This window comes from Cotesia typhae, unplaced genomic scaffold (assembly GCF_013202065.1).
Source record: "Cotesia typhae breed Kobodo isofemale line unplaced genomic scaffold, CoteBio_Ctyphae scaffold_121, whole genome shotgun sequence".
NCBI lineage: Eukaryota > Metazoa > Arthropoda > Insecta > Hymenoptera > Braconidae > Cotesia > Cotesia typhae.
Window position 1 is genome coordinate 4,476,971 of NW_027423773.1, and position 576,716 is coordinate 5,053,686.

The window sequence follows — 576,716 nt, forward strand, 5'->3', positions numbered from 1 at the left end:
AAAATACTTGTTAATAATTAAAAAAGTTTAGTTATCTTCAATAGAAGAACAAATTGTTTTCAAATTAATGAATTTATCAACAATTGATAAATTCTTTTACCAGTCTAGCAGATTATAGATTGTAGATGGTGAAGCTTGGTAGAATATTGTATAAGTTAAAGTTGGAAAATTTTGAGAATGCTCATGAGACTTGACAGAAAAAAGAATGATTGCAAAATTACAGTTCAAAGTACAATATATGGAAACATGGGTGCTTTTAAAAAAATTAACAAGAAACTGAAGAAATTTGAATTTAAAAAATTGAAAGATTACAAAATCCATAAGAGGTATACAAAAAACAAATTTGACGATTGAGGAGAAAAATTATTGAATCAAGAAAATCATTTCAAACAATATGATCATTTTGAATCAAATAGAAAAATTATTAAATTAAGTAAAAGTTACTCGAATCAAGAACAACTTTTCAAAATGACATTCTTATTTCAATAGTTTTTCTCTTAAATCAAATTCATGAATGTTGAAATTTTCTCTTCATCCTCTTCATTTTATTTTCGAGATTACGCCGTGAATTTCTTAAATTAATTTTTTCTAAATATCTTGCAACAAAATTTAAATTTTTATTGAGCCAAATAATTTTTTTTTTTTTTTTGAGTGCAAGTTTAAGTTCCCAAAACTTAATACCCAAGTAATATTAAGTTTTTTTATTTTAGAGTTAGGTACTTGCTACTGAAATTGGCGCCCAAAAGTGGTCTAAACCAGCCTGCATCGCTTTCATGACTAAATAACTAATTTGTACTATCAATCGTTACTTTTAGTTCTCCGTCCTAATGCCTGACAAGGGTGTCTCAATTATTGTACCAACTAAAAATTCTGCAAATTCTCGAATTACTTTTTGAGTAAAATTTCTAATCGAAAATTTTTCTTGAATCAACTAGTTTAATTGTAGAATAGTACTCACGTATCTAGTCAAAAATATAATCACCACCCCTTAATTATGCATAATTAAAAAACCAATTGACAGATTTAATCGTGAAATTTCCCACACATGTCCCTCGATTAATAACAAATTCTAATTATTCAAACGAAATAAAAGCTTCGGTGAAATTTAATATGTTAAAAAATGAATTGTGATGTAAATAAGAGCGAATAAGTTAGGTGTGAGGTCTATGGGCATGCAATATGATTGTTATTGTTATCATTATTATTTATCATCAACTGAAGCATGTAAATCAAGTGGTAAATTGTAAAAGAATATGTAGCAATGTGCGTAATCAAATATGCGTAACAGAGCCGTGTGAAATGTTTTTCCCCTTTGACTGACTCGGATATACTCAATCCCCATGACCATTTCTTTCACTCCCTTAAAATAATTGTTTAAGCTCAGCCAATCGCCCACGACCTCTTCCTGCTTTTTGATTCTAATTTACATCTATCATTTTCCCACCATAGACAAATATAAACAAACATATCTTGACTAATTTTCTTGAGTTTATTGAATTTTTCTCAAAGCCGACCAACTGTCGTGTTAATTTAATTTAAAGAAAATTTATCATCATTATTTATTAAATTTAGGTAGTTTTTAATCAGAGATAAAAAATAACGAGACCGGGTTAAAATGAGTTTATTAATTATTCATACGTAACTTTATCATATCGGAATATAAATTATTCTTCCAACGGCTTTCGGAGCAGGGTCGCCATCAATTTAGTACTTTTAAATAAAGGTTTCACTAATTTAACGTGAATATATGAGTGTGTGTGTGTGTGTGTGTGTGTGTGTGTGTGTGTAAATAAAATAGTTATGCACCCCAAGCCAGCCTGCAACAATTCTAATGCCCTCGGAAGTAAATTTACTGTATAGTGTAGTACTATACACCGGTTTAACTTATATTACATTAATACAGGCCTGATACCGATGCACTTGCTGTCGTTTCAAAACCGAATAAGAAGCACCTGTTACCATTGAACTGCCGATGGGTAAACGCGCTTAAATGCTTTTTATTTTTAGTTTTATTTATATTGTCTGGTGTATTTAAACTCCTTTTAACCATCACATTGACATTTTTTATTTTAGTTGTGGTTAATTGACTGCGATGAATTTAAATAACGCGTCAATGACCGAATTTTTAGTTTAATTTTACTATAAGAAAAATTGTTTTTTTTTTTTTTTTTTTTTTTTTATGATTATTGATTTTTTAGAATAATCTAAATTATTAATAATTTGTTGAACATAATTGTTTTTTGAAAAATTTGTGATAAAGTAATAAATAATAATAATAATAATAATAGTTTAGAATTATTAAAATTTTTACGTGATCATCACTATTATTATTACATAATTAATTGTCACTAAATTACAAATTGTCTGGCAACTAATTAATTCTTAATTAGCAAACGTCAAGTGTTAAGTTTAAAGTTGGGAAGCAATGAAACGAAAAAGAAAAAAAAAAGGTTTGATCTTGTTAAGAAGTACCTGGTTGATCATTACAGGTCACATGTAATGGGTTTTTATTAATAACATAAGTAAAGGTATGTGTAGACTACTGGTTATGGGGCGTCAGGTGCCCAGAACCGTTGACGCGGCCGTTACAGAGGTTGATGTGTAGCGTAGGGAGAGACTTTAGTAGAAGATCGCGTGAGAGAGAGGAAGACTGCGATATAGATAGAGGTAAAGGTTTCAGGGAACCCTTGGTAGCTTGGTACGTGCTCGCGCCCGCAATAATAATGTATGCCATTAATAAGAATGTGGTCGGAGTCAAGAGGTTCGTGCTCTTCTGCTCTTGCTATCTCTTTTCCTCCTGTCCATTGTTCCCCAGTGATCTCTGTCTTGTTTGGTGGTGTAGTGTAGCCACTTCATAAGGAATATCCTTGGTTGTGGAATTACTTAAAGGGCCATGTGCCAAGGGTGAAGGGCGTTTAACCGTTGGTTACATATAATACTAACTTTTGGGGTGAATAAGAGCACAGCTGATTCTAACATGTGTTTACTAATGCAAGCTACTTTAGTTTTTTAGTTTGAGGGAACTGTTGGCTGTCTTCTGTCCAGTCTTAAGACTCATTTCAATATCATACTCTTTTTTTTAAAGGAATTTTTAATTTTAAACTGATCGAAGAATTTATTTACTCTTGATAACTTCATTTTATTTAAAAATAATTTCTTCATTCATTAAACATAACTGCACTGATATAGAAATCAATTTAATTTAAGAGACCAAAAATTTTTGGTCTAACAACATTACTTTGAAGATTTTGGTTATCATGGATCAAATAAAAAAATTCTTAAATCAAGAAATATTTACTTGAATTAAAAATACTTTTTTAGATCAAGAATTTTTTTACTTGATTCAAGTTTATTAAACTCTTCAAAATAATGTTACAGGGTTAAAAAATTTTTTCTCAAATTAGCTTGACTTTTAACATCCCGCTAAAAAAAATTGAAAATTTTCAAAAAAATAGGAAAGTTATTGGTATTCCAATAACCCCGTTTTCATCAGATCTTAACGTTTTAAAGTTTTAGGAAGCTATTCTGACTGATTTCACGATGACGCTAGTGTGTGAATCTTTTGTGCCTTTTAAACGGCTTGACTGATCGGAACGTGGCTGATGGCAATCTAAAGGATTTCACTCAATTTAGATTTTTTCAAAATTTGAATCGATTCGACCTGATAGATTTTGAGAAATTTCAAAAAAAACCAAAAAAAAAATTTGTCGAAATCATGTTTTTCAAAATAACTTTTGAGGTGCTAAACCAATTGTCTCCATAACCTACTTGACCCTGAAAAATGACCTCGAATGCTGTTTGGCAGATCAGAACCGGTTCATCCGTTAGTAAGATATCGTAGTCAACAGATTTCAAAAAAATTGTTTTTTCCAACTTTTTAAGGAGATCCACGTGGAGGAGTCAAATTTTTACAAATTTCTGAAAATTTATAAACTCAATTTACGGAGCCTAATAATTAATAAAAAAATTAAAAAACAGTAGGTTTCCGGGATATTTAATAAAGTCATTAGATTTGTAAATTGTAATTTTTACATGACTGATAAAAAATTTATGTTGACTCAAGAGATATTTTTTTGATCTAAGAATTTATTTTGAAAGACAAATGATTATTTTGCTTTAAGAATTTCTTGTCTTGATTTAGATTTTCTTGGCTTAAGAGCTATATTATCTTCAATCGATACATTTAGTTTTTTAACCAAAATAACATTATCGTTTAAAAAACTTAAAATAATTCATCAAAGTATATTTCAAAAACTAAATAGTCTTTAATTGTTATACCGAAAAAAAATTATTTCTTGGAAATAAGTAAATTAATGACTCAAAAAAAAGCCATTCTTAACACAAGTCGGTAACATCTTGAATCAATGTTATCGCCTATTTTGAACCAAGAGACAAAAATTCTTGAAAGAAATATATTTATATTTAGTTTCAAGAGTTCAAATTTTGAAAAAAAAAGTTTCTTGAATCAAGATTGTTTTTCTATCAGTGTAGATAAATGGAGATTTCACCAGTCGTTTATTTGGTTAAGCATTTAATGCAATTAGAAGTTAAAAACAAAAATTTTATTTTCATTGAATTTGATTGAAAAAATAATAAGCTTTTGAGTAAAACAACAAAAAAGTATAGGTTTCCGAGCATATTACGGAGATATTTTATATTTTTTATGAAAAATCACAAGGAACTTCCGTTGCTTAAAGTCTTGTATTTGACTTAGCAACATCGCTTGAGCAGTTACCTCGCGCATAAGTAACCGCAAATTTTGAAATGCTTAGTCATTTTAATTAGATAGTAAACATAAATAAATTTTAAGACTAGAGAACTCTTGCGGTGTTGTCAAGTTTATACCAGTAATTCTGAGTGCTATATTTTTTATTAGTCAATTAAATGTTATTAATTATTTAATGAGTAAATTTTTTGGAAATTTTCTCAAAAATGTTATTAATTGATTTAAAAATTAATTTTAGGATGCATAACAAAAGTATTTCTAGATAATATTTTTTTATTGACATTCTTCATACTAGAAGAGTACTTGGATCTTCTTAATAATAACTTCAGGATTTTTTAACTGATCGATTTTTCACCTTGTATACAATTAATTGCCAGAGCTCAAAAACTCCGTCAGATGCCGTATCAAAAATTAAAATCTATCAAGGTGTTCAAAAGTTATAGCTTTTCAAAATTGAAGTGATGGTTTTACCAGTAATTTTCAGATTTTTTTATAAGTAACTTCAACATTTCTTTTTGGATCGTTTAGTAAATAAGACAAAATCTTTTTTTGTTCAAAAAACTACTTCGATTGCTGTAAACCGCATCGGAGTCGGGGGATTCGTTTGAGAGAATTTTAATTGTTAAAAATTCCGAAAAAGTGTTTTTTCTGATAAAACTTAAGATTTGTATTTTAAAACGTTTAGGAGGTAATGAATAATCTTTTTGTGCTTGAAAAACTGCATCGGATGCTGCCAAGTCCCATCGAAAACGATTGATTCGATCGGAAGATATCGCAGTAAAAAATTCTCAAAAAAGCATATTTTTAACAACCACTAGATTTTTGTGCTTGAAGAAATAGCGAAGTTGTGTTTTTTAACACGAAGAGCTGAAAAATTTGGAATAGATAATTTTTCGAGTGTTTTGGACTCGTACTACATAGCGGAAAGTTCCAGGGGTGGCCTGTAAGGTTAACCGTTTTCTAGATTTTTTTTATCAGTGTAAATATTTTTTTGGCATAAATTAATAATTTTAGGAAGAAAAAGTCAATTGACTTTCAAGGAAGAAAGACAATTGTTACGTTAATGAATTTTGTAAAATCAATACAGTCGGGTCTCGGTATGAGTTTTATTAGTGTCTCTCTCATATTAACGCGAGTCTGATTTGTAAAAAAGAAAACAAATAGGACTCATTACGATACTCAACTGCATGCATTTTTAATCATAAAATGTGAAGATCATTTATAAACAAATAATGCAATAATTTTTAATATTAAAGATACGACGCATTAATTACATTCACCGCTAAAAAAAATCTGTAACTTCATAAAAACTATTTGTTCATCATTAATTTCATTTTTTATGTTTATAGATTGAGATATTAAATTTGTTTTGATTAGATGTGATTTTAATTAAATGATGAAAAAGAGAAATTGAATTTTAAGTTAGGTGGACTTTAAATTTATGATTTGGTAGAAAAAAATAGATGAAAGGTGATATTTGTGAGCAGTCATCCAGCAGGTGTGGGAAAATCATTTTCTTCAGTTTGATGGAACGGAAAACACCTTTAAACCGCTAGTTTTTTTTCATAGCAATCAATTTTTTTTACTAATTAAAAGTTAGTTTCCTCAAAATTAAATTTCTAATATGTTTGTCTATGTTTTGTTCATGATAAAAGTATTAAGTTATAGTTAGTAAATCATTTAGTTATTTTACAATAAAATTTACTTGAATATTAAAAAAACTATCTAAAAAAAGTGGTTGTCGCTTGAAAATTCACCAATTAGTTAATTTTTCTCGAGCTCAAAATTTTGAGAGTTGTTTTATGAAACAACCCTTTTTAGAATATTTTGAAACTGTGATATTTTTTGGACACATCATTAGATTTTAACCTTCTTAACGGCATTCGATACTGTTTTTCAAGTACAAAAAATGTACTTGCGATTTCAAATGTGTGTGTGTGTGTGTGTGTGTGTGTGTGTGTGTGTGTGTGTGTGTGTGTGTGTGTGTGTGTGTGTGTGTGTGTGTGTGTGTGTGTGTGTGTGTGTGTGTGTGTGTGTGTGTGTGTGTGTGTGTGAACTTTTCATAACTTTTGAATAGCCTGACCGATTTCATCGCGATTGGTGCCATTCGAAAGGGCTTGACTGAACTTAGATTTTGAATAAAATTTGGACCGGTAAATTTTGAGAAATTTCAAAAGAACTACAAAAAACATTTTTTTTTGTATGTGGTTTTTTTGGAATACCTTTTGAACGGCTCTACCGATCGATCCCAAAAACTAATCGTCTCTTAACATAAGGAAACCACGTTGATCACCGCCGATCCGGTCAAAATCGGTTGATTCGTTCGTGAGTTATCGTAGACGAAAGAAAACCGAAAAAAGGTTTTTTTCAGAACTACTTCGAAATTCCTAGTCCGATCAAATTAAACTTTAAGATTCTTTATGAGGCCTAAATAATTGCGTCGAATGCCGCCAACCGTGTAGAAATCAGTTTTTTCATTCAAAAGTTATTGCGGTTTGAAAATTTGAAAAATAGTGTTTTATCAAATTTCTATCAGACTTTTGAGCTCGAAGAGCTCAAAAACGTCATAAGTGCAATTTCAAGCGTTTCGGTATGGAATTGGCGGGAATTTGCAAGGATGGCCTTCAGGGTCAACCGTTTTCCTAATTTTTTTTTTTAATAATTTTAAAACTATTTGACCGATTTCGTTGAAATTTTATCAGGGTCTAAAGGTATGAAAATTGAATCGGTTATCACAAACTAGATTCAAATCTGAAGATTAATTCACCAAGAGTTATCGCCAAGAATGTATAGATAAAAAAATTTTCTAATTATTTTTCTTGATTCAGTGACTTTTCTGAATATTTTCAAAACGACTTGAACAATGGACTTTGAAATTTGATTAAATTCAACTCTTGATAGACTCAATTGGTTGATTCGTTCTAAAAACATTATACGATAAAAAAAAAGTTACACGCTAACATAGGTATGTTTTTCTGAAAATAATTGAAATTACTTCCTGGGGCCTCAAAAATCCGAAATTTGACAAAAAATTCTTTCTAAAACCGGACTCAAACCAATAATTTCCCAATTTTTTTTTAATTTTAAGCTTTTCGAAGTGAAAAGTTTGAAAATACTGTTCTAATGATGACTATTGACAATCTAATTGTTAAAATAACTTTTTAAGATTTTGAATGAAATAATTTACATATTATTGACTATTGTAAAAAAATTTTAATTAAATTTAATTTAAAAAAAATGTAACCTTGGCGGTAAAATGAAATTCGTAAATTAAAAAAATGAGTGCCGAAATAGATTAGATTTAAAAATGTATATATAATTCTATCAGCAACAGTTTTCGTTCTGTCTCGGTGGTTAATGAGAAATAAATACGAAATTACACAGCACTAAGTAGCGTGTAGTGTCGGCGAGTTTTGCTTAATTTCAAAAGTTACCACAACTCACGGTCGCTTGAAAAATTATCTATTTCTCTTTAAAAAAAAAAAAAAAAAAAAAAAAATAAATAAAAACGGTATTATTTTAAAACTCCGGCTAGGACAATTAATAATAAAGAATGATAATTTTTTAAATATTGAAATTAACAATCCAAAAGGGGAATAGAAGAAAAAGAAGAAGACAACCGAAAGTGTAACAGGCGCAAAAGAGACAGAGAAGTAACTGCGGATGTCGGTGTGGAGATGGAAGAGAATATATTCTTGTAAGAAGAAGGTGCAGTTCAGGTAAAAATGATGTGAGTGTGACGTAAAGGTGGCGGTATATTACAGTGTACTATAGTACGTATATGCATAAGACTACTGACTCCTATACAGAAGAATAGAAGGAGAAGAAGAAGTAAGTAATCCAAGTAAGGCCAGGTAAGCGGACAGAACCGCGGGTGATTACGTCGCTTGTCGGCGCGGAACTGTCTCCTCCTACCCACGGTGCTCATGGAATCCGATTGGTTACCTCAGAATCCCTCAACACATATTAACTTTATCTGTGTGTGTTACTTCTTCCGTTTATATTATTTTATACTAACACCTTATATCGCATATCTGTGAGTACATATGTGAGATGAGCAAAAACTCATCGCGACTTTATTCAGCCAATCTGAAATTACTTCCCTTTGTTCTTCTTATTTTATGTCGACTTACTTATTCTCTTTTATTGTGATTTTTTGGAATTTGAAAAGAATTTTTTTTAGGTGAGGGTAAAAATTTAAATATTGAAATTTTGGAATGAAATTTTTGAAATTAATGTGTCAAAATTAAAAAATTTTTTTTAAAGAATTTTCATAATTTTTTAATTGAATAAAATTGAAATTTTGAAAAGATTTGAAAAATTGAAAAGAAAATTGATGTTTTAATATTTTTTTAAAAATTATTTTTGATAGGAGTGAAAAATTAAAAAATTGAAATTTGTTGATATAAATTTAGTAATTGATGTCCAATGTTAAAATTAATTGTTTGATATTTTTAAAATTTATTCCAAATAATTATCACAATTTTTAAAAAAAAATTATTCTTGCTTGGGGTTGAAAAATTGAAATTTTCAAAGAAAAAAAATTTGATGCATACTTAACCCCAAAATTAATTTTTAAAAAATTGATTATTGACTTAAAATAAACTATGAATAGAATTAATGTTTTTTTTTTTTTTTTTTTAATTTATTGATTGCAAATTTCAATTCTGATTGAGTAAAAAATTTTTAGTTAATTCACAATATTAAAATTCATGAATAAAAAAAATTCCAAAATGATAATAAATACCAAAATTAATTATTAAACATTTTACATAAAATGTACTCCGATCGAATAATTTTTTTAATTTTATTACTATAAAAATAATTTTAAGTACTTGTATGCAATCCAAAAAAAATCTAATAATTCCGATGTATAGAGTCGACAGCTACCGTGGATCATTTCCAATAAACATTATTACGATATATTGAACAATTATGCGGTTAAAGTCATGTATACTTTCAACGCAGAGTCAATTCAACCTATCAGTGAGTTATCGAGCCGGATTACGCGTTAGTATCGCAAATGATACAGATTCCCGATCGAGAGTAACCGCAAATCATTCTCCCTTTCATCTCAACTCTTTCACACCCTTATGCATGTAAATAATATAGACGCGATCGATGTATAATATAATATAACATTGCAAGTTAAATTATTTTTTATTTTCAGTTCTGTAGTTTGTAAGGCTACAGGAGCTTTCATCAGAAGCTGTGGTTTTTATAATATAACGCATTATTGTGTGAGAAATTTTTAGGCTTATATTTATAAAAATTTTTTTGGTTTATAACTTAATTTTTTTCATACTAAGAAAACAAATTTTTAAAGTTTTTAATGAAAAATTCTGTTTTAATAGAAGATTTTAAATAAAATTTGGAAAATCCAAAAATGCACGCCTCATAATCTCATTTTCCATAATAAAATTGACTAAAATACAAAAATACTAATTTTAAATCTTTCGCGCCATTGTCCACGCAGAAAAGAAAAAAGGTACTGCGCATATATTGTAAACCTTATTTACATCGATATAGATATACAAACGATTAGAGGATTTTTAGTTTATTGCTAATTATAAATCAACTACATTGAATTAGACCATGATCTTTGAAAGAAATTAATTTCAAATCATACTCAAGCGTATAAAAAATAAATAGACTTGATCAGTTAAGTTTTTGGGCAGTTATCGTGACCACGCCAGTTTCCATACATACATTGGACAGCCGGACGTCTACGGAATAATTTTTTTAAACATTTTTTTTTATTTATTTAAAAAGCAAAATGTCTTTTAAAAATGTCATAAGTGTTGAAACTGGTGTTTTTTCATGACATTTATGTGTAAATATTGTTCTACAAGTGCGATAGAAAATAAATATAAACAATTTTAGTTCAAGGAATCGCTTGATTTTTGTAAGGCGAGTGTAGAGCACAACCTCATCCGCTTCGCTTAGGAGGCGTGCAAAATCAGTCTTTTATTATTATCATTATTGACATTAAAAATTTATCTCCAGGTACTCATCAGTGATATTATAACAATCAAATATAAAATAAAATTGGAAAATGTTTTTATTAAAATTTTTTTTTCTATTTCGCGGTCTTGCGAATTTTTCGTGATTTTTCGCGGCTTGATATTTTCAAAACAATACAGACATAAGGGTATTTATTTCAAAGACAATTTTGTGTGCTTTAAGCTCATACGATTCGCATTTTATCATTATTATTATTATCGGTATTATTAAATATAATAATAATAATAATAATAAATGATTAATGAAAAAAAATTAATGAACTCAAACGTTTTTAAGAAATACATAACTAAAAGTAATCGAAATATCCTCGAGCGTTAATAACTAAGACGTCGCGGTTTCTCACCGATCTGAAATCGATAATTCGCGGCAGTAATAACGTTTCTTGGTCTTTTATTTTTATTTTATTATTTGTTAGTTTGTGACTTGTGAGATGACTCGGATCGTGGGAGAGTCGTACCTCAGGCACTCTCGTCACTAAACTACTCGCTCTATTATTACAAATCTCCGATACTCAATAATCATTACAATGTACCGCAAAAAATGACTTATTCATCAACGCTCATTCTAGGAATTTCATAAATTTATGCAACTTAACTCGTAAAAAATTCTTCATTTCAGTTATAATTATTCCAGTAAATAAAATAGTTTTGCTAATAGTACTTGTTTATATTTTTTTATTTAATGCGAGATGGATTATATGTATATATGTATAATATAATAATAAGATGATTGAGATTGTTTTAAATTATAATATAAATTATAAAATAAAATAAAGAGAAAGTCCACGTGCCCGTGATTGTATATAGAGATCAGGGAGTTTGGTTAATCAGAGCTGAACTATCAACTGCATCAAGTGTATTCGCTGCCGCTGTTTAGCTACTTTGAATTTGTTCTCTTAATAAAACCCGGTCTTTATTTTATTTAACGTTTTATTTAATATCTTGAAAATTAATTAATTTTGTTTCATTTAACAATTAAAATTATTTTGTAAATGAAATAAAACTTTTTAATCTAAGACCTCATAACTTTTTTTCATGGAATAAACTTTTGAAATTCACTTTTCTACAAAAATAATTTTTTTTTATTCAATTTAAAAAAAACTTTAACCGTGGTCAAATTTATAAAAAATTTATTAAAAAAATTAATGGTCTTAATAGTGAATAAAAATTCAAGTGAATAATAATTGACACTAACCAAAAATGATCACTTCAGAACCAACTTATCTTGTTTGTCAATCTAATAAAGTGCAGTGTTATCATCCCGTCCGTGAATCTTAAATCGACGTACAAAGGACAAGATAAAAGATCCACTGCATGATTTCATTACAATAAATAAAAATAAAACTTTATTGTATTGTATTTTAACACCCGTCAAATTTATATTCCCTTACATATATTAATGTGATTAATTGATTGAAAAGTAAAGTCACTGAAAAATTTTTATTTGCACGACTTACAATGCAAAACATGGAAGAGTGCTTTGTTAAAAAATTTTTTTTTTCGTGTATTAGAAGCGAGAAAATTATTTAATAAAATAATAAGTTTGATCGTGAAGAGTCAAAAAAATATTCGTAGTTTGAAGAGACGATAATTTCACAAAAAAATTAATTTTTTGTGAAATGATTTATTTTTTTTTTAATAGACTTTTTGTATTCCTAAAAGATTTGGAATTTACAGAAAATTAAACTTTTCTAATATTAATTTTTTAATAAAAATTCAATAAACATTATAAAGTCTTGCACTTTGAGATTTTCCGAACTTTTTATAAAACATAAAATAAAATTTAACATAATCACAAAATAATATAGAAAAAAAAAAACACATAACGTAAGGTATTATGTACAGCAAAAAAATGTCGTGATCGTCAGGTCAGAATAATAAAAATGATAGGGCTCGACTATCACTAATATACAAGTTTGCGTCAGGAGAAATGCGCGTATGTAAGAAGTAACAGGATGTTAAAATAATACACATTTGTGTCTTCTATGATTACAGTCCCAGTATAGACATATTTATATTTTTTTATTTTATATTTTATAGCATGCGTAATATACTTGTCCATATAAATGTATATGTATATGTATATGTATATGTATATGCCGGAAGACGTCTCAAAGATACAAATTTTTTTATTGAATTAAATACTTCTTTGTGCATCAATAAATTATTTTTTAAATTCGCGGTTTGATTAATAACTTTTAGAATAATAATAGTAATGAAAATAATGAATAAATATTTTAATGCAAAGTAGAGAGATTAATGAAAAAAATTGCAAAATGATTGACGGGGAGTAATAAAAAAAAAATGCGTACTTGATACGAAAAAGGAAAGGATGCAGTACGCAGGAAAGGGGTAAAAATCGGTGAACGCCAGGAATCATGGCTGGATGCTCTCCCTTGGTGTATACCTGTATTTTTAACGTGCTACACATATTTATACACTCAAGTACAAGGACCCATATATATCCATGTATAGTATTATGTTTTATATTTAATTGTATTGTGTTGGGTTGAAGCGGTGGTAATCCTTTGGAGTATTTACTAGGGGGCGGTCAAACACGCCAACGACCTGTTGCTCGTGACATTTAAATCTTTTGACATTATCAATCTGTACGGGGTTATTGTCACGCTTTATCATTACTGTCATCTATTATTTAATTTCCGAGATTTTTTATTTATTCTAATTAACTCTTTGTTGATTTTTGTTTAATTTTTTTAACTTTTTAAAATTTAGAATTGAAGATTTGATTTTTAGAAAATTTAATTGGTTTGATTTTTATGGATTGAAGTAAATTTCATTCATTTTCAGAATTAAAAAAAAAAAAACTTCACGAGAATCATTGTGGATCCAAGAATAAAATTATTCTGAAGAGAATCCGTTATCTTGATTCAACAATTTTTCGACTTCGAACTTATTTTCATTTAAAATCAATAGATTTCAGAGCAATTTGATCTAAAGAATGTAAAGTTAGAGGACAATTTTTATCAGAAGAGTTCTTGTTCTTGTCGGTAGGTGGTTACAATCTCTCACTACCTGAAAAATCTAACCAGAGTATATATGAAGATCAAATTTTTTTCAACTAATAAAAAACGTTATTAAAAACTTGAAAAATTCATAAATGCACGACTCATAATATTCATTTAATTATATAATAATAATGAAATGAAAAAAATTCAACAAAGCTGTATTATAATGATAATACGTAGGTGCCCCTATTGGGATCCATAAAATAAAAATACATAAGAGTTTGAACTAACAAGGATGTAATCATAAAAGCTCAAAAAAAACAATTTGTGTGTTATTTTGAGCTCTCTGAGATCAAAGAAATAGCTTTTCTATGCTTTTGAGCTCTTCGAACTCAAAAGTCTGATAGAAATTTGATAAAACGCTGTTTTTCAAATTTTTAAACCGCAATAACTTTTAAATGAATCAACCGATTTTCAGGCGGTTGGCGGCATTTAAGGCAGTTTTTTCAGTCTCATAACAAACCTTTGAGTTTGAATTGATGAAACTAGGAATTTCAGAGTATTCCCGAAAAAAAAAAAAAAAAAAACAATTTTTTCGGTTTTCTTTTGTTCACGATATCTCTCGTACGAATCGATCGATTTCGACCAATCCAACGGCAATCGAAGTAGTTTTTTTTATGTTAAAAGCTGATTAGTTTTTGGAATTGATCGATATAGCCGTTTAAAAGTTATTCCAAAAAATGTCGGAGTTATGTTAAAAAAAACACTTGTTTCCAAATATTTCGTCGACGATATCTCTCGAACCAAGCAATCGATTTTCACGTTCTTGGCGGCGATCGACGCCGTTTTTTAAGCTCTAACGATTATTCTATTTTATCAAAAACGATCCGGAAAGAAATTTCGAAGTTATGTTTCTGAAGTTGATCAATAAAGCCGTTTAAAAGTTATTTCAAAAAAACCACTTTCAAAGAAAAAATTTTTTCTTGTTTTTTTTTTTAGATTTCTCAAAATTTCCCCAATTCTATCGGTCCGAATCGATTCAAATTCACAGGAAATCTAAATTTGAGGCAGCTCTTTAGAACGCCGTTTAGAAGATTCTGATCGGTTTGGTCGTTTAAAAGTTATAAGCGAGTCACATAGTCTAGTATAGTCTAGTATAATCACATAGTCACACAATCACACTTTCAAAGATTCGTTTGTTTTAATTAATTGATACTTTTCATTAAACTTGTAAGTGTTTGGTTTAACCACTAGGTAGCTACACCCTCTCACTCTCTGACAAACCTTACCAGGGTCTATATGAAGACCAATGTTACTTCTAGCAATAAAATACATTATTAAATAATTATTTAGATTGAATTTTTTTATTTGCACGAAAAAAGAGTAAAATTACCTCAAGTACACGGAGAAACAAATATTGTTAAAATAACTATCCAACGTATCCTCAAATGACTTTTCCTTAAAACAACAATCCAGATTTCTGATTTGAGGATTCATTTGTTTCCCGTAAGCATACAAAGAATAGCTCTTGTAAATACATGTAGTTTCGTTAAAACAGGCAACTGTTTCTTTAACGTAAGGATCTGTATAGTTGAGTCAACTAAATATTATGCCTAAAATAATGATACGGATCGTCATTTTGACTATCCGCTGTATAGCAGAATTGGCTATACAGAATATCTTTAAGAAAATTAAGTATACGGCGTATAGTCAGAATAACGATAAGTATCCTCATTCTTACGATATTTTTTTCTCTGTGTAATGTAACATGGCACTTGATATAAAAAGTTGGAAAAATTTACAGTTCCAGATTTTTACAAACTTTGTAAGAATTACATTGTAAAATATATGTATTAAATTTAAAGCTGTGAAAATTAGCATTCAAAATTTGGATTTAAGAAATGTTATTTCGAACTGCAACTTTTCTACTTTTAAATTTGAAGCGACACTTATTACTATTTATAATGTAATTTTTCCCTTATTCTTTTTTTTGTGTGGCACAATAAAACTTAATTAATTTAATATTACACAGAAAAAAAAAATTTCTTGAACCCAGAAAATTGTAAGGAAGACCGAAGTTATTTTGGAGCAAGAAGAAATTTTCTTAGCTTAAAAAAATTTAACTTCGTTCAAGAAATGTTAACTTCATTCAAGAAATTTTCAATCTTCCTTAAGATTTTCTTGATATAAGAAAATTTACGCTTGACTCAAGACTTTCTTTCTTTCTGTGTAGGCTAGATAAATATAAATTTTATGTACATTGGCTTAGAAATTGTTACACTGAAAAAATAAAACCAAAATTTGAGATCAATATTGTCGGTCTAAGGTCGAAATCATTATCAAGAAAATCATGTTTTTATTAAAATAAATTCTACTCAGTTGAAAAATTTTTCTACTTTACCCTGTGGATAAATAATTTAATAAAAATGATTTCAATGGTTCATGATTTCTTTTTTTGAATGAACTTAATTTTTTATGAGTGTATTAGTTTAATTTTACTAAATTTTTTCACAAGCATACAATGTCACACAAGTATGAACATCCAAAACTAAAAATAATGTTGATTATTAAAAAATTTTCTCCTATACTTTCTCTAATTATCGAAACCTACAAATAGAAAAATCCGTTTAACAAAACGAGATATTAAATTAATACAATAAATTACACCGAATTATCGAGTATAAATGATTCCATTCTACCGTGAAATATTGTTTTATAACATCCCTTCTTTAAAAACTCAGCGATACTATAAATTTTTTTCATAATATCCACACATACGTCTTTATTTGAAAAAAATATATATAAAAAGGGTATTGCGTTAGCGGACTTTAGTCTATTGTTATTTACGACACAATGAAGAGCATTATTATAATTTTACCAGTAACTATTTTTTTTCATTTTATTTCGTTATCTGGATGTAACAATTTTACTGACCAGACTGACAGAGTCAAAAGCGGTAATTACAGTCATTATTTTACATTTATTTTTTTTTTTTATTTTTATACCGGTAATAATTTTTATTCAAAATTTGAATTCTAGCCAACGATATTTTAATAAGAAACATTTTGCTGAAGATGTCGAACGGGGAATTGGAAAAAAGTGACGAGAATCTCATTGAATTGATAAAAAGAGGAATCAACGAGGAGGCAAATTTTGTCAAAAATACTAAAAGTAATCCGAGAGCTTCCTCTCAAGCTGGGGCTCTAAAAGCTCAAAGTTTGGTCGCTGAGGTCACTGCAGCCTACACCCGGGCAATTTTCAAATCCAAGTCGCCCGAAGAAGCGCACGGGGTGCTTAAAAGATTTCAAAATACTATTTTAATGATTGTCGAGTTTACAAAACAGGGAAAATTTTCGCTGCAGTGATTAGTTTCGAATTTGTATTGTTGAATGTAAAAGTCCAATAAAAAATGTTTTTGTTTAAAGTGAAATTGATTTTTAAAAAATTTATTCAGATTTTTAAAATTGATATTAAAAAAATTAATACATTAAAAAGTTTGGAAAATCTGAAGGTGCACGACTTTGCGTGATAAGAACAAAATTTATCGTATGTATTTTGTAGATAAGAACGAAGAAAACAGCAGGTTAGTTTTTAATTAATTACAATTAAACAACACCAAGTTCAATTGCCATTTTAAATACTAAATTTTGAAAGGAACATGATGAGTCTATAAGAAAAAAAAATATAAAAATTACAGGGACAATGGATTATTTGTAATATTCCAAAATTACGTACAATTTTCTTTTGCGAAGACGGGGAAATTTTTTTAATTTAATTTTAATGATTTTGCTCGTTTTTATTACGCTAAATAAACTAACAAAAATTGAAAAATTATTATTGATCGAAATTCTATTTTTGATATTTTTAAAACTATAGTCACCATAGTGACAAAAAAAGCAAAACTAAATAAATTAGTGAAACAAATTAGCAAGGTAAATAATTCTTGTTGACAATAATGTAAAGGTGGAGACAATTGTTTATGGTAATGACTAGCGGCGAGGACTCTGGACGAGGACTTTGGATGAGGATGAGGATGAGGACGAAGGAGGATGACGAGGACAATACACAGGGCCATAATCTGTGTTCTGGGTACGAGGATCTTGTGGTAACTCGGGACTCCGCCGACGACTAGTCGGTACCCGGTTGGTAGAGTGACCGCCGGAACTGCGCCTATGCTCTCGGCGGAAGTGCCGCTGCCACATGTAGTAATATAAATTATAATGCCCTTACGCTTTTTTTATTCTTTCTCTTCATTTTATTTTGTTTATAACTATATAGACTCTTTTATTTTAGCTACTTTTATTCCAAAAATTTGCATTTCTGTGAGTGTGGAGAGCATTGTTGTCAAAACTACCAAATTCTATTATTATTATTACTATTATTATTATTATCATTATTATTATGATTGTTACATATATATTTACTTGAATGTGTATGGATATAAGTATGGTGGGATGAAACAATACCACATTGTTTCGCACGCAAAGCGACAACTTGAGATACTGCAATCAACTTTATTTAAGTTTCAGGCTAAATCGATAAACTATTGCTGATAAATATCATAACCGCGTGATTTTGAGATAAATTAAGAAAAAAAAAAAACTTACAAAATGGACAAAGAAAATACTTTAAAAAAAAAAAAAAAAAAAGAAAAAAAAGAAAAACTTGATTCGAGAAAAATATTCTCCTAAAAATTTTACTCAAACAGTATTTCAAGAATCTACACAATTTTCAGTTGGTCCAATAATTGGGACACTTTTGTCAGGCATTAGGACGGGAAACTAAAAATAACTATTAGGGTAGAAAATGAGTTATTTTTTTTTTTTTTTGAAAGTGACGCAAGTGGGATTAGATCCAGTTTTACGTGTCAATTTCGGGAGCAAGCATCAAGTTCTGATTCAAAAGAGTTTCAAGTTACTGGTCGATGTTATGGTTAAGCTTTGGTTTAAGAAAAATACTGTCGAGAAAATTTGATTTTTGCGTAGAGATATTTAGGAAAAATCAATTCAAAAAATGTACGTACGGAATCAAGAAAAAAAACCCAAGAGAATAAACTGAAAATTTTTGAAATTTAAAAGTTTTTACAGAGAAATTGAAAAATTTGAAATTTGAATTTTGACCAAAATATAGGAGATAAAAAAAATTATTTAAAAATTTGATAATTTTTTGTAGGGAATTTAATTGACTAGAAAAAAGAAGCCTATAACAATTCTCTTGTATTTTTAATGTTTTACTCACAACACTCGATTTTAATTGTTCAAAAATGATTCTTACAAACAGCCGCTCGGCTTCAAATTGTTCTTTCTTTTTTTTATGTATACTAATTCAGACTTTTTTGGTATTTTGAATGAAGAAATAATATTTTTGGATTAGATGTTGTATTTTATTGTATCTTACTTTTGATGATGAATTTTATTTCTTGAATCCGCAATATTTCTCTCAATAAAAAAGTCTAATTCTTCTAAAAATTTTTCTGCTTGAAAAGATTTTCATATTTTAACATCTTAACACTAAAAAATTTCATCTACAAAATTAGAAAGGTAAAAGATATTTTAATCAAGTCAATTTTTAAAACATGAATCAAAATATTCATCTACTAACTAATAGGGTGTTTGATCTACTATTAGTTAGGTCGCAATTCTCTACTCGTGCTCCAATATTTATTATCTATACACACAAAAAACAAATTTCTTGCGCCAAGAAAATTTTAATAAAAACAAAAGTTATTTTGGAGCAAGAAGAAATTTTCTTAGCTCAAAAAATTTATCTTGTCTCAAGAGATTTTGACTTCATTCAAGAAATTTTCAATCTTCCTTGATATTTTCTTGAGCCAAGAAAATTTACACTCCAGTCAAGAATTTTTTTTTCAGTGTAAGGTGATCAACTAGTTATCAGAGGTAGCTAATCTCATTGGGGTGTCTACGAAAAAAATTAAATGTGAGGCCAAAAAAGTAATTCTGAAGTGAAATTTCTGGTGAAAATGAGTGATTACAGTAATTTATTGTTTTTTCTTCTTGTTCTCCATCGCATATGATTATTAATAATTAATTTAATTTATGTTAATTAATAATTGATTGTTTATCGTTGGTTGTATTTTTCTAGTCTTTGCATAACACTTTACACAATTCATATAAAATTCCCAAGGAGCGGTGTAAATAAAATAAAATTAATTAAACATTAAAAAAATTAAATTTAAGCAAAAAATTAAAAATTATCAGTCTCGATTATTGCGAGATAAAAATATTGGATAACCGGTATGTTTAATTAAAATTAAAATAAAAATAATTCGTAATATTGTTCGCCTCGGAATAAATATAAATAAAAATGATTCTAGGCACGAGCCGACATGATACATACATACATTTATGTATATATATGTATATATAGTTATAGGTAAACGAATATGCCAAGTCTCTGACCCGAAGATCCTCTTGCTCGCGCTAAGGAGTCTTCCGGGGGAGCGTTCAGCATGCATAAGGAGCGTTATATTCTTAAAGTTGTACGTATATGTACGATGGACTATAACTATACATAAGAAGTGGATAAGAAAGTATAAAAAGTGAAGAGGGGGAGAGGAGGAGAGGTTGGTAGCTAGAAAGGTGAGCGGGGGTGTATATGGAGCCACGCGCTACCTATCCCGTGCCTCCATATCACAGCCTAGCCGCTATGGCATGTAATGTTACAACCACTCGTCGTCACACTCTGCTTCTCGGCGCACACGATAATTGCGCTCATTACAGTTATTTTTAACAAAATATAAAAATATACTTTACTTATACTTATGAAGAAAAAATATAATCACCATCGGAATAACAACTAACAGCTAACAACTTATTCCTGCTAGATGATATCGCATTTTGCGCGCGGGCTCACTCACGAAACCTTCTTATTGGGGTTGAAAAAATATTTCATTATTAGTTGTCTGTATAAACTGGAAGTCTTCTTAATTGCGATTAAACAATTTATTATAACACTGATAGAAGAATTTATTAAGTTTTTATAAATTTATTTATTTTTTGATCAAATTTTTTCATATTAAAGAACAATTTAACAATAGTTAATAAAGATTATTTGTATGAAAAAATTCTTTCATCAGTTTATACAATCAACCTGCAATCACACCATGTGATTGCCGAGAATTACCTATTATGAGTAAAAGAACTTTGGCTTGATGATTTTTCGATATTTTTAATTGTCATCATAGGATCAATTACCAATAATTTTACAGACAAATGTCATGAACATGAATTTATGAAACCAAAAAACTATTTAAAACTAGTCCAAAAACTTTACATAAAAATTTTACAACACTGTAAATCCGTGTTTTAAAAGTGACTACAAATGGGAATTTAACATAGGAAATTGAAACACGTGGAAGTGTTTTAAAAGTGACTACAATGCTTCAAGATAGGAACGAAACACTTTATGTGTGTTTTTTTAAAACACGGATTTACAGTGTATCACCAAACAAAAATACGAAATCGTGAAAAGACATAAATTCACCTCAAGACCTCTCGGATGATACCAAATTAAATTACAAAAACCCTTTTTAAATAAAAATATCCCAGTCAAAGAATTTTGCTCATCCTCTTAATTATTTCAATGTTCAATTGACTATTACCGATAAAAATATAAAACCGTGATAAGACATAAATTACAAGAAAGAAACAATTCGAAAAAAAGTCAACAAGTATTTCATTCAAGACTTCAAGTTTTTGATGGCAAAAAATTATTTTTCTTGTAATTATAAAAATAGTTTTTGCCATCAAAGACTTGAAGTCTTGAAAAAAATACTTGTTGATAGTTTTTTCTGTGTGAAAAAATCTTGATTTTCTAAAAAAAAAATTACGACAAAAAATATGTGATTTCTTCAGCTGATAAAGAAAAATGTTGAAAATTTATAACCATTTAAATTCTTGTAACAAAAGTGCTCTTTTTTCCTAAAAGTAATTTTTTAATTCATCGTAATAAATTAATTATCTCAGAAAAGCATACTCAACCTTTGAAAGTCACAAATTAAGGTTAACTTTTCCAATGATACCGAATTCAACCAAAGAAACCCATTTTATTATCTAAATACTGCGGAGACAAGATTTTTTCTATACTCTTCATAATTTAGATTATTTTTTTTTTTTTTTTTTTTTTTTTTCATTTAATCCGACAGTTTCATTAGATACATTGTATGATTTAATTGTTTTTGTTTTTACGAAAAGAAAAGGCATCTGTCCGAGATGATGATTTAGTAGAGATATTACATGATAATAAAATGTACAGTGGCATTACATGCCTTTGTAGAGGAACATATTTCACGAAAAGTCGCCTCCGTTGAAGGTTTAGCTTGTCGAGATCGAGTTATCGTCGTAACAAACCAACAAACTCGCGGTTTTTTGTTAAAGGGTTAAAGGACCACGTACTAACGTGACTGGGATTTTTAGTTTTAACTTAACAAGATTTTGTCTGATACGTGTTGCATTTTTTCATTTTGAAAGGACATTTTAAAAAGAAACGTCTATCAAAATTATTTTAACAAAAATTTTGAATGAAATTCATTAATATGGAAAGAATTAGCAAAATTTTTTCATTATAATCATAAATTGTTTTTCCTACATATAAAGAGAAAAAGGTTTATTTCAGCAAGAAACATCCAGAATCTATAAGTTTGGTCTTACATAATCGGGTCGTAATTTGGTCAGACTAAATAATCTCTTTCTCATAGTTTTTTCTCTATCAATTAAAACATATTATAAACGGGGAGTTGAGAAAATAATAGAATTAAAAACGGTTTGGAAAAGAAGTCTCAAAAATAATTAAGAAAAAAAATTTTTTATCATCTTAATTATAAAGAAAACTTAAAAGTTTAGGAAAATCTCTTGGAAATTATTGTAAAGCATGAAGAAAGATATAATGATAATGAATTTTACAAATAGAACAAATGTTTGTTGAAACTTATCTGATCTGATAAAACTTTATTCTAGCGAAAAAATTCAACTATTGTGCGCCATCTTTCGGAGCTTATGACTACTACACTGAATTTAAAATGGTTAGGCTGCCCTATTTCAAAACACAGCAACTTGAGTTTCATGGATTTTCTCAAAATTACTTTCTAAAAAAAAAGTTTATAGTTTGAATTAATAAAAATTAAAAAAAATATTGTTTGCTTTAATTACTAAAAAATGCATCAATACCAAAAAAAACTTCACAAAATATTTTTATTAAAAATATATCAAAAAATAAATGAATAATGTGACAAACTATATAAAATATGCGTTGAAAATATTTTTATTCGTTTATTTATTTCAACATAATGAGGCCCAATAGCTGTTACTATTACAATTACTAGACAATTCCAATTTGTAAGGAATATAATCAAAAATATATAATAATTTACATTGTACCATACAATAATGAGTTCTAGAAATCGTCTGAGACTTGAAAAAATAGATAGATCGAAAGTTCTACAGGCGCGCTAATTTCTATCTACAAATTAATTTCAAATTTGGATTGTTCTCAAAACTAATTTTTTATTGTGTCAAAATATGAATTTCAATCTTAAATTTATTTTGAAGCAGAATTTTTTTGCACGGTCCCTTCATTTTCAACCGGTCCCTTCTAAACTTTATAATCGATAAATACCAAGCTCAAGTACGAAGATGAGCTTAATCGGTCAAGCAGTTAAAAAATTACAGGGTTTTTAAATTTTCAAAATCGTAAAAATTCATATTTTTGCGAATAAATTTTTAATGAAATAACCTATCGAATTTTTGTAATTGTATTTTAAAGCTCATTAAATGAGCTTTATTTGTCATATTTTATTCTCCTAGACTGAAAATAATCTATTCGTCTGAAGATGTTCAATGAAATTTTACTATTGCATTTGTTTTAACTTTGGGACAAGGTATTCCATCTATGTGATTAAAGTATTTGTACTATTAGTGTTGTGATTTTGTTTAATTAGCAAATCTACTTCCATTTCGGCTGCCGAATAGCACTTTTTATCTTAAGTATGAAATATTTTTTATTTATTTCACTTATAACATTTGTTAACTGTTAATATGTGTAGATTAATTTTTGATAATCATTTGTTTAGGCTCTTCAATAAAAAGTGAGTATAAAAATTTAACTTTGAGACTTTTTATAATCCTATAACTTCAATAGATAATTCCATTAGATCAGAACGATTAATTATTTTTGAATAAAAAAAAATACCAGAAATAAAATGAATAATTAAACAATGGTTGGAAAGAGTTACAGAATATTTTATCCGTGAAAATAATTAGTATGTCGTATTTTTGTTATTAAAGACTATTGCGTTATTTTTGAATGAATGTTAATGATCTTCACATATATCTATTATAAAGACATATTTACTCCAAAAAAATTAATTAACTGTTAATAAATGTTTGTTAACTGTAAATGAATGAACTTGCTTAAAAAAAAAAAATATTTATTTATATTCAATAAGTAAACAAATTATTTCCAACCAAATGAATTGATAAAAAATTTATAAATTCTTCTATCAGTGCCCATCTTACCAATCAAATACCTCAATCTTTATCAACTCAAAACAGTAAAACTATAATTATTTCCCCACCACAGTAATCTCAATAAAAAAATCTTTTCCACTTAAAATCTTAAAAATTCCTGGAGCAATTATTTCCTCAGCAATTACCTTTCTAAAAAGTGTTTTTACCTATCCGTCAAAATCTAACTCTGCCGGCATAAGAGACTTCCGGTGGTACAGAGTGTGGACAATGACCACTTGGTGCTCTCCTCTCTCTTCTCTCCTTTCTCCCCTTGCCGACGCAAATAAACATGAACATAAACATAAACATAATATACATATACATAAATGCACATATATATAAGCACCTCTAATATCTGGCAGCGATCTAGTTTGCGGAAGTGGTTTTATATTTACTTGCAGCCATAATACACCAGCCATCATTACCTCCACATACCCGAGCATCATAAATAAATAAATAAATAAATAAATAAATAAATAAATACATACATAAATAACTCCATAGACAATCGGGTAAAAATTCAAAGAGAAAAAGTAAAAATAAGGTTGTGCATGTAATGAGAAGCAGTAGAACAAAGACAAGTGTTAAATGTAAAACAATATAATATAATATAAAATAAAATTAAAAATTTGAGTATGTAAAGAACTAACTCTTTTTACTTGTAAGTATTTGTATGTGTTGTAAGAATAAAAATTAAGCGAGCTCGTGCGCTTGATGTTATATTCTCGACTCGAGGAGGATATGATGGCTCGTGGCGTTATGCTCCGCGAGTTGTTATGCTCCTCGAGCACCACCGGACCTTACCATCCTTACAATCCAAGACAAGAGGTTCCTTCACTTTAAGAATCAAGACTTAAGTCGCCACGTTTCTCATTATTAACACATCGCCGCTCGCCACCATGGATCCTAACACCTACATAATACAACTAAACACTGCTCCTATTAAATGTAATATTTATATATATATATATATATATATATATATATATTATATGTATGGACAATAATGATCCCCTGCCGCTGATTTTCAAAGATCGAGCCAAATAAAATAAACAGACGACTGACCGCCGAGCATTTATGGATCGGATTGAGGTTTTTCGGAGCTAGTTTCACGCAGGATTTTTTTATTTGTGAAAGATGGAGGCTGGGTACATGATTGAGCTGTGATTGCCGACTTACACCTGCTTCAAATATAATTTAACTCTTCAGTTGATCCAGGTGATGCTTTTTTGTTCAAAAGGCATTCAACCTTGTAAATTGGTATATTTTTATGGATTTTGGATCCTTTTTTATGAGATCAGAGATTTCGAAATTTTTCAACACCTGGGATTAACATAAACATTTTATTAGCGAAATTTATGGAGAGAAGAGAATAGTTGTTTTTTTTTTTTAGTAAGTAAATAATTTCATTGCAATTTTCAAAATATGTTATTGAATGATTTATTTAATTGCTATTGTTGACTTTTGTGCTGGTATCACTTTGAATGATCGATATTGAACGGTTATTACAAAGCTAATTTATTTAGAGCAATAAATTTCTAAACATTTAGCACACTTTTGAATTAAAAATTAGATTTTGAGTTAGATTTTGAGTTAGATTTTTAGATTAACCAGGTGTTAAGAAAGTTAAAAAAATTAAAAGACAGCTTTTTATAAGGAAATTGTAAATTTTACTTTGAATTTGAGAGTGTTTGGATATACTGCTTCTTAGAAAAGTTTAATTCTCTACATCATGGCTTATTTATTTGTAGAATAGAATTTTATGTTATGTAAGACTAAGTAGCAGTCTTGGCTTTGATTTTCATAGATTAAAGTAAAATTTACTATTTAGTTGATCAAAATGTAGAATAGAAATTTTTACCACAAAAACAATCGTGAATGTATTCAAAAAAATTTTAATTCCTAAATGTTGGAAGTAATTTCCAAACTTAAAAATAATATAATTATGAAAAAATTAAGAGTTAAACTATTTTCGAAAGGTCATAAGAATTAAGATTTGAAGCTGCAATATTTAGAGTTTTAATTAATTAATAAAAAGTACAACAGAACAACAACTTCTAGCCTGATAAAATGAAAACCAATTTTGCTAGATGCCCCACTTTCTCCAATAAAAAATTTCTCTTGAATTTCACTAAAACTTCATACTGAAGTACAAATCAGATAAGAAGCCAACAAAAAAAAAACGACTTTGAATTCAAGAAAAAATTTTTTGACCTTTTCAAAAAAATTGAACTGAAGAATCAAGAGTACTAGAGCCCATTAAAAATAGAAGGGAAGCTTAATACAAAATACAAGAGAGTGCGTAAATTAGAAAGAGAAAGACCGGTTGCAGGGCGGCGATGGCACCTGACCGGAAAGCATCGTCACAGTCCACGAATTCAGTCCTCATTCCCCCTCCGCCCCCTCGGTCTTATATTCTTATCTCCATATATTCTTCGCTCGGCATTATATTTGTACTATATTACTATACATAACACATAACACATTACACTCTTTACCTATGCTTTTACCCTTCCTACTCTATCCTCTCCTACTCTTCCTCTTTCACCGTCTCCGGTTCTTTAATTGGGGATGATTTAATACAAGCGATTACTTAAATTATTTCAAACTTGAATATGAATAAAAATTACTCGATCCAACCTACATTATTTTTCATATTTTTAACAATCTAACGGTTTTTGAGTGTTAAAATTTATAATTTTTGTATATGTATATAGAAATAAATTTAATAACAGGATGTTACAGCACATGTTTGTATGGTAGTGATTGTGGCGACTTGGTTTCATAAATGAAAGTGTCTTCATTCATAATGTTATTTCCATACAATTGAAGCTATTGATTTATATCTTATAACTATTAAATTTTATGTATAATACCGCGTTACCATTTAATATCAGATATATATCATATTTATTGTTATTTTTACCAATAAGCTGGGGCTAAAATGCTTTTTATTGTTTCGGAAATAAATCTAATTGAGAAAATCACTCGTGAAGTTTTGAAATCAAAATTCAGAGTCTGTCTAATGATAAAGAAATTTTTTATTGTATAAAAAAAATTATTATTATAACTCTGATGGAACAATTTATTAACTATTAAAAAATTGACATTTATTCACGTATGAACTGAGTAAATGAGATTTTCTGTACTCGTGTGTGAGGACACAAACTTAGCTCGTTGCGTCAACCTTATAGTTGCCTTAAACTTCATCACTCTATCGCCTTTCAACATAGTTACATGTATTGTCAACAGATGACGTTAAATTTTCTGTACTGAAGTTTTTTGTTCAATTCTAAAGAAATCTTCAGAATATTATTATAAAAACACGGTGAGAAATTGCCATTATTTTTTATTCTGCATGGATTTTAGATTTTACAATGGTGCATATTACTAGTGAACCTTATTGACTCAGAATAAAATTTTACAATGGCCCATAATAATTTCCGAAACAAATGAAATCAGACTTAGCAAATGGTAGAAATTGAAATGTACCATAGGAAAAATAAAATATGCAATAATTTAAATTTCTGAATGTACTATAGAAAAAAAAAATAAAAAAACGCCTGTAAAAAATTAAAAATTTTGGAGTAAAAAATGTTTTTAGCAATCAAAAAAAATATCAAACCAAATAAGATTTTTTTTTGTTTGCAATAATTTTTAAAATATAGTTTTTTTATTTGTTTTCTAAAAATGTGATTTTTACTTGTATACAACCTTAGTGTGTTTTTACAAGGAGAGGGTGGGGATTATTTTTACTTCCACTTTTGTCTCTCATCTATTCTTACTATGTTTTTATACATTAGTAACTACCACATTTATTTCCTTCTTTTCCCTCACCCTCTCGGTGAGGTAGATTTCTACCCCACCTTAATGCGTTCGAGGTAGCGGCTGTGGCCGACTTACAGGTACTGTACGCATTTGCCTGTGCCTGCCCATTTAAGCTTTAGCACACCCTGATAGCCAGCGCTTTCTCAGTAAGTGTTGACTTCCAGCAGTTACGGTTAATTTATACATCAAGTTGGCGGTAATTCTTCTCTCAACAACAGTTGTAAGCAAATTGACGGAAATCTACGGCCGCAACTTGAATACAAGTTAATAATCAAATTTGTAGTTAAATTTCCTTTCAACTTTACTACAATTTGAAGGAAATACTTGTAGAGCAAGTTTTGACGTCTATTTGCAGAGTAGGTTATAGGTAACTAATAGGTAATCGCTCGCTTTGCCAACTCTTTCCGTCAAGTTTGCTTTAAATTGCGGACGTAGATTGACAGTAAGTTATAGGTAAGGTGGCTATCAGGGCAGTGACCAAGGAAAGCCACAGAAAACCTAATCAGTACAGTTCGGCTACTAGAGCGACCCTCAGCGGTTGTTATTGGAATCAATTTTCTAACAACCGCTGGGGCTCGAACCCGCGCCTATCGGCACGATATCTGTACAGACTAACGCATTAGTCCGCACGGCTATCGCGGCCGACTTATTTGTTTTCTATTTTTTTTCATTTTTAACAATGAACATAGGATTTATTTTGACAATTAATTTTATTATAAATAAATGGAAATTATTATAAATAATTATAAACACAATACATTACTTTTAAATATTATTACAGTTTTAATATAATTAAATTACGGCTCATATAAAGTTAACGTCTAATACAAATCTATTTCCAATTTTTTTTTGAATTAACAATAACATGCAACTAAGTACGTAGCACTTTTTTTTTTTTATAATAAAAATAATAAATTCAATACAAAGAAAAAAATTTTTACTAATAAGATGATACTTTGAGTACAATAAGAATTATTTTATGTTTTATACCCAAGTTTTAGGTATATAAATTATTGATGTGTTGATGGATTTTTGAACTAATAAGTATTTATTTGAAACTTAATGTTTATTGCAATTTTCACACACTGTTAACCACTACTGATAGCGTCTGTACGCTTATGTTCACAAAATAAAGCAGCACGAAAAAATGTAAGACCGTGCGTCGCGACTGACGCGCATACATTTACTATGGGACATATGAAAATTTCATAGTCACAATTTTAAATTTAAACTGAGTATACGTGACTAAATGTAAGACTATTTTATAAATTTTTGTTGTCGACTGAGCAACAGAAATTTTACTATGGAACTATAATAAAAAGTTTTAAGTACACTAACAGTTTTTGTTCTGTCAGTTTACGAAAATTTTTTATATATGTTTATGTAATAGTTGCATGTTCAAATTTACTATGGTCCCTAGTAAATATTGATTGGTACAATATGATATTCTTAAATTTTTATGGTAATATTTTGAATTGAGTCATTAAGGTTCAGTCTTCTTATGTATGCATAGTAAATTTCTACAGAAATTTCTCACCGTGAATGAATGTTAAATTTACAGATGTATGACAACGTTTGAAGATCTTTTAATAGTAAAGACAATAGTATTAATAAGATTTCCTTAGAAAACATCTTAGATGTTGCGGAAGTACTCATGTTAAAATTTACATAAAAATTTTACTACAATATGTTTTATTTTGCTAAGTTATACCGAACAATAGCATCAGCTCAAAAGTTTATGTATATGATAGAACCGGCTTTATCAACACGATTACCGCCACAATTCTTGACAGATCTCGATGCAATTCAATACATTTATTCCATGAATAAAGATCTCAGTCAAGTTCGAAAATGGGCTAAATCGGTTCATTAATTCCAAAGTTTTTATGAAAATCAAAATTTAAAGAGATTTTTCTGAATAACTTAACCCTTCAGTACCCACGCGACGAGATTTTTACTCATGCTCGGTTTCAATCTCAATTATTTATTTCAAAAATCAATCTCAATTTAATATTAAATTTAAATGGAAAGGGAACTTGAAAATTTTTTTATCTTTCTGTAAATTTATATTCTTAAAATTTATGCAATAAAAACGTATCAAATTTGTTTAAGAATAACGAAAAAAAAATGATTTTTGGACATGAGATTTTTTCTGATTGCAAGAGTATTAGAAGTGTTTAAAAATCGAGCTGTTCGTATGTTAATTAAATGTAAGATTTTTTCTCATGGCGAGAGTAAAGAAGGTGAGCCGAATAACGTGGGTACTGAAAGGTTAAAAACTATAATTGATAACTAAATTCTGGCAACTGAATTTTAAAGCTCATGTAATTATATTTAATTTACTTTATTATACTTTCTTTTTTAATTATTTTTTTTTTTTTTTCATTTTTATTTACAGCTTGTAAAATTAACAAAAATATGAAAAATAATTATTTTTACGTCATTATCCTTGAATAACTACTGCATAATTCATTTTTTGAAAATTTCGTAGAGTGCATGTTATAGCTTATTGAATCAAGTAAAATTTACTTAAATCAAGAAAAATTTATCAGTTCAAGAATTTTTCTCTTGATTCAAATTAATTTCTTCTTTGTTATCAATTAAAAAAAATTAAAGTCAAAATGATTTAAAAATTTTCCTTAGCTCTTTTAAATTTCCTGAAACAGTTAAATTAATTAAATAAAATTGAATAACGAAGGTAATTACTGAGAGTCTAATATATCTGCAGGTAATATTTATAAAATTAACTTTATAATTAAAGTTATAAATAAAAATGTATCTTATAAGCGTCTTTAGAGGCAGGTAATGATGAAAAAGGCATTAAATTCAAAGTAGCACTAGAGAAGAGTACATCGGACTTGTTATATTGTATTATTATATTATTCTGGTTCTAAATAAGGCGCAAGTGGACTCGCAGATACATAAAGATGGCACGCGCGGCTTATTCTATCGCTTCCGGGCATCACCGTGCTCGCAACCCGCTACTAATTGCTCTTTAATGCACTCGCGCAAGTGCGTTACTTCAAGTCCACAAACTTTATCATTTTTTTGCTACTTCTTTCCACAACTCTTAGTAATTATTAACTATAAGTGTAATTTTAATTTTATTCCATTCCAATTCTACTCTATAACTCTGATTATTCCAATACTCGACGCATAAATAATTATAATTCATTCTACAGAAAACGTAGATGGTAAATGTATGTACATTTTTATTTCAGAGCGTTATAGAATGAAACAAAAAATAATAATAACTTGTAAAGCCCTTATCATATTGAGTACATGGAATACAATAAAGGAAACGGAAGATTAAATTGAGTTGGACAAGGGCGAGGTGTTCTGATGATGGGCGCGTCTGAGATTTCCTGTCGAGTTAAAGGCATCCTTTTATGCTTTTTTCTTTTTTAACTGTCTTTTTTATAAATAATTATGTATTACAATATGTATAATAGACCGTTGAGTAATAATTATTTCAATACAAAATTTTTAATTTCTAGTTATTGGTTTCAATTATAATTCTTTTTTTATTGCTTGCTAAAATTTTTTATGAAAATTTTCAAAATTATAACAAAATGAAACTCCGCTTATTTTTAGCCATAAACAATTAAAGTAATAAGACAGTCTATGATTTTTCTTTTATTGTTTACTTATAGAGCAGATTTTTGAAATTCAAAAAGATTAAAAAAAAAAAAAATGATTCATTTGTAATTTTGGGCTTAACGTACAAAATTTGAAAAATTGAAATATTGACAATGCTTATTTTCAAATTGTTTCATTTTTAAAGCATAGAATGAAAAAAAAATATTAAAAAACTGTCGCATCACCTCTAACTCGTTGATCGACTGTCAAGAACTACAAATACCTGACATGGAAAGATGAAATTCTTGAATAAAAAAAAAAAAAAAACAATAAAATGATTGTTCATTAAATGTAATAGTTATGCCAAAATTACATCTTTTTTTTTCAATTTTCAAAGTCAAAACATAAATTGAAAAATCATAAAAATTGGACAAATAAAATAACATCAATTTAAGATAATTATGTATACACGGAAAAAAGAAAATAGGAGAAATTACATAACAAAATAAATAGTAAGGTGTCGCTTCAAATTTAAAACTAGAAAAATTGTATAGTTCAAAAAAAAGTATAGTGTGGTTTCATGAAACGACGATGCAAGTGAAACTTTTTTTGGATTGTTGACATTCAACTAAGAATTTTCAGAAAATTAATCGATTTAAGGTATTAAAATTCTAACTTGATAACTGGTAAATGAAGGGACCTTAATGAAATGTAGAACATGTTTCTCAGACGATTACCTCAAATGAGTTTAAAGATGAGTTAAGCCGGTCAATAAGTTTAGAAATAACAATCATTTGGAATTTTTCTAAAGATAGTGAAAATTACATTTTCTGTCTTTTTATTTCTAAAAAACATTAATTGAAACAAGATAGCTTTTTTAAAAAATTAATTGTGATATCTCACTGATAATTTAAGGATTTATTGTTTGATGCAATTTTTGTAACTATTAATTATATCGAAATCTTCCTTATCATTCAATTATTCTATTAATAACTTTATTTACACGACGAGTCTCGCAGTTTATAAATGTAACTCATATTTCAGAGTAAAGAAAATAAGCCTTGATTAACCAAAAGGATTAAAAAGTATTCAAAGTATTGGACTTTCAATATTTCAAATCTTTTCAAATATTACCTCTTATGAACGTTGAGTACATGAAAAGTTTTTTTTTTTTTTTTTTTTTTTAAGAGTAAACAACGTCTTACATTTAATTTTTTCAATGTATCTAGTGAAAATCGCATCGACGACCGACAGAACCTCTCTCTCTTACTCGTCCTTGTTCGTAAGAGTTCTGTACGAGAGTCAAACAAAGAGAGAGAGAGAGAGAGAGAGATTAAATATACAGAGGGTTCACGTAGAAAGATTTCACGAGAGAAGTAAAATATAGAGCTGTAATGCGACATGCGATAGATGGACGAAAAAATTTGAGGCGATTGATAAAAAGACTTTAATAACATTTTTAAAATTCAAACTTTTTTTAATGCTAATTTTCACAGCTTTAAATATATGATTTAAATTTTTTAATTTAGTTCTTACAAAATTTATAAAAATCACAATTTGAAACTGTAATTTTTCCAGTTTTTTATATAAGCGCCACGTCAAATTGGATGATGTAATTTTTTCCTTGTCCGTGTTTTTTAAAAGAAAATTTTAATTATTTTTCACAACTGAAATATTAGTTCAATAAAATTTACAAAATTCAAAATTTTTCGAAAAAGAAAAAAAATTTTCTGACAACCAAAACTTGTTAACTGAATGGCCGATTTCACTCATTTTCAAACTTGATCTCAGCATTGATTCATAAAAAAACTCACATAATTTCATTTAGGTCGGTTTAGAACTATGGGCGCAATTATGCAAACATGACGCTTTAAAATTCATATATAAGTAAACTTTTAAGCCAATGTTATTTTTCGACAAAACTCAACAAAATAAAACATATTAAATAAAATTATTTTAAAATTGCGACATATGACCGACTACAATAGCTAGATGTCTAAAGAAATCTATCTAATGAAATGAAACAAACCAAAATTTGTCAACGACTCAATTTTTCTATTTATGTCAAAAAATAGGTGAAACTTAGTTTCATCATTGTTAGTAAAAAATTTTTCTTAAATTTGAAAAATTAATGATAACAATAAAATGTAACAAAAAATACATTTTACTGAGTATACGAAGTAGAAAATAAAGTTTTCGCGGCAAGAGCAGAGAGGAACTGAAAAAAATACTTTGGTCATAAAATAAAGCCTTTATGTTGCGGCAATACTTGCCGAGGGAGTACTTATTTTATAGTGTGATCGATTTGTGATTTTATAACTTCAGTTGTCTGTATTACGCTTGTTTTACATCGAGTTGGTACTCTGGTTCAAACGAGCCGCGGAAGGAAATAACAACTAGACTTTACATATTGGAGCGAGCTCTTCAGGTCATTCTTTAATCTTTTGTTTGGGATTATTCACGCGTACTATGAACTGGATCGATCGTAAATATCGAGGATATTGGAAATTGTTGAATGTATATATTTATATTTAAATATTGCTAGGTTTTATTATTCCAGTAAGCTTTCAAATTTATATTTTACGGCTACCAACAAATTTTTAACTTAAATTACCAATACTTGATTTAAAATGTTTTTTTTTTTTATTTTAAAATAATTTTAAAATAAATATTAATTTTTTTTTATCAAAAACATAAATTAAAACTCTTTTGTTATAATTTTTACAAACAATCGAGTTTTAAACATAAAAACACAATTTCTATCACTTATGATTAGTTATTAAAAAATTAATTTACAGTTAATATAAAAACGTAATAAATGAAGCGTACAGAGTCATTGGAGCAAGTAGATCCCATCACGGTCATTCTACATCCTATTTAGAACCATTAAATGAGACAATGTCCTGACGGCGTTTTAGCAGACTCAACAGAATCCTGATCGGTGGTCTTAACATCCTCAGCGGCAAGTGCCAATATTTCCTCACATACTCGTTTGTAAACCCACGCATCGCCTTTCAATCTTTTCCTACGTATGCCGACAACCGGTTTATCATTAGTTGAGAATCCATCCAGCAGACAAACCTCTAATTCAAACGAGCAGATTTTCCTTTGATTGCCAAATTCTTTTTGACCTTGCTTTATATTCTCATTGTCATAAACCTCAGTTTCTCCTTGCAGAATAAAGCTACCATACAGATAATTTTTTTTGTTAACTATCACTTATTTAGATCTACTATACCTATTACAACATCTATTTATTTTTTTTTGTCAATTGGAAATTGTAAATTACCCTTTTTGTCGACAGAAAATTCCTTTACGTTGTAATGCACGTCGTAATTGTGATAATACATCTTTTGGACAATTACTTGATGTTGATGATACATTACAAAGGCCCTTTAAATAATTAATTATAAATTTTAAATGTATTATTTAAAATTTTCATATTCTATTTCTTGCTTATAACTTATCGTAAAAATTATATTAAAGAGTTGTACGCACGTAGAATTTATAGAATCGATCGGTCGGTAATTTTGACACAATTTTCTCAATTAAATTTTTGTAAGAATTTAAAATTCAAATTTTCATCAATAAAAACGTCAAAAATAGATATTTTTATAATTTCTTAAGTTAATCGCGAAATACTATCTTAAATATAATCTTAAGTGGGAAGTAACAAATAAGACTTCATTGTAAGACAAAAATAAGACAACTTTTAGGTAATAATAAGATATCTCATCAACACAAGATTGAGAATTTTTTTTTTAATTTTTAAAAATAAATCCACTATCGAGCGTGCAAGTCATCAAAATAATATCAAAATAATATCAAAATAAAATATTTTAAAAACAATATGTCGTTATTTAAACTGATTTAAAATATGAAGATATCAGTTTCAGTTTAAATTTTGATTTAATAATGATGATAAACTTCCTAAACATGTGACATAATTGGAGACTAAGATTTTGAGAATTTAATAATTTCGTATTAACCCTTCAGTACCCACGTTATAAGAATTTTACTCATACTCAGTTTCTATCTTAATTATTTTTTTAAATTCAAATGGAAAGACCACTTGAAATTTTTTTTACCTTCCGAAAATTTTATACTCTTTTTAACTGTTTATTAAAAAATTCCTTATTTTCGTTATAAATAAGTAAATAAAAAAAAAGAGCTATTCGGCTCCCTACGGCGTAGATCGGCTCTTTTCGGTAAGCACCCCGCCAACATATTTGCTTAAATCGTATGTTATTCAAATGTAAGATTTTTTTCTCATGGCGAAAGCAAAGAAGGTGAACCGAATAACGTGGATACTGAAGGGTTAATTTTTTGACAAAAATAGAATCTACATTTTAGTTTTTGATTTTATGATTTCTGATAGCTTTTATCATTCAATAATCATAAATTAATATTTTATATGATCAGATTTTATTTGAATTTCTGAATTTCAATTAAAAATATTTTATATTAAAGGACTTCACAGAGATCGTCTACAGAAATTAGCGAAAGGATTAATTAGGAAATCAAAATTATAATTAAAGTTCAAAGTCACTACTTATATCAATTTTCATCTTAATGACAAAAAAAAAACTTCAGAAAAAAATATTAAAAAATTTTTTTTTTCGGTTTTCTAAGTGCGTATAAACCCTCAAATCACCAATTATTGATATTCGTTTCAAAGTCAATCAATAAACTATAAAAAAAAAAAAAAAACTTACTTTTCCACTAAGAACAATAGGTTGATCCGGAGAATTATCATTATTAACGCACTTAAGTTTCCTTTTTGGCGTCAAAACATCTCTAATACGATTTAGTCCACGCTCTAAACCTATTATTACTTTCCTAGCACTACCTGGTGTTGCATTTGTACCTGTACCCTGTGTACTATCAAATATTTATTATAAAAACATAAATCAGCATTATCATCTATATAATATTCTAATAAAAGTCTAAGCATGTGTTGCTAACAACTTACAGTTTATTTTTATCTTTCGGTGTAACGGGGATTGTGTCGTTAAACTTATCCATTTGAATTCTCTTAACTGGTACTAATAAAAATAATTAAATTAATTTATTTATTTATTTATTATACCCGAGTAATCGGATAATTTTTACCGAAAATTTACCACCAAAATAAACACTCTAACAAACTAAGTAAAATTATTGTGATTTTTAAGTTAAACAAGCAAACTTATGGGCAATTAGAACTAAAACCGTAACGAAAGTAACTGTAACTTTAACTACTTTAAGTATAATACCAATAACTCACCAGTCGGAGATATACTGTCGTCTTCCTCATTAGTATCATGAACTCTTTTACGAGCTCCCGAAGCTGGAGACTCTGCTGATGGCTTCTTTATGTCCGGTATTGGCGACAGTCCTCTCGTGGTTTCTGATTTGTCGGTACTTTTTACTGTCAATGGTCTTCGCGGTGAATTGTCCAATTGAGTTATTAGAGTTTTAACTTCGTTTTCGTATCTCATATTTTTACAGTTCTGTAATAAAAAAATATTCACATTTATTCATTATAATCACTAGTAGAAGAATTTCTCTAAAGTGTTAAGAAATTAATTTATTTGAAGAAAGTTTGTTCTTTTGTTAAATATAAATAAACATTTTGTTAAAAAATTACATTTATTAATATATAACAACGATTCAAATTAATAGTTTTTTTTTGTTTTTGGAGTGAATTAGTATTTTTAACAGATAGATGTGAATATCATTCATAAACAAAGAATGCAATAATTTTTTATAATAAAGATACGACAGACTAATTATTTTCACCGCTAAAAAAATTTTGTAACTTTTTATAACCATTGTTTAATTTTATTTTTGATATTTTTTATAAAAAAATAATTACTGATTCAGATCTAATAAAATTATTTATTGAAATTATGGAATTGTATAGAGTCTCAAAGTTAAATTTTTCTATTCAAAAATCTAAACAAATGTTTATTAACAATTAATAAATGGTGTTTAATAAACGATTTGTTAACCGATAAAAAATATCTATTAAAACCTTAAAGCTTAAAAAATTATTTAATGACAGTTAAAAATGCTTATTCCACATCAAAAAATGCATCTATCTAAGAAGAATTCATAAAAAATTTTTTTAATTATAATTTAATATACCAAAAAAAAAAAAAAAAAAAACATACCTCGGATAAAAGAGAACAGTAAGCACCAGGATATATCCTTAGCGGCAATCGTTTACTCTTACGATCCAGCAACAACAAATACGTCGCTGTTTTGTAATCATTCCGGGTACTATTTAGTAACGACTCCCATATATTTTGAACTGAGTCGTAACATATTTCTGATAATATCCCCAATATTTCGTTATCTTTTTCCAACTGGAAAAAAATTTTTATTTTAGAATTAAGTAGATGAAAAGTATTGCTAATAAATAGTAACAAATAATAAGCAGTATGATTTACTATATTTTTCTTTGTAGGAATGAAAGGTGAAGAATTACTGCCATTTATAACCCACGAGTGATTGCAGAGTTCTTCAATAGTAATACGTTTTTTTGGATCAGTCTGTAACATTGCACGTATCAAACGTTTACTACTACCAGAGAGCCAGCTTGGTTCGTCGAAATTTCCACTCTGAAATTTGTTAATCAACAAATTATAATATATCTTCAATAACCAAATTAGCAACAAGAGTTATGATAAATAAGTACCAAAATTTTTTTATATAAATTGTCAATATTATTGTCATCAAAGGGAAGAAATCCGCATAATAATGCGTACAATAACACTCCCATACTCCAGATATCTACTTCAGACCCTAGAAAAATTTAATTAGTTAAATAATTAACAGAAAAACAAAAAATTAAATTGTCTTAAAATGATAATGATGGATAATTTTATATGAAATTTATTGATAAATACCTAAATATTTTTTTCCTAATATTAATTCGGGTGCAGCATAGGTCGGAGAACCACACGAAGTTAATAAATGAGTTTGCATTCCGCCTTTAGGTTTAGCACACAACCCAAAATCAATTAATTTCAAATTTTGCTCCTTGTCTAGCAGTACATTTTCCTAGTTAAAGTAAATAATCAGAATTTAAGTATCGTATATATTCTTAAAAATATAAAATGAATTAACTAATTTTAAAAATACCTACAGGTTTTAAATCTCTGTGAGCAAAACCCAGACTGTGTAAATAAGCAACTGCTGACACAATTTGCCGAAAAAATTTCCTTGATTCATGTTCAGTCAATCTATTTTTTTCAACTGTTAACAAAAACAAATAAATCTTAGTAATTATTAATAATGATAATAAAATTCAATTTTTTTAACCAAGTTGAGGGGAAAATTTTTTTAAATTTCCTTTCTTTGAAAATTGTGAATCTTAAATTTTTCAAAGTTTTCATTATTATTGTTAGTATTAAATCTGGAAGATAGTAATATAAATAATATTTAAATTAGAATTTCGTTACAATATTGTGTGAAAATTAAAAAAATTTTCTTTTTTTTTTTTAAAATGCTGTATCTGAATTTTTTTTTTAATCATTACTATTATGATACTGAAATTAGCAAACATTTTATGATTTAAAAAATAAACTTCTACTTGAAAAAAATAGTTTTTACAAATTCTATTTATAGTTGTTAAAAATTATTTTACATATAATATATTCTAAATTTTTTTGACAATAATTTTTGTATATATAAAAAATCCTAAATACAGTCAGATGTCTGTTAATTTTAGCATCATTTTTATTTAATTTGGAAATTAGGAATAGAAACAACCACAACAACTATGATAATAATAATAATAATAATAATAATAATAATAATAATAATAGTAATAATAATAATAATAATAATAATAATAATTTTAAAACAATATATGATCTTACCAATATGATCAAACAATTCACCACCAGAACAATATTCCATAATCATGAAATAGTGAGTACTCGTTTCAATTGTTTGATACAATCTGCATATATGTTGGTGTAATAAAGTTTTTAATGCATCGATTTCTAATTTCACTCTTGGCAGATCTTCCTAAAATGACAATAAACAATTAATTATTCAAACGTTATCAAAAATAATTTTCAATTGAAAAAAATTAAGAAAAATAAAATAAATTAATAATAAAAAAAAAACCTACTCCTAGGGCTGCTTTTTCCATTATTTTAACGGCTACTTTTTCACCGGTCGCTAAATGAGTGCCTAATTTAACTTTCGCAAATCCTCCGCAACCGATTGTTTTGTCAAGTTCATAAAGACCCTTCAATGCTGTGTATCGCACCATTTTCGTGTTGTTTTCTAACGTACTAAATGTATAAAGTTATACCGGTATAACATTAATTATAATGATTTATTATTTGTACAGTGTTTTGGTTAAGACTACAATTAAGCGGTTAGCTTGAGTAGTCAACAAGACAACAAACTTTAGTTTACTTGAGAGAAATTTAACATCTTTCTCTTTAGTATACGCTGGTGACCAGGTGCCGGCCAGCCGGGTGACGCGAGCGAGAAAGAACGTTTATTTCAAATAGCGTAACGGAATTACACAAAATAGTTTCGGAGCGCGCATGTGCAGTTTTCTCAAAATGGCGGTAACGATGCCAGCGCTTGAAGCGCGCAAATTTGAATCTGTTTTGTATTCAATTTTTAAAAATTGAAACTCTAGATAAAAATTTGATTTTTTCATGTAATACAATTTATGATACTAAAATTAATATATACCCAATAATTTATAATACTGAAGTTAGCGGTCAGCTGTCAATTTTAAAAATTTCTTTAACAAATTAATTACAATAAAAAAAAATGCTTCTAAAAATTTTCAGTTGTAATTTTTATTAATAATTTGCATTAAAATTCCAAAAAAATTTTTGATATCTGTCAACTTCAGTGTTATAATAATTTTTAGAATTTTCTCAACAAATAAGTTGTAGCTAGAAAAATTTATTTAAAAAATTCCATTTTTAGAAGCTTTAAAAAGTTTTAAATACAATTTTATTTTAAATCATTTTCCGGACCTAATTAATTTTTTAAGAAAAATCAAAAAATTGTCATGTCGGCTGATTTTACTGTCATATTATAATTTATTTATTTTTTTTCTTTTTATTAATTTATACACTTGCTATAGAAATTCGTTTGTTTTTCAACAAAACATTTTTTTAATTTTACATCAGCATTTACCCTCATTTGTGTTCGTAAGAATTTTTGTAAATGTTTGTAATTTTTTATTTGAAAAGATAAATGCTGTTAATATTATCAAAATACCTCTAAGTAGATGTTTAAAATGTAAAATAATTTTTAGTTTTCTATATTGATATCTCGTTAATCGTAATCAAAATTCTATTCAACTTTTTAACTATTCAAAAATGTATAAGTAGTCAATCAACAATACAATTCTTTTGCCATTTATTTATTTAAATAAAATTACCAAAGAAACGATTTTTAATAAAAAGATATTATTTTCTTAACAAACAAAATATCGAAAGAATATTAAAAACTTAAAAGATGAACTGAGAAACTGTGCGTTTTATGATGACACTGAAGTTGACAGATATAAAAAATTTTTTAAGATATTTACAGCAATTAAATTATTATAAGAAAAATTAAATTAAAAAGTTTCACATGTAAAAATTAATAAAAATTACAAGTGAAAATTTTTAGAAGCATTTTTTTATTGTAATTGATTTATTAAAAAAATTTTTTAAATTAACAGCTGACTGCTAACTTTAGTATTATATTTTATGAGATTAATTTGACGTCTATTAGCGTAATGATTTTGTCATAGACATAGATTATTGAAGATATATATTTGGTTTATTTTCAGGATATGTTATTAAAAAATAAAAATACTTTTAAAGTAAACTTTTACAATTATCTATCATTTAAATTTGATTTTATATTTAATAAAATATGATTGAATAAAAAAATGGTGATTCAAATAAACAATAAACAAATAAATGAATTTTTATTTTTATTTTTTATAGTTGTCAATCGAAAATACCGAATTGATAATTTGCAAAAGTTATCATTTTGTAATCCAACAAATATATGTTAAATACGATCAACTGAGAATGTATTAGTATACTAAAACCTTCGTCCGAAGTACGCTGCATTTTTTGATAAAAATTTTATTTATATTGATTCAGTAGTTTTTTTAATTAAGCATTCAAAATAAAGTTTTCACTTGTTAGTATAGATTAAAAAAAAAAAAAAAAAAAATGAAAATTTCAAAACAAGTACCCTGATAGCCAGCGCTTTCTCAGTAAGTGTTGACTCCCAGCAGTTACGGTTAAGTTATACATCAAGTTGGCGGTAATTCTTCACTCAACAACAGTTGTAAGCAAATTGACAGAAATCTACGGCCGCAACTTGAATACAAGTTAACAATCAAACTTGTAGTTAAATTTCCTTTCAACTTTACTACAATTTGAAGGAAATACTTGTAGAGCAAGTTTTGACGTCTATTTGCAGAGTAAGTTATAGGTAACTAATAGGTAATCGCTCGCTTTGCCAACTCTTTCCGTCAAGTTTGCTTCAAATTGCGGACGTAGATTGACAGTAAGTTATAGGTAAGGTGGCTATCAGGGTAAATGATCCGTACTTTATTAACCTGTAGGAATTAAACCTCAACACCAATCGGTAAAAAAATCCAACTCTTTCTTACCTATCTAACCTCGACTGTCATTACTCATATTTTGCATTTACAAATTTGTTTGGTCAATGATTTAATCTCATTATTGTTATTATTCTCATTAAAATATATTTATAGACCAAACTACACTTTCATAAACAGCATATCCATTAAGCAGTTTATTTATTAGCTTGAATAAATAACCTAAAATGGTGAGTACAAATAAATAAATGAATATTTTTTACAAGCATAAAAGAAACTAATGACTGAAATTTTACAGGCTCAGGAAGTTGAAGAAACTATGAAGAGGATTCAGTCCCACAAAGGTGTCGTGGGTACAATTGTCGTCAATTCTGAAGGTAAATTTACTTTCCTATATTTTACTGTTACTTGTAAGTACAGTCAAAACTAATTTATTAATTTACTAACTAGGTATACCAATAAAATCAACGCTTGACAACACGACAACGGTTCAATATGCGGGATTGATCAGCCAGTTATCGGACAAAGCGCGTTCTGTGGTGCGTGATCTAGATCCGACAAACGATCTCACATTTTTGCGTATCCGCAGCAAGAAGCACGAAGTCATGGTAGCGCCTGATAAGGAGTTTATTCTGATTGTCGTGCAAAATCCGGTCGACTGATTCTCTAAGTTTATGCTACTATTTACTATATGATGAACATTTTTTAATAATTTTTAATAATTTAATGCTTCTAATCTTTTACTTTATATTTTTCGGGTGACACGAATTTTTTAAGGATATTCCTCAACCCGAATTTATTACTAAATTATTTGCACGGAACAAAGTTTATCTAAATTGCAATGTTATTTTTCTTTAATATTAGTTAATTATTGTTGTGATTATGTACAATTCAATAATTTATTAATATATAATTAAGTCAAATTTAATTATATCAATAAAAATATTTCTATAAATCTGTAACACTTATGGATTAAAAAACACTAATATTGATAAAAAATTATGATAACTTATTTTTACGGTTTACAAAATTTCAACACATGAAATGATATATTTATATTTAAATCATCACTTATTTTTCATAAATTTTACAAAAATAGAAGAATTGAAAAAAAAAAAAAATTTTTTAATTGCTTTCACGCGTGGACTACCAAAAAATTTTAAGAATTTCTAGAAAAATATTTTAGTTTTAATTTTCGCAAATAATTCAAATTTTTGTTTGCATATAAACAAAAAAATTGTTTATCGTTATAATTCATGAAATTATGAATTCAAAAAAAATTTTAGTTTAAAAAACTAAAAATTTATAAATTTTAACAAATTTGAAATAACTCTATAATAATGAGGGTAGTTTTTATTATCTAATGGAATTTTTGGAATGAAAAAATGAAGCAATTGTTTAGTTTCACGGTTCACAAAATTTCAACCCACAAAAATAATATTTAAAACTTTTTTTATCAAGTTTATCAACAGTAGAATAGTTAAAAAAAATTTTTTTCAGATTAATTGATTTTTTATTAAAAAAAAAAGTGAAACTGAACAATGACTAAAATACTTAGACAATTTTTTATTTTATTTAAAGTTTGTACTTTATTATACTTTCATCAAAGTATGTAAAAAATTATTTCACAATAAATTTAATATGTTAGTAACATCTGAAATTTGTTTGCTGTTCTGAAATTCAAAGTACTGTCATGGACTTTAACTTGTATTAAAAATTTGAGTAAGAACTGGTAATAAATATTCATTACTTTACTTAAAAAAGTATAAAAATATTTAACTATCATATTATATCAGTACCATAAATATAAATGCATGAGTGTGTATAAACTGATGGCTGTATTAATAATAATCATTATTGATTATAAAAATATAAGTATATTTAAATATTGACTGAGTCTGTGTAAGATACTTGTGAGTTTTTAGACAACGTCGGATGGAAAAATTTGTAATAAACTATCATACAAAGAATTCCAAGAATAAATGGCACAATGCACAAGCAAATAACGAGTATGTAGTACCGTAAAAATAGGACAGTATTGTAATCAGCAATTGCCCAGACAATACAAGCTGCCGCGTTTTCGATTCCGCAGATGCTGTAGTAAAAAATGTGCCTGTAGAAAGTTGATCCCTCGGCTGGCTTTAGATACGTGAATACGTAAACAACGCCGAGAATCGCTGAAAACAGGTAATATCCTATGCGCTCGTAGATTGTCAATGGAGCGTTAGGACCTTTGCTCTGGTCATGGCAGAATTGTATCACTCCAGTTGGTCTGCTTAAAATCCAGAGAGTCATAATGAACCAGTGGATGAAGCAAAATATTGTTGTGTATACTGCAAATATTGCTGCCGCTGCACTTATTGATATTATTCTCGATACTAGAATTTTATAATTAATAATTAGTCGTTATCAATATAATCAACAATAATTGTAATTTTTATGATATCAAAACCAACAAACTTCTGACAATTTTTTCTTATTTTTATAAAAATTCAATTATTGCGAAATAATGTAGTAAAAAAACTCTACTTGTAGAAAGTAAAAAAAAAAAAAAACTATCAATGCGAATTTTTAAAAATCTTTTTTTTATCATGATTAATTTGCTATAATAATCTCAAAAATTGTCATAAGTCTGTTGATTTTTATCATTTTTTTTTTTTTTTTTAAATTAATGATACCGAAATCAGCAGACGTAAGGATATTTTGTCATTACTTAAATTAGAACTGAAAAACAATTTTCAAAAAATTGCACTCATAGTCATTCAAATTTTCTAAATGTAAAATTTTTCTACAATAGTTTTTCATTAAAAAAAAAAAAAAAAAAAAAAATCTAAGAATTCAGGTGTCTGATAATTTCAGTTTTATTAAATTAATACTTACCAGTGATAAAAAAATGCCAGAAGAATTGAATGACATTTCCAATACAATTTATATTTTCTTTATCGCCTTGTGCTAAGCGAATTATTCTGTGGTAACTAGACATTGCCCAGCCCATGCTACCGAGAGAGCTCAAAATACTGATTAATTGGTGAAAGACTGAAAAAAATTCAATGACCATCAATTAATATAAAAAATAAAAAATTGAATTTGAAAGTACTTACACATTGAATCAACAGTAACAATTCCATCATAAGTATAAATAATAAGCGTCAACTGTAAAACCAGATGAGGAGCAGCTTCTAAAAAGCACTCAAACACTCTCAGCAAAGATATATCCTGTTCTTCTTTCAACATTTTTATATAATACTTTCTTTGTCCGTAATTATTATTGTCTTTCCGGCACTGATATGACTGGCAAGCATATTTCAGACAGTCTAGGTACCGGAGAACTGGAGCTAGTTGAAATACTAGAATAAATGGACAGCATAATTTTAGTTTGAGGATCCGTCTTGCTAGAGTTTGCTTTTTTATCCCCTCAGCTTTCATCTAAAAATTCAATTATAGTATCAATAACTAATCAATGAGTCTTTTAATTTTTAAATAATTGTAAAATCAAGTACAGTACCTCTGAATCTTGTTCATACATCCTGATACTGACGATGATATTAATAAAAGAGGGAATAAACAAAAATGCTGTAGTGATGAAAAAGTACATGAGTTGTCCTTTGAGGTAATATCTTAATGATAAATTCAAGTCCGTTACCAGGTCCACCAGGTGGGTAATTATTGAGAAAAATATCCAGAAGATGTCAAGACGAGTAACCAGAGCCTTGCTTTCTGGTAGATCTGCAACGTCAGTGCTGAAATTAGGGATAGGAAAAACCCCGTCCAGCTCACTGTTGTCATTTGGATCTGGTTCTTGAGACTTTCTGCTTCTGAAAATTATTTAAGTATTTATTTTTTTTAAAAGAAACAATTGGATTTTATAACATTAAAGTTAGCTGTCACTTGACAATTTTATAATTTTCTTTAACAAAAAAATTTGTTCTAAAAATAATTAAAAAAAAATTGCATTTTTAATTTGTTTAAATTTCTACAAGTCCATTTTTTAATAATTTTTTTTTTACTATAATTTATTTGTTAAAGAAAATTAAAACAATTGTGAAATGACAGCTAAATTTAATGTCATTTGACTTTTGATGATACTGAAATTAATAAAATTTTGTATTAACTAAATTAGAGCTAAAAAAATATTTTAAAAAATTGCACTTATAGTTTATTAAAACTTCTACATGTGGAATTTTTTTTTCATTTTTTTAATAAGAAAAATTACAAAAATTATCAGATATCTGCGAATTTTATATTTTGACTTTTAGTATTTTAGCAAAAAAAACTTACATTTTTCTCATGTTTGACTCTTTATTCAGATGATTCAATTCCATTTATATTTTAGGTAGTTTTATCAACTACTTTTATGGAAAGTTTGTATTTTTAGGTAAATATATTTCTTCTTTAACAAAAAAATCATAAATTGCACATTGTTGATGATTAATGATTATGAATAAACAAAAAATAAAATGAGAGGTAAACTAAAAAGGTAAACAATTGAAACAATTGTAACTGTACTTGGTTATATACACATGTTATGAGACATGACATTTGTGTGCAGTTACATAGAAAGAATTTATTTTTGAATTGGAAACCGGAGTTTATATAATAATAAATACATGTCAAATGTCAAGATAAAAATCATAACCTCTAGTTACTAGTGATTTTTAATTAATTTTTTAATTATATATGAAATAATTTATAAAAAAAAAGGTAATTGTATTAATAAATTTTTTATTCTTATGATCAATTTTCGTTTTTTTACAAATTTTTAATTTTACATTTTTTAGATAACGAAAACTGATTTTCCAATTTATTAGTTATAAGAAATTAAATTTTATAATTTGAAAATTTATTTTAGTTTCTAAAAATAAATAAAAATTTATTTTCAAAGCTAATTAATTAAAAGAAACCTTCAAAAATTTGTTTTTACTTTTGTACATTTCAAAAACCGAATTTCCAATTTATAAATTTAAAAAATTAAATTTTGTCTGAATTTTTTAAAGTTATCATTAAAATTTATTTTAATTTTCAAACAACTAATAAAAATTATTTTGTAGCGTCAATTCAGAAAAAAAACCCAAAAAATGATTGGAACAACAAATCTGACAGATTTACAAAAATTGGAGGAAGAAGCAAAAGCAACAGCAACTAAGCACGTGATGAATATGCTCCAGCGTCCAGGTCAGCTAGAAAAAGTCGAGCAGTACAAGCGCAGAATCACCAGAAAGAAATCCTCAGTAGAAACAATGCTGAAAACAGCGATGCAGAGCCAGTTGGACGGTGTAAGAGTGGGCTTCGACCAACTGCAGACTTCCTTGTCAACGATCGCATCCATCAAAGAAGAAGTAGACCTGATAGGTCAATCTTTCGGTTCAGCACTAGAGTTGAACACGAAGCTCCAACCAGTTCAGGAAGAAAACATGCGACACTCTCAGTACGTGACAGCAAAGGAGAATCTGAAGCACATCTTCACGGTGCCAGAGTCTGTGGAGAAGACCAAGATGTGGATCAACGAAGGCAAGCTGCTCCATGCTCACCAGAGTCTGATGGACCTGGAGAATTCGAGGGACGACTTGTTGTACGAGTTACACAAGCTGCCGAATCAGTCTCTGCCGGACAAAGTGATGCTCAAGGCCTACTTTGAGGATGTCGAGACCTTGTCACAGTTGATGGAGAAGCAGATCAAGCTGGTGCTGAGTCGTACACTGAATACTGTGCGGAAAGAACCGACAGTTATCGTCACCGCGCTTCGGATAATCGAGCGGGAGGAGAAAGCTGATCAATTCGCGGTCCAGAGGTTCCGACAGTCCGGGTTTATGCCTCCAGGAAGGCTCAAGAAGTGGAAGGAAATGGCGATGCAGACTCTCGAAAAGTCTGTAGCTAATCGCATAGAGGGTACCCAGGTTGATGAACGCGCAGATAATAAAATGTGGCTTGTTCGATATCTGGAATTGACTCGCCAGTTGATCCAGGAGGATTTGAGAGTTGTAAAAACACTTTGCGGGCCTTGTTTTCCGCCGTACTATGACATTGTTAATAAATTTGTTAGGATGTACCATGGGTGTCTTTCTCAGCACTTGAAAGATATTATTGCCAATGGACTAGAGGGCAATGAGTATGTCTCTCTCCTCGGGTGGATCATGAACACTTATCCGGGCGCTGATTTGATGTTGCACCCGGAATTAAATATAAATATTTCAGAGATCGGTGATCTGCTGAGCAAAGAGATTCTTGATGAACTTCAACAGAAGTATCTAAGGAACATGTGTCAGAATTATGAAGAGTGGATGAAGAAGACTCTGGAGACTGAGAAAGCTGACTGGTGGAGTGGCAAAGCGCCAGAGTCTTCTTCCCAGGACACTTATTATCACACAGCGGCTCCGGTTATTATTTTTCAAATGATAGATCAAAATTTACAGGTAAATTTTGAGAGTAATTTAGGGGTTTTACGCACTTGGGAGAAAAAATGGATTTTTGAATAATTTTTTCTGAAGAGACTTCTTTAGTGAGTAAGATGAAAATTGATATATTTTTAATAGTGGCTTTTAACTTTGATTATAAGCTTTTTTTTACAAATAATGATTTTTCTAGCTTTTCAAAATCTTTAAAAATTATCAAAATAAAAACTGAAGTAGTACAGATTCTGTTTTTGTCAAAAAATCAATACAAAATGATAAAATCTTGGTTAAATATTAAAGATACGAAAAAATCATGAGAGAATTTTTTTGTAAGAAATTTAATTGTCTACCAAAAAAATTTTTATTAATTTCCATCTACTTCTTATCATTTTGCCGGAATTTTAATTTTAAATTGGATTTTAAGCGTCTCCGATTAGATCACGTGTTTAGAAAGTTTGAAATTTAAGTTCTGGTTTAAATACTTAAGATACGGAAAAATAATATGAGACCTTTATCGTATGAAATTTTATTTTCTAGAAATATGGGTTTTATTAGTTTTTCCGTATTTTTCATCTTTCCGTCAGAATTTGAACTGAAACTGATTTTCAGTTTATAAGTATAAATTTGAAAATATTTGTCTGATTGCCATTAAATTTATTATGCACATACTTAAATGCATGTAAATTAAAAAAAAATTTATTTCCAAAATTCTAAGTGCGTATAAATTCCTTCATATACTGATTACTGACTAGGTTATATTCAAATAAATAATTAAATTTTTCTACAGGTTACCAAAACAATAAGCAACGAACTGACAGCGAAGGCATTGGTGGTCTGTATCGAACAAGTCAATAAATACGGTCTGATGTATCGACAAGCTATAATGGAATTTAAGGCGAAACATTTCGATGACCGGAGCCAAGTGCCGTATTTTACCCATCACATGATCACGGTAGTGAACAATTGTCTTCAATATGTCGAGCTGGCGCAGCAGATGAAGCAGCTTTATTGGGTGACCAACGCTACCAGTGACGCAGCAGTAAAGTTTGAAAATTTATTAGCAAATTACCAGCAGCTGCGTAACGAAGCGGTAGCTATCCTGCTAGAAGAGTCTCTTCTGGATCTCGAGACCCAGTTCCAGGATTTGCTGACCCCAAAGTGGCTCAATTCTTCTATCGCGGTAGAAACTATCTGCGTCACTCTCGAGGATTACTTCCAGGACTACGGACACTTGAGGGTAAAAAATTTTGAGTACGTGATAAATGAAGCTCAGAATTTAATTGCGAAAAGGTATATCGCAGCGATGCTATCTAGGAAAATCTCTTTGAAAAATTACGACGAGTGCCTGACATGTACTTCTAAGATAATGAGCGAAGCGGACAAGCTAAAGAATTTCTTCGTACGCATTGCGCCCAAGGTCGGTAACTTTGACTCCCCTTTTGAGATTATTAAAAGACTTGCGGAGGTTCTTAGGTGCGAGGATGCCGAAATTTTGACACTGGATCTCCATTCACTGGTGGAAAAGTATCCGGATATGACTGACGATCATTTGGTCAGATTACTGAGTCTCAGGGGAGATATTCCTCGGAGTGAAGCCAAAGAAAAGGTCGCTTATATTCTGGAGGCACAGAAAAATAGGACATCTTCACAAAGTATAAGCAACAGTATTTTTAAACAAATAGTACTCCAGGATAGTTTTCTGAGCTGGAAACCTTAAAGTGTTTGTTTAGTTTTTTTTTTTTTTTTTTTGTTAATAAAATGCAATTAATTATTTTAATTACCAATTAAGGCCTTTCTGAAAAAATGTATTAATAATTGTTGTATATATTATATATGAAAATTAATCTTGATTATTTAATTAATCAATTAATTTATTTTTCAATACGTATTAATTTATAACACTAAAATTGAAACATCGGAGAAATTCTGACAGTTTTTTTAATAAATAAAATATTTTCAAAAAAAATTTTCTTTAAATTTCACTTGAAGAAATAAAAAAAAAATTTTTTTAATTATAAATTACATTTTTTTAAAGAGTAATTTGTTTGAAAAAAAAAAAAAAAAAAATTGTCAAATTTTTCTTAATTTTAGTCTAATAAAAACATAAGATACAGAAATCGAGACATCTGATAATTTTTATAATTTTGGTAGCAAATAAATTATGACACGAAAAATTTTTTCAAAAAACTCCATAGTAGCACTAAAAACCAGTTTATTTTTAAAAAAATATGATCAAAAGTTGCCAGGTGTCTGGTAATTTCATATCATAAAAATATAACGAATATAAATTAAGGTAAGAGCCCCAGTATCTGCTCACTTATGGTATATTTTTTATTTTTCTGGTACATTTATTATCAAATCTTACAATTTTTAATAATTAAAAATTGAATAATTTTTAAACGGCCACTGTTATCTTGAACCATTCGCACAGGTGCCGTATCGAGTAATGTTTACCCACAGCGAAGACGCCTATTTCTAATTTGATGTTTAACGATTATTTTGTGTCTCAAATTTATAAACTTGTAGTTTTTAATATTTAAAATATCAATTTTATGTCATTAATGAATTATCAAATGGTGATCTAGTACTAATAGCATTTTTGTACACATATTCTAAAAAAATCAATATTATTGGTTGATTTCATTAATTCATTGAAAAATTTAATTATTTTATATCAAATAACCTTGAAAAATATTACCAAAAAAAAAGAGTTTTAATCGATAAGAATTTTTTAAATAATGGATTTTGTTATACCTCAACAAATAGTGAGCAGGAACTGGGACTTTTACCTTAGTTAAAAAGAGAATTCAAATCAAATTTCGCGCGCTAAAATTATGTCACTGCGCAGCACTGTTGCACATGTTATGTCGCAATAACTATAATGCTTTGGGTTGCATCTGGCAGGTGACACTACCTGTCAGATGAACCAGAATTTAAATATGTTAATTAGTTGCATTTACAATAAGAGACAATAATTTATGCCTGCTCGTGTTGCTTTGGTATCGATGAAAGTTTGGATTTATGAAAATTTGTCCAAATAAATATGAAAGTTTGTAAAATTGCTGATGAATATAAATGAATAAAAGCACAGAAAAATTTACGTATAATTGTATATAAATAAAAATGATTCTATGCAAACTAGATCATCTGTTCAATTTTACAGTTGTTCAAATGACCAACTGAACAAATAAAATTCCCTATTTTTAAAAATACGTACAACTAATAATATGTTTATTTGATTTTAATTCCAAAAGTATAAATGGAAAAATGAACATAACTATAAATGAAAATTTATAAATTTACTAGTTAATAAAAAATATCATTTGAATAAATAATTAATAATACAAGTGGATAAAAAAATAAATGAAACATTCACTTAATGAACTTATGTATTTAAAAAGATAGATCCTTATGTAAAAAAACTATTATAATAATTTGAACAAATGAAATTGCGGATAAATAATGGTAATGAATAAATGTAGAAATGATTTTATGAATAAATGACATTATGATCATTAGTATTTTTGAGGTTGTGTATAAATAAACATTTGTAAATATGATGATCGGTACAAATGAAAGTTGTCCGAATGGATATTTGAATAAATGAAATTCTATCAAAATAAATCAATAAAAATGAACATCTGCATTAAAGTTAATCAGTAAAAATGAATATTTGTCCAGAAGTTAAACTGTCAAAATGAATATCGGTTAAAAAAAAGATTTCCACGAAATGTCTTATAATTTTATAAGCATGTTGCAATCTATTAAGAACGAACTTTATAACATTTCACCCTCAAAGGGCTGTATGTGGATGTTAAAAATTAAGAAAACTTAAAACTTTTAATGTATAATTTTTATAGGTTTAAAACGGATTTTATGAATATAAATTTTACTCACTGAGAACAGTGCAAGGGCGTTAAATATTTAAAAAAATTAGGAAACCGGTTGACCCTAAAAGCCATCCCTGCAACTTCCCGCTAATTCCATACCCAAGCGCTTAAAATTGCATTTATGATGTTTTTCAGCTCTCCGAGCTCAAAAGTCTGATAGACGTTTAATAAAACACCATTTTTTGAATTTTCAAACTGCAATAACTTTTGAATGAATGAAGCGATTGTTACGCGGTTGGCGGCATTAGACGCACTTTTTAAAGCTTTTCCAAAGAATCTTCAACTCTAAATCGATCGAGCCAGAAATTTTGAAGTAATTTCGAAAAAACACTTTATTCGGTTTTCTTTCGACAACGATAACTCACGAACGGATGAATCGATTGTGACCGGGCTTGCGGTGATCGACTTAGTTTTTTTTATCTTAATACACACACACACACACAATGCAATTTTAAGCGCTTGGGTATGGAATTAGCGGGAAGTTGCAGGGATGGCTTTTAGGGTCAACCGGTTTCCTAATTTTTTTAAATATTTAACGCCCTTGCACTGTTCTCAGTGAGTAAAATTTATACTCATAAAATCCGTTTTAAACCTATAAAAATTATACATTAAAAGTTTTAAGTTTTCTTAATTTTTAACATCCACATACAGCCCTTTGAGGGTGAAATGTTATAAAGTTCGTTCTTAATAGATTGCAACATGCTTATAAAATTATAAGACATTTCGTGGAAATCTTTTTTTTAACCGATATTCATTTTGACAGTTTAACTTCTGGACAAATATTCATTTTTACTGATTAACTTTAATGCAGATGTTCATTTTTATTGATTTATTTTGATAGAATTTCATTTATTCAAATATCCATTCGGACAACTTTCATTTGTACCGATCATCATATTTACAAATGTTTATTTATACACAACCTCAAAAATACTAATGATCATAATGTCATTTATTCATAAAATCATTTCTACATTTATTCATTACCATTATTTATCCGCAATTTCATTTGTTCAAATTATTATAATAGTTTTTTTACATAAGGATCTATCTTTTAAATACATAAGTTCATTAAGTGAATGTTTCATTTTTTTTTTATCCACTTGTATTATTAATTATTTATTCAAATGATATTTTTTATTAACTAGTAAATTTATAAATTTTCATTTATAGTTATGTTCATTTTTCCATTTATACTTTTGGAATTAAAATCAAATAAACATATTATTAGTTGTACGTATTTTTAAAAATAGGGAATTTTATTTGTTCAGTTGGTCATTTGAACAACTGTAAAATTGAACAGATGATCTAGTTTGCATAGAATCATTTTTATTTATATACAATTATACGTAAATTTTTTTGTGCTTTTATTCATTTATATTCATCAGCAATTTTACAAACTTTCATATTTATTTGGACAAATTTTCATAAATCCAAACTTTCATCGATACCAAAGCAACACGAGCAGGCATAAATTATTGTCTCTTATTGTATAATTTAAATTTATATTTATATTTTAAATAGATTTAGAATTTCTAGTGGATTTAATATTTGATTTAATTGTTGAGTTTGGTCGTCGAGTGCACACGTGTCTTCGAAAGAGAAACTTTAATGTCAAGAAAATAATACAAAGGAATATTGTATTAGATTCTGAAAAACCATAAAATCTTTGAGTAAACACAGAACATGTCCTTGCCACATGACAACTTCAAGTCCTTAAAAGAAAAGCCATAAAAGACACGTGTGGAAACTCAACGGTCTCTTGTTCTCTAAAAAACAAGGCACTACAACCGAATTTAACAACAAATAATAAAATAATAATTTATTTATTCACTTTATTTTAAGTAACTAAATAACATAGATAAATGAATATTTAGATGCTACAACATGTGTATATATGTACATATGTATGGATTTAATGTCACAGTGGTTTTAGACAAATTTAATTACATATTGGAATAATTGAAAAGTAAATGGTATTAAATTGAATTTAGGAATGATTAGCAAATATTAAAGTAAATTCTGCATCTGATATAATTTATTGAGCAGATAATACTTTAAACGCCTTTTAAAACTATAACACGTTAATTGATTCTAATGAATATATGTTAATTAAATAATAAATAATAGATGAGGATAATCATTGTTAACAACGATCTGATATTATGTTATTATTACTGTCTGTACCTCGACCAGGTTTTCTGCGGTTTCCCTAGGTCGTTGTGCTGAATTAAAAGCCAGGTAAATACAGGTACATGAATATGTAAGCCGGCCGCAGCCGCAAATAATAAATGTTATATAGAAATAAGTTTATATAAATACATGTAAGATAGTATATTACGCACTATGTATAAGGGTAGTTCTAGCAATAGTATAAGTGTATACCTGTAACCATAGTGGGGGAACGTGAAGCTGAGCAGTCAGAGTTAAGACTTTGTGACTTCACTTCTTCCCAATAGCTGTAACTATTCACTCTATCTCTCCAATTTCTAAATCAACATCAACATTAAGTTCAATTGAACCCTTATCATTTTAAACTCATACCTTGCCACTCAATCTCAATCAGTCAATTTTAAGTATATTTCAAATTAAATTATAAAATAAAATCCCGCGTGACAATAAAGAACCCACTTGTCCACGCGGTGTCATCATCAGCAAATCTAGTAACCTCGCAGGACATAACACACAGCGTCGCAGCAATTGTGTGTTGGTCATCCATATTGTAACGTACTTTCCTTCCATCGGCATCATGGGACGTTACTCGAGCAATGCTCCGTAAAAACTTGCAAATTTTTAAAACAAAAGAACATAAATATCGATAAGAATACACTGCATATGTATGTTTTTTTGTATAAAAAGTCAAAAACCAAGTAGTTTTTTTAAATATTTATTGATTAATTACGGTAAATTGAGATAAGAACATGGCGTGCACGAGACGGTTAGCGTTTTCAGTAAGAAAATTTCTTAATAGTCAAATAAAACGCAACTTAACCTCAAATGTTGCTGTTGCTGAACAAATAGAGGAAACTAATAAAGGTAGCAATTAATTTAAATTTTTTGATTGAATTAGTGTCATTTATGAATAATTGGTTGAATTGCTTTCAGGAAAAATAGTGGTGGAGAAAACTGGCCCAATCACCTTTTTTGGTATAAACAATCAGAAAAAAAAGAATTGTTTGGACCGAGCAGCAGCAGAAGAACTGTCAGACGCTTTGGTCTCATTCGAGCAAGATGATGACTCGCAAGTGGGTATAATCCATGGTATAGGCGGTAATTTTTGCTCGGGGTTCGATTTAGAAGAGATTTCAAAATGCGAGAGTGAAACTGATAATCTACCGCATTTTGGGGCACTGGTAATTATTTTTATTAACTTTCAGTTTTTTTTTTTTTTTGTTATAATGATATAAAGAATTGACATGATCCAGAAATTAGTAAAAAATTTATTACTTTTTTATCTTGTTCGATAAATGAATTTGTTTCAAAAAAATTGTATAAATATTTTTTTTTTTTTTTAAGTTCTATCCATTGAATTTTATTTTATAAATTTTTTATTCTAATTTATTTGTGAAAAAAAATCACATAATCATCAAATGCCTTTTAATTGTATTGCCACAAATCAGCAGCCGTCCCAGAATTTTTTTGTAAATAAGTTGTTGTAAAAAAAACTTACAAATGTTTTGCATTTAAAAATTGTGAACTTAGATTTTTGGTAATGATAAAATTTTTTGTTACTTTTTACGAATTAAAAAAAATTTTTTATAATAAGTAAATTATTATACAAAAACTTAAAAATATTTTAGATGTCGTAATGATAAACTATGATTAAATTTTTTTTTTCATAATAATTTATAAATACTTATCAGACTTAAAAAAAAAAATCGGCTAATTTCAATATCTTTATTTATTATTCATTATTAAATAATATTTACTATCTAATTACAGAGTAGCAGGAGCGAGCTGTCAAAAAAGCCGCTGATTGCCGCAATAAATGGATACGCAGTAGGCGTAGGCTTAGAGCTTGCTCTTATGTGCGATTTAAGGATCGTCGAGGAACAGTCGCGGATGGGTTTCCTGAACCGGCGCTTTGGAATACCAATAATGTGCGGAGGAACTATAAGATTGCCAGCAATGATCGGATATTCACGAGCCATGGACATGATCCTCAGCGGTAGAGAAATCACCGGACAAGAAGCCTTCCAGTGGGGAATCGCGAATCGTCTTGTTGCCTGCGGCGCTGGTGAGTTCTTATCATAAAAATTTAAATTATTCAAATTGAAATAAAAATTATAATGCTCTCTGTCAATAATATGCAATGACAACCGATATCAGGACTGGGACAAAGTGTATCTATGGCTCAGACGATAATAAAATATCCGCAGCGCGCATTACTCGCCGATCGTACGTCATTACATTTCGCATCGCTAGGCGCCAAATCTATAGAGGAGGCTCTTGAGTTCGAAAAGGACAACTCCACGGATATTCTACTTGAAGACGGCATTCACGGGGCCAAAAAATTTGTTGATGGTCTAGGGAGACATGGCAAGGCTAGTAATATCACCAGGTTGGACAGGACTAGTTTTAGGGAATTAAGCGATGATCTTTTGTAAGAGGTCATTGTTGTGTACTATTTATCTCTTGGTATTTATAATAAAATAACTTTATGCAATTAGGAGATTTTTTACTTCACAAATTTCTTATAAATTTGAAGTTTTAAATTTTAATTTAATCATTTTAGTGAAATTTAGTTGCTCACGATTAAATCAAAGTTCCTTTTTTATGAAATTAAAATTTTTATTATATCTAATTAAAAATAAAAAATTGATGGTGTGTATAGGTACACGTGAGTCGCCTGATTGTGAGGATAAATAATAATAATTATAATATAGTGAGTATATCGTAACATCATTGATTCGTATGTAGAAAATTCCGTGACTGACATACGTCTCTATTTGCTCATCAATTCATCTAGATTTTTATTACAATACTCTTACTCTCGTTACAAGATACAAAATATATAAAACCCCAGTGTGGGATGTATGACTTATCTGGAATTATGTAATAAGACAGACACTTAAATCTGTCATTTTAATATTTATAAATTATATATATTTTAAATTAACTGTTAAGACGGTATTTTTCTCAAAAAAAATCTTACTACTTAAATCTTTAGATAGAGTATCTGAATAAAAAATTTTTTTTAAATAAAATAAAATAATAATTTCCCGAGGCAGTATAAAGTTGCGTTAAATATATCGTTAAATATAAAGTAACATCTTTCATATTATAGATTATAGATACAGTATAAACTTAATTGGCGAAAGTAATACAAGCTACCACCACACTGGTAATATACGCGATTAAAGCCACCAGTTAGCTTATATATTTGTGACGAAATGAGTGCAGGTGGCGAAGCATTGTTGCGCAATATCATATAAATATATATATATATATATATATATATATATATATATATATATATATATATATATATATATATATATCCTTCTCGAATACGTAGCACTGTCTCTAGACCATTGTATGAAACCCTCTATACTCTTTACTTAATTTTCTACCTTCTCTTATTCTATTGACGGTGAATGGAGCTGATAAAAAATAATAAATAAATTTATCCTTGCAACTCTCGCAACAGATTTATAATTTTATAAGTCTTATTAGATTAGACCAGAGGATAAATGTATTTTTTAACAAATTATTTCGGTATCATGTATCGTGTTACAATATAGAAATCAAAAACTAATCTGTATTCAATTACCGGTTTTATTTAGTGGGACTGGTGGTTCATGGTTCCCGCACTTTGTAATTGCAGAAAATTCATCAATATGCGGGTTTTAATCTACGCTAATTGCTATTCTCTCGTGTTTTTTTTTTTTTTTTTTTTTTTTTTTTTTTTTTTTAAGCAACATTAACATTTACTTTGAATATTTTTATATTTATATAAAATTCATTACAATGGTAAATACTTATTATGTACTTATAATGAATAATGCAGAAGATGAAAAAAAAATCTTTATAATCCTGTTTCGTCAGATCTCGGATCGGAAAGTGTATAATATAATATAATATGATATATAATTTAATAATATATTGTAGATATAGATATGAATGTGAATAATCTACGTGGTTGTAATCGCAGAATACATGGCATTTAAGGAATAAAACGCGACGCAGTCACGCAGACTGCACTGAGCCTTTCACGAATTGCCGAAGGCCCAATACAACGGCCATTGTTACTCGGGCACGGCCGTCTTTATTGAAGAAAAGTCAAGTGGCACTTTTGTATTTTATTTTATTTTTTTTATACATATATCGTCCATGGGAAAATTGCTCAAACAATTACCAATGTAACGTTGTATTACATTATAACATACTTCTCACAAAAAAATAATAAGTTAGGAAAAAATTCTTTATAGCAATCAGTCATAAACATTCCAATTAAAGTTTTTTGTACTTTTATAGAGGTTGAAATTAATTTTTTAATTAGAGCTTTATTTGTACACATAAAAAATTGTCAAGTTTTGAACAGATTTTAGGATATTTGATAAAGTTAAATCAGATAATAGGTGTTTGATGAGAAAAAAAACTAAGTTATAATGACGGTAATAGCATCTATCCATCGGGATAATTAATAAAATAGCAAATGAAGCAATAAAAATAATAATAGTATTTGGAATATAATAAAAAATTCCTTTCTCAATACAATAAAGATGGAAAGTAAAGTGCTAGCAGTACACCGATCTATCATTGAAATATATTTCGTAAGAAGGGAAACAAGAGTGTTCACCTCATCGTGAATTCATTGCGATATGACTCGTCCGTTCTCTTATCCATATATATATTTTATATATGTATATATAAATAAATTTTTACTCGTCCGTTGGCGAGAGACGTGTTACACGTCCGACAGATAATCCGACGTGACTTTCGCTGGTAAAAGCCTCTCACGATGAATCTTCTTGCTACTAGAGGTCATTTTAAAAGTAAAGAAAAAAGAAAAAATATAATCCAAATGTTTTTAAACAAATTCAAGAAGAAGAATTTTCTTTTTTTTAGCCAAAATTGTTCAAAACGTTTTCTTTCTTAGAAAATTGTGAATTTAAATTTTTCAAAAATTGTTGTTACAATTATTTATTCACTTATTATTATTTCTTTTAATATTTGAATTATAAAAATTTTTTTTAAATTAAATGAATCTTGAATTAATTGAAGAAAAACAATGAACATAATACAAGAAAAAAAGTTGATGAACAAAATAAAAAATAAATTCGACTCATCAGTCACACAGACATTACCTTTAAGAATAACGTCTTTACATGGTATAAAATACCAGGTCAGTATTTTTAAATTGAGTTCAAGGACCTGTTTGCATGCACAAAAAAAAAAATTAATTAATTTATCATTTTTAATCACCAATTTTTTTCGAAAAATTAATTACCATGATAGAAACCACTAGAGATGTTAATCTTAGGGTTGCTGTTTAAAAATTTGTGTGTAGTTGATTTTTTTTTAATGCCCGTTTTTAAAAAAAAAAGTGTGGGAGGAAATAATTAGCAGTATTGACAGATAAAATATCGACGGATAGGAGGCTAGGTGAGGAGAAAGGACTCGCGGAGAGGTGCGACGAAGACGTATACAGGAGGTAGTAGAACTAAGCGCGATATTCAGGCCAAAGCAAGGCCGTGTGTACGGCCGGTGAGTAAAAGTGCAGTAAATAAAATGTAGGTTGTTACATGGCTTCAGGCGAGCCTCCGTATGCTATTCGTGTGCACTCTACATACTTCTTTTACATACATATATAAATACATACATGTACTACATATATAAATATAAATACATGTACTACATAAGAATGCGAGTAGTGGTATTCATCCACAGATTCGGTAGAATCTGGCGCCAAGTTCCGTTCAAAAATTCCGTTGTAAACGGAGCGCCAGACTACCGACTGTGTTTACTGTAAGCATCACGTTTTTTAGAGGTTGCAAATTTATTTTTAATTCTACGGTCCTTTTTTTCCTTAAATTAGTATTATAACGGTAGTTCATACCTTATTTTCCTGATATTAATTGATTATATGCAATTATACCAATTAATCTGCTTAATATTATTAAATTTAATCAGCACAAACTATAGCAACGCAAACATTTCGATCCTGACTTTTTTTCAATGGGCAAAGTGATCTGCCACAGACTAAATAATTCGAGAATGCATAGTAATCCTTCGATAGATGGGAAACTACAGTTAAAAAAAAATATTTCGCAGCTTGGATCTACACTCGCCAGGGTGCACTGGTTCTTTCTACATATATTGTAGCTTCAAGTAAACTCCAATCTTGAAGGAACTCACACACATATGTTCTAATGAACTACGGTGATTCGCTTACAATTACCTTCTTATTTAATTGCTTTGATTTACTTTAAACTTTTAGCGAGAAAGTATTAATAAATTCAAATTGAATGTGCCTAAAGGTACGGCAAATGAACGATACGGCTCCGGATGTGTACGGAGCAATATAAATTCCCGGGAAATTCAAATTTTACTCGAAAAACTTCGCATGTATACGGAGCCGTATAATAATAATAATAGTAACGATAATACTGAAAATAATAATAATGGTAATACTAAATTAATGACAAAAATAATAGGAATAAAAATATTTATCTCTATTCTTATCATGATTGTTATTAAATCATTAATCATTGAATTATTAAATTCAAATTTACAATTTTCTTAATTATAAAAAATTTCAAAGTTACTTAATTTTCTTTTAAAATTTATCTGAAATGGAAAGCTTCTAATTGATAATTTAGTTCATCAATATAAACTATTCTTCATTTCATACTTATATTTTTTCGTGAAATAAGTTTATATTTTATTTTGAATGATAAGTATTCTTCTTATCACAGAAATAAAAAATGAAAAATAAAAAATTATCTTTTTATTACAAAAATATAAAAATTAAAAAGATAAATTCATCTTTTCATTTTTCAATAGCAAAAGTGCTAGGGAGAAATTTTTTTATGAAAAAATGATTTATTTTTATAAATCAGAATTATTTCGATTCAGACAACGTTGAATATAACTGTTTAAATTAAATTTTTTATTCAAAAATCTCTGCATAGAAACACTTCTTAACTAAAAATCTAATTTCCAATGTTTCATATTTTTAGACTACACTTAAAAATCAGTGTGATATTTTTAGTCGCTTTCAGATGTCACTACCTACGTTGTCATCCACAGATTCGGTAGAATCTGGCGCCAAGTTCCGTTCAAAAATTCCGTTGTAAACGGAGCGCCAGACTACCGACTGTGTTTACTGTAAGCAGAATGGTATTTCGAGGTTGCAAAATTTTATTTAATTATATGGTACTCCTTTTTCCAAAATGATATATCATAAAAGTAAATCATACTCTATTTTACTGATATTAATTAATTATAATCAATTATAACATTTAATTCACTTAAAATTATTAAATTTTATCAGCACAAACTATAGTAAGCCCAGAAATTTCGATCCTGACTTTTTTTTCATGGAGAAAAGTCACCGCCACAGACTAGATAAAATAAAAATGTGTAGTAATCTTACTATAGATACGCAACTACACTGAAAAAAGTTAATTCACAGCTTGCATCTACAACCACCAGAGTGCACTGGAATTATTTCTACATAAACTGTAGATTCAACGGGATAGCTCACTGAAGTTAGAACCCCAAATTTTTTTCTTTTAAATTTGATTTTTTTTTCTATCACGTTTTCAGCTTTTGGTTTGTTCTTTATTATTCACGATCAATATTTGATCGTTCTCCATTTATTTATTTTAAAAAGAATTTATTAATAATGTACCTTTAAGTTAGCCCCCCTGTCGCATTTTTTAATATTTTGGTAGCAATTTAGGTCATCAAGCCTGTATTTTTGATTGTTCATGTATATTTAACATTTGTTCCTACTTCATATTTTTTATTTATTGTTTAATTAACATTTTTAATTAGCTGTATGTATGCATTCTAAATATTTGCACTGCGCATGCGTCAACTTTACGTATATAGACTTTTAGCGCTGTCTTTTGAAAATTATAGTGACAAGCACATCTCATGTGTAAAAAATTAAAAAATTTACGGGTGTAATTTTTTAGGAATTACTATTTAATTAATTCAAATAATTAAAAAAAAAAAATTGTTAGACGTCAGCCAATATCAATGTCATTAAGTAAATAAATAAATAACTAATAAATATTCATTTCATTCTAAATTTTTTAAAAATATCGAGAGAATTGTTAATCAATGCATGTACATTTTTTTATTTTCATCAATTCTATTTTCATGAATACTACGAACTATTAAAAAAAAAAAAAAAAAAAAAAAAACGAAATCCATAACAATTAACAAAAATTTCAATACTTTATTAAAATAAAACTTATTATAAAATTATTAAAAACTACACGTTGCCCTTTTGTCCTGTGACCTCTATAATTGAAATTACAAGAAAAATACACTTACTCTAATCACTGTGCTGGTCAATATAATTTTCAAAAGTCCGCGCTGAAAGTTTAAACGTAAAGTTGACGCATGCGCAGTGCAAATATTTAGAATACAAATATTCAGCTTATTAAAAATGTTAATTAAACAAGAAATAAACAATTTGAAGTTGGAACAAAGGTTTTTTGTACATGAACAATCATAATCAGAGGTTATTCCCATTGGATAGTGTACACATTCTACGACTTTGTAGTCGTTGCCGATAGGTTGCAGTGTTATCCAATCAAGTGGATTTCAAATAATTGTAATTTTTAGGCCATAGGTATTACAATTATGCGTATGATGCATTCTCCCCTTTATTAACAATAATGTCATTGTAACAATAACAATGATAATCATAAAAATGAAATTTATTATATCGGTAATGATAAATTGATGTTAAAAGTATCATTATCATTGTTTATCATTACCAAAATAATTATTGTTATTGTTAAATTAATGTGTAGTAGAGCATTAAATCTAGATTAACAACTTTTTTAATTCAAAAAAATGTTAAACTTTAACTATATATACATAAAAAATTTAAAATCCCCATTGATAAGCTAGTTAATTGATTGAAACCGAAGAGTTTACACGGGTCAGTCACGTTAAGTTTTTTAATGCTACTAGCTACTATGAGAGAAACAGAATTTTAATTTTTTTGTTAGGATTTGATTTTCAAAATTAACGAACAAATAACCTTTTATATGATAATAGCTTTACCTGCATTAATTAATTTATTTACATATTTCTAATTTTGCGCGGGAAAAGTTCAATTTTAAAATTAAGAATGTATTAAGAGGCGAGCAAAAAATTACACTTAACAAAAAGATATGAAATCCGAACAAAAACAGTTTCACTGTTAAAAATTGCGCCAAGTCCACGTTCATAAAACTCTCAATAACATCTGCACTTTGCAAAAAAATAAGACTCGTTACAATAATTTTCATTCTATACAAAAAAAAGTTAAATACAAAAAAATACCAAGAAACCGTCATAATGTTGAAAAAATTGAAAAAAATTTGTTGAAAATTTAAAAATTAAGAAAAAATTTTTTTATCGTACTTGGCGCGCGTCATTGAGTACCCCAAATTTTTTCGGACGAATTTCAACCGAGAAAAAACGATTTCGCTTGAATTTATGTAATGTAAATATGTATAATATATATATATATATATATATATATATATATATATATATATATATATATATATATATATATATATATATTATATCTTATCAGCTCTAATTATATAATATATGATTTCATACATTGTTATGTTTATAGATTCACATCACTGAAGTATACTCAACGAATTAAAAACACTGCTTACTAGATTAATATCAGTTTCAGTGAAAAAATCCGTTTCGAAAATTTTTTTCAGATTTTTAGTGAAAATAACTGTCAATATGATAGTCTGGTGAAGATATCTAAAATAACACAAAATTTTTTAATTCAATTTTTTTCAGTTTCGTCATTAAGCTTTCATGAAGAAACTTGATCATGCTTCGTTTAATTGTAATTAACACATTTTGATTGGCAATCACACCGCATTTTCTCAATTTAGTCGGCCATACGTTTTATTTTTTAGTCAACTCAATTTTCGCAGTGATTCCACTACAGAGTCAACGTATGCAGGCGTATTCACTTGTAAGCAAATTGCATAACCGAACAGGAGAGGGCGTTTTATTAAAATCATAAACGATGTGCGGAGAATTTAAAAATTTCAAATACGTATGCCATGTTGATTTTACCTAACTTTTGTTAAACGTATCATAAAATAATATTTCATTCATTACATTTATGCATTTTATAGGTTGACTTACTTATAAATGTTGAAACATTAAAAGGATGTTCATGTATCCTGAAAAAATTTGGGGTACTCAATGACGCGCACCAAGTACGATAAAAAATTTTTTTCTTAATTTTTAAATTTTCAACAAATTTTTTTCAATTTTTTCAACATTATGACGGTTTCTTGGTATTTTTTTGTATTTAACTTTTTTTTGTATAGAATGAAAATTATTGTAACGAGTCTTATTTTTTTTGCAAAGTGCAGATGTTATTGAGATGAGTTTTATGAACGTGGACTTGGCGCAATTTTTAACAGTGAAACTGTTTTTGTTCGGATTCAGATATAATACTGAACATACTACTTATATCCCATTAGGTACGTCCTACACTTTTCATTCAAATTCACGAGTGACTACTTCTACATTCTTTATTCAAAATATGAATTTTAGTAATTGGGTACTCAAGTTTAAAGTGCTTAAGAGTACAATAATAAGTATATTTCTATTTATCGTCATAAAATAGTGTGGGTATTCTTTTTCAACCGTGACTGCGTTGGAAAATTATATTATAGTAAAGATATTCTTTGAAAATAATGATCACCACAAGATCTAAAGTTTTGGATCGGAAATTTCGAGGAGTCTGGCGCCCAGATGGGTCAGTATGTAAAAATTGAAAGAAATTTGAAATTTATATTCGGAGAAGTTAATCAATTTTATATTTTTTTTTTCATGTACAATAATAAAAAATATTCACATAAACCGCATCAATAAATTACTAAGTAATTTATTCAAATCGTGGAAACTACAAAAATTATTCAAAATCATTTCCCGGCGTGAAATTTTTCTTAAGTCAACGGTTTTCTTTTGCTGAAACTCTGCATCCTTTTTTGCTTAGGAACTATTTTTATGATTTTTGGAAATGTAAGTCGCAAAAACTATGAAAGTTCTGCAATAACTTTCCTCAGTGTCATATTTTCCACTTCCTTTTTATGTTTTGATAAAATTCTAAATAAATTTCCAGCTGCAAAAGCGAAAAAATGTTTTCTTGAATTTCGTTCACTAAAAAATTTTTAGAACTTTAGGTACTCATTTTTTTTTTTTTTGTATACACGGAAAAAAAAATATCGCTCTTAGAGCAATACTGTATTACCTATATTAGTTATCCCCACTTAGCGATCTGTTTGATTTCTACTAGAGCCATCTACTATATCGCTCTGACAACAATACATTAGATGGCTGAAATAGCAATACGGGATCGCTGGGAAAGTCATACGGCATTGCTGAAAGGACTAAACGCTTTTCTGTAGTCTCGGATTTCGCACGCAGTCTTGTGTGAAGATTAGAGTGTGTCATTTTAAGGCGACTTTTTTTTTCAACGAAAAAACAGGCTGAAAACTTGCAGGAAGGTGAGAAAAGAAACCTGTTCAAAGCGGAGCTCTTAATATTAATATTTAGAGGTGCCTGTATCTAATTTTTCATTTCTCATTTAAATAACATGGAAAAAAAGTTTTTTTTTTTTTATTTTTCTAGCTTGGCATTCGCACCTCATAAATAAGTTTATATCATATTCATGTAGAGGATTCAATGCTCTACGAAAAAAGGTCTCTTACACTTTTAACATAGAGATAGCCACTCTAAGACATTCAAACGTAAACTTCGAAATGTATCAAATTTTGACTTTTTAGTCATTAAACTGATACAAATGCATGTATTACTATCTTCAAAATTATTTTTATATGTAAAACTGATTCTGATGCACTAATATTTTCATAAAGCTAAAAGAAAAAATACTCACGTATTAAATTTTTTCTTCTTTATTTCATCTACAATAAGAAAATTATAATCCGATTTAAATAAATTTAATTTTTGAAAGTTTTGAGAAAATAATCAGAATTGTCACGGCTGTAGTGCATTGGTGGTGCGGCCCTTAAAAAGCCGTGCAGCGGTGGTGCGGCGGAATTCTGTTTTTACTCGGGTAATAATATACAACTTCTGTCACACACGGAAAAAACGAGATATAACTAGTTTTCATGTTGGACGGATCCTAGTTCCATCTACAGTAAAAAAAATTTACAAATGGCTACTACTTCTATGTAGATTGTAGTAGGTCCAATTTTCGTAGATTTCAGTTCAATCCAACATGGGACTCAGAGCCATCTGAGATTTATTTGCCTCAGATGGTTGTCAATACCGCGCGCATGCTCGTCAGTCCCATCGTACATAGAAGTGACTTCCATTTGGAATTTAAGTACAATCTATCTGCAGATAGTACCTATTTCTACATTATGATTTAAGTTGTTTCCATCCAACGTTGGGGTCGCTACTATAAAATATCCAAAGTGTTATCATGCCTATATACTAGAAATCCGTAACTAACTACAACTTCTTTCACAATAGACCAATGACATACAAACGAATGCAAAAGTAAAATTTTATTAAATCTGTCTAAGAAAGTAGGTAATTTTTGGCCTAGACTGATGGTGAGGTATGCAAATTAAAGTTTATTTAATAAGCTTTCAGATGCAATTTACAGAAATTCGATAAAATATCGCGTTCAATTGTTATTACACGGAAATACGGTAAAAGTGAAAATTTTTGCGATTTTTGTAAATTTTTGAATTACGTTTTATTGAGATCCGTATAGAATTGCGCGCGAAATCCAAGACTACAGCGAAGCGTTTAGCCCTCTTAGCAATTCCTTATGGCTTTCCCAGCAATCCCGTATAGCTATTTTAGCCATCTAATGCATTGTTGTCAGAGCGATCTAGTAGATGGCTCTAGTAATAATCAAACATATGGCTTAGTAGGGATAGCTACTATAGCAATACAGTATTGCTCTGAGTGCAATATTTTTATTCCGTGTAAAGGGCGCCGTTGGAAAATTTAATATAGCTCTCCTAGCCATCTGAAGTATTGCTACCGGAGTCACACAGTATTGCTACCCCTGATTCAGAAAGATGATTTGAAATGATTACCTCCATGTTAATTGTATACCTATATATATTGTATATCTATCCCAGGTAGAAAATGATCAATGGAATTAGCTTATGTTAAGCTAATTTTATCAGTTTTAGCCTAAAACTAACTAACAAACTATGGTTAGTACAAGGTTAGTTGGTAACGCTTTGGATCGCTAACATAAAGCTTGCAATTTTAGCTTGCATAAATCGTGACAATTTAGCTTACTATAAGATTGAAAATATAACTTATTCTTAGCTAGAATAAATTTGGTAATTTAAGTTTAAAAACACGTTTGTAGAGAAAAATTTATTATTATTAATTTTTTTTCTGAACACCATATCAAATATTTAGCATTACATGTATAGTGTTATATATATTTTAAAAATAGAAAACAGTGAACGTTATATTATTTTTAAGTTTATGCTCATATTTTAATTTGTTTATTAGCTTGAAGTTTTAAGCTTTTCGCTTTTTTAGAATCCACAATCTTAGTATTTTTATTATTGCCCGTTGTATCAGGTCCATTATCAGAATCATCCTGTCGCTCATCATCCTTTTTGGATTTTGTCCGATTTCCTTCCCAATATTGAGATTGGGTAAAAGCAGTTCCAACAGCTGAGACGACTTTTGATTCCGATTTTCCAAGGCTGGCACTTAAAGTGTCTAAAAGTAAAATAAATATTTTTTATTACTACTTAATAATAGACATGAGATATTTATCAGATTATTGTAGCAAGTTTATTCGTACCCACCAACAATACACTTATAAATATTAGGAACATTTAATGAAAAAACAATTTTATCTGCCATTTTTCTGGTGGCAGTAAAGTTTAATGCCAGATCACGACTGATTAATTTTTTCATCACAACATTGACATTTTTTTGCAGTGTGTCATCCGCATCAATCAATAGAGTCATTGGAGATCACTGAAAAAACAAGAACATATATTTATCACGAAAAAACAAAATTCTATTGATGATACATAAATATTTGAAATAAGTAATAAACATTACGAAATTTGTTTTTAAATCAGGTTTAGTTGTAAATTTTTCCTCCACACTATATAGTGTTTCCAGGTCCGAAAGTGGAAAATCAACTTCAAATGTTTTAGACTAAGTACTTTTGATAGCTACAGCTCCTTCACATTTCTGTTCCAGCAATCTTTCCATCTTTGACAATATTTTCGACTGGTTTTTTTGCTCCATCTTGAGAGATGTAAGCTCTTTCATTATATCCAAAAACTCTAAATTAAAAGAAATTAAAATTATTAAGAATAATAGAAACAAAACAGCACATATTTGATTATATTATCATAGAATGAAAATAAAATTTATGGTCTTGACTAAGGAAAACTCCTCGATCAGCATCACTTTTTTCTTTTACTATATTATTATGGAATGTATTAATTATGGAATGTACAGAAGTTTTCTCTGGATCAGCAGCATCTATAAAAAAATAAACATTAAGTATTTGCAAGGAATCTATGAAATATATTCATGATGTGAGAAAAGTTATCATCAAACCTGGAAACACAAGTACTCCATTTGCATCGACAAATGCATCCATAGCAAAATCCAATGGTAACTGTTCACAAGTTAAATTCGATGCATCACTTAAAAACAGTGATCTAGGAACAGGAAGTGTTTGACCGACTGTCGAACGACTTTCATAATTATCAGCATAAATATTTTTCTGGTTAAAATCCAACTGATCAAGCGAAGTACCTTTGACTTTACCCCCAGATTTTAATAAAACATTTTTTTCTTTACTTTTTAGTGCTGAAGATTCATAATTTTTCTTTCCATATGTGTCCTTTTTTTTTCTAGTCGATGATTTATTCACTTCTTTCCCTACGTTGTTGAGAGAGTTTTTGCTTAATATATTTTGACTTTGTACTTTGTTCTGAACAAGTTGATGATGAATCAGATGATTTAGATTCCGTAGAACTAATGGCTTTTTTCTTTGATTTTTGTGTACAGTCTTAGTCTTTTTTTGTTTATTAGATTCATCACTTTCTGATGAACCAAAAATAGTAGCTTTTGTTTGTGCAAAACTTTTATTGAGCTGTTCAATTCTTAAAGCTCGCTCAAGATTATTAGTTTTTTTGAAGTGAATCAGCTTCTGTATCGGTCGAGAACGCATTTTCTTTTGTTTTCAATTTCTCTAATTTTGATAATGCGTCTTTGTGATCAACTGAAAAAAGTATATTTTTATAAAAACAAATGTATAAGTAAGTAGATATAATTGTCAAAAATCTTATTCATGGTTGATGATTTTTAATTATCTAATTATTAGAAAAATTTAAAATAAAAGTACATAAATAATGAGTGAAAATTGATTATTATTAGTTATTAGTTTTGAATTAACAGTCAATGAAAATGATACCAAAATGAGCAAATATCTGACAATTTTAAAAATTAAAAAAAAAGTAATAGTTGTAAAAATACTTATAAAGTTCATTTGTAAAAAAATATCTGGACAAAAATTTTTCAAGCACATACTATTGTATATTTCAAAATCATTAATAAATAAACACATGTTACTATGATAAAAATAATTGAATGAAGATGATATTAGTATAAAATTCGAATATTTTATGTATAAATCAGTACAATAGAATTATTGAAGAAATTAATTAATTTTACTAACCTGCACAGCCTCGAATCTTCACATTAAATGTTTCCCATGACTCATCTGCTGCAGTTTTTTCTTTAATTAATTTATTAAAATTTATATATGGCTCTGGAGGAAATAGGCAGGTAAACTTTTTATTTTTATCATTGTAAGTCACCCACGATGATGGCACGGCGTCGATAAATTTTTGTGACTTTTTTCCCCGAGTAATAAATTCAATTAATAAATATTCATACGGGTCATCACTTTCTTTATTTTTCATAGATCCAGCCATATCGATTAATAAATTTATAATCGATTAATAAATAAAAATAATAATTAATGTTAACATCAATGTCAGTGAAATATATCTAACCTAAATCTTGATGTCGGTTATATTGGTTACAAATACTGTCTTAAATAGTAATACCGATAGTTAATATCAATATATCAGTGGGATCCGGAAAAAGTACGCAATATTTTTTTTTTATTTATACAAAATATTTCTGGAATGATAGAAAAGCAATTACGTAGAAGAAAGAGACGAAAGTACAACTTGCTGTAGAGTAATGACTGTACTGTACTGAGTTTTTGAGCCAGCAGATGGCGTTGTCGTTAAAATTGAGCGGGAGTATATAAAATAGAATAAAATTTAAAAACTTTATTATTTTATTATTCTACATCACACATTTATAGATAAAATTATATTATATTTTTATTTTATGTACATTTTTCAATATAAATATTCTTAGTTGAACTGTAATAACAAATCTGAATACAAAGATTTTTCAACGTGAGATATATTAAGGGGTTATACGCAGTTAGAATTTTCAAAAAATCGTTTTTTTTTTTTTTGCATTTTCGGAATGTACATATATTAGTCAGATATACTAAAGACTTGAAGGTCACGTGCAGTTATATTATAACTTAAAAAAAGTGTTTCGTCAGTCTAAATTGTACTGCTAAGTGGTAAAGTCGTGCGTTCAGTTTAAACTTACTAGTGAATTTTATTTAAACATTAAAAAAATGCCTCGTAAATGTTCGAGATCTCGCAGAAGTACCGAAAATGTCCAATTATCTAGAAGAAAAAAGAGAACACAGACTTTTAATCCAAAGACTACTGAAACGGATGAAAGTAGTTTTAGTGCGTCTGCGAAAAAATTTAAAATGCAGAAAGAGATTTTAGTTTCACGTGATCCTTCGATTGAATATAGAATTCTAAACTTCATTACAGTATTTGCTGCGATAAGTGAATATGTGCAATGTAAGTCTTGTAAGGGAAACATAAAATTTGAAACTGCTTCTACCCGTGGACTTGGTTTTAAAATCGTTGTACTGTGTGATAACTGTGAGAATCGTGTGATAAACTCCAGCACTTTTGTCAAGCATTCTTACGAAATAAACAGAAGATTTATATTTGTGATGAGAATTCTGGGACTAGGATTAAAAGGCGCAGCTAAATTTTGTGGCTTGATGGATATGCCTGCTTTTTTAACACAAAACACTTATGACTTGATTATTGAGAACATTCATTCTTGTGTGAAAATAGCAACTGAAAAACTGTTTGAAAAAGCCTGTACTGAGGAAAAAGAAGCGACTGCGGGAAACCAAGGTGACCAAAATGACCAAGGTGACCAAAGTGATGGAGAACTAACAGTTTCGGGTGACGGAACCTGGAAGAAGCGAGGTTATTCTTCTTTATATGGAGTGACATCATTGATTGGATATTACACTGGAAAAATCATTGATATAGTAGTGAAAAGTTCTTACTGTAAGCAGTGTGAGGTTTGGAAACCTAAAAAAGGTACTGAAGAGTATACTGAGTGGCACGATGAACATGAAAAAACTTGTGCTGCGAATCACAATGGCTCTTCAGGTAAAATGGAAGTCGATTCTGTTATTGAAATGTTCAAGCGTTCAATCGAAAAATTCCAAGTTCGTTATAAAAACTATATAGGTGATGGCGATTCAAAAACATATTCTGGGTTACTGAAAGCTGCTCCTTATAATGACTATGAAATTGTTGAAAAAGAATGTATTGGGCATGTTCAAAAGAGGATGGGCTCACGACTCCGCGACCTAGTAAAAAACAAGACTGAATCAATAGAAAAAGACGGAAAAACAATTAATAAAAAAGTACTTTCTGGGAAAGGTAAGCTCACAGCTAAGCTAATAGATAAGCTGACAGTTTATTACGGTTTGGCAATAAGAAGAAATTGTGATTCTGTGAACAGTATGTATAATGCAATTTGGGGAACTTATTATCACTATTGTTCGACCGATGAGAATCCTCAACACGAAATGTGCCCAGGTGGAGAAGGTTCATGGTGTACTTGGCAGCAAGCGCTAGCAACAGATACATTATCTTCTTACACCCATGATTATCCAGCTTTACCAGCTGATGTTGCCAAAGCTATATATCCAATTTATGAAAACCTTAGCAACGAAAATTTATTGGAAAGGTGTGTAGGTGGATTCACACAAAATAACAATGAAAGTTACAATCAGTTAATCTGGAAAATAAGTCCGAAAATTGTTCCATGTGGCTCTAAAGTTGTTGAAATAGCGGCTTACATTGCAGCTGCAACATATAATGAAGGTACAACATCATTGTTACACATGATGAGTGCATTAGGGCTTTCATTAGGCACCTCAGCTCATAATTATGCTGAGAAAGAGGACGCAGAGCGTGTGATGATCTCCAACGCGAGAGCGCTAGGGAGCACGCGCGAAGAAAGAATGGCTCGACGACAACACCAGCTGGACTTACTGGAAGCTAGGGATCCTGCACAAGGTCCCTCTTATGGCCCTGGAATCGATGATACCATGTAAGTTTATAAAAAAACAAATTTACCTCTGTGTAAACTACTTCTGAAACTTTAAACGCGTTTATCTCAAAACTGTCATTTCAGAGTCGGTGAGCAAGATTTCTCAGAGATGGCTCAACTAATCGGGCTGAAATTTTGACACAATCTTTTTAGATACATTCTTCAGGTATTGAACGAAGGAATAAGATGTACAAAATTTTTTACTATTTTTTTTGGACAATTAAAGCGAAAATTTTCATCGAAAACTAAAAATTTTTTTCAAATAGCCGCCATTTTGTTAAAAATGAAAATTTTGTTTATTCCTTCGTTCAATACCTGCATTTATCTATCCTTTAAAAGAATTCACCTTTTTTTTTTATTTCAGATAATCCAAACCGACAAAATCGTGCTCACCGCCGAGCGCCTTTTTTTGGAGGTCGTTCAGGACATCATCTGCAGAGGCGGTGCACATCAATATTTTGACACGAGTAATACAAATTTATATTCTTCAAAGTGTGCTCTTTCTGAATTACTATTACTTGTACTTAGAAAATAAAAGCTGTGTCCACAAAAAAATCGTAAAAAAACCTTATTTTTGAGCCTCGCAACTGCGTATAACCCCTTAATGCAATAAAGACAGCGCAAAGTGGTGCAATGAACTATTTTTTGAAAAATTTACAGCAATTTTCATTACTTTCGACTTAACTCTTTCAATAGAAATAGTAATTGATGGTGATGATGGCTTATTACACAACTCATACATATTCAAGTGTTTTGATTGAATAGGTTCTTTATAAATTGAATCCTTAACGTTCCATAGAAGACCTTTTACTTTTATCAAATCTCCATCACGAAAAATTGTTTTTATTTGAATAACTTGATCATTTTTCAATAATACAAAATTATTTGGTGAATCGTTCGAAAGAAAAAATTCTTTATAACGTAAGTTCAAAATTTCCTGTTCATTTTCTTTTAAAATAATTAAATCCACTTTTAGTAGAGGTGGTTTTTGAACCATAGATTTTTCGTGAGTTCTACGACACAATTGAGCTACTGAATGAGAAGGTGATCGGAGGGGCCTTCGAATTTTTCCAAGCAAATTTTCAAATGAAAATGCATTTAATTCACTCAAACTACAATTCATAGTTACCACATCATCAGCTAAATGTATCAAATGATGCATGTTAACTGTTGCCCAAGTGCTTCCATATATATCTTGAGCGTCCAAAAAAAACTTTTCCAACATTTGTCGTGCAATTTGAGAAAATCTTGTTGCAGTTTCACTTGACCATAGTAATCGAGATGCAGCATGTAACAAAATAAAATTATTATATATCGAATCACTTACAATTTTTTTTAGTACAATAGGTCCAATATATAATAAGAAAAGTTTATGTTCAGTTGCTTTCCATTTTGACACATCACCTAAGTCTCTTAGCTGCCTTTGAAACTCATAAGGTGTTTGACATTTTATCATCTGAATCCGACGAGTTATTTCTGATAAATACGTTTTACTCAATTTTGTTTTTGATCTTTTTTTGGTAGTCTTATTACTTGCACACCAATAATCCATCAATTTTGAATTTGCTCCAAGAAATCCTAGATGCATAAAATCAAGGACAAATATTGATATCATATTTGTCTTTGGTTCAATAAGTGTCAATGGAGATGCTTTATTATGGTGATCAGGATCATCGAAATCACGAAACATTTGATCTGTTCTCAAAATATCATTAGTTGATGTAAAAGTCATAGTCCTATCAACTCGGCTCCCAATACAGTTACATCGTTCACAAGCGTTAGAGCTTGTGTGTCCTTTGATACATTTAAGAAAAGCTCTAGCAGGTGTATCACAGATGAAACATTTGATAATAACAGAATACTTTGTATCTCCAAAAAAAATCCCATTTATCAGTAAATGGTTGATTTCAACAATAAAATTCTTTGTAAATTGTTCTACATACAACGGTTTAGAATGGCCACAATATAAAGCAACTACAAATGGCTCATAGTTAACCAAATTTGAGTGAATCTTACAGAGTATTGGCCATATTTCAGAAGAACTAGATTTTGACAGAGATAGGCCATCACAATTAAACTGTAATTCTATAATATGCTCATTATGAGCCCGGACATTCACGCATTTCAGTAAACCTGATTCAATACCGATGTATGCAAATGTTCCATAAGTACCATCAACATCTTTCATGTTGATGACATTATATTTTGCTCCTCCAGTATTTAAAAAAGTTTTTGAACAAGCAGGTAAGTTAGGAAGCAACCTAGCTCGAAGAATTTTTAAGAGAGAGTCAAGATGAACTTGGGCAATTCTATGATGTACTGCCCATTCTCGTAACTGCTGTATTTCAAGGTCCAATCTACTTATTTCCTCTTCATTATTTGATAGATGATCATCCGAGGATGGTTGTCTCTGACCAACTTGCTCATCAGAACTACTTTCATTAGAAGTAACTAATTCTGGATTATTATTATTATCATTCTGCTCATATATTTCTCCTTGACTAGTATCATTTGAATCAGTATGAGAGTCTGAATTTATACTTGCAGCATTATTATCAATCACGTTTACATCTGATGAACTTGAGGAATCATTTTGATACTCCACTGGATGATGACTATTCTCTTGTTGATGATACTGATTTTTAATTTTTTTATTGCTCGAAATTTTTGTACTCTTAGTCTTGTTAAAGCTAATTTCCTTTTATGATTGTCATTCATCGTTTTAACAGTTATTTATGAAGTAATTAATTTTACGCTTGTGATGTAATGACGTTCTAAAAATTACAATTTTTTTATTATGAGTATTAAGAATTTGTGATTCAATAAAATGAAAAAACTTACAAAATAAATTAAATTTAAACTTACTTACTTAGTAAATATTTTTCTTTATATGGTGCAAATAAAATTAAACTTAATTATCATTTATAAACAATAACACTAACTCCAAATTAACCTTAAACTTCAGTTCTCAATGTACGCTTGGAGCAACGTTAGCAGATAAAGTAGTTTTAAGCTTAAAAATGGATTCTAATGTACACTTGGAGTAACGTCAGCAGATGAGGTAGTTTTAAGCTTAGAATCCATGTTTAGAACGAATCTCATCTTACGCGTGGAAAAATAGCTAACAGCAAGGTATTTTTAAAGGTTAGTTACACTCCTAAGACTTGTCATAGAATTCATTCTAATAACAATCTAGAATGAAGCTTACAAAAGAAGACTTGGATTTTAAGCTAAAATAAAGTTATTTTGAAGTTTCAAACTTATCCGACTAAGACAATTTCTACCTGGGTATATAGTATTTAAATTCGATGGTTTTAAATCATTTCAAATCATTTTAAATCATTTCAAATTAGATTTCTTAATCAGGGGCTGTAGGAATACGAGTAATTATCTAGGAGATGACTCCAATAGCAATTTTTTTTTTCTGTATACACGGAAAAAAAATCACGTAAAAATTACAATAGTATCATCGTAATCCAGGACTAGACTCTCAATATCTTGATTTATACAATTTTATAAGTTAAAAATTACTATTTGCTTATGAATTTTTACGATGCGAACATCATAATTCTAACAAATATTGTAAGTAATACATAATATAAAAATTCTTACGATACTGCCGTCTATAGAATACAATTTGAATTATTGAAAATTACGATGTTATTTAGTAAATTTTTTTTTTTCGTGAGAGCAAGTGAATAAGGACACATACTACATGTTTCAATAAAAGCAAGACCCTCAGTTAGCGTAAGGGCATAAACTTTGGACTTGTGACGGAGAAGAGACCGGGTTTGATTTCTCGGTGATTCAGAATTATTTTTTCGGTGACCGAAACTTCTTTTTAATTTGAGTGATACAAAAAATATTATTATAGTAGCATCGTAATTTTTCTTGTAGAGTATAAGACTATGCGTAAGCTTGAACAGTACGATTCTTTGAAAAAAATTTACGATGTTACAACGTATAAATTATGATGTTTGAGTTTTGGTCCGGCATTACAATGTCCTATACTACAAATTACGATGTTTTCATCGTAATTTTCCGTGTACGTTTAGTAGACTGTTTTTTCGTAAAATGACGAAAGAATGGTTTTGAACTTTTGCAACATCTTGTTCTTTTTACATCTCTTCGTTTCGGATAAATTTTAATAGTTCCATTTCATTTCATTTTTAACTAAATGTATATATAGTTACAGAACTTTTTAATTTGCTTGTAAACAAAGTTTCCACAAAAAAATAAGGATCAAGTTGTTGTCGTACCCGAAAAAAGTGTAAATAAAATAGTCGTCCCATCGGCTTTCGTAATGACCCAAGTTATAAGCTCTTAAAAAAAGACGATTCTTTTCCCGGTTGCATCTGCTTGTGACGCTTGGAACCTTGATAAACCAGTCTACCATGCAGCTAATGCTTGGAACACGGTTGCGACCTGGGCTATGACCAAGGCTTTGACAAGACATAAGATATAGGATGCTATAGGATGTTCCGTAGTTAAGCGTCAGTGTAAGTGTAAATGTATACACCCAGCAATCGCTGAAAGAAAAAAAGAACAGTGTAATAAAAAAATAAATAAATAAAAACTACGGAAAGCTGTTTCCAGTCAACGGATCCCGGATTTTGACCGTATCTTTTATAATAAAAGGAAGGATCACGCAAAGTTGAATACTTTAAATGTTATAGTATTTTTTTATCCATTCTTTTTTAAAGGAGCCATTTTATTGATCAATATAATTGAATTTTTTTTTATCTCATTAATCAAAATCACTAATAGAAGGATTTGATTATATTTAATAAGTTTTATTAGTTTTTAATGATTGATTTTGAAACATTTAATGATTTGATAAATATTTATAAACAGCTCATAAATCATTTATTGAATACAATTTATCATCCGTTAATAAATATTTGTGAACTGTTGATAAATATTCAGTGATTATTAATCAACATTTTTTTAGGCCTTTGAATAAAAAGAGAGTTTAAAAATTGACTTTAAGACATATTATAATCCCATAACTTCAATAAATAATTCCATCAAATCAAAATCATCAATTATTTCTGAATTAAAAAATATCGAGTTCAAAAGTCTAGTTTGTATTCATCAAAACATTTTTTTGTAAATATTCAAACTGCAATAACTTTAGAAAAAATAAATCGATTTTGAAATGCTTGGCGGCATTTAGTATAGTTAAGAGATCTTAACTAACAAAAAATCCGATTTGATAAAAAATTTTAAAATTATAGTAAAAACCACGTTTTTTGTAGTTTTTCAAAATCAATTATCTCACGAACGAATCAATTGATTTAGACGAGCTTGGTGGCTTTTGACGCACTTTTTCAAGCATTTATAGTTAACTTACAACACCAAAAATGATCACTTTTTTCCAAATTTTTCGTCAACGATATCTCTTGAACAAATCGAGTGATGTTAATGCGGCTTGCGATCATTAATGTTGTTTTTTGAGGCTGAGAACTGCACAGTAAAAAATTTTGCGTCATTGTGTTGAAAAATTTTGTGTTAAATATTAAACACTTTTTTGTGTTAATTTAACACTTTTTCGTGTTAATTTAACACACTAAATATTAAATTTACCCATAAAAATGTTGAATATTTAACACAAAATTTTTTAACGCAATGACGCAAAATTTTTTACTGTGCGATTGGATTTTGGAATAGATTCATCCACTAATTTAAAAGTTATCCCAAAATACTATTTTCTTGGAAATTTTCTTGAGATTACTCAAAATCTACCGAGCCCATTTGATTCAAACTCATATGAAATCTGATGACAATAAAACTCTTTCGAATACCGCGAATCTCATTTTGATCAGTCAAGTCGTTCAAAAGTTATGAGAAGTTAACATCCATACACACATGGAAGGGACATCCTTGTAGGAATAGTCAGAATAGCTTTCTAGAATCTCAAAACGTGTAAATCTGATGAGAACTTGACTTTCGAAAATCGTAGTGAAACCAATAATCCGATTTTTTGAAAATCATTGACTTGCATGACGGGAAATTAAAAAAAATATCAAAAATAAAATTAATGAGAATTCATGGGTTATAGTTTATAGTTATATTATATATAAGTTACAGAATTTATTTTTATGATGAAAATAATTAGTGTATATTATATCTTTTTTATAAAAGATTATGGCATCAAATTTAATTGAATAATCTTTTCATTTTACCATTCATAAGACCTATTCACTCTAAACAAAACAATTCATTAACTCATAACGAATGTTTGCTAACTGTTAATAAAGATTTCTAAACTGTTAATAAATGTATTTAAAAAAAAAAAAAATTTATCGATAATTGAAAAATATTTGATTACATATCATAAAGTAAAAGGTTCTTTTCAAACAAATGAATTTAATATTTAATAATAAATTCTTTTGTTAATGTGCTGTGATTAATCACTGATTAAATTTGGCTTTATAATATATTAATCGATTATTTAGTAATAAATAATCAGAATTAACTGATGAAATAAAATATTTTAAAGTCTCAAACACACTACGGTAATCATGTTCGTGTTCAGATTCACTATAAGTCTCGTAACAACTGTTTAAGCTGGTGCAACTATTCATATATACCTTATTAAATTTATGGATAACGTAAAAGTCTATTATAAATCTTAAAAACTCGATTTTTGATAGTCATAATTTATTTGAAAAATGTGAATATTTTTTTAGATATTTCAAGTAAAATTGTTAAGTAAATAAAATAGACAGGAGATTTATAGTAATGAAAAGATCGGTTACCGCTTGCTCGGGTTTCTCTTAACCTCTTGCCTCGACGAAAAAATTTTAAACTGTTATTAAAGTATTATCTTATTTATTTATTGTATAAATAAGATAAATCTCCAAAGAATGCTAAAGGGTACCGACGGATCATTTATTTAAATAATTGATCTTTGATCTTCCCTCGACATTTATTGTCTTTTTTTATGTCCAGTAGCTTCTAAATTCTTATTTCTTTCTTTCAATTAAATTAACATTATAAATTTGTAAAGAGTGTGAAAATATTTTGTCGTGAAAGCTGCGGTTACGAAACGAAATCAGCAGATTTTGATGTTTGATTATTTTATTTTTCAAGAGTTCCTCTGACGTCTTTACCATGACATTGATGACAATTTTTATAGTTTTAGTAATATCAAAAAAAATTTATTACTATTCAAATTTTTATGATAATTAAATAACAAATTTTCGAGAAACTAAAAAGAAATTCTTCAAACTCTAACTCAAAAAAAATTTTTGTTCCCAAATTTGTTCAACAAAAATAGAATTTCACTTATTATTATTATTTATTTTATTTTTAACTTATGATTAAATTATTGTCTTCAAAATTACGAAATTAAAAAAAAAAAAAAGACAATTTTCATCGTAATAAATATAAAATAAAATTTCTTCTTCTATAATATAGTTATCGATAAAAATTTATGTAATGACGTAATGGTAAATGTGTGTCGTAATAATTTAGAGTAGAATTTATTTTAAATGGAGAAAACGACATATTTTCGAATACTGCTGATACTTCATCACGTGCGCGTGTTCTTAGATCTAGTAATATGCTGTCTTCATTGATTTATTTTATTTATATAGATTAATTTTAACTAATTTGGAATTTCGTTTGAAGTTAAGTCGGAGGCAAATGCAACTCGCAAATCTCTCTTAGATCGGTAATCGGTAGGGTGATGTCGAAGCTCTCGAGATTAATTAAGTGAAAGTTAATTAAAGTGCAAGTTAGAAAATTCCAATTGATTATTTTCTTTGAAAATTGTCACAAAATTTATTAAATTTAATTTAATAATCAACATACTAAAACATTAAATTAACGAATAAAAATATCGAGATTTCAATGACTTAATTAATAAAATTTATTATTTAAAATGATGTAACGCGATTATTAAGATTGGGTATGCCGTGTAACAAGCAAAAGTGAATTTATTATTTTTATATTTTTAGCTGAATATATATACAACTCTTCTATAACTTTTACTTACCTACTTCCTCGGTGCATTCCATAGGCAATTGACCGCGGAGAACGCGCTGGCGTAATCTTTTAGTCTTGAATCTTAAATTTTACTCGCGAATATTATTATTATACATTATACGACTGTCTACCAGTTAAGTGAACATGCTTTTTACTTTTTGCAATCTTATGACTAGTGTTGTCATTTTACTCATTTATATCTAAATTTTTAAATTAAAAATCTGAAATGTGGTTGACCGTGTCGGCCATCCCTGAACCTTGTCACTATTTTCAAGCTTAAAGCACTAAATAACTTATCAACAGGGCCTGGAAGTTGGGGCCAATAATTAAACTTAAAAATAGAGCAAATTTAAATTAATAATTACAAGCGAAATGACGATCGCGAGCAAGTTCAAGCGCTTAAATACTATACTATATTTTAAGCATAAAATGTCAAAATAAAAATGAGGTTGGCATCAAAACACGTGGGCTTGAACAATACAATCTGACATCAACGACAAAACTATAGAATAAAAATCACAAGTACAGGATAATGTGAAATATTTACAAATGTTTCATGAAATTTCAGATAATTTTTAGGAAAAGTCTCCGTGTACAGATTTAGGCTAGACGAAAGAGAAGCAAAGTTTTAGAAGCGGATTTTAATACTTGTGTGGTAAACAACAGTAGATAAAAAAAAAAATAGTTGACTTAATATAATTCCGGTCAAATACTTGAAATTTATAAAAAATATAATTTTTATATTTTTACACTTTTTTCTATTAGGTTTAACTTTTTGCTGGTAGATATAGAAAAACATATTCTCTACAAAATAATCTCGAAATATTTTTGGCTCAGACAAGCTCAAAAAATGTTACATAATAATTTCGGTTAAAAACTTGAAAATTACTAAAAAATTAGGTTTTACATTTTAATTTTTTCCTGCTGATCGATTTAAGCTCAAGTCTTCGGTGGTAATTATAGAGCAAAATGTTCTCTACAAAAAAAGTATTAGATGATTTTTTGTCTAGTCAAGCCCAAAAAAATTTACAAAATGATCTCAATCAAGAAAACTAAGACAAAAAAATAAGAGAAAACAAATAAAGAAACTAAGACAAAAAAATAAGACAAAGAAATAATACAAAAAAATAAGACAAACAATATGACAAAAAAAAAATAAGACAAAGAAATGACAAAAAAATAAGACAAGAAAAAATTAGACAGAAAAAATAAGACAAAAAAAATAAGACAGACTTTTGCTAAAAATTATCTGAAATTTCATGAAACATTTGTAAATATTTCGCATTATCCTGTACTTGTGATTTTTATTCTATAGTTTTGTCGTTGATGTCAGTTTGTATTGTTCAAGCCCACGTGTTTTGATGCCAACCTCATTTGCTCTATTTTTAAGTTTAATTGTTGGCCCCAACTTCCAGGCCCTGCTTATCAATTAGTTGATTTTTTTCCTCGAGCTCAAAGATTCAAAAATTGTTTTAGATCATTTTTGAACTACGATATCTCTTAAACGCGTTGTTTGATATTAGTCTTCTTGACGGCAATCGACGCAGTTTTTTAAGCATAAAAAGTTTATACGCAGTTTTAGGTCAATTGGATAATAAGTTCGAAAGTTATCTAAAAAAGAAACGTAAAAAAATTTTTTTTCAATTTTTTTATTCTAATCCTTTTATTATTATTATTATCATTATTTGTAAATTACTCGACCGATTGATGTTAAAATTTATTAGTACTTAAAGGTTGAAAAACTCAATTGGATACTGCAAACCGAGTTCAAATTGAATAATTAGTTCAAGAGCTTGAGCCATTATTTTTTTTTTATAATTTCGAAACTACTCGACTGATTCATTTTAAATTCTATTAGGTTTTCAAGGTTGGAAAACAAAATCAATCATCGCTAGCAAGGTTCAATTCGGGTAATTAAATCGAGAGTTATAATAAAAAATGGATGGATTAAGAAAGTTTTCAAATTATTGTTTTTGATTCAGTGATTTTTTCGAAGATTTCCAAAACGGCTCGATCAATTGACTTCGAAATTTAATCAAATTCAAGTCTTAATGGACACTTTCTAACAACGTATCGCGCGTCTCAATCGGTTAATTCGTTTTAAAGATATTGTACGCAAAAAAACGGCTGTTTTTCTAAAAATAGTCCCAATTACTTCTTGGAGCCTCGAATGTCGAGGTCTGATAAAAACTTTTTTCTAAAACTGGACATAAACCGATAAGTTTCCAAATTTTGATAGCGGAAAGTCAAAAATCGAACAAAAAGGCCAACAACAAAACCAAAAATTTTCCATTAAAACTTAATTAAATGAAGATTTAATTAACAACCCAAGTAATATTTTTCTTACTCCATTTATTTATGATACATTGGAATACAATTGGGCTCGAAGCATAAAAAAAACTAACCTTAGCCCATTCCTTAGGTACATTTACATATACATTACAATATATCATATTATATTTATTAATAATTATAACTTTACATACAAATGTCAATATTTAATGATAAAATAATCTGTCCATCGATAAATTCCATCTGTCGATCTCTTATTTCTTTAATCAGCTCCCTCTCCAACGGCTAACACAATTCAAATAAAATATACATATATTTATTAAAAACATTAAAAACGTTAAATGTACAAACGATTTATGTTTCAACATCATAATTATAATGATTATTATTATTATAATTATAATTATGCTTCTATTTATTATTAATCATTAATCATGTAATTTAAATTAATGATATCGGTATATATATTTAGCATATATCTGCATACGCAAATATGCGTGCGTCGTTGTCAATATGACTACTTCCCCTGCAATACCATTGTCAATATTATTATTATTATTATTATTATTATTATTATTATTATTATTATTATTATTACTATTATTTTGCTATTAAATGCTCAGGGGGGTTATCCCCGGAGTCCGATTCTCCGAGGGCCCAGCCTGAGCTCCATCCGTTACTGCTGGACCACTCTGCACAACAAGGCGGTTAGTGATCACAGCAGGCCAAAGTCATTTCCCTTAAGAGACGGAGAGAACCAAGTAAAACAGCCTTCTGCATCCTAACTGCCAAGAACTCAGCTTTTGATGAGCAAGCTGGAACTTTGGCAAGTGAGGATACAAAAGACTGTTTCATCCCTCCTAGGACGCCAACAATCAGGACGACAAGCTTGACACGGTAACCTGGGTAAAGTTTGCCAATTTCAAACAGGAGATCCTGATATATTTGTCTTTTGTGCTCTTCTTTGGCTGAGATGTTGTATTCAGCCGGGGCCGAGAACTCAATGACATAAATGTCACGAGTGGCCTTGTCGAAGAGCACAATATCAGGTTTGTTGTGATCTATCCGCCGGGTTGTTGCAAATGGCATGTTCCAATATATTTTGCAACTGTCATTCTCAACAACCTGGGGAATATCTCCTGGCAAATAAGGCAGCACTGGTGTCACGTCAATACCGTAGCAATGACGAAGATAGTAGTACAGAACTCTCAGGGCAGCATTGTGACGCTGGATATATGCACCTCTCGCCAGCACTGGACATGCCGACAAAAGGTGCATAAGCGTCTCCGGATGTTGTCTACACCTCCTACAGGACGTGTCCGGAAGCTGCACCTGGAGCACCTTGCTACGGTACTCAAGAGTGTTAATGACACCATCTTGGCAGGTAATTATGAACCCTTCAGTCTCGGACATCAGGCCCGCTGACTTTAAGAAGGAAAACGTCAGCTGGATGGACAAGCCATGATCACGCACGTGTTTAAAGAACACGCTGTGCATGGACTTGTCCATCAGTTCGCCAAGGAGTAGTTTTTCCTCGGCGTTCCTGATGACGCTCTTAAATTCCTCCTTTTGGAGTTCCATAAGAGCGTTTATTTCTCCAAGACCAAGGGTTCTTGCCGCATATATTGCTGCCTTATACAAGAATGACCCCTTATGCGCATTTTCATGTTTATGTACAATTTGCATAAGAAAGTCATCCTCGTCTGCAGTGAAATTGACAACATCGTGTGTTAAACCCAGGACCAAACGGTCGTGAAGCCGCTCCAAACTCTGCAAACCTCTCCCACCGATGGACCGGGAGAGGTATAATCTGGCGACTGATGAATTGGGGTGCATGCTCCGATTCATATTAATGATCTTACGGGTTTTGATGTCGAGATCTCGTAAATCCTTCCGGGCCCATTTCAGGACACCGAAAGAGTATAGTAAGACTGGGACAGCGAGCATGTTAGTAGCTGAGACTTTGTTTTTGCCGGAAAGTTCGGAGGACCAAATTTTCTGGAGTCTCCTAACATACTCGCTCTGGAGAGTTGTTCGGACTTCAGAGACCGCATGCATGCGGTGCTCTTCCATTCCTAGATATCTATACAACTCCCCGGCGTCTAATTGTCTTAAGACACTCCCATCTACTAACTCGACATCATCACCAGTATCAGAGCACTTACCCCTCGCCAGATGTACGACCGCACACTTGTCCAACTCAAAAGGCATTCCGACATCTCGTGTGTACTCTGCTATGATGTTGAGGGCTGCTTATTATTATTATTATTATTATTATTATTATTATTATTATTATTATTATTATTATTATTATTATTACGTATATATGTATTATATTCATAATAATTTTTTAAAATAATCGTGAGTCTTTTAGTGCAATTAAAATTTCTAAAAATATTCATTAATTACCAATATCAGTTCAAAGTTACTAGTTGAAACTACTACATGCTTAAGTATACTCCGAGAGCCTCACGTGTTTCTTAATTTATTGATTTATTAATTAATAATAACTATTCATTTGATTAATTCATTAAATTTATTATAAAATCTTCAGCAGATCACATTGTCAACGGACGGGAGCCCGAGATTAAAAATATAACACCCTCGGTCCGAAGCGCTCGAGGTGTGCGCAATAGAAAACGCGAGGTTCTCCGATTTTCTCTTATATTCGCTCCCATTTTTAGATTATTTTTGGACATGCAAGAGAAATTCACAACTACGCTTACTATTTTCACTAAACTATAATATTTTAGTTTATTAGTCTTTCGATTAAAGTAGTTTTAAATATTTAAGAAACGCACAGACGTGTTGATGTTAAATTATAATCCATGAAACAATATACTTTAGTCCTTAAGTGAAGTTTAAATTCGGTAATCATTAATATAGGTTAATTTTTCGGCTCTTCATATTACATGCATCGAATTTTTTCGATATTCTTACAAACTACACAACGTTCATGAGTTATTCCTGAGATATATATATATATATATATATATATATATATATATATATATATATATATATATATATATATATATCTATATTTATATATGTCGTTTGAAAACATTTTACTTTATTAACGTTCTAAGAATTTAATTCTCAAAAATTTACTCTCATGAAAAAAAAATTTTAATTTAAAATTTATTAATAATATGTGAAATATGAAGAAGAAATGTACTTTCAATCGGTAACATTTCGTCAATTTTTGTACATAATTTAAATATGTTAAAAATACGTAAGAAATACATAAGAGTGGTGCAAAAAAAAAGAAACAGCTTTATTTTTTTAATTTTCCATGAAAAATTGTAAGTTTTAAAAATTTATTCCAATGATCAGTAGGAATGAATTTTTTAAGGATCTGTCAAGATTTTTATAATTTTATTTCAAAAATTGAATTTTTTTGCTATTAATATTTTTTATCGTTAGTTTATTATTTTGTAACAATGTAGTATATTCTTAAAATTAAAAGTCGAAACTTTTATTTATAGAAATCCCTGAAGGTTTCTAAAATTTTCTTCAGATGATGGGTAAATATTTGAAAATTAACAACGTATTTATACCGTTTAGTGTGTCAAATTGATAGAAACTTAAAATTTTTTCTCTCAACTTGTCAATATTAATATCAACGAACGTTAAATTTCAAGTGCTCTACTTTGAGAGTTTCGAAAATTTTGAGCGATCTGGTTTTTGTCGAGGGCTTTTAAAACATTAGAAATATTCTTATAGTCGGCTGGAAGAAAAAAAAAATAATCGGCTTTTTTGCACCACCTTAAAATACATATATGTGAAAATTTTTTCAAACTAAAGAATCAAAAATATCTATAACAATATACCAAAATTAATTTATAGCTCAAATTAAATTTTTTTATCATTTCAAACTCGAATCGCTAATAAAATTAAAATATATACAAAATTTGGCAAATGTTAGCTATTGAAAATAAATTTTTGTACATATCATTTACAGTTTTCTATGTTATTAACATAGTTTCAATATTAATTTTTCTCCATGAGATAATTCAAACCAATTAATTGAAAATTATATCGAAGGCGTCAACGAATAATTAGTGCGGGGGGAAAAACTTTTAAAGTTAGTTAGCGTTTGCGTTAGTATTTATACATATAAGTACAAGACAAGAAAAGATGTTTGCTGCTCAGTGGCTGGTAACTCGAAAAACCAGTTTCATTTTTATAAACTTGTCCTTTTTTATTATTTTCAAATTAAGATTTACTTTCGCGAGACTTTTAAGTGTCAACGTAATACAATTGAGAGTTTTCAAAGAAGGCAGTGGTTATTAAATTTTAAATAATTTTTTTAAAATACTTTTAAACAATTCGCTGCTATCCCATATCAAAACAAGACAAAATTTTAAGTTCTGTTATTTTTTTTTTCGTCATTGTTAAATTTTTAATAACTAACTAAAAAATTTTCTATCAATATAGAAAAAATAAAAAAAAATTCTGTTACCACGTTGATAGTATTTTTTAATATTTAATAAGTTTTATTAACTATTAATAAATGATTTTTTACATTAAATAGTTTAATAAGTTTTTTTAACATTTGATAAATCATTTATTAACTGTTAATAATTATTTAATATATGAAAAAAATTAACATTTAATAAATTCTTCTATCACTGTGCTGTTTTTTTAAATGGGGTGGCCATTTGTATACCAATTTTTCAAAAAATCTCATTCATTTTTAAATGCTAAAATTTGACCCTCGTCCAATATAAAAACTTCCAAAAATGCTTTAATAATTTAAAAATAAAAAATACAGTAACACAAAAGAATATTATTTAGCTGAGGGTCAATATAGATATACTAATGAAAGATTGTTACATTAAATGTATATAAGTGTATAGTTAACGGGGTCATACGTCAACACATCGAACCGATTGAGAGATCGCAGTCTATTACTATATTATTTTTGTAATATAATCTATACAAACCTTAATCATTTCTCTCATATGTAGTACATCTGATATTTTTATTTAGACTTATTTTTATTATTATTATCATTATTATTGTTAGTTTCAATTTCAATAAATTATTTGTTGTTATTATTATTGTTATTGTTAACAGTAATACATTTAGCAAGCGCGGCCTAGAGGACTAGTTACACTTAATGTAAAATCTTCAGTAAACATTTATAAAATAATCTTTAAACTTCGTAAAAAAATTATGTGTAGAAAAAAATTTGACGGAAGCGTTGCAGTAGGCGAGGATTTTTACAGTCAAGTTTTTTTTTTGTTAATTTTTAATTTAATATTTAAAAATAACAAATTTATCTGCAACAAATCGCAAGTAGGCATTTTAAACTTAAAGTTACAGGGTTAAGGTTTCAAGTATGTAATTATAATTATATGAATTAATTAAAAAAATCAAGTATTATTTATTAATTAATTAATTTACAATGAATATATATATTTATATAAAATGCCTACTGTGTGAAATAAAGTGAGCTAATTTCCTCTAATTTAATTTAATCGATTTAATTAAAAATACATTTTACATATGCACACATTTTTTTTCTTCGCACAACCATATATAGTAAATTATTTTTTTTTGTTTTGTTGATTTTTTTTAATTTTTTTTTTTTTTTGCAAATCTTACAAGTTTGTAGATATTATCTAAAAATGAAATGTGATCACAGCCACACATTAATAATTAATATTTAATTCATATTATGTGTATCAATATTAATAATAATAATAACTATTATTATTTTATTTATTAAGATAATAATTATTTAATTATATACGCATACATTTTTTTATTTCATTTTATTCTTATTTATTATATATTTTTATTTATACTTTTTACTATTACTGCAATAATATTTTTACAAAGCATTTCCTCGCCCATTAATAACTCTTGGATAAAATCTTCTAATTTTTAATTATATAATAAAACCATTTGCGGAATGACCTGACCCGTTAACAATTTTAACTATATTTTTGGTCATTATAAACAATTATAATGATAGAAATATTTTATAATTTAATTTTAGATTGATATAAAGTAATATACCTTTTACAAATGGTAATACAAATAAAATTAAACTTTATAAATTATTTTATTTTTATTTAAGGGGTTACGCACTTAGAATTAATAAAATTGATTTTTTTTATTTTTCAAATTGTCATCTGTTGGAAAAGAGGCTTTTTTCTTGAAACAAAATTTCCAACAATAAAAATCTTATCATTTTTCCGTATCTTCAGTATTTGAACCAGAACTTAGATTTAAAACTTTCTAAACATCTAATCTAATCGGAATCGCTTGAAATCCAATTTGAAATTGAAATTTCGGTTAACTCATAAGAGATAGACCAAAATTTATAAAGACTTTTTAGGCAGAAAATGAAACTTCTGACAAAAAAAAAATATCTTATGATTTTTTCGTATCTTTAATATTAAGCCAGGTTTTGAAGATTTGATAATTTCATCTTGATTTTTTTGACAAAATCAGAATCCACACTTTTCTAGTTTTTTAAAATTCGAAAATCGCTTTTTTTAGTGTTCTTAGTCCGTATAACCCCTTAATTTTTCTTTTTAGTTTTTGATGTCGGATCAGAAGTACAAGAGAGAAGCAAGAATTTGAAAATGCTTTCTATTAAAAAAATAAACAAAGATTCATTAAATTGTAAATAAAAGTTTAAAATTTTCTAGCTTGCCTCTTGTCCTAATTTAACAATTAAACAATTGATTATGAAGACCACAAACAAATTAAATTACAAACTAAAGTTTAAATTTAGTTGTCGGGCACTGAATCCTCACTTGCACATTCAATATATTTATACAATACACAAATAACACCCACTAGAATTTATAATAACAAATTGCACCCGATTAATCATAACAAAAATCCATTTGCAGAATCAGTCACATTCTAGTAATATTTATTAATATTAATAATATTTAATTTGATAATAATGATAATAGTGATAGTAGTAGTAATAATATTAATAATGATATAGTTATAATTATAACAATAATATTAATAATAATAGTAATAATAATAATGAAAATTAAAGCGCATAAAAATTCAGTTTAAAACTAACAATCAATGAATAATTATAATTATTTCTCTTCATCGTAATTATCATCATCATCATCGTAATTATTATATATGTTGTAGTCTTTGAAACAAATAACTTATAAATAATTTACCTTTCTTCGTGCCTGCAAATTATCCCTAATAGATAAGTTATTTCTTTTCTATTTTATTTTTATTTCATTCTGGAAATATTTTATTTATAGATCACGGAAATTACATCATATTACCCTAAATTTCGGGCCTTCAGTCATTGTGTGTCAATTTCTCACTTCTAAAATAACATCCAAGATCTTGTCTTTCATATTTATTTCATTATTCATTACAATCATCAACTTTTATATTTGAAATCGTTCTAACATTTTTTTTATACTAAAATCAAGCATCCGAAATTTTTTCTTTTCATTAAACGAAAAAGTGAATAAAAAAATTTAATCCACAAATTTTTTTAATTTTTACATCAGAATGGTGCAAAAAAATCGACTTTTTTTTTCGAGCCGACTATAAGAATATGTTAGTTTTTAATGTTTTAAAAGCTCTTGTTATGTAAAACTTTTTTTTATAACTTTTATCTTTTCTATATAATATTAAAGACCGTCATAATTTTTCGTTGTCCGTAGACCAGATAAGAAAATAACTAGAGTTCATGTCCCTTACTTAGATGCTCAGTCTGAGACCTCAATGCATTTAAGATTATAAAACCGGAACAAACAAATAAATGGAGTTTAAACATTAGGAAAAATATCCAGAGAGTTCAAAGGTATTTCTTAAATACATTGTGGTACTCGAACTCAGACTGGGAAATTTTATCATTATATTCTCATTACTGTCCAAATATTAGGCATAGAAGATAAAATAGTATGAGTCAAAAAAAAAAAATAATTTTATGATAATAAACAAAGTTTCTTAAACAATCTTTTACAATAAATTTAATTAGATAATGTCTTGAGAATAATAAATAATTCAAGGTAAAAATAATAAATAAAAATTTCAAATTGAACAATTAGTAAATGTTAAAAATCAAAAGTAAATAAATTAAAAGTTACAAATTAATTATTAAAAAGAATTGACTAATTGTTTATTAAAATTTTTATCGATCACAAAAAAAAAATCATCCAATTATTGATAAAATCGTTCGAAAAAATTGTTTAAATATTAAATTAATTTGAGAAATGTTAATATTTAAAAATTTTCATATGTTAAACAACAAGTAACATTAAGATCTCTGTGTGCATTTGTGTGTGTATAGATGCGCCTATACATTAACATAAGTGTACCAGCAAGTGTATCGTTGTACAATGTGTAGGAGGTAAAAGCATACAAGTATAATAGATAACTTGTGATCTATACTTGTACATCAATATACGGGGAAACCGCCACCGCAGCATTTTTCCGACACATCCGAAGAGAGGGTAAGAGTCCCCGAGCCTCCGGTGATAATTGGTTATTCAATTCTCCCTCCAATTGACAACGGAGGGCCCGTAAAAATCTCGGACCCGGGAAACTGCTGGGTGTTCGTTCTCTTCGTGCTTTGACCTATCTAGTGTTAACATCATTATCATATAGTTTAAATCTCAATAGACTACGAATAATTCTGTTTCTTTAAATACAACCAATTGTAAAATAAAGTAAAGTTGTGAAGTGAATTAAATTAACAAAAAGTAAAAGAACAAGATTCACCAATTGTACCAGGTAAAATTTAAAATTATTAATTTGTAAACTTTAACATTTTGAAATCGCATTGTATGAAAGGAAATATTAGATTTCGCCTTTTTGTATTATTTGTAATGAATTTGTAATTTAACCAATTTTTAGTTTAAATAATATACTTATTGAATTTATCTAACGAACTATTTATTCAATCAAACCTATCATTCTCAATAAATTAATAAAACTCGGAAGTTCCCGGTCTATTAGCCTAACACGCTAGGACCAAATACTGAAACTTTTAATTATTTCAAATGTAAAATTAATTAATTATCATAAATTAAATAATTTTTACATAACACTCTCGATAAAAATCAGATCGATAAAAAATTTTTTAGGGCTCGCTCAAAATTTTTTACTGTGTTCTTAATTTCTAAATATTCATGCGCCATCTGAAGAAAGTTATAAAAATCTTCAGCGATTTCTATAAATGGAAATTTCGAATTTTAATTTTGATAATGTACTTTATTGTTAACCTATATAATAATAAACTGACGATAAAAAATATTGAAAAAATTAAAAAAAAATTCTATTTTTGACATGAACTTTTGAAAACTCTTGATCGATCCAAAAAAATATTTTCCTACTGATCTTTGGGACGAATTTTTAAAAACTAACATATTTATACACGATTATTTTAGCACATTTTAAACTTACATCTTTCAAACGAACTAATTATTACAGCAGAAAAATCAGTTTCCAAACTTGCTTCGCTTTAAAAATTCTCACTTAAGATTCAAAAATCGTTCACAATAATTGAAATAACAAATTATTTCTTCCCTCTTAATTAAAAAAATTCGAGACAATTTGCAGACCAATAAATGATAAAAACAATAATAACAACAACAATAATAGCAATAATAGCAATAATAATAATAATAATAATAATAATAATAATAATAATAATAATAATAATAATAATAATAATAATAATAATAATAATAATAATAATAATAATAATAATAATAGTAATAATAATAATAATAATAATAATAATAATAATAATAATAATAATAATAATAATAATAATAATAATAATAATAATAATAATAATAATAATAATAATAATAATAATAATAATAATAATAATAATAATAATAATAATAATAATAATAATAATAATAATTCTCCCGCGAATAAAAATAATCAATACTACCAAACTTCAACCATTGTTAAAACTATTTCATTCATCACAACAACCATCATCATCATTATTATTATTATTATTATCATTATAACCATAAAAATTAAAATTAACTTGAGTAGAATCACATCACGAAGAACAAGCCATCCACGAATTACAAGTACACGTGTAACAAGCGGTCGGTATCACGGGGTAGTAGAACCCAGTGTTGGTGTAAACATAAGCAGGCTGTCCATTAGCAGCAGCTGCAACAGCGACTGCGGACTGCTGACTATTCAGTCGCTGCTGCTCCTGATAAAGGACTTGGAAGGCCAGGTTCTCGATCAGCGCCAAGGTCTGTCTTCTCTCATGACCCATAAGACAAACAGTTGACTCTTCAACGACACTCTGCAGAAGCATCAGGTACTGATACTTAAGAGCCTCTTCTTCGGGACCAACAAAATGGTTCCACAAGTAGTTCTCCAACTTGGCCTGCTGTTGATTGATGTCTGGAAAATCAATGAAAAATCTCGAGCACATGTATCTCTCCAAAGTCTTGATATAATCAGGTTGCGCCGGTTTATACATCTTCACCAGAAGATTACAGTACTTCAGCAGGCCTCCACCTCTGATTTCCTCCGGGTGCCTCGTGGAGATCAACTTTTTGTGTAAGTGATACAGCGCCTCCTGGAAGTCTCCATAAACAGACTCTCCAACAACCGTAGGGTAGAAATTTTCCCCAATCGGGAGTTTACTGCACTCGTAGAACAGCAGCAGGGAGTCCAGGACAATCTGAAAGGAGTCAACTGAGAATTCGAACTGTCTCTTCATGGTGTCCACGAATTTAAGCTCGACATTGCGGTGCCCGCGGGAATTTCCCAGGGAAATTAGAGACCACCTGTCTCCATCATTGACTTTCACCATTTTACTGACATACGCTTCCTTCAAGCTGCAAGTAGTGATTCTCTTGCGACTGACGCCCTCAGGAAGGAGATCGAACAGTGAGCCAAGGACTGCAGCCTTCACTCGGTCAAAGTTTCTAGGCGAGGTCAGCTCCACTGCAAATATCAGGTCCAGGTCGTTGTAAGGCTGGGACTCGGTGGCCAGGACATGAGAAGCTGCTCCACCATTTAGTCTGATGTCTCTGACTCGCATTCCAGCCCCTCCATTGCTTGGATCTTCTTCGAGCTTCGACCTGACGACTGTCACTAGGTCCCGTAATTTAACCTCCATTGTTGGAAAGTTTCCTCTCCCGTGGATGCTCACCACTTCGTTCATCACATCATTTAATCGGCGGACTTGCTCAAAAGACAACACAGCCAGTCTCTGCTGAGGGTCGTTTGGACAGTCGCTGTCTTTGTGGAGCTTGCTGCTGTTGTTAACACCACCGCCACCTCCATTTCCACCCCCGTCGATTATTGAGTTTATTAGGGAGGACTTGTAACTCCTGTTGAGGGTGTTTTTGGTTGTTGTATTGTGGTTTTGATTGTTGGCGGAGGTGCTGTTGTTGCTGGTGATGGTGGTGCTGTTGTTGTTCTGGTCGTTGGTGGTCTTGGTGTCTTGGTTATTGCTTAATTTGGAAGTGCTTTTGGCTACCACTTGACACAACGACTCCATTCTATTTACTCGGCGCTGGCGGGCTTCGTCGATGTCCAGGGAGCCACACTGGAACAAAATAAATTTATAGTTAGTTTTGCGGTAATAAAATATAAATGATTTTTTTTTTTTTTTTTTTTTAGTTGAGGCAAAATAAGATAAAATTTTTATAAAGTCAATTTTTTGAATTAGAAATGGACGATTAAATTTAATCGACGATTAAATTTAAATGGACGAAAATTAAATTTTCGATTTTGGGGTTATTGGAAATTTATTAAAAAATAAAAATTTTTAGCAAAATGACAAGTGCAGAGTTTTCAATTCTGTCAAAAATAAAACAATTAGAAAGAAATTGTATGAAAAAAAAAATCATTTTTGTTATTCGAAATGAAAAAAATTATGAATAGGGTCCAGACTTTCTCCAAGATTTTTAACAGAAATAGCTGAAGTGTAGAGTTTTAAAGTTTATCAACAATAGAACAATTAAAAGTAAGGTGAAGTTAGCCGAGTGGTCAAAGGCGCTTATAGAGCACTCAAACTAACTCACAAGCCAGGCGTGGGTTCGAATCTCACGCTGGTCTTGGAAACCAGGTTGGTTGAGATTTGACCTTTGTCGCGTAGGTTAAAATTTTCGCAACTCAAAAGACCCCAATGTGCTACTCCCAACATTTGAAGTTGGCAATATGATCACAAAAATTAAATAAGTAAATAATGACAATTAAAAATAAAACTATATTGAAAAAAGTATCTCTTTTAAAAAAAAATTATTAACAATTGAATCAATTTTTTTTTTTCGAAATTATTTGAAAAAGGTTAAATTATGAAAATTTTGAGCAGAGATGGCTAGAGCAAAAATTTTGATGTTGATAAAAAACTGAACAAAAATAAAACTATGAAAAAAGTTAATTTTTAGCTAAAAAAAAATGAACGATCGAAAATGGACTCAAATTTATTTTCGATTGTTTAAAAGACATTCAATAAAAAGTTCAAGCATGCACATAAATTCATATACATAAATATGTTTATAATTCATCAATATATAATTCATATCTCAATTTTTTGATATTTTATTGCTAAAAATAACAGTCTTGCTTTTAAAAAAATTTTTTGATTCTAATATTGTTCTTTAATATGTTCAAAGGACAAAAATTTATTTTAGTTCGAAAACATATGGTAATGAAAATTTTGAGCAAATATCTGTCAACTAAAAAGTTTTAAATTTCATAAATTAAGTTTACTCCAAAGAATTTGAATTTTTAAATTCAAATTCTTAAATTCATCGAATAAATATTTAATAGAGAACTTTCTTATTGTCAATTTTTCAAAGTGTTAGAGCCAAAAATAACAACGGCGACTCTGAACAATTACTAAAATTCCTAGAATAAATCATTTTCGAAACAATATCAACTATAAATAGCAAAAATATTCAAGTCTTAAAAAAAGTTTTTCACAAATCATAAAATCGAAAGTTTCAAGAATTTATCGATGATAAAACCGTTTGATCATTAATAACTTAAAAAAAAATTATATTTGTTTCAAAAGACACATATAATCATAAAAATTTTCATCAAAAATAAGAACTGTGCGATTTTTAAATTTACAAATTGACTTTAAGCCAAAAAAATTATAATTTTCACCAATTACCAAAATTTTAAAAATTGATAATAACTCTAACTATATTAATAAACTTATAGATATTAATTCATTAAAATGTCTTATCTAAATCTATCATCCCCAAAAACAACTTATCCGTTAAAATATGTCTTAGAAATACATAAATGAATATTCAAAAATAATTGTTTTTCCCGATATCCCATAAAATTTTTGTTTAGATAAAAGTATTTTCCAAGCTAATAATCTACTTATCAACAATAAACTCCAAACAGCTGTACAAATATTTTTTTCTAAAAATTAACACCCATATCAGTGTAAATATTTTTCACTTAAAAACTTTTTAATGACACATATTTCCCAAAAAAATATCACAACTTTCTAATAAAATTATTAAAATAAAATATTCGAATAAACCGAACACTTGAAAAAATTGTAACATATGTTACAGAAATATGAAAAAATTGATTACAAAAAAGAACATTTTTTTATATTAATAAAAAATTTGAAACTTCAGAACACAATGCAATATTCTACTGATAATTGATATTACCGATAAAATTAAAAAAAATATGTACCCTGGTCGACGAATAAAAAGTTGCGTAATAAAAAAAAAACTTGAGCCAGCAACAATAAATTACAGCGAATAAACAGTTATTAACTTATTGAATAATACAAATAGATATGTTATATAAAATAAACGGTCTGAGGTTGTTTGATAAACGAGATCCGTATAGATCAAGTGTTAAATCTGAACTGAAGTGAGTACAAGAGTGAAAGGCTCACTCGATACGAATCGAGCTTACGGACAGACATATATCTTTACTCCTTCTGTCTGTTACTACTTATACTTCCACTCTACAGTGTGGTAACGTGCCCTACTCATATTCTTGCGAATATAAAAATAAATATTGATAAAAACTTGAAATTTTTTTCAATTCTGTACAAATGAAAAAAAAGTTGTTAATAAAAACTTCAATGGCATAGAAGGATTTTTTGATATTTGATAAAGTGTTAATAAATCATTTTCTAACATTAACTGATTGAATAATTATTTGTTAATAATTAATGAATAATTTATTAATAATTAAGAAACATTTGTTAATAGTTAACACATCGTTTATTAAATATAGTTTGTTAATTATTGATTAATTGTTAATAAATATTTCTTTAGACCCTTGGATAAAATAAAAATGAGTGTAAAAGTTCAACTTTGATACTTTTTATAATTCGACAACTTTAATAGATAATTTCATCAGATCAGAATTATTAATTATATTTGTATAAAAGATTATAAAAAATAAAATTAATAATGAAACAATAGTTCTGATAATAGAATTTTTTACCGGTGAAAATAATTAGTGTATCGTATATATAATATAAAACGTAATTGCATTGTTCGTTTATGAATGATTTTTTCCATAGTCCCGTAAACAAAAGATATTTACTCCAAAAAAATTAACTAACTATAAATAAATAAATAACTATTGATAAATATTCGTTAACTTGAAATAAATATTTATTAATCGTCAAGAAAAAATATTCCATTCAATAAACGAACAAATTGTTTCTAATTTATTGAATTCATTAACAGTAATAAACTCTTCGATCGGTGTCGAAATATAATTTTTGTAAGTTACAAGAATTTTGCAAGAGGAGCCCGTATGGGGTTAAATTTGCGCGATAGCGGTGAATGACGTCATAGACTAGACGGGGTCAGAGAGGGATGCGTGGGCGCCAGCTGAATGAATTGCCATGAAAGTGGGGAAGGGGAAGGGTTTGCTCGAGAGTTTCTGTGTAAAAGAGCTGATACGAACGCTGGGGGTTGGAACAGTCTGCGAAAATACTGAGAGAGAGGTACGTGTAGAGAGAGTGAATATAAGCGGGGGCGTAACCCACCGTGCTTCCATTACATGCATGGTAACTATATAAAGTATAGACAATAAAAAAAAATAAAATAACTTTTCTACGTAACTAAAACTCGAAGAGTGAAATCAAGATCGTTGATCCTGTCCTCTGGTTGTGACGTACTTTCTGTGTCTTTTATTATTTTTTTTTATAGATGTATGTATTTAATATCGGAAACTAATCTAGTATAATCGATTGAGCTTTGACGTCAGTTGGCACTTGCGATAACGCTATCTCCCTTTTACGTGTGGTATACATAATGTGTGATGGGAAATTATAAAATTGGGAGCTTAGTTCCGATACGATCGTCTGCAACCGGTAATTTTCGTTATTTATTTCGGCGGATGCGGCGAATTTTCGACCCAATTATTTGCATGCTCAATGTCGGCCTAATTACGCGCATTCTTCATTATATTTATCTTTTTTCAAAATTTGGTTGGTTGTAATTTTTGGTTCGATCGAATCCCGAGAATGCGAAGAATGATAATCCAAGAATTTAATGTAAATGGTTTATTTTTTGGATTTTACATTCTTCGGATTTATAATATTTTTGAAATTTTAATTGATTTTAAGTCGTGAATTGGAGATTGTTTCAGTTCAATGAACTTTGAAATTTAATAGTTGATTTTTGAAAATTTTTTTGTCGAAAAATTGACTTGAACAAAAACTTTTTTTTTATTCCATTTGCTAAATTTTGTTCTGCAATAGTGTGTTAAGTACATAAGATTTTCATAGTACTCAACACATTGATTCATATCAGAATTCATTTGATCTAAAAAATTACAGTTTGACATTGAAATATGACAGAAGAAAAAGTAAATGCCTATAATTACGATTAAAGTTTGAATTTTCTTTATAGAAAAATATTTATAATTGTTTGCTAAAAGTATAATTTTAGTGGCAGTTAAATTCTCAGAATAAAATCCGGTTGATTTTTTAGACAAACTGTTCTCGGTACAACATAAACGATTTAATGCTTCTTGTTAAACTTTGTTCGTATATATTTATTAAAATTACATGCCCCGATTGTTGACATTCTTGGTGTGAATATTATTACTGCAATTACATTGGCTTTAATTAGCATAAAAATAATAATAATAAATAATAATAAAAATAAAACGGCTATAAAATTACTGAAAAATTTAATAGCTAAATAAATCGACAATTTAACAAATTCCAGGACTTTAATTGCGCTTAAGATAATTACTGACGGATATAAAAGTATCTCACGTACTCGATGTGGAATTTACTACCTGTAAAATTTACATTCCTTTTTTACTGCATGGAATTATTCGTCAAATTGAGACATTTATTTAGTCGTAAATGCGTTGATCAATTTAGTTTTTAAAATTTCTCAACAACTTTGTAAATAAATAAATAAAAATAAATAAATAAATGGAGTAAAGAATTAACGAGTGTTTAAATAATGAATAGGTGATGTAAATCCATCCAGCGACCTATATTCTGCAAGATTAATAAGAGCAAGATGGCGTTTGAATAGTTGTGCATATTAGAGTTTGCGTTATGAAGTGCTTATAGACCTATACAATATTGTCTGTTACTGTGTTGTTCAGTGTTTAATATTATTAGTGTAGAGCAGAGCGTAGATCTATCGGTCATGCAAAGAGAAGTAGAAAGAGAAATAGCACGTGGGTCTATATAGTACTATATACTATATACTAATGTATTTACACTTATAACTATAGTAGTATTCGGATTTATAGTTCTAGTAGTAGTAGTAGTAGTAGTAGTAGTAGTAGTAGTAGTAGTAGTAGTAGTAGTAGTAGTATTAGTAGTAGTAGTAGTAATAGTAGTAGTAGAAATAGTAGTATTAGTAGTAGTAGTCGTAATATTAGTGGGTACCTTATCATGTATCGCACTTTATGAACCATAGTTCAATAAATAATCTATGTAACATCGTCGTAGTTAAATATTAGCCACTGTTATTCACTGAGAATTATAGACAGCTTAACAACTACTAGAACAAATCGAATTAGGTTTACCCTATATTTATAGTTATACAAATAAATGCTGCTGTTGCTACTGCTTTTAACTTATCTACTTGTTCAAGAATTTTCTAGAATCATGGATAAATATTTGATTTTTTGAACATAGATCTTATTTGTTTATTACAATGATGATAGTGATAATAATAATAATAATATTCTTTTTGTTTTGAAGTAATTCGAAAGAAACAAAGAAATGGTTGCTCGAAAATTTTTTTTTCAATTAATTTTCAAGATTTTTTTTTTAGTATTAATCTGCGAAATTGTAACGATAGTTTCTAAAACTAATTTTTTTCATTTTTTATGCTATTGATTCTAAAAATAATAACAATTAAAATTTTTCTAAACAATTTTGACTAATCCAAAAAATTAAGATCATTTTTGTTTATGAAAAAATTTTGTTCTAGAATTCTATTGAAAATATTGAAAAAACTAACTCAAAATTATTTTTCTGAAATTTGCTTATCATAATTTGGATTTTATTATTATTATTGTTTTTCCAAAATTTTGTTAAATAACGTTGGAACTTTAAAATCAACCAAAAAAATTTTTTAAATAAAAATTTTATAACTTGGAAATTCTCTGAATCTTGATTATATAAATTATGATAAATAAAAAAAAAGGAAAAAATTTATAATTTCAACATGCTATTGAACTATTATTAAAAAAATGATAAAATATTATTTTAAAATAACAACCTGTTTATAAACTACTTTCTCCTCGCTGATATAAAGGACTAAGAAAAGTATAGAGGAAATAATGATACACGCAGTGGCACGTTATCCTGTTATATGAATTATTAAAAAATATTAACTAGTCGACTAAAAATAAAAATGTACCAAGAATTTTTTTCTATCAATAAAAATAATTTACATGAGAGATTAAATGTGTATTGAAACCTTATTAATTTTTTAAGTGCAAATGCACTGACCTATTCGTGAAATCAGGAGATAAAATATTTTTTTAACAATATCAAAGTAATAATAATCAAAATAAAGATGAAGACAAATATTAATATTCATATTAATAAGTAAAATATTAAATAAGTGTATTTTATTATCGTTGACCTTTCAAATAACAGTTAATCTAGAATACAAAGGTCTCGTGTTATACAATAATAAACGTCTTACAAACTTTCGACTTTTTAAACTTTCTTATAACAAAACAAAGTTATTATTTTTAGTTAATTAAATACCAAACTTTTCGAGGCAACTCTGCGTGGAAGATTATTTAATTAACTGTTTTGGGAAAATAATTAAATATTAAATTCGATCCGAGCTCCGAGAATTTTTTTTTTTTTATTTATTCAAATTAAGGTATTAAATAACAAAATAGCATTAACAATTCAAACAAGAGGCGCGCGCACGATAATTAATCACCAGGATTTAACTCAGGCACTTAAGACATTCTTGTATTATTAAATTCATATATAGCTGCGAATATGAAGCGTATGGCGAATTGTGTTGAGCACGTGGGAACATGAATGTATATTTGTATACGTGGATGCTATGTATGCACGAACAATTGCGTCATACATTGATGCTGATTGAATCACTCAAGATGCACCTGTTCTCTTCCCACATCATTTTTCAGCGCGAATAATAACAAAAAACAAGTAAATAAATAAATTACATTACTCATACTCGTACCAACTTGTAAACACGTTTATTCAATATATTTCTTTGACGCTGCATCAACTTAGCGATTTATTTATTCTGAATTTATTTGGTTTAATTTTATTATTTATAATTTTCATCAAAAAAATTTTTATTTATCAATTACTCTCAAATTAAAGTTTTAATTTTTTTTAAGTTGGCAACGCGAAATTTTTTGCACTTTATTTAGACGCGGGATTTTCAAAATCTTTATCATTGAAATTTTATTCGATAAGACAGTAAAAAAAAGTGCTTAATTTTGAAAAAAAATATTCTTTATGAAATTTAATTTGAAAATAAAATCAAGAATTTGCCAAATTTTAGTTGATAAAATTATTGTCAGAAACAACGTTGGTTCTATACTTTGGTTAGCTTTTTCTAGTAGTGAGAAGACGTAGCCATTTAGCGGAAAAACCAAGAATCAACGTTTAATAAAATGTACCTAACTAATTTAATGTTATTTAGATTACATCTTGATGAAATCTGATGACTTTGCATGAAAACTAGTTGAATTTTAAAAGTGAAAGAGTTTCAAGACAAGAAATCTTCGATTTAAAATTTAAGGATCTCTTAAAAAAAATTTTCTTCTTGGACATACAATATTTCTTTCAAATAAACAAGTTATTGCTTAAATGAAAAAAAAAAAATATCTGACACTTTTTATGAAGTTGTTTATTTAAATTTAACGGCAAAAATATTTTTATAAATAATTTGAATACTGATGATTTAAATTTCCGTTTAACGTCGAGTCAACAAGAGTTGGCCTGAGTTAACAAAAGCAATATTTATAATTTATGTCAATTAGCGTGATGTAAGCGTTCTGCGCTTGGTAATAAATTATAGCAATAAACGTCAAAATAATAAATAAAAGTCGCGAAAATTTGTCTGAGTTTGGTGTTTTCTATTAGAAAAAGTATTTACGTCAGTGAATAACAAGCAAAGAGAGATTGCGAGTAAATGAAGCAGATTGAGGGTTGAAGCTCGAGGGTTGAGGGCGTCTGAATAATGATAAAAATCACGGAATGACAGGGCAATGGCAGTGGGCTGTGATTATTACAGTCTCGAAATACAATCCAGAGTAATGTAAGTGTACACGGAGGGAAAATTAAAGGGATTTTTACTATTTTGCTATCATAGTTTTTATTAAATAAAATAGTAACGATGGACTATACTTCTCATTTAAAAATTTTTATGATCTACTGCCGTAAATTTTATTCGAGAAATAATTCTAGCAAGAGCCTTAAAAAGTATAATTCTCTAAGAGCTAATGATACAATAGTCTAGTCGAGAAGTGAGTTTTCTGCGAAAAATCGTTAGACCACTCTTAAAAATATGGCGATTGGTACATTGGATTCAGAATTCAATTCTGAGAAATGGGAATTTTTTAATTTATCCGCTATTAAAAATTTCATTTGTTATAAACAAAAAACGAAATGGAAAAAAGGTAGTCTCCATTTTGTTGCTGTAACTTCAAAAATATAAAAGATATCTGAAATATGAAAAAAGATCTTTTATATTTTTGAAGTCGGCACTTCTCGACTAGACTAACAGTCGGTTTTTTTAAAAGAAATTTTAGGGAGAGAGAAGGGTACACGAAAAGAACAAGATGACACTGAATATCATCCCAAGTTATGCTGAATAAACAAAAATTTCAGATAATAGCTAGTATAATCCAGATTACAATGAGTATAATCCAGATATCACGCAGTATAATCGAAATTGTACTAGCTACTATCTGAATTTTTTTTTTTTTCATTACAGATATCACTGAGTATAATCTGGGATGATGTCCAGTGTCATCTGGGTTGTTTCCGAGTAGGAGGTTGGAACCATTAGCAACTTTGCGTTAACCGAAAAGTGAATTCGGAATTTTTGATCGGGAATCGAACTCAGAACTATTAGTTGGTAGCCAGAGACTTTTTCCCTACGCTATTCGAGGTAAAGTACTATGAATTCTTTCAGCACTTACATAAACTCGGAATCTAGCGCTGTGCACGGCCAACACTAACATTAATTTTAAAAATGAATACAGGAATAATAAAATTTTACTTCTCATTTTTTATTCTCTTGCTATTTACAATAGTAATATCGTATTTTTTCTAATCGAATTAAATACAATAATCTTTTGATAAAATTACAATAGTAAATTATAGAGAATCTTTTCTAAACAGTAAATTTTCGTCTAAAACATATGTAAGTTGCCACCAATCCAATAATAGTCCTGCATTACGATAGTTATATTTTCATAGAATTTTTTTACCGTTAGGGTAGCTAAAAATAGCTAGTAAAAATGAATAAATGAAATAATAAAAAAGCATAAGTGTGTATCGAGATCTTTAGCCTTTATTTCATTTAGATTTTATAGTCGATAGGGTATAATAACGAAGAAGGGGGAAACCATCTAAAGACATTAGATAGATAGATAGATCTACAGGAAATACTACGGCCTTGTTAAGGTGAACACTTATAGGCTTCGTGACGACGTAAATCAAATCTATATTGTTAAATCTACGTCTTGGCTTTTTTTTTTTTTTTTTTTTTTAATATTATTAATGAGATAGGTTAGTTTTATGACAATGATTTGCTTTTGTGAAAATATATCATTTCTATGAAATTTTCATGATAATAATAATAATAATAATAATAATAAGCAAATGTAAATTGCATACGTCTATAGGACTTTAAATTCCCTTTAAAATGAATACCTATCTGATTGTCTTTAAAATATCAAGCCGCGGAAAAGCGCGAAATATCGAAAAAATGAAAAAAACTTGATTATAGTGATTTAAATAAAAACTTTTTTTTTATTTTATGGTTATGATATCAATAAGAAGTACTTTTTGATCTGTTTTGAATAATAATAATAGTACTTATAATATTGAAATAAGAATTTTGTAAAACCAATTTGATAATCAAATAATTATCATTAAAATAAATTGAAAAATTCTGGCTTTGTTATCATTATCGATAAAAATATACTTCTGATCAGATTTTCAACGAAAGACAAAACATTAACGATCACTATGAGTCTATAAGTTATGTAAATATTTTAATAAATTATTTTAATTTCCATACATCAACTCTGTTAATTCAGCAGTGATTCATAAATTATAAATTATTTTACTTGTATAATCACTATTAAATGTATCGACAATTTACAATGTCAACTTGAATTTATTTCTTTTTAAATTAATCGAAATCGAAAAATTTTTGTTAATAAAAAATATCCGATCATGAAAATTCCGACGCTCCAGACCTATTATTAGACTTTACTAGGAAATATATAAAAAGGAGTGCAGAGTCACGATGACTAGAAAAAAGTTCTACATCAATTCTATACTACTTCCTTTTACTTTCAAAATTTTCTGTTCTGTATCAATTTATTACTAAAGTAGATAAAAGTCTGTTATCATGAATGGTTAGTTTGGAATTAACAAAATGTTAATTGATAATGAAAATGAAATGTTCCACAGTAGATGCCAGAAATCGATGATAAATAGTAAATAATCCCTTAATAATAGATTAAAAAGTGAATAGATATTTATGAGCAGAGCATTAGCCGTTGTATGACCTCTTTAAACACGCACGTTATATTTCACAAGTGCGTCATCATATTATATCGTTTGTATCTTCACTTCTATTCTATGAAACCCAATTTGATCGGACATGAATGAACAATGCGGTCACTACGCGTTACTCGATCTGTTTGACCTTAATTATTTGTTATCATTATCATTATTCATTATTATATTATGTACAACTATGTGTACTGGCAAATTATTTCACTCAATAATGAACTTGTCATTATCAGTGAGTACTCGGTTCCAACAACCTGACAACAACCGACAAGTTCATTAAATTGTTTATGCTGTAATACGAAATAAAATTTAAATTGAGAAATTATGTGCTGTTTATAAGCGAGCTTTATCTCTGAGAAAAATAAATAGGTTAATCAATATTATACATGTACATATGTATTATTTGTATGCTTCACTTTATTTAACTCTCATTCTATTATCTTACTTCGAGTAAACATATTTGCTATATTTGTTATTATTAATAGAGCAACAACTTGTTCTCTTTTTTATTTTTTTTTGGCTGTAAAATCCTAAAGAAGAGATATATTGAAAAATTGATAGAAACTTTTTTCGTAGAGAATCGAATTTTCAAACAAAACGTCTCTTAGAATTTTTGAAGTTATACTTCTTTAGGCGCGTTATGAAAAAATGATGAGAGTGAAATTTTAAGATGCGCGCGCACCTGTGACACAAAATTAACAGTATGAAGCCGTCTGCTTAACCGCTCATTAAGTCTCGAAAAAAAAAGCTACCAACAAAATAGGAATTGAACCTCGATATTAGTCGCGCATGTTGGTACGCTCGTCACCTCTGATCACTGTTTTCATATTTATAATATTTATCAACATGTCTCTAGTTTATACATTCACAACACGTGTTTGAGTTTCATACAAGTGCGAATTATATATGTGCTAATAAATTATATTCAGTAGTGATTTAAATTGAATATTTTGATTGATATTACTTACTATTTGTGAATATTAGTGAAAAAATTGTGCATATATACTTTTTCAAGTGCTCCAATATAATTGAGGTTAACTATCCGTATGTATTATTTATTGATATAAATTAAAATACTTTTATTTAATATAATTAACACTAAATATTATTAAATTATTAATGTTAAATACTTATTATTGGTTATTTAATATTCACAAAATAAAGAAATAAATTTAATAAAACATTTAATAAAAAGTTTGTGATAAATATTAAAATTGAACATCAAATTATAATATTAATTTTTAATATTTGCTATTAAATTGAATAAATAATAAATATTTATAAAAATAACTAAATAAATTTAATGAAAACTTTTTGATAAAAATGAAAAGTGAATATTAAATTAAGAAATCAATAAAAATATTTAAAAATGACCAACCTTAAATTCGATTTTTGAATTTATTATTAAATTTATTTTTAAAATATTAAATAATCAATAATAAACATTTAAAATTAAGAATCTTATAATATTTAGTACAAATTTTGTCTTATATATTTATTATTCTCTAAATTTTGTTTTTAATAATTATATATATCTATATATAATTATATATATATATATATATATATATATATATATATATATATATATATATATATATATATATATATATATATATATATATATATATTAAATATATTATTATATAAATATATTAATTTTCAATTTTTAATATTAATTATTGATATCTAAGATCAATCTAAGATTCTTTTAGTTTAAATTTGATGACTATTAATGGTACTATTCAATTTCTGTTCTAGTTTTCAAGATGGGTAAAACAAATGCGGAACACTGTAAAAACTATTACAATCGAAAAAAAGCTGCCAAAGAAGCTGAAAAAATTCGACAAGGCTTTTCCGTAGAAAAACCAATAAAAAAAACAGGAGCAGAACGTACTCGTGCTTATAGGCTGCGAAAAATAATGCTTTCACAAGCAAACGAATCATCCGTGACTGACATTTCATCTATCCCGTCAACTTCAAATTCACGAATAAGGACTTTTGAACCATCATTTCAGTTAGCTACCACCAGTGTTAGTACAAATCGTCCAGATGTCTCAACGGTGTCCAGTACTGGTAATGCTGATCATGATGGTGATAATTTACATGATTCATTTTTATCTACTTTAACACACGACAATCGCAACTCTATAATTGTACAAGCTGAGGTGCATATGGCTAATTCTCCTGTGCTGTATAATCACAGTACAGCAGAAAACTTTTTGAAGTTATACTTCTTTAGGCGCGTTATGAAAAATTGATGAGAGTGAAATTTTACGATGCGCGCGCACACCGTGACACAAAATTAACAGAAATGAAGTTGCCCACTAAATCGCTCATTAAGTTGAGGAAAAAATGCTACCAAGAAAACAGAAATAGAACCTCTAAGTGGCGCATGTTGGCACGCACGCCGCTTGTGTTCACTGTATATATTTATATTTATATTATTTATCCACATGCTTTGAGTTTCTACATTTAAAACACGTGTTATAATCAGAAGTGATTTGAATTAAATATTTAAATCAATACTAATTAATATTAGAAAATATTTGTGAAAAAACTGTGCTCATCAACCTTCCTAAGTGCTCTAATACAATTTAGATTAACTATATTTGTATGTATTATTTAGTAATATAAATGACAAAATTATTATTTAATATAATTCATACTAAATATTATTAAATTATTAACGTTAAATATTTATTATTAATTATTTAATATTTAAAAAAAAAAAAGAAATAAATTTAATAAAACATTAAGTGAAAAATTTGTGATAAAAAATTTAAATTGAACATCAAATTTAAATATTAATTTCTAATATTTATTATTAAATTGAGTGAATAATATAATAAAATAATTAATAATTAATAATAATAAACATAATTTAAAAACAACATTCGAATAATAATAGAATTTATGTTACACTTAATGTAAGAGAATAATAATAAATAGTTATTTATTTAATTTTTCAAATGTAAACTGAACTTTATTGACTATAATAACTCCTTTTCCAGTCTTGGATTATTTTATTGTAATTAATTATTTGCATACAATCAAAAACTATTTTTTTTTTAAATGTTAAAAGTATTAAAAAACTATTAAAATTATTATGCCAAAGAAGTATAACTTCTTACACGTGTACATAAGTACATGCACCCTTTTTTTTATATTTTTCATATTTAGTCTAGAATTTTGATTTTAAACTTCTCTAAACACATATTATAATCGAATAGTTTTAAGGTGGAATTTTCGATTAATTTTTTGAGGAAAGGACCGGAAACATAAAAAAATTGATAAGAAACTTTTTTTTTGAGGATTAAATTTCCCTCAAGAAAGGTCTTGTAGAATTTTTCCATATTTTTCATATTAGGCCCAGAATTTTTATTTTAAATCTATTCCAACACGTAGTTTAATCAAATAATTTTGGAGCCGAATTTTGAATTGATTATCGAAAGTAAAGATAAGAGATATAATAAGAAAATTGTAAGGACTTGTAAGGTAGAAAATTTAATATCCGTCAAAAAAATTTCCTATAATTTTCGATGAATAATCTAAATTTGAATTTTAAGTAAAGAAGAAGTAAATAACTTAAATTAAAATAAATTTCATGAGGGAAAAACAAAGAAAAAGATTGTAATTTGATTAAAACTGGCGCCTGTAGACGGTCTGAGACTGTTGAAATTAAATAATAGCAGCTCAATGAACCGCGAAGTTAAATTGTACGCGCAAGATAATCTGATATACAAGAATATATAATATGTTAGACTGTTGCATAGATTTACGTAACGGCGATACGAGAAACGTGCGTATCTCAAACATTATAAATAAGTGAATATATATATATATATATATATATATATATATATGTATATTTTGAAATTAAAAATGTCCAAGTACAAATAAGGTGATGACATTTACAAAGAATTTATTTTTATGAATAAAGATTTATCGTGTTAGAAATTAAAATTTTTAATTTCGTTATAATTTTATTCAGTAGAAAGGAACTTTCAATTTTTCAATTTTTGTTAAATCATAAAGTATTTTTATTAGATACATAATTTTCTATTAATGTCAGGTAATTAATAAAAAAAATTTCTTCATAGACAACAATTAATAAGATTTTATCTTGTCATAAATTATTGAGTCTTTTTATGACAAAAAAAAATTAATACAGGTTTTTTTACGGTACCAGCTGATAAATTTTTTTAATAGTCGTGATAAAGAATATAGTTAAATTCGCTTACAAAATTTAATGATAAAAAATTATAAAATGATCATTAACAACAGACTTTTAAAATACTATCTAAGAAGACAATAACAATAAGAATTATTTTTAAAAATGAAGTAGTTTGTTTTTTAAACAATTAATTTTTATTACGCAAAATTCTTTAAAATAGATAATTAATTGGTTAAAAAAAAGTCTTTATCATTGACATTAAGTGGCTACCATATTTAGAGCACAAGTTAAGATTAATTACATTTCTTCCATAGACGGTTAGCAAACATCGAGCCTAACAAAATGCTTTATTTGTCAACCAAAAAATAATTCATTAACATATTACATATTACTAAAGACCTGCACTGTCTTTTGATTTTGTTTTAATTTATTTTATTTTACTTTATTTAACCTTGCGTCTCTTAAGTAAATGTACTATTTTAAATAGTTCAACTAAAAAATATACTTATCATAAAAACCACATTTGATTATTTTATCACTGCGTCCGGTTGACGTGTTCTATTTACATTTTTTACAGTATTCAATGCAACCATTTATCTATTTTTAGTAGCAAGAAATTTTTAAGTACTTTTATTTTTTTATTGATTCGCATTTTTTCAATGTGGAATATTATTAATAATTGTAGTTTTGAAAATTATGAAAAAAATTTTTTTTTCTAGCTTTTCTTATACAAATAAAAAATTGAAAAATAAAAGTCTATCTATTAATAGAAAATTGATTAAAACAACAAAAGAAAGGAATAATATCTTAGATAAATTAAAATATATTTAAGAAAGAGTATCTAAGTACACATCCAAGTATAAAACACATGTGTAATGATAATGAAGGACACAGTGTAGAGAACAGTGGACATCTTGGAGGCCACTTTCGGTATATTAATTTAAACAATATACTAAATGCATCGAGAAGGTAGGTAGCACAGCTTACATATCGTTGCTCTTTTAATGCCAAGGGAAACTTGCACACTCTATTGTTATTTGCAATTATAAAAAATTCATGGTGTTTATAATATATACTTCACTAAATGTACGTATGTATTAGAGTCACATGTGATGTGCTGGTGAGTGGTATTGGTCGGCTTAAACTTAGTTTAACTCTACTATTGGGAGACGTCTATATAAATACCTACAAATATACAAATATATAAATATATACATAGTAATAGTACGAGGACGCATTCCGGGATGAACGGGAAAATGCGGTCACACGTTCGAAGGTAACGTAAAGTTAATCAACATTAGCTTTATATTTATTCGATAAGTATAGTAACTTTGATTTCTTCAGCCTCGATCCTCAATTTTTGTAACAAGGTCACCCTGTTCTCTTCTGTTGATTAATTACTTATTAATTATTCGTATTAAATTACCCCATATTCAGTTTGCCGCTCAAATATTTAAGGCCAATTCATTCAAATCGGTCAATAGATTTTGTTATTCAATACCCGCCGAGACACTAGAAAGTGAAAGTACACTGATGGAACAATTTATTGAATTTATTAACTGTTGCTAAATTCATGTACTTGGAAACTATTTATTCATTTATCAAATAGAACTTAATATTTGTTCATCCATTAATAAATGTTATTTTTTTTTTTTATAATTTTTTTGGATTAAATATGTCTAATTTACGGCAATATATTTTTTAACAAATAAAGCAATTACTTTTTATGATGAAGATACGATACAATAATTATTTTCGCCGTTAAAAAAATGTTGTTACTTTTTATGACCATTATTATATTATTAATTTTATTTTTTAATTTGATAATTAATTATTCTAATCTAATGGAATTGTTTATGAATGTTATGGAGTTAAAAAAAGTCTCAAAGTTTAAATTTTATTCAACGGTCTAATCAAATGTTTATTAACAATTGATATATATTTATTAACGAATAATAAATTTTGTTTAAATAAATGATTTGTTAAACAGTAATTTATACTTCTTAATTACAGACAATTATTTATCAACTGTTAGTAATTCGCATTTTATAAATGATCATTTAACAGTTGATAAATATTTATTAATTCATTTAATGTCAAATAAATCGTTTATTTATAGTTTATAAAGTTTAATAAAAATTCACACATTCTCCTATCAGTGTGAATAATAGACGACTTTGTAGTATTAGATTTGAACCTGGACCTCTAAAAATTTTTTATCGAAATTAAATACCCAAAGTATAGAATTCTGATTAATAGAATTGTAACCACCTGGCGGAGAGGTTTTGAACTAATCTTTATGATTAATTTAATTTACTTTTTATTTTAAATGATTAAATATATCTTCAATAAACTGATAGAAGTATTTATTAATCGTCAATAAATTAATATAACTGGAAACAGTTTATTCCTTTATTAAAAGTAATTAAATATTGGTTCACTGTTAATAAATATTTTTGATTATTAATAAATATTATTTAATTAATGATTTATTAACAATTCTTTGTATCAGTGAGCTCTCCGAGACTGCTAGAAAGTAAAAGTATTGAATTATTTTCACAATTCTTGGGCGAGAGTTTAGTCAAGTTGAATTGAGTGTAAAGCCTCAATATAACTCAAAGTTTAGATTTTCGAGTTGCGATATAAATAAAACTGTGTCGGATAAGGAGAAATTTATTTTTACTCAAAGTATTTACATTTCTTCTCGGATTGTTCGCCGCGGTCTTATTATAATTCAATAATAAAATTTAACAGGCTTTGACTTTCATTGTCAATAACAAAAATTTTAATCGTTAAATACCACTTATAATAAATAATTAATGTATTTTTAATCATCATTATAATCTATAAAGCGACGCTTCATTAATCGCTATCAATTAAATTTTTTAATTTAAAAAAAAAACGAAACAATAACTTGTCTGATTTATTATTTGTTTTTTTTTAACTCCCCGCTTATAAAATTGAAAATTTTCGAAAATCGGGAAGTTATTTTATTTTTATTTTCACTAAGTAATTATTTTCATATTAAGATAAATGAAAATCAAAAAAATAATTTATTATACTTATAAAAATTTCCACAATTGTTCAAACAAATATCGGCAATGATAAGTGGTTTAAAAGTTTTATGAAATTGAAAAATATAGCTCACAAACTAGCTTGATAAGGTTAATGTCCTGCCAGCGAAAGAGTTTGCCGGCGCGCAAAATCAAGCATCGATCAATAAATTTTCAGTATTCTCTTGCCTGTCGTCATCCCACATCTTGTCCTCTCAAGAGAGGTCGCTTTCCGTGTGTTTGTATTGTAACCCTGTTGTATGCTTGTAGGCTGCTAGTACTTACATACACACTTGCATTTATATGTAGGTATGTATAGGTGTAGTGAGAAACGCAGGCCAATAACCGGGTGTGGACGCGTGCTCACTCGAGGATTCCCGGAGTTTCTCGATCATTCTAGCTGTTTTGACATTCGCGAATTCTCCCGATAATTTTGTTTAAATAGTTTAGCAGGCTGATAGAATGATTTTGTTTAATTTGTTCAATAGAAAGAAATTTTGGACCAAGAACATTTTTTAAATTAATTTCTTCTTGAGTCGAGATGAAAAATAATTAAAGAAATTTTTTTACTTGGATGAAGTTGTTTTTTTTTTTTTTTTTAAGTAAAAATCTTTTTTCAAGAATTTATTATTATTATATTTATTATTTATTATTATTATATTTTATTATAATGATGAAAAAATTTAGTTAATTTGAACTCCAAAGAAATATTTTTGTGCTCAAATTGGTTTAGAAAAATTTTGATTTTATAATAATAATGATAATTATAGCAATTTTTAGAAAATTTAATTTTAAACAATTTCAATCCCTAAAAATATTTCTGTTCTTTAATTAGTTAAGCAAAATTTATTTTCATTGTTATTATAAAAATTTTAAATGGTCAAATAATGAAAATAGAAATAATAATGTTTAAAATTATTATTATTATTATCGTAATTATTATTAGTATTATTGGTTGTTTATTTAAACTTGCGTATCTATCCAAGTGTCAAGTAATCAGAGTCGTGATAAAAATATTACGTTACTGGTTACATTGCTCGGTAATTTATTGTCGAGATAAAAATCGTTAGACACGCTATCACTGCTCGGACTCAAAGGATTGGATTTTTATTGCAAACAAACATTGCTTCCGTCCCAATATATAATAGTCCTGTCAATTCATTATCTATAATTATTTTCTATTTATATCTATCAACTTATCAAATCACTTATAATAATAATATTAATTAAATAAATAATTTCCCTGACTTATAACAATAATAAGCAAAAAAATCTCAACAGATAAATCAATTAACATTTTTTATTTTTTGGGTCAACGAACTAATATAAACTGCTCTTTGATCGCAAAATATCTCGCCGATTCCAAGATTAGCATACGCGAATCATGTCTGATCAACAGGTTCTTTGATTCGAAAAAAAAAATTTTTTTTTAACAACAATATGCTTCAGGGATTAAAATAAAGATAAAGATTACATAAAATTCCGGGAATTCCCCACAAGAGTAATTCATCGGATTTAAGCTTAAAAAACGTGCCGTGAATAACAATAGCATATGGTGATCGGTGACAGTTATTGCAATTTATTACCTGACATAACAATAAATATCTATCAAATACTTACATCCAGTCGATGCGTTTCTTTATCTCGCTAATTAATTTATATTCGTGTAATTGTAAGTAAAATTACAATGTATTCAATTTACTGATAATTTTATTAACACAAGATTGTAAAATCCAACACTTTCACGCTCGTAAAATGCTGAGTGTAATACTAAAACTAACTAAAACCACAAATATTTATTGAAAATACACGTAACTTGCACTGAGATCTCTTGGAAACTTCGAGAAGTTCTAGACCGGTGTCGGCGCAAACTAAATAAAATAATTAAAAATAAACAAGGAAATAAATTTTTTTGATAATTCAGGGACCGACTGGGTAGTAGTAAATTGACACCGTGGATAATAATTAGTCCTTAATGTTTAGTTTAGAGGCTCGTTTATTTATAACTATTTTTTTATATATATTATCCAGAATATTTGGCGCACTCAAATTACGCGGCAATTCACCGCGACGAATCAATTGACACTGACAGGAAAACCGGCGCGGCTGCGCGTACCAACCGGTCTCGCCCCTCCATTTTAACCCACTAAAGACTCCCACTACTTTAAACTCTTAAATTCGTGTGTGTGTGTGTGTGTGTGTGTGTGTGTGTGTGTGTGTGTGTGTGTGTGTGTGTGTGTGTGAGTTTGTATTTGCCGAGTTAATGCAAATGTATATTGTTATTATATAGTTGATACAGATACAGAAAGAGAAAGAGAGCTTAAAGTTCTTATATGTACCGTGTAAAAAATATTTTTAAATAAAATATATATGTTAAAATGTAAAAAATATATTAATATATACATATTTATACATATTTTTAATATTTTATTTTTGGCCGATTTTGTTATATATTTTGAATGTAATTTAATTTCTAAGAATACATCTTAGAATGTATGAAAAATAAATATATAAAAATATGTTGAATACGTATTTAAATTTTATACCAAAAACATAGGTATGATAGTGTATCTTGAACTTCCCGCTATAAAAATCAATGACTTAAAAAAAAAAAAACCGGAAGTTATCGGTTTTATCCCAGTTTTCGAAAATCGAGTTATCATCAGATCACGTTTTCAGATCCTAGGAAAATATTCAGACTATTCCTACGAGGATGTCCTTTCGCATACGTGTGTATTTGAAAACTCCTTATAAATTTTTAACGGATTGACCGATTGAAACGCGGTTGACGGCATTCGCAATAATTCTTACGCTATTAGAATTCATATAAATTTGAATCACTTCAACTTTACAAATATTTAGAAATCTCAAAAACAAAATTAAAAAAAAATGTTTTTTTTTTTCGATAATTTTTAAGCTAATGTATGGATCGATTTCAAAATTCAATTAGCTCTTAAATTCGAAAAACAACATAAATTGCTCCTAACTGCTATAAAATAGACTTATTCGTTCAAGAGAAATCGTCGAAAATGTTAGAAAAAAAGACTTTTTTCTAAATAACTTCAAAATTTCGTAACACGTTTTTAATGTTATTAATTAACTATTAGTGCTCAAAAAACTGAGTTGAATGCCGCTAAGTTCGTCAAAATCGGTTAATGCACAGAAAAAAAAAATTTCTTGAACCAAGAAAATTATAAGGAAGACCGAAGTTATTTTGGAGCAAGAAGAAATTTTCTTGGCTTAAAAAAATTTAACTTTGTTCAAGAAATTTTAACTTTATTCAAGAAATTTTCAATCTTCTTTAAAATTTTCTTGATTTAAGAAAATTTACGCTTGACTCAAAACTTTCTTTCTTTCTGTGTGGGTTCGTGAGATGTATAATTAAAAAAAAAAACGTGGTTTTTTTCTATTTGAGCTCTGAGCTCAAAAAACTCCTATGCGAGCTTCGAGCTATTAGTCACTTGAAACTATATTATCATTGATGCATAACACACGTAATATATATGATATTCTGTAACACTATAATGGTACAGAATATATGACCCAGTCCACACAGTACAGCACTATGCTGTCAACGCGTCTAAATCATTCTTATTATTTAACGTTTGTTGTAATATCTATTGGCACTGTCCTACCGCAAGCAATTACAGCTCGAAGAAATATTACTTGTAATCTGTCTTCAATGAAAAGTTATCTCTTTTTATTAGTTTATGGTATTATCCGATGGATTATTTATTTTTATGTAACTTCGTTTTATGCAATAGTTTGTTTTTCCGAGATAACTTTTTTACTATATTAATGAAAAATCTTTTTTAATCTTTAACTGTTATGTTTCACGGAATGAAATTCTTAAATCCATAAAAATTATTTTTTTAAACAATAATATATTTTATCTTAAAGGTCATAAAAAATTAAATTCTTAAAAAATTTTTAAATATACCAACTTTTAGATCAAACAATTTTGATAAATGATACAAAAATAACAGAGTAAAGATTTTCGAAATTTTTTTTGCCTAGAACTGAGATACATCGTACTAAAAAATGGTGGATTTTTTAAAACAGATTACATAAACAATTTTTGATAGAAAAAAATTTTATATTGACATTAGAAATCTTGAATTTGAAAATAATTGAAAAACTTATTTTTATTAATTTCCATGACTATTATCTAAAATTTGACCTGGAATAAAATAAATTTAAAAATTTTTTCTTGATTTTATGCCAAAAAACAGACTATGGAACTAAACAATTACCGAATTTTGTTTTCAAAATTCTCTTGTAAAATACATTTTTACTTTTTTATTTCAATGCTACTCCAGAACAAAATTCTACAAAATATCAAATCTTAAACATGTTTTAATCCTTTAAAATCAACAAAATAAAGTTAAAACCGAGCGATCAGCTGTAAATCAATCGCTATATTGATTTTTTACCAAACTACCCCCACTTCATTAATGTGCGTCAGTAAAGTAAAATTGCCCCAAATATCATAGTAGAAATTTTTTTAATAAAGTTTTATTTGTCAATAAAAATTTTCATAAATTTTATGTCTTATCCTCATCAATGGTAATTCAAAATTATAGAAAATGAAAATTCTATTGTTGCTGTTATTCTTCAAATAAATTATTACATTGGCAAGCAAACGTCAAACATGATGAAATTTATTATTATGACAAGATCATTACAAATCAATTTATGATCTTTGAACAAAAAATCAAAACAAAAAAACATACCAAAATATTTTTAATTTAAATTCTCAATATTTAGCGTAAATTTTAAAAAGTAATAATATACTGTCAAATTTGTTAGTAAATATATCATAACCACAATCCAATATAATGTAATACAAATGAAAAGGAAATAGAATTGAATAACCGAGTAAGTATTTGTCCATTTATCAAAAACAAGCTGAAGGTACGAATGATAAATATTGACCGCGACTATTTTTCACAGACCCAAAAACAGTTGACATTATCATACTGCGAAAAATATATTGCCAATTTCTTTTTCCTTGTACTTACTATTGGCACAGACTAGACTAGTCATATAATGTATGTCGTATAAAATGTATGACAGCTAGTAGTAGTAAAAATATCAAGGAGACATCTGTTGCTGGAATGAATTTTCTTATTCCACTCTATGAGCGTTTTTTTGTTGACAAATTTTTGAAGATGCGAATGAAGACATGTAATGCAAGATATTTTTTTTTATAGTTATTTTTATATCGAGAGAAATGAGCTCAATTTATAGCATTTTATTTGGATTATTTTTGCAGTGTGGAGAAAAAGGCACTTATACACAGAGAACACTTGCGTTTTCTTCCGGGATAATTAAATAAGTATGAGTGTTTGATTAAAACATTGTATCTAATCGGATTTATGTGAATGCTTGTCGATAGACATTAACATTTATATCGATTATATATTATATTTACGTTGGTCGTGGTGTAATAACGTTCATCAGTGAATCTCACCCCGAAAAAATAGCATTAGAAGTAACATACCGAGATCGGTATCTTTACTTTCACGTCGACTATTGATCGATCAATTTATACAGGATGATCCACCCGGACGTTCAGGAATTTTATTACGTTACATTATTTTATTAATGGGCATTGCAATACCAATAATCGTAATAATCATAATCATAATAATCTTAGAAATGGTAAGTATCGAGTGAAAACACTAAATGTTGACATTAAGAGCATATTTTGGAATTAACATATTTTCCTTTTGGCATTTATGGGAAACATCAGTATTTATCTTTTTTGAAAATTGCTTACATTTAAATTTTAATTTGAAATTAGTAGTCATATCATTAAAAATTATGGTTGTTTTTACTGATAAATTAGTATCGATGGAAAAGCAGTTAAGGTAGTTGGTGCATGATAGGCATATCAACAGAAAATTATGAAATTTTTTTTATCGAAAAAAAAATATGTCATTAATTTACGATCAAAATTTTAAATCGACTAGTGATTCACCGCACTGTTTTTAAGTAATTAATTTTCGAAATTGCATAATATTCATGCAAAGGTATATAGAAATGGTGAAGTCAGTATGACATTATTTGCATCACTCGAGTGGTACGAAAGATTTCATACCATCTTTGTCATCTCTCTATACCACTTCTACGTGCAAATTATGCAATTTCGAAAATTAATTACCCTCAAACGGTGCGGTGAATTGATCTGAAATTTTGGTACACTGAGAAAACAGTTCATTTAAATAAATTGAGGCTCGTTAACTGTAAATAAATCTTATTTAAATATTACGAGAAAATATTTATTTGATACCAATAAATTGATTCATTTGAGACAAAGTTATAGTATATTTGAATGCAATCCGGATTTGTTCATAGTTAACAATCATGTACTTCAACCAAATCAGATTTGTTAACTATAAATAAATGGTATGTTTGAAAATATTCAAAGCAATGGTTTTTAGATTAAGGTTAAGAAAGTAGTAAAAGTAGACATATCGAACATTTGGGGTAAAATGGACACGTCTTTTGAAATTATTAATTATACTGAAATTAATAATGACAATAAAGTTAGCCGACATTTAACAATTTTTAGAATTTTTTCTATTGAAAAAATTATTGCAAAAAAATTTTTTTTTTAATTTAATTTGTAAAAAATTCGAAAAACTGTAAGTGCAATTAAAAAAAAAATTTAATTTAATTAGGCACCAGGCGTAATTTACTTGAAGATTGATTTGTTAATAGTTAAAAAATCATTTATTTAAATGAAATAAATAAGTCGGTTCAATTAACTAAACCAAAACGAAGTATTATTTGATTAAAAATAATATATATTCAAATGAAAGAATTTGGTTAACATTAAATATATATTTTTGATTTATTTCAAATAAATCTGCGCATTTGAGTCAAACAAACTGTTTTCTCAGTGTAGGGAATTATTAATATATTTATCTTTCGATAAAAAAAAATTAGGAGAACGGTTGACCCTGAAGGCCATCCTTGTAACTTCCTGCCAATTCCATACCTACGCTTGAAATTGCACTTATGACGTTTTTGAGCTCTTCGAGTTTTTGAGCTCTTCATTCAAAAACTCTGTCAAACATTATTTTGCTGAGCGCAAAAAAAAACGACTATTTTTTTTTTCAAGCCAGCTATGTTGGTTTCTAATGTTTTTAATGCCTACAACCAAAATCAGTGCTTAGAATGTTTTTTTTTCAACGTGTCAATGTTAATATCAACGAACTTCCAATTTTTTTTCTATCAAGTTAAAACGCTAAACAATATAAATAAACCACCAAAGAAATAAATGAAAGTTTGACACAACAATAATTACTACTAACCGGTGAGGTTAGCCGAGTGGTCTAAGGCGTATGGCCTATAGAGCACTCGGACTGGCTCACCGGCTAGGCGAGGGTTCGAATCCCAAGCTAGTCTTGAAAATCATCTTTGTTGATATTCGACCCTTGTCGCGTAGATTAAGATTTTCACAACCCAAAAAGACCCCAACGTACCACTCCTAACAGTTAAAGTCGGTGATATGACTATAGCAATTAAAACCGATTCTAAATAATAATTAATTTAAAAAAAATAAAAAATAAATGAATAAAATTAAAAAAATAATTAATTACTACTGTGTTATTAATTTCAAAATATTTATCCGCCATGTAAAGATAGTTTTAAAAATCTCAGCTATTTCTATAAATCAAAATTCCGACTTTTAATTTTTATAATGTAAATCATTTTTAATCTACAAACCAGACGATAGAAAATATTGAAAGCAAAAAAATTCAATTTTGGACAAAAATTTGTAGTGAATCTTCAAAAATTTTTTATCCAGCTAATCTCATGGCACAACTTTTGCAACATGATAAGTATCGATATTTTTCTCGAAAACTCAAAAAATAAAAATTTTCGTTTTTGTGCTCCTATACTATAAACGAATGGGACAAAAAATTGTCAATTACTGTAAGGTTATTGATAAATTCAAATTTTTTTTTAGGCATCTTTCATATTTTTCATTGTTAAAAAATTTAATTGGATCAAAGAGAAAAAATTTTGAACCTCGGATATTATTTTTGAGGTTTTGGATTGTATTAAGAATTTTACTACTAAATTTATAATATTTTTCCTTCAAAATAAATGTAAAGTTTAAGATTATTTCTTCACAGCCAAGTTAATTGTTATTAATTACTTAAATTCACATTGAAAGAAATTTTAAGAGTAAATAATTGCCTTTTATACTTGTTGATGAACTAAAAAACCTTGAGAAAAGTTTCAAAAAATAATTGAAATTAGCAATATTACAAAAATTACAGGTTTGATATAAAACTTTCCCTTTGTTCACTGTATAATGTTTATTCAAAGAAACCGATTAAAATCCCAATGGTTATTGCTGAAAATGAGACGTCTTATTGACACAACCGACAGAATCAGGTCATGAAACTTTTTTGAATTTAAATGTAAATGTAATATTATACATCGGATCGTATCCAATCGCATTAAAGTTTATATATTTTATAACTTAGCTTACGGGCAATCTTTGGAGTTCGGATAAAAAAGTATGTAAAAAAAAAATATAAAAAATTTTTATTAAAAATATATGAAAACAACAAGTGATAGCTATTGGGAATAAGAAGAGAACGGACATTAAATATACTACGACGTATATAAAGTGAAGGTGGTGATGACGTAAGTTGTAAATTTTTTCAGTTGCATTGCTACAATTGCTCTTTCTACACTTTCATATCCGCCAGGATTATCTGTTTAGATACATACGTATGCAAAACGATATAGTAAACAATAAAACAGCGAAGAAAATGAAAGAAGAGTTCGCATTTATTTCATTAACATTATGTTCATCAATTATTAATATTTAATTATATCTTTATCCATTCGATTTATCATTACGTTATTATTATCTTTATTCGAGAGTTTAAAATTTTAAATAATAATAATAGTAATAATAATAAAATCCAATTTTGGTCAAACAAATTTTAAAAAATTATTTTTGAGGTAAAAATTTTCTTAATATTTTTTAACAAAATTATAAATCTCAATTTTGTCGAAAACACAGAAAAAATAATAAATAAAAAAAATTACAAATAAATTACATTTATTCAATATTCTTAAAAATAAGAAATCTAAATGTTAAAAAAATCATTAATAATTTTTTTTTTTAATTTTTCAGTCTGTCACCGTTTTCGCGAAAAGCAATTTTGAAAAAATATTTAAAAATAATTTTAAACTGAAATTTCATTGTTTCTTTCAAAATTATTTTAAAACACAAAAATAATTATTATTCTATAGATAATGTCGCAACAAACAACTATAATAACAACAACGGTACACTGATAGAAGGATTTATTAACTATTAATAATTTAATTTATTTGAAGACAATTATTTAATTTATTAATAGTTAATAATTATTTATTTGCAATTATGAATTTGTTTTGCTTGCAATGTCATATGATATGAAGATTTTTTATAAACAAAAATCATCTTTATAAGTTATTTGCATTAATCATCAGATTATAATAATGTTTATTGTAAAGTACGTAATTCTATCACAGTTCGTAATTATCTTTCATATTTTTGAATATTAAAAACGTTAATTTATCAAGTGAATTGAATTATTACCATGTATTTCAGCTATAAGGTTATAAAAAGTGTCAAAAGAAAATTGCTATTTTTGCTTTTTATTTTACCTATATATTTTTTTACAGTTAACAAATATTCATTAACCATTAATACATATTTATTGACAGTTAATAAATTGTACTTAATAAATTACTTATTAACTGTTAATAAATATTTTTTAAATCCTACGATGTTAAGAAATCATTTATTAACAGTTAACAAAGCTTATTAAATATAAACAAATCCCTCTATCAGTGTATGAAGTAAGAGAAAAAAAAAGTACCAAACAAACAGATCTACGACGCATGCGTAGCTGTCAGTTACTGGGCAGCCACGGCCGTCAAGGACGTTCATTCGTACCTCACTGAGGCGTGTCGACATTTATTGCTACCAATGATACATACAACATTATTTTATCCGGCCTCAAACGTCCTTGTAATTAACTATATTTATTAATATGGCATAATTATTTTCATACATTCTTTTTTCACAATTAGATGTTTATTATCAAATATTCTCTTCATACATACAAAACATACATATATATGTATTGTGTTTAAATTTTTAACTTTTTGTTAAGACAATCGAAGATTTTGAAAAATCGGAAAATGATTGTCACTGTGTGTGTATCATGTATGTAAACCTTTTATAATTTTATTATCTCATAACCTCAAAAAATTACGTCGATCGCCGCTTATCCGGTCAAAATCGGTTAATTCGTTCGAAAGACATCGTGAACGAAAGAAAACCGAAAAAAGTGTTTTTTTCGAAATTACTCCGAAATTTTTAGTTCGATCAATCTAAACTTAGAGATTTTTTTACGAGGCTCAAAAACTGCGTCGAGTGCTGCTAATCGCGTGAAAATCAGTTCATTCATTCACAAGTTATTGCGGTATGAAAATTCAAAAAATAGTGTTTTATCAAACTTCTATCAGACTTTTGAGCTCAAAGAGCTCATAAGCATAGAAAAGCTATCTGTCTGAGCTCGAAGAGCTTAAAACAACACATAAATTGTGTTTTTGAACTTGAAGGGCCCAAAAACGTCATAAGTGCAATTTTAAGCGCCCAGGTACGGAATTAGAGGGAAGTTGCAGGGACGGCCTTTAGGGTAAACCGTTTTCCTCATTTGTTTTACTGATAATGACCGTTGACTTCATATCTGGTTCATATTTTTAATCGATTATTTACTGATTATTTTTTCATAACTGTAATCAATTGTTTTATTAGATTTATTTGCCGACTTTTAAAAACCATTTTTATACTGTGATACTGAAATTAGCAGACATTAATCAAGCCCAAAAGGTTACTTTTGCATACTCAGAAAGAGTATGCAAAAATTTTACAGAACTTTTTAAAAATTGAGACTGACTTACAGATTTACTTGATGAGTTGATATAATCTAATAAACACTAAAATATAATAATAACTTGCCACAATGATTAGATGAATGTAATACACAGAATATTCATGGTACCTTATGCACTTATAATTTGAGACAGAAGTATGAAATTTGTAAAAATTCGTATGCTTCTAGAAAAAAAAAAAAATGAAACCGGAAAGTAATGTTTAATCAAGATGACCTGACACAAGAAAGGTTGAAAGTTTAAATAAATTTAACACCTGGTCAAAAAGTAGTCTAAAATATCCTTCAACTGGATGGAGGCTACGATTTTGGATTTTTTACACGGAAATATCACGGAGTCAGAAATTTAATCCGTCGATCGCCAGGATGACAAGTTTGTGGTAATCTGACCAAAGCTTATGATTTTGGAGGGGTTTTTATATCTGGACACCCTTGTAGTTCTAAGAATCGGACTAGTATGTATTAGTAAACATTGACGTAATTGACCTTTCGAGCCTTCTATCGGCTTCGAAGAAGGAAAAATAGAGGCAAGTGTAGTTTTATGATTACCCAGAATTATTAATGTAATTTTATTAGATGGGTGGCGTTGTTCATAACATCTTTAACGATTGCTTTCTATAGTCCTATCATACACGGAAAAAAAAAAAAAATTCGGGCTGCCACATGATTTTCATATGACAGCAACATGATTTTCATGTATCTGGCAATAATAGTTAAAATGAAAATAAAAATTAGGAAAACGGTTGACCCTGAAGGCCATCCCTGCAACTTCCCACCAATTCCATCCCTAAACGTTTGAAATTGCACATATGAAATTTATGAGCTTCTTCGAGCTCAAAGATACATTATCTATGTTATTTTGAGCTCTCCGAACTCAAAGAAATAGCTTCTGTATGCTTTTGAGCTTGATTAATTAAGATATGACCTTGTATCTTGAGAATTATTGACATTTTTAAAGATAAAAGCTCATTCCGATATTACACCCATCGAGACCTTTCATTTGAGTACCCACATTAATTTTGATTTACTTTTCATATATACATATTAGGGTGTGCCAAAATGTAACTTCCGTGAAGAACCGTTTAAAATTGGAATTTTAAGTTCCGCTTTTAAGAGGGGATGTGTTTAGGCATTTCCTGAGATATTTTGAGGTAAGACGATAAATTTGATTTTCATAGAATTTTTTAACAGAAGCTTAGTTTAGGCATTTCCGCTGAAAATTCAAAATTTGGTTGGAAGTACCAAATTGAATCTCCTGTTAAAAATTCTGTGAAAATCAAATAAATCCTCTTACCCCGAAATATTTCAGGAAATGCCTAAACACAGTTGCTGTCAAAAGCGGAATTCAAAATTCCAATTTTAAAAGGTTCTTCACGGAAATTACATTTTGGTACACCCTAATACATATATATAGTATACATAAATAGTGTGTGCTTACAAGAAGGTAAGAGTGTACCAAAGAAAAATGTTAAAAAACGATTATTACACGGAAAAAAGTAAACTATAAAATTCACTCGGATTCCGGTTACTTTTTACAGTTTCAAACTGTACAGTGGACATCGGGGTGGCAAAAATATAAATATTACAAATCTAAATGTAGAAAGTATAAAAGCCACAATTTATAATTTAATATCCAAAATAAGTGATTAGTAGCGGTCACTATAGTAAATAACGACTCTTTCATCTTTAAAAATTACAGTTTCAAAGAGTAAAAATTGCCATTTCAATGTGTAGTCTATACTATCGTACCGAGTAAATTGTGATTATGACTATAGTAAATAATGTTACGTCGAAAACGCAACTAAAATTTAATTATTTTTATCCTAGCCGTTAGGCTAATAGATAAGGATCTGAAGCTTTATGGGAAGGGGTTGATGTTTATTAGGGTGGTCCTTATGTTGGATTTTTTAAAATTTTTTTTCACGATAGTTCAAAATCGGTTCAAAATCTATAAAAAAAAAATCATGCCAAGTTATAGCTCTTAATTTTAATATTAACCCGCGCCCCCCGACGGTCAAAGTTTTAAAGGAAAATAACATGGGAAAAGTTATATTTTTACTTTGGAATTTTTTACGTCATAAACTAACCAACAAATCACATCAAAAAATATTTTTTCTAATGCAAAATTTAACGGTCTACAAAAAAGGTCTCTTATCATTTTGTGATAATTCTAACGGTTTTGAAGTTATTCGAGGTCTAAATTGAAACTATAATCTTTTTCATAGTTTTTTCTGGTCATTTAATAATTCAACAATCATAGACGGGTTATTATTCATATTAGATTACTTTTTTTTACTTATGCATATAATTTTGAACTATAATTTACGTGAAAAGTATTAATCAATTAAAGAAGTGTATTATTAATATTTTAATGAATCGAAAATGTACAAACATTACCATTTTTATTTTTAAGTACAGATACTTTCATGAAGTTTTTACATTAGTTTTTTTAAGTGCGTCAGGAAACATTTGACGATGATCTTTAACCAATTGTAACACGTATTGCATTTGTTTTTCATCCTTAGTATAACGATTACAAAAATCTTGCACTAGTTTAACTCCTCTTTCAGCACAGTCATTCACAACCGATAGTTTTTAGCGAATCGTAATGCAGTTTTATAGTGTTCATTATGAGCCCATTCAGAAGGATGAATCTTTAAAAATTCTGTTTGTAACTCGAATCTATTGAAAAAATTGATCGATTCTGCAGTTACGAAAAAGTCAATATCATTATATAATAATTCAGTTATGCTCTTAGTTTGAAAGCGTTTAACACTACATTTTTCACTAGTATAATCCAAGTCTTCTTCCGGAATATCATCAATCACAATTGTTTCTTCTTCTTTACGCAGCTTAGCGACAATTTTTAATTTTGTTTCTTGTGAAACTTCCTCATCAAAAATAGCCATGATTGCTAATTCTGGTGATAAATACCACAAGTGATTCATAAATCTACTAATTGCCACAGTAGCAAGATTACTGTTGATTGTCTTAAAGTTGTTGAGTTCTTTTATAAACTGTAGATCATGGTACGGAGCTTTGACACTATTTGACGACGAAAACCAAGCTTTAACATAAACCATTGTCACAAAAACACATATTTGCCGTAGTTTATTATCTTCACCTTTTTTCAATGACAATTGCTCCCGAAGCATGTACATTTTCAATATATAAATAGCTTTTGCCATCCATCGTGCATGGTGACAAGCTCCTGGCTTACGAAAACTAAATTTTTCGGGGATGACACCGATAAAAACTAAAGTAAGCTCTAATAACTCTTTGTAATCATCACGAGGCAGTTGTGATGCAAGAGTTTCAGTCGCAAAAGTTCTAATAGATTCAATTTTTTCATTTGTCAAGATATCATTTTTCGGATCATCTAAACCTGTTTTGTAACTGAGTTTATTTAAATCTCCCCATTGCTTTTGGAATCGGATAAAAAGTGGAACATTAGGACCAACAGTATTTGGAAAAACAGCTTCGAAGACATATCTTAGGACTATTTCAAATATATGATGCCTACATGGAAGATACAACAAATCTCTTTCTAACAATTTTTCCAGTAATGCAGCAGCACCATTACGAAGGCCTAAATTTGAAGGAGTAGTGTCACAGCATATTGCTTTTACAGATATGTCGAATCCCCAGTCACATAATGTCTTATGAACTACAGAAGCTTGTGCCATTCCAGTTCCATCTTCACTCGTTGGTACACCTAACATAATTTCTTTACTTTCTGAAGTAATTATTACAGGCAATCGATGAACAGTTTCTGCATTTAACAAATTAGGTAATAATTTTCCATCCCAATGTACAACAATAGATGATAACTTTAAGTCTTGGAAATGTTTTTTTATTTCTATTGATTTTGACTCTCGCATAGTAAGCCGACATCGGCGAATAGATGATCGATTGACAATAATGGAATTAATATCCACTTCTAGTAATTTTAAATCGATAAGCGACTGACAAATAGCTGTAGTTATAAACACAGCATCTCTGTCGCTTACTTTACAACGGTCAAAAGTAGCTACAACTCTTTCGTTGAGAATATTGTGAGTTCCTCTTATACACTACTGGAAAAAATTAAGGGATCAAAAAAAAATTCCAAATTTTTCGGTAGTTTTCAACAGGCCGTAACTTTGAGAGAAATGGTCGTACAGGAAATAAAAAAAAAGGAAATTGTAGCTCCAAGTGTCTAGTTTTTGGATTAGAACTTCAAAATTTTGTAGCCTCCGCGGTTTCTGAGTAATCGTAGAAAAACCAGCAACAAAAAATTCTCAAAATTTTTTTAGTTGTTTTTTTTTGGTCTACGGGCGTGGAAAAAATTTTTTTAGCTTAACCACCATAAGGATCGGATACTTTGTTCATTTAGCTTTAATTTCTTTTTTAAACACCCTGATACGTCCACTCCTCGCTGAGATATCGGTCTTCAAATGGAAAAGGATCTTTTTGTCTTTGATTATCGATATCTCAGCAATCAATGATCGCACAGAAAGTTAAAGGTGGGTTTCAAGAACTTGAATGAATTCCCCTTAACGACTGTCCATTGTTTTTTCGAAAAAAAATTTTTTCTTTCCGTCACATGAATTTGAAAATGCAACAAAAAAAGGGCTTTTAGTGGTTTTTTGGAAAATCAAGCGCTGGATCGAAAATATTGAGGAAACCACTAATGTTAAGTGTGCCTTTTACAGTTCAATATATCCACAAAAACCCTACAAAGAATCAAATTAATCCAGCCAGCCGTTTTTTTGTTTCACTTGATCGAATTTTTGAAAAAATTAAAGGATCACGTTTTTTTCTCTGAAAAGCTCATAATTATTAAAAATGAGAAAAAAAATGGTTTTTTCGAGCTTTTTCTACATTTTCGTTCCAAAAAGTGCTTAAATTGAAAAAAAAAAAAAAATTCAAAAAAAAAAAATTTTCAAAAAAAAATTTTTTTCGAAAAAAAAATTAAAAAAAAAAAATTTTTTTTGGAAAATTTTTTTTTTTAACAAGTTAAGGAAACTCAAAAAACCATCGCCCAATGATTTTTATCACCTTTCCACCGCTGCATTCCTTGATTCTACTGATCTCCTTTTAATTAAATTAATAAAAAAGTTAATACCCCCAATCGAATTTCGATTTTTTCATACGCTTTTCGGAGTTTTTTTTTCTTTTCAGTTTGTGAATCCTTAGCAAATCGCTTCATTCAACAGTTTTTTCAAAACTAATCCCTCTGCGCTAAAAAAATTTTTTTAATTTTTTGGTCAAAATTGAAAATTTCTGACTTTTGATTCTTAATCATGGTTAGACGACATTTATCGGAGGTGGAAGTCGCTCGGTTAGTGACTCTTATCGACGAAGGTTACACTCAACATGCAGTTGCTATCCGGATGGGTGTAAGTCAATCTGTCGTATCTCGAGCTTATACCAGATACCAAGAGACGAATCAATATCATCGTCGCCCCGGACAAGGTCGCCATCGAGTCACTAATGCTCGCGATGATCGAACAATTGTTAGAGAAGTTCGACGACAACCTTTCGTCAATGCGAATATTGTCGCTCGAAACTTCCCCAATCGCAGACAACAGCAACAACAACAGCAACAGCGACGACGGCATCAAGTGCGAAACATTTGCTCTCGAACAATCATCAACCGTCTTCGTGAAACTGGGTTACACGCACGACATCCTAATCGTGTACCCCTGTTGACAGCACGACATCGTCGAGCTCGTTTAGCGTATGCTTACGATCATCGAAATTGGAACTTGAGGGAATGGACAAATGTTTTATTCACTGATGAGTCTCGTTTTAATCTATGGCAACGATCGACGTCCTCTCGTTTGGCGCCGTCGTGGAGAACGTTTTCGCCAGAACTTTGTCCGTCCAGTCGTTGCCTACGGCGGTGGATCAGTTATGGTGTGGGGCGGCGTTTCACGAAATTGGAGAATACCTTTGGTAATTGTACGCGAAAATTTGACAGCTAGACGTTACATCGACCAAATTTTAAGGCCCATTGTTCTGCGCAGACGACAACATCTGAGGTCGTTCATATTGATGCAAGATAATGCACGTCCACACACAGCCAACATTACCCGGCGCTTCTTTGAGCGGCATGACATCACATTGTTGCGACACCCAGCAATGAGTCCAGATCTCAACCCCATAGAGCACGTTTGGGACATAATGGGCCGTCGGTTGCGCAGAGAGTATCCAAATTTGCAGAACTTAGCTGCTTTGGAGCGCGCGCTTCAGCACATTTGGAATACCATTCCGCAGCCTCAAATTACCGTCTGCATAAACATGGCTGAACGTTTGAGAGCCGTTATTGAAAACAGGGGTGGTAATACCCGGTATTGAACCAACAAAAACCTTCAGAGAATGAGTTTGGAGTCATTAAATACGGTGGAACTGACGAGCCACCGGGTCTCAATTCTCCTGAAATACCTTACACACACACACACGCGTAAATCCGACCGCGCGACCTCCACGTGGTACGCTTTGGATAACGCTAATGCCGGCGGTAATTGTTTTCTTAAACTTTTCAAGAGAAAAAATTTCAAAAAAAAATTTTTTTTTTAATTTTTTTTTTTTTTTCAATTTAAGCACTTTTTGGAACGAAAATGTAGAAAAAGCTCGAAAAAACCATTTTTTTTCTCATTTTTAATAATTATGAGCTTTTCAGAGAAAAAAACGTGATCCTTTAATTTTTTCAAAAATTCGATCAAGTGAAACAAAAAAACGGCTGGCTGGATTAATTTGATTCTTTGTAGGGTTTTTGTGGATATATTGAACTGTAAAAGGCACACTTAACATTAGTGGTTTCCTCAATATTTTCGATCCAGCGCTTGATTTTCCAAAAACCACTAAAAGCCCTTTTTTTGTTGCATTTTCAAATTCATGTGACGGAAAGAAAAAAATTTTTTTCGAAAAAACAATGGACAGTCGTTAAGGGGAATTCATTCAAGTTCTTGAAACCCACCTTTAACTTTCTGTGCGATCATTGATTGCTGAGATATCGATAATCAAAGACAAAAAGATCCTTTTCCATTTGAAGACCGATATCTCAGCGAGGAGTGGACGTATCAGGGTGTTTAAAAAAAGAAATTAAAGCTAAATGAACAAAGTATCCGATCCTTATGGTGGTTAAGCTAAAAAAATTTTTTCCACGCCCGTAGACCAAAAAAAAACAACTAAAAAAATTTTGAGAATTTTTTGTTGCTGGTTTTTCTACGATTACTCAGAAACCGCGGAGGCTACAAAATTTTGAAGTTCTAATCCAAAAACTAGACACTTGGAGCTACAATTTCCTTTTTTTTTATTTCCTGTACGACCATTTCTCTCAAAGTTACGGCCTGTTGAAAACTACCGAAAAATTTGGAATTTTTTTTTGATCCCTTAATTTTTTCCAGTAGTGTATTTCTTGATTTCAATTGGCCGGCAGTAGTTGGAATGTATACTTCTCCACTAGAGACTGATTGAGCACTTCCTTGGCTTGATAAGAGTTCAACGTTTTTGTCTACAAAAAAGGATAATGATAAGACAAAAAATATCTTCACTATAAAATAATAAAATATCAATGAGTAAGTTGATTATTATAATTTACCAAATAATGATTTTTCTTTTTCACTTTCCAATTTTCGTTTTTCGAAATCCAATTGTTTCTCTAATTTTTTAACACCAATTTCATCGTCATCGTATTTCATCTTAATATTTGCAATAAAACCAATTCGTTCATCTGATCTCTGATTATTCAAGAATTCTTTGGAATTTTCATCAACCATTTCAAATACATTTGACGGTGCGATGTCAAATAATTTTTTTAATGAACAGGAAAATTCATTTTGTTTTTTCACAGCAACTTCACTCCGATTTCTATGTTTAAGAAGTATGCGCCACTCATCATACAGTTTTTTCAACTTATCTCGACATCTTTGCATATCTTGAACGGGAATTCAAGCTTTCTTCCAAAACACAATAATTTCTTCAATCACTGCAGCAACACTATCTGTGATAGTATTATTTAAAATACGTGTATAAAAAAATAACACTTTCAAAACTTGCAATTTCGATGGTAATTTGTTACCTACGATTTGAACGTCAACATCACCAATCAAAAAAATGTTTTGACGTAACCGTGATAACTCGATATTTAACTGATTACTTAAATATCGGATAAATGAACTCAAAAAATTTATTTATATATCAAAAAGGCATCAGTACTAGTAATTGAACGATTTTGATCAAGCTGAGAAATAAATGTAGGTTATGAGTAATCTGAGAATTAATTTTAGTGTTAGAGATTGAAGTAAAATCTTATAGATGGCGGCATGATCGGTTTCTAAAATGTTTTTAACCAGAAATCAAAATTTGAAATTGGAGTTTGTTGATATTTGTATCAATAACAATAAAAATCGAGACAATAGGTCCCGAATTTCTTTTGTATCCAAAAAAAGTTAAAAATCTTTAAAATGTTCGACAGTTTAGGCTAAAAAAATGAATTGGTGTTACTATTATTCCAAAGTTACAGCTACTTTGAAAATTTTCTAAACAAAAAAATCCAATGAGATTATAAAGAATAACCGGTTCATGATTTATGAACTATTAAATGACCAAAAAAACTATGAAAAAGATTATAGTTTCAATTTAGACCTCGAATAACTTCAAAACCGTTAGAATTATCAAAAAATGATAAGAGACCTTTTTTGTAGACCGTTAAATTTTGCATTAGAAAAAATATTTTTTGATGTGATTTGTTGGTTAGTTTATGACGTAAAAAATTCCAAAGTAAAAATATAACTTTTCCCATGTTATTTTCCTTTAAAACTTTGACCGTCGGGGGGCGCGGGTTAATATTAAAATTAAGAGCTATAACTTGGCATGATTTTTTTTTTTTTTTATAGATTTTGAACCGATTTTGAACTATCGTGAAAAAAAATTTCAAAAAACCCAACATAAGGACCACCCTAATGTTTATAATATAAGAAAATGAATTCAATTTAATAAATATATTATAAAATTATCATACAAAGATTTGAATTATTAAAACAAACATAAAAATCTCAATTAAGAACTTACTTAAATGAACACTTATGTAAAGAAACTTACCGTTTCTTTACATAATTGAAATTTACTTTACTAACAATTGTTTTTTTTTTTAATCTGACGCGTGGTTTCATTGAAACTTATAAAAACTTTTTCGATGTTAACACTAGGACGTCAGGACAATGAGAGATATTTTTGTTGAAAAATCGTAAAGGTGTCGAATTTTAGGGCGTTACTTATTTTTACTAGATGGGAGAAATAATGTCCAATTATTTTTCTATTTCCTTGAGCCCTTGCCCTCTCTCTTAGATTTTTCTATAATGTTGCATGAGTCGCCTCTACTCGGGTCAGAGTACAATATCGCTTCTCCTTTACTCTTATGATCTATTATACATCTATGTGTTTGTGTATACGTAAGCGCATTTATGCATAGACAAAGACATACATGTGTACTATTTTACATTAAATTATTTACTGTGACCAAATTTTTATATTAAATTAGTTAGATAAAAATTAATTTGTGCATAGATTACAAATTATCATTAGTTTCTTAGATCTAAATTTTTCTTTTTATTTAAGTCGTTATTTTATTCGAAAATAAAAGAAAACATTTATTTATTTTTTTTTGTTTAAACTTAAATTATAGTTATTAAATTTTGTTCCTTAAATTTTATCAACATTTATTTTTTTTTTCTGTTGATACTAGAATTATCATGACATTCCTTTTTATTTTTTTCTTTTATCATTATTTACTTTTATTTTATTTAAACTATTGTTTATATATACATTTATTTTGTTATCGAAAACTTCTATTTCGGATCTCGACAAAGTTTAAAATTCCATTAGGGTATTTGTTCAGGCTCAAATCCCTTAGTATGATCAGGCCCAACTAAAACTAAATTTTTCAAATAAGTTTCTTTTGAAAATACTATTGATAAATTTGAAGATAACAAAATTTTAAAAATAAAATAAATGTATGTAATTAGTTGTAAGAACATAAAATTATTTATGAATAATTAAATTCTATTTGTTATAAAATAAAAATGTCGGACGTTGAGTCCGACATAACAATAACAACAGTGGTTTTATAAATTTTACAGTTTCAAACGGTAAAAATTGCCATTTTAATATGTATTTTATAATATCACGCCAAGTAATTTTTAAAAGTAATAATAGTAAATAACAACCCTGACTGCTTAAATTTTATAGTTTTAAATATTATTTTCGGATATAATTTATTAAATTTGCTATCGGGATTAACAAAAAAATTAACAATAAAAAAAAATATAAATAAAAAAATTTTTTTATTTTGTCTTTTTTTTTTTTTTTTTTTTTTTTTTAATTAATATTTTTTACGCTTGCCTTAAAAATAAATTCAGAAAAATATTGCCCTAACCGAGTTTCGAATAGTAACCTTAACGCACGCGAGACTATCACCTAACCGCAAAGCTATAAGAACGTTGGAGGGTCATTTTTGTCAGAAGTTTTATTAACCACGTATTTCTGGCTATTTTGGTAGTGTTGAAATCGGTGCTGTCCAACACGTGTTAAAAAAGTCATGCGCATTGGCAAAAAAAATACAGTCGAGTCGCGTTATGAGCCCTCCTTGTGTCTCTCTCTTATTAACGCGAGTCTGGTTCAAAAACAAAGAAAACAAGTCGGACTCATAACGCGATTCGACTGTAGTACATGCTAATGCTCTGCAAGAGCACTAACGTTACAAATAAGGAGAAGGGGAAGGTCCTACACTCTGGGAGAATTTAACGTTTGAAACAGTAAAAATTCTACTTTTAAAATGTATATTTTACCCGTCGAAGCACATCAATAATTACAGTTCCATCTTTAGCGTTGCGTTTAAAATTTACCATTTTACTTTGTAAATATTGACGTTGCTTATATAAAAATTTACTAACTGTAGTTTATATTTTTAAATATCATACCATCATTTTTTACATACGGAATTATAAATATCAAAGTCAAAGTTCTTAATTATTATACTTTAACATTTTCGACTTTCACATAGCGATTATTACTGTTTGAAATAGTATTTTTTAGCGTGTAAACAATAAATTGTAGCATTTAAATAATAAATATTACATAGTGACTAGTAAAATCACGATTTTACTGATTGAAATGGTAATTTTTATCAGTTGATCATTACTTATTACAACTCGACTATCATTTATTACAGTTTACTTTTTTCTGTGTATAAATGTAAAATGGTAATAGTTTTGTAAAACACTAAATATGGTAAGACAATTAAAATTATATTCTTTTTTTAGTATATATAAATATATGAAAGCTCTTCAAATAAGCTTTATTGTAAATACCATACCATGTGTATAGTCTTAAATATATGTCCTATTCTGCTATGCCAATTATGAAATTTGCTGTTGCACTTTTTTTTTCTTTTTCTTCATTGTACACCAGATTGGTAAAGCAGTAAGTAAATAAATAATGAATTAGGGTGAAATAAGGTTTTAACCGCCGGTTCACTAGAAATCCATGATTTTTTTTTAGTAGATTTCATAGATTGCTGACTATTATCAGTTTATCAATCAAGCTATATTTTGAAAATTAAGATTTTTTATTATTAACACTTTCCCCCGCGATCCTTATGGGGGGTGGTTCATTGTAAAATCCGCTCTTAGACCATTTCTATATCACATTTAGAAGACTACTACTAAATTTGAAGTCTACATATAATAGTTATAGCTTGGAAACTAAAAATTTTTATTTTTAACATCCACTCCCGCAAATCCCTGTGAGGTGAGCTATCGTAATATTCGTTCATCTATTATTTCTACATCTCTTATAGAAGACTAGCTGTTACCCGCCCGCTTCGCTGGGCATTTTATAGAATTGTATTTTTAGATCTAAATTTGAAATTTAATTAAAGTATTTTGACTTTCATAAATTCCAAATTTCTTCGAATTAGCATATACTTTTTATCCATGTAATTATTTCAGCTAATATTCGTTGTAGGAGCTTTAGTTTAAAACGGGAATTTTTCATTGTTAACGCCCCCGCAACCCCCCTTGTGGGTGGAATTTTGTAAAATCCGTTCTTAGATGATCTCTACTCGGCGAAAGGAATATTCCTGCCAAATTTCAAGTCTTTAGGTCTTATAGTTCCTGAGATATCGTGATGAGTGACTATATCTATAGAATCTCTCATATATATATTTAGATTCCTACCAAATTCGGAGTCTATAGGAGCTGCAGTTTAAAAACGGGAATTTTTCATTGTTAACGCCCCCGATATTCTCTTTGGGGGAAGAATTTTTTAAAATCCGTTCTTAGCTGACCTCTACGTAGCAAAAGTAATATTCCTACCAAATTTAAAATTTCTAGATCTGATGGTTCTCGAGATATCATGTTAAGTGACTATATCAATGGGAATCTCCTTTAATAATATAGATTATTTTAAAACAAATAAATACTTTATAGAAAAAAATAAAAATAATAATATTATAAAATAAAAAATGAAAAAATGATTTTCAGAGGATAAACGATTACACCAATAAACCATTAATTATAAAATAATTGTTTACATAGATAATTAATAATTCACACTCGACTAGTTCTCATAATCACTTTGTCAAAGACAGTGTTTTGTGGTCGGGTTCGGGTATATAGTATCATATGTATCAACATTAATATGAGCAGGGATTAAGAAAGGTTGAATAGAGGTACGAGTAATTGCATATTACATTACATTGTAAGTCAGCATACCGTTTTACGTTCTCTTCTTTGTTTGAATTTGTATTTATCCATCCACACATGCATGTATAGTGTGTATGTACTCGTACTCGTACTTCATGTTACACAACACACAGTATAGATAAACATTTATAAAGAAGGTAATATAGTAATATAGTAATATAGTAATATAGATATAAATACATATATATACAATAGTTCGGAATCCTAACAAAGAGTGCCTTAGGTTCTAGTATAGACTCTGTACCGATAACTCTTGAAAACCCGCTTACCACCGATTGCAACCGGGTACCGATACATTGTACGTTACATTACATGTAATGTAATAATATATAATATATAATGTTGTGTTGAGCTAAGAGTGTAATCGGTATATGAGCCTTTTACTTCAGTTCGGCCTCTACTCAGAAAACTCGAGGCAAGGGGCATATATGTATATCAAGGCCATCAACTTATCGATCAAAGTTGCAAACGTGCGAAAGGTAATTTCGATCAAGTGTTCCTTTCTTTTTCTCAAACTATTTTTTATCTTATTTACTTATTACTTATTAATATGTTGACTTCTTTTTTCATTACAAAACAGAGAGAATTCTCTTAACCGATTATAATTATTATATTCTTAAACACAATGTAGAATGGTAATTATTGATATGTGAGATGGTAAAACGGATTATTAAACGTAAGCCACTTGATTGAGTAATTTCTCTGATTCTAAATACCGATTTCGTCTATAAAAACATACTAATTATTGCTATTTTATATTCAGAAGAACACTATAAGCGTGCGACATTACAACTCTACATTAATGAGTTTTTTTGAAATGTCTCATTAGAAAAATTACTAGACCAATCTACGTAAAATTTGTATCAAAAAATGCAGCAGATTTCGCATTATGGTTTTAATATATGATACATCCTCAATTGGTAATCTTTAACCTTCATTTTTTAGGTTACAACATAATACCTTTCATAAATTATAAATTCGGTATTTTCGATTTTCATTTAAATAAAATCAAAATAGAAATTTAAGGATTTATTTATAATGTACTTGAATCAAAATTTATTTATTCAATAATATTTCAGTTAGTATCAAATCAAATTCAAAATTTATATTGAATATCGAGTTGAAATGAAGCAACCAAATCAACTCACTTTTCATAAAAAATGTCTGTTATTTAATAACATGTCCCGAAAATAAACTAAATATTTATCTGAAATTATCTAAATATTTACTTATGTACAAAGAGACTTTTTTTTTAAATAAAATCATTAAACCAATCGATCTAACTAATCTCATAAATCCCAGTTAACCTTTTGAGTTTAAAATATTCTTTCAATATTTTGAAAATTAAGAAACTACCGACTTTTCATTGCAAATTTTATTTTTGGTAATTTTACTTATGTAAATAAAACGTAATAATTTTATTGTTGATTGACTAATTAGATATCTCTAAAGTTGAATTAAATTTTGATTACGATGATAAAGATGTCAATATACAAAACTAAAGATCATTTGTTGTTTATATAGATTAACTTGTAAGGCATTTCGATAATATGAAAAGAGAGCTAAAAATAATTATAAGCTCATCAATTTGGAGTATAATGGACGACTTTTTTTATATTTGAAGCAAAGCAAATTATAAATTTTTATAGACGCAATTACAGCTTAATAATAAAAAGTGAAAAAAAAAAAAAAAATAATAAAGTCTATTATTATATAACGGCAAACTGAATTGAAGAAAAATTTTTAGTAAATAATCACAATAAAAACTCAACAGCATTTGAATCAGTCTTTTTTAAAATCTCATCATAAACAATTTATTTCACTAGAAAGTCGAACGCGCTTCGCGCGCTTCTTTCAGAATGTTTATTGTCGACAATTCAATTGATCAATATTTTTACAAATTTAATTCATTAATATTTAACCGTTACCATAGTTACTATTTCCATAGTAACAGTTGGCCTATAGGCCAATTACTATAGTAATCGTTGCTATCCCGACCAAAAATTCAAGTTCGGCGGTGGTTCGTTCCAAATTAGGCATGCCGAGTTCCAAGCTCGCTACGAATCAGGAAGCCGAAGTTGGGCCACGTCCCGGAAGTAACGCAGTCGCGAGTTTGGGCCTAACTTGCCTTCCGACTTAGGCGTTGGTTTGGATAATAATAACAAATTTGTTATTAAAATATTAATTAGAATGCAATTTTTGACTTCTATGCTGTTTTGACTTTGAATAACCGATATATTGTAATTATAAACGTTTATTAGATATTAAGCAGTTCATTTATTTATAGCAGAGAACTTCTTATCATTCAGTCAGAATTTCAATTTAAAATTCGATTGTGAGTGTATTAGATTATACCACGTATTACTAGAGATTAAAATTAAATCTCCACAATGGATATCAGAGATCCATAAAAATCATAAGAAACTTTTTTTTTCAGGAAATTTAATTTTCTACGAAAAATTTTTTCCCGCTTTTTCATTTTGACTAAGCAATATGATGTAATTAACAATATATAATGGTTACTATACAGCTAATTCATTTATAGTAATAAAATCTACGTAGTTGACTATGTTGCTTAGATAAAATTATGCTTGTCAAGGTGAGTTTATAATTCAACAATTTGACGAACTTAATTATAATATTTTTTTTTTAATTTATTGCTTATTTATATAACATAATATCCACGCATTAAAAATGTGCAATAGTAACATTAATAAATAACAAGTAACATATTATTTATTAAAAGTTTGGGTTTGAGTTTAAATATTATTGGTTCAATTGTCCCCGAGCGGGGGTCAACTGAACCATTCGATGCGTTTGCGTAAATTAATAATTTTTTAGAATTCACGTTATTTATTGATTAATTTCCCTATACTCATTCTTATGATTACCTGGAGTCGGTTTGTGGTAGGATGATGAGTTCTAAAATTATTAATGATTGAAGTCAGTTTTTTAACAATTTATTTAATATGGTGCAAAACAAATAAAAATTTCATTAAGAAAAAATGTTATAGTTAAAAATTATTTAGTCCACTAGAATTGGTGATTCATGAATTTTTTTTAAACTTAACTTTCGATAAAAATGATATTTAAGGTATTTTACAAATAATAAATGACTGTAAACTTCTCAGTGTTGTAAGCTGTTTCTTTGGTGCGAACTTGACTCGCTGAATTGTTTAAACTAATCAACGGATAAACAAATGTTTCAGACGACATTTAGAAACGTTTAAGCAATGAAATTCTAGAAAAAAAGCCAAAAATAATATATATTTGACAATATTTGAATAATCATTCCTACAAAATTTTGATAGAAACTGTTGTTTGAAAATAAGAATTTTTCATTATTAACGCTCCCTAAATCCCTTTTGGGGTTAAAACTTGATAAAATCCATTCTTATAATATTTATACTATCCATTTTAAACATTAGGGTGGTTAAATATTGATTTAAATAGCAGTCGCATATTTTTTGTAAAAAGAGAAAAAAAAAATTTTTCAACCCAAAATTATAGTAAAAATTGTGCTTAAATGCTCCTTAAATATTTGCTATACATGCAATAATTCAATTGATTTTACTATCTGTTGTCTCATAGTTATCTATTCACACCTATTAGCCACCGAGTGAGGCCATTTAATCCAATTAATTAATAGATTATCTGATAATTAGACGATTTATCTTATTAATGAGCCTAATTCAATTGACTACTGATGAGTTTTAATGAGTCTTTGTTCGCGAGCATATGTTAAGTGCTCATTAACAGGTTTTGTCGCGAGATAAGATTTCAAAAAAAGTTTCTGTTGTTTTTGTTTCTAAGAAAAATTTTTTTTTCTAAATAATAATAATGATGGGATTTCTCGGATTAACGACTATGTAAGAGGTAATTGGTGGTGTTATTTATATATTCGATAATTCGATGTAACTTAAGTGTTGAAACAATAATGGGCGATTTAATTGGTAGCAATTGGAGCCTGTGTTAAGAATCCGTCAATATTTCAGTCACTACTTAACCCGTAAATTAAATCATTGTTTATAGACCACTTATTTTTATTTATTACTAAAACTAAATGTTTAGAATTTTTTTTAAAAACATATTCCAACGCTACGGTTGAGCTGATGAAATACTGAATTTTCACAAAATCTATTTTAAAAAAAGAATTTCAAGAATCTTAATATTTTTTTCAAAATATTCTTTTGACTTTCTTTTTTTTGTAATATTTTTGATAAACTTTATTAAAAAAAATCTGGAAATCGGTTGACTGCGCAGGCCAACCTTAGAACTTTCCGCTAAGTTTGAATTTGAAGCATCTTATAATGTGTTTTTCGATTAATATTTGAGCTTGTCAATCTCAAAGCAATGTTTTTCACATTTTGAGTTCTTCAAGCTCAAAGTGTATTCATTAAAAAACTATAACTTTTAAATGCGTCGTTCAATTTTCTTTTTAAAAAAAATGTTCGACGCAGTTTTTAAAGTTCAAATAGACAACATATGGGTTTCTATTGATTGATTAAGAATTCGCGAAGATATCTTAAAAAAATACCGAAAAACAAAATTTTGTGAACTTTCAAATAACTATAACTTTTGAATGCGTTGTTCGATTTTCATTTTTAAAAATGCGTTCGACGCAGTTTTTTAATCATAAAAAATGTATACATGGTTTTATTATGATTTTTCGGCACGCTTTAAAGTTATTTGAAAAAAACATACAAATTAAATTTTTTTTTGATCTTTTTTTTTTTATTTTTTCGGAATGGCTTAATAGATTAACTCTCCAATCTAATTAGATCTAAGTTTCGATAAACCCTTTCGAATTTCGTGTCATAGAATTCAATCGGTTCATTCATTTTCATGAAACTGTACGACAAAAATTTATTTACACACACACACGCGCGCGGCCGGACACCTCGGCGGAAATAGTCAAAATAGCTTCCTGGGAACACAAAACATGGAACTCCGATAAAAGTTCAACTTTCGAAAGTCCGACCGAAATCAATAACTTCCCTTTAGTGAAAAAGTTTCAATTTTTTTAGTAGGAAGTTAAAAATATACACTCATCGGATTTGTTCATTTTTAATAAGCTTAATTGATTGTCAATAAAAATTTAACAATTATTAACAAACATTTAATAATTGTTAATAAACATTAACTTAAAGCCTTGAATAAAAAGAGTTTAAACATTAAACTTTTAGGACTTCTCACAATCCTATAATTTCAATAGATAAGTCCATTAGATCGAGCAATTCCAATGATTTTTAGATCTTAACGTCCACAAGACATGCTTATTTGAGAAAAATTAATTAACTTTTAATAAATATTTGCTAACTGTTATTAAATGAATTTTTCTTCCAGAAAATATTCATTAATAGTTGAAAAGTATTGAACTATCTTTAATAAATGTGTGACATTACGAAAGGGTTTAAAACCTCGTCTCGTTTTAACATGACTTTCCTGTGCTCTGGTTCGCCATTGTCCAGGGTTCGATTAGGAATCTCATAACAGAAATAACTTAGAGCTAATCAATAATAAACGAATAATAAAACAAAATTCAAGTAACACAGTGAATTTATTCATCGATCAAAATAATACGATTTATTATTGATCAAACATATAAACATCTCCGATTAAATGCGGCTAAGATACGATTAACAATTATTTCTTTCTTCCTTAAAATAAATGAATCTACTTATCTACTATTTGTGCAGCCTTTCCTTGGGACTCACGTCGTGATCACGTACTAGCACAAACTGCGTAATTAACTAACTACTACCCAAATAATCATTCTATCCAGTCAAAGGAAGTTTAGTTGCCAAAGTAGAGGCACCAGGCTCGTCAAGCACCTCGACCACCCTGATACGTCTCCGACAAGGTACACCAACAAGGAGCACCTTCTCGTCCAAGTGCTAATCCTCCTAGATTTGAGTCACAATATTCTATTACTCATATGACGAAACCAGGCACCCTAGTCTCAGTACATACGCCTATTCACGAACCTACTGTGGTTTTCAATTACTATCAGAGGACTTCCGACCGTATATGAAGTTCATAATTGCTTCAACTCTGCGCTCCAGACTGTACTGCTAGAGTGTACCACTCCACGGTCTGAAAAGATTAGGTATACTTAGTTCTGTCTCGACTAGGTGTACGACCCAGCTCAGGGAATGATCACTCAGTGCTATTCGATAGGAGCCAATTTTGTCATTCTGGGAAACAAAACATACCCAGCAAAATTTTACGAAATCTAAAGTTTCTAAATTTTTATAGTTATTTCTTGCTTTTATGATAAAAATCTAAGCAGTGATTAGAAAACCTAGAATGACATCTATTAAATAATTCAATTGGGCGAAATTAAGGCGTTGGAATTCGATCGTAGCTAAACGGTTAAATTTATAAAAGAAAAAGTACAATAGTGAAGAAGTAAAACACAATGTGGGAAACAAATGACTTATTAACAGTAGGAAAATATAAACCCAGCTCGAGAGCTCGAATTGATCTGCCAAGACCGAACAAAGAAATCGGTTATAAGCCCTTTCTTTTCCTCTGCTACTAAGTACAGTTCTCGCGCTCAGGCACTGCCTAGCGGCGTACACGGAATTACGACCGTCCTCACTATTCGGGCCTCCCTACTTTCTCTCTATTTCCACGGCTGTGCTCTTTCTCCCACTCACAGCTTGTCCTTGGCGCTCTTGCCATCTCTCTGTTTTTCTTTTTCTTTCTATTTTTCTTTTAAGTAAGTTGCGCGTGCATGTATTATTTCTTTTTAAATTTTTAAATTTACAAATTGACGGAGCCCGTCACAAATTAACTAATAGTTTTCAAATAAATTAATTAATCAACTCAGCTTCGCCTCGGACGTCAAAGTTACACCCGTTTTCGTAAATTCGCGCCACAAATTTTAGGCTTAAATTGCAAAATTTTTGTTATCGGGAAAATTGCCCCTTTGCGGCCTTATGACGTAATAGTATATTAAAGCTAGGGAAGAAAAGTAAGAAATGTCTCAGATCACATGTAATTATTGACCGAGGCGAAGACCGTTTTCTGCAAGAAAAAAAATACGTGAAATTTCCTAAGACCCCCAAGTGAGATTTGGTAAGATTTAGCTTGATCCCCTCCCCCTCTAGAACACCGCACGTAATTAATGGACGCCCCCTTAATAATTTTAGATATAAGAACTTTAATTAAATAGTGGTGATGCTACTTAACTAGATTTTCCTAGTTGAGAGAATCATATTTTTGTCTCAGTACAAGTTGGATGAACAAGTTAGTTAAAGAAGTATCCGCTTGGTTCTAAACTTCTCGCAGCTAGAATTCTAAAGTTCAGGCATTTAACTCTACTTGAAAAATTTTCAGATCTCAGAAATTTAAATCTCAGATGAAATCATTTGATTTTAAATGTACTGCCATTTAAAAAATTAATAAATGAGCTTTTCTTCAAAAAAATACATTTATTAATAATTGTTAATAAATTCTTTCATCAGTGTGTGATTGTAAAAAAAAAAAAAACTCTAAAAATATATATTATTTCCATGAGTTGATTTATTCTAAAGCGTGAAACTGAACAGCTACTTAAAATTGTTATAAAAAACTAAAATATAATTAGATAATTACTAACATAAAAAAATTGCAAAATAACTCTACTTTCTTAAAATTATCAGTGCTCATCCATTAATTGACAAATTAATAAATAAATAAATAAATAAGCAAGTTACTTTAGACATTATACAAAAGAATTAAGCAATCAACAAGAACTTCAGAAGCGTTGCGATAGCAATTAGTGCAGCGTTAAATTTTTATTAAGAATATAACGAAACAAAGTCTTTAAAATTCATATAGTTAATGTTAAAAGAATGGCTTTGGGCAACACTCTGTAATAAAATAAAATAAACTAAAATTTTAACAGGATTTGCTTACACTTAGGGTAAAAGACCCCATTAGTGGCGGGGACCCCATTACTGACACTATCTTTGATTTTCGTACTTATCTAATTAATTAAATCATTAATTTCTTTTATGGATAGGGGACATCCATTAATTACGTGAGCTCAGAATGGGGGGGGGGTCCAATGAAATCTTACCAAATCTCATCTAAACCGAGGGGGGGATAATCGAAAATCTCACCTCAATTTAAAAAAAATATAAAATATTACAGACATTAAAAAAAAATTATTTTGAGTGTTTATTTTGCCCTCTAAAATAAATTTTATGTCTATTAAAATCATTTAGTTCGTGTTGTTTTTATGTTTTTTTGGCTTTGAATTTTATTTAATTTAAATAAATTTACGATGGTACACTTGAATGGTTTATTATTCTCATGAATAATAAAAACAATTTTAATTTAAAATATTTTTAGGGTCAATCTCAGGGGGGGGGGTCCAGACAAATCTCACTAAATCTCACATAAGGGGGGGAGGAGTCTAAACTGATCAAAAAAGAGGTCACGTAATTAATGGATGCCCCCATATATTATTTCTAATTTTTAAGACCTTTAGATCGAAAAAATTTTTAATTTTTATTCCTAGTAGAACATTTTCTCATTGAAAAAAAAAGTGCCACTATTGGGGGTTAAAGGTGCCACTAATAAAGTCTTTTACCTTATTAGATATTTATAATTGCCTCAATTGAAAATGTGAAATTAACGATTGGTGTAAGTGCACGGCAACTGATTTTAATTGAAATTAGAGTTAGAATTAGGCATAACTAACCGGTAAAGAGATTAATGTTTAACACTCGAGTTTAACACAACACTACATAAACACGGAAGCTAATGTATTTGTACAGAAACTGACCCAAGACATACAACCCGACTAGAAATTACTTTGGGAATGCTCAAGGTATACGTTGGGGCCCCATTGGGTTTCAACGGGGTATGCCCAAGATTAAAAATAATAAATTATTGCCAGTTTTTCCCAATTGGGATCTCTGTGGGACCTCATTGGGAAAACCTAACGTAGAAATAATAAATAACTGCCATGGCATAAAGTTTATTTTATCTGAGATCTATTGAAAAACTGGATTGCGAAATTCATAAATAATCTGTAAATTTAACCAATCGTTAATTTAGATAAAAAACAATCATCCAAATATGTGTGTGCTTATATTAGTTGTATATATTTGTCATAAGTAAAATAGAAATAAAAATAAAAATTAATCGTTAAGAAAGGTAAAGCACCCAGTAGATAATAATAAAAATTCTGAAAACTGTTCAAATTCGCGTAAAATGCCACTTAGAGGAAAAATCAAAATTTTCGAAAAATTCAAATTTTTGAAAAAAATTTTTTACCAAAATAATTTTCAACAGAAAACCTCTACAAAATTGTATTTTCAAGTCAGTTAATTGAATAAATAAAAATACATTCTTGAAGCTTGAGCATAACATAAAGTATATTACAGTCAACCGATCGAGTTGATGTGCACCAAATGAGTATTGTATTCTTCAGTATTCCTGCTTGGACCAGAAGTAACTTGAAGGACTGACGAAACTAAGGACCCCAGTTCGAGCCCAACCCACGCCAAGGATTTTTTCAATCGATAAGTCTGTATCAATGCAAATAAAGATCGTAAATAAGTTCAAATATGATATGAGTATCGGATCCTAAATTATTCTTAATTTTTTCAAAAATTGTACTATTTTATTTCCAAAATTTAGATTGAGCTTTGATGGGGATTTTCCCATTGGGCCCGAGGAATTGCCCAATGAGGACCCCATTGATCTTTGCGTTACATCCCAATGTGGGGCCCCAACAGGGGATCCCAATGGGGACCCTATTGGTTTTACTTTTAAATTTCTGGTCGGGAACGTGTATTGAGTGTTTGGGTTGCCACAAAATATATTATTCTGATCGTTACAAAACATTACTCGTTTTATTCTTATCATTTGTAACTATCGTACTAATTTATTGATTTAATAAAAGATTTCATGAATCTTACATAAATACTTTTATCTATATTTCTTATTATTTTTGTCTCTATTTTTCTTTTTATTTATCAGTAACAAATACCAAATAGATTTTAGTTCATTGTCTGTCTATACTGGTTACCATTTCATTCACGTTTACTCACCCAGTTTACTATTATTTTGATTTTTATTATTTACATTTACTTAGCAAAGTTGGTACGACTACTGTACGATAAAACAAGAGTTTCCAGTTATAACCCATGTAAATATTATATTTATTTACATTTTACGTTGAGTAAAGTTTCTCTGTATCTTAAATAAATTTTTATAATAGTTTATTGTTTGAACTTTTAGTCGCTAGACAATTACTTTTTGCTTTGCTATAAAGCAATATTAATTCTAATCTTGCTAAATTATATTTATAAGACTTTTCTCCGCCGATTAAAATTCCCCAAACTCTTTCCCATTAAAAATAAGTATCGATATTTTTCTGAATGGGTTCAAATCGAATTTTTAGTTTTATAGGTAGATTTCTTGAAAAATCTGCCTGTTACAAAAGTATCTATGTTAGAATTGACATAAAATCTGTCTATATATATATATATATATATATATATATATATATATATATATATATATATATATATATATATATATATATACTTCTTCTGTGCTAATTGAAACATTTCATTGTAATAACATTTTAATCATAGGTTTGATCAAAACTGTAACAGCTCATTCAACTAAGCTTAAAATTTTTAAATTTAGTACTTGTGTACAAAACAGCGTCTGTCGAGTCCTCTAGTTTAACTGTAATATGTTTTATTTTCCTGCATTATACCGAAAAAGCATCAGTTTAAAAGTTTCTGTGTATAGATAAAACTGGCCTTGTCAACATAATTACGGCTACAAATCTTGACGGATCTTGATGAAACTCAATAAATTTATCATATGAACGAAAATTTCGGTCATGTTCATTAATGGGCAAAATCATTTTATTAGCTGAAACTTTTGGGTGTTCATGAAAATCAAAATTTTGCGAGATTTTTCAAAATAACTTCGAAACCATAATGGATAACTAAACTCTGGCAATTGAATTTTAAAGTTTATGTAACTAACTTCAATTTATTTTATGATACTTTCTTCTATCATAAATCTTACTATTTTTTTCTGCAGCTTTTAAAATCAGCAAAAATATGAAAATTATTTGTAAGTGAGTATCCTCGAATAAATACTGCATAATTCATTGTATTGAAATTCAGTAAATTCAAAACGTAAATATTGTAGGAAATTCAACGATAATTTAACAGAGATTTAGAATATTATGTAATTTTTCATATCGTTAAGTTTCGATCGTTTATTCGGTTTTCTTCAGGTTCATTAAAAAGTCATAACAGTAGTCAGCACATCACATCAATTGAGACTTACAACCCTAGCCATCAACATTCAAATGTTCTATCAACTAATTTATATAAATAAAAATAAAATGCCGCATGTATGTCCACGCATTACTTGAAAACGGCTGGACCGACTGAGCTAAATTTTTTTTTGTTGTTTTCAGAATTTTTAGGAGAAGGTTTGTATGTAAAAAAATTTTTAAAAAATCCTTCCTCAAAGGGGATTGCGGGGCCGTTAACAATGAATAATTCCCATTTGTAAACTATAGCTCCTATAGGTCCTAAATTTGGTAAAAATCTTCCGTAAGAGATATATATGTCAGGGAGGCAGGAGTTATTGTTGGAGATTCAGCATCTTGTGATTTACTCATTTATATTGTTACAATTAATTAATTTTCACAATTACAAAAAGATCAATTATTATGAATGAGTAGATAAACTCGTACGAGGTTAAGTTAATTTAGAACGCAAACAATGTTAATAATATCTTGCGATAGACCGAGACTTAGGAAAACGAATTCGCGATCACCAGGACGTCCGTTCGATCTCGATCTCAAAGCAAGACTGTCTTTTCAAAAACTATTCTCAAATAGTCTGCCTGCTGCACATTTCTCTTTTCCTTATTAATTTTATGATACCCCTATCGTCCTGGGATCCCGACTACGTTGACAACCATGTGCCTACCTAGGCCTAAGCCTACCGCAATAAAACATTTTAGATATATCTTATTTTACAAAATATTAAAGTAACAGTACATTTCTTAAAATAACTAAAAAATAGAAATATCCTAAAGAATATTCTCATCTCTTTGTCAGAAAATACTCCACTAGACTTTACTCTCCGACATATAAATGATCTATGAACGAATTTTACGATAGCTCGCTCCACAGGGGGGTTACGGGGGTGAATATTAACAATGAAAATTTTTAACTTCCAAATTGTAGATTCTACAGACGGCAAATTTTGGTTGAGTCTTCTATATGTGATGCGGAAATGATCTAAGTCGCCAGTCTGGTATAAAAATATCAATAAAAAATAACCGATTTGACAGATATTCAAATTATGCGAAAAAATTACAGTTTTCAGGATAAAAACAGGTCCCTCATAGAAACAACTGCATGTATTACGCTTTGTGCACGTGTAACTACTCAGACCCCTGATAAATTCTTAATATGAACCAAAAATGACTATTTTCTCTGTAACCGGGGGGTTTAACCCAGGTCCAGTTAGCTACCCCTTTCCTCTTTAGAAAGGGCGCCACTGGGATTTTAGACACGGTGTCTCAGAAACCGGGGAAGCATGAGAGGGAAAAGACAGGGTCGTGAGAAGTCCGAGAAAGGCTGTAAATAAAACTGAGAAAATTTATTTATAAAAATTGAACTGATTTATTCAACCAACTCTACAAACTTAACAATTTCCTTAATACTAACTTAATTGTGAGAACCTCTCACCTACGTTGGCCCTTGCCAATTATTCCTACAACTTAAACTAACTTAATCGTGAGAACCTCTCACCTACGCTGGCCCTTGCCAATTTTTCTTACAACTAAATAACCAATTTATTCAACCTCGTCACTCCGACGGAATACCTTAAAATCTAATTTTTCCCCTCGTCAACCTGACGGCATTTCAAAATTCTCAATTTTCACGTCAACCTGACGGATTCTCAATTAAACCTAATTCCACGTCAACCTGACGGATTCCTTATTCTATCATTTTTCCTTACTTATCTATTACATCGTCCACCGGACGCTAACTCAATCTCTCTAACTTTTATTGCTTCTAAATTCTCCGAATTTTAATTCCAAATAACAATCAAAATTTTCCTACAATTCTTAATACAAAATTTTCAAATTCCCAAAATTTATCACTTGTCGATTTTCCTAATTTATTCATTTCAATACAATCCTAATCACAGAATCTACAGAATTACTTTTCCAAATTTCTCAACCAAAATTCTTCAACTAAATTTCACCAAATTTCACTAAATATCTTCTGACAATTTTTTCTTTAATAATTTCCTATTTCCCAAATTTCCTCAACTCAATAATTAAAATTGCTTTATTCAATTTAGCCAAACGGCCTAAATTTATCCTTCCACAATTGCCAAAAATTTAACACATAACTATAAATGACCTTTATCCTAAACTACGTACTTATTCAAATTTATTATCAAATTTTCTGAACTAATTTTTAAATAATTTTTTGAAAATTATAAACAAAAGACCGAATTGAATATATTTATTTTCTTATTTTCCAGTTAATTGATAAATGTCTTAAGTTCTATTGTCTTAACTACTAAGTGACCTTGACGAACTTAACTCGATTGGAATTTGCTAATACGTGAAGACTACACGAGACGATTATATTTATTCTCAATAAAAACTTAGATTGGTTAATTCGGCCTAATGACGATTAGAATGGCCTGAATAACCAATTTACCTCAAGTTCCAATTAATTCTGTCAACGATGGGGTTTGTCCAAGAGCAAGTAAAATTTTGTGAACAGCAACTTCCTTCAGCTTCTCGAGTCCGTAAATTCCTTTCCTCGTCTCCTCGATCTCAATTTTCTCTCGTACAAATTATCTCTGTAAAAGCCGATAAATAAATAACGGATCAAATACAAATTCGTCAGCCTAACGGCCTGACGGAATGAAATTTTAATAAAGAATTAGAATATAACGGCTCGCTTCGTTCCTCTTTCGTGAAGCCTCGAGCAAATTTCTACTTACGTTTATTTTGATGGTAAGTCACTGAGCACTGTACAACCACAAGTCTCGTCCGCCAAAAGGTCCTGTTTTCGTTTTCGCCGGCTCTTTTATAACCTCTCTCTCAGGTTCTCGAATTTTCCCATTATCTCGTTCCCGCTTAGATTTTCTGGGGGACAGCGGTGGGGACTTAGCGACCCGTACGACCCGGTGACGAGTCTTACAACTAGCTACTCACGCTCAGAAGGTACGGAGTAGTCACATCTCTTTGAAAAACTCGATTAAAAAAAACCATTTTTTCTGAAACATAATTCTAAAATTTAAAAAACACGTGACCAGTCTAGCACAGGCATTCTTGTAGTATTGGCTCATTTTCGTTTTATATAATTTAAAAAGTGTTCTATAATTATGTAGAATTCGTGGACTCTAACAATTTGGAAGCGTTTCAAGTTGGAATAAATAAGAAACTCGCCACGTGACTGGCGCACAGTTTAAATATACACACTCGACACTTGAGTCACTTGAGTCACGCGTGCTTTATTCTTAAGCTTGCCGCTCTCTTCTCTTCTCTCCGACATTTTTCCCGAACTATTTTTGTATTACACGTCCATTAACTCTTTTCGTCAGCGTCATCAGTGCCGCGACAATGCAATTTCAATTGTCATCATCAGTTATAATTTAATTGCTTTCTTACACATTTTTTATTGTTTTCAATTATTATATTATATTATATCTATTATCTATTCATTTAAATACTCACGGAAGATAACTAAGTATTATAGATCTACATATATGTATATATAAATATATCCATATATATGATTGTCAACTCGATGAGGCTTCTTCGCTCGTCACAAAACATTATCACGATGTCAGGGTCACGGACAACCAACGCACATGATAACACTCTTTTTATTACTGATTACTTATAACTTATGTATAGTTGTTTCTTTATTAACATAACATATCAATTTTCTATACTTACATAGTATTAACTGATATAAGACTTTGTTAATATTCAAAAAGAGAAATATTTGATAACTGTTAACAAATGTATGTTTGTGTTTAAACTTAGTTTTATTCGATACACAAATAAACAGTTTTGAAATCAATTAATTTATTAAAAGTTGATCTTTTTTTCTGAAGGTGTGTTGAGTAATAAAATGAACCATTTTACACAAAGAGCGAAGTGAAATAAATCAAAAACCTACTTCAAAAAATCTCCGTTAGATGGCTACAATTCTCGTAGATGGAATTCTGAAATTTTCGTATTTAACTTCATTTAAAAATTTTCATAGGTCCAGGGTTCTAATTTTAGATAGGCAGTTTATTTTGCACCAATAGAAGGCTTTGTAAATATGCTGTAAGTTTTATTAACAGCTATTAAATGATCAGCTATTAAATCAACAAATGATAAGCTCTTCTATCACTTTGTTGAGAAATAAATTTCATAATTTGAAATAAAAATTAAAATAAATACACTGCAAAAAATTTCCAATGAATTTTACTATGTATGCATAGTAACACTGGACTATAAGAAAACTGATACAAAATTTACAAGTTCCCATAGTAAACGTATGCGCAGATTACTCAATCGTGTTGTCTACTCTGACGTGGTACTACATGTTATAAAACTATTTCAGGTTACTAATCTTTTCGGACGAAGCACATCGTATAATTATGATAGAACTTCACTTGGTAAGTTCGTTTAATCGTTAATTATACTCGTGCTTCGTCCTCAAGATTAGTAACCTGAAATAGTTTTACAACATGTAGATTTTTAGAGCGTTCAGGAAATATCCTAAACCAATAGCAAGACACCAATCTTTAGATTTATAATATAAATTATCTTTTATTCTTTTTCAATTTATAATCTCTAACATTTCTTATATTTATCATGCACCAAGTACTGACTTTGCTAATGAAGATATATCTGAGTTAACCCTTGTGGAAATAATTCTCTGAAAAAACTCTTGACAAGTCTTTATAACTCTGAATAAGACTTTTCGAAATTCTTCACATCCCTAACTAAGTGAAGGAAAGACTTAATAAGTCTTCAAAACTCTGCAATACTCTTCAAAAGTCAAATTTTCCCTGCAATTTCGGAATTTCTCAAAGAGTTATTAAGACTTGATAAGACTTGTTCAGTTTTACAGGAAAAGAAGAAAATATTTCTTTTCAAAAAAATTACGTATCAGAATTAAATAAAACTATAAAAAAGAAGTAATGCATGTTTTAAAAAAATTTTTTTTAAATAATATTTTCATCACGAAAATACTTTGATGGGCATCGAATCACTCATAGTTGAGCAAGTCAAAACATCAACAGCAAATGAAGTGCACTTGATGTTGGAAACAGATACTACTCAAAGAGTAAATCCAATCGGTATTTAATTTGGACTATCAAATATTAAAGTCAACTTTCTAGGTAGGAAAGAATTTTCTAACCACATGCCACCTATTAGAAACTAAGAACACTCAAAGATTCTAACTGTAAATTCGTAAACTAAAATATGTTAGGTATCAATTAATTCCAGCAGATAGCGTGTGGATAGAAAATTCTTTCCTACCTAGAAAGTTGACTTTAATATTTGATAGTCCAAATTAAATACCGATTGGATTTACTCTTTGAGTAGTATCTGTTTCCAACATCAAGTGCACTTCATTTGCTGTTGATGTTTTGACTTGCTCAACTATGAGTGATTCGATGCCCATCAAAGTATTTTCGTGATGAAAATATTATTTAAAAAAATTTTTTTAAAACATGCATTACTTCTTTTTTATAGTTTTATTTAATTCTGATAAGTAATTTTTTTGAAAAGAAATATTTTCTTCTTTTCCTGTAAAACTGAACAAGTCTTATCAAGTCTTAATAACTCTTTGAGAAATTCCGAAATTGCAGGGAAAATTTGACTTTTGAAGAGTATTGCAGAGTTTTGAAGACTTATTAAGTCTTTCCTTTACTTAGTTAGGGATGTGAAGACTTTCGAAAAGTCTTATTCAGAGTTATAAAGACTTTTCAAGAGTTTTTTCAGAGAATTATTTCCACAAGGGAACTATTGTCCTATTATAGAATTTACCAAACGTATCAGAGGTACCGCTCCAACCCGCAGTTTTGCGAATTTAGTCCAAGTTTATACCTTGTTTATAGGCTTTGGAGGTAGCCGCATGCCGGGTACTATGTGCAGTGAAGATTGTCACGTCGATTCCGCTGTCTTTAAGGCTAGATTTTATCCAGCGGCTTAGCGTCTGCGTAGAAACAGCCTTATATGGCTTCTTGAAACTTATCATAAAGTTATCACCCTTTCGTAAGGTCAAGGTCTTTTCCATGTAGTCCTTTAATGTTTTTGCTGGGCAAATTTCTGGTTTTTCCAGATAGTATGGTAGCACAAGGATTGGTTGCTTGGAGTTTCGCCGCAAAGTTTTTATCGGATCCGGAACTTTAATAATGATTTGTGTCTCTTGAGTTTCAATATTTTTAATATTAATTTTTGTAAGTGTTTGGACCCTGTGTGCCGTAACGAGAGCTAGTAAGGTAATGCATTTTTTAGAAAGCTGTTCTAAAGAGATACTATCATTTGGATACCATGTGGCGAGGAAGTCCAGAACTTTAGATGTATCTCAGGTTAGATTATACTTAGGCAGAGGGGGTTGAAGCCTATATACGCCCTTCAAGAATCTTTGAATTCTGTTATCCCTTGAAACCTCTGGATTTATTAGTGATAATGCGGCTCTGTAACTGTTTAAGGACCCGTACTGGTTTCCGGAGTTGAAGATATTGGTGAGAAATTCTATCACTGATGACACCGATGCGTTGTACATGTCAACTGAGTTTTCTTGACAAAAGGCAAACCATTTTTTCATGCAAACGTCATACTGTTTTATTGAACTGTCGGCCAGTGATGCTAACATTATCTCAGTTGATGTCTCTGGTACTTGGCGTTTTAATAATCCCTCCCGGATAATATTCCGACAACCAGGGTAAGGGTTGAGTGTATTTTCCGGTTGCTGAAATTAGAAATAATGATATCTTTGTTAGGTATTAAAGTTATTGTATCTGATTCAAGAAGGCTCTTAAAGATCGGAAACCATAGCTGGTTTGGCAAAACTGGAACTATTACTATGCCTCTGGCTTTGTCTAGTATGATCTTTCTAAGGACTTTTAATATTATTGAAAGAGGGGGAAATGCGTAAAAGTAAAACTTTGACCAATTCATAATAAATGCATTTATTTCAAAGGCATCTGGATCTGGTTGCCAAGCTACATACTTGGTACATTTTTTATTTAGTCTGTCGGCGAATAAGTCTATTTGAGGATGTCCGAATTTTGATACGATTTTATTGAAAGCCGTTGTTGTTAGGTTCCATTCAATATCCGGATGAATTCGTCTCGACTCCGCGTCCGCTACTTTATTGTCCGCAGATTTTATATACGAAGCTATAATAAAAATTTGGCGTTTCTCGCACCATTGCCAAATGTCTCGAGCAATTCTGTTAAGGTGGGGATATTTGATGCCTCCCATACGGTTGACATATGATATGGCAGTTGAATTGTCAATGCGCATTAAAATTTGACAATTTTTTAAGTCTTTAGCGAAACATTTCAGACCGAAAAATGCTGCATGTAATTCAAGAGAGTTGATGTGTTTCTTTCGTTCGTCCTCTGACCACTTTCCTCCCGTTTTATTAGGTCCACAAGCTGCTCCCCAACCCGTAGTTGAAGCGTCAGTGAAAATCTCTACCTTATATTCGTCAACCTTAATACGACTGAAGGTATTGTCGATGACTTCTAACCCCCATTTAAAGTCTGGTGTGATTGAGCTAGGTATGTTTATGTATTTTTCATAATCATTACCTCTTTTAAGACTTAAAAATTTACAGCGCTCTAATTGTTTCGTATACAACCATCCATATTCTACCGCGGGGCAGGCTGCAACTAAGATACCTACAAGATGTGCTAATTTTCTGATTTTATAGCGATTTATTTTCATAAATTTTTGTAATTCGGCCTTAATGGCTATTTCTTTGTCTGAAGGCAAGGTAATTTTAAATTCCTGAGTGTTGATAACGAAACCTAAATATTTACAGGATATAGAGAGTATTCATTTACTTTTTTCATCATTAATGATGAAGCCCAGGACAATGAGTAATTTTTTGGTAGTTTTGGCATTGTCTAGACATTCGTTTTTGCTTCTGCCTAGTAAGAAAAAATCGTCTAAATAAACTGATGATAAAAAACCTGCCAGCCGTAACAGTCTTATTACGGGTTTAATTAGTTTGGTTAAAATCTGTGGAGCCCGGTTGTACCCAAACGGAAGAGCGTTAAATTCATATAGTTTATTTTTCCAAATGAATCTTAAGAACTTCCTACTTTGTTGGTGTACTTTTATTAATAGATAAGCGTCCTTAAGATCTATAGTGCACATAAGGTCGTCCCTGGAAATTAGCTTTAAAACAGTACGTAAATCTTCAATCTTGAAGTGTTCGGTATCTATAAATCTATTAAGAGCCTTCAAGTTCAAAATAAATCTAAATTTTCCACCCGGTTTTGGTGTTAAAAAGACACTCGACACAAATTGATCGCTGCAGGGTGTGGATTCGGAAATCACTCCGATTGCTAGAAGCTTGCATATAGCTTCCTTCATAAAGTACTTCTCTGTCTCCGTTAACTTTGGCATCTGAGAAATAAAATTTTGCCTTACAGGCCGAGAAAATTTTAATTTATATCCTTTTATCGAGGATAGTATAGTTTGATCATTTGTGAGGAGTGTCCATTGTTTATAAAAAAGTGATAAAGGACCCGCGTATTTTACCGTATTTAGCATCGATATGTCTTCTGATGACTCGATGATTTCTTGGACGAGTTTGTTGGCTGATGATGTCGAGAAACAGGCCCGGAGTTCCTCATTGGACCCAACTGCCTGCGAGGCGGAACCGGAGCTTTGGAGTTTAAATCCTTAGAAATCAGAGGTTTTTCAGTCTTCTTCTCGGTCTTTATACTAGAATTAGTATCGTCTTTCATTTCCACTGCGGATTTTGAAACTGCTTTCGCTATTTTTAGCGTATCTGCTAAGTTTTCGCCAAATAGATATTTATCTATTTTTATAGTCACTAGCTGGTCTTTAAACTCTTTTTTAACCGAGTAAAAAACAAAATTACGTCGTGTAATTGACTCTGTATACTGAAGGTCACACAAAAGACGTCCAGCGTCCATGAGTTGTCCTAGTAATACATTATCCTTCTCTTTGGAGTTAATCAGTTGAGAAATAGCTCCTCCAACACAAGAAATCGCTGAAGCGAGTTGTTTTTGTTTGGATTCGATACCTTTGTCTCTTTTCACTACGGTATCTGAAAGTGCTGCCTTAATTTCGGGATTAATTAAAGGAGCGTTAATGCACGAACAGTTTCCTGGAATTAAATATTTCTCATTTAATTCCTTTCGCTTCTCCTTGTTGATGCCTAATGTAGACCAGTACTGAAACCGTGTGGCTATTTCCTTGTGAAAATTTGGCCCCTGTTTTTCTATCTTTGAGGGATCTCCCCAAGAATCTCCAAAACATCTTGCTCAATAGCAGGGATTTCAGTCTCCGATTCCTTTATAGTACCTGAAGGTGTTTCGGGACTGACGTTTGATTGGTCATTTGTTTTTGGCGGTTCATTAACCGTCGCGCCCTCTTTATCCTTCTTGTTCGGAGGCTTGTCCGTCGATAATCCGGGTTCCTCGATAAGCGAAGGAGGCGATGGAGACCTCCCGCCGATAGGCGTCTCTGATGTATGGTCATCTGTAAATGCCCAACGGTGTAAATAAGATTTTTTTTTTTTTTTTTTTTTTTACGCATTTTTGCGTAACTAAATACAAATAATTTTATTTAATAATTTATTTTTTGTATCAAAAAATATTTCTTTGTTTAAAATTTTTTTTTTTTTTGTTAGAGATAATTCTCAGTTATCTATGACTAAATAATCGTTGGTATATAAAATGTGTGGGTTGACGTACACATAGATATACCTTAATTATATGGTATTGTGGATCAGCCCCAAAAGCTGTCCTGTACCAAATTAATTTTCTCGGTTTTCGAAACAGTCCCATAAACTGCTCTGAACCCGTTTATAAGGTGTGAGAATTCACTAATATAAGTTAGGTTATATATACCTGACTGATTTGAAAATTCCTCATCGGAATATTCTGACGATGAAGATGTATTTTTGTATCTGTTTACTTTTTCCTCTAGCTTCCTAATTTTCTTGAGGATGTAGTGTCGAGAATGTTTGGAATGCTTCCTTTTCTTGCTTTTTCCCATGATAGCGATGAATGCGTGTATTGTGGTAAAGCACTAAAATGTGAATGGGGAATATGGCGCCGAGGAGTAAGAAGTAGAGGCGCAGCAGTCAGTTTTTTCAAACTATATGCTCTCAAATTAAGTGTGTTGTGGTACCTCAGACGTGGTACTACATGTTGTAAAACTATTTCAGGTTACTAATCTTGAGAACGAAGCACGAGTATAATTACCGTTTTTTAAACATTTTTTGTTCTAAATTTTTTCTTTTTCGCGTAGAATACAGAAAAAAATATTAAAAAATGGTAAATTTATACAGATAAAGTTTATTACTGATTTTCGACTAACATAACATTTTTGTCAGCATTAAAAGCTACAGAAATTAATTAAAAATTTTATTTTTCAGATTTTTATGATATATATTGTCAATGTCATATAAAAAAAAAAATATAAAAAAAGGTTTCAAATGATAAATTTCTTGATTTTTTATGCCGAAATAAGGCGACAGCGAAACTAAAGAATTATCCAATTTTATTAAATAAAATTTTCTTAGTATTCATACTAAAGATTTTATTCATTCAATACTACTTTAAAACATTTTTCCAACCAAATATCAAAGTTTAAATATTTTTTGTTAGTTTAAAATCATAAAAAAAAAGTTAAAACTTCGAGCGATCAGCTGTAAAAAATCACCATGCTATTTTTTTTTATTAAACTACATTATAATCGCGCATCGATAAAATAGAATACAACTTTTTTTATTAGCTACAATCAATTAATAAAAGAGATAATTCTCTGTTTTAATTTTCCTGGAAACAAACATCTTTTGTCAGAGTAAAAAAAATACTTCCTACTCATTGTCAGCCCATTAATTTCCAACAACTGCCGCAAATTATTATCACCATTACATCTATTATTAAAAATGATATTATCCATCGAAAAATAATAACAATAAAATAAAAATGAGTAGCATCAATAATCTTACAGTGCCATCATGAACCTATTAAACCAACACAAACCTACTTCCGTATGATTATCTAGCGTCCTACAAAAATCTATTTATCATCGTAACTGTAAATAACGAATTAGCGCATACTTTGCAACTGTCAACTTTACTTACTTTTTAAATAAATAAAAATACTGCATCAGAAAAAAAAACAACTATTCGCGTGACAAGAAATTGAAAAAGATAAAATGAGTTACAATTACAACCGAGGTTTTCTTCCCCAGGGAATCCTTGGGGAAGTTAAAAAAAAATCTAAATTGCCAGTAGAGACCATGAGATAAACCTTGGCCCATTAAACCGGGCGTTCTTTCTCAGAATAAGAATGTTTCATCGTTATAGTTACTATGGACTTAAATCTTCGATCAATAAATGAATTCAACCTGAATTTGATATTTTACTTTTGAGTTGGAAAAAAAATTTCTGTTCGCTCAAAATCTTGTGAAAGACAAATAATAATTACCGATTGTAGAGATGTTTGTTAAACTAACTGCGGAATTAAATCAACCGTTTAATGAGTTATCATTATGCAAAAATTTATTTTTGCTATTTACTTGTTTTCGCCTACGCTGTTTTAAGTACTGTCGCATATATTTATATATTTTTACATTTATATAGAATAGAAGAGAGACATGTTTAGACGCAGTATATAAAATAACTTTATGAAGTATATTATGACGTGATCAGTAAAGCAATTGAAACACTAAATATCATTCACTTGTAATATTCACTGTTGGTGAGAAATGATGCGTAGGAGATGAGGTGTATAAGTAAATGTGCTACACGTTACCCTGGCAACCAGACGACCTAGATTCACTCTTTTAATATTGTTATTATTATTATTAGAATATGTTATATACATGTAATTTGTAGTTTTTTTTACTCCTGATTTCCTTGTTTTTTTTTTTTTTAACATTGGGTAGCACTTATTTAAAAAAATATTTAGTTTAAAAGTTAATAATTGGTTTTTTTTTAGTTTTATATTATTGATGAAGAAGTTATATTATTATTTGTGTATCTATTTAATGTTGTGCTGATGAGTCATACGCGCTAAAACTAACCGTGAAATAATAACCGCGGGCAAATAATCGTGGATAACAATAATTGTGTTTTAGATTATAAACTACAAAATTAATTTCTGATTGGATAAATTATGTGATTTAATAGATTGTTAAAAATTCAGAAAATTCAAAATTGCACGACTCATTATGCTTATTTAATTATGAAGTTATAATAAAATCAAAAAGTTTAGAAAATCAAAAATTGTACGCCTCATAACACATTTGTTTTTAGCAACAGATAAATTGTGTAATTGATGTTTAAAAGAAAAAAAAATAATTAAGTAATTTTTCATATTAGAGTATTTTTTAGTAGATTTTGTAGAAATCTAACTATTTTATTGGTTCTCATGATGGAACTTTTGAAAAATGTTGCTATATTTCGACTCAGCTCGTCAAGTCGATTCAAAAAATGCATATAGTTCAAAAGTTTATATGTATATATTAGGGTGTGCCAAAACGTAACTTCCGTGAAGAACCTTTTAAAATTAAAATTTTGAGTTCCGCTTTTAACAGGGGCTGTGTTTGCACGTTTCCTGAGATATTTTGGGGTGAGACGATACATTTGATTTTCATAGAATTTTTTAACAGAAGCTTAGTTTAGGCATTTCCGCTGAAAATTCAAAATTTGGTCGGAAGTGCCAAATTGAATCTCCTGTTAAAAATTCTGTGAAAATCAAATAAATCCTCTTACATTACATTTTGGCACACCCTAGTATATATATTATGATGTGCTACAGTTCAATTTCCGTGAGAAACCTTTTAAAAGTGGAATTTTGAATTCTGCTTTTAACAGGAATTGTACTTGGGCATTTCCTGAGATATCTTATGTTGAGACGATTTATTTGATTTTTATAGAATTTTCAACAGGCGCTTTGTGTGAGCACTTCCGGTTCACTTTCTAAACATGAATTAGTGAAAATTCACTGGAATAAGTGAATATTCACTTTTTCTAAGTGCCAATCGAACCACTTGGAATTAGCAGTGGTTCGATTGGTACATAGAATTAGTGAATATTCACTTATTCCAGTGAATTTTCACTAATTCATGTTTAGAGAGCAAATGCGAAAATTTCAGAGGAAACTATAGCTCCCACAGGCTTCAAATTTGATCAGAATCTTCTATATGTGATGTAGAAATGATCTAAGAGCGTATTCTATGAGAACCTACTGCTAATGTAGATTGCGACGGTGGGTATAAATAATGAAAATTTTTATCAATTTTAAGTTATCAGAAAGGCGACTTGTTAGTCTCTGTCGGCGAAGCAATTGAAGGAGTTGAAAGATTACGTTTTGCGGGACACTTTAATAAAGGTCATTACGATGTTTATTTAGATGTAAGTGAATATAAAAATGCTAACTATATTTGTCTTAGTAATGATAAAGTCCAACAATAAAATTATTTTAAGAAAATATAATAAAATAATTCATGAAATAAATTTATCAGGTATAAATTTACAAAGTGATGATAATGTGCAACAAAATGAGGAAACTGTGTCAGTACAAGTTATAAAACTACAATAAAGCACTATCGTTAATTTATCAAGTAAAACCGAGTCAAAACATTATGGTGAAATTAAAATTCAATTAAAAGGAGGAAAAAAAAAAGAAAACGATTCACAAATAGAATTAGAAGTACGCAAATGAGAAAATCCAATTCTAAATATAAAAAAATTCATCCGGACGCGAATGGAAGGGCTGTAAAAAATACGCTTCAAACAACCCTCATATTAATCAGAAATCCGTCATTAAACATTTCCAAAAGAAGTTACAAATTAAATTGTTGCTTTGGACTTTTAAAAATTTGTCAGGTTTTGATTACCAAACGAATATCGGCCATTCAAGTCATAAAACAATAAGTATCAGAAAAGGTTTTTAGTGTCATGCTTTGAAATAAAACAACAGAAGGATGAACTTCAAAGATGTGCTGCAATAGTATTAAAATTAAACTTCATACTATTAGGTCTTACCTTGAACCTTTGAATAATTTCATTACCCATAAGGATCAACTTTCTAAACACTTTCTTTCTACAGTTCACAAATACGATTAATGTTTCCAGATGACATCATTTGGAGCAAAAAAAGTAAAGGAGGAAAACTGTATGTCAACATTTAAAGTTCAATGGCAAGTATATCATCGAATATGTCGTCTTATGGCTAAGCCTGATCAACCACCATTTTTTTTACAATTATACGTCCTTAGTGACGACGACCGTGAACGAGACATCCACTGTGGGATTTTTCCTGGTGTTAAGCCAGAGTATGTTAGTCAGCTACAAAAGGCGTTACATAAATACAATCGATACATTATTGATTTCGCTGCAGATTCAGTTCCTAAAGATCAAAAAGAGTTTGAAATTGTTATTAATGCGGTTAAAAAACCTTTTAAAGGACACACCTAGGTCGTTACGATGCCCCTTAAAATAAAGAAGTTGCTGTCCTTATTGATAGACAAGATTTCGAGAAAATGATAAGAATTTTCTAACAACATGCCATCTGCTAGAATTAATTGATACTAAACAAATTTTAGCCCATGAATTTACAGTTTAAATCTTTGAGTATTTTTAGTTTCTACTAGATAGCGTATAGTTAGAAAATTCTTTCCTACCCAGAAAGTTGACTTATTTGATAGTCCAAATTAAATACTGATCAGATTCACTCTTTGAGTAGTATCTGTTTTGAACAGTAAGTGCACTTCATTTACTGTTGATGTTTTGACTTACTTAACTATGAGTAATTCGATCCGTATCGAAGTATTTTCGTGATGAAAATATTATTTAAAAAAAAAAATATTCACAAAACATACATTAATTCTTTTTTATAGTTTTATTTTCAATTTTTTCCAATTCCGATAAGTAAATTTTTTTAAAGAAATATTATTTTATTTTCCTGTAAAACGCAATAAGTCTTGTCAAGTCTTAATAACTCTTCGAGAAAATCTGAAATCCCAGGGAAAATTTGACTCTTGAAGATTTTTGCAGAGTTTTGAAGACTTGTTAAGTATTTTCTTCACTTAGTTAGGGATGTGAAGACTTTCAAAAAGTCTTATTCAGAGTTGTAAATATTACTTTTCAAGAGTTTTTTCAGAGAATGATTTTTACAAAAATTTATATAATTGTCATCTGCATAAAAAAATATTGACAATTTAATCGTTTTACAAGATCAGAAATGTATAAAGTAAAAAGTAAGGTACCGAGGATACTACCCTAAGACCATTCATTGATATTAAAACTATAGCTATAGGTTAATGGAACGCGTTAGAGAAAAAAATTATTTAATGCTTTTTCGTAGTCTTTTCAACCATTCTTTAGTACATATGTATGCAAAAATTGAGACTGAACGGCTAATTTGGATTCGTAACAATCAGAAAAAACTTAGGAGTGAGGAATATATACACTTGAATGATGCCATGACACGAGCAGATGGACAGTATTCAGAATTCGGTAAAATGGTTGGGTTGCCGTTTTTATTCTCTGGAAGCATTCGCTATATGCATGAATGAACTCAAGACGCTATGACGTATGTAAGACTTTATGGACATCCTGATTTGTTCATTACATTTACTTGCAACCCTAAATAGAAAGAAATAGAGGATCTTTTGAATGAAGGTCAAAGATCTCATGATAGATGCGATATCATCGTGAGAGCATTTAACTTAAAAGTTAAACAAATAATGAATCTTTTTACTAAAGGTTGTATTTTTAGCAATGCTAAATAAGTGTCACATGTATACTGTTGAATGGCAAAAGCGTGGACTTCCTCATATACATATTCTTCTCTGGTTGGAAGAAAATTAAAATCTGACTCTATTGATAATGTTATAAGGGTTGAATTGTCTGACCCGGCAATTTAGAACGGGATATAACTCTTTATGAAATTATTAGGTCAACAATGATTCATAGCCCATGTGTAATCTTCAACATCAATTCACCATGCGTGATGAATGCTGCTTGCACTAAACGGTACCCAAGACTTTTCTTAAAATAAACTCAAACAGGTGAAGATGGTTATCCTGAGTATCGAAGGAGCTTTCCAGAAGATGATGAATTAACAATCAAAATCAACTATAATGATATTAATAATCAATGGGTGGTATCATTTAACTCTGTTTTATCGCGTACTTCAACGTTCATATCAAAGTAGAGCATTGTAATTCCGTCAAATCAATTAAATACATTTGCAAATACGTGAATAAAGGTTCTGATCAAGCAGCGTTTACCGTTGAAAGTTCAGATGAGGTTTCTAGATATGAAATAGGAAGATATGTAAGCAGTTCTGAAACAGGATGGCATATCTTTTGCTTCCACATTTACGAGAGATATCTTTCCGTAGCTGATCTTTCAGTTCATTTAGAAAATGATCAAAGCGTTTGTTTTACGAAAGAGAATGTTGCCAACAAAATCAATAATTCTACGAAGACAACGCTTATGGGTTTTTTGAACTTTGCAAAGTAGATGATTTTGCGAGAAATCTTTTATAGTATGAAGTTCCAGGTTATTATGTTTGGAGAAACAATGAATTTATTAAGAGAAAAAAGAGATCGATCGTAACAAGTTATCCAGGAATACAAAAAAATACATATCTTAAGTAGAGAATGTACTATTCATCCAGGAAATGCTGAATGCTATTATCTACGCCTTCTCTTACATGAAATTTGTGATCCTACTTCATTTATAGAGTTAAAAACTGTAGGAGGAGTAGAACATATGACTTTTCAGGCAGCTTGCCGAGCAATTGGATTACTTGAAGACGATGCTCATTGGGACAAAACTGTAGAGAAAGCTTCAATTTATTATTCACCTCACAAAATGTGTGAATTTTTTACAATCACTTTAATTTTTTGCCAAGTGGCAGATCCGATTAATTTGTGGAATAAATATCGAGATAATTTTGCGGAGGGCATTAGAAGACGAATGAGTAGGGAACAAGAAAACTTAGAGTTTGGTATTGAGAATGTTTATAATCAATGCTTAATTTTTTATATAAAGGATATAGTTGTAGTAGCTATGACAGGTAAGACTCTGTCACAATTTGGACTCATTTCATCATCAAAAGCAAAAAATAGTGTTATTATTAACCATCAATAATTTCAGTGAATTAGCTAACGATCGTGCTGAACTGAATGAAAAAGTAATAACAATTGTTCCAAAATTAAATGAAGAGCAAAACGAAGCTTGTGATACTGTATGTCAAATAGGACAGCGTCGTTTCAGATTCTGGACAATTGTTCTTCCTTGATTCTCCTAGCTGAACCGGAAAAACATTCTTGATTAATCTGTTGCTTCTTCAGGAATTGTTGCTACATTAATTAACTGACGCAAAACAGCTTACTCGACTTTCAAATAACCTATTAACATGAATCATTCAGATAATACTCTGTGTAACATTTCTATGCAGCGTAATATGGCTCATATTCTTAGAAAAGCAAAAAATGATAGTATGGAATGTACGATGGCGCGCAAGCTTGCTATTGAAGAAGCTCTTAACAGAACTCTTAAGGACATAAGAAGTAGTGAAAAGTTGCAAAAATTTTCACTTCTACTGTTTCTCCTCGCGATAACAATTGAACGTGATATCCTATCACATTTCTGTCAATTGCACCTGAAAGCTAGATAATTAAGCTTCAATTTACTGACTTTTTTTTTTTTATTAAGTAGTATCAGTTAGCAATTGAAATTGTTTAGATGTTCAGAAATGGGTACTTTTGCACTGTTTCTTGGCAAAGTAACTAATAAATGAGATAACTTGTGAAATGTTTGTGGATTTCATCTAAAAGCTTTATAAATGAGTTCTAATTTGCACATCTATCCATTGTTCTAGGCCAAAAATAAACCATTTATTCAGGCATTTGAAGGTTGCACCTGGTGTACATAAGCGTATTTCTTTTTTGTCTATGGTCCTAGTGTTTTTTTATTCATTATGAAATCTACTTCCATTTCGGCTGCGGAATGAACTTTATCTTTAATTATTGGCGCCGGTTTTCCTTATCATGTGCGCGCTCAGTCAAAAAATATCGAGCTTGAGTAAGTGGCGCTATAGTTATCACGTGAGAGAAATAAGACAATCTCTTTTGGTTCTGTACATGTGTAAAATAGTAACATAGTAAAATCGTAACTAGGCGATTGATATTAAATACGGCACTAGTTTATCGAATTCTGGAACTAATGAAAAAAGCCCGCTCTCGATATATGATTTTGTTCGGAAGTAATCGTTGGTACATAAAAAATCAGTGAGTGAAATCAAAACATCCACGTAAAATTTTATCGAAACGTTTTTTTTTTTTTTCGCAGTAGCAACATAAAATGATTTATGAAATGTATGAAATGGTTTATTTAAAGTGTTTTCTCGATGTAAATCTACTCATATTATTGTTTAAGTGCAATATGATTGTAATAGAGGCATTTAAAAATCACGAAATTGTTTAACCTTGACGAGGCGGGAATAAAGCACTACCTCAAGCGCTTCGCGTAATGAGGTGTGCTAAATATAAAAAAAAATATGAAAGCGCTTTACTAAGACGTAATGCGTAGGCGCCTATAGCGGTGAAACCGAGAACTAACTTTTAACAAGAAGTACCCATTCATTTCATGTTATTTAGATCACTTTTTTCATTTTTAGAATAATAAATGAGGAGCTGATTTTCAAAAGGGTATCTTTTTATTTTTGATTAATCAAGACAAAAAACTGGTTATCTTCAATTCTAAATATTTTTATCGAACTTCTTTAACATTGCTATTAAGTGCTATCGGTTATGAAGCTACAATTCGATTTTCATTTAGGAATCTTTATAATTTTCGAAGTAATTAATATTTAAAAATTGAAAAACTGCTTTTTTAAAATGTGAAAAGATATCCTTTTGAAAATCAGCTCCTCAAATGTACTATGAATTATAACAGCTCAATCTGTAATTCTTCAACTATGTTGCTCCATTATGAAAATGTAATGAATTTATACGATAAACTACAGTGTAAAATATTTAATGTGAAACCGAAAGTTCTAAGGTTAAACTCTTTTAAAATCTTTTACCATTATGAATTGAAAAAGGTTTCAATTTAAATGAAATCCTAGTTTTCCAGTTAAATTTTTCCGCTTTTTTTCTCCCTTTACAGTATGCTTTTTTAAATTCTTTAAATATTAGACAAAATGAATTTTACATTCAAAAGACAAATCAGCAAATGATAATAAAATTAATCAAGAAATTTTTTTGATGAATTGTTTAAATATTTGAATTGTAGTTCTTATAAATATTTCATCTTTCCAAAAAAAAAAATCTCTTTATAAGTCAGTAGGAAATAATTGAATAAGAAAATTGACCCCAAAAAATGTTTCAACAAGATAACTAAAGAAAAAAATAATAAAAACGGTATTTAGTTTTAGTATAAAAAGGAAAGTTTTATGACACTACGATTAGCTCGTAAACTTTTATAGAAGTTTATGAATAAAAAGACATAAATCATATATATATATATATATATATATATATATATATATATATATATATATATATATATATATATATATATATATATATATACAATAATAAATCCATAATTTATTAGCTTATTGAAATGTTTTACGAGCAATGAATTTAAAAAGTTAACAAAGTTAAAACTTTAATGCGCGTTGACTTTAATAAATAACAAATATAATTTAAAAATTAAATTAGAGTCCGGAGAATTTTTGAGGTTATCTAATGCATGAATAAAAATAAACTATCAGTATATAAGAGTCCAAGCTATCATACACACATGTATACATCAGATTAGAAAGAACTCAGATCGAGCGACTTATTGGTCTGTATAAGTTAAGTATATCAGGTGTTTCGTAACGAAGCGGGCGTAACCTGCCTCGAAACTCGAAAGTAGTTCTAGTTCTGACCGATAACTTCAAATAGACGATTGACGATAGACGTTTTTTTTGTTTGTCTAAAGTCTGTCGCTGTTTCACCGAACAGAACAATTATAATTAATTTTGCAAACCGTCACAATGCCCTAATTTATTTAAAATGTTAATTAGTAATGCTGTTGAGAATTTTTTATCACTCGAGCCGTTATCGGACAATGTGAATGACGGGGACGTTTTAATAATGAACGGACGTCATCGAACGTACGTCTGTTGCCATATTTTCGCAGAAAATAATAATTAGAAACGGAGAAAAAAAATTGTTATATTTATTATTTTGCATAGTAACTAGACCCGTGTAAAATTTTTTATAAAATAATTAATCATTTTCCGTAAAATATGATTCATTGCTATTTTTATGATAATAATTACTGTGTTATATTGTAACTTAATAAAGCGACAATTTTACTATTATTTATTATTCTTTTTAATTTAATGATTAATATGTAGTTTTCTAACATACTAATAATTACCATTCTGAATTGGAAATATAACTTATCTTTCCTCTCCGTATGCAAAATAATTAATGCAATTTTTCTTAATTTATTTGCTAATTATTGAATATTTATTCTATTAATTACATATTGTAATTTATGTAACACTAGTGGGCAATAAAAAATAATTGCTAAAATTACCTCGATGCTTTCACTGGTTATTTTTTCTGTTCAATTCCAGGGGAAGGGGTGCGTCTATTTTATTTTTTAATTCATATATTATGACTGTAACAACTAGTTGTTAATATAATAATTATTTAAATTTTTAATATATAATTAAGTAGCAAACAAGTTTTATATCCGTTTATTATTATAATGGCTGGTTGATAATAATTAGAACGGAGTTTATACCGTATAAAAATATATATATATATAGTATATATTGCACTGTCATTTACGCCTACAACTGTCTATCTATATAAACATTATATTATTTACCTCTTTCATTTAACTATTTAAATATATCACTTCCATTATTTTAAACGAACTGTGAATGGTACAAATTGTAATTTTTGAAAACATATACATTTACCTGCCTGCTGAACTGTTAGTAAATAGGTTTTTAACATTAAATGTTTGAATAAATAATTACCAAGATTTTATATTATTAATTATTAACTATCTTTATGATTAAGAAAATAAGTAAAATTTAAGGGACTTTAGACTATGAGAAGGTTGATAAAACAAGTTAAACGTACACAAAAAGAAAGAAAGTATTGAGTCAAGCGTAAATTTTCTTAAGGGGCACACCTAGTGTGAAATTTCGAAAAAGTCGATTTTTTTTTTTTCATATTTCGGTAGATTACACCTTTAAAAATAACATATTAAAATTTCAAATCGATATCTCAAATAGTTTTTGAGTTATAACATTTTAAAGAGCAGCCGCTCGGCAGCTAGAGTGTCATTAGCTGCGAAACGTACCTGAAGTATTGTTCAGAGTCTACTGTCTCTTCCAGCCCCTATAACACGATTCCAGTTTCTATTGTTGGCTCTCAGGTAAACAAAAATATATCATTATAATAATTTCTAGAAATTTCTAGAAATTTTTCGTTTACTGCCACGTAAATTATTTTCGGAGCCAGACACATTTAGTCTCATTGTGATCGTTGTATCGAGCGCATCATAATTTTACACGTGCTATTTTCTTGAAAATGAGTGATCAATCTTCATATTCAAATAAAAAAGGAACTCACAATGTTCCTAAGCATCGATCAATTGCGAAAAAACGCAAGTTTACCGGAAATAGATTTACATTTGAGCAATCTACTGCGAATACCAGTACGTCCGCAGAAAAGTTATTACAAAATAATGACAATAATGTTGTGATTGACCCATCTCATGGATATTGTATTTTGCAATTTTTATCAGTTTTTAGTGCAATTAGTAATTTAGTGGTGTGTAAAACCTGTCAAAAAAAAGTTACTTTCAATCAAGCAAGTTCAAGAGGTCTAGGGTTCAAAATTGCTATTATTTGTGAATGTGGCAATTCGTATATTAATTCTGGACCAATGATTAATAACGCATTTGAAATAAATAAACGTATTGTTGCTGTGATGCGTCTATTGGGCATCGGAATAAATGGGATAAATTTTTTCTGTGGATTAATGGATTTAGCATGCAAATTTTACGACCAAACTTTTGCGGGATGTTTTACGAATTTACAGATTGCAGCCGAAACTGTTTGTAAGCTCAGTATGCAGCAAGCTATAAATGAAGAAAAAGAGCTTACATTAAAGAAAGAAAATTCGGAGACAAATTTGACTGTTAGCGGCGATGGTACCTGGAAAAAACGTGGTCATACTTCCCGTTTCGGAGTAGTTACGCTGGCAGGAAAATACAGCAAGAAAATTCTTGATTCATGCGTAAAATCTACATATTGTCAGAGTTGTGTTTTTGGAAGAAAAAAAAAGATAGCGAACCTGAAGATTATGAGGAATGGCTATCATTACACGATGAAGAATTTGATGCCAATCATAAAGGATCTGCCTCAAAAATGGAAGTGGATAGTGTAAAAGACATGTTTGGTCGTTCCATTAGTAAATATGGTGTAAAATATACCCGCTATATTGGTGATGGTGATAGCGTTACCCACAAAGGACTTATAGATTTGAATCCTTATGATATTCCTGTTGCTAAATTGGAATGCTATCTACATGTGAAAAAAGAATGGGAACACGTTGCCGAAGTGTAAAGAACATTAATAAGAAATTAGGAGGAAAAAGTAAAACATCACAAAAGTTAACTGTAAATTTTATAAATAAACTCCAAAAATATTATGGTTTAGCAATTATGAGGAATCAAGATAATGTAGATGAAATGTATAAAGCAATCTGGGCAACATTTTATCATTTCTGTTCAACTGACAAAAACCCAAATCATAAAAATTGTCCAGAAGGCGCTGAAAGTTGGTGCGCTTATCGCCGCGCGGAAGCTGAAGGAATCACTAGTACATTTAAACACGATTACCTCCCACTGGATCCAGAAGTACAAGAAGCTATAAAACCTATTTATGAAGACTTATCTCGATATGAATTGCTTGATAGATGTAAAGGTAACAATACTCAAAACAACAATGAAAGCTACAACGGTTTACTTTGGCACTTTTCACCCAAGCATCTTCATAATGGCTTCAAAACTATTGAATTGTCAAATAATTTTGCAACTGCAATATTTAATGACGGTTATTCGTCAATTTTGAAGATATTCAATGTAATGGGAGTGATAGTTGGACCTGCAGCAAGAGATTTTGCGGCTCTTAAGGACGACACGAGAATACGAATCGCTGATTATCGCCAAAGGGCTTCTTCAAAAGAAGGTCGATCATCTCGAAGAAAAGCTTCTTCAGCTGAACAAGCCCTTTTCGAAGAAGAAGAAGGTGTATTATATGGCCCTGGAATAGCAGATTAGCTGTAAATATGATTTTAAACCACTTATAACAGTGGAAACGATCATTTTATCTTTAAACGCGTTTTTCTCGAAACAGCATTTTCCGAATTTGCTGCAGTGATTACTCAAAAACAAATGATCCGATCACTATCGAATTTTTTTTACATGTTCTATATATAGTTCTCCATACCATGACCTATCGATTTTTTGATCTGATCAAAAATCGAATTTTCGCAGGCCACAAACGACCAAAATTTTAGGTAAAATTCGACTATTTTTTTAAAACGCCGCCATATTGTCAATTTTTGATTTTTTTTTATCGTAGGTCATTGTACAGACAATATTATCTAGTTTAACGAGATATTTTTTTTTAGATTTCATCCACGGAGAAGGCCGGAATCACTGCAGCAGTGAAGGACCTTTTTTTTTTCGCGCCGTTAGAGATCGACGATAACTTAAAAGATATTTAATTTTTTTCTTCAAAAATTTCATTATGTATTCTTAAAACATGTATAAATATATTCTTAAAATTTTAAAATAATTGATAAAGTATTTTTTTTAATAAAAATTCCCAAAAATCACGTTTTTTTTAGGCCGTTACACTAGGTGTGCCCCTTAAATCAAGAAAATCTTAAGGGAGATTGAAAATTTCTTGAACGAAGTTAAATTTTTTTTAGCCAAGAAAATTTCTTCTTGCTCCAAATAACAAAATAATATCTTCCTTACAATTTTCTTGGTTCAAGAAATTTTTTTTTTCTGTGTGCCAAATACCTTATCCACTAAGTTCATACATGAATAAATGTAATCCATATAATTAAGAGAATTATAAAAATTAAGTGAACTGATAAAAGAATGTGTTGATATTTTTTAAATTTTATTAACTGTTACTGAATATTAATTCATAGCTGACAAATATTTGTTATGTGTAATAAATGCTTCTATTGGGGTGTTAGAAAATCAATTTAATAATACAAATTAAAAAGTAAAATTAATTAGTTAAAAGAGTCACCGCTAAGTTGGATCTACTTCTTGTAGTTAGAATTCTTAAATGTAAGTATTTAAGATCAAAAAAAAATTCTTAGAGGTTCGGAGTTCGAATCTCTGATAAAGTAATTTTTTTTTATATGTAATTATAAAAAGACTTGTCGATATTTAATCAGTTATATCAAGTGATTATAAATGATCTGTTGAAATTAGATGATTTCATAAATATTCATTAAGAGTTGATGAATGATTTATTAATTGCGATTAATTGACAGTCTATAAATATTTTGTAATAGTTATGCGTACACACTATGTATTGACATATTACTATACACCTTAATTTTACATAAATAGACATATATATAAATTTGACTCAATTAATGGATTTTTTGGCAAGTCACAGTGTTTATGGGTTTCATAGTTGACGGACGAGAAAATTTCTGGATCTATTTTGATGTTTTCTTCTGTTTCTATTGCATTAAATCAATATTTAAAGAATACGTACTAATCTACATCAAATTATTTTTAAAATAATATGCAATAGATATTTACTCCGTAAAGTAAAGAGGGTATAGTAATAAAATAAATTTTTTTTTTATGAATTATCTCCACATCTTAACGTTAACAAGAGATTTATACTCAAAAACAATCAACTAATATATAATCACTAATCAGTATCTGTTAATAATTGTACTTTTCTTCCTAGAAAAAATTTATTAATAGTTGAAAAAAAATGTAGCCACATTTAAGCAATTAACAATTTGTTTTCAAATAAATTGATTTATTAACAATTAATAAATTCTTCTATCAGTCTATAAATAATCTATAAATAATTATTATCAATTATCAGTTATTACTATTATTAGTAATTATTATAAATAATTTTTATTTTTAAACAATATCGGAGTTGAATAATAAATTCAAGTATAGGTTATTTATGAAACATTCATTGGCATCGGGGTTATTTTTGTTTTACTCTTAAGCATGTTGTCAAGTTATTAAACGATTTCAGTAACAACACAAACGTAATTTTATTTTTTGGCATCTCTGAAAGAATGAATTTAAATTTGTGGATAAGTGTTGTTGTAAAATCTTAGGAGTATAAAAAAAACTACTGTTTTTTGTCTCGTAAATATTTACTCAGTTCTTTTTCTTTTTCGTTGAAAATATTTTAATTTGCTACTACCAAATTTTTTGGCGGCATTTAAATGCGTCGGAGAATATTTTATGGATGCGCATTATAAGTATTATTATAAGTGCTAAATGTAAAAGTTGCGTTCTTCGAAGCAGATTTTATCAGATAAAAATTTGGGTGCTTTTTGAACTCTGATTTCGAGCTTATCAACTTTTAACCAAACAGAAGTTAGATAATCGATAACTCCTGACCTAATACCTATTATCTGAATACAAAGTTGTTATAAAGCCACAATATTTATATAAATAATCTGGTTTCAAAATAAAGACCTCTTGGCATAAGAAAATTAGATCAATGAATTTGTCAAAATAAATTATTATACTAATTACTATTATTATTATTCAATTTTTTCAAATTTTCATATAATAATAATAATAATAATAATAATAATAATAATAAAATAGAATGTAATAATAAATCGGCTTATTGTAATGTATACTAATAATTAATATCATAAAATAACGCCGTATAAAAAGTGACATCGATTGCTGTGATAAATATAAATGATGAATATAATTACAATCATTAATATCAGGCATAAATTATTTAAAAAATATGTATATCGAGACATTTCATGTAGCGTAGCATAGTGAATTATCGGTTCACCGAGCACGTGTGAATAAAGTTGCGTAACAGCTTTAGAGATAAGCGTTGTTATTCGGTTCAATGATCAATTTGTCAACATAACGGGGAATGCTAAATAGTGATCCTATTCCGCATGTGTGTATACGTAAATGCGTGTGTACCTTTCTGTTCCTTAACTCTTTACTCTACGGTAAATCGGACATTATACGCTATGGTATTAAATATTAACCATTAAATGTGTTATATATTGCATTACACATGAAAGCGCCACGAGTCATTCGTACATTATATTATATTATATTCGATAATAACTGCATTTAGTTTTCATAATAAATTTTGAGGTGTCGGGACTCAAACCTGGAACCTCGAAGCGTCAAAAAAATTCCAACCAGTGTTGCTATCTTTAAATTTTTTATCGTGTAAAAACGCACAGAAATAATTATTCACAGTTGTAAAAATAAAGTATTCAGTGATCAAATACGTAAATAATTAAAACTAGCGTTAACGACAATAAAAAAATACTAAGAACCGATAATTTCCTAGAAAATAAAAAACCGAGTGATAAGTTTTTACGCGATAATTTTACAATGACGCTAAATATTTATTCGAATAATCTTATCGTGTAAGATTTTTTAGCGATTCGGGATATCACAGGTATCAGAATTAATCAATGAAAATTAAAATAAAACAGGTAGATAAACACTTAGTAAATAAAATAATAAATTAGTTTTTAATATAAATAGAACGAGAGTAGATCAATCGATTTTGTCTTAAGGTAATTAATCTCAATAATATATTGGCGTTTCATTCTCCGTCCTACTAAATCGAACAGTCTATCAACTTCATACGAGCTGCTATTCATTATTTATAATTAAATTACCAGCCCTAACAAATTTAGGCAGCAAATAAATAAATTAGTTTTTAAATGCCGGATCTCTAATGGAAATTTAATTTAAAACTTTTAGTAACTTTATTATGAAATTAATTATGGTTATAATTTATAATTCTAATTATTATTATTTGAAATTACCCATATTTGTCTATCTTAGTAATTATCATAAGACATTCGCTCAGGATTTAAATGCTTTAGAAAGTTGATAATATTTATTCAAAACAAACTTGTAACATATAGTAATTCGAAAAATTTATTTATGCTTTTTTATTAAAAAAATATTTATTAGCATAAAACATTTTAATTTATTGACTTGAAGTTTCTGAATTGATTATTCATGATTATTTTTTCCCAATTACGTTTATATTATCTGTCAATCGCGTGCTCTGCTGAGTTTATTGGAATTTTTTTGTATTCTGTAGTTTAACAATTTTTCAACTAAAAAAAAGTAATTTCATTCTTTAAAATTGAAGATGAAAGGCCTCAAAATGATTATATTGATTTAAACAATAGAAAGAAGTTCGAAGATGATATATATAATGGTGCCCTTTTTTTTCAACTATTTTTTTTTTTTTTTCGGTCCCATCGTGAAATTTTGTTGCAAGTACCAAAAAAAAAAAAATTCCCTGAATGTTTGGGCCCTTAATATTAATATCAAGTCCTCGACCAGGGCGTGTAGAGATTTCCCATGAAAAAAACACAGAAACTCTGATTTTTTTCATCGTTAAATTTTTATATCTCCGTGGCATTTTATAGCATCGTTTCGACCGTGGACAGATTTTTTTTAGAATTGAATGCTCTACGAAAGTGTCTATTGCAGCTTAGGCGTAACTCGAACCGGCGAGGTAGTACAGAACTTCTAAACTAAATTTTTCCATGAAATTTGCGTTTTTTCGCATTTATCTTGTAAATGACAAGAGCTACAGAAAAATTGTAGAAAATAAACTTGTAGAAAATTAAATTTTCTTCAAAAAAGCTTTTAAGCGCTAAGTCGCTGAAAGCAATATTTCCGGAGATAGTTAATGATAAAGTTTATGTAATTTCAGATTTTTATCGAAAATCGCGTTAAATTATAAAAAATATCTTTCTTTTATTATCCATCACTACTTTCTTAATTTATTATTTTTTTTTTTTTTTTAAAGATGCAACGTTTCACCTAAGTGGAAAAACCAAGAATTAACTGACTGCGAAATATGAAATTTTCAAGTATTGGATTGTTTTAAGTCTTTTTTAACCGTAGTAAATAAACAGTATTGATCGCCCGCTTCACTAAGTCTTAACTTGGATTTTGTTTGTTTTTTGGTAATACAGTAAATAACTTTACATCAGTATGTTGGTAATTTCAATGAAAAAAAATGATTGATAATGTGTTTTTAAAATCAACTGATTTAAATGCTGTTGAATTTTTATTGTGATTATTTACTAAAATTTTTATTTAATTCAGTTTGCTTTGATATAATCATAGACAGTACTATTTTTTTTACTTTTTATTATCAAGCTGTAATTACGTTTATCAAAATTTATGATTGGCTTTGTTTTAAAATTAAAAAAAAATCTTGTATTACATTCCAACTTAATGAGTTTGTTATTATCTTCACTTATCTTTTCTATTTTGAGTTGAACTTTATTTCTTTTTAAGTAAAATAATTCTTTAACTTTACATCAGCATTCATCCTCAATAATGTTTTTAATGGTCTTTGTGAATATTTATAATTTTTTATTTGCAAAGATAAATGTTGTCAATATTATCAAAATACCTTAAAAGTTCATCTTTCAAACGACAAATAACACCGACACACAAAAAAATAAAAGTGGTATGTACTTTGGACCGGACCTACCTACCGAGATGTACTTCGACCCGCTGAATCCGAATTTCAAGTTCTTTTGGCCCAGCCACTCTCCAGTTTTGAGAAAAATCCAAAAAACCCCAAAAAAAGGCAAAAAACTGCAGTCATAGCAATGAAAAAATTTTTGTGATTTTTATGTATTTCAATTTACTGAATCTGAATCTGAACCTTTATGAAAAGTGAATTAGTTTGGTTGCTTCATTTCAGTTTGAGATTTAATATAAACTTTTACAATCAATTATCATTAAAATTTGATTTGATATTAACTAAAATATCATTGAATCAATGAAATTGATTCAAGTAAATGATAAATTAATTCTTGGGTTTTTATTTTGATTTTCTATAGATAAAAATGAAAATACCAAATTTATAATTTATAAAATTTATTTTTTTGTTATTTCAAAAATATAGATAAGAAATGAGCAATTGAGGATATATTATGAATTAAAACCATCGTTCGAATTCGCTGCATCTTTTGGTAAAAATTTGATGTATATCGATCTAGTAAATTTTTCAACCAAACATTAAAAAAAATAGTTTTCTCATTTATCAATGAAAATAAATTATTCTAATTAATTGATGAAACAACCTTGAAATGAAATCAACTTCTTTCAACTAAAAACTTCAAAAAAAAATTGTAATGATAAAGTGAAGTTAACATTCCCATGACCTTGTGTTTGAAATTGAAACGTTAATACTTGTTACTAAGACTCACTCCGGAGGATTCGGTCAAGGTTTCAATTTAAGTTCTCAAATAAAACGCAACAAGTTTTTCTGGTTTGTCCCTCGTAGCGAAATTTGTTGTTTTATTTAATTTCAGGGATCGGGTTTTAGTAATTGACAAAAAATTCACTCTGAAAATCCGTTGGGAAATAAAAATAAGAACAAAATAAAGTTTATTACTGACGTAAACGAGGGTGAATTCATCGAAGCGTAGGTTGTGAGACCAACATCCCACGCAACAAGTTTACTCAACTCACACTAATCAATACTGACGTACTTTATTATGGATTATGGAAAATTATCAATTCATTGCTTGGTATAATCTTATTAACATTTTAAAACAACAATTTTGAAACATATATTAAATGTTGCATGTTATATGTCTTATATCTTATATCTGTGAATCATTTTACTTTCATTCACCGAAAAAAACTTGTTAGTTAATTACATTGGAAAGTTTCAAGTTTCTGTAACGAAATTCTCGGTGCAATTTCGGCGATATAATTAACTTGCAATGCCAAATTAAAAAAAAAATTTGAGAGAAAATGAATTCCTTGAAACTCGAAACTTGCATAAAAATCAATTTAATAATGAAAAAATTAACGCATTCTTTAAGTTATTAGCTAACTCGTTACCAGTATCGGTACTTGTTATGCTAAATAACTACAAATCCTTTCTTTTCATAAGTCGTACCAAGTTTTTTTTAATACAGAGCAAAAGTGAGTTCAATAATTTTTATAAGAAATTAATTATTATTATTATTATTATTATTATTATTATCAAAAATTTCATAATCAAGGCCCGAAAGGATTTACGAGATCTCGACATCAAAACCCGTAAGATTATCAATATGAATCGGAGCATGCACCCCAATTCATCTGTCGCCAGATTATATCTTTCTCGGTTCATCGGTGGGAGAGGTTTGCAGAGTTTGGAGCGGCTTCACGACCATTTGGTCCTGGATTTAACACACGAAGTTGTCAATTTCACTGCAGACGAGGATGACTTTCTTATGCAAATTGTACATAAACATGAAAATGCGCATAAGGGGTCGTTCTTATATAAGGCAGCAATATATGCGGCAAGAACCCTTGGTCTTGGAGAAATAAACGCTCTTATGGAACTCCGAAAGGAGGAATTTAAGAGCGTCATCAGGAACGCCGAGGAAAAACTACTCCTTGGAGAACTGATGGACAAGTCCATGCACAGCGTGTTCTTTAAACACGTGCGTGATCATGGCTTGTCCACCCAGCTGACGTTTTCCTTCTTAAAGTCAGCTGGCCTGATGTCCGAGACTGAAGGGTTCATATTTGCCTGCCAAGATGGTGTCATTAACACTCTTGAGTACCGTAGCAAGGTGCTCCAGGTGCAGCTTCCGGACACTTCCTGTAGGAGGTGTAAACAACATCCGGAGACGCTTATGCACCTTTTGTCGGCATGTCCTGTGCTAGCGAGAGGTGCATATATTCAGCGTCACAATGCTGCCCTGAGAGTACTGTACTACTATCTTCGTCATTGCTACGGTATTGACGTGACACCAGTGCTGCCTTATCTGCCAGGAGATATTCCCCAGGTTGTTGAGAATGACAGTTGCAAAATTTATTGGAACATGCCATTTGCAACAACCCGGCGGATAGATCACAACAAACCTGATATTGTGCTCTTCGACAAGGCAACTCGTGACATTTATGTCATTGAGTTCTCGGCCCCGGCTGAATATAACATCTCAGCCAAAGAAGAGCGCAAAAGACAAATATATCAGGATCTCCAGTTTGAAATTGGCAAACTTTACCCAGGTCACCGTGTAAAGCTTGTCGTCCTGATTGTTGGCGTCCTAGGAGGGATGAAACAGTCTTTTGTATCCTCACTTGCCAAAGTTCCAGCTTGCTCATCAAAAGCTGAGTTCTTGGCAGTTAGGATGCAGAACGGTGTTATACTTGGTTCTCTCCGTCTCTTAAGGGAAATGACTTTGGCCTGCTGTGATCACTAACCGCCTTGTTGTGCGGAGTGGTCCAGCAGTAACGGATGGAGCTCAGGCTGGGCCCTCGGAGAATCGGACTCCGGGGATAACCCCCCTGAGCATTTAATAACAAAATAATAATAATAATAATAATAATAATAATAATAATAATAATAATAATAAATAATTGAAATTAATTTTGAATTGAAGTCGAATTTTAAAATGAAAACTCTGGCTAAATGATAAGAAATACAGGAAAATTGATAAGAATCTTTTTTGTAGAAAATTAAATTTTCTACAAGAAATGTCTTTTACAATTTTTCTCTATCTCTGATAGATAGCCTTTGAATAAGACTTTAAACATCTAAACACGTGCTCTAATCAAATCCTCTGAAAATTGCATTCAAAATTAAAACTCTGATTAAATTATAAGAAATAGGGGAAAATTGATAAGAAACTTATTTGTAGAAAATTTAATTTCCTTTAAAAAAGTCTCATCATTTTTTTGTATCTCTGAAACGAAGCCCAGAATTTTCACTTTGAACTTCTCTAAACTCATCGTTTAAGTAAATTTTCTGAAAATAGAATTTCACATTGAAATTATCATTATTATTTTTTATTTATTATTTCTATAATTATAATTATTATGATTATCATTATTATTATTATAAAAGAAAATAAACAAGGTCGCAACTTTTGGTATTAACATCTGTTAATAAATAAAAAAAAAAAACAATACATAAGTATTAATAACAACAGTAACTATCAATACACGTCAACATTTCCACTTGCTTAAGAAATGAAATTCTAATTGTTTGAGCGCATAAATTGTAACCGGTAATAAATATGGGTATTTATAAACCCAACAATAGAGTTTGCTGCATGTTATATAATATTTATTCAGCATGATAATAATAATAACAATAATAATAATATAATCTTAATCTACCTGCATAAGCTGAATCATTCCGTCTCCGACTTCGGGCAGTCGATAATTAGTTTCGTAATATGAATTTAATTTTGACGGACAAACTTCTGCGGGCATAATTTTTTCGGCCAAAGAAGAAGAAGAAGAAGAAGAGGAAGAAATAATCTTGATCTCTTCTGGGTCAGCGATACTTAACATCCCTATTTTTTTTCCACCCTGCAAAATTCCATTCACATTTTCGCATCGATTCTCCATCGCAAATAATCACTCACTCACTCTTAAAGATTCTTAAAATAAAACGTTTGAATCACTGATATGACGAGTACTGAAGACGGATAGACAATGAATGCTCGTGAAAATAATTCACTAGACTTAGAATTATTGGTAAAAATTTATAAACTTTTTTTGCGATGTCCCCCCCCCTCCCCACTTGGAACATTCCCGCTTCTTCTTCTTATTATTTAATACTTGTGCGTGTAGATGTAAAGTTAATGTTAGATTATCTTTGGTTAAGAATAGAGACGGTACACAGACAAACTCCACATTTCCATGTCGGTGACGTTAATACTTTCTGGAGGGGATAATACATACAATTAGCAGCTAAAATGTCTGTGTGAATTGGCGCAAGCGCGAAACTACTCGCCACCGCTCTAAGCATGTACTTTTTTTAAATTAAATTTTGAGAGTGAGCCGATTAAAATGGTTGCAAGTCATGCCAGTGGACAAATATTCTGATATGCTTTTTCTGTCTGTTGTTATAAATAGCTCACATTATATTTAAATAAACAAGATTTAGAGATTTAAATTAATTATCGAGTTCCGTCCGGTACGAACGTTAATTAAATTTACTTTATTTATTTTTATTGTTAAGAGGTTATACGCACTTAAAATATATAAAAAATAAGTTTTATTAATTTTATTTTTATAATTTTAAAAAGACTTTATCAATAAATTCAATTTCTGATAATTTTTAGATTAAGAACGGAAAGTAATTTTGCCAAATGACGATTATTACGAATTTATATTATATTTACGATCAGTGATCATACCGCTTATAATTGGCCAAAAGCATCCTGAAGGTCTATAAGCGCCGAGAAAAGTCCTGACTTTGTATATACTTTTTCATCTAAAATCAAGTTAAATTTTTCATCAGTTTACAAAAAAAAGCATCTTATTATTTTCTGGTATCTTTAGTATTTAATCCAGATTCGTAAGTTTCAATAATTTCGTATTGATTTTTTGACAAAAAAAGAATCTATACTTCAGTATTCGATTTGGCAATGCTGAACAACTTTGATCATTCGATAATCATCAGATAATATCTTATATTACCGAAACATTTTTGAATTTCGATTATAGACTAAAGATATCGTACTCATCGTAAGATCCCATACAGGAAACCTCATAGTTGAACGATGAGGTCATGCCTGGGACATTATTGGGAAGCCCATCTTGGCAAACTTATGTTGTCTCATTACTAGACCATAACTGGGCAATCAACCTTGGCCATTCCAATGATTACTCAGGCTTGGGCCAAGACTGAATAACCTAGCCTTAGCCAAGCCTAGAGTCACCCTAACTTGGGCCAAAATTGTGTAACCTAACCTCGGTCGTTAAATGATAACCCTAACATGGATCAGGACTGAATGACCTAACGTTAGCTGTTGAATGGTAACCCGAACATGGGCCTAGACTGAATAACCCAGTTTTGGCCAAACTTAGAGTCAACAACTTGGGTTTTCAAGTCTTTATATATTCACGTAAAATTATGAAATGGCAACCTAGACTTCGGCTAAGACTGGACAATCTAGCCTTGGTGAACCCAATGATTACCCGAGCTTGGACTAGAACTGGGTCCCCCAGCCATAGCCATTCAATGGAAACCCAGACTTGGGCCAGGACTGAGCAACCCAGTTTTGGCCGACTCAATATTTACTCGAGCGTTAACCAAGACTGGGAAGCCTAGCCTTGGCGGTTGAATGGCAACCCAGACTTGAGCCAGAATTCGGCAACCTAACTTTAGCCTAACCTTAACTTAACCTTAATCTAAAGTAATATAAGAACTTTAATTTTGCTTTTTTTTTTTAATTAATAAAGATTTGTAAACAATAGATAATTTACATCAAAACACAATATTAAATAACATCAATTATCTGAATAATACAGCGTCACACTCCGTCAACATATAGATTTAGCTTGTAAGAATTATGAAATGTGCGTAAACATTAGTCGTACGGCGAAGGGGTTAGCTATCGGTCTGGCAAGCGCGCGGCGAGGGTTTGAATCTCGATAAGGGTAAATGCGATTTTCACTTTAATTCTATAATTAGCGAAAGTTAGGTCTAAATTAAGAGTTAAGTCGTCTGAATTTGCGTTAGCTCTACGTCAAAATTGAAATAAATTAGTGAAAATTACAAAATTCTTTTTTATCATTTCAACTCACAACTACTCATTTTATACAAAATAATTTAACCGTTTCGTAGAATTTTAATATTTTACATCAGTGAATTCAATTTATTCGAAATTGGGTTCTGAATACATTATTGGTTCAACATTAAAACAATTAAATTCTAAATATATTTTATAGTCTACTTGTTTTAGTAAATTCTATAGTGGTGAATAAGCCTGGGCTTGCTTTGGCTTAAAAACTTGGGCCAGTCTTGGCATCTTGTTATCACTCCAGACTTCTACCAAGGCTGGGCCAAAGCGGGCTTACAAGCATGCGCCAGAGATAAACAGCATTGCGCCAAGCGTGGCCCATATCTGACCCCGTCGTATTTTCCTGTATGGGATATCTTTTTTTTATTGTCTCCCTAAGATCATCTGCAGGAGCAAAAAAAAATGATTTTCTTGTAAACAAAAAAACTCATGATCAAAGTTAAAAGTCACCACTATAGGTATGTCAATTTCCATATCAATAAATTAAAAAGCCTCTTCAGAAGTATATAAATTCCCTTATTTCTAGATGTTCTAAATGTTTTTTATTTTTTTTTTCTTATTAAATTAAATAATTTATCGCCTGATGAAATATTTATTAACAGGTGATAAGTACATAAATTAATATCACAATTTCGAGTAATAAATTTCAATTTTTAATTCAATTAATTAAATATTTAACTGAGTTATGAATTGCTCAATTTTTCTACGACTATAATATGATTATAAAAACTGTATATTTAATTACTGTCGTATTAACATCAAATTGAAGGACGTTAATGATGTTAATATCTGCTCAAATATTATTTATTAATTATTGATGAATTGTTGTTAATTTTTATTTAACCCAGGTGTTCTTACACGTGTAATTAGAATCGCAAACACCTACGCCAGTTTTTTAATGGAAATACTTCGTCTAAGATTATTTGAACTGAAGATTTAATAACGTATTTTATTTTTAAATAATAAGAAGAAAATAATGAAGTAGAAAATAAATAATATATTTGCTGCTGAACAATTATACACTGTTTGTAGTTGGTTTATTTTAGTCGCTTGTGACCCATCGCTTAAGCACTATGAAGTCCGAGGACAAAATAATATTTTTAGTCTTTCCGTACGGTTTAATTCCAACATTAATGTTATATATGTTTTCTGTCAATGAATAATCGAAAACAATAACAGCTGTGAAATATTCGAAAAACACCTTGAGGTTACTCATTGATTTATACTTTTAATTTCGTTCATTAATATACACCGCTTATAAAAACTCATGTGTGAATGTATATGTATATTTGTCGTGGATGAAATAATAAATATCATTATTGCGTAATGATTATACATTATACATATATTAAATATAAATACGTACATGCGTTTACGTATGTCTTTATGTTTATTTATTTGTTACAATAGCTACTGTAATAACTTTGGTGTAAAACTATCAATATTGTTTATTTACAATAATGTTTGACGTCACATTGCTTGAACAACTAAGCAAATATCTGATGTATCATGTCATCTTTTATTTTCTTTTTTATTGCTTTCATCAATACTTAATCGTCTGTTATTGAATTTGGTATTGATAATTAAGATGTGAATTCTGGCGAAAATATCCAAGATACGAAAAAATTATAGAGAACCTTTTTTATTTTTCGACAAAAAAGGTATCGGTTGGCTGAATTCGACGCAGCTTTTGAAATCATATGATTTACTTTTAAACACAAATTGATCAGACCAAAAATTTTGAAGAAATTTGAAAAATTCACTTTTTCCGAAATTTTTTAGTTGTATCATTAAATCAAAAAAGATCCGAAAATCAATTTCGGAGTTATGTTAAAAAAAACACTTGTTTCCAAATTTTTCGTCAACGATATCTCTCGAACCAATCAATCAATTTTTACGTTCTTGGCGGCGATCAACGTGGTTTTTTAAGCTCTAATAATTATTTTATTTTATCAAAAACGATCTGAAAAAAAATGTCGTAGTTATGTGAATAAAACACTTTTTTTTTTAATTTTTCGTTTTCGATAACTCACGAACGAATCAACTGATTTTGACCAGCCTTGCGGCGATCGACGTAGTTTTCCAAGGTTGAGAGCTGATTAGATTTTAGGATTGATCGATAAAGCTATTTAAAAGTTATATAAAAAAAAAATAACTTTTCGAAAATTTTGTTTTTGAAATTTTTCAAAATTTAGCCAACCAAATTGGTTCAAATTTTCAGGAAATTAAATGGCAACGATACTCTTTAGAATGTCAAAGTTTGGTCCCGATCGGTCCAGCCGTTCAGAAGTTATGACAGGTTCACACACACACACACACACACACACACACACACACACACACACACACACACACACACACACACACACACACACGCGCGCGCGCGCGCGGAAAACTCGATTTTCGCAAAACGGGGGAAAATCAAAAATTCCCGAATTTTTTAAAATTTTCAATTTTTCTTAGCAGGAAGTTAAAAAGGTTTCTTATAACTTTTTTGTTTCTTCAATATTTAACCCAAGATTAGAAGTTTTAATTTTTTCTTCACTTATTCGAGTAATTCTTCAATGATATCTTTGACTTCTAAACTTTAACCATCATTTCTGACTAAAGGGTGAAAGATATCAAAAAAATGCTTCAAATATTTTGTATAAAAAATTAAATTCCTGACAAAAAGGTCTGATTAACATTTTCAATTAATCAATCGCAATAGAAGGGAGCAGTGACAAGAAATAAAAGTAGTAAACGAGAAAAAGATTAAATAAATTGAATAAATCGTATTAACTACTCAACGAAACATTTCACAATTGACGGTCATTTGATGCCATTGAAACACTGGGGAATTCCAGCAATGCCGCCATATGTTACGTTTAGTTTCAGTAATACATCCATAAAATAAATAAAACAGCCTCTCCCTAATTACTAGACGATCAAATTTAGATCTTAATCTTTAAAAAAACCCAGGCTATGAATAAATATTAAAATTGATAGTTGGCAAAAATATTGAACTAAAAAAACGAAACAACTTGTCGACCTTCGATATAGTTTATGCCATTGTAACAACCTCTCGTTCAGAGATAGTCGCATTTTATTTAACTCTTATAGACACTGCACACTACAGTCTCTTTTATGTATATATATATATCCATTGCTGCCAACTTTCACGTATCATAATACACATAGAGAAAGAATGTGGTTTCCCTTTCAAATTACAAAATACTCAGTTGAGGGTACTGACAACTGTCCTCGAGATTTGTAATTATTAATTTTAAAAACGCACTCTATCAAAAATCTATAGATATAAATATAAATTTTAAAGTTAAAAAAAATAAAACGTATTGCATATTTATGTCCATATGCATACGAAATGCAAGATGATATTCAATGATAAACATGATAATCAATAATACATCTAGTTATTGAATTTGAGCATGATTTATTTACATAGAAATGGCTAGTGTATGAAAAATTAGGCCATGGTCGGTGGTAGATATAATATATATGTTTTATAGTGTAAGTTTCGTTACACTAAGGCGTAGTGTCGAGAGTAGATATTTTATTCAATATTTTATTAAGTATTCTCTTATATCTTGTAATATAACATAACACAACCCGTTGTTATTATTATATCCATGTATCGAACACGTGATTTTATAAGCAAGCCCCAGGCAATAATTTACCACTGAATAAACTTAATAAAATTATTTTATGCCAATTTCCAGCATCAAAATACCTTGACCTTTCGAATTATTCGTTTTCAGTCTCACAATTATCTTACTTGTTATTACTTATTATTGCTTATTATTACTTATTGTTACACGACTCATGCTGCGAAACATTGGAGAGTAGTTTACGTTCGAAAAATTTCTCTCGTCTCCTTTCTGTAACTAGTTTTGTTATTGTCATACTCTTGTTAGTCCCATGAAACCAATATAATTTTTGTGCCATCAAACAGATATTCAATCAAGATCAATTACTGATAGTTCAAAAAATTATTTAGTGGAATAGAAATTTAGGAAAATAAAATAACTAATGTAGTCCTGTTAAGTAATACAAAAATTTTTGTCACTAGAAAACATGATAATTTTATGAAAAATCATTATTTACAACATTTTTTCTTAATTTACTCGTTTTGGCTCTGAAGAAATTAGTGTGGATAAATAATTAATATTCTAAAAAATGCAATTGATAGACTGAGATTTCTTGAATTCAATTTTTTTAAAATAATCAAAAGTCAAATCTTTGAAAATATCAAATTTAAGTTTGGGTTAATACAAAAAAATTTAATTTTTTAAGATATCAAAAATTAAAAATTCTGATGAAACGATTAATAAGTCAATTTTTGAAATTATAAAATTAAAGTCTTTAAAGTATATAAATTTTATTATTTTAAAATATTCAAAATTTGAATTTTTTTAATTTAATCTTTTGGAGTTATAAAACTCAATTTTTTTAAGGTATCAAATATTAAAATTCAGATATCTTAAGATTATTAAAAGTTTGATTTTTGGAACTGCAAAGTTTGAGTTTTTAGAAGAATCAACAATTCAATTATTGAAAATATTAAGTTTAAGTTTTTAGACCTGTAAAAAATTTATTTTTTTAAGATACCAAAAATCTAAGCGCTTTAAACAAAATCTTTTGGAAATTATCAAAGGTCAATTTTCAGAAATATAAAATTTTAATTTTTGGAGGTATAAAATATTCAATCTTTCATTGTTATACTATTATTAGTTCATGGAGACCAACATAATTTGTGCACCATCAAACAGACAATTAAATTAATATTAACTCTCCAACTTTCAAAAATTCATCCAGTGTTCTAAAAGCGAATTCCCACCTTCGCAATAGAAAAATATTCATAACTTCAAAATACAATAATTTAAAAAAAAATCCATTATTTACGTCATTTTTTTTTTTTTTTTAATACTCATACTGCTCTTTTCGTAATTGTGTATTCCCAATAATCATTTAACACCATATTATTTCATCGTAATAAATTCAAAACTAACCTGCTATTTTCTTTATCATCCCTAAAATAAAACACATGAGAGTTTGAAGTTAGTCATCAGTCAAAACTCGAAAAAAACGAGACACGATTTATCATTGCCCGGGAAAAAATAATCAGACCTGATCAGACATGGTCAGGTCTGAAAGCCCATTGTTATTTTTAATTAATTATTTTGCTTTATTTTATGGATATAGTACTTGATAGAGTCATACGCAATTCTTTATAATGAATGAAAATAAAAAAAAAAATGATTACATATAATAATTATACGGCTGTAACACCAGCAGTCACCCATCCAACTACTAATCACGCTCAATGCTGCTTAACTTTGGTGATATCCGTGTGCCTTGAAGTTCCCGTCTGCTGTGTTGCTATCTTATGTGACAACAATTCGATGAAGTACATAACGTATCAAATAAGTTTATAATAAATATAAGATGAAAATTGATTTTATAATATACTTTGATAGTCCTAATTTATTTATTTAACCGAATCTTATTATAACATCACATTTATTTAAATAATAAAATAAGTAATGATTTTAATATTAGGCAGCCGCAGAGCAGACCAAGACATTCCATAGGAAATGTAACAAATTTTCTATTCCAAAATTATTTAAACGTAATGATAAAAATAATTTTGCACATTTTGTCATGACCAAAAAAGTTTTTTTCGTCAAAGAAAAAATTTTCATCACATTTCTGACTATGCAGAGGCTATTATAGGCCTGATTAGATATGGACAGGCCTGATCAGACCTGAGTGTATTTAACGCTTCAGAGATTAAAGACATGAACAGGCCTGGTCAGACCTGAGGTATTTGACGTTTCAGGCATGAACAGGCATGGGGAGGCATGGATAGGCCTGCTCAGGCCTGAGCGTATTTAACACTTCAGACATGAACAGGCATGATCATCTCTAATTTCAGGCCTGGTCATACATGAACAGGCATGGTCAGGTCTGATCATTTTTTCCCGGGTGGTCAAAATGAAAGCACGCGCGCAGCGCGCTATTCGAATTTCTAGTTACCTCCATAATATGCATGAAAAATTTTATTCCTAATGCACATGCGCGTTATAATACTAATAATAATAAAAATAATAGCTGGAGCTGAGTTGAATTCAAAAAATCCCGTAAAATATTTCAATAATAAATTTCATCAATAATTTCCAATGATAAATTTTTTTCTCTTTACTCTTTTGTTATTAATACATTTTTATTAAAAATTTAATGCGCGTAGTGAATTGTGCATTTTTGGATTTTCCAAAGTTTAAACTTTTTAATTTATAATATCGATTTCATGAGTAATTTATTTATAAAAATTACATTTTATCTTTTTTACTAGATCCTCGTTCTTGGAAAAACATTAGAAATTCAAAGTCTTCTTTATCGCGTCAAAACAACGCCATTTATCAGGAAGATAAAACGGTTCGAATATAAGAGGAAAGGGAGTATCCCAACCAGTTACTCTTTGAACGGGAGCTTCGAGATGTAAAAAACAAGCTTCCTGTCAACAACAACAAAAAAAATAATTATTACCCACATAATAAACGCCAACAAGATAAATAAGATAAGCAAAATAAATATAAATAGAAGAAAAAAATACCTGGATGGTCGCAGCTATTTCACTACCAAATCCGTTAGTGAGTGGCGCCTCATGCGCAATAACAACTCGTCCAGTTTTTTTCGAAGACTAAAAATTTAATAAATTATGATTAAGTAGACAGAATGAACAATAAATAATATAGAATTGTCAAGACTGACTATTAGCAGCTGGTATTTGCGAATGTATTTTTTATTCGATGAAGTTACTTTCGCGGATCAACTGTACGTTACAAGAATGCACTTTGCATTAATGCTCAATACGAAATATATATATCGTCGATCATAGATCTAATGCATCGATATCCAATCACCATTAATGCTAATTTACAATCCGATTGTTGATTATATAGAGAAAAGAGAATAGTTATATTCTTCATGCACACCACTGAGAAAGAAAACACTTTTTATTTAAAATTTATTTTCTTGACAAAAAAAAACGTGTATTTTTAAAAATTTCCGAGAGTAGATTTTTTTATCTAAAGAAATGACTTTTTTTCGTAAAATATTTATTAATATTTAATGAATGAACAAATTGTTTTCAAATAAATGAATTTATTATTAGTTAATAAATTTTACCGTTACAAAATGAAATTAATAATTTAAAATAAAAACTTAAACGGATTGGATCAAGAAGTTATTCAAAAAGTTTGCGTTAGATGACTACAGTTCTTGTAGTTGAAATTCTAAAATTTGGGTATTTAACTTCACTGAAAAATTTTTAAAGGTCAAGGGTTTAAGTCCCAGATAAAGGAATTTTTTTTTATCCACTGATGGAAAGATTTGTTGGTATTTAATAAGCTTCATTGTAAAAAATTATGGCTCTATGAATTTATAATGAATCTTCACTTCTTATTGCTAACATATTTACTCCAAAAAATTAATTACCTGTTAATAAATGTACTTTTGTGAAAAACAAATATTAAATAAATGAACAATTAGTTTCCAAATTAATTTATGAACAGTTAATAAATATTTTTATGAGTGCATAAGTATCCTTTACATTCTGATAAATTTTTCTATAACATTTTAGGAGATACTTATAACGCAAAATTTTTTAGAAAGATTAAAAAAAAAAATTAAATTTTTTTTGAAATTTTCCTTTAAGGTAGTACTACCGGTTTTAGAATTGACGTTCAGAATTTGATAAAATTGAGCCTATATGTACGTAACAATATCTTAATTAACCACTTAAATTTTTGGAAGCCTACCGAGAACTGAAAAAAAGATATTAGTATTTACATATTTTTGCCTTTACCATTGATCCTTATGAAAAATCACAGACTTTATCTTATTTCACAACACTGGACGTTCAGATTCTTATAAAAATTAAGACAACAGAAAATAACATCTAGAACATATTTAATAACAGTCAGTGCGGTTTCAGAGAATATGAGAATATTTGTTAATAAAAAACATTCAAAATTTTATCTCTATCTCTTTTTCTCCAACGCGATTTAGTATAGGGAAATCTACTAGGTTAATCAAATAAGGTTTGGCCTTGGGATTTGACCCTTGTGATAACGGTATTACTACTTTAAAAAATTATTTAAAAAAAATGAAATGTAAAAAAGGTGGCGCTGCGCTCATTACGTGAGGTCAATACGCAGATCTACGCAGGGTCAGTAGCATTTAAAAAGAAGAAAGGACAATAAAAGTTATATCTTCTAACATTTCAATAAGACATCAGATAGTCATGTCATAAGTCATAAGAAAACAAAAATTACCGTGCAAACAGTCTCGATATCCCACGGAAGAATAGACATGAGATCAATGACTTCACAAGTAGTGCCGAGTTTCTCTTGAACAATATCAGCAGTCTCGAGTAGAACATGCACTTGACTACCCCATCCAACCAGCGTTATTGAATCACCTGAGAGTAAACCATTAATCATTTGTCATAAATTTATCTGATCAATCACAATCATGCATTGACAAATTGCCTTGATGGGATATCTAATGTCTAATTTATTAAATTAGTTATTTACATTTTACATCTTACATTGAATTACCTTCTCTTACGATTTCAGCTTTTCCAATGGGCAATTTGAAGCTATCTACAGGAACATCATCCACGGCAATGCGGTAAAGAGCCTTTGGTTCGAATATCAAACAAGGATCTGGATCATCGATGCAGCTTAGTAGCAAACCTTTTGCTTGAATTGGTCCTCGAGGAACTACGATCTATTTATAATAAATGCTCATGATTATTCAAATCATTAATCATCAATCATTGATCAATAATTATGACAGAGAACAGCAAGAAATAATAAGCAATCAACATTTGATTACTGCAGGTAAATTTTATAACAATAATTCAGTCAGAGGCACCATCTGTTGAGTAATACTGGGACTATACAGTAAGAAATAATAATTTAAATGATAAAAAAAAAAAAATAATGTCACCAGAAGTAAAATGAATTGTGTACGAACACTCAACGAGATTCTTTAAAGGCATATTAAGTTACTTAGAGATCTTTCGAAACGTAAGCAAAACAATCCAAAACCCATTGATCAATCATAAAGAAGATCAACAAAATGAAAAAGTAAAATTATCAAGTGTATAAAAATAAATCAAAGTATGAAATAGTTGAGTCAAGCGAAGAATGATCGACTATCAAATTTAAATCACATGGTAATTTTTTTGTAAGAATTAAAAATCTAAAATTGAAAACTATCAATAACATTGTTTTAAAAGGAAAAGAAAAAGACATCTGTCAGTTTTTAAAATTTCTTTTAACTAACCAATTATATAAAAAATTTTCGGAAATTACTCATGAAAGAATTAAAAAAAAAAAAAAGTACGCAATTTTTTAAAAACGTTTCTTTGAAATAAATTATTTATTAAATAAAAAAACAGTTGTCAAGTCAGTATGTGAAAATTGCGAAGATAGTGAAAATCATAATGATACTGAAATTAAAAGTTATCTGAAATTTTTTTAGTTTTTTTTTTTTTTACTAATTAAATTAATGTTAAAAAAATTCAGCAAAAATTTAAAGTGCGAATTTTCATAAGTTTTTTTTTGTTGTAATTTATTTTTTATTTAAATAATAAAAAAATTTGACTTTTTGTTTAAATTTTTAAGTTAATAATAAAAATACTTACCTTAAGACCAGGTGTATGGGCAAAATAAGCTTCTGGACTTTGCGAATGATAGAGAGCTCCATGTCCAACAGCTCCACAAGGTGCTCGTACTGTTAGCTTCCCACAATCGAAGAGATTGCCGCTTCTGTATCGGATTTTAGCTGCCTCGTTTACCAGCTGTAAATATTAACAATTATCAATTAATATAATTTCTTCTCCAATAAGAAATTTATAATAACAATTAGTTAAAATTTTAATTTTAGTTACTTGGTCAAATGCTGGATAAATATAATCAGCAAATTGAATTTCAGCGATCGCCGTAACACCTTGATTAGCGAGTCCAATTCCAAATCCAACGATTCCTTGCTCAGATAACGGAGTGTTAAAGACTCGGCTATTGCCAAACCGATCTTTTAAGCCAACTGTGCAACGGAACACGCCACCGAATGCGACGTCTTCGCCAAAAATTACTACCATAATTTAAATAAGAATTAATTAGTAACAAAGGTTAAAAAAATTATCATTTTCAACTAACTAAACTTCTGTTTTACCTGAATTGGAGTTTTTTTCAAGCGCGATGCCCAGAGCGTCATTAATCGCTTGATACATATTAATCTTCTTGGTCTCACCTTAGACAAAATTATAACAATTAACGATTAATTATGAACCATTTATAAATAATAAATACAATACAAAAGTTTTGAATTACCATCGTAGGATTTCTTGTCTGGTACAAACGAAAAATGCAAGCTACGGACCGAATTATGAGACTTTTTTCTCAATAAATAGCTTAGCAAGCTCGTGTAATTACACGCGTACAACTTGCTTGGAATCATGCTCGAAAAATACTAGTGTCTGACAAGTGCCCAGTTGATAATCGCATGCGTATTTACATTTACAGTATTTATATATGTGTAAGTAATAAGTATTCGTATTTGTAATTATTTGTGTTTTATTCTATATCTGCGCTCGAGTCTTAATTGTGATAAAAATTTGTATACATTTACATACGGTATCTTTTAATATTGGTATTCACATTTGACCTCTTAATAAAGTGGTTTTTATTTTATTATTATTATCATCATTATTATTATACTGATAGAATGATTTGTTAATTTTAAATGAACATTATTAAATGCTAATTAATGATGTTTTTATGTTAGATGATTTAACAAATATTTTATAACAGTTAATAAGTTATTTACTTAATAAAATTTGTTAACTATTAATTAACATTTGTTAACTGTTAATGAATGTACTTTCTTAAAAAAAATATTTTTATAAGTTAAAAAATCTTAAGTTACATCTAATAAATGAATCAATTGTTTCAAAATAAATGAATTAATTAACACTTAATGAATTCTTGAATTTTTCTATTGATGTGTTAAGAATTAAATTTAATAATTCAAAATAACAAGTCAAATCAATTGGATCAAAAAATCGTTACTAGGTAGCTACAGTTCTGATAGTTAGAATTCTGAAATTTGAGTTTTGTGTCCACTTAAAATTTTTAAGAGGTTCACCCTTGTGGAAAAATTTCTCTGAAATAGCTGTGAAAAAATTTTAATAAGTACGAATAATAATTCACAAAGTTTTTTATTTTCTTGAAATGTCCGAAAAAGTCTTCTTAAGTCAGAAAAACTCTTCATTCGACTTAGAAAGTCAAATTCTCTGTAAGATTTAGGACTCTGCCAGAAGAGTTATTCAGAGTTATTAAAACTTCTTGTAGAAATCCTTGTGGAAATAATTCTCTGAAAAATCTCTTAAAAAGCCAAATTTTCCTTGCAATTTGGGACTTTCCTAAAGAGTTATTAAGGTCCAATTTTTCATTCCAGGATAAAAGTATATTATTATTATTGCCAGTATATATAGATAAATACATATATACATAAATCTATAGATATATTTTATCATTGGATAAAATTTTTTTTCACAACTTCATTATATTACAAATATTATGATTTAAAAAAAAAAATTTTTTTTTCTAATTGCCTAATAATTACCCAAAAATATCGCGCGGAGACCCATTTTCAACGTTAAATTAAAATGATAAATAATGGAGATAGAGTTCCGGGAGTTAAGAGTTTCTTATTGGAAATTTCCTCCTTTTTCAGAATCTTCTTTTGAAATTTTTTAAATATTGATATTCTATGAAATATTGGCAAAAATCAAATACTATTTTTATTTCATCTTAATTTTCAAAAAATAAAAAAAAATGAAATTCATTTGTTATTTAATATTTCCACGTCATGAATTTAATTTTTTATTGATCAAAATTACAATACTATGTATCTGCATAATTTTACCTTAATTAAAAGTGGCAAAAAACGAAAAAACAATTTTTTTGGAAAAGAAAACGTGACCAAAAGATACAGGTTCGTTTCCTGGTCTGAGCGTTCCGAATTCTTTTTTCAGTTGCCGAAAAAAAGTTTCATTGAGTAAACAATAACATCTTTATATAAATCTAATTAAAACTGTCTTAAAAATCAAAATTTTTAATTATTATATATTCACTCGAGGATGTTATGAGTGCCCATACCGACAATGGGGTGGTGTAATAATAAATATTCAAAAAAGTTGAATAGTCTACCATCAAATTGGACCGGGAAAGTTGGCTTAAAATAACAAATGCTCTTTAATAGGTAAAATCACCGATGTTAGAATAATGTTGGATAATATTATTTATATTTATTTTATTTATTTACTATCAGCAAAATGTCACAGTTGGATGCTAATATTTCTGTGACATGTGGCTAATGTTTTTATTTATTTTAATTCAAAATAAGTAACAGAATTCAGGTAGAACTACTCGTACACAATATCACTATGCTGAATCATTTATTTTTTGATTATATTGGCAGTACTTCTATTTTTTATCTCGGATAAAATTTTATCCAGGATTGAAAAAACTGGCCCTAAAAATTGATACTCAGAAAATGACATAGTGATATTTATAAAAATAAACAGAATATCCATTGAAGCACGATTTAAAAAATGTATAATTCCCCTCTACTATTAATAGCGTCTCCATGACAACAATCGTAAACATGACACACAAACAGACCAGGTGATTGCGCTCTGGCACAAATGTATACAAAAATATAAAATAAAGCATAACATAATATGTTCAGTTATAAGTAACTACTCTGATGAAATTTTTAATATTATATTGTTTATGTTGTGATTGATATAAATAATTAATAAAAGTTAAAATGGTGCAAATGGATTGGGATAGGATTCGCAGTGTCAAAGCAGTTTCGCTGACAGACGACGAAATTGAAGATTTATTTCCGATGGTAATTGGATGTGATACCGAGCAAGTTGATAACATTCATAATCTACGCGTTCTTATTAAATTGTCACAAGAAATGTTGCAGTATAAAGATAATCAAGTAAAATAATTTTTTTCTATAATTTGACACTTAGATTGATAAAAAAAAATTAATTTGATTTTAGAAAAAAAATCTTGAAACAAAAATACAATTTCAAAGAATTCTATTATTTTTACGGATTTATTTAACCAATAAAATATTCAAAAAAAAATAGCATTAACAGTTTTTAAAAATTTTTTTATGAATTCTTTTTTTGTTATAATTTATTTGTTCAAAAAATCATTAAATGTCTCTTAATTTTATGATCATAGAATTTTATAATTTTACTAACAAATAAATAAAAAAAAAAAAAAAAATTTTTTTTCTGAATGGTTAATTTTTTTTGTACCACTATTTTGATTAATTTACCAACAATTTATCAAATCATTTTAGGTGGAATCATTAGTATTAGAATGTGATAAATTAAAAACTAAAATATCAAACAATTTAACTCCTAAGAAGAGTAAAAAAAACAATATCATAGACAATGGTGTCACTCAGATAAGTGATTTGAATTCGAATAATTATGAAGAAATATTGAGGACCAAAAATGAAAAAATTAAGACACTTATGAATGAACTAAAGGTTGGTTTTGATTATAATTAGTTTAATTGTTTTATATTATTTATTTATTTATTTTTATAATTTTTCTAGACTTGTTTATATATTTTTATGCAATTTTTATTGTCTTTGTCACTGTCTGAGAAACAACAAACTTATTATTTTTATTCAAATTTTTTTTAACTATTAAATTATAGTTAAAAAACTTTTTTAAGTAGATTTCATAGAAATAAATTTTGCATCGGTCCTCATGTCGGAATTTACTCGGAAGCTCGTCGTAATATCTCTTAACTAATCGAGTAAAGCTAAAAAATAACGTTAGTTAATAAATTTACATATAACGCGGCATGTTGCTGCGATTGTGTCTAAAGTTCTTGACGGATCTAGATGAAATTTATCACACATATTCTTTGAATAATGACCTTGAATGAGTTCAAAGATGAGCGAAATCTGTCAATAAGTTTAGAAATGGTAGCTCTTCAAAATGATCAAAATAGTGAAAAACACGTTTTCGATGACTTCATGAACGGTTAACTTTTGATTGAGAAGAGATGGCTGATTTTTGATAAATTTATGTAAAAGCTCATAAAATTACCTTCAATTTGACGTATGTAACATTGACATTTTTACTATTTTTAGTTAATTTATCAAAATTTAGAGTTTTATTGAACCATTTTCAGGTAATGTGTCATACAACCGACTTATGAATGTTATTCTATCGAGCATTCTTAACAGATCCTAATAAAATTTTGTATACAAATTCCTTGCATAATTAGTTTGCATGAGCCTTCAAATGAGCGAAATCCTTCGATTAGTTCAAAAATAGTAGCTCTTCAAAATGATCAAAATAGTAAAAATTAAGTTTTCAGTGACTTCATTTATGTAAACTTTTGATAGAAAAAAATAGTTACTTTGTTGGAAATTCATCTGAAAGCTCACAAAATTTTACCTGTAACTTGGCATACATAACGTTGACTTTTTGACAATTATTAGCTATTTTATCGAAATTAAGAGTTTAATCAAACCATTTTCAAGTAATGTGTAATACAACCTACTTGTGTATGTTAAAGTAAATTTCATTCAATGTCAGACAAAAGTTATTGATACAAGATGATAATCCATTCTATGAAATCTACCTTCCATTTCGGGTGTAGACGAATGGCGTTTTTATTTTTAATTCTACTCGGAGAAATTGCAATGATTTTCTACAACTAATTTTATTATTTAAAAAAAATCCAAAAGTGAGCAAGTATCAGCCATATTTATTTATTTTTTTGTAGGAATTTGAAAAAGAAAACGAGGAACTAAAAGAGAAATTGGGAAATCTAAAAGAAGAAATGGAGGACGCGATTGAAAGCATGAACGAAATGACGGAGGAACTCAACAACCAAAATGGAAAATTGCTACTTTTGAAAGAAGAAGCTTCTAATTTGAAACAAGAAAAAGCAGCATTATTTAACCAGATCGAAGAAATGACAGCTGCCCAACTCGAACGTGACAAAGTGATTGACGAATTCGGGTCAGCGATAGACGAGCGCGTTTCTGAGTGGAAGGGAATTTTGAACAGCAAAGACACAGAAATCTTCAAATTAAAGGAGCAATTGTCCCAGTCATTAATCAGTCCGAGTACTAGCAGAAATGTAACCACGGAGATCGTGTATTTAAACGAAGAAATAGACAAACGAGATAAGATCATCGAGGAACTAAAGTTCAAACTGGGTGAGGCTGCTACAGAAATTAATGACAGTGCGGCTGTGATTGAGAAGTTAAACGGGGATTTGAAGAAAATGGAGAAAAGTGGTAAGAGGAAGGAGCAGAGGGATTTGTTGAAGAAAATTCAAGATGCCAATGAGAAGATTTCAATTCTAAATTCTTCGTTGGCTGAAAGTGAGAATAATTTGATGGCAAAAAGCCAGCAGCTGTGTGAAGTTTTGGACTCGTTAAAAAAGTACCAGAACAAGAACCAAGGACTTACGGAAACTATCAATGAAGTCAAGGAACTGAAGAAGCAGTTAACAGCTAAAACTAATCACATTCAGGATTTGGTTAATGTTATTAATAAACTAGAGGCTTTGAATTCGCGACAGGAGATTCAAATTATTGCATTAAGGTAATTTTTTTTTCAATAAACAGAAGAATTTATCAACTGTTAATAATTCATAAATTAATGTTTTTACACCTAGCAATCAAGTGATTAGTAAATCTAATTCAAGCCAACGGTTGGAAATTCCATCTTCCCTATTGGTCGAAAGACATTCTTTCTTCACATAAGTTCGATGGTCGTTCCATCGAACTTGAATACTAGTGAAGCTGAAAGCTTGTGGTATCTGTTCGAGTTATAAAGATGTTCATTGAAATGAAAGTAACTAAATGAGAGCAAAGACAAACCTTGAAAAATTAAATGGGGTTCGTTACCAAGTCAGGAATCGAACCTAGATCTCCCTGATTACATGGTAACTAACCCGATTTATTTTTTCAAAGTTTAATTTTGCTCTCATTTAGTTTCTTTCATTTCTTTCATTTTAATGAAGATCTTTATAACTCGAACAAATAACACAAGCTTTCAGATTCACTAGTATTCAAGTTCGATGGATCCCCATCGAACTTATGTGAAGAGAGAATGTCTCTCGACCAATAGTGAAGATGGAATTTCCATCCGTTGGCTTGAATTAGATTTATTAGTCACTTGACCGCTAGGTGTAAAAACATTAATTTATATATATATAATTCGGTTGTAAAAAATAAAATAGTTAATAATTCATTTAGTTGGAAACAATTTGTTTCTTTTTTTGAATATAATTAAGTATTTTTTTAATTATTGATAAACATTTTTTGGAAGAAAAGTACATCTACTAATTGTTGATAAATATTAATTAAATCGTCTAATATCAATGACTCATTTTTTAACCGTTAATAAAGCTTATTAATCAAAAACAAATCCTACTAGTGCATATAATAGATGACTTTATTTAGAATTCGAACCCCGGAACTCTGAAAATTTTTCAGTGAATACCAAAATTTTAGAATTCTAACTAGGAAAATTGTAGCCATTTAGCGAAGAGTTTTTGAAATAAATTTTCAATCCAATTTGTTTTTATTTTGATTTTAAATGGTTAATTTTAAGTCCTAACACACTGATACAAGAATTTACTGATTATTAATAAATTAATTTATTTGCAAACAATTATTTCACTCGTCTGATATAATTAAATATTTTTGAAATAAAAAGCTAACGAAATATTAACAAAACCTTCTATCATTGTATTTTTTGCATTGATAGTAATGATTAATACTAACAACCATGATTAATAAACGATACAACGAACTTTTTTTGTAGAGAAAAATTGGGAATGTCCGATGATGAAAAAATTTGTGTCGAAGCGGTCGAATCGAGATACCAAGAAGAAGCGCAAGTTAAAAATGAATTATTAAAACGCGCTGAGATGCTTGAACAAGAAAACTTGGATTTGAAATCTGATGTAAGTTTTTAAAAATGTTTTTTTTTTTACCGAAAAATGCTTTAGTATGCAATCTTAAACTTTTGAGTTTTTTTATTAATTCTGCTTAATTGACTTTTAGATTCGAGCGTTAAAATATAAGTTAAGTAAATTTAGTGATAAGCCGATAATAAGTAGCCGTGATTCGCCAGATAAGAAGCAAAATCAAGACAATACTTCGACAATAAACTGGACCGATGAAGGGTTCATCTCTGTGAGGCGTAAGTCCGAGTACGATGAGGTTCAAGAAAACATGAGGATTATTGTTGAAGAGAACGAGGCTCTCAGAAAGGGGATGCACGAAATATTAGACAGCATTCACGATCAAGACGGTGAATTAACATTTTTAATGGTATTGTAATGCACCATTTTCAGATTTCCTCACTTTTGCATGCGCTGATTTCTTCTTTCTATTCTATTTTCTTGTTTTTGGGATTTGGAGGATTAAAAATTTTAATTGATTATTAATTAGGTAAAAGCTCTATTGAAATCCAATCGAATATTTTGGAACGGCTGCTGGAGGCACTAGATGTCAGGCATTTGGCTGGGTGGTATCATCCTGCAATGAGGCTGCAAGAGCGTCTGAATGTTATTCAGGGAAGCAACAATGAGTTGCGGTTACAATTGAAGCAATTGAGGTAAGTTGAAGGTTTATAATAATGAAATTAACAGTAATCTAATCATTTTAGCATTGTTTTGAAAATAAATGATAAAAAAGAATTTAAAAAAAAATTTCACCGGAATTTAAAAAATATATTAATTAAATTAAAAAAAATTTCTTACTGAGTTTTTAAGTCCTATTAATTGTTAATAAATGATTTTTAAACATTAAATGAGTTAATAAATATTGATCGATATTTCCTAATAGTTGAAAATAATTTAATAAATGAACAAATCGTTTCCAAATGCATGAATTAATTAACACTTGATAAATTCTTCTATTAGTGTGCTAAGAATTTAATTCAACATTTCAAAATAACAAGTCGAATGAACTGGATCAAAAAGTCTCCGCTAGGTAGCTACAGTTCTTGTAGCTGGAATTCTAAAATTTGGGTACTTAACTTCAACAAAAAATTTTCTCACCCAGGGTTCAAATCTCAACCAAAGTAATTTTTTTAACATGTATTGATAGAAGGATTTGGTAATATTTAATAAGTTTCATTTACTGTTACTAAATGATTTTTTAACATTAGATGATTTGATGAATATTTGCTAATTAGCAAAATTAAACAATAAATTTATATTAACTATTAAAAAATATTTATCCAATTTAATAAAAGAACAAATTATTTTCGAATAACTGAATTTAGTCATAGTTAATAAATTCTTATATAAGTGTTTTAATTTATCCTTTAAATAAAATCAAACTAAATTTTTGCTGATTTCAATATCATTCAATTCTTGAACAGGAATTTACTTTTTGTTTTGTTTCAGAAAAGAGATCCAGAAAAAAGACAATACCTTAAAAAAAATAGCCTTAAAGCATGATTATCAGAACAGTGTCACAAATTCCGAAGAATCTGAGACCGAAGAAGCCAAAGTATACGCGTTGGAGATGGAAAAGATTCAAACGTGCTACGAAAATGATTTCGACGAATGGCTAAAAGAAAAAGAAACTCTTACCCAGCAAATTAACGATCTGACGGAACTGAAAGAAAAGCTTGAAACCCAATTGAAGATTTACGAAAACGATTTAAAAGTCTTCGGATCTAGCGAGGATGAAATAAAGCAGGCTTTCGCGATTCGCACCAAAGAGTTCACAGAATTGATGACGTCTCAAAAAATAACTTCCAGGAAAATTAAGCTTCTGGAGTCTTTGCTAAACGACGAGCTGCAGAAAATGTACTTTTTTAAGAAGGAGACGATTGCCAGCGAGAGCGCTTATAAAAAAACCATCGCTGATTTGGAGAAAGGCGCAAAATTACTGGAACAAAAGGTCACCAAATTAGAAAAGAATTTCGCAAATACTGTCAGCCGCGACGACTTTAATGAATTGAATAAAAAGTACAACCAGCTGCACTTGCGCTATCGAGTGTTGTACGAAGTTCAGCTGAGCGTGAATGAGAAAGATTTTAAGGGTGTTGAAAAAATCAATGCCGAGTTGCAGGAACAGCTGGCAAGCGTTCAGATTTTGTTGGCGGAAAAAATAAAATCAAACTGCGAGTGTGAAAGCAAAATTGGTGATAAAAATCCATTTGAAATGAAAGAAGAAATTTTAAAGCTAAAAAATGAAAATGACAATTTGATGAAGAGTTTAGAGATTTCTAGAGACGAAGCACAGAAGCATTATTTAACGAATTCGTTGAAAATATTCGAAGCTGATAATCTGAGGCACCAGATAGTCGACTTGCAGGCAGTCAGTGAAGACAAGGAGACGATTGCTAGGTTAGGATTTGAACTTAACACTTGCAAGGCCGTGGAAATGGAAACTAACATCTACAAAGCTCAATTGGAGAATGAAGTGGCGCGAGCTAAGAAGGACTTGGTAGTTTCCGAGGAGAAGTATTCTGAAAGTCAGTTGCGGTTGGAGGAGCATAAGAATTACTGTGATAAAAAATCCAGAAATTACGAATTGATTATTGAGTTTTTGAGGAATCAGTACACGGGATCAACTTCTGCGACTTCACTGCTAAGGTACGAAAATCTGGTGGCTGATTTGAAAAGAAATAGAGTTGAGGTTGAAAGACAGCTCAAGGAGGCTAAAGAGACTCTTGATAAAGCTAGAATGCAACAGGAAACTTTGACCAATAGGCTTGAAATTGTGGAGCGGCTAAAGGATATTTTGGAACAGCAGATCGGGAGCGCAAATGTTGAAGATGTTATCAAGACATTTTCAGATAATTCGCAGAGCACTTTGAATGAATACAGATACAAAAGAAAGATTTGTCAACTAGAAAATGAGCTGCAAGTGCAGATCAATAAGTTGAGCGAGTATGAAGGGATTATAGTAGAAATGGAGATTGAAATGGTTAGCAATCAAAAAGCTTGGAAGAATTTTGACAATTTTGGAATAAAAAGTCCTCGGAAAAATGTTGAAAAGTTTACTGAGAAAAAGAGCGAAGAATTCCCGGTTAAGTCGTTAGTCGAAAAATCTCAGACAGAAAATAATGAAAAAGTTATGGAGAAGAAATCGATTTCAACTCAAATTAATGTTTGCACTAGAGTGATTGGCATTCAAACTGATCTTAATTTCAATATAGAGTCAAAAAAAGAAGTTGAGTTGAATAAAACAGCAAATGCAGAAGAAAAAGTTCCAGATTTTTTAGAAAATCAACTGAAAGAAGCTTTGACTTTGGCGTCAGATCGCTCTGCAAAGTTGATCAGATACGAGTCGCAGATTACGGAGTACCAGGCGAAAATTGATGCTCTGAATCGCTCGTTAGAAGACAAAGACAGTGAGTTGATAGAACAAAAACGTGTTATTGCTAGAAAATCTTCAGAAAATATTGAAGGTGAAGAAGCTACGGAGAAAGTGACTCTTAAATCGACGACCAATAGCTTGCAGAAGATAATCAGCCAGAAGGAAGAAACGATTCTGCGGTATCAGAATCTTCTTAAAGAGGAACGGGATGAGTATAACAAAGCGACTGTTCGACTACAAGAACAAATCAACAAGTTAAACTTGCAGATAGATGGGATGAAAAACGAGCAAGATAAGATGGATCAATCAGATTTGATAAATGAGTTGAAAGACACTAAACCGAAATTTGATATTGATTCAGAAGATAAAATAGTTCGTTTAACCGAACAGGTTTCGAATTTGCAAGCGGACCTGGAGATTGCCAGTCAATTGAATGAAAGATGGCGAAGGTTAGCAGAAGAAAGACTCGAGCATGTCGATGAGATTCGCAGCAAGCTAGAATTGCAACATAAGAATGAATTAGATAGTTATCGCCGTGAAATAGACAAATGGCAATTGGAAACTAGCGCTTTGCGTCAACAGTTGTCGGATAATAGAATCAAATTGACCAAAGGAAATTTAACGATGACAAAAGAGCTCCAGGAAAGAGATAACAAGATAGAAGAGCTGATGGTGGCTTATCAGCAGCTTCAAAGCGAATTCGAGATGAATGAATTTGTGCATCATCAAACTCCGTCATCACAGCAGTCTAATAAATTCAATAATGATTCAAATGTGAGTCAGAGTTATGATCGCACAGAATTGAACCGCAGTGTTGAAAATCTTCAGAGCCAGGGCCATCCTGAGTTAGATTTGTTGAAAAAGCAGCACAAGTCTTTTGCGGAAAAAGAGAAGATGTACAAGGAACAGATTATTGATTTGAAGCAACAGTTGAGTCGCAGATACATGGCTGAGAAAAGTGAGGAGAGAAAAACGTCGATGCGAGAGGCGCAATTGGAGAAAAAGCTGAAATCGATGGAAGAAGAGTTAAACAAAGCGAGAATTCAGCTCGATAGAGAGTACAGGTTCCAGGAAAATAAGAGAATCAAAACTGCTGAAGAGCTTTCTTTGTGGGAAAAGCAAAAAAAGTGGCAAGGGTTATCGGAAAAACTAAAGCGGGAGTTGACGGACAAAGAAGCGGAGATTAAGAAGCTTAATGTTAACTATGAGAAGTTGAGGTCGATTGTTTCCTGCATGGAACGCGAAAAGTGGTTTCTGAGGAGTAAAATAAAGGCGGAAGATTGCGGAACTGCAAGACCTGATTTTAACTTGAGGGTCATTGAGGATCTTCAGAGAGAGTGCCAAACTTTAAGGGACAGAATTAAGGAATTGACTGATAGGTTAGAGACTGAAGACTATCAAAGACTGGCTGGGTTGCTTGAACAGCAGAAAAGGAGAATCGCTGCTTTAGAAGTGGCTGCTGAAGGTAATTTATCGGTTGTTGATCAACTGGAAGCTTTGGAAACTGCTAAGTCCGCGTTGGAAAAGAAGAATATTAAGTTGGAAAGCGAGAACTTTGAATTGCGCATGGAGATTGAGAAGGTTAGTAATAATACTCCGAGATTGAAGGAAAAGGTTGAGCATTTGGAGAAGTATGTTCAGTTGCTGAAGATAGAGAAGTCGCCAGATTCTTCTGCTTGTTCCTCAGAGAAAGATCATGAGCAGAGTTCTAAGAAGTCGGTGTTGGAATTGGAACGTACAATATTTGTGCTGAAGAGAATTGTTGAGAAACTTCAGGCGGAGAACAAGAGATTGAGGGTTAACTCGAAGAATAGTAACCGAGTGGTGAATAATAGGGGGGTTGCAAAGACAACATTTAAAGGGGATGGGAATGGAAATGGGAAGAGGAAAGATGAAGATATGGCTGTTTTGAAGCGGCAGTATGAAGAGGCCAAGAAAAGAGTTATTGCTTTGGAGACTGATTTACAATTAGCTGAGCAGAGGATTAAAATGCTTGAGGATATGCATAAGGAAGATACTTCTGTGGAGATTAATATTCTCAAGCAACAGCTTACTCATAAGTCAGAACTGCTGGACAAAGTTAAGCAGCTGCTTACCAGAGCTGCTATTAATGAGAAAGCTCTTCGGCAACGTGTAAGTAATTCAATTTATTTATTAGTTTTAATTGGACATTATTTTATAATCATGGTAATAGAATAATAGAAGGGTTTTTTTAAATAATTTAATCATCAGTAGTAAAGAAATATTTAGTCTGTATAATAAATGAAAAAACTGTTTCAAAAAAATGTATTAACAGTTAGTAAATTCTTTTATTAGCGTATTAAGAAATAAAATTAACCATTTCAAATGAAGAATAAAATGAAATAAATCAAAAAATAATTCAAAAAGTCACCGTTAAGTGGCCATAGCTCTCGTAGTTAAAATTCTAAAATTTTGGGATTTAAGTACAAACAATAAAAAATTTTTAGAGGTCCAGGGTTCGAATCCTAGACAAAGTAATTTTTTTATGCACTGATAGAAGAATTTCTTAAAATTAAAAAAAAAAAAAAAGAATTTAAAATAACAAAATTTGAATTATTTTCAATCCTTTCGAATACTTACAATACTTTTGAATTTCTTTTCTTATGAAGAGAGCATTATCAATCGTTTTGGATTTTCATTTCTTATCAGGAATATCAGTAAACGATTAACATCAGATGATTCGATAAATATTTATTAACTATTAATGAATCTTCTTTTTTTAAAAGAAAAAAAATTTTTAAGATACCAAAAGTGATCCTCACTAAGTAGGTCCTCCCTCTCTCCTTTATCCTTTTTTCTTCCACTCCAAATTTGTCGATAATCGATAAATCTAGTCGTAAAATATGATTAAGAAATAATTATAATAATCATTGATTGATCATTTTTTATTTTCAGATTCATCAGATTGAGATGAAACAAACTTTATCAACAATTCCCGAGTGTCAATTGCCTTCACAAACACAAAATTAGCTATAATTATAATTCAATACAATGTTTTGAATATTTTGTAAATAAAATTTTTACAAAAAATCTGGTAAACACTTTGTTGACGCTTTGTTTAGTTTATAATTTAGTTTGCAATTACAGAAACCATCGCGACAGTTTGAATTTTCTACTCTGCAGTGATTGTCCTCTTTGCAGTACGCCGACAAAGTTGGCTCGCATGTTTCGTTGTTTTTCGTGAATCGATTGTCGCATTCGCAGACATTCTTGCTGTTACAGCGAGCAAAGTTGTCTTCCGTGCAGTCAAAGTCGTCATCTTCACACGCTTCGCCAATGTTTACTACAATAATCAATGGATTCATGTATTTAACGAAGAAGAAAGAAGAAATTAGGCTAGGTTTTAAATCTTTAAAAAATTTTACTTGTTTTGTAGCAGAAAAATTTGACGGTGTTTGTCTTGAAAACATTGTTTATTAGTTTGCAAATGTTACTTGAATCACAGCATGATTCACTTAGTTCAGGATTACACTGAAAATTTTTATTTTATTTTTTTAATTTATTGGTAACTGATTTAATTTTATTCAATTTTATTACTAACCTCCATTGTATGATTAACACAGGACTGGATTTCGCGGTTGATACCATCGTTGGCAGAATTTACAGCTACCATAATGTTGGCTAGAATAATAGAGAAGAGAAGAGATACGACTTTACTGGCCATGTTAACTAACTGATATGAAAGCTCAGACTGGCGAATAGAACAGAGTATGCCGATTTTAAAACGTGAGACGATAGAGTGTAGATATGAAGTTTATACATTCGTGCTCGTGATATCTCACTACAATATGTTTTTTTAGATTAGAGAACGTGCTGTTTTAAATAATATTTTTACACAGCCAGAAATGTTAGATATATAAATTGTTAATTCGTTCTACCTATTCAATGGTTTCATTTATCAACAAATATATATTATATACAATACTTATAACACCTACGAACTATTTAAGTATTGATAAAATTTATGTCAACAGTATTAATAATAAAATTATGGATTTACACAGAGAAAATTTATTACTCGGGAAAAAATGAATTTGCCTAATCATTTATATTTATATATTAGGGTGGGTCAAAAAAATCGAATAATTTATTTTTGACTTTATACTCTGAAAAATAGGTTCGTAGACACCTAAAAAGAATTCTCTCCAAGTATAAGCTCTTAATTATAACGGGAAGGTCCTCCGCTTTGCGGGTTTCTATTTTTTTCGAATAATCAGATAAAAAAATTTATATCTCGCTTCCAACTGCTTGGAAAAATATTCCGTGGCATAGATTTTGTGAGAAATTGAATGCTTTACAAAAAAGGTCTCTTATGACTTTTTCAAAAACTCAACCGATTAAAATATATTCATAGTTGAAGTTTGGCTATTTTAAGGAAAATATTCGTTTTTATTATGAATTTTATAAGTCGATGAAAAAAATTATTTCGGATTGCGGAACTCATGATTTTGTAGGAAATTTACTGCTCTACAAAAATGGTCTCTTATGATTTTTTGATTAAGTGAAGCCGTTACGAGATATTCATCGTCAAACATTAACGAATATCAATATTTCCAGTTTTTGATCAATAATTCGATAAATTTTAATTTAAACTATGAGTTTCAGGAAAATTTACATAAATTTGAGTTTCGATCGATAAAGAAATGTTATAAACAATTTTTTTAATATTGTTTTCAGTCTTGAGCTTGTTTGATTGCATTAAAACAAGAAATTAGAGCATTTTTTCGACATATAGCCAATGATTAGTTTAATTTGAAGTGAATGACATATTTCTTTGTCAAATTTAATATGAAAAGTATTGAATCAAGTGAGCAACAACCAGTATTTAACTTTTTTATAGATAAATTTTTTATTGAATTATCAATTGCAATATAATTGTCTATATTTTTAACATAACAGTACGCTATTACTATAAATAATTTCTTTTATTACAATTTGGGAATGTTTTTGATGTTCTTTGACAACTTGCAATAAGTACTGGAATTGTTCTTCATTTTTGTCAAGCATTGATTATATTCACTGACTAATGCAACAGCTCGCTCTGCTGAATCATTGACAACTTTTAGTTGTTGAAAGTATTCTTTATTTTCGAGATAACTCTCATTAGTAGGCCATAATTCAACATCGACATCAAGAAAGTCATACGGTAGATCGAAGATTTTGAAAAGATTTAATGACTTTTTAGACACAAAGTCACTCAGAGTTCTCTGCGCCAATGAATTCAAATCTTTTTAGCAATTACAAATCTTTTAGCTTTAGAATCTGTACCTTCACGAGTATTAACAGCTTCAACAATACTTTTTTTACTTCTAATGGAACGCCATCGTCAAACAGTGATAAAATGGCAAGTTCATCGCTCAAATACCATAAGTGCGAAATCATTTTTTCACACGTAGCTGAAGAAATCAAAGGATTGATATGTTTGTACTCCAATAAATTTTTCATAAACTGCAAGTCATGATAAGCAGCAGTTGTTGCAGAAGTTGATGAAAACCAAGCTTTTAAATACAATGTGACTATAAAAATACAGAAATGACGAAGACCATGCAATTCTTTCTGAGAGAGTTTGAATTCATCTCTGAATAGATACATTTTCAAACTATAAATGGCCTTAGCCATCCATCTAGCATGATGAACAGCACCAGGACGTTTGAAAGAAATCTTTTCTTGAGGCATTTCTCCAAGGAAAATCAATGATAATTCCAATAATTCTTTATCTAACTTATTATAACATTTCTTTATCGATCGAAACTCAAATTTATGTAAATTTTCCTGAAACTCATAGTTTAAATTAAAATTTATCGAATTATTGATCAAAAACTGGAAATATTGATATTCGTTAATGTTTGACGATGAATATCTCGTAACGGCTTCACTTAATCAAAAATCATAAGAGACCATTTTTGTAGAGCAGTAAATTTCCTACAAAATCATGAGTTCCGCAATCCGAAATAATTTTTTTCATCGACTTATAAAATTCATAATAAAAACGAATATTTTCCTTAAAATAGCCAAACTTCAACTATGAATATCTTTTAATCGGTTGAGTTTTTGAAAAAGTCATAAGAGACCTTTTTTGTAAAGCATTCAATTTCTCACAAAATCTATGCCACGGAATATTTTTCCAAGCAGTTGGAAGCGAGATATAAATTTTTTTATCTGATTATTCGAAAAAAATAGAAACCCGCAAAGCGGAGGACCTTCCCGTTATAATTAAGAGCTTATACTTGGAGAGAATTCTTTTTAGGTGTCTACGAACCTATTTTTCAGAGTATAAAATCAAAAATAAATTATTCGATTTTTTTGACCCACCCTATTATATATGATCATATATTGAATATATAGAATTATATATGATTATATATAAATTTTTATATAAAATATTTATAATAATATACAGACTGATATACTATATGTATATTTTATACAAGTCTATACATGATTAGATCTGATTAGACCTAAGTTATCTAGGGCTATATATAATTATGTATATAAATCTACATATGATTATATTTGATCAGATTTAATTGATATAGGACCAAAAGCTATGTACATAATTATGTCTCATCAAATATAAATTTTAAACTTACATTTATTAATATATAATAATGTATAATTAGATGCAGCATTTTTTGATAATTATATATAATGATATGTATTTATATATAACGATTTATTTACTATTAGAAATTTCATTTGTTTGAAGAAAATTGTTAGATTTATTAAATTTTAATAATTATTTTTTAACATTCAATAGATATTTATTTGAGAGGAAAGTTCATTTATTAATAGTTAATAAGTATTTATTAATAGTTAACAAATATTTCGTTGAGTGAATTTGTCTTACTTGCAATGTCATATGATATAAAGATTGCTTATAAACAAAAATCATCTTTATAAATTATTTGCATTAATTATATTACATTATAATAATGTTTATTGTAACATACCGAATTCTATCACAGCTCATAATTATCTTTTATATTTTTAAATATTAAAAACGTTAATTTATTTAGTGATTTGAATTATTATCATGTATTTTAGCTATCGGGTCATAAAAAATGTCGAAAGAAAATTGCTATTTTTGCTTTTAATTTTAAATAAATATTTGTTAACTGTTAACAAATACTTATTAACATTTAATAAATCGTATTTAATAAATAATTTATTAACTGGTAATAAATATTTATTAAATCCCATGATGTTAAAAATCACTTATTAACAGTTAATAAAGCTCATTAAATATAAACAAATCCTTCTATCAGTGTAACTATACGGAGATCATATGTAACTAGATATAAATCATATACAATTGTATGTAACTTTTTTTATTCCAGAGGATATTTTGTGATTACTATAAAACATTCTCTGTTTTTATCTCAGAATTTGCTACTCCAATGATTAATAATCTTTTAAACTATAGTATTTTGTGGATGAAATAGTAGAACTGTATTAATCAACTTAAGGGATTAGGGGTACTCAGAGGCCTGAAAAAATGATGATTTTCAATAATTTTTTTTTTGTAGTTAATTACTTTATTTGACAAAAATAAAAACATAGCTTTATTAGAACACGTTTCAATTTGACTTCACGAAAATTTCAAAAAAAAAAAATTAATAATTCAAAAAGTTATCGCTGTTTTTGTAAAGCCCGTTCCTCCCGAAGTCCTTTGCGGTGATCATCATAAGTCCTTGGAGATTCATCTAAAATCAATCGGATAAGAAAAATTAGTTTTATTAATAGATAATCTTGTGCCTGATCGAAGCTTTTTTTTTTTTCGAAATTAACAAAATGGCAGCTTCAGGAAATTTTTTTCTAGATTTTCGGGAAAAAATCAACAGTTCATTGTTAAAGAAAAATCGAAATTTTTGAAAAAAAAAAAATCCTTCGATCAGGCACGAGTTTTTAATGTTTTTCAAAAGTACAATAAATTTTATTGAAATCTACCCAGCAGTTTTTAAGTTACAGTGATCACCAGTTCAGAAAACATAGTTTTGAGAAAAACGCATTTAAAGTTTTGCTATGGATTTATGTCGAATTATAAGAATTATTTAATAACTTACACTGAGTCATCTATTCCTGGACCATATAATAGCTCTTCAGCCGTCATAGCAGCTTCCAAAATATCGATTTGCTGGTGCCTACGTTGCAATCGACCTTCTCGGGTGTTATCATTAGCGCGCTTATCTGCTACTTTCATACGTGCAGCATCCATTCTTTCTGCATACCGATGAGAATTAGGCCCACAATTAAGTCCTAGTGTATTCATCAAGACTAATAATGAATTTATACCCTCATTAAATATACACATAGCAACGTATGCAGCTATTTGTACGATAGTATAACTAGTATTTACCGTTTTTGGGCATATTTTCCATACTAGTTAGTTAAAGCTTTCATTATTATTCTGATTGAATCCACCTACACATCTTGAAAGTAAATTTTCATTACTAAGATCTTCGTATATAGGCTTGATAGCTTTTAAAACATCAGAAGGTAAGGGAGAATAATCGTGAGAATAGGTATCAAGCTCTCCTCTTGCTTCAGCACGCTGGTAAGAGCACCAAGATTCTTCGCCTTTTGGACACATATCATGATTCGGTTTTTCATCACTCGAGCTGTAGTGATAAAAGGTTGCCATTATAGCAGATTTCATATTTTCAATAGAATCACAATGCCGGCGTATTGCTAAACCATAGTACACAGTTAGTTTGTCTATTACTTTTCCTGTGAGCTTACCTCGACCACCAAGACCTTTTTTGTTACTCTTCAGCGTACGTAATCGACTCCCCATCCGCTTTTGGACATGCCCTATACATTCCTTTCTATTTACAGTTGTATTTTTATAAGGATCTGATTTTATAATTCCTGAATAGGTCTTGGAGTCACCATCACCAATATAGTTGGCATACTTAACTCCATATTTAGTTTCAGAATACGAAAACATTTCGACCATCGCATCCACCTCCATTTTCCCAGAAGACCCTTTATGATTAGCAGAACACACATCTTCATGCGATTGATACCATTCCTGGAACTCAACAGTATTTGTTTTTTTTTCCAATACTCACATAGCTTACAATATGCACTTTTAATGTTTATGTCAAGAATCTTTCCAGTAAAATAGCCAATTATAGAAGAAACTCCAAATGACGATGTATATCCCCGTTTTTGCCAGGTTCCATCTCCCGATACAGTTAGATGATTTATATCTTCATTTTCAGTTGTTGGCATTGCTTGCTTTTCTTCATTCACAGCTTTCGTCATGAAGGTTTCTGCGACGGTTTTACTACAATTCAAAATCTGTTTCAGTAAAATTGTATGCGTAGATTTATCTAAAAAAGACGGCATGTCCATCAGGCCGCAAAACTTGCACAAACAGGAAGGAATATATTCATTTCTACAGTTATTACATGCAACTACAATTTTGAATCCCAGCCCATGTGTACTTGCTGTTTGAAACACTACATTTCCATTACATTTTTTACATTTTATAAGAGCAGAAATTGCAGTGAATACCTGAATAAAATTTATTATTCGAAATTCAGTACTGCTGTCTTCAGGTACATCATCTTCAGTGTTTTGTTTTAATTTTTTAGAAGATGTACTCTGAATACTTTCATCACGTTCGGCTGTTTTCGGATTAAAAACATTCTTTCTTTTGACTGAACGCGACTTATTAATTGTTTCAGAATTCCGGAGTTCTCTTGAAACCTTTCTATAATCACGTCCCATGGTTAATAATTTAATTCACTTGAGAAATAATTTATCACAAAACTATCGACTGATCAGTGCAACGACTACAGGTATACTGGCAACCAAAAATTATTTTTCAGTTCTTGTACTACCTACAAATTGTGAATATATGTAGAAGGATATATATATATATATATATATATAATATATAATATATATAATATATAGTATGTATAATATATATAATATATATAATTATACATACATTAAAATGGGGAGATATTCATGACAATGAAACCCGAAAGGTCGGTTGCTTGCAAGTGTTTCTAGCTACCTGCTCTCGAATGCCACGTAGCACCCGAGTATTCTTTGGTCATTGTTAAATAACTCGAAAAGAATTTGTCGGATTCACTTCAAATTTTCACACAATATTTTTAAAATATTATACTTTAAGAAAATGCAAAAAAAAATCGATTTTTTGAAAATTCTGACTACCTCTAACCCCTTAACTTATAAAAATCGATTATCTATACGATTTGCATTACTTGTAGTTATTACAAATTTTGCTCTTCAAGTAAGTCTCGTAGGTAAACAGGTAGCGTGTTAGTCTAAATCAGCCAAAGTTCTTCCCATATTGAAAAAAGGTAAAGATCTCAGTAAAGTTGCGAGCTACAGGCCAATCAGCCTTACCTCTAACATTGGTAAATGTTCAATTTGGCTTTAGAGCCAAACATAGCACTACGCATGCAATTCACAAAATTGTGGACACAATTTTGAATCACCTCCATAATAATCAACGCGTTGCAGTTGCGCTGATTGACCTTGAGAAAGCCTTCGACTCAGTATGGATTATTCTATGGATCAATGGCTTAACATTCAAATTAATTAAACTTGGTTTCCCTGATTGGCTCACGCTACTCATACTGGATATGATCCTGGGAAAGACTTTCAGAGTATGGGGCGGCGTAAACAAATCAAAAAAGAGCTACAAAATTTTAGAAGGGCTTCAACAGGAAACTATTAATTCCCCACTACTTTTCAACAATTACACAATGGCTCTGCTACAATTATTTGGCCTGAACAAGTCTGAAAATCTGTTTGCAGTCACATATGCTAATGATATAATCGTAGGAATAGCTGGTAAAAACCCAGCAAAACTTCAAGAAGACCTAGAGGCACTGGTCAATAAAATTAACAGTTATTATAAAACATGGAACCTACGTATGAATCCAGAAAAATGTGAAACTGCCGTCTTCAGAAGAGGGTCCAATCATATTAGCAAAAAAGCACTTTTGCAAATCGACGAATTTAAAATATTCACTCCATCACCGAACACAGGCGAACTAATAGAAATACCACACAAAAATATAGTCAAGTATCTTGGAGTCCATATAGATCAATTACTGAGAATCAGGAATCATCCAGACATTCAACTCACCAAAGCTAAGGCCGCCTTCAAAGCCAACAATAGAATTTTTTATAACAACAACCTCAGTAGAAGAGCAAAAATTATTTGCTACTTACTACTCGTCAGACCAATACTAACTTATGCAACGCCAATCTGGTGGAATACCAGCGCAGCTGTTATGGAAAACTACAGGATCTTCGAGAGGAAATGTCTCAGGGCATGCATTGGTACCTACAGATCAGCAGCTTTTAGGTACAAAAAATTCGTCAGCAATGCCGAGTTATATAACATTGCTGACATACCAAGAATCGACTCACATATCATCAGACTAATTAAAGATTACTTCAGTAAACTACCTCTAATCGATAACCCTGAAATCAGAGAGCTGGCCAAGTGTACATCTGACGACCTAGCCAAGAGAAACGACACTGGTGCGCTCCCGCCTCAAGCATTTTTACCGCTTGACGACGCGGGACTCATCCAAGACGAACATAATGTGCCAACCATTTACCATTGGAAAAGACACAAAGCACATAAAAGGATTGAATATGTTGCAGATGACCTAAAACTCAAATGGTTTAACTTCACCTATTCAAAAGCTCTCCCGACGAGAGATAAAATGGACGATCACAGGCTGAACGAAAAATATTGGTGGCTCACCAGCGAATCAAAGCATCGTAAAGAGCTAAGAAGAAGGCTACACCCAGAATAGTGCAGTGTAATTTTTAGATTAAGAACTGTAAATATTTGTACATAATTTAGTTTTAGTTTTTATATTATTTATTTAGTTTATAAGTATAAAAGCATGAAACGAGTTATATAAGTGGTTTTGGAAGATGACTTTGCACTTGAGCCTTATTATAAAAGAAATTAATTATTTATAAGCAACAATACTTATTTTTAAGTGACTAGAGAACAAATAAACACTAATTATTTATTTAGGAAAAACGGATAGACCCCAGCCGCTCCAATTAAGGAGACTTGCGGTCTAAACTACTGATATAAGTTATATCTAAGAATCTTAAGGCTTTTTTTAAAATTAAGTTATGCAGCCTAAAATGTATTAACAAAAAAATGTATTTTATCTAAGCAAATAAACTTCTTTAAAAAAAAAAAAAAAAAAAAGTAGCGTGTTAGTCTCTTAAGCGGCAGGTCCCCGCTTCGATCCCCGCGCACGCTTAATTCTTTTTATTTTTATAGAAATAATTATATCTAATTATATATGATTAGATCTGGCCAATTTTCAGGTCTTATTACATATAAGTGATTATACATAAATATATATTAGGCAAATTCATTTTTTCCCGGGTAGTTTTTTGTAAAAATTGTTGATCAATAACTCTGAATTGTAAACAATTGAAAAAAAATTATGACAAATTGAAAATACTTTAAAATTGTATTTCATTATTGTAGTTATAATTTTTTAAAAGAAATTTGTTGTTTACAAATAAGACATTTTTTTTTGTTTTAAATTGAAAGAAATTTTTGACAGTTTTACAGGAGCGATTTGGATAGCCGTGGCGTCACCAAACTTTTTACTAATGGCAGTGCAACAATTTAAATAAGCAAAATATTATTTTGTCGCTCAATATTTAATTTTGATTAATTTAAATTGCCACTTAACATTTTTTATTTACTAAATATATACAGCACATGGATTTTTATGTTTTTTAGGAATTTAATTATTATTATTTTTACTTTTTTCATAAATTTTTGTTTAGAGTCGGTTTTAACTCCTGTAGTCATATCGCCGACTTTAACTGGTGGGAGTGGTACGGTGGGTTTTTTTTGGGGTTTTGAGAATCTTAATCTACGCGGCAAGGGTCGAATTTTATTCAAGCTGGTTCCTAAGACCACCTTGGGATTCGAACCCACGCCTGGCCGGTGAGTTAGTTCGAGTGCTCTATAGGTCGTGCGCCTTTGACCACTCGGCTAACGTCGTCGGTTGTATTATTATTATCGTTATTATTATTTCCGTAGAAATATGAATAACTTTCATAATTAAATCTAAGAATCAAAATTGATGTTACAAAATCTGTCAGAAACGAGGGAGAAATAAAAAAAATAATTAAGATGACTCATTTTATTAAATTCAATATTTCTTACAACCATATCAGACATTTTTCATCATCGTCAAAAGTATTCGTATATAAAAATAATTGTAACATAAAAAAAAAAAAATATAAGAACTGCCAACTGAGAACACAAAGAAAGAAAACTTAACAATTAAAATAAATTCCCTGAGTATTTACGTATGATAGTCACAATCACAACAAAGTACGTGGATAAATTATCTACGATGCATAGCTATTACGTTATAATTTAGCGTCGACAATTAAAAACAAGGAACTCAAAAATGCAAATCCGTTGATCAAGAATACCATTAAAATAAAAAAAAAATAAATAAATAAATAAATAGCTAAGATAATATAGCAAGACAAAAGAAAATCCTGATAACTAAAATAAAAAGTTAATTCATTTAGTTAAAAGTTATAAATAAAACTACTCGTTCTCGAGTGGTACGATGAACGGTGCAATAGAGTCGGCGTCCTCGCAATCCGGAATCATTTTTCCCTTGAACTTGACGCATGTGTCTGCACACAATTGACCCTCGAAGTACGGCCCGAACATTTTCTTGCACTGAGCGCAGTTTCTTATGCACGTTCCTAATTATAATTATAAATCAATTGATATAAAACAAAGCTCATCACTAAAATAAATTATTTCTTCTTCTTACCGATACGATTTCCATCAGCTGGCATTGCGATAACCATCGTGATGATTCCAACAATGAACAATAGACACAACTCATTTGAAATCTTCATGGCTAGGCATTCAAATATATCATTTATTATTTTTAATAATCAACTATCTACAAGTCACTTAGCATTCATTTTTTTTTCACTTTGTTATCATTAATCATAATTATAAGTCATATTGAAAATTTATTTAAAATAGTTAAATTTGACATGTTTTTTTTTGTAGAAGACGTAAATCGGCAGCCGAAAAATCTGCAGTTTTATAAAAACAAACACATCAAATAATTATTAATTATTAATGATTAATAAAAAAAAACTGTAGTAATAAAACGAGATAAAGTTGTAAGGATCTTCTTGAGCTTCTTACATCTCTTCGCGAGCAATGATCACTACGTTTTGTCCCACGCTTTTATAACCGGAATCTCAACATCGCTTCCGTGTTCACCTTACCATTTACCTGCCATTGTATGTTGCCGTTCAATTAATATGGATAGACTTTTTTTATGCTTTTTTTCGAGGCATCCAATGTCCATATTGGTAGATACTGATTTATACCGATCATACATTCTATTTATAAATCGATCTTTGTAATAATCGTCAATAATTATTCATATTTATATTATTATATATTATATATTTCAGATTTCAGATTCTGAATCAAGACTTACCGGCTAAGTTTCGGCTGGCTGAAGTGGATGAATCTATTGTTTGACGAATGTTGACTGACGAATCCATTTTGGATGCTGAAGCTTTTATACCGAAAAATCTTGGAAAAACCTGATAGACCTATAATTATATTTCTATGATTGTCTAATTCGATTCTTCGATTTCCCGGCCACTCTCGGAGGAAATGTCTCACTGAGCGAGACATTCTATTACGCTATAATATTCAATTTATTATACACTTCTATTCGATGGAAAGTTAGTGTTGTGTATTTTGAGAAGAAATAATTAATCGCTACCTTGAATTAATACATATATTTATTCTGCGATTCTCTCAAGTCACTTTAATTACAAAAAATACGGTAAGGTTTTTTTTTTTATTGTTACTTATTAATTAATCGTTTATTGTTTAATTGTTTTTCTTTAAGGGGTTATATGCAATTAGAAGGCCGAAAAAAGAGATTTTTTTAATAATTCTAAAGAGGTTTTTCAATTGATTAATGTTAAAATTGATATATTTATAGTTGTCACTTTTAACTTTAATTATGTTGCTTTTTTTTTTTGCAAATAATGATTTTTCTGACTCCTCTAGATGATCTTCGAGAAATTCTTAAAAAAGAAAAAAGTGTCTTGCGAAGAACACGATTTTTTTCAGTTTTCAATGGAAAAACTATAGAACTTGTTTTTGTAAAAAAATCAATACGGAATGATCAAATCTTAAAAATCTGAGTTAAATACTAAAGATACAAAAAAATAATGTGATTTTTTTTGTAGAAAATTTTATTCCCTACCAAAAAAGTTTTTATAAATTTTCATCTATCTCTTACCATTTAACCAGAATTTCAATTTCAAATTTTATTTCAATCGTCTCTAATTAGCTAACGTGTTGAGAAAGCTTGAAATATAAATTTCTGTTTAAATATTGAAGATACGAAAAAAATTATAAGTTACCTTTATTGTAGAAAATTTTATTTTCTAAAAAAATAGTCTTCATCAGTTTCTCCGTATTTCTCATTTTTCAATCAGAATTTGAACTTAATGTGATATCTTTAGTTCGAGTAATCGAAATTTCAAAATTAAAAACAATTATAAGATACAATCTAATGATTAATCGGAGAAATGATCGAAATGTCTCCTTGAATTAAAATGACGTTCAGACAAAAAATGGTCTTCTTTGGATAAGAATTTCAGCCTTAAATACGTTATTACAATAAAAAAACATTCATCGGAATTATTGATCCTTGGATCAATTAAGGAAAAAACAACTAATAAATTAGTCTAAAAATTTAAGAATGATTGGTTTGTTTGTTCATTTTTAAAAAATTTTGCTCACTGCTTTTGAAAAACAGGCATTAAATTTATAAATATGTGTAGAACTTTGAAAAGTTGATTTTTTTTCCATTACAAGAGTATATAATCCCTTAAAGTTTACAAAAAATATAAAAATTTGTCAACAAACAACAATTACTAATAAATTTTTCCATTCACGCTGATGTATTATCAAAAATTGATTCCATAGATTCATTTTTTCTAGTTTCTTCTCCGCTGTCGTCATCTCGATCGTCATCAAAGACGTCTCTTAAAAATTTATCGAAGTCAAAAGGCTCTTTGATTTTTCCAAAGTCGAAACCGGTTGTATCAAAGAACTTGAAATCGTCATCATCATCACCATCACCATCATCGTCATCAGACTCATTTTCATCATGATTTTTATATCTGTCACTGTCACCGTCACCGCGCGTTTTGCGGTCAATATCCTCGGACGTGTTATCTGGATTTTTACTTTCACTATCATCACCAACATCAGCTCCCTTCTCTTGTTGTTCATTTGAAGGTGTACCAGGGTCAACGGCATCATTGTCAATATCTCCGCGAGTACTCGCACTTTTATGATTCTCCTTGGTTAATTTTTTTCTGACTTCGCCCAAACTTTCCTCACCTTTTTCATAATCTTGTACCTCGACATATGGTATCACGATTTTATTATTATTATTATCATTATTTAATTCAGAGTTATTTTTAGAATAGTTTCTGTTTTTATCTGCCTGTAGCTCGAGGATATTTATATAATTTTTATTTCTCAATAAAACTGAGCCGGCTTTTGTCTCACTGGTCAATTTTTTGCCATCATTATCATTATTTCGGTAATCAGATACAATAATCCAGTCGTATTTCAATTGTGGGTGTGAATTAACGAGTTTAGAAGCTTCTGATTTATTGCAATCTTTGAACACTCTCGTGTACAATTTTTTATTATCAATATTCGAAGATCTTTTTCTTCGATTTTTCCCGTCAAAAATATAATTCTTAATCAAATTCTTCTGATTCAATCCTGGTAAATTTTCCTGAGAAAATTTTTTGACCATTAAAGCATAAAAAATAATTATGTGAAGATAAAAAAGCTGGATCTACAAAGCATAAAAATCTTTATTATTTATTTACACAAAATATAAAAATGCATATTACCAAAAAACTTTTCTAGGTACAGATGTTAGTAGTATATTTACAATGGGTTCATACAAATTAAAAAGTCTAATTAACATCTAATAATTTACCTTCACACAGAACAAAAAGTTTAATTTGATTTTCATTAAAAAGTACAGAACTTGAAAATTTAACAAATAATTATCTGAGCCAAAGAAGTAACTAGTTATCTCAATAATACAAATTTTGTTAGGTTGAGAATATTTATTTTTTTCTTAATTAAAAATAATATAAATTTAACTCGAGATCGGACTCGAACTCCGATCGGTATTTGCTATGGTAAAAGAGTGATACCACTTCGCGAATCATACGATCAAGTACTCGATTTTAATCTGTTGCAATATTAGTAATATGTGATTTTGCTTGGGATTTAAAGGCAGCGTTGCTGTCAGATTTTTTAAAGCCAAAAACATCATCTTTGAGAGTTAAATTGTATTCTTTTGGAGTAAGTTAAATATACCTCTTGTTTCAAGAGATTTTATTTCGTTAGTGCGAAATATTTTATGTTTAAATAAATATTTCCTGAAAAATAATTTAACTTTATTGAATTATTTGTAATTTTTTAATGAAAATAATTTTCTTGAATCAAGATATTCGTCAGTTTCCTAAAATTTTTCTTGAGCCAACAATATATTTGTTAAGCGATTTATTTTTTTTTCTGTGTAGTTAGTGAGTAATAATATACTTAAAAAATATCTCAACGTCACAAAATAATAGCTTAATTGCTACTGAGAATTACTTTTTGTTATTGTAATAAATCTTGTGGAAAATACGTAATCGGTAATTAATCTCTGACATCATAGTATCATTATACTATTAAATTAAATTTAAATGTACTTATGACACATTAAGAATTTTTTTTTATTTATAGATACTTCTGGAAGCTTACTTTACTGCTCTGCTGGTGCGTACTTTTATACATTTTTTAAATTTATTTTTACGTGTTCTATAGGTTTACTTTGCCCACTGATTGAATTCTGCAAAGCTACTCACGTATTGACTCGTGTGACTTGTTGGGAACTCAGTCCATTTGCTGAAATCGATACCTGATAAGACACCACTCTTACAGGGAATTCGAGGGTTTCTACAGAAAAATTTACCATCAATTAAAATCGTAAAATTAAAATTATAAAATTATACACTGATAGAAAAACTTATTAACTGTTGATAAATTATTTTATTTGGAAGCAATTTGTTCATTTATTAGGTATAACTAAATATATTTTTATTATATATTAATGAGTATTTTTAACTTCCCACTAAGAAAATCGAAGATTTTAAAAAATCGGGAAGTTACAGGTTTTATCCTGTTTTATAAAAATCGAGTTTTAATCAGATCTCGACGTTTTAAGATCACAGGAAGCTTCCCTAACTACCCCCGCGATGTTGTCACTGTGTATGTGTGTGTGAGTAAGTATGTGAACCGTTCATAACGTTTGAACGACTAAATCGATCGGAACCTACTAAACCACGTTCTAAAAAGTTCTCTCAAACTTAGATTTCCTGGGAATTTGAACCGATTCGAATCGATAGATTTTGAGAAATTTCAAAAAAACTAAGAAAAAAAATTAGGAAAACGGTTGACCCTGACGGCCATCCCTGCAACTTCCCGCTACTTTCGTAATTAAGCGCTCGATATTGCACTTATTATGTTTTTGAGCTCTTCCAGCTCAAAAATCTAATTTTCGTGTAGTTTTGAGCTCTCCGAGCTCAAAAATTTGATAGGAGTTTATTAAATCAATATTTTTGGAATTTTCAAATCGTGATAACTTTTGAATGGATCCACCGATTTCCACGCGGATGGCGGCATTCGACGCAGTTTCATCATCCTCATAAGTTATTTTCAGGTTTTAATTGATCGAACCGAAAATTTCAGAGTAACCCCGAAAAAAAACCTTTTTCGGTTTTCTTTCGTTCACGATAACTCACGAACGAATCAACCGATTTTGACCGGACTGGCGGCAATCGACGTGGTTTTTTGATGTTAAGAGCTGATTAGTTTTTGGAATTTATCGGTAGAGCCGTTTAAAAGTTATTCCAAAAAAACCACGCTTCAAAAAATTTTTTTTATAGTTTTTTTACAATTTCTCAAAATCTACTGGTCCGAATCGGTTCAAATTTTCAGGAAATCTAAGTTTGGTTAAGCCCCTTCGAATGGCACCAACCGCGATGAAATCGGTCAAGCCGTTCAAAAGTTATAAAAGGGTCACACACACACACACACACACACACACACACGCGCGCGCGCGCGGACACGGACACGGACATCATCGCGGGAATAGTCAGGGAAGCTTCTTAGGACCTCAAAACGTCAAGATCTGATGAGAACTCGATTTTCGAAAAACGGGGTGAAACCAATAACTTCCCGATTTTTGAAAATTTTTAATTTTCTTAGCGGGAAGTTAAAAATTTTTTTGAAGGTGGTTTTTTGATATAACTTTTAAACGGCTATATCGATCAACTACAAAACTTTATCAGCTTTTAACCTTGAAAAACCACGTCGATTGCCGTTAATCCGGTCAAAATCGGTTGATTCGTTCAAGAGATATCGTGAACGAAAAAAAATCGAAAAAAGTGTTTTTTTTTTTTTACATAATTTCGACATTTCTTATCAGATCGTTTTTGATGAAAGAGAATAATTCTTAAAACTCAAAGAACTGTGTCGATTGCCGCCAAGAAGATAAAAATCGGTTGATTGGTTCGAGAGATATCGTCGACGAAATATTTGGAAACAAGTGTTTTTTTATCATAACTCCGACATTTTTTGGAGTAACTTTTAAACGGCTCTACCGATCAATTTTAAAAATTAATAAGCTTTTAACATAAAAAAATCACGTCGATTGCTGCCAAGCCGGTCAAAATCGGTCGATTCTTTCGAGAGATATCGTGAACAAAAGAAAACCGAAAAAATCGTTTTTTCGGAGTTACTCCGAAATTACTAGTTTGATCAATACAAACTCAAAGATTCGTTATGGCACTAAAAAAACTGCGTCGAATGCTACTAATCGCGTGAAAATCGCTACCAACCGCGTGGAAAAGTTATTGCGGTTTGAAAATTTAAAAAATAGTGTTCCCGTGAAAAAATATTCTGATCAGACTTAATATGTTCTGATATGGCCATATCAAAATTTTTTATATAATCATATCAGGCCTGATTTGATCTGATATCTCCATGTATAATTTTTGATTGGTCCTGATATGACCTGATATGAAAATTGGCCATATCAGGCCTGATATAGCTTGATATGACTTGATCAGGCCTGATATAATTTGATATATCTATATATAATTTGTTGATATATTCTGATATGGCTTGATATGGCCTGACATAATTTGATATGCCCGTTTATAATGTTTGACTTGTTCTGATATGATTTTATCAGGCCAAATTTGACTTAATAGTATCAAATAAAGCCGAGTAATAATTTTGTTATACGGTCACTAGGTTCATTAAGCCTTATAATCGGCATATTTACATTTTTTATTTTTTTAATTAATATATTTTATGGCAGATTTAAGGTATAAATTATAAAAATGGTAAAATGTATAAATTTAAAAAAAATTTTTGAAGTTGCTCTAAAACCTCTTAAATTAATTTTGTACTGTTCAATTTTTTCACAAAAATTTATTTAATTGAGAAATTTATATTTTTGAATTTTTACTCTATTACAGAGTGTACCTCTTTTTGAATAAAGTTGTACAAACAACTAAAATAAAATTTCTGTAAACTACGCATTAGTGCCGTTCATATTTTCTAAACAACAAAATAAAATCAAAAATGTTAATTTTTATTTATGTTTCAGGATTGTCTACATTTTGATATGGCCATATCTGCCTTGATCAGGCCATATCAAGTCTGATATGGCCAATTTCCGAATAAAGATCAGAATATTTTTTCACGGGTTCTATAAAACTACTATCAGATTTTTGAGCTCGAAGAGCTTCAGGGACTTCAGGGTCAACCGTTTTTCAAATTTTTTTTTTTAAGAAAAGTACATTTATTGATAATTAGCAATCATTCTTTCTTATTTGATTAATTTTTTTGAAATGAATATTTCTTTTTAGCGGTATAGTAAGATGTGAATATCATTTATGAACAAATAGTATCAAAATTTTCATACTAGAGATATGATACTCTAATTATTTTCACTGCTAAGGAAATTCTGTAACTTATTACAATTATTCGGATCAACAGACTCGATAGAGTCTGGCGCCAAGTTCCGTTCTCAAAGCAGACTACCGATTTTTTATACAAAAATTCGTATATGCTTACGATTTTTATAAACATTTTTACAATGTAACATCGTAAATTTTTAAATGTAAAATTATCAAAGTGACCGTAATGAAAGTCTAGTCCTAGATTACGATGCGACAATTGTAATATTTCCTGCAATTTTTTGTCGTGTGACTACGAATAAATTACGAAATACTTCGAAATACTTTGAAACTATTAAATATATTATACCAATAAAGCTTATTAAAAAATAACAAATTCCTCTATCAATGCATATAAAAAAAATGACTTTGTCTAAAATTCCAACCCTGGACCTTCGAAATTTTTTCAGTAAACTTAAATACCAAAATTTTAGAATTTTAACTATGAGAATAGTAGTCACATAGTGATTAGTTTTTTAACAAAATATTTGATCCAGTTTATTTTACTTTTTATTATTTACATTATTAAATCTATTTCTTAACAGACTGATAGAAGAACTTATTAACTCTTGATAAATATTAATTAAATTGTTTAATGTTAAAAAATAACTTCTTCACAGTTAAAAATCCTTACTAAATATTAAAAAATTTTTCTATCAGAGTAAATAATAAATTTATATTTTTATAATTAAGTTTGATGACCTACACTTCATGATCAGCAAGAACCATTGGATACAGTTGTATTGTATCGACTAGATCGGTATTATCGCAAATAAGTCTAGCGAGTCTTGTCTTACGTAACTCGTTTAATTGATCTAAAAATCAATTAAAGATCAATTTCTTATCATTATAGAAGAAAAAGAAAAAATACTTAATAAAGAATGTTAAATAAAATAATTACCGAGCGTAAATGAGGACGGCTGGTTAGGCAACTCGTACCAAAATCTATCACCCCGCCTCGAATTGCCGAATTGTGTAGCAATAATACACGACAACGTGGGTCCCAACATGGCCCCAGGTAGCGGTCGCTCCGAGACACCTCCTGACCAAAGATCAATGTCCGCTGGAGTTCTAAAAAATAAAAATAAAAGAATCATTGGTGTAATAGTAATGTTAAGTCAGTTAAGATCAGTTATGATTTATCTGAAAAACACCCACTGGAAAATAGAGCTATAACGCAATACAGTATCATTTGGCATTATACCAAGCAATTCATCGAATGTATGCGCCACAGGTAGTCCGCATAATTTTCTAAATTCCATGTAACTGGGTATACCGAGTTCTCGCCCACGCTGCATGTTGAATGACACTAAATCCATTCCAAATTTAGCTCCAACTTTTTTGAATAAATGGTTCGTTACCTGGAAAATTATTTTTATTAATTGATTATTTTATTAACTTTCTTTATTATTATAATTATTATCATTAAAATTTTAAACTTTCAAATAATAACAATAATGAAATTTTTATTTTTTCAAAAAGTTTGAATTTTATCATAATAATTGTTATTATTATTATTATTAGTTTGAAAAGTTTTTGAGAAATTGAAATTTTACAAGAATGTTTTCAATCGAATTTTTGTTTAAGAATTTTCAAAAAAAATTTTTTTGAAATTGATTACTAAAATTGAATATTACTATTATCATTATGATGATTATTATTAGTTTAAAAATTTCGAAGCAGTTGAATTTTTACAAAAATTTTTCGATTAAATTCTCTATAAACCATCTAAATATTTAATAATAATTTTTAATATTTATTTTCTCTAAAAACTGGTTTTATAATACTTTATATTCTTAGTTTTATTGGCTGTCCAGTCTAATACAACAATTTTTTCTTTAATTTTTCGTAATAATTAAAGAATAACTACCCCCCCCCTGGTCTGGGCTGTCCGAATTATTTATTCAGTCAAATTTATCTTTCATGACGAATTTAGATATGAATTGAGGATAAATTGTTTATGCCTGGAGGGAAATACAGGTTAGCAATATTACGAAAAATTAGGGAAAAAATTTTTGTATTAGACTGGACAGCCAATAAAACTAAGAATATAAAGTATTTAATAATAATACTAGCGATAATACTAATGGAATTAAAATTATGTTGAACTAATATTTTTTTAATCAAAATTAAAAAAATTTTTCTTCTCACAAAATTATAAATTTGAATGATTAAAAAAATTGTTGTTAATAAAATTATTTTATTTTAGAATTTTACTTCAGAAGTTATTGAATCATCCATGGCTTGAGCGACTTGATTCATCAATCCCATGAAATACTCATCAATAACACCAGCTCGGTACAAATCCCATGGTCTTCTTATCAAATCCGACAATCGTTTTGACGCTGTAAAAAAAGCATGATCATTAAGTATTATATTTTTTCTAGTAGAATTATTAATAATAATAACTACCAATAAATTTATGAGCTTTGCTCCATCTTTCAACAGCAGTCGGCAGTAAAGAATGTCCAAATCTAAAAGCAGCAGCCGCGAAAGCGTCAATAACACTGGGATTGACACTGGAGTCATAGCCATCCCAGTAATTGTATTTTTCCAAAACAAGCCCGAATTTCTCCATGATATCCAACCCGAGGATCATGGGCAGAAATTCGTTGTACGTAATATGCTGAATTTCGGCAATAACAATACGCCTGGCTTCTTGGAAGAGCGTTTCATCGTCCCAATGCGGATTAACCAGTCCGAGGGCTTTGGCAACTCTATTATGCTCTCTTGCCATCAGTGTGTGCATGCATGTCAATACCAACTGCTCGTTAACACGGATTTCACCTGTTGAATGTTAAACGGTAAATTATATTAATAAGAAATTTTTTTTCATATTTAATAGACTTTATTAACTGTTAATAAATCGTTTGTAAGACACAATTTATTAACTAGTAATGAGTATTTGTGGTTAATAAACATATGTAAATATTTGTTAATTGTTAATAAATATTGGTTTAGATTCTTGGATAAAAAGTAAGTAATAAAATTAAACTTCGGGAATTTTTATAACCCCAGTCCTTCAATAGACAATTTCATTAGATCAAAACCATTAATTAATTATGAATAAAAAAACATCAAAATTAAACTGAATAATAAAACAATGGCGAAATTAATAAGTTAAAAATTTTTTTTTCAGGGAAAATATGATTTGTATTTCTTATATTTTCATTATAGAAGGTTTCGACGTTATTTGTTTATTGTAGATCTTTATACCTTGCTGTTCACAACACATATTGACTTCAAAAAAATATGTTAACTGTAAATCAATATTTTCACACTAATAAATTATATTATTAGTGTGACAGAAAATAAAATTAACAATTTAAAGTGAGAAGTAAAATGAATTGGATCAAAAAGTCTCTGCTAAGGAATTGTTAATATTTAAGAAGCTTTATTAACTTTTAACTAATGATTTTCTAACATTTAGTGGTTTAATAAATCATTAGTTAACAATTAATACATCATTTATTTAATATTTGTTGTCAAAAAATGTGCTTTTTTCAGAAAAAATATTTATTAATAATTAAAAAAATATTCAATTATATTTAAAAATGGATAAATTGTTTCCAAATAAATAAATTTTGATAAACAGTTAGTAAATTATTCTATCAGTGTAAATATGGTCCAATTATGTTATTATCTCTAACTATCACTCAATATCAGTAAAATAATAATACATCTTGGTCTCTATTTAAATCTTAATCCAAACTAACTTTGTCTGTTTACTTAGGAATCAATTATTTAACCGCTAGTTTCTTAATTGGAAACCGGTAAGCCAAAAAAAAAAAAAAGTACGTACAAGGGTAAGAATGCTGTCGACCGGCGGATTGCATAATGAAAGCGATAAATAATCACGATCACACTACACGCTACGAAGTAGCGAGTGTTACATGGGATATGCTACGTGGTACATAAAAACATAAAGACTAAAGACTAGAAACTACGTTAACCCTGTTTTTAAATAACCGCGGGCGAATTAAACTCTCTCATAACAACGATGTATCAACTATTCACGCAATATCTAAGTCACGCGTCTTACGCGCAACACAACACGTGTATTACAATATTAAGATTGATATTTACCTGCGTCGAAACAATACATCGAGGCGTTTGGTCTTGTACAACCTTCGTCGGGAATGTCCAGTTTCAGCGGCAAAAGATCTTTCAACCCGTACTCCGCGAATACTGGATTCATTCTCAGCAGCCCGGCGTAGCCTGACCGTAATTTACTGGATCAAAAGTCAAAATTATAAATAAGAACTTGAAATTTTTCTTATTTTTTTAATATAGATATATTTAAGTATATACATAGAAAATTTTAATGTCAATCAAGTAAGAATTTCCAAAGTTATATGAATATGTGTGAAGACTAATTGAAACTTGCCTTTATTTTTTAAACTATTATTCTTAACTATATTTTTCGGTAATTTATCCAAAAATGACTGATTTTGATAAAAATTATATATTTTTATAAAAATTCGAAGGCTATATTTTTCATGAAAATCAATATTTTTTATTTCAACTTGTAATTTTATTAAAATGAGATATTTTGATTATTCCTTTAGATTTTTGAGTTTCGTTGATAGAAACTGAAGACATCAGTTTGAGGTAAACTGAAAGGGCCATTTTTATAGAAAAGAAAATTTCCGACAAGAAAGGTTTTTTAGGATTGTTTTGTATATTCAGTATTTAACCCAGATTTTTGAGATTTTATAATTTGGTATTAATTTTTTAATAAAAACAAAATTTACACTTCGTTAGTTTTTAATTTGGTGATTCCAAATGACTTTGACCACAAGACACCTTTTTTAGAAAACGCTCCGAAGATCGTCGACAAGAGCCAGAAAAATCATTGTTGCCAAAAAAAAAAAAAAAAAAGTTATAATTAAAGTTTAAAGTCACTCTCATCCGTATATAAATTTTTATATTAATCAATTAAAAAATCTCTTTTAAAAAAATGATTAAACAGTATATTACACCCCTAGGGAAGAAAAGTAAGAAATGTCTCAAAGCACATGCAATTGTTGGCCGAGGCGAAGCCGAGGTCAACAAACATGTGATCTGAGGCTTTCTTATTTACTTCCCGAGGAGTGTATACTATTTTTTTCCCCGACGAAGGCGTAAAGCGGAAACTTCGTTTAGCGCAGCGGGGCTAAAGTTGACGCTTTACGCCCGAAGGGGAAAAAAATCCTTTTTTTCGCCTTCTAAGTGCGTATAATTAACTATATTAGAAAATTAACAAACCGAGCAAACTGTTCATTGATTCCATATACAGTGTTTCCATCTAAGACGCCTGTCAGAAGATTGAAAGGAATTCTGGACCCCAAACGACAGCCTGGTCTCACTGCAGGAAACGCGCGAACAAAGTTATGGCAGCGGATGTTGAACAACCTGTAGAAGTAATCGTCTTCTGGGACTTCGATCTCAAAGCAGTACGGGTTCTTCAAGTGAGGAGGACGGTCACAACATTCTTCAGGATCGTTTCGATTCAGAGGATCTAATTGCAAATTTTTAAAAATAAATTATAAAAGAAGAAATAAAAAATTTGGAAAATCCAAAAGTGCACGCCTCATAAAGCTTCTTCAATTAAAAAAAAAAAAAATAAAATAAATTGTATTACTGAGTTATTCGTATTAAATGAACAGTTTAACTAATTGTACTTTAACTATAAATTCAAATTATCCTATAAGTGCATTATGAATAAAAAAAATAGAGACATTTTTACTTCAGGAAGTTGCTTGATTTTAGTAAGGTGAGAGTAGAGCACTGCCTTAACCGTTTCTCGTTACAAAGCGTGCGAAAATTATCGAAATATTGATTTTACCCAACGGAGTCGCTGTGAGGGTGTAATCGTGGTCCATGAACTGTCCCCATGCAATCACCATGACAGTGCCTGCGTGGTCGTGATATCCTTGATCAGGATGAATTGTCCTTGAAACTACGCGAGACAGAGGCAAATCTCTTCCAGTCGAAGATATCCGCGGCGAATTGATGCCGTCAGAGAACGCCGGAGGCATTAATCTAAAAAATAATGAAATTTTGGCAGGAAGATTTTGCAATCTTAGGAACTATGATTCTAATTCAGGCCAGTGAAAGTTACACCGAATTTAGGCCAAGTTATTAAATAAAATTTTGATGGATTTCGTTAATTACCTATTGAAGGGGGTAAGGGCTGCGCCCCAATTCGGGTGATCGATGTTAGTACAGAGGCCGTCAAAACGACGGTATTTACCCGCTCGACACTCCACGTTGGAGAGAAATGCTGGACATACTTCTTGGATAAGTGTCTTTGAGGTGTCTATTAGCGGTAATTCGTTTTCAATTTGGTCCTTTGTAAGCCCGTATCTTTAGAAATATTTATATTAATAAAATTTAGTAATCAATAATTAATAATCACATTGATAAAATAATTTTCTAATTGTTAATAATTAATTTATTCGAAACCAATTTTGATATTTATTAATACAACTAAACAGTTTTTTACAGAAGAAAAGTATATTTATTGACAGTTAACAAATATTTATTAAATGATTTAAAAATTTATTTACTGACAAAATTGATTAATAATAAAAGAATCATTCCATCAATGTATGTAAAAAAAAAATTACTCTGGGATTCTAACCCTGAACTTCTGAAAATTTTTTAGCAAACTTAAATACCCAAATTTCAGAATTCTCACTACGAGAACTGTAGCCACCTAGTGGAAACTTTTGAACTAAAATTTAAATTTAGTTTATTTTATTTTTTGTTTTAAATTATTAAATTTAGTACTAATTATTTTATAATAAATTATTTTATTTGATGAAAACCATTTGATCATTTATCAAATGTAATATTTTCTAACTATTAATGAAATATTTTTCTAAGAAAATTATATTCATTAATAGCTAATAAAATGTATTAAATATCTAACTAATAATTAACAAATATGGACTTACGTTTGTGCCAGGGATGAAGAAATATCAAGAAGTAGTTCTCCGACAGTTGCCAAATCTTCCGGTCGCCATTTTTCGTCACTTGGTTGGGCGACATCTTAGAAATTTATAATTTACACATCAAATTCTTATGGTTAATTATTATTATAATTATAACTTATTACTTACTAATTCGCTGACGAGCGTTATAGTAGGCGCGATTAACCGCCTCGTAAGTAATACAAGTGTACGAGCCCGCCGAAGGTGTCCTGAAAATTAACCATCACTGTTATTACGTATCTAAACCTTGGAGGTATAAAAAAAATTTCTTTAGCTTATTAAAAAGATAGTTTGTAGGCGGAGAGATCTAGAAAGGCCGTTGAATCAATAATAAAATAAAAAACAAAACCCGCACTTATCTCGAGTGAATCAATAAATGCATCCGGATAGCTCTTTTATTTAGCGGTTTATATTTTATTAATACCATGAGAATTAGAACAATAAACACGGATGTACAAATCTCAACATTTATGTTATTATTTATTATATGTTATGTACTATATATTTTTGTAATTATTATTCTTTACTGCTCGAGATATTAAGAAAGTAATTGTGAAACTTTAAATTCCCATCATTATACAGTTTATGTCATATTTTTGAAATTATTACTTCCATCAAAATTTAATCATAATTAATACAATTTATATAATAAAAATATTTAAAGCATACAAATCTTTAATCACAATTCGAAATATCAACTTTCTATTTATGCGAACATTTTTATCGATACCAATAATCGTTTTTCCTTATGAATAAAATATAAATCAGATGAAATTTTTTGTTAAATCGTTTCATAGATTGTGTTATTACAAAAAATGTATGATTTTTATTTTATTTTATTTAATTAAACTATCGTTGAGAATTATTTACCACATATTACAGTTACTATCCCGTTAAGTGTAATCTAATTACTACATAAATTTATACCATTTTATCGGTAAAACTGGTGTAATTTTTTCTTTTAAAAGCTCAATTTGCAATTTTGTGAGACGAGAAATTAAAAATTTTTGTGTTTAAATTGGTAAAATGGAATTTGAATAATATTATTAAAATTTCAACTTTCAACTGGCCGAAAATTTTTATCTCTAGTGATTGTCTTCTAAAATTAATTTTTTCGAATTCATCGCCACATAATCATGGTAATTTGACAATGATTTTTTATTTTCCACTATGTGAGCTCACTATATGTGTGGAAATGTTAAGAATTGAGCTATAGTATAAAAACATCTTAGATAAAAAATTTACTCAAGTACAATTTCGGTCTCTAATGACTTTATCCTAAAATCAATATTTTAGAAATCATTGCCATTTTTGAAGTAACTAGATAAAGATATTTTAATTTGCGCTATGTGAGTATCATTTAAACAGTTATTTAAACAAAACGATAGATTTTTTCAATCAAAATTTTGAAAATTTTCTTTTTCAAAGAAATTATTCTTGTTATTATGAAAAAAAAGAAAAAATTAACGCTTATGGTAAAAATACTAATAATCAAATATTAACTTATCGTTTTAAACGCACACGCATGAAAACGACTATTGAAATAACAAAAGACGTGAGAACTGAGAAATATGTTGTGGTAACAAATGAGTATAGTTATAGCAACAAATCCATTAGTTGCATTAACAAAATGTTTCAAGTTGTACTAACAAACCAGTTTGTTAAATCACAAAATTAATTTGTTGATCTAACAATTAGTATATTACACACCTAGGGAAGTAAAATAAGAAATGTCTCAGATCACATGTTTGTTGACCTCGGCTTCGCCTCGGATAACAATTACATGTGATCTGAGACATTTCTTACTTTACTAGGTGTGTAATATACTATTTTCGCTGTTGCAAAGTGATTTTGTTGCTGTAACAAAACTAATTTGTTGCTTTTTAAATATATTATTTTATATTTATATTTATATTTATATTTATATTTATATTTAAATATATAAATTCTAATAAAATTTGCTGTAACAAATATACACTACTGGAAAAAAATAAGGGATCAAAAAAAAATTCCAAATTTTTCGGTAGTTTTCAACAGGCCGTAACTTTGAGAGAAATGGTCGTACAGGAAATAAAAAAAAAGGAAATTGTAGCTCCAAGTGTCTAGTTTTTGGATTAGAACTTCAAAATTTTGTAGCCTCCGCGGTTTCTGAGTAATCGTAGAAAAACCAGCAACAAAAAATTCTCAAAATTTTTTTAGTTGTTTTTTTTTGGTCTACGGGCGTGGAAAAAATTTTTTTAGCTTAACCACCATAAGGATCGGATACTTTGTTCATTTAGCTTTAATTTCTTTTTTAAACACCCTGATACGTCCACTCCTCGCTGAGATATCGGTCTTCAAATGGAAAAGGATCTTTTTGTCTTTGATTATCGATATCTCAGCAATCAATGATCGCACAGAAAGTTAAAGGTGGGTTTCAAGAACTTGAATGAATTCCCCTTAACGACTGTCCATTGTTTTTTCGAAAAAAATTTTTTCTTTCCGTCACATGAATTTGAAAATGCAACAAAAAAGGGCTTTTAGTGGTTTTGTGGAAAATCAAGCGCTGGATCGAAAATATTGAGGAAACCACTAATGTTAAGTGTGCCTTTTACAGTTCAATATGTCCACAAAAACCCTACAAAGAATCAAATTAATCCAGCCAGCCGTTTTTTTGTTTCACTTGATCGAATTTTTGAAAAAATTAAAGGATCACGTCTTTTGCTCTGAAAAGCTCATAATTTTTAAAAATGAGAAAAAAAATGGTTTTTTCGAGCTTTTTCCACATTTTCGTTCCAAAAAGTGCTTAAATTTTCAAAAAAAATTCAAAAAAAAAAAAATTTTAAAAAAAAAAATTTTTTTCGAAAAAAAAATTTTTTTTGGAAAATTTTTTTTTAACAAGTTAAGGAAACAAAAAACCATCGCCCAATGATTTTTATCACCTTTCCACCGCTGCATTCCTTGATTCTACTGATCTCCTTTTAATTAAATTAATAAAAAAGTTAATACCCCCAATCGAATTTCGATTTTTTTCATACGCTATTCGGAGTTTTTTTTTTCTTTTCTTTTTGTGAATCCTTAGCAAATCACTTCATTCAACAGTTTTTTTCAAAACTAATCCCTCTGCGCTAAAAAAAATTTTTTTTAATTTCTGACTTTTGATTCTTAATCATGGTTAGACGACATTTATCGGAGGTGGAAGTCGCTCGGTTAGTGACTCTTATCGACGAAGGTTACACTCAACATGCAGTTGCTATCCGGATGGGTGTAAGTCAATCTGTCGTATCTCGAGCTTATACCAGATACCAAGAGACGAATCAATATCATCGTCGCCCCGGACAAGGTCGCCATCGAGTCACTAATGCTCGCAATGATCGAACAATTGTTAGAGAAGTTCGACGACAACCTTTCGTCAATGCGAATATTGTCGCTCGAAACTTCCCCAATCGCAGACAACAGCAACAACAACAGCAACAGCGACGACGGCATCAAGTGCGAAACATTTGCTCTCGAACAATCATCAACCGTCTTCGTGAAACTGGGTTACACGCACGACATCCTAATCGTGTACCCCTGTTGACAGCACGACATCGTCGAGCTCGTTTAGCGTATGCTTACGATCATCGAAATTGGAACTTGAGGGAATGGACAAATGTTTTATTCACTGATGAGTCTCGTTTTAATCTATGGCAACGATCGACGTCCTCTCGTTTGGCGCCGTCGTGGAGAACGTTTTCGCCAGAACTTTGTCCGTCCAGTCGTTGCCTACGGCGGTGGATCAGTTATGGTGTGGGGCGGCGTTTCACGAAATTGGAGAATACCTTTGGTAATTGTACGCGAAAATTTGACAGCTAGACGTTACATCGACCAAATTTTAAGGCCCATTGTTCTGCGCAGACGACAACATCTGAGGTCGTTCATATTGATGCAAGATAATGCACGTCCACACACAGCCAACATTACCCGGCGCTTCTTTGAGCGGCATGACATCACATTGTTGCGACACCCAGCAATGAGTCCAGATCTCAACCCCATAGAGCACGTTTGGGACATAATGGGCCGTCGGTTGCGCAGAGAGTATCCAAATTTGCAGAACTTAGCTGCTTTGGAGCGCACGCTTCAGCACATTTGGAATACCATTCCGCAGCCTCAAATTACCGTCTGCATAAACATGGCTGAACGTTTAAGAGCCGTTATTGAAAACAGGGGTGGTAATACCCGGTATTGAACCAACAAAAACCTTCAGAGAATGAGTTTGGAGTCATTAAATACGGTGGAACTGACGAGCCACCGGGTCTCAATTCTCCTGAAATACCTCACACACACACACACACACACACACACACACACACACACACACACACACACACACACACACACACACACACACACACACACACACACACACACACACACACACACACACACACACACACACACACACACACACACACACACACACACACACACACACACACACACACACACACACACACACACACACACACACACACACACACACACACACACACACACACACACACACACACACACACACACAGAGAGAGAGAGAGAGAGAGAGAGAGAGAGAGAGAGAGAGAGAGAGAGAGAGAGAGAGAGAGAGAGAGAGAGAGAGAGAGAGAGAGAGAGAGAGAGAGAAGCGTAAATCCGACCGCGCGACCTCCACGTGGTACGCTTTGGATAACGCTAATGCCGGCGGTAATTGTTTTCTTAAACTTTTCAAGTGAAAAAATTTCAAAAAAAAATTTTTTTTTAATTTTTTTTTTTTTTTCAATTTAAGCACTTTCTGGAACAAAAATGTGGAAAAAGCTCGAAAGAACAATTTTTTTTCTCATTTTTAAAAATTATGAGCTTTTCAGAGCAAAAGACGTGATCCTTTAATTTTTTCAAAAATTCGATCAAGTGAAACAAAAAAACGGCTGGCTGGATTAATTTGATTCTTTGTAGGGTTTTTGTGGACATATTGAACTGTAAAAGGCACACTTAACATTAGTGGTTTCCTCAATATTTTCGATCCAGCGCTTGATTTTCCACAAAACCACTAAAAGCCCTTTTTTTGTTGCATTTTCAAATTCATGTGACGGAAAGAAAAAATTTTTTTTCGAAAAAACAATAGACAGTCGTTAAGGGGAATTCATTCAAGTTCTTGAAACCCACCTTTAACTTTTTATGCGATCATTGGTTGCTGAGATATCGATAATCAAAGACAAAAAGATCCTTTTCCATTTGAAGACCGATATCTCAGCGAGGAGTGGACGTATCAGGGTGTTTAAAAAAAGAAATTAAAGCTAAATGAACAAAGTATCCGATCCTTATGGTGGTTAAGCTAAAAAAATTTTTTCCACGCCCGTAGACCAAAAAAAAACAACTAAAAAAATTTTGAGAATTTTTTGTTGCTGGTTTTTCTACGATTACTCAGAAACCGCGGAGGCTACAAAATTTTGAAGTTCTAATCCAAAAACTAGACACTTGGAGCTACAATTTCCTTTTTTTTTATTTCCTGTACGACCATTTCTCTCAAAGTTACGGCCTGTTGAAAACTACCGAAAAATTTGGAATTTTTTTTTGATCCCTTAATTTTTTCCAGTAGTGTATTTGTTATTCCAGGAAATTCTCATTGTTATTCTTACAAATTCTCTTATTACTTCAACGTCTTTGTCACTCCAACAAATTCCCTTTGTTATTTTAATAGAATAATTTTGCTGTTTCAACAAAAAAATTTGTTATACCAACTAAATTATTTTGTCGAATCAACTAAAAGATTTTGTTATAGTAACAAAACTTTTTTGTTGTTATAACATATCAATAACTTGTTATAACCTAAATTTTGTTATTTTAACATATGATTTGTTATCCCTATGTTAACAAATTAATTTGTTACCACAATATATCTTAGGTTATCTTAAAAAAATTTTTTTCTGCGTGCATGGTCCTCAAATAGGTATCCACTGTTCGACCTTAATCATTAAAAATAATCAAATAGTATAAAACTTATAAGTGAGCATTGTAATTGCAGAATAGGTATATCGATCTACGTTGTATATCATACATTGTACATTGTATCAATGGGTGGTAACTTAATACGCTTTCACCGTACCAGTAACATTAGACAAGATAAGAAAACAGACTAAAAAAAAGATTGAAGTTATCAAATGGACCTCACGTTATCTTTATATATGATTATTATTATTATATTTACGCTGTATAGAGCTATTATGTACCCGCTATAGGGCAGATATTATCAGTAAGTGTATGAACTATTTCTTCTTGCTTTTATTTAACATTTTATAAACAACTGCGCAAGACGTTAATTGATTCAAATTCACCCGCGAGCCAATTCAAGCCCCCAGCAAATTTGCTGTGAAATTATTTCCATGATAACAATATCAGTCACTTATTTATCACGTTAGTAATGCCAAAAGGGCGTATCTCAAATTATACATCCGTATAAAAAAAATTTTTTTTCCATATTCAACTTGAAAATATGTGTAACTCATAAATCTGTGGGAAGAAAGGAAAAAGAAATTATTTTGACCCGCCTTTTTTGGATTTAAGAAAAAAATTCTAAAAGCTATACATAAAAAATAATTGTATTTTTATTTTGACTTTTTGCCTCAAAAATTGAAAGTTTTTAATGAAAAATTCGTTAGAAATATGTTTATAGCAAAAGTACATGGAAAAAAATTTCTGCCAAAATTTACGACACAACTATTGTAAAGCTGAACTATCCTTTCATTACTATTAATTGTCAAATATTTTAAAAGAAAATTTACTATTTATTCATGAAATTTTTCAATTTAAGATTAGAAAAAATACGAAATTACTATAGTAAAAAGTAAGGGATAGATTTCCATAGCTGCCTCTGTATCTTTCCAATAGAAGTATAACAAATTTTACAATAGTTGAATTGGAGGCACGCAGTAGCCTATCGGATCCGGCCCTTGCTTTCCAAAATGCATTGGACCGGGTTCGAGTCCGGCGTACACCAATGAATATTCAATATTTAAGTATATTATTCTGCTGAGCCCAAAAAAGTTAAAAACGAGATCCAATCTCAAAAAGTTCCCCCCTAGTAAGTCGCTCAGGACCTTAGTAGTTTACGCGACTTTAAATAGACAAAAAAAAAATAAAATAGTTAAATTGGAATGTTTTTCAATTAGTATGAGTGATAGCCGTGCATAGCGCTAGACTCCAAGTTTATCTAAATGTTGAAGAACTTTGGCAGTAGTTTACTTCAGTTAGCGTAGAGAAAGAGTCGCTGGCTGTCAGCAAAGGGTACAGGGTTCGATTCCTTGATAGGACGAAAATTTCGATTTCTTATTTCGGGAGCTATAAAGGTACCAATCAGTCCAACTTCCTCTCTCTCTCTCTAAAATTTCTTTTAAAAAAACCGACTATCAATTTTTACAATAGTTGAATTGTAAAGTTCACAAACACATATTGTATAATTTGCTCTATAGTATTTGACTGTTTAAGTCTCTTGCTAGTATTGTTTGTTGGATAAAATTTACAATATTAGATCGTAAAATCTACTAAATGAGAAGTATAGTCCACCGCTACTATTTTATTTGATAAAATTATGATAATAAAATAGTAAAAATTTCTTCAATTTTTTTTTCCGTGTACTTTGCAGATATTGGAATTCACATAAAAATTTGCTATAATATGTTTGATTCTGTTGAGCTATACTGATAAATAACGTCTCGGTCAAGTTCGAAAATGAACTAAATCGGTTCATTAGTTCCGAGGTTGTGAGTGTTTAATAAATTTCATAAAAATCAAAATCTTATGAAATTTTTCGAAATAACTTCAAAACCATAATTAATGAATAAATTCTGGCAATGAAATTTTAAAATTCATGTAATTAGTTTTAATTTATCTTGTTAGACATTTTTTTGTTTCTTCTACCGCTTCTAAAGTCAGCCAAAATATAAAAACTAATTATTTCATTGTCATCATCCTCGAATAAGTACTGAATAGCTAATTTTTTTTTTGAAATTCCTTTCAATGAATGAATTATAGCTTATAAAATAAATTATAGTATTCATTATTAAATCTATAACTTCCCTTAAATTTATAAATTGTATGAACGTTTTAAAAGTAGTATCAAATATTTTAACTATTACTATGTGCTGAAATTGAAAAATCTACCTTTCCATATTGACTATGGCCTAATTGCTCTTTTTTTATCATTTCATTTTAACATCACGACCTTCTAAGCATCTCTTATTATCTTTTTTAATTTTCATAGCAATAAGCTCATAACGTTCAATTTTTAAAGCAGAGCTAGGGTATATATTTAAAATTTTGTTTTTATACGCGTTTTTCAGAATTAAGAATTTTTTTTTCTCAAAGCCAAAACGGCGAATTCTGAAAAAAATTTTATTTCTCATGTTTTCAGTCAATTTTTACATCCCCAACATTTAGGAGCCTGCCTATTAGCACGAAAAAAGCAACTTTTACTAAAATCGGTTGAAAGCAAAATTTCGTGGCGATAACTCTACATTTTTAATACTTTATCTGGTAATAGATTTATTAATATATTTTTCATTTTTATAAATCACAATTGATAATAATTAAAAATTTTTCTCTTGATTCAAGTTCATTTTTCTTTTTCTTTTTTTTTTTTTTTTTCAGTGTATAAATAAAAGAGAAAAATTTTTTAAATTAAATTACTTACAAGGCTCCTCGAAGAAGATTGTACGTGTAGTCGTAAAAACTTGACCGTCCTGGCCCGTGTAAAATTAGCGCGCATTCTTCATTGTAATAGTTATCTTGCAATTGATGATCCAGTCCATTGTTCGGTGCGAGGAGCGACAGTACCACAATACATATTTTTATCATCACAAATCTGAAATAAGGAAAACTTTTTTGTTTTATTTTTTGAATTGTGATAGTAAAAAATTGTGGGCTGAAAAATTATTTCGCGGTTTCACGGCACGAGTGAAAGTGTGAACATAATCGCGATCAATCTGTATAAAACATCGTTGGATCGTTTTTTTTTTTTTTTTTTTCAAACGTTAATAAATCAAATCAATTTTATCGAGCACTCAAAAATAGTGATCTAGAAAGTTTTTTAGTCAATCTGTCTATCATTGGATCACTATGACATCTCTTGCGTGGATTAAAATTTATAAATAATAATCATTTCCCACAGGTCTCCGAATAATTAATAATTAATTGTTATATATTATGTAAGTGTATACGCGCGAAAATATGTTATTTATTTTGTTGAATTGACTAATATGTATACTTAAATTGTAATATTTATATACTAAAAAAGGTTGTGAGTGTGAAAATCAATTGTTAAGGTATTATTTACTATTTGTGTAGGGACGAGAGATTTCTGAGAAATTATAGTGTGTTATTTGTATGCTTTCACTTGCATAGTTTATTTGAATTTAAAGTGAAGGATGTTTGTAAAAATGATGCGGATTATATTTTATTATGCATATTAAGTATCTTAAGTTTATTTCACACGAATATTGTTATGTGATATAGATTTCATAAATACCTCATTATTATTATTATTATTGTTATTATTAAATTTTAAAAATAGCTTAAAAAAAATTTAATAGAGATAATGATTGTCGAATTTAAATTGTCCACAAATTTTTTTTTAGTCATAATTTTCTCAATTTTTTTTTTCAAAATTGTGTCTAAATTTTTAACAAATACGAAATGGAACAAATATTTAAATTATTAAAAGTTACTACATCGTTACTATTTAAATTTGTCAAAAATAACGTTATAAAAAGAATAATAGTAAATGTAAGAATAATATCACTGTTATGACAATTTTTTCAATTCCGCGGTTTTTCGCAGATTTCCGACAATTGATGTTTTTAAGAGTCTAAAGTTATGCTTACCTATTTGAAAAAAACTTTTATATTTTTTACGACAGTAAAAATTATATTATTAATAATAAAGATAATAATAACGTTAAAACCAAAATTTTCGAGAAATCAGATTTAAAATATTTTTTTGTCCAAGTTTTTTCAAATTTTTTTTTTTTAGAAATTTGTGAATTAAAGTTTTTTCAAAAAGATTAATTAAATCAAGTTTAAAATAAAATATACAAATTATCATTATTGTTATTCCTATCAAAAAAATAAATAAAAATTGAAAAACATCAGTATTATAAACATTTCATCAAGTTGACATTTCTCAGAGAATCTGGACGTTCAAAAAAAATTCATGTGTTATTCTACAATTAAAAATTTAACAATATAATAATAATAATAATTTGCCGAAACAAAAAGTGTTAAACGAAAAACACAATTTTACAAATCGATGATAACTATAAAAAAAAAATAATAACGTACCTATTAATCATATTGGCAAAAAACAAAACTGACAAAAAAAAATCAATTACAATTTAAAACCTCAGACACGTTGCCATTTACCTAAAGCACAAACAATGACACTGATTGTAAATGAATAAAAATAAAAAAAATAAAAAACAAGTAAAGTAGAGTATACAGCTAATAGTCAGACAGCGTAATATCAAACTAAACTGCAGTTGATTGTAAAAGAGCCGAGCAACGTTTGAAGCAAATTCGAATATCCCCGTTAACAGTTTATTCTTCCATCGTATCTTGGTATTGGAGAGACTGTTGAGACTGATGTTAAATCGGATAGGGTGGGACGCGAAAGCTCCAAAACATCAAAAAGAAGGGATCTGAAAGTGAGTAGCCTAACTCTCATTTCTGCGGCTCATTTTTCCAGCGTACAATTTCTCCGCGAATCACTAATTTCTCGAGACTAATCTTTAATTGTTAAGGACAGACAATTACTGAAATTTTTATTATAGTTTTAATTATAATTATGATTATAATTTATAATTATATTGATAATTAGAAGCAAAGTGACGATTTAACATTGGATTACGAAAAAAGAAACTAAAACTGGTGTAACTGGATATCGATGCAACTTGGATGCTGGATCTTGCATGTATTACTTAATCCGGGTAAAGAGACAGTAGATGCGGCGAGAAAGAAAGAGGCTAGCGTTTCAATTTATTTGTAAATGTATGTAGTGTTACAGTGAGTGTACTTGCTTGGATATTACTCTCCCGATCGATAATTATTGAGTAACAAGAGCAATAAAGATTCCGTGGACTTGTACTTGCTACCAAGCTGAGAACTTGCTTTTTTTTTTTTTTCAATGTGTACTTGAAAATTTGTTTACACTCTTTTTGTATTTATGCTAGTAATTAATCATATTTTTTTTTATTGATAAATACACAGTATTAATTTTTATGAATAAATTTAAAAATAAGAGTTTTATTTTAAAATAAATTATATGACTCTTATGGTCAACATTTTGATATTAAAACTCTTTACTGATAAAAGAGAACTTTGCTTAAGTATCTGATTAAAAAAATTACTGAACAAATTAAAAAATTTTTATCAAAAGATGCAGCGTATTTAAGACGAAAATTTTCGTATATAATACATCCTCGATCGTTCGTCTTTAACTTACATTTCTTGAGTTACAAAATGATAACTTTTATTTATTATGATTTTTATTATGATATTAATAAAAAATTTAATGATTTATTCGAATCAACATTTACTTATTCAATGATAAATGATAATTAATTGTTAAAGTTTATTTTAAATATCAGGCAGAAATAAAGTAACCAAACTAACTCACTTTTTATAATCGTATCTAATTTATCACATAAAATTCATAGTTTCTCAGTTAATCTTTTTAATATGTAATCTCAAGTTAACATATTTTTTCGATGTTTTGTTCATTGAAAAAATAACTTTTCATTACAAATCGTTCCTTTAATGATATCATTTAAGTAAATCAAGCGCAACAACTGTATTATTGATTGACAAATTGGATATTTTTAAAGTTGAAGAGAATTTTGGATCCGATGACATTGAGATAACAATATACAAAACTAAAAATCATTTTTCGTTTGAAAGATCAACTTGTAAGGCGTTTTAATAATGTTGAGAGCATTTATCTTTGTAAATAAAAAATTATAAACGTTTACAGAAGTTCTTAAGAACATAATTGACGGTAAATGCTGATGGAAAATCAAAAAATTGTTGTACTGAAAAACAAACAAATTTCAATTCAAGCTCAGCGAAGTGGGTGACTGAAAGTATTTATTTATTATGTTTAAAAAAGACTCACAACACTCTAATGATTGAAAACTACGCTCTTTTGCTTGCAGAAATTTTATCCACAGTATATAAGGTCCAACTTTTTTTTACTGTTCGACTTGAAAAAAATATTATAACACCTTTTTTTTTTTTTTTTTTTTTTTCTTCAATTTGGTAACATAGCAATACTTGGTTTTTTTAATTAACAACAGAATAAAAGTATTTAAGAAGATAATTAAGAGTGAGTGCTGATGTAAAGTTTAAAAATTACGATTTTTTCTTCTAATGATTATTTTTTTTTAATTAACACTATAAGTGAAAAAGAATTTCATAGAATTAAAGGGTAAAATAATTTTACGATATATTTTAAAGAAAAAAATAATATAAAATTGGTAGAAAGTAAAATAATTGTGTGGGTATGATGAACCAGTTTAGGAGATGCCGAGCGATATAAGCGTCCGAGGTCTTAGCTTGTATTACGCTCTAGTTTCACAGCACATACTTACATCCGAGTATATAGCATATAACTTTAAAGATTAAAAATGACGAGTACAAGGTAAGCGTAAAAGTAATGGTCTAAATAAAGAAAAAGGAAGCATTCTTACTCTTCTTGGTCTCGTCCATCCTATCATTCTATAATCCCATCCACTCACGTACAAGTCACGAGTCTTTCTACATCACGAATTACGAATTACGATTACGGTACCCACTAAGGCTAAAGTAAAAGTTAAGTAGCGTTACATGATTTCATCTCATCTCTTCATCTTCCCATCGCTCAAGCCCGATCGACATTAGTAGGGTCTAGACTAATTTTATTTTATAGTTTATATTTTGTGTTTTATATTAAATCATTCAATAAAATTACTACATTCGTTTTGGAAATTGTACCTATATTTATTATTGTTTATGTTGTTGTTGCTGTTTTGTTTCTGATATAAATTCCTTGTTAATGTAAATTTTCTTCTGCAATTAAATTGTAAGAAAATTAATATGAAAATGTACATGAGAATCTAAAACTTTCTCTGCAAAAGCAGTGTCGTAAGGTCATACAACAGTGACCAGATAACGCAAGTTTATTACTTAAGTTGATAAAATTACATCTTTATAATAATAATAATAATAATAATAATAATAATAATTCTGTAGGCGAACGACGTAGCCCGTGCAGTGGGCCAACTACCCACTGCATGGAAATAACTGAGTTACCACAAGATACCAACTCAGAAGTGCTCCCCACAACCGGTCCTTTCCGGATGAGGACCATTCATCAGGTGGGAGGAGCACGCCGGACCCGATGAAAGATGACGACCCTGGCGCCTTAAGGACTTACTTTAAGTGGACGGAGGAACTGAGAGTCGATCTCTTGGTGTGCTACCAACGTACCGAGCCGGGGGTGAGCGGCTATATGGCCCGGATGCACACTCTTCGGAGTGATATGCATCCGGGGCTAGCGCATTTTACGCCCAAACACCTGCGTAATTATGCCGCTCATCTTCGGCGAAATAGAAGAACGCTTGTGCCGGACAGAAGGCAGTCTAATAGACTTTCCTTTCCGGCGCAACTACACCAAGAGCGACGCCGTTGCTCCTTGGACAACAACAATCCCTTTGTAGGACGGCAAGTAAGTATATCTAAAAAGATAACTTACTCCCAACAACAGCTTGACGCGGTAAACGCATTGTTGCTGAACTTCGGTGGCGTCATCACACACTGAACAAGAGTACTCTTCTTGTCATCAAAGAAGAGTCTCTTAATAAATTGCGGGCTCTAGTGACTGCCAAAAAGTCACTAGAGAAAAGGTTGAAGCGGTTGATCGACAACTCTTTGTTTCGATCCAACCCTTCACGCTTTCTGTCACCTAAGACCGCTGTTCCCGAGAATTATCCATCATCTGAGCGAGTGGAAGCCTTTTGGAGTGAATTGTACGGAGATCAACCGAACGTGAACCCGGATACTCCAGCTCTGCACGACTTCGAGGCATTCTCTCGAGAACACCGACGGCAGGATATCGCCGAAGAGAGCCCTGCAGTCAGTGTGGAAGAGGTTCGTAAAGCCCTGAATGGCAGCAAGAACTGGGCTGCCCCGGGTCCAGATGGCATAAACATCTACTGGTGGAAGAAATTTTCTTCTACACATGCTCATCTGGCCCGGATTTTTACATCATACATTCAGGGTGACGAACCAATTCCAGACTGGCTGGTAGAAGGGCGAATCGTACTCATCCCTAAAAAGGGTAACTTGTCCGACCCGAAGAACTACAGGCCTATCACTTGCTTGAATGCGGTTTACAAGATTTTTACAAAAATCTTAAATAACCGTATCTTGCAGGAGATAGAGCCTGTGTAGCAACAGGTATACGAACAACGTGGCAGTAAACAGGGCGTGTCAGGTTGCAAGATCAACTTGTTGGTAGATAGATGCGTCATTCAAGACGCAATCTACTACCAACGCAACCTGTCCATGGCCTGGATTGACTACCGTAAGGCATTTGACTCAACTTCACATGAGTTGATTCTCTATCTGCTCAAATGCCTCGGAATCAATCGCCAAACAGTGGGATGCATACAACGTACGATGCAGCTCTCGCGTTTTCACATAGGAAGTGGAAATGCATTGCACGTAACCGGAGCTGTTCAGTACAAGAGAGGCGTCTTTCAGGGAGATTCTCTGAGCCCTCTGTTGTTTTGCATCTCACTGCTGCCAATATCTGTTGCCCTCCGACAAACTCGTGGGTACTCTGCGGGGCCACCGAGTGATCGAGTATACTCGATCACTCACCAACTGTTTATGGATGATCTAAAGATATACAGTGCCAACAAAGATCATCTACAAACGGCCCTCAACATCGTAGCAGAGTACACACGAGTTGTCGGAATGTCTTTTGGGTTGGACAAGTGTGCGGTCGTACACCTGGCGAAGGGTAAGTGCTCTGATACGGGTGGAGATGTCGAATTAGTGGATGGGACCGTCTTAAGAGAATTAGACGCCGGAGAGTTGTACAGATATCTAGGGATTGAAGAGCGGCGAATGCATGCCGTCTCTGAAGTCCGAACAACTCTTCGCAGCGAGTATATTAGGAGACTCCGGAAGATCTGGTCATCAGAACTTTCCGGCAAGAACAAAGTCTCAGCTACTAACATGCTCGCTGTCCCGGTCCTACTTTACACTTTTGGGGTCCTGAAATGGCCTCGAAATGAGTTGAAAGATCTCGACATCAAAACCCGTAAAGTCATCAATATGAATCAGAGCATGCACCCTAACTCATCAGTCGCCAGGATGTACCTCTCCCGGAACATCGGAGGGAGAGGATTGCAGAGCTCGGAGCGGCTTCACGATCGTTTGGTTCTGGGTTTAACATACGAGGTTGCCAATTTCACAGCAGACGAGGACGACTTCCTGATGCAATTTGTTCATAGTCATGAAAATGCGCGGAAGGGATCGTTCTTGTATAAGGCAGCTATCTACGCGGCAAATACCTTAGGTTTCGGAGAAATAAACGCTCTCATTGAACTCCCGAAAAAGGAGTTCAAGAGCGTCGTCAGGATAGCCGAGGAGAAAAAACTCCTCGGTGAACACATGGACAAGTCCATGCACAGCGTGTATTTCAAACACGTCCGTGACCATGGCTTGTCCACCCAGCTGACATTCTCCTTCTTGAAGTCAGCTGGCCTGATGTCCGAGACCGAAGGGTTTATATTTGCCTGCCAAGATGGTGTTATCAACACTCTCGAATACCGTAGCAAGGTGCTCCAGGTGCAGCTTCCGGACACTTCCTGTAGGAGGTGTAAACAACATCCGGAGACGCTTATGCACCTTTTGTCGGCATGTCCTGTGCTGGCAAGAGGTGCCTACATACAGCGTCACAATGCTGCCCTGCGAGTACTCTATTATCATCTCAGATATAGCTACGGTATCGATGAGACACCAGTGCTGCCTTATCTGCCAGGAGATATTCCGCAGGTTGTTGAGAATGACAGTTCCAAAATTTATTGGAACATAAGATTCGCAACAACCCGGCGGATTGACCACAACAAACCTGATATTGTGCTCTTCGACAAGGCTACTCGTGACATTTATGTCATTGAGTTTTCGGCTCCAGCCGAATACAATATCTCGGCCAAAGAAGAGCACAAATACCAGATATATCAGGATCTCCCGTTTGAAATTGGCAAACTCTACCCAGGTTACCGTGTCAAGCTCGTCGTTTTGGTTGTCGGCGTCCTTGGAGGGATGAAACAGTCATGGATATATGCACCTCTCGCCAACACTGGACATGCCGACAAAAGGTGCATAAGCGTCTCCGGATGTTGTCTACACCTCCTACAAGAAGTGTCCGGTAGCTGCACCTGGAGCACCTTGCTACGGTACTCAAGAGTGTTAATGACACCATCTTGGCAGACAAATATGAACCCTTCAGTCTCGGACATCAGGCCAGCTGACTTTAAGAAGGAAAACGTCAGCTGGGTGGACAAGCCATGATCACGCACGTGTTTAAAGAACACGCTGTGCATGGACTTGTCCATCAGTTCGCCAAGGAGTAGTTTTTCCTCGGCGTTCCTGATGACGCTCTTAAATTCCTCCTTTTGGAGTTCCATAAGTGCGTTTATTTCTCCTAGACCAAGGGTTCTTGCCGCATATATTGCTGCCTTATACAAGAATGACCCCTTATGCGCATTTTCATGTTTATGTACAATTTGCAAGTCATCCTCGACTGCAGTGAAGTTGACAACTTCGTGTGTTAAACCCAGGACCAAACGGTCGTGAAGCCGTTCCAAACTCTGCAAACCTCTTCCACCGATGGATCGGGGGAGGTATAATCTGGCGACTGATGAATTGGGGTGCTCGCTCCGATTCATATTGATGATCTTACGGGTTTTGATGTCGAGATCTCGTAAATCCTTTCGGGCCCATTTCAGGACACCGAAAGTGTATAGTAAGACTGGGACAGCGAGCATATTAGTAGCTGAGACTTTGTTTTTGCCGGAAAGTTCGGAGGACAAAATTTTCCGGAGTCTCCTAACATACTCGCTCTGGAGAGTTGTTCGGACTTCAGAGACCGCATGCATGCGGTGCTCTTCCATTCCTAGATATCTATACAACTCCCCGGCGTCTAATTGTCTTAAGACGCTCCCATCCACTAACTCGACATCATCACCAGTATCAGAGCACTTACCCCTCGCCAGATGTACGACCGCACACATGTCCAACCCAAAAGACATTCCGACATCTCGTGTGTACTCTGCTACGATGTTGAGGGCCGCTTGTAGATGATCTTTATCAGCGCTATACAGCTTCAGATCATCCATGTAAAGCAGATGGGTAATCGAATAGTTTCGATCACCCGGTGACCCCACAGAGTACCCACGAGTTTTACGGAGAGCAACAGATATAGGCAGCAGTGAAACGCAAAACAGCAGAGGGCTCAAGGAATCACCTTGGAAGACCCCCCGTTTATACTCTACAACTCCGGTTACGTGCAATGCGTTTCCACTTCCAATGTGAAAACGCGTTCGCCAGAGCTGCATTGTACGCCGAATGCATTCCACTATTTCCGGATTGACTCCCAGGCATTTGAGTAGATATAAAATCAACTCATGTGGAGTTGAGTCAAATGCCTTGCGATAGTCAATCCAAGCCATTGACAGGTTGCGTTGATAGTAGATCGCATCTTGTAAGACGCATCGATCCACTATCAGGTTCTCCTTGCAACCTGACAGGCCTCTTTTGCTGCCACGTTGTTCATATATCTGTTGCCATACAGGCTCTATCTGCTGCAAGATACGGTTATTTAAAATTTTTGTAAAAATTTTATAAACCGCATTCAAGCAGGTGATAGGCCTGAAATTCTTAGGGTCAGACAAGTCACCTTTTTTAGGTATCAGTACGGTTCGCCCTTCTACAAGCCAGTTCGGAATCGGATCGTCAGCTCTAATGTATGATGTAAATATGCGGGCCAGATGGAGGTGGGTAGAAGTAAACTTCTTCCACCAGAAGACATTAATGCCATCTGCTCCCGGGGCAGCCCAATTTTTGCTGCCATTTAGAGCTGAACGAACTTCATCCACACTGACTGCAGGGCTCTCTTCATCAGCATTCTGCCGACGGTGTTCCCGACAGAATGCTTTGAAGTCGTGCAGAGCTGGAGTATTGGCGTTCACGTTTGGTTGATCTCCATACAACTCAGTCCAAAAAGCTTCCACCCGCTCAGGTGTTGGATAAGTCCCGGTAACATCGGTCTTTGGTGTCAGAAACCGTGAAGGGCTGGATCGAAATAACGAGTTGTCGACCAAAGAAGAGCTTCAGCCTTTTCTCTAGTGACTTTTTGGCAGTCACTAGAGCCCGCAATTTATTAAGAGACTCGTCTTTGATGACAAGAAGAGTACTCCTGTTCAGTGTGTGATGACGCCACCGAAGTTCAGCAACAATGCGTCGAATTCGGGTCGTGTATGCTTTTTGAGTTGTTTCGAACTCAATCACACACTGAATGCGGGAGACATGTTTCCGGGATCTGTCAATTTTGGAGCCAAGTTGTAAGATGCGCTGTCTCAACCTTGCCTCGATCGAGAGACAATGTCTCTCTCTCGGAAAAGCCGAAACTGCTGCACCATACGCATCCTGGCTCACAGTGAGCAGGGTGGAGTCCTCCAGGATGGTTGCACGGAGATCTTCGTTTACCGCGTCAAGCTGCTGTTGGGAGTAAGTTATCTTTTTAGATATACTTACTTGCCGTCCTACAAAGGGATTGTTGTTGTCCAAGGAGGAACGGCGTCGCTCTTAGTGTAGTTGCGCCGGAAAGGAAAGTCTATTAGACTGCCTTCTGTCCGGCACAAGCGATCTTCTATTTCGCCGAAGATGAGCGGCATAATTACGCAGGTGTTTGGGCGTAAAATGCGCTAGCTCCGGATGCATATCACTCCAAAGAGTGTGCATCCGGGCCATATAGCCGCTCACCCCCGGCTCGGTACGTTGGTAGCACACCAAGAGATCGACTCTCAGTTCCTCCGTCCACTTAAAGTAAGTCCTTAAGGTGCCAGGGTCGTCATCTTTCATCGGGTCCGGCGTGCTCCTCCCACCTGATGAATGGTCCTCATCCGAAAAGGACCGGTTGTGGGGAACTTATTATTATTATTATTATTATTTTGTTATTAAATGCTCAGGGGGGTTATCCCCGGAGTCCGATTCTCCGAGGGCCCAGCCTGAGCTCCATCCGTTACTGCTGGACCACTCCGCACAACAAGGCGGTTAGTGATCACAGCAGACCAAAGTCATTTCCCTTAAGAGACGGAGAGAACCAAGTAAAACAGCCTTCTGCATCCTAACTGCCAAGAACTCAGCTTTTGATGAGCAAGCTGGAACTTTGGCAAGTGAGGATACAAAAGACTGTTTCATCCCTCCTAGGACGCCAACAATCAGGACGACAAGCTTGACACGGTAACCTGGGTAAAGTTTGCCAATTTCAAACAGGAGATCCTGATATATTTGTCTTTTGTGCTCTTCTTTGGCTGAGATGTTGTATTCAGCCGGGGCCGAGAACTCACTGACATAAATGTCACGAGTGGCCTTGTCGAAGAGCACAATATCAGGTTTGTTGTGATCTATCCGCCGGGTTGTTGCAAATGGCATGTTCCAATAAATTTTGCAACTGTCATTCTCAACAACCTGGGGAATATCTCCTGGCAAATAAGGCAGCACTGGTGTCACGTCAATACCGTAGCAATGACGAAGATAGTAGTACAGTACTCTTAGGGCAGCATTGTGACGCTGGATATATGCACCTCTCGCCAGCACTGGACATGCCGACAAAAGGTGCATAAGCGTCTCCGGATGTTGTCTACACCTCCTACAGGACGTGTCCGGAAGCTGCACCTGGAGCACCTTGCTACGGTACTCAAGAGTGTTAATGACACCATCTTGGCAGGCAAATATGAACCCTTCAGTCTCGGACATCAGGCCCGCTGACTTTAAGAAGGAAAACGTCAGCTGGATGGACAAGCCATGATCACGCACGTGTTTAAAGAACACGCTGTGCATGGACTTGTCCATCAGTTCGCCAAGGAGTAGTTTTTCCTCGGCGTTCCTGATGACGCTCTTAAATTCCTCCTTTCGGAGTTCCATAAGAGCGTTTATTTCTCCAAGACCAAGGGTTCTTGCCGCATATATTGCTGCCTTATACAAGAATGACCCCTTATGCGCATTTTCATGTTTATGTACAATTTGCATAAGAAAGTCATCCTCGTCTGCAGTGAAATTGACAACTTCGTGAGTTAAACCCAGGACCAAACGGTCGTGAAGCCGCTCCAAACTCTGCAAACCTCTCCCACCGATGGACCGGGAGAGGTATAATCTGGCGACTGATGAATTGGGGTGCATGCTCCGATTCATATTAATGATCTTACGGGTTTTGATGTCGAGATCTCGTAAATCCTTTCGGGTCCATTTCAGGACACCGAAAGAGTATAGTAAGACTGGGACAGCGAGCATGTTAGTAGTTGAGACTTTGTTTTTGCCGGAAAGTTCGGAGGACCAAATTTTCCGGAGTCTCCTAACATACTCTCTCTGGAGAGTTGTTCGGACTTCAGAGACCGCATGCATGCGGTGCTCTTCCATTCCTAGATATCTATACAACTCCCCGGCGTCTAATTGGCTTAAGACGCTCCCATCCACTAATTCGACATCATCACCAGTATCAGAGCACTTACCCCTCGCCAGATGTACGACCGCACACTTGTCCAACCCAAAAGACATTCCGACATCTCGTGTGTACTCTGCTACGATGTTGAGGGCCGCTTGTAGATGATCTTTATCAGCGCTATACAACTTCAGATCATCCATGTAAAGCAGATGGGTAATCGAATAGTTTCGATCACCCGGAGGCCCCACAGAGTACCCATGAGTTTTACGGAGAACAACAGATATAGGCAGCAGTGAAATGCAAAACAGCAGAGGGCTCAAGGAATCGCCTTGGAAGACCCCTCGTTTGTACTCTACAACTCCGGTTACGTGCAATGCGTTTCCACTTCCAATGTGAAATCGCGTTCGCCAGAGCTGCATTGTACGCCGAATACATTCCACTATTTCGGGATTGACTCCCAGGCATTTGAGTAGATATAAAATCAACTCATGTGGAGTTGAGTCAAATGCCTTGCGATAGTCAATCCAAGCCATTGACAGGTTGCGTTGATAGTAGATCGCATCTTGTAAGACGCATCGATCCACTATCAGGTTCTCCTTGCAACCTGACAGGCCTCTTTTACTGCCACGTTGTTCATATATCTGTTGCCATACAGGCTCTATCTGCTGCAAGATACGGTTATTTAAAATTTTTGTAAAAATTTTATAAACCGCATTCAAGCAGGTGATAGGCCTGAAATTCTTAGGGTCAGACAAGTCACCTTTTTTAGGTTATTATTATTATTATTATTATTATTATTATTATTATTATTATTATTATTATTATTATTATTTAAGAAATGTATAAATTGTGTTCGAGTAATATATAAAAATAATCAAGCTGATATCAAAACAGATCATATTGCTACGGATTTGCAATGTGGATGTTTTCAAAAAATACTTGAAAATGAAGATAAAAAATCAACAAGTAAACAATAGCAAACCAAGAACCGCGAGTTGAACATAGTAGTCTTAAACATCTGTGGGCTCATATGCCATAAAGATATCTTTGAAAATTGGACATTATCAGTTGGACCAGATGTTATCTGTTTAACAGAAACACATGTCAAGGAGGATGTGATGGACCACGAAATTCGCCTGCCCGGATACAACATAGTACGCACTGATTCAAATAGCAACAGGACTGGAGGTGTAATAACGTTTGTAAAACAACATTTAAAGTATGAAATATTATTGAATACTGATGAATATACTGAGGGTACCTGGTTAAATATAATAAAGTTACAGGGCAAAGAACCTGTAATTTTGTGTAATTTATACAGGTCGCCAAACTCAGGTGTGATTAGTGGTTTTTGTAGAAACATCATAGCGTTGTTAAACGATATGATTGATAAGGGTAAACTCATAGTAGTAGGAGATTTTAATATAGATGTTAAAAGAGGAGATTACTACGCAAATAAATTAGTTAAAGAACTCAGACTTCTAGGTCTAAAACAAAAAATTGATGTTCCGACACGCACTACACTCATATCTGAAACAATAATAGATCTTGTATTTACCAATTGTAATATTAAATTTAATGTTCTATCTACTCCTAAGATATCAGATCATAATATTTTGATAATTAAATTAAATGAACAAATTGACTATCACTTTAAGCGTAAAATTATATCAAAAAGAGATTTTAAATCGATCGATTATGACGTGTTTGACAATAAGTTAAAAGAAAATTTAGCTTTATTAAACGATGAAATAATAATTTCTAACAATTTAGAGTATAATCTGCTTGTAAATAATATAATTAAAGAATTAGTGAATACTATTAATGAAGTTGCTCCAATAAAAAATAAAATTATAAGTAGTAAGAGAGAAAAAGTAAAATGGGTCACCAAAGAGATATTAGATCAAATTAAAAGTAGGGACGAGGCATTTTTTAACGCCAAAGATACTAAAAACATGTATGACATAGAACATTATAAACGTTTAAGAAATGACGTAGTTAATAATATAAGGTTAGCTAGAAAAAAATATTATGAAGAAAATATTGACAAAAATAAATCGAACCCCAAAACTATGTGGAAAAAAATTAAGCAACTGATTGGTGACAAAAAAAGTAATGAAACATTTGAATATATCAATTTTAATGGTATAAAGTTAAGAAATGATTTGGACATAGCAAATGAGTTTAATAAATATTTTGTTAATAGTGTCAAGTATATTATTAAGGATGTTAAAAGTAATCACGAAACCCCGAATTACAATTATACACCTTTAGAAGATGCTCGTGCTGGTTCAGAGATCTGGCAAAAATTTGATGAAATTTCCATTTTGGAGGTTGAGAAAATTATTAATAATTTAGATGTAAATAAGGGTGCTAATAATATTTTAAACGCTATGATTATTAAAAATATTTGGCATTGTAATAAAAATATAATTTTAAGCATTTTAGATTATTCTTTAAAATTAGGCATAGTACCGGATTGTTTAAAAATATCTGTGATAACACCGATTCCAAAGATTAATAATAGTCATAATATAGAACATTTTAGACCGATAAATACTCTGCCAATCCTTGAGCAAATATTAGAACAGATTGTGAAAACACAATTAGATAAATATATTGAAGATAATAATATTTTGGATCAGGGACAATCTGGCTTTCGTAAATATTTCTCCTGTGAATCTGCTTTACAGGATTCACTCAGTGAATGGAGAAAATATCTAGATGACGGTTTTTGGATAGGAGTTCTATTTATTGACTTTGCTAGAGCGTTTGAAACTATAGACAGAAATGTACTTATTGAGTTATTAAAAGAAATTGGACTGAGAGGAATTGTGTTAGAATGGTTTATTTCGTACCTAAAAATAGAAAACAAAGAGTAAAATATGGTAATTTTCTGTCTGAGGAAATTAATGTTGATGAGGAGTACCTCAAGGGTCTAAACTTGGGCCTTTGTTATTTATTATATATGTAAACAAAATAATTGGAATATTCAGAAAGGTTGGCATAGTCTGTAAGCTGTTTGCTGATGATATGGCACTGTATTTTAAAAATAAATTATTAAATAGCATCATATACAAGTTAAACAGCGGCTTAGAAATATTGTTAAGTTGGCTCAAAGATAAGCAACTAAAAATCAATCTTACAAAAACAGTATACATGTTAATTCATGATCAGCGTAGACCTTATACAAAAGACCTTGGTATTACAAAAGTTAATACACTAGTCACAAAAATTAAGGGATATAAAAAAAATTCCAAATTTTTTGGTGATTTTCAGCGAGCTGTAACTCCGAGGAAAATGATCGCACAGAAAAAAAAAAAAAGCAAATTGTAGCTCCAAGTGTCTAGTTTTTAGATATGACCATGAAAATTTTTTGTCATCGTCAGGTCTGAAGAAATCCTAAGAAAACTACTGAAAAAAAATTTTTCGAAATTTTTTTTCGTCTTAAAAAAGGTCTACGGGCTTCAAAAAAATTTTTTCGATTGTTTCGTTTAAAAGCTCTTTTAGTAAATTTAATACCCTTTAATTTGACGTAATCAAAAAGCCTGTACGATAATTTGCCGCGGAGTTATCGTCAATCAAAGCAAAAAAGTTTTTTTTGACTTTGGAAATCAATAACTCTGGAAATAATGACCGTATAGGAAATCGAAGGAGGGTTTTGAAAACTACACAATATTCTCTATAAGAAAACGTAAACCGCTTTTGAAGAAAAAATTTTTTTTGAATTGAAAACTCGGACTGAAAAAAAGACAAAAATTCGCATAATTAAGGATATTTGGATAACTTGGTATAACTTTGGATAAAATGGATGAACGAAGGATATCGTTGGTAATTTTTAACTTCAAAGTGTCCCCTAAAATCCCTAAGAAATTCAAAGCGCTGCGATTTTTTGTTCATAGTGCCCAGAAGCTTCAAATTCTGTGTTTTCGCAAAAATCACCATTATGAGCAATTTTGTGATTTTTATTCATTTTTCCATTGAAAAAAATTTTTTTCAAAATTCTTTATTTTTCGATCAAAGAGATTGATTTTTCAAGAAATTTGAAAAAAAAATTTCAATTTTTTCGAAAATTTTTTCGACATTTTCTCAATTTTTTCGACTGTTGTTTTACCGCCGGCATTAGCGTTACCCAAAGCGTACCACGTGGAGGTTGCTCGGTCGGATTTACGCTTTCACACACACACGTGTGTGCGTGTGTGTGTGTGTCTTTGTCTGCGTGTTTGTCTGTTTGCAGCTGCCGAATGACCTCTGTACGCACGGCAGTAACTGCTCAGTACCGTGTATTGCCACCTCTGTTCCGAATCACAGCTCGTAAACGCTCTTGCATGTTGATGCATCGTCGAATATCACGTTGCGAAATTCCTTGCCAACAACGTAACAACGCTTGAGTCAACTGATGAAGATTGTGCAGTTGCGGATAGTCTCGCCGCAATCGACGCCCAAGCATGTCCCAAACATGCTCAATTGGGTTCAAATCAGGACTCATCGCTGGATGATTAAGCGTTGTTACGTTGTTGGCGCGGAGAAAAGTTCGCGTACGAACTGCAGTGTGAGGACGAGCATTATCCTGCATCAAAATGAACCGTCTTGCCCCCATGCGTGTGCGCATAGGCAGGACGTGTGGCTCCAGAATTTCGTCGACGTACCTATCGGCAGTCAACGTCCCACGAACGATGACCAACGGGGTTCTGGTATTGAAGGACACGCCTGCCCACACCATGACTGATCCACCATTGAAAGCTGTAACTGGTCTCGTAAAACCATCCCGATCTCGTTCTCCACGACGGCGCCAAACGAGAGATCGTCTATCGCTGCCATGAAGACAAAATCGAGATTCGTCAGTCCATAATACACTGGTCCACTGTCTACGACCCCAATGGTGATGATCATGAGCATAGGCCAATCGGGCTCGGCGATGTCGTGGAGTGAGCATAGGCACGCGATTTGCGCGTCTAGCGCGTAGTCCTTGCTCTCGAAAGCGATTTCGAACCGTCGATGCCGATATGTGTTGTTGGGGAGGACGTTGTCGACGATTGCGAAATTGATGAGCGATCGTGTGGGCATGCGCAGTAGGGTTTCGACGAGCTTCTCGAATGATAGCTCGATCATCACGCTCGGTAGTGATTCGTAGTCTACCTTGACCCGGACGACGATCGTAACTTTGAGTCGCGTTAAATCGGGCATAGGCCCGACTGATAACGGACTGGCTCACTCCCATAGAAGCTGCTACTTCCACCTGACTGTAGCCCTCTTGAAGGAGGGTAACAATGCGAGCCACATCTGTGGCAGCTAAATGTCGACGAGGCATATCAAAAGGTGCTTATCAAAGAAAAGCTTACATAAAATTCACGTAAGGAATTTAGGCTAAAAAGAAAACGTAAAATTCAAGTTTTGTGTGAGGAAAAGCCGAACTCCGCGGGGGGGTATATCAATTTGTTTTTATTGAATTTTTAAAATGAGATTTAAAACTAAGGCAGTTGTAGCGGACAGAAAAATTGAGTTAATTTTTTTGACAATAGTGAAGCATTCTGAAGACGATAAAAAAAAAAATTAAAAAAAAATTTTGATAAAAAAATTTCGAAAAAATTTTCGAAAAAATTGAAAATTTTTTTTTTTTTTTCAAATTTCTTGAAAAATCAATCTCTTTGATCGAAAAATAAAGAATTTTGAAAAAAATTTTTTTCAATGGAAAAATGAATAAAAATCACAAAATTGCTCATAATGGTGATTTTTGCGAAAACACAGAATTTGAAGCTTCTGGGCACTATGAACAAAAAATCGCAGCGCTTTGAATTTCTTAGGGATTTTAGGGGACACTTTGAAGTTAAAAATTACCAACGATATCCTTCGTTCATCCATTTTATCCAAAGTTATACCAAGTTATCCAAATATCCTTAATTATGCGAATTTTTGTCTTTTTTCAGTCCGAGTTTTCAATTCAAAAAAATTTTTTCTTCAAAAGCGGTTTACGTTTTCTTATAGAGAATATTGTGTAGTTTTCAAAACCCTCCTTCGATTTCCTATAGGGTCATTATTTCCAGAGTTATTGATTTCCAAAGTCAAAAAAACTTTTTGCTTTGATTGACGATAACTCCGCGGCAAATTATCGTACAGGCTTTTGATTACGTCAAATTAAAGGGTATTAAATTTACTAAAAGAGCTTTTAAACGAAACAATCGAAAAAATTTTTTTGAAGCCCGTAGACCTTTTTAAGACGAAAAAAATTTCGAAAAATTTTTTTCAGTAGTTTTCTTAGGATTTCTTCAGACCTGACGATGACAAAAAATTTTCATGGTCATATCTAAAAACTAGACACTTGGAGCTACAATTTGCTTTTTTTTTTTTTTCTGTGCGATCATTTTCCTCGGAGTTACAGCTCGCTGAAAATCACCAAAAAATTTGGAATTTTTTTTATATCCCTTAATTTTTGTGACTAGTGTATTATCATAATCAAAGAAGTGACTAGTACTAAATATCTAGGCGTTATAATTGACAATAATTTAAGTTTTAAGGAACACGCTGTTGTAACTGCCGGAAAAGTTGCTAGGAAGCTCAATATAATATATAGGCTTAGGGATACAGTGTCATATTATACCAAAAATATTATATATAGATCAGCTATTGCCCCGCATTTAGACTACTGCAGCACATTAATGCTTAATTTCAATGATAATAAGCTTGATGAACTGCAGAAAGTACAAAATAGGGCAATGAGACTTATATTAGGAGTTAGTAAGTATACTAGTATCAAAAGTATGCTGTTAACCTTGGGTATGTTAAACATAAGGCAACGGATAGTGTATAATTGCTGTATATTTATACACAAGATTTTGAATAAGGCGCCAAAATACATGGGGTATTCCATGCCAAATCGACCACTTTTGACCCCGACCCTTTTCGATTTGGCCGAAAGTTTTCCATCCTTTTCTACCCTATAAAAAACGGTTCTCAGAATTTTTTTGAATTTTTTTACCTAACTCCAAAAAAGTTATGAATTTTTCAAAAAAATGGCTTTTTTATTTTCAAATAGCCATAACTTTTTCAAAACTAAACATTTAGGTACCTTTTTTTTTTTTTTAATTTTTGTTTTTAGATGTACTTTCCGATAAAAAATATTAAAAAATTTTTGTAAGTCAATACATATGGAATTTTTCAGTTTTTTGACAAAAATCAATGATTTTTCGAAGTTCGACATTTTTTTTTTTAATTTTTTTTTTCTAAAATAAACTTTAATCAATTCCACAGTTATCCCTGTAGAACCCAGATTGGGCCGATTTCTCTTTCTATTTTTTTTATTCAATTGAAAAAATATTGTTAAATTTTCAAAAATGGAAAAAAAATTTTTTTTTATAAATTTTATTTATATAATGAGATAAATACAATTCAACGATTTCACGGCATTATATTCACAATTTAGAGGCTTCATCGATGACTGTATTTAGTAAGATTCAAATTTTAATATATCAATTAGATCGATAAACTAGGGATAACAATTATCGACTTACCTATAGCCAGTAAACTAGATGCTATAAGCTAGTATGTTTTGATTAAAAGTGCGGCTTTTTCATTTTGAGATCTAAAACATAACCTATAAATCTTTTGTGCAATCTAGTGTTTTATAAAAGATTGTCATTACATTTGTTGTATAAATAAATAATTTCTCTAGTTTATAAGCGCTTTTTTAATTTGTCTTTATGGCGTCAAAAAGGTATTTGATCGGTGTTGTAATCCTTTTGAGTTGGCATCTCATTTTAAAAAAATTGGTTTACGTCCGGCGACTGATATTATGAAAGTAACGTTAGGATTAGATGATAATTATTTATTATGCAGTTCATGTCGAAAAAAGCTTCAGAGTTAGTGAAGCAACAAACAAATGCTCGTAATGATCCTAGTGCTGATGTAAGTGACCGTGAAGACAACTATAGTGACAATAATGACAACAATGATCAGGCTGATAATGATAGTAATACAACTGCCATGGATCTCCCATTATCCTTATCATTCCGTAAGTTTTTTTAATTATTTATACGTTACTTGAATACATTTCTAGTAGCTATATGTTTCACTATTATTTTTAAGGTTCCATGTCATTTGATAGCGAACCCAAAGCATCACAATCAAGCTCAGGATCCCAAGTTAGCGCTGCAACTCAATTACCCGTAATAAACCATGCATTAGAATTGTTAAATCAATCACCGATTCCATCGAAGAAATTGAATGATAATCAATTTTTGAACAATAAAATAAATCGGGTATCCGACAGCTTGAAAAAGTTTTGCTTTCTTCTTCAGATGAAGAATCGATTGATGACGATGGTGAAAATTTCCGCTCTCTAATTAAAATGTTGTATGATAAATTCAACGATAAAGAAACTGATAAGTCTTTGAAAATACAAATTTTAACATTATTACCTGTAAAATGGAGTGAGAGACGTATTTGTGAAACTATGAATACATCAAGACATTTGTCAAGAGTAGCAAAAAATTTGGTTGAAGAAACGGGTTTACTTTCTACACCTGAATCGAAATTAGGTATGGGTAGCGTAAAATCGATGTTTTAAATACACTTGAAAACTAAATTACTCAACATTTTTGTATAGGGAGGACAATTACTGATCAGGTAAAATTAAAAGTTGAAAATTTTTACAACGATGATGAGTATAGTGCTCAAATGCCCGGTATGAAAGACTTTGTATCAATTCGAAGTGATGATGGTAATCGGATACACGTCCAAAAAAGACTTATCCTGTCTAACTTAAAAGAATTATACCAATGTTTCTGTGAAATAAATCCTACTGAGAGAATTGGATTTTCAAAATTCGCTTCTTTGCGACCAAAACATTGTGTGTTAGCAGGGGCAAGTGGAACACACACCATCTGCGTGTGTACGATTCATCAAAACGTGAAGTTAATGATGCTTGGTAATTATCAAATTAATTAATAATTATAAATGCGTGAATTTTAAGTTTACTAAATTACTGTTATTTTAGGTGCAAATATTTATTCTTTGACAAGGAACACAGAAAAAGCCCATTAAACACTACAGCGATTACTTGAGCATGATTATATGTGAAAATCCATCTTTTCAGTGTTATTTAGGTGGATGTAAAAACTGTCCTGGGGTCGATGAGTTGAGTAAAATTTTACTAAAATGTTTTGAGGATCGGGAAATCGAGAATATTACATATAAATATTGGATATCAAAACCGAGAAGTAGTTTAGAAACTATTATTAAGCCTACAGAAGAATTTGTGGAAAAATTTTGTAGTGAGTTAGAAATTCTTCTACCTCATTCGTTCATTGCTAAGGAGCAAGCCCAATTCTTGAAGACATTGAAAGAAACATTGAAACCAAACGAATACGTTATTATTTGTGATTTTGCAGAAAATTATGCCTTCGTAGTACAAAATGCGGCAGCTGGTTTTCACTGGAATAATAATCAGGCAACAGTTTTTCCAGTCGTTATTTATTATACAGTAAATAACAAACTTGAACACAAAAGTTTAGTAATTATCTCAGATTCTAACAAACATGATGCCGTTGCTGTTCATGTTTTCATCGAAATAATAACTGATTACGTGAAAAGTCTTCCTGAACGTTGTAACAAGATTTATTATTTTTCTGATGGAGCTCCTCAACAATTTAAAAACTTTAAAAACTTTGTAAATTTATATTACCACGAAGATGATTTTGATATTCCTGCTGAATGGCATTTTTTTGCGACTGCCCATGGGAAAGGTCCGTGTGATGGAATCGGTGGTATTCTCAAACGACTTGCAGCGAGAGCAAGTCTCCAACTCACGGTAGACAAACAAATAACGACACCAGAAGAACTTTTGAATGGGCTTCTGCACCGGATAACTTGCCGAATATTATAGTGAAGTTTTCCCCAGAAGAAGATTATGACACAGCAGTAAATGATTTAAATGATCGATTTTTGAAAACGAAACCGATTACAGGAACTCAACAACTACATTGTATAATTCCGGACAAAAATGGTTGTTTTCTAGTTAAAAACTTTTCAAATTCGAATGAACACAGAATTTGTAAAATATTTAAACGACATAGAGAAAAGTAATTAATTTTAGCTGCATCAATTATTGATCTTACTAATTACAGTCATCGATGAAGCCTCTAAATTGTGAATGTAATGCCGTAAAATCGTTGAATTGTATTTATGTCATTATATAAATAAAATTTATGAAAAAAAATTTTTTTTCCATTTTTGAAAATTTAACAATATTTTTTCAATTGAATAAAAAAAATAGAAAGAGAAATCGGCCCAATCTGGGTTCTACAGGGATAACTGTGGAATTGATTAAAGTTTATTTTAGAAAAAAAAATTAAAAAAAAATGTCGAACTTCGAAAAATCATTGATTTTTGTCAAAAAACTGAAAAATTCCATATGTATTGACTTACAAAAATTTTTTAATATTTTTATCGGAAAGTACATCTAAAAAAAAAAAAAAAAAAAAAAAAGGTACCTAAATGTTTAGTTTTGAAAAAGTTATGGCTATTTGAAAATAAAAAAGCCATTTTTTTGAAAAATTCATAACTTTTTTGGAGTTAGGTAAAAAAATTCAAAAAAATTCTGAGAACCGTTTTTTATAGGGTAGAAAAGGATGGAAAACTTTCGGCCAAATCGAAAAGGGTCGGGGTCAAAAGTGGTCGATTTGGCATGGAATACCCCACATGTATGATCTAATAACAAGAGCAGAAAATAATCACAATTACAACACGCGAAATAGAAGCTTAATTAACATACATTTTACAAGAACGAGATCAGCTGAGAAATGTTTAAACTATAAAGGTTTCGATCTTTATAATAAACTCCCTAACTGCGTCAAAGACGAAGACAGACTACCATATTTTAAAAGATTGTTAAAAGAACATGTTAAAACGATGTATAATTGATGTATATTTTATTTTATTTAAATTTATGTATATATTTATTTTTAATCTAAAAATTGTACGAAAATAGCAAGCTGCTAAATAAACAATTATTATTATTATTATTATTATTATTTCTGAAAGCTGAAAAAACATAAAATTTTCTTCAAAATAATTACTCACATTACTACATTTCGGCTTAAAAATAGCAACCAATTCATACACAATTTTTCAATAAAAAATACATTCAAATTATTTTTACTGCAAAAATAACTTCCTGATTTTTGAAAATTTTCAATTTTCTTAGCGGGAAGTTAAAAAATCACCATTATTCTCAAATTTGTTCAACGAAATTTAAATTTTATTATTATAATTCATTTTTGATCATTTATTCACATACATAATTGTGTAATAACAGTCATCAATTTAAAATGTATCTTTGAGATATGAACTGTGTTTTTCTTTTGTATTTAAATATAATTTTATAAAGATGTAATTTATACATGCTAAGTCTGCCTGAAGGTATTGTTTCGTCACAGTTGACAATCGATGAGAAATAACTGAAAGTTACTGTGACGCCAAGTGAGAGACTTGATACATATAGCATTTGTAACAGTCATTTAAATCATCTATCTTTATTTAATTATTTATCTCATGAGAATAAAAATACATGAAAATTAAAAAACTCATTAAAAGTACTATTAAAATGTTATAATTCATAAATTTATCTTGATGAATTTTACTAAAAAAATTATTTGATTTGGAATAATTTCAATACTAATTTTTGTCAATTTTAATATTAGAAATGGATATTCGAAATTGATTATTTTTACTTCAAAAATCTGAATTTTTAAATTCAATTGAGGAATTGAGTTTCAAAAGGGTATCTTTTTATTTTTGATTAATCGAAACAAAAAACTGGTTATCTTCAATTATAAATATTTTTATTGAACTTTATTAATTCAGCTACAAAGTGCTATCGGTTATGAAGCTACAAATCGATTTTTATTCTGAAATCTTTATAATTTTTTAAATAATTAACATTAAAAAGTTCAAAAAACTGCTATTTTAAAATATGAAAAGATACCTTTTTGAAAATCAGCTCCTCAATTAATAACGGATTTTTTTCATCTATAATTTTTTCTAATTAATTTTTTTATTTAAATTAATAATGTATAAATTAAAAAAATACAATAAATTAAAAAATAAGTTTCAAAAATGTGTATTCATTGGTCGTAAGAAAATTTAATGCACTAAAAATTAATTATAGAAAAATAAAAATCGAAATCGGGAAGAAAAATAAAATAATTAAATAAAATTACATAAGTTGCCATTGAATTTAATTGTACGATATAAAAAACAAACAGCCGACTACATAAACCAAAGAATTAAAAATTCGGGCGTAGCCGGACAAATATTATTGTATAATTCAGCGTAAATCGTAAATAAAATCAGGGATTGTAAATAAAAGTAATTTTTGAATGGGCCATTGGAAAGTAATTCTCTCGGGAACTTTACCTTGGCTTATATTATTACTCTTACTTTAAAATTCATGACCTCATTGTTACGTGACTGTAACTCTGTTTCAATTTAACAGGGAATGATTAACATCTGCACACAAGAGAGACCTTGAGCGATCAGACTAATTCGCGGAACTTGCAGGAGCTTTTTCCAAGGTAATTTATCTCTTCGTAATTAATATTAAACTTTTAAAAGTCAATAAATTCCTGGACTTTGATTTATTATCTTTTAAAGGTGTTATTTTGATTAGTCAATATCAACAAAATAATCGACCCTATTTTGTCACATTTTAACGATCAACTTTCGCTCAACTAGTCGCATGTTACTTCTTTATTTTAAACCTCTATTGAATCACTCAATTAAATGTAAAAATATGATAAATTGTTATTAATTTTTCTGCATTTAAAAATGTTAAAAGTATAAAATATTAATTATTTATCGCGAAAAAGGTGTTGAGGAATTAATGTACATATTCGGCACGAATTATTCTAATAAATAAATTACAATGACCCAGCTGGATCTAAAATGGATAAAACCAGTACTTATATTTGTATTATGTAAAATTTTTTTTTAGTTTTCGTAATAGAGACAGAGTGTGAGCTAAATTAAGTACAAAAGTGAGACAAGTCGATTGATCATATTGACCTACTTGTTGTTCATTTTATCAGAAAGATAGTTAATATACCATAAACTGTAGACGATACAAATAGTAGTCAACAGCGAAGCTGTAGTTTCATTATCTATTCATCTACTTATGCTATTATATATAATATCCCATCTATTACTATTACTGTAACTGTATTCATTCCTTATTCTCATTATATGAATTATTCTGCACCTATCACTCAACATGCCGGAGTTGTATTATAATAATAAATCTATTATGATAAATTAACAACTTGCCTTCAGCGATATAATGTGGCTTATATTTTTCACGCTAATAGAAGGATTTTATGATATTTAATAAGTTTTATTCATTGTTAATAAATGATTTTTAATTGTTAAGTATATTTGATGATTTTAAATAACAAGTCGAACAAATTGAATCAAAGGGTAGTTAAAGTAGTATCCGCTCGGTAGCTGATGTTCTCGTGTCGTTCACATAATCGAGATTATTTTGATAGGAGTTTTTGAAGTTCTTTGGAAGACGACGTCGGGTCCTAATGTTCCAATATTTGTTAGATTTAAAAATTACTGGGACAAAGTTGATCAATCCAATTATAGAAGTGGAATTGAGGATGAAACTGTAGCAAATACTTTAATAGAAAAAAAAGCTGAAATTTTTACTTTCATCAACAACTGCCTACAGGTATAGATGGTTTATTACTCTTATTGAGATTTTTAAATCTTTAATTGGTTTTTTTTCCTTTTTTAAGATGTCACAGCCTCGAAATGATTATCAAGAACTTTTACTCCTATATTTAGTGTTTCTTGATAGTTCTTATGAAAAATCATTTTCTTTCAAACGACCTGGTGCCATGCACTATGCGCGATGGATGTCTAAGGCTATTTACAGCTTAAAAATATTTATTTCGTGATCAATTTAAACTTACAGCTCAAGAAAAGAAAAATTTACGCAGAATTTGTATTTTTGTGATTTTATTTTAGATCAAAATATGGTATAATATTCAACTTATGCTCCCTGTTGAAAAACTCCAATAAGGTCCCATCAAAAGCGACAAAAGCCACTTAGAAACCAATAAAATTTATGGGTTTCTAAGTGGCTTTGATAGCTATCAAAGCACCAAGCAATGACTTAAAATTTATGAAGAATTTAATTCATTCCAAAAACATTGATCCGCCAGTGTTACAACGAGCTTGTCAGAAAATGATTGAACACTTGTGGTATTTAAATGAAAAATTGACCACAATCTCATTATTTGACGATAATATATCTGTTGATGTGAAGAAAAAAATTGTTGCGGCAATTCAAAATCGGGAAAGTTCTACATCAATGCGTCAAAGGTATGAGATTATGGAGCAAAATCTTGAATCTTTATTGCAAAAAGATTTGAGTGACTTTGTCTCCAAAAATTCGCTAGAACTATTCAAAAGAATCGATTTGCCATGCGATTTTTTGGAGAATGATGTTTCAACATGGTGCAGTAGTGATTCATATAAGGAATGTTCAGAATATTTCAATGCGTTACAAGTCACTTATGATGTAGCTGAACGACGTGTTGCTTTGATTGAGGAATACAACAATTACCTCACAAAAGATGAGCAACAACTGCAATACTTATTGCAAGTAGTTCTCGAACATCGGTAGAGATATCCCAATTACAATAAGACAACTTTTCAGCAAAATCAATTTCATGTAAATGTGTAAAAATCATTTTTAGACAAAAAGATTAAAATTTGTGAGAAGTAATACATTTTTAATTGGTTATAAGTTTCAAGTAATTAATTTATAATATTTGTTAGTCATGAATACACATATGTTAAACAAAATCACTTGTCTGTTGGTCTGAATTATGAAAACGCGGAAACTTAACTTATTTTTGTGTGCAATTTATTTAAAAATGATTTTTCAGTAAAATTACAGCAATCTTTAATGACAAAAGATAATAGTTTTATTTTTTTAAACTCTAAGACCTTAGAAATAAACTTTCAATTCATTTTAAGGCCCTGAAACTAATAAAATTCGGAGAATTATAAAGAAAATGGCTAAATTAATAATAAATTGAACTTTGACCTTGAATAACTTTTGAATGAGTTGATTAATCAAAAATATTTCATGGAAATCGCAGAGCAATTTATGGTTCATTAGTTACAAAAATCAGAACAAAACAAAAACTTTTTTCCTGTGTTATTCTTATGGGAAATCGAAGCGGACAACCTTAATATTAATATTAAGGACTCATATTTTTAGAGGCTCATTTTGGCATCTAAACGAAACTTTTCCGAGATAAAAAAAAATTTTTCTTTTTTTTGAAACGCCCTAATATATATATATATATATATATATATATATATATATATATATATATATATATATATATATATATATATATTTTGAGCTATACTCGAATAATTAGACAATATTATAACAAAATTCCGAGTTAATTTTGACATGAGGGCCAATGCAATAGATAGATTTCGATGAAATCTACCTAATAATAAAATAATGGTTGTCCCTGGTTAAAAATACTGATTGAAAAGAATTGAGAAGCGGTCACTCCATGCAAACTGTATATCTATTTATACAAATGAAAGAATTGAAATTATTGTAAAGAATTCGAATTTCATCATTGTTAATTCTTTTCAATCAATATTTTTAAACAGGGGTGATAAGTTATAGAATTTTTTTAGCAGTGAAAATTAGTGTATTGCATCTTTATTAAAAAAGATTATAACATTACTTGTTTATGAGTAATCTCTAGATCATACCTCTAATACTAATTATTTGTTGAGTATTTACTTCATCAATAACTTTTCATCATTAATATAATTCTAAATTAATCTTAATATTTTTATATTCCTTATTCTTCTTGAGGTTTTTCCAGTATTTCCTTTACTTTTTCTGACGGTGGATCTTTTTCTTGCAAGTTTGTTGGTTTTTCACCATTATTTTGATCCGGAATATGGGATTGCATCTCTGAGGAACATTTTCTTAAGCACTTTATTTGCCTTGATATTGACAATTGCGCTTGGTTTGAGCGGCAAACATCCTTACAAAATTCTCTTCGTAATGTTTGACGAATTAATCCATATCCTCTTGAATCACGTTCAGCACCATCGCTTATCTGTAATAATTTTTAATCACAATTAATTTAAATGATTATCTAATTAATATTTTTACACTGATAGAAGAAATTAGTAGCTTTTGATGAATTCGTTCATTTGAAAACTATTTGTTCTTTTACTAAATAAGTATAATCCAGGAAGGAAGGAACTATTGGCTAAGAGTTGGGCCAAGCCTTGGTCCAAGTCTTGGATGATAACCATGTCCCAAGCCTTGGGAAACCAAAAAACAAGGCTTGGGCCTCGGCCAGTCGGGATATCTCAAGGCTTGGTTCCAAAATATTGAACCATTGGGCCAAGTCTTGGGCCAGTGGTGCACCCCAAGGCTCGGCTTGAGAATGTCAAACCATTGGGCCAAGCCTCGCCCAGTCGTGGTCTCCCAAGGCTTAATTCCAAAATATTGAACCCTTGGGCCAAGCCTCGGGCTAGGCCTGGGTCACCGATAACTTGTCAAAGTTTGGCAAAGTTACAAATAGTCCAAGGCTGGGCCTTTTGTCAGCATTGGCAAATACTACCTGGGTAAAAATGATTTTGTTGAAATAACAAAAGACGGGATAACTGAAGAATGTGTTGTGGTAAATGTGTATGAGAGAAGTGGTGTGATCGCCAGACAGAGTGCCACGAAAATCAAGAGGGACCGATCCCCGGAGTTGTGACGAGACGAAGGAAGCCAACAGCAACTAGAACTTCATCCTTAAGCAGTGAGTTAAATCGTCAGAATTACGTCAAGGTACCAATAACTACTCTGTGGGAAAGAATTGGACCGCGGTCTACCTAATACTCGGTTTACTTCTCTTCTTCATTTATTAATTTGATTATTTAATAGAAAATTAGTATTATTTAATTAATCAAGATTCATTAATATGAACAGAGTGATTTTCATGGGGATTCATACCCAAGAGTCATTCATTCGACCTCGAGGTCAAAAATAATTTTTAACATTCGTAGAGAGAATTTTCAATTTACCGAAATTAATCAATTTAATATATTTAACATCTGGAATTGTTTATTAATTGAGTTAATTTTTAGAATCAATTAATTCAGTAAAACTAACGATTAATTTTTACACTTGAGAAAAACCGACAAGTCATCTCGCGAATTCTTGGTCAAGCAGCGGTAGATATTTTACGTCGCAGTTAATCCGAGTACCCAAGGTCATAACAACCAAACCAGCAAATGTTCTAGCGTCTATTTTACGTCCGCCAACTTTTGTTGATTTTTATGTTTAAATATTTTACAACGGAAATTATTGAACTTAATATTGAGATTCATTTTACTTGAATTAATTTATGTTATAAAACAATTTATTGCGAAATTATTTATTAATACTACGACGCGTTATGTTGAATTATTAATTTTATCAATTGCGAATTATTTATGAAAATTAAATTGAGAGATATTCAGAATTTAATTCTAAAAATTGTTATGGAAATTAAATTAATTTCTGCGTATTAATTTATTGAATTGAACTTAAGTTCGTGAATTATCAGATAAATTAGTTTTACTATAGTTATTGAGAATTAGTTGTTACTAATTATCAGCTTAGATATTAAGCCCAGGAATTTATAGTCATGTTAGGTTGAGGAATCTTATAAGAATTTGGTTATAATTAATTAATTGTCGTCGTTGATTATTAAAATTAAAATTGATAATTGACATTAATTTTATGTATTGAGTCTTATGGAATTAGTTTATTTAGTTGGAAATATTGTTTAATTAATAACTGATGACTGAATTTTTTAACATTGAATTTAATTTGTAATAAATTTTAAATTAATAAAATTAAAGTCAATTAGCCAAGTGTGGGTTATGTGTGTGAAGATGTGTACGGGTCATGTGTGAAAGAGAGTGTTAATAGTGTTAAGTATTGGTAGTACGGTGGGCTTAAAAATCAAGTTACAAAAGTGTGGAAAGTTGTTAGTTTTTGGTTGTGTTTGTGTGGAAAATATTTTACGTTATACTCCTCGTTCACGAGCTGTCGAGGAGGTTAGTATTATTAGGTTGAGGACTAAGTTCATGGTATCCTCTGTCCTAGTCGAATTTAGGATCTTTAGTCCCGTAGTGAGGGTCCGGGCGACAGCGAAAGGGCTAAAGACGGTTTGAATCTGATATGGCCGTTTTAAAATTTCAATATAATCATATCAGACCTAATATGATCTGATATGTCTATGTATAATTTTTGATAGGTCCTGATAGACCTGATATAGCTTGATCTGGCTTGATATAATTTGATCTGGCCTGATATAATTTGATATATGTATATATAATTTGTTGATTTAATTAATATATTTTATGGCAGATTTAAGATATAAATTATAAAAATGATAAAATGTATAAATTTAAAAAAAAATTTGAAAGTTGCTCGAAAACCTCTTTAATTAATTTTGTGTATTCAATTTTTTCACAATAATTTTTTTAATTAAGAAATTGAATTTTGGAATTTTTTATTTATGAAATTAATTTTTTTATTAATTAAAATAAAATAAATCAATTTCATTTATTTTTCGAATTACTCAACATTTTTAAAAAACTTAAAAAAAAAAAAAAAATTACTGTTGTCGTAGAACCAATCGGTTACCGTTTTTTATCCGGTTTAAAATTTACAAGAAGTGAATTTTTTATTTTTATTTTTTAATTTATAGTTATTTGTAGTAAATTTAAATATTAATTGTATAGAATAATTTCATATATATATATATATATATATATATATATATATATATATATATATATATATATATATATATATATATATATATATATATATAATATCAGTTAAGCGACAGGATGGCCGAGCGGGCTAAGTCGTAAGTTTGAACGCAGTAAAAGTGATCCGAATATTGTAATAGTGCAGTTCTGATACTATTGTACAATGTAAAAAAATCATTAATAATAAAGATATAAAATCAGATAATAAATCTTCTTTAATATAAAATACTGTTTTTAAAAGTTATTAAAGCTTATTAACAAATCCTTCTATCAGTGTAATCAAATTTTAAAAACTTACCCCATAGAAAATGAGCAGCAAAAAAACTAAAAAAAAATTTATTTTAAAAATCATAGTAAATCTTAACACTCACAATGATTATTTCACATCTTTATCCTACTTATATATACTTCTAACAAGTAATACTTATAATTATCAAATTCGTGTCCCCGCATAATATCTATTTATTAAACAAGTCAAAGTAAAATAAGAAATATAAACAATGTATTAATATTATCATTTATTTTTAAAGAATTCAACACTTTTTTTCTCTTAATTTAACTATCGGCCAATAAATATAATTCAACAAACATCAACATCACAATATTAATCTCTTAAATCAGTTTTAAGTAAAAGTTATCCTATTTTTCTGCGGTTTCCATTTTTTGTCAAAGGAGATTCTGATAAATCTTCAAAACTGAAATCTTCTTTATTTTTATCTTTTTTTTCTGGCTTTGATTCATCAATTTTATCAGCAACAGACGGTTTCAGTTCTTCTTTCGGTGGCAACTTGGTTGTCGTTTGTTCCGGCTTACTTGCTGTCGTTTCTTCCGGTTTGTTAGTACTGACAGTTCCAGGTCCCTGAATATTAAAATTCGGACATTTTATAGAGCAAATTAGTTCCGACGGCAAAAATTGTCGGTTTTTAGATCCACAGATTCGCTGACAGAAATTGCTGTACAGGTCTTTTGCTAGATCGTATCTGAATCTCGGTTCTCGTTCAACGCCATCAGCAATCTAAAATCATTGTAATTATAATTATTAATTAAATAATCGTTTTTTCGAGGAAAAATATTTTATAATTTGATTAATTAAAAACTGACCTCATAAAAAGCGAGAAGCAGAAGAAATAAATTCATTTTGAGAATCATTTAACGTTTTTGGTTTTCGTAGTGATTACCGACATCCTCTTTATATACTTTTCCAAACAAATAAAATTCATCATTCATGTTCACGCATAATATGCGACTAATTATAAATTATTATTAAAAATAATTATCAAACAGGTCGAGGTGAAATAACAATCACCAGTATTTCATCTTATCGTTTATTACCAATAACTTTAATAGTAATTTCATTATTTTCTTAACTTACATCTGAAGAATAATAATATAATATAATATATGTATTAATATTCCTTATTTTTAAAATGTACCTATATAACAAAAAAATATTGAGGGCGAATGAAATAGACACGAAGCGCATGGTAATAAATAATAACAAAATAATAATCGGATAATAACAGACAGAAACAAAACGATAATTTTATAATTGTAATAATATTCACAGGCAAAGGGAAATCAAATTCATGATCTGTAATAGAAAAGTTTTTATATTTACCAGAATATAATCTGAAGTTTTTTTTTTTTTTTTATTGAATTATACGCACTTAAAATTTTTTTTTCATTTTTGTAATGTAGATATATTTAAGCATATACACAGAAAATTTTTATAAACAATTTAAGACTAAAATTTATCATTTTTTTGTCAAGACGCCATTTTGTTAAAAAAAGATATTTTCATAATTTCTTCGATTAATTACTAAATAACTCCTTCATCAACGGAATTTTTTTTTGATTTTCGAATTTCGATGAATCATGAAAATACTAATTTGAGTTCAAATTCCTACTGAAAAACACGAAATACGAAGAAATTAATGGGAACAATTTTTATAAAAAATAAAATTTTCTACAATAAAGGTTTCTTATAATTTTTTTGTATCTTCAGTATTTAAACCAGAATTCATATTTTAAGAGACAATTGAAATAAAATTTAAAATTGAAATTTCGGCTAAATGATAAGACTTCGATGGAAATAGATGAGCATTTTTTTGGTAGTGAATGAAATTCCCGACAAAAATAAAAGTATCTTTCGATTTATTATTTTTCCATATTTTTGGTATTTAAGCAAGATTTTTATGATTTTATCATTTCGTATTGATTATTTGACAAAAACAGAATTGATACTTTAATTTTTGATTTTGTGTTTCCGAATGACTTTGATCATTATATAATCACGAGATATTATCAAAATACCAGAATATTTTTGAATTTTTAAATTTTGAATAAAACTGAAGATATCGTGCTCCTCATAAGACACCTTTTTTAGATGTCCTCTTAATAAACTTTTTACAGGAGCTAGAAAAATCATTAATTGCAAAAGAATATGACTTATGATCAAAGTTTAAAGTCATTACTATCCGTATGTAAATTTTTAGGCATCAATCGAAAAACCTCTTCAGAATCATTAAAAAAATCTCTCTTTCCGACCTCCTAATTGCGTATAACCCTAAAATATCTACAATTAAATACTCACAGGGATTAAATAAAATGAAGAGTCACAGTTATAGGACAGCGGATAACTTCAATTAACGAAAAGTACAACAATTTCAAATAAGCAGGTTAAATTATTATTTCTTCTCATCTAAGAAATTCAAAAATCAGAGTAAGTTATCGGCTCCGCCGGCTTGTCGAATGTCACTGGGCGGTAGAATGACTGGGACTGGTCCCAACCACGTGGTGCCGTGTTGTAGTTCGCCAGAGTCTGAACACTCGCTATTTTCGGTCCGCTGTAGGTACTCTCGTATAGTTTAGTACCTAAAAAAGTCACATTCAATAATTCCACTCAAAAATTACTCTAACACAAAACTTAACTTAAAAACTACTTCAATCATCAACAATTATCAGCCAAAAAGCTATGCAGAAGCGTCTTACTATCAATCGGCGGTCCAGGTACTAGATTCTCGAGAACAGGAGTCCTGCGCAGCTGCTTGATCTGCTCCATAATATCTTCTTGTGAAGTAATACCCTTTAGAATGAGAGACTTAATCTGAATAGGAATTTCGGCTTCGCTGTCAATGAACTTGTTGATACTTTCCATGTCTTCATTTCTGAACCCCGCAGGTACTTCGAACAGTTGTTCAGTAGCAGCATCGAACAATTGTCTTCTGTAGTCGCAATCACTGGATGACATCCGGCTGTTACTCATCCCAGACATCCTGTTGCTCATTCCTGACATCCTGTTGCTGATGGTGTCAGACATTCTGGTTCCGTTGGAGTATCTCGACGAACCGTTTCCCATTCCTCCACCATCATAGTCTTCGATGTTCAAGTTATCCATTGACTCGCTTGACTCTCCAAAAGAGTCGCCGATCTCGTCGTCTGTCGAATCGTATTCGTATCTCAAGTCATTGCCGCCCATTGATTGGTACCCAATCTTCGGGTAGCGCTGGTAGCCATTTCCGTTGAGGTTTTCATTAGCTATTTGATGTCCGTTGGTAACTTGGCCGCCATTCATCTGCATTCCATTAATTGGAACCTGGTTACCGTTGAGACTCACCCCATTCATGTGGTTGTTTATTTTCTTAGAATTAGAATTATTATTAGATATTCTCGTGTTCGGAGCATCAAAAAACCGCGAAATGTCATCAAGCGGCGGATGCTGCTGAACAACAGCAACTTTTGGGACCATTTGCTTGTACTGAAAAACAGGACGACAAGTTTTTTCAAACTCCTGGATTAATTGCTTCACCGGAACTGGTGTATAGTCATTTTCATCTTCAAATTCTGGTTCTTGTTGGAGCTGCTGGTGTTTCTGGTACTTCTGCTGTCGTTGATTGACATGCTGACGAGTGTAATCGCCATGACGGTCATTACGAGAGTCACGGTAGTCATTTTGTTGAGGCTTGCGACGTTGATGGGATTGGTAGCGATCTGATTCGGGGAGTCGGTACTTTTCGTACCCGTTGTTGTGATTGTTTTGGTGATGATGATGATGATGATAATTATGATGATTTGTGTTGTTATTGTTGTGAGTGTGGTGGTTGTTATTTTTGCCGTTAGTCAGATCAGAGTCAGTTCCAACAGCTACCTCTCTCAGATAAATTTTTCTAACCTCTGGTTCTGCGGGCTTGTGTGAATTATTTTGGAATTCAGAATGCTTGTGGTGAAATTCATGCTCTGAAAAATTGAAGCGTAAAGCATGCAAGCGGTATTTTGTTAATAGGTATTTTTATTAGTACTTACTTGAAGGTAGTGTATTGTCTATTGAAAAATCCATGGCGAATGAATTAAAGAGTGGTTTTAAATTGTTGTCGTTTTTTTGGAACGCTGGGGTTGGTAGAGGTGAATTTATAAAGTTTGAGTTCTCGTTCGTTCCGTAATCCTTGAAAACATTAAAATCAATTTATTGAGCAAATTTGATAAATATTAGGGTAACACAAAAAAACAAAAAAGACCATTTTTATTATTTAGGTTACCTATCAAAGTAAGCCAGTTTTTCATGTCTTAAAAGTTCTCTAAAAAAATTGGCAGGGTGAAAATAGTATATTATACACCTAGGGAAGTAAATAAGAAAGCCTCAGATCACAAGTTTGTTGACTTCGGCTTCGCCTCGGCCAACAATTACAGGTGATTTGAGACATTTCTTACTTTACTTCCCTAGGTGTGTAATATACTATTTTGCTCGACGGGCAGAAAGCGTCAACTTTCGGCCCACTGCGCTAAACGGAGTTGCCGCCTCCTGCCTTCGTCGAGCAAAAAAATAGTATAGCTCATTATGGATCATTTTCGAACTTAACATACTTATTCTACAGATAAATACGAAGGTCATGTTCTAAGATGAGCTTTATTGTTTAATTTCCATCTTAGGATCATAAGTCTTTTTTTGTGTACCAACATACTTAAAGATTTAAAATATTTAATGAAAAATAATATTTATTAAGCGTAAGTTAATTAATTAATCTGATAGAATCTACGAATGCGATATGAGGGGAAAGACAAAGAATGGATAATATTTTTGAAACGAATGCAACAGCAAATTTCATACCCTGATAGCCACCTTACCTATAACTTACTGTCAATCTACGTCCGCAATTTAAAGCAAACTTGACGGAAAGAGTTGGCAAAGCGAGCGATTACCTATTAGTTACCTATAACCTACTCTGCAAATAGACGTCAAAACTTGCTCTACAAGTATTTCCTTCAAATTGTAGTAAAGTTGAAAGGAAATTTAACTACAAATTTGATTATTAACTTGTATTCAAGTTGCGGCCGTAGATTTCCGTCAATTTGCTTACAACTGTTGTTGAGAGAAGAATTACCGCCAACTTGATGTATAAATTAACCGTAACTGCTGGAAGTCAACACTTACTGAGAAAGCGCTGGCTATCAGGGTAAATTGATAGTTTTGTGACAGGGAAAACTGAACTTCCCACGGTCGTTATCGACCACCTTATTAACGTCACGATAAATAAGGGTTTTCCCTTACCGTTCGATTTTTGACAAGAAGTTCAGACTTGTCACCGGGCGTGCAAATCGAAAGTCCCCACTGCTGTCCCCGAAAACGAAGCGGGGTTGACAATAGGAAAGTTCGAGAACTTGGAGTTGAGGGTTATAGAAGAGTCGGCAAAAGAAACATCGAGGCTTTTTGAGCCAGTGACGCTTTGAGACGGTGATGCTTTTGACAAAACAGTTAAGTCAGTATAGTGCTGTGTAGTGAATTCTGTCATCGAGATTTAGAACCATTAAGAAGAAAGTCAATGTATAACTCGGAATTGTCAATGTATAACTGGGAACCCTTTACTTGGACCCAGATAGTTTATTCGAGACGAGAAAGAGACCAACCAGCCGCTGATTTCGCCAGTTGTCAACCAGGACATCGGTCAACGTTTGGAGACTTGGAAAAGTTAAGTCAGGTATTATTATTACAATTATTTCAGGCCAAGCTTGAATTTGTAAATTGAGAGGCCGAATTAACTGTAATAAAATTTTGTCAATTAATGATCGCTATTGTCTCAGATGTCACTTTTAAATTAGTAGATTCTTTTATAAGTAAATTATTCATCAATATAATTTATTTAGTTGTTATAAGTCTTTTAGTTATGAGAAATTATTTAAGTAAAATTATCTTGGTAAAATTTGAAATAGTAGAAGCATTTGTGTAATTTAGATAATCAAGGTCACTTTGAAATATATGTAGTTTGAATATTTAATGAGGCTTGTTAAATTTGTAGAATTTGAAATTTGGAATTTTGTAAAATTAATTCTAGGCCATTGGGCTGAATTTAATTCATTTAGTAAATTTAGTAAATTAATTTATTGGGAAAATTGTTTAATGAATTTAATTGAATAGTGAGTTAATAGAATAAATTAAATTGGAAATTGAATTTAGTTGAGAAATTTTGGTTGATAAATTTAGTAATCAATTAAATTAGTGAATTTGATATCTTGTATTAAAGAAATGTTAAGCGTAAAATTCCAGGAATTTAGATAATTAGTAATTCGGAAAAATTGAGTAATTAGAGAAAATTGTGTATTGAGTTAGCGTCCGGTGGACGATTGGTTGTATGGAATTTAGTGAATTATTTAGAAACGTTGAATAGACGCCCGAGTCGAGGGTACAACGGATTAAGTTAGGAAACCGCTGCGTAGACGCCCGAGTCGGGGGCGCAGTCGGGAATAGGTTTTAATTGGTATTCCGTCAGGTTGACGAGGTAAATTATGTTAACTGGTATTCCGTCAGGTTGACGAGGAAATTTAGATATTTTAAGGTATTCCGTCGGAGTGACGAGGTATAGAGATAAGTGATATTTAGATAGTTGTAAGAATAATTGGCAAGGGCCAGCGTAGGTGAGAGGTTCTCACAATTAAGTTAGTTTATAAGTAAATTGTTGGCTTTTGTAATTTGATTGAATAAATCAATTTAATTATTATAAATATTTTCTCAGTATTATTTACAGCCCTCTCGGACTTCTCACGACCCTGTCTTTTCCCTCTCATGCTACCCCGGTTTCTGGGACACCGTGTCTAAAATCCCAGTAACGCCCTTTCTAAGAAGGAAAGGGGTGACCAACTGGACCTGGGCAAAACACCCTGGTTACAGTTTAATAGTAAGTACTTTCTAATCTAAATATATATTAATATATGAAAATTGTAGCTTTTTTATAGAGCTTTCAGATGCAATTGTCGAAAATGTGATAAAATAGAGCATTCAAAAATTATTCGAGGAAGAAAGTGGAAAAATATGGATTTTTACGATTTTGAAAATTTCAAATTCTTATAATTTCTAAACTATTCAACCGATTTAGCTCATCTTCGAACTTAACCTTGGTATTTATCGATAGATGAAGTATGTTGAGTTTGGGTAGGATGAGTTTTAAATTGTAAACGCTATCGTCGTGACAAGCCCCGCGTTATATCGTATATCTATATATCTATATATCTATATACATACATATATAAACTTTTAAACCATATATATTTTCTGAATCAGCTGACGAACTGAATCAAAATATAGCAAAATTTTTCAAAAGTTCTGTCATGAGGACCAATGTAATAGTTAGATTTCTATGAAATCTACTAAAAAATAGTCGTTTTTTGTGTGCCATCTTTATAAATATAAACTCACCATATTAGTTGGATAATTAAGAATTTTATTGTAATTAGGAGTTGAGGGCGTTGAGGACTGATCTTTGTCAACGACCCACTTCTCCGATCTTTTTCTGCGCTTGGCAAAAATTTCAGCACCTGAAACAAGATTTAGAATAGATTAATTTCAAATAATTTCATCAATGTACATTGTACAATAAATACTCACCACGTCCTTTTTGGTTATTAAGATCACGAACAATGTCAAAAAGTTTCTCAGCATTTATCGGACTCGTACCAATGTTAGGATCTTCGCCTAACGCTTGAATGCCAGTAAGATCCAGCACTTTACCATTGGGATTCATTACGCATTTCAGCGGTACTTTGTCCTAATTAATGTTCAAAAATTATTCAAAAACAATGAACAGTGTAAGTTGTAACTATGGAAAATACAAATAACAAAATTATTACCTTGTGAACTGGAGATTGAGGTTCTTCCTCTCCTTCAGCGCCATTTCCATCATGGATCCACTTAACAGATCGTTTCTTCCTGTTGACATACATGGACTGGCCTTTGCTCTTCATATTTTTAACGTCGCTCAACGAATAAGAAATTCGGCGAGCGAGTTCTACTTGATCTTCAACGGTTGGGTGAGTAGGACCGTAAAAGCATGATGAAGCGTACATTTTTTCTTGAAGTAAGTGAGATAAATTATTAATATATAATAATAATAATGAAGCTGAAAAAAATCTGATCATCTTTGTTAATCGTTTATGTCAAAAAATTTTATTTAAAAAATTGCGCATATAAAAATTTTAAGAAATTTTAAATACAATTTTTTAAAAATAATTTTTTATTACTGGTATTAATTTATTTATCGCATAAAATTTACAAATGCTTAAGTATCTGCAGAAAATGGAAAATCTACCCGAGTATTTTTCAGGTTTGAAAATTATAACTTTTTCAAAAATCACAGCAAATTGAAGTTTTATTTTCATATTATTAATAAATTTAAAGAATTAAAATACCCTATTATTTTTGTAATACTAAAATCTGAAAATTTTTATTTTTTTTTCAATTAAATCAGAATTTAAAAAATATTTTCAAAAAATTGCGCTCATCATTTTTTTTTTAATTTTCTACATGTTGAATTTTGTTTTTGAATTTTTTTAATAAAAAAAAAAATCCTTAAAATTGTCAAATTTCGGTCAACTGTAGTATTATAGTGTTGTTTTGTTAATTAAAATTTTCTAATTTTTTAAAAATAATCGTGTAGAAAATGACAAAATCTATTAGAGTATTTTTCAAAATTTTATTATTTTGAAAAATTACAAGGTCTTCTAATTAATTTCTTACAGCAAGATATATACTTCTACATATTTCATCAAAAGAATGGCGGGCGGTGGCTAATTTCTGGCTCACCATTACGATTATTTTCTATTGTCATGATACTAAAATTAGCAAACGTTCAACAATTTTTATTTTTTTCATTAATTAAATTAGAACTAAGAAAATATTTTGAAAGTTTTACGCACATTGTTTTTCAAATTTTTTACACGTGGAATTTTTTAAAATTTTTTTGTAATAAATCTTATAATATAAAAATTGATGATTGAACTGAAGTTTAGGATCGAAAATCTCGAAAGAATGGTTACTGATTCCTTATTGGTTAGGATTAAAGCATGCGCGTATGCGCGAAATTTGAATTTCTAATTTTTACTTAAAAAAGATTCTAAAAATTATCAGATGTTTGCTAATTTAATTTTGATTGCATTGTTTCGTATACAATAATTGAAATGAATTAATTATAGAATAACGTACTGTGTCTGGTCTGCAAGTCGATAGAATCCATTGCAGGCGTGAGAAGCTTCTGTAAATTTATGGGAATAGTCTTCTGTCCGCTGTCCTGATAAAAGATGAAATAAATATTTATAACTAGCTTCGGATTCTGGAGAAGAAATAATAAACATGCATCATGGCAAAAGTTAGCAAATATGATTGGAGTGTTTACACGCAAAGCGAACGAAGCGTAATTTCATTTGAATATTTAATCTTAGAACTCACCATATCGAAGTGTAAGATTTTAGAGGTAAGATTTTCGAGAAAATTTCTTTTAATCGGATCGTGTCTGTCAGATGGTTTAAATCCGCGAGTTTTTATGACATTATCAGCGGACAAGCTTCTCTGTATGTGGATGTTGCTGTTGCTATTGTTTGTGTTTGTTTTCGAGGATGTTTGAAATATCAGACGTTTATTTTCGACATTTTTTAGATTTGTCGATATTGCGTAGTTGTAAACGATGCTGCTTCCGCTATTATATTTACTAACTGGTCTGTTTAATTTTTGAAGTAAGAAAAATTATTAAATGAGTAACAACAACAATAATAGTAATTAATTATCAATAATAATATAAATTGTCATTCAATAGGTGATGCTGGGTGTTTTTGCGGATTTGTCTGACATCTGGTAATTATTGAAGGTGTTAACGCTCTTGAGATTTTTAAAAGATCAATTTGTTTTCAACGACTGTACTAAATACAAACTATATTTCTTAGTAATTGACTTAAAGATTAATTAATAATTTTAATAAGTATTCGATATTGTTATAAACAATTTGAGGATAAAATTTTAATAGGAAATTGAAGATTTTTTTCATGGAATTTTTTTGGATTTTTGAATCTCGGTGACTCTTGAAGATATCAATTTCAGTTCAAATTCTGACTGAAAAATGCGATACGGAGAAACTGATAAGGACCAATTTAATAGAATATAAAATTTCCTACAATAAAGGTTTCTTATGATTTTTTCGTATCTTCAGTATTTAAACCAGAATTCAGATTTTAAGTATTCTAAGTAAATCTAATCGGAGACAATTGAAATCAAATTTAAAATTGAAATTCCGACTAAATGATAAGACTTCAATGGAAATGGATAAGAACTTTTTTGGCAGTGAATGAAATTTCCGACAGAAAAAGTATCTTTCTACTTGTTTCTACTTGTTATTTTTCCACATTTTTAGTAATTGAGCAAGGTTATTAAGATTTTATCATTTCGTATTGATTTTTTGACAAAAACAGAATCGATACTTCTTTAGTTTTTAAATTTAGTGATTCTAAATGTCTTTAACCATTTAATAATCACAAGATAATATTTTATATTACCGAAAAATTTTTAGATTTTTCAAATTTGACTAAAAACTGAAGATATCGTGCTCTTCGCAAGACACGTTTTTTAAAGAACTTCTTAGTGAACCTTCTACATGAACCAGAAAAATCATCAATTGCAAAAGAATATGACTTATGATCAAAGTTTAAAATAACAACGATCCATACATAAATTTTTTTCATTTATCGATCGAAAAAACTCTTCAGAATCATTAATAAATCCTTCTTTCCGACTTTATAATTGCATATAACTGCTTAAACAACAATTAATTATTATTAATAACCAATCATTCAAATTATCATTAAATAGGTGATGCTGGGTGTCCGTGCAATATCGCTCTAATACTGATAATTATTTAATTCTCAATGAATTTAAATCCAACGAAACCGATCGCGAATACGAATGAAAGAGAGAATTGGTTGGCTTCCAACATGCCAATTAATTCCGCGTTGCGGCATTGGCATCATCTACAACACCAACTTCTGTGTGAAAGAAATGCTAAATTTATCTGTTGTAACGTTATACGTTTTAGCTGCCTATACAACTTTTACTATTACTACTATATTACTATATAATTAACACTCTAGTCTCGACAAGAGAACTATAGTCTTCATGAAGAATAAACCATCTAATCTAATCTAAACGGTCTAACCATTGCATCGAATCTTTCTTTGTACTTGTTGCATTAAATCGACTGGGAATGAGATCGCGGCCTCGAGCCGATTAAACCGATCCCTAATTTATAGAATTATTTTATTTTAATAAATTTATTCTTCATTATTATTATTACTATTCATTTTCATTATATTTATCACAATTTGTCTTTGAGATTGTAAATCGGTTATTTTAAACCAATTTCTGTTTGTGAAGTCTTTCTTTTCTTTATACTCTTATAAATATAAATGATGTATGTAAACTAAAAGCCGGCAGATTTGACACTAATGTATGGCTGTTATTATGATACTCTTCACCGGTTGAATTATTAGATACATTTCGAGATTAATCTTGAAAAAAAAATAAAAAAAGTCAAGTGTTTTTATTTTAAAATCAACATTACTTTCAATATATTTTAGTAAAAAAAAAAAAAAAAAAAAAAAAAAGGCTAAGTAAAAAAAGTTTAACCGAATAAAATAAAGGTTTTTATTGAACATTGCGTAAGTTAAGTTAAAAATATAAATTTGTTGTGCCTGGAAGTATTTAAAATAAATTTAATGCTTTTAAAATTTCTTCTTAAGTATTTTTTATCAGAAATTCTGAGAAAAAACAAAATAATATTATAAATAAATTTATAAAATATGAATATTTAAAAAAATTAAAATACAAATGCGTATTTAGAGGAGTAATGAATATGAAAAGAATGAATAATAAAAATATTTACTTATCTAATGACGCTCTCCGCATTTTTAACACTTGGAATAAAATACACCTTATGGATATTTTTATTTCTATTGTATATGTTTATATATTTATTTATAAACTTTCGTATATATGTGTTCGGTACTCAGTATTTATTATTGACTAATTTACGTAATAAATAATCGGACAATGCTGAACTTAAGCTACGAGTAATGATCACCGTCCGGGCGACACGCGAAATACACAACCACCGAGATTTTAATCTTACAAAATATTCTTACCTCAAACATTCAGAAGATATACTATTTTATATATACACGTATATATTTATAGGTATATATATATTGACTGGCGTGTCGCGGTTTTCATAAAATGTTTTCCGAGATATTAAAAACAAACTTCATTTTTAAACTTAACATTAAAATTTTTAATTTTTTTTAGTTATTAATTTTATAATTTAATTTAATTTAAATTTTAGATATAAATTTTAGTTAAAAAAAAAAATTAGTTTTTAAATAAAAAAAAAAAAATAAATTTTTATAGTTATAATCATGAAATTAAAATCATAATGATGGTGTGTATACAGAAAAATTACCGCCTTATTATCAATAAATTTCTCTTAGCAACAATTAAAAGATAATTTGAAAGGAAAATACACACTTTACATACCGCTAATTACAATACACAAGGATGTGGCTTTATAATAGAGCTCAAATGTTCGTCTCTACTAACGTTCTTAAACTTCCCGACTGGTTGGGTCGTACAATTGTTAAAAATAGACCACCAGAAGCGACACCTTAGAATTGGTTGGGATTTTCTTCTTATGTTATAGTTATATACAGCTTGCTAACATGCCCGTCATTACAGACTTATTAAACTATCAGCTTGGTCTGAACATCTTCAAAACATAAATTCATATAAAATAAAAAAAAATAAAAAAAAAAAATCTTTTTAAACAATAAATTTTATTTAAAAAATTAGTCCCAGTCATCAACCTTGATGTCTTTTACAATATCATTAGCTGTTTCATCAACCTTGTTACTCTTATGGGAAATTTTAATTTTCTTGGTTTTATTTTTTCTGGTGGCTTGCTTCTCCAACAACTCATTCATTTCCTCAACCGGCATATCCAGGTCACTGTCATGATCATTATCACTGTCATTGAGCCTCTTACGGGACTTTAAGCTCGGTAAATTGTAATCACCTAAATCATCGTTGTTGGTAATGAATTTCAACTTCTGAGACAAGTGTAATTTATACCAGGACTCGTAGAATTTCGACAGAGGCGATTGAATCACTTTGAGCTGATTTTCAAAATTTTTTATGGTATTTAAATCTCTCAGGTTTATCACTACTTTATTGCGTTCTGTTTCTACGAATTGTCGATTTTCTTGAATTTTATCTAGCAGCTGCTTGATTTTTTTGCAGAAATTAGCGACTTTACATTTTTTCAAGAAGGTTTTCATCTGAAAAATATATTATTTTTTTTATATATAAAAAAATAAATTAAAGAATGACAATTGAAAATTATAAATTAAGATCAAAGACAATTATTGTGTGCCATATTTACAAGTATTCAACTATATATGTATTAATAATATCAAAACATTGATAGTCGATTAAAAATAATAAACTATCAATATCTTTAAGTTAGATTTTTGTTTTTAGTTTTTAATATTTTTAATTTTATTACAATTTTTCTTTGACTACTAAGTAGTAAAACGGCGTTTGATAAAGCAGAATTTTTTTTTATTTTTTTTTTTTTTTTTTCAAACAAAATCACTTCACAAATAAATAATAATTTATATTAACAATTGATGTTCCGATGCTTAAAAAAAAATAAATTAATAAAAAAACATCGATGCTTCGATGGCAGAAATTGAAACAATCGATAGTTCGATGTCGACATGTTTTACCAACATCGTCGAATCCCTAATATCGTGACTAATAATTTGATTAATCTTTATAGAATAAGATTAAATAAATGGCAATTATAAACATAATTTTTCATGTTATTAATAAAACAAATAATAAATAAATAAATTTTTTGCTGACCTGCATGGTACAAGGCACGTATAAATCAGGAAAATAGATAGTATGACTTTCATTAGTAGCGTGCTCGAGTATCAGTTGATAAATATCATCAATAATAGCATTTTTGAAATTGCTTTCCTTCAACTGTATTTTGGATGCTCTTAGTAGACACATAAATGACATGTGCTTCATTTGAGATCTCTGGTGCTTCTTGTTGAAGTCGTAGGTGTTTAATACGTCTAATAGGAACGGTAAGACAGGGATGAAAGTACCTGTTTCCTTGGATAAATTAATTAACATCTGGCAGCAGTGGAATCTCAGAGGATAGTATTGTGCTGTTGGAATTAGTTTTATTGTTCCGGTGATTATTTGCACCAATGGATACAACAGCGAACGAAGCATAGATCCATTCTTTGATAGCGACATTATTTGACACCAGAATCGCAGTGAGTTTATGTACTGCCAGTTGTAAACTGCTTGAAATAATTCCTATCAAAATATTAATTTTTCATTATTTTCATTGAAATTCATTAAAAAGTAATATAATTATTCAAAATTAATAATCTTTAAAATACAAAAAATATTAACCTTCTTTTTAAGTGTCAATGCATTTCTCAAGTGAATGGCAAGTTGGCGTATGTACAAAAATGTATGATTGTAAGATAGATTCTGATCAAGCATATAAATTTCAGCTAACGAGCGTCTCATGAAATTTATTCCTGGCATTGAATTGGGTGAAACAAATTTAGAATTTTCAACATATTTGATGTACATTGTCTGAAATTTATCAATTTATTTTATAAATTATCATCATATTATATTATGTTTATATTTGTAAATATAATGAAAAGAAGTTTACCCTAAAAAGATTATCAAGAATAGACTCTTTGCGGCTGGTCGCCATTTGAATAATACTCAAATACGCAACAATTCTGACAGTTTCTTCTCCACTAGACCAAAATCGAAGTAAAATACGCAGCAGCGGCTTATTCAACGACGAAAATGAACCAGTGAAACATATCATCTGATGTAAATGTTTCAGTAACACTACTTGGACATCTGTTGACGTCACGTTATCCAGGATCTGTGATAAATAATTAAACGAAAATAAATATAATAGTAAAAATAAGTATAATAGTAAAAAATGAAAAAGTTTACATGAAAAATTTAAGTTAACATACTTGGAGTAAATCTTTTAAATATTGCTTCAATATTCCTTTTACTTTTCCGAAACGTTTACACTTGTGAGCTTCAAATTTTGATTCATTTGTCATTTTCAAAAATTTCTTGAATGCCGTGGGTAAATTCATTACACACAATTGAACGACTCCATTGAAAGCTGAAGAAATTAATTAATAGTAAAATAATTAATTATAAGAAAATAATTTTTATCATACTGAAATTAACTGATATTTTACGATTTTTATAACTAATAAATCATCATGAAAAAAAAATTTCAATTGTCGAAATTAAAGAAATTGAGAGCCCTAATTAAAAAAAAATTATTCTAACAAAAATTTATTGGCTCCTAAAAATTAAAAAAAAAATCAAACATCTACCAATTTTAGGATTGTTAATTTTTTGTACTAAAAAAAAAAAACTTACCAGCGCTTCCCTCAACTTTATACTCGACATTTTTGGACTCTTCTGGATCAGAGACTGTCAAAAGTGCTGCGTGGAAAGCTTCAACGATACATTTCAACGTTTGCATTGACCTATGATGAATAATTAATTATAATTGAGTAAAAAAAATTTTTTTTAAATAATAATCAAATAAAAATTCTTACTTTTCTGTTTGAATATCTTCCTGCCATTTTTTAATTAACTTTAAAGTCACTTTAACATGCCCTTGAGCTTGATTTTTTATAACTTCAGTTTCTTCGTAATCACTCTCGTCACTGTTGCCCTGGAGTAAAAAAAAAAATATTTAATACTTGTAAAATTTTATGATGTTTTAATATAAAGAAATGATAAGTTACAGCTAAATTTCCATCGGGGATATGAACGCCATCATCATCATCTTGATGAGAACGCTCGTTCTCGTCCTCAGAGTCTTCAAACTCCAGCAGTTTCTTGTCATTTTGCTTCAAAAATTTGTAAAACTCTGGATCGGTATTTGCCAAGTTCTTCAAAGCCTTTTTGTGTTCCTTAGGATCTAACTCACTCTCTCCACTATCGGAATCATGTCCGACTTCAACATCCTCGTCACCCTCGAGTTGAAAATCATCATCGAAAAATTCATCCGTCGTCACCTGGCCTAGATCTTTATTTTTCACAGACTTTTTACTTTTGTTCGCTGTTGTTACTTTTTTAATTTTTTTCTCTTTTATCTTCATGGTTCTAAAAGTTACAAAATTAAAATTAATGAAATGTGGTCTAACCTAAAAATTGTATTTTTACTTACGACTCGGGAAATATTATGAATTATGGATTAAATTTTACTTTTTATTTGTTATAAATAATTACTAATTTTTTATAATTTGCAATTTAAGTTACTATTTATTATTACACTTATTTATGTTTATACTTTACAATGCTTGCACGTGGAGAAACTCAGAGATGTAAACTAATATAAAATGTACAGCGACAACATGGTTATTAAATTCTAAATTCGGCTTATAACATTTCAACGAGCAACAGCGCCATTGCAATTTTTTCCGAAAAGTAGAATCCTAACTAGTCGACTAATGTTAACTAAAACTAAATTAAGTATTGCACATACTATTACATTTATGTAGATAATATATTTTTATTGATAAATACATATAACTAACACTAATATACAGTACAACCCAGTGTGGCCAGCACGGAGGCTAGATATAAGGAGGACGATCGACATAGGTAAATGTACAGTTAGTGCGTCCGGAAAACTGAGGATAGATCATTTTCAAAAAGAAGCCGCTAGGGCGTCACTACGTTCGCTAATGTCCGGATCATGGCGTCCGTTTGTTATTGTTTATTAATAACACCAAATTGACATTCAGTTAGTTAATTAGTTTTTTAATTAATAATCAAAGTGATAATAGTTTAAAATGGTAAATAAATGTATAGTTGATGGGTGTTTGAGTGGCCGGATAAAAGATCGTAATAAAAAATTAAAATTAAATAGTCGAAACACGTCTTTATTTATTGTGCCACAGGTAATATAACCTAACTTAGTATTTTTGTAAGAAATAATTTTTATACTAATTAAATTTATATTAATTAAATGATTATAAAAAAATTTTACCTATAGAAATTAAAGGAAATTATAAGTGCTCTTTTTCAAAATATTTTTTTAAATAATTTATGTTACAAGAGTCCCAAAAATTTTTATATCAGTAGATTTTAGTATCATTTTTGATCAAATTAAAAAAGAAATTGTAAAAGGTATAACGTAATTTTTTTCTTCTTAGAATTAGTTTTAAAAAAATTGCATCGTTACCATTTTTTTGGAGCTAACGTTTTACTCAAAGTAACTTATCAAAATTATTTCCAAATATAACTTCATGTCAATTTTTGTTTGTTTATTCAAGTGTCCAGACTTGTTAAAATTGTGGTACTGTGGATTAAAGCAAGATCTCACCCCAAAAAAAGATTATGTCTGTGAATTACATTTTAATGATCAAGATATTATTAAAACTGATAAAATATTATTGACTACTGGAATTTATGAAGAATTACCTCGAAAAAGATACTCGCTAAAGCCTGATGCTATTCCGACGTTGAATCCGAACCGTGTAAACAAAGCTTGCAACAATGAAAATAACGAAGCTCAGTATATGCAATGCCATTTATTAATTACAAATGACCATAAAACTAACTCACCACAAAACCAAGAACCAATAATTAGTAATGATCTCATAAACATAATTAATTGTGAGTCACCAAAACGCATTGACGTATTTGAAAATTTTGAAGAAAATGATAATTGTGAGAACGAAATGCAGGTAAGAAAAATTAAAATTTCGAATTATTACTCTGCAACTTAAGATAAAAGCACAAACAATTAGGAGGCCTAATTACTCTTGTTTGTTAGAATATTTATTTAAGTACTTGAGATATTGAGAAAGTGAAGCTCCCTGCCTTCGTGGAGCAAAAAATAGTATACACTCTACGGGAAGTAAATAAAAAAGCCTCAGATCACATATTTGTCAACCTCGGCTTCGCCTCGGCCGACAATTACATGTGATCTGAGACATTTCTTACTTTTCTTCCGTAGGTGTGTAATATACTATTATAAATAATAAGAAACATTCACTATAAAAATTATCAAGTTTACTCGAATTTATTATAGCAGTGTATGAGAGTTAAATTTGAAAAATATTGTTATAAAACAAATAGTCTTTCGAAAAGAAATTATTAATTATTTTTTTTCATATTCACGTTCTTTTCTCTATTCAATTCTTTAAAACAAAAGTAAATGAAATAATTAAAGAATCATGTTATAAGATATTTCAATAAGTCAAACAATCTGAATTATGAATATGTTAAAAAAGTTAAGTCTTTAGACATGTCTCTTATATCGTCTCCTATAAATTTAGAACTATTATTACAAAAAAATAATCATTAATTTTTGTTTATTTAATCATTTCAAGCCACGTGAGTTATCTACTCCTGAATTACGTCTTGAGAAATGTTCTTTATTAACAATTATCAACGTGTTGAAATTCAATGCTTTGCCACAAAATTGGAGTTGGACAATAGATTTAGTTAATCCAAAAATATAGTTTTATGTCATTTAGATAAAGTATCCATGAATTTAAAATTTCGTATAAAAATAAGTGAAGACTTCAATATATCAGTAAGAATTTTTAGATCTTGTAATTTATTTTTTCACAGTATAAACATAAAGTTCCGAACGTTGGTTGCTAACGAATGTTCAAATTTCTTCGAAGCGAACATTACACAGAAATATATCAGTTCTCAAAGTTATTTTCTCGATTTTTTTCGCGTATTTTTGAAGATTTTGATAGAATAGCTTTCAAGAATTTTGAAAATTCATAAGAATCTAATGTTCGAACGTCAGTTTTTTTTTTTGTGGTAATGTTAACATTATACTTTTGATTAGTTACTTAACTTGAAAACGCAAGAGTCGGTAGAATTCAATACCAATTTTTCCCAAATATCTGATTTTTGGGAGTTTTTGAAGGAATTGGAAAACTGTGAGTTATGTGAAGGGACTGGATTACTTTTCCATTTTTTGGCTACGGACATTAATTTTTTGTTATTAATAAATTTAAAAAATTTGCTATCGATTTTCCATGTTTAAAAAATCGATTACCAAACTTAATAATTATTGTGTATCTTAAGTACGGAGCACATTAGTATACTCTACAATTGCCTAAAAATGATAATTCTAAGGTTTTTTATTACTTGTTAAATGAACTTTACTAGTATCATTTCTCATTAATAATAGATGTTCATCGGCGTGTTCTGGTGTGTCATTGCCTGACGAACAATATAAGAAACAAATGAATCTTTTTCGATGCTTTGCTTGTCGGCAATTGAGACGGAAATTGCAAAATCGATCGTACAAAGTCAAACCCGACATTAAAAGTTCGTACACTGACTTGAAGTACCAGGAGAGCCTGAAAACTAAACAAATTCAGCGCCTCAAACGTAAAGTAGGTATTTACTTATTTATCGTTTCTTCATGTATACTTGATTATTTACAGGTTGTGAGTGTTTAAGATCAATATTCTTTTTTTTTTTTTCAATAAACTTAAAAGTTTGATACAATGCTCGTTACATTACATTATCATTTCGTCAATACGGTTTAGTTTGTGAATACAAATTTAATCAACTACAATCTGAGAACTTAAATTAAATCACCTGTAAATGCCTATTTAACTATTTAACCCTTTACAGAATGAATCACTCATCAAAATTATAGAAACGCAACGACTTAATTGTATGGCAATTAAAGATGAAGCTCTAAGAGCGGAAATTTCTATTTTGCCTCCCGTGCAACAACTAGCAATTCGTGCTTGTTTTAATGCAGTAAAAGCTAAAAATGCCAAACAACGAAGATATACGGTTGAGTGGGTTTATGAATGTTTGCTACTTGGTATAAAAAATGCTGCGGTATATGAACGACTCAGAGAACGTCAAATCCTCCCTCTTCCCTGCAAAGACACCCTTAACAAATATATCCAGAAGTTGGATAGCGCTTTTGGTTTCCCTAAAGCCATATTCGACACTCTTCGTATTAAAAGTTCACGTATGGAACCACATGAAAAACGGGGTATCCATGCACCATTCCTGTCACACTTTACTACTAACTGCAAATCTTAAAAATGCAAATCTTAAAAACGCAACCATTTTAACTATATCTAACAACTCTACTTAGCTATCGAGTATGATTATATTAACAAATCCGAGCGCATAAGTTTTTAGCTGAAAAAGTAATTCGTATTTGATATTTTTAAATAACTCTTTAAAAGCTTCATTAACTTTTAACAGTAGCTGGCTATTATTGTTAGACTACATCTGATTCACATTTATTTCATTCTAACAATTTTTTATTTTTTCTCCTAGGTACCTTTTTAATAGATGAAGTAGCTTTAAGTGAAGCCGTGAAGCTAAATCGGAGAACTATGCAGCTTGATGGTTTTGTAGACTTGGGGGCACATACTCCGGAAAATTTAATCAACAGTCGGGCTGATCATGCCTTAGTCTTCATGTACCAACCTTTTCAGGGTAACTGGGTGCAAGTAGTTGGTAGCTTCCTGAGCAGAAATTCTGTCACGAGTGCCATTCTTCACAAATTACTCATTGAATGCATCGTATTACTGGAGAATGCTGGGTTTTATGTTGATGTCGTTACTTCTGATGCAGCTCAATGGAACAGAGGAGCATGGACACTTTTCGGTGTCAAAGATGGACAATGTAGCTGTGATCATCCATGCAATTTTGACCGCAGACTTTGGTTTATTTCGGATTTTCCACACTTAATAAAATGTTTCAGGAACAAAATTATGAAACGATTGTTTTTTTGGGTAAGCTTCTCTTATAATATGATTTTTAACACCAGTGTACTGTTATTCACGATTGAATTTTCAATTTAGTTAGCATTGGAATGAATATATTCATAGGTGACCTATTTAATTTTACAACTATCAAATTTTTCAATGATTGTATTTAATTATTTATGAAAATGTTATTTATTTTTAGACTCCAGATGGTTTTGTAAGAAAAAGTCATTAGGAAGCTTTATTATTGCATGAAATTTATCTGAAAGCCAATCTAAAAATAGCTTATCAACTAACTCCCCAGCATTTAAATCCAGAAGGATATCAAAAGATGAATGTCCCGTTGGCTTATCAGGTAATTATAATTATAAAGCTGCGAGAGTAAGTTAAAATGAATTTAAGATTATCATTAACATCGAGGTAACTGGCCTAATATTTATCTTTAATTTCTAACAATTCATATTATAAATAGCTGATTCAGTTAAAATAAATAATAAGATGTATTTATTCTTATTTTGATAAAAAATTAATTTTTATAAATTTTCAATCATAACAACTGCTTATCTAATTTTAATGAGAAAAATTAAAACTTTTTGTTTTTAGCTTTTTTCGAAAAATATACAAGTTGCAATGGCGACTTATAAGAACGCTACTCCTGAGCTCAGTGATTGCGATCCAACAGTGGTTTTTATTAAAAGAGTAAATGATTTAATTGAAGCCATGAGTTCACGTACTCCTTTGAATGCTTTACGTTTAAATGATAATTGTCCCCGAAAAAGGTAATTTTTAATATATACATTAGGTCTTTTGATAGCTTCATACAATTTTTTCGCAATAATAAAGCGAAAATTATAGTTCTAAACGGAGAACCATTGTCAACATAAAACCATCATTATACCATGTGTACATGATCACATATTATAACCAATATTGGAAAATATTTATAAAGTATATATATGTAAGTATATAACTATAAAAATAATTTAAGACACTCCAATCTTATCATGACATTATTCCTACTAATGTTTGCACATAATCCAGTCTCGCAAGTTTACTTACATTTTCAATATGAAACTTATTAAACGAAACTTCAAATGATAGTCAAATTCAATGAATTTGAGTTTATTAGTTGCGGAAGTTCCTAATCTTTATCATAGCTGATATTCTCTTGGACTATGTATCCTATTTTCTGAAACATGCATTTTTCTAGAGTAATTTCTACTACCATAAGATAGAGGATAAATAAGTAATGCTATTTATTTTTGCTAGGTAATAAGTGATTTTATTGATTATCTGAAGATTTGGGAAGCCAAAGCTAATGAAGAAAGAGAACTTTATAAAAAGAAGAAGAAAGGCAAAAAACAAAAATCAAAAAATGAAAATGAAGTTGATGATAAATTTTTTTCGCAATTACTCCTAGTACTCTTACTGGATTAAAAATTACGTTACAGGCTACTTTAGAGCTAAGTGAATTTTTGCAAAAAGAATGTAATTTTGAGTACTTGATGACATCGCGGCTTAATCAAGATCAATTAGAAGTATGTATTAATCGTTGGATTTTTATCAAATGAATAATTAAAAATTGTTATAGTAAATATTCTTTTTTTTTTAATATTTGAATCTTATTTAATTTATAGAAGTTCTTCGGTATAATGCGGAGTGTTTGTCGTTGCAACGATCATCCGGATACAATCCTTTTCGGGCAAGTTTTTCGATTATTGTGTTCATATTCATTAGTCACGCCGCCGAAAGGGTCCAATGTCACAGCTGGTGAATTACTACAATCTTTAATGCAGTCCAAAGATTCTCTGGCTACAGCTAATGCATTAAAAAAATTGGCTGAATGAAATTGACGCTATTGTTGAAAATGGTATTTCTAGTAATAATTATTCGTCTAGTGATGATAATAATAATACATTTTCTCATCCAAATACCTCTGTGGCTAAAAAACCCTTTGAAAGCTTGTTAGACGAAGATAGTGATGACGATAATGATGATACTATACCGTCATTTATTAGAAAACCATTCGAAAGTTTATTAGACGAAGATAGTGAGGATGATATAGAGGACGATGATGATTTGTATCACGATAATCATTATCCGTTCGAAAATTTAACTGAGGTTGACGATTCTTCTACTGAAAACAACATTAATCATCATAATCAAAATAAAATTAATATTGATTCAAATGAAAACTTTTTACAAAGTGAAAATGATTGGGAAGGAAGTAATAGTTTTCGTGATGACCAGCATTACCATCATGATTATGATGTTGTTTCCACCAGTGATGGTATAGTTGCTTATATTGCTGGATATGTTGCGAGAAAATTTCAGCGAATGACTTCTTGCTGTGAATGTATTGAAACATTACGCTCTGCGAATTCCTCTGAACGTGATCGGGTCATATAATTAATGAGCAATGGTGGATTAATTTTTCCCAGTGAAAATTTATTCAGACTAATTAAAAAATTGGAACAAATAGTTTTAACCGTAGTTGGTACTAAAACTGTTAAAATAAATACTATGCACCAAGTGCTAGAGAAAATAGCAAAAGCTAAATGCCTCCCCATCCTAGGATGTGATGAACACAAAAAGGAGCTTACGGCTAAAATATTGAATAATTTTGTAATTATGAGAGGTAATTTTTAGCTAATCTTATCAACCGAACTCTTAACGAACGAAAGATGATGGCCAAGAAACATCGTAAAATTTCTAAACTAGCTTAACTTATTAAACTCTTCAGTAATATTCTACTTTCAACATATATACGCTTATTAATTAAGAATAAAATTACCTAAACTATTTGAATACTTTATTATTATTATTATTATTATTATTATTATTATTATTATTATTATTATTACTATTACTATTATTATTATCCCAATTCGCAACTAAAAATGAAATTTTAATGTTTTCTTTTGATAAATGTGATTGTACATTGCATTCCGCGTCATTTATTTAAAAACCTGACATTAGAGACACTTGCGCACTCTAGTGGTGAAAGATCTGTCCTCCAATTTTCGGACGCTTGTAATACATTACGATCGTCCTCCTTATATCTAGCCTCCGTGGTGGCCAGAACGTGCTCTTTTCTTACCCCCACTCTGTAGGACACTCTCATCTGACTACATTGAAAGCGGTACAAAGTGGGGGTAAAAAAATCGCACGATCTGGCCACACTGGTACAACCTGGTTGTAAGTTGTATTTCTTTCTCTCTTTTACTTACATGAAATATTTTGTATATAGATATAACTGCTCGGAGAGCGAGTAGATCGTCCCATATATGTAACATAACCAGGTTGTACTGTATATACTTTCAACGAATACAGAGTAAATAATTCAAGCACAAACATTAATATCATTTAATTAGGCATTTAAATATCAAATATTTTTAATTTAGATAGATAGTGATGAAAATTCATTATGAAATAGCACCAGTTTGTTGTAACATGTTAATTGCAATTAAAATGTATTTTTTTGGTATCAAGTAGACAGTTCTAGTTAAAAAAAATAATTGAAATGAATTGGTCATATACAAATTGAATATCTACATTGTATTAATTGATGTTCCCTGGTATTGCAGTGTCATAAATTTATTTTAATATGCGTTTATAGGTATACCTATTAATATATTACAGGTTTATTAATTTCGTCTAACCAAAGAAAAATTTTAGAAAAAACGTTCTGCTACTCGATAGATTATAATTATCTTTTTTATAGCGGAGATTTTTTCTCGAAATTAATATTAGTTAAAGAAAAATTTGAGTCTGCAATAGCTTTGCTGTTGTGAGTACCAAAAATATAGTACATTGATAAAAAAATTGACTTCACTAAAAAAAAATCGTTAAACCAAAAATGCCATTTTGAGGAAAATGATTTTCTTGATTCAAGAAAAACAATACTTGAGCCAAAAAAAAAATTATTCTTGGTTTAAATGAAATTATTTTTGGTTCAAGAATTTTTTCTCTTGAATCAAATTAACTTTTTTACCAGTGTGAGATTTCTCTCGATGAGTGAAAACAGAGAAAAAATAGAAACAGTTCTTAATATGTAGATGTACAATTGAATTTGGCGACCTATTTTTAATTCTTTGCAATTATTTTTTTTAAATAGAAAAGTATCTCAGTACATTTTTAGTAAACTTTTTAGAAACTGACTTTTCCACGCACTCTGAAAAATCCCAAAGAGTTGCGATTGTGCAGAATTGCGCCTAAGCCGAGGTAATTTTCAATAATTATCTGACTCTTGGTAAATTCGCACTGCATATTGAAGTGAGTCATCAAAGAATCGTGAAAATCGTCAACGTCAAACCGCTTCTGTTCTTCCCTTGTACCTAATGTAGAATAAAAGTATATTTTACATTAATTTTTGCATTATATGTATCAATGAATTTCATTTTAAATTGATTAAAAAATGAACTACTTTTATGCCAGTAGAGAGGATGACTTGTATATGTTACCCAAGGAATACGTTTTGCGAAAGGATTCCATTTTTTGTCTAAAGACAAGGGTTTGCCTTTGTTCCACATTATTTTCACACCAAATGTGTTTCTTTTTCTAAAAACAATATAATTAAACAAATTTATAAAAATGTTATAAATTTGTAAAGAAATTAATTCAGCAATAAATACATTTAGTTAAAGATAATTAAATAAATTGCAAATAACAGAAAAACAAAAAAATTTTTAATCACTCAAAAATAATAAAATTAATTTAAATGATAAAATGTAAAAACTCGTTAAAAGGAAAAAAAAAAGTAATTTCTCAAAAATTTTTAAATCAAGCATTGATAATACCTAGGTTCAAATTTGATTTCAGATTTCAAAGCCAACGATGACCATTGTTGACGCACTGCACAATGTATCACCGATGATACACCTTCAGCAAGACCGTTCAATCGCCTGAATATATTTTCAAAGTTTTCATAAAGAATTCAAATTCTATTTTATTCTCTATTTCCTAGAAACTATCTTATAACAGCTAGTATAGTCCCTGTCTCAGTACATTAATTATTTATTTTTAGCATTAACTTACGGAGCAATTGAAGTTTTAGGGTACTCCAATTCTCCATAGGCGATTGTATCCACCTCAATCATCGGTACTCTATTGAACTCAAGCAACTTTAGTGATATAAAGTCATACTTGATCGTGTACAATGCGTTTTTCGTCAACAATACCACTCGCTCTTTTTCAGTGTCCCAAAGACTGATCCTAGAAAATGATTCATTAATTATTAATTATTTAAGTAAATTGTTTCAAGACTGAAATTGAAAAAAATAAAGAAATGTTTATGAGTTTACTCAATAAATAAATTATTAAAAATAAATGAAAGAAAAAAATTTGACATAGAAAAATTTTTAAGAAGTACGAATTGAATTTTTATCAAATACTTTTAATATTAATTTATTTGCTAAAAAAACTCAAAAATAATTAGATGTCTGCTGATTCCAATATTTAAAATGTATTGCAAATTATACTTATTTATTTTTTGTGATACAAAATAATAAATTAGTAGTAAATTTACTAATAATTAATGATACTGAAATCAGCAGACATCAGACAACTTTTTTATTTTTATTATTAATCAATTATAAAAAAAAAAGTTTTAACAAATTTGCATCATGAATAATAATTAATGAAATAATTATCGCAATGATCACAATATGTTAATTATAATTAAATTATCAATATTAAAGAATTGAATAGTTACTCAGTTAACAGCCAGGTTCCAATTATTTCGTCATTCTGATCAGTAGCTAAAGTTTCCCAGCACTCTTTGATCGCACGTTCCACAACTTCGTCCCGGTCGGAGAAAAAAGTATGGACGTCTATGTTTTTGTACGGAACACTCAGGACACTCGAGTCCTTTTTTATTTCCTCGGTGATTGAAGCCTCCTGCGTTTTCTCTGCAATATCATCCAAAGAAAATTATTAGTATGACAAAAAGTAATAAAATAAAGCTATATCTGTCAAAGTGACAGGTGATTAATTAATATGATACTGGAATCAGCAGACATCTGAATTTTTTTTTTATTCTTATTATACAAAATATTTTTCAAAAACTTGCACTTGTACATTTTTGTAATTTCCAAATATGAAATTTTTTTTTTATTAACAGTTTTTCATAATAATTTAGTTGTTACAAAAAACCAAAAAGTTGACAAACGTCTGTTAATTCCCGATTCATTATAAGAAATGCTATCTGTCAAAGTGACAGGTGGCAGACAACTGTCAAATTTATACTTTTATTTTTATTTATAATTATGATTGATTTATTATTTATTATTAGACATAAAAAAATGAAATTATTAGACAAAAAAAAACTTACCATTGTCTTCTTTGTTAGAAATTCTTAGAGTAGCAGTTTCAAAATTAACCGATGACACTTCATCCAGTTGATTATGGTCTAGCATTTTTTCGATTTTGATCAATCTAAGCTATTCACTGTATATTGTACATACTGACGGCAACTTTCCTTATTTATTTTTATGTTGTATACACGGTCTACATACACGTGTAATTAAATTTGTATCAACCTTGGATATGCTTTCAAATAATGCTTTTACCTTTTATGTACGTAGACAAAGATATTAAATATATAAATTTTTGTAGCTGTTAAAAGGTACTACACTATAAATAAAGGTTGATCTCGGCAATTAAATAATTAAGTATTTTTATTCACTTAGAATACAGGTTGCGTAGTTTAAGAATTAGATTCCATTAACCAACAAGTTAGGCATAGTAACGGGTAATATCACAATCATCGTAAAAAACTATCATAATACTTAAGATGGCTGCCACAGCTGTCGTACCGCGGAAGGCGGGAGTTGTTTTTTTGTATCTGTGTGTCAGTGTGTCAGCGTGTGTTTGTGTTGGTTTTAGTGTGATGCTTGCTTGCTCCGTGAGTTGGCGCTTTTGGCGCTTTGATTGCACTTCTGGTCGCTAGTGGCGTGGCCGAGCCGGTCGGACCGCCACATTTAGGGAAGAGAATTTACCGGTGAAATATATATTTTACTTACTTTACCAACTTACCATCAATATTTTACTGGATAATTAACCAAAGTAGTTCTTCATTATCACGTGGTAGCGTTGCAAGCATGACTGAAAATGTGTATAGTCAACTAATAATAAATTTACTTGAAAATGTCAAGTTGATAGATTGTACTTAAAATAAATATTTAAAAAATTCTGCAATTTTTCAATATTCTAATTATTAATTTAGATAATAAATAATCAACGGTTAAAAGTTGAATATTGTTAAATAATATTAATAACGACTACGTATAAAACTTGTTGAATGCAGATTTTATACTTAATTACTAATATATTCTCGAATCAAGATGCAGCTAAAGTGGCAACGTCTATGTATGCACGCCTACGCGACCAGGGTTCGAAACTTCGCGGTCAGTTTTTTTAGGAAAAAATATAAATTTTGTGATAAATAAAATCATGAATTTTCGTATCATAAACTGGATGTAGTATTAATTTTTTACGCTTTTCGAGTATTAATAAAATAAAGAAATATTAACATTATTTTTTTACTGACTTTTCAATTTCTATGATTTTTATTATAATTGAATTGAATAAATAATACTTAAAACACTTATTCAAAAATAATAAAATCTAAATACAAAACAGAGCAGATAAAAAATTAAAATATTACAAATAGAAAAAACATTTATTCGTAACTTGTCATTCAATACAAACATTTACAAAATTTTCCGATGATAATTTGATTAAATTTTTAATTAACATTAATGTTTATTGTTATTGATAAGTTGGTAATTGTTAAAATTTAGTCACCTTAATATTAATATTGATAATAATATATTCAATTTTGAAAATCATTTCAATTACAAGCTCTAATTAATTTTTTAATCAGTTTTTATTGTAATCCTTAAGATGACAATTTAATCTTTTAACAAATAATAATATTTATATGAACAATTGCAATGATTTAAAAGCAAGTATTATTTATGTTAAATTATTACACGTTGTCGAATAACTATGTAGATAGTTAAAATATATTAAAAAATACATTAATGACTATTTAATATGAATGAAATCATAAATAATATTTGTGTAACGTTCCCAATTTGGGGCGTTAATTTGTAATAATCGAATTTGAAAATATTACAATTTTAGTATACGAAGACAATTGTTTTCTTTTAATTATCACACGTTCTTGATTAAAATTATTAAAATTATGTAGATTAAAAATATTTTATACTATATTAATGACTTTGGAATATGAATTAAATCGTAAGAAATATTTATAATAATTGAATGTAAAATTTCCATAACAATTTTGGTATACACAAGCAACTAAGGTAAAGTACCCAGTAGCTGCTCACGAACCAATACTTGCTCACTTCATGTATTTGTATATCTGCATTTGTAAATATAGATATACAAATACACAGTGAGCTGGTACTGGTTTGTAAGCAGCTATTGGGTACTTCATCTCATTATTCTTTTTTAATTATCACACAGTTTTGCTTAAAACTATAATTAATTATAAATTCTTCACAATACATCGATTATTAATGTAAATTAAATCATAAATAATATTTTTAATAATCAAATTTTTTTGTAAATATTACAATTTTAGTATGCGAAGACAATTATTTACTTTAAATTATCACAAGTTTTTGATTAAACTATGTACACTAATAGAAGGATTTATTTGTATCAAAAGATATTTGTTAATAGTTAACGAATCATTTATTAGAGACCAATTTTTAGTATTAAACAAATATTTCTTAGTATTTAAAATGATTTGTTTGTATTTAATAAATCTGATATTCATTTATTAAATATTAATAAATCTTTTAAATACTAAGAAATATTTGTTAAGGACTAAAAAGTGGTCTCTAATAAATGATTTGTTAAATATTAATAAATATTTTTAACTATAAACAAATCCTTCTATCAGTGTAGATTAAAAATATTTTGTACTATATCGATTACTTTTTAACAATTACTAATTATAAATATCTTGTACTATGTTAATGACTTTTTAATTTGTATTAAACCATAAATAATAGTCAAAAATTCTATTTTTATAACAACCTTAATATTCGAAGGCAACTATTTTTTTTTAATTATCACACTTCTGGTCCACATTATTAATTCATTCTAGCCATCTAGTGGTTTCATTTATCAACAAATATATATACACTTATAACAGCTGCGAAAGTACTTATTTGAGTATTGATAAAATGATACAAAATTTACGTCAATAGTATTAATCAAATTATGGTTATACACATGGGAAATTTATTAGTTTTTGATAAACATTGTTGACTAAAAACTTTGAATTATAAATAATGAAAAAAAAAATATGACAAAATAAAAATACTTGAAAATTATATTTCATTATCATAGTTATAATTTATTAGAAGACATTTGTAGTTGACTAATAAGATAATTTTTTTTTAGGTTTTACATTTTAGTATAAAATTTTCAGAAATTTTTGACAGTTATACAGGAGCAATCGGGGTAGTCCTGACGTCACAAAATTTTTTACTCATACCGGTAAAATTTAAATAAACAAAATATTATTTAATCACGTAATTATTACAATTATAATAATTATTATAATTTATGGAACTTGAAATTTAATGTTTATTATATGTTAACTATATATAAAGCACGTTCATTTTTATAACATTTATCTATCCATATTTATATATTTATAAGAATTGATGAGAAATCATTTTTAAGGTAGTACCCTCACCAGAGTCGTTTTCTTAAGATTTTTTTATAATTTTGGCAGATTAACGTTCATATAATTCTGCATCGATTGGCGCAATTTGAAAATTTTTGACCATCTAGTTTCAGGGATATTTAATTTCAAAGTTTGAGTTTTGAACTCTCTTATACATTACGGTACACAGGATTTCGAAAAGTTTACCTAACAACATTTTTATATCTCAGAAACTTTTCTTAGAATCTTTTTAAAAAACTAGAGTAACGTTAACTAACAACTAAACACTTTTTTAAAAATAATTTCATTGATAATTATAACACAGTTTCAGAGATATTTATTAATAAGTAATGAAAAATTTACCTGACTTTAGCCGAGGAAGGGATACATTAATAAAGCTATGGCAACAACGCAAGTCTTGTGAGCCGCGAAAAAAGTATGAGACGCGCATGCGCTGAAAAATTTGAAAAGTTTAATGTACGTTAGGTGTAACATAGTTATTAATTTTATTTATTTAAAAAAAAATAACAATGATTATTTTATGAAAATAAGTAATTTTCTATATTTATTAAAAATTAAAAAAAGTTAACAATTTTAATATAATAATATACAATAATCTTACATAAGTTATAAAAATAATAGTCAGATGAAATAATAAAAAATAGTAATATTTTTAAATAGTTAATACATCAACACAAAAAATTTAATTACTGATTTTTCTGAAAAAACAAAACAACACTGTCAATGATTTTTTTTCAGACATTGTAATTATATTTCTGAATAATTGTATATAAATAAATAAATATACGCATGTATCAAAACAGAGTTAGTCTAAAGCTGGTCCAAAACACTACAGTGTAACCATTATAAAATATTTTATCGCTCATGCAACGTTGCCAGACTTTTCAAACGATCAGTCTCTTGTTTGTGATTGGCTAAAATAAGTACATAAGCAGCAAAAAGTTTTAGGTTTATATTGTCAATAATGACTCTCAAGTATATGTACTGTACACTCTAACATAAATTTTTGACTACGGAAGTCGCGAGGGTTCTACCTTAATTAATTAAATAAAAAAGTAAAACGTTTGAATATTAAAAAAAAATCATTTTTTTAATGTTTTTTATAGTTTGCATTCTGGCGGATTTTCACGGATTAAACAAACTTAAATATGGTAAATGGAAAAAAATGTTTATTGTAATTCATTTAGAAATAATTAATAATTATTATGATGATAATATTTCTTTTGATAGTTAATACTTTTTTTTATTGCAATTTGACATGGATTTTTGATTTTCAATTTTAGCGCGCTTTTTAGTACCTTGTGCGCTCACTCTGCTCTTGGATTTCAAAATAAAAACACCAGCTACTTGTCATAAATATTTATTAATTAAATTATAAATAAAAGATTAATCTACAAAAATGGATGGAGAAGATGAACTCATTGTTTTTCAACCAGCAGAAATAGATGAAGAAGAAAAAGGTATTTTTTAATTATTACAATCTCTTAGAAATAATAATTAAAATTTTCTAACCTAAGAAAATATTTGTTTACGTTTAGTTGACAAGAACTTTTTTTTTTTTTTTTTTTAATTAATGACAATTATTCTGAAAAATGACTTCAACAATTTTAATTAATCTTTAAAATTACGTAATAATTTAATTTTATCCGTAGAATCATTGGTGGCCAAGAAGAAAAAAGTAAAACAGCAAATCTACCAGTTGCATGAGTTGATTGAAGTTATGATTCACAAGCTCGAAGTTGTTAAATTCGGAGACTTGAATATTGATCATAGTGCTGTAACTGCTGCGGTGCCGTCAACTAGGAAAGATGTAAATATTGATGATAAACTTCAGTGTGAGTTATTCAAACTGTCAGGAATCTGGTGTTCTAAGTGTACGGACATAGAGTTGGTATACAAATTTTCTCCTAACTCTAATTATCAGAACCCAGACGCGGTTCAGTTGTTGCTGGATAATGACAAAATTAAAATAGGTAAATGGGCGCTTCCTTGGGGCATCAACATTGAGTATATTCTAAGAGAAACTCCACTAAATAAAATGAGTCAAACTTCTGCGTTTCTGAGAAATTGTAAGCGACATATTGATTGTCATGAGCAACGACGGATACAAATCGCCAGTTTGAGGGTATGGTCATTTGTAAATCATTTTTTAAATTTGTAATATATTTTTTTTTCTTTTCAAATAATTTATTATAATTATTTATTCATGAAATCCATTACAATTTTCTAATAGAAAATTTCTTTCCTATTTTTGATTTAACTGATTCTAGAAATTAATTTTATAATTTTCTAAAAGAATCAATAATTTATTTACAGGAACTAACTAAAGAAGTAAAAAATATACGAGTTGAAGGATCTCTGGGAAATTTATCCATGTACATTAAACTATTATCGGTAAATAACAGTGAATTAAATTTAAAACACGATCTGATAATATGTCTTTTTTATGAATCTGGAGAAGCGAGACCTCACTTAATAAAAACAAGTTGGAACTTGAAGAATAAACCAGATAAAAATATGCTACTAGAAATGGGAAAATTTGTAAAAGATTTTAAAAGATATGATCTTCAAGAAGCTTATGGAGCGATTGCAAATAGAGACCATCCGATTTTCAAGTGGAAGCCAGTTCGTGGAGAAAATAACCAAGAAATTGTAAGTATTTTATTTTCTTCCTTGTTGTAGTTTTATATTCTAAATATTTAATTTTGTATTCGTCTCTAATTAGACTTAATTGATAAATATATTGTTAAAAATTTTTCAGAACCTTGGATACGAATATTTTTCTGATGAAGAGGGTGAAGTATCCGAGGAAGACCAGCCGAAGAGAAAACACAAACAGGCAAAAAAGCGGACTGTTAAAAAAAGAAAGGAAGTAGAAATAAGTAGAGAGAGTCAGGAAAAAGATACTTTAGTAAGCTCAGAGAATGATGAAAATAGTCCAGTCAAAAATAACAGTAATAGTAAAGGTACAAAATCAACAGCCAATCCTAAAACTAAACCAGCCGTGAAAAAAACTGCTGTTCCAGTTTTGAAGAAATTAGTTGTTTCAACCGCAAAAAAATCTACAAAATCTCCAGCTTCCAAGAACCAAGTTGATAAGCGGCAGACTCGATTGAGTTTTAAAGGAGTTCCTCTCGAATCTTCCGACGCTCAAGAATCACCTAAAAGACAAGAGTTCAATCAGCGGATGCGAGAAACCAGCACACCCAAGGCCAGATTAAGCGACAAAATTCCTCTGGTTTCTTTGGTGCCTATTAGTATCAGTCCGATTGAATCTGAATCTAGTGAAAAATCTAACCAAAATTTAGATAAGAGTAAGCAGAAAAATAAAAGTAAAAAGTTAAAGGTGTAGTAGCTTTTATTTTGCCTAAAGATTACAATCATAGTAAGTTATTTTTTTGTCTATTATAGTACTTATTTATATCTACATAATTAATTTATTTACATGTACTTGATTTATTACTAACAATTTTTTAATCGACTCTTGAAGTAGAAACGTTTTTGTATAATGTATATTGTTGTTTAGATTTATGATTATAAATTTGTCGCTAATATATTTACTTTCATCCATAAATTTTTTTTAAAATATTTACCGATAGTTTTACGAGAAAAATACAGAACCATTGTGGGAATATTTCTCTGAAAAAACTCTAAAAAAGTCAAATACTCTGAAATTTCGGACTTTTAAGAAGAGTTATAAAGACTTCGTAAGACTTCTTACGTAAAACTTGTTTAATTAAATAAAAATATTCCAGTAAACAGTAGCTTTGCTACACTGTAGTAAATTTAGTAAAAATTCAATTTTTTTTAATCTTAAATTTTGTTGAATTAAAAGAATATTTTTTAAAAATAATTTTTTTTTAGTGACATACTATTATAATACCTTTTTTCTATAGATTTATTCTTTAAATACTAAAACTCGTGACAGATATTTCAATTTTCTAAACTACATAATAAGTCAATATTAATTATCTACTTTAAAATTTTAAGCTTACAAACTATTTCTATACGATCCCACCCTTATTAAAAAAAGGAATTTGATAGAATTAAAAAGTTAATATGTATGTGTAGGGGTGTGTTCAAAGAGTGTGCTCAAATAGTTCAAAACCGTAATAAGTGCAATTTTAAGTGCTTAAGTTTGAAATCAGCGGGAAGTTGCAGGGATAGCCTTTAGGGTCAACCGTTTTTCTAATTTTTAATCCTGAAATAATGTCTCAATTTGATTATATTTTTTGAATATAAAAGGATTTAATTAGCATACGAAATTTCAGAGTAATTTAAGTTCAAAAGTTATTTTAAAAAAACCACTTTAAAAAAATCGGATGAGCCGTTCAAAAGTTATCTATACTTAGGCGCTTAAAATTGCACCAATGACGTTTTTGAGCTCTTCGATCTCAAAGAGACAACTTTCCTATGCTTTTGATGAGAAAAGAATTTTTAAATTTGAAAATTATGTTAAATTAGCTGAAAATAATCAGTTATGGGGCTGTTTATTCGTGTCCATGGAATAGATTAAACTGTTATGGACTTTTCGATACTCTAGAATGTATGTATTTAAGGTAAACATTGCGTATATCTTTTACTTTTATTTGGACACCGAGGTTCTAACTTTTTTCCGCGGGATGCGTGCACGTAACAGAGAGATCCGACTGCTACTTGCTGTTTTTCGCGATATCTCCAAAAATATTAATTTCATCAAAAAATTGATAAGAACATTTTTTATAGATTTTCCAACTTTAAACTTTTTTTTCAAAGTAGAAATTCTTGTCAAACTTACGGTTCTCGAGTTATCACCATTTAAACAATTAAATTGTTATTGACAATTGTTTGTATCGTTTGTCAACAAATTGAATACGATATTCGTAAAACTTGACCCAAAATACATAAGAATTCGTTAGTTTTTTCCGTGGAGATAAAATGTACACGGGCTTCCCTTTCTGTGCAGTTGGATTCTCTCATAATTGAAAAAAATAATTGAATTTAAAAATTGTTTTAGTCTACAATCAACAAAATTAGCAATTTTAATGTTTATTTAAATCATTAGACAATCACCAGAAAATAATCAAATTTAGATGTTATTCCAAAATTCGTGAGAATTTGACAGAATTAAAAAATTTCAAGCATAATTGAATAATTTTATATTCTATGAAAAAAATTAAATTGAAACGATATTTTAGAATTTGACAGTATTTTACAGAATAAAAAGTTTGAATTTTAGTTAAATTATACGATGTTCTCAACAAATTATTAAATTTAAACTTTATTTTAGGATTGAAAAGTATTCTACAGAATTGAAAATTTGAATACTATTCAAATCATATTCTATTCAAGGAAGATAATCAAATGAAGACATTACTTCAGGATTAAAAAGTATTTAATAGAATCAGAAATTTCGTATGCTAGTTAAATCCTTTTATATTTTAAAAAGATAATCAAATTGAGACATTATTTCAGGATTAAAAATTAGGAAAACGGTTGACCCTAAAGACTATCCCTGTAACTTCCTGCTGATTTCAAACTTAAGCACTTAAAATTGCACTTATTACGTTTTTGAACTCTTTGAGCTCAAAAATATAATTTTTGTGTCATTTTGAGCCCCCAAGCTCGAAAGTCTGATAGAAATGAAATAAAACACTATTTTTTGAGTTCTTTAGTTATGGCAGTTTACACAATTAAATTGTTATTAACAATTAAATTTACTATCTGCGAGCAAAATAACCTAATTTTTCGTAATCTTAACAAAAAATACATAAATATCAGTTATCAGAACCGGGGGACCTAAAAGTGCATACGGACTTCTCTCTTTAGCCGAGGAACTATATTCCCAATTTCCAATTATCTTAAATATTTTTGCATCTTATTTTCAGAATTAAAAATTACTGAATAGTAATTAAAATTTTCAGTCGCCTTATATCATTTTTTAATTGAATTGAATTTGTAGTTTGCTTACCCGGGCACTCAGCTGTTCGCCATTGTACCCGGGGCTTACGAAGGGCAATTTCAATTTTCTGATTAACTATTGCAATCTACTATTGTTTTTGAGTTTAAATGGTGGGGGAGCCATGGTTGCGGAGTCCCAATGCCAACACAATTACTGTACTAGCGCCCCGTACTCGCTGATACATTGGGGAAAAAGCCGTGTGCCTGGCGTCTTCGTTATTAGGCCCACGTTAGCGAGCCACCTAACGATTAGTTAAGCCCTCTACCTCTTTTCCGTCACCTCAGTCTAACCAATACCGCTAAATTACAGTCCAGGGGCACCTTGGGTCCGAAATCATGTTCCAGGAAGTTACTGTGGGTGCATTACGGTCCATCCTATAGAGCCCACTATATAGGACAAGGCACTTTACAATGGAAGATGCCTGTGCTCCAAGGGCAACGTTAGTGGTGCAGGACCCTCTTACTTTAACACGTTGGCTTCCATCAAAGTAAGAGGTCTTCAGGTATTATTTGACCCATACGGTCACATCCCCGAGCCTTGCAGTGGTCCTCACTGGTTGACAACAGAGAGATCCTCCTTGCCGGCCCAGCTAATGTGTCCGTAGGGCTCTGAATCTGATTCGAACGTGTTATGGGATCTCTTTTCATTTTATAATGAAGTGAGCGCCACCTTTAACTTGTTCGAAAACAGTCCATAGATCACCACCATATGGCTGACAATGTTATGCACGTAAATATTATTGTGAAAATAATATTCATTGGTGCACACTGGGATCGAACCCGGTCCTACACTTTGGCAAGCGAGTACCGAGCGGACAAGCTATTGCCAGCCTTTCGCCTTATATAACTACTAGCTGTTACCCGCCCACTTCGCTGGGCATTTTATAGAATTGTATTTTTCGATCTAAACTTAAAATTTGATTAGAGTATTGTTTTGACTTTCACAAATTCCAAATTTCATCGAATAAGCATGTACCTTTTATATATGAAATTATTCTAGCTAATATTCATTGTAACTTTCAATGTGCAATCACTATAATGTTTGCGTGGCCTTTTTTTCAAAAATGAATAATAATTGACACGAAGAAAAAAATTTGAAATGAGAATTTGGAGTCTATAGGAGCTATAGCTAGGAAATTCAAAATTTTTGATGTTAACACCCACCTTCGCAAACCCTTGTGAGATGAGCTATCGTAAAATTTTCCCATGGACTTCTTCAACATCTCTTACAGAAGATTTCTACCAAATTTGGAGTTGATAGGAGCTATCGTTTAAAAACGAGAATTTTTCATTATTAATGCCCCCGCAATCCTCTTTGGGGTAGAATATCGTAAAATTCGTTCATAAATTATTTTTTCATCATTTACAGAAAGTTCCTACAAAATTTTGAGTCTGTAGGAGTTATAGCTTGAAAATTAAAAATTTTTATTGTTAATACCCACCCCTGCAACCCTCTGTGAGGTGAGATATCGTAAAATTCGTTAATAGATTATGTTTACATCTCTTACAAAAGATTCCTACCAAAATTGGAGTTGATAGGAGCTACAGTTTAAAAACGGGAGTTTTTCATTGTGAACGTCCCCGTGAACCCCTTCGGGGTGGAATTTCTTAAAATCCGTTCTTAGCTGACCTCTACAGGGCAAAAGTATAATTCCTACCGAATTTCAAGTTTCTAGGTCCGATGGTTCCCGAGATATCGTGATGAGTTAATCTATCTATAGAACAGCTCCTATATATATATCAAACAAAGTTTACCATTTTAATTTTAATCATTAAAATCAGTATAATCATTTAACAATATCAACATTAATATTTATTAGGGTGGGTCAAAAAAATCGAATAATTTATTTTTGACTTTATACTCTGAAAAATAGGTTCGTAGACACCTAAAAAGAATTCTCTCCAAGTATAAGCTCTTAATTATAACGGGAAGGTCCTCCGCTTTGCGGGTTTCTATTTTTTTCGAATAATCAGATAAAAAAATTTATATCTCGCTTCCAACTGCTTGGAAAAATATTCCGTGGCATAGATTTTGTGAGAAATTGAATGCTTTACAAAAAAGGTCTCTTATGACTTTTTCAAAAACTCAACCGATTAAAAGATATTCATAGTTGAAGTTTGGCTATTTTAAGGAAAATATTCGTTTTTATTATGAATTTTATAAGTCGATGAAAAAAAATTATTTCGGATTGCGGAACTCATGATTTTGTAGGAAATTTACTGCTCTACAAAAATGGTCTCTTATGATTTTTTGATTAAGTGAAGCCGTTACGAGATATTCATCGTCAAACATTAACGAATATCAATATTTCCAGTTTTTGATCAATAATTCGATAAATTTTAATTTAAACTATGAGTTTCAGGAAAATTTACATAAATTTAAATTTCTATCATAAAAGTCACTCCTACAGGAGTTATTTGTTCAAAAATTCACTAAGAAGTTTTTGTTCTAATGATATTTTTTGTAAGCTTTATTTGTAATAATTTAAAATGTCAATTGCATTGGCATTTCATATTATTACGGTTGTTTAGTATGTATTTTCAAATTTTATTCTACCAATTATACATAAATTTTTTTGTGAGAGAGGCTTTTTGTTCTGAATTACATTACTTCTTCTGTTGGTACTCTAACGCTAGCGCCACCTATGTTGTTTTTCTTAACTATCTTCGTTGTCTACTTTTTTATCAGTACATTTTCAGTGCTCCAAAAACTCATCATTTCGTATACATGATAATAACAATTTTTTCGAAATAAGTCATTTTCTCATTATATAAATTCATTTATTATCAATAATTCTACAATGAATAAAGAAATACGTTTAATCGGTATACCTGTGCAAAAACTCACTGACCGTAAGTTACCAAAAGTGAAAGAGGTTATGAGAGTGTTTTTCTATCAACTTAAAGTTTTAAAGTTTTCAATCAAACAAAGTGCAAAAAATTCAGCTGACAAGGTTATTGAATTGTGGAAAATAAATCAGATCCCTACGAGTGAAGCTCCTAATGTAGTCAAAAAAATTCTCCGTTTTCATAGTGAGTGGTTGAAATTACAAAAAGATTTTAATAAGAAAAGTGATAAGGTAAAGGAAAAGGAGTTTCAGACTGATCTTGAACAATTATTCGACATTGTAAGTAAAAATTTCCTAAAAGGGGTGGATGATAACATTAGGAAGTTGTATTTGGATCAAAAATTCTGTACACACAAAGAGATTCTTTCGAATATTGTACCTGCGTCAAACTCAACTACAGATATGATGGAAATCGATGAAAGCAGTAAGTATCTGAGATAAATAATTGTTATAAATTCAGGTAGGAGTGTAAAACTTCCTTTATATTTATTATAAACAATGAGAATATCATTTTTCTACTTTACTTGCATTATAAATATCAGTATTCCTACGTATGACATTTGACTCGACGGTTTCTGGTACTCATGTTTAATTGCTTCTCATCATAATGAATAAGTGTTGGAAATTTTGTCTGTTTAATTTAAAAATGAACTCTTATTACAGACTTGAATCAGCCGTCTACCAGTCATGGGATTGTTTTAAGTGGAAAATCAGAATCATTCTCGACGCATACATTAAGTGGAACTACAAATTCTGGATCTGATTTGGAGTATGAACCCCCAATTCTGACAAAACGAGCAAAAATAAATGTCTTAACTCCTGAAGTCGTTTCTGCACTTGACAGAGCTAATGTCAGCAGTAGAAACGCGATGTTCATTATTGCTCCGGTTTTATCAGCTGTTGGTATAAAAATTGAAGATACAACGCTCAGCTATAGGTCCATCCAACGAGCTCGTATGGTTCAAAGAAAAGACATTGCTCAAGGATTAAAAGACAATTTTAAAACACACGATAAATACGTAGTGCATTGGGATGGTAAAATGCTAAATGATCTAATTGAATCCAAATCTGTGGAACGACTACCGGTTCTTTTAACTGCGTATGGTACTGAACAATTACTTGGAGTTCCAATAATGAATTCTGGGACGGCAGTTAATCAAACATCCGCCATTTTATCAACATTGAGTGAATGGGGTATTATTAAGTATGTCAAGGCGATGTGTTTTGACACTACGGCTGTTAATACAGGTAATCAATCAATTACAAAAATATTTTATTGTTGTCATTCTAGTTTAATTTCTATTTCTTACTGAATTTTACTATCAAAATGTATTAATCGTTTACTCGTTTGGATTTGAAATATAACCATTGATTTTTCTTAAATACTAAATTTAACGATAGTCATTTATTATTGTTCTACAGGAATTCACAACGGTACATGTAAGGAAATTGAAAAGATTTTGGGAAGAGAGTTGATCTGGTTATCATGTCGTCATCACATTTTTGAGATCGTATTAAGGGGCGCATTTGAAGTATTTTGGCCTGTGTCATCTGGGCCAAATGTACAGATGTTTGGAAGGTTTAAAAATTTTGGGATGATATAGATATAACTAATTATAAATCTGGTGTTGAAGATGCTGTTGTTGCTGATATCATTTCGAATAAAAAAGATGAAATCTCTAGTTTTATTACGAAATCTTTACAGGTATGATTTAACTGTGATTTAAATTATAAAAATTTCGTTATTTTTGACAAATTTTTTATTTTTGATAGTTACTACAACCCCGAGATGATTATAAAGAATTATTGGAATTATCATTGATTTTCCTTGGAGAAATGCCTCAAGAAAAGATTTCTTTCAAACGTCCTGGTGCTGTTCATCATGCTAGATGGATGGCTAAGACCATTTATAGTTTGAAAATGTATCTATTCAGAGATGAATTCAAACTCTCTCAGAAAGAATTGCATGGTCTTCGTCATTTCTGTATTTTTATAGTCACATTGTATTTAAAAGCTTGGTTTTCATCAACTTCTGCAACAACTGCTGCTTATCATGACTTGCAGTTTATGAAAAATTTATTGGAGTACAAAAATATCAATCCTTTGATTTCTTCAGCTACGTGTGAAAAAATGATTTCGCACTTATGGTATTTGAGCGATGAACTTGCCATTTTATCACTGTTTGACGATGGCGTTCCATTAGAAGTAAAAAAAGTATTGTTGAAGCTGTTAATACTCGTGAAGGTACAGATTCTAAAGCTAAAAGATTTGTAATTGCTAAAAAGATTTGAATTCATTGGCGCAGAGAACTCTGAGTGACTTTGTGTCTAAAAAGTCATTAAATCTTTTCAAAATCTTCGATCTACCGTATGACTTTCTTGATGTCGATGTTGAATTATGGCCTACTAATGAGAGTTATCTCGAAAATAAAGAATACTTTCAACAACTAAAAGTTGTCAATGATTCAGCAGAGCGAGCTGTTGCATTAGTCAGTGAATATAATCAATGCTTGACAAAAATGAAGAACAATTCCAGTACTTATTGCAAGTTGTCAAAGAACATCAAAAAACATTCCCAAATTGTAATAAAAGAAATTATTTATAGTAATAGCGTACTGTTATGTTAAAAATATAGACAATTATATTGCAATTGATAATTCAATAAAAAATTTATCTATAAAAAGTTAAATACTGGTTGTTTCTCACTTGATTCAATACTTTTCATATTAAATTTGACAAAGAAATATGTCATTCACTTCAAATTAAACTAATCATTGGCTATATGTCGAAAAAAATGCTCTAATTTCTTGTTTTAATGCAATCAAACAAGCTCAAGACTGAAAACAATATTAAAAAATTGTTTATAACATTTCTTTATCGATCGAAACTCAAATTTATGTAAATTTTCCTGAAACTCATAGTTTAAATTAAAATTTATCGAATTATTGATCAAAAACTGGAAATATTGATATTCGTTAATGTTTGACGATGAATATCTCGTAACGGCTTCACTTAATCAAAAAATCATAAGAGACCATTTTTGTAGAGCAGTAAATTTCCTACAAAATCATGAGTTCCGCAATCCGAAATAATTTTTTTCATCGACTTATAAAATTCATAATAAAAACGAATATTTTCCTTAAAATAGCCAAACTTCAACTATGAATATCTTTTAATCGGTTGAGTTTTTGAAAAAGTCATAAGAGACCTTTTTTGTAAAGCATTCAATTTCTCACAAAATCTATGCCACGGAATATTTTTCCAAGCAGTTGGAAGCGAGATATAAATTTTTTTATCTGATTATTCGAAAAAAATAGAAACCCGCAAAGCGGAGGACCTTTCCGTTATAATTAAGAGCTTATACTTGGAGAGAATTCTTTTTAGGTGTCTACGAACCTATTTTTCAGAGTATAAAGTCAAAAATAAATTATTCGATTTTTTTGACCCACCCTAATATTTATGTTATATTTATCTGTTTTATGATATAATGGAGTTCATCCTTCATGATCATTCCAATACATATTAGCTATTTCAGTTATTAATGATTTAGTTATTCTTTCTTAAAAAAAGTATGATTATGAATTCCTACTGTCCCAACAATCAATCGATAAAAATCGATGTATTTGCCTAATATTGTATAGAATAATACTGTTGAATAATAATTGTATAGAATATTAATATTTATTTATTTATTTAATTTGTTTGCCAAGGCAATGGCCGAATGGCAAAAATACAAAAATATAAGAATATAAAGTACATGTAAGAGTATAAACGTCTCTAAATAGATATTGTAACAATATTGAGATTTTGCTAACAAAAATTTAAAAACAATCATAAAATTTAAGAAATATAATTAGTTTTTTACAATCAAAAGAAATATATATTTTAATGATTTGAATCGTCATCAGTGAAGCAGGGAATCAAGTTCTCTTTAAGCTCAAGGTCATGGAAGAATTTGTAAGCTTTTGTCTTAAAAGTATTAATGCTAAGTGCATTTATGAGATCAGGTGGTAATTCTCTCCAGAGGCGTATCGATGAGATCAGAAATGAATGTTCGTAGACAGTAGTTGAGAAATTAGGAATTTTAAATGGGGTATTGTTCTGTTTGGCAGCCATTCTATCAGAACGTCTAATATCTGGTGATTCCTCGACAAACATGCTTCTGAGGAATCTAGGTTCACCAGAGATAAAAAGTTTGTACAAAAAACAAACCAAGAAGTAGTACCGCTTCGATTTGACTGAGCCATTGTAACGAGCGTCTATGAGATGTTATATGCTCATCACGTTTCAGATTAAAAATGAATCTTATGCCATTATTTATCAGACACTGTAATTTATAATCTAGTCTTTTGGATATATCTATCAAGACTAGAGAGCAGTAGTCAATGATTGGAATAACCATTGCTGCGACCAGCAATTTCCGAGTTGAGGTAGATAGTGCTTTCTTCCTATATTTGAGGCTATTTAGAGTACAATAGACTTTTCGAGAGATATGTGAGACATGAAGATCCCAGGAAAGATTTGCTGATAAGTGAACACCCAAATGTTTGGTTGAGCTAACATACGGGATAACATTGCCATCTACAATTATTTGAGGAAGATCACAATTTTTAAGTAGTTTCAATTTCCTACTACTCCCTAGAATCATAACTTTAGTTTTCCCAAGGTTGAGTTCAAGACCCACTTCCCTTGCCCAATCAGCTACTGCTTGAGCATCAGTATTGATTTTATGCGCTGCATCGTCTAGTTGGAAAAGATTGAAGTGGTAGTATGCAGATTTATCGTCAGCAAAGAGACCATATTTACAAAATTTCAGACATTTCGACACTCCGTTTATCATGATGAGGAAAAGAATAGGGCCCAGAATAGATCCTTGAGGGACACCTGAAGTAGTATTTATGGCATCAGATGTAGAACAATCATAGTTTAGTACTGCTTGCGATCGGCCTGTGAGATACGATAAGAACCAAAGAATGACCTCAGTCGAGAAACCTATTTGGTACATTGTTACGAATAGCACTTCTGGTTTGACGTAGTCAAAAGCTTTTGAAAAATCAAATAGAATGAGGTAGGTTAATTCGTCTCTGTCAATGGCTTTGCGGACGTCGTCAGTCAGACGAAGCAGGGCTGTTTGCGTACTATGATGCTTCCGAAAACCTGATTGATGTTCATCAATGATACTATTCGATTCAAGGTAATTCGTGAACTGATTTGCCAATATACGTTCAAATACTTTGGCAAGATGAGATACATTAGCTATAGGTCTAGTATCTGACATAGACTTCGGAGCACTTATTTTATTTAGAGGAACGATATAGACCTGCTTCCAGGCATTGGGAAAGACGCACGTGTCAATAGACCTATTGTAAATGTTCATGAGAAAGATCGAGATCTGTGGTAGATGATCTTTCAGCCACTTGAGATCCAACCCATCAGGGCTTTTGCCTTTGGATTTCTGCACCGTAATTTGTAAGTTCTTTGTGACATCTACAATATCAATCTTGGACCAATTGAAAATGCTGTTTACTTTCCTGTCGGTAACCGATGATAAATCCATTACGAACTCACGAGAACAAGAAGGATGTTTCTTTAAGATATTAGCATAGAAATTGTTTAAAGAATTAGGATTGAAGCTGTCTAATGGTGAAGAGCTTTTAGATTTAACAATGCCCAGTCGCTTTAGGGTTGACCACAGGTTTGTATTTTTACAGGTGTCATCAAGAACTTGCTTGAAATAAGCATCTCGAGCAGGAGCCAGTTCGAATTTCAATTCCTTCCGTTTTATCTTATAATGAGTGTTATGTCGGACTCAACGTCGGACATTTTTATTTTATAACAAATAGAATTTAATTATTCATAAATAATTTTATGTTTTTACAACTAATTACATACATTTATTTTATTTATAAAATTTCGTTATCTTCAAATTTATCAATAGTATTTTCAAAAGAAACTTATTTTAAAAATTTAGTTTTTAGTTGGACCTGACCATACTAAGGAATTTAAGCCTGAACAAATACCCTAATGGAATTTTAAACTTTGTCGAGATCCGAAATAGAAGTTTTCGATAACAAAATAAATGTATATATAAACAATAGTTTAAATAAAATAAAAGTAAATAATGATAAAAGAAAAAAATAAAAAGGAATGTCATGATAATTCCAGTATCAACAGAAAAAAAAAAATAAATGTTGATAATTTAAGGAACAAAATTTAATAACTATAATTTAAGTTAAACAAAAAAAAAATCTAAGTAATGACAATATAAATTACAATAAAATTAAATGACGAAAATTTAAATAATGAAACAAATAAACAAATAGAACTTGATAATTGAACAATTTAAGATAAACAAATATTGAACAATAAAATTCTAAAACGATACAACAAAATAATAAATTTACAAATGATCGAAGCAAACATATTTCTACAATTAAATCATTGAATTCAAAATAATTAAGATATGCTTTATTGAAATACCTATTTTATTCATACGTTTAAATAAATAATTTAATATAAAAATTTGGTCACAGTAAATAATTTAATGTAAAATAGTACACATGTATGTCTTTGTCTATGCATAAATGCGCTTACGTATACACAAACACATAGATGTATAATAGAGCATAAGAGTAAAGGATTAGCGATATTGTACTCTGATCCAAGTAGAGGGGACTGATGCAACATTATATAAAAATCTAAGAGAGAGGGCAAGGGCTCAAGGAAATAGAAAAATAATTGGACATTGTTTCTCCCATCTAGTAAAAATAAGTAACGCCCTAAAATTCGACACCTTTACGATTTTCAACAAAAATATCTCTCTCGTTGTCCTGACGTCCTAGTGTTAACATCGAAAAGGTTTTTATAAGTTTCAATCAAACCACGCGTCAGATTCAAAAAAACAATTGTTAGTAAAGTAAATTTCAATTATGTAAAGAAACGGTAACAATGACATTTAAGTAAGTTCTTAATTGAGATTTTTATGTTTGTTTTAATAATTCAAATCTTTGTATGATAATTTTATAATATATTTATTAAATTGAATTCATTTTCTTATATTATAACTTCAACCCCTTCCCATAAAGCTTCAGATCCTTATCTATTAGCCTAACGGCTAGGATAAAAATAATTAAATTTTAGTTACGTTTTCGACGTAACATGAGCAAGAAGATTTCGATCTCCAGTTCGTCGTGCTTTCTTATATAGATTGTCTCGTTGTCTGAATTTGAGCCTTAACTCACCAGTTAACCACGGACTGCTTGGACGACTCAATTTCCTGGTGACAAAGGGAGCAAAGTTCTCTAAGGCTGATGTAGTTGCGTTGATGAAATGTCCAACTAAGTAGTTAGGATCCAAACCATCAAGGTTAGAATTAGCAAAGTTTAATTTTTGACTCAAATCATTCGTAAGAGCTTCATGATCACAATGTTTGAAATCTCTAAACTTGACAGTTTTATCATATTTTGGTACCACTTCAAATTTATATTTGCAGCATAAATAATCATGCCCACCAATGAAAGGCAATTTAGACTTAGAATAGCTTTCTAGTTTATCACTACTATCAACAATAATAAAATCCAGCCATGAGTCAACACTAGAAGTATGGAATGTAGATCCATATGGTATTCAGTAAAGTCCTGAATCAGTAATGAAAGATTTTAGGTGATTTGATGGACGATCAGTTTTCAGAAGATTACAATTCAAGTCACTCATGATGATAATATTTTTATATGAATGATAAAATTTAGCAAAATGTGCAATGAAGCTATCTAATAATAATCCCTGTGGTCTTCTGTAAATAGCTGAAAGGAGTATGCGACAACCAGATGATGATAAGACATCAATTAACATGTATTAATATTTTGACGGTGGTGCCTAAACCGCTAGGGTAATCATATAGAATTATATGCAATTATGTAGGGCCATTTTTCATGTATAATTATGTATAAGTATATATAATTATATATAATCTTTTTTACCCGGGAAAATCATTACCTATTTTGTTATTTAAATAAGTGTTATATTATAATGAGATTCGGTAAAATAAATAAATTATGAATTATGACTATCCAAATATATTATAAAATCAATTTTTATATTATATTTATGATAAACTAAAATGATACATTATGTAGATCATAGAATCATTACTACCCAAAATAGCAGCACAGCAGACAGAAACTATTATTTAAGACGCACGGAGATCACCAAAGTTAAGCATTGAGCATTGAGCATGGTTAATAGTTGAATGGGTGACCGCTCGTGTTATAGCCGTATAATTATATCTAAACATTTCTTTTGCATTTTAATTGGTTATAGAAAATTGCGTAGGACCATATTAAATACTGTACCCATAAGATTAACTTAATAATTATTAAAATATTTTTAAAAATGTAATAAATATATAATTAAATACTGTTATATATAATTATACATAGTTATATATAATTATATATGATTATATTAGGCCATATTTCATGTATAATCATATATAACCAATTTATATATAAATATAATAATGAAAATTATCAGGAACTTGGACCATAAAAAATAACTCATTGTTAAATTTTTAAATGTTGCAACGTTTCCTTTTGTACAGTTTGCCTGATGAAGTTGTGAAATACAACGAAACGTTGCAACATTTAAAAATTTAACACTGAGTTATTTTTTATGGTCCAAGTTCCTGATAATTTTCATTATTATATTTATAAGTTATGGATGCCAACATAAGTCATAATATATAAATATTTTTTCTCGGGTTGAGAGTTCAAAATCGGACCTCTCTGTGAGTGTTCGAGCCTCTGGGTTTAAAATCGGAGCAAAAAGATTACAGGGCTCAGTTGAATCTATTTTGAGTTAGAGGGTCTTAATTTAGACTCAGGTATACGTAGATTTTACATACAAAATACATTCAGTTCTAAAAAATACTTATTACAAGTTAAAAAAATAATTTTCTTTATCCACGGCCGAAAGTACGTACTTGATGCCTCGGCCGAGAGGGCGAAAGTCTAGAATTTATGCTTTGGTAGGGGCGCGCATGCGCACTGCTCTAGTAAGCAGAACGAAACTAGTATGCACTGAACTGATGTACGACGCAGCGTTGAGTATATTTATACAGAGACAAATAGTGAAATAAAAAAATTCAACCGTATATTTGAATGGTTTCTAAAAAGAAAAATGAATGTGTTGTCATCATCGGATGATTCGGACGATGAAGAAATTCTGAGGAATTTTGATGCGGAAGCCAAACTGATAATTTTAACTGATACGTTACCGAAGAAGTCTGCGGATAAGTACTTGTCAAATCATGAGACCTATAAAAATGGCTGATAGAACACAGGGCGTCTTTATCTAATTCTGATGAAAGTAACCTAATTGTGTACTTTAAAGGATTAAGTGAGAAGTTAAAACCGTCGACTATATGGTCTACATGGTCCATGTTAAAAAAACATTGAACAATTATGATAATATTGATATTGGAAGGTTTCAAAAATTAAAAAGTTTAGTTAAAAATAATTGTAAGGGTTATAGGCCTAAAAATCTTTAGTGTTAAAGTCGGATGATGTTACAAAGTTTCTCAATGATGCATCAGACATAACACATTTGGATCAAAAAGTTAGTATAAATATTTACTTCCATAAATTTATATTAATATTTTTTTATAGTATGATTATTAATGTTTGTATATTTTTAGGTTATCTTGATATTTGGTATTTGTGGAGCTCTCAGATGTTTAGAAATCTACAATCTCAAAAGACAAGAAGTTGAAGATCTTGGGAATCGGTATCTCGTTTCAGTTAATGATACAAAAATGATGTGCCTCGGCAATTTATAATTGGGGGATTATTTTACGAAATAGTCAAAAAGTACGTATTATTGAGACCAAAGGATCTAATTTCTGAAAATTTCTTTATACAATATCGCAAAGGAAAATGCATTCACCAGAATATTGGAAGAAACACCATTGGGGCAACACCTCAAAGTATTGCATTATTTCTTGATTTACCCAATACAAAACGTTATACTGGCCATTGTTTCCGAAGGACTGCTGCTACATTATTGTCTGACTCAGGTGCCAGTACAACTATGCTCAAACAACTAGGTGGTTGGAAATCAACAGCTATAGCCCAAGGTTATTAGTTATTTTTATACTTTATTTATTCTATTTTTCTATTTTAATAATTTATTCAATTATTAATTTACAGGCTACGTTGAAAATTCCTTAAAAACTAGAGAAAGAATTTTTAATAGTATTACTGGTACGGTTGATCCAAAAGCTAATAATAATTCAGAACCATCAACTAGCTCGAGCAACTTGACAACGACAAATGATGAAAATTTACAGCATGCTGACATTGCTGACCCAGATTTTGAAGATGATTTTGTATTGATACTGAAGACTTAACTACTATTGATAGTCTCAATATGCCCAGAAAATCTACATCACCACTGCCATCGACATTAAAGACAACAGCACGAACAACTACAGCAACAACAGCAACTAAGTCTACACACTTTACTAGAAAATTACCCATCAATATTTTTTCCAAGAAAGATGAACCACCCGAGAAGAAACTTAAATTTAACCCCTTGAGAAATGTTACAAACGAAAAAAAATTTAATTCAGCTTTGGACGCAGATACTCCTTGCAACACATTTGATAACTGTACCTTCAATGGCAATATTATCAATAATTTCTACTGTTCATGTATGCCTAAAAATTCTGATAAATGTGATAAAAAATAAAATATATTATAATTAATGAGAACTATTTAATTATATTTATTTAATTTTATAACATTATTTTTCTGAATTAGGTGCACATGATGCCTGCCCCCGACCAGCCGCACTCGCTTCGCTCGTGCTGCAAATGTCGGGCAGGCATTTATAAGCAAGAAAAGTGATAATTAATTGACGTACTTTCGACCGCAGATAAAGAAAAATAATATACACTACACGGGCAGAAAGTTTGAGAGCCCTGAACTGCGCGCGATGGTGCCCTCGGCTTCGCCTCGGGCATCATGGCGCACAGTGCAGGAATCTCAAACTTTCTGCCCTTGTAGAGTAATATACTATACTTATCAACTGTTCTATTCCTGCATTAAAATTCGTATTTGAGTATCTACAAAAATTATTTTGCTTGAAATATGTTTAACTTAATTGAAAATTTTTGAAATCATCATTTATTATTAAAATTAGAAAATATGACAAAATTTTTCACAAAGATCAAAAATTATATTACAAAAATTTTAATTATAATTATAAAAATCAATAAAATATAACAAAAACATTAAAATGCTATTCGAACATTCTCTCAAATAATACTTTTTCGAAAACATCGTGCTCTGCATTTCTAAAATAAGCAACTATGAACGGATGTTTCTGGGAATCATCCTCAAATCCGACGACTCCGATATCCTCAGCCCGAATCTCGGGATATTCACTTTCATGATCTTTAGCAACGACTTTCAATCCTTCATTAGTTTGAGGACTTTTGCACCAAGATTTGTAGCAATCAGTAACGTTGACAGTAAACCATCCATTTTGTTTCGCTGGCATTTCTACAGACCCAACATAATCACTTGCATTTCTTCTAGGTATTTGATAAACCAAGACATCAAATTTTCTATTGTAGTTTTTATTGTTTTTTATAAGACACTTATGATAAAGATGCAGCTCAGCGGAAATCAGCAGATTATTGTCTCCTTTGACGTCGAACCACATGTTATCCAAGGAATCCGGTTTTGAAAAAGGTTTCTTCGGATGCTTGGCCACAAACGACGACACAGTATTGTCACCGTGGCTATTATCGTAATAATTTATAGAGAAGATAAAAGAAGACTCCCGTGCCATTCTTCGAATATTTGGTCTGTTTTGAGTTTCCAGTAAGAATTTACTTGGCAAGTTGATTTTGATTGCATTCATTAGAAAAATAACTCGAAATTCAAAAACAGACAGAAAAATCAATGAAGCGATAGCTGACTTACACATTTTTATTGAAGAAATAAAACTTGGCAACTGACAGTTTGATAAAAACTACTGCTATAAAAATCAAGTTCAAAACCTATAAAAACCAGTAAATAAGTGGGTATATCGGGATTTTTGTTTGTGATAGGTGCTACTGAAAATAATAATTGCCTTAATAGACCGGTGAATTACGTGTTTCTTCAAAAATTCGAATTAAAAATAATAGATCACGCGATCGAGTATAGATAGATATTTTTGACGTAAAATAATAATTTTTTAATTACTTTGCACTTCGCCGGATACTAAGTTTATCTACTTGTGGTCAATTGCTTTTATTGGGTACGTATATAATCGATTGGATGAAGAAATTTTTAATTGCCATGATTGCCGCTGGTTTTTATAATTCAACGAATTCTACGTTTTAATAATTCCATTTTTATGAATGTTATTGTAATTTGGATTTGGAAATTTTAGGTTGGATGTATAATTAAAAATTTTTCAGTTTATTTAATGAAAATATAAAAAAAATATTTACTATTTTTACAAGATAAAAAAAATTTTGAATAAGCTAATGATGCTGAAAATAGCAGACTCAAAAATTCTTCTAAATGTACACTATGAAAAATTTTGGTGTAAAAATAGACCTAGAGCATTTTACGCGGCCGTGTCGTGTGGAATAACGGTGTAAAATTCTCTCGGTGTAAATTCCCTGATTAAAAGTACTGATTGAAAAGAATTAAGAAGCGGTCACTCCATGCAAATTGTATATCTATATATATATAGATAAAAGTATATATACAAACAAAAGAATGTAACGGGTATTTTTTCGGTTTCCCAAAAGGAGTGAATTTTAATAAATTTAAAATTTTATTACTGTTGTGTTACAGTCAAGGCTTACCTCTATATCTATATCCCCTAGCTCGAATGAAATCTCGCCGGAGTCCAGGATCTTTTTAGGGATAGCTTATTACTTATAAATAAATTTTGAGCCTAATTATGATTGGTACTCTATTTATTTAAGACAACAAACTACAAAAATTGAAACTCAAGTTTATAAAATTTACAAGCGTTATGTCAAACTTTACAATATCGCACATAACCCACACACAACATTTATTTTCCCGTTTTTTTTTTTGATTGCCATCTGGTGGCCAAACTCTGTCTACTACCTTTACACAGTAATATTCTTCTTTACCGACGGTCGCGTTTTTAAATCACGGCCCTACCTGCCCCTAATCCCATCCGGATGCTTGAAAAGCAACCCTTCCCGGCCCTACTTACCCCTAGTCCAGTCTGGGTGCTTGGAAAGCAACCCTTCCCGGCCCTGCTTACCCCTAGTCCAGTCTGGGTGCTTGGAAAGCAACCCTTCCCGGTGGCCAAATTTCCCCCAATGGACAAGTCAGCACTTACCTGGTTCCTGGTCGGAGACAAGGTAAGAGTTCCTTGGTTTCTTCCTAGTGAATGGTCTTCTACTCGGAAGGTTACAACCACTGGGAAACTTGGTTGGTTTTTCCCGTCACTTAAAATCGCTTTTGGCATTTCCCAGACCTTTCTCCAAGAGTGAAAGATCTGGGAAAATTATCGCCATCTATCGCTCTTCGCCAAACTTCAGATTTTTAATTATTTAAATCTGATCAGATATTAAATTCACTCATCAATTTCGTTCGATTACCAAAAATTTCATACAAAAATCATTCCCATACAGAAAGTCATTCGGGACTTAGAAAAATAACATTTGTCAAATAATAAATTTCTACCAAAACAATTTCCCATACTAATTCTATCTCTGGGACTTAGTAAAAAAACTTAATTTCGCACTGAAATTAATTAATTAAATAATTATTCAGATAATTAAAATCTGTTTGAAGATTTTAATTAAATCTTTCTTTCAGGTAAAATTGATTTTTGTTCTTTAAAAGAACAAAAATTATCGCCACGCAGTCTCGCTTATATTAGCTTGCCGGTTTTTACAGCAAGCGAACGAGCGGCGGAATTCTTCGCCACCTCTCGCCGCGGTGGCGTACTCAACCATTCGCGCGCATTTTCAAATAAATCTCAGTCAAATATTTAAAATTAACTAAACTTTTTCATTAAACAAAGAAATGTAAATGAACCATTATATAAAATAAAAAAAACATCTTTAGTATATTAAATATACTCCGGTATTAATAATGACAAGAACGATAATAATAATAGTAATAATAATAATAGTAATAATAACGATGATAACAATAGTAATAATAACGATAATAACAATAGTAATAATAAATTCCATTGCTCTGCCGTCTCGCTCGCACTCACTTTTTACCATCACAAGAATTAAAATAATTGAAACGAATTCACATTTCATATTTTTTAATTCTTTTCAATCAGTATTTTTAATCAGGGTTTTCCATCCGTGTGATTTTAACATGGATATAATATATATATATATATATAGTAGTAGTAGTAGTAGTAGTAATATTTTATTGTTTCAAAATACATCCAGTATTTGTACAATCGGAGTAGAATATTATGTGAACTTAAATAACTTAAGGCAAACGCCCAAATAAAATCAGTCTAAAATTAATAAAAACATTTCCAATAAAGTTTATAGTAAAAACAAAAAAAAAACGAGCTAACTTTAATATATACAAGTTACATCTAAATTAATGCAAAAACTAAACTGAATTATGTTATTCACATAGAAGAAAAGCTTTCAGTCGGCAACAGTATTTAGTAAACAAAAAGAAACATCTGATAGTTTGGAGGTCGTTGCTATTCAGGATTTCAGACGCCGTCGGTGGGTTCAAATTATCTTTCAGCAGGTAGAAATCCCGGTATTGCTTGAGGATTGGGCAAACATTGATAAAGTGCTCCAGGTTGTCCAACTCGCCTGTGTTGCAAATAGGACAAGGCTGCGTTGGGTTATTTTTGTAGCATACTTGGTCGATAGTGAAATGTTGATAATATTTATTGGCTAAACGAGCTTGGAGTAGCACCTTTAGGGCTTGGAAGTGTACTTTTTTATTTAAGAACGAAGCTCTAGATCCGTCTAATGGCCTCATGATTTGCAGCTGATGGTAGTTGGCGTTGGCTAGTTTTCTAAGATCTTGCTCGAGTAAATATTTTTTATATTTATCCAAGAAATAAGTTTTAAACGCTTTCCAGCAATCCACGTCGAGTGTTTCAAGTCTTGCGGTAAGTTCAGGGGTGACAGTATTTATTATACCGAGCACACGACTTAGCCAGTTATGCTTATCATTTTTTGTATTAATTCTCAAAACCTGTAGACGTCTGAGACAGATTAAGGGTAGACGGTTATTATCCATTTCCAGTATTCTGATAATCCACTGCCAGGTTGATTTAATTACCTGAAGAGCAAGGGGGGACCGGCCCAGTTCCACTCTGATTAAAGCTCCATCTGTACACCTGGACAGGCAGAAGATTCGCTTGAAGAAGCTCAATTGTACCTGCTCTATCAGATCGAGATAATTGATTGCCCAGATTGGGGCCGCATAAAGGAGAGTAGCCGCAACGATGCTGTCGAATATTTTAGTTATACAATCAAATGAGTCAGTTCTGGACCTAATGAGTAGCGGGTGGGCTGCATTTACGGCCACCTTAGCTTTTAGTATTGCCTCATTAGCTGTAGTGCGGTTGAATCCAGATGTAGATATTTTTAGACCTAGGTAGTCATACTTGTTAGTTATTTCTAGTTCATTATTGCCGTAAAAGAAGTGAGGATCTCCAGGAAGTTTACCGCCACGTCTGCATACTAGTACTTTAGTTTTTGCTATGTTAACTTGCAGTTTATTCTGCTTGCAGTATTTGTTGAGCAGGTCAATCTTGCTTTGTAAATCAGCCTCTGATGAGGCCATGATTACAAGATCATCAGCATATAGTAGCAGTAAGATATCCGTGTATCCATCAATATTTGCGCCTTCGCAGTCATTTTCCCTCAGAAATTTTTCTAGGTCAGCAATAAAAATTATGAATAAGAGTGGGCTGAGTAATTCACCCTGCAGTACACCTTCATTGATCTTGAACTCCTTTGACAGTTGCCCGTTGACTTGCAATTTTAGATGTGCCGTGCTGTAGATATTTTTAAGAAGTCGCACCATTTTTGCACTAGGTCCTACTTCAAAGAGCTTTTGCCACAAGAGCTTGTGGTTAACCGTGTCAAAAGCTCTCTTGAAGTCCACAAACAGGAGAAATTGTGTCGCTTTTTTCTGTCTTAGACGACAGTTTAGGACAGCCACTAGAGAGAACAGGTTATCCAAGCATCCACGCCCCGGTCTGAAGCCAGCTTGAGCTTCTGGGACGATCACGTTGTCTTCCACCCACTTAGAGAGCCGAGCGTTTATCATACTAGTAAGCAATTTGGCTATATGATTCACTAGCGCTATGCCTCTGTAGTTCTGATGGTCCATCTTATCCTCTTTCTTGTGGATGAGGGTTATAAGAGTGGAGAACCAGTTATTCGGCATGATTTCTACCTTAAGGACTTTGTTTAGTAGACATAGTACATAGAGCTTCCAGTTGAATGGTAGATTTTTTATGAATTCATTATAGAAATTAGATAAATAAAAAATTAATATGTCTTCGTTGACTAAAAAAATTATAGAAATGAGCAATGGTTTATAAAGTAAATTTTTCATAATAAATTGATTTACATACTGTTGGTTGGAAATACGAAATAGACTGAGGCGAACCATTTTTTTTATTTTTGGATTTACGCCCACTTAGACAACTTTTCACAACACAAATTTTACCCATAACTGTTTTGGTATTCACGTACTTTTTTATAAAATTAAATGTTATTAAACCAATAAGCGTACTATTCACAGTTTACGAAATAAAATCACTTTAGGTGCACGTTCCCTTATAATATTTTTTAAAGGTTATATTTACTATAATATTCTGTACTACGTAAGTTGTTGAAATTTTCAATAATTGACTACTCTAGTCGACAATGATTTTACATTTTTCAACTCGGCATACTTCAATTCATCTACAATTGCTACATTCATACCATACCCTTTATGTAAACCAGCGCGATTGTGGAAGAATTTTGAACTGTTATTTATAGCATACAGCTGGACATTTTTTCAACTTTTCTCCCATATGAGATGATTCTACTTACCTCTACCCTCCATAGTTTTCTAAATCACTCAGCCACAGCAACGCGTGGCCGGGTCGCTAGTATATATATATATATATATATATATATATATATATATATATATATATATATATATATATATATATATATATATATATATATGTATATCGGAGAGTAAAGTACAGTGGAGTATTTTCTGATGAAGCGATGAGAATATTCTTTAGGATATTTCTATTTTTTTAGTTATTTTAAGAAATATACTGTTACTTTAATATTTTGTAAAATAAGATATAACTAAAATGTTTTATTGCGGTAGGCTTAGGCTAAGGTAGACACATGGTTGTTAACGTAGTCGGGATCCCAGGACGATAGGGGTATCATAAAATTAATAAAGAAAAGAGAAATGTGCAGCAGGCAGACTATTTGAGAATAGTTTTTGAAAAGACAGTCTTGCTTTGAGATCGAGATCGAACGGACGCCCTTGCGACTTTCAAATCATTCTGAAATCAGTCTGAAAAAATTCTGGAAACGTTATGGAATCATGATGGTTCCAGAGTGGTTTTGTGCCTATTTTCCAGCATGAAACCAGAGTGAACCCAGACTAAAGCCAGAGTGGAATCAAATAAAAAACAACTGTTACGCTCGGGAATCGAATCTGGGACCTGACGCTTGAAAGACTAATTCTTTACCAGTTTACCGATGAGAATTACTTGAATATCAGGGTTTTTAACAACTACAAGTAATGCAAATCGTATACACGATCAATGCGTAATGAACAAAATTTTTTATTTCGTTTGTAAATTATTAATTATCAATATACACTGATAAAAAGATTTATTAACTATTAATAAATTAATTTATTCGAAGACAATTATTTAATTGGTTAAATTTTAATAATTTAAAATTAAAATAATTTAAAATTTAGCTCGATCAAATATTAAAAACAAATACATGTAATGACATATAGTTATATATAAATTATATGTAATTATATGTAGTTATATAAAAATTATATATAATCTTAAAAACGAATGTATGTAGTGACGTACAGTTATATATAAATTATTTGCAATTATATATAGCTTTATATAATTACATATAATCTTAAAAACAAACATATGTAAAGACATATAGTTATATATAAATTATATGAAATCATATATAGATTATATATGGTTCTATAGAATTATATATAATTTTTTTTTCCCGGGATCAAACTGATCCCTATGTGAATTTCTAGTATTTTCAAAATAAAATCTTTTTAAGTCATACAAAAATTCATAACATTTAAAAATATTTAAATAGGGAACCAATTAATAATGTATAATACTAAATTCACCTGTTGACTTCATAATTTAATATAATAAAGATAAAAATAGACCTTTAACTAATTGAAAGTATTTTCAAATTACAAAATTTGTTATCTCTTATTTTGTAGAATGAAATGGTTGTTCATTATGTAGTCGAAAAATGCTATATGATTATCAATTTATTAACCATTTGTCATCTAACTGTTAATATAATTAGGTAAATTATGAAAACTCAATACACTACACTCGTGTTAAAGTTATCATAAATATACTAAGGACAAAATTGAGAATTATTCGAATTTACTCTGAAAAGCGCTAAACCCACGTTGAAAACACTCTAGTTCCATTTTGAATTCACTCTGAGATTACTCTGAATTCACTCTGGGATCACTGAATTCACTCTGGGATCACTCTGGATTCACTGTGATTTGACTCTGGAAAAAAGGCACAAAACCACTCTGGATCCACACTGGTTTCAATATGATTTCACTCTGACTCTGAATACAGAGTGATTCCAGAGTGAGGTGAAGGTTGCAAGGGCGTCCTGGTGATCACGAATTTGTTATTTTCTATGTCTTGGTCTATCGCAAGATATTATTAACATTATTTGCGTTCTAAATTAACTTAACCTCGTACGAGTTTATCTTCTCATTCGTAATGATTGATCTTTTTGTAATTGTGAATATTAATTAATTGTAATAATATAAATGAGTAAATCACAAGATGCTGAATCTCCAACAATAACTCCTGCCTCTCTGACATATATATATATATATATATATATATATATATATATATATATATATATATATATATATATATATATATATATATATATATACTAGCGACCCGGCCACGCGTTGCTGTGGCTGAGTGATTTAGAAAACTATGGAGGGTAGAGGTAAGTAGAATCATCTCATATGGGAGAAAAGTTGAAAAAATGTCCAGCTGTATGCTATAAATAACAGTTCAAAATTCTTCCACAATCGCGCTGGTTTACATAAAGGGTATGGTATGAATGTAGCAATTGTAGATGAATTGAAGTATGCCGAGTTGAAAAATGTAAAATCATTGTCGACTAGAGTAGTCAATTATTGAAAATTTCAACAACTTACGTAGTACAGAATATTATAGTAAATATAACCTTTAAAAAATATTATAAGGGAACGTGCACCTAAAGTGATTTTATTTCGTAAACTGTGAATAGTACGCTTATTGGTTTAATAACATTTAATTTTATAAAAAAGTACGTGAATACCAAAACAGTTATGGGTAAAATTTGTGTTGTGAAAAGTTGTCTAAGTGGGCGTAAATCCAAAAATAAAAAAAATGGTTCGCCTCAGTCTATTTCGTATTTCCAACCAACAGTATGTAAATCAATTTATTATGAAAAATTTACTTTATAAACCATTGCTCATTTCTATAATTTTTTTAGTCAACGAAGACATATTAATTTTTTATTTATCTAATTTCACAGACACCGGTGAGATTATAAAATTGGAAAATTTCGTTGGGTATTGAATTAAAGGTTACTGATTACATCTGTCATCTCCATTTTGAAGAGGAACAAATAAAAATGTACGAGAAACTGTACATAAAAGGAGAGCTCAAGATTATGCCTTTAGGAAAAAAAATACTTAAAGAAGCTTTACCAACGATCCAGCATCAGTTTATTCCGATACTTGAACATGAGCTTCTAACAAGTACTGTAGATGAACTGGAAAAGCCAAGCTTACATTTAAATAACTCTGGAGACGAAGAGCTGTTTCAAGTGCACGAAAACAACATCGAGCCACCGAAAATATTAGCAGATGAAGATTTTCCTAATAATCCAATAGGTGCTGTTGTTCAAAGTGAACAAGACTTGATAGAACCACCTCTCAGCTAAGACGCATCTAAGGATTCCTATAATCCGCAAGAAATCGAAGCTCCAAAATTACCGCCATTTTGGCTGTATATACCCAAGCCCAATGGATTGGTATTAATGCGAATGGACCCAACAACTCAGCAGATCAAAATTCGGTTACGCTTAAACAAGGATACATCTATTACTGTATGTATTAATTAACGTTCGAGTAGATACATCTATTTTTTTAAAACAATCATTGATTATTATTTTATTTCAGGTTATTTTTCCTAACAATGAAGAACTACCTCTAAACGAAAAATTGCATTCATTAAGTTGTGTCTATAACTACTTAAAATCAGCGGAAAGGTGGCCTATATGCGTTGGTACTCAGATTGACAGTACTAAGTAAGGATTGCTTGTTTTTTGATAAGTGAATGTATGAACTACTGAGGACAGAATTTATACGAATTGAATTAATATATTTACATTAATTTTCAGGTATTCAAAACTTTGTAAAAATGTGATAGTTGGTGATGACATTTATAAAAGAAACCAAGCTAATCCGAGATGTAAATCTTGTCGAATCTTACGGAATCGATTACAGAGTCAAAAGTCGACTTCAATGAATTTGGAAACAACAACTGCTAAAAAAGACGTGCTTCAAATCTGGTTAAACAGTGCAAACGTTTAAAACAAATGGTAAGTTTTGTAAAATACAATTGTTTGAGGCTAGAAGCAGCATTTCATTCTTACTATTGTTCAAGATTTGTTAATTTAACATTTATTAATTTAACAATTGGAATCGTTTCTAATTTTACGTTTATCACTTCTACTATAAATTCTATGTTTAAGCAGTTATAATGCTTACATAATTTAACGAAGGACGACCACAAAGGGTTTATAAATGTTAGGTGGAGGGCGTATATAATAAAATAATAAATTTTCACATTCCAGTAATAAGTTTTGATACTATATACGTATTGAATTTATCTGACATATAAAGTAGATCTTTACTAATTTTTATCATTTACAAGTACCTTATTGTACACTCTGGCCTTTAATTCAATCTACAGATTCGGTAGAATCTGGCGCCAAGTTCCGTACAAAAATTCCGTTGTAAACGGAGCGCCAGACTACCGAATGTGTTTACCGTAAGCAGAACGATATTTTTAGGTTGTAAAATTTTATTAATTCTACAGAACTTTTTTTTCTCCAATATTACTCTATAATTATACATTATATGTTATATTATCAATATTAATTGATAATGGTCATTGAAAATAATAAATTCTATTTAAAATTAATTAAATTCTCTAGCACAAACTATAGCGACCCAGATTTTTAGATTTTGACTTTTTTCTTATGGAAAAAGTGACTAGATGGGAGACTACAGTTAAAAAAAAAAGTTATGAGCTTGCGTCGATGCTCACTAGGGCTCGTCAATGTTACTCTAACACAAACTGTAGTTAGAAAGTTCGAAATCGAAAATAAAAGAAATAGTAACAATCATCAATATTACAAAAACCATGGAAATTTATTTTACGATTTTATAAAATATAAATATTATGATTGATAATTTGTCTATCAATCTAAACCAAAGGATATACTTGATGGAATTTTATTAATGCTTATTAGTTACTCTACGAGAAATAAAAGTTTAACGTGATCAACAGATTAGGTAGAATATGGCGCCAAGTTCCGTTCTCAAGCCAGACTACCGAGTGTGTATATACCGTAAGCAGAATCGTTTTTTGAGGTTACAAGTTTTTTTTCAAATTTAATTTGATTTATTTTTTATATGATATTTTATAATAGTAGTTCATGCTTTTTATTACGCGTATTACTTGATTATTATCAATTATCTTTATAATTTCTATTTAAAATTATTAAAAATAATCAGCACAAACTATAGCGACCCAGATTTTTAGATTTTAACTTTTTTCTATGGAGGGTAGAGGTAAGGAGAACCATCTCTATATATCAAAAAGTGTCCACGGAAAACAGCAAATTAAGATGACGCCACTGTAGCAAGTGGAAAGTATTTAAAAATAGCGCCACAAATAATTAGAGTAGGATACTAGATTAAAAAAGGAAAGAAAGACGTCCTCTTTGTAACCGCGCTTTTTACAAAAATGTTCATTATTTACATTAAAATCAATCAGGAATAAAATAAAATTAATAATTAATTCAAATAAACCAATTTGTTACCCAAAAGCCCTGTCGATAAAGAAAAATGGAAACGTATTTGATATAATTCAACGAAAAAATTTCTGAATCCATTTGAATGATTTTTTTTAATCAGGGATTTTTTAATAAGATAAAAGTAATTTATTGATTAATTTTTTAACATTATATAACATACAGTATAACATTTTTTCTTTAAAAATAAGTCGTACATTCAAGAAATTAATTTTGCATTTTTTCTATTCATTTTTGTTTTCGTTTTTGCTGCGTCGTAGCGCTTATTTTCTGATTTCGCTAAAAAATGCGCTCGCATTACAATATAAATGTCAATAATCTTAACAGTTAATTCTTTTTCATGAATAAAGCACCCAACTTTTATCAAGTACTCTTTTTTAAGTTCATCTGATATTTGAGTAATGGTTTCTAGGTTTGTCAAATTTTTGCTTACAGCTCTTAAAACACACTTCTCTAATTGTTTGGTCAGTTCAAATAACTCTTCGCTAGGATAAATAAGCCCACCATATAAATCCATTTTCAGAATTGCATCGTTTCTATGTAATCGTTGGCCATCTCTTGGATTCATATGAATATTTTGTAAGCAATCTGAACACTTCACAATTTTTTGCAATTTGCGACTTATGTAACCCGCAATGTATGATTGCACGGCATCACTGATTACTGCCTCATTATAATCATGATCTTCATCAATTGAAGAATTTTCCACTTGCGGTTCAGAATTTTGTAGCATGTCATCAATACCTTGAAGCCATAGTTGTCGCTCTAAATTTGAAGAAATTGACAGTTCAGGTTCGATTAAGCTTCTCAAAAGATTTTCCCCAGAAATATTACATCCTTTCGGAGGACGTATGAGTGAAAATGTAGAAGCCAATCTGTAAACTTGAGCAAACATTTTCGGATCAGGGTGATCATTTCCTCGATATGAATGTCGCATGACAGAAAAAAATCTCTGAAATAAAATATCAATGATAATTTTTAACATGTTATAATAAATATAGTCAATAATAATTATATACAATTACCTCTAAAGGATCCTGTGATAACGTTGCTGTCATTAAATATTTAAATCCACATTCGGTTTTAAACATATCTAGGATTTCAAGGGTAGCTCGCAACGTCACTTTCAAACCAAGTAAAGTGCTCTTCGATATGGGAATTTTTTTTTCTAAATTTTCCCAATTTTGCAAAAACTGCAGGAATTCTAAAATTGACTAAAAAATTTGAGAGATGATTTAAAACGTAATTACGTAGAATGGCAAAGATTAATTGTACAAAGTTATTAATCTGTATCATCATTTATTGCCATTAGAGGCAGTTCACATGCTAAGAAAAATCTTCGCAGTTTTGACTTCACGGTGGAAATATTGTTTACGCGGAAGCATTCTAAAATAACTGTTTAAAAGATATGTACTAATTGAAAATATCCACTGTTATATTTATCACGATTCCAATGTCTCCATTATGTTTTTACTATGAAGTCAAGATCACAATGATAAATAAACTGGACCACAAATGCAATCACAGCAAAACAAAAATCAAGGATGAATCTAAAAATATTTTTTACTTAAGAAATCAACGATAAAACATTATTTTATTAGCCCATGTACATGAAGTAATCATAATGTATGAAGTACCTTACAGTTTTGTAATAGAGAAGTATTCTTTGTCATTCCGGTATATGTTTTTTTCAACTTTCAAATTTTTTATAAAACCTACAAAGTTAAAATTTTAAATTATTATGTTTTACTAAATAATTCCCTGGTGGAAATACATTTCTGCTAGAAGTCTATTTAATTCCTGAAGTGTTCAAAAAAATAATTGTTCAAGAATTAATAAGTCTGAAAAATTCGGAAACGCTCTGAAAAAGTATGAAAAAATCTATTTCAGTCGTATTAAGCAATTTTAAGATTATATTTTTAATAGTTTTTAGACTCTTGCGGAAGACTTTTTCAGAACTTTTCAGAAATTTGGTATATATGAAGCGGAAGTCTAAATTATATAATTTTTCGGAGTAAATCAGTAATTTTTAAAACATGTGAAATTCTACAAAAATAAGTTACCGTCCGTTTTCTTACACTTAATCTTTTTCATAGGGAATATAAAAATTAGAATGGAGAAGTATTATTTGAAAAAAAAAATATTACTATCCTACTTCTATAAATTTTTAAATTTTATTTCCAGATTTTTTGCTTATTAATAATAACTTAATACTGTTGAAATATACTAACAGAAAAACTCTGAGCAACTATTCATCAGAAATGGGACGCTGCAGAAAAAGAATTTCCGATAAATTTTTAATAAATATGTTATTTTCAAAAGTTATTTAAAAATCAAACTGAATTTCTGAAGAATCTTAATATTTCTTTAGCAGATCACTGCATTTCTTGATTATTATTTGTTATAAATAATTTATTGCAATACTTCCAAAAAAGTTATAAATTCTAAGTATGAGAAAGTTGATCGAATTTATCGTCTATTTTGAATTTAACTTCAAATAACTTTCGAGACAGTATTTTTAAAAAAATTTAAATGAGTTTCTAAACAGAGCATCCGATTTCTTACAAAATTATTTTAGTCTTTCTTTCATACAATATACGGAAGGCATAAAATACTAAAAATAAAAAAACGTTTACTTTTATTTAGATAGAAACTATAACTATCCAATTTTTCATTTAATCGAAAAATGATCTTATCTGAAAATTGCAAAACATAATATAAATTTATATCTGAGTATAACGAAGATCAAACGAAAAATTATTTTTTTCTTACGAAATATTAACAACATAAAGTAATTTTTAATACGTTTTGTAATTTAAAATTGAGTATAGGAATTGCTATACTCAATTTTATATATTTTACATAATGTATTAATACATTTCTACAATTATGAATTAAAGATGTGATAAAAAACATCTATCTTAGTTATAACAATATTTTTTACGTTAAATATTTTCATGAATACGATATATCAAAAATACCCTACTCGGTACATAATATTAATTTAACATTACTGACTTATTTACAACTTTTGTGTACATATACATAAATATTTCTAATCACCAAAACATCCTTTTGGTATTTTTATAATATAATTATTCTTGTGCACTGTAGCTAACATACACGGCTGCTTTATCTTTTCAGGTTCACATACACATAACTTTTCAGTAACAGAACATTTTTCAATATTGTGAACAGTCAAATTTTTAGTTTGATAAAAAAATTTGTTATGGGGTTTTATTTCACTATAGAAAATATAAATTTTTTTTTCATCATCATCAGTTCCGAAACAGCATATATTTGTAATTTTACCAAAATTTCCATCTTTCAACTCAACGATAAAATCGTTTATTTTCTGACACACGCGGTAGTGTTCTGAAGTATATCGAACACCATTAGAAATAAATCTATTAAATGATCGACATTTTTCTGCGGAATTCATAATCTCTTGCTCTGATGTATTTAGACTATAATTTTTGCCTTTACCAATTAATGTACAACCATTTACTTGAAATGTTTTTTTCAATCGTCCAGTTATGTTTTTCTCGCAAAAAGTTGTAAATCCATCACTTTTCTTTATTGTATCACCAAATGATGGCAAAGATTTTTCAAAAATATATCTTCTTGCTACCTGAATTTCAACATGCGATGGACTTTTTTCCATTTTTAAGATAAAATGATTCTCATTTTCAAAACCGAATGCGTTGTGACACCATAGTGGTCCTAGATTTGATATACTTTTTTCAATGTGTAAAAGTAAATGAATGTTATACGTCATTGCACTTTTACCAAAATATTCTTGATATAAAACCACGTATTTAATTAAAAAAAACCCTGCAGCTTGCAGTTCTTGTTTTTTTATATTTTCTGATAGCATGATATTTAATGCTTCTACTAACATAGCTAGATGTTCCAAATATTTTTTCGGTAGTAAGCCCTCTAGACAAATGAGAGAATAAAAAAGCAACCACGATCGCCATTCAGAAGCTTTCCAGATTTCTCTCTCCGTAATTATTCTTGGAGACCGAGTTATGCAGGTTGGGTGTTTAAACTCCATAATTCTCTCATTAATAATTTCTAGTTGATTAGGACTACCCACGTAATACTCCTTACCAAAAGATGTTAACAGTATATTTGTGTGCTGTTTCACTGCACCCAATAAAAAAGCGTGCATGTAGTCTGGAGACATACCATTAACCAAGTCAAAATATTTCAAATTCATCAGTGGTGAGGGTCCCCAAACTCCCATAACATCTTTCCCATATTCACTTCGACCTGTCAGTTCCATCTTGTTCTTTATTGACGCATCAGTGCGTTGCGGAGGAATTGTTGTAGACATTGTGTACTTTCTATATCCATCAACAAATTCAGTGGGATGCTCGCAAAATGTACAGCCGTATAATCCATTAAACTTCTTCATGTTCAGTAGCTTGTTTTGAGTTGTGTTTCCATGTCCAACGTTAAAAAAAATGAAATATTTGATTTATTATTCTCAATCCCACAAGCCGCACACTTCAGGTCTCCAGAGTTTGAATTCTTTTCAGTACAAATATAAAACAAACAATTAGTACAAAACATATGATAGGAAATCATTTCATCTTTAAGTTGTAATGTTTTAAAAAGTTGATATTTTGATTCTGGAACTACATTTTCACCGAACAAAGTGTTAATTAGAGACAATATTGATGTTATAGTTGTCCACGTTAATGATTGCTGAGCTCCCAACAGTAATGTCATTAGTAATGCTTCACCTCTCGTAATTGAAGTACATTTACATAGCGTTTGATTGTAACTTTCTTCAGTAGTATTCCGATGACTTTGTTTCTGTAAAAATAAAAAAGGATTACAGTAATTATTAGTCGAATGAACATCTGTGTTACTACATTGAAATAGTATGAAGATAATTAAATTTATTAACTATTTCTTTATTGCACGACGCATATTTTGAAAACCAATGACACTGATGAAAATCATAGTGTTTTTACAATGATGAAAAGCAGCACGTTTGTGTGTATATAATATACGTTTTAAGTCTTGATTATTGTTTCTTTTTCATTTTTCGAAAATTTTGTGGATCCTAAAAGTGTAAAATCACAGTACATATCTGTTAACCTTATTAAGTGAGCTAAAAATTTTGAACAGACAGAAAAAGTTGCAGACTATTTTTAAGCCGAAAACGTTTTTAGGTTCATAATTATATCGCGTTCTTTTTATTAAAAGGGCGTATAAAATTTTTAGGTAGATTTCATAAAATCTATCTATTGCATTAGCCCTTGTGTCAAAATTCACATAGAATTTCGTTACTATATCAATTATTTAGTCGAGTAAGGCTTAAAAATGACGTTGGTTTGGAAGTTTATATATGTATGTATATATATATATATATATATATATATATATATATATATATATATATATATATATATATATTTATGTAATATAACGCACAGCTTGTGGACACGATAACTCCCACAATTCTTAATGAATCTTCATGAAACTTGGTAGACATATTCTATAGACAATTAGCTTGGATGAGTTCAAAAATGAGCTGAATCGATCAAATAGTTTAGAAATGCCAGCCATTTGAAATTTTCGAAAATCTAAAAAATCACGTGTTTGGTGACTTTACTAGGGAATAACTTTTCATTGAGAAATGATAGGTCGTTTTTCTATGTTTCATTACAAAGCTAATGAAATTCTCTTTAATTTACTTTGTTGCAAAGTTCAACCATTGCAACAAAAATTGAATTTTTGTTATTTATAATATTTTTTATAAATAATTTAATTTTTTATAAATAAGTTAATTATTTATAATATTGTTATTAAAATTATGGATTGCATGAAATCTACCTTCCATCTTGGCTGGTGCCAAATGGCCTTTTTTTTTTCTTTAATCGACTCTGAAATATTTGTAAAGTATAAGCCTATGAAAAACATGAGAAAAATGTTATTTTGTATCAGATCTTTTAGCTTAAAGCAAAAACATTATTAAAGCCACAGTGGTGTATAGTTTTTTTAATAAAAATTAATTATTGATTTGAGAAAAATATAAATAACTAGAAAAGTTTAGTATATATTTCACAACTACAGCAGTAAAATGAGAAATGTCTCAGATCACATGATATTGTTGACCGAGGCGAAGCCGAGTTATTGTTTGCGGTGTGTATGCTATTTGTCTCTTTGACGAAGGCGGAAAAAGACGACTTCGTTCAGCACAGCTGGAGTAAAGTTGTCGTTTTACGCCCGGTGGGCTGAAAAACTACTAACTTTTCGACTTATTCGATTTAAAGTGTTTACGTTGCTGATACCGTAAGAGTTATACAAGCAAAAATTTTTTTCGGGACTGTTATAAATACGATTTGCAAGTTTGATAATGTTTAGAAATTTCAGCTTCAGAACAATATTTTTTATCGATTTGGATACAATAAAATCAAATTCTGCAACATTTTTTACATCAATCATAATAATGTATACTTAAAAAAAAATTTTTTTCTTTATTTGTCTATATATCTTTCAGTTATATTTTTCGCTGGTACATGTCCTTATGGCATGTATGGAGAGATGTTTTTTTAAATAGAATAAGTTAAGAAGTCTGTATTTTCAGTATCCTTGTGATTTCTTTGCGATTTAGGCCAATAGTCCATTTTTATAAAAAAACCCTTTTAGATTTAAGATCTTGTTTTTTTTTTTTTTTAAAGCATAAAGGACTCATAACAAATAAGTTTTTTTTTTTCTTGTCTTACATCCGATTTTAAATTACAAATATACTGCCATAGTGATAAGAGAAAAAAATCTTTAAAACGGTTTCATAGACGACTTAACCATCAAGCTCTGCTTTATTTATACAAAGTAGCATCTTTTAATGTCATGTTTTCTTGGGAAAATTTCAGTGAACGATTATTAATTTACTAATTACATTATGTTATTAAATATATTATTTAACTTAATTTAAAAAAGAATGGAAATCAACGAATAACTGAAATATCGAATTATCTATTCTTTACTGGACTTTACTCACAGTACAATTTCTTAAAGTTAATAGAGTTGTACAGGATTTGTTATATGTACTTCTTTATTTTTTTGTTTTCTCCGTGCCTGACTGATTTGAACATAAATAAACTAAAAACATTAGACTTTTTCGCCGCGATATTGAGCAATAGACTTGTGTTTCAAGTTTTAAAAATTTCCATAAAAAATGTGATACTTTTGATTCTCGATATTTTTTAATTCATTAACGAAAAAAAAATTGTTACTTTTTTTCTATTTCCTTATACAAAAAATTAAATTATTAATTATTGTAGATCCATTTGTTTTTTAAGCTGAATTCATATTGAAATTTTTAAAAATCGCACTTAACATATAATGAGTAAAATCCACATTATAATCTTATAAATTAATTATTAAGGAGCTCTAATACTGTTTTTATTCTACGCTTCTCAATAAGTTTTGTTGTAAGTCTTTACTTTTTACTGTCCCTTTTTTTATTGCTACCGACAGCATCAAAATTACTTTTCGAGTGGTTCTTTCAAGTTTTCGAAGGTTATATTTATAAACTTAAAATAATATTATTCAGAAATACCTCATCATGCAGGTCATTTGAAGCAGGCTCATGAAAAGGTTTATCCAAGATGTCTTCAGCCTACACAAGCAAAAAATCCCAGTACAGTTAGAATATAAAAAAAAATTGTTGATATTTACTTTGTTTTTAATTTCATGTGAATATGTTTACGTCAAACCAAGCTTCATTATCCTCAATTTCTTTATTATACTCATTGTGAAACCATAAGTGTGTTATGTTTTTATGGTCATCTAATTCATCGTGGAGCCACAAGTTCGAATAATTTTTCTTGTCCACGCTATTTTCGATATGATTGCTCGAATATCCATCACTAATTTCAACAACTTGCAATTCTTGGCTATTATCAATATTGTCCGAATTATACTTCGATCTGTGACAGTAAGGATTTCCTACGGCTGTGACTGAAGAGTAGTCCACTTCTGGGCTCTCTTTCTGCAATATGAAAAAATTCAATACTTCAATAAATTATAAAAATAAAATTTTTTTTACAAAAATTGAAAATGAATATGCTTAAGCGCTTTAATAAAACGTACAGTGCATAAAGAATTTTTTGTTTCATTTTTTCAACTTCTACTTAATACTGTGATCTACTTTTTCTGATTAATTAAAAATCATTTCTTATAATTTTTGTCTTTATTTTAAAATCAATTTGATTTATTAGTTCAATATATATCTATGTATTTGAACAGTGCCTTATTTCAATTTACTGTATTATAATTTACGGAGTTAATCATAAAATAATTCGAAGGAAGTATGAACTGTAGTATCCGCGATCAGGAAGAAACGTAACTATAAGAAAATATAGTGTAAGTATAATCTTTGAATTGTACTTAAAATTTGTAAGACCACACAAGCAAAATAAAACTTTTTGACCTCACTATCGAAATGAATGAAATATAACTGATCAGAACTATTTCGAAACGTAATTTGCAATTTCATTATCAAAAAAGTTTTTAATGAAATAATTTTTAATTTTTTTTCTAAATTTTTTCATAGAATGCCTTTTATCAAAGCTGTAACATCCTTACATATTAAAAAGAATTATTTTTTTCAAATAAGATGAATTTTTTTTTTAATTTTAACACCGCCTTTTGACAATACATTTTTAATTCAAATTTTTTAATTTTATATTTCTTACTGTTAGTAAAACATTAAAAATTGTAGAACTGTTTTAGAATTTATTTTGAAAAAATTAATTTTTAAAAGTTCCGAAATTTTTTTATCGATATGCCACTGTCCGCGCAATTTTTTTATTGATCAATAACTTATAAATTTTCTGCAATGCAAAATTTTTTTTTTTATTTACATTTCGAAGAAATGTTACAAGCGAATTCTTAAAGATTCATTGATGATATATTGTTTTTTTTTTTTTTTTTTTAAATAAAGTTAATACTTACAGTTATATTATGTTGTTTCTTTTTTTTATAGTATGTTGAACGAGGTATTACACAGTTACCATAGCGGTCTAAATATTTTTGGTATGGCCCTCGGCGCATCTTGCTGAATAAATAATTCTTAATTGAAAAAGTGAAAAAGTTAAACGTATATTATTTAATACTTCTACACTTATAATTTATATGTTTAAATAGATAAAATTGTTTCTGCTTCCAATTATCACGAAGTGTTATAAAATATAACAATTTTTGATACTATGAAATAATGTTCAGAATAATAATTAAAACAAAACAAATTACATACGTATCTGACTACGTGTACTCGAGGCACAAAGTTAGACAATCTGATACAGCTGTATACTACAGTAACAGCACAGCTGATGAATGTTTCTGTCGAACTCGAGATTCGTTTCTCCCCACCACCAGTTTTAAAAGTAAACTCTGAGGCCCACTTACAATTTTTCTTTCTATTCCAGCTGAGCAGCATAATATATATAAATATATATATATATATATCGAACTACTGTTCTTAGGGTTACAATTTTTTTACCGCAACGGATAATTACATGTAATGTGTTGTTCGATTTGTCATTTTATTTGTAAACCTAATGAAAAAATTGAAGCAGCATTTGCAAATTTTACATGTATTAGTAAAATTAATAAAAATTAAGGTTCGTTTTTCAGGCAAAATTTCGAAAACTATTGCAAATATCTAAAACCTGAATAGGCTCTGTAAATAGCCAAAAAATTCTTGATTAAATTTTATTTTCCTGGGATATAGCATTCATCGTATAATTTGCATTAGAAGTTGAAAATATAATTAATTAGTTGTTTAACTTGCGCGCACCGCCCGGTGCTAAGCTTAAACAAAAAAACAATTTTTTTTTAATAATAAAATTTCAAAAAATTGAAAAACGATATAAATCTGATGCTCTCTCACAAACATTCCAATTCTTATAAAAATTATTTGAACAGTAAAAATAAATATTCAAACAATTTTTTTTTTGCTAAGAAAAAACAATCAAAACAAATTCAGATATTAACACCAATATCACTCATAATTTATCTTCGAGTATCTCCCGTTGTTCATTAAGAAATTTTAAATCAATTTATCAAAAAGTTTTTTACCGGAAAGTATTACAATTATAATCTTTAAGTTAAAAAATGTATCACGGCTGTGTATTTTCTCTAGCTTAAAATTTTCATATAGAAGCTCCTAAAAATTGAAAATAGCTCGTTATTTTTTATAAAACATAATTTTTTATTTTTTATTATTGCTCATTAAACTATCCGACAATTAGCTAATTTTATTCGACTGCTATTTTTTCTCTTCCCTTCCCGATTTCTATTTAAATGTTAAAAGAAAAATAGGGTTTTTATAGAAGTACTGTATTTATCGCTTTCCATTTAAATCTTTTAAAAAGTACCTGAGAAAAAAACTTTTGATCGACGCAAAAACTGGTTTCTCTACTATATATTTATTCATTAATTTTTGAATTTAAGAAACAATAAAGAAGTGATGAGAACCATTAAGAACCAGTGTTTTCAGAATTTGATAAAAAAAAAAAAACATTGTGGATTTTATAATTCTGTAATTCAAGAAAAAACAATTATATTTTCATTTTCAGGGTTTATTGTTCTGTAATCAAGAAATATATCAATTAGGAAAAAAATTAGCAATTACAAAAATTTTTTTTTATATTAAATGAAGTAAATAATAAAAATCCCGTCTTTTTGGTTGAGAAATCGGAACGTTGGAAGTTTCATAATGATTTATTTGATGATTACAGTTAAGAAAATACTTGACTGATCTTTATTCAATTTGATAAAGCTATAATTTTTGAATAAAAAAAGGGTTAAAATTTCAGTCGAATTATTAAGAAAGTGATAAATGAAAACATAAATAATATTATAATGAAAGTGATTGAACCGAATATTTGTAGTTATTATTTACTGTTTCTTTAACAAAATATGAATTTTTCATAAAATTCAAATGTACGGAAAATTATTTCCGACTCATCAATTTAACTATGCCAAAAACATTGCTTTTTTCTTAAATCACGTTTTTCGTATAAGTTTCCTATACAATAATTATAGTTTTTTTTATTCGATTGTTCTACTCTCGAAGCATGAAATAGTTACTATTTAATTTTCTAATTAAGATATTCGGCAAGGAGATTTAAAATCTTTCTTTTTATCTTATTCTTTTTTCTGAGTATGTAAAGAAATAAATAAATTTTTTGATACTTAGACTTCTTTTAAACTGAAAGGAATAATATTTAGTCATTAGCGATATGAATACTATAAATATTCAACAATAATAAAGCTCAAACCTACAAAAGAAATTTCATATTCTATAATGACAGAGATTAACAAAGCGTAATTTCAGTTGTTGAAATCTAAATATTATATACATATCACTTAAGCTCCAACAAACACAGATTGTAATCTGTCGACTGAACTGTAAGCCTGTCTCAGCCCCTCGATGAAAAATATTCATTCTTACATTTAGTTTCTTTTGTTTTATATATACTGTACACGTTGAAAATATAGCAAGCAAGCTCTCCTACACTGTTTTTTTCTTTAAAAATTAAAAATTTAGTATTTAATAAGCAATTGAATAACTGGGAAACTATTCTCAATTAGTTAAAAAAAATTATCAATGATAATTATATATTTATTCAAAGAAAAAATTGAAAAAGTCTTAGATTTAGAGAAATGTTGTCTTAATATAGCCTACGCAATTCGAATTAATCAGCGGAAAATTTCAAAGTTGCATTGTGAAATATTTTAATTAAATTTTATTATGGGCTCTTTGTAACCTTGAAACATAAAATATACTAATAATTTTTAAAAGTTTACTTATTAAATTTTAAAATGTCTCATAGTAAATGGATGCGCATTAGTGCGAAATATGGCCTGTGCGCATACATTAACAATGGGACATTTAGAAAATTGTGGGAGTACTTTTCCACTCTCAAATTTTTCCGTCAACCACCGTACTCTTTGGGCCATAAAATCCCTTCCCCGGCATCCAAGGGGCTCATGACGTCACGAGACCCCAAGAACAACGCTGTGTTAGAAAAACTAACACCCTCGAGAGTCAAGGGGCACGAGGCAGATTTTCCTCAGCCTCTGAGATACGCGCATCAGTGGTTTATGACGACTTGTCCTTTTCCCATACTTAACGTATCACAATATTGTAATCGCGGAGTACCACCTTGATACGTAGATTTATAATAAACTTTAATTATTGTATCAGCTTACAGATAACTATATTCTACGGGATTGTCTAATTATTATAAAACTTAACTAACTTCATTCGAGTGTTGTAAAGGATATAGTTATCAATTGAATAAATTGTTAAATTAAAGAATTAGATTACTACAAAATTTTAATGTTTACTTTGAAAAATCATTAGTAGATTTTATGGTCCAGGGTTACAAGGAGCCCATTGTGAAATTCAATATACATTTTTTACAGTGCAGAAAAAAGATTTTTTCCAGATATTTGACGGTTAAAACATAATTTTATTTTCATCTTTGAAACATAGGAAAAAAAAAATGCATTATTATTTTAACACAACTATTCTACATACAGTGCGCGTCATTGATTCGTACCAGTTAAAAATTTTATGGTATAGTAGAATAATCAAAATTTCGACATCTGTAAATTAAGAAATCAATAAAAGAAAAATCTTTATAAGCATCAATTTAAACAAAATTGAAAAAATTATTCACTGAAAATAAATAACTCAAAATATCAATCACGATTAAAATAGAAATTAAAAATATTAGCAATTAAAATAATTACACACTTTATGAAATAATTAATAGTAAAATTATAATATTAAAATAAAGAGACATCAATATAATTGGATACTTTTAAAACTCATCAAATATAAATATATACATTGGATAAAATAAAATCAACTGAATTCAGAGAAGTCAGTAAAAAGACATTTGAATATGTATATTTATAAAAATATTGACAGTTATTAATATATGAATTCTTATAAACAATAGACATCTATAAATATAAACCAGTAAATTTAGAAACCCGTGATTTTAGACATCTTTAAATTTTGATTTACATAAATTCATAAATTCAAATAAAAATACAATTAAATATATAATCGCTTGCAATTTACGAGCTAATAAAAAATTAAAACAAAACTTCTGTAATGCTAGAGACCACATTTTCATTTGAATTTATGAATTTATATAAATCAAAATTTAAAGATGTCTACAATCACGGGTTTCTAAACTTACTGGTTTATATTTATAGATGTCTATTGTTTATAAGAATTCATATATTAATAACTGTCAATATTTTTATAAATATACATATTCAAATGTCTTTTTACTGACTTCTCTGAATTCAGTTGACTTTATTTTATCCAATGTATATATTTATATTTGATGAGTTTTAAAATTATCCAATTATATTGATGTCTCTTTATTTTAATATTATAATTTTACTATTAATTATTTCATAAAGTGTGTAATTATTTTAATTGCTAATATTTTTAATTTCTATTTTAATCGTGATTGATATTTTCAGTTATTTATTTTCAGTGAATAATTTTTTCAATTTTGTTTAAATTGATGCTTATAAAGATTTTTCTTTTATTGATTTCTTAATTTACAGATGTCAAAATTTTTATTTTTCTACTATACCATAAAATTTTTAACTGGTACGAATCAATGACGCGTACTGTACTGAAATACGTAAAATAAATTTATATTAAAGACGATACTTTTTTTCTGCAAACAATATCACTTGTCGATGTATGATTTTATACCTTAGACCCTACTGATTAGATAAGTATAAGACAGACAGTAGTATATTTCTGTGTCACTCTGAGCGGCGGTCGAGCGCAGTTTGTTAATGTAATGAAGAAGTATGCATAACAGGGATCGTTTACTTGGTGTATTTTGAATCTTATTATAAATTATAAATCATTTCTGTATTAAAAAAAAATATTTTAATCTTCTACATTATTTCAATTGCAATATTTTAAAGTTTAAAAGTAGATAAAATTTAAATTACTGCTGACCAAACTTCAAAGGAATTTTTTATTTTTGATATAAAAATAGTTTACTAGAGCAAAAAAAATTTTACTTTAAAAATCTTATTAATATATCAAAGAAAATACTGGATAGTCTATGAATTAATTAAATAAAACTTTGAATAAAAAATATCATATCGTGTATTTATTATTTTTATGAAATAAATAAATACATATATAATTGCTGCGAATATAATGGTCAGTGAATAGCGGGTCCGGCTGAAAAGCACGTGGTTTAAGGCTCAAAATCTTTCATGATCGAGTCAACCTTACATGGTACACGTGACGCATGTGTACACAAACAATCTTTCATTACACATAAAAACATCGAAACCTAACAAGAGTAAATTTATTTGTTGGTTTGCTCTTCACGGTACAGGCACCGATAATCTGTAACCAGTGCGGCTAAAACGTGAGGAGAGAGTTCTCCCACTTAAAACAAAATCACATAATGTCTATAACGCTAAGAGAGGGAGAACGTTTTACCCACGATTTGGCCGCACTGCCTGTAACTTTTATTTATGAAGTAAACGTCATACTGAGCACGTCAACATGTGGAAATACGCTGAAGTGGAAGCAGTTTTGTCGAAGAAACAATTTATTGTAGAAACAAAGCACATTCAAAATTTCAAAAATTACAGTCAATCAACAAAAGGTAAATTGTATTATGTACAGCAATCCGGAAAATCTGTAAAATGTTTGATTCTAAAAACAGCAAGTAAGTAATAAAAAAATAATTTTTAACGGAAATTTAAGAAACTAATATTTTTATAAATGTTATGAACAGTTTAATGGTTTAATAGTGATAAAAAAATGTTTTCAAAGAGGTTGGTTATTATGAAAATTTAAAATTTTTTAAAATATCTGTAAATTTCAATGATAATACAGAAGTTATCAGATGTTTGAAAATTAATAATTATCTTCAATAATGAAATCATAACTGGAAGGAAATTTTTAAAAAATTTCATTTGAATTTTCACAATTTCTTTAAACATGACTTTTTTAGTTAACTTTGTTATAGTACATTTGTCAAGGAAAAATATTCTATCAATTTTTAGATCTCGGCTAACTTTATTTTCATATTTTGATGATGTAAATATTTTTATATAAATTATAAATTGAAAATTTATACTATTTTGTACGGTACTGCATTATATATCTTATAAAATCAATTATTTTCACAGTTCTTGATATAAAAATATATTTATATATGTAACGCACAATAGTGTGACAATTAAGTTAGATTTATTCTTGTTCAAAGTAAACAGTATTCAATAATTTACAGGTGTAATTGAAAATCTTTCATTGCCCTAGTCTTTTAATCTAATAAATTAATTAAAAATAAATGAAAAGTATGCAAAATAATTATAAATTTTATCGTAATGATATAAAATTTGTAACATTATTGATAAAAAAAAAAAGAAAATATCATTTCTACCCAGAAATGGTTGCTGGTTCGCAAAATAGGTAATGTTGTAGAATAGTAGCTTATCAATAGAAAATACAATGCATGAAAGCAGTAGGATAGTAGAAAATTTTGAAATGGTAGTATAAAAATAAAAAATCATGTAAATTAAAAATTTAGCTAAATTCTAAAAGAAATTTATAACTGGAAGTTCAGAAATAGAACGAATTTTGTGATAATGAAAAAGTCGATGACAATTCAATTCATAAAATAGAAAACATAAATTTACATAGAAAAATGAGATTTTCATTAAATTCTTTCATCAAAAACATTTATATTAAGCATAACGTAAATTTAATAAAATATTTTAATTTTTATTAAATTCAAATTTTTTTTATATCTATCGAAATGAAAATAAAATTTAAGTAATAGATTTTTACGATATATCTATAACAGACTCCTAGACTCGAACACCCATAGGTGGTCATATATTATGACGTACTGAATTTAGCAAACATTTGATAGTTTATGAAATTTTTACAAAGAATAAATAATAATAAAAAAATATTATTTTTAATTGACACTTTTTGTAATTGCTAAAAGTGAAATTTTTTGAATAAATTTTTTTGATAATAATTTAATTATTATAAAAAACTAAAATAGTGTTACGTGTCAGTTAACTTTAGGATCATCATATATGCTGAATAAATACGAATTTATTGCTTTTGATAATCTTTGGATTAAAAAAAAAAGATTTTATTGTACAATTGTTGTTAAATTGGTAAAAATTGCATATCCAATTATTAAGAAAACTTTAAGCTGATTCATAAAATATCTTATAATATACAGAAAAAAAATTTATACAACAAATTGAAAATGTAATCGTAATGAGTATGGGAAATTTCAGATACTATGGAGGATATCAACAATCCACGTTTGAGATCACGACGACCGAAGATAAATCTATCCTCACTAGAGGAAAAGTCTGACGACAGTGATGAATCAATGGACTTAACAACAACTAAAAGAAAACGAAAGGTAAATATTAAAGAATAATACATAAAACTAAAATTTTTGTCACTAAAATATTATACTTATTGTATCTTTCATTCCATTTCCATTAGGTAAAAGTACAAAATGAAGCACATGCAAAAAAAATTACGAGTCAAGATATATTACGAATATATGAAGAACAAAGAAGTAAGGGAGACGATAGCAGTGGTGAAGTAATTCCAGACTCCGATGGAGAAGATGGAGACAGTACTCATGACGAAGATGATACAGTTGAAGGAACCATTGAACATGAGCATGAAAACAACAATAATGACGTAGATCATACAACCGAACAAGAAGATAATGATCATGAATATGATCCAATTATTCGAAATGAAGAAGGTACTTCGGAAGATAATATATTTTCGAATACACAAGTTTCTACTGATTCAGGACATGAAGGACGAAACGTAGTAGACCAGGTAATAAATTTAAAAGATAGCTCCATTTCACGGATTAATAATATATTTGATAATTAATGGTATTTATGTACTAAATTGGTAATAACTATTTACATTAATTTAATTTTTAAACGATTCTTAAAAATCCTAAAAGACTAAATTTCAACTCAATTATATCAATCATACAAGAATAATGGATAGTAATAGTATTATATAATGATAATTATATTCATGACATTAATAATGAAATTGTCTAAAGTAAGTTCGAAGAATTTAATTTTGGTTAATATAAAAGTCATTGGAATCTAAGACTTATCTTGAAATAGGGATTTTTTAGGAATCTGGACCAATATTTAGATTCAACTCCAGGCTTTGTCCAGTTAATCAGTTCAATTAATGAATTCAGCCCAATAGTATACGTTTATATACGGTTAAGCAGAATAATTTAATTTAGCTCTTAAACTTGTAGTTCAATGAAGTGAATATGAGTTTTTTATTTTAAATGAAAATGAAAATTCAAATGTTGAAAGGAAAATTTTTCTTCAGAAAAAGAAGCCAGATGTTAAACAACATTTATTGTTTCAACCTTATACTTTTCAAGCATAATTACCTTTAATAGTTAAGAAATGATGTCCGTATTTTCATAGAAAAAATTGTGGGATTAAAAATTGAATATATACGGGAACTATTTACCGGAACTAAATTTTGATGTAGATGTAAGGTTTTACTTAATATTTTGTTTTTGGCAAAAAATTTTACGTAAATTATCGATTTTCTCCTATTAAAATAATAAAAAAAAACTGTGACTGTGCAAAAACGTACAATATATATTTCTAATATTTTTTGTTTTCGTAGCTTTCAAGATTTTCTCCTAAGCAAAATTGAATTATTTTTTTTCGTAACTGTCATAGTTCTCAAGATTATTAAGGAGTAAGCTAAAAACATAGAAATCCTTCAATTTTGCATAAATTTTCTGAAATAATGTTATTTCTCTAGTAAAACTTTATCCTAGGACAAGTGAAAGCTTTCTACCGCAATTCATCAAAATTAGAAGTGGTCCAGACCAATTATTTGTCAATTTTATTTAGAATTTTATCGGTAGGTCAGAAAAATTTTAAAGTAACTAAATTTGGATTAAATAATACAAGTAAACTTGGCCTTCAATGATATTCAGAGAGCACACAGAATAAATGGAGAAAATTTACGGTCGATTGTTAATTATCTTTCAATAATTATATTTATACAGTATAAGAGAATATTGAAAAAAATTAGTGAAACGATATTGCTTATTTATGAAATGGTAGCTCTAAATAATTAATTCTTAAACTATGCAGATTCAGCAACCAGGTGATAAAAATACTTTACAATAGAGATATGTAATCGATCATAGTAATCATGTAACTTAACAACAAAATTTTAAGTAATATTAAGTCATGTAGAGTATAGAAATTGAATAATATTTAAAGTGGAAAGACAGTAATTATAAGATCACTACTTTATTTTAGGAATTACAAATCCATGCCATTGGTGGAATGATCGATAAAAGAAACGAGCAGAATAATAAGTTACTATTAGAAGAAGAACGACAACAGCGACTAAAAGAACTAAAACAAAAACAAAGCCGACAAGAGCAACTGGAACAAGATAATCGTGAACAAGAACCTCAGGATCTAGAAGAGCAAAAAATATTAGAGGAAGAGCAACACAGATTAAAGGAACTAAAACGACAAAAAGATCAACGAGAACGAGAACAACGAGGACGAGAGCGTCAAGAGCACCGAGAACGAGAGCAACGAGAACGAGAGTGTCGAGAGCACCGAGAACGTCGAGAGCAACAAGAACGAGAACGTCGAGAGCAACGAGAACGAGAACACCGAGAACAACAACAACGAGAACACCGAGAACAACAACAACGAGATCGAATGGAACGGGAACAAGAACGACGAAACAGGTTGGAACGAGATCAACGAAATCGAGAACGACCCGAACGACGAAACCTAACCGATGACGAGGAAGAGGATGTAACAAATCCAGTTTACATCGGAGGGAACATATTTATTCCTAGCCTTGCGTACACTGAGGCCTTTCGAGAATATAGACCCGCCAAATTTATAACGATAATGTCTCATGCTATTTGGGGTTATAAAAATCTGGCGCTTCGAGCTGTTAAAGTAATGGGCAGAAACAGAAACAAATTACCATTGACTCCAGCAAAAAAGTTGTATTAGAAAAACAGTATGGGAAATTCTTGAAAAAAGAAATTTGTCCCGCGACATGGAAAGTGTGGAGCGGAATAGAATTAATAAATATTTGGGACGATCTATCACAAGTGCAGAAAAAAAAATGAAGAATCCTGAATAATACGTATCTTCACTGGACTGTTGAAACAAAATTAACTTTTTTAGTTCTTTCAAGACTAAATCGAGTATATTATCGTTGATAACAGCAAAAAGTATTGCATGAACAGAAGCCTGGAATGTTAATTCTACAGAAGAATCATCGCAAGTTTGAATTTTTTTCATTTAGCGAGTTTTTGTCTCATATTTCTTAAGCCATTGTGGTGAACGAAATCAAATTAAAAATATTAAAAAGTAATTCTCTCAAACAAACAGCTAATTACAACTCTTTTTAAATAGATAATATTCAGTTAATTTTATACAACTAATTTTTTATTTTCGTAGTAAAATAATAATAGTAATCGGTAAAGAGATTTGAATTTTTTTATAGATATAGAAAATTCAAATTATAACGAAAACGAAAAAATGTATCACTAACATTTACTTAAAATTATTTCTTAATGAATGAAAAATTAAATAACGTAAAGGAAAAATTTTTCGTACAGCATTCAAGTTATTTTAAAAAAATTCATCGTCTTTTTTGAAAACATCTAATTTCATTTCAAATATTCACGTCAATTTCGATTACTCCAATGTACTCAGAAATGAAAAAAACTTTGCTCAGTGAAACAAAAATTCAAAATTGAGACAAATGTTCCAAATAATATTTCTGATTCGATTTTCAAAGGAAAAAAAAGTTAACTCACTAAATTCAATCTTGTTTTTACACAGAAAACTTTTTTTTTGATATAGAAAACTGATATAAAAATTAAAACTTTTGTTATGTTAAGCTATTTATCTACGTATGACAGTATTTTAATAATAATATATAGAAAAATTATATTCTTAGAACATAAAAAATTTAAATTCTAACAGTAAAAAATATATGTTAATCTAGATTTTGTGAACTGAAACTGCAAATAATTTCTTACTTTTATATTATAGTGATAGTTTTTATTGAAAGTTATTTAATAAAAAAATATCTAGTATTTTAATAGCTCAAAGTTTATATAAAATCAAAGTCTGAATAAAATAAATTAATATATATATTTTGTATATAAATACTTATTTCACCAAGGTCACTCCTTCTTCTCAATTGTTATATTCCCTATGAAAATGATTAAATGTAAGAAAACGGACGGTAACTTATTTTTGTAGAATTTCACATGTTTTAAAAATTACTGATTTACTCTGAAAAATTATAATTTAGACTTCCGCTTCATATATACCAAATTTCTGAAAAGTTCTGAAAAAGTCTTCCGCAAGAGTCTAAAAACTATTAAAAATATAATCTTAAAATTGCTTAATACGACTGAAATAGATTTTTTCATACTTTTTCAGAGCGTTTCCGAATTTTTCAGACTTATTAATTCTTGAACAATTATTTTTTTGAACACTTCAGGAATTAAATAGACTTCTAGCAGAAATGTATTTCCACCAGGGTTCTTACCTGTTTTTGACGACAATCTTCTCTTGCATACAGGGCATCTCTAGGTATGCGAGAAGTCATAGCTTGGATTAAATTAAAAACAAGATCTATGAACTTTTGTGTCGGAGTTGAATCTTTCAACTTATCACACATAGGTTGGTAATGAGCCATCGCGACAGATACCTCATGACCAAAAACCTATAATTAAAATAATAAAAAAATTATTGTAAATCTATTGAGAATAAAATTTTTAAAGTGTCTGAATATTTATCTTATTAGTTTATCAATCGAAAATAGTATGTAATAACATATTCAAGTATACATACTTCAGTTGCAAGAGGTACATTCATTACTTGAAAAACTTTTGGTTTCAAATGTGCAGGTGTTAATTCCCTGATTAAAAATATTGATTGAAAAGTATTGGGAATCAGTCACCCTATGTGAACTGTATATCTATATATACATGAAAAAGAATTGAAATTATTCAAAAGTATTCTAATTTCATCATTTTCAATCCTTTTCAATCAATATTCTTAACCAGGGTTTATAAGCTATTTTCATATTTGGTTGACGATAGTTTTCTTCCTCTAGAAGAGCTTCCCAATATTTTTTTTAACGATTCCATAGGGCGTCTGAAAAATTTATAGCCTTAGTTAATTATATTATTCTGGATTGTCGGAAATAAACTTATATTTGAACGTTACCATGAATTCGCTAATCTTTTCATCCAAAGTTGATGTTCGGAAACATTTTATTAAATGATTAAAATCAGAAATCATCCACAAACGTCGTGAACTATCTGAAGGGTGTTCACAGCTTATGTTATTTTCGTTCACTTCTAATATTTTCCATACCCCTCGGTTCCATGATGCACCGTCCATGACAACTGCGTCTATACAAATTCCGCTGTTTTCCATCAATATGATACACTCTAGAATAAGTTTGTGTCGTGGTTCACTTTTACAAGCACTTTTAGAGAGGAAGCAACTCAAAGCCTGAACCCATTGACCTTGAAAAGGTACAAACTTAAAAACAAGAGCATGATCTGCAGTTTTATTTCTTAAGTCCTCTGGAGTGTGTTCACCCAAGTCAACAAATCCATTAAATTTCATTTCTTGAGAATCAAAATAAACACCCTCACTCAATTTCATCTCATCAACAAGAAGTACTCCACGTTTTTGACATTTATCCATTGATTCACATTTTTGCTGTAATCCTTGAAAAATAGCTGGCTGAAACCCGTAAGCTGAACTGCTTATTTTTCGTATAAATTTATTTAGTGTCTCAATACACGGTAATGGTAAAATATCTCTAGTACGTAAAAATTGATATGTTCTTCGGCTTTTTATGCGTATTAAAATACACTCGTAAATCCATTCTAATGTATATCGCCGGCCTTTACAATTTTTCTTTTGAGCTGCGTCAAAGCATGAATTAACTACGCTCTGAAATGTTTTAGGTAATTTCATAATAGCTTTTTTAACTGCAACTTTTGATTTCTGAGAACATTCAAATTTCGCCTGATACACTTTTTCTCTCAGCTTCATTTTCTGTAAATAATTAGTATTAAACTTAAAAAGAAAATTGTAAATGTTACATACTTAAAAGTTAATCCAAAAAAATTTGCCATTTTACGGAATTCATCAAACAGCATAACTAATAAACCTCGGTTGTAATAGAACGACATTCACCATTTGACGTTAAAGTATTACTTATGTACAACTAACATTTCCTTCTTCATATCAAGTTATTAAATCCGAGATTAAATTAAAATTATTATCGTTTTAATCTGAAGAAGCTACTGAGTATAACATTTAATCAACACAAATATTATTTAAAAACTTTGTATTTATTGTCATTGTATTGTAAAATGTATAAAAAGGGTTCTATAAAATAATTAACAGCTATTAATTCTGTAAACGGAAATAAATGCAGTATATAGCACAATTATTTTATAGGAATTAAAATATGTACAATTTGAAAAACATAAAAATTTTAAATTTTTTCGATATTAGGACGAATGTACAATTATTTTTTCAAAATTATAGCTATCTTGACGACATCATTAATATACAAATATATTCAAAAATAAAAAATGTAATATATGACAAATGGATGAAAAAAAACAATAATTTATCGGTCCACAAATGATAGTCGCTGTCAAAAAACCGTTGAAAAAGCACAAATCGTGTGGCTCCTGCAGGAAAAAAAAAATAATATCGTTAGATTTTACAGCTTCTTTTAATGTCTAAAATTTAAAACCATCACCGGATTATCTACACACAATAAAATCTAGCTTTAAAGTTTCTGGTATGTATATGTTTAATAACTTACCGATCTTTTTAAACGTTTACATCGTTTTTGTAGATTTGAAGTACGACGTTTTCGAGAAATCGTATTTTCTAAAATATTTGAAGCAGAATTACAATTCTGTAAGCGATGTCGTAAAACTCTACAAGATTTACATCTTGGATTCGCTTGATTTCTTGTATAAGACTCGTCACCAAAAATTACACCCTTACAAGTTTGTGAAAACCTAAAATTTGATGTAATAATTAAAAAAGTTAATTATATTTTTACTCGTCATATAAGTATATTTCTTTGCTAATATAAAAATCGATTATACTTTTTTTTGTCTATTTGAGTACCAACGCATAATGGCCATTTTTCTACGAATTTCAAGTACTCGTAGATGGTTTTGAATGAAAATATATTATCGTTTGTAATCAATTCCTCATTCGTCGAAAAAATAACCTATAATGTGTTTTCAATTAATTATTGGTATTAAAGAGATTGAGACAAATACAATTATTTTGCAAGAACTTACAGTAACAGATAACCCTTGTGGAAATAATTCTCTGAAAAAACTCTTGAAAAGTCTTTATAACTCTGAATAAGACTTTTCGAAAGTCTTCACATCCCTAACTAAGTAAAGGAAAGACTTAATAAGTCTTCAAAACTCTGCAATACTCTTCAAAAGTCAAATTTTCCCTGCAATTTCGGAATTTCTCAAAGAGTTATTAAGACTTGATAAGACTTGTTCAGTTTTACAGGAAAAGAAGAAAATATTTCTTTTCAAAAAAATTACTTATCAGAATTAAATAAAACTATAAAAAAGAAGTAACCCTGATAAAACGAAATGATTAGAAATGATTAAAAATTTTGAATCATTTTAAATCATTTTTAATCATAAGAATATGATTTGTAATGATTAAAAATTTTGAATCATTTTAAATCATTTTTAATCATAAGAATATGATTTGAAATGATTAGAAATTTTTAATCATTTCAAATGATCTTTATTTATAAATATATGATTGAAAATGATTTAAAACTATTAGAAATATTTAATCATTTTTAATTATAAAAATATGATTGAAAATGATGTGAAATAAATTAAAATTTTCATTCATTGTTAGTTCTAAAAAAATAATTTGATTTAGTTAAAAAATATATAATTATTTCAAATCACAAAAAGTATTAATGAAAATTATCAGTAATTATTAAGCATATTCATAATACTTTCAAATACTTTAACAAATAATTTTTATTTATTTTTCACTTTCCGTTAAAAAAAATTGAAAATTTTTTAAATTCAGGTAATTATTGGTTCCATCCTTTTCTTTTTTTTTTTTTTTCGAAAATCTAGTTTTCAACGGATGTTGACGTTTTGAGGTCCAAGGAAGCTTCTTCAAAAATTTTAGCTATAATATCCGTATGTCTGTATGAATGTGCGTGTGTGTGTGTGTGTGTGTGTGTGTGTGTGTGTGTGTGTGTGTGTGTGTTTGTTTGTGTGTTGATGTGTGTAACCCGCTTATAACATTTGAACGGCTTGAGCGATCCAATAATAGTTGGCAGCATTCGAAAAGTCTTTGCTGAACTTAGATTTCCTGAGAGTTTGAACCGATTCGGACCGATAGTTTTTGAAAAATCTCAAAAAAACGAAGAAAAAAAATTTTTTGAAATGTGATTTTTTTGTAATTATTTTTAAACGGCTCAATTGATCAAGTTCAAAAACTAATAAACTTTAAAGCTTACAAGACCACGTCGATTGGGACCAATCTGGTCAAAATCAATCGATTCGTTCGGAAGATATCGTGAACCCAAGAAAATAAAAAAAAGTGTTTTTTTAACGTAACTCCGACATTTCTGATAGGATCGTCTTTGATGCAATGGAAAGATTTTTAGAACTCGAAAAACCGCGTCAATTGCCGCCAGGAACGTGAAAATCGGTTCATCCATTCAAAAGTTATCGCAATTTGAAAATTTATCAAATAGTGTTTTATTAAATTGCACTGTGAAATCGATAATGTTAAACATACATTTGAAAAGATGTTAACTTTACATTTTTTTAAATGCAAATATTACAGCTGGTAAAATATAATATCTACATGAAAAAAAAGCAAACTTTGCTTCGAAAAGATGTTAATTTTACACCTAAAAATGATACTTATTGAAAGTTCAGTATTTTCTCTGTACACTGAAAAAATAATTAATCTGACTCAACAAAATAATTTTGAAAGAATTAATCATCTTGAGCCACGACGAAAAAATTCTTGAACCAAGAACATTTTCTCAGTTTAAGTAAATTTTTCTTAGTTTCAGAATTTTTCTTTTTAGCTCATGGCAATCAATTTCTTCAAATTTATTATCTTAAGTCAAGATTTGTTTCCTAGTTCAACTAATTTCTTTTATTAGTGTATAAATGTAAAAATGTCAATAGTTAAGAAATGGTATTGTATTTTATCGAATATTGATATTTTTGGAGATATAAGCTCACCCTGATTAAACAAAAGTATTCCAAACACAGGAAAAAGTATTAAAATGAATTAGTTTTTTATCATCAATCTAATTCTTTTTAATACTTTTCCTTCGTCTAAATTTTTTTTAATCAGGGCATCCCGATGTTACAGGCATCGATACCTTTCATTCGAGTATCCACATCAATCTTTTACATATTTTATATATTTGTAAAAATTTTAACAATTTAAAATGTTACAAATCTTTTATTGTTAATTTCTTTTACTTTGAAATATAAAAAAACTCAATTTTGAATTTCTTAGTAAAAAAAAAAATATTCGTGTAGATTTTTCAATTTTCTAAACGAGTATTTTTCAAAATCTATCGGTCTGAATTGGTTCAAGCTTACAGTAAATTTGAGTTTAGTAAAGCCCTTTCGAATAGTTACCAAAATTATATAGGATGGTTCCCATGACAGTATAAGAATCATTCCTATAATTATCGGAACCATTCCATTATCATTATGGGAACCATTCCTATAGGTATTGGAATTGTCCCATAATTATGGTAACAGTTCTTATAATTATGGAAACAGTTCCCATATTTTTCTTTCCGTGTAGAACAATCTTTACTATCGATTGATTATTGTAAGAATAACATTTATTATTTTGTGGATATTAAGTAAGTAACTAGTATTATTTTAATCTACTTATTTAGTAAATTTGACAGCTTATTCTTGTTAAAGTTATAAATCGAATTTTTGTAATTTTTACACTTTTATTTTTAAAAATTTTAGAGTTTTTTCTTGTAAAATTAACATTTTATTAATAATGTAAATTTTGCAGCTATATTACTGTAATTTTAACATATCATTTTTTTCCGTGGGCTGTCGGATTTTTGAGTTTGAACAGCTAAAAACGTAATATATATATATATATATATATATATATATATATGGGATGAGCGAAAAGTTGCAGTTGCAGGGATGGCCTCTAGGGTCGACCGTTTTCCATTTTTTTATAATCAGTAAAAATTTTTTCGTGATTATTACAGAAATATATATAATTTTTTTACTTGCGTGAGCGAAATTTTTTTCAATGACTGATAAACCTTGAAGGCAAAGATACATTGTAAAAATACAAGGCAGGAATAGAAAAATAATAATTTTTCGGCCATTAATTCTGTTTAGAGTAAAATTAACAGTGAAGAAAATTCTATGTAGATTATGAACAACGATTACAAGTCGAAATATTTTAAATTCAGTCTTCACTCAGATATATTTCTAGCCGAGGAAAGTAATTTCCTAAGATTTCAAATAAAAATAAATAAATTTTCATAGTATTGTACACAATTATAAAGCAGTTAAAATAATTTTAATATTGACCATGGATGATTTTACCAATTTATTTAATTTAATCGGAATTTCTGCAATACAAACAATTTACCATCGAAATTCTTAATACGAATAATGAAATTTTCAATAATAACGATTAAAAAAATTCTAACAGTATTTAACAATTAAAAATAATTTAAAACGATTAAAAAGTTTGAATACTAACCGAATTATTTTCAATCATAAGTGGTCTCACAAATTCAGAAAATATTTTATGGTTAATAATGATTTATCATGATTTCAAATTATTAATAACAACAGAATCCTTTCAAATCATAATAAATAACGAAAATTCGAACGTTATTTGACGATTAAAAACGATTTGAAATGATTAAAAGTTTTTAATACTAATGAAATCATTTTCAATAATAACGAGTAAAAAAATTCTAACATAATTTAACAATTAAGAAGAATTTGAAATGATTAAAAAGTTTTAATACTAACCGAATCAATTTTAATCATAACTTGCGACAAAAATTTGAGTATTTTTTGATGATTTGAAATGATTTATAAAGATTAAAAATCTCTAATCATTTTTAATCATTTTATATCATGCTCTTATTCTATTATTAAGAATGATTATAATGATGATTATTGGTGAAATTTAGAAAATGATTTAGATTATATAAAATGATTGTAAATGATTTATTTTTTAATCATTTTTAATCATATCAAATCATTCTGTTTCATCAGGCTTTATTTGGATCAAAAAAATTTTTATACTACTAAAACCCCGAATTTAAGTCATTTTTCACGGTTTTTAAGGTTTTCTCAAAATTTGAAGGTATACGGGTCAAACGGACCTCGGATTCGGATTGAGCGGGTCAAAATACATGAGAATATATGTGTCGCGTCCAATGCACAGACAACTTTTATTTTTTTGTGTGCCGGTGTATTATTAATCATACCAGGGGACAGGAATTCACAGAGTATTTTATGATAAGAAATGATTTGTTATGGTTAAAAATTTCAAATCATACTTGAATCATTTTTAATCATACCAGGGGACAGAAATCCACAGAGTATTTTATGATTAGAAATGATTTGTTAAGATTAAAAATTTCAAATCATACTTGAATCATTTTTAATCATACCAGGGGACAGAAATTCACAGAGTATTTTATGATTAGAAATGATTTGGTATGATTAAAATTTTTAAATCATACTTGAATCATTTTTAATCATACCAAGGGATAGAAATTCACAGAGTATTTTATGATTAGAAATGATTTGTTAAGATTAAAAATTTTGAATCATACTTGAATCATTTTTAATCATACCATGGGACAGAAATTCACAGAGTATTTTATGATTAGAAATGATTTGGTATGATTAAAATTTTTAAATCATACTTGAATCATTTTTAATCATACCAGGGGACAGAAATTCACAGAGTATTTTATGATTAGAAATGATTTAATATTATTAAAAATTTTTAATCATACCAAATCATTTTTTATCCTGTCAATAGATTTGTATTTAAAATGATTCATAATGATTAACTGTGAAATATCAGGTATGATTTAAATGATTTGGTACGATTAAAAATGATTAAAAAATTAATCATTTTGAATCATTTCGTTTTATGAGGGAATGCATGTTTTAAAAAAATTTTTTTTAAATAATATTTTCATCACGAAAATACTTTGATGGGCATCGAATCACTCATAGTTGAGCAAGTCAAAACATCAACAGCAAGTGCACTTCATTTGCTGTTGATGTTTTGACTTGCTCAACTATGAGTGATTCGATGCCCATCAAAGTATTTTCGTGATGAAAATATTATTTAAAAAAAATTTTTTTAAAACATGCATTAATTCTTTTTTATAGTTTTATTTAATTCTGATACGTAATTTTTTTGAAAAGAAATATTTTCTTCTTTTCCTGTAAAACTGAACAAGTCTTATCAAGTCTTAATAACTCTTTGAGAAATTCCGAAATTGCAGGGAAAATTTGACTTTTGAAGAGTATTGCAGAGTTTTGAAGACTTATTAAGTCTTTCCTTCACTTAGTTAGGGATGTGAAGAATTTCGAAAAGTCTTATTCAGAGTTATAAAGACTTGTCAAGAGTTTTTTCAGAGAATTATTTCCACAAGGGTATTGTTAAATAATTAATAAAAATTTATTATACATACTGTTGGGCGAAAAAATGATAGAGGTTGAGATATATCAATTCCGTTATTTTTTAATTTACGTCCACTTGAACAACTTTTCACTGAGCAAAGCTTTCCCATTATTATTACACTTATTTTATTAAAATTAACAACAATGAAATTACAAAAAAACAAAAATGTACCTATAAAAATTTTAAAACAATCAAATCGCTATCTGTATTATTTTAGTAGTTTTATAGGTTATATTTACTTAATTACATTCAACTAGGTAAGTAGTTTAGGTTTTAAATATTGCATTTCTCCTCACTACAAAAGTCACAAAAAATATTAAATTATTACGTCCTTTTGCTACACTAGAGCCACTTTGGTAATTTTTTGAATCATAATTTGCTGTTTACTGGTGGACACTTTTTCAACTGATTCCCCATACTAGATGGTCCTCCTTACCTCTACCCTCCATACTTTTTTCTTATGTAAAAAGCGGACGGCCAGAGACTAAATAATATAACGATGCATGCTAATCTTATGATAGATGGAAAACTATAGTGAAAAAAAGATATTTGACAGCTTGCAATTACACACGCCAGGCGGCGCAAGAATAACTTTTACATGAACTATAGCTTAAAGGGGATAGTTTGCCACCGGAAATGTATTAAATTAAAATTGTCAATTTTTATTATAATTACAAAAAAAACTGAAATCCGAACAAAAACAGTTTCACTGTAAAAAAATCGTGCCAAGTCCACGTTCATAAGACTATTAAGAAAAAAAAAATTTTATTTCTTTACAAAAAGATATAAAATAAAAAATTAAAAAATCAAGTAACCGATATGGTTGTATATGACTTTCGAAAATTAAAAAAAAATTTTTGTAAATTTAAAAATTAAAAGAAACAATTTTGGAACGTACTTGGTGTGCGTTATTGTGTACTTCAATTTTTTTAAGTGTCCTAGTAGATACAATTTAGGAATTTCATAAAAAGTGAAATATTTCGTAACTACGCACACTAAATACGTTCCAAAATTGTTTCTTTTAATTTTTAAATTTACAAAAATTTTTTTTTAATTTTCGAAAGTCATATACAACCATATCGGTTACTTGGATTTTTTAATTTTTTATTTTATATCTTTTTGTAAAGAAATAAAAATTTTTTTTTCTTAATAGTCTTATGAACGTGGACTTGGCACGATTTTTTTACAGTGAAACTGTTTTTGTTCGGATATTATTTAACAAAATTGGTTATGGGAAAAGTTGATTTCATGCTCGACTGGTTTTTCATTTTAAAAAATATCAACATACAAATACTCAATGACGGTAAAATGGAGTGAGGTCTAGAAATTACAAAATTTATATGACTTTCAATTCATTGGATGTAATTAAACAACTTTTTTATCTATTTATTTAACAGGCAAACTTCTCAATTTATACAACTGCAATGGCTACATAGTGCATCAAAAATTGATTATCTGTTATGTAAAAATTTATGTTAATTTACAGATAATTAATTGTTTTATTTCAGTATTTAGTCCTAGCGTATAAGGCTAATAGACTGGGAACTCCGAGTTTCATATTTATTGAGAATAATAGGTTTGTTGAATAAATTGTACGTGGAATAATTTTAATACATATATTGTTTAAATCAAAAATTAATATCATTAGTTAAATTACAATAATTACAATTATTACACAGTGATTCAAAATTAATCCTTTTCTTTCATATAACGATTTTACAATATTTTTAAATTCACAAATATTAGTTATTTAAAATGTACCTGATAAAATTTTATGAACTTTGTTGATTTGACTTACTCTTTTGATTTGATTCACTTCACAATTATACTTTTTTTAATTTTACAATCTTTTATTCGTTATTCGGTAAATTTAACACGTGGTCTATTCAGACTTATCAAAACTTGTACGATGTTAACACTATTAGGATGTCAGGACAACGAGAGAGATTTTCTTGAGAAAATTGTAAGGTGTCGAATTTTAGGGCGTTACTAATTTCCACTCATTGGGGGAACCAAATGTCCAATTATTTGTCTATTTTCTTTGGCCCTTACCCTCTCTCTTAACTTGTTCAAAAATATCGTATGAGTCCCCTCTACTTGGGTCAGAGCGCAATATAGTTTTCTCACTTACTCTTTTGTTCTATTAACCATCTATGTGTTTGTGTATACGTAAGCGCATTTACGCATAGACAAATACATACATTCGTACTGTTTAACAATAATTTATTTATTAAAAATCGTATGAATAAATGTGTATGTACTTGAATCTAGCATCTCTTTTGTTTTCTAAATTTAATTATTATTTGTAGAAATATTTCTATTTTATTAATTTATAAGTTGTATTATTTTAGAATTTCATTGTTTAATAATTGTTCATTTTAAATTGTTTAACTTTTAAGTTCTATTTTTTTTTTTATCTGTTTCATATTCGTAAAGTTCATTTCTCATTTTATGTTCAATTTTATTATCTAAAAATTATAAAAAAAAACGTTATTAAAATTTCTTTAGACATTTGTCTTAACACTCAAATTCGGTGATTGAGTTACTCTAAAATCTTTTGGTTTAAAATAAATCCCTTTTTATCTAAAGTTTTGTCATTACTAAAGTATTTCTTATATGTTTGAACATCATTTTAGTTATTTACTATTATTTTAACATTTTAACATCCGAATAGTTATTTAGCTAAATTATTTATTATTAATTATTATTTAACGTATTTGATATCATTATTATTTAAACTATTTTTTCCTAAACTTATTTACTATCTAGACTTTTATTTTTTTTTTTTTGTATTATTTATTTTGGGAGTTCTTATTTTACTTATCTAAAGATAATCTAAAAACTTGTAACAGGGTAAAATTACCCTTAATCGATAAGTCACCGAATATCGATAATTATTCGACATAGCACTGGCGCGTCTCGATCTTCGGGCCTAAAGGGAGAATAGGAGGGGGTGAGTTTGAGTTAAAATAGGTGAGCCGTGCAGTGGAACAGGGAGAAGTAGTGTGACCGCCAGACTGAGTGCCACGGAAATCAAAAAGGACCGTTCCCGAGAGTAGTGACGAGACGAAGGAAGCCAACTACAACTAGGATTTCATCCTCAACGAGTGAGTTAGATCATCGTTTTGCTCGTCAAGGTGTCAATTATTGCTCTGTGGGAAGGAAGTGGACCGCGGTTTATCCAATACCCAGTTACTTCTCCTAGACGAGTAGAACGCTAGTGATAATGTTTTATATTAAGAATTAATTATTAAGAATTCTATATTGAGAATTAATTATCGAGGATAATATAGAGTGGAAAATTATTAAGAATATTATATTAGGAATTATTTATTGAGAATATTATATTATAAAACTATTCCGTCAAGTGTGAATTTAATAATTTTGGGATTAAGTCCGTGAATTAATTAAATTAATTTTACTCTAATTTGATAATTATCGGCATGGACATTAAGTCCTAGGAATTAGTTAATTGAGTCAAAAATTGTCACAGTAAAAACTTAGTCAGAATTAATTAATTAAATTTGTGTTAATAATTTTGAAGTGATGTAAAAATTTATATTGTGATTAATTTATTTAGTTATCAAAAGTTAATTCAAGGCGTTAAGACCTTTTGTTCTAAATAAGTATTGTTATATTCTTAAGACCATGACAATAAGTTACTGAAGAATTTTAATCCATCTAAAATTTTAACGGAATTAAAATTAACAATTGGAATTGAGAATTGGTTGTAAATTGAATATTGGTTGTTGTTTTATTAATTTTCTAATGATTGAATAATTTAATTTAAATATTTTATCAAAAATTTAATTACCTTTGATTTATTAAAATTTATAAAGTAGAAATCAATTAAGCGAAGTGTGGGTTATGTGTGTGAACAATTGAACGGGTTATGCGTGATAGAGAGTGTTAATAGTGTTAAGTTCGGTAGTCCTGTGGACTTAATTTTAAGTTGTAAAGTGTGTAAAGTTAGTTAGTTTTGGTCGTCCGGTGGACGTTAAATTTTAAGTTTAGTTCTAAGACAGGTGTGGGAGACCGTTTGTTCGAAAAAGCCCAATTAGTTCTAAGACAGGTGTGGGAGACCGTTTGTTCGAAAAAGCCCGTCTAGTCATCGTATCGTCATTGGAAGGTTCGTGTGTAAATATCGTTTATTTCGCAGTTGTTCTCCGCTTCGTTAGATTATAAGTGTGTGAGTGAGCGCTTAAAATTTGTTAAGTTTGTTAAATTTTTATTGTTAATAAAACTGATCAGATTGTTAATTAAATTTTTATTATTTAACAGCACCTTCCTCCACTCTCTCTACCCTAAGATAAGTTTTCTCAGCTCTGGACCGGTTCCAGGAACCGTGATTAATAATCCTGGTGGCGCCCTGATAATTTTTATTGTTGTTAGTTTTGTTTAGTTAAATTAAAAATTGATTAGGGGCTAACCTGAGCAGATAAAACTGTTACATTGGCGCCCAACTTCTTAAAAACCCCATAGAGAGAGAATGGAAGTTGTTGAGTAATAAAATTTTAATTAATTAATTAGAAACATATTATTCAATCATTGAAAAAAAAATTTTTTTTTTTTATTACTCGAAAAATTTTTAACTTAGAAAATTGCGTTTAGTGAGCGTCGAAAAATTTTCTTTCTTCTAATTTTCCTTGAAATTCAAATTTTAGCATTAATTTAATTCTTATTTAAAATTTTGAAAAAAAAAAAAAATCATTATCATTCAGCTAAACCTAGTAGCTTGTGGTAGTTTTTTTTTTCTACAAGTCACAGCTATTTTGGGTATCAAAGAAAATCATCATAGTAGTCAAACCCGGTAGTCGAATTAAGTCGAAATATTTTTCTTTCAATCAGGATTAAAATACTTATCGATTTTGACTACTTCCCCTTGTGGAAATAATTCTCTGAAAAAACTCTTGAAAAGTCTTTATAATTCTGAATAAGACTTTTCGAAAGTCTTCACATCCCTAACTAAGTAAAGGAAAGACTTAATAAGTCTTCAAAACTCTGCGATACTCTTCAAAAATCAAATTTTCCCTGCAATTTCGGAATTTCTCAAAGAGTTATTAAGACTTGATAAGACTTGTTCAGTTTTACAGGAAAAGAAGAAAATATTTCTTTTCAAAAAAATTACTTATCAGAATTAAATAAAACTATAAAAAAGAATTAATGCATGTTTTAAAAAAATTTTTTTTAAATAATATTTTCATCACGAAAATACTTTGATGGGCATTGAATCACTCATAGTTGAGCAAGTCAAAACATCAACAGCAAATGAAGTGCACTTGCTGTTGGAAACAGATATTACTCAAAGAGTAAATCCAATCGGTATTTAATTTGGACTATCAAATATTAAAGTCAACTTTCTAGGTAGGAAAGAATTTTCTAACCACATGCCACCTATTAGAAACTAAGAACACTCAAAGATTCTAACTGTAAATTCGTAAACTAAAATATGTTAGGTATCAATTAATTCCAGCAGATGGCGTGTGGTTAGAAAATTCTCTCCTATCTAGAAAGTTGACTTTAATATTTGATAGTCCAAATTAAATACCGATTGGATTTACTCTTTGAGTAATATCTGTTTCCAACAGCAAGTGCACTTCATTTGCTGTTGATGTTTTGACTTGCTCAACTATGAGTGATTCGATGCCCATCAAAGTATTTTCGTGATGAAAATATTATTTAAAAAAAATTTTTTTAAAACATGCATTAATTCTTTTTTATAGTTTTATTTAATTCTGATAAGTAATTTTTTTGAAAAGAAATATTTTCTTCTTTTCCTGTAAAACTGAACAAGTCTTATCAAGTCTTAATAACTCTTTGAGAAATTCCGAAATTGCAGGGAAAATTTGATTTTTGAAGAGTATCGCAGAGTTTTGAAGACTTATTAAGTCTTTCCTTTACTTAGTTAGGGATGTGAAGACTTTCGAAAAGTCTTATTCAGAGTTATAAAGACTTTTCAAGAGTTTTTTCAGAGAATTATTTCCACAAGGGTCGGGTAAATTTACTTTTCATTTTTGAGGAATTTACTTGAGAAAATTCGACAATTGCTTTTGAAAAGAATTTTAATCCTATTCAATTTAAAATTAGCAAAAATTCTTTTCTTTCATAGAGAATTATAATAAAACATTAATTGACAAAATTTATAAAATACTTTTTTCTTTTGAACAAATTCTTTTGGTTTTTGAAATTTATTTCAATGTAAAATTTTTCTTTTATTGTCTCTAAATTAAAATTTGACAATTGTATTACAACATCGTAAAGTACTTTTCAAAAGAAATTTTGACATATAATCCTCAAAAGAATTTTTATCCTATTTAAATTAAATTTAACAATAGTTTCTTTTCCTTCATAGAGGGAATAATTAGTTATATCTTATTTGGAAAAATTATAAAATCTTTGTCTCTTGAACAAATTCCTTTAGGAATTTATCGCATTATAATTTTTTTTCTTCATCAAATATTTTATATTATTTATTCTAAAATTAAAATCTTCAATATTAAATATTTGAATTATAAGTTATTGTCGTGTTTCAACGGTAAGATTTTTCAGATTCGAGAAGTAATTTTTTTTTTTTTTTTTTTTTTTTAATAATAAACACAATGTTACGTCAAGGTGGACCGAGAACCAGGTCTCAAGGAATCGAAGAGCCAGAAGTTGAGGCTCGACGACTTTCCTTCGGTAGAGGCCGGGGTATAACATCACCGACTATTACTAATAGACCAGGATCCAACGTTGATCAGAGACCCTTGGGGGAGCCAGCTCAAGTACCCGGGTCAGGCGTCATGCCTGTGCCCATGGGTGAGTCGACTCATTTAAACCCGGGTTATAGACAATATGGATCCGCGGGAGTAATATTTTTCTCAGCTCTGGACCGGTTCCAGGAACCGTGATTAATAATCCTGGTGGCGCCCTGATAATTTTTATTGTTGTTAGTTTTGTTTAGTCATTTATAAAATTGATTAGGGGCTAACCTGAGCAGATAAAACTGTTACAAACTTTCCCAAAAACATTTTGTGTACTTAGGACTATTTGTTCCCTGACGCATCCGAGATAGCCCAAGTACAGTAAAATTTTAGAGAGAGATCGGACGAGACACTTAATGATCACAATCGAATTATCTTTTACAATCGAAAAAAAATGAAAGAGAATCATACTCGATTTTTTATAATTAATAAATATGTAAAGAAAAATTCTTTACATAACATATCACTCGTAAAAATTTCCTGCTGGATAATATTAATATATGTGTATTTGCGAAGAGTATGCAAACATAATATTATTGATAATCTATTGAGAAGTATCGTTATATCATATATATATATATATATATATATATATATATATATATATATATATATATATATATATATATATATATATATATAGATATATATCATACTAGAGTATGATCATGTTAATCATTAAATATTCCAATTTTACATGGCAATTTGAAAGTTTTTGGACAGTCTTCAATAAGACTAAAGATAAAATAATTTTATATACTTCCTAATGTTTTTAGTTCCATCTAGGGTGATTTATACATACAAATTGTACATATATTTTTGCAATGAAATAGTTTTTATACCTAATGCGCACAAAATTTGTACATAATATTTGCAAGTAATCAATTATTTGATTTGACGAAGCAATTGGAAAGGTGTGTGTTAAGTGCTGTCAGTAAAAACTTGACTAATATTGAAACAATTAGCGAAATAACTATGGAACTCAAAAAAGAAATCGTTTTAAAAATTGGGTGCTTTCAACATGAAAATAGTTTAACGGCAAAGGTTATAGATATTTAAGGGGCACACCTAGTGTAACGGCCTAAAAAAAACGTGATTTTTGGGAATTTTTATTAAAAAAAATACTTTATCAATTATTTTAAAATTTTAAGAATATATTTATACATGTTTTAAGAATACATAATGAAATTTTTGAAGAAAAAAATTAAATATTTTTTAAGTTATCGTCGATCTCTAACGGCGCGAAAAAAAAAAGGTCCTTCACTGCTGCAGTGATTCCGGCCTTCTCCGTGGATGAAATCTAAAAAAAAATATCTCGTTAAACTAGATAATATTGTCTGTACAATGACCTACGATAAAAAAAAAAATCAAAAATTGACAATATGGCGGCGTTTTAAAAAAAATAGTCGAATTTTACCTAAAATTTTGGTCGTTTGTGGCCTGCGAAAATTCGATTTTTGATCAGATCAAAAAAGCGATAGGTCATTGTACGGAGAACTATATATAGAACATGTAAAAAAAATTCGATAGTGATCGGATCATTTGTTTTTGAGTAATCACTGCAGCAAATTCGGAAAATGCTGTTTCGAGAAAAACGCGTTTAAAGATAAAATGATCGTTTCCACTGTTATAAGTGGTTTAAAATCATATTTACAGCTAATCTGCTATTCCAGGGCCATATAATACACCTTCTTCTTCTTCGAAAAGGGCTTGTTCAGCTGAAGAAGCTTTTCTTCGAGATGATCGACCTTCTTTTGAAGAAGCCCTTTGGCAATAATCAGCGATTCGTATTCTCGTGTCGTCCTTAAGAGCCGCAAAATCTCTTGCTGCAGGTCCAACTATCACTCCCATTACATTGAATATCTTCAAAATTGACGAATAACCGTCATTAAATATTGCAGTTGCAAAATTATTTGACAATTCAATAGTTTTGAAGCCATTATGAAGATGCTTGGGTGAAAAGTGCCAAAGTAAACCGTTGTAGCTTTCATTGTTGTTTTGAGTATTGTTACCTTTACATCTATCAAGCAATTCATATCGAGATAAGTCTTCATAAATAGGTTTTATAGCTTCTTGTACTTCTGGATCCAGTGGGAGGTAATCGTGTTTAAATGTACTAGTGATTCCTTCAGCTTCCGCGCGGCGATAAGCGCACCAACTTTCAGCGCCTTCTGGACAATTTTTATAATTTGGGTTTTTGTCAGTTGAACAGAAATGATAAAATGTTGCCCAGATTGCTTTATACATTTCATCTACATTATCTTGATTCCTCATAATTGCTAAACCATAATATTTTTGGAGTTTATTTATAAAATTTACAGTTAACTTTTGTGATGTTTTACTTTTTCCTCCTAATTTCTTATTAATGTTCTTTACACTTCGGCAACGTGTTCCCATTCTTTTTTCACATGTAGATAGCATTCCAATTTAGCAACAGGAATATCATAGGGATTCAAATCTATAAGTCCTTTGTGGGTAACGCTATCACCATCACCAATATAGCGGGTATATTTTACACCATATTTACTAATGGAACGACCAAACATGTCTTTTACACTATCCACTTCCATTTTTGAGGCAGATCCTTTATGATTGGCATCAAATTCTTCATCGTGTAATGATAGCCATTCCTCATAATCTTCAGGTTCGCTATCTTTTTTTCTTCCAAAAACACAACTCTGACAATATGTAGATTTTACGCATGAATCAAGAATTTTCTTGCTGTATTTTCCTGCCAGCGTAACTACTCCGAAACGGGAAGTATGGCCACGTTTTTTCCAGGTACCATCGCCGCTAACAGTCAAATTTGTCTCCGAATTTTCTTTCTTTAATGTAAGCTCTTTTTCTTCATTTATAGCTTGCTGCATACTGAGCTTACAAACAGTTTCGGCTGCAATCTGTAAATTCGTAAAACATCCCGCAAAAGTTTGGTCGTAAAATTTGCATGCTAAATCCATTAATCCACAGAAAAAATTTATCCCATTTATTCCGATGCCCAATAGACGCATCACAGCAACAATACGTTTATTTATTTCAAATGCGTTATTAATCATTGGTCCAGAATTAATATACGAATTGCCACATTCACAAATAATAGCAATTTTGAACCCTAGACCTCTTGAATTTGCTTGATTGAAAGTAACTTTTTTTTGACAGGTTTTACACACCACTAAATTACTAATTGCACTAAAAACTGATAAAAATTGCAAAATACAATATCCATGAGATGGGTCAATCACAACAATATTGTCATTATTTTGTAATAACTTTTCTGCGGACGTACTGGTATTCGCAGTAGATTGCTCAAATGTAAATCTATTTCCGGTAAACTTGCGTTTTTTCGCAATTGATCGATGCTTAGGAACATTGTGAGTTCCTTTTTTATTTGAATATGAAGATTGATCACTCATTTTCAAGAAAATAGCACGTGTAAAATTATAATGCGCTCGATACAACGATCACAATGAGACTAAATGTGTCTGGCTCCGAAAATAATTTACGTGGCAGTAAACGAAAAATTTCTAGAAATTTCTAGAAATTATTATAATGATATATTTTTGTATATCTGAGAGCCAACAATAGAAACTGGAATCGTGTTATAGGGGCTGGAAGAGACAGTAGACTCTGAACAATACTTCAGGTACGTTTCGCAGCTAATGACACTCTAGCTGCCGAGCGGCTGCTCTTTAAAATGTTATAACTCAAAAACTATTTGAGATATCGATTTGAAATTTTAATATGTTATTTTTAAAGGTGTAATCTACCGAAATATGAAAAAAAAAAATCGACTTTTTCGAAATTTCACACTAGGTGTGCCCCTTAAATTGTTATGCGCGCCTATTTTTTGGCTAAGTCAGAGAATAAGCGTTACGAAGCAGCAAAAATTAAAACTAAAATGAATAGAAAAAATGCCAAATTATTGTCATAAACTCAATACTAGTGATTTTTTTATAATTTTTAACATTTAATTTATTATAGACAACTATATATGGGTCATTCCATGCCAAATCGACAAATTTATTACCTGACCTCTTTCGATTTCGCTAAAAATTTTCTATCTTTTTCTACCCCCCGAAAGACATTTTTCAGAATTTTAAAAAATTTTTTTTCCAAACTCAAAAAAAGTTACGAATTTTCGAAAAAAACCGCTCTTTTTTTTTGAAAATGCTAGAACTTTTTTAAAAATTGACCGTTTGGGAACTTTTTTTTTTCAAAATTTTTGTTTTTAAATGTAGTTTTTGAAAAAAAATATGAAAAAATTTTCAGAATCCCAGATATATGAAATATTTTAGTTTTTTTGAAAAAACCGTGATTTTCTCAAAGTTGGACCATTTTTTTTTTTTTTTTTTTTTCTAAAAAAACTTCAACTAATTCCGCAGTGATCGCCGCATATTTCAGGATGTGATCGCTATTGCTTCTAATTTTTTTTACTGTTTAAAAAAAAAGTTTTTTTACAATTTAGTTTATTTTTTTAACTTTTCGCCCAAATTTTTTAGCTTACTCGTGAAACTTCAGAAGTTGAAAAATAATGTATCTTTCGAAAATTTTAAGTCGTTATCTTCCAAAATTTTTTTTTTTTTAAATTAAGTGATAATTATGTTTTTGTTTCATATTTGTTCAATTTTTTTGTACTAAAAAATCACAACTGCACTATTGAAGTGTGCAGAAAAATATCCTCAGCCGATAATTTTTAAACTGTCGTCTATCGGTAAAAAAGAGATCATCTCTACTTTATTCTGTTAAAATGAAGGTTATGTTAAAAGAATAATCGTATCGTTGATGTGTTCAAAGTGTCACAAAGATATAACATTATTAAATAAATTTACACAGTTTGACGGAGAGTTCTTTTTATCGAATTTTTGTTTACAAGTGATTACAATGCCAAAGTTTCGCGATCGATGTTGTAATCCACATAATTTGGAGAACCATCGGAAAACATCATCTTTGCGTAATGTACCACAAAATTTAGCTAATCGATACAATTTGTCAACTGTTGATCGAATATGCAGTTCATGCTATAAAAAATTACTTCATCATTACGCTGAAAGTTTTTCTGATGAAAGTGATGACAATGAACCCGATGAGCGTTCTGAGAATGATGAAAATATTCTTACCGGATCTATAGAAGTTGATAATTCCGGAGGCAATAACCTGACAGGTATTTTTGAAGCTTTTATGTTTCGATGTTCAACTATCATTGTTCTTTGTATTTTCTATTGATTATTTTTTTTTAGATCCAACAACAAGTGTTGGAGAATCACAAATTCAGCAAAGTAGTTCGTCGTTATCTGAACTCAGTTTGGAAATAACTCGTCCGATCGTAAATGAAGCTTTATTATTATTAAACCAATCTCCATTGCTAGCTAGAAGAGTAAATGATGAAACGTATTTAAACAATAAAGTTTCTCGTGTTGCTGATAGTTTGAAAAAGGCATTAGGAATTCCAAATCCTGTAAATTTTCAATACAGCAACACAGATGCTGCTGAAATAATTAAAAAATTAAGAGAAAAGTTCCATGATACCAATACGACCAAATCTTTACGTATACAAATGTTGACTCTTATGCCGTCAAGTTGGAGTATTGAGAAGATTGTTGAAGTAATGGGCACAACTACGTATATGGCGCGATTAGCAATAAATCTTGAAGCTGATAAAGGAATATTATCAATACCTGAAAAGAAAATGGGTGAGATATTGACTTACTAACTAATTTTTGTTTGAACAATTTATACGTATTTATATATAATTTTAATCATCACTCAATTTTTCAGGCCATGGATTATCTGTTGAAGTGTCATCAGCTGTTATAAATTTTTATAATGACGATGAAATGAGCAGTCCTATGCCAGGGAAAAAGATTTTGTTTCATTGCGTAATGATGATGGTACGAAAATTCGAATTGAAAAACGCTTAGTACTCTGTAATTTGAAGGAGTTACATAAGATATTTCAATCAAGATTTCCCGGAATTAAGATCGGATTTTCGTCATTTGCATCTTTACGTCCAAAACACTGTATCTTAGCTGGTGGTTCGGGGACTCATACAGTTTGCGTTTGTTCTATTCATCAGAATGTCAAATTAATGATTTTAGGAGGTAAATTAAGTCGATTAACAGAAGGTTCAAATATGCCATTGAAAACTTACAGCGACTGTGTGAATGGGCTATTATCTGTGACAATCCCAAGACTGAGTGCTATTTCAATACATGTCTAAATTGTCCAGGCATTGACAACATAAAACAATTAATTTTCACAGAAATGGATAATCATGCAATCGATGAAATTCGTTACAAACAATGGGTGTCTACCCCAAAAGTAACTCTTGAAACAACGCTGAAAAATGCTTCGGATTTTGTTGATGATTTTTGTGATAAGCTTGTTGGTCTATTACCACATAATTTCATTGCAAAAGAACAATCGGCATATCTAAGAGCGCTAAAAGAATCGATAACCGATAACGAATTCATAGTAATTGTTGATTTTGCTGAAAATTATGCGTTTATTGTTCAAAATGCTGCACCGGGATTCCATTGGAATAACGGTCAAGCAACAGTTTACACAGTCGTTATTTATTATAAGGTTAATAATCAACTAACTCATCAGAGTATGGTTATAATTTCAGACTGCTTAAACCATGATTCTATTGCTGTCCATGTTTATTCTGGAATTATTTTCGACTTTATCAAATCTCTTTCGCCCACAGTCTCCAAAGTATTTTTTTTTTCGGATGGTGCACCGCAACAGTATAAAAATTATAAGCATTTTAGTAATTTATCCCATTATCGTGAAGATTTTGGTGTACCAGTTGAATGGAATTTTTTTGCAACGGCTCACGGCAAAGGGCCTTGTGACGGAGTCGGTGGGACGGTTAAAATGAGGGCCTCGAGAGCAAGTCTGCAATTACCACCTGATGAGCAAATATTAACACCTGTACAATTTTTTGAATGGGTGTCAAAAATTTGACAAATATAAATGTGCGATTCTCAACAGTTGACGCCTACAATCTGATGAAAGACAAACTAGAAGATCGTTTTAAAAATGCCAAAACCATCCCAGCAACACAGAAAATACATAAAATTTCGCCGTTGGAAGATGGTATAGTGGAAGTTAAGTCATTTTCTTTTTCGGATCAGTCTTTAACTCATAGCACAGTGAAAAAAAGAAGACAATCATTAAGTAAAAAGAAATAAGGAAATAGATGTTATCATAAAGAATAGATGTTATTGTAAATAAATAAACTAATTAATGAATAAATAAATCAATAAATATTAGAACCTGGTCAGAAGAAAATGTTTTATATGAAATACATTCACGGATAAAAAGGTGATGTAAAATTTGTATCACTGTAGACGCTAATTTTGCATCTAATGTATTATGTCCTATACTTTACTATACTATGATACAGCATTTTCTATAGTAGTGAACCGAATATAGCATCACCTGACGTAAAATTTGTATCACTTTTTTTCCGTGTTGATTTCAGGACAAGTAATAAAAGTGATTTTTATTTATGTAGAAATATGAGGTTGGAAGTATGAATTTAAAAAAAAAAAAATTTTGGAAGATAACGACTTAAAATTTTCGAAAGATACATTATTTTTAACTTCTGAAGTTTCACGAGTAAGCTAAAAAAATTTGGCCGAAAAGTTAAAAAAATAAACTAAATTGTAAAAAACCTTTTTTTTAAACAGTAAAAAAAATTAGAAGCAATAGCGATCACATCCTGAAATATGCGGCGATCACTGCGGAATTAGTTGAAGTTTTTTTAGAAAAAAAAAAAAAAAAAAAATGGTCCAACTTTGAGAAAATCACGGTTTTTTCAAAAAAACTAAAATATTTCATATATCTGGGATTCTGAAAATTTTTTCATATTTTTTTTCAAAAACTACATTTAAAAACAAAAATTTTGAAAAAAAAAAGTTCCCAAACGGTCAATTTTTAAAAAAGTTCTAGCATTTTCAAAAAAAAAGAGCGGTTTTTTTCGAAAATTCGTAACTTTTTTTGAGTTTGGAAAAAAAATTTTTTAAAATTCTGAAAAATGTCTTTCGGGGGGTAGAAAAAGATAGAAAATTTTTAGCGAAATCGAAAGAGGTCAGGTAATAAATTTGTCGATTTGGCATGGAATGACCCATTGTAACAGTTTTACCTGCTCAGGTTGGCCCCTAATCAATTTTTAATTTAACTAAACAAAACTAACAACAATAAAAATTATCAGGGCGCCACCAGGATTATTAATCACGGTTCCTGGAACCGGTCCAGAGCTGAGAAAACTTATCTTAGGGTAATGAGAGTGGAGGAAGGTGCTGTTAAATAATAAAAATTTAATTAACAATCTGATCAGTTTTATTAACAATAAAAATTTACCAAACTTAACAATTTTTAGCGCTCACACACACACTTATAATCTAACGAAGCGGAGAACAACTGCGAAATAAACGATATTTACAAACGAACCTCCAATTTGACGATACGATGACTAGACGGGCTTTTTCGAACAAACGGTCTCCCACACCTGTCTTAGAACTAATTGGGTTTTTTCGAACAAACGGTCTCCCACACCTGTCTTAGAACTAATTGGGCTTTTTCGAACAAACGGTCTCCCACACCTGTCTTAGAACTAATTGGGCTTTTTCGAACAAACGGTCTCCCACACCTATCTTAGAACTAATTGGGCTTTTTCGAACAAACGGTCTCCCACACCTGTCTTAGAACTAATTGGGCTTTTTCGAACAAACGGTCTCCCACACCTGTCTTAGAACTAATTGGGCTTTTTCGAACAAACGGTCTCCCACACCTGTCTTAGAACTAAACTTAAAATTTAACGTCCACCGGACGACCAAAACTAACTCCACACTTTACAATATCTTATTCTCGACGAGCCCCTTTTCGGCGTCTACCCGTCGATTTCTAACTTATTCTCGACGAGCCCCTTTCGGCGTCTACCCGTCAATTTCTAACTTATTCTCGACGAGCCCCATTCGGCGTCTACCCGTCAATTTCTAACTTATTCTCGACGAGCCCCTTTCGGCGTCTACCCGTCAATTTCTAACTTATTCTCGACGAGCCCCTTTCGGCGTCTACCCGTCAATTTCTAACACGTGCCCCTCCCGGCGTCTACACGTGACGGGCCCCTTTCGGCGTCTACCCGATTTCTAACTACTGTCACCCGCACAGAGACGAATCATATACACTACTGGAAAAAAATTAAGGGATCAAAAAAAAATTCCAAATTTTTCGGTAGTTTTCAACAGGCCGTAACTTTGAGAGAAATGGTCGTACAGGAAATAAAAAAAAAAGTAAATTGTAGCTCCAAGTGTCTAGTTTTTGGATTAGAACTTCAAAATTTTGTAGCCTCCGCGGTTTCTGAGTAATCGTAGAAAAACCAGCGACAAAAAAATTCTCAAAATTTTTTTAGTTTTTTTTTTTGGTCTACGGGCGTGGAAAAAATTTTTTTAGCTTAACCACCATAAGAATCGGATACTTTGTTCATTTAGCTTTAATTTCTTTTTTTAAACACCCTGATACGTCCATTCCTCACTGAGATATCGGTCTTCAAATGGAAAAGGATCTTTTTGTCTTTGATTATCGATATCTCAGCAACCAATGATCGCACAGAAAGTTAAAGGTGGGTTTCAAGAACTTGAATGAATTCCCTTAACGACTGTCCATTGTTTTTTCGAAAAAAATTTTTTCTTTCCGTCACATGAATTTGAAAATGCAACAAAAAAGGGCTTTTAGTGGTTTTTGGAAAATCAAGCGCTGGATCGAAAATATTGAGGAAACCACTAATGTTAAGTGTGCCTTTTACAGTTCAATATGTCTACAAAAACCCTACAAAGAATCAAATTAATCCAGCCAGCCGTTTTTTTGTTTCACTTGATCGAATTTTTGAAAAAATTAAAGGATAACGTTTTTTGCTCTGAAAAGCTCATAATTTTTAAAAATGAGAAAAAAAAATGGTTTTTTCGAGCTTTTTCCACATTTTCGTTCCAAAAAGTGCTTAAATTTTCAAAAAAAAAAAAATTCAAAAAAAAAAAAATTTTCAAAAAAAAAAAATTTTTTTCGAAAAAAAAATTAAAAAAAAATTTTTTTGGAAAAATTTTTTTTTTAACTAGTTAAGGAAACTCAAAAAACCATCGCCCAATGATTTTTATCACCTTTCCACCGCTGCATTCCTTGATTCTACTGATCTTCTTTTAATTAAATTAATAAAAAAAGTTAATACCCCCAATCGAATTTCGATTTTTTCATACGCTTTTCGGAGTTTTTTTTTCTTTTCTTTTTGTGAATCCTTAGCAAATCGCTTCATTCAACAGTTTTTTTCAAAACTAATCCCTCTGCGCTAAAAAAATTTTTTTAATTTTTGGTCAAAATTGAAAATTTCTGACTTTTGATTCTTAATCATGTTTAGACGACATTTATCGGAGGTGGAAGTCGCTCGGTTAGTGACTCTTATCGACGAAGGTTACACTCAATATGCAGTTGCTATCCGGATGGGTGTAAGTCAATCTGTCGTATCTCGAGCTTATACCAGATACCAAGAGACGAATCAATATCATCGTCGCCCCGGACAAGGTCGCCATCGAGTCACTAATGCCCGCGATGATCGAACAATTGTTAGAGAAGTTCGACGACAACCTTTCGTCAATGCGAATATTGTCGCTCGAAACTTCCCCAATCGCAGACAGCAGCAACAACAACAGCAACAGCGACGACGGCATCAAGTGCGAAACATTTGCTCTCGAACAATCATCAACCGTCTTCGTGAAACTGGGTTACACGCACGACATCCTAATCGTGTACCCCTGTTGACAGCAAGACATCGTCGAGCTCGTTTAGCGTATGCTTACGATCATCGAAATTGGAACTTGAGGGAATGGACAAATGTTTTATTCACTGATGAGTCTCGTTTTAATCTGTATGGCAACGATCGACGCCCTTGTGGAAATAATTCTCTGAAAAAACTCTTGAAAAGTCTTTATAACTCTGAATAAGACTTTTCGAAAGTCTTCACATCCCTAACTAAGTAAAGGAAAGACTTAATAAGTCTTCAAAACTCTGCGATACTCTTCAAAAATCAAATTTTCCCTGCAATTTCGGAATTTCTCAAAGAGTTATTAAGACTTGATAAGACTTGTTCAGTTTTACAGGAAAAGAAGAAAATATTTCTTTTCAAAAAAATTACTTATCAGAATTAAATAAAACTATAAAAAAGAATTAATGCATGTTTTAAAAAAATTTTTTTTAAATAATATTTTCATCACGAAAATACTTTGATGGGCATCGAATCACTCATAGTTGAGCAAGTCAAAACATCAACAGCAAATGAAGTGCACTTGCTGTTGGAAACAGATATTACTCAAAGAGTAAATCCAATCGGTATTTAATTTGGACTATCAAATATTAAAGTCAACTTTCTAGGTAGGAAAGAATTTTCTAACCACATGCCACCTATTAGAAACTAAGAACACTCAAAGATTCTAACTGTAAATTCGTAAACTAAAATATGTTAGGTATCAATTAATTCCAGCAGATGGCGTGTGGATAGAAAATTCTCTTCTATCTAGAAAGTTGACTTTAATATTTGATAGTCCAAATTAAATACCGATTGGATTTACTCTTTGAGTAATATCTGTTTCCAACAGCAAGTGCACTTCATTTGCTGTTGATGTTTTGACTTGCTCAACTATGAGTGATTCAATGCCCATCAAAGTATTTTCGTGATGAAAATATTATTTAAAAAAAATTTTTTTAAAACATGCATTAATTCTTTTTTATAGTTTTATTTAATTCTGATAAGTAATTTTTTTGAAAAGAAATATTTTCTTTTTTTCCTGTAAAACTGAACAAGTCTTATCAAGTCTTAATAACTCTTTGAGAAATTCCGAAATTGCAGGGAAAATTTGATTTTTGAAGAGTATCGCAGAGTTTTGAAGACTTATTAAGTCTTTCCTTTACTTAGTTAGGGATGTGAAGACTTTCGAAAAGTCTTATTCAGAGTTATAAAGACTTTTCAAGAGTTTTTTCAGAGAATTATTTCCACAAGCGGTAGTAGTAGTACTAGTAGTAGTAGTAGTAGTAACGGTAATATAAACTATTGCAAGGTCGTTGAGCTTGCAAATCTACAGATTCGGTAGAATCTGGCGCCAAGTTCCGTTCAAAAATTCCGTTGTAAACGGAGCGCCAGACTACCGAATGTGTTTACCGTAAGCAGAACGATATTTTTAGGTTGTAAAATTTTATTAATTCTACAGAACTTTTTTTTCTCCAATATTACTCTATAATTATACATTATATGTTATATTATCAATATTAATTGATAATGGTCATTGAAAATAATAAATTCTATTTAAAATTAATTAAATTCTCTAGCACAAACTATAGCGACCCAGATTTTTAGATTTTGACTTTTTTCTTATGGAGAAAGTGACATGCCACAGACTAAATAATTCGAGAATGTATGGTAACTCTCCACTAGATGGGAGACTACAGTTAAAAAAAAAAGTTATGAGCTTGCGTCGATGCTCACTAGGGCTCGTCAATGTTACTCTAACACAAACTGTAGTTAGAAAGTTCGAAATCGAAAATAAAAGAAATAGTAAGAATCATCACCAATATTATAAAAACCATGGAAATTTATTTTACGATTTTATAAAATATAAATAATATGATTGATAATTTGTCTATCAATCTAAACCAAAGGATATACTTGATGGAATTTTATTAATGCTTATTAGTTACTCTACGAGAAATAAAAGTTTAACGTGATTTTATTGTTACAATTGTTTGTGCACTAATTTTCCGCGGCAAAAGTACATAATTTGAATTGAAAATTTTTTCAATGACATAAAATGTTGAAATTTTTTTTTTTTTAATAAAATCTATAGAATTTACTATCAACTTTACATATGAATTTTTTTAAATTAACTTTTTTTTAAATTAAGTTCTATTTATTAACTAGAGTCAATATCTACAAGAGCTCACATTGTTTGGATTTGGTTTCTATGTAATAGTCAGCTGATCATTGCCTTAGTAATTCTGTTCGAGTGTTCTACAGACATAGGTGGCACTGCTATACTGCGACCAAACTGCGCGGACATTCAAAACGACAATATTCTGTACATAATGCTTATATTCATTATGAGTTTGATGAATCGTATTATTTACTAACAACATAATTATGATAATAATAATATGTAATAAAAATAATCATGCTAATAATAACAATAAAAATGAAGATAATACTGATAGTTATTATAATGATAACAATAGATTGATGTTAAAAATAATTGCATTCATAATATTGAACAATACGATTATTTTATTAAATTATTAAGGATTGTGGTATTAAATCCAAATTCACAATTTCCTAAATTACAAAAATATAAAAAATTTTTCCTACGATTTTATAAAATATAAATATTATGATTGATAATTCAAGTCTATCAATCTCATCCAAAAGATATACGCGACTAATTTTCATGAAATTTTATCGATGCTACTAGTTTCTTTACGGAAAATAAAAGTTTAATTTATTTTTATAATAATTTTATGAACATTTCATATCCGTGGGAAAAGTACAAACTTTAAATTAAGAATGTAAAAAAATTTCTTATGAATACAAAAAAATTTACAGAGTAAACTACTAACTAAACTATCCAACAACCTTCTATGTGTATGTTGTTAAACATATTGTTCTAATTTAATTTAATTTATTAACCAGACCAAATAGATAATACGCTAAACATTGTTTGAGTTTTACTTTCTTCGGATATACCAGCTGTTCAGGATCTCGAGAATTCTCATTAAGCAGTGTGTACATTCTATGATCTTTTGGTCATTTCCTATAGGTGGCATTGTTATTCGATTGAGCGGGTTTCAAATAATCATAATTTTTAGATAATTCGTATTGTAATTATGCGTTTGATGCATTGTCTTATTTACTAGCAACAATATCATAATAATAATAAATGATAATTTAGGAGCTGATTTTTAAAATGGTATTAAAGTAAAATTTCAATTATTTGAAAAAGCTTTCGTTGTAAGAGAACAATTTCCATTATGCTTGAGTTATGCAGTAACTATTGATAAGAGTCAAGGTTTAAGTTTAAAAAATGCCATCATTGAAGCAGGGAACACCATTTTTAATGTTGGTCAAATTTATGTAGCCCTATCTCGTGTAACAGAGTTACGTGGACTATATTTAATCAATTTTGATCCTCATTCCGTTAAAGCAAGCTCTTCAGCAATTAAAGAATATAATCGTTTAAGAAAAATTTATAGGTCTGATTTACCTACCATACCAATTCCTGATACACGTTGGCAAAAAGTATGGGATATGATTTGGGCAGTTGAAGAACATTCTATTCAAATTGAACCCAATAATGCGAAAAAAGCTTCTCTTAATTTATTAGAATTTCGAGGTATTGAAAACTGTGATAACGTTTCCGATGGTCTTGATTCAATTATTCTATGTATATTTAACAATACAATAATTAGAAAATTATCAATCAATCATAGCCCAAAAAATCAATCTGTCAACAATAAACTTAGTAATTTATACAGCAAATATAATAATCGCGAATTACTTTTAAAGTCCAGTGACATTAAAGAGTCATTAATAGGGTGATTCAAAAAAAAAGAATATTTTTTTTTTCGTTTGGTACTCTGAAAAATAGGTTCCTAGACACCTCTAAGAAAGCCTCTCCAAGCATGAGTTCTTAATTGTAACGGGAAGGTCCTCCTTCTTACAGTTTTCTATTTTTTCTTATTATCAGATAGAAAAATTTATATCTCGCTTCCAACTACTTGAAAAAATATCTTGTTCCTTAGATTTTGTAAGAAAATTGAATGCTCTACAAAAAAGGTCTCTTACGATTGTTTCGTAAACCCAACCGTTTAAAAGATATTAACGGTTAAAGTTTGATTATTTTTGGGAAAATTTTTTATTTCTTATGAATTTTATAACTCAATGAAAAAAATCATTATGAATGATGAAACTCAAAGTTTTGTAGGAAATTTACTGCTCTATAAAAATGGTCTCTTATGATTTTTCGATCAAGTTGAGCGTTTACGAGATATTCATCGTCAAACATCAATGCATATCAATTTTTCTAGTTTTTGATCAATAATTCGAAAAATTTCAATTTATTCTGTGAGTTTCAAGGACATTTAGACAAATTTGAGTTTTTATTATAAAAGCAACTCCTATAGATGTTTTCTGTTCAAAAATTCATTTGAAAGTTTTTATTCTAATAATATTTTTTTAATTTTATCTTTAATAATTTAAAATCTTAATCGCGTTGTCATTTATTATTATGAAATTTGTTCAGTGCGTATTTTTAAATTGTTTTTCACAAAACATACATAAAATTTTCGTTCGAGGGGATTTTTGTTTTGAATTCCATTTCTTCTTCTGTTTGTCTTCTGAAACTAACGCCATCTATGTTTTTTACTCTCAACTATCTTCAGTATCTACCCATTTAATACCGTATTTTCAGTGTTCCTAAAACTGATCATCTTGAATACGTAATAAAATAATTCATTTAAAATAAGTCTTATAATCATCACATAAATTTATTTATCATCAATTAACCTACAATGAATAAAGAAATACGTTTTATCGGAATACCTCTACAAAGAATTTCGGAACGTAAGTTACCAAAAGTGAAAGAGGTTATGCGTGTGTTTTTCTACCAACTTAAAATTTTAAAGTATTCAATCAAACAAAGTGCTAAAAATTCAGTTGACCAAGTTATTGAACTGTGGAGAAAAAATCAGATTCCAACTAGTGGAGCTCCTAATGCAGTCAAAAAATTTCTTCGCTATCACAGTCAATGGTTAAAATTACAAAAAAATTTCGATAAAAAGAATTCAACGCAAAACCAAAAGGAAATGAAATTTCAGACTGATCTTGAACAATTATTCGACATTGTGAGCGAAAAATCCTTAAAAGTGCTTGATGATAATATTAGAAAGTTGTATTTGGATCAAAAATTCGGTACCCATAAAGAGATTCTTTCTAATAATGTACCTGTATCAAACTTAACCACGACTATGATGGGAATAGATGAGAGTAATAAGTATCTGAGATATTTAATTATTATAAAGTCAGGTAGTAGTGTAACTTTTCATAGATGACTAGATGACATTTGACTAGACAATTTTTGGAGTCCTTTCTTAATTATTTGTCATCAAAATGAATAAATTCTATACATTTTCTTCGTTTAATTTATAAAACAGATCTTATTCCAGACTTAGATCAACCGTCTACCAGTCATGCGATTGTTCCAAGTGAAAAATCAGAGTCGTTCTCTACGTATACATTAAGTGGAGTTACAAATTTTGGATCTGATTCAGAGTATGAACCTCCAATTCCGACAAAACGAGCAAAACTTGATGTCTTAACTCCTGAAGTCATTTTTGGACTCGACCGAGCTAATGTCAGCAGTAGAAATGCGATGTTTATTATTGCTCCGGTTTTACTAGCAGTAGGTATTAAAATTGAAGATACAACGCTCAGTTATAGTTCAATTCAACGAGCTCGTATGCTTCAAAGAGAAGACATTGCTAAAGGACTTAATGACAACTTTAAGACACACGATAAATACGTTGTGCATTGGGACGGAAAAATGCTGAATGACCTTGTTGGATCAAAATCTGTGGAACGGCTACCAGTTATTTTAACTGCATTTGGTACCGAACAATTACTTGGGGTTCCAAAAATGAATTCTGGGACGGCAGACAATCAAACATCAGCCATTTTATCGACATTGAGTGAATGGGGTATTACTAATTATGTTAAGGCGATGTGTTTTGACACGACGGCAGTTAATACAGGTAACTTATCAATGATAATTTAATCTAAAAATATTTAATTATTAACGTTCTAGTTTAATTTTTATTGCTTACTGAATTTCACTTTTGAAATTATTGAGAATTATTTACTCATTTGGATTTTAAATATAATCTACAATTTGTTGAAAATATTAAATTTAACGATAGTTATCTATTTTCTTTATACAGGAATTCATAACGGTACATGTAAGGCAATTGAAAAGACTTTGGGAAGAGAGTTAATCTGGTTACCATGTCGTCACCACATTTTTGAGATCATATTGAGAAGTGCATTTGAAGTATATTGGCCTGTGTCATCTGGGCCAAACGTACCAATGTTCGGAAGATTTAAAAAATCATGGGATGAAATAAATAAAACTAATTATAAATCTGGAATTGAAGATACTGTTGTTGCTGATATCATTTTGGATAAAAAAATGAAATATCTAGTTTAATTGCACAATCCTTACAGGTATGATTTAACTGCGATTTTAAGAAAAAAATTTTCTTGTTTCTGACAAATTTTTAATTATTTTTGATAGTTACTACAACCCCGAGATGACTATAAAGAATTGTTGGAATTGTCGTTGATTTTCCTTGGAGAAATGCCTCAAGAAGAAATTTTTTCAAACGTCCTGGTGCAATTCATCATGCTAGGTGGATGGCGAAGGCAATTTACAGTTTAAAAATGTTTCTATTCAGAAATGAATTTAAACTTTCTAATAAAGAATTAGACGGTCTTCGGCAAATTTGTATATTTATAGTTACACTGTATTTAAAAGCTTGGTTTTCATCAATTTCTGCAACAACTGCTGCTAATCATGACTTGCAGTTTTTGAAAAATTTATTCGAGTACAAAAATATCAATTCATTGATTTCTTCAGCAACTTGTGAAAAAATGATTTTGCATTTATGGTATTGAAGTGATGAACTTGCCGTTTTATCATTATTTGACGATACCGTTTCATTGGAAGTAAAAAAAAATATTGTTGGAGCTGTTAATACTCGTAACGGTACAGATTCTAAAGCTAAAAATTTATAATTGATAAAAACGATTTGAATTCATTAACGCAAAAAGTCTGAGTGACTTTGTTTCTAAAAAGTCTTTAAATCTCTTTAAAATCTTTGAATTACCATATGACTTCCTTGATAAAGATATTGAATCGTGGCCTACTAATGACAGTTACATTGAAAATAAAGAATACTTTAACCAATTGAAAGTTGTTAATGATTCAGCAGAACGAGCTGTTGCATTAGTTAGTGAGTATAATCAATGCTTGACAAAAATGAAGAGCAATTCCAATACTTATTGCAAATTATCAAAGAACATCGAAAAAACTACCCAAACTGCAATAGAGGAAATTATTTACAGTAAAAGTGTACCGTTATGTTGAAAATATTGAAAATTATATGGCAGTTGATAATTAAATAAATAAATTCTTCGATAAAAAAGTGAAACACATCTGAAACACACTAAATTGAATTATATATTTAAAAATGCACTAATTTTTTGTTTTAATGTAATCAAACATGTCCAAGACTAAAAAAACTAATTAAAAAAATAGTTCATAACATATTTCTATTCATAGAAACTCAAATTTGTCTAAATTTCCTTGAAACTCACAGAATAAATTGAAATTTTTCGAATTATTGATCAAAAACTAGAAAAATTGATATGCATTGATGTTTGACGATGAATATCTTGTAAACGCTCAACTTGATCGAAAAATCATAAGAGACCATTTTTATAGAGCAGTAAATTTCCTACAAAACTATAAGTTTCATCATTCATAATGATTTTTTTTTCATTGAGTTATAAAATTCATAAGAAATAAAAAATTTTCCCAAAAATAATCAAACTTTAACCGTTAATATCTTTTAAACGGTTGGGTTTACGAAAAAATCGTAAGAGACCTTTTTTGTAGAGCATTCAATTTCCTACAAAATCTAAGGAACAAGATATTTTTTCAAGTAGTTGGAAGCGAGATATAAATTTTTCTATCTGATAATAAGAAAAAATAGAAAACTGTAAGAAGGAGGACCTTCCCGTTACAATTAAGAACTCATGCTTGGAGAGGCTTTCTTAGAGGTGTCTAGGAACCTATTTTTCAGAGTACCAAACGAAAAAAAAAATATTCTTTTTTTTTGAATCACCCTAGTCATTAATAGAGCAGCCTTATTCTATGACAAATAACGATCCTGTATCAGTATTTCTTAAAATTTGTGATGATAATTGTGATATTCGAAATTTAGTACAATGTAAATTAGAAATTAATGATCGATGCAAAACATGCAATTATTCCAATTCTTACAGTATACTAGAAAATGTATTACATGTTTCAATATATGATGAGAAAAAAACATTTGAACTACAAGAATTAATTGATTCATCATTTGGATATTGGTTTACTAATTTAATTACTAATTTCAAATTTTGTGAAAATTGTATAGAAGTCAAAGAAACGCTAACAAAAATTTCATTAAATTCCTTGCAACAGATATTAGTTGTGAAGTTACATGTGTCCATCAAAGGAAAAAATAAATTAATAAATAGGAAAAAGGGTTTATAAAATCGGTACCCAAAGCAAAAATATCAATATGTAATACAAACTATGCTGTTGTAAGTGCTATATTTTACTCTTCAAAAGATGGTAATTCTGAAAATTATCATGTTGCGATGATTAAACAAAATTTATCATGGATCCAAATAGATGATGAGACTGTACAATCAGTAAGATGGCCTGCGAATTCTAAAAGTGCTTACGTATTTTTCTTACAAAAGAAGTAAATTGAAAACTTGAGGTACACCGAAAGAAAGAAAGTCTTAAGTCAAGCGTAAATTTTCTTAAATCAAAAAATCTTAAGGAAGATTGAAAATTTCTTGAATGAAGTTAATTTTTTTAAGCCAAGAAATTCCTTCTTGCTCCAAAATAACTTCGGTCTTCCTTACAATTTTCTTAGTTCAAGAAATTTTCTTTTTCTATGTATATATGACATCTTAATACTTAAAATATATTAACTTATCTTAAACTTAACAAGAAATTAAATAAAATATCTACTACTAACTTCTTTTAAAGTTAAAAAAAATACTTAAGTAAATGAGCACAAACAACAAAACTAAAATTTTTAAAATCATAATACTAAATAAAAAAAAATTAATCCACAGATTCGGTAGAATCTGGCACCAAGTTCCGTTCAAAAATTTCGTTGTAAACGGAGCGTCAGACTACCGACTGTGTTTACTGTAAGCATGACGTTTTTCTGAGGTTGCAAATTTTATTTTAAATTCTACGTTCTTTCTTTTTCTTAAATTTCTATTATAACAGTAGTTCATACCTTTTTTTCCTAATATTAATTAATTGAAAAAATTGTTTAGTTCTATGAATCAGAATTATTTCGGTTCAGACAGCGTTGAATATAACTGCTTAAATTTTGTCCCTATTATAATTTTTTATTCAGATATCTCTGCATAGGAACACTTTTTAACAATAATACTAATTATAATACTAAAAGTAATAATATCGGTAATAATAAATTGATGTTAAAAATGACAGCAATAATAATATTTATCATTATCATTATTATTACTAAAATAATTGTTTGTTATTTTCATTGAATTAATGTGTATTGCAGTATTAAATCTAAATTAAAATTTTTTCTTATTAAGAAAATGTCAAAATTCTCTTTGTATATATAAGAAATGTATAATTTTCATCGATAATTTAAGTTATCGATTTAATCCGGAGGCGTTTACGCGGATTAGTCAGTTTAAATTTTTTAATACCACTAGCTAATATGAGAAAAGAAAACTTTAATTTTTTTTATCATAATTTGAGCTGTAAAATCAAAGAACGAACGACTTTTCATATGATTATAGCTTTGCCTGAAAAAATTCATTTATTTATGAATTTTTACTATTGCGCGGGAAAAGTTTACGTTTGAAATTAAAAATGTAAAAGTATCTTATGAAACAAAAAATTTTATAGAACAAATTATCATACAACCTTCCATGTTTATGTTTGAAACATATTTTTTTAATTAAATTTTATTTGTTAACCAGTTTAAACACACAAACATTGTATGAGTTATACTTTCTTCGGATAAACCAGATGTTCAGTGTCTGGGGCATTCTCATTAAAAAGTGTGAACATTCTGTGATCTTATGGTTATTGCCTGTAGGTGGCACTGTCATCCAATTGAGCGGGTTTCAAATAATCTTAATCTCTTGATAATACGAAACATGACTATGCGTTTGATATATTGCGTCATTTACTACAACAATATCATAATAACAATAAATAATATTGGTAACCATAATAAAAATAACAATAATAGTAATTATAATACTGAAAGTATTAATATCGGTAATAATAAATTGATGTTAAAAATGAAAGCAATAATAATGTTTATCATTATCATTATTATTACTAAAATGATTGTTGTTATTAATAAATCCGAATAAAAACAGTTTCACTGTAAAAAATTGCGCCAAGTCCACGTTCATAAAACTCATCTCAATAACATTAGCACTTTACAAAAAAATAAGACTCGTTTCAAAAATTTTCATTCTTTACAAAAAGATGTGAAATCCGAACAAAAACAGTTTCACTGTAAAAAAATTGCGCCAAGTCCACGTTCATAAAACTCATCTCAATAACGTTTGCACTTTACAAAAAAATAAGACTCAATATAATAATTGTCATTCTCTACAAAAAAAGTGAAATACAAAAAAATACCAAGAAACTGTCATAATGTTAAAAAAATTGAAAGAAAATTTGTTGAAAATTTAAAAATTAAAAAAATTTTTTTATCGTACTTGGCGCGCGTCATTGAGTACCCCAAATTTTTTCAGGATAAATAAACATCCTTTGAATGATTAAAAATTTATAATTAAGTCAACCTATAAAATGCATGAATTTAATTAATCAACTATTATTATTTAATAATAAGTTTTACAAAATTTAGGTAAAATCGACATGTCATACATATGTTATTTGAAATTTTTTAATCTTCCAGACATCATTTATGATTTTACTAAAACGCCCTCTCGTGTTTGGTTATGAAAACTACTTCAAAGTAGATACAATTGAGTGCTCTAGAAAAGAAAACATATGGCCGACTAAATTGAGAAAATGCGGTGTGATTGCCAATCAAAATGTGTTAATTACAATTAAACTAAGCAATATCAAGTTTCTTCATTGAAGCTTAATGACAGAGCTGAAAAAAATTGAATCCAAAAATTTTATATAATTTCAGATGATTTCACCACACCACCATATTGATAGTTATGTCCACTAAAAATTAAAAAAAAATTTAAAAACGGAATTTTTCACTGAAACTGATAATTAATCGAGTAAGCAGTGTTTTTAATGAGTTGAGTATGCTGACTAATGTAAATTTATAAGTATAAGAATGTATGAAATCATATATTATGTAATTAGAGCTGATCAGCCCGAATATGTATAACTATACATAATTACATAAATTCGAGCAAAATCGTTTTTCTCGGGTTGAAATTCTTCCGAAAAAATTTGGGGTACTCAATGACGCGCGCCAAGTACGATAAAAAAATTTTTTTTTAATTTTTAAATTTTCAACAAATTTTCTTTCAATTTTTTAATATTATGACAGTTTCTTGGTATTTTTTTGTATTTCACTTTTTTTTGTAGAGAATGACAATTATTATATTGAGTCTTATTTTTTTTGTAAAGTGCAAACGTTATTGAGATGAGTTTTATGAACGTGGACTTGGCGCAATTTTTTTACAGTGAAACTGTTTTTGTTCGGATTTCACATCTTTTTGTAAAGAATGAAAATTTTTGAAACGAGTCTTATTTTTTTTTGTAAAGTGCTAATGTTATTGAGATGAGTTTTATGAACGTGGACTTGGCGCAATTTTTTTACAGTGAAACTGTTTTTGTTCGGATTCTTTTTACTCAAGGTCACTGACGTGGTTGCTTTTATAAGCGTGATGATGTTACATACATACAGTTATAACCGTTTTTTTTTGGCTTTATTTTCATAAACGTATTGTAATATTCTTCGACGATCTCATCATTTCTGTCAAGTCATCCGTCAAAGATAGATATAAATCTATCAAGTGAAGGATAAGTAGACATATAATGCAAAAACATAATACAGTATTGACCGCACACTTGAGAATTTTCTTTTTGCAACTGAATGTGGTTATATTTGAACCATTTACAGTTGTTTTTGAGGCGTTTAAGATGCTGCGGGATATACGGTGGGAGTCCATATCTATCGAAGTACCATCCACAGCCATCTCTATCGACGTATATGGCGACCCAGTGCTGTCCTGGCTTATGGCATCCATCTGTGTTTATTACGAAGGCTGTAGGCTTAGTCCAGACTCTCGGGATCCTGTCTGCAGGATACACTCCAATCGCGTGGTATGGTATATACTGAATAGCTTTTAAGACCTGCACCGTGTTCATTACAAGCCTCACACCCCCAAGGACAAACGAGTGAAGGTTCGTAGCTATTTTCACTAGCTTCAGAATTTGCTTTCTTACTTAACCACTGTTTCAGTAAGTCAGCACAAGACAAAGCACACTGATTATAACCAAGACTCCGATTTCTTCGAGATTCCAAAACACTGTGTAAGGCACAGGTTAACCGTGGCTGATGCAGCGTAGATACTGAGGGACTGTCTTGCAAATCTTCAATATTTATAACTGGTCTGCAGAGTAGAGATTCCAAGTATGATTTTTGTGCCCTCCCTCTTGTATAAATTTTCATAGAATTTTGACAAAAAAGCGTAACTGTGTATGCACGTATTTTACCATTGATTCCCCATCGTACCATTCAAGACCATGTTTTCGGGTTAAGGCGTTGTTTTCGAGCTGTCTTTCTTCGGATAGCAGGTTAAACGAGAATTCAGGAGCCAAAATCCAATGTGCAGTATCACCGTTAATTAGAGAGGTTACACCTATTTCTTTAGGTAAAAATTCACGGTCGTTATTTATAAAGCCTTGGATATATATAATAACAGAAGACATATCGGTCTCCACCGTACTACAGCAAAGCGTATACTAAATTTTAAATACTTGCTTACCCGGCGAAATCTATAGTTACTTGTCTCGAAGCATCTATTTCTAAAACACTTTCATATTCGGCATATACTATACAGTTTGTAGTTGTAGCCAGTGCTTTATCAAATCTGACCTCTATACGAACTGTACCATGTTTGATTAAATTCCAATGAGTGTTACTATTAGCTGATAAATCGGGCGTTAAATCAAAAGCCTATAAACAATAGCCGTTAGGGTAATCAAATCTGTCTATAGAGTTCCCTTCGTTCAAAAAATGAATACCTGTGTCTGAGAATAACGTGTGATAAGCGTCTATGTAATTCATACGGTTTCCAAAATCAGGCTGGAGTGGTTTTAACGGTATTTGCCGACCGTCAACATACAGCGATAAATAATTAATCCCAAAATTTTGGAAATTGAAAGGATTCATCGAAGCATCGCCGTTAAATGCTTTATTATCAACAAAACCGATGATTAAACGTCTAGGTATTTGGCCATGAAGGATATTGTCCATAGTCTCGCCATGTACACCAGCTGCCATTGAAACAGCTTTAACCTCAACTCTGGTCAGTGGATATTTAGCAGTAGTTTTAGCTAACATACGGGCGTGTGCTAAAAGTGTTCCTGGTGAAATTTTTGCACGACGCACTAATAAACTAGCGTCACTAATATTGTATACACAACCGTTTACTGTGTCATCCATTAGACAAAAAGTATCACGTGCACATGTTAATCGTAATCGCATTTCTACACCGTTAATTAAAAATCTTTCTTGATTGAAAACGTCACAATGTAGATGACCAATAAAATCTGCTGTTTTATCACACGTTAATAATTCTTTTCGTTTTTTCAAGCCTAAATTCTCGTCGGTTAAACTATCCATTTTTCCAGGGGTATCACAGCACCACCCTACAGTAGTTAAATGCGATTTTTGGCATCTGCTCCGTAGTTCAATAAAGTTTCTATGTATGCCCGGTACGGATATAAATTATTAGGTGTTGATACAGGTTTTTGATTGAATAACACATCAACTTGACTGAATATTGAATGCATAAAATTGTTTATAGGTGCTACTTTAGGAGGGTGAGCGCTAGCTGTCACAGGGCTTCTTCGGGTAATACCCACGCATAACCTTAGCATCGTATGTGCTAAATCAATGTATTCATCCCCTTGACCTTGAACAACAAATTCTATCGGCGAGTTATCAGTCAATGATGAAATTGGTTTATAATGAACCCATTGGGAACTTTCAATTGTTGTTTGGGTCGGCGGTAGAGTAAATAATTCTAACTCAGTTTTAGCACACTCACACGAATGTACATGTAAAAACGACATTTTAGAAATTTTTATCAAAAATGTCAGCCACTGTACGTAGTTTTTTATTTTTATTGTTATTGTTTTTCTTTTTAATAGCGATCTTTTTTTTATTAACTTTACTTTTATTTTTCACTTTAGATTTGACAATGCGCCTTTTTTTTTTTTTAACAATCCGTTTTCTTGAGTTTGGTTGTGTGTTGCTCATACCGTTGGTTAAGGCAAACTGGGTAGGTATATAGCCAGACCCGTTCATAAGACTATCAATTTTTTCCTGGGCTTTACGTTTTAAATTTTTACCTGACTCGCGCACGCGCGTTTTAAATGATTCTTCAACGGGGATTTGGTGATCCAAAACATCTGTAGCTATATTTACACCTGATCTTAAAGCTTCTTTAACAACGGTCTTAAGACCGCTTTTTAAAAAAGGTAATACTCTTCTGAATAAGCCGCCCAAAAACTACCTATACCATGCCCTCTTTGATAAGGTGATCCTACATAAACATGGCTTATTCCAGAATAACTACGGGTACCGTCACCGTATTGTATCATCTCGAAGTCTATCATCGTAGAGAATCTTAAAAACTTCTTTTGAAATGTAACGTTACTGTCAACGTCCCGTATTCGAATGGCACGGGTTTACCATATTCGTCTCTTATATCAATTTCGATAGTAGCCATACTTTTACGTAATAGAGGTATATATTGGCCAGGCGAAAAACTTTTAATTTTAGTTGAACCGTAAATGTATTGATCGTGATCAAGAGGCACAACACGTAGTAGAGGGGCCTGAATATCTCCTGTTATGTAGCCTTCACAAATATCTGTATAAACAAATAATTTTCCTGGTATAGCTTGAGATAGAGAGGCTGGATTAGATCCGCAACAGTCATCAGGGCCGTCTGTTATAACTTTTGAAAACGAACTTTCTTCAAAGCCTAATATATGCCAGAGCCGATCACTTAATGCCAGAGTATGTCTTGCATTTTCACACTTGCATGTTGTATAAAATTTTATGAAACCGCCAGCACTACAAGTAAAATTGATATGCTCTGAAACAGATTTAAGTTTGTTGAGAGTGTAACAGTTTTACCTGCTCAGGTTGGCCCCTAATCAATTTTTAATTTAATTAAACAAAACTAACAACAATAAAAATTATCAGGGCGCCACCAGGATTATTAATCACGGTTCCTGGAACCGGTCCAGAGCTGAGAAAACTTATCTTAGGGTAGAGAGAGTGGAGGAAGGTGCTGTTAAATAATAAAAATTTAATTAACAATCTGATCAGTTTTATTAACAATAAAAATTTACCAAACTTAACAATTTTTAGCGCTCACACACACACTTATAATCTAACGAAGCGGAGAACAACTGCGAAATAAACGATATTTACAAGCGAACCTCCAATTTGACGATACGATGACTAGACGGGCTTTTTCGAACAAACGGTCTCCCACACCTGTCTTAGAACTAATTGGGCTTTTTCGAACAAACGGTCTCCCACACCTGTCTTAGAACTAATTGGGCTTTTTCGAACAAACGGTCTCCCACACCTGTCTTAGAACTAATTGGGCTTTTTCGAACAAACGGTCTCCCACACCTGTCTTAGAACTAATTGGGCTTTTTCGAACAAACGGTCTCCCACACCTGTCTTAGAACTAAACTTAAAATTTAACGTCCACCGGACGACCAAAACTAACTCCACACTTTACAATATCTTATTCTCGACGAGCCCCTTTTCGGCGTCTACCCGTCGATTTCTAACTTATTCTCGACGAGCCCCTTTCGGCGTCTACCCGTCAATTTCTAACTTATTCTCGACGAGCCCCTTTCGGCGTCTACACGTGACGGGCCCCTTTCGGCGTCTACCCGATTTCTAACTACTGTCACCCGCCCAGAGACGAATCATATAGTAGGATCGTCAACTCGGCTCACAGGAGTAACAGCCCAGCGACTAAACATAGACCTAGATACTCCTGCAGCTTAGACACACTTTACTACAGAACAACAGCCCAGCGACGAAACATAGACCTAGATGTTCTGCAGCACACTCTCATAACCCACACCAGCTACAGCAGTAACGGTCCAGCGACGAAACATAGACCTAATCACTCTGCAACTCACACATAACCCACACTTGTCTCACACTCACACTACTAACTTGACTTTACTTTATAAATTTTACTTTAATAAAATTGACTGTAACTAATTCTAATTAAATATTTTAAATCAATTATTCAATCATTAGTAATTTGATAAAACGATAATTTTCAATTAACAATGTATTTCTAACTAACTACGACAATTCTCAAATTCCAATTGTTAATTTTAATTCTATTAAAATATTAAAACAGCTTAAAATTCTTAAGTCATTATTTCGAACGAGAGGCTTAATACCTTGAACTAGCTTTTGTTAAATAAATTAATCACAATATAAATCTTACAATCACTTCTAAATTATTAACACAAGTTTAATTAACTAATTCTGACTAAGCTTTTACTGTGACGATTTTTGACTCAATTAACTAATTACTTGGACTTAATATCCACGCCGATAATTATCAAATGTCAGCAAAATTAATTTAATTAATTCACGGACTTAATCCCATAATTATTAAATTCACACTTGATGGAATAATCTTATAATATAATATTCTCCATAATTTTCCACTCTATATTATCCTCGATAATTAATTCTCAAATTAGAATTCTTAATAATTAATCCTTGATATAAAACATTATCACTAGCGTTCTACTCGTCTAGGAGAAGTAACTGGGTATTGGATAAACCGCGGTCCACTTCCTTCCCACAGAGCAATAATTGACACCTTGACGAACAAAACGATGATCTAGCTCACTCCTTGAGGATGAAGTCCTAGTTGTAGTTGGCTTCCTTCGTCTCGTCACTACTCTCGGGAACGGTCCTTTTTGATTTCCGTGGCACTCAGTCTGGCGGTCACACTACTTCTCCCTGTTCCACTGCACGGCTCACCGATTTTAACCCAAACTCACCCCCTCCTATTTTCCCTTTAGGCCCGAAGATCGAGACGCGCCAGTGCTATGTCGAATAATTATCGATATTCGGTGACTTATCGATTAAGAGTAATTTTACCCTGTTACAAGAGAATCCACTAAAGAGCCTATATTTTGATATTGACCATGTGGTATGTTGTTAGAATAAAGGAATGAATCCATTATTTTATTATTATCTTCTGTATCTATATATTCAACGGTTAATGTAACTTTCGTGAAATCTTTAGGAATATGTAAGATTGTCATTGGCGTCTGGATTTCCACTAAAGCAACATCCCACCATCCATTAAGTTCTAAAGGATAGGGCAAACGCGTTATAAAATGAGTAGTTGTGTTGTCCGGGAAGTATTTCATGCTGCTATTGCTAGGTAGCACTATGTAAAAATTATCTCTTTCTAAAGACATTTATTCAACCTTAGATAATTCCTCTTCATAAAATATACCGTTGATTGGTTCGTTTTGAAGATCGGTTAATATAAAAACCGGTGGTTGGCGATATTCAGAAATACTTGATACTTTAAAAACTTCGCTACTCCAGCCACTCTCATATCCTTTCATAAACGCTGCCTTTGCTTTACTGATACGTACCAAGTCACCAACAGCATATTTAAGCTTACGGTTTTTCAAGAGCACAGAGCGCTTCTCATTTTCATAACGTTTTTTAAGGTTATTAAAAGCTATTTGAGCTGTATTATTGTTAATATTTACCGGCGCCATTTTGATACCAGTATGCGTTGTGTGATTGTAAGCGTAAATAATTTTTTGTAATATGTCTAAATACTTTTTTGTGCGGGAATACGTAAAATAACGCCATATTCTCTCCTTTATCGTTCTATTTAGACGTTCTACAATAGCTGCTTTGACGTCAGGGTTGCGTGCTGTTCTAAAAAATATTCCTTTTTTTCTTAAAAACTCTTGAAAAGTCTCTCCAAGAAACTCCTTTCCGCTATCTGTCTGCACTAAGCGGGGTATTCTTTTGTTACTTCTACTTAAGATTTTTTGGAATGCTTGAGTCACACTTAGACTAGTTTTATTTATTAGAGGCTCAGCCCACGCATACTTACTCAATACATCGATCACCATCAATATATATTTATAACCCTTGTTATACGTAGAGATACTTCGTAAATCAGCTAAATCTGGGAAGCTTCCCAGACATCATCTATTGATTCAACATTGTAAGTCCTTCTAATAAAACGTTTCCTGTTCATACGGTGCTTTGTAAAAGTTTCTTGTTTATTTAACCATTCCTTAACATCATCTTGAGATAGCTCTGATTTGTTTTCAGCAGAGTATTTTAGAATATTTTTAGCACCTGAAAAACTTTCTGGTCTTATAGGATCATAATAGATGTTTTTTAGTTTTTTATCTATCTCAACTTTACCCATGGTATTTTTTTACTTTGACTGTTTTTATTTATAGAACCTTCACCGTTTTGATTTAATTGTAATTCGTCTAAGGATGTGTGTTCTGTAAGTATTTCAGGCACGGAAAAATTAACAGATCGTCTTCTAGGTGTAGAAGTTGACATTTCTTCGTTAAAATAAGCTCGATTACCGATGTATTCACGCGGAATGTTTAACGTTTGCAGTACTTGAGCAAACTGTTGACGACCTATCGCTTTCACACTCTTTCTAGACCTCAACACATCGTTTAAAAGATCAGTGATATTAGAACGTGCTACTTTTTTACCTCTAATTGTCACAAGACCTCTATCGTCCCAAGATATTAACGTGGCAGGTGCACTTCTTAGTCTTTTTAATAGCCGCGCTGCATTTCCTCTGAATCTTCTAGGTACACTGTCTATAACCGAATTATCTATAACTACATCATATGAAGAACGATGATCAATTTCACTTTCAGAAGAACCTGCACTACTCTCGAAGAATTTAGAGTTGTTGTTGTCTACAGCCAGGTCTGAAACATTTATGTTGGTATCTATATTAGCAGCGTTGACAGATTTTTTTCATTTTCAAGAATCCTAAGATATCGCTCAAGTGTTTGTAAATAGGCTTGACATTTTTCACGGTCTGAGTTATATTTACCCGTAGAATTTAAAATTTCATACATTTCATTGTCGAGCATAGTTAACACTGTTCCACTAGTAAGACAAGATTTATTTTTTGCGATATCTTCATTTTTTTCTGAGACTGCCAATTTCTCATGAATTTTATCCTCAGGTACTAACACCATCTTACGGGCGTGTTCCATGATTTTACTAAATGTTTTATTTAGAAATTATATTTGCAACCAAAGCACCCAGAACAGGTGCTAAAAATAAAGGTAAAAAGCCGCCTTTTTGAATAATTATTTTCTTTTTAGTATTTAGATTGCTTTCTCCTGATGATAATTTTTTTAAAATCGTAATGTGACGTTTTAATTTTTTCTTATGACCCGTTGTTAAAGGTACGTTACCGCGTAATATGTTTAATATACACTCGCAAATACAACGTATTAAAGCAGGATCAGCTTTACGTAAAACAGCTAAGCGTTGCGTATTATTTAGATAGCACAATGCTTGTAATACACGTAGCTGTTTTTTTTATAGGTGTGAGCTCGCCCATTATCAAAGAACTACTGGTACATTATTCCTTTTAGTTTTATAATTTATACTTTTTTTCGACACATAGACCACCTGGTATGGGTCGTCCGGGAAAATAGAGCATCGGAAACGGCAGTTTTCTGGAGTTGATTGTTTTAAATCCAGTAGTAAGTAACCGTGTGGTAAAGATGTCGCTTCGTAATAAATCTCTTGTAGAAAACGTGTATTTTCCGGACTCACTTGACGCGCTAGATGTTGAATTTGTGATCTATCGCGTGGATTTTTAAAAACTACAATGTAATTCGCATTTAATGATATATCTCTTTGACCTCTACCTTGATGGAAAATATTTTGTGTCAAAAAAATAACACTCAAATTCCTATGATGACTACCTTTTGTAAAAAGATCTATTATAGCATTATTTGATGCTTCACGCATCAAATCGTCAATAATTACTAGTTTTGGATTATTATCACAACCGTATTCTTCACCTATTGGAAGACCTTCATGAAACTCAATGTTTTTATCATGAATATACTCATTGTAGCCCGGCTGCCATTCAGCGTAATGAAATATTATTTTTGAGAAATTTGTATCACTCATTAGAGATAAATGTTTGATGAATCTTTTTACGAATACTGTTTTACCGCAACCAGTAGGACCGCATATAATTGATGTCCATGGATGTTTCCAACGTGGATCCATAATATATACTGAGCTAATTTATAAAATGTTATGTTATATAAAGACAGACTCTGCTAAGATCTACGGGGTGTAAATCGTAAAAACACATACTGATGATAAATAATATACAGGGTGTCTCAGAAGTCGTATTGATATCCAGGGCTTCACAGACGGCCGAGGCAAATTTTTACCAAAAGAAGTTGCTTTAAATACTGTAGGGCACGGTATTCAAAGGCACTGGTTGATTAGATCACCGTTTCCTTTTAATAAATTACCCCTAAAGGACCGTCATCAAAACACATGGTTAACTTTTAATCATCATGGTTTGAAATGGGCGGATGGTTCCGTTTATCTCTCAAATTTAATTGATAACATCAAATTTTATTCTAAAAAAGCTCGTCGTATTTATGTACGCGGGTCTGAAAAAGCGAAATATCTTGAAGAGTTATTACAAAGAGAAATTATTAATTTAGAAGAACCTTCGTCAGAATGTCCTAAGTTTGAGAATTTAGAACCTGAAGTAATTAACTGCGTATTCCATGGAAAGACTTCATTACCGGATAAGCGTTTTTCGTGTGCATTAAATAATGTTTTGTGTTTACAAAAGTGGCTTCTAAAAGAACGTTTGAATACAGAACCTTTTTTCATGTAAGCACGTTTAGATTTGTCAGCAAATTCTCAGCTGTAACATCTCTTAAAGACTGTATTGTTAGCTCGTACGCTCATTATATTCAAGCTAGTGTTAAAAGACACATTATTATCACAATATGTGCTATCCTAAAATGAAAGAAGTGATTTTGAAAGATGAGTCTGGAATATTACCAATAATCGAAGTGCGTGAAGAGGATTTAATGGCCTTTCGGATTTTTTGGCCTCATGATCCTCTTTTCCAGATTTTATCAAGGAGCTTAGATGAAGAAACGGTTGTGTGGCTGTCTCTGTGCACACGTCTTGTAAGGCGTCCATCAACGTTTCTACAGGTACATTAAAAATTTTATTTGCTAACTTATGATTTCATGTACTTTCTAACTTTTCTTAAACTTTTAAAACATTGTAGTTTTTTGAGAATCTTAGTCAAGACATATTCGAATCAGCCATGAGGTCAGCACCTGAGCTTGTGCAACAAGCTCTTATACCACATCGAAACATGTCGATGAGCAGCAGTGGCAGTGTTAGCAATAGCAGCAGTAGCGGCTGTGGCGGCAGCACTACCGGCAGCAGCAGCCGTGATTAAGATTATATTTATGAATTATATTTATACATGAACTATATTTATCTATTTATATATGCAACGCTTTCTACGACATAAATTATAAAAATAATATCATTGAAATTGTATTTGGAGATACCAATCATTGGAAAATATAAATAAAGTTCCTATTATAGCCGATGAAAATTAATCTACAGGGTGTCTCAGAAGTCGTGAGCCACCGGACAGGGTGTGGTAGAAAATTGGATTCTGAATAGAAAAGTCCTTTACCATTTTTCGATCAGACCCATAGAAAAATTACTACAAATTTATGAAAATAGACCAATGAGGAGCGCGGTTTAGCGGCAGAACGGTAGGCGCAAGAGCGAGCGAGTGGAAGCGCGACAGGCAATGAGTGCGCGCTCGCTTGCACACGTGTGATATCATTGCTCAGTTATAGCGGGATGCCCGCATGCAATAATAATGATCAATGATACTCCTGTAAATAAAAAAAAATTAATATTAGAAAAATCATCCCATAGACAGCCCCATAAAATAAAAAATGTGCGATTTTTTGATAATTAAAACTCAAATTTTCGGTGTCACCGAAAAATGAAAAAAAAAAAGCCAACAGTCATATTCGATGATACCCTGTAATTAAAAAAAAAAAAGAAAAGTTATAAAAGTACCCCATACACTCTGAGATACAGCCCCATAAAGCCAAAAATTTGCGATTATTTAATGATGAAATTCAAATGATCAGTGTGCACTTGAAGTTAAAAAAAAAAGCAATAAAAATAATCAGTGACACTACTGTAGACCAAAAAAATTGAAAAAAAATAAAAAACTACCTCATAGACACTGAGATACACCCCCATAAAGCTGCGATTTCTCCATTATTTGTGAAGTTAAGTTGAAATTCTCGGTGTCAACTCGGAATAACACAAAGAAAATTATCTTTCTTTCCAGTTTAACCTTTTTTATGAATTAAAAAATCAAAATTTTGGAATCCACCCCATAAACACCGAGAGGCAACCCCACAATACCACAATTGTTCGATTTTTTATTGATTTAAATTGAAATTCTCCGTGTCTACTCAAAATAAGTAAAAGAAAATTATTGTACTTTTTAATGTTATCTCTGTTATAAAATAATAAATCAAAATTTTAGAATCCACCCCACAGACACCGAGATACATCCCCATACAGTCGCTATTTGTCGATTTTTAATTGACTTAAATTGAAATTCTCGGTGTCCACTTAAAATAAAGAGCATAAACTCATTCCACTTTCCAATTTACTCTTTTTAATAAATGAAAATATCAAAATTCAAGAATTCACCCCATAGACCCCAAGATACGCCTCCATAAAGCCGCGATTTATCGATTTTTGTGGATTGATATCGAAATTTTCGGTGTCATATGAAAATTTGAATTTTAATTATTGAAAAATCGCGAATTGTTGGCTTTATTTGGATGTTTGTTAGTGTCTATGCGGTGGATTTTCAAGAGTTAAGTTTTTTTATGTTTTTAAGGGTGTAATTTAAAAGTACAATAGGTTTCTCTTGTTGTTGTTAAATGGACACCAAGAATTTCAATTTCAATTACTAACAAATCACAAATTAGCGGATTTATGGGGTCCTATCTCGCCGTTAATGGGGTGTTTTTTTCAAATCTTATTTTTTTTTGCTTACAAGAGTATATCTGAAAATGAGTTTTCATACTTTTCATTTATTTTCAACGGACACCGAGAAGTAGCATTTTAATTACTAAAAAATCAGAAATTTTCAGCTTAATGGGATCATAATTCGGAGTTTGCGGGGTGGTTTTTTAAATAATAATTTTTTTCGATACACAGGAGTTTAATCGATAAGTACAAAAGGTTTCTTTTGTTGATTTTCAATGGGCACCAATAATTTGAATTTTAATTTCTAAGCAATCCCGATTTTTGTGCGTTATCAAGTCATATTTCGGTATCTATGGGGTGTTTTTACAATTTTTTAAATTTGTCTAATGGTCAAAAGTACCACTGATAATTTTGATTGGTATTTTTTTTCTATTTCGAATGCACTGTGAATATTTTAATTTTTATGTTAAATAATCCCGAAATACTCGGCTTTATTAGGCTGTATCTTAGTGTCTATGGGGTGGTTTTTGTAATTTTTAATTTTTTTCTGATTGTTATGGGTATAGTTAACTATTAGTCCTAGATTTTTATTTGAAATTTTGAGTAGTCGTCGAAAATGTCTATTTTAATTATTGAAATATCGCACAATTTTTGGCTTTATGGGACTGTATCTCCCTGTCTATGGGGTAGTTTTTATTTTTAAAAATTTTCTTCACCTACTGTAGTGTCACTGATTATTTTTATTGCTTTTTTTTTTCACTTCAAGTGCACTCTGATCATTTGAATTTCATTATTAAATAATCGCGAATTTTCGGCTTTACGGGGCTGTATCTCCCTGTCTATGGGGTAGTTTTTATTTTTTTCAATTTTTTTGGTCTACAGTAGTGTCACTGATTATTTTTATTGCTTTTTTTTTTAACTTCAAGTGCACACTGATCATTTGAATTTCATCATTAAATAATCGCAAATTTTTGGCTTTATGGGGCTGTATCTCAGAGTGTATGGGGTACTTTTATAACTTTTCTTTTTTTTTTTTAATTACAGGGGTATCATTGAATATGACTGTTGGCTTTTTTTTTTCATTTTTCGGTGACACCGAAAATTTGAGTTTTAATTATCAAAAAATCGCACATTTTTTATTTTATGGGGCTGTCTATGGGATGATTTTTCTAATATTAATTTTTTTATTTACAGGAGTATCATTGATCATTATTATTGCATGCGGGCATCCCGCTATAACTGAGCAATGATATCACACGTGTGCAAGCGAGCGCGCACTCATTGCCTGTCGCGCTTCCACTCGCTCGCTCTTGCGCCTACCGTTCTGCCGCTAAACCGCGCTCCTCATTGGTCTATTTTCATAAATTTGTAGTAATTTTTCTATGGGTCTGATCGAAAAATGGTAAAGGACTTTTCTATTCAGAATCCAATTTTCTACCACACCCTGTCCGGTGGCTCACGACTTCTGAGACACCCTGTAGATTAATTTTCATCGGCTATAATAGGAACTTTATTTATATTTTCCAATGATTGGTATCTCCAAATACAATTTCAATGATATTATTTTTATAATTTATGTCGTAGAAAGCGTTGCATATATAAATAGATAAATATAATTCATGTATAAATATAATTCATAAATATAATCTTAATCACGGCTGCTGCTGCCGGTAGTGCTGCCGCCACAGCCGCTACTGCTGCTATTGCTAACACTGCCACTGCTGCTCATCGACATGTTTCGATGTGGTATAAGAGCTTGTTGCACAAGCTCAGGTGCTGACCTCATGGCTGATTCGAATATGTCTTGACTAAGATTCTCAAAAAACTACAATGTTTTAAAAGTTTAAGAAAAGTTAGAAAGTACATGAAATCATAAGTTAGCAAATAAAATTTTTAATGTACCTGTAGAAACGTTGATGGACGCCTTACAAGACGTGTGCACAGAGACAGCCACACAACCGTTTCTTCATCTAAGCTCCTTGATAAAATCTGGAAAAGAGGATCATGAGGCCAAAAAATCCGAAAGGCCATTAAATCCTCTTCACGCACTTCGATTATTGGTAATATTCCAGACTCATCTTTCAAAATCACTTCTTTCATTTTAGGATAGCACATATTGACTGTGATAATAATGTGTCTTTTAACACTAGCTTGAATATAATGAGCGTACGAGCTAACAATACAGTCTTTAAGAGATGTTACAGCTGAGAATTTGCTGACAAATCTAAACGTGCTTACATGAAAAAAGGTTCTGTATTCAAACGTTCTTTTAGAAGCCACTTTTGTAAACACAAAACATTATTTAATGCACACGAAAAACGCTTATCCGGTAATGAAGTCTTTCCATGGAATACGCAGTTAATTACTTCAGGTTCTAAATTCTCAAACTTAGGACATTCTGACGAAGGTTCTTCTAAATTAATAATTTCTCTTTGAAATAACTCTTCAAGATATTTCGCTTTTTCAGACCCGCGTACATAAATACGACGAGCTTTTTTAGAATAAAATTTGATGTTATCAATTAAATTTGAGAGATAAACGGAACCATCCGCCCATTTCAAACCATGATGATTAAAAGTTAACCATGTGTTTTGATGACGGTCCTTTAGGGGTAATTTATTAAAAGGAAACGGTGATCTAATCAACCAGTGCCTTTGAGTACCGTGCCCTACAGTATTTAAAGCAACTTCTTTTGGTAAAAATTTGCCTCGGCCGTCTGTGAAGCCCTGGATATCAATAATTAGATCCATTTAAATTTTTAATGTGTGTAGAATACTTGAAAACACAGCGTGTATAACTATCACTCTCGGTAGTAAAAGAAAAACTGTGATATATGAATAAATTTATAAAGCTGCGGTGTCGGTTAAGGAAGGCGTGGTTAAATTTTTTTTTAACCAATAACAATTGAAAACACATTTAAATAGGTTGTCAATGCGAAAAAAGGAAAAAGCGGGAAAAAGCCAGCGGAAAGTGAGGCGTTTTAAGCGTTTACTGTATTTGCGTACTTAGAAAGATAGTTGAACACATTTATTTCATTGTATACATAATTACATTTACAATATTAATTTATCTGAATTTATTTCGTTAAATACATAATTCCATTTACAATATTAATTTATCTAAATTTATTTCCTGAAAAATATATAATTACATTTTATAACCAAACGGTAATGTCATGTATTTATTTTCAAACTTTCTTTTCTTAAACTGCGGGTACGTTTTTTTCTTTTCTTTCTTTGTAACAACAGCGTGAAAACATGTTCTTCGTATAGCGTCAAATTTTATTTTAATAGGTTTTTTTCTTTCACCTGTGACAAGAGACCTTACGGTTTTATAATTAATTTTAAGACTGGTTGAAACACTTAAAGTTATACCTTTAACCTTACACACTTCTTTTATAGACCCGTCAGGTGTAAGTATTGTAAAAGCATAAAATTTAGGGCCTCCTGTTACAAATGATGTGATATAACTACCTATACCATATTTCTCTAGCTCATCGGTCAGCTCACCTAAAAATTTACCGGTCGGAGGTTCGTACAGACCATTTGATGAAATATAAATACATGAATCAGTATCGCAATATAACGCTCTCTTACCTAATTTTTCTAAGTAACTATACAGTTTAAGTTGAGCTTGAGCCGTTGTATAAGCTGCTATCACAACATTCGTTGTACGTGACGGTTTGAGAGCGTCTTTACTATGAATAAAATTTATGTAAAATGTTTTATCATTTACTGGTAAGAAGCCGCAAATTTCGATTTGACTGTCTGTTAACATTTCCATCAACCGTGCACGCGTCGTGACAATTTCTGTCTGCATCAAATTTTCGCGCTGACCGAACTTACCCCAAAGAGAGTTTAAGCTGAGCTTCGCTACAGAACGTAACCCAGGGTTTACTTCAACTTTTCACTATCTAATTTAATACCCTCAGCTTTTTTATAAGCAGCAATATATTGTGTTTTTGTTGATCTGTAATACAGTCTCTGGGGTATCCAGAAGCTTCAGTTTTAATTTTTAAAAATGTATTAATATCATCTGCAAATATTCCACCAATACCTGTTTCTGGATTGTACTGCGTTATTTTATAATGCCATATCTCATATACTTTAAGTAACTTATATCCTTTCTGAATGGCCTTTCTTATCTCATCAACAACCCATGTGCCTCTTAAAAGCCTATCTTTAATTTTATGGGTACAGTTTGTTTGCTTTAATTCTTGAGCACAAGAACGACATAAAGTGAAAAGAAGTCTATTATGGAGCTTACAAGGGAGTACTGGGTGGTATAAATTCTGCGGTGGTAAAATAGTGCATTTAACTAGCCCTTCTACTTTTGATAAATCCTTGTTAGGACCTATAATTTCAGAACATTCCTTACCTATATATATTTTAGGGTGGCCTATTGGGAATTTACCTGTTTTACAAATGTAAGGATACAGCGAGCAAACATCTACGTACTTAATTTTTTCATTTTCTTTTGCATCATATAACGATATAAAGCTTTCCGTACGACCTCCAAAAAAAGCATCTCGTGGGTTTAAGGGCTCTATATTGATTAAAGGGTGATTTTGCAACGCTATAAGTGTTTCAGGATTGTTGGTTAAGTATAAATCAAAATCACATTCCCACTCCTCTATTAATTTATAACCCAAGTTTCGAATCCTTTCGGATATAGCAATGGTACGTTCGTATTGAGTATCCATATTATCTATTTCTTGGTAGTTATTATTTAGTTTTTTATCACGGTTTACTTTATAACATTTAGGACACCCGTGCCAGTAACACCCGTGAAATTGTAATACGGTTTTTTTACCTGTTCGAGAATTTTCAAAGTAACCATCCACCACTATACCGGAAGGTAAACGCTGTTCTTTACCACGCGCTGCTTGTGTAATTCTATAACCGTACTCACGTTCTTTTAAAATTAACCATTTAATAGCTTTCAATGATTGATTCTGAGACCATCTGTATGTACCTGTAGCCGGTAAAATACCTATTGTATCGGGTTTAAGAAAATTACGGCGATAGATTTTTGAGTAAGCTGACGCTATTGTAGTGCACTCTGAAAACGGGCAAACATTTCCACACTTTATAAACATATTCCGAAACTGCATACAAGCTCTTCTTAACACAATAACATCGTTTCGACAATAAAATTTGATTTCGGAATCAAAATTGAAAACATAATTTTCTTCTGATTTTTCATTATACCATGCAATAAATTTTTCAAGCTCTTTTTGAAACATAGTATCAGGAGAAAAATATTTGACAGCAGGGATAGGACCTACATAACCCCTATTACAGGATTTGTTGAATAAATGAGGAAAATATCCTTTCGATACTTCGTTATTGAAACCGAAAGCTTCTGGGAGATCTCTCAAAGGCATATGTAAATAATTTAGACTGTCTAAAAAAACCGTGTTACCTATACGCATAACAATTATTTTGGTACCATTTAATATTAAATCCGGTAGCCTTGTTTTATTCTTTTCTATCATACATTTCAAAATAAATTGAGCATCAAAACTTCTAGCATTGTAAGCTATACATATAGTTTTCGAAAATTTTTTAGTATTTTTAAAGCTAGATCGATTAATTTTTCTACAGGTTTGTCGTTAAAAATAAATTCACGCACACCGCATTCAGCACAGTTTTCAGAAACATATTTGTCATCCCAACAATAAGTACAAGTTTTTGAACTACACACAGATTAGATATATGAATTCTTGTACTACGGTTACCTTTTACACGTTCATTTTGCTGTGTTTCGAAATCATAAAATAAAAATAAGACTTTTGGTAATTCTTTTTTTTTTTTTCAAGGGGGCCATAAAACAATAATGATTCAGAGGCCTTTCGCAGCAGCACACTTTGCAATAATTTATGTTGCATTTATGTTCTACATTATGAAAGATATAACGATAACAAACACCGCATAATTTTAATGCTTCGCAAACTGTGAAATTTTTATTTTTACCTCTCAAATTAGCCGAACCAGTTTTTAAGTGATTTGAGTAACAATCATCGTTTGAAAACCATCGCTTACAGTTAAGGCATGTTTTTTTACATATTTGTCTACACACAGGTGCCACGTTGCAGCGCGGGCACTTTTTAGAACACCTATGACCACGTGCTGATTCATATCCTTTATTACAAGTTTCGCAAAATGCACGACTGCCTAAAGCACCCGCTAAATTTATTATTGGTTGAAAATGATTAGTGTCTTGGTAATATAATAAATTAATTGTATTGCAAACGTTTCCGAACGCTTCTTGAACAGCATTACGACCATCAAAAAGCGGTTGACCTTTACCAAAAGTTAAAAATTCATAAACAACGATAGCTGTACCCTCGCGGGCAAAGTAGTGTTGAAAATTTTGTATTTGATTTAAACCGCAACCCCTTCGCGGTATAACGACCGGGTAAGTTTGTAATAATTTAAACGCTTCTTTCTCTTGAAAACTCCTTCGTTCATCAATTATGCTTTTCCATCGTTTCTGCAAATACCCTGAACGGATCTCACCACGTTCTATATATGCTTTTGCAACAACTAACGAACGAGGTAAACATAAGTTATCATTGTTATTGATTGTTATAATGGATCGTTTAAATATATTTTCATGAGATAAAATTACTTTCCCACACCCCGCGACACCGGCGACAACAGCTGATGTAACAATTATTTTATCGTTGGTTGTTAAGCCTCCGGCACTTTGAGAAACGCTAGTAAGCAAATTCCATAAATCAGTGCCTGTAACAGCGTTTGCACATTGAAAACGCGACCATATTACACCCTGTGTGAGTTTTTCATAATTAATTGTAAAACCTATATAGTCATGCGCATTACAACCCGCTGTAATATATATGTTACAATATCGCTCAATGCGTCGTGAAACCATTGTAGGGGATCTGTATTAACCGGCGGTTCTTGTATTATTAAAGTTGTTTCTTTACCTTTAGCTTGAAACCGCTTATAATGTTTAATTATTTCACGTTCGATTTTGAATCTTTTACCAGGTGGTTCAACAATATGCTCTTCAATTGAAGTATGATCTTCAATTGAGGCTTCGTGATCGTCTGGTAAGCCTGCTGTCGATGTAGATGGTAAGGCGTTCTGTGTGGCTTTTGCTCTCGAGCGTGTTGTTACACCGCCATATTGGGCACCTATATATATGTATATTTTCAATTAAACTATTTATAAGGTAGATGTTCATGTTGTTAGTATTTTAAACTTTTATTTAAATCGCATAAGGTGTCATACAAGCAGTAATAATATTTAATTAAATTTAAGCAGCGAAGGGTGTGTGAATATTTGTAATATCTTGTAAAATACCTAGAGCGTGTGATTGTACAAAGGAACGTATATTATCATCACTAGAGTCATCACTATTGCCGTCATAATAATCGTCAGGGTCATCAAAAAATAAAGGCGTGCTCTCTTCTTCTTTTTCTTCTTCTTCTTCTTCTTCTTCTTCTTCTTCTTCTTCGTCTTCTTCTACAATAATCTCTTCAGCATCGCTGTTGTGACGATTATTATATGCTACGTGTTGATAATACTCTTCTTCCGAATCGAGATCAGCCGATAAAGTCATCATATTTTCATCAGTATCCGTAGGATATGATACATGCGTATCATCGGAGCTAGTAGACGATGCACGGCTCCGTGAACGTTTCACTCCGGTAAAGCGGTCTAGCCTTATTATCTCACCTTTTAGAGCTGTAGATGTTGAGGTTTTTTGACAGTTCTATGAAACAATTGCGATTATTATTATTATTATTATTCGATTGGTTTACATCTTGATTAAATACACCGAACTTACTTTTTTCACGCTAATGTCAATATCATCCTCATCGGCATCAGAAGTATTATCAGAATTTAGGAGTTCATCGCGGCAATAGACTTCTATAAAACCATTAAAAATGAGGTGTGAGATATTTAAATTAAACGCTGTACGGTCTAGAAATAAAAATACTTACCATAAGCTGTTAAGAAGGGTTTTAAACACTCAGCGTCTGCTTTTGATGTTTGAAGAATTGTATTAACGGCAATTGTCATTAATAATGTGTTATTTGTTAATAATCCTTTCTTATAAGCTCTTGACAACACACGGAAAGAAGCTACAGCCACAATTCTACGCAATAGTTTTATTAATCTGTCACGCTGTAAAAAGACCCAACTTGAAACACGCGTTTCGGTGTAGATAGACCACAAACGAGGTGATTTATCCCGTATGTATCGCACTAGCTGACACACAGCCCTCGTAAACGGTTGCTGATAAATATAATTATCTGCGTTCATTGTCTTCAAAAAATACTTTAGTAAGTTACAAGAAGCTGATTGAAACTGTCTTATAATTATAAGAAAAATTGTGTGCAGTAGCTGGTCACGTTATGCTGAGACGGCTTTTTTTAAAAACACACGTGTAGTTTAGACAGTGAACGCATAGCTCTACTCTACATTTGTTAATATTATATGAAAAAATGCTTAACCATCATATTGAGTTGTGGGTGTTAACCGTGTGTAACCAGCATCAGTTCGCTTAAGAACATTGTTGGTGCAACAACTATTAATTTGCAATGGCTAAACGCTCTTTCTACGAGAATTTTCAAGCTGACGAAGGTGTTGAAGAACACCGTTTTATACCATCATGGGAACGTTTTGATTTCTTATTGACTACATCTTATAAATTAAATGATTCACACTCAAAGTCAATCATTGTTGGTTTAAAATTGAATAGTGATGTTTACAAGTTTGAACCATGTATCGCTATTGTTGACGAAAAAGCCTGCGGTATTTTATGTGCATCAGCGAAGTGGTTAAAATTTACGACTGTTCTTAAAAAACTAGCCCGTAATCTGAATTTAATCGAATCACATTATAAAAAGTTACCGCTCGATACAACATCGCTTGATGGATATACTTTTCAATATTCTCTGCTGGGGTCCATGTATGGGAAAGCTAAATTATTCTCCATCATTGAAAGAACCGATCGACAACCATCATCATCAACATCTACTGCTGTTCAGCGTGGCCGAAAAGTGACAATGAAAGAGAACACACTCCAAACTATCTACGGTTTTGAAGAGCTCGTGAACGCCCGCTTGAATTATCTTCAAAAATTCGTCGAACCTTGTAATGTGTGTCTCAATCACCTTTTTACACCTGTTCAAGAGTTCTTACCAAAACTTCTTGGCAACATCGAATTACCTGAAGAAGTCATTCGTAAATGTGTGATATCAAGTTTGAAGAATAATACCGTCAAAGATAGTGTGATTAGTGAGTTATCGGCTAAAGAAGGTAAATCGTACGAATGGTTTATTGAAAACTATATCGATATTGTTACTTATGAATGAATGTTGCTATTCGATAAAGAAATTATAGCTAAAGTGAAGAATGTTTAAATGATTATGAAAAGTTTGAAAATCTAAAATTATTGCTATTATAATTATAAAAAGTTAAATGTTTATTTTATAAAATTTAAAGAGTTTTGTCTATTGCTATTGTATTCTGCGAAAACTTATGTATCAATAACTAATAATACATGTATTGATAATTTATGCTTATTATGAATATTATTATAATAGCTAATAAGAAAAAATCCCTTCATTACCCTTAAAATAAGATCTGATATGCAGGTATACGGTAAGTAAGATTTTCGTTTATCAATGGAATTATTTAAGATTATAAATTATATAATAATTAATTATTTAATGCTAGTAGTTAAACAGGGGGTACATGCCCAGTCGGCAAAACAGATTTATGGGCTCGTGTCCCATACTAAGCTGGGATCTACATTATCGACTGTAGGTTAGTGACAAGCATCATCTGTGGATATTGGCGACCTGTTTTACCGACAGTAGGTGTTGCCGGCGGTAGATATGTATGTCATTTTGAGGTTATGGGTGAGGTTTTTATCGAGGTTATAGGTGGCGCTGGTGGGGAATTCTGCCGCTATCTTACTATCCGCCATTTTTAAATCTTACTATCCGCCATTTTGAATCCGCCATTTGGTGGCTGCTATCCGCCATTTTGAATTTGAGTTCAACATTTTGAGGTTAAAAAGCATCCTCAACTATTAACCTGCCTTCGGCGCAGCCATAACAGATCAATAGTTCAGGATTACGCATTTGTAGTATGGTATATCCATGTTCTAATGGAGATATTTAAAATGAAGTTATGTCAACTACTTGCGAGAAGGATTTCACGCAACGCCATCTGGTGACAGCGTGCATTACTTCTAACCGCGCAGTAGATGACTCATTCTGTTCTAGAATTTTCTAACTGCGTAGTAGATGACGTCATCAGACAGGCTTGAACCTGTTCAAGGTCATATAACTGCGCAGTAGATGACTCATTCTGTTCTAGAATTTTTGAGTCTGCTATCTGATTTCCGCCATCTGGTGGCTGCTATCTGAGTCTGAAATCCGCCATTTTGAGTCTGCTCTCTGAAATCTGCTATCTGAAATTTACCATCTGGTGGTTGCTATCTGACTCCGCCATTTTGAGTCTGATTTCCGCCATTTCAAATTTTGATTCTGATTTCCTGCATTTTTGTTAAAAGATGCACCTGTGATCTCAGCATCAATAATAGTTGCTTAGATCACAGGTGCATTTCATTGTTTATATTCTCAAAAGATTAATATATTCAAACTGTACGTATGAGGAGTACATGCGAGAAGATACGCCATCTGTCGAGATTTCTGTCTACTTCTAAACAGGTCTGAACCTGTTCAAGGTCACGGTAACTGCGTAGTTCTCTTTGCTTTATTCCTAACTGCGTAGTAGATGACGTCATCATACAGGTCTGAGCCTGTTCAAGGTTGCGTAACTGCACAGTTTTCTTTGTTCTATTTCTAACTGCGTAGCAGATGACATCATCAAACCGTTTTTGAGATAAAGGAGTGGGGGGTAACTGCGTAGTATCCTCTGGCTATAAAAGCAGCGCGCTCAAGCCGTACTTCACAAAAACGAAGTACATCTCTCGTGATTAAACAATATTAAGTGTTATAAAATATAGTGAAGTTCAATGTTGTGAAGTACGCGAGTATAGTCCAGTGTACAAAAACTATTGTGTAGTGTACATCATCTATAAACAGTGACATAACCTTTAAAAGTGTACATAACCTATAAACAGTGTATATAACCTATAAACAGTGTATATTCTCGTGTAAATTCAGTGTGTATATAACCTACAAACAGTGTATAACCCATTAACAGTGAACATAGCCTATAAACTGTGTACATAACCTACAGTGTACATAACCTATAATATTGTGTAAATAGATAGTAGTTAAGTGTGTGTCTTTCCAAGATGGCCCAACCTAACCTCATTGAGGCTTTAAAAAACTTGGTGGATACAATTGCAACCTCATATGCTGATCTGTTGGGAGAGCAGCTGACTGATGAACATCGTGAAAGGTGTTCACGAGTGTGTAAAGAGACCATTGAATACTTCAACACAATATTACTGGATCCTGGAACAACAATTCAAGTGAGACGAAGTATTCAAGCACACATCAACCAACTCAACTGGTTTGCCGATCAGTTCTCCAGACTCGGTAACCTAGTTGTTGGTGGAGATCTTAACCAAGGAGTCAAATGGCGGGACTTGGAAAACGCTTTCGCTGGTAATATCCAGACTGGATGTGTTGTCAACCAGCATCACAAAGATCCAGCATCATTTCTCCAGACCTCATGGGACATCATCATCAACAAGGTACAGAGTGTCTTGAGAGATCTGGCAGGGCTGAAAGTGAATGTTGAACTCTTTTGTACATTCCGGAAACAAGAAGATGTAGAAGAGCGAAAGTCTTTCATCACTAAAAGTCGTGAGATTCTCCCTGCTACATCTCTCCAGGATTGGTACAGTGAACATGTATACAACAAATTACTTCAAAGAATTGAAGAATTTGAACATGAGGGTTCCGGATGGAGTCTGCTTGGACCGAACAGCTTGATGGTGACCATGTCAAGATTCGCACCAACCCAAGTTGGAAACTCCACCTTCGTCAAATTACCGAGGGATATTATCAGGAAGAGTGCGGTTACCAACATCCAAAACAATGACGAGTTCTGCTTCCTGTAGTGTGTCAACGTTGCCTTGCATCCACCAGTATCGGATCCAGAAAGCCCTACAAGATATTGCCACTTCAGCATCAGATTGAACTATGAAGGTATTCAATTTCCAATTAAACTTAATGATGTACCAAAATTTGAAAAAATGAATGATCTTAGCATTAACGTATATGGTATAGATTCTGAATTCACGGGTAAAAAGTCTGAAAAAAGTACGATTATTCCATTATATTTAAGTAACTTCGAGTCAGAAACACCAACAATACATTTATTAATGATTAAAAAAAGTGTAAATTATACCAATAATTTAGATAATAGTGAGTCTGTCTATCACTTTGCGTGGATACATAATCTATCCGGACTAATTAAAAGTCAAATAACTCTAGGAAGACATAAATTGTACTTTTGTGATCGTTGTTTGAATCATTTCAAATTAGAAAAATGTTATTTAGAACACCGAGCAGATTGTTTCAAATCTAATAAAGTTCGTATGGAGTTTCCTAGTGAAAAAAATAAAATTTTAAAATTTAAAGATTTCAAATCTAAAGATACTGTACCGTTTGTAGTTTACGCGGATCTAGAATGCACACTCGAACCCCCAGAAGATGATGAAAAGACAGTTCATAAACATGTTCCACACAGTATTGCTTACTATGTACATTGCAGCTATGATAACACCCTCTCCAAATTCGAATTGAACCGTTCTCCTGATTGCATAAACTGGTTTGTTAAACAATTAGAGTCATTAGCTCTGGACTTTGAAAATTCTAAAGAATCCCATTAAAATGAAACCTTTAACGAAAGAGCAACAAGATAGACACAATCAGGCAACTGAGTGTCACATCTGTGAAAAACCAATCACTTCTACAACAGATAAAGTCTATGATCATTGTCACTTCACGGGTAACTATAGAAACGCAGCTCATAAATCATGTAACGTTAATTATCAGAAATCTACCATTATCCCAGTTGTCTTTCATAATTTATCTGGCTATGACTCACACTTTATAATTAAATCCTTAGCTACAGTATTTGAGGGTGAAATTTCATTATTACCAATCAATAAAGAGCGTTACATTTCTTTCACAAAATCAGTTAAAAATACTTCAGTCTCTCTAAGATTTATTGACTCTTTTAGATTCATGGCCTCCAGTTTAGAGAAATTAGCTTCCAGTTTAGAGAAATTAGCTTCATACCTTGATGATAAAGACAAACAGATTACGCGACTACACTACCCTGACCCTAACAAATTTAAATTAGCAATACGTAAGGGTGTATTCCCGTATGAGTACATTGACAGCATTGACAGACTAGATGAGAGACAATTACCTGACCAAGAATCATTTTATTCAAAATTAACAAACTCAACTATTTCTGATGATGATTATGCTTTTGCTCAAGTAGTTTGGAATGAATTCGGTATCAATACGTTAGGTGAGTACTCAAACTTGTACTTGAAGACTGATGTACTTCTCCTGGCTGATGTTTTTGAGAATTTTAGACGCAGTTGCTTTAAGACATATAATTTAGATGCCCTACATTTTTATACAGCACCAGGTCTTTCAAACTCTGCAATGTTAAAGCATACTGAAGTAGAACTTGAACTGTTAACTGATCCTGAGATGCTTCTTTTCATTGAAAAGGGTGTTCGTGGTGGGGTATCGATGTGTGCTAATAGACATGCTGAAGCTAACAACCGGTATATGGGCAAAGATTTTGATTCAAACAACCCCGAAACATACTTGATGTACTACGATGTAAATAATTTGTATGGAGCAGCAATGAGTATGTCTTTACCCAAGGGTAAATTTGAATGGGTTGAATATGTAGACAATGTACATCAGTTTTTCGATGATGATGAGAGTGTAGGCTACATCCTTGAAGTGGACCTACACTATCCTGAGAAATTACATGATCTACACAAAGATCTACCTTTATGCCCAGAACATTTTGTACCACCTGGCAGCAAACAACAAAAATTAACAACAACTCTGTATGATAAGTCTAATTATGTAATACATTATAAGAATTTAAAACAATGTTTAGATTTAGGCTTAGAACTTAAGAAAATACATCGAGTCTTGAAATTTGAGCAGTCAGACTGGCTCAAGTCATACATTGATAAAAATACTGATTGCCGAAAATTAGCGAAAAATGAGTTTGAAAAAAATTTTTATAAATTAATGAATAACGCAGTTTTCGGAAAGACGATGGAAAATGTAAGAAAATATAAAGATGTATATTTGAGAACGAAGTGGCAAGGTCGATACAATGTATCCGATTTAGTATGTAGACCTAACTTCCACAGCCTTACAATTTTCGATGAAGACATGGTTATAGTAGAACTTAAAAAAGCTAGAGTCTGCTTCAACAAACCAATATATTTAGGCTTTAGTATATTAGATTTATCCAAGACTTTTATTTATGACTTCCACTATAATTATGTGCTTGAAAATTATGCAAAAACCTCTAAATTATTGTACACCGATACAGACAGTTTAATTTACCAATTCAATGTACCCAACATCTATGAAGACATCAAACGTGATATCTCAAGGTTTGATACTTCCGATTACCCACCTAACAACGTCTTCAACATGCCCCTTGTTAACAAAAAGGTTCTGGGACTCATGAAGGATGAGAACAATGGAAAAATCATGTCCGAGTTCGTGGGTCTCAGAGTCAAATTGTATGCCTTCGAAATCCATGATCCTGAGAAAGAAAAGGATAGGATTAAGAAACGGGCAAAGGGTATCGGAGGATCAGCCTTGAAGACTATCATGTTTGATGACTTCAAAAGATGCCTTTTGAAAATGTGCTGTTAAAGAAAGAGCAGTATATGATAAAAAGCAAAAACATCAAGTGCACACAGTAAAACAGGAGAAACTTGCTCTCAGTTGGGCTGATGACAAACGTCAACTCATTGAGGCAAGCACTGATACTGTGCCTTGGGGTTATAAAGGCTCCTTAGATTTTAAGAAAAGAAAACTTGTAGATGATGAAAATAATAATAAGAGACAAAAAGTTTTGTAATAGTAAAAATAATGTAAATATATTTTTAAGGATTTATGTATTAAGGTTTTGTAAATAAAAACAATGTAAATATAATTTGTGTTTTATATATCTGATTTATTGATCCAACTATTATGTTTAGTATCAAAGCCTAACCATTTAACATAGTATTTATTTCCACGTTTTCTAATTACTTTTTCAACAAGATATACATCTGGATATTTGACTTTGCTGAGTTCTTCGTTGTAAAATCCGCCTTCAATTGGTTGATCCTGATAGTCCACGAGCTTGTACGTCGTTGGATTCGTATTCTGCACCGATTTGATTGTGAAGATTTCTGTTGTCCAGTTTGGCGTGTATCCTTTGTCAAAAACATGCTTGTACTTGCTGATTCGGACTTTGTCTCCAACTTTGAACTTCTGCTTCGATTTGGTTTTCAGTGGTTGATATATATTTTCCAATAGTTGTTTCTCCTGAGCAGCGGTAACATCAACAGGTTTCATTTTGATGGTACTGTGTTTGGTGTTGTTGTAAGTATTCACCAAGTCATCAAGTATATCAGTCCACTTGTAGCTGCCACGAGCTGTAAATTCTCGCCACATTTTATTCTTGAGTGTTCTATTGAAACGTTCACATATGGATGCTTTGAGATTGCTGAATGTTGAGTAAAGATTTATCTTGTGCTGCTTCATCAGATCTTTGAATTCTTTGTTGTAAAACTCTTTACCCTGATCAACTGGAGATTCTTAGGAACACGACCTTGCTGGAGTACAGACTTCATAGCACTAGTGACATCTCCACCACTTTTTGATTTAATTGGAACTGCCCAGGCATATTTAGAAAATATGTCTATGATTGTAAGCAGATACTTGTATCCTTTATTGACTGTCGCATATGGAATCATCTCAACCAAGTCAGCTTGCCAAGTCTCATCGAGACCTCGGATGTCAACATGACGACGTTTATAGTTCCTGCGAGCTGGTTTGTGAAGCTCTTCAGCTATCACTGTCTTTTTGTCGTTCATTGAGTTTCTCAGTGAGATATTTGATATTATTTTGGTGAGAGGAAAGTACTGCTTTAACTTCCTCAATAGTCGTCTGCAAATTTCCCACAGCAGCTTTCAGTATTACTATTTCAGAGTGTAAATGTGAAATAATCTCTTTCTGTTCACTGTCTATACTTTTATTCAGTTCAGACATCTGTCTCAGTACAAACTGCACTGTCGCCGCATCATGTTCATTTGAAGGATTACCGAGATTGCACAGCCTTTTATTCTCAATGTTATAGTTTCCATCAGAAGTTACATTGAAACCTCTACCAGCTGGCCCTCGTTGACCTAAGTTATTGTCCAGTGGATGTCCAAATATATCGATGCTCATGGTTATGAACACTTTGACTGTCAGCGTGTGAATGATTTAATTTTTCAGAAGCTTTTAATATATAACTCCAGCCTCCCTAAGCTCTTCAATAATTGATATGATTTCATTCGTGTTACTTGGATTTCCAGCAGCTTGAGATGCCATAAGTAGTCGCAAACGATCAACTAGTTCATTTGGATCATCCCAGTAAACATAGTCCATTGGTAATCTCTGTTTTCTTGCAATCATATATTTTGGTAACCCTTTACCGAACTTGGTGATAAAATCAGCAATGTATTTATTGAACTTGATTGTTGTATCTTCATAAATAGTACGATTTGGGTCATAATTTTTCCTATGAGCGTTGGTATGTTGAATATATGTCCAAGTACTTTTTCTTATCATCTGGGGTGATGAGTGCATCCTCTGGTGATTTTCTAAATAATAATTCCAACAACCCAGGAGTTATTGGATAATTTTTTTCTTTGACAGTTATTGTATCATTTGCAAATGAAATAGGTGAATCACCCATATGCATTTCACCGCGTTTTCTGCGTACACCATATCTCATATCATTATCTTTATGTTTTTACTTAAACGTTGTAGATAATTAGTGAGAAGAGGATTTCTACGAGCTGGAGTACTTGTTGATGGTGGTGGCTGAGTAATAGCAAGTGCTGTATTCTCAAATGAACTTTCATCATCTGTTATTAAACTGTTGTATACTTCTGGATCATCATATAAAGATTTTTCAACCTCTTGTTTTTCAACCGGTGGTTTTTCTTCTTTTTAATATTTTCCCTTTCAACTTTGAAGATTCAACTATACTCTGGAGTGGTGTCACAATAGGCTTGAACATTTCCTCCATAGCTTTCTCAGCTGTATCTTTACCCAACTTCAACATCTTGTGCTTCCGTCGGATGGCATCACTGGCTTGAGATATCTGATGCAGAATATCTTTCTGCTTTGATATTTCTTCAGGCTTCATGTTGACAGGTTAACGTCTACAGCATGTATGACTATCACACTCTAAAGTACCTCAATTTATACTAATGAAGCAGTCGAATCCTTTGCGATACCTACCACTGTTCAATTCACTGTCTTTATCTATTACCACAAACCCATATTTATTCCAACATGCCGAGCATAAATCTCTGAATGAGTTGTACGACATGTCTGTATTGACATGATCATTATAAATATGCTTCAGATTCATTTCATCTTGACGGAATAGCACGAGAAAGTTTGCATTATCTCTAATCAGATGCTTCGGTATTCGTGTATAAGTTTGACAGAGATAAAAGCTGTCTACATCCTTGTGTCGACCCATGCAGAAAAAAAGCCTTGATGTGATCTTGTTTTTCACAAGCAACATCATCAAATATCATCAGGGAGTTAGGTTTAGCATCTTCAGGCTTGATTACAGCTTCATGTTCAGTGAATGTGAAGAATCCAATACCATCAATCTGTTTAAGCAGCGTCTCCAGGAACTGACACTTTGGTTGGTTAAGAGACTTTGAGTAAAGATATATATTCTCAAACCTCAAACCGTTTGGATGTACAATAAGAGACAGTAGAGCGTTGGTCTTTCCACAGTTTGATGGTCCGCAAAACACTGCACGGATACTATTGGGAAGTAATGCACCGTGTCGTTTGAGTTTCACACCGGTCCCTTGAACAATTTGATCAAAATTGATAACTGGCAACTGAGCTCTTGATTTGCTGCCCATGACTGCTGATTAGATTCTGAGCTCAAGGGGTATATATACCAGCTTATATAGATTAGCATGTCAGTCTTTGATGTGACATGTCTGAGAGCAGACGTGGTGAAGGTTTATTCAACAACATAATCAATAAACTTCCACTTGAACTTCACATACCAGGATATCAGTATTGTGGTCCGGGAACAAAGTTAATGTAATTAAAAATAGCAAATAAAGAAAAAACTTTTTTGTAATTTTGCGTTTTTAACTATAAACCTTACTAGAATAAGTATAAAAAATTATTTAGTATAAAAGTTAAGTATAAAACAATTATTTAGAATAAAAGTTAAGTGCACATATCAAAACACAATTCTCTCACAATTTCTGTAATTGATTTCCCAGAGTGATTAATAAGCTTGAATTTATTATAATTGGCCCCAATGTAGTGTCGATTTAAAGTATTGCATAAGATTAAAAATTTCATTTTAAATATCATATCAGGATTGTTGAGATATTTCTGGTTGGTGGTAGCAGGGAAGAACGTTGAAAAGTGGTTTTCCAGATCGATTTCAACGTTGAGTCCATGATCTGTCATAACCGTTCTAATCCCAGTTAGCTTGTAAGTTTTTCCCACCTCAAGTTCACACATCCTCTTGAACATCAACGGGGTTGGAGTTTTATCTTCAACTTTGACACGCTTGAAAGTTGTTGATCTCTCAATTTCATGCATTGTATCGGTAACAGGATGTTTACGGTACGATGCCATGATTGAGATTTCTTCAGCAGATTTCAAGTAGCAGATTCCAGCACGAGGTAGCAGATTTCAACAGCTGGTAGCAGGCTTCAGAAAACAGTTTCAGAACAGCAGATTTCAAAAGCTTGATATTTTCTAACACACAACACTATGGTACTTCACTCGTACTTCACTTCGATGAAGTATGCTCGCGGCGCGCTGCTTTTATAGCAAGGTAATGACGTCATCTACTGCGCAGTTGGAAAAATTCTAGAATAGTATGACTCATAATCTAAAAATAGAAACTGCGCAGTTATGATAGATGACGCACAAGAAGTTTAACTTGTAACATAACCTGAAATCATAAGTTAAATGGTGGGAAAGCATAAACATAACCTGTAAAATGAGTTAAATGGCGGGAAAGCATAAACATAACCTGTAAAAATGAGATGACGTCATCTACTACCCAACAGAAATAGAACAAAGAAAAACTGCACAGCTACGAGACCTTGAACCGGTTCAAACCTGTCTGATGACATCATCTACTACGCAGTTTAAAACTATACGACGCAGTTTGAATAACCAATCAAATTATTAATTAACCAATAAGATTATCGAGTGGTGGGGGTAAAATCCAGAGATCGGGTTATAAAAAGGTTGAATTGATTGTAAGAGTCATCATTCAGTCACTCTTCGTTGTCAAGAGCAGTAAAAATGGAGATCATTCTAGACGTTCAAGGATTCAGAGGAGCTGATAATCGCTTCATTGTTAAGGAGTTGGCCTCAATAACAATTCAACATGATATTGTTAATATTGAAGAGTTGTCATACACACTATTTCAACCGCCATATCACTGGAAGGTGTTACCAGTCAACTATCAACGTCTGAATACCTGGCTGATCCGAAATTATCATAGAATCGGTTGGAATGCTGGAACAACTTCATATTACAAGCTCAAAGAAGTTCTCAATTATTTAACTTGTAATAAAAAAATTATTTATGTCAAAGGTATCGAGAAAAAGTTATGGGTTCAAAATTTAATTGATTGTAATAATAAAATTGTAATCGATCTCGATAATTTCAAATGTCCCTCTCTAAAAAGTATGAAAATTTGTAACAATCATTTTTGTAATTATCATGATCGTTTATCTGATTTATGTGCCTTGGAAAATGTAAAAAATTTAAAAGATTGGTTTGTAAGCACTCAATAAATCTAAAATGAATGAATTACAATTGTTATTATTATTTCATCCTAACACATTTAATTCAGAATAGAATTAATTATTGTTAGTTATTAAATTCAAATAATTTTCCAACACTACTACTGATATTAATACTTATCAACAGATGGCGTAATGGTTTTTGATTTTTTAATTATGATAATCAATAATCAGTTTTTGTTTTCTGAAATTTTATAATTAATATTTGTTTAAGTTAAAAGTCATGCATTATTTTATATAACCATTTAAAAATAAAAACTGAGTATTGATTTTCAAAATATATCGCTAGAAGATTTTTGGATTTGACGATACAGAGCACATCAACCCCATATTAGTTTATCAAATAATACATACCTTTTAATTTAAATAAATATTAATAATATTAATAACAAAATATTATAAACTAATAATAATTATTTATCTTTTATTTAAATTAAAAGTCATGTATTATTCTATATATGTATATATAACTAGAAAATTTTTAAATATTTATGAATTGACAGCTTTCACGCTCTAAGAATAAACTGATAGTAGATGGCTATAGTACAAGAAGCGCGAAATTCAAACTATCATTATGATAAGTAACTTAAAAATTATGATTAAGTATAACTTATTGAATTTGAATTATAAATATTAATCTTAAATTAAAAATGTGAGGAATTATAAATAAAAACAATGAATTATTTATATTGAAATCCAATATTTTATTGATTAAATAATTCCACTGGTCATTTTTACATCAAGACTAGAATTAATAAATTCAAATTTATTATATTTTCCACCATGATAACGCAGAAACAGATAGTTTGAATCTATTAATTTATTCAAACTCTTCATGAAGTTATCATCTTTTAGATGTTGAGTAGTTCTTGATGGTAGATAAATGTTAAATTCATCGTTTATATTAGCAACAATCCTAGTTCCATACTCAGTTGTAATAGCTTTGATACCGTTAATCTTATATTCTCGATTAAACTCCAACTCGTTCATTTTCTTAACAGGAAGAATCCCAGTAAGACAATTAACCTGATTTATCTTGGTTACATCCATGATTGATTGCTGTAAAAATTTTTTAATTAATTGTAATGGTTGATTAAATGATTCTTCATTTAATTCATATTTTGATTAGACAGTAAATGAATACTTACGATTAGTAATACTGATAGGTAGAAGATGTATATCACCAAGAACTTGTACTTCAACTTGTAGTCACCACCAGCTCGTACTTTACTGGAAACGTGTATTTCGTTTTTGTGAAGTACGGCTTGAGCGCGCTGCTTTTATAGCCAGAGGATACTACGCAGTTACCCCCCACTCCTTTACCTCAAAAACGGTTTGATGACGTCATCTGCTACGCAGTTAGAAATAGAACAAAGAAAACTGTGCAGTTACGCAACCTTGAACAGGATCAGACCTGTATGATGACGTCATCTACTACGCAGTTAGAAAATTCTAGAACAGAATGAGTCATCTACTGCGCGGTTAGAAGTAATGCACGCTGTCACCAGATGGCGTTGCGTGAAATCCTTCTCGCAAGTAGTTGACATAACTTCATTTTAAATATATAGAACATGGATATACCATACTACAAATGCGTAATCCTGAACTATTGATCTGTTATGGCTGAGCCGAAGGCAGGTTAATAGTTGAGGATGCTTTTTAACCTCAAAATGTTGAACTCAAATTCAAAATGGCGGATTCAAAATGGCGGATAGTAAGATTTAAAAAATGGCGGATAGTAAGATGGCGGCAGAATTCCCCACCAGCGCCACCTATAACCTCGATAAAAACCTCACCCATAACATCAAAATGACATACATATCTACCGCCGGCAACGCCTACTGTCGGTAAAAATAGGTCGCCCATATCCACAGATGATACTTGTCATGAACCTACAGTCGGTAATGTAGATCCCAGTTTAGTGTGGGGCACGAACCCACAAATCTGTTTTGCCGATTGGGCATGCACTCCCCTGTTTAACTACTAATGCTAAACGGTTAGTGAATATACATATACAAAATATTTGCAAGCTCAGCGACCTTGCGATAACTTACATTACTACTACTACTACTACTACTACTACTACTACTACTACTACTACTACTACTACTACTACTACTACTACTACTACTAATAATAATAAGGCATAAAGTGTAGGTATACGATCAGTAAGATTTTCGTTTATCAATAGAATTATTAATATTACAAATTATATCATAATTAATTGTTTATCGCTAAAAGGTAAGTGAATATACATATATACTATTATTAATATACTATCCATTATATATATATATATATATATATATATATATATATATATATATATATATATATATATATATATATATATATATATAAATATATTCATATATAATGTATATGTACATTATAATAATTATTATTATTTAATGAGAACCTCTACTACTAGCGCTGCGAATTCACACACACACACACACACACACACACACACACACACACACACACACACACACACACACACACGCTACCCCCCACCTCAAAGGAGTGGGATGCGCCAAAGTTGTACCATACTGCTAAGTATTATAATTTATTTATGAACTTTTTAGATTATTGTTCGACTTATATGTGAATAGATAATGGTTATAGAGAGACAAATTCTCTTCTAAAAAGTGCTTTAATAATTTTTACGTCAATCTAGCCCAAACAACTTTACGTGGCATTTTCCACTGGAATTGAAAAAATAATTTATTTATACACTATGATAAGCTATTGTTATTTATTTATAAATTGTTTACATCATTGTTTGACTGGATATATGAATTGACATGAATTAAAGAGAAAAATTTTCTTTAAAAAAGTCTTATTAATGATAGTTTGAGGACTGTCCTTAAAGTAACAATTTTTTTCATAATTTGAAAAATAAAAATATATAAATGAAAATTTTTATCGCAGCAGACTTTTGGGTTCATTGGCTACACATATTCACACAGAAAACGCCATGTCTCAAACTATCGGTCTTACATACATAATATATATATATATATATATATATATATATATATATATATATATATATATATATATATATATATATATATATATATATATATATATATATATTAGGTGGGTCAAAAAAATCAACTATTTTTTTTTTACAATTAATACGGAAAAATGGGTTACTAGGCACCTTAAAAAAATTCTCACCAAATATGAACTCTTAATTTTAATAGGAAGATCCTCCGCATCGCAGTTTTTCATTTTTTTCTCAGTCCAATAGAAAAAAATTCATTCCTCATCATTAATTGGTCGTACAGAAAAAATTTTTTTTAAGAATTTTGTAGGAAATTTAATGCTCTACAAAAATGGTATCTTATATTTTTTCCGTAAACCTCACCATTTCACTAATATTGAAGATTTAAGATTGATTATTTTAAGTCAAATGTCACGTTTGTTTATGAATTTTATAACTCGACAAGAAATGGCTATTATTGAATGGGCAATAGAAATTTTTGTAGCAAATTAACTGCTCTATAAAAATGGTATCTTATTTTTTGGCGATTAAATTAATCGTTCAAAAGATATTCATCATCAAACTTTCATGTATATCGATTTTAAGAGTTTTTGATTAAATAATCGAAAAATTTCAATTTAATCTATCAGTTTTGAGAAAATTTACACGAAAAAAATTTTTTTTCATCAACTGAGAAACTTCAAAATGTTTTTCAAGCTTTTTTTATGTGTAAGTATTTTTATCTACATTTAAAAAAATAAATTGTCCATTATTTATCGCTTAGTTAATCATTTATCAATAAAAAAGCAAAGTTTTCATTATAAATATATTATGATTTCAGTTTTAGAGAAAAAAATGTCCAATTAGTTATAAGAAAGTTTTTATTTCAATTTTCAACTGAGCTATTTATTTTCAAACTATTTTTTTGTTGCAAGTAGGGTAGTTTTTTCGATGCTCTTTCACAACTTGCAATAAAAATTGAAATTGCTCTTCGTCTTTCGTTAAGCATTGGTTATATTCACTTACTAATGCGACACCTCGCTCTGCCACATCATTAACAACTTTCAATTGTGCGAAAAATTCTTTATTTTCATTATAACTCTCATCAGTAGACCATAAATCAATATTTTTGTCAAGAAAATCATACGGCAGATCAAAGATCTCAAAAAGTTTTAATGACTTCTTAGAAACAAAGTGACTTATATTTTTGTGCAGAATTAAATGTAAATTTTTTCTATCAATAATAAATCTTCTTGCTTTAGAATCTGTACCTTCGCGAGTCTTAACAGCTTCGACAATATTCTTCTTTATGTTTAATGGAATGGTATCATCAAAAAGTGATAAAATAGCAAATTCATCACTTAAGTACCATAAATGTGAAGTCATTTTTTCACATGTAGCCAAGGAAATTAAAGAATTAATTTTACTGTACTCAATTAAATTTTTCATAAACTCTAAGTCGTGATTAGCAGCAGAAGTCGCAGAAGTTGATGAAAACCAAGCTTTTACATACACCATAACTATGAAAATACAAAATTGTCGAAGACCATCTAATTCTTTCTTAGAAAGGTCAAATTCATCTCTAAAAATAAACATTTTTAGGCAATAAATTGCCTTTGCCATCCATCTTGCATGATGAACTGCACCAGGATGCTTGAAGAAAACTTGCTGTGGTGGCATTTCTCCCAGAAAAATTAATGACAATTCCAATATTTCTTTATAGTCATCTCGGGGTTGCGATAACTACCAAAAGTAATCAATTATTCGTAAAAAATCAAAAATTATCCTCTACACTTAAAATTGTATGTGAATAATACCTGTAAGTATCGCTTAATAAATGAAGATAGATTATTTTTTTCATTCGTAATAATCCTAGCAACAATACTATCTTCAACACCAGATTTATACTTCGTTTTATCGAATGTGTCCCAAAATTTTTTGAATCTGCCAAATATTGGAACATTTGGTCCGGATGATACTGGCCAATAGACTTCGAATGCACTCCTTAAAATGATCTCATAAATATGATGGCGACATAGTAACCAAATTAATTCTTTTCCTAAGGCCTTTTCAATTTCTTTACATGTACCATGATGGATTCCTGTATAGTAAAAATAGATAATTACACTTTAAGTTCTGTATTTAATAAAAATTGTAACGCATATTTAAAATCTATAAATAAATAAAGAATTATAACTAATGGGCACGTGTCGAAAATTTAATTAATGTATGAAAACAATTCAACTAGAACGATGAAAATAAAATTTTCTTTTAAATATTTTATCATTGATTAGTTACCCGTATTAACCGCAGTCGTGTCAAAACACATCGCCTTGATGTAACTAATAATACCCCATTGATTTAACGTTGACAAGATGGTTGCTGTTTGATTTTCTACCGATCCACTATTCATTTTTGGAACTCCAAGTAACTGCTCAGTACCAAATGCAGTCAAAATAATCGGTAATCGATCCACAAATTTCGATTCAGAAATGTCATTCAGTATTTTCCCATCCCAATGCACGACATATTTATCATGAGCTTTGAAGTTATCTTTTAGTCCTATAGCAATGTCTTTTCGTAAGAGCATGCGAGTTCGTTGAATTGTTCGATAACTAAGAGTTGTATCTTCTACATTAACACCAACACTTGATAGAACTGGAGCAATAATGAACATCGCATTTCTACTACTAACATTAGCTCTGTCGAGTGCTGAGATAAGCTCTGGAGTTAGAATATTTATTTTTGCTCGTGTTGTCGGTATTTGAGGCACATACTCTAAATCTGAACCGAAATTTGTAGCTTGACTTAATGTAAGGGTTGAAGATGACTCTGATTCCTCACTTCGACCAATCTCATGGCTGGTTAAGGGTTGATTCAAATCTAAAATAAGCGTTGTTATTTAATTAATGGAAGCAAAAATATGGAACTCATTCATTTTGACATCAAATAAGGAACACAAAGAGTTTTTTATTTATCATCTTCGAACATATTGACATTTATGATATAATTAATTAGAAAAACAATAATATACTTTATTATTCATAATTTATAATCAATTTAATTTATTTTCAATTCTGATTAAAATTTATAATAATTAAATGTTGTAAATACTCACGACTTTCATCTACTTCCATCGTATTCATAGTACTGTTTAATTTATTTGGGTTATTTGAAAGAATTTCTTTCCGGGTATCACTTTTTTGATTTGAATATAGTTCACGAATATCATTATCAAGCAGTTTTATTGATTTATGATCTACAATATCAAATAATGCTTTGATTTCATTCTAAAATATTATTACATTTTTGTTTTGGGCTGATGATTTTTTTCGCACAAAAGATTTTTGCAATTTTAACCAACGGTTATGATAGCGAAGAATTTTTTGTATTACATTAGTTGATCCACTAGTCGGAATCTGGTTGTTTTTCCATAGTTCAATAACTTCATCAGTTGCATTTCCCTGGTTAAAAATATTGATTGAAAAGGAATGAAAATGATGAAATTAGAATACTTTTGAATAATTTCAATTCTTTTTCATGTATATATAGATATACAGTTCACATAGGGTGACTGATTCCCAATACTTTTCAATCAATATTTTTAATCAGGGTTTTAGCACTTTGTTTGATAGAACATTTTAACACTTTGAGCTGATAAAAAAAAACACTCATAACCTCTTTCACTGTTGGCAACTTACGTTCTGAAATTTTTTGCATGGGTTTTCCGATCAAATGAATTTCCTTATCCATATTTTCGATAAATATATAAATTTATGTAGTGACCGCAAAATTTGTAAATATTTAATCGTTTTATCACATATACAAGATCATAACTTGTGGAAACACTAGAAATGCTGTAGAAAATGTAAACAAATAAAAACAATATAACTATAAAGAAAAATGTAGGTGGCGCTAGTTCACAAGGGAAACAGAGTAAATAGAATACAAAACAAAAATTCTCTACAGAAGAAATTTTCCCAAGGACAATATACAGCTGTAGTGGAAAAAATTTTTAAGACGTTTTGAAGGCGTTATAAAAAAACAACATGATCGTGATTTCTAATGCTGAAAAATAAAAAGTTTGGAATTATTGAATAAAAATTTTGAAAACAAAATTCAAATAATACTTACATTAAAGACAAAAATGAAATTTTCTCAAAACTGATAGATTAAATTGAAATTTTTCGATTATTTAATCAAAAACTCTTAAAATCGATATACATGAAAGTTTGATGATGAATATCTTTTGAACGATTAATTTAATCGCCAAAAAATAAGATACCATTTTTATAGAGCAGTTAATTTGCTACAAAAATTTCTATTGCCCATTCAATAATAGCCATTTCTTGTCGAGTTATAAAATTCATAAACAAAAGTGACATTTGACTTAAAATAATCAATCTTAAATCTTCAATATTAGTGAAATGGTGAGGTTTACGGAAAAAACATAAGATACCCTTTTTGTAGAGCATTAAATTTCCTACAAAATTCTTAATAAAATTTTTTCTGTACGACCAATTAATGATGAGGAATGAATTTTTTTCTATTGGACTGAGAAAAAATGAAAAACTGCGATGCGGAGGATCTTCCTATTAAAATTAAGAGTTCATATTTGGTGAGAATTTTTTTAAGGTGCCTAGTAACCCATTTTTCCGTATTAATTGTAAAAAAAAATAGTTGATTTTTTTGACCCACCTAATATATATATATATATATATATATATATATATATATATATATATATATATATATATATATATATATATATATATATATATATACACATTTACAACAGACATAGTAACAACATCGTAAGGGTAGTCAGGCAAGCTTCCTGTGACCTCAAAACGTCGAGATCCGATGAAAATTCGATTTTTGGAAAATGGGGTAAATCAATACCTTTCCGATTTTTGAGAATCTTCGATTTTCTTAACGGGAAGTTAAGAACAGTGTATTTTTTACCATCACTTTGGAAACCGTTGCTTTGGTCGAATAATATCGTAGTTTAAAATTTTCAATTGTGTCCATTAAATATTAGATGTTTGAGCTTGAAAATTTATACAAATTGTTATTTTAGATTTGAACAACCCAATTAAACTTCGTAGAGAATTTTTCGAGCGTATTAAAATCGAATGTAACTAAAAGTTTTAGAAATGACATCCAACTTATTTTGTATCACTTAAAGTACTAATATGCAGAAATATTCGTAAGGTAATAAAAGGCTCTAACCTTCCAGCAAGATCGGTAGAATTTATCTGAGCAGTCATCAATAAAGTAGTGTCAATGTCATTACTGATATAAATAGTTTGTATGTTTATATTTTGTCACTCGAGTACTGACAACTTATGAAGATAAAAATCCTACGAGCGTCATTGTTATAATTTAAAACATGAACGATAATGTACGCGTCGATGAAAAATTATTCATATCCGACTTAAATAGTGATAATGAAATGACTTTGTTAGAAAAAAGTAATAATAGTGAACATTTCAGTGACAAAAGGTGTAACAATGATCAACAACTAATAATACAAGATGAGTTTGAATTAGATTATGAAGCTGAACAATTTGACTCCATTAGTGAAGATAAAGAAGATGAAGACGAAGATAACGTAACTATTACAATAAATAATGACAAAAAAAACTGTTCAACAGTAGCATACGTTTGTAATGAAGAAGATAACACGTATAATGTAACTAACTATGAAATAGAATTGAAAAATCGAATTGATTTGAAGCGACTACATTCACAATCTGAAGACTTACACCTTTTCTCGATTCTAAAAGAATATAGAGACTTGAAACAACAATACTATTTTCTGAAAAATATACCGATTTCTGAAAGAATAAACATACCAATATTCTATGATTATCAAAGTGATAAAGTTAAACGTGTCATAGTTGTGCCGCATATTATTTTAAAACCAACAATATATAAGGTAATATACAATCTTATCAACACTCCATGGCTTATTAAACCTAAATCAAAAGCATTCAGAATATCGTCAGATTATATACAAAAGTATATTGAACAAATCAATTCAAGCGAACTTTTTCGATCATCAAGCAGTCTGCAACTATGTCGTGGATATATTGCCCTATTATCAACATCCTATTTCAAAATTGGCCGAGCCAAGTGCTTAGCAGGATTAACAGTGGCTATCTTCTGCATTAATAATACTAACGATGTAAAATTAATTGACTTTATAACTACAAATCATGTCAATATCCACAGCTTTCATCATAATGAAGATCAATTAAGAGACCTGTTGGAAAAATATAATGTTATAAAAATATACTGTTGGCTTCCTAATTATGGAACAGTTCATAACACACTCTACGGTAATGTTTATTGGTTTAATGAAGTGTTAATTAATATTCAACATAACCGTCGCTTGTATAATTTATATGATAAAATCAATATGGAAAAAAACTTTGATACAACAACACTTTGTGTGAATTCTATTAAGCACAGTGAAAGATGCAGTTATTGTAATATGATGAGGTTAGCTATAAAAATTTTTAATGATGAAGAAGTAGACAGTTCATTATCTTTAATCAACCACCAGCCAAATATAAATAGTAAAAACAAATTGAAAGAATTGATCTCATTAAATTCTCAAAAAAATTTACGTTATCCACTAAATGAAAACTCAAGTAAGTATTGTAAGTCCGCATTACAACTAACGCACCTGCCAGCAGCCACTCCTATTGGACTCTATCCCCCAACTTGTTCCCAAATAACACAACGGTGGAATAAAAAATTGTCAAGTGCTAAGTGGCCGAATTTTGATTGTCGAGGACGAAATCGATCAAAATTATTCGATGAAGAAATGATTGCTGTTAACAAAAATTTTTCAAGAAGTCATTTATATCGACCATATCTTTTTTATGGAAATAACTACCAGTATGCTCACAATTCTTATAACCATTGATAAAATCGCTAAAGTATTCCTGCTACCATATCATTGATGACAAAATTAAAAAAAAAAAGGAATTCGTTGCACCTAACAAGTAAATTAATAGCATTAATTCATCTGGCTCGAAATAAAATCTTCGTATGTTTAAAACAGATTGTTAAATAGTATTATGAATAAAATTATCAATATTAAAAACGTACTGAAATGGCTTTTTAACTTAAAAAAATGAATATTTGAAATTTTTCATCGATATTAAGTTATTGTTGCATCCTCGATATTCAAAAATCGATTTCTTGTCAAAGCTCGATCTTTAAAGGTCTCAGGAGCTACTCTGAATACTTTTAAACTGATTTTGATACATCTATATGCATGTATGCTTGGAATTTTTTTATAACTACTAAACAACCCAACAAATTAACGCAAAGGTTATTGCATTTGAAAAGGTTTGTTGCTGTTTAATTTTATTACAATGTGAACCAACTTAGATTAGTAGATTTTAAGAAGTTTTTATTTAACCACCGTACCATAGAACTTAACAATCTATAATAAGAAAATACTACGATTTTCTACGATAAATGGACGACAGTTTTTTTTTTATGATTTAGGAAATAACAAACCTAAGTATCAGAGGTCTCTTTATCAGAAACACACCGAACGTAGAAATGAGGGTAGATGAAAAATTGGTGCGAAAAAGAAAGAATAATATTTATCTGAATTAACTATGAGTAAGAATGAAATCTACTGACAGCCACGTTTGTTAAGTATTAATAATAATTACACATGGTACACAAAAAAAAGTTGTCTGTACTTTGGACCAGACCCATATACGGACATGTATTTTGACCCGTTGAATCCGAATTTGAAGTTAGTTTTGCCCAGTCACCCTCCAGTCTTGAGTAAAATGAAAAAAATCTCAAGAAAAGCAAAAAATTTCATCCAAAGTTATACCAAATTATCCAAATATCCTTAATTATGTGAGTTTTTGTCTTTTTTTTCAGTCCGAGTTTTCAATTCAAAAAAAATTTTTTTTCTAAAAGATGTTTACATTTTCTTATAGAGAATATCGTGCAGTTTTCAAAACCCTCCTCCGATTTCCTGTACGATCATTATTTCTGGAGTTATTAAATATCAAAGTGAAAAAGAACTTTTTTGCTTTGATTGACGATAACTCCGCGGCAAATCGTCGTACAGGCTTTTTGAATACGCCAAATTAAAAAGTATTAAATTCTTTAAAAGAGTTCGTAAACAAAACAATCAAAACAATTTTTTTGAAGCCCGTGGACCTTTTTTTAGACGAGAAAAAATTTGGAAAAATTTTTTTTCGGTAGTTTTCTTAGGATTTCTCCAGACCTGGATATGACAAAAATTTTTCATTGTCATATCTGAAAACTAGACACTTGGAGCTACAATTTTCTTTTATTATTTTTTCTGTAAGACCATTTTCCTCGGAGTTACAGCTTGTTGAAAATCACCCAAAAATTTGGAATTTTTTTTATTTCCCTTAATTTTTGTGACTAGTGTATATACGATATAACACGGCTTGTCACCACGATAACGTCGTCAATTTACAATGGATCTTTACCAAACTCAACATACTTATTCTACAGGTAGATACTAAAGTCAAGTTCGAAGATGAGCTTAATCGGTCAAGTAATTTAGAAATGCCAGGATTTCACAATTTTCAAAATCATAAAAATTCATATTTCTTCACTTTACAACTCGAATAACTTTTGAATGGAATAACTTATTAAATCTATATAAACTGCATTTGAAAGTGCTTTCAAAAAGCTTTAATTTGAGTACAAAATCAAATGTGTAGTCTTAAAATTAAGTCCTATTCCGCAATGCCAAATATGAAATTTGCTGTTGCACTCGTTTTAGTAGATTTCATAGAAAATTAACGATTTCCAACGAATTAACGATTGTGATTCCGAATAGGTGATAAAATGAATTCTACTTCCATTTCGGCTGCCGAATGGCCTTTTTTTTATCTTCAAATGACCTACGGAGTGTGTTAATTTTACGTCTTCTGTTTTCTTCTGGCATGTTTTATGTTAGCAAAATCTGCCATCATGTTGACATTCTAGTTTACTCCATACCTACTCGTTATTTCACTTGTCTTGATGGAATCGTTTTTCTTGTTCTTCTCTATAGTCTTCACGATTTTCAGGAAAGTAGTCGAAGTGAGAATCCATGAAGTGTACTTTGAGGTTCATTAAGCGGTAACACTACTCCAAAGGTCGAAAAAAAGGTGATTTTCAGGAATTTTTTTGACAGAGAAAATGAAGGAATTTGGGAATCGTATTCTTTTGATTATATTAAGGGTACATTAAAGATTATTAAACTATATTTTGATTACAAAAATAATTAATTACAAAAAATTTTTTCCCTCCATGGCCGGATGGAAAACTCAAAAACGGATCATCTGAAAATAAAAATCATACTCAATCTAAATCCAAAAATTTTTTTTTCAGCTCGAAAATTTCAATTTTTCTTGATTTATTGCAATTTTTTTAGGTTTTTTGCATTTTACTCAAAACTGGAGGGTGACTAGGCCGATCGAGCTTTAAATTCGGATTTAGCGGGTCGAATTACATCCCGCCGACTGTATTGAAATATTAATTAATACAGTCAGCTAGAGCAATGACCATACCAAAATACGAAATATGAATATGAATGTAAATAAACATAAGTTATTAGAAAGAGGAATTCCTACATTAGACTGAACGAAATAATACATCAAAGTAAATTATAGATATATAACAAAGTAACCCAATGGAAAAAGTTTTTGTCGGATCATACACTAGTCACAAAAATTAAGGTGTAACAGGGTAAATTACCCTAAATCGATAAGTCGCCAGAGATCAATAATTAGTCGACTCAGCACTGGCGCGCCCCGATCTTCGGGGCCTTCCGTGTAGTAATTAAGAGGGGGGTAAAATGGGAAAGTACTCGGGAGCCGGTGTGTGACAAAATCAGAAGAGGTTTGATAGTCAACCGCACCGGTCACTACTCAGCAGAAAAACAGGTAATTAATACATTCGCACGTAAATTTTGGAACGCTGCGATAAAAATTTATCAAGATTGTCTTTTCAATCTTGGAGACAACTTTTACTAACATTTTTACTGTTACAGAAAAACTAAAGTTCGAAGTGAGGACGGATCCCCGGAGTGAAAGTAAAACTAAAGAACAAATACCCAGAGGATTCATCACGTCAGAGAGACATCGTGAACAGGAGTTGAGTAAAATACTCAGGTACTTTATTCCATTCCGTGGGTGGAAGATAGACCGCGGTTTGAACGCGGTCTATCATTCCTCTTCTCCTCTTATATAAAATTTTATTAATAAATTAATTGTGGAATATTTGCTAGTTTTGGATTTAGTGATTTTCATGGGGGTTTATACCCGAGGATCACTCAATCGACCTTGCGGGAAAATTTAATAACTAAACATTTTCAATTAAGTAATTAACATCTGAAAATTCGTTAAATTTATTTTTATAATAATTAATTTAGTAAAATTGATTAACTTTTGTCATTTAAAAAAATCGACAAATTTTTATCCGTGGAATTTTGGTCAAGCGTCAGTTTTTGTGTCGCAGTAAATTCCAATACCCAAGGTCAAGCAAAACTTAGCTAGCGAATGTTCTAGCAATTAAAAATTGAATATTTCGACTTGTATCGAATTTTTTATAAGTGATAAAACTAGAAGAAAACTATTAATAATATTTTATATTAAGAAAATTATTAAGAATTTTATATTAAGAGTTAATTATTGAAGATAATATAGATTGGAAAATTATTAAGTATATTATATTAGGAATTTTTTTTATTGAGAATATTATAAAATTATTTCGTCAAGTGTAAATTTAGTAATTTTGGGGATTAAGTCCGTGAAGTAGTTAAATTAAAATTACTGAAACTTGATAATTATCGGCGTGGACATTAAGTCCAAGAAATCAGTCATTGAGTCAAAAATCGTCACAGTAAAATTTTAGTGAGAATTAGTTAATTAAACTTGTGTTAATAATTTTGAATGTGATCGTAAAAGTTATATTGTGATTTATTTAATTATCAAAAGTTAATTCAAGGTATTAAGACCTTTTGTTTAAATAGATATTGTATATTGTTAAGACCATGATTATAAGTTACTGAGGAAGTTTAATCCATCTAATATTTCAATGGAATTAAAATTAACAATTGGAATTTGAGAATGGTAATAGTTAGTTAGAAATTGGTTGTCAATTGAATATTGTTTGTCGTTTTAGTAAATAACTAATGATTGAATAATTTAATTTAAATATTTTAACTAAAATTTAATTACATTCGATTTGTTAAAATTTATAAAATAAAAATCAATTAGAGTCAGTTAGTAGTGTGAGTGTGAGACAAGTGTGGGTTATGTGTGAGTTACAGAGTATCTAGGTCTAAGTTTCGTCGCTGGGCTGTTACTGCTGTAGCTGGAGCGGGTTATGAGACCGTGCTGCAGAACATCTAGGTCTATGTTTCGTCGCTGGGCTGTTGTTCTGTAGTAAAGTGTGTATAAGCTGCAGGAGTATCTAGGTTACCCCACGTTGGGCGCCAATGTAACAGTTTTACCTGCTCAGGTTGGCCCCTAATCAATTTTATAAATAAATAAACGAAACTAACAACAATATAATTATCAGGGCGCCATCAGGATTTTTAATCACGGTTCCTGGAACCGGTCCAGAGCTGAGAAAACAATTTTAGGGTAGAGAGAGTGGAGGAAGGTGCTGGTGAATAATAAATAATTAATTAACAATATATCGATATTTATTAACAATAAAAAAAAATCTTAACAAGGTTTGACTTAAAATTAGTTAACAAAATACATTCACTCACACACTAACCACACTTAACAACTTCCTTATTCTCGACGAGCCCCTTTCGGCATCTACCCATCGATTTCTAACACGTGCCCCTTTCGGCGTTAAGTAGTTAGAGTTAAGTAATAGTATCCATCCGGGTGAAAATAGTAATATATATATATATATATATATATATATATATATATATATGTATATATATATATATATATATATATATATATATATATATATATATATATATATATATATATATATATATATATATATATATATATATATATATATGTATATAATTAGACATAATCATCGATAAAACTCCAACACATAATTTCAGATACAATGACGAATATAAATTTAATTTAAATTAATAAAAATTAATCGTAAACTGTTTTATTGCAGAAGCTAAAAAAAAGGTAAAAGCAAATTTTCATATATTCATCCAATGCAATAAAAAAAGCCACCGAGTATTGGGATCGCAGTTACATTTAAATTATAAATAATTATTAGTGCCGTCATAATTGCTGTGATTAATAAAATTTTTTTTATCCTTATAAACGCTTTGGACAAATTTTTCTTATTTATGAATCTACAATTTGAAATTACGGTATTCCTATTGGTCTTATGAAAAATAATGAGAAACCTTTTTTGTAGAGAATAATATTTCTTATAATTATAATTATAGTATAATACATTTTTTATTCGAAGAGAAGAAAATGCGTAATTTCAAAAAATGAGATTAATTTAATGAGTAATTCAAATTTTGATTATTATAAATCTTAATTTTGAATTTACGGCTCTTCTATTGATTCTGTGAAAAATTCATAAAGGACCTTTTTTGTAGAGGACTAAATTTTCTACAATTAATGACTGAAAATTTTTCCTGACGACCAATATTATAATTTCAAGTTGTTAGTAGACTTAGACGTCTAGTGGCTGTATATAGTCATGACTATAATCATGATAGGCTTACTTACGATAGCGATAACAATTTTTTATTAGTTTATAAAATTTTGGTAGTGTTAATAAAATTAGGTAAGTATCTATTAGGTAAGTAGGGAAGTACATATTCTTCATGTCAGTAAATGTTTCTTCTATTATCTAATTTTACATTTTTACAGTTACATAGAAAAATTTAATACATAAAAACTTATTTTCTCATAAAATTTTACATGTCAAACAATATTATAATTTCATACATTTTATTCTAACATTTCAATATAACAAAACGCATTGTTCAATTGCTCATTATTAACATGCGGATTCAAATTTTTTTTTACCCATACAGGCATTCGATAACATTTCGTTTTAATTTCTTTAATTAGTATCACCGAAATAGTTTTTTCCAATAAAGAACATTTGTAAACCCCAAAATTTGGTGACAACCGATCTAACACTTGATATAACGGTTCTACAGATTTAAAAAATCGCACAGCGATAAAATATTCATTGTTATGCTTAATTATATTTGAAATTATTCCAATTCGATTGTTCTTGTCAATTATAGTGTTGTCAGTTGTGTAAATAGAGTAAAAAAATGTGGGTGTTTTCAAATTTTCATATTGCACAGAGTTTTTATTGAATGGATCACTAATGGGACCGTTATTATGAATTCCATAAGCTTTAAATGGTTTATTAAGTTTATTTTTTTTATTATCTTTTTGAAAGTGATTTTGCTCTGTACTCCGTTTGTAAATTTGTTGCAGTAATTGATTAGGTTTTTTAACGAGTAAACGGCTTTGTCTAATGCTATTTTCGTATGTAAAAGCAGATATACCGTGCAATGACCCATGAAATCTGTAATCGTCTACAAGATGTAAGAGGCCGTGAACATTATATGTTATAAATTCTAATCCGTAAAGATTTTCTGAATCTATTACAAATTTCTTTAAAGCTTTATCCGCAAAATCGAGATCTTCAACCGATGAAGAGTTATTTAATAATATACGCATTGATGCATGTAGCAATAAAAAATTATTATAGTGATCATTTTGAATTATGCCAGAAGATGCTATTATAAAAGTGTACAATAACAACTGCCGAAATTCCGTGGCTTTAAATGTATGAATCTTATCTAATTTTCGTGGAATTCTGGCAAATTCACGGGGACAATAATTTTGCAGTGTTAATAAACGATTGGCAAGAAAATCAATTTCAAATTGCTGCAACTTATTTGGTTTGCACTTTCCAAAAACTACTGTTTCCACTAATTTTTTGGTAACCCCCAAGCATACTAAGTGCATGTATTCAAAAGGTACTTGCTCAATCAAATTAATTGGTAACTTACGAATCGACGATACATTGATATGATGGTCAACATCTGTTAAATTTCGGTACTTTTCATCGCTTCTACATTGATAATTAACACCCGGAAAACGACTTGATCTTTTAGACGTAATTCCTTCAACCGTACATTTAGAGCAAGGAGTCTTAGCAACGTGGGAAACGTGATTTAAAACTGCAGCGCGAGCAGGAGCATCGCCAATGAAACAACGAAATCGGATTGGTATTATCATGTTATTGAACTTAATACCGCCTTTTTTAATAATATTTTCAGCTTCAGTGATAAAATCATCAAAGAATTCTTCAAAACTGCGGGGTTTACTATGTCCTTGATAAATATCAACATGTTCAGGATCATCATAGAAAGGTAAGTTGGTTATGCGAATTTGAATTTTTTATTTAATTCTGCTCCATCAGTGCTAAAGTCTGTAACTAGCTCAGTAGGAATAGATTCAATAGACACGTGAGATACTATAGAATGGAGCTTGAATTCCAGACCGATATGAAGATATTCCCCTGGTGGTACTATTTTCGTTAAGATTTTTTTACGGGATGTTTTCATAAGTGATCTAGAATCTTTTGGCAAAAACGTTAAAGAAGGATGAGTGCGTAAGACATCTAAAAATGCCTTTGTTTGTGTATAGTTTATGCTATTGTTGACTAAACATTTAGCTAAATTATTTTGAAAAGCCTGCTCGTCAAACGAAATCGTACGATCAATTATTTGTACGTTTTCAGAAGCTGATTCATTGACTAGCTTTTTGTCGCTATGATTATTATTAGTATTACTGTTGTCATTATTATCATTGTTATCGTTGTCATTAATATTATTACCATCAGCAAAATTATAATTATTATTATTATTGTTATTAATATTATTAAAACTCTGTTGATTTTCATTGCAATCAATAAAATTGCAAGGAATACTTGAACTCTCATCTACTGCCGGTTTTACAGCTGGTTCATTAGGTTGTATTAGACCAGAATTACTTACAACGTTTGAATTCACTGCAGTTATTTGAAACTGATTATGATTAGAATTCAATAGTATATTATCATAGTGCACCTTTCGTATTTTTCTTCGATAGTCTTCTGTCAAATCATCCCAAGGTTTACGATGATTTAACGGAAGAGAATTATTATCGAATGGAGATTCCATGTCCGTTTCCTTCCCAAATGGTGAATTAGATTTTGCAGACTGACAAGATAAATACTTAATCTACAAAAAAAATAAGTTCATGTGAGACGAAATTAAAAAAAAAAACATTATTTTGTTATAATCATATTTGATAACTAATCTATACAGCTCACAATTTATGCGATGCTTAACCTCCCAATTATTTTTATTGTAGGTTATAATTACAACATTTTAAGCTAAGAAGTCAATATATAAATAATATTTTATTTATTTTATTAGTATTTTTTTATCAAATCTCATTTGGGTGTAACTATAACTTTTCAACATTACTATAATTAAGTATAATAAAGAATGTAACCTCATTTTCTTTTATCATCGCAACATGCATTTTTATATATTTTTTATATATACTTTGTAATTTCGAGTTTATGAATTCTACACAATATCTAATATATCATTATTGAAATTTTTGTTTAAATTCTGATTCGATATCGAAGTTTCAGGTCATTATAAATTTAGACCAAAAATAGATCATTGTTGATAAATAATGATATAAATATCCTGATTAATACAGTAAAAGCTCTTAAAAGTTACCCAGGTTGTCTTTCTCGCTCTTATTAGTGTTTTATGAGAAATTGAGACAGAACTACGGTAACTTTTAACAGCTTTCACTGTATTAAAACTACATTTTTAGCCTTCACTTTTTTTTCATGAAAGAAATTAAAAATTTATTTTTTAATTTAAATTCTAAAAAATAAAAAGTTCGTAATATTACTTTCTTTAAAGTTGTTTGTTACTTTGTGCAGAATTCTTACAAGTCATTTTTTATCTGTTCTATTGGCTTAGAGGATAGAAATATTGTTAGCTAAATTTTATAAACAAATTCTCTGGTTTTGTGGGCAAATGATATTAATTTTTAATTGTAAATAGTTTCATGAAATGTTCAAGAAAAATTTTTAGTCAATCACTTATCATGTTGCTGTGCCTGGTTGCTATTATTGTTATGAAATAATATTTCCTAATTTAAATGGTACATGTGTTATTTTTAATTTTCCTTGCTACTGTTAATTGTTTTTGTTTAGCATTTTCTTATGAATTCCAAGTATTTGCGTAAAAGGTGGTGTCAGCTACAAATAAGAAGTTATTGAATAAATATTTATATCATATTGTATTGTTTACAGCTGCGGATTTCGTATTATACATACCTCAAAGATTCCATGGCGGAGGACCTATAAACTTTATTTTTTTTATGGAAAGTCATAATTTGGAATTATCGTTATTTTACATAAAATAACGTGATTATTTTGTAATTTAAACTATTTTTAGAACAAATATCCGTCATCAACAGTGCACAAATAGTATGTCTTTTATTGAAGACATTTTTAAACAAATTATTATAAGTTCAACAATTAATATTAGCATAATTTGATATAGATTTTATTTTATTCGTAATGTAATCACAACGATAAAATACATTAGTAATAGTAATAAAAACACTAATGTTAGTCATTATGTTAAAACTTGATATTTGGGTATTCAGTTGATGTTTTTAATCTACAGATTCGGTAGAATCTGGTGCCAAGTTCCGTTCATTCCGTTGTAAACGGAGCGCCAGACTACCGAATGTGTTTACCGTAAGCAGAACGATATTTTTAGGTTGTAAAATTTTATTAATTCTACATAACTTTTTTTTCTCCAATATTACTCTATAATTATACATTATATGTTATATTATCAATATTAATTGATAATGGTCATTGAAAATAATAAATTCTATTTACAATTAATTAAATTCTCTAGCATAAACTATAGCGACCCAGATTTTTAGATTTTGAACTTTTTCTTATGGAGAAAGTGACATGCCACAGACTAAATAATTCGAGAATGTATGGTAACCCTTGTGGAAATAATTCTCTGAAAAAACTCTTGAAAAGTCTTTATAACTCTGAATAAGACTTTTCGAAAGTCTTCACATCCCTAACTAAGTAAAGGAAAGACTTAATAAGTCTTCAAAACTCTCCAATACTCTTCAAAAGTCAAATTTTCCCTGCAATTTCGGAATTTCTCAAAGAGTTATTAAGACTTGATAAGACTTGTTCAGTTTTACAGGAAAAGAAGAAAATATTTCTTTTCAAAAAAATTGCTTATCAGAATTAAATAAAACTATAAAAAAGAACTAATGCATGTTTTAAAAAAATTTTTTTTAAATAATATTTTCATCACGAAAATACTTTGATGGGCATCGAATCACTCATAGTTGAGCAAGTCAAAACATCAACAGCAAATGGAGTGCACTTGATGTTGGAAACAGATACTACTCAAAGAGTAAATCCAATCGGTATTTAATTTGGACTATCAAATATTAAAGTCAACTTTCTAGGTAGGAAAGAATTTTCTATCCACACGCTATCTGCTGGAATTAATTGATACCTAACATATTTTAGTTTACGAATTTACAGTTAGAATCTTTGAGTGTTCTTAGTTTCTAATAGGTGGCATGTGGTTAGAAAATTCTTTCCTACCTAGAAAGATGACTTTAAAATTTGATAGTCCAAATTAAATACCGATTGGATTTACTCTTTGAGTAATATCTGTTTCCAACAGCAAGTGCACTTCATTTGCTGTTGATGTTTTGACTTGCTCAACTATGAGTGATTCGATGCCCATCAAAGTATTTTCGTGATGAAAATATTATTTAAAAAAAATTTTTTTAAAACATTCATTAATTCTTTTTTATAGTTTTATTTAATTCTGATAAGCAATTTTTTTGAAAAGAAATATTTTCTTCTTTTCCTGTAAAACTGAACAAGTCTTATCAAGTCTTAATAACTTTTTGAGAAATTCCGAAATTGCAGGGAAAATTTGACTTTTGAAGAGTATTGCAGAGTTTTGAAGACTTATTAAGTCTTTCCTTCACTTAGTTAGGGATGTGAAGAATTTCGAAAAGTCTTATTCAGAGTTATAAAGACTTGTCAAGAGTTTTTTCAGAGAATTATTTCCACAAGGGAACTCTCCACTAGATGGGAGACTACAGTTAAAAAAAAAAGTTATGAGCTTGCGTCGATGTTCACTAGGGCTCGTCAATGTTACTCTAACACAAACTGTAGTTAGAAAGTTCGAAATCGAAAATAAAAGAAATAGTAACAATCATCAATATTACAAAAACCATGAAAATTTATTTTACGATTTTATAAAATATAAATATTATGATTGATAATTTGTCTATCAATCTAAACCAAAGGATATACTTGATGGAATTTTATTAATCCTTATTAGTTACTCTACGAGAAATAAAAGTTTAACGTGATTTTATTGTTACAATTGTTTGTGCACTAATTTTCCGCGGCAAAAGTACATAATTTGAATTGAAAATTTTTTCAATCACATAAAATGTTGAAATTTTTTTTTAAAAATAAAATCTCTAGAATTTACTATCTATCAACTTTACATATGAATTTTTTTAAATTAACTTTTTTTTAAATTAAGTTCTATTTATTAACTAGAGTCAATATCTACAAGAGCTCACATTGTTTGGATTTGGTTTCTATGTAATAGTCAGCTGATCATTGCCTTAGTAATTCTGTTCGAGTGTTCTACAGACATAGGTGGCACTGCTATACTGCGACCAAACTGCGCGGACATTCAAAACGACAATATTCTGTACATAATGCTTATATTCATTATGAGTTTGATGAATCGTATTATTTACTAACAACATAATTATGATAATAATATGTAATAAAAATAATCATGCTAATAATAACAATAAAAATGAAGATAATACTGATAGTTATTATAATGATAACAATAGATTGATGTTAAAAATAATTGCATTCATAATATTGAACAATACGATTATTTTATTAAATTATTAACGATTGTGGTATTAAATCCAAATTCACAATTTCCTAAATTACAAAAAATATAAAAAGTTTTTCCTACGATTTTATAAAATATATATATTATGATTGATAATTCAAGTCTACCAATCTCATCCAAAAGATATACGCGACTAATTTTCATGAAATTTTATCGATTCTACTAGTTTCTTTACGGAAAATAAAAGTTTAATTTATTTTTATAATAATTTTATGAACATTTCATATCCGTGGGAAAAGTACAAACTTTAAATTAAGAATGTAAAAAAATTTCTTATGAATACAAAAAAATTTACAGAGTAAACTACTAACTAAACTATCCAACAACCTTCTATGCGTATGTTGTTAAACATATTGTTCTAATTTAATTTAATTTATTAACCAGACCAAATAGATAATACGCTAAACATTGTTTGAGTTTTACTTTCTTCAGACCCTTGCGACTTTCAAATCATTCTGAAATCAGTCTGAAAAAATTCTGGAAACATTATGGAATCATGATGGTTCCAGAGTGTTTCCAGAGTGGTTTTGTGCCTATTTTCCAGCATGAAACCAGAGTGCACCCAGACTAAAGCCAGAGTGGAATCAAAGTGAACTCAGAATAAAATTAAAGTGGAACCAGAGTGAACCCAGACTAAAGCCAGAGTAGAATCAAATTGAACTCAGAATGAAACTAAAGTGAAACCAAAGTGAACCCGGACTAAAGCCAGAGTGGAATCAGATTGGACTCAGAATGAAACTATAGTGGAACCAGAGTGGACCCAGACTAGAACTAGAGTGGAATCAAATTGGACTCAGAATGTAATTAAAGTGGAACCAGAGTGGAATCAAAGTGAATCCAGAATGAAACCGAAGTGGAACCAGAGTGATACCAGAATGGAACCAGATTAGAATCAAAGTGAATTTTACATAAAATCAAGATGGCTTCAAAGTGGAATCAACATGAAATTAAAATGAAATCAGAGTAAAATAATAATCAAATCAGAATTCATTCAGATTTAAACTAGCGTGAAGTCAACGTGAAATTTGCATGAGTCACAATGGAGTTATTAAAAATTAGATTAAACTGTCAGTAAATTTAGAATAAGTTCGGATAAAATTGAAATTAATTAAGATAAAACTACAGCAAAACTAAAGTCAGATCCGATAAAACTTCATAGGGATCTGAATGTGTGAATAATTTAATATAAATAATAAATTACCTTAATTGGAAAAAATTAATCAATTATTAATATACTTCTTAAAGTTTTTTCCATCTTTATTATATAAATGTACATAATAAGATGTTACATAGTGGAAAACGTATCCTTTTATAATTTCAATGATATATATTAATATATTAATCAACATTAACAGTTTGTTTATTTAGTCACATCTCTATTTAAAAATGTTGATTAAAGAGTATTAAAAATTAATTCTTCTCAATCAGTTTTTATAATCAAAGTTGTTATTCATCTCATCTTTGACAAATTTAAAGATTTCTCCCAATCTTACGTACACTAAAACTATTTTAATAAAAACTTTATTATATCAATTATGAGTTGATCAGCATCGAAAATTGTATTTAAAATCAAAAATAGAAAATATAAAATTCCTATCATATAGAACGTAAGTTTCAGAAAATTGTAAATGTCTATATACACTAGTCACAAAAATTAAGGGATATAAAAAAAATTCCAAATTTTTTGGTGATTTTCAGCGAGCTGTATCTCCGAGGAAAATGATCGCACAGAAAAAAAAAAAAAGCAAATTGTAGCTCCACTTTTTTGCTTTGATTGACGATAACTCCGCGGCAAATTATCGTACAGGCTTTTTGATTACGTCAAATTAAAGGGTATTAAATTTACTAAAAGAGCTTTTAAACGAAACAATCGAAAAAATTTTTTTGAAGCCCGTAGACCTTTTTAAGACGAAAAAAATTTCGAAAAATTTTTTTCAGTAGTATTCTTAGGATTTCTCCAGACCTGACGATGACAAAAATTTTCATGGTCATATCTAAAAACTAGACACTTGGAGCTACAATTTGCTTTTTTTTTTTTTTTCTGTGCGATCATTTTCCTCGGAGTTACAGCTCGCTGAAAATCACCAAAAAATTTGGAATTTTTTTTATATCCCTTAATTTTTGTGACTAGTGTATAATATATCTGGTGAAGAAAATAAAGTCATGCGTAATATATGTCGGTAAAAATGTATGCTTCAATTTTTCTCCTAAATTCTCTTAAAAAAATTACATGTTACGTCCTCGTAACGGCGCGGTTTGAGAAGAACCGGCACTAAATAATATAAAGGAGTCTGGAGAATTAGGATGAGACGACCCCCAGTGTCGTCAGTAGGTGGACTCGAGTTTCCTCCGAAATAAACTGATTTAATTTGAAATTAATAGTCTCCGATTTATTTAATTAGTAATGCGATACAATTTAATTATCAGGAGGGAAACCGTCGTACAGTGTAATGTTTATCGGTTTCTAGAGCAGTACTTAGTAGCTTAATGATATTATGAAAAAGGCCTCGAGTTCCTGATGCAACTCGCTTTTATAGACTCCCCAAGGGACGCGCCCTTGTAGGAGTAGGGTTGCTTATCAGGTTCTCGAAAATATAGAATGTTCTAGACTTTGGAGTTCACGCTTCCTGCGTCATCAGGGTGAGCTGGCTCATCGGCTGATGCCACTCCAGAGTCTAGTCCACGTAATTGTTTGTTGTTGACTTAGGACATTCTTTTCGTGAAACTTTCTGATGTTGCCGCGTACTGTACTCTAGTTTCCCTTTACATTTTATTATACATTTGTGTTATCATTCAACGTTCCTTGTTGGAATGTTAATGGTAACTTAAAAACAACTTATTTGTTCTACTGCTTGTTGAATCATTCTAGTTTTTCCATTAACATTCTTCGAAAGAAAATGTTAATGTGAACTTAAAAATAATCTGTTTATTCAGGTGTTGGCTGAGTTTTACTTATCATTTTCTTAGTATTTAATGTTTAACGTTTGGAATTCTTTACTTATTATTTAACATTATATTTATGAAAAAATGAATATTTATGAAATTATTGTACAATTGTTAGAGTTTAAATTAGCGCGCGTATTCGCTATCAGAGACATCTGCGAATGCAGGTGGGGACGTAACACGTCCCTCCCTCTAGACAAACGTCCCGTTTGTTGTTTAGGTGGCATTGATCTCAATTTATGCTTATGAGAAAAAAAATATGTTTTTCGCGCGTTAAATTATATTAAAAAAAATTTTAGGAGATTTCTCCCTCTCAGTAGGCTCGCGCCCCTTGTGGGTTAAGAGATACTCCGGCGGTTCTCCGATAACTGCTTTACCTGCCATAGGGCTATTATCTTTATTTTTAAGTCCTTCTGAAACCTTACTGACAATGATCCTCTTTTATTTGTTTTTACTTATATATTACGTTTAAGTTTATGTTTATCTTTTTCTTTTAAAGTTCTTTAAAACCTTATTGACAATAATCTTCTTATTTTTGGAAGAAAATACATGTACGTTTGCGTTATCTCTATTATCTTTTAAGTTTGTATTTTACTCAACTGTCATTTGAAAAGAAAAAAAAAATTTAGTTTACAATTTATTATGTATTATATTATTATTTATAATTCATTAATTTATTATTATTATTATCATCTTTCTTGGCTAAAAAAAATTTATGTACTTTTTGAACAATAAAATCTATGGTTATTTATTTTATTATTGTTGCTTGAATCGGTAATTCCTTGCTATCGCTGTGAAGCTTAAATGTTCATTTATTTATCTTTTTTTTTTTTTTTTTTTTGTATTTCTATATATTCGATGTTGTGGTTCATTCTTATATCTAAACATTATTAAAAATTTAATATTTTTATTTTATATTTCCTGTAAGAAAAGTATGTCATTATTTTTCCAAAAAAATTTGTTTCTCGTCATATTTTTTTTTGTTTTAGGTGTGTTTTTTTTTATTTTATAGTTATTTTTGTTTTCAACCTGAATTTATAATTTCTGATCTATCGTTTATTCTTCTTTATTTTTCTTGTATCGTTAGGGAGTGAGCCGAAGGAAAGAAAACTTTTTGATGATAGAGAGAGACGAGAAAATATGGGAAATAATTGTTTCTAAATTGATTTTGGTAATTTGTGTATGTTTATATTAAAAAATCTTATTTATGTATTTGAAGGAAAAAAAAAAAAGGAAAAATTTTTTTTTTTTTTTTTTCATTCACGTAGGTGTGCTCATGTATATATGCTGTAATTTTTACTAACAAAAAAAATTTTATCTGAGGGGAGCGTTAAAAGAAAAAAATTTGTAAGAGTGGGGTAGTTCCTGCGCGTGGTTTCACTCTGTGTTTCGGGTTGTCGGTGTAATTTTGGTTATATTTTGCGCATCCTGACTGGATGGGGATGTATTTTCTAAGTCGTGGGGGTTTTTCGTACCGTCTATTGTCTTTAGTTGTTTAATTACGTTACTACTTTTCCGAGTACCTTTGTGAAGATCGTCACGTGCTTTCTTTCTCTTTGTACTTTCGCGTATATAAATATTAGATTTTTCTTGTCTCCGAATAAAAAATGTGTAACCCTAGTTACTCTTTGTGCTGTCCCGTGGACGTAAGTACCGTTTTTAAATTATTAATACTAATTTCTACTATCTGGTTGACTCTTTTATTTGAGAAAACCAATTTTTACATGAAAAATTCTTTTTTTTTTTTTTTTTTTTTTTTTTTTTTTTTTCAGAATGTGTTCGATGTCTTTATGTGGCTTGTGATCATCAAAGATCTCGTTGATCTTGGGCGTGATCTACGCGGGGGTTACTTGGTGCGGTGGTGCTGGTGGGGCGATTGAAAGCCCTCATTTTGAAACTTGTTCGTCTCTACGTGGAATCGCAGATACGCGTATCTCCCGTAAGTATGCTTGTTTCTTTATTTGTTTGCTTATTTACTTCGTTTCACTGATTAATTTGCTTATTTTAGCTTTCCGGACCACTAAATATTGATGGGTTTATCTCCATCGATGTTGTTCGTCGCCGGCGTGCCGAGAAGATTCAGAACCGATGTGCTTGGTTCCGGGACCGGTTCGAGTCATCCCAACCCCAATCAGACGATTTCGACTACTTGGGACTTCGTTGGATGCAGGAGGGGAAGTTTGCCGTCCTGGACCATCCTACCGACGACTGGTGTCATCCCGCTTGGGCTCATCCTGAAGGACTTCTCTCTGTTTACGATTTATAAACGGCTTTGTAGAAGAAAGGGATTTCAATAAAAAAAATTTTCCTTCTTAGCGTGTATTGTTAGGGTTTTTTTTTTTTTTTTTTTTTTTTTTTTTTCCATGATAATGGAATGGGAGAGAGGAGATTTGCTAATTTATGGAAATAGTTTTCTTTGTATTGTTTTGTCTGTCTGGTCGATGTCTACCTTATTTGTTCCCGGTTCCCTTGCTCTTGGTCTTGGCGTCCTCGGTGGTTCTTCTCCTGAGTCTTTTTCTTCTATGTCGATTGTGGTTAGTTGTGACATTATTGGGTTGCTGGCTGTTTGCTCCTTTTCTTTCTCGTATTTCTGTTTTGAATGTAACAAGAAGTTTGTTAACGAATCCCATATGGATCCTAGTAACCATAGGCTCCATCCGAATACGGAGTGTAGCGCCAATGCGTGTATTACTGTGTCGGCGGCAAACTTGAAAGCTTTTATTATAATACAGCCTGCTGTTATCGCTGAACTGTAATCTCCAATGACAGTGAAAATTCCATGTACTTTTGTCAGCATGTTTTTAATTTTGTTTTCTATATTGACCTCGTCGATGAATCTATTTATGTTGATTCCTTGTACGTTTATTTGTCTGCCTGTTGCCCCTCTGGCTATCGTGTTTACTACTGCGAATCTTTCTACTGGGAACATCATTGCTTCTCTTAGCTCACTCAGGTCTTCGTTTGAGTATATTCCGCTTTTTGCTAAATATTCCGGTGCCGTGTACTTTCATGTTGCTCTGGTGTTTGGGCCAATTTCTTCTGGTTCTAAGGTTGGTGTCAATTGGGGTAGAATTTGGTACCATGCATTATTGATGTTAAATGTGGTAGGCGTCAATGTGTTGCAATCGATCTGACTACCGGTCTTTACTAGCAGATGCGTTCTAGGTAACATGAAGAAGCTACCGTTTCCTAAAGTAACCGGTAGTTCTTGATAACATTCTTCTGTTTTCCTCGTTTTGACTTCGACTGGTACACATTTTGATATTCTGATAACTTCTCTAGTGACGCTGGCCATATATCCTTGTTCTTTCATGAATTGAAACGCGAATTCCGCCGGTGCTATTGATGCTAATGCAAGGGAATTTCGTAGTACTATTTTTTCTAATTCGCATTGTTGTTTAATGGCATCGTTATAACTCGCTACAATCTCTTTTCTCAAGTGTTTTTCTAAATAGACTATTTTCGAATTTACATATGCGAATATGTCGATGTCCGATGTTGTTAATTCTGATTTCTTTAGTAAGAAATTATTGTCGTCACTTTCTATTACGAATAATCTGGGTTCTTCCGTGCGTAAGAATTTGTGCCCGCATACTGAGAGTGTTTCCTGTTTTGTTAGCGCAAAAGTTATTTGATTTGATGTTACTGCAAAGAATTCGACGGTCTTATTTCCTGAGCTATCCCTAATTCTTTGGGCTTGCCCTTGATAAACTACTATGAATCTTTCTGTTTCGCAGTCGTCTTTCCTTATGACGTCCCAGAACGTGTAGCCTCCTTCTGTATCCAAGCATTTTTCTGATCCATGCCAGCATCTTATTCCCGATTTTAGGATTACGCTGTTTTCTTTGAAGTTTACCGGGGCTAAATAATCACGGATTGTGATTTTTATCTGTCCTTGTACCACTACATCTGAGTATGTCCCGTATGGATCCGAGTATTTTCCTCCTTCGCAGTTTCCGGAGTTATCTGCTTTCCCTGCGAAGAGTAGAGACCTTATCGTCGTTCCGTTCGGCTGTATGTCTCGAATTGCCGTGTCGTACATGAAGTGTGTCCGGGTCTTGTGTATATCTTGACAGTAAGGTTTCGATATCTCTTCTATGTACTCTATGTGTGGATTTGTTACTGTCGCTACGTGACTCCAGGAGCCTCAATAATAGACTGATCTTTTGATTTCAATTTTACACTGAATTATTTTAGTGTGGGAATATTCTACCGTTTGTATGAGCTGAATATTAGATTTTGTTATGTTAGGAGTCGTTATGGGTTTTTCGCATTCTTTTATGTTGATTAATGACAATGTAGTAAAGTTTGTAGCTGCTGCTCCGCAATCGTATGCGATGAACGCATTTGTCGTTGTGGTTAGCATCAGCAAGATGGAAAGAATTTTGAACGCTTCCATTTCTTCCTGTAAGAGAAGTGTATTTATGGTAGTTGTTTTCGCTATCTGCATTGTACTATTTTTGTAATATTTTTGTGCTATTATTAATGTGCGATTTTCGCTCTGTCGCAATGGACTATCTTTCTTTTCCCCTCTTTTATTTCTATTTCAATGTCATTTTTATCTGGAAATATTTCGGTAATTTTATAAGGACCTAAATAATTATCATCAAATTTGCCTGTCTTTTGGTTTTTAACTAAATATATGTCCTGACCTATTTTAAATTTTACTGGATGTATATTTTTATAATATCGAATTTTTGATTTCTGTTTAGCTTTTTCTAGGTTTTCTCTGGCTATCTTTTGGGTTTCTAAAAGTCTGGTCGCGTGAGTTTTGATATAGTCTGCGTAGGTCGGTATTTCGTCAAGGTAAGAAAATTCTGAGGGTAATCGGGCTTCTTTAACGAAAACTAGTTGGTAAGGTGTAAATTTTGTACCTTCGTGTACGCTAGTGTTATATGCTAATGTAGCTTGGGGTAACCACTTATCCCAATCGTTTCTGCTAGTATAATGTTTAATGTAGTCAGTCAAAACTTGGTGACTACGCTCAAGAGCGCCGTTTGACTGTGGTCTGAATGCTGTGGTTTTTATTTGTCTAATTTTAAACGTTTTTGCTAAGCACGTCATTATTTTTCCTATAAGCGCTTGACCTTGATCTGTTAATATGACTTTTGGACAACCGAATTTACATATAAAATGTTCAACTAAAGCTTCTGTGATATCTTTCGCGGTCATTGTTATCAATGGTATTGCAAAACAAAATTTTGATAGATCGTCTTGCATGGTTAAGATGTACGAGTAACCATTAGCTGAAATTTTGTTGGGAACTACTATATCTAGAGCTAATTTATCCCAAACTTGGGCTGATGTGTCGGTAATGACCATCGGTTGTTTAGTTTTTATTCTAACTAGTTTCTTTTTCTGGCAACTAATACATTTTCGAACAAAATCTTCTACCTGTACTTTTATATTGTCCCAAAAATATCTTTGTCTTATTTTCTTGTATGTTTTTGTCACACCTTTGTGTCCTGACATAGGAGGTTCATGGTTTTCTAACATTACTCTATGTCTTTCTTCTATGGGGGGTATTATGATTAATTCTCTGCAAATAGTAAATTTTATTTCTGTTCCTGCGAAAATTTTTGTAATGATACTTTTAATTTTTGACCAAACTACCTCGCTTAAGTTACTGAGTCCTTGTGATACACTAATTGTTTTGATATTATTATCTATAAGAAATGACTTCAAGTTTTTGAACGCTTTTAAATAATTTGATTCTAATGGTTTTTCTTTATCATGATTTTGTGTTACTAAAGCTATAACTTTTCTTCTTGAAGAACCCATTTTTATTATGTCTCCGATATCGTGTTTAATATTTGGATTTAATTTATTTAAATGACCTACTCTAATTAATTTTCTCCCTATTTGACTAGATACGGTGCTATCTGCGTTAATGAAGTATAGATAACTGTTTTTCTGCATTAGTAGATTGTCTTTTGTTTCGAAGATATTTTCGTTACTAAAGTCGTTTGATATTGTTGAGTTTTCGGATGCTGTAGAGCTATCTGAGTCATTTCTTTTGTCGTTATTTAAATTATTATCGTTTCTTGGGATTCTGTTTGTGTTGTTTGTCTGTGATTTCTTTTTGTTTTGAGATTTTGTCTGTTCGTTATTGTTTATTTGTTCTTCGTTGTCAGTGGAATCGTTATTTATTGATAAACTATTTATTTTACTTGTTGATTTGTTTTTCTTTTTGTTTTTAATCCTATTTCTTGTTCTATTACTGTTTTCTAATGAATTTTCGCTATTTGAGTCTGTAATTTCTGTTGGATTTATGTTGGAAAGGTTTAGGGAAGGTTGTCTGAATTCGTCTGACTCTAATATAGTTGAGTTATATGTTCTTTGGCTAATATTTTGTTGAGTGTTATCTATTATTATTTTATTAACGTCTGAGTCTGTGATTGGCGTATTTGGAATGGGTTGACAGGGATTTTCTGTTTCTGATTGTGTAACTGTATGTCGGCTTTGTGAGTTTTGTATGAGTATTGGTGTCTGTGTTTTGTCTTCTTGTTGACTTTTACTTGTTGTTTTTAATATTTTGTTACTTGAGTCTAAATCGTTAGGGATGATGGGGTCTGGTTGTATGTGAGTGTGTGAGTTTTTCTGTTTTCTTGATTGTGTTGATTTTCTTATGTTTTTGTTTTGTTTGCTTTGTTTAAGTACTTTTATTATTTTATAAACGCGATCCATGTGTTCGGGTATTGATGACAATCTCTTATTAATTTTTGTTTCTTTTGATTTATCGTAATTATTTGAATCCTTTAGAGATTCTAAAGTAATCATTATGTCTGGTAGTTTTATGTTTTGGTTTTTCTTTGTAATTTTATTGTGTTTTATTTGATTTTTGTTAATTAGTTTTCTGATTTGGTGAGGTATGTGTTTGTGTGTGTGTACGTGTGAGTCCGTGTTCGTTTCACAAGAGCATGTTTTTGGTTTTCTTGTTCTTTGTGACCTGCGTAAGGGTAGAGGGTTTTCTTCTACCTGTGTCTGTATATTATTTTTGTTTACGTCTTTGTATGTGTGCTGTGTGTGTAATGTTTGAGAGTTTTCGTTTGGTGTAGTTGTTGTATGAGATTGTGCTGAATTTGAAATATCGTTTTGATTGTTATTGTTTTCGATTACTGCTTCTACGGTAATGTATTGGGGTCTGTCTCCACTTTCTTCTGAGGACCATGGTACTGCTCCTCCCTTATCATTTTCGCGATTTGTTGTCATGATGGGAATTGTTTCTATGGGGGAATCTGTGCTAATATTATCTGAATTATTTGAATATATTTTGGAATTAATAATTTCTGATTCATCCGTATTTGATTCGTCGTCCGAACTGTCAATTATTTTGAAAATTTTTTTATTTATGCTTTTATTTATTTTTTTATGAGTACGCGAGATGGGTGATGGTGTAAAGTCTGCGTATTGTCGTGTTCTTTTGTATTGTAAGGGTAAAAATCTGTTTTTAGATCTTGTATTTTTAAATTTTATTTGAGGAGTCTGTGTTCCTGTATTATTTTGGGTCGGGTTTTGTGGGTCTGGGATTTCTTCATTAATTTTATTAGGAGAGGTTTGGGGTAGTGGATTTTGATCCGATGGGATAGTCTCTGTTGGTTCTTTGAGGTAGGATAAAAACCGAAGTCTGTTGTGTTAGAATCATATGATAAGTTATTTGTATTATTTTTGATTAGTTTCTTTCTTAATTTTTCTCCTCTAGGATCACTGTTTGATGATGAATATGATTTATCGGAATAATCGGATAATTTGCTCGCGTTAACTAACATGCTAAATTTATCGCTCCTATTATCTTCTAATTTATTACTATTTATGATTTCTGACTGTGTTTTATTACTTGAGTTTGTTATTTCTAATTCTTCTTGAGATATTTCTAAATTTCTTATACTATTTTTGCTCTTGTTTAAGTTTTGTTCTATAATTTTTCCGCTATTATCTAAGCTGGATTTATTTTGATCCGCGATATTTTCATCGGTTTCTTGAATTATACTTATTTTATTTTTATCGGTTATTTTTAATTTGTTATTTTTATTTTTATATTTGTTTTTATTATTATTTTTTATTTTTCTTATAAGGGATATATTGCCTATCTTCTTTGTTGCTTCTTCCTTCCTTTTCTCGCCTTGTTGCTGACCGTAGTTTCATAGGGTAGTTAGTCCTATTCTTATCTTCGATCTTCCAAGGGTCATTCACTTGGTCTAGCTGCTCGTCTGTGGAACTGCTAATTATTTTGTATATTCGTTGTCCCTTTGTAGGTTTTGACATTACCTGAGTATATCCTTCAGGTAATTGAGATGATTTATTCATTGATTGTTTTTCTACTGAATTATCTAATTTTACCGCATGAATAATTCCGTCGCGTAATATTTTTATGTTTTTGTTACTACCCTTGTGCACTGGGGTGGTAATATTTTTATTTATTTTTTTATTTGTATATTCAGGTTCGTTTTCTTCCGAATATATCAATTTTTCTATGTTTTTCGAATTATTATTTTTATTTTTGTTTATTTGTAAGTTCTCGGGTTCGTTTTCTTCCGAACTTATTATTTTTGATTTTTTTGTTAGTACTGGTTCGGGGCCAGATGGGTCAGACGTTCTGAGTCTTGCGATTCCTGGTTTCCCTGTGGGACGCCATTTAAATTTTATTGGGAATGCTTCCCGTTTATTTTCTACTGGATTTCTAGATAAAGCATTGGCGTTTGTGTTTATTCTTCCTGCCTTGTATTGTACTGTATAGTCGAATTCTTTTAGACGTTCTCTCCATCTCATTACGCGTGAGGTCGGGTCGTTCATTGAATTTACCCATACTAATGGTCTATGATCCGTAATGAGTGTGAATTCTCTACCGTAAAGATAAGGTCTAAAGGTTTTCATCCCGAATAATGCTGCAACCATTTCTTTTTCTGTAGTTGAGTAATTTTTCTCATGTTTATTTAGGACGCGAGAGGCTGCTGCTATTATTTTATCTTCACCTATTTTACCCTGGGAAAGAATTGCTCCTACTGCGTAGTTTGATGCGTCGGTCGTTAAAATAAAAGGTTTTGAAAAATCCGGATACTGTAATATTGGAGCCGTGCATAGTTTATCACGTAAATTTTCAAAAATTTCTTGATGTTCTTGTGTCCAGACAAATTTCGCGTTTTTACTTGTTAGGTCTGATAATGGTTTCGCTATTTTTGCAAAATCTTTTATGAAACGTCGATAGTAACCCGCAAGTCCGAGAAATTCTCTAACTTGAGTGGTATTTGTAGGAGTTTTATAATCTTTGATTGCTCTTATCTTTTCTGGGTCTGGTTTCACTCCATCGGCAGAAATAAGATGTCCTAGATATAACACTTCTTTTCTTAAAAATTCGCATTTATCGGGCTGGAAACTTAGATTCGCTTTACGTAAACGTTCGGCTAACTTTTCGAATTTACTTCTATGTTCTTCGAGCGAACGCGCATAGATTACTATATCGTCCAGGTAGACGAATAGATCTACACCTTGTAAACCTCTAAGTACTAAATCCATTAGTCTTTGAAAGGTAGCAGGTGCATTTTTGAGTCCGAAAGGCATCCTATTGAATTGATAGTGTCCTCGCGGGGTCGTAAATGCCGTTTTATGCTTGTCCCTATTGTTAACTTTTATTTGATAAAAACCCGATTTCAGGTCAAAAGTAGAAAAGTACATAGCTCCTCCTAGTTGGTCGAGTATGTCGTTTATGAGCGGTAATGGGTATGCATCCCCAATCGTCTTATCATTTACTTTTCGATAATCTATAACTAGACGGTATTTTACGTTTCCTTTTGAATCCTTTTTCTTTGGAACTATGAAAAGAGGTGAATTATACGGTGAAGTTGATGGTTCTATAATATCCATTGAAAGAAGTTCTGTTATTTGCCTTTCGATTTCATCTCTATGCGCGGGTGGGTGTCTATATTGTCTAGTATTTACTGGGATGTCATCTTTCGTGGGTATTATGTGATCAGCCACTGTGGTTGCCTGCAAATTTTCTCCCGGAATGTTGAAGAGGTCTGCGTATTTTTCAACAATTGAAACTATTTCTTCGCGCTCTTCTTCATTCAGATGTTCTAAACGCAAGAGACTAATAACTTTATCAACGCGATTTCCCTGGCCATGGTGCTATTGCTTTGTTGAACCGTTTCATCTTGCGATAAGTAAGTGCTATCTTCTTCGCTTGTTCCAAATGGGTACAAGGAGATTGTTGGCACCTTTACTTTGACATCTTCACTAAGAGTATTTATTGCATACAAATAAGCTATCCCATTTCTATTACTCACTAATGCTTCTCCGGCAAATATACCGTTTCCCATATCTAGACGAGGCACGTATCCCTCTTTGAGATTACTATCTATCCGAACGAACATTGCTGTTTTAGTACGAGCTTTTAAAACAAAATATTCTCCTTCTGTCAATGAAATTTCTAAATTATTTAACTTTGTAAACGTAACCGTATTTTCTACTAGGTTTATTATTCCGCCGTATTCGCGTAAGAATTCCATTCCTAATATACCTGAATAATCTAGGGGAAGTCGTCGGGTATTACGTGAAAGTCTGTTTCTGTATTAAAAATTTGTATTTTTATTTTACCTAGAGTAATTGCTTCTGATACTCCGTTTAAATTATAGCAATATGATTCATCAATTAAATCTTTATGTTTGACTTCCCCGTATTTTATTAGGTTTAAATTACATCCCGTGTCTAATAGAATTTTCCCGTAATTAGAAATTATATTTTTAGATTTTATCATTATTGAGGTAGGCTTATAATCTGGTGACATTGCGCCTACGAAGTATGTTTTTGTGGGTATTCTGGTATTTAATTTTGGGTCTGGCTCTGTTGCGTTGAGGTGTTTCCCCTTGAAGAGCCTGGAAGGGGAAACATTTGTCCGTTTCCCTGAACTGTTTGTGCGACATTTAAACCTGCTTGTCTACCATAGTCGTAAATTTTCTTTCTACAAATTTTTTCTATGTGTCCTATCTTTCTGCAGTACGCACATTTTATTTGGGGTCCGTTATTATTATTATTCGTATTACCATTGACCGGATTATTATTATTCCTAGTGTAAATATTGTTTGTACTATTGGTGTAATTGTTATTATAACGATTGTAGTTTTTATTGTTATTATTATTATTATTGTAATTGTTACTTGTCATATTACGATTATTTCTGTTATTGCTATCATAGTTTCTGTAATTTTTAAACTTTAAAAATCTGCAATCCTCTGTATTATGATTGTTTCTTTTGCAATTTGAACAATATTTGTTTGTATTAATAATGTTATCTTTAAGTTTAATTTTGTCGTCGTTTTTGTGTGTCACGTCTGTATTAGGAGTACTTTGAATAGCATGACAATTTGTGTCATTAAAGGTTTGAAACATAGAGTTAATATTGCTCATCGATTGTAATTTTCTTTCTGCTTCACGAGCAGCGGTAGCGGCTGACTGAAGGTCGTTATATTCTACCTGTCCTAAATATAATGCTATTTGCGGGAATAGTCCTGATAAAAATGTTTGAATTGCTGTCTCTGTCGCTATTATCGTTTTCTCATTCGAGTTTTTACATTTTGAATTTTCAATTTCTAGGATTGTTTTTCTAGGAGATGGGTTTACTCTGTCCGTAATTTAGTGTTAATGTTGAAATTAAGTCGTCTATTGTTTTTATATTAGCGTTTAATAGTCTAACTATCGGTCCGTTTTTACATTTTGATATTAATAATCGTACTAGTACTTTTTCTTCTACGTCTGTTATAAAGTTCTTTGCTTCTTTACATATTTCTGTAAATGATTGTACTGGGATTGTGTGTCCGTCAAATTCAGGAATAGTTTTTATGAAAAGATCGAATTTATTATAATTTATACCGTTATTATTATTACTATTATGTGTTGATGTACTTTGTCGTGAATTTAATTCAGCTTTAAACTGATTAAGTCTGTCTAATATTACATTTTCGCAACGTTTTTCGAAGTCGCTTTTCATTCTCTCTCTTTCATCTAACAATTCTTCTATAGCTTTTTCTAAAGCTGCTATTTTTCCTTTACTTTCTAGTATAGTGGTTTCCATTTCGTTATCGTTATCTAAAGTCATTTGATTTATTTAAAACAAGTCAAAAAGGAAAAGAAAAAAATTTATACTGCGTGGGCAGACAAGGGGAAAAATTGTAATTTTTGACGAGAAACAAATAAATTCGAATTAATAAATGACTTACTACTTCGTTGTATATTCTTATGTTGTTAATTATATTTAACTGCTTGGGTTGTCCTTTTTCGGATTCGTGAGCTGCCTCTCAGGTGATGTTGGATTTGGGCTGCTTGGCTCTTATCGTTGTTGTCCTAGGTCGTCACTGCTTGGCTGTAGTTGCTTCTGCTTGAAGTTTTTAAGTAGATTCTTGGTGATGATTCACTTGTTTTACAATTTAATGGTTTTTATTTTTCTTTTTTTTGCTTATTGTTTGTTGAATAGTCTTTTATTTTATTCGTTGTTATTATTAATTTTATTTAATTTTTAATTTGTTTTGATATACTTTATTTATAATTAAGCAAAAGAAAATTATAGATTATATAAATTTTTCAAAAACTTCTCACTAATTTTTGATTTTTAACTTTTCACTAACTGTATCACTTTATATATTTATTCTCGTTGATTTTTTTTTTGAAGATTTGTATTTTTTTTTTTTTTGATTGTTCCCAGAAAAAAAAATTTTCGATTTTTGAGTTGATGGTGAATTAATACTCTCGGAGATGAAGATCGATGTTGAATTTTATACGCAAAAAAATTTTGCGCCAGTCCTCTTCGGAGTGTGTTCGAATCCGTCGCTGCCACCAATTTATTATATTAATTTAGTTGTTACGTCCTCGTAACGGCGCGGTTTGAGAAGAACCGACACTAAATAATATAAAGGAGTCTGGAGAATTAGGATGAGACGACCCCCAGTATCGTCAGTAGGTGGACTCGAGTTTCCTCCGAAATAAACTGATTTAATTTGAAATTAATAGTCTCCGATTTATTTAATTAGTAATGCGATACAATTTAATTATCAGGAGGGAAACCGTCGTACAGTGTAATGTTTATCGGTTTCTAGAGCAGTACTTAGTAGCTTAATGATATTATGAAAAAGGCCTCGAGTTCCCGATGCAACTCGCTTTTATAGACTCCCCAAGGGACGCGCCCTTGTAGGAGTAGGGTTGCTTATCAGGTTCTCGAAAATATAGAATGTTCTAGACTTTGGAGTTCACGCTTCCTGCGTCATCAGGGTGAGCTGGCTCATCGGCTGATGCCACTCCAGAGTCTAGTCCACGTAATTGTTTGTTGTTGACTTAGGACATTCTTTTCGTGAAACTTTCTGATGTTGCCGCGTACTGTACTCTAGTTTCCCTTTACATTTTATTACACATTTGTGTTATCATTAAACGTTCCTTGTTGGAATGTTAATGGTAACTTAAAAACAACTTATTTGTTCTACTGCTTGTTGAATCATTCTAGTTTTTCCATTAACATTCTTCGAAAGAAAATGTTAATGTGAACTTAAAAATAATCTGTTTATTCAGGTGTTGGCTGAGTTTTACTTATCATTTTCTTAGTATTTAATGTTTAACGTTTGGAATTCTTTACTTATTATTTAACATTATATTTATGAAAAAATGAATATTTATGAAATTATTGTACAATTGTTAGAGTTTAAATTAGCGCGCGTATTCGCTATCAGAGACATCTGCGAATGCAGGTGGGGACGTAACATACATATCAATCATGACATAGTTTTTACTACAGCTGTTTTTTAAAATGCTTTTCGTACATGAACCTATTCACTATATGTATACAGTCTATAATTGTGCATTAAAAATCACAGGAAAAAAATATACAACTTGAAAAAAATTAATTTTCCAATGACTTTTGTTTAAAGTAAAAAATAAATTTGTCGTAATACTTCAAAGTTCACTTTCATTGTTACTTTACTTTCAAATTTTATGGTTTAAAGAAGTCAAAAATTAATGATGACCAACGTAGTAGCATTTCGTTCGTCGGTTTCCAGTGAAAAAAATGAAATTCAAGAATTAGTAGGTCCAATAATTATAAACAAAATGAAACGATCAGAATATTATAACGATATTACACAATTTTATTTAGTTACCAAACTTGACAATGTTTCGATTTAGATATCCAAATTAATTATCACGTCAATTTCTATGAACTTGTACGTCAAGTAGTATCGTATACACGATGAAAAAAAATTTTTGTCTGATCATATATGATTATACATGAGGTTTGGAATGATCAAACATATATGACCAAAACATCTTGCGATAATACTCTTGGGACTTTAAAAAGTTTTTTTTTTAGACTGGCAATACGATTGTTTTGACACTGACATACAGCCTGTCAATAATTACCGAAAAATTTATTGGACAGTGACTATTTTCTAATTTTTTTTAATAATGACATAATTTTTTTGTAATTTTATTGTACTTTGCGAATTTGATCAAATTTAATAAGTTCTTAAACTTTACAAAAATCTATTGAATTCCAGAATTTGATGAAAGTGCAAAAATTTTTATAAAAACCAGTACTTTCTGTTGTTAAAAGTCTAATAAATTTATGTCTTTCAATATTAATGCTGGTGACTTGGACGAGTGAGCAGCGTTCCAGACGGCTTCCAGCTAAAAAGATTTGAGTTCGAGCCCTCCATACGCCTGCGATTTTTTTATTTAATATTGTCATGAATTGATTATCCTAATATTGTAACGAACCATTACCGTACTATTCCATTTCTCTATGTATTTATGAAATGAATTTGTTATTCTCGAAAGCATTTTTTTATCAGACATATATGAGTAAAAATAATTATATATGATCATATATAATAATGCATAAGTAAATCTGATTATATATGATTAGACGTGGCCAATATATATATATATATATATATATATATATATATATATATATATATATATATAAACTTTTCAACAAACTACATTTTCTGAATCAGCTCGAAAAACTGAGTCAGAAAATGGCTAAATTTTTTAAAAGTTACGCCATGAGGACGGCTGCAATAGTTAGATTTTTATGAAATCTACTAAAAATTATGTAGCAATACGAACGTTTTGAACCATATGTATTTTGATCAGACGAAACAAGATCGATATAAATTCACAGTAGGTATACTGAAGTGTAAACATGACAGGTCCGTTCTAAAAATTCTTTGGATTTAATCTAAAAATACTTTGGAGTAACTCAAAATTCATAAAGGATTTGCTAAGAAAATAATTAAAGTTCACTCTGCAACAATTTGTATTCACTTTGGTTCTACTCTGCTTTTATTCTTTATCTACTCTCATTCCATTTTGATTCCAATCGAATTTTATTCAGGTTGCATTCTGATTCAACTCCGACGCCACTTTGGTTTTATTCTGGCTCCACTCCGCATCCACTCTGGTCTCACTCGATAACCAATCTGGACCCGCTTCGGGTCCACTATGAATTCATTCTGTATCGATCGTGAATCCACTGTGTATCCACTTTGGTTTCATTCTGGCTCCACTATAGTTTCACTGAATAACCAATCTGGCTCCGCTTTGGCTTCACGTTGATTCCATTCTGTATCGATCTTGAATTTTCTATGTGTTCACTATGGGTCCACTATGTATTCAATTTGTATTCACTCTGTATTCACTCTGAATACAGCCTGGTTTCAATCTGTATCCAATCTGGTTTCACTCTGAAAAAAAGGCACAAAACCACTCTGGAAACACTCTGGATCTAGTATGATTCCACTCTGACTCTGGAAACAGAGTGGTTCCAGAGTGGACTCGCAGTCGCAAGGGGATATACCAGCTGTTCAGGGTCTCGAGAATTCTCATTAAGTAGTGTGTACATTCTATGATCTTTTGGTCATTTCCTGTAGGTGGCATTGTTATTCGATTCAGCGCGTTTCAAATAATCATAATTTTTAGATAATTCGTATTGTAATTATGCGTTTGATGCATTGTCTTATTTACTAGCAACAATATCATAATAATAATAAATGATAATTTAGGAGCTGATTTTTAAAATGGTATATTTTCATTTTTGATTAATCGAGACACAGAACTGATTATCTCCAATTCTAAATATTTTTATTGAACTTTTTTAATTTTGCTATAAAGTGCTATCGGTTATGAAGCTACAATTTGATTTTGATTTAGGAATCTTCATAATTCTTGAAGTAATAAATATTTAAGAATTCAAAAAACTGCTTTTTTTAAAATATGAAAAGATTCCCTTTTGAAAATCAGCTCCTCAATTGTAATCATATCATAATAACAAATAAAAATAATAATAGTAATATTTATAATAATGGTAATATCGACAAAAACAAAAGTAATAATAGTTATAATACTAAAATTATAATATCGATAAAGCTAAAAATAATAATAGTTACAATATATTAAAAGTAATTATATCGGTAATAATAAATTGATGTTACAAATAATAGTAATATTAATATTTATTATTATTATTATTATTAAGTTTTAAACATCATAAAATTAATAACAGTAATAATAATAATAATAATAACAACACCAATGATGGCAATACCACAACTAATTACAATCGGCTTATTAATTTGAGTAGTGTTTATAACTGGTCAAAACTAGTGGAAATTCAGGACCCTGATAATTTCTTCATTACACTTACTGATAGTATTAAATCACTAGTTAATAATGCCAAAAGCAAGCCTAGAAATGTCCACAATAAAAATAAACCGCGAAATCAATGGATCACTAATGGTCTCATGATCTCATGTAAGACTAAGGAGAATCTTTACTACATGTGGAGATTAAATAAAAATAACGTGGAACGTGAAATTCAGTATAAATCCTATTGTAAAATTCTCAATAAAGCAATTAAATTAGCTAAATGTAATTTTGAAGCGAGAAAAGTAAAAAACTATCATAATGATAGTAAAAAATTATGGAATTATGTGAACAGTATGCTAGGGAAAAACTCTGTAAATAAGGATATTGATTTCTTAATTAATAATAATGATAAAATTGTTGCTGATAAGAAGGATATTGCAGATAATTTTATAGATTTTTTTAGTAATGTTGGAAATAAACTTGCGAACAATCTTGATTATCTAGAAGAAGTAAATATTGAAAGAACTGTAGAACCCAACTGTAATAGTATTTTCTTATCGCCAACAAATCAGACTGAAATTGAAAAAATTATTAATGAAATGAAAGAGAAATCAGGTGGAGTAGATAATATTCATAGTAAAGTATTAAAGTGCATTGCCAAAGATATTAGTTTACCTTTAGAATATATTTTTAATTTATGTATTAGTAATGCAATCTGGCCTAACGCGCTGAAAAAGCTGATATAATACCAATTTTCAAATCTGGCAATAAACACCTGGCAACTAATTACAGGCCAATATCACTGATATCTAATTTAGCTAAAATATTTGAAAAAGTAATTTATGTAAGATTGTACGAATTTTCTATAAGTAATAACTTGATCTCAGATAAACAGTTTGAATTCATGAAGAACAGAGGCACTGATGATGCTCTAGCTTTTGCTTCTAGTTTTATATACGATAATTTAGATAAGAATCGTGCATCAGTACTGGTTTTCTTGGATCTAGCCAAAGCTTTTGATACAGTAAATCATAAAATTTTGTTAGATAAATTGTGGCGCAAAGGAATCAGAGGTCTACCTCATAAATTGATTGTAGATTATCTAACAGGTAGAGAACAATGTGTGAAATTAAATAATTGTTCTAGTGATTATAGATTAGTAAAAATTGGTGTTCCTCAAGGGACTATCTTAGGGCCTCTTCTCTTTATAATGTACATAAATGATATATTTAGTATTCTACCTCCTAAAGCGCTTGTATCATATGCTGATGATACAGTAGTTCTGTGTAGTGGATGTAATTGGTTGGTCGTTGCTGACCGTTTAACTGACTGGTTAAATAAGCTAGACCATTGGTTAAAAGGCAATCAGCTAACGCTGAATGTTGATAAATCTACTTTTATTAATTTTGGTTGTTCTACGGACAGTGTACCTAGTAATTTTCATTTTGTTCATTAAAGATAGAGAGTTGAAAAGAGTTGAAAGTTGTAAATATTTGGGGATAGTTTTTGATTGCCATATGAAATGGAACATACATATTTCCGAACTAATGAAAAAAGTCAAGTACTTTACCTTCCTCTTTTATAAATTAAGTAATTGGTTAAACCCATCGATACTGAAAATTATTTATCATGGTCTTTTTGAAAGTGTTATAAACTATGGAATTATTGCATGGGGTGGTGCCTATGAGAACGCTTTAAAACCGATTGTAAATCTGCAAAATAAATTGTTAAACAAAATGAAAATTACGGATGATTTGTTAAGACCACTGAGGATTAAACAATCTTTTATTATCCAAGCTTTAAATAATTACTTTTATGATTGTCAGAAATTATATTTTGAGAGAATAACTAATACCAGGTCTAAACAGATAACTCTTCCAAAAGTTAATAGAACAATAAGTACCAAAAATGCAAATTACATAGCAATAAAATACTTCAATCGACTTCCAAATAATTTGAAAGAATTAAATTATAATAAAAGATTAAGAAAACGTATTGCGAGATGGATTAGTTCAATTAAACTTTAATTAATACTAATCGATATTTTGTGAAAAATTAGTAAAATTATTCTTAAGTTACTTTGCATACTACTGACTAAGTTACTCTAATATTTTGTATAAATTTTTATAAATGTATATTATATTCCTTCTGGTGTCTATGCACAGGTGCTTTATGCATCTCTATAGAATATTTTTAACAGAAGTAAATGTTATTATTATTATTATATCCTAATGGCTATTATTATTATTATTATATCCTAATGGCTATTATCCTAATAAGAAGTATAATTTTGAATTTGATGTATTTGTATGCAGTATTTAACTTAACATGTAATATTCATAAATAAATATTACTATAATAATTATTGTTATTATTTAATTATTGTGCATTGACGTATTTAATCTAAATTAACAATTTTTTTGATTAAAAAAAAAGCGTTAAAAATTTCTTTATGTATATAAAAATTTAAAATTCCCATTGATCATCTGGTTTATTGATTAAAACTGAAGATTAAACGATTCTTAGTCATATTAAGTTTTTTAATGCTACTAGTACTATAAAAAAAAAAACTAATTTTTTGATCAGGATTTGAGCTCTTTAATTAACGAACATACGACCTTTTATATAATAATACCTTTGCCTGCAATAATCCATTTATTTGTGACTTTTTAATTTTGCGCGGAAAAAGTACAAACCTTAAATTAATAATGTAAAAATTTTTATATGAATACAAAATTTTTCGTATAAACTACTAAATATTCTTAACACTATATTCTCAAACATTTTTTTCTTATTGAATTTTATTTATTACCTAAACTAAACACAGAACAATCTAAGCATTGTTTGAGTTCTACTTTCTTCGGATTAGTAGCTGTTCAAGGTCTAGAAAATTTTCATTGGACGGTGTACATATTTTATGATCTCTTGGTCATTGCCTGTAGGTGGCACTATTATTCAATTGAGCGGGTTTCAAATAATCATAATTTTTAGATGATACCTAATATAATTATGCGTTTGATGCATTTAGTTATTCAGTAACAACAGTTTCACTAAATATTTTGAGAATGCATAATAATCCTTTACTAGACGGGAGACTAAAGCTAAAAAAAGATATTTCGCAGCTTGCACTTACACCCGTCAGGGGCTGCGCTGGAAATATTTTTACATCAACTGTAGCTTCAAGAGGATAATTTGCTATGAAAAATACACCTCACTGAATTTAGCACCAAAAAATAAATTTTTTTAACTTTTATTTAAACAATCCGATTGTCCGTCATTTGTCCGTCAATGTCCGATGTAATTGTTTATTTTTCCGATAATTGTTTATTTATAAACAATTAAACAAATTTTTACTTGCAAGATAGCACTTTCTTTATCAAATCGATTAGTTTTTTTTTTCATTTGATCGGTAATTATTTTTTATTGATTGTCCGATCAATATTTTTATTTGTCCGATTGTTTTTCTATTTTTAATTAATTTTTTTGTGAAATTAATTTTGAATACGTAATTGTTATTGCGCATGCGCGAAAGTATATGACGTTACAGCAGGGACCGCCATATTTATTTTTATCTACTAATTTAACTGAGTAGTTTTTTCTATTTTTTATCAATAGAGAGTACCATTATGGAGTCCTTACCTCTACCCTCCATAATGGAGGGTAAAGCTCCTTGTTTAGGTACCTCTCCATTGATAAAAAATAGAAAAAACTACTTAGTTAAATTAGTAGATAAAAATAAATATGGCGGTCCCTGCTGTAACGTCATATACTTTCGCGCATGCGCAATAACAATTACGTATTCAAAATTAATTTCACCAAAAAATTAATTAAAAATAGAAAAACAATCGGACAAATAAAAATATTGATCGGACAATCAATAAAAAATAATTATCGGACAATCAATAAAAAATAATTACCGATCAAATGAAAAAAAAAAACTAATCGATTTGATAAAGAAAGTGCTATCTTGCAAGTAAAAATTTGTTTAATTGTTTATAAATAAACAATTATCGGACAAATAAACAATTACATCGGACATTGACGGACAAACGACGGACAATCGGATTGTTTAAATAAAAGTTAAAAAAATTTATTTTTTGGTGCCAAATTCAGGGAGGTGAAAAATACAGCCATTTCAAGATTTAGGTTGGTAACGTAGAAAAGTGAAGTAAAATCTTAGAGAGACTCTCACAGATGTTAATAGAATAAAGTGTCGTTGCTGTACTTATTTTGTTATTTATTGACTTTTCAATTCGAGTAGAACAGTATTACATTTGGACAATAAACATTTTAAATGACAAAATATATCAAAATAAATTCTTTCAAAATAAATTCTTTCTTTTTCTTAAATTTCTATTATAACAGTAGTTCATACCTTATTTTCCTAATATTAATTAATTGAAAAAATTGTTTAGTTCTATGAATCAGAATTATTTCGGTTCAGACAGCGTTGAATATAACTGCTTAAATTTTGTCTCTATTATAATTTTTTATTTAGATATCTCTGCATAGGAACACTTTTTAACAAGAAATCTAATTTCTAATGTTTCATATTTTCGATAACAATAATACTAATTATAATACTAAAAGTAATAATATCGGTAATAATAAATTGATGTTAAAAATGACAGCAATAATAATATTTATCATTATCATTATTATTACTAAAATAATTGTTTGTTATTTTCATTGAATTAATGTGTATTGCAGTATTAAATCTAAATTAAAATTTTTTCTTATTAAGAAAATGTCAAAATTCTCTTTGTATATATAAGAAATGTATAATTTCCATCGATAATTTAAGTTATCGATTTAAACCGGAGGCGTTTACGCGGATTAGTCAGTTTAAATTTTTTAATACCACTAGCTAATATGAGAAAAGAAAACTTTAATTTTTTTTATCAGAATTTGAGCTGTAAAATCAAAGAACGAACGACTTTTCATATAATTATAGCTTTGCCTGAAAAAATTCATTTATTTATGAATTTTTAATATTGCGCGGGAAAAGTTTACGTTTGAAATTAAAAATGTAAAAGTATCTTATGAAACAAAAAATTTTATAGAATAAATTATCATACAACCTCCCATGTTTATGCTTGAAACATACTTTTTTAATTAAATTTTATTTGTTAACCAGTTTAAACACACAAACATTGTATGAGTTATACTTTCTTCGGATAAACCAGATGTTCAGTGTCTGGGGAATTCTCATTAAAAATTGTAGACATTGTGTGATCTTATGGTTATTGCCTGTAGGTGGCACTGTCATCCAATTGAGCGGGTTTCAAATAATCTTAATCTCTTGATAATACGAAACATGACTATGCGTTTGATATATTGCGTTATTTACTAACAACAATATCATAATAACAATAAATAATATTGGTAACCATAATAAAAATAACAATAATAGTAATTATAATACTGAAAGTATTAATATCGGTAATAATAAATTGATGTTAAAAATGAAAGCAATAATAATGTTTATCATTATCATTATTATTACTAAAATGATTGTTGTTATTAATAAATCCGAACAAAAACAGTTTCACTGTAAAAAAATTGCGCCAAGTCCACGTTCATAAAACTCATCTCAATAACGTTTGCACTTTACAAAAAAAAATAAGACTCGATATAATAATTGTCATTCTCTACAAAAAAAAGTGAAATACAAAAAAATACCAAGAAACTGTCATAATGTTAAAAAAATTGAAAGAAAATTTGTTGAAAATTTAAAAATTAAAAAAAAATTTTTTTATCGTACTTGGCGCGCGTCATTGAGTACCCCAAATTTTTTCAGGATAAATAAACATCCTTTTAATGATTAAAAATTTATAATTAAGTCCACCTATAAAATGCATGAATTTAATTAATCAACTATTATTATTTAATAAGTTTTACAAAATTTAGGTAAAATCGACATGTCATACGTATGTTATTTGAAATTTTTTAATCTTTCAGACATCATTTATGATTTTACTAAAACGCCCTCTCGTGTTTGGTTATGAAAACTACTTCAAAGTGGATACAATTGAGTGCTCTAGAAAAGAAAACATATGGCCGACTAAATCGAGAAAATGCGGTGTGATTGCCAATCAAAATGTGTTAATTACAATTAAACTAAGCAATATCAAGTTTCTTCATTGAAGTTTAATGGCAGGGCTGAAAAAAATTGAATCCAAAAATTTTATATAATTTCAGATGATTTCACCACACCACCATATTGATAGTTATGTCCACTAAACATTTAAAAAAAAATTTAAAAACGGATTTTTTCACTGAAACTCATAATTAATCGAGTAAGCAGTGTTTCTAATGAGTTGAGTATGCTTGACTAATGTAAATTTATAAGTATAAGAATGTATGAAATCATATATTATGTAATTAGAGCTGATCAGCCCGAATATGTATAACTATACATAATTACATAAATTCGAGCAAAATCGTTTTGTCTCGGGTTGAAATTCTTCCGAAAAAATTTGGGGTACTCAATGACGCGCGCCAAGTACGATAAAAAAATTTTTTTTTTAATTTTTAAATTTTCAACAAATTTTCTTTCAATTTTTTTAACATTATGACAGTTTCTTGGTATTTTTTTGTATTTCACTTTTTTTTGTAGTGAATGACAATTATTATATCGAGTCTTATTTTTTTTTGTAAAGTGCAAACGTTATTGAGATGAGTTTTATGAACGTGGACTTGGCGCAATTTTTTTACAGTGAAACTGTTTTTGTTCGGATTTTAAGTACTTTACAGGTTTTGTTTTAACGATTCTCTTATTATGTTTGGAGCCGGGGATTGTTTAAGTGGTCTGTAATTTAAAATATTTATAGCTAATCTCGGAAAATTCTTTATGATTCATATTATTTTTATTGATATATTTATATATCTCATTACTCAGTTTGTGATGAATCAATAACTTTAATGTATTGATTAATTTACTGCTGATTAATAGAAATTAATAGTTAGAAGTTATGACAAAAGTTATAAATATAATTAGATCAAAATGTAGTTAAATAAAAATAAATTCATTAAAAATACTGAAAATTACCGATTGTTAAATTTAATGTTCACAGTTCTCTGATAAAAATGTTTCGAATTTTGAAATTATATTTCGATTCATACACATAAATTGAACAGCTGAGACTTTAATCCGTGATATTTGTGCAACTTTTTTTTTATTTAGAGTGAAACCGATAGTGATTGCAGCAGTAAAAGTAATAGTAGACCAGCGAAGAATGTTCAATTTAAGATTAGCAAGGATGCTGAATTGGCAGTACAGGGATTGAAGCAACCGAAATTAATTCCAATAATAAAAGATGGCCAACACTTGAAAATAGTGAAGATAGTCCATTCGTCAGAAAATTCTCAATCTACACCACATAAACCTGGAGAAAATTCACAGATTACAGGATCCGTTGGTTCAATACAGACTATCCTTCGTGCAATTCTACAAACTACACAAAACAACACTGCATTATTGAACTAAGTTATGAAAATTCAATCAATATATAGTATCGATAGATTATTATCTACTATATAAAAATAAGTCGGGTTTTCCTTCCTGACTCAATAACTCCAGAACGCACGAACCGATTTTCACGGTTTTGCATTCGTGAGAAAGGTCTCGGGCTCCGTGACGTTTATAGCAAAGAAAATTCAGGAAAAATTTCAACAGAAAATATATATACATATACATATACGAGACTTTCTATAAATATAGTCACTCATCACGATATTTCTGGAACTATAAGACCTATAGACTTGAAATTTGGCAGGAATATTCTTTTCGCCGAGTAGAGGTCAGCTAAGAACGGATTTTACAAAATTCCACCCACAAGGGGGGTTACGGGGGCGTTAACAATGAAAAATTCCCGTTTTTAAACTATAGCTCCTATCAACTCCTAATTTGGTAGGAATCTTCTGTAAGAGATGTAGAAATAATCTATAAACGAATTTTACGATTTGCGAAGGTGGATGTTAACATTAAAAATTTTTAATTTCCAAGCTATGGCTCCTATAGACTCCAAATCCTCATTTCAAATTTTTTTCTTCGTGTCAATTGTTATTCATTTTTGAAAAAAAGCCACGCAAACATTATAATGATTGCACATTATAATGATTGCACATGCCACCTATTAGAAACTAAGAACACTCAAAGATTCTAACTGTAAATTCGTAAACTAAAATATGTTAGGTATCAATTAATTCCAGCAGATAGCGTGTGGATAGAAAATTCTTTCCTACCTAGAAAGTTGACTTTAATATTTGATAGTCCAAATTAAATACCGATTGGATTTACTCTTTGAGTAGTATCTGTTTCCAACATCAAGTGCACTCCATTTGCTGTTGATGTTTTGACTTGCTCAACTATGAGTGATTCGATGCCCATCAAAGTATTTTCGTGATGAAAATATTATTTAAAAAAAATTTTTTTAAAACATGCATTAGTTCTTTTTTATAGTTTTATTTAATTCTGATAAGCAATTTTTTTGAAAAGAAATATTTTCTTCTTTTCCTGTAAAACTGAACAAGTCTTATCAAGTCTTAATAACTCTTTGAGAAATTCCGAAATTGCAGGGAAAATTTGACTTTTGAAGAGTATTGGAGAGTTTTGAAGACTTATTAAGTCTTTCCTTTACTTAGTTAGGGATGTGAAGACTTTCGAAAAGTCTTATTCAGAGTTATAAAGACTTTTCAAGAGTTTTTTCAGAGAATTATTTCCACAAGGGTTACCATACATTCTCGAATTATTTAGTCTGTGGCATGTCACTTTCTCCATAAGAAAAAAGTTCAAAATCTAAAAATCTGGGTCGCTATAGTTTATGCTAGAGAATTTAATTAATTGTAAATAGAATTTATTATTTTCAATGACCATTATCAATTAATATTGATAATATAACATATAATGTATAATTATAGAGTAATATTGGAGAAAAAAAAGTTATGTAGAATTAATAAAATTTTACAACCTAAAAATATCGTTCTGCTTACGGTAAACACATTCGGTAGTCTGGCGCTCCGTTTACAACGGAATGAACGGAACTTGGCACCAGATTCTACCGAATCTGTAGATTAAAAACATCAACTGAATACCCAAATATCAAGTTTTAACATAATGACTAACATTAGTGTTTTTATTACTATTACTAATGTATTTTATCGTTGTGATTACATTACGAATAAAATAAAATCTATATCAAATTATGCTAATATTAATTGTTGAACTTATAATAATTTGTTTAAAAAATGTCTTCAATAAAAGACATACTATTTGTGCACTGTTGATGACGGATATTTGTTCTAAAAATAGTTTAAATTACAAAATAATCACGTTATTTTATGTAAAATAACGATAATTCCAAATTATGACTTTCCATAAAAAAAATAAAGTTTATAGGTCCTCCGCCATGGAATCTTTGAGGTATGTATAATACGAAATCCGCAGCTGTAAACAATACAATATGATATAAATATTTATTCAATAACTTCTTATTTGTAGCTGACACCACCTTTTACGCAAATACTTGGAATTCATAAGAAAATGCTAAACAAAAACAATTAACAGTAGCAAGGAAAATTAAAAATAACACATGTACCATTTAAATTAGGAAATATTATTTCATAACAATAATAGCAACCAGGCACAGCAACATGATAAGTGATTGACTAAAAATTTTTCTTGAACATTTCATGAAACTATTTACAATTAAAAATTAATATCATTTGCCCACAAAACCAGAGAATTTGTTTATAAAATTTAGCTAACAATATTTCTATCCTCTAAGCCAATAGAACAGATAAAAAATGACTTGTAAGAATTCTGCACAAAGTAACAAACAACTTTAAAGAAAGTAATATTACGAACTTTTTATTTTTTAGAATTTAAATTAAAAAATAAATTTTTAATTTCTTTCATGAAAAAAAGTGAAGGCTAAAAATGTAGTTTTAATACAGTGAAAGCTGTTAAAAGTTACCGTAGTTCTGTCTCAATTTCTCATAAAACACTAATAAGAGCGAGAAAGACAACCTGGGTAACTTTTAAGAGCTTTTACTGTATTAATCAGGATATTTATATCATTATTTATCAACAATGATCTATTTTTGGTCTAAATTTATAATGACCTGAAACTTCGATATCGAATCAGAATTTAAACAAAAATTTCAATAATGATATATTAGATATTGTGTAGAATTCATAAACTCGAAATTACAAAGTATATATAAAAAATATATAAAAATGCATGTTGCGATGATAAAAGAAAATGAGGTTACATTCTTTATTATACTTAATTATAGTAATGTTGAAAAGTTATAGTTACACCCAAATGAGATTTGATAAAAAATACTAATAAAATAAATAAAATATTATTTATATATTGACTTCTTAGCTTAAAATGTTGTAATTATAACCTACAATAAAAATAATTGGGAGGTTAAGCATCGCATAAATTGTGAGCTGTATAGATTAGTTATCAAATATGATTATAACAAAATAATGTTTTTTTTTTTTTTAATTTCGTCTCACATGAACTTATTTTTTTGTAGATTAAGTATTTATCTTGTCAGTCTGCAAAATCTAATTCACCATTTGGGAAGGAAACGGACATGGAATCTCCATTCGATAATAATTCTCTTCCGTTAAATCATCGTAAACCTTGGGATGATTTGACAGAAGACTATCGAAGAAAAATACGAAAGGTGCACTATGATAATATACTATTGAATTCTAATCATAATCAGTTTCAAATAACTGCAGTGAATTCAAACGTTGTAAGTAATTCTGGTCTAATACAACCTAATGAACCAGCTGTAAAACCGGCAGTAGATGAGAGTTCAAGTATTCCTTGCAATTTTATTGATTGCAATGAAAATCAACAGAGTTTTAATAATATTAATAACAATAATAATAATAATTATAATTTTGCTGATGGTAATAATATTAATGACAACGATAACAATGATAATAATGACAACAGTAATACTAATAATAATCATAGCGACAAAAAGCTAGTCAATGAATCAGCTTCTGAAAACGTACAAATAATTGATCGTACGATTTCGTTTGACGAGCAGGCTTTTCAAAATAATTTAGCTAAATGTTTAGTCAACAATAGCATAAACTATACACAAACAAAGGCATTTTTAGATGTCTTACGCACTCATCCTTCTTTAACGTTTTTGCCAAAAGATTCTAGATCACTTATGAAAACATCCCGTAAAAAAATCTTAACGAAAATAGTACCACCAGGGGAATATCTTCATATCGGTCTGGAATTCAAGCTCCATTCTATAGTATCTCACGTGTCTATTGAATCTATTCCTACTGAGCTAGTTACAGACTTTAGCACTGATGGAGCAGAATTAAATAAAAAAATTCAAATTCGCATAACCAACTTACCTTTCTATGATGATCCTGAACATGTTGATATTTATCAAGGACATAGTAAACCCCGCAGTTTTGAAGAATTCTTTGATGATTTTATCACTGAAGCTGAAAATATTATTAAAAAAGGCGGTATTAAGTTCAATAACATGATAATACCAATCCGATTTCGTTGTTTCATTGGCGATGCTCCTGCTCGCGCTGCAGTTTTAAATCACGTTTCCCACGTTGCTAAGACTCCTTGCTCTAAATGTACGGTTGAAGGAATTACGTCTAAAAGATCAAGTCGTTTTCCGGGTGTTAATTATCAATGTAGAAGCGATGAAAAGTACCGAAATTTAACAGATGTTGACCATCATATCAATGTATCGTCGATTCGTAAGTTACCAATTAATTTGATTGAGCAAGTACCTTTTGAATACATGCACTTAGTATGCTTGGGGGTTACCAAAAATTAGTGGAAACAGTAGTTTTTGGAAAGTGCAAACCAAATAAGTTGCAGCAATTTGAAATTGATTTTCTTGCCAATCGTTTATTAACACTGCAAAATTATTGTCCCCGTGAATTTGCCAGAATTCCACGAAAATTAGATAAGATTCATACATTTAAAGCCACGGAATTTCGGCAGTTGTTATTGTACACTTTTATAATAGCATCTTCTGGCATAATTCAAAATGATCACTATAATAATTTTTTATTGCTACATGCATCAATGCGTATATTATTAAATAACTCTTCATCGGTTGAAGATCTCGATTTTGCGGATAAAGCTTTAAAGAAATTTGTAATAGATTCAGAAAATCTTTACGGATTAGAATTTATAACATATAATGTTCACGGCCTCTTACATCTTGTAGACGATTACAGATTTCATGGGTCATTGCACGGTATATCTGCTTTTACATACGAAAATAGCATTAGACAAAGCCGTTTACTCGTTAAAAAACCTAATCAATTACTGCAACAAATTTACAAACGGAGTACAGAGCAAAATCACTTTCAAAAAAGATAATAAAAAAATAAACTTAATAAACCATTTAAAGCTTATGGAATTCATAATAACGGTCCCATTAGTGATCCATTCAATAAAAACTCTGTGCAATATGAAAATTTGAAAACACCCACATTTTTTTACTCTATTTACACAACTGACAACACTATAATTGACAAGAACAATCGAATTGGAATAATTTCAAATATAATTAAGCATAACAATGAATATTTTATCGCTGTGCGATTTTTTAAATCTGTAGAACCGTTATATCAAGTGTTAGATCGGTTGTCACCAAATTTTGGGGTTTACAAATGTTCTTTATTGGAAAAACTATTTCGGTGATACTAATTAAAGAAATTAAAACGAAATGTTATCGAATGCCTGTATGGGTAAAAAAATTTGAATCCGCATGTTAATAATGAGCAATTGAACAATGCGTTTTGTTATATTGAAATGTTAGAATAAAATGTATGAAATTATAATATTGTTTGACATGTAAAATTTTAGAGAAAATAAGTTTTTATGTATTAAATTTTTCTATGTAACTGTAAAATGTAAAATTAGATAATAGAAGAAATATTTACTGACATGAAGAATATGTACTTCCCTACTTACCTAATAGATACTTACCTAATTTTATTAACACTACCAAAATTTTATAAACTAATAAAAATTGTTATCGCTATCGTAAGTAAGCCTATCATGATTATAGTCATGACTATATACAGCCACTAGACGTCTAAGTCTACTAACAACTTGAAATTATAATATTGGTCGTCAGGAAAAATTTTCAGTCATTAATTGTAGAAAATTTAGTCCTCTACAAAAAAGGTCCTTTATGAATTTTTCACAGAATCAATAGAAGAGCCGTAAATTCAAAATTAAGATTTATAATAATCAAAATTTGAATTACTCATTAAATTAATCTCATTTTTTGAAATTACGCATTTTCTTCTCTTCGAATAAAAAATGTATTATACTATAATTATAATTATAAGAAATATTATTCTCTACAAAAAAGGTTTCTCATTATTTTTCATAAGACCAATAGGAATACCGTAATTTCAAATTGTAGATTCATAAATAAGAAAAATTTGTCCAAAGCGTTTATAAGGATAAAAAAAATTTTATTAATCACAGCAATTATGATGGCACTAATAATTATTTATAATTTAAATGTAACTGCGATCCCAATACTCGGTGGCTTTTTTTATTGCATTGGATGAATATATGAAAATTTGCTTTTACCTTTTTTTTAGCTTCTGCAATAAAACAGTTTACGATTAATTTTTATTAATTTAAATTAAATTTATCTTCGTCATTGTATCTGAAATTATGTGTTGGAGTTTTATCGATGATTATGTCTAATATATATATATATATATATATATATATATATATATATATATATATATATATATATATATATATATATATATATATATATATATATATATATATATTACTATTTTCACCCGGATGGATACTATTACTTAACTCATTTTTCGCTTATGCTTCGCAAAATTTACTTTTTAAAAATATTTGATGAACAGCAATTAACTTTCAGCAATGCACTAATTACAATAATAATTTGGATAAAAAATCGTTTACATATATTTTAATTGTTCATAATTTTTTTTCACCGGAGTATAACTTCAAAAGTAATGGTGTTTTCACCATTATTGTTCTAAATATTGTAACGTTTGATGCTTATTCAAATTTATTGAATTTTGGATCCAACTTCGGACACAATTGTCATGGTTATGTGTCTCCTACTTTTAACTGCAACTTGGTGCGAAAAAACTGAACTTAGGGCGATCTGGGAAAAAGTTGTGTACAACTCGTCGTACAGATTTCAGTTCAACTTTCGATTCACTTATTACGGCCCATTTGTTGATGACAATTCATCCGTACATTGCGGCAGTCGATTGGGTTCACTTTTCTCAGAAACTTGCGGCGAACTTGTCACCAACAGTTGTAAATTCAGAAGTTGGACGTAAGATGTCGCCAAGTTGGGGCCAACTCTCTGACACCAACTTAGTTGGTCAGAAACCGTGGCTATCAGGGAAGTTGCGCCCAACTTGGTTATCAGGGGAAGATCGGGGCGCGCCAGTGCTGAGTCGACTAATTATCGACCTCTGGCGACTTATCGATTTAGGGTAATTTACCCTGTTACAAAGGGATATAAAAAAAATCCATATTTTTTGGTGATTTTCAATGAGCTCCCTTATAGAAATAATTCTCTGAAAAAACTCTTGAAAAGTCTTTATAACTCTGAATAAGACTTTTCGAAAGTCTTCACATCCCTAACTAAGTAAAGGAAAGACTTAATAAGTCTTCAAAACTCTGCGATACTCTTCAAAAATCAAATTTTCCCTGCAATTTCGGAATTTCTCAAAGAGTTATTAAGACTTGATAAGACTTGTTCAGTTTTACAGGAAAAGAAGAAAATATTTCTTTTCAAAAAAATTGCTTATCAGAATTAAATAAAACTATAAAAAAGAATTAATGCATGTTTTAAAAAAATTTTTTTTAAATAATATTTTCATCACGAAAATACTTTGATGGGCATCGAATCACTCATAGTTGAGCAAGTCAAAACATCAACAGCAAATGAAGTGCACTTGATGTTGGAAACAGATACTACTCAAAGAGTAAATCCAATCGGTATTTAATTTGGACTATCAAATATTAAAGTCAACTTTCTAGGTAGGAAAGAATTTTCTATCCACACGCTATCTGCTGGAATTAATTGATACCTAACATATTTTAGTTTACGAATTTACAGTTAGAATCTTTGAGTGTTCTTAGTTTCTAATAGGTGGCATGTGGTTAGAAAATTCTTTCCTACCCCTTTTTAAATTATTCATTCTAAATAACATTTAGATAAGTTCCGGGGCCTAGGAAATAAGCGTTCCACGGATGGGGATAATCCCACACGAGGGACAAGTGAAGTTGCCGAACGGAAAAACGACATTGTGAAACCGGAGCCCGAGCAACCAATACGAGATTTTGGAAATAACAGGTAAATATTAATATTCCTCTGAGATTCCTGTGGAACCTTCAGAGCGATTATTTTAATTTATAAATTTGATAATTATTGCTAGGCATTTAGCCAGCCTAATTATCCAATAAAAACCATTCTAACTATCCTGAAATTCCAGATAAATTATTGCTAAATATCCCGAGCTGCGACGCAAGTGAACCCGAGTACCGAGGAAGTCGTGAGATTTGGCTGACAAAGTTGCCTCTATTAGAAGTCCACGAGAACGACAACAGACCCGAATAAAGAAAAGACGTCGTCAAAAAAATTCTCAGGTACAAAAGTTTAACCTTGGTAAATTATTGTGTCGTCCCCGGAAACTCTAGGCACAGGCCAGGTTCCGACTTTCAATCACCCTACTTGATTAGTTAATTAATTATTTGAATTTAATTAAAACATCTAAATTATAAGTCGAGGTTAAAATTAGTTAAAATAAAATTTGAACAAATAGAAAATTCAATAAGTTGGAAAAATTCAAATTTAAAAATTTAAAAATAAAAGAGGTTAAATTTAAAACTAAAATTATTATAAAATTGGTCAAATAAATTTAGATTAAAATTTACAAATCAGAAATTTTGAGATCGACAATTTTGAGTTAACTGCATCATTTATATAAGCGATATTCTGTCGATTAAATTTATTATAAATTAGAAATTAAAATAAAACTAAAGGGAAGTAAAATTAGAACATTGTCCAAGTTAGATTAAAATTGACCAATAAAATCAACAAGTAAAAATTAATTAAAATTTAAAATTAAATTAAGTAGAAAATTAAAATTAGAATATTGAAATTGTTAAGTAGTAAATTAATTTATAAAATAAAATTTACAAGAGCAAAATTGTTAATAAAAGAAGATTTGTTCAATAAACTTCGATAAATAAATTTGTCAAATTCCAGTACGATGAATTCAAAATTAATCAACATAAAATTTAGCCTTGGGAAATTTTTACCAAGTTGAAGACTAAGTCTCAAATCTTGACTGGAATTCAAAATAGACATAAGCCGATTATTCAGGCAGTTTGAATTCGAGTAAACTTTAATTAATCTAACATTTTGGTTGAATAAAACGCTACTGTGATATTATTAATTAAGCAACCAAAATTTAAATAAAATTATTTATCGAAGTCAAGTTAGGGACCAGGAGATTTGATTCCCAGGAAGTTAAGTTGTAAAAAGTATTTTGGATTTTAAAGAAATTGTAAGTTAGAGTCAAGTATGTAATTGGAGATTGTTTTATTGAGAATTTTGTGTGTGTGTGTATGGAAAATAATTTACAGTATATACTCCTCGTTCACGGGCTGTCGAGGAGGTTAGAATTAGCATGTTATCGACTAGTGTTATGGTATCCTCCTCTGTCCTAGTCGACTTCAGGTTCCCCTTGCAACCTTCACCTCACTCTGGAATCACTCTGTATTCAGAGTCAGAATGAAATCATATTGAAACCAGTGTGGATCCAGAGTGGTTTTGTACCTTTTTTCCAGAGTCAAATCACAGTGAATCCAGAGTGATCCCAGAGTGAATTCAGTGATCCCAGAGTGAATTCAGAGTAATCTCAGAGTGAATTCAAAATGGAACTAGAGTGTTTTCAACGTGGGTTTAGCGCTTTTCAGAGTAAATTCGAATAATTCTCAATTTTGTCCTTAGTATATTTATGATAACTTTAACACGAGTGTAGTGCATTGAGTTTTCATAATTTACCTAATTATATTAACAGTTAGACGACAAATGGTTAATAAATTGATAATCATATAGCATTTTTCAACTACATAATTAACAATCATTTCATTCTACAAAATAAGAGATAACAAATTTTGTAATTTGAAAGTACTTTGAATTAGTTAAAGGTCTATTTTTATCTTTATTATATTAAATTATGAAGTCAACAGGTGAATTTAGTATTATACATTATTAATTGGTTCCCTATTTAAAAATTTTTAAATGTTATGAATTTTTGTATGACTTAAAAAGATTTTATTTTAAAAATACTAGAAATTCACATAGGGATCCGTTTGATCCCGGGAAAAAAAAATTATATATAATTCTATAGAACCATATATAATCTATATATCATTTCATATAATTTATATATAACTATATGTCTTTACATATGTTTGTTTTTAAGATTATATGTAATTATATAAAGCTATATATAATTGCAAATAATTTATATATAACTTTTCGTCACTACATACATTCGTTTTTAAGATTATATATAATTTTTATATAACTACATATAATTACATATAATTTATATATAACTATATGTCATTACATGTATTTGTTTTTAATATTTGATCGAGCTAAATTTTAAATTATTTTAATTTTAAATTATTAAAATTTAACCAATTAAATAATTGTCTTCGAATAAATTAATTTATTAATAGTTAATAAATCTTTCTATCAGTGTATATTGATAATTAATAATTTACAAACGAAATAAAAAATTTTGTTCATTACGCATTGATCATGTATACGATTTGCATTACTTGTAGTTGTTAAAAACCCTGATATTCAAGTAATTCTCATCGGTAAACTGGTAAATAATTAGTCTTTCAAGCGTCAGGTCCCAGATTCGATTCCCGAGCGTAACGGTTGTTTTTTATTTGATTCCACTCTGACTTTAGTCTGGGTTCACTCTGGTTCCACTTTAATTTAATTCTGAGTTCACTTTGATTCCACTCTGGCTTTAGTCTGGGTTCACTCTGGTTTCATGCTGGAAAATAGGCACAAAACCACTCTAGAACCATCATGATTCCCTAACGTTTCCAGAATTTTTTCAGACTGATTTCAGAATGATTTGAAAGTCGCAAGGGCCTTAGTCCCGTAGTGAGGGTCCTGTGGACAGCGAAAGGGCTAAGGACGGTATGAACCTTGGGCAGGGGTCCGGGCGACCACCCAGGGCATATCTAGAGTTTTCGAGCGTGAGGGAACCCTCGCTGTTCTGTGGACAGCGCGATTTAGTTAGAAACTGCGGTATAGACGCTCCTTATGAGGGTACTGTCAAGAATAAGCAACTATGATAGAAACTGCGATATAGACGCTCCATATGAGGGTATCGTAGGAATAGGAAATTTTGATAGAAACTGCGGTATAGACGCTCCATATGAGGGTATCGTAGGAATAAGTAACTTTTATAAGTATGAGTGTGTGTGTGAGTATTAAATTAAGATTTAATTATTGTCAGATTGTCAAAATAAATTTATAATTGATGCCAATTTTAATTGTTTTTATTTATGTCAAATTTTATAATTTCTCTCGACCCTGTGATATCTCTCTTGCTTGGACCGGTTCTGGAAACCGTGATAAAAATTCCAGTGGCGCCCTTAATTATAAATTCTAAATAAAGGGGTGACCAAGGGACCGTTCAAACCCGTTACAAACTACATGTATTTTCTGATTCAGATCATCGAGTTAGGTCGAAATATAGTAAAATTTACGAAAAATTACGTCATGAGGACAAATAGAATAGTTAAATTTTTATGAAATCTACTAAAAAAACGAGTGCAATAGCAAATTTCATAATTGGCATAGCAGAATAGGACATAATTTTGGGACTACACATATGATATGGTACTCGAATTGAAACTTATTTAAAGAGCTTTCAGATGCAATATACATACATCTATAAACTTTTCAACCATATGTATTTTCTGATTCAGCTCGTCGAGTTAAGTCGGAATATAGCAAAATTTTTCAAAAGTTTTGTCATGAGGGCTATTGCAATAGTTAGATTTCTATGAAATCTACTCAAAATAATGAATTATTAAACTCTTATCAAACTTTTGAGCTTGGAGAGCTCAAAACTACACGAAAATTAGATTTTTGAGTTTGAAGAGCTCAAAAACATATTAAGTGCAATTTCGAGCGCTTAATTACGAACGTAGCGGGAAGTTGCAGAAATGGCCTTCATGGTCAACCGTTTTCCTAATTTTTTTTATTGCACAGAGGAAGAGGAATTTTGATGAGTTTTTTGTATGTGCATTTTTTCAATATGTACGTTTTAGGATTTTTGATAGTAATTATAGAGTCATAATAGGGTGTCTCTTACACTGTAGAGTCTCTACAAAGGTTTATTCGATTTTATTAAAGCATGACTTCGTGCCGCAGTGGAAAACATCTGTATGTTTTACTATTGATGAAAGTTTCAATATAATTTTCCCTATCGTATGTTCTAATGATAAAAAGAAAACGTACTTCCTGCATGAAAAATATTGATTTACTTGAATACCTAACGTTCTTAAAAAAATATGTGTCATGCGTCAAATAGGTGATAATAAGCAAGTACGTCTTAACCAATATTTTAAAAAAACCTTTTTTGACTCTGTATTCATGCTTGAACCCGAATATAATATGAGCAAAATTACAAGAAAAAATTTGATCAAAACGTTATTACTTACTTTCATGTAAACACGGATAACTACAATTTAAAATACTAGAAATATCATGCTCACTTCATTTGCCTTCATTCATTCAAAAATCCCGCCATTATTCATTCGACCGACCGATAACACTGGCAGGCACACAATTAAAGTTGTCTATTAATCCGACCCGCTAAATCCGAATTTAAAGTCCGTTTGACCCGACCTTTCTCCAGTTTTGAGTGAAACCCAAGAAACCCGAAACAAAGGCAAGCTATTGCAAAAAAATTAGAAAAACGGTAGACCCTGAAGGCCATCCGTGCAACTTCCCGCTAATTTTATATCAAGTGCTTAAAACTGCACTAATGGTGTTATTGAGCTCTCCGAGCTCAAAAATACAATTAATGTGTTATTTTAAGCTCCCTGAGCTTGGAGGAACAACTGTTCTATGCTTTCGAGCTTTTCAAGCTCAAAAGTCTGATAAAACTTCGATAAAACACAATTTTTCAAATTTTCAAACTGCAATAATTTTTGAATCAATTTTCGGTTTTCCTTCGTCAACGGTAACTCACGACTGAATGAACCGATTTCGACCGGACCGACGGCGATATACGTGATTTTTTAATGTTGAGAATTGATTTGATTTTTGAATTGATCAGTCAAGCTGTTTGAAAGTTATTGCAAAAAATGTCGGAGTAATGTTAAAAAAATCCTTGTATCCAAATATTTCGTCGAGGATATTTCTTGAACCAATCAACTGATGTTTGAGTTCTTGGCGGTGATTGACGCAGATTTTTGAGCTCTAAAATTATTCTACATCATCAAAAACGATCCGAAAAGAAATATCGAAGTTATGTGAAAAAAACACTTTTTTTGGTTTTTTTTTCGTTCACGATATCTCTTGAACGAATAAACCGATTTTTACCGCATTGGCGGAAATCGACGTGGTTTTTTAAGGTTGAGGGCTGATTAGTTTTTGGAATCGATTAGTGAAGCCGTTTAAAAATTATTCCAAAAAAACAACTCTGAAAAAAATTTTTTTCCGATTTTTTTTTAGATTTCTCTAAATTTCTCAAAATCTACCGGTCCGAATCGGTTCAAATTTCCAGGAAATCTAAGTTTAGTGGAGCCCTTTCGAATAGCACCAATTGCGATGAAATCGATTCAACCGTTCAAGAGTTATAAAAGGTTTACATACTCACACACACACACACACACACACACACACACACACACACACACACACACACACACACACACACACACACACACACACACACACACACACACACACACACACATAGTGACACCCTCGCGGAAAGAGTCAGGGAAGCTTCCTAGGACCTCAAAACGTCGAGATCGGATAAAATCGCGATTTTCGAAAAACAGGGTAAAACAAATAACTTCCCGATTTTTGAAAGAAAACGTTGACGATGTTTTTGCACAACTTGTAAAAGATATTGTAATTGTTCCTCGTTCTTCGTTAAACAGTTGTTGTATCCTTCAATTAATGCAATACCACGTTCTGCTACATCATTTACTACTGTAAGGTATTTAAAACATTTCAGATTTTCTTTATAACTTTCATTATTGGGCCACAGTGTTACATTTATTTCGAGAAAGTCATTGGGTAAATCAAATGTTTCAAAAAGCGTTAATGATTTTTTCGAAACAAAATCACTTAAACCCTTTTTTAAAAATGATTTCAATTCAATTCCCTCAGTAACATATCGTTCTTTAGAAATAATTGTACTCTCCTGATTTTTGATAGTTTCACACATTTTCTGCTTAGTATCATCAGAAACATTAATGTCAAATAATGCTAACGCCGCTAAATCTTCGTTCAAATACCACAAATGGTCACGCATTTTTTTAAAGCGATTTGTGCGATTGCCAATTTAATATTTTTGTGACGAAGTAGCTTTTTCACTAATAGCAAATCATTATTTGGTGCTTGAATTGCTGGAGGAGATGTAAACCATACTTTTATATAAATTGATATGATAAATATATAAACTTGCGGCAAACTATTTATTTCGTAATTTGTAAGTGGGAATTGGTTTCTGAAGAGAAAAATTTTCAAGCTATAAATAGCTTTAGCCATCCATCGTGCATGATGCATTGCTCCTGGGCGTTTAAAATCAGTTGTGTTTTCCGGAAAACCACCAAGAAAAATCAAAGATAATTCCAGCAATTCTTTATAATCATTTCTTGGTTGAGAAATCTATAAGGAATAAAATTTATGTTAATTAAAATTCCTAAATATGAAATTCAATTGATTTAAGTATAAGTTATCAAAATATGTCAAATGATGAGTAATAAAATTAATTAATTCTAGTCTATCTGCTTCCACCGCATTTGCTACAACTTCGTCTTTTATACCACTTTCATATTTAGATTTATCAATTTTATCCCAAAGAAGATTGAAATCGTTTGAAAATTGGTACATTAGGACCAGAAGTTGTCTACCAGAACCCTTCAAAAACAGCTTTCAAGATGATTTCAAAGATGTGATGACGACAAGGCAACCAAATTAATTTACGGTTCAATTTTCTTTCAATTATTGCTGCTGTGCCATTGTGCAGTCCTGTAAGTACAATATGAATGTGTAAATGGTATTAGAAAATGAAAGTTATGAAAAATAGTGTAGAAATCAAGATGAATATAAAAAAAATAGGCTTTGATTGTAAAAGAAATATACAAATAAGTCCTGAATAGAAATAAATAAAACCATGCAGATTTTCTATTTAAATCTATTAAAAATTAGGAATACGGTAGACCCTGAAGGCCATCCGTGCAACTTCCCGCTAATTCCATTCCTAGGTGCATAAAACTGCACTAATGAAGTTTCTGAGCTCTTCGAGCTCAAAAATACAATTTATGGGTTACTTTGAGCTCTTCGAGTTTAAAAGTCTGATAGAAGTATCATAGAACAATATTCTTTAAATTTTCAAACCGCACTAACTTTTCAATAAATCAATCGATTTTCACGCGGTTGGCAGAATTTTACGCAATTTTTTTAGTTTCATGATGAATTTTCAAGTTTGAATTGATAAAACTAAGAAATTTGGAGTAATTCCAAAAAAACACTTTTTTTTGGTTTTTTTTGTTCATGATATTTCTTGAACGAATTGACCAATTATGACCGGCTTGATGGCGATCGACGTAATTTTTTTATGCTAATAGCTGATTAGTTTTTGAAATCGATCAGTGCAGCCGTTTTAAAGTTATTCTAAAAAATGTCGGAGTTATGTTAAAAAAACACTTGTTTTCAAATATTTTATCGATGATATCTTTCGAACTAATCAATCGATTTCTACGTTTTTGGCGGCGATCGACGCGATTTTTTAAGCTCTAAAAATTTTTTTAATTCATCAAAAACGATCTGAGGAAAAATAACGAAGTTATGTCAAAAACACTTTTTTCGGTTTTCTTTCGTTCACGATATCTCTCAAACGAATCAACCGATTTTGACCGGATTAGCGACGATCGGCGTGTTTTTTCAAGCTCAAGAGCGGATGAGTTTTCAAAGTTGATCGACATAGCCGTTTAGAAGATATTTCAAAAAAACCACTTTTTAGAACTCTTTAGAACACTGTTTAGTTCATTCCGATCGGTTCAGTCGTTCAAAAGTTATAAACGAGTTACATAGTCACACACACACACACACACACACACACACACACACACACACACACACACACACACACACACACACACACACACACACACACACACACACACACACACACACACACACACACACACACACACACACACACAGTGACAACAACGCGGGGGTAGTCAGGGAAGCTTCCTGTAACCTTCAAACGTCGAGATCTGTTGAAAACTCGATTTTTGCAAAACGGGGTAAAAACAATAACTTCCCGATTTTTGAAAATCTGAGTTTTTTAGCGGGAAGTTAAAAATCAAGAGTGCGATAAACTAATATTTTCTTTAAATAATAAGCATTTCAAAAAATAGTCACATGCATGTATTACTGCGGGTATAAAAGGAACTTGTCTCTATTACTGTGAGCACATTACTGTGAATGACCCAATTACTATGTGTCTATTACTGCGGATAACCGAATAGCTGTTGAAGTTTTTAATTGCATTACACATGGTAAAAAACTTGTAAACAAGAGAATAATTTATGAAAATTGAATCACTTTTATTTAGAAAAATATAACTTTTAAATTAACACAGCAAATCTTACATTGTAATATAATAAATAACAGAAATATTGCATTGATTTTTCAACACTATCTGAAATTAAAATTTTGAAAACCATCCGATTTGGCGTGGAATGCCCCATATATTCTATTTAATATTGTTTTTTATTCTTTGTTTACTTAAATATCTTCATTTCATCAACATCAACACAATGCCTAACTTAAACAACTTAGTCTTAAAATCTAGGAAATGTGACCAGAAAGTTTATATTTTTTATGGTAGTAAACTTATACCTATATACTATATGCCTTAAGTCTTACTTATCATTGCCTAATAATTCAGCTTCTTTTTGGAGTTCAGCTAATTTTTTTTTTAATTCTGCTGTCTCTAATTTTTTTTGTAATGACTCTTCTTGTAATTTTTGCTTTGCCTCGAGCTCTTGTAGTTTTTTTTAATGTTTTAAAAATTTCTCACGTTCTTTTTCAACTCTTACTTTTTCTTCCTCTAGCCTTGCTGCTTCTTTTCGAGCACGCTCTTTCTCCTTTTCTATTTTCTGTAACTCTTGTTGTTCTATCTTCATTTTTTTTTAAATATTGCTCCTTCTTTCTTTAAAAGTTGCTCATTTTCCTTTGCTTCCTAAATATGTTGCCATTGAGTGCTAGACAAAACAGATGGGACTTGTAGAGATTTATTTGATCGTTTCTTACTTTTTTTTGATACATCTAATTTGGGCCAATGACATAATTTTAGTAACGAGTCTGAAAATTTATTAGTGACCGAATCGGTCGTATTAACTAAGTTAACAAGCGGAAGTTTGATTTGCTGCTGTTCTGACGGTCCTGGAGAACCAAGACCTGATTCAATTTTTGAAGGAGCAGAATTCTGAGTCTCTTCTATAATAAGAGGTTTTACAAGGTCAATAATAGAAATAGGATCCTGAATTGGATCTAGAGATAAATTTTTTTCGATATCGGTTGGAGACATAGAGAGTATTCCCGAAGATGCTTCACAAGGACAGTTTTTTTCGTTAAGTGTTTCAGATCTTGCAGAAAAGTTCTCTTGGTCAGTTGGATTAATAATAGTGACAGCAGTGGGAGAAGATGGAGGTAGAGTCAGATCAGAGACTTGGATATTCATAGTGATTTCAGGTGTGGTTAAAGTAGTCGATAAGTTTTCTTGGAGAGAATTTTGAGAATATGATGAAGTAACGAAGCTCAACTTGGAAATTTCTTCAGAAATAGGTACTAAATCCCCATGAACAGCAATCATATAATGCCCAAAACCATTCTCTTCAATGTTAGCATTCCACTAATCATCAATTATTATTCGGCCCTGAAAATAAAGACGAAAAAAATTAATCTTATTAAAAGAACATTAGTTGAAATTGTATAATATAAGTATTTTATTCAATTTACAAATTAACACAGTATCTACATGTAAATAAATTTATATATGTACGAAATATGTATAGATCTGATTGATTCAAAATAATTAATAAAAGAAAGTATTTGTAAATTTAAGTAAAGTTACATTTGTGAGCGTTATAATAATAATTAATGAAAAGATTTTTAAATTGTCAGTAATTCAAACGTTTCTTAATATTAATTAAATTATATAAATTATCGTTAAAAAATACTCCATCTAATAAAAAAAAATTAAAGTACTGTTGTATTATCTACATTGGGATCAGATGATGTTGATAATTGGTCCTCGCTTATTGGCATGTCGACAATATTAACCGGAGATTGGATTGCTTCGATGTTTTCATAAATATTTTCCTATGAATACAAAAGAAGATTGAATTAATATTTGTATAAGTAATATAAACTGACATTACATTTTATAATTTAACATAAATTAATTAACTCTTGAGCAACACTTGTTGGTCTTGCTAATTTATACCAAATATCGAAAAGACTTTGATCTTCTTTTCGTCCTTCCCAAGAATAGTTATCATTAACCCGGAAAGATGTCAGTTTTTCATCATCTATTAAGCTTTCTAAAAGCTTCAGAGCTTCCGAATCTTGTGGCACGTTTGATACTTCTTCGACACTGTTAGGTGTTGCAGCAGATAAATTTTCAAGCTTCTTAAATACTTTACTGTAGTCAATAGCATTGGAGTTGAAAGGATGTAACCCACACGTTTTGAATCCATTTTCCAATATTTTTTTTAAGTTTAAACTCTCGAATGCTTTTTTCAGAACATGAGCAACCTTGCTTTTCTTAATACTTATTGTACCAGAACTTTCACATAAATATTGAAAAGATTTTTGATATGCTGCTCGAAATGTATGAAATAGAGCTACATCTAAAGGTTGCAAGATGAGTAGCATTTGGATACAACGCAACAAGAATTATTTGATTTTCAGTACAAAACTTACTGAGAGGTAAAATTACATGTGAACAATGTCCATCAATATACAGTACGACAGGTAATTTTATATTATTCTGAACAACCCATGGAAAAAAAAACATTTGATATATATTCATAAAAATTCTTGACTGTCATCCAACCATTGTCCGAATAACCAAAACTGAAAAACAGGGGTCCTACTTTAATTACATCTTTAGGTACACTTTGACCGGCAAAAAGTACTAAAGTTAGTGCTAAAGTGCCAGCTGCATTTGTAGTTACAAGAACAGTAACATTTTCATTTTCGTTATTGCCAACAACACTGTAGACGTTTTTGGTACCTTTCGGCGCGAGTATTGATGAAGGTTTGGGGTTCATGGAAACACCAATTTCATCTGCATTAAAAACCCTACTTGGATCGATCTTCAAAAGATCATCTTCATATGTTGAAGCTTGGATGAAATAGTTACCAACTCCTTTAAACCAACCACGTATACCGTACTCTGTCACTTTTGCCCGAGTCAAAGATAAGTTTTCTGAAACTCTTTTAGAAACATACGGATGACGTTTGAAAAAGCCTTCAACCCAAGATCTACCAGGTTTATTATTAGTGAATCGGGTTTTTCGTTTTGTGTCATTGTCACATATCACTTTGACACTCTCAATTAATTTTTGTTTTGTTACCGGAAACGCTTGCTTGCAACAATAAAAAATCCAATTAACTAATTCATGTTCTTCTTCTTCACTTAACGCTGCTAATGCTCCAGGTCGTTCACCAATATATTTATTTTGTTTTTTAGCTCTAATCGTAGACTCCGGTATGTTATATTTCCTAGAGACTTCTGCCACTGTTACTCCACCAAGAGCTTCTGCGACTGCTAATTTTACGTCTGCCCTATCATAATTATATCTTTTTTTTCACAACTTTTGAATTTTCACTCTTTTTATTTATTTGTTTACGTACACTGGATTTATTATTATCTTTTCCCATTATTTATTTTTGTTTACGAATGATTTTGCTACCGCACAATTTTTACAGGTTAGAATGAGCGCATTTGACATCCACAGTAAGATAATATATAAGAAGGAATTCCAATCCTGCAATGCATGATGGGAAATGTGTCAAGCGGTCGCGCCACCACGAGTGTGTCAGGCACACTAACTGGTTACTAAAGAACTTTCATGCTAACTCCGATGATAATGAAATATTATTTTTAATAATAAATCAACGTTTAAAAAAATTATTTCCACCCTCCAATAACAATAATAAATGATAATAATTAATTAGAAACTGTTAATTCAGTTTTTTTATTGTGTCCTCAATTTCTCCGGTTAAACCGACTTCTCTTAAATGCGGCTTATAATTTACCTTTGATTCCATTCTAAGTGCTCATTTAGTAGCACGAATGATTTTTGCTTGATTGTCTATCCATCAGACTGGGTTCGAAAACTGGTCACTGCACGTATTTTTTTTTTTAAATAATTACTTTTAACTCCTATGAATAATTTTAATTATTAATAACACTATTATAAAATTATAATAAGTATTATGATAAATATTATTACTTATAATAATTAGAGCATGGATTATTGTTTATAATAGGTGAGTAATTAGGGTATATATTCATGTTAATTATTCAAACAAATAATGCAGTATTAATTATATTGAACAATAAACAATTGAAGTACGTAAAATTACAATAAAAAATTTGATAAATAATAGCAGTATACATAAAATATGTTTAAAATTTTCAAATCTCAATTTTATTGAGAAAGAATATAAACAATTAATAAAAAGTAAATAATTCATGCACGGACATTTTTTGTAGAAGTACGCATATATGCACTTCGAGAGCTGAATATTCCTAAATTCGGATTGTCTGGCTGCACCGTAATATCTTTAGCGAGAATATGTAGTCGCAATGAAATAAATTTTCCAAGTACTTTATCACGAATTTCATGACACTTTGGAAAAATTATGGAGTCATTGACAGCTTCTTGGACACTCTTCATTAAGACCTGATGGACAGACTGCAAATGTAGAAGTGATTTTCTGTACGTCGTAAAAACTTCTTCAGCAGTCTTCAAAAGCTGATACACTGCTTCAGTCGGATGTTTCAAATTTTCCCGATTTATTGCATCCGTCCAAGCACTGCTCGCATTCGACAAAGGTACCGGAGAGATTATTGCAGTTTCGCAATCACTGCAACTATTCGCAGAAACAAACACTGCTCAACCACAAAGATAATAAAGTCCATAGTTCTGGATTTCAGATAATTCACAATTCTGTGGTATTTCGATGCAACTTTGCGTTTCATCATCATCAGTTTGAAGTTCAGTCTTCTTTTGCTTGAGGAACTCTACATAGTACGGTTCATCATCATTTTCATAAGATGCAGATGATGGAACTCATAAATACTGAGCCACTGCAATCAAGCGCATTCTATAGCGTAATTGACGAGGTTTAGGGTGAATATCACCACCAGCTCGAACCTGAGAAAATAAATTTTCCACAGAACTAGAAGTTAGTCGCCCGGTAAGAAGATACTGCAATTTTCCAGAGATAACTAAATCTTCTCGTAAATTCAATGCAGTAGTTGTAGCAAGAATTATGCCTCGTTGAATCGGTTTCCATTTATTATCAGAGCTAAATTGGAGTTATCTGATAATTTCAATGAAACTCTGTAGAAACTCTACTCGTTCTAATGATGCTTCCAAGTGAGTTACTTTTATGTCGACATACCATTTACTCATACCACTGACTGCACAGTGTAATAAACCAACCGGTTGTTATAGCTTCTTAAGGAAGAAGACCAGTTTGAGCAGACAGAACCAACGCATGCCCCATTTCATTGCTAAAAATTTTTCTAGCAAGTCCTACATGCATTTTATCAAATAGTGATGGATCCAGAATTGCAGCAGTAAGACCTTTGACCAGTACAGGCCCACCAACTGACTGTAATTCCATAAGTCGCCGAACATGCGTTATATCCACTTCGGATGATGGTAAGTTGTTTGCTTTAACTGTAGCTGCGCTTAAAATGAATTTAGTCTTTAATAATTGTGACCAAATTCGGTTTAGTACGTAAAATAGCGCCTGGATGATATGCTATTGTGTCCACATTCCAACATTGGTAGATCCTTCATCCGTAGCAATGCATTTTACAACAATTCCGTGTTGGTATAGCAATTTAATTATTTCTTGAACATAATTCCAGAGAAGTGTCGAAATAACAGATTTCCCAGTCAAAGCATAACCAATTAACTGCTTCCAATGACTTGTCAATCCACGAGCGACAAATGCTATTGCATGAGAAGCCATTGAGTCAGCCTTAGTTGAATCTCTCGCTAGTTCTAGAGTCACTAACCCAATAAATTTTCGTTCAGACACTCCAGGGTATATTCGTTTTGGGTGCTTAGACGCTCGCAGCGCTCAGGCTTATAAGCGCATTTTATTGGTATTCGTCTTGGCTCACCAACGCTTACGTTACTCATCTAAATACCGTTCGTTTTGATTATCATAAGCTGTATTGAGCATTGACAATAGTCAGTTAGCCATCAACAATAGTCAATTGGCACCAATATGGCGGGTTTAAATAATTTAGCTATTTTTCAAGCAGTAGAATGTTTATTCGAAATCGTTAATAATGATAGTGACGATAGTGATGATGAAGATTTGAAAGAACTTGAAAACAGTGATGATGAAATACTATGGGAATATTTCGGGACATACTTGGATTATTATCATAGAAGAGAAAGTTTACCAAAGCTCCAAAATTATGTTGAAGAAATAGTGCAAGCTTACACCGAAAAAGAATTTCAATCGCACTTCAGGTAATTATCATAAAATATAATATTTTAATAATGCACAGACAAAAAATTAGTAATCAAGTTTATACTTCAATGCGATGGATTTTTCTTATCAGATTGAAATTACTTTTAGTTATTATTAATGTATCTAATTAAACTTTATATTTTAGAATGCGCCGATCAACGTTTTATTTTCTTATGGATACAATAAAACCTTCATTAATAAGAAAAACAGCAGGATGTAAAATGTTATCGCCAGAGAAACAATTACTTATTGCACTGTGGAAAATGGCCACTCCTGATTCATATCGGTATGTTAAAAAAATTCTTCATTTTATAAATGCTGTATGTAGATAAATAAAAATAGAGAAACTTTATTAATTTTGTATTTTTAGATCGATTTGTCAAAAATTTAATGTCAGCTTTGCAGTACCACTCTTGAGTGTGCGTAGAGTTGTAAATTCATTAGTTGCAATTGCACCTAACTTTATAGTTTGGCCAGATCCTGAAAAAGTTGATAATATTTCGCATGGATTTGAAGTTACAAGTGGGTTTCCAAATGTTATTGGCGCAATTGACGGAACACATATAAATATTACCAAACCTCGTCAACACTCGGAATCCTATGTTAACAGAAAAGGTCACCATTCAATTCAGTTACGGGTAAATAATATAATAATAAATAGTAATCTCTGGCATTGCATAAAAAAAATAAATTTTCTTTATAGGCTGTATGTGATAGTCAAGCAAGATTTCTTCATTGTTATGCTGGAAACGTTGGATCAGTACATGATGCTAGAGTATTTCGTCTTTCAGAAGTAAATGACTATCTTAATGATCCACTGAAATTTCCAAATGACTGTCATTTAGTTGGTGATGCAGCTTACCCTATTCATAAAAACTTATTAACTCCTTATCGAGATAACGGTCATTTATCAATTCGTCAAAAGAACTATAATTTTTGTCACTCATCTGCATGTATAGCTATTGAACGTGCATTTGGATTACTGAAAAAAAGATTTCGTAGTCTATTGACAGTGTTAGATATGACCCGCACAGATTTGATACCCGATTTTATAATTGCCTGCTGTGTTTTACATAATATATGCTTATTAAAATCAGATGAATTACCAGTTGATGAAGATATTGGAGAAGAAAATGAAAATAATAATGAAAATTTCAACGATATTCGAAGTAGAGAAGCGGCTACTGAAGGTGCTCAGAAACGTAATGTAATATGTTATCGGCTTCCCATGAGAAATGTTTAAAAAAATCTACAAATTTTGCTTATTTCATTTAATTTTCATTTAATATTTGTATAAATGTTAGTCTGTAAGATATCGAAAGAAAGCGTTTGTAAAAAAAATTGTAATTATTTTATGAGTTATTTTCAAAACTCACTTAACTGTAAATATAAAAAATCCGTTCTCCTTTCAGTGAATTATGAAAAATATTAATTTGTTATTTAATAAATATCTCTATTATTTTGGTAAAAACCATTAAAATGTATACATTTCAAATTTTAAAAATACAGAAAATATACAACAATAAACTAATTTTTTATTTAAAAATAGCTTGATAAAAATTTATTCATATTTATATGTTATTAACAATATTAAATATAAGTAGTTATATTAACATTTAGTTTTATTTGTAAGCTAACAATAAAAAATAGTGAATCTAAAGATATAAAAAAACTTATATTTATGTTTTGAACAATAATCTCTATACGGAAAATATATGTTTTAAATCAAACTAACATTTAGTAATAAATATTTAGTCGTAAAAATTAAAATTTTTGTTGACGGTTAACTATTTGTGCTAACAATTCGACAGCTCTTTTTTTTAATTCAAGATTTTCCTCCATCTTACGTTCCTTAAATTCCAATAATTCGCGGAATCTACAATCTTTATTAGTTTCTTGGATACTTGAGCGTTCTTCTAAAACATCCAATAACTTGTTGATAGGCTGCTTACTTTTTGATTTTTCTAAACAAAATATGTCAATTTAAAATATTTAATAATTATTCCTCGTAAAAATTCTTATTTTATTTATTACATATTTTATACAAGATGACAAGCTGTATACTTACTAACTATCGTTGCTGTTTCATCTAATTCATTTTCAGAGCTTACACTGCTACATGTAGAATTCGATCGTGTTCTCTTGCCAGTTAATGAACACGTTGCTGTCGGAGTTATATTTGGTTTTGCTCCTAGTAGGTCATCCATTAGCTAAAAAAAGAGCGTTTTTACATTTGAAATTAGTTTTTCGTAAGAAATATATGAAAACTTACCGTAAAGTAAGGCCAAGTTTTTGCAGAATTGCCAGATTTATTATTGTGGTCTTTAATTTTTTTGTAAGTTCTTTTTAATCCCGAAAATTTTGATTGACATTGCGGTCCAGTTATTTTATGTCCATAGGTATTGAGTTGATCACTTACATTTTTCCAAAGTTTTTTTTGTGAAATTTTTCCGGTTGTGAAATTGTTTTCATTTGTTCGGTACTCTTCTATAAGCATGAGTATTGCTTCGTGAGGCCATTTGAACAGTATATATAATTATATATCACAAAATTTAATAAAGAAGAACAATATAATTTATGAAAATCAATTACATAATTTTTTTTTTTAATAAAAACCTGAATCTTCAACTGTACAGTCATCTGGATCACCTGATGCATTAGCCTCATTGAACTGATCAAAATCCATTTCTCCATCAAGAGCTTCCACAGATTCCGGATTTTCATCTAACAATTAGGATTTTATAAAATAATAAGTTATTAAAATTAACAGTATAATACAGTATTTAAATTATTTTTTATATAGGGAATATTTTATGTTAAATATAAGAAATTAGAAATAAAAATTAAACATACCACTTATTTGTTTCGCATACTCAAAACTTTTTGCTTCTTCCAATTTTTTACTAGCAAAATAAGGATCTAAAAAAAAATAAATTAAAACAAATTATCATTTTCTTTCTGTAAGTAGACAACGAAAAGTTTACCAAGTTCATTTCAAGGAAATAAATTTTTTTTTTATGAAACCGGTATTCACAAATCATGAAACAAAATAATCAATTTTTTATTTATTAATATTCTGAACTCAGTTTAATATTTATAACAATGACTAATGAATAAAAGAATATTTTATGAAAAAATAATTGTTATGTATAATTACCTTCGCTCAACTGTTGAATTTCTTCAGCAGTTACAGATATCGTGTACATTTTATTTGAAATTGGATCTTCTAAGTTTATTAAGAATAATTTAGGTGAGACCATTGCCATTTTTAGTAAATAATTTAATTTTTATTTATTAGTTTAAACAGTTACAATTATTCCTAATTAATACAAAAGATAGGTTATTACGATTGACACTTGTTGCTATATAATGCGCAAATAGCATTCGTCTTGGAAACTATTAGGATATGGTAAAATTCAGCATTCACGCTTTTGGTGCCTTACCTCGCGAGGTAAGGCACTTGTGAGCGTCTCAGTTGCATTTTGAACTCAACCATACTCGCGCTTTCAAGCGCTTACAGAGGCAAGATAAACACTAAAAACACCGCTTAGTGGCGCTCAAAGCGTGTAAGCGTCCAAGACGAATGTACCCCCAGACTTGCGTCTCTTACTGCTCAATGAATAATTATTATCATTATCATCATCAGCATCATCAGTATCAACAGCATCGAAAGGTTTAGGAGGAGATGGATTCAAAATATCTGGGACAACATTTTTCCTCAATTTATATGAATGATTGTCACAATCAAATAAGCCTTTACTAAAATGGCCCTGTCAACAATTAAAACACAAATCTACCAATTATTAAATTACCTGAAAAAATATTATTAAATAAAACGACAGCTTTGTAACTATTGCAATGTACCTCACACAGGCGGAAATTATCGGTAATAGGTTTCGAAATATTGCAAGCAGTTGCCTATTTTCTTCTCATGTCAACTGATCGAGAAAACCGCAACATTTTGAAACCTTTTTCGCTGCTGTTGTGACAATTAGGGAAGCTGCATCCACCCATGATCTATTAATAAATCTTAGTTCTTAAATTGTTATAAACAATGTTAAATCACCGTACAGCTGATTAATTGAGAAAAAATATCCATACTTACTTTATGTTACTTCGCTAAAAACACCATCAACAACAAAATGCCATTAACGACTTGAAATTTTTAAATAAATGACGATCGCTAAATTTTTTACTACTTTCATCAATTAAATGAATTAAAAACTTTTATATTAATCCGTTGACATAAAATAAAACGTACATTTTTAATGCTTAATACTAAAAAAAATCATAAATAATTATGATAATATTTTATGATTTTTATTATTCTAAATCTATAATTAATAAAATTTATGTTAAACATTTATGATTAACGTTGTATTCTAAATATTTCCCGCCATTCATAATCGTATGTTAGTGAAAAATTTATTATTTTTACAAATAATTATAGTTCATCATTGTGAGATACAATTACCATAAATTGAAAAATGTTGCTTTTCCCATAAAAAAAGGACAGAAATAAAAAATATACCCTAATTACTCACCTGTTATAAACAATAATCCATGCTGTAATTATTATAAGTAATAATATTTATCATAATACTTATTATAATTTTATAATAGTGTTATTAATAATTAAAATTATTTATAGGAGTTAAAAGTAATTATTTAAAAAAAAAAAAATACGTGCAGTGACCAGGTTTCGAATCCAGGCTGATGGATAGACAATCAAGCAAAAATCTCTTAGTGTGGTCAGGCCCAACTAAAAACTAAATTTTTAAAATAAGTTTCTTTTGAAAATACTATTGATAAATTTGAAGATAACAAAGTAAATGTATGTAACTACAAAATTACAAAATTATTACTAAAATAATTAAAGCCTATTCAATATTAAATAAAAATGTCGAACATTGAGTCCGACATAACACTCCCATTGTTTGATGGAAGTACGATTGAAATGTGTACGACATAAATTCTATTATTGTATACTCATCGATTGAAGGTCATTTATTCGATCAGTTTATAATAGTGCGACCTCCATTCGTCATCGTTGTTGACTTTAGATCCTTTGGAGTTGACGAAGTTGGTTGGTCCTTTGGGTCAGACGAAACTGGCGGCAACGTAGGGTAGAGGTCAGAGTTCATTAGTGGTGCTGTAGGTCCATTTCCTGATTCAGGATCCGGTCGTTGAACACTCGTTGGGCCATTTGGTTCGGCTAAATGCAACAATAAATGAGTTGCTGAGGCCCACAACGCTGCAATCAATTTTACTGATCATCCATAAACTGAATGGAGAGTGTAACCGTGAATTACCGTATCTGCAATTGCTTTGAATAGTTTAACCATTACGTAAATTCCAATTATTCCGGCGCTGAAGGTTCCAAATTTCAAGAATTTTCCTCAGGTCTTTTCCCAGGCGTTTTCTGCTAATTTTTCCAGGGCTTCCTCGTCCAGTAGATTCATCACCGATGGCTGGTTACTGTGGACTCCGTTGGTGATTCTTTGCATAACGTTGGCAACTATAGCGTTTTGTTCCATAGTGAACATTATGCGGTTCTTCATCTCATTCAACTCCTTTTCAGTGTATATCCCACTCGTAGCTAGATGATGTGGATTTTTATAACTCCACGTTACTTTGGTACTGGGTTTCGAGCTTAGTGGAGCTACAGTCTCGACAGGACTAGGCAGGAGTTTGTACCAAGTTTTTCCCACCATGTAGTATTGAAGGAGTAAAGGGTTACAAGGGATTTCAGCTGCTTGTGTGGTGATGACATGTGTGCGAGGTGTGAGGAAGAGGGTTTGATTTCCTCTTCGGACTGGTAAACGGTTGTAACATTTTTCTGTTGACCAGAGTTTTAACTCAACTGGTACACACTTAACTAAATGAATGACCTCTCCCGCTAAGATCGCCATGTAATCTGGCCCTCCCATATATCGGTAGGCGAACTCGTCTGGCTGGGTCGCTGCTATCGCTAGGCTATTTCGTAGTATCTCTCTTTCTAATCTACAACGGTGTAACAATACATCTCTATACAAATCACGGATCTGAGACCTAATGAACCTCTCTACATCTATAAATTTTGTATTTATGTAAAGGAACATATCCCTGTTGTCAGAATGCATATTTACTATATTTTCTTCATCTAATATTTTTAAATCGGATCTTTGAACAATAAAAAGTCTAGAATGTTCAGTTCTAATTATAGGTAGGCCGCATGAGGTCTCTTCCCCGGTTACAATCAAAGAAAAGCTCGTATCTCTTACATTTACTGAATATATTATGTCTTTTTTTGTTTTGAGCTTAGTTACAGCCTCTTTAAATAGTACAGAATAAGTATTAGCTTTACAAAATTTTTTTGGTCGAGGATTCCAAAAGGTATACCCTCCTTCAGGGTCAATACAAGACCCCGTTTCTAACTTGCAAGTAGATCCTGATGGCATATAAACTTTGTTGGATTCAGACTCTACTCGGGCCCAAGAAGTTTGGAGAGTGATCTTTACGCTTCCTGTGACTACAACATTGTCCCAGATACCGTAAGGATCCGAATATTGGGCTCCTTTACAAGTTCCATCAAGACCCGCTTTCCCTGCAAGCGTAATACTACGGGTAGTAGTCGAATTCGATGTTAAACCATCAATTATCGCGTTACCGAGGTGAAACGTGCCATGATCGTGCGCTATCTGACACGCTTCACGGTGAATCGCATGGACATATCCCATATAGGTATTATTAACTATATATGTATGTTCCCAATATCCGCAATAATAAATTAATCGAGTCACTTCGATTTTACATTGAAGAATTTCGGTGTGTTCGAAATCATTTAATTGTAATAAATGTACGTCTACTAGGGTTATGTCCACGTAATCCGGTTCAATGTCGCAATCGTCTATGTCCACCAACGAGATGGTGGTCATGTTTGTGATTTGATTGCTACAATCATTTCCTATTATTGCGTAGCTGTAATGAATAAAATTAAATAAGAAGTACAAATACGAAATAGCCATTGATATGTTAGAGCTCATCCTGTAAATCAAATAATATTAATAAGTTAAAATTAAAGTTTAAAATCAGGATCTGGATCCTTTTGTTTCTTGTCCCTTTTTGGTTTAGGTTTAATTTTCGTTTTTGTCTCCGAAGTTTTTGTCAATTTTAACCGGTTTGGATGTACTGTTTTAATTTGATTGTTCTTTTTGATTTTTATATTTCCGTTGGGTAAAACTTGTAATATTTGGTAAGACCCATCATAATGGTCACCAAATTTGTTTGGCTTAGGCCCCTGTAGCAAGAATACTAGGTCATTCTCTCTGAAGTTAACTACCTTCAAATGTTTGTCGTACTGAATTTTTGACTTTTCTTTAGCGCTTATTAGATTCTCTCTAGCGAGTTTTCGAATTTCAATTAGTCTCGTAACTAGATCTTTAATGTAATTATTATAAGTAGGCAGACAATCTAAATCATGTAGGGGTTCCTCAGAAGGAACTCGCGCAACTTTTCCGTATACTAATTCAAAGGGAGTGAATCTAGTTCCTTCATGAACCGAAGTGTTATATGAAAAGGTGGTTACCTCCAACCATTGATCCCAGTCTTTTTCTTTGTTAACATATTGTTTTAAAAATTCTCCTAACACATGATGCGATCTTTCCAAAGAACCGTTAGATTGGGGTCTGAAGGCTGTGGTTTGGATCTTTTTAATTTTGAAACGCTTAGCTATTCTCTGCATGAAAGTACTGATAAAATTCCGTCCTTGATCTGTAAGCAGAGCTTTCGGGGCTCCATAAAGACAGATGAAACGTTTAATAAAAACGTCAGGAACGGTTACAGCCAACATATTATTAAGAGGGATTTCTATACAAAATTTTGACAAGGAGTCTTGTATTGTCAGGATATACTCATTACCGGCCTCTGAAACTGGTAATGGACCGACAATATCCATCGCGATCTTTTCAAAAACTGTTCCCGGCGTATCGGTAATGAGCATAGGTTGACGAGTCTTGACTCGTACCAGTTTTTTTAATTGACATTCAAGGCATTGCTGAATGCGACGTTGAACGTCATCCTTTAGACCCTCCCAATAATACGTGTGTTTAATCCTATTATAAGTTTTAGAAACCCCTTTGTGTCCCCCCAAAGGAGCTTTATGAGCTTCATAAAAGAGTCTATCACGTTCCTCAAGTGAAACGTAACGAACCTTTCCTAAACAGACTATGACCTTGATATTGATCTGATTACTAAATACTTCGGTCAACATTTTCAAAACCTCTATCCAAGGCACATTAGCGATGTGTTCCGATGAAGCTATTGAGAAGGTATTCAAATTTTTGACCCGTAAGATACCCTTTAATTTAACTAAAGTTTTCCCAATATTACTTTGAATGCGCAATGAAGACTCCCCACTGGCATTCAATACAATTAATCCAAAATAATTTTTCTTGTTAATTTTAGTACAGAATACTTGTCCTGTTTCTGTTACTCCGGTAATTGGTAGTTTGTTTGGTTTCTTTAAAGCTCTTGAACCGTTGTCGCAAGGACAACCGTTCGAATCGAGGAAGTATACTAAATTATCTTGTCTATATTGAAATAATTCCTTTGACGTTATTATGTTTGGTGTTTGCGTTGGTAAAGTAATATCATTGTTCTCAAATCCTACAGTGTTCTCTATTTGTTTTGACTCAACATCGGATGGTTCGTCATCCTCCGTGTCAGAGTCACTACTCTGGGAAATTTCCGAGTCTGAACTTGATTCAGCTTGTTCGATTTCAACTGAATTGTTCGAATTAACAACCACTTTGCGTGGCCTACCCCTACGTACCTTAGATAATCCGCCTATCTTTCCGGGGACTATCTCCGTACTTTCCGATCTGTCAGCAACCGGTGACATTCGAAACTCAGGGTTTTCTAGTTCATTCGATTCTATTGTTTGTATTGTATTATTTCGTGTAATCTCCAACTCAGGCCTGTCAGCAACCGGTGACAACCGAGGTTCTGGGAGTGGTGACTCTTGAAAACTATCTGATTCTACTATCTTTTCCTGAGAGTTTTCGAAATCGTCTATTACCTTTTGTAATCGGTCTTCTAAAAATTCGCGTTTTTCTACTCTTCTTTGAGCACGAGTTGTAACGTTAACTATTTCCGTTGGATTCCGCGATAACGCGTCTGCATTTACATTAATCCTCCCTGGTTTGTAAATAACTGTGTAATCGTATTCTGCTAAACGTAACGGCCATTTGAGAATCCTTGCGTTACCGTCCTTTGCGGTCCGGAACCAAACTAACGGTTTATGATCAGTTACTACCGTGAAAGCTTTACCGTATACATATGGTCTAAAATTTTTAACCGCTTGTACAATCGCTAGGGCTTCCTTTTCGTAAGTGTCATATCGTAGTTCGGCTCCTCGCAGAACCCTTGAATAATACGCGATTGGACGGTCTCGACCGATTTCTCCTTGAGATAATACGGGTCCTAAAGCAAAACCCGACGCATCCGTGGTAATAATGAATGGCTTTGAAAAATCGGGGTATTGAAGAACCCTCTTTACTAATGATATGACCTACATAATTAACTTCGGGTCTAAGGAAGTGACATTTGTCGGGTTGTAACTTCAAATTGGCTTTTCTTAGTCTAGTCATTAAGTCATCTATGTGTTTTTCGTGTTCTTCCAGATCTTTAGCAAAAACAATAATGTCGTCCAGATATACAAACATTGATACTCCTTGGAGTCCCGTTAACACCGAATCCATCAATCGTTGAAACCTTGCAGGAGCGTTTTTCAATCCGAAAGGCATTCGAGAATATTCCCAATGACCTTGCGGAGTAGAGAACGCTGTCTTACAACTATCTCGCGGATCCATTTCGATCTGATGGTAACCGGATGCCAAGTCAAAGACGGAGAAGTACTGCGAACCCCCCAATTGATCCAGAATTTCCACAATGCTCGGCAAAGGATAAGCATCTGTTATTGTTCGTTCGTTCAAATTTCTGAAGTCAATTACTAACCTCCAACGTTTATTTCCTTGTGAGTCACATTTTTTGGGTACAATCCAGATGGGACTGTTATAGGGTGACTCCGAAGGCTTAATAATGCCTGATTGGAGTGCCTCATTAATTTGTTTTTCCACTTCTGCTTTTAAAGAACGGGTAACCGGTATTGTCTAGTCGTGAATGGAATATCGTACATTGTTGGGATTCTATGTTTATAATTATTAGTTGAACCTAAAGGTTCACCAGGAATGTGGAAATAATCTGAATATTTCCTCAATAGATTTTCTACATGAATTTTCTCTACCTTTTCCAAATAATCTAAATTTATTAGAGGTTTTAATTTTTCAAATCTACATTTATCGAATTGATTTTTGACTATCGTAATATTCTCTTTGTGACTCCAAGACTTTCAATTAAATTTTCGTAGGATTGTTCTGGATCAATCGTGTGAGGTGTATACGCTTCTTCTACTTCTCGTATAGCTAGATTTGGAATTTTAATTCCTACTATCATTTGTTGTATTGAAGATCTGCATATAAGCTCGACCATTATTAACGCGAACTAGACAATTCCCTGTAAAAACTCCTTTACAGACCTTAACTCGAGGGAGGTATCCCTCCTTTAATTCTGGATTTTTGACATTAATAAATAATGTTGACTCGCTACGAGGCGGTATATACACAACGTCGTCTTCGATTTTATTTGTTTTTTTAAATGGGTGTTTGACGTTATCAATTTCTAAAACGTGGTTTTCGTAATCTATTTTTGCTTTATGTGAAGAAAAGAATTGTGATCCCACAAGAACGGCGTGAGGAATGGCCATTTCATCCGGCACAATGTGGCAAACCGCTTCTTTCCCGAATAATTCCAAACTAACACTACCAAGGGTAAATAAAGGTACATCCGCTATTCCATGTAGTTCTATTATGTCATTTGAGTTTATTGTCGAAGTTGATTTTACATATTTTCGTTTAATTAAATTTGGAGAGGCTCCTGAATCTAACATCATTATTATATCTTCGTTTTGGGGCAATTTGCCCGCAATTGAATATGGAAAATCGTCCCAATCATGGTTATTTTCAATTGTCATCACTCGATATTGTCGTCCAAAGTAACTTCTTGCACTACATGGACTGGGCGCGCAGAGCGATCGTCCATCCCCGCGCCCGAAGGGTTGAACTGTACCCGGTTTCCCTTGGAGATTTTTCTATTTTTTAGCGCAAAACAATTATCTTCACTGTAAGTCCTACTATTATGATAGCCACAATATTGAGAGATGGATGTTGTTCTAGAGTTACCGGTTAGGGTAGGGCAATTTTTAGCTAAATGTCTATATTGACCGCATAATTGGCATCGCACGGCTCCCGAATTTCTGTTTCCACTATTTCCCATAATTACTGGACAAGCTTTCACTGTATGCCCATTCGTATCGCAGACTTGACATTGGCTTTCAGGACAATTTTGTGTAATATGTCCGGGAGTTTTGCAACGATAACAAATTATGGTTCAACTTTGACTATTCGTTTCATTATTACTATTATTTCCTTTATAATAATTATTATTATTATTGTTATTATTAAACTGGTTATTATTACTGTTGTTGTTTAACGTTTTTTTAGAAGCGACGTTATCGATATTACTACTTGAAATGTAAAATTAACCGGCTTGTTAGGTGTACCCTTCTTCTTTTCTTCAACCTTAGTTGTATTCGAATCTTTCCGCATTTCTTTTCGCGCGTTAATTTTGTGTTCTATTTTAAGAGCTTCCCGGAGTGCCTCTTCTGTTATTTGACAGGATGGCATTCTATGATCAATTTCGTCATTTAAATTCTGAATAAAACATTCTGAAACGGATTTATCTGTTGCGTTCTTAAATGCTGTTATCTGTTCTTCAGTTGCCTTAGGATTTTGAGTTTCATAGCAATCAACTATTTCCCGACCCTTCCTTTTTAATCTATTCACGAACTCTATAACCGTTTCTGAATTTCCTTGGAAGATACAGGCCAATTGCCTTTGTAACTGAGTAATTGATGATACCGGAATATAAATTTTCTTTAGCTCTTTGATTAAATTTTCTATATTTTCAGGTGCCCTGTTATTAAGAGAATTTTTGACACCGACACCTAATTTACTAGAGTATATTAATTTAATTAAGTTTGTTTCCGCGGTTTCAGGCAACATTCCTTTTACATCCCTGCAGCAAGTTGCAAAATCTATTAAATCAGCTGGGTTCCCATCAAACCGGGGTACACAGGCTAACGCGCCGTTTAATGATATGTGTTGATTTGGATTAATGGCCATTTCTTCTAAATTAATTTCAATTTCTGGATCGTTACCGCTATTCGGAATTGGTTCTATTGAGTTATTAATATTTTGAGGTGGATTAACTACTGGATTTTGAGCTTCAAGGTCATTAGATTATTCTTCCCCTGAACTTTCGTCGTCTGTAAATTCTGGAATTGAAAGAGCTGATACTCCTACACCGGAATCTCTAAAAGTTAAATTAGACTTTCTTTCCCGCTTAACAGGAGGTAACCCAGGAAGAAGTTTTTGACCCGGCTTATTTCTCAAAGGATAAGATGGTTTAGATTTATCATCAGACATTTAGTTAATAAGATCATCGGAAAATTGCATTCTCATATTCTCAATTGGTTAAGGTTAATATTTTTATAGTGATTAGAGGGGAAAAAAAAATTTTTTAAAAAAAATTATTTAAATAAATAAAAAAAAATTAAAATTCTCTTAATGAGTCAAAAATTCAGACACCGTTCGATTTATACTATTGATTGTTCCTAGTATTCAGACATGAGAGACTATTTTTCAAAAAAAATTAAGAAAAATTTCGGTGAATAATCATAGGAGCTTACCAAATTTGTTTTACGACAAAAAATTTTCTTTTAAATAATATTTGACGAAAGGTCTCATAAAAGGTACTGCATACTCGAGTAAATTGATTACTATTACTGAATCCGATTAAATTTGGAGCGTTGTTAATTCTTAAGTTAATTGTTCGTTATAGGTTGTTGGGACAGAAACATTATTCAGTATTAACAAAATTAAATATTCATAAAAAAAAAAATTTTTATATAAATTTAAAATTTTAAAATATATCTGATTTAAACTATAAAAGTTGTAAAGTTCTTTTGTATTCCACTAGTTTTGGAATAATTAAAATAATTTTTCAAAAATGAGAAAGAAAGAAAAAAAATTTAGTTTTGTAGCGAAACAATTTTTTTAGTAAAATTCCATGTAAAGCTTCATTATCCCGATTGAGCCCCCAAAAATGTTACGTCGAAAACGCAACTAAATTTAATTACTTTTTATCCTAGCCGCTAGGCTAATAGATAAGGATCTGAAGCTTACAGGAAAAATTTTGTGAAATAAATAATAATAAAATATGAATTAAATTTCATAGATATATTTTAAAATTCTAGTACAAATTTCAATTTGGAATAAAAAGAAATATACAAAAACGAAACTTATAATTTTACACTTAATCAATATCTGTGTCACCGTTTCTTGTCTGCTTCAGTAACTTTAAAAAAGGAATTAAATCGAATCTATTTTAAGCAACGTGTACGAAATGAAAAATTTTAAATTGTATAATGAATTGATGAAACTTGGGACTACTCCAAAACTTGACCTCGTGTTGAGGTGGTAAAAACTAGAACTGCACTGATTTGAAAAACTTGGAAAACTGAAATCGACAAGACCTTGTGGGCGGTGACATTTTCCTAAATTCTATGTTCCGGGGAAACTCTAGGCCAATTACAATAACACTCAGTGGTCCGAGTTTCCCTTTCTCAAGGAGCCCATCGCTTCGGGAAGCGCACTACTCCTTCCACGTTGTCTCAAGGGCCTGTTGACCCCCTTCTCTTAAATTCTATATTTAATAATTAGAAAAGAAATTATTATTAAATTTTTACCCTTTTCACTATTTTAAATTATTAATTTAAATATAATTTTCGACGATCATATCTTATTATTCTATTCGCGACGTATCATTAAATTAGTTAGAAAAAAAATTAATTTGTGCATAAATTACAAATTATCATTAGTTTCTTAGATCTAAATTTTTCTTTTTATTAAATTCGTTATTTTATTCGGGAATAAAAGAAAACATTTATTTATTTTTTTTTTGTTTAAACTTAAATTATAGTTATTAAATTTTGTTCCTTAAATTATCAACATATATTTTTTTTTCTGTTGATACTAGAATTATCATAACATTCCTTTTTATTTTTTTCTTTTATCATTATTTACTCTTATTTTATTTAAACTATTGTTTATATATACATTTATTTTGTTATCGAAAACTTCTATTTCGGATCTCGACAAAGTTTAAAATTCTATTAGGGTATTTGTTCAGGCTTAAATCTCTTAGTGTGGTCAGGCCCAACTAAAAACTAAATTTTTAAAATAAGTTTCTTTTGAAAATACTATTGATAAATTTGAAGATAACAAAAATTTAAGATAACAAAGTAAATGTATGTAACTACAAAATTACAAAATTATTACTAAAATAATTAAAGCCTATTCAATATTAAATAAAAATGTCGAACATTGAGTCCGACATAACATTAAATTCTAATTAATTAAAAAATTTTTTGAAAATTACTGTCAGTTTAAAATATTAAATATTAATTATTCAAAAAAAAATAAAGTTAGCACCAGTTCATCAAACCAAACCAGCTTACAAGTGTTTATTTTCTTAACGAGTTTGATTAGAAAAGCAGTTTTTTTTTAATTAAATGCCGAGTTTAAATTAATTTCTTAATCTAATTATATGATCTTTTTTGGTTTCAATTAACAATATATGAAAAAATTATAAAATTAAATAATCGAAATTAATTGTATGCTTCATAATGTTTAAATGATGGGTGTCAATAACTAGTACATAATTTTTAAGTTGAATCTTATATTGAGAGCCAATCGACAGCGCTTAGACGCCATTTTTTTACTTTAACCTAAAAATTTACCTTTAAGAGTTTGAACTCTTCTGTTTCAATAAATTATTTTTAAGTTAATTTTTACTATTTTAATAGTAATTAATCATTTAAGGAAATTAATATTAATAAGCTTTGATAATATTTAAGTTAAGGTATGTTAATAATTAGATCAATCGGTTTTTTAACCGATAATAATTGGTGTATCCGGATAATCGATTTAATTATTCAAAATTAATTAGTATCAGAAATACTAGATGGGATATTGATGTTGTTAATATCTAAAAAGGAGATCACAGGTCAGGTAATTTAAGTGTTGTATTTATTAGGAAAAAATACAGAGGTCTGTCTACAATGAATAGTTCTTCAGGACTGTCTTCTCAAGTCCTTTTTCTTAATTACTTTACCTACTACTTGGGCCTCTTACCCCACTCAGTCATACTTTTACATCTGCAAACTTGCAGACAATAATTATGTATGTCTGCAACCTAATATCTTCGAAGTTCAATAAACATAAAATGTTATATAATGCTAAATTAATAAAGACTTGAATTGGAAAAGATGCTTCAATATTGAAATTTTCTGAATCCTCCTTCATTCTTTTGAATTCTCAACGAAAACGAATTTACAATATTATTTAAAAGTTACAAGGGATGAATTCGTATTAAACTTTTTAAAATTCTTTTTCATTCTTTTAAATTCTGCAGGAGAATGAAATTACAATATTATTTTAGGATTGAAAAGTATAAGTTAGGATTGAACTTTTTTGCATTTTTGAAGTTATATTTCTTTAGGCGCGTTATGAAAAATTGATGAGAGGGAAATTTTACGATGCGCGCGCACACCGTGACACGAAATTAACAGAAATGAAGTTGCCCACTAAATCGCTCATTAAGTTGAGGAAAAAATGCTACCAACAAAACAGAAATAGAACCTCTATTAGTAGCGCATGTTGGCACGCACGCCGCCTGTGTTCACTGTGTATTTATATTTATAATATTTATCCACATGCTTTGAGTTTCTACATTTAAAATACGTGTTTTCATTTTGTTTTCATTATACAAGTGCGAATTTTATATGGGCGTCTGAATTATAATCAGAAGTGATTTAAATGGAATATTTAAATCAATACTAATTAATATTAGAAAACATTTGTAAAAAATCTGTGCTCATCAACCTTCTTAAGTGCTCCAATACAATTGAGGCCCTGGCGGATCTGAAATACCATAAAATTACGGTAGTGTACGGTAAAAATACGGTCGACATACCGTGTAGCCACTATAGATTACAGCAGCATTTTACTCGCACAGTAGACATACGGTATTATAACCGTAAAATACCGTAACATGCGGTATAGAACGGTGATAATACAGTACAATACGGTAGAAAACGATGAAACAGATCTCAGTTATGGTAGAATATTGTGGGAACGATATACTACCGTAGCAGATTCGAATTACCGTACTAGTACGATATGGTACGGTAACAAGATGTAAATCTACCATAGATTTTATTGTTATTTCACTATATAATCGTTCTGGTAAAATCACCGTAAATTACGGTAAATAACGGTAATTTACCATATCTATACGGTAAAGTATCGCATTTGTACGGCAAAGTTTTAACAATCCTGAACAATAAATTTTAATTTCCAATGAATCTTAGAAAATTTCAGTCATATCAAACAATTTAATTTAATTTAATTTTAAAATTATTTTTTTTTTTTTTAAATATTACTCCAAATATTTTCAACACAAGCTTGTGCCCTTTTTGGTGATTTTTGTTAAATTCACAATGAAAGGTAAAAGCAGTGCGGCCAGATCGTGCTCTTTTCTTACCCCCCACTTTGTAGGACACTCTCATCTGACTATATTGAAAGCGGTACAAAGTGGGGGTAAAAAATCGCACGATCTGGCCACACTGGGTAGAAGACCCAATACGGTTCAATGGTAGAATGGTTGAATGATACAATAAATGGTAAAAGATCCAACATGCAATCATGTAGATTCAGATAGACTCCTGACATGGTCCAATGTCAACAGTGATTCAAGTTTTTTGGTGCACTTTTTAGTGACTGTGTATTAATTTTTATTGTTCATTCAACAAAAACCCCCCAAAATATAAGTTTTTGCTAAAAATGTTGTGATAAATCATTTTGATAAAAAATGATTTCAAGATTGAGTGTATTGGAGTAGCTGTCATAAGATAAAATAAATTAACAATTGAGGAATTGTTAATCTTCACAATAAATGATATTAAAAAAAAAAATTAATATGGATTTTATTAAGCTGTGTATTTATCTCAATAATAAAAAATATAAAAATGTATACAACTTTACTTTGATAAGAAATGTAGTACTGACACAAGATGAAAAAGCAAAAAATGCGAAATTCAACACAATTATTTAATAATTACCTTCGCAAATAAAGCTTTTGGTGAGATAAGATTGAAATTACGAATTTGTAAAAATGCCATCACTTGACATACATTAATATTCTATTCAAAAGTAATTCACTTCAATTTATTTTTTTACTATCGCACATTTTTTTACATCAATACTCTGTCTTTAATTTTAAGGTTATGAGTATACAGTAAACTTCGCTCATCAAAAGTAAAGATATACAGTACAGTTTACAGTATTTTCACCGTACATGTATACCATACGCGCGCAAGCGTAATGGTAATTCACTTTTCTTAGTATTTCTAAGTATTAACTAAGTAAGTTACTTAGTTTACTTAGTATTTCTAAGTATTTCTAAAGAAAAAGAGGAGGTAAGTGCTGTCCTTTGACGTAAACACTCACATAACTCGAGTTCACACTGTGTCGTAGATGATGTCGTACGACACCAATATCGACATGCTAGATAATTGCTTAATTAATCTTATACTTAATGAATAGATACTATTTTATTGAATTAATCTTGGAGACAATCGGGGATGGAATCATAAATGTCGTTGGAGTTGGACACCGACATCACTCAAGTTCACACTGTGTCGTAGATCACGTCGTACGACATCGATTGCGACATCATAAATAATTGTTTGAATAATTTTATACTTAATAAATAGATAATATTGTATTGAATTAATATTGGAGTCAATCTGGGAATGAATCATAGATGTCGTTTCACTTGGACACCGACATAACTCAAATTCACAATGTGTCGTAGATCACGTCGTACGACATAGATTGCGACATCCTAAATAATTGTCTAAATGATTCTATACTTAATAAATCGATATTTGATAATAAATAAATTTATGAATAATAAAAATTAAACAAAATAATAAATCAGTACTATTTAATTAATAAAATCTTTGAGACAATCTGGACTTGAATTAAAGATATCGTCCGACTTAAACACCGACATGACTTGAGTATACGCTATATCGTAGATAATGTCATACGACATCCATTGCGACATCCTAGATAATTGTTTGAATAATTTTATACTTAATAAATAGATAATATTGTATTAAATTAATCTTGGAGACAATCTGGGAATGAATCATAGATATCGTTTGACTTGGGCACCCACATAACTCAAGTTCACACTGTGTCGTAGATCACGTTATACGATATCGATTGCGACATCCGAGATAATTGTTTAAATGATACTATACTCAATAAGTAGATATTTATTAACAAATAAATATATGAATAATAAATATTAAACGAATAAATTAATCAATACTTCTTAATTAAAGAAATCTTTGAGACAACCTGGACTCGAATTGAATATGTCGTCCGACTTAGACACCAACATCAACCGACATCACTCAAGTTTACACTGTGTCGTAGATTACGTCATACGACATCAATTGCGACATCCTAGATAATTGTTTAAATAATTTTATACTTAATGAATAGATAATATTTTATTGACTTAATCTTGGAGACAATCTGGGAATGAATCATAGATGTCGTTTGACTTGGGCACCCACACAACTCATGTTCACACTGTATCGTAGATCACGTCGTACGACTTCGATTGCGACATTCTAGATAATTGCATACTTAATCTTACACTCAATAAATAGATATTTCTTAATAAATAAATAAATAATAAATAATAAAAATTCCATAAGTAAGCTCTTAAAATTGCACTTATGATATTCTCGAGCTTAAAAATATAATTTATATGTTATTTTGAGCTCATAGAGTAAGCTGGTCTAAGATTTTAAGCTTTTCGAGCTCAAAAGTTGGATAGAAGTTCAATAAAACAAGCGTCAACTTGAGTAATGTCGGTGTCTAAGGTGATCGACATCTGTTTCTATGATTCAATCCTAGATTATCTTGAAGATTTATTCAATAAAATAGTATCTATTTATTAAGTATAGAATTATTTAAACAATTATCTACGATATCGCAATCGATTTCGTACGACGTTATCTACAACACAGTGTAAACTTAAGTGATGTCGGTTGATATCGTTGTCTAAGTCTGTTGAAAAAACCCTCAAGATCCTTATTCGGTACTAACAATCGCACGGACCATGACTAGAGAGCTAGTCATGGTCAAGACCTTCATTAGGTACTAACAATCGTACTGATCATGACTAGAGAGCCAATCATAGTTAAGATCTTCATTAGGTGCTAACAAACGCACGGACCATGACGAGAGAGCCAGTCATAGTGGGAATGTATTCAGAGTTGTAATTGAGCCGCTACCTTCGATACCCCCACTCAGTCCATCGGAGCTAGCGAGCCAATGGATTCATACAATTCAATCCCCTCTCAAATCACCAGACCGTTTAAAAGAGGCAGCGAGGAGAGCTCCCTGACAGTCCACTTTTATCCATCGAACTACGAGGATTAAGAAAAGGAAGAATTTAAGCAGTCTACAGCAAGCGAGCAAGGCTTGCATATAAGAAGAAGTAAATTCATCAAGGTCAAGCGAGCAAGGCTTACCTTGTAGAGTATCGTTACAACAGTTCTAATCCGAGTTACCTCCAAAGAGCTCTTTTCAGAGCTCTTATCATCAAAGTCAAGTGTGCAAGGTTAACTTGCATTGTTTCATCTCAATAGCTCTTTTCAGAGCTCACAACTCAAGAAAACGGTCTTTTTCATGGCCACTTCAAGGCTCTTTTTTAAGAGCGTGTGACTAACAAGTCATCTCAAGAAATTAAGACTACTACGTAGTCTTAATAACAACGGTCTTTTTCAAGGCCACCAACTAATATCATTAGTAAGAAAGCTTACCCAAGTTTGAGGGAAAGTACCGGCATTAATACCAAACAAAGTCGGACGAATTTTTTATTCAAGTCCAAATTGTCTGGAAGATTTCTTTAATTAAATAGTATTTATTTATTATTTATTCATTCATTTGTTTAATATTCATTATTGATTAATTTATTAATAAATATCTATTTATTGAGTGTAAGATTATGTATGCAATTATCTAGGATGTCACAATTGATGTCGTACGACGTTATCTATGACACAGAGTAAACTTAAGTGATGTCGAAGTCTAAGTCGGACAACATCTTTAATTTAAGTCCGAATTGTCTGAAAGATTCCATTAATTAAATAGAATTGATTAATTTATTCGTTTAATATTTATTTATTAATAAATATCTATTTATTAAATATAGAATTATTTAAACAATTATCTACGATATCGCAATTGATGTCGTACGACGTGATCTACGACACAGTGTGAACTTGAGTTATGTCGGTGTTTAAGTCAAACGACATCTATGATTCATTCCCAGATTGTCTCCAAGATTAATTCAATAAAATATTATCTATTTAGTAAGTATAGAATTATCTAAACAATTATCTAGGATGTCGCAATTGATATCGTACGACGTCATCTACGACACAGTGTAAACTTAAGTGATGTCGGTGTCTGAGTCAGACGAATTTTTCATTTACGTCCAGATTGTCTTAAAGATTTCTTTAATTTAATAGTATTTATTTATTTATTCATTTGTTTCATATTTATTATTAATTTATTTATTAATAAATATCTATTTATTAAGTATGATATTATATAAGCAATTATCTAGGATATCGCAATTGAATTCGTACGACGTAATCTACGACACAGTGTAAACTTGAGTGATGTCGGTGTTTAAGTCAAACGACATCTATGATTCATTCCCAGATTGTCTCCAAGATTAATTCAATAAAATATTATCTATTTATTAAGTATAGAATTATCTAAACAATTATCTAGGATGTCGCAATTGATATCGTACGACGTCATCTACGACACAGTGTAAACTTAAGTGATGTCGGTGTCTGAGTCAGACGAATTTTTCATTTACGTCCAGATTGTCTTAAAGATTTCTTTAATTAAATAGTATTTATTTATTATTTATTCACTCATTTGTTTAATATTTATCATTTATTTATTTATTCATAAGTATCTATTTATTGAGTGTACGATTATGTATGTAATTATCTAAGATATCGCAATTGATGCCGTACGACGTAATCTACGACACAGTGTAAACTTGAGTGATGTCGGTATCCAAGTCGAACGACATATTTAATTCGAGTCCAGATTGTCTCAAATATTTCTTCAATGTAATAGTATTGATTCATGTATTTGTTTGATATTTATTATTTTGTAACAGTTTTACCTGCTCAGGTTGGCCCCTAATCAATTTTATAATTAAATAAACAAAACTAACAACAATATAATTATTAGGGGGCCACCAGGATTTTTAATCACGGTTCCTGGAACCGGTCCAGAGCTGAGAAAACTTAATCTTAGGGTAGAGAGAGTGGAGGATGGTGCTGTTGAATAATGAATAATTAATTAACAAGGTTGATCAACATTTATTAACAATAAAAAAAAAACTTAATAAGGTTTGTCTTAAAACTAGTTAACAAAATACATTCACTCACACACTAACCACACTTAACAACTTCCTTATTCTCGACGAGCCTCTTTCGGCGTCTACCCGTCGATTTCTAACACGTGCCCCTTTCGGCGTCTACACGTGACGGGCCCCTTTCGGCGTCTACCCGATTTCTAAACCTACAATCACCCGCACAGAGACGAATCATATACCGGGCTCGTTGACTCGGCTCACAGGAGTAACAGCCCAGCGACGAAACATAGACCTAGATACTCCTGCAGCTTATACACACTTTACTACAGAACAACAGCCCAGCGACGAAACATAGACCTAATCACTCTGCAACTCACACATAACCCACACTTGTCTCACACTCACACTACTAACTTGACTTTTATTAATTTTTACTTTATAAATTTTACTTTTGTTACGTCCAAATTTGGACTGAATAAATTAAATTATTTTCGGCCCAAGCTTTTCAGCCTATAGACCGGGAACGTGTTAAATATTGGATTTTTGTGATTAAATGAATGAGAATTTGTGTATATTTTAATTATGATTATATTGAATATTTAAAATTACAAATGCGAAGAAAAATTATAAACACAAACAAATTTACAAGAATTCTTATGGTTGGAAATCTTAACAAAAATATGATACAGTATGATTTATGGTACCTGATTTGCAACTTATTAATTTCACTGATTCTAAACTTTACAATACAAACTTAATTTAAATTCACTAATGAAAAATTATTAATCGAAAATTGGAAATATCAGGATATTCGTGAACTGGTTAGTGTGAACTAACGTGGATAATAAGGAAGTGTGTGGACACTAGAAGTTAGTAAGAACTAACGTGGATAATAAAAGTGTGAGGACACTTGTTGTAGGAAAGTGTGTGAACACTTGTTACAGGAAAGTGTGTGGACACTTGTTACAGGAAAGTGTGTGGACACTTGTAGCTTCTGGGACTGAACAGGAAAAATTACCAACGTTTTTGTGAACAAGGCCCCTTTTATCGATCGTTCGAGTTCGGACTTTGGGTTTTTTTTGGGGGAAAACTGTGTCCAATCAGGAAACAGTTTCCCGGGGTCCGTTCCCCGCCCCATTGCATTTTCCGTAGGGAAAGCGACTGGGTCCCGCCCAAGATACTAGCCTATGTGCGTGCGCACTCACACATACGCTGGCATGTACATTTTGTCCTTCTAGTTTATAAAAAATTATTTAAATTTATTAACATTAGTAATATCGCTAATTGTTTAATTCGCTTAATAGTTAGTTCGCTTCATTCATAATCTAAGTTTTACAATTTTATTATTTAAATATTTAAGAATTATGTTGATAATTTCCATCCTATTTCCTATGATAAATTTATGTATTTATAACATTACAATTAAAATATTTTCCTATTGAATAAAATTATTACGAACCATTGATTTTAATAAACACGTGGTTGTCTATTCTTATTTAAATAATTCAGATGTAAATTTAAATTGATAATTTGATTAATATTTCGAAGTTACAATTTTCTATTGGTATCATCTCATTTAATTCAGAATTGATTTGATTTTTGAAATCAGTATAAGTTATTTTGATAAAAGAAATAATTTATTTATAGAATGTTAATGTTCTTTCTATGGTTAATTTTCGTTAAGTTTCAAATATTATTTTTAAATAGCTGTCGTGCTGTAATAAAATTTTGTTTGTCGTAAGTGATAAAGAAAAATTTTAGTTATCTTAAAAGTACATCTGTTAGGCTTACAAATTACTTTAAAACTCCAAAGAGTCGTAGGTACTTAGTTCTATTTGTTTGGGACTCTTTATGGATATTTAATTACCCTAGAGAATTAAGATAAAAAAAAATCCAATGCGTTTTTCTTGGGTTGTTCATTATGTTAACGTCTCCAAGAAAAATTGATTTAGGTAACTTATTTTTAATGTGTTTTTTTTTGTTTTTATTTGTTTAGGAGTATTTATGTTTAGTTTTATGATAGTAAAATGTTTCTAGGTAAATTTTAATATTATAGGGGTTCGTTATCATAAAGGGTTTTTTTAAAATTTCGATTGTATTTAGTTAAGATTTCGGAATAATTTTAGAGAATACACAACGCAGATAAAATTTATTGTCAAGAAAAAATAAATACTGCTCACGTATTTGTTTAAATGCAAGTTATTGATTTGGACGTAACACTTTAATAATAAAATTGACTGTAACTAATTCTAATTAAATATTTTAAATCAATTATTCAATCATTAGTAAATTAATAAACGACAAACAATATTCAATTTACAACCAATTCTCAATTCCAATTGTTAATTTTAATTCCGTTAAAATATTAGATGGATTAAAATTCCTCAGTAACTTATAATCATGGTCTTAATAATATACAATAACTATTTAAAACAAAAGGTCTTAATACCTTGAATTAACTTTTGATAATTAAATAAATCACAATATAAATTTTTACAATCACGTTCAACATTATTAACATAAGTTTAATTAATTAATTCTGACTAAACTTTTACTGTCACAAATTTTGACTCACTTAACTGAACTCTTGGACTTAATGTCCCCGCCGATAATTATCAAATTAGAGTAAAATTAATTTAATTAATTCACGGACTTAAACCCAAAATTATTAAATTCACACTTGTCGGAATAATTTTATAATATAATATTCTCAATAAATAATTTTGCTAATATAATATACTTAATAATTTTCCAATCTATATTATCTTCAATAATTAACTCTTAATATAAAATTCTTAATAATTTTCTTAATATAAAATATTCTTAATAAAATATTATTAATAGTTTTCTTCTAGTTTTATCAATTATAAAAAATTCGACACAATTCGAAATATTCAAATTTTAATTGCTAGAACATTCGCTAGCTGTTTTGCTTGACCTTGGGTATTGGAATTTACTGCGACACAAAAACTGACGCTTGACCAAAATTCCATGAATTAAAATTTGTCGATTTTTCTAAATGACAAAAGTTAATCAATTTTACTAAGTTAATTATTATAAAAATAAATTTAACGAATTTTCAGATGTTAATTAATTGATTGATAATTTTTAGTTATTAAAATTTTCCCGCAAGGTCGATTGAGTGATCCTCGGGTATAAACCCCCATGAAAATCACCAAACCCAAAACTAGCAAATGTTCCACTATTAATTTATTAATAATCGTCGATTAAACGATCCATAATAATTAAATAGGAAAAGTAACTGGGTATTCGGTAAACCGCGGTCCACTTCTTTCCCACAGAGTAATAATTGATACCTTGACGAACAAAACGATGATCTAACTCACTCGTTGAGGATGAAGTCCTAGTTGTAGTTGGCTTCCTTCGTCTCGTCACTACTCTCGGGAACGGTTCTTTTTGATTCCCGTGGCACTCAGTCTGGCGGTCACACTACTTCTCCCTTTTCCACTGCACGGCTCACATATTTTAACCCAACTCACTCCCTCCTATTCTCCCATTAGGCCCGAAGATCGAGACGCGCCAGTGCTATGTCGAATAATTATCGATATCCGGTGACTTATCGATTAAGGGTAATTTTACGCTGTTACAATTTATATATTTATTTATTAATAAATATCTACTTATTGAGTATAGACTCATGTAAACAATTATCTAGGATGTCGCAATCAATGTCGTACGACGTGATCTACGACACAGTGTGAACTTGACTTATATGGGTGCCCAAGTCAAAGGATATCTATGATTCATTCCCAGATTGTCTCCAAGATTAATTCAATAAAATATTATCTATTTATTAAGTATATAATTATTTAAACAGTTATTTAAGATGTCTCAATTGATGTCGTACAACGTTATCGACGATATAGCGTAAACTTAAGTCATGTCGGTGTCTAAGTCAGACGACATCTTTTATTTAAGTCCAGATTGTCTTAAAGATTTCTCTTATTAAATTGCATTTTTTTCATTATTTGTTCATCTATTAATTTAATTTTTATTTATTTATTTATAAATATTTATTTATTTAGCATAAGATTATTCAACCAATTACCTCGGTTGTCGCAATTGATGTCGCACGACAATCTGCGACAGTATGAATTCGAGTTATGTCAATCCCTGTATAATTAAATTTTCTAATTATTTTCTAACTGCCTGATTATTATTATTTATTGTATTTATCAAAAATCATTTTTATTGAAAACAACGATACTCTCAATTTTTCTTTTTTCATCAAATGAAAATCTGTAGATTTTTTATACCTCTGTTCTCTTATGCACGCTTTGAAAAGCTATTTTCCTGTCATTTTGTATGTTAACCTTTTTTATACTTTACTACTGATTTATAATAGCATTTTGCAGTTTTCATAATGCAACGTCGAAGTGACGCACACTACGACTAGTCGTACGACGTCGAAGTCGTCCACCAGGGATACCTTTTTCTGCGGGTGAACTCACGGTGATTTTACCGACATTTAACCATTAATTCACCCGCATAGAACTAGCATAAAACTAGCTCATTACGGTCGATTCATCGTCTTATGATAGGAATTCGATGTAACAAAATAAGTGCATTCACCCAGAATAATCGGTATTAAGCTCGTAAAATGTTCGCGTATATGATAATATTGAAAAAAAAAAAATCAGTGTAAAATCACATCGTCCAGACCGGGAATCGAACTCGGATCATCTGATTAAAAGTCAAGAGATTTTTCCTATAATGCTATACCAAACGTGAATTAAAAATGTCTTTGAATCACGATGTATTTTATTGATAGTTGATGTTGTTTTGATAATTATTTCTATTTCACGAACTCTGAACAATAACTCCTTCTCCGAATTTGTCACCTAAAATAAATGCATTAAATTTTATTAACTATAAAGAAATCTTTCTTTAATTTCATGAGTCCATGTTAAATTTAAAATTCCATGAAAAAAAATTTTTGAAATTTTACAAAAATTTATAATAAATGTTTTTTTCGATAATGTCAAAAATTGTAGTGACTGAATCTTTTTTCAAATTATTTTCTGTTAACGATTTATTTGTATTTTATTTGCCTCAAATACTATTTTATAGAATTTTTTCATAATTACAAATCAAACTTATATTCACTCAGCCGTTTATAAAATTCTACTTTACCGTCATTATCTTCTTTACCGCCATTTGACCGTAAATTCACCTACAGATTACCGTAGATTCACCACTAAAATACTCTTTATTCACCGAATTTTTACCAGTCATTCACTGTTGTATTCATGTCTGAAGACAATCAAAGGATCGGGTCATGGATATCGAAGTCATGGATATCGAATGAAAAAAAATGGAGAAAATTTTGTACAATGTTTATTTTATGAACCATGCAATGACCGTTAGAATAATTCACAACTTTACTGATTTTTCACAGTCGAACGACGGTTGTTCGACCATCAATAGACTTTCTTTCATCGGTAAAGTGAATTTACGGTAAATTCACCGTCATTTCACCGTAGTTTGACCGTCACCACGAATTCGCTAGGGTGATTAAGACCACGGTAATAAATTAGTTAGGAATTTTTATATATTAAATCAAAAATAAATTAGCAATCGGAATTTGAGATTTGATTATTTAGTTCAAAGTTATTTTTGGAAATTGGTTGTTAATTTAAAATATTGTTATATTAAAATACTAATGATAGTAATGATTGAATATTTTAATTGATAATTTTTAAGGTCAAATTCAATTAATAGAATTCGTCTTCAATATTAGATTTTTAAATGAAGTCAAATCAGTAGTGTCAGTGTGTACGATAAGTATGGGTTATTTGTGATTCGAGTTACGTTTAACAGTCGAGTTTTGGACTTCGTAGAGGACAGTCGTGTTTGAGACTTGCCGCTGGTCACTTCAGGTGATCGGACGTGCATACCGTTTCAGTTCCAGGTTAAGGTTTCAGTCTTTTTGCATTTTATTTTTGGCTCCAGATAAAAATACAGAGTTATAAAGTTGTTAAAAATAACATAAAAGTTACCCAGCATCGACATTGTTTCTATAAGGTATGAGATCGCTTTATTTATTGTAGTTTGAGCGTTAATAATTGAGTTCTTGGTTATGAGACATTAGATAGCCGATTCTACCGAATACTTTTATGTTGTAAATAATTTAGAGTGCGTTGACAGATTTATTTGAGAATATTGTTCAAGTTGTTTATATTAATTTATTTATTTGAGATTATTTAAGATTGAGGTGTTAAGATTCATTTATTTATTTGTTTAATGTTATAAGAATTAAAGTCTGTAACATGGCTATAGCGTTACCTATTGTTAGCTGCACCGTTCCGATAATTTTGTCGTAAGTTATGATCTAGTTTGTTATTTAAGATAAAGTTTTTGGTTAAATAAATAAGGATTTTGTTGAACATAAATTTTTGGTGTTGCGAATAAAATCATTGCAATCATGGATCCATTCTCTACTCGAATCACGCCCTCTCTCCACAAACCAGCACACTGAACAACTCCGAGGTATCTCGTTGTCTTTCCGGTCTTTGGTTATTTGGTCTATATTTTGTAAAGTTTTTGTGTTTCTGATTAAATTTACGTTTATTGACTAGTTTGATGATTTCTAGCGATCAAAAATTATCTCATTTCGTTTAATTTTTGGTTACGTGAATAAAAATTATCTGATTACGTTTTCACTGGTTTGGTAATTCCAGTGATTAAAAATTACCTGGTGCCCTAATTTTATTGAGACTGGAAACCGAAAATCGGAAAGATACCGAAGTATAATGTAGAATTTTAGTAAGTAGTAAGTTCCCGTATAACCCCAAGCAAGTTTTGGTTATAAGTTGAAAATTCGGATTATAAATTGGCGTCTAACGTCACGGTCTGTAAGCGGGGAAAACTGTAACGATCGAACACCTGGATCGATTTCAAAAATTCAGTTATAATATATATGTCGGAGAGTAAAGTACAGTGAAGTATTTTCTGACGAAGCGATGAGAATATTCTTTAAGATATTTCTATTTTTAGTAATTCCAAGAAATGTACTGTTACTTTAATATTTTGTAAAATAAGATATAACTAAAATGTTTTATTGCGGTAGGCTTAAGCCTAGGTAAGCACATGGTTGTCAACGTAGTCGGGATCCCAGGACGATAGGAGTATCATAAAATTAATAAGGAAAAGAGAAATGTGCAGCAGACAGACTATTTGAGAATAGTTTTTTTGAAAAGACAGTCTTGCTTTGAGATTGAGATCGAACGGACGTCCTGGTGATCGCAAATTTGTTATTTCCTAAGTCTCGGTCTATCGCAAGATATTATTAATATTGTTCGAATTCTAAATCGAGTTAACCTTGTACGAGTTTGTCCATTCATTTTTGTAATTGATCTTGTTGTAATTGTGAATAATAATTAATTGTAATAATAAAAATGAGTGAATCACAAAATACCGAATCTCCAACAATAACTCCTGCCTCTCTGACATATACATACATACATATATATATATATATATATATATATATATATTATGATGGGTTTTTCTTCACGGTGCTGGCGTCGACAGCACCGGGGAGTTCCACCTAAATGTTGGCTTACCTGGTTCGTAGCTTGTTCGGCGCCAGGAACTTTACGTTCCGCGGTTCGAATTCAGCAATTGATCGTCGTCGGGCGGCAGGTCAACGTCGAAGAGATCCTAAATTTTATAGAGCGAGTGTAGAAATCGATGCGGAATATTTTTGCCACCAGAGAATAGAAAAATAGAGACAGCTCAAAGAAACAAGTAATGCGCCGGGACTGTTCAATTTTAAAAAAAGATTCTGAATATGATCGAAATTACAAATAATGAGTTCTTCTTTATTCGTTTAACAAACAAAAGTTCGAATTAAGGAAAATAATTGCATTCGCTTTAATTATCGCCAACAACAAATAAAAAAACTAACAACAAAAAAAAAGCGAAAAAAAATAATCGTTTCGCTTATCGTATCGTAACAACAAATTTCGAATTTCTCAACAAAACAAATTAAATGTCGCCGCTTCGTATTAACCAATTCAAAAAAAATTAACAAAGAGAAAGAAAAAAAATTGTTCTAGTTCGCGTTTATGTTCCTAACAACAAAAATTTCGACTTCATCGATATAATTAACTATCGTCACTTTCTTCGTAACAAATAAATTTGAGTTTCCAAAAAAAATATAATTGTCGTAGCCTTCCTTTCGTAATAACACATTTTTACATTTTAAATAAACTGAACAACAAACAAAAAATTATACGGTTCGTATTTCTTTCCTAGCAACAAATTTCGAGTTTTTAAAAAAAAAATGTCGAATTATCGCCACTGCTCTTCGTAACAACCGAATTTTTAATTTATCAATAGCATCGATTTGTCGGATATTGATTATTGGTGTCACAATCGATCGATCATTTATCATTTGCGGCGGGTAAGTGAACTGTCGGTAACTATTGCTACCCGCCGGGCAATACGCGGGACAAAGCTCGAGGTATGGTTCCTAGTTTCGCTCGCAGATGGCCCTTGCTTCGAGCCAATTTTATCCAACATGCAATCTCAAGATTTGGTCAATTAAATTGACACTGTACACAACATTCCTTACAACGGATTAAATATTTTTGGCACCCAATACCTGGCTGACGTCACCCCGAAGCCGGAATTCAACAACGCAATTGCTGAATTTCGGTAAAATTCTACCTTTTGACTTAATTACAAAATTCGTAATTATCTGATTTTTCGATAACAATAAAAAAAATAATTAATTAATTACAAATCATAACTCTCCACTTAATCGTGGACCGCGGTGAAGTCACCCAGGTGTATAATAACTGCGACCGCACTTACCCCAGTCCAATCGACTTCTCGGTGAAGGTGTGAATCCAGGCAGAAGGTCACGGCGTTGCTGACGGCGGCAGAGGTTCTCGGCGATGGCCTCCCGGAATTTCCGTTGTTGAAATGACCAAAACGTGTGTCGAATCCTCGACTTTTGTCGGTTGACAATTACAATAATTCCCGAGAGAATTTCTAGCTTCGACTCGATCCACTCACACAATTAACAAAATCGTCAATTCAATCAATTCACCAAGGAGCGGCTGAATTTTGTACGAAAAAAAAATACTTATTCGTTTAATCTTATTTCGGATCGTGCCAACGAATTAACAGCGGTTCGACAGTGGCTTTTTCGGTATCCGGATCAGAATTCCAAAATTAATAATAATACTCGATTCAATTGTACTTTTGGATCGTGATAACACAATTAACCATGTTCCACAGTCGTTTCGGTGTCGGGCTCTCAATTTCTGGCTTTTTCGTTTTCCAGCAACATGTGGTTTTTCGCTAGCGCAGCTACCAAGCTGCGCGTCCAATCATCAGTCGTTAGATAAATTTCCAGGATCGATGGTTGGTCGATTCCCAAATTAGCGTTCCATTCGGCGTTCAGGTGGAGCCCTGGCGTGCTCCCGTTGATTCAACGTCCTGTCATTGGTCAATTCTGATTCCATTCCGGTTTCGGGTTTCCCTCGTTGATCGTTGTCGCTTCCAGATGTCTCCTCGGTCGTTGATTGCGAACTGAACTGCGAGTTCGCCCGGTCACTTTTGTCATTCGCTCTCTCTCTCGCTCACACACTCTTAATTACATAGTAAATTTATTTCGGACGCATCCATCCATACTCATTTTGATAATTTGGCACGGTTCGGCTTAATTTTTAATTACCTCGAGCTTCGCCTTCTGACCGGAAACCACTTGGGGCGACACAGGCGCGTCGAATCTCAGCAGTCCATCAGCATCGCCAACTTTATAGACTAATTAATACGTAAAAAAATAATCTCTATTATTAAATATCGATGGGGAAAATTCCCACGTAACAATATATATATATATATATATATATATATATATATATATATATATATATATATATATACTCACATATCTATAATGTATGTAGTTGTTATGTCCAAGGGCGTTTTCAGAGCGGTAGCGTAAACAGTGGAGGTTTGGACTAACAGTTTAAAGAATACGCAACGGAGGTTTTAATTCCGTTGTTTTAATTGTTTATGTGGGACGTTTTCGAAGTACGAATTTACCACGCCTTCGTTTAAGACTGTTCACGGATTTATTGAAAGTAGATGTACTTACTGTTACAGGAACTTTGTTGATGGTCAGATCCGTGGTTTTAGGGCAGCTGTTAGTGCCTTTTCCTGACTTGGGCCCTGTGATTGGTTCTCACAGCGGATGGATTAGGATGGAATTGGGCTGCTTATATTACGGGCTTCTTATTTCGTGAAATGAACTGGTTGGAAACTGATTCCACTTTTATTTAGATTTATTTTCATAAACATTAAAACTTACACTTTCACAAATTGACTCTTATGACATTTAATTTAATGAATTTTAATAATTTGATTTAGCTAACGTCCTCCAGTCCCCCGTAGGGTAAAGTGCGCAAATTTAGCTTTTTACTGATATTTTATTTAAACTTACTGCCCGGATTCTCGCCTAAGTGCAGAGCAAATTAGAACTTTGAGATTCCGGTTCTCTAGATTTTTATTTAATAACTAATACGTGGCCTGCCGGTTGAACCGAGTCTAAACTCGTCTTAAGTGCAGCGCAAATTAAGATAAGGGACTTTTACAAGGCACGGGTCCGTCAATTAAACGCGGAAGTCGAATTAATTGCTCAAAGACGAGGTGTTGGCTGTTGATCGCCTTTTTAAATACTCGCGCTGCTGAGATTGCAGAAGTCCCCGCTAGTCAACCAGCAGTCGCGTAGCTTATATTTTATTGTGGCTTTCGCGCATGGAGAAGTCTTCCATCTGCGCGGTTGATTTAAATTTAAAGAAAAATTTTGGGGTGGACATTACATAGTTATAAATACAAATGTACATTTTTACAGTCTACTGTATATGTACGTATGAGTGAGTGCATTGCTTTGTTTCTGTGTGTGAAATATTTATTTCTCTTAAAATTAAAATACAGAAGTAATGATGAATACATTGGTGTAATTATCATAAGAGTAAATTTTACACAAAATTTCGGAAACAAACTTTTATCTTAAGAACTACCATTAATATTTTATAATTTTGCTTCTTATAAGAAATATGTTTGGAAACATAAAAGTAATAAAATTATTTTATATTATGAAGAGATGAACAAATTGATATTTATTAAAAATTTTAAGATTTTTCATACATCAACATGAAATAAACTGAAGTGTCCGAAATAAATAACATGTTTGTAAATCTTAATAATAATCATTATTGTCAATATAATTAAAACAATTATCAATAGTCCGAATCTGAGTATGAAAAGTTTAATTTTGGATGAAGAATCTACATGCTTAAATATGTAGAGCCATCATCATATTCATATTGAAGTACGTTTAATGATTGTTGTATTATATTTTCGCTTTCTGAACTGACTGGACACTGACCGCTAGGCAAAATATTTTCTGAATGGACCAATGCTTGCTGTGACGTTGAACTTTGATAATTCTCCAACTCAATAATAATATTATTACTTGATGTCAATTGTCTTAGTGGTAGGTCATTTTTAATATACAGTCTTTTATTTAAAATAATTTTATTAACATAATTAACGAATTCCTTATCTGTGATTGTTTCTTTAGTCCTGGATCTTGCCCAAGCTATGAATAGTATTTAACTTATTATTTAACTTACTCACTTATTTAACTTAGTATTTAACTTATTTAATAATGTCAAAATATATTTAATCTTCATTTTTAATTATTGAAGGTTTTATTTAGAACTGAGTTTAATATTATAATATTACTTACCTAATATTACTTTAAATACTTGTCGATCAATACCAACACTTTTGTTTGATCGAGTGCCCTTTGCAGAATAATCAATGAGATCTGATTTATAGATTTCTAAAAGAGCATCTTTAACAAGAACTTTTCAGTCAGATATGTTGTTCGCTATAGTAGATTTTCTTTGAATATATGAAATTGCATCTTTCGGAAAGTAGATATGATAACTTTCACAGATTTTAGCCTGTACAGAAAATAATTATATTGAGATTTAAACTTAATTAATAATGAAGAAATTGAATAAATATAAAATCATTTGCTTAGAATTATTTTTTATAGAGCGACAATGCAGCTTACTTTATCTGAGCCGGGTTCAAGGAGATCTTTTACTTGCTGTAATAAAAAACACGTGTGGCACTCGGGGACTGCCACGGTAAAGCTATTGCATAGCTTTTTTTATCAACTTATGCAATTATAATTATTTGTTTATTTTATTCATGCAGTATTAAGCTATTTTTTTTTCTTTGATATTAATTTAAGTTACACTTTTTGAGCGTGGTGACCGATAAGAAAACAAATTTTTTTCTTTTATTGAATAAATGAGAAGTTAATATTGTTCAAAATATTTTTATTATCTTACAATACATGTAGGTTATTCTGGAATTTTTATCATTGAAACTATAGGCTTATGGTAACTGAAATAAGAAACATAAGTTTGAGACTTGATATCTTCTAAATATCTGGAAAATAACGCGTCAATGGTGGTTCCATATTTTGTTGTGGATTCTTGTGGATCATTATTCATTTTCAAATTCAATTTTTCCGAAAGAAAAGTTGTCAACCGCTCTGATTTTTTATCAGCGAAGTTGATGTTGAAATCGCCAGCCAAGATAAGTGGAAATTTATTACCATTTGTACCAAGTATTTTCGACCCATCTTCAGTGTACTCCAGTAAAGTGCGATGAATAAATTGCTCTACCTCGTCCAATTTTGGATTCGGAGAAATGTAAATTGCTATCATGACTATGTGTAGGCCATTTCTAAGTTTGCATAAGCACGCACAAATATTTCCAACAAATGAGCGCCTAACATTAACATCGCTAACGTGTGCAATATTTATTTCAATATTCGGAGTCATAATATTAGTAACATTATTATTATTTTGGTAAATAGCTACCCCACCTTTTGGAACAGTACCTCGTTTGAATTGAACAATACAATTGAAATTAGGTATTTCAATCGGCTTATCATGCGTCATGCAAGTTTCGGTAAGAATTAACACATTTGTTTGTCTCGTAACTGAATCTTGTAAATCGTATTTGTATTTTTATTATTTTTGTATTTTTTATTTATGCCCTTTGACGTTCACAATTTCTTTTTCTTTTCAGCTCTTTAAGTATTTCTTCTCTATAAAACGAAAATAGCTAGGTATAAATAATAGGTATAAATAATTAGGTATAAATAGTGTAATTACAAACCAAAACAATTATTCATTCAAAAAATTTGAACAAAAAAAATGATATTTTTAAGAGTTTGATCATCGGATTTCGCGCGATGAACATTTATATAGATATAAAATATCATATATAGTTTCTCTGTGCGGCATTGATGTGTATTACCTATACACAAAAAACAAAGGTACTAAATTAAGATCGCTCATTTTAATATCAAATATTTTTAGGTTATTTTTATAGCAGTATTATATATAAATTCAAAAAATACTGCATTTGTGATTATAATAAAATTTATGTATATAGAGTACTCACTCATTTTCTTTCACTATTTTTTCATCACTTTCTTCATTAATAAATGCACTTTGTTTATTCATATTCAAAACAATTTGTACACAAATTTTACGCGTACATCTATTCACTGTTGTACATAGATGATAGATACCTATACAGTGTAGACTCTACACGCATACGTATAGTCGCACGCACAGAAACACCGTACCGAAGTCCACCGAACTGAAACGACGTTAGACGATTGTTAGGTTTTTTTCGTTACGGAATTTCTTGGTTCGGTCGCCGCACTCAAAGCCCGCGATAAAAGCTATGCAATAGCTTAAAAACAATTATAAAAATCATTGAATTAAAAGTTGAGTTGTGTATCATTACCATATCTCGATCTTTTGCTTCTTTTTGCCATGCAACATTTTTCTTAAGAGCACTCACTATTTTTCCAAAGAACTGAAGATTATCTTCTGAAACTACAGAAAATTATAAATTCCAAGTTGTTATTTTACTTTGAATTATGAGCAACCTACAGTTACTATATAACTGCCAGAAATTACGAATTGTAAAAAAATAAAATTTCGTTTCATGATTTTGAAACGGAATGCGACTCTTTTGAAAAAGCCCACTCGTTCTCTTTGGTCACCCCTAAATTTATTTGGGGCGCCACTGGATTTTTAGACACAGTATCCAGAAACTGGACCAGAGCATGGAGTAAGTTCTACAGGGTCGTGAGAGATTGCTGGGAAGAAAACAGAAATCATCAAAGAAATTCATTTTTCAAGAAATTTTATTAAACCCACCCCATTACAATAATATTTCCCTTACAATTAATTAACACTTAATCCTAAGTCCTATTCCCGTTTATAAGACGGTTTCCTATCATAGTGGCTAATCCCGATGATACCCTCTTATGGAGCGACCATACCGCGGTTTCTAATCATTTTCCATATTTCCATAATTCCATATTTCCAAGGGAGCCAGAAACGTCCTCTTGTGGAATATGGAACGAAAAACAATATAAGTAAAATTGAGAAAGGAAGGCGAGGAAATTTACCGTAAAATAGCTATTAGAGTGAATTGAATGTAGAATTTAATATCTTTCGAGACGATCATCCATTAATGACATTAAATGTCCGAAAATTACATCACGATTGAAATTTCAATCAAATGACATATTGTTCGAAAAAATTTTTAAATTATGCGTATTACTGATCGAAAATTTAATGACAAAATTGATTGCTAATGACTGTTGATAATGTAAATTTCACATCAGCTGAATTGGTAAAACAGAAATCTTTAAATGAAACAGAGAGTGCGTAGCTTTTGGCTCTAATAATTGAAGTGTTGAAAAATTTATTTATACAAAACATTACAATAATAACTTATTATTGCAAGTAAAATAATGTTATAAAAATTATATTATATTAATCATCACTAATTAAAAATTATTATTCAATGAAATTATTTGTTATTAAAAATCAATGAAGTACACAGTAGATATTGTTTTTCTTTTTTATTTAATATTACAAACCGTTTGTTATGAAATTATAATAATTATCATTCAATAAAATTATTTTTTATTAAAAATTGAATAAAGTACAGATAATTGCTTCTCTTTTTTTTTTAGCATTATAAGTCACTTTTAATGAAAACATTTTATGAAGCTTTTTTTTTTTATTTTATACTCAACTTTTTTTTCAATAGATATTAATTTTTATTTATTTATTATTAAATTTAACAAAATTTAATTTATGATATTTTTTATTAAATTTAAAAAACTGTTTATGATAAAAAGGATTAATCTTGATTATAGACTTGATTACATTTTCTTACGGAAAGTAGCCTTTTTCAAATCTCACTTCGTGGTCGCAGGCAGGACATCTTGAAGCACCGCTTGCAATGATTTCTTTGCAACAGTGCTGACAAAAACGAATGTGTAAGCACGGTACACACACAATTGATATTTCCATTACATTACATTGCTCGTAAATCATCAAAACGCTGCCGTCAAAATTTTGCAGAAGTAGACCTTGTTTAAATCGGACAGGCAGATTACAAAAAGGACACTGAATGTTCCTATCTCCTGCTGCATTTCTTATGTTCTCGGAACATTCTCCACACATTTGAGTGTGTAGACAGGGAAGACAAACAATCTCAACCGGATTCAAGCTACAAATAGCGCACATCATTCCAAGAACCTCTTCGTTCACAATTAGATCTATAAAAAAATGAAAAGAAACGGAAATAAAATATCAGCAATTAATGAAGATGAAGTCAATGTTGATCAACTAACACTAATTAAGGAGAATCTAGTGGCAATGATAATATAGTATAGAAAATTAATTGAGGAGATCTTAGCGAAGTTGATAATACATCAATATACTTTTATTATCAACTTTGCTAAGATCTCCTCAATTAATTTAACTCTTATGAATAATAGTTTATTATTACCATTTTCGATGATGATTAATTGCTGTGCAAGCATTAATTCATCATTGAAAATTAATCCGTTGCAGTAATCCTCTTGCAGATGCATGGTTCTTTCTAAAAAATCATCAGCAGAAAGTTCACCTCGATTCAGCAGTGTCCACAATCGGCGTAATAACGTTTTTTTTTACACATGAATTGTTAGCTCGAGGGAATCGATTAATTGTTGCTGTTGGATTCTGCCGGAGCTTATTTAAATCCGCTTTCATGGTATTCATGTATAAAATATATTTTTCTGGAACAAAAAAAAAATTAAAAATATCTTTCGACTTCTTTGAGCTCGAAAATTGCAGAGATAGCCTATTAGATCAATGTTTTTTTTTTTTTTTTTTTTTTTTTAACTTACTCATGAAATTCCAAATGGTAGGATTAACTCCTACACGGTTTTGTAGATCTTATTTTGCCAAAATCCCTGCATTAGTAAACGCATCTGGAGAGTTAAAGAAATTTATCAACTCAGTTACATTAATACACCCATTTTCGATGTAATTAATAAAAGCTTGCAGCGCCAGACGGTTTGAAGGGCTCAAAGCCTCGACCGACTGATTAAACGCATCGGCTACCATATCTTCAGGAAGTAGAGTAAGCGCCATGATTTTCATAAAAAATTCTTTTTGATTAATGTCGTGGAAATCGACACCATGATCAATTGCTTGCTGATAAATCATCTAAAAAAAAAAATCGATATTGAAGTAAAACTTTTTTTATTTAATTTAAGGATGTTCATGCGTAAAAAAATGATATTTTAGAATGTTGACAAATTCAATTATGTGATAATTGTCCACCAAAAATTTAAAACTCTTTGTCGATAATTTCAAAAAGTTATGAACAATTTACAAATAAAAATTTAAGATAGAATGAACATGAGAGAACAGTATTTTTTTTTTTGTATTGAAAATTATATTAATTATATTATGAAAGTATTATTATCTACTAGTCAATGCTATAAAAAAGAATAGTTAAATGTATTATTTGATTCATACAGTTCACTTAATTGTATTAAAACAGTAGTATATCAACAAATAGATAAAATCTACTTACACGAGCAAAACTGTCATATGTACTAATAACTTCAGCTTGTGGAAAAGCTCTTCGTAAACAATTTTTGAAGCATAAATCCGTATAAATACGTTTAATATTTCCAACACCTAAAAATGATTGACGCAGTTGATTCAATACTTCAACAACCACGTCTGCATTCATGTCTTTCCAAAAAATGGTAATCACCGGAAAAGCCTGTAAAATTTTAATAATTCTAAAACTAATTAAGCTTGTATTTTTCCAGTTGCAATAAACAAAAATTTATATATTGCCATCGATGAAATTGAAAACAATGTTCCAGAACATATTATTTTCATACATGAAAATTAATAAACAACCTGTCACTTGTATGAGCTAATGTTAAAATTTTATTGATTGATAATATAAATATGATTTTATATTATATTTAAAATTTAAATAATATAAATATAATTTTATGTATTAGTATTAAATAAAAAAGAAAAACAATATCTACTGTGTACTTCATTGATTTTTAATAATAAATAATTTTTAATTAGTGATGATTAATATAATATAATTTTTATAACATTATTTTACTTGCAATAATAAGTTATTATTGTAATATTTTGTATAAATAAATTTTTCAACACTTCAATTATTAGAGCCAAAAGCTACGCACTCTCTGTTTCATTTAAATATTTCTGTTTTACCAATTTAGCTGACGTGAAATTTACATTATCAACAGTCATCAGCAATCAATTTTGTCATTAAATATTCGATCAGTAATACGCATAATTTAAAAATTTTTTCGAACAATATGTCATTTGATTGAAATTTCAATCGTGATGTAATTTTCGGACATTTAATGTCATTAATGGATGATCGTTTCGAAAGGTATTAAATTCTACATTCAATTCACTCTAATAACTATTTTACGGTAGATTTCCTCGCCTTCCTTTCTCAATTTTACTTATTTTGTTTTTCGTTCCATATTCCACAAGAGGACGTTTCTGGCTCCCATTTCCAAAATTCTAATAGATTCATAATTCCATAATTCTACACGCGCACCCACAATATAATTATTATTATTCAAACACACTAATTAAAATTTCCATACTTTCTTAATTATTTTCTAAGACTATTATTTACTTTCATTTTTCAAGTTATATCTGATTAGTAAATTTTCTAAATCCAAATTAAATTTCAACTATTAAATTTTCTCTTGAACAAATTTTCCATTCCTTCCTAATCCAAATTCCTATAGCGATTAATTTCCTTTTTAAAGTTCTTAACTAATTTACTGCCGTGGTATTAATAATATAACAATAAATATTTAATAATCAGAGGTCTTCGTATCTCGTATTAATAGATTGAAATTTGACGACAGAGGTCTTAATAATCTGCCGACAAAATATTCGCTACGTCCTAGTATTTTACAAATTTATTTTACTTTTGTCGATTTTATTTTCTTCAAATTTTATTATATAATATTACTTAATTACTTTCCTTAAAATTAATTTAGTTCCATTTTATTAATTGTTTTCTTCGAATTGCATTTTTGCCAAATTTTGTATTTTTATTTTATTTACTTTAATCGTCTTAAATTGTGTCCAAATTATTTGTCAGAGGTAATTAATTAATTTATTTAGTTTTAATCTCCGAATTAAGAAATTGACGGACATGTAGCCAATGTAATAATTGTAATGGAATACAAAAAGTAACTTGCTCTCTAACAAGTTATATACATTTAATACTTCATACATAACACTCAATATAGGTCAAATAATAGTAAATTCAATCTAATAAAATACACACATTAAAACATTTCAATATCATATTTATGAAAGAATTTAAACTGTAACCCATGAAAAATTACAAAAGAACGACAATTGATCTGTCTTCTAAGTTTTGTAAATCACAAGTAAGAAATTAGCTGTCGGTAAGGCAAATTTTGTTAGGTAACTGGCGGTGGAGAAAATTTAAATTATACATCTAATTCAAACACAAGCTTTTTATACTAAATAAGAATAATTCTTCTTCAAAATATTTATTGTTTTTATTTATTAAAATATGTAAATATTGATTAATAAAATAAAACAAAAAAATCGCTTATTTAATGGGAAATAATTTATTTTTATTTATAAAGTAATTTTTTTTTTAATTATGTAAAATATTCAAATCAAATCAAATATATATATATATATGTGTGTGTGTGTGTGTGTGTGTGTGTGTGTGTGTGTGTGTGTGTGTGTGTGTGTGTGTGTGTGTGTGTGTGTGTGTGTGTGTGTGTGATTAGAATAACACAAGAAGAAAAAATTATTTATTTAAATATAATGTCACGGGGCTCCTTCATTACCCGTTGAAGGTCCTCACCCTAGCCGCGGTTAGTTATCGACGGATCACGGAGCGCTGTGGTCTAGGATGCTCGCGCAGTAGAAATAAAATTTACACAAGTTCCGGGGCCTAGAAGATAAGTGTTCCGCGGGTGGGGATAATCCCACACGAGGGACAAGTGAAGTTGCCGAACAGAAAAGCGACATTGTGAAGCCGGAGCCCGAGTAACGAACACGAAATTTTGGAATTATCAGATAAAACATTGCTAAATATCTCGAGCTGCGACGCAGTGAACCCGAGTATCGAGAACACCGTGATTTTGGCTGACAAGGTTACCTCTATTAGAAGTCAACGAGAACAACAAAGAGAGCCAAACTCAAGAGAAGAAATCGTCAAAAGTTCTCAGGTACAAAATAAAGTTTAACCTCGGGAAATTATTGCGTCGTCCCCAGAAACTCTAGGCACAGGCCAGGTTCCGTCTTCCAATCACCCTACTTGATTAATTAATTTGTAACAGTTTTACCTGTTCAGGTTAGCCCCTAATCAATTTTAAAATTAACTAACAAAACTAACAACAATAAAAATTATCAGGGCGCCACCAGGATTATTAATCACGGTTCCTGGAACCGGTCCAGAGCTGAGAAAACTTATCTTAGGGTAGAGAGAGTGAAGGAAGGTGCTGTTGAATAATAAAATCTTAACTAACAATATATCGATATTTATTAACAATAAAATTTTAACAAACTTAACAAATTTAAGCGCTCACTCACACACTTATAATCTAACGAAGCGGAGAACAACTGCGAAATAAACGATATTTACAACGAACCTTCCAACGACGATACGATGACTAGACGGGCTTTTTTGAATGAACGGTCTCCCACACCTGCTTAAAACTAGATGGGCTTTTCTTAACGAACGGTCTCCCACACCTGACCTAAAACTAATGGGCTGTTTTGAACGAACGGTCTCCCACACCTGCATAAAACTACTGGGCTTTTTCTAACGAACGGTCTCCCACACCTGACCTAAAACTAAGCTTAAAATTTAACGTCCACCGGACGACCAAAACTAACTCCACACTTTACAACTTAAAATTAAGTCCACAGGACTACCGCACTTAACGCTATTAACACTCTCTATCACGCATAACCCGTTCAATTCTTCACACACATAACCCACACTTCGCTTAATTAATTTATTTTTAATTTAAAAAATGATTTTAAATTAATTACAATTTATTTTTATTTTACTCAATCATTGGCTATCGGTGAAACGAAAATTCCTATATAATGACCAATTTCTTACTGAACTTTTTTTTTTTTCGTGTTGACCTTGACTCAATATCACTGATTACTTGGACTTAATATCCACGCTGACATTTATCAAGTGTCATTTATTTTAATTTAATTACTTTACGGACTTAATCCCTAAAATTTACTTAATTTATAGTTGTTAAAATAATTTATAATACAATAATTTCAATAAATACTCCTAACAAAATTTTCTTAATATTTTCCCGATCAGCGTTTTTTTTCAACGGTAAATTTTTAATAAAATATTCTTAATAATTAATTCTTAAATAATTTTCCGATCTATCTTATTTTCAGTAATAAATTCTAAATATAATAACCTTAATAATTTTCTACTCAATTGTCAGTTATAAAATTCGACACGAGTCGAAACAGTCAATTTTTATTTGCTAGAACATTCGCTAGGTAAGTCTTGCTTGACCTTGGGTATTGGAATTTATGCGACACGCAACTGACGCTTGGCGAAAATTCAACGAATAAAAATTTGTCTAATTTTCTCAATGACAAAAATCAATCAATTTTACTCAATTAATTATTGAAAAATCAATTTAATGAATTTTCTTAGATGTTAGTTAATTGATTGAAAACTTTTAGATATTAAAACTTCCCCCGCAAGGTCGATCGAGCGATCCCCGGGTATAAACCCCCATGAAAATCACTCAATCCAAAAACTAGCAAATGTTCTACGATTTAATTATTGAATAAAATTTAAGAAAAGAAGAGGAATGATAGACCGAGTACAAACCGCGGTCTATTTTCCACCCACGGAATGAAATAATGTACCTGGGTAATTGTCTTACTACGTCCACGATGTCTGTCTACCGTGATGAGTCCTCGAGGTACCGGTTGTTAGATTCTTTTTCACTCCGGGGAATTGTCCTCACTCTAAGTTCAGTTTTTCCTGTAACAGAACTAACGTTAGAAATCTTGTCTAAAAGATTGGACAGACAATCTTAAAAAAAAAAAAATCATCGCAGCGTTCCGAAAATTCACGTGCGAAAAAATAATTACCTGCTGCTTCGTTGAGCAGTGACCGGTGCGGCTGACTATCAAACCTCTTCTGATTTTGTCACTCTCCGACTCCCGAGCACTTACCCAATCCACCCCCCCTACTCTTAATTACTAAACGGAAAACCCCGAAGATCGGGGCGCGCCAGTGCTGAGTCGACTAATTATCGATCTCTGGCGACTTATCGATTTAGGGTAATTTACCCTGTTACAAATTAATTATTCGAATTTAATTAAAATATCTAAATTATAAATCGAGGTTAAAATTAGTTAAATCAAAATTTGAACAAATAGAAAATTCAATAAGTTGGAAGAATTTCAAAATTAAAAATAAAAGAGGTTAAATTTAGAATTAATATTATTATAAAATTGGTCAATTAAATTTAGATTAAAATTTTCAAATCAGAAATTTTGATATCGACAATTTTGAGTTAACTGCGTCATTTATATAAGCGATATTCTGTTGATTAAATTATTACAAATTAGAAATTAAAATAAAACCAAAGGAAACTAAAATTAGAAACTTGTCCAAGTTAGATTAAAATTGACCAATAAAATTAACAAGTAAAAATGAATTAAAATTTAAATTAACATTAATAATTATAATTTACTTTTAGAAAATTATCAAAAATTATAAAATAAAATTAACATAGACACAAATTCCTTAAATTAGAATATTAAAATTGTTAAATAGTAAATTAATTTATAAAACAAAATTACAATAGAAAATTATCGACAAAAGAAAATTTGTTCAATAAACTTCGATAAATGAACTTGTCAAATTCCAGTACGATGATTTCAAAAATAATTAACATAAAATTTAGCCTTGGGAAATTTTTACCAAGTTGAAGACGAAGTCTCAAATCTTGACTGGAATTCAAAATAGTCATAAGCCGATTATTCAGGCAGTTTGAATTCGAGCAAATTTTAATTAATCTAACATTTTGGTTGAACAAAACGCTACTGTGATATTAATAACTAAGCAACCAGAATTTAATTAACTTATTTATCGAAGTCAAGTTAGGGACCGGGAAATTTGATTCCCAGGAAGTTATGTTGTAAAGAGTATCTTAGATTTTAAAATAATTGTAAATTAGAGTCAAGTGTGTTTTAGATAAATTGTTTTATTGAGAGTAGTGTGTGTGTGTGTGGAAAATAATTTACATTATATACTCCTCGTTCACGGGCTGTCGAGGAGGTTAGTATTAGCAGGTTGTCAACTAGTGTCATGGTATCCTCCTCTGGCCTAGTCGACTTCAGGTTCCTTAGTCCCGTAGTGAGGGTCCGGGCGACAGCGAAAGGGCTGAGGACGGTATGAACCTTGGGCAGGGGTCCGGGCGACCACCCAGGGTCATATCTAGAGTCTTAGAGCGTGAGGGTCCTGTGGACAACGCGATTTAGTTAGAAACTGCGGTATAGACGCTCCTTATGAGGGTACCGTCAGGAATAGGCAACTATGATAGAAACTGCGGTATAGACGCTCCATAAGAGGGTATCGTAGGAATAAGCGACTTTTATAAGTATGAGGGTGTGTGTGAGAATTAAATAAGATTTAATTGTTGTCAATTTGCTAAAATAAATTTATAATTGATGCCAATTTTAATTGTTTTTATTTATGTCAAACTTTTATGATTTCTCTCGACCCTGTGATATCTCTCTTGCTTGGACCGGTTCTGGAAACCGTGATAAAAATTCCAGTGGCGCCCTAATTATTAAATTTAAATAAAGGGGTGACCAAAAGACGGTTCAAACCCGTTACAAATTCGTTTAAACTTAGATTAAAGTTAAAAAAAAACTATTGGAATATCAGATATAATTAGTAAACTGAAAAATATTAAAAAATTAAAAAAAAAAGATATTTTTGTTCCTTTAAATATCAATTGAAACTTTGATAATTGTTAAAAAAAATACTGAAATGATAGTAAATCATACATATATTTAAAAGAGATTTTTTTTTTAATTTAAAATATTTAAATCAGACTGGAGTACACGAGAAAAAACATAACGATGATTTATCAATCATTACATACTTATTTTATGAATATTGTTAAAAATTAATGTTAATTGTATGTAAATTAATGCTAAATAAAAATTTCCATAAAAATTTTTTCCAAAAATTTAATCTTTTAAGACGCTAAAAAATTATAAGTGCATTTGTTCATAAATTAAAACTGCTTCTTCAATTTAAAATTTAAAATATTGTATAAATTTTTATTATCGCTAGAAGTAGGAATTTTCATAAAATAAAATTAAACTTAGCTATTTTAGAAAGATAAAATTTTTCTTTAATACAAAAGAAATTAAAACCTATCATAATTATAATTTTTTAAAACTTTTTCCCTTAAAATCTAATTCATTTATCAGTTTCCATCTCTTCAGGGTTTTCGGCATCAGATTTTTCATTTTGGACCGGTTCAATCAAACTTTTTGACCGAGAATGTTCCTTGACAAAAAAAAATGGTTAATAGAATTTCATCAATTTTATCAAAAAGTAATTTTGAATTTAAATATTTACCATTCAAATTGCAGATGAGATTACTAAAAATCCTGAACACGAAGAACTAAGCGACAAGCCCGTTATTTCTGTTTCGTGACCTTTTATTTCCCATAAATGCTGTCCTTGCCAAATATTAATGCACTCAATGATTACATTTTTAGTAATTAACTAAAAATACAATGATTAATTATTTATAATGATATTTATAATTAAATTAAAAAATTTAATTCTATGACTATTAATTTAAAATACTTATAAAGAAATAATTGGGCTCAAAATGACTCTACAAGACACGTTCAACCTCTCCAGTAGCTTCCCACATTTTGAATGTTTCGCTCATTCGACATTCAAATAATTTTGCGGTTCTAATAGAAAAATTTTTTTTTTTATTTATTTAATTAAAAAAAAAAATTATCATGAAAATAAATGTCTACTTGTCTTCAGGCCCAGCCAGTGACATGTAAGATTTCTTCGGATGCCACTGAAGTGCTCCAACAATTTCGAGAAATTGTTGGAGACTCTTTTTGAATGTCCCATAGTAGAGAACTGCTTTATTGTTTTAACAGATCCACTTGCCAATATATGCCTGTGTTTTAAATAACTGATCGTATAAAGTTAATTTAATATACATGATAATAATTAAAGATAATACATAATTAACTCTTACTATAATTGAATATTTAATATTCCATGCTCAATAAATTATGGTAGATTTTAAGTACATGATTTAGCATCGAAAAGATCAAAACTGAGCTATTCAAGACACAGTGGGAACGATGGCAAGAAAATATCGTGGTGCTAATAGAAAGAACCTTCTCTTTTGTGACTCAAGAAATAAAAAGTTTAATAGTCAACAAGTAAATAAAATTATCAGTTAAAAATAAAGAGAGTAAAGTACCATAAACTTCTAGGATACTAGCAACTCCATCAACATGTCTAAGTAACACAAAATTATAATATCACCCTTTGAAACTTACATCAAACTTTCAAAAACCAAAGGAATAATAAAAACAAATCATTGACTATTTTAAAGATACAATTTACTTGTAGTATAATATAAAGCCGGTTAAAGTAGGCTGCCACAATAAGTTTTTAAAAAACATGAGAAAATATTCATATCAAATATAATTAGTAAGTTTACATATATTAAAAAATTTCAAGAAACAAGATATTTCTTTTCTTTTTAACATTAATTAGAACTTAAAAAATCGTTTCAAATGAGTCTACAACGTTGGCATAAGTTGGACAACTTAGATTTGCATTCACTCGAGCAAGAAGGGCTCGCATGTTTTGTACGCACTGCGAACATCCAAACTAATGGTTGCATGGTAAACAAATATGATTTGTAATATTTTGTTCACAAACCACACAAACTGTGATATGTTCACCGACAATGAATTCTGAAACATAATTTTTATCTAAATAATATGATAATAACATCTAAATGATATGTAAAATGTTTTTATGTTAGCTGTAAAATACTATTTTCATAGGCTTTCATGAAATTTGTGAATTACGATTTCTATCTATTTTTTGAATACGTTGAGCCGAGTCAAAAAGGTTAATCAAAGTAATTTTACAAAAACCAACAGAAACACAAGGAAATACATATTATTATTTTAACTTCGCTGAATATATCAAAACTATTATTTCCATTTAAATTATTATACTATCTTTGTTTAATATAATAAAACAATATTTTTTTTTACCAAATGTAAAAGTTTTGTAAATACTTTAACTTTGTAATTACCAATTCCAATAGGAACTCCGGTGATGAAATCATTAACTTGTTGAACTTCAACGGCTCTTCCATTTTGTAGATCATTTATCAAGTGACTGACACAGTTTATAAATTGTGGAATGCCAAACTGATTATTTTGATATAAATCCCAAGCGCGATGGATGATTTCATTTTTCAAGGTCTCGCGTCTTCTAGAGTGTTCTGTTACTTAGTTTCCAATTTGTAAAGATGCATACTCTGTATGCTTCAATTCCTGCAAAATTACAATTTTTTATGAAAATAAAATACAATGAATTAATTCATAAGTACTTGTTATTTAAAATTAGATCAATTAAGTTCGAAGCACAAATAACCTGTGAAATCCCAAATATTTGGATGAGTACCAAATCGGATATTCAACACTTTATTATAGGCTTCAGAGAAGTTGTTAGTTCGAAAAATTCGAAGAAAAACAGAATAAAGCTCCGGTCTTCTTCTTCTTCTTATCCATTGACTATGAAAGTACTTCAGCAGTTTTTTAAAATATATTAAAATAACTGGCACAGTCATACTAACAATCCAGTAAAATGCTAATTCAATATCTTCGGCTAGTAGTAGAGGCAGTACTAATAATTTTTGTAGAAATAATCGACGCGCATCGTTTTCATAGATTCCATTTAGAAGTTTTAACTTCTTTACTCTTTTCATAACCGTCTGTAACAATTAATTAACAAATATTATTGCTTTTAATACATCGAAAAGTATATTTTATTATACAATACCTGACATAGGTGAAAATAACATCGAGTATGAGTTACTTCAGGATAGATTCTCTCAATTGCCGTACCGAGAGCACGTTCAAAGTCAGTGTTTATTGCTAATAGATGCAAATGTGGAGCCAAATTAATAGAAAAATATGTGAGTACCGACTCATATGCTGAAGTATGTTTTTTTGCATTAAAACCCAACAAAGAGGTATAACCTATGATGAAAAGATAGATTGTAATATCCATAATTGAATTTATAAAATCAAATTTTATAGTGTTTAAAAATAAAAGTTTGTATGAAAGGAGTTTCGCATAAGCTTACTGAATCTTGAACCAATCCTAAAATTGTCAACAACTGGCGAAATGCAGGTTTTCTAGAAACCACTTTGAAAGTCGCATCGATATACAATTCGAAAACATTATTTAAAGATCGTAGAAATTCGAAATCAGCATAAATAATAGATTTAGAATGATCATTATCTTCAATAGTTATGACTGTGATATTGGTTTTATTGTGACTCGTGTACATGTTCCATTCGGGCATCTCAAGTAGGTTTATATACTGATCAATTGAATCCGGTATCGGGGGTTTTATTTGTCGGCGCTACCTCAACATTTTTGGATAAATATCAACCCATGTGACATAAATAGCTGCTTCATGATGACTGAAAACAACACATTTTAAAAAAAAATTATTAACTCAATATGATCCTTAATATAAATAGATATAACAGTGTTTTTAATACTTACAGCAAACTAATTTCATTGTAGATAATTCTTAAAGATTTGAAATGATGAGTTGTTACCTCTTCATATAAAGATCTTTCGAAGTTGTAAATTTTTTCTGCGTTGCTAACTCTAGCGTGATCATGATTACGAGAAATAATTAGTACATTGTTAATTAGTTTACCTCGAAATTTACAATTTTTCTTCCTTTGTATTTATATATCACTTACCTATAAATAATGATTATTGACTTTCAAAAAACAGTAAATTAAAATATTGAAGATAATTCAATCATTTTTACTTACATGCCACCAGGAAATGCTTTGGAGCCCACACTGATAGAAAAACAATCTTGATTCAAGAAACTTTTTTTTCTTCAAAATTTGAACTCTTGAAACTAGATATAGATGTATTTCTTTCAAGAATTTTTGTCTCTTGGTTCAAGATAGGCGATAACATTGATTCAAGATGTTACCGACTTGTGTTAAGAATGGCTTTTTTTTGAGTCATTAATTTACTTATTTCCATGAAATAATTTTTTTCGGTATAACAATTAAAGACTATTTAGTTTTTGAAATATACTTTGATGAATTGTTTTAAGTTTTTTAAACGATAATGTTATTTTGGTTGAAAAACTAAATGTATCGATTGAAGATAATATAGCTCTTAAGCCAAGAAAATCTAAATCAAGACAAGAAATTCTTAAAGCAAAATAATCATTTGTCTTCCAAAATAAATTCTTAGATCAAGAAAATATCTCTTGAGTCAATATAAATTTTCTATCAGTGCATGTATTCATATCCATCGATACTTATCATAGGGATTCGACGGCGCGCCAGAATTTTTTGACCGTAGTGAAAGCAAATGTTTGACATTGCAGTTCTTATTTTTATTTTCGTGATTACGATTAAATTTGTCAGTTATTTTGATAACAATTTGTTAATGGTTAGAAGTTCTTTTATTTATAAATAATGTTTAACCCGCAGATTACTTTATATTTATATTTATTTGGACAGTCCAAGATATATATAGCATATAAATTTAGGAACTACTCAAATCACATAGTATACCATATTTTAATGGAGCCGACACCAGTAAAGTATTTGCCGGAAATTTTATACACCCATCCGACTGAAAAAATAATTATAGAGGGCAGTTTGATTTAAAAGACAAAACACTCGGAGTCGAGTGGATATTCCGCGTCATTACTCGATCATCAGTTTTATTCTGCGATTTCTGGATTGCACATTTAATAATTTTCTATTTTACCCTAGTATCTGCTTCTGAAGCTTAGAAACTAAAAAAAAAATATTATTAACTACGAACAACGAAAGTTATCTTGCTTACGGTATGTATAACATCAAAATTCGTAATTGTTTTATTATTACAAATGATATATTTTTAGTTTTATTTATTGAATGTTTAAAATTTTCAGGCAAAAATGGCGGAAATACATGGTGGATTCCGATACAGAGTTCAGCGTCGCAATAATAATGACGTGTAAGGCTTTCATTTTTTTACTAATTTTTAAATTCATTTTGTGATATTAAAGTTAGCTATCACTTGAACATTTTTTAATTTTTACAATTTTCTAAAAGTCAATTTTTAATTTTTTTTTAGGCTGTAATTTATTTATTAAAAAATTTTTAGAATTATAAAATATCTGCTAAATTAATTTTCTTATTTATTTTTGAATTTATTCTATTATATTAAAGTTAGCTATTACTTGAACATTTTTTAATTTTATTTAGCAGAAAAATTTGTTCCGAAAAATTGTTAATAAAAATTGTATTTTTAATTTTAAAATTTTCTAAAATTCAATTTTTTTTTTTTTTTTTATGCAGTAATTTATTCATATGAAATTTTTATAATTATTAAATATCTGCTAAATTAATTTTCATATTTATTTTTAAATTTTAAATATTTTATAATTTATTTAGATTTTTAGTCTGCGCTTATCGTCTTACCAGATTATGCACTGGGCGAGATATTAAAAGTGCCAATGAATTTCATTTGGTTAGAGAGCATAATCACGCACCAAACTTACGTCTTGAAGAAGAGAGAGCCTTCGTGAGATAATTATATGATCGTTGCGAATCTCGGTTAGCAAATACCCGTGATATATACGAGAGTTTAAGGGCAACGTATGTTTTTTTTTTTTCATGGAATTAGAAAGGATAACAAAATTTTTTAATTTTAACTTTAAATGATTAAATTTGTTATTTATAGGTATGCAGATGCAAGTAGAACAATATCCTGGTGAAGTCAACAAACAAACATGCAACGAAGGCAGCATAATTTTATACAAAGCTTACCGACGGTTCTTTCGTTAACCCATTTGAAATTGTGTCTTGAAAATGATGCCAGATATGACAATTTAACTCATCACTCGCATGGTTCTATGCAACTAAGATTTCGTATTCCGAACAACTTGGGTACTGTTGCAGTTATGGGTGATTCAGAGTTGATTAATAAATTTGATCCAAATTCTACAATGTACATCGGTACAACTAATACTACTTTACCTGCGGGATTAGATGCAAGAGAGACTTTAATAATCGTGCTTTTAAATAGGAATCATGTATTTAATATAAATTTGATTTATTTATTTATTTAGTTATCTATTGTTGTATATATTCTAATTTCTTAAGTAATTTTTTTTAATTCTCAGGCTTTTGGTGTTTCGTGGACATTCATGCCAGACCGGTCTGAAGTTAGTTTTAACGCCGCGTTGGACATTGCATGTTCTCAAATCGCTCCTCTAATGAATCCAACTAAAATTTATTATGACTATGAGCAACGATTGAATGACTCATTGAGAGCAAATATTCCCGGTGCAACTTTAAAAGAAACTTTCCTTGCTTATGCTAACGTAAATTTGTTTTCTTTACGTAAAGATGCAATACCGCATTGTCATTTAAATATTTCTCTTCATCTTTTTTATTATTATTATTAGATCAATATCGCTAGCTATTTTTATTAACTAATTAAAATGTAAATTTCAGGTAATGATTCGTCGTGCTACACTATTAAATGTAGACCTAGCAGACGTGAATAATCAAATTAATTTTAAAAAGTTGCTCGCTGTTGCCTTACTTCCTGCAGCCAGTATAGTAACAGGATTTTTGTGGCTTCGTTCAAACATTCCTGGAGAGCTTGTACCGATTTTCGAAGATTTATTTGTCTATTATCAGGACAATCTAATTAATTTGCTGGGCTCGGAAAATGGGTCATTTTATAATGATGTTGATTCTTTCAGTGATTCTATGAAAAATCATACTTTTAATTTAAATACCTTATTAAAACAACAACAGCATATGGAATTGCTTAAGTAAGTAAACAATAATATTTATTGTTTATTCTTCAATTATTATTATTTTTAATACTTGATATATTAATATTACTTTATACATTCTTTTTAATAATTTATATATTATAAATTTATTATAGGAATCTTTGTAAATCAGAGCATTCGCTCTTACAATGATTTCCACGCGTTGGATATCAAAGCCAGAGTCAGTTGCACTCCCCGATCACGTCCTATTCTGTGCCTCAACAAATTACGTCGTGTGTGGAATTTATTCGACAGAAATCAGATGGAATATCAGACGTTCTTCGCTTCCACATCACAAATTTTGACAGAATTCACAAACGATCTGTTACATAACGGTGTAGAGCACGTTCACGACTTTCGACTATTCCAAGATCGTAATGTCCAAATCAATATTGATGCTGATAATGTTAACCATCAACCCCATTTTGTGGGGCCATTGGTATTTGCCGAAGAAACGATTGATGATGTTAGAGCCGTGAATCGTCGTGCTCAACGAGTTACAGGAATCTTGCAAGCCAGCCGCAAGTTGTTGCTATCCAAGGTAATATTTTATCTGTAAATAAGTTAATAAATAAATAAATAAAACTAATATAATTTTATTTTTTTATTTGCAGTTTTCGATAGACAAGACAATTTATGTATTTTGTGCGTTGATCGGCCGATCGGTCAATGCTTTTCGCCCTGCGGACACCAAGTAGCTTGCTTGGAATGCACCGAAAATTGGCGAGCTACTGCCGTTGCAGATGGAATTGACTTCGCTTGTCCAATTTGTCGAACTATCATCCGAGAAGTGTCCATCATACCGGCCGCTGCAGCTTAAAGTGTTCTGCTTAAATAAACATAATTACTTATTCTACTCGCATTCTCAACTGAAGTAACTAATAATATTTAACTTATTTTATTATAACTACGATTATTTTACTACTTAAAAATTTCTGATAATAGTTCTAAATGTTCATCTTGAAACAACAAAAAGATGTTGTTTATTTTTTTTTCTTTTCTCCTTAAAGAAAATTAATATTTTAAATTAATAATAATATCTTCTATGTTTTTTTATTATGCATGATTAATCATTGTTTTTGTACTTTTAAAAAAATTTTTAAAGTTCTAATTAATGCTAAAAAGAAAAGAAATATCTTGTTTCTTGAAATTTTTTAATATATGTAAACTTACTAATTATATTTGATATGAATATTTTCTCATGTTTTTAAAAACTTATTGTGGCAGCCTACTTTAACCGGCTTTATATTATACTACAAGTAAATTGTATCTTTAAAATAGTAAATGATTTGTTTTTATTATTCCTTTGGTTTTTGAAAGTTTGATGTAAGTTTCAAAGGGTGATATTATAATTTTGTGTTACTTAGACATGTTGATGGAGTTGCTAGTATCCTAGAAGTTTATGGTACTTTACTCTCTTAATTTTCAACTGATAATTTTATTTACTTGTTGACTATTAAACTTTTTATTTCTTGAGTTACAAAAGAGAAGGTTCTTTCTATTAGCACCACGATATTTTCTTGCCATCGTTCCCACTGTGTCTTGAATAGCTCAGTTTTGATCTTTTCGATGCTAAATCATGTACTTAAAATCTACCATATTTTATTGAGCATGGAATATTAAATCTACAGATTCGGTAGAATCTGGCGCCAAGTTCCGTTCAAAAATCCCGTTGCAAACGGAGCGCCAGACTACCGAATGTATTTACAGTAAGCAGAACGGTTTTTTGAGGTTGTATATTTTATTTTTAATTATACGGTACTTTTTTTCACTAATTTGTATATTATAACAGTGAGTCATAATTAATTTTACCGTATTAATTAATTTATATTCACTTATAACAATTTATTTACTTGAATTTACTTGAAATTATTAAATTTTATTAGCACATACTATAGTTCGCTCACGAATTTAGATCCTGACTTTTTTTCGATGGAGAAATGTCACCGCCACAGACTAGATAAAATAAAAATGTGTAGTAATCTTCCGATAGATACGCAACTACACTGAAAAAAGTTAATTCACAGCTTGCATCGACAACCACCAGAGTGCGCTGGAATTATTATTTTTACATGTACTGTAAAGGTGCTTTTTCATGCTGACGCTTGACGCTGGTTTCTAGCGTAAAATTTGATCACGTGATGAGAATTCAACACTGCGCCATCTAAAAAAAATTGTAGCGAAAAATTTCAGCGTTTAGCGTCAAATTCAAGCGAAAAATAAAACGTTAATATCGAAAGTCGATTTATCGATACAACCACTACACTTTATAGGTTACGTATATGTGATTGTGAGTAATAAACATTCCAATACTTAGTTACAAACTTAGTGACCTCGTCACAATCATTAATAAATAAATTATCCTTGTGAATACATTTATCGATAAAATTATGTCTAGTGAATATGACTATCAAATGTGGATTTACAAGTGTCAAAAGTTATTCGACGAGCGCAAATAAACAGGCTTCGACGCAATAGGATTCTACTTACGCTTATTCTAAATGATATCGCTATTCAAAATAAAAAAAATAAACATAAAAAGAAAAGATTTTGGGTACATCCGTTGTATAAATTACGACGAGAACACGGATTTTTTGAAGCAGTATTTCCAACACTTTCTTCATTTCCTGAAAAATTCGAAAATTACATTCGTATGTCTGCCTCTCAGTTTGACGAATTGCTGTGCTTAATTGGTCCACATATAACTAAAAAAAACGTTGTGAGAGAACCAATTTCAGCTACCGCTCGACTTCTTATGACTCTGCGGTAAGATCTCGTAACCTTTGTTATTATTATTTAGTTTCGTGGAGTAAAATAATACTAATTATAAAAAATACTTTTAGATACTTGGCGACAGGTGATTGTATGACATCTATATCATATCATTATCTCGTTGGTGTGACAACAACCGCAAATATCATTGCTGAAACTTGTCAAGTTATATGGATTGTCTTCAGCCGAAGGTGTTACCTTACCCTTTAACATTCGGTGACTGGTTAAAAATTGCAGATGATTTTGATAAAAATTGGCAATTTCCTCATTGCATTGGAGCTATTGATAGGAAACACATACAAATACAGGTATATACAATTATAAACGTCGATGTCAATTTTGACAATAAACTATCTTCATAATTATTATCATCATAATTTCAGTGTCCTGACAATGCTGGCTCGCTATATTTTAATTACAAAAAAACACACAGTATTGTACTGCTGGGAATATGCGACGCAAATTATTCATTTTTATTCGTTGATATTGGTGCATATGGCCGACGTAGTGATGGTGGCATTTTTCGTGACTCTCCAATGGGTCAAAAATTTGAAAACCATGAAATGAATATACCGGGCGCAGAGTTGCTTACAATTGATGGTATGCCTTTACCATATGTGCTTGTTGGTGATGAGGCTTTTCAACTAACTGATTATCTACTCCGACCGTACCCCTGGTAGAGGTGGTCTTAATAAAGATAAAACTATCTTCAATTATCGTCTCAGTCGTGCTCGACGAACAATAGAAAATTCCTTCGGTTTACTAGTAAGTTTGTGGAGAATCTTGAAGAAGCCCATAGAAGCTACAGTGGATAATACAACTCATATAGTGAAAGCAATTATTTGTCTTCACAATTGGCTTCACAAACGAGATGAAGATAATAATTACATACAAGAAAATATGGTAGATCGCCATGGAGAAAATGGTTTTGTTCCGGGACTCTGGAGAGATGAAGTTGGAAATCATTCAGCACTCCAAGATGCAAGAATTCATGGAAATAATTTTAGTTCTCGAGCCGCAGTAACTTTTCGCAATGAATTTTGTGACTATTTTAATGCAGAAGGAGCTGTTCCTTGGCAGTATGATTGAACATTGAAATAACTTTCTTTAATATCATTTATTCCAAGAAAGAAAAAGTAAATACAATGTAAATAAAAAAGAAAAACATAGCATAAGCAATAACACTCTTTCCAAATTATTCTGTTAATAATTGATCAATTGTACATTATTTCCAAGTAATTGTAAATATTACAAAAATATAACTATGCATTTTTAAAGTTGAAATTTTAATTATAAAAATTATTTTTAAATATAATTAACTTGTTCATAGCAAGACACACATCAGAGTTTTTCATTTAAGTATGTAATTACTACATAATTTGAATGTGTATGGTTTTATATTCTTGCACTGTGAATTTGAAATAATAATACCAATAACAATCATACGAATGAACTAGGTTGGAACCGTCAAAATTTTTTGTAAACATAATATTACAGAATAAAAATTATATTTATAATTGGATTAAACTCGTTTTTTTCTTCTTTATTATTGGTCACTTCCGTGTACTCATTCTTTCTTTTTTTACAAACTATGCAATAAAAAATACTGAGCACATATATTGGTGATATGGTTTAATTTAATATCTAATAATAGTAAATGTAACTTATAGTATTGCGTTTTTTTCCTTAATCTAATTATTTATTTTCTTCTCGTAATCTTAAAAGATCTTATTGATTGTGCTTGACAGCTTCATAAACAATGTCTGTCAATTGTTTTAAAAGATCTGTTTGTACTGGTTGTGGTAACTGGCGTATTTGATTGCCTAATCCAATAAGAAATGCGCCAACAGTATCAATTTTTGGCGGTTCCGGTAGCGTTATAGGCAAATTTTCACGGCACAAAGCATCGGCTATACGACTCAAGGCGCTTGCAGAATCAATCGCATCGTCTTTATTAGACCTTCGACGCTTTCTGCTGTTACTCGCGATTCCTGAAATAGATAACAATTAATTAATTTTTATATCACTGAAGCGAACATACTTGTAACAAAAAACGTATCCTCATTATATTGATATTGATTTATTAAATATTGCGTTAATCTTGAAGACACAAGCTGAAAGCCTCAAGTTAAAATTTTCGAAATGAATTTCCTCAATACATTCATAAGTGTTATATGTACATACCGGAAGCTTGGCTCCCTCCAAGATCTTCTTCAAATGCTTCAGTCAAACTGTCATCGACTGATGAATCCAAGTCAGCACATCCTTCAACAACACTTTCCCTCGTTACATTACTGATTGTGCTGCAAGATAAAAAAAGAAATCATTGACCATCACACCCCTCAATGAATATAAATTAATTTACAGAATTGAGATGTTCAAGTCTTTTTCAAATTTAATATCAAACAACTTACTCTTTTGATAAACAATGATCATGGAGAAACTCGCAGCAATGGTAAAATTTCCAGGGGTCTCCAGGTGGTACTGCAGCTGAACCACTAGCACGATGTTCAGCATTAATAAGTTTACGGTAGGTGTCACGTAAACTTTAAAATTTTTTTTTAGCTTCGGTAGCACTTAATTTTCCTGGTGAAACAAATTGTTATTAATAAAATTTTTATTTTATACTTCTATTTTAATTAATATTAGCATTTCATTTTGACAGAGTAGACGCTATAAAAGATACAATCATTTATTTTTACCATTCAATGCTGCAGAAACTTCTTCCCAAAGCGTAGCTGTTATTTCTCGTGTTCTTTCCGCTAGTGGAATATTAAAATTCCACAAAGGAATTCGATTTTGTACCTCAATAATTAAATATTCGATCTCCTCGTCACTTAATTTTTTTTGACTTGTTTTCAATGCTGCCGTATTACGTCGCTTTGTTGATTTTTGAGTTGCTGGTGGAGATTTAACTGGAATAAATTACAGAACATATTTACCCATACATATATAAAAAGATTAGACACTAATTTTAATTCAAGTACTTAGTTTGTGAAAATCAATTCTAATAGCTTTAGTTTCTTCTACACTGTTTTAAAAATATCAAAATTGATTTGGAAAGTTCTAAAAAATATTTAACTCGGGCAACGAAGTTAGTATCATTTAAATTAAAAATAAAAATGAATATTTTACTAACATGAATTTTGACAACAATTCTCTTTGTTCCCATAAATGGAATCTTCAATCAGTCCTTCCCTACCGTCTGGAAGAATCGCTCGTCGAATAATAGTTTTTTTATCACCTGAAAATAAGATATGTGTAATTTTTAATAATTATTTTAATTTTTTTGTTACACTATTATTTGCAGCAACAAACCTAAGAGAGGATAGAAATAATAATTTTCGTCTAAGTGGACATCGTCGTAATCATTTAGGCATGGATGGTGTTGGTACTCATCACATATCATTTCACATATGCCACATGTAAAAACAACACGTACTTCCTACATTACAATAAAAACCGTTTAGATTCTTTTACTACGTTTATATATCATATTTGTTAATAATAATTAATATTTACCTCAAATCTCATTGTGAATAGTTTTAATAATCACACCGCACTTAATATAATAACTGGCAACTTTGAATAAAATTGTATGTGCTATTTTTAAGTATTTGTTTTGATATTTTTTACACTCGCTATTTTTTATTTATATCATCACAAAGTAACAGCTGATTGTTGTTGTTTGATAAAGATCGATTACTATTGATTATCGATATCACTGTTCGAGTTGCGCTGACGCTTATATCATCCGTTAAAAAAGCTAAACTATGTTTAGCTTTTTCGCTACAATTTTTTTTAGATGGCGCAGTGTTGAATTCTCATCACGTGATCAAATTTTACGCTAGAAACCAGCGTCAAGCGTCAGCATGAAAAAGCACCTTTAGGCTATTCCCATTGGATAGTGTTCATATTCTATCATTTTGTGGTTGTTGCCTATAGGTGGCATTGTTATTCAATCAAGTAGGTTTCGAATAATTGTAATCTTTCGGTGAAATGACTTATAACTATGCGCATGGTGCATTGTGTCATTTACTAGCTACGACATCATAATAACAATAACAATAATAATAATTATAAGACTGAAATTAATTATACCAGTAATAACAAATTGATGTTGAAAATAATAGTAATTCTAATATTTATTATTATTATTACTAAACTAATTATTGTTATTATTAAATTGATGTTCGTTGGATTATCAAATCTAAATTAATAATTATTTTAATTTACATAAATTTTGAAATTTTAACTATATATACATTAAAAATTTGCAATCCCCATTGATAAGTTAGTTGATCGATTTAAACCGAGGAGTTTATAAGTTTTTTAAAGCTACTAGCTGCTGTGAAAGAAAAAGAATTTCAAAGTTTCTATTAGGAATTTGATTTTCAAAATTAACGTACAAAAAACCTCTTATATGACAATATCTTCACCTGAATTAATTTATTTGTTTGTAAATTTTTAATTTTGCGCGGGAAAAATTTAATTTTGAAATTAAGAATGTAAAAATATCTTATAAATACAAAATTTCTAAAACAAACTATCAAATAACTTTATATGTGTATGGTTTTAAACCTATTCTTCCTATTAAATGTTATTCATTAACTAGACTGCATACACAAACATGCACTAGACTGCAGGCTAAACATTATTTAAGTTTCACTATCTTCCTGCAAGTCAGCAGTTCAAGATCTAGGCATCTCTCTTTGGATAGTGTACACATTCTATGAATTTATAGTCGTTGCCTACAGGTGGCATTGTTATTCAATCAAGTAGGTTTCAAATAATTGTAATCTTTAGGTGAAAAATCCTATAATTATGCGCATTATGCATTGTGTCATTTACTAACAACAATATCTCAGAATAACAATAATGATAATAGTAATTATAAAACTAAAATTAATAATGTCGATAATAATTAATTTATGTTAGAAATAATAGTAACATTAATATCTATCATTATCATTCATTACTACTACTAAAATAATTACTGTTGTTATTAAATTAATGTTTATTGGAATATTGGATCTAAATTAATAATTCTTTGAATTTAATAAAAATTCAAAAATTTTTACTGTATATTCATGAAAAATGTAAAATCTCCATTGATAAGATAGTTAATCGATTGAAACCGAGGAGTTTACACGGGTCAGTCACGTTAAGTTTTTTAAACCTCCTAGAACAATGAAAAAATCAAAATGTTAATTATTTTATTAGGACTTGATTTTCAAACTTAACGAACAAACAGCCTTTTATGAGACAATGGCTTTGACTGCATTAATTTATTTATTTATGAATTTTTAATTTTGCGCGGGAAAAGTTCGAACTTTAAATTAAAAATGTAAAAATATTTTATGAGTACAAAATTTCTAGAACAAACTATTAAACTACTTTTTATGCGTATTTTTTTAAACATATTATCCTTATAAAATTTGATTTATCAACAAGACTAAATACATAACAGACTAAATATTGTTTGAGATTTACTATCTTCCGGCAAGCCAGCTGTTCAAGATCTTGCAATTGACATTGGACAGTGTACACATTCTATGATTTTGTGGTCTTTGTCTATAGGTGGCATTGTTATTTAATCGGGTGGGTTTTAAATAATTGTAATCTTTAGGCCATAGGTATTATAATTGTGCGTATGATGCATTGTGTCCTTTATTTACAACAATGTCATAATAACAATAACAATAATAATAATTATAAGAATGAAATTAATTATATTGGTAATGAAAAATTGATGTTAAAAGTATCATTATCATTATTTACTATTACCAAAATAATTATTGTTATTGATAAATTGATGTGTATTAGAGTATAAAATCTAGATTAACAACTTTTTTAATTCAAAAAAATGTTAAACTTTAACTACACTAGTCACAAAAATTAAGGGATATAAAAAAAATTCCAAATTTTTTGGTGATTTTCAGCGAGCTGTAACTCCGAGGAAAATGATCGCACAGAAAAAAAAAAAAAAGCAAATTGTAGCTCCAAGTGTCTAGTTTTTAGATATGACCATGAAAATTTTTTGTCATCGTCAGGTCTGGAGAAATCCTAAGAAAACTACTGAAAAAAATTTTTCGAAATTTTTTTCGTCTTAAAAAAGGTCTACGGGCTTCAAAAAAATTTTTTCGATTGTTTCGTTTAAAAGCTCTTTTAGTAAATTTAATACCCTTTAATTTGACGTAATCAAAAAGCCTGTACGATAATTTGCCGCGGAGTTATCGTCAATCAAAGCAAAAAGTTTTTTTGACTTTGGAAATCAATAAATCTGGAAATAATGACCGTATAGGAAATCGAAGGAGGGTTTTGAAAACTACACAATATTCTCTATAAGAGAACGTAAACCGCTTTTGAAGAAAAAATTTTTTTGAATTGAAAACTCGGACTGAAAAAAGACAAAAATTCGCATAATTAAGGATATTTGGATAACTTGGTATAACTTTGGATAAAATGGATGAACGAAGGATATCGTTGGTAATTTTTTTTTTCAAAATTCTTTATTTTTTCGATCAAAGAGATTGCTTTTTCAAGAAATTTGAAAAAAAAAAAAAAAAATTTTCAATTTTTTTCGAATTACGTTCTCTTATAGAGAATATTGTGTAGTTTTCAAAACCCTCCTTCGATTTCCTATACGGTCATTATTTCCAGAGTTATTGATTTCCAAAGTCAAAAAAACTTTTTGCTTTGATTGACGATAACACCGCGGCAAATTATCGTACATGCTTTTTGATTACGTCAAATTAAAGGGTATTAAATTTACTAAAAGAGCTTTTAAACGAAACAATCGAAAAATTTTTTTGAAGCCCGTAGACCTTTTTTAAGACGAAAAAAATTTCGAAAAATTTTTTTCAGTAGTTTTCTTAGGATTTCTCCAGACCTGACGATGACAAAAATTTTCATGGTCATATCTAAAAACTAGACACTTGGAGCTACAATTTGCTTTTTTTTTTTTCTGTGCGATCATTTTCCTCGGAGTTACAGCTCGCTGAAAATCACCAAAAAATTTGGAATTTTTTTTATATCCCTTAATTTTTGTGACTAGTGTATTTCTGCTTCTGTATTTAATCGTTATCACATTCTACTCGAGTAACAACGCCATTATGGGATTGAAAAAAACACAAATGTATAGTTATTTTTAAGCCATTATTTAGCATCAGTTGATGAGTAATTTTTGAATGTATAAGTGTAGTAGAAGACAATATGATGGGAATACATTGTTCATTTTATAAATATATAACTTTAGTATCGATTAAGAAAGTCTTGTGTCAGTCATTTGATAAAATATCACTTCCTTGTTGAATACATATTAACAACTCTTTTACATTGACTTAATTTCTTGTTTAGTCAGACTTATTGAAGTAGTCATTTTCAACATAAATGGTTTGTATTAGTGTAATCAAATATAACAGTATGTTCACTTTTTAGTCTGAGTAACGGAAAAAGCCTATTTATACTTGCATAAAATAGATAACAATATTTAAAACTCATTGAAAATATCAATTATCGTCTTTTTATCCAAGAATAATGAATAAAAACCGTAAACGCAGAGTTCTCTCGTTGAGAGATAAACTAGATATTATTTTGAGTATTCATAATGGTGAAAGTGGAAAATATTTATCTCTTAAGTATGGAGTTGGTGCGTCGACAATTTCTGATATAAAAAGAAATTCTTCAAAAATTATTGACTATTCATCAAGACTCTGCGCGAATGATGGAAATTTATCACGAAAAATTATGAAAGAATCAACAAATCCTGGCATGGATCAAGCAGTCTTCAAATGGTTTATACAAAAACGATCAACTGGACAACCGATTTCAGGATCGTTGTTACGAGAAAAAGCAAAATCTATCCATGAACTTTCGAACTGTGTGACACATTTTCAAGCAAGCAGCGGATGGCTACAACGATTCAAATCTCGACACGGAATAAGGTCACTTCGAATTTGTGGAGATAAACTGTCAGCAGATGTGAAAGCTTCTAACACGTTTGTAGACACACTTCATGATATAATTAATGAGAGCAAGTACACGAAGGATTTTATATATAATGCTGACGAAACAAGATTGGATTATAAGGCATTGCCATCAAAATCATTAGTCTTACGAAATGAATCTGCAGCGCCCGGTTTTAAGACTTCAAAAGAGTCTGTGACCGTTCTTGTTTGCGCGAATGCAAGTGGAACTCATCGTTTGCCATTATTGGTCATAGGGAAATCAAAAAATCGTGAAATTTGTAATTGTATGCCAATTGTTTATAAATATACTAGAAAAGCGTGGATAAATCAAAACATATTCACGGAGTGGTACAAAGAAACTTTTGTACCACAAGTACAACAATTTCATGGACTGAACGATAATCAAGGTAATGTCTTACTTCTCTTAGACAATGCACCATGTCATCCACCGGCTACTGTCCTGAATATTATTCATAACTCGTTTACAATAAAATATTTACCTCCTAATGTGACTTCAATAATACAACCTATGGATCAAGGTGTCATAGAAAATTTCAAACGAATCTATCGTAAAGATTTTTTACGCTACATCATTTTAGAGGATGATAATCAACATTCTATAAGGTCAATAATCAAAAATTTAAAAGTAAACACATGTTGTCAACTGATGATCGATGCGTGGAACCGTATCGATAGTAAAACATTAAAGCGATCATGGAACAAAATTTTGAAATAGCTGCCCCTAAAGGAGATATTGTGATTAAATAAAATATTATTTAAAGTGAGTTTTAATTGGACTCGTTCAGAAATTTAAAAGCACATGCATTGAAGATGTACACTGGTCTTTTAACTAGTAATTTGCAAACTGGTTTCTGTCACAAAATAGTTTTGGGATTCAAAAATTTAGGACGGGTTAAATGATCTCGAAAATGGCCAAAAAAAAGGCCATTTGGTAGTTGAAATGGGAGTAGATTTTCTACCTCAATAAAATCACAACACTAAGAATACAAATACTTCAATCACATTGATAAAATCTCTTCTCTCTAAGTAAAAACAAATGCAATCATAAAATTTCGTTTAATATCTTCAAGATATCTATTTGACCTTCACGAATAGATTATTTTTAGTCTAGAAAAATAAAATTAAACGGAAATTAAAGCTCGTTTAATGGGCTTTAAAATGCAGCTTAGGGTGGGTCAAAAAAATCGAATAATTTATTTTTGATTTTATACTCTGAAAAATAGGTTCGTAGACACCTAAAAAGAATTCTCTCCAAGTATAAGCTCTTAATTATAACGGGAAGGTCCTCCGCTTTGCGGGTTTCTATTTTTTTCGAATAATCAGATAAAAAAATTTATATCTCGCTTCCAACTGCTTGGAAAAATATTCCGTGGCATAGATTTTGTGAGAAATTGAATGCTTTACAAAAAAGGTCTCTTATGACTTTTTCAAAAACTCAACCGATTAAAAGATATTCATAGTTGAAGTTTGGCTATTTTAAGGAAAATATTCGTTTTTATTATGAATTTTATAAGTCGATGAAAAAAATTATTTCGGATTGCGGAACTCATGATTTTGTAGGAAATTTACTGCTCTACAAAAATGGTCTCTTATGATTTTTGATTAAGTGAAGCCGTTACGAGATATTCATCGTCAAACATTAACGAATATCAATATTTCCAGTTTTTGATCAATAATTCGATAAATTTTAATTTAAACTATGAGTTTCAGGAAAATTTACATAAATTTGAGTTTCGATCGATAAAGAAATGTTATAATAAGTTAGATAAAGAATTATTGGAATTATCATTGATTTTCCTTGGAGAAATGCCTCAAGAAAAGATTTCTTTCAAACGTCCTGGTGCTGTTCATCATGCTAGATGGATGGCTAAGGCCATTTATAGTTTGAAAATGTATCTATTCAGAGATGAATTCAAACTCTCTCAGAAAGAATTGCATGGTCTTCGTCTTTTCTGTATTTTTATAGTCACATTGTATTTAAAAGCTTGGTTTTCATCAACTTCTGCAACAACTGCTGCTTATCATGACTTGCAGTTTATGAAAAATTTATTGGAGTACAAACATATCAATCCTTTGATTTCTTCAGCTACGTGTGAAAAAATGATTTCGCACTTATGGTATTTGAGCGATGAACTTGCCATTTTATCACTGTTTGACGATGGCGTTCCATTAGAAGTAAAAAAAAGTATTGTTGAAGCTGTTAATACTCGTGAAGGTACCGATTCTAAAGCTAAAAGATTTGTAATTGCTAAAAAGATTTGAATTCATTGGCGCAGAGAACTCTGAGTGACTTTGTGTCTAAAAAGTCATTAAATCTTTTCAAAATCTTCGATCTACCGTATGACTTTCTTGATGTCGATGTTGAATTATGGCCTACTAATGAGAGTTATCTCGAAAATAAAGAATACTTTCAACAACTAAAAGTTGTCAATGATTCAGCAGAGCGAGCTGTTGCATTAGTCAGTGAATATAATCAATGCTTGACAAAAATGAAGAACAATTCCAGTACTTATTGCAAGTTGTCAAAGAACATCAAAAAACATTCCCAAATTGTAATAAAAGAAATTATTTATAGTAATAGCGTACTGTTATGTTAAAAATATAGACAATTATATTGCAATTGATAATTCAATAAAAAATTTATCTATAAAAAAGTTAAATACTGGTTGTTTCTCACTTGATTCAATACTTTTCATATTAAATTTGACAAAGAAATATGTCATTCACTTCAAATTAAACTAATCATTGGCTATATGTCGAAAAAAATGCTCTAATTTCTTGTTTTAATGCAATCAAACAAGCTCAAGACTGAAAACAATATTAAAAAAATTGTTTATAACATTTTTTTATCGATCGAAACTCAAATTTATGTAAATTTTCCTGAAACTCATAGTTTAAATTAAAATTTATCGAATTATTGATCAAAAACTGGAAATATTGATATTCGTTAATGTTTGACGATGAATATCTCGTAACGGCTTCACTTAATCAAAAAATCATAAGAGACCATTTTTGTAGAGCAGTAAATTTCCTACAAAATCATGAGTTCCGCAATCCGAAATAATTTTTTTTCATCGACTTATAAAATTCATAATAAAAACGAATATTTTCCTTAAAATAGCCAAACTTCAACTATGAATATCTTTTAATCGGTTGAGTTTTTGAAAAAGTCATAAGAGACCTTTTTTGTAAAGCATTCAATTTCTCACAAAATCTATGCCACGGAATATTTTTCCAAGCAGTTGGAAGCGAGATATAAATTTTTTTATCTGATTATTCGAAAAAAATAGAAACCCGCAAAGCGGAGGACCTTCCCGTTATAATTAAGAGCTTATACTTGGAGAGAATTCTTTTTAGGTGTCTACGAACCTATTTTTCAGAGTATAAAATCAAAAATAAATTATTCGATTTTTTTGACCCACCCTAATGCAGCTGACAAAAATTCGATGAGTTATATTATAAAGAATTTATCTGCGAAAGAACCTGCCAAAATATAAATTTTATCGATTTTGAAAATTTTGAAAGCCTGTAATTTATGACATATTTGACTGATTAAGCTCAAGTTGACCTCAGTATTCGTCTGAAAATTAAGTATGTTAAGCTCCAAGATCTACTATAAATTAGGGACGCTATCGTCATGACAACCTGCATATATATATATATATATATATATATATATATATATATATATATATATATATATTGAGACGCTACAAAATCTCCCAACTTTATTAGCCTGGCGAACTACCGCCCGAAATTTTTGTTACCGACACTAGCTAAAATAATAGGTAGTCCCGTGACGTCACAAGACGACACGAGGAGGGGAATACGGTCACAAACCCCAATACTTGAGCGGTGATCGACACATCGATCTATCCCCCGGTGTAAACCACCACGCTAGATTTTCGAGTCAATTTACCACTATACCACTATTACTACTATTAGGTGACTACTCACCAAAATTCCTAAAATCGATAAAATCTATTGTTTAATTAATAAGTTCATATTATTACTATTATTATTATTTTGCGTTAAACTAATACTACTACTTTTATTATTAATAATCAATCACCTCTAACCTCAAGTATAAATAAAATATTTATACAACAAACTTATTGTGCTTCGTTACCGAGTATCATAAATTTACTTAAAGTGTTGATTTAGTGAAATAAAGTTGAGTTCTGTTATAATTTTGTTGCTAACCAATACTTATTTATAAACCAATCAACGTCTATTCTATGTAATTTTTATACAACCAACTACAAAGCCAATCAAGGACGGAGAACCATCTTTGCAGCTAAAGTTGTAAGTAATTAAAACAGGTTAACTGGCACACGTGGGAACTTCTGTACGTAAAATAATTAATCTAATTTAAAAAATAAAGACAATCATCAATACACGCCCTTGAGGAAAAATTTCTCTGAAATAACTGTAAAAAAATTTTAATAAGTACGAATAATAGTTCATAAAGTTTTTTGTTTTCTTAAAAAGTCCGAAAAAGTCTTATTAAATCAGAAAAACTCATTATTCGACTTAGAAAGTCAGGTTTTTACCAAGATTTCGGACTCTGCCAGAAAAGTCATTCAGAGTTATTAAAACTTCTTGTAGGAATCCTTGTGGAAATAATTCTCTGAAAAATCTCTTAAAAAGTCAAATTTCCCCTGCAAGTTGGGACTTTCCTAAAGGGTTATTAAAGATTTGATAAGACTTATTCAGTTTTCCAGTAAAAAGAAGAGAAAGTTTCGTTTCAAAAAATTTACTGGTCAGAATTGGAGAAAATTGAAAATTAAACTATTGAAAGAATTAATGCATGTTTTGTAAAGAATTTTTTTTTCGAATAATATTTTAATCACAAAAATATTTCGATAAACATATAATCGCTCATAGTTGAGCATGTCAAAACATCAACAGCAAATAAAGTGCATTTGCTGGTAAAGACAGATACTACTCAGAGAGTAAATCAAATCAATATTTAATTTGGACTATAACATATATAACTTAACTTTCTAGGTAGGAAAGAATTATCTAACCATACGCCATCTATGAGAAACTGAAAATACTTCTTTTTTCAGTCAACTTTTTTCAGCAAGCTTTTTTCATTTATTTATAAATGATGTCATTTTTCAAAAAATTTTCTGAAAAAAAATTAGTATCGGCATTATTTAAAAAGCTCGAAGTTACGAAAATTTGAAAAACATCGAAAAAAAAATTACTTTTTATAAACAAATGCGCATAACAATAGATTAGCAAGGATTAAAATTTTTGATAATAACTCATTTAAAAGATCGTTTAATCTTTTATATATTGACTAAAATGTTTATTTTCGTATCTCTAATAGTTTAAGAATTATATTTGATTTTTAGTAGACAGATGAAGCAGCCGCTGCAACAACTTTTGTAGCACGTATTTTTTAAAAGAACAATAAAACGACATACCTTTTTTTTCATCTTTAATTATTTATAACTTTTGCAATTTTTTATGTGCTGATAAACGCTTTTAGAACATTTTTCTAGGCGTCATTCCGGATCCAATGAGCTATCGCACATAATTTTAAGAGCAGTATCTCTATTTTAGACCATTTTGAACTTGTCGACTAGACAAGCTTGCTGAAAAAAGTTGACTGCAAAAAGAAGTATTTTCAGTTTCTCATAGATGGCGTATGGTTAGAAAATTCTTTCCTACCAAGAAAGTTAAGTTATATATGTTATAGTCCAAATTAAATATTGATTTGATTTACTCTCTGAGTAGTATCTGTCTTTACCAGCAAATGCACTTTCTTTGCTGTTGATGTTTTGACATGCTCAACTATGAGCGATTATATGTTTATCGAAATATTTTTGTGATGAAAATATTATTCGAAAAAAAAATTCTTTACAAAACGTCTATTAATTCTTTCAAAAGTTTAATTTTCAATTTTCTCCAATTCTGACCTGTAAATTTTTTGAAACGAAACTTTCTCTTCTTTTTACTGGAAAACTAAATAAGTCTTATCAAATCTTTAATAACCCTTTAGGAAAGTCCCAACTTGCAGGGGAAATTTGACTTTTTAAGAGATTTTTCAGAGAATTATTTCCACAAGGATTCCTACAAGAAGTTTCAATAACTCTGAATGACTTTTCTGGCAGAGTCCGAAATCTTGGTAAAAACCTGACTTTCTAAGTCGAATAAAGAGTTTTTCTGATTTAATAAGACTTTTTAAGAAAACAAAAAACTTTATGAACTATTATTCGTACTTATTAAAATTTTTTTTCAGTTATTTCGGAGAAATTTTTTCACAAGGACGGGAGTGGAATATCTCAGGGCAGTGAACCAAAATATAACGAAATCTAGGCGATTATTCTTTATCCGCGAGGTTTAGTGGCCTGGATAATTAAATTTGTTAAATCAGCAAAAATTTAGTGTTTCATATATATATATATATATATATATATATATATATATATATATATATATATATATATATATATATATATATATATATATATTAGGGTGTACCAAAATTCAATTCTCGTGGAGGACCTTTTAAAATTGAAATTTTAAATTTTGAGTTCCGCTTTCAACAGTAGCTGTGTTTGGGCATTTCCTACGATATTTTGGGGAGAGACGATTCATTTGATTTTCATCGAAATTTCTACAGAAGTTTTCCTTTGACTCTTCCGGCTGAAATTTGAGTCAGAACTAAATTAGAAATGATCGGAAGAATTTTGAAATTTCCGTTGTTTTCCTCTTTTCCATGGAATGCCCCCTAAATTTAAGATATTGTTTATTGTGACAGTATACATTGATATTTATGATACTGAATCTAGCTGACATTAAATATTTTTCTAAATTCTTACAAATAATAAATGACTATAAAAAAATTTTTTTGTAATTAGCACTTGTTAATTTTGCTAATTTCTATAAGTGAAATGTCTAAAATCAATTTTTTTAACTATAATTTAATTGTTATAAAAAATTGAAATATTTTCATATGTCTGTTAACTGAAGTGTCATTGATATTTTCATTAAGTATTATGAGGAAGATTATAATTATTAATTTTCAATTTATTTGTAAATAAAAAACAAAAAATGTTAATATTTATAAGGAGCATCCATCAATGCCAAGTACAAATTAATCTGAACAAAATATTTACGAACTCAAATAATTAAAGAATTTATTGATTACAATAAACATTATATAGATTTAAAGCGTAATGAAATATATTATTATTAAATAACCTCTAATAATTTTATTATAATAAGTAAAAAGTAAAATATAATTCAATACTCATTCAAATTCTTTATCGTTTACTGGTTGAGATAAGTAGATGTAATCATTAATTGAAATAAAAAAGCAGACATGTCTCAAAGACGATACAGTGATAACTATATAATTATCTGTATCTTCACATCTATGAAGGTAAGGAAAAGAATAACTTATTTCATTATCACTATTTACCTGAAACTGTTCAATAGATATAACTTCTTTGATAATAGCGTAGTGTTCATTATTACAATTGCAATTATTCGGTTCACACTCACAATTTGATACATAAATAAAACAATAAATGGACCCAAAACTTAAGTTTCCGTCATCGTTTTGATAAGCAATGTAAGAAGATTCGGTTTGTAAACTTCTGGAATATTCCTTTAAAACGTAGACTTTGGTATCCTTCAGTAATCTTAAATATTTTTTGATACGCTGAACTGGTAGTAATAATTGTATTGCTTGTTGCACAGAAACTGGTAAATTTGTAGGAATTATTGTTTTGTAAGCTCCAACAGAATAACAGTCATTAAACAATCGTTCGTTTATTTTGACCATTTTTCTTTCAGCAAAACAGAAGTATCTAATATCACAATATAGGAGTCGATTTTTATATTTTTCCATTTTGAGTAATTGACAGTGAGCACTAACGATTTGTGAGTCAATATGTGTTGTTCCATTGATAAGAGCTAAAATTTTACCATTCAAGTCTTCATATTGGTAACATTGGTATCCCCATAAAGGACCCAAGTTTTTAACACATTTGCTTAGATGCTGAATCAAATGCAAATTGATGGAACAAAATTGTAAGCCGTAGAGTTCTTGGAATTCTCGGACAAATTTTTCCAAAAAAATTTGAGCAAACTCTAGCATATTATCAGTTATCACATCGGCACTCAAGAATGATATTCCACAAATTAATAATAGTAAATGATTAAAAAAATCATTCCCTATTATTTCAAATAATACGGGAATAGAATAGTAAAAAAATCATGCTTTTAGCTCAGAAGCTTTCCAGTGAGTAAGATCTTCTATTGAACGAGGCATACGATGGATGAATTTGAGTGGCTTTATAGCTACAAAACGCTCATTTACTACATTCTTAACATGATGTAAAGAAAAAGTGAATGCACTGTACGCAGTATCAAACCAAAGTGTTAATAGTTTTTTAACAACTCCACCATCTATGCAGTGCATTCGATCGATTCCTGTACCAACAATAAAGTCCGGCATAAACTTGGATATTGAACACGGCTCTTTTATACCCATTACTGGTATACCCGAATCCAATGCTATGCTTCCATACTCTTCAGTTTCATCAGATGTTTGTAGCGGTAAGTCCATGGTACATGGATACACATGAGTTGTCCCACCAGACGGCAATTCGAAAGATACACCAGGCATTTTGCAAACGTGACAACCGAACTCTCCGTTAAATTGAACTACGTTCAACATTTGACATTTGGCAACCATGTCACAAGTTTCTATTAATAAAATTGCTTTGACATCAATAATTTGATTGTCGGGTAGCGTAAATTGATGACCGTTTGCAAGTTGTTCAAATTGAGTTCGTAGTTTGAAAACAAAGCTGTTAATATTTGGTTTGATTTTCCCAAATGATAGTCCAGCTAATATCATATTTTCTTTCTTCATCCGGTCCTTAAAAGGTAGCTCATTTATGGTCAAGTAAAATGGACATAAACTCACACCTGAAGACTTGAACACCGGCACACCATCTGTATACCATGTAAATGACAAATTATTAGGATTTGCCAGAAATTCACCTGTATTCCATTCTTCATATAACTTGCCATCGTAGATGTCACTTATAGTATAGGGCCGCAACCCATGTCTTTGAAAATGTGATTGTAATTTATCGTAAAAGTATGGCCGCTTTAATAATTCAGCCTATTGCTGAATGAAAGAAAGCTCAATGAAATATAAGGTTCTGTAATCTTTTTTTCCTTGGCAATCAGCGCATACATCTTGAGCAGATAATAAGCTGTAGAAGCACAGAGAACAATCATAATGTTTTGTCACAATTTCAGATCGATGATTAGTAATTTTAAAAAATTTCTTAAATTTATATAAGCTGTTGCGCCGTAAGTTATTTCCGAGACAGTGCATATTTATCACTGTAATAATATCAGATAAGCCTGATTGGGAAATATTGTGAGAGAGAAATCTTTGACTTAATGTAAGTGGAGAGTTGTCGTACAATGGCGGATCATAATCATTCTCTGTAGTAGGATGATGATTATTAATATCATCATTATCATCATCATCATCATCATCATTATCATCATCATCATCATTATCATAACCATCATCATCTTCAACGTCGTCGTCAAATAGCACTGGTCCTACGTCTTGTGCTCCCATTTATTCTTCTCCATTTTCCTCAGCTTCTGGTTCTTCCATATTTTCCATTCTGTCATCATCTGTTTCATGAATGCTATGTAACTCCATTTCTTCATCACTTACTACATCTGACGTCCTCTAGTTCCTGGTCTTTAATCACTAGTCTCAAATCATTATCAGGCGGTAAATTATTTTCAACCTGAAGAAGAAAAGGTTATTGGAATAAACCTTACTTTTATCCCTAAGTCAATATCAAGAAATTTTTCACAATGATTTATAATAATATTAGTGTGTATCTATAAGTTAACTTTTAACAGATAACATTTACGTCTAAACATTCATTCATTCATTATTAATGAGCAAATAATATGAAATATAATAAATAATTAAATTTTTTTGATAATTTAATTGTTATTAAACGGACTGTCAATTCGGACACTGTGAGTGAGTTCCGCGTAAGGCTAGCGTGAATATTACAAATTATTTGCCATGCTAAAATTCACACTACAGTGTCCGAATAGCCTCAATTGTTATTAAAAACTTAAAAATGATTACATATCCGTTAACTTCAGAATCATTATTTATTCTGAACTTATATTTTTTTTAACAATATATTTCTTAATACATAACAATTAATATTCTTACCAGTATTGGAATTTCTAATATTGGAGCATTTTCATTTAGCCTTAAGTTATTGTGTTGTTGGTTATCAATCATCAACCGCATATTATTCCTTTGTTGTCTTGCAGAAAGTTCATGAAATGACTTTCGCGGAATGGGCACTCGATTATTAATTTTTTAAAAGTTATTCCGGTTTTAATATGGTTTATTTCCTTATATTTGTTATAAATTATTTATTTGCCAATATTTTGTGTAACATAAACAGTTATGGTCAGCCATTTCTGTGTAAAACCATGGTTACTGCGCAGTCGCATGCGACATTATCGAACGATATATCGATAGTTCATAAACGTCTGTTACGCACTCTATATGCAGGTATGTAAGTTTACGCAAGCGACGCTTTTGCTCGTACGTTCAGAAAGCATCTTTCATGGCATCATCTTGTGTTTCGGCTTCGTATTTGATTTCATAACTTTATAAACTTGCGATAAAAATTGCTGATAGATTATTTATATATATCTTAACATAGGCATGAGAGGAAATAATCAAAATGGCTCCGAAAAAAAATACTACTGGCAAGAAAATTTCGAAAAAAGCATTTTCCTTAATATGGTGGGTTCAAGAAGGAACTAAAGACATCATGCCAGAATGTAAAATACCCAACAAAAGTCGTACACTAGGTTCTATTGTTATGTAAAACATTTTTTTTTATAACGTTTATCTTTTCTATATAATATTGAAGACCGTCATAATTTTTCGTTGTTCGTAGACCAGATAAGAAAATAACTAGAGTTCATGTCCCTTATTTAGATGCTCAGTCTGAGACCTCAATGCATTTAAGATTACAAAACCGGAACAAACAAATAAATGGAGTTTAAACATTAGAAAAAATATCCAGAGAGTTCAAAGGTATTTCTTAAATACATTGCGGCACTCGAACTCAGACTGGGAAATTTTTATCATTATACTCTCATTACTGTCCAAATATTAGGCATAGAAGATAATATAGTATGAGTCAAAAGAAATAATAATTTTATGATAATAAACAAAATTTCTTAAACAATCTTTTACAATAAATTTAGTTAGATAATGTCTTGAGAATAATAAATAATTTAAGGTAAAAATAATAAATAAGAATTTCAAATTGAACAATTAGTAAATGTTAAAATACTAAAAGCAAATAAATTAAAAGTTACAAATTAATTATTAAAAAGAATTGACTAATTGTTTATTAAAATTTTTATCGATCACAAAAAGGAAATCATCCGATTATTGATAAAATCGTTCGAAGAAATTGTTTAAATATTAAACTAATTTAAGAAATGTTAATATTCAAAAATTTTCATATGTTAAACAACAAGTAACATTAAGATCTCCGTGTGTATTTGTGTGTGTATAGATGCGCCTATACATTAACAAGTGTACCAGTAAGAGACACATCCGAAGAGAAGGTATTCAATTCTCCCTTCAATTGACAACGGAGGGCCCGTAAAAATCTCGGACCCGGGAAGCTGCTGGGTGTTCGCTTCTTCGTGCTTTGACCTATCTAGTGTTAACATCATCAATAGATTACGACTAATTCTGTTTTTTTTTATACAACCAATTGTAAAATAAAGTAAAGTTGTGAAGTAAATTAAATTAACGAAAAGTAAAAGAACAAGATTCACCAATTGTACCAGGTAAAATTTAAAATTACTAATTTGTAAATTTTAACATTTTGAAACCGCATTGTATGAAAGAAAATAATAGATTTCACCTTTTTGTATTATTTGTAATGAATTTATAATTTAACCAATTTTTGGTTTAAATAATATTGTCACGGGGCTCCTTCATTACCCGTTGAAGGTCCTCACCCTAGCCGCGGTTAGTTATCGACGGATCACAGAACGCTGTGGTCTAGGATGCTCGCGCAATAGAAATAAAATTTACATAAGTTCCGGAGCCTAGAAGATAAGTGTTCCGGGGGTGGGGATAGTCCCACACGAGGGACAAGTGAAGTTGCCGAACGGAAAGGCCACATTGTGAAACCGGAACCCGAGCAACCAACACGAAATTTTGGAAATACCAGGTAAATATTAATATTCCTGAGAGATTCCTGTGGAACCTTCAGAGCGATTATTTTAACTTGTAAAATTGATAATTACTGCTAGGCATTTAGCCAGCCTAATTATCCAATAAAACCGTTCTAACGATCATGAATTTCCAGATAAAATATTGCTAAATATCCCGACCTGCGACGCAGTGAACGCGAGTACCGAGAACACCGTGATTTTGGCGGACAAGGTTACCTCTATTAGAAGTCAACGAAAACAAAGAGAGCTGAACTCAAGTGAAGAATTCGTCAAAAAGTTCTCAGGTTCAAAATAAAGTTTAACCTCGGAAAATTATTGCGTCGTCCCCGGAAACTCTAGGCACAGGCCAGGTTCCATCTTCCAATCACCCTACTTGATTAATTAATTAATTATTCGAATTTAATTAAAATATCTAAATTATAAATCGAGGGTAAAATTAGTTAAATCAAAGTTTGAACAAATAGAAAATTCAATAAGTTGGAAGAATTTCAAAATTAAAAATAAAAGAGGTTAAATTTAGAATTAATATTATTATAAAATTGGTCAATTAAATTTAGATTAAAATTTTCAAATCAGAAATTTTGATATCGACAATTTTGAGTTAACTGCGTCATTTATATAAGCGATATTCTGTTGATTAAATTATTACAAATTAGAAATTAAAATAAAACCAAAGGAAACTAAAATTAGAAACTTGTCCAAGTTAGATTAAAATTGACCAATAAAATTAACAAGTAAAAATGAATTAAAATTTAAATTAACATTAATAATTATAATTTACTTTTAGAAAATTATCAAAAATTATAAAATAAAATTAACATAGACACAAATTCCTTAAATTAGAATATTAAAATTGTTAAATAGTAAATTAATTTATAAAACAAAATTACAATAGAAAATTATCGACAAAAGAAAATTTGTTCAATAAACTTCGATAAATGAACTTGTCAAATTCCAGTACGATGATTTCAAAAATAATTAACATAAAATTTAGCCTTGGGAAATTTTTACCAAGTTGAAGACGAAGTCTCAAATCTTGACTGGAATTCAAAATAGTCATAAGCCGATTATTCAGGCAGTTTGAATTCGAGCAAATTTTAATTAATCTAACATTTTGGTTGAACAAAACGCTACTGTGATATTAATAACTAAGCAACCAGAATTTAATTAACTTATTTATCGAAGTCAAGTTAGGGACCGGGAAATTTGATTCCCAGGAAGTTATGTTGTAAAGAGTATCTTAGATTTTAAAATAATTGTAAATTAGAGTCAAGTGTGTTTTAGATAAATTGTTTTATTGAGAGTAGTGTGTGTGTGTGTGGAAAATAATTTACATTATATACTCCTCGTTCACGGGCTGTCGAGGAGGTTAGTATTAGCAGGTTGTCAACTAGTGTCATGGTATCCTCCTCTGGCCTAGTCGACTTCAGGTTCCTTAGTCCCGTAGTGAGGGTCCGGGCGACAGCGAAAGGGCTGAGGACGGTATGAACCTTGGGCAGGGGTCCGGGCGACCACCCAGGGTCATATCTAGAGTCTTAGAGCGTGAGGGTCCTGTGGACAACGCGATTTAGTTAGAAACTGCGGTATAGACGCTCCTTATGAGGGTACCGTCAGGAATAGGCAACTATGATAGAAACTGCGGTATAGACGCTCCATAAGAGGGTATCGTAGGAATAAGCGACTTTTGTAAGTATGAGGGTGTGTGTGAGAATTAAATAAGATTTAATTGTTGTCAATTTGCTAAAATAAATTTATAATTGATGCCAATTTTAATTGTTTTTATTTATGTCAAACTTTTATGATTTCTCTCGACCCTGTGATATCTCTCTTGCTTGGACCGGTTCTGGAAACCGTGATAAAAATTCCAGTGGCGCCCTAATTATTAAATTTAAATAAAGGGGTGACCAAAAGACGGTTCAAACCCGTTACAAATTCGTTTAAACTTAGATTAAAGTTAAAAAAAAACTATTGGAATATCAGATATAATTAGTAAACTGAAAAATATTAAAAAATTAAAAAAAAAAGATATTTTTGTTCCTTTAAATATCAATTGAAACTTTGATAATTGTTAAAAAAAATACTGAAATGATAGTAAATCATACATATATTTAAAAGAGATTTTTTTTTTAATTTAAAATATTTAAATCAGACTGGAGTACACGAGAAAAAACATAACGATGATTTATCAATCATTACATACTTATTTTATGAATATTGTTAAAAATTAATGTTAATTGTATGTAAATTAATGCTAAATAAAAATTTCCATAAAAATTTTTTCCAAAAATTTAATCTTTTAAGACGCTAAAAAATTATAAGTGCATTTGTTCATAAATTAAAACTGCTTCTTCAATTTAAAATTTAAAATATTGTATAAATTTTTATTATCGCTAGAAGTAGGAATTTTCATAAAATAAAATTAAACTTAGCTATTTTAGAAAGATAAAATTTTTCTTTAATACAAAAGAAATTAAAACCTATCATAATTATAATTTTTTAAAACTTTTTCCCTTAAAATCTAATTCATTTATCAGTTTCCATCTCTTCAGGGTTTTCGGCATCAGATTTTTCATTTTGGACCGGTTCAATCAAACTTTTGACCGAGAATGTTCCTTGACAAAAAAATGGTTAATAGAATTTCATCAATTTTATCAAAAAGTAATTTTGAATTTAAATATTTACCATTCAAATTGCAGATGAGATTACTAAAAATCCTGAACACGAAGAACTAAGCGACAAGCCCGTTATTTCTGTTTCGTGACCTTTTATTTCCCATAAATGCTGTCCTTGCCAAATATTAATGCACTCAATGATTACATTTTTAGTAATTAACTAAAAATACAATGATTAATTATTTATAATGATATTTATAATTAAATTAAAAAATTTAATTCTATGACTATTAATTTAAAATACTTATAAAGAAATAATTGGGCTCAAAATGACTCTACAAGACACGTTCAACCTCTCCAGTAGCTTCCCACATTTTGAATGTTTCGCTCATTCGACATTCAAATAATTTTGCGGTTCTAATAGAAAAATTTTTTTTTTTTTATTTATTTAATTAAAAAAAAATTATCATGAAAATAAATGTCTACTTGTCTTCAGGCCCAGCCAGTGACATGTAAGATTTCTTCGGATGCCACTGAAGTGCTCCAACAATTTCGAGAAATTGTTGGAGACTCTTTTTGAATGTCCCATAGTAGAGAACTGCTTTATTGTTTTAACAGATCCACTTGCCAATATATGCCTGTGTTTTAAATAACTGATCGTATAAAGTTAATTTAATATACATGATAATAATTAAAGATAATACATAATTAACTCTTACTATAATTGAATATTTAATATTCCATGCTCAATAAATTATGGTAGATTTTAAGTACATGATTTAGCATCGAAAAGATCAAAACTGAGCTATTCAAGACACAGTGGGAACGATGGCAAGAAAATATCGTGGTGCTAATAGAAAGAACCTTCTCTTTTGTGACTCAAGAAATAAAAAGTTTAATAGTCAACAAGTAAATAAAATTATCAGTTAAAAATAAAGAGAGTAAAGTACCATAAACTTCTAGGATACTAGCAACTCCATCAACATGTCTAAGTAACACAAAATTATAATATCACCCTTTGAAACTTACATCAAACTTTCAAAAACCAAAGGAATAATAAAAACAAATCATTGACTATTTTAAAGATACAATTTACTTGTAGTATAATATAAAGCCGGTTAAAGTAGGCTGCCACAATAAGTTTTTAAAAAACATGAGAAAATATTCATATCAAATATAATTAGTAAGTTTACATATATTAAAAAATTTCAAGAAACAAGATATTTCTTTTCTTTTTAACATTAATTAGAACTTAAAAAATCGTTTCAAATGAGTCTACAACGTTGGCATAAGTTGGACAACTTAGATTTGCATTCACTCGAGCAAGAAGGGCTCGCATGTTTTGTACGCACTGCGAACATCCAAACTAATGGTTGCATGGTAAACAAATATGATTTGTAATATTTTGTTCACAAACCACACAAACTGTGATATGTTCACCGACAATGAATTCTGAAACATAATTTTTATCTAAATAATATGATAATAACATCTAAATGATATGTAAAATGTTTTTATGTTAGCTGTAAAATACTATTTTCATAGGCTTTCATGAAATTTGTGAATTACGATTTCTATCTATTTTTTGAATACGTTGAGCCGAGTCAAAAAGGTTAATCAAAGTAATTTTACAAAACCAACAGAAACACAAGGAAATACATATTATTATTTTAACTTCGCTGAATATATCAAAACTATTATTTCCATTTAAATTATTATACTATCTTTGTTTAATATAATAAAACAATATTTTTTTACCAAATGTAAAAGTTTTGTAAATACTTTAACTTTGTAATTACCAATTCCAATAGGAACTCCGGTGATGAAATCATTAACTTGTTGAACTTCAACGGCTCTTCCATTTTGTAGATCATTTATCAAGTGACTGACACAGTTTATAAATTGTGGAATGCCAAACTGATTATTTTGATATAAATCCCAAGCGCGATGGATGATTTCATTTTTCAAGGTCTCGCGTCTTCTAGAGTGTTCTGTTACTTAGTTTCCAATTTGTAAAGATGCATACTCTGTATGCTTCAATTCCTGCAAAATTACAATTTTTTATGAAAATAAAATACAATGAATTAATTCATAAGTACTTGTTATTTAAAATTAGATCAATTAAGTTCGAAGCACAAAATAACCTGTGAAATCCCAAATATTTGGATGAGTACCAAATCGGATATTCAACACTTTATTATAGGCTTCAGAGAAGTTGTTAGTTCGAAAAATTCGAAGAAAAACAGAATAAAGCTCCGGTCTTCTTCTTCTTCTTATCCATTGACTATGAAAGTACTTCAGCAGTTTTTTAAAATATATTAAAATAACTGGCACAGTCATACTAACAATCCAGTAAAATGCTAATTCAATATCTTCGGCTAGTAGTAGAGGCAGTACTAATAATTTTTGTAGAAATAATCGACGCGCATCGTTTTCATAGATTCCATTTAGAAGTTTTAACTTCTTTACTCTTTTCATAACCGTCTGTAACAATTAATTAACAAATATTATTGCTTTTAATACATCGAAAAGTATATTTTATTATACAATACCTGACATAGGTGAAAATAACATCGAGTATGAGTTACTTCAGGATAGATTCTCTCAATTGCCGTACCGAGAGCACGTTCAAAGTCAGTGTTTATTGCTAATAGATGCAAATGTGGAGCCAAATTAATAGAAAAATATGTGAGTACCGACTCATATGCTGAAGTATGTTTTTTTTTGCATTAAAACCCAACAAAGAGGTATAACCTATGATGAAAAGATAGATTGTAATATCCATAATTGAATTTATAAAATCAAATTTTATAGTGTTTAAAAATAAAAGTTTGTATGAAAGGAGTTTCGCATAAGCTTACTGAATCTTGAACCAATCCTAAAATTGTCAACAACTGGCGAAATGCAGGTTTTCTAGAAACCACTTTGAAAGTCGCATCGATATACAATTCGAAAACATTATTTAAAGATCGTAGAAATTCGAAATCAGCATAAATAATAGATTTAGAATGATCATTATCTTCAATAGTTATGACTGTGATATTGGTTTTATTGTGACTCGTGTACATGTTCCATTCGGGCATCTCAAGTAGGTTTATATACTGATCAATTGAATCCGGTATCGGGGGTTTTATTTGTCGGCGCTACCTCAACATTTTTGGATAAATATCAACCCATGTGACATAAATAGCTGCTTCATGATGACTGAAAACAACACATTTTAAAAAAAAATTATTAACTCAATATGATCCTTAATATAAATAGATATAACAGTGTTTTTAATACTTACAGCAAACTAATTTCATTGTAGATAATTCTTAAAGATTTGAAATGATGAGTTGTTACCTCTTCATATAAAGATCTTTCGAAGTTGTAAATTTTTTCTGCGTTGCTAACTCTAGCGTGATCATGATTACGAGAAATAATTAGTACATTGTTAATTAGTTTACCTCGAAATTTACAATTTTTTCTTCCTTTGTATTTATATATCACTTACCTATAAATAATGATTATTGACTTTCAAAAAACAGTAAATTAAAATATTGAAGATAATTCAATCATT

At 30.1% G+C, this 576,716-nt stretch overlaps 39 protein-coding genes and 3 long non-coding RNA genes across 63 annotated transcripts; 14 read left to right on the top strand and 28 right to left on the bottom strand.

Moving 5' to 3' along the window:
- Window positions 1–34,269: 34,269 nt before the first annotated feature.
- LOC141533717 (maternal embryonic leucine zipper kinase) lies at window positions 34,270–40,133 on the bottom strand. The gene is made up of 12 exons (XM_074252741.1): window positions 39,771–40,133; window positions 39,514–39,664; window positions 38,778–38,887; window positions 38,539–38,692; window positions 38,328–38,434; window positions 38,080–38,250; window positions 37,801–37,995; window positions 36,912–37,137; window positions 36,618–36,690; window positions 36,361–36,526; window positions 34,935–35,038; window positions 34,270–34,829 (listed from the first exon to the last, which is right to left on the bottom strand). The coding sequence occupies exons 1-12, from the start codon at window positions 39,912–39,914 to the stop codon at window positions 34,532–34,534; spliced, it is 1,899 nt and encodes a 632-aa protein (XP_074108842.1). The 5' UTR covers window positions 39,915–40,133; the 3' UTR covers window positions 34,270–34,531.
- A 2,182-nt stretch (window positions 40,134–42,315) lies between these two features.
- On the top strand, window positions 42,316–43,167 carry Robl (dynein light chain roadblock). The gene is made up of 3 exons (XM_074252501.1): window positions 42,316–42,469; window positions 42,538–42,616; window positions 42,690–43,167. Exons 1-3 carry the CDS (start codon window positions 42,467–42,469, stop codon window positions 42,899–42,901), a joined length of 294 nt encoding a protein of 97 aa, XP_074108602.1. The 5' UTR covers window positions 42,316–42,466; the 3' UTR covers window positions 42,902–43,167.
- Window positions 43,168–43,361: 194 nt separating this feature from the next.
- On the bottom strand, window positions 43,362–46,733 carry LOC141533563 (XK-related protein 6). The gene is made up of 5 exons (XM_074252500.1): window positions 46,518–46,733; window positions 45,745–46,054; window positions 45,341–45,665; window positions 45,120–45,275; window positions 43,362–44,617 (listed from the first exon to the last, which is right to left on the bottom strand). Exons 1-5 carry the CDS (start codon window positions 46,559–46,561, stop codon window positions 44,121–44,123), a joined length of 1,332 nt encoding a protein of 443 aa, XP_074108601.1. The 5' UTR covers window positions 46,562–46,733; the 3' UTR covers window positions 43,362–44,120.
- Window positions 46,734–46,821: 88 nt separating this feature from the next.
- On the top strand, window positions 46,822–50,387 carry Sec6 (Exocyst complex component Sec6). The gene is made up of 3 exons (XM_074252735.1): window positions 46,822–46,940; window positions 47,288–48,649; window positions 49,416–50,387. The coding sequence occupies exons 2-3, from the start codon at window positions 47,315–47,317 to the stop codon at window positions 50,343–50,345; spliced, it is 2,265 nt and encodes a 754-aa protein (XP_074108836.1). The 5' UTR covers window positions 46,822–46,940; window positions 47,288–47,314; the 3' UTR covers window positions 50,346–50,387.
- A 4,863-nt stretch (window positions 50,388–55,250) lies between these two features.
- Window positions 55,251–57,184, top strand: LOC141533712 (2,3-dehydroadipyl-CoA hydratase). Its single transcript, XM_074252736.1, has 4 exons — window positions 55,251–55,554; window positions 55,624–55,871; window positions 56,461–56,755; window positions 56,848–57,184. Exons 1-4 carry the CDS (start codon window positions 55,440–55,442, stop codon window positions 57,123–57,125), a joined length of 936 nt encoding a protein of 311 aa, XP_074108837.1. The 5' UTR covers window positions 55,251–55,439; the 3' UTR covers window positions 57,126–57,184.
- Window positions 57,185–61,842: 4,658 nt separating this feature from the next.
- Window positions 61,843–295,114, top strand: LOC141533543 (uncharacterized). Of its 9 annotated transcripts, none has more exons than XR_012480311.1 (10): window positions 288,173–288,499; window positions 288,875–289,288; window positions 289,937–290,142; window positions 290,410–290,650; window positions 290,758–290,965; window positions 291,879–292,339; window positions 292,515–292,667; window positions 292,916–293,270; window positions 293,582–293,850; window positions 293,950–295,114. XR_012480311.1 is itself a non-coding variant. In XM_074252470.1 (6 exons), exons 5-6 carry the CDS (start codon window positions 290,813–290,815, stop codon window positions 291,633–291,635), a joined length of 579 nt encoding a protein of 192 aa, XP_074108571.1. In that variant the 5' UTR covers window positions 288,358–288,499; window positions 288,875–289,288; window positions 289,937–290,142; window positions 290,410–290,650; window positions 290,758–290,812; the 3' UTR covers window positions 291,636–291,872. The 9 variants fall into 9 exon arrangements, 4 of the variants coding, with proteins under 4 accessions (XP_074108569.1, XP_074108571.1, XP_074108572.1 ...); XR_012480312.1 differs by having other exon boundaries at window positions 290,410–290,503; XR_012480310.1 differs by having other exon boundaries at window positions 290,410–290,965.
- LOC141533809 (uncharacterized) lies at window positions 68,108–70,595 on the bottom strand. The gene is made up of 5 exons (XM_074252879.1): window positions 70,454–70,595; window positions 69,328–69,997; window positions 68,818–69,249; window positions 68,556–68,730; window positions 68,108–68,466 (listed from the first exon to the last, which is right to left on the bottom strand). Exons 2-3 carry the CDS (start codon window positions 69,944–69,946, stop codon window positions 69,107–69,109), a joined length of 762 nt encoding a protein of 253 aa, XP_074108980.1. The 5' UTR covers window positions 69,947–69,997; window positions 70,454–70,595; the 3' UTR covers window positions 68,108–68,466; window positions 68,556–68,730; window positions 68,818–69,106.
- Window positions 71,427–73,670, top strand: LOC141533808 (uncharacterized). The gene is made up of 2 exons (XM_074252878.1): window positions 71,427–73,245; window positions 73,610–73,670. The coding sequence occupies exons 1-2, from the start codon at window positions 71,444–71,446 to the stop codon at window positions 73,611–73,613; spliced, it is 1,806 nt and encodes a 601-aa protein (XP_074108979.1). The 5' UTR covers window positions 71,427–71,443; the 3' UTR covers window positions 73,614–73,670.
- On the bottom strand, window positions 88,996–115,038 carry LOC141533549 (terminal nucleotidyltransferase 5C). Of its 3 annotated transcripts, none has more exons than XM_074252481.1 (2): window positions 114,617–115,038; window positions 88,996–95,077 (listed from the first exon to the last, which is right to left on the bottom strand). In XM_074252481.1, exon 2 carries the CDS (start codon window positions 95,027–95,029, stop codon window positions 93,563–93,565), a length of 1,467 nt encoding a protein of 488 aa, XP_074108582.1. In that variant the 5' UTR covers window positions 95,030–95,077; window positions 114,617–115,038; the 3' UTR covers window positions 88,996–93,562. The 3 variants fall into 3 exon arrangements, with proteins under 3 accessions (XP_074108582.1, XP_074108581.1, XP_074108580.1); XM_074252480.1 differs by lacking the exon at window positions 114,617–115,038 and adding an exon at window positions 97,173–97,401; XM_074252479.1 differs by lacking the exon at window positions 114,617–115,038 and adding an exon at window positions 97,198–97,400.
- Window positions 130,992–132,440, bottom strand: LOC141533778 (uncharacterized). Its single transcript, XM_074252822.1, has 2 exons — window positions 131,567–132,440; window positions 130,992–131,479 (listed from the first exon to the last, which is right to left on the bottom strand). The coding sequence occupies exons 1-2, from the start codon at window positions 131,898–131,900 to the stop codon at window positions 131,247–131,249; spliced, it is 567 nt and encodes a 188-aa protein (XP_074108923.1). The 5' UTR covers window positions 131,901–132,440; the 3' UTR covers window positions 130,992–131,246.
- Window positions 142,477–144,153, bottom strand: LOC141533732 (uncharacterized). Its single transcript, XR_012480336.1, has 2 exons — window positions 143,928–144,153; window positions 142,477–142,826 (listed from the first exon to the last, which is right to left on the bottom strand). It is a non-coding gene; the product is annotated as an uncharacterized LOC141533732 (long non-coding RNA).
- LOC141533550 (uncharacterized) lies at window positions 153,470–180,868 on the bottom strand. The gene is made up of 2 exons (XM_074252482.1): window positions 180,475–180,868; window positions 153,470–154,728 (listed from the first exon to the last, which is right to left on the bottom strand). Exons 1-2 carry the CDS (start codon window positions 180,706–180,708, stop codon window positions 154,342–154,344), a joined length of 621 nt encoding a protein of 206 aa, XP_074108583.1. The 5' UTR covers window positions 180,709–180,868; the 3' UTR covers window positions 153,470–154,341.
- LOC141533551 (uncharacterized) lies at window positions 156,976–158,243 on the bottom strand. Its single transcript, XM_074252483.1, has 2 exons — window positions 157,874–158,243; window positions 156,976–157,502 (listed from the first exon to the last, which is right to left on the bottom strand). Exons 1-2 carry the CDS (start codon window positions 158,019–158,021, stop codon window positions 157,243–157,245), a joined length of 408 nt encoding a protein of 135 aa, XP_074108584.1. The 5' UTR covers window positions 158,022–158,243; the 3' UTR covers window positions 156,976–157,242.
- Window positions 170,618–171,876, top strand: LOC141533756 (uncharacterized). 2 transcript variants are annotated; one of them, XR_012480344.1, is made up of 2 exons: window positions 170,618–171,599; window positions 171,714–171,873. XR_012480344.1 is itself a non-coding variant. In XM_074252788.1 (2 exons), the coding sequence occupies exon 1, from the start codon at window positions 170,620–170,622 to the stop codon at window positions 171,358–171,360; it is 741 nt and encodes a 246-aa protein (XP_074108889.1). In that variant the 5' UTR covers window positions 170,618–170,619; the 3' UTR covers window positions 171,361–171,362; window positions 171,714–171,876. The 2 variants fall into 2 exon arrangements, 1 of the variants encoding a protein (XP_074108889.1); XM_074252788.1 differs by having other exon boundaries at window positions 170,618–171,362; window positions 171,714–171,876.
- On the bottom strand, window positions 189,191–193,703 carry Bckdhb (Branched chain keto acid dehydrogenase E1 subunit beta). Its single transcript, XM_074252658.1, has 8 exons — window positions 193,295–193,703; window positions 193,137–193,214; window positions 192,853–193,055; window positions 192,607–192,762; window positions 191,513–191,684; window positions 191,228–191,373; window positions 189,505–189,591; window positions 189,191–189,405 (listed from the first exon to the last, which is right to left on the bottom strand). Exons 1-8 carry the CDS (start codon window positions 193,419–193,421, stop codon window positions 189,265–189,267), a joined length of 1,110 nt encoding a protein of 369 aa, XP_074108759.1. The 5' UTR covers window positions 193,422–193,703; the 3' UTR covers window positions 189,191–189,264.
- Cep290 (Centrosomal protein 290kDa) lies at window positions 195,129–206,427 on the top strand. Its single transcript, XM_074252657.1, has 8 exons — window positions 195,129–195,977; window positions 196,350–196,541; window positions 197,798–198,627; window positions 199,855–199,996; window positions 200,097–200,346; window positions 200,487–200,652; window positions 201,449–205,508; window positions 206,292–206,427. The coding sequence occupies exons 1-8, from the start codon at window positions 195,798–195,800 to the stop codon at window positions 206,364–206,366; spliced, it is 5,895 nt and encodes a 1,964-aa protein (XP_074108758.1). The 5' UTR covers window positions 195,129–195,797; the 3' UTR covers window positions 206,367–206,427.
- Window positions 206,267–207,098, bottom strand: LOC141533662 (uncharacterized). The gene is made up of 3 exons (XM_074252659.1): window positions 206,938–207,098; window positions 206,762–206,867; window positions 206,267–206,679 (listed from the first exon to the last, which is right to left on the bottom strand). Exons 1-3 carry the CDS (start codon window positions 207,058–207,060, stop codon window positions 206,417–206,419), a joined length of 492 nt encoding a protein of 163 aa, XP_074108760.1. The 5' UTR covers window positions 207,061–207,098; the 3' UTR covers window positions 206,267–206,416.
- Window positions 210,928–212,764, bottom strand: LOC141533686 (uncharacterized). 5 transcript variants are annotated; one of them, XR_012480329.1, is made up of 4 exons: window positions 212,486–212,764; window positions 211,753–212,427; window positions 211,460–211,652; window positions 210,928–211,099 (listed from the first exon to the last, which is right to left on the bottom strand). XR_012480329.1 is itself a non-coding variant. In XM_074252697.1 (3 exons), the coding sequence occupies exons 1-3, from the start codon at window positions 211,772–211,774 to the stop codon at window positions 211,096–211,098; spliced, it is 219 nt and encodes a 72-aa protein (XP_074108798.1). In that variant the 5' UTR covers window positions 211,775–211,947; the 3' UTR covers window positions 210,948–211,095. The 5 variants fall into 5 exon arrangements, 2 of the variants coding, with proteins under 2 accessions (XP_074108798.1, XP_074108797.1); XR_012480328.1 differs by having other exon boundaries at window positions 210,929–211,099; window positions 211,460–211,670; XR_012480327.1 differs by having other exon boundaries at window positions 210,929–211,099; window positions 211,460–212,427.
- On the bottom strand, window positions 216,786–218,086 carry Eh (Eclosion hormone). Its single transcript, XM_074252644.1, has 3 exons — window positions 217,928–218,086; window positions 217,238–217,327; window positions 216,786–217,166 (listed from the first exon to the last, which is right to left on the bottom strand). Exons 1-3 carry the CDS (start codon window positions 217,992–217,994, stop codon window positions 217,003–217,005), a joined length of 321 nt encoding a protein of 106 aa, XP_074108745.1. The 5' UTR covers window positions 217,995–218,086; the 3' UTR covers window positions 216,786–217,002.
- On the bottom strand, window positions 220,348–244,274 carry Cysu (peroxidase homolog). Its single transcript, XM_074252463.1, has 14 exons — window positions 244,266–244,274; window positions 240,219–240,389; window positions 231,668–231,747; window positions 231,503–231,596; window positions 230,718–230,909; window positions 230,389–230,585; window positions 229,809–230,061; window positions 228,648–228,793; window positions 226,974–227,348; window positions 226,779–226,906; window positions 225,720–225,922; window positions 225,463–225,632; window positions 225,268–225,376; window positions 220,348–221,490 (listed from the first exon to the last, which is right to left on the bottom strand). The coding sequence occupies exons 2-14, from the start codon at window positions 240,380–240,382 to the stop codon at window positions 221,361–221,363; spliced, it is 2,241 nt and encodes a 746-aa protein (XP_074108564.1). The 5' UTR covers window positions 240,383–240,389; window positions 244,266–244,274; the 3' UTR covers window positions 220,348–221,360.
- Window positions 268,028–271,560, bottom strand: LOC141533548 (uncharacterized). The gene is made up of 2 exons (XM_074252477.1): window positions 271,458–271,560; window positions 268,028–268,452 (listed from the first exon to the last, which is right to left on the bottom strand). Exons 1-2 carry the CDS (start codon window positions 271,509–271,511, stop codon window positions 268,189–268,191), a joined length of 318 nt encoding a protein of 105 aa, XP_074108578.1. The 5' UTR covers window positions 271,512–271,560; the 3' UTR covers window positions 268,028–268,188.
- Window positions 271,663–283,584, bottom strand: LOC141533882 (uncharacterized). Its single transcript, XM_074252973.1, has 11 exons — window positions 283,348–283,584; window positions 280,869–281,136; window positions 280,626–280,710; window positions 279,275–279,495; window positions 279,033–279,192; window positions 278,844–278,962; window positions 275,462–275,600; window positions 274,151–275,431; window positions 273,753–274,033; window positions 272,261–272,355; window positions 271,663–272,174 (listed from the first exon to the last, which is right to left on the bottom strand). Exons 1-9 carry the CDS (start codon window positions 283,368–283,370, stop codon window positions 273,870–273,872), a joined length of 2,460 nt encoding a protein of 819 aa, XP_074109074.1. The 5' UTR covers window positions 283,371–283,584; the 3' UTR covers window positions 271,663–272,174; window positions 272,261–272,355; window positions 273,753–273,869.
- Window positions 284,272–287,905, bottom strand: Noc2 (Nucleolar complex protein 2). Its single transcript, XM_074252464.1, has 9 exons — window positions 287,764–287,905; window positions 287,339–287,699; window positions 287,147–287,265; window positions 286,965–287,074; window positions 286,541–286,698; window positions 286,219–286,443; window positions 285,948–286,136; window positions 285,381–285,848; window positions 284,272–284,791 (listed from the first exon to the last, which is right to left on the bottom strand). Exons 2-9 carry the CDS (start codon window positions 287,693–287,695, stop codon window positions 284,303–284,305), a joined length of 2,115 nt encoding a protein of 704 aa, XP_074108565.1. The 5' UTR covers window positions 287,696–287,699; window positions 287,764–287,905; the 3' UTR covers window positions 284,272–284,302.
- On the bottom strand, window positions 295,108–299,131 carry LOC141533542 (tumor protein p63-regulated gene 1-like protein). Of its 2 annotated transcripts, XM_074252466.1 has the most exons (6): window positions 298,644–299,131; window positions 298,026–298,221; window positions 297,350–297,526; window positions 297,112–297,216; window positions 296,739–296,872; window positions 295,108–296,649 (listed from the first exon to the last, which is right to left on the bottom strand). In XM_074252466.1, the coding sequence occupies exons 1-6, from the start codon at window positions 298,726–298,728 to the stop codon at window positions 296,462–296,464; spliced, it is 885 nt and encodes a 294-aa protein (XP_074108567.1). In that variant the 5' UTR covers window positions 298,729–299,131; the 3' UTR covers window positions 295,108–296,461. The 2 variants fall into 2 exon arrangements, with proteins under 2 accessions (XP_074108567.1, XP_074108568.1); XM_074252467.1 differs by lacking the exon at window positions 297,112–297,216.
- Window positions 299,132–303,060: 3,929 nt separating this feature from the next.
- On the top strand, window positions 303,061–305,827 carry LOC141533541 (uncharacterized). Its single transcript, XM_074252465.1, has 5 exons — window positions 303,061–303,196; window positions 303,329–303,505; window positions 303,698–304,170; window positions 304,362–304,697; window positions 304,807–305,827. The coding sequence occupies exons 2-5, from the start codon at window positions 303,445–303,447 to the stop codon at window positions 305,395–305,397; spliced, it is 1,461 nt and encodes a 486-aa protein (XP_074108566.1). The 5' UTR covers window positions 303,061–303,196; window positions 303,329–303,444; the 3' UTR covers window positions 305,398–305,827.
- Window positions 305,828–309,862: 4,035 nt separating this feature from the next.
- Window positions 309,863–312,438, top strand: LOC141533883 (uncharacterized). Its single transcript, XM_074252975.1, has 3 exons — window positions 309,863–311,258; window positions 311,498–312,082; window positions 312,257–312,438. Exons 1-3 carry the CDS (start codon window positions 310,787–310,789, stop codon window positions 312,436–312,438), a joined length of 1,239 nt encoding a protein of 412 aa, XP_074109076.1. The 5' UTR covers window positions 309,863–310,786.
- A 9,693-nt stretch (window positions 312,439–322,131) lies between these two features.
- LOC141533885 (protein 60A-like) lies at window positions 322,132–322,686 on the bottom strand. The gene has a single exon (XM_074252978.1). The coding sequence runs from the start codon at window positions 322,684–322,686 to the stop codon at window positions 322,132–322,134; it is 555 nt and encodes a 184-aa protein (XP_074109079.1).
- An 8,027-nt stretch (window positions 322,687–330,713) lies between these two features.
- LOC141533545 (uncharacterized) lies at window positions 330,714–382,174 on the top strand. Of its 2 annotated transcripts, none has more exons than XM_074252474.1 (4): window positions 330,714–331,267; window positions 331,341–331,468; window positions 331,562–331,762; window positions 381,895–382,174. In XM_074252474.1, exons 1-3 carry the CDS (start codon window positions 331,199–331,201, stop codon window positions 331,752–331,754), a joined length of 390 nt encoding a protein of 129 aa, XP_074108575.1. In that variant the 5' UTR covers window positions 330,714–331,198; the 3' UTR covers window positions 331,755–331,762; window positions 381,895–382,174. The 2 variants fall into 2 exon arrangements, with proteins under 2 accessions (XP_074108575.1, XP_074108576.1); XM_074252475.1 differs by lacking the exon at window positions 381,895–382,174 and adding an exon at window positions 365,096–365,171.
- LOC141533884 (uncharacterized) lies at window positions 340,817–342,574 on the bottom strand. Of its 2 annotated transcripts, XM_074252977.1 has the most exons (4): window positions 342,540–342,574; window positions 342,239–342,341; window positions 340,961–341,273; window positions 340,842–340,901 (listed from the first exon to the last, which is right to left on the bottom strand). In XM_074252977.1, the coding sequence occupies exons 2-3, from the start codon at window positions 342,335–342,337 to the stop codon at window positions 340,974–340,976; spliced, it is 399 nt and encodes a 132-aa protein (XP_074109078.1). In that variant the 5' UTR covers window positions 342,338–342,341; window positions 342,540–342,574; the 3' UTR covers window positions 340,842–340,901; window positions 340,961–340,973. The 2 variants fall into 2 exon arrangements, with proteins under 2 accessions (XP_074109077.1, XP_074109078.1); XM_074252976.1 differs by having other exon boundaries at window positions 340,817–341,273.
- LOC141533886 (uncharacterized) lies at window positions 347,526–352,393 on the top strand. Its single transcript, XM_074252979.1, has 4 exons — window positions 347,526–348,024; window positions 349,619–349,749; window positions 349,836–350,186; window positions 351,671–352,393. Exons 1-4 carry the CDS (start codon window positions 347,859–347,861, stop codon window positions 352,391–352,393), a joined length of 1,371 nt encoding a protein of 456 aa, XP_074109080.1. The 5' UTR covers window positions 347,526–347,858.
- On the bottom strand, window positions 353,535–357,158 carry LOC141533652 (uncharacterized). The gene is made up of 7 exons (XM_074252650.1): window positions 356,758–357,158; window positions 356,557–356,684; window positions 356,265–356,466; window positions 355,532–356,127; window positions 354,635–355,480; window positions 353,952–354,562; window positions 353,535–353,692 (listed from the first exon to the last, which is right to left on the bottom strand). The coding sequence occupies exons 5-6, from the start codon at window positions 355,475–355,477 to the stop codon at window positions 354,518–354,520; spliced, it is 888 nt and encodes a 295-aa protein (XP_074108751.1). The 5' UTR covers window positions 355,478–355,480; window positions 355,532–356,127; window positions 356,265–356,466; window positions 356,557–356,684; window positions 356,758–357,158; the 3' UTR covers window positions 353,535–353,692; window positions 353,952–354,517.
- LOC141533699 (uncharacterized) lies at window positions 374,787–376,205 on the top strand. The gene is made up of 2 exons (XR_012480330.1): window positions 374,787–375,026; window positions 375,554–376,205. It is a non-coding gene; the product is annotated as an uncharacterized LOC141533699 (long non-coding RNA).
- LOC141533735 (uncharacterized) lies at window positions 377,252–378,217 on the bottom strand. Its single transcript, XR_012480337.1, has 2 exons — window positions 377,726–378,217; window positions 377,252–377,443 (listed from the first exon to the last, which is right to left on the bottom strand). It is a non-coding gene; the product is annotated as an uncharacterized LOC141533735 (long non-coding RNA).
- A 2,647-nt stretch (window positions 382,175–384,821) lies between the features above and the next one.
- On the top strand, window positions 384,822–386,222 carry LOC141533842 (uncharacterized). The gene is made up of 2 exons (XM_074252932.1): window positions 384,822–385,770; window positions 385,957–386,222. The coding sequence occupies exons 1-2, from the start codon at window positions 385,392–385,394 to the stop codon at window positions 386,220–386,222; spliced, it is 645 nt and encodes a 214-aa protein (XP_074109033.1). The 5' UTR covers window positions 384,822–385,391.
- A 40,988-nt stretch (window positions 386,223–427,210) lies between these two features.
- On the bottom strand, window positions 427,211–429,509 carry LOC141533843 (uncharacterized). The gene is made up of 4 exons (XM_074252933.1): window positions 429,417–429,509; window positions 428,597–429,181; window positions 428,116–428,399; window positions 427,211–428,041 (listed from the first exon to the last, which is right to left on the bottom strand). The coding sequence occupies exons 1-4, from the start codon at window positions 429,442–429,444 to the stop codon at window positions 427,211–427,213; spliced, it is 1,728 nt and encodes a 575-aa protein (XP_074109034.1). The 5' UTR covers window positions 429,445–429,509.
- A 1,609-nt stretch (window positions 429,510–431,118) lies between these two features.
- LOC141533635 (uncharacterized) lies at window positions 431,119–433,419 on the top strand. Its single transcript, XM_074252627.1, has one exon. It carries the CDS (start codon window positions 431,691–431,693, stop codon window positions 433,233–433,235), a length of 1,545 nt encoding a protein of 514 aa, XP_074108728.1. The 5' UTR covers window positions 431,119–431,690; the 3' UTR covers window positions 433,236–433,419.
- Window positions 433,420–450,042: 16,623 nt separating this feature from the next.
- On the bottom strand, window positions 450,043–451,242 carry LOC141533619 (uncharacterized). Its single transcript, XM_074252609.1, has one exon. It carries the CDS (start codon window positions 451,240–451,242, stop codon window positions 450,709–450,711), a length of 534 nt encoding a protein of 177 aa, XP_074108710.1. The 3' UTR covers window positions 450,043–450,708.
- LOC141533618 (uncharacterized) lies at window positions 450,043–452,352 on the bottom strand. Its single transcript, XM_074252608.1, has one exon. It carries the CDS (start codon window positions 452,350–452,352, stop codon window positions 451,318–451,320), a length of 1,035 nt encoding a protein of 344 aa, XP_074108709.1. The 3' UTR covers window positions 450,043–451,317.
- A 44,343-nt stretch (window positions 452,353–496,695) lies between these two features.
- Window positions 496,696–498,976, bottom strand: LOC141533612 (uncharacterized). Its single transcript, XM_074252596.1, has 4 exons — window positions 498,942–498,976; window positions 497,350–498,847; window positions 497,146–497,287; window positions 496,696–497,041 (listed from the first exon to the last, which is right to left on the bottom strand). Exons 2-4 carry the CDS (start codon window positions 497,572–497,574, stop codon window positions 496,842–496,844), a joined length of 567 nt encoding a protein of 188 aa, XP_074108697.1. The 5' UTR covers window positions 497,575–498,847; window positions 498,942–498,976; the 3' UTR covers window positions 496,696–496,841.
- A 33,123-nt stretch (window positions 498,977–532,099) lies between these two features.
- Window positions 532,100–535,887, bottom strand: LOC141533664 (uncharacterized). Of its 4 annotated transcripts, none has more exons than XM_074252661.1 (4): window positions 533,820–535,887; window positions 533,125–533,446; window positions 532,743–533,013; window positions 532,100–532,509 (listed from the first exon to the last, which is right to left on the bottom strand). In XM_074252661.1, the coding sequence occupies exons 3-4, from the start codon at window positions 532,825–532,827 to the stop codon at window positions 532,121–532,123; spliced, it is 474 nt and encodes a 157-aa protein (XP_074108762.1). In that variant the 5' UTR covers window positions 532,828–533,013; window positions 533,125–533,446; window positions 533,820–535,887; the 3' UTR covers window positions 532,100–532,120. The 4 variants fall into 3 exon arrangements, with proteins under 4 accessions (XP_074108765.1, XP_074108762.1, XP_074108764.1 ...); XM_074252664.1 differs by having other exon boundaries at window positions 532,863–533,013; XM_074252662.1 differs by lacking the exon at window positions 533,820–535,887 and having other exon boundaries at window positions 533,125–533,190; window positions 533,253–533,268.
- Window positions 535,888–541,963: 6,076 nt separating this feature from the next.
- LOC141533844 (uncharacterized) lies at window positions 541,964–545,658 on the bottom strand. The gene is given in 8 exon segments (XM_074252934.1): window positions 541,964–542,926; window positions 543,027–543,366; window positions 543,471–543,607; window positions 543,610–543,634; window positions 543,742–543,981; window positions 544,054–544,084; window positions 544,170–544,277; window positions 545,600–545,658. Coding segments are annotated over 8 exon segments (1,002 nt in total). The 3' UTR covers window positions 541,964–542,864.
- A 7,013-nt stretch (window positions 545,659–552,671) lies between these two features.
- On the bottom strand, window positions 552,672–553,807 carry LOC141533690 (uncharacterized). Its single transcript, XM_074252700.1, has 5 exons — window positions 553,774–553,807; window positions 553,570–553,724; window positions 553,391–553,495; window positions 552,954–553,166; window positions 552,672–552,837 (listed from the first exon to the last, which is right to left on the bottom strand). The coding sequence occupies exons 2-5, from the start codon at window positions 553,658–553,660 to the stop codon at window positions 552,800–552,802; spliced, it is 447 nt and encodes a 148-aa protein (XP_074108801.1). The 5' UTR covers window positions 553,661–553,724; window positions 553,774–553,807; the 3' UTR covers window positions 552,672–552,799.
- Window positions 553,808–576,716: the final 22,909 nt, after the last annotated feature.

What these genes read in the sequence shown, in the direction of transcription:
- LOC141533717 (XM_074252741.1), bottom strand. Translation starts at nt 39,914, where the DNA reads ATGGTGCGATACACAGCATTGAAGGGTCTTTATGAACTTGACAAAACA. An exon ending in CGACAGTATATCTCCGACTG is followed by an intron (nt 36,691 to 36,911) that starts GTGAGTTATTGG and finishes TATTTTTATTAG; the next exon opens with TACCAGTTAAGAGAATTCAA. An exon ending in ATTTTCTGTCGACAAAAAGG is followed by an intron (nt 34,830 to 34,934) that starts GTAATTTACAAT and finishes TCTGTATGGTAG; the next exon opens with CTTTATTCTGCAAGGAGAAA.
- Robl (XM_074252501.1), top strand. An exon ending in AATTGTCGTCAATTCTGAAG is followed by an intron (nt 42,617 to 42,689) that starts GTAAATTTACTT and finishes TTTACTAACTAG; the next exon opens with GTATACCAATAAAATCAACG.
- LOC141533563 (XM_074252500.1), bottom strand. Translation starts at nt 46,561, where the DNA reads ATGGAATTGAATCATCTGAATAAAGAGTCAAACATGAGAAAAAT. An exon ending in GAGTCAAACATGAGAAAAAT is followed by an intron (nt 46,055 to 46,517) that starts GTAAGTTTTTTT and finishes AATAATTTTCAG; the next exon opens with AAGCAGAAAGTCTCAAGAAC. An exon ending in TGTATGAACAAGATTCAGAG is followed by an intron (nt 45,666 to 45,744) that starts GTACTGTACTTG and finishes TTGAATTTTTAG; the next exon opens with ATGAAAGCTGAGGGGATAAA.
- Sec6 (XM_074252735.1), top strand. Translation starts at nt 47,315, where the DNA reads ATGATTGGAACAACAAATCTGACAGATTTACAAAAATTGGAGGAAGAA. An exon ending in TGATAGATCAAAATTTACAG is followed by an intron (nt 48,650 to 49,415) that starts GTAAATTTTGAG and finishes ATTTTTCTACAG; the next exon opens with GTTACCAAAACAATAAGCAA.
- LOC141533712 (XM_074252736.1), top strand. Translation starts at nt 55,440, where the DNA reads ATGGCGTGCACGAGACGGTTAGCGTTTTCAGTAAGAAAATTTCTTAAT. An exon ending in AATAGAGGAAACTAATAAAG is followed by an intron (nt 55,555 to 55,623) that starts GTAGCAATTAAT and finishes AATTGCTTTCAG; the next exon opens with GAAAAATAGTGGTGGAGAAA. An exon ending in TACCGCATTTTGGGGCACTG is followed by an intron (nt 55,872 to 56,460) that starts GTAATTATTTTT and finishes ATCTAATTACAG; the next exon opens with AGTAGCAGGAGCGAGCTGTC.
- LOC141533809 (XM_074252879.1), bottom strand. Translation starts at nt 69,946, where the DNA reads ATGCGTTCTCGACCGATACAGAAGCTGATTCACTTCAAAAAAACTAAT. An exon ending in TGGAGTACTTGTGTTTCCAG is followed by an intron (nt 69,250 to 69,327) that starts GTTTGATGATAA and finishes ATTTTTTTATAG; the next exon opens with ATGCTGCTGATCCAGAGAAA.
- LOC141533808 (XM_074252878.1), top strand. Translation starts at nt 71,444, where the DNA reads ATGCCTCGTAAATGTTCGAGATCTCGCAGAAGTACCGAAAATGTCCAA.
- LOC141533549 (XM_074252481.1), bottom strand. Translation starts at nt 95,029, where the DNA reads ATGGAGTCGTTGTGTCAAGTGGTAGCCAAAAGCACTTCCAAATTAAGC.
- LOC141533778 (XM_074252822.1), bottom strand. Translation starts at nt 131,900, where the DNA reads ATGCAAAGATGTCGAGATAAGTTGAAAAAACTGTATGATGAGTGGCGC. An exon ending in AAAAGAAAAATCATTATTTG is followed by an intron (nt 131,480 to 131,566) that starts GTAAATTATAAT and finishes CCTTTTTTGTAG; the next exon opens with ACAAAAACGTTGAACTCTTA.
- LOC141533551 (XM_074252483.1), bottom strand. Translation starts at nt 158,021, where the DNA reads ATGGGAAAAAGCAAGAAAAGGAAGCATTCCAAACATTCTCGACACTAC. An exon ending in GGAATTTTCAAATCAGTCAG is followed by an intron (nt 157,503 to 157,873) that starts GTATATATAACC and finishes GGGCATTTACAG; the next exon opens with ATGACCATACATCAGAGACG.
- LOC141533756 (XM_074252788.1), top strand. Translation starts at nt 170,620, where the DNA reads ATGGGAACACGTTGCCGAAGTGTAAAGAACATTAATAAGAAATTAGGA.
- LOC141533550 (XM_074252482.1), bottom strand. Translation starts at nt 180,708, where the DNA reads ATGGAGAATCGATGCGAAAATGTGAATGGAATTTTGCAGGGTGGAAAA. An exon ending in GAATGATTCAGCTTATGCAG is followed by an intron (nt 154,729 to 180,474) that starts GTAGATTAAGAT and finishes TTCTAATTTCAG; the next exon opens with CAACCGGAAAATACACTCAA.
- Bckdhb (XM_074252658.1), bottom strand. Translation starts at nt 193,421, where the DNA reads ATGATTCCAAGCAAGTTGTACGCGTGTAATTACACGAGCTTGCTAAGC. An exon ending in CCCATACACCTGGTCTTAAG is followed by an intron (nt 191,685 to 192,606) that starts GTAAGTATTTTT and finishes TATTATAAATAG; the next exon opens with ATCGTAGTTCCTCGAGGACC. An exon ending in ATATCGAGACTGTTTGCACG is followed by an intron (nt 189,592 to 191,227) that starts GTAATTTTTGTT and finishes TTAAATTTTTAG; the next exon opens with TCTTCGAAAAAAACTGGACG.
- Cep290 (XM_074252657.1), top strand. Translation starts at nt 195,798, where the DNA reads ATGGTGCAAATGGATTGGGATAGGATTCGCAGTGTCAAAGCAGTTTCG. An exon ending in TGCAGTATAAAGATAATCAA is followed by an intron (nt 195,978 to 196,349) that starts GTAAAATAATTT and finishes AAATCATTTTAG; the next exon opens with GTGGAATCATTAGTATTAGA. An exon ending in ACTTGGATTTGAAATCTGAT is followed by an intron (nt 199,997 to 200,096) that starts GTAAGTTTTTAA and finishes ATTGACTTTTAG; the next exon opens with ATTCGAGCGTTAAAATATAA.
- LOC141533662 (XM_074252659.1), bottom strand. Translation starts at nt 207,060, where the DNA reads ATGGCCAGTAAAGTCGTATCTCTTCTCTTCTCTATTATTCTAGCCAAC. An exon ending in GTGTTAATCATACAATGGAG is followed by an intron (nt 206,868 to 206,937) that starts GTTAGTAATAAA and finishes AAAAATTTTCAG; the next exon opens with TGTAATCCTGAACTAAGTGA. An exon ending in ATTTTTCTGCTACAAAACAA is followed by an intron (nt 206,680 to 206,761) that starts GTAAAATTTTTT and finishes TGATTATTGTAG; the next exon opens with TAAACATTGGCGAAGCGTGT.
- LOC141533686 (XM_074252696.1), bottom strand. Translation starts at nt 211,774, where the DNA reads ATGGAAAATATGCCCAAAAACG. An exon ending in GGAAAATATGCCCAAAAACG is followed by an intron (nt 211,671 to 211,752) that starts GTAAATACTAGT and finishes ATTCATTATTAG; the next exon opens with TCTTGATGAATACACTAGGA.
- Eh (XM_074252644.1), bottom strand. Translation starts at nt 217,994, where the DNA reads ATGGATTCGTCAGTCAACATTCGTCAAACAATAGATTCATCCACTTCA. An exon ending in AGCCAGCCGAAACTTAGCCG is followed by an intron (nt 217,328 to 217,927) that starts GTAAGTCTTGAT and finishes TTGAATGCCTAG; the next exon opens with CCATGAAGATTTCAAATGAG. An exon ending in AGCTGATGGAAATCGTATCG is followed by an intron (nt 217,167 to 217,237) that starts GTAAGAAGAAGA and finishes AATTATAATTAG; the next exon opens with GAACGTGCATAAGAAACTGC.
- Cysu (XM_074252463.1), bottom strand. Translation starts at nt 240,382, where the DNA reads ATGATAAAAATATGTATTGTGGTACTGTCGCTCCTCGCACCGAACAAT. An exon ending in CCTCACAGCGACTCCGTTGG is followed by an intron (nt 230,062 to 230,388) that starts GTAAAATCAATA and finishes ATTTGCAATTAG; the next exon opens with ATCCTCTGAATCGAAACGAT. An exon ending in ATCAATGAACAGTTTGCTCG is followed by an intron (nt 228,794 to 229,808) that starts GTTTGTTAATTT and finishes CTTTTGATCCAG; the next exon opens with TAAATTACGGTCAGGCTACG.
- LOC141533548 (XM_074252477.1), bottom strand. Translation starts at nt 271,511, where the DNA reads ATGATTTTTAAAATAAATTTTTTTTTAGTTTTTTTGCTGCTCATTTTC. An exon ending in TGCTGCTCATTTTCTATGGG is followed by an intron (nt 268,453 to 271,457) that starts GTAAGTTTTTAA and finishes AAATTATTACAG; the next exon opens with ATAAGCGATGGTGCTGAACG.
- LOC141533882 (XM_074252973.1), bottom strand. Translation starts at nt 283,370, where the DNA reads ATGCGGAGAGCGTCATTAGATAA. An exon ending in CGGAGAGCGTCATTAGATAA is followed by an intron (nt 281,137 to 283,347) that starts GTAAATATTTTT and finishes AAAATTAAACAG; the next exon opens with ACCAGTTAGTAAATATAATA. An exon ending in ACCTGGACCGCCGATTGATA is followed by an intron (nt 274,034 to 274,150) that starts GTAAGACGCTTC and finishes TGACTTTTTTAG; the next exon opens with GTACTAAACTATACGAGAGT.
- Noc2 (XM_074252464.1), bottom strand. Translation starts at nt 287,695, where the DNA reads ATGAAGATAAAAGAGAAAAAAATTAAAAAAGTAACAACAGCGAACAAA. An exon ending in GAAGATATTCAAACAGAAAA is followed by an intron (nt 287,075 to 287,146) that starts GTAAGAATTTTT and finishes TATTCATCATAG; the next exon opens with GTCAATGCAAACGTTGAAAT. An exon ending in ATTTAAAAGATTTACTCCAA is followed by an intron (nt 286,444 to 286,540) that starts GTATGTTAACTT and finishes TATTTATCACAG; the next exon opens with ATCCTGGATAACGTGACGTC.
- LOC141533543 (XM_074252468.1), top strand. Translation starts at nt 289,263, where the DNA reads ATGATAATTGTGAGAACGAAATGCAG. An exon ending in ATTGTGAGAACGAAATGCAG is followed by an intron (nt 289,289 to 290,757) that starts GTAAGAAAAATT and finishes CATTAATAATAG; the next exon opens with ATGTTCATCGGCGTGTTCTG. An exon ending in TTCAGCGCCTCAAACGTAAA is followed by an intron (nt 290,966 to 291,209) that starts GTAGGTATTTAC and finishes AACCCTTTACAG; the next exon opens with AATGAATCACTCATCAAAAT.
- LOC141533542 (XM_074252466.1), bottom strand. Translation starts at nt 298,728, where the DNA reads ATGCTAGACCATAATCAACTGGATGAAGTGTCATCGGTTAATTTTGAA. An exon ending in TTCTAACAAAGAAGACAATG is followed by an intron (nt 298,222 to 298,643) that starts GTAAGTTTTTTT and finishes ATGATATTGCAG; the next exon opens with AGAAAACGCAGGAGGCTTCA. An exon ending in GGAACCTGGCTGTTAACTGA is followed by an intron (nt 297,527 to 298,025) that starts GTAACTATTCAA and finishes ATCATTTTCTAG; the next exon opens with GATCAGTCTTTGGGACACTG.
- LOC141533541 (XM_074252465.1), top strand. Translation starts at nt 303,445, where the DNA reads ATGGATGGAGAAGATGAACTCATTGTTTTTCAACCAGCAGAAATAGAT. An exon ending in TACAAATCGCCAGTTTGAGG is followed by an intron (nt 304,171 to 304,361) that starts GTATGGTCATTT and finishes ATTTATTTACAG; the next exon opens with GAACTAACTAAAGAAGTAAA. An exon ending in GAGAAAATAACCAAGAAATT is followed by an intron (nt 304,698 to 304,806) that starts GTAAGTATTTTA and finishes AAAATTTTTCAG; the next exon opens with AACCTTGGATACGAATATTT.
- LOC141533883 (XM_074252975.1), top strand. Translation starts at nt 310,787, where the DNA reads ATGAATAAAGAAATACGTTTAATCGGTATACCTGTGCAAAAACTCACT. An exon ending in GATGGAAATCGATGAAAGCA is followed by an intron (nt 311,259 to 311,497) that starts GTAAGTATCTGA and finishes CTCTTATTACAG; the next exon opens with ACTTGAATCAGCCGTCTACC. An exon ending in CACTACGGCTGTTAATACAG is followed by an intron (nt 312,083 to 312,256) that starts GTAATCAATCAA and finishes ATTGTTCTACAG; the next exon opens with GAATTCACAACGGTACATGT.
- LOC141533885 (XM_074252978.1), bottom strand. Translation starts at nt 322,686, where the DNA reads ATGGCACGGGAGTCTTCTTTTATCTTCTCTATAAATTATTACGATAAT.
- LOC141533545 (XM_074252474.1), top strand. Translation starts at nt 331,199, where the DNA reads ATGCGAATGGACCCAACAACTCAGCAGATCAAAATTCGGTTACGCTTA. An exon ending in ACAAGGATACATCTATTACT is followed by an intron (nt 331,268 to 331,340) that starts GTATGTATTAAT and finishes ATTTTATTTCAG; the next exon opens with GTTATTTTTCCTAACAATGA. An exon ending in ACTCAGATTGACAGTACTAA is followed by an intron (nt 331,469 to 331,561) that starts GTAAGGATTGCT and finishes ATTAATTTTCAG; the next exon opens with GTATTCAAAACTTTGTAAAA.
- LOC141533884 (XM_074252976.1), bottom strand. Translation starts at nt 342,337, where the DNA reads ATGCGCCGAGGGCCATACCAAAAATATTTAGACCGCTATGGTAACTGT. An exon ending in AGAAACAACATAATATAACT is followed by an intron (nt 341,274 to 342,238) that starts GTAAGTATTAAC and finishes TTCATATTGCAG; the next exon opens with AAAGAGAGCCCAGAAGTGGA.
- LOC141533886 (XM_074252979.1), top strand. Translation starts at nt 347,859, where the DNA reads ATGTGGAAATACGCTGAAGTGGAAGCAGTTTTGTCGAAGAAACAATTT. An exon ending in TTTGATTCTAAAAACAGCAA is followed by an intron (nt 348,025 to 349,618) that starts GTAAGTAATAAA and finishes GGGAAATTTCAG; the next exon opens with ATACTATGGAGGATATCAAC. An exon ending in CAACTAAAAGAAAACGAAAG is followed by an intron (nt 349,750 to 349,835) that starts GTAAATATTAAA and finishes CATTTCCATTAG; the next exon opens with GTAAAAGTACAAAATGAAGC.
- LOC141533652 (XM_074252650.1), bottom strand. Translation starts at nt 355,477, where the DNA reads ATGAAGCTGAGAGAAAAAGTGTATCAGGCGAAATTTGAATGTTCTCAG. An exon ending in AAAAGATTAGCGAATTCATG is followed by an intron (nt 354,563 to 354,634) that starts GTAACGTTCAAA and finishes TAAATTTTTCAG; the next exon opens with ACGCCCTATGGAATCGTTAA.
- LOC141533842 (XM_074252932.1), top strand. Translation starts at nt 385,392, where the DNA reads ATGTTTATTATTGCTCCGGTTTTACTAGCAGTAGGTATTAAAATTGAA. An exon ending in CACGACGGCAGTTAATACAG is followed by an intron (nt 385,771 to 385,956) that starts GTAACTTATCAA and finishes TTCTTTATACAG; the next exon opens with GAATTCATAACGGTACATGT.
- LOC141533843 (XM_074252933.1), bottom strand. Translation starts at nt 429,444, where the DNA reads ATGAATACGATGGAAGTAGATGAAAGTC. An exon ending in GATGGAAGTAGATGAAAGTC is followed by an intron (nt 429,182 to 429,416) that starts GTGAGTATTTAC and finishes CGCTTATTTTAG; the next exon opens with ATTTGAATCAACCCTTAACC. An exon ending in TTATTAAGCGATACTTACAG is followed by an intron (nt 428,042 to 428,115) that starts GTATTATTCACA and finishes TACTTTTGGTAG; the next exon opens with TTATCGCAACCCCGAGATGA.
- LOC141533635 (XM_074252627.1), top strand. Translation starts at nt 431,691, where the DNA reads ATGAACGATAATGTACGCGTCGATGAAAAATTATTCATATCCGACTTA.
- LOC141533619 (XM_074252609.1), bottom strand. Translation starts at nt 451,242, where the DNA reads ATGATGTTCCCAGTAGAAAGATTCGCAGTAGTAAACACGATAGCCAGA.
- LOC141533618 (XM_074252608.1), bottom strand. Translation starts at nt 452,352, where the DNA reads ATGTACGACACGGCAATTCGAGACATACAGCCGAACGGAACGACGATA.
- LOC141533612 (XM_074252596.1), bottom strand. Translation starts at nt 497,574, where the DNA reads ATGCTTATAGAAGAGTACCGAACAAATGAAAACAATTTCACAACCGGA. An exon ending in AAACTTGGCCTTACTTTACG is followed by an intron (nt 497,288 to 497,349) that starts GTAAGTTTTCAT and finishes CTCTTTTTTTAG; the next exon opens with CTAATGGATGACCTACTAGG. An exon ending in TGAAACAGCAACGATAGTTA is followed by an intron (nt 497,042 to 497,145) that starts GTAAGTATACAG and finishes TATTTTGTTTAG; the next exon opens with AAAAATCAAAAAGTAAGCAG.
- LOC141533664 (XM_074252661.1), bottom strand. Translation starts at nt 532,827, where the DNA reads ATGCATCTGCAAGAGGATTACTGCAACGGATTAATTTTCAATGATGAA. An exon ending in ATTAATCATCATCGAAAATG is followed by an intron (nt 532,510 to 532,742) that starts GTAATAATAAAC and finishes ATTTTTTTATAG; the next exon opens with ATCTAATTGTGAACGAAGAG.
- LOC141533690 (XM_074252700.1), bottom strand. Translation starts at nt 553,660, where the DNA reads ATGATATGTGATGAGTACCAACACCATCCATGCCTAAATGATTACGAC. An exon ending in TTATTTCTATCCTCTCTTAG is followed by an intron (nt 553,496 to 553,569) that starts GTTTGTTGCTGC and finishes TCTTATTTTCAG; the next exon opens with GTGATAAAAAAACTATTATT. An exon ending in GAATTGTTGTCAAAATTCAT is followed by an intron (nt 553,167 to 553,390) that starts GTTAGTAAAATA and finishes AATTTATTCCAG; the next exon opens with TTAAATCTCCACCAGCAACT.